This window comes from Mobula hypostoma, chromosome 8 (assembly GCF_963921235.1).
Source record: "Mobula hypostoma chromosome 8, sMobHyp1.1, whole genome shotgun sequence".
In the NCBI taxonomy this organism is placed as follows: domain Eukaryota; kingdom Metazoa; phylum Chordata; class Chondrichthyes; order Myliobatiformes; family Myliobatidae; genus Mobula; species Mobula hypostoma.
In genome coordinates, this window is record NC_086104.1 from 22,334,581 (window position 1) to 22,798,934 (window position 464,354).

Sequence of the window (464,354 nt, forward strand, 5' to 3'; positions counted from 1 at the left end):
CCAGTCTCTCCTTGCATTGAAGGGGCTTAGTCTCAGCAGCACAGTGGAAGTATTCATCAAGCTGTGCAGCCCCTCATAGAAAGTACTTTCCAGCTTTTCCTATCCTGTGCTAATTTCTCCCATCCATTCAGGTTGATGTGGCACTTACTCAAGTAGGTCTTGATATCAGAATTGGGTTTATTATCACCGCCATGTGTCGTGAAATTTATTAACAGCAGCAGCAGTTCAATGCAATACATAATACAGAAAAAGAAAAAAATAATAATGATCAATCAATTACAGAATACGTATATTGAATAAATTAAAAATTATGCAAAAACAGAAATAATATATATTAAATTGAGGTAGTGTTCAAGGGTTCAATGTCCATTTAGGAATTGGATGATGGGAAGAAGCTGTTTCTGAATCGCTGAGTGTGTGCCTTCGGGCTTCTGTACCTCCTGCCTGATGTTAACAGTGAGAAAAGGGCATGCCCTGGGTGTCAGGGATCATGGGCGCTGACATTGTTAGGGTGTTGGTAATCACCACATAGACAGCAACCACCATCAGATTTAGGGACTATATGGAGGCAAAGCCCAGGGCCTATTCAAACTGAGTACAATGTCAAATAAGTCCTAATTGACAAACTTGGGCTTCGCGGTCGCCAGCTTTTCTGGATCCAGTCCATCCACGTGGGCATGGACTGGTGGGCCAGTTATGGAAATGCGGTACTCGACCTCATGTTTTGTGCCTGTAGTAGAGAACGTGGACTTGGTGAGGTATGGGAATTCACCCAGCAGTCAAGTAAACTCACATGCGGTGGTGCAATGGCTTAACAGAGTCATGGGAACATAAGAACATCAGAAATGGGAGCAGGAATAGGCCATCTGGCCCATCAAGCCTGCTCCCCCATTCAATAAGATATGACTGATCTGGCCATGGATTAATCTCCACTTACCTGCCTTTTTCACCATAACTCTTAACTCCCCTACCTCTGATGCATTGGCACTGTTGAAGCTTCGTAGCATTTGCACCACAGGCCTGGTGCTGTCTGTTTTGCAGCCACATGTGTCCCTATGTTGGGACTTTGCTGACTGACTTTATTGAGGCAGGGAAAGGAGGAGGAATTGTGCATCTCTGCCTTGCTGAGTGCAGATGATCAGTCATTTTAGCAAGCTCCTTATAGTCCATCATGGTGAGGGCTTTGTGAACTTGGTCAGGCCTTTGCTGCATGAAGAGTTCTTCAAAAATAAAAGAAGAATGTTGATTTCCCAGGAGAGACGGCATGTTGTCCATTAACTCTGATGGCTTAAATTGCTGAGGCCAGGCAAGGAGAGCAACTGTTTGGTGTGCTCAGACTCCGATAGTCCAGAAGTCTGTCAAAGGAGAGTTTTCAGTGATCGGTATTTATCGTGTTCAGGTGGGTGTTCGAAAAGATTCACCACTCTCGCAGCCATAGAGTTACTGAGTGACGCTACCACATAGAAACATTTGATATTGTCAACAGTGATTTCTCGCAGTACAAATTGGGCCTTGGCCTTTATGAACCAAGCAATTTTGCTTCTAAAACTCCAGCAGATCCAAAGTGACTGCATTGGCTGCCACGTTCAATAACTTTCAAATCGTCTTAGAGCATCAGGCTCACGAATGTAGATTTTTGCAAACAAAACGATGTGAGGCATTTTATGTTTCAGAACAACCATAAGGGAACGTCGACTCAGACCATGAACTCATTTATTATACTAAAAGTTCAAAGTAAAATTTATTATAGAGTACATACATGTCACCACATGCATCCAAAAACTGAACACATTCCCCCTTGAACCTCTCTCATTCAATGCATACCCTCTGGTTTTAGACATTTCAACCTTGAAATTCATAATCCAATCACAAATAAGAGAAAAACTGCAGATGTTGGAAATCCAAGACACACACACACACACACACACACACACACACACACACACACACACACACACACAAAATGCTGGCAGAACTCAGCAGGCCAGACAGCATCTGTGGAAAAAAGTACAATTGATGTTTCGGCTGAGCCCCTTTAGCAGGACTGAATTCATAATCCATATGTTTTTCATCATATTAAAATGAGAAATTATTTTCCTTTAATTGCTATGGCTGAATATTGATAGATTTGAAGTGTGCAAAGCAGAAAAGCATTCCACAAAAGGGACAATAATATAAAAAGGAAAGAATTTTACATATTTTTCTTAAAGAACTGAAAAAGTTATGATGCATCTTTGATCATAAGAACTTTGGCTGCAAAACAAAATCATTGATGCATTTACCATAATTACATTGTGGCAATGAAATGCAGCAAAATGTCTGTCATTTCTTCAGAACAATGCTTTCGCTTCACTTCCTGACATTTTGACAAGTAACAATGTGTCAATTCTCCTCTGAAGTCAGTGGAATAAAGATATAATTTTCAAGGTTTATGTAACATTTTGAGATGGAACAACATGGATGAGAAACAAGGTAACCAAAGACGGTGTGAAATCTGATGCTTCAGGGCATTTTATTTCATGGAATGGTTACACTCCATTTCTCTCCATTTAAAAAAAATTCCCAACTGAAATGCTTGCATTCAACTGCTTTATAAAGCAACCTGACAACAAATTAAACTGTCAGCCTGTCCAGTGAGCAATGGAGTGAAACAGGATTGTGTCCTGGCACCGACCCCTTTAGAATCATCTTCTCCAGGCTCCTCCACTATGCTATCGCAGACTGCACTGAAGGCATCTCCCTTCACGTAAGAGCTGTTGGCAAGCTGTTCATCAACGCTTGCTTGCGCTCCAAGGCCAACATTAGGACAGCCTCATCCACGAGATGCTGTTTGCAGATGATGCAGCATTGACATCACACACTGAAGGCAGATTCCAACAACGGATTAACCGCTTCGCCCATGCCTGCAAGGAGTTTGGGTTAACCATCTGTCTGAAGAAGATAAACATCATGGCCCAGGGTGCAGAAATTCCATTGACTATTGCTCTCTTGATGCAGTCAACTCCTTCATATATCTGGGGTCCACCATCACCAGCTCCCTGTCCCTTGAAGCAGAGGTGAACAGTAGGATTGCCAAAGCTGCAGCTGTCATGTCCAGACTGAATAAGAGTGTGGAACAACAGACAGCTGACAAAGAAGACCAAGCTGCGTGTGCATCAGATGTGTGCCCAGCACACTCCTCTATGCCAGCGAGGCTTGGACACCATACAATAGCCAAGAGAAGAGGCTAAGCTCGTCCCACCTACACTGCCTCAGGCACATCTTAACCATCCCCTGACAATACAGAATCACCAACACAGAGGTTCCGCAGTAGGCTAACAGCTCCAGCATCCACTTACTAGTCAGTCACAGACACCTCAGATGGTTGGGCCATGTCAAACAGAGACCAGGAATGCATTCCCAAGGACATGCGGACATGCTGCATGGTGAGTTGAGTGAGGGTTACCAGCCACAGGGAAGACCATGCCTCCACTACAAGGATATCTGCAAACGCGACATGAAGTTGGCAGACATCGACCTCAACACATGGGAGGAAACAGTTGAAGACAGGACAGCAGGGAGGGCTGCGGTCAAAAGCAGCGTTCAACATGCTAAGATAGCAAGGACCAACATGCTCAACAAGAGAGGCAGAAGAAAAGCCAGAGCTGCATCAGACAGCATCTTCCTCCTTCACCTGCAGCCGCTGTGAAAGAGACCGTCACTCCAGAGTGTGGAGCTACTCCAGAAAGTGCAAATAGCTGCAAGGCTACAACCCCAAGAATCATCAGAAAAAGTGTCACACCATCGTCTCTCAAGATGAACAGATGCCGATGACAACGGGCCCTAATTAAAGGCTAAGTATTGTCCAGGGTTACTTTGATTGGCTGTTATTGCACCATGAGATTATTTTTCTGGCTATTTTTGTGGCAGATATTAGTTTGTCTCACCTTCACCTTTGTAATTTGTATCTCTGACAGTACAAAAGACACTTACTGTACTGCTGTATCAATTCTACAACCTTCCTCATTAGACTTGAACTCAGTTTTGGAGGTGACAATCGTCGCCTCATACAAGGAAACAGACCTTTATCTCAGTGCAGATAATCCCTTTTTCCTTATTTGTCAGTTAAAGGCAGCTTGGAATGACGTTACCAAAAAAAAAGTTTTTAAAAGCTCTAAGTTCCGATTAGACAGAAGTTTGCAGTTTAGTTTGTCTATTGCAAGAGAGGAATAAAGAGCAAAGTTGTGTGGCTGCAACAAGAGCTGCAGATGTCTAATAGCAAGGGATTGGTTTATTTTCTATTTGTGCTGTTATTACAATCAACAATCATTTTTGGTCGAACCCACGAACAAGGAGAATATAAGGCACCCTGGACGGAAGAAAAGGTAGGTTTTAGGGATAAAGTTTTTACCATAAGCAACCAAACTGGTAAAGATTATAATTGGCATTTTAAAGTAGAGGAAATTGCTTTTCCCAGTTGAAAATTGTTGCCATTAGAAGGTAAGAATTGCAGTATCACCAATGGAATAGTAAAGATTCCCAGCATTTAGGATAGCCTCTTATACATCCAGAATGCTTGCTAATGTCAACGCAGTATCTTTGAAGTGCTGGTAGGGGCTATTCTGCACTGTAACTCATAAATAAAGCCATAAATTATACTTTTGACTGTTAAACAGCCCTTGTTAAACATTCTGCAAAATGGAATACAGTACTATCAAAGAACACAATGTGTCATTGAGATAAAACACATTGTGCAAAAGTGAGGCAATGGGATTGGGGTGGCACAGCAGTGTAGAGGGCAGAGTAACCCTGTTACAGCACCAGTGACTCAGGATCAATTCACACCACTCTCTGTAAGGAGTTCTACATTCTCCCAGTGACTGCACAGTTTCCTCAACGTGCTCCAGTTTCCTCCCACATTCCAAAGACATATAATTGATCACCAGGGTGCAATTGGGCATTGCGGACTTGTTGTCCCCGAGGGGCCTGTTACCGTGCTGCATCTCTAAATGAAATGAAATGAAATTAAATTTTCACGCCACTGGACTGACAGGTACTGATCACCTGAAACTACAAGAAGTCTCACAGGTAGATAGGGCAGTTAAGAAAGCTTATGGGGTGTTAGCTTTCATAAGTCGAGGGATAGAGTTTAAGAGTTGCGAGGTAATGATGCAGCTCTATAAAACTCAGGTTAGGCCGCAGTTGGAGTACTGTGTCCAGTTCTGGTCACCTCACTATAGGAAGGATGTGGAAGCACTGGAAAGGGTACAGAGGAGATTTACCAGGATGCTGCCTAGTTTAGAGAGTATGCATTATGATTGGAGATTAAGGGAGCTAGGGTTTCTCTCTTTGGAGAGAAGGTTGTTAGAAGGTCAGCTGGATACACTTCTTGCAGTTGTAGTTATCAGGGGCACTGGAGGTCTTCCCGCCTTCCCATATCCTGCAAATGGGGCATTTCACTATCCTGCCTATCATCCCAACTGTCCTGGTTGAGCAGATACAAAGAAGAGGAAAAAAAAACTTGAGCTTTTCTTTCCTGTGCTTTCTCTGACTGAAGCCTGTCTTCGCAGAAACCCCGAAGAACTAAATCCTCAAGATCACCACTCTATGTTGACTCAGACGACGGCCGCTGCATTTTCCCCTGCCTTCCTTTAATTTGCTTTTGCTAATCAATTGCAAACGCTGACTGGCTGCTGGTCAAAATTCTTTTTTTTTACCATACTGTCCCACTGCTGCCTTTTATCCTTGGGCAGTGGACCTGGTTGAAGTCCCCTCCTTTCAAAACTTTCAATGTTCAGATTGGCCGCTGGTGAACCAATCCTGTGGTTCCATTGTGCCCAGGTATGGTTCAGAGTCCTCACTTCTGCCTCTGTGGTACGGCGCCAAGTTGCCTTTCCTCTCCCGTGTTTCCTCTGTCCTTCAGGGGTCCAAATAAGTGCTGTCTTGATGATGGAGCTGGCATCTCTTATTACATGCTCAATCCATCTCCAACGTTTCCTCATGATGATTGTGGCCATGTCCTCTTGCTGACACTGAAGGAATAGGGCATGGTTGGAGATCTTTCTTGGCTAGAAAATATGGAGGATCTTCTGGAGGCTTGTGGTGGAATGAGAACAGCTTGGCAAGTTCATTCTCTGCCATACGGCAATACACCAGCATTCTGCTCCGTACAGGCAGCATTCATATGACATAATTTGGAAATGTTCACCTTGAACAAGAAAAAGCCTTAGACATGCACCCCTTCTCAGAATTGAGAAAGAAAGAAAACAAGTTAGTGAAGATAGAAAAGAATTTGGAGAACAAAGGGGTTGAGCAAAGGAAATTTCTGTGATACGATGAAATAATATAGGTTTTGAGTGCAGTTATACTCCTTTATGTAATATTCGATGGTTGGCATTTGTTTGTCTCGAAGAACAATGGGTAATGGTCATCATCATCATCACAAGCTTGGGTGGAAGTTATGGAGATCCTGAAATGCCCAGTTGTTAAGATCCCCCTCGCGGCCTCACCAGTGTAGACCAAAGGAAACATTATGAACTTAAAACATAGAACATAGAACATGGAACATAAAACATAGAAATCTGCAGCACATTACAGGCCCTTCGTGCCACGAAGTTGTGCCGACCAAGTAACCTACTCCAGAAACTGGCTAGAATTTCCCTAGTGCATAGCCCTCTATTTTTCTAAGCTTCATGTACCTATCCAAGAGGCTCTTAAAAGACCCTATTGTATCCGATTCCACCTCTGCCGCTGGCAGTGCAGTCCACGTACCCTCCACTGTGTGTGTGGAAAAACTTACCCCTGACATCTTCTCTATACCAACTTCCATGCACCTTAAAACTGTGTCCTCTTGTGCTAACCATTTCAGCCCTGGGAAAAAGCCTCTGACTATCCACACAATCAATGCCTCTCATCATCTTGTACACCTCTATTAGGTCACTTCTTATCCTCCGTCGCTCCAAGGAGAAAAGGCCAAGTTCACTCAACCTATTCTCATAAGGTATGCCCTCCAATCCAGGCAACATCCTTGTAAATCTCCTCTGCATTCTCTCTCTAGTATTCACATCCTTCCTGTAGTGAGATGACCAGAACTGAACACAGTACTTCAAGTGGGGTCTGATCAAGGTCTTCTATGGAGGTAACATTACCACACGGCTCTTGAACTCAATCCCACGGTTGATGAATGCCAACACAGCAAGTGTCTTCTTAACAACACTATCACCCTGCGCAGCAGCTTTGAGCGTCCTGTGGACACCGACCCCAAGATCTCTCGGATCCTCCACACTGCCAAGAATCTTACCATTAATATTATATTCTGTCTTCAAATTTGGCCTACCAAAATGAACCACTTCACACTTATTTGGGTTGAAGTCCATCTGCCACTTCTCAGCCCAGTTCTGCATCCTATCAATGTCCCGCTGTAACATCTGACAACCCTCCAGACTATCCACAACAACCCCAATCTTTGTGTCATCAGAAAACTTACTAACCCACCCTTCTACTTCTTCATCCAGGTCATTTATAAAAATCACAAAGAAGAAGGGTCCGAGAAAAGTTCCTCGCGGAACACCGCTGGTCACTTACCTCTATGCAGGATACAAACCACGTACTGTCACCCTTTGCCTTCTGTGGGCAAGCCAATTTTGAATCCACAAGGCAAGGTCTTCTTGGAGGTGAAAATTCAGAAATTGGAGGTGCAAAGGGACTTCGGAGTCCTGTTCCAGGATTCCCTCAAAATTAATTTGCAGGTTGAGTTGGTGACAAGGAAAGCAAGTGCAATGTTAGCATTCATTTTGAGGAGACTAGAATATAAAGGCAAGGATGTAATGCAGAGGCTCTATAAGGCATTGATGAGACCACACTTGGATTATTGTTAACAGTTTTGGGCCCCTTATCTAGGAAAAAATATGGTGGCATTGGAGAAGTTCCAGAAGTTTAGTGGGGATGATCTTGGGAATGAAAATGTTAACATAAGAGGAGGGTTTGATGGCTCTGGACCTGTACTCACTGGAGTTTAGATGAATGAGGGAGGGGGGTGGCTCTCATTGAAACCTATCAAATATTGAAGGGTCCAGATAGAGTGGATATGTAGAGGATGCTTCCTATGGTTGGGGAATCTAGGACTAGAAAGCATTGCCTTAAGATAGAAGGATGTCCCTTTAGCCAGAGGTTGGTGAATCTGTGGAATTCATTGCCACATGCAGCTGTGGAAGCCAAACAAATGGATATACTGTGTTTAAAGCAGAGGTTGATAAGTTCTTGATTAGCAGCACATCAAAGTTACGAGGAGAAGGCAGAAGAATTGGGCAAGGAGAGATAATAAATCAGTCATGATGGAATTCTGGAGCAGGATGGATGGACTGAATGGCCTAATTCTGCTCCTATGTCCAATGGTCTTATCACCTTTAAGAGGAGCAAATTATAGTGGCCAGTGTTTCAACCAACCTGCATGTTTTTGAGATGTGGGAGAAACAGGAGCATGCAAAAGAAATTCTCATGATCACAGGGAGAAGGTTTAGACTTCACAAAGACAGTGGCCAAGGTCAAGATTGAAGCCAGACCACTAGCAATGTGAAGCTCTGCCACTGGACTTGCTGAAATGTCATAGCCGGCAGTTCGTCTGAGGTGCTTTTACATTGCCAAAGCAGAGCCTTGAACATTTTGTTGCCTTATTTTGAAACCCTCCATCATTCAGTAAATAATTAATTTTGTCAATTCAGACAGCTTTGCACAAATGGTGAACAGTGTATGGAGATCATTGAAATTTAAATAAATCTTATTATCATTCACCTGGCGTCAGTGGTCACATAACCAGGACTTGTGATGTGCACCAGCTGTTCACATGACCATCCGCCACCTGCTGCCATGGCATCACTTGACCCTGCTCAGGCGGTCTAAACAGGTGTCCTGCAGGCCAGCCGGGAGAGGGAGCGCCTTACACCCCTTTGGTAGAGAATTACACCCACAAATCTTCTTATAGATGGACTGAGATACCTGATACTGTGATTATAGTAGATAGCTTTACATACCTTTAAATTCTTTTTGTGTGGATCTTCATCAGCTGTACCACGAGCCCAAATACATGACAACTGCTGACATCCAAAGCATTGCATCATTGACTAACATTTCTCTGATGTGGCATCAACATTGGAGACCAATGTTTCGGGAGAGATATCCAGGCTCCTCTAGGAATGCTGAAGTGCATCAGGTGAGTAGAGATAACTTACAAAACAGAATTATGTCAATGTCAGAATTAAATAATTTTAATATTACCTGAACTTTATTTGTATTAATTCTCTTAAGTATTGTAGTAGTCCAACCACGACAACTAAAATTTTAGGAAAATTCAATCAGATAGTTACACTGAAACTCTTCGATGAAGAAAGGCAAAGGGAACTTAATCCTAAATTTAAACGTTACACATAGCTTCAAATAAAGATCAAAGCAAAATTATGACTGGGATGAATCTGAAATACGATATATCAATTGGTAACAGAGTAGAAAAAACATGAAAATAATCATAAATTGAAATATTGCTGTGAGAGATTTAAATGCACTTCAATAGAGCTGCTTTTTTAGGTCTGCATAGTTTGCCGACATAACTACAGCTCAGTATAATATTAGAAAATTACAGATCTATACATTATGATGAGTTATGTCTGCAGATAAGTACATGCATCAAAGCCTATTTAAGCACTGTTGGTATTTTCCCCTCAGACCACAAATGCAGGACAATTCTGAACCTGTTTTGAAATATGCTGATGATGGGAAACACCTTGGTTTCATTGTGGCTGTTCCTGCAAAATCTGGAACATAAATTAAAATATAATTGTTCCCTTTCAACACACTGCTTCAAAGCAATCCACTCACCCTCACAAAGGCATATGTCCCTTTACTGTCTTGAACTCAACTATAGTAATGTGGGAGATTCGGTTACAATCCACCTCATTATCGAATATCGAAGGGCCGAGTGGATGGAGAGGATGTTTCCTGTAGTGGAGAAATCTAAGACCAGAGGGCACAGCCTCAGAATTGAAGGACATCCCTTTAGAACAGAGGTGAGAAGGAATTTCTTTAGCTAGAGGACAGTGATTCTGTGGAATTCATTGCTACAGATGACTGTGGAGGCCAAGTTACAAGTTTAAAGTGGAGATTGATAGGTTCTGGTTAGTCGGGGTGTCAAACATTACAGGGAGAAGGCAAGAGAATGGGGTTGAGAGAGAGAATAAATCAGCCATGATGGAATAGTAGAGCAGACTCAATGGGCCAAATGACCTAATTCTGCTCCTGTTTTATGGTCCTATTATGGCCCTTCTTCCTCATCTAACTATCCGTATTGCAGTATCTCTGTAACTGTACAGGTTTCCCCCGCCATCCGAAGGTAGAGCGTTCCTATGAAACGGTTTGTAAGCCGGAATGTCGTAAAGTGAAGAAGCAATTACCATTTATTTATATGGGAAAAATTTGTGAGCGTTCGCAGACCCAAAAATAACCTACCAAATCATGCCAAATAGCACATAAAACCTAAAATAACAGTAATACATAGTAAAAGCAGGAATGATATGATAAAGACACAGCCTATATAAATTAGAAATGCTTCTCTACAACGATTGCCTCCGTAGCGAAAATCTCACGCAAGCGCTCTTGGCAAAACACGGCGCAGGTGCTCTCGGCAGGAAATCTCACGCAAACGCTGTTGGCAAAAACACTCCAGTAACCTTTAGGCTATGAAGCTGCCAAATCATACCAAATAACACAAAAATACACAGCTGATATAAAGTAGAAATAATGTGTGTACAGTATAGTATCACTTACCAGAATTGGGACAGCACCAAGCACACTGATGGTGTGTTAGGTTGAGTCATCGGAGGCTGGGGTGGTGCAGTGGCCCCCACCCTCCAGGCAGCGACCGATACTGATCCGCGAAGCATGCAGGGGTACAGCCATAGCCAGGAGGCACACAGCACATCTTTGAGAGAAAAGCAGAAATAAACAAGCTAATTAATTAGGTGCCACCCAGCACGTAATTAATTAGCATGTTTATTTCGGCTTTTTTCTTAAAGATGTGCTTTGTGCCTCCCGGCTACCGCTGCATTCTCCACGAATCGGTATCTGTCCGCGGCCTGGGTGTTGGGGTGGTGGGACACTGGGGTGTCATCTCATCGTCTTCTGTTTCTATTGGGGCAGGCAGCCCATCTTCTCCTATGACTGCCTGCCTCGATGTTGAATGTCGAGGTTCGTCGTCTGCTGTGGCTAATGTGGAAGACCTGCTTGACTGCTTAGCGTCGTGCATTTTTCTATCATACAGTTGTTTGTAAGCACTCAAACCATCTTGCAAATATGCCTTAAACCAACGTACCCTTTCAAAATTAAGTCGTACTTTATCATTGCAGTGAAAATCTCACGCAGTTGCTTCACGTTCAGTTCCTGGACGACTTCACCTTCCGTCTGTTTGCTACTGCATTCGGTTTCAATTGTTATCCTTTCCTCTTCCAATTGTATCAGCTCTTCATCTATCAGTTCTTGGTCATGGGATGCCAAAACCTCTTCAACATCATCTTTGTCAATTTCCACAAGCCAAACTCACTTTGTCCTTACTTCGTTCACCACGATCGAAACGCTTAATTGTGTCTAGTTTTACGCTAAGTGTAACACCCTTACAAGCTCTTTTAGGCATTTCCAATACCTTAGAACTCATCTTGCTAACGGCTGCACAAAGGCACGTGTTTAAGCAAGCACAGTGAGAATGCAGTTCCGAATCCGGGGGAGGAGCGGCTGCTTGGGGCGCGCGCTGCCTTTTATGGGGTGCTGCTTATTGCGTGCTGCTTTTTCCGCGCGCTGCCTTTTTTCGTAACAGTGAAAACACCTTCTGTTAGCGAAAACAGGGTACTAATGTAAGTCTTCCATAACAGTAAGGTTTTGTAAAGCAAACGTTCGAAAAGCGGGGGACACCTCTAATACAATATCCTACAACACAAGAACAGGATTTTGGTTCATGATGTATTGCCAAACTAATTAAGCTAATGCATCTAATCCCTATTGTCTGCACATAGTCCATACCCTGCATAGCCAGAACCTTTTCAATGTCTCCATCATGACCCCTAGCAGCACATTCCAGGCATCCAGAAGTCTGAGAGACTAAAAAAACACCACAACCCTCTCACTTTACATGCATATTAGACATTTCGACCCAGGGAATAAACACTGGCTCTCTACTCCACCAATGCCCTCACAATTTGATATACTGTTATCAGGTCTCCCCTCAGCCTCCGTGACTCCAGAGAAAACAACCCTGGTTTGACCAACCTCTCCCTACAGCACCTAGCCTCTGATGCAGGCAGCATCTTGGCAAATCTCTTCTGCACACTCTCCATGGCTTCCAAATCCTTCCTATAACAGGGTAACCAGAGCTGCATGCAATACTCGAGATGCTTCCTCACCAGAATGTTAAAAAGCCGCAACATAATATTTGACTCTTGAACTCAGTGCTTCAACGAATAAAGACAAGCATGCCATAGAGCTCTTCTGCCATCTTATTGAGTTGTGCATCACTTTCAGGGAACTATGGACCGGGAGTATAACATCCCACTATACATCTAGCCTTTAAGGATTCTGCCATTCTGTCATTGTTTTTCCCTCTGTACTGCCTCGATGTAGTGATGTACTCAATAACTGTCTAGATAACATATATCAAAGCGTTTCACTGCATCTTAATACATGTGACAATAATAAACCAATTACCAAAGCTAAACAGAGTGACAGCCAAAAGCTGATAAATGCCACATGGTGACAACATTGTCCTAGCTCATCCTCTTGTCGGCTCTTGTATTCTCACTGCAATCTAACATACAATACTAAATTTTCAAGCTCAATTAAAATTTATTTGCAATCCATCAAGACTACTAACAGCATTTTCAGTTTACCAGCTGTCATTTACTTGAGTCTCCCAATGTACAGAAATACTTTGACTTGCAACTGGGCAGATAACATTTGGCGCAAGTTTCTCAATAAGCATTCAGGTCTGGCAACCAAGAAATATACAAAGATACAGTTAACACGACACTCGGGGCGTCAGAGTGCAGAATTCAATTCCCGCGTCCTCTGTAAGGATGATTAGGCCAGTTTTGAATCATGACTTAAAGGGCCAGAACAGCCTACTCTGCACTGTAGCTCTTAAATAAAAAGAAATAAAATAAAGGAATTTAACAAAGACTGGAACTTATCATTGGCCAGTGCAGTTGATTGACTTTTCCCCCTCTTCATCATTGTCACAGCAGAAAGGAAAGGCAACATGAAAAAGGAGAGCCGAGAGCAATCTTTAAATTAGATGATGGAAGTTTAAATTCTATGTGTTGTCTGAGGTTGGGAGTTGGGGAACAGGATTGACTGGAACAAAAAGGGATCCTTCTTGTTACGTACTCCGTAATTGGGTTGCCAAACCAGCAGAAGTGGACCACTTATTGGAGTCTGGATTACTGGAACAAAGAAAGTTTTATTTAAGAAATAAGTAACACAGTACTCTAATCATAAGGTTATAAATGCAACAGGTTAGGAATGATAACAGAACTAGGATAATAGGAATCAATCAAGGTCTATCGCAGTCTAGGGGTAAAATGATCAGTCTCAGGTGACGCAGAGTTCAGTTCAGCTGAGTACAGTTCGCAGTAATCGCTGTTGTGCCGTTGGAGAGAGAGAGAGCGAGCAAGCGAATGCAAATTTCGATTCACAGACCTTTGATGTTCCTCGCAGTTAGCTTTCGGCACGAGCCCTTTTAATGTCTTCTGAGGTCACCGACTGTGTCCCCTCCGTTCCGGATACGTTCGTTCTTCCGCGGTGAACCCGGCACCCAGGCAAGGGCGGACACACACACCAAATTCCCGCTGATCCTACCTTTTCACCCTGTGCGTCTATGGTCAGTCCCGCGACCAGACCTCCAAACTCCCACCAACTTGTGGGGGCACACCGCACTTCCAGGGTCTCGTTATCTCGTGATCTCGTGGTGTCTGTCTTGCCTTGGTGAACCTGTTCCTTTTATCCCCCCGCTGGGGTATCGCCTGTCCATTAAACTTCAAACACTTCAGGTTCAAAGCAACCGGTCTGTCAATACTCGGAACTGTGTCTCTTTTCGTTAATCTCTCTCGTCTCTCTCTTATTAGCATTTTGAATGTTTCCCCCATTTGTCTCTCTCTTATCTCTCTTATTGGCATCAATCTTCTGATAACTTGGTCTTTCGTCACACCCCTATCCTTCAAAGGATTTTTACCGGGTTAAAAATTATAGGCATGAGTACATTATTAGATACACACAAATACACATGGTCATCAGCTATTTGGCTAATACAGAGAACTTTAAGTTGTCAACACCTTGACAGACAGTCAGCAATCACCTTTCCGTTCCTTTTATATGCATTATTTTAATAATCCTCTAAGACCAGGCTCCAACTTAGCAAACTTCATAGTGGCCAAAAACTCTAATGAGTTGTGATCAGTGTAACTTCTCAGTGGTTTTCATCCCGGACAAAGATAACAAGGATCGTCCCACACCAGCTTAGCATTCTTTGCCAAGAGCTTAGTAAGAGGGAGGGTAATATCCGCAATGTTTTTTTTTGCAAAACTTCCGATAGTACCCCACCATCTCCAAGAACCTTCTCAGGGTTCTCTTGTCTGTCGGGGTGGGGACTTCAGAGACAGCCCGCACCTTAGCCTGCATCGGTGCCAGCTGCCCCTGTCTTACCACGAATCCCAGATAAGTGATTTTTCCATGGCCGAATTCACTTTTTGCGAGGTTCACTGTCAGGCTGGCTTCAAACAGCTTTTTAAACAGCTCCTCCCACGTGTCACTCCAGTCCACTAAATCGCCAATATACGCTTCTGCGTTCTTTAGCCCTTTTGTCACTGAATTAATCATCCTATAGGTGTGTTGCTCACTAGGTGTAACAACAACACCATGTCCCAGCTCTTTGCATCGCCTCGGGACATCTGGACATATGTGTGCGTGCCGTTTAGTTAGCTTTATTGGCGGCAGCTCGCTTTGTTTGGGGGTTAAGTGAGAGAACTCATCAGCAAAGTTGGCCAAAACAATAGAGTTCTCCCATCTGGTTGGCACCACACTTATCTTTTCAAAATGGGTCTTCCCCTTGTCGGGTGGCACCCTAGCCTCATTAACTTTCGTGATAACACCAATTAGATCTGCTTTCTGATCGTGGTAAGCTTTTAACATGTTAATAGCCTGTAATTGTGTTAACTTGCGTCTACAATAGACAATAGCATCCTTCCTCCTGTACGGCCAGTAAAACCCTTTCATGATTCGATCGACTGTTTTCCTCACCCCAAAATGTCCACCGAGGGGTATCTTGTGGGCCAGGTTAAGAATCTCACCCCCATAAATTTTCGGCACCACCCCCCCATTCCTCATCTGCAGGCACGGTACTTGGTCTCCATTTCCTCCTTTGTACTCCCTCCTCCACACAATAGCCCACTGACTCCCTTTTTAATTCTGCTTCGGAGAGAGCTGTCTCCGTCAAAACCATCAGCTCCTCGTCTCACTCCTGTGCCTGTATAAGTTCCTTCCTTACTAATGATAAGTCTACCTTAACTTCCGTTTCACTACGCCCCTTCTTTTCACTTTCTAACCCCTCCTGGTACAAGGCTGGTAAAAACATCTCAGCCAAATCTATATTCACTTCGGCAGCCTTTCTGGACATGCGCGGAGTAACTGCGCAAACGGGATAAACCCGTGAGTCCATGGGCGGGGCCTCAATGCTGGCAGGCTGGCTTGTCAATCTTACTGCTGGGAACACCTCTCCGCTGGCGAGGTCATTACCGAGTAAGACCTCCACGTCTTCCATCAGTAGTTCGGGCCTTACCCCAATCGTGACCGGTCCAGAGACCAAGTCGCTTTTTAGGTGTATCTGGTGCAAAGGTACCGCTTCAGTCCCTTTCCCAATGCCTTTTATCACCCTGACCTCCCCAGTCTGGGTCTCTGAACTAAAGTCTAACACACTCTTTAATATCAATGACTGACAAGCTCCAGTGTCTCTCCAGATCCGTACTGGAACTGGGTTTAACCCCTCTTTCACCGACACCAATCCGGCCGAGATAAACCTCTCGCGCCCTTCCTGAACTTTATCAGATCTCTTCTTCCCTAGCGGTTTGTTTACCAGCTCAATACAGCCAGTTAGAACCGTCGTTTTCTCTTTCCCCATCTCCATCTTTGGGGCAAAGCACCTGGACGCAAGGTGACCGGCTTTCCCACAATTATAGCATACGACCCCAGGAGACTTCCTACCAAACTGCTCCCAGTCTACCTTATCCTTCTCACTAGTCCCCAGCTTACTTTCTAACTTTTCTGGCGGACTCTCTCCGCTGTCCTGACTACCCTTCTGGTAGCCTTTACTCGGGGTAAACTTTGTTTTATGTGTCAACGCGTACTCATCCACTAACTTAGCAGTTGCGGCTAAAGTGTCTGCCTCTTTCTCATCTAGGTAGGGTCTCATACCTTCAGGGCCACAACCTTTAAACTGCTCAATCAGTATTAGCTGCAGCAGTCTGTCATAATCCCCATTGACCCCTTTCGAGGCGCACCAACGCTCACAATACATCTGCATCTCACGGGCAAACTCTAAATACGTGCGGCCCCACTGCTTCCTCGCATTCCGGAACCTCTGCCGGTATGCCTCCGGGACCAACTCATAAATCCTGAGTATGGCCTCTTTCACCATATCATACCTCTGGGCATCTTCTGCGGACAAGGCCGAGTAAGCTTGTTGGGCTTTTCCTTTAAGTACACTCTGAAGCAAAATGGCCCACTTATCCCTCAGCCAGTCCTGACTTGCAGCAACTTTTTCAAAATGGAGAAAGTACTGATCAACATCGGTCTCCTCAAATGGGGAAACCAGCCTAACCTCCTGGGTCACCCTGAACCCTCCACCTTGGCTCGGCATAGGCCCCTGCGCTATCGTCATCTTTAACTTCTCCAGCTCAAATTCCCTTTCCCTCTGTTTCTCTCTCGCTTCTCGTTCTAACTGCTTCTCTTCTCGCTCCAACGGTTTTATTCTCTCTTCGCGTTCTAACTGCTTCTCTTCTCGCTCCAACTGTTTTATTCTCTCTTCACGTTCTAACTGCTTCTCTTCTCGCTCCAGCTGCTTTACCCGGAACTCGTGCTCAAGTCTCAATTTTTCAATCCGCAGCTGTACTGCTTCTCCACCAGGTTTTCCCATAGATACCACCTCCAGCTCTCCTTGGGGAAACACACCTTTAGATACATAATGCTCTATGATAGCTCTGTGCATCTCCGCTCTCCTCATTGTTGACTTCCCCTTAAAAAGATTCAACCGTTTGGCCACAGCTGCCAATTCTGATTTCCTGGCATCCTCTAATGCCTCCAAGGTCGGCGCCTTTAGAAATTCCTCAATCTCCATTTCTGCTGTTTGCCCTTTCTTTCGGGAATTTTAACCCAATCAATTTACCCAGTCCCAAATTTAGCATTCAAAATCGCGGACGAGATCCCCATTTATGTTACGTACCCCGTAACTGGGTTGCCAAACCAGCAGAAATGGATCACTCAGTTGGAGTCTGGATTACTGGAACAAAGAAAGTTTTATTTAAGAAATAAGTAACACAGTACTCTAATCATAAAGTTATAAATGCAACAGGTTAGCAATGATAAAACACGCATGTACACAGAACTAGGATAATAGGAATCAATCAAGCTCTATCGCAGTCTAGGGGTAAAATGATCAGTCTCAAGTGACGCAGAGTTCAGTTCAGCTGAGTACAGTTCGCAGTAGTCACTGTTGTGCCGTTGGAGAGCGAGAGCGCGAGCGAATGCAAATTTCGATTCACAGACCTTTGATGTTCCTCGCAGTTAGCTTTTGGCGCGAGCCCTTTTAATGTCTTCTGAGGTCACCGACTGTGACCCCTCCATTCCGGATACGTTCGTTCTTCCGCGGTGAACCCAGCACCCAGGCAAGGGCGGACACACACACCAGGTTCCCACCGATCGTACCTTTTCACCCTGTGCGTCTATGGTCGGTCCCGCGACCAGACCTCCAAACTCCCACCAACTTGTGGGGGCACACCGCACTTCCAGGGTCTCGTTATCTCGTGATCTTGTGGTGTCTGTCTTGCCTTAGCGAACCTGTTCCTTTTATCCCCCTGCTGGGGTATCGCCTGTCCATCAAACTTCAAACAGTTCAGATTCAAAGCAACCGGTCTGTCAATACTCGGAACTCTGTCTCTTTTCGTTAATCTCTCTCATCTCCCTCTTATTAACATTTTGAACGCTTCTTCCTTTTGTCTTTCTTGTCTCTCTCATCAGCATCAATCTTCTGATAACTTGGTCTTTCGTCACATTCTAATGAATGATTTGTACACTATTGATGATATCTCGTCTAAGGTATTAAAATAGTCTTTCATTATCTCAAGATGTAAAGGTATTTGTCCTAGAGAAGGCAACAAAATTATTCCAACCCAAACTATAAAGATCAGCTTAAATTTTCTGGAGATTGTTACGTACCCTGTAACTGGGTTGCCAAACCAGCAGAAATGGACCACTTAGTTGGAATCTGGATTACTGGAACTAGGAAAGTTTTATTAAAGAAATAAGAAACACCGTACTCTAAACGTAAGGATATAAATGCAACAGGTTAGCAATGAGTAAACACACGTACACGGAACTAGGATAATAGGATCAATCAAGCTCTATCGCAGTCTAGGGGTCAAATGAACAGTCACAAGTGACAGAGTTCAGTTCAGTTTCAGTTCACAGTAATTGCCGTCGTGCCGTTGGGGAGAGAGAGAGAGAGAGAGAGCGAATGAATATGCAAATCGGATTCCAAACAGACCTTCGATACTCCTCGCAGTTAGCTTTCGGGCGAGCCCTTTGTAATGTCTTCTGAGGTCACCGACTGTGACCCCTCCATTCCAGATACGATCGATCTTCTGCGGTGAACCCGGCACCCAGGCAAGGGCGGACACACACACCGGGTTTCCGCCTGACCGTACCTTTCCACCCTGTGCGTCTATGGCTGGTCCTGCGACCAGACCTCCAAAAACTTCCACCAACTTGTGGGGGCACACCGCTTCCAGGGTCTCGTTACCTCGTGGTGTCGTGGTGTGTGTTGCCTTAGCGAACCTGTTCCTTTTATCTCCCTGCTGGGGTATCGCCTGTCCATCAAACTTCAAACAGTTCGGGTTCAAAGGAACCGGTCTCTGACAATACTCGGAACTGTGTCTCCTTTCGGTAATCTCTCTCGTCTCTCTCTTATTAGCATTTTGAATGTTCCCCCATTGTCCTCTTATCAGCATCAATCTTCTGATAATTTGGTCTGTTGTCACAAGGTGCATAATTTTAAAAGAAGAATCTAAAAATCTAACCTGCATCATTAGAGGTATCAGGAATATAAGGGGACTAGGAATTTAAAGTTACTGTAAGATTGGATATCTGTTTCCTGGATTTTAAAAAATTTTCCTCCAGTCAGATGCAAAATCAAGGAGGAATGATCTTCAATACCTAACAGTAAATTCATGTTGCTTAAATCAACTGTTAATAAAAGACTCACCTACACCCAACACTCCTCCATCTGAAGAATTGGTTACGGTCTCTGCTGGAGGTGGTTTTGGAAAGAGACATCTATAACAAGGTCCACCATTGTAATTATACACAGTGAGCTGAGAAGCAAAATAAAAATGTAGTTTAAAACATCTTTGAAAAAAACAATTAGTATTTTTAATCCTACTATACCCACAGATGCCCACAACCAATAGACAGTATCGTCACTTTTCCCCACACATTTCTTTCAAGGTGGAAAATCACTACTGGAAAATTTTAACTGTTCTTCTTTAGTCAAATTACATGGAATTTTTTAAATGAATGTCCTATCTACTCTGGTCATGAAAGCCATATTAAAAACAGAAAACAGAATCTCTAAGCCAGCCAAAGTTATCAAATGATTCCTCTTCAAATACAAGAGTATTTTCAGCAAAAAAATAATCAATCTCTTAGTTCTATTACTAAATGTTAACACAGTCAGCAGTGTCCTTAAGGGAAAAAAAAACATGCACTTAAAATACACTGATAACACTGTGATTAAATCCTATATTCTAGATCAGAATGATACAGCAGAGGAAGGCCACTAGCCTGCTACTTTGATATATCCAATTGCTTACACTTCTTTACCTTCTCCATAACCTGGTAATAATTTGTTTTCCTTTCAAATAGTTAACACATTTCCCAAATGATAGTTACAGTTTATCTGCTTCAGACAGAATATTTTATAAGACAAAGTATGTAAAAGGAAATGCCCTCATGTCACCATCAGTTGGTGCTACAGTGACAGAGCTGTTAATACGATGCTGTTACAGCGCAGGGTATTGGAGTTCAGAGTTAAATTCCAGCGCCGTCTGTGCGGAGCTTGTACGCTCTTGTGAACGTGTGGGTTGCCTCCAGGTGAAACAGCTTCTTCCCACATCCAAAGGCGTACCAGTTAGAAGGTTAATTGGTCATTGTAAATTGTCCTGTGATGAGGCTAGTGTTAAGTAGATGGGTTGCTCGGTGGCATGGTTCATTGGACTGGAAGGGCCTGATCTGCGCAGAATCTCTAAATAGAATAAATTAATTAAATTGTTCTTCTACAATTAGATCAAATCTAACTGCACTCTTTATTGACCCTTCCAGCATTGGAAATGTCTCCCTTAACCCATTTAAAACTAATTAAGAAACGTTGACCCCCCCCCCCACAATGGTAGCATGAAGTTGTTTGAAATGACTCAAGCTCATCGGTAAACAGCATAGGCAGTGCAATTCTAAGGAAATACTTAGTACTTATATTGCATATTAGTTGTAAGCAAGCGTTAAGAGAACAATAATAAAAATCAGGTACACCTTTAAATTGATGTATTTCTTGATTTCTTTATCAAATAGAATGCGGAGGAGTGCCACTCCGGTTCTTTTGCAGCTTAGTAACTGACTTATACCACTAGGGAATGCACTGGAGAAATTTTTTTTTTTTTTTAAATTTACCACTTGACATGAGGAAAAATATAGTCATGGGTGTACAAAATGAACTAACATACAAAGGGTTAAGTTAGTTCAGCAGATGAAACAGAAATTCCACAGTATAGTGCTTATTAATGCCGAATAGGTGGGCCCCATTTTCCGAACATTCGCTTTACGACACCTTGCTGTTACGAAAGACCTACATTTTAGTTACCTGTGTTTGCTAACAGAAGGTGTTTTCACTGTTTTGAGAAAAGGCAGCGCGTACCCGAGCAGCCAAACTTCTCCGTCGGAACTGCATTCTAGCCACCATTCCTTAAATATGTGCTTTATCTCGATTTATTTTGTGCATCCGTTAGCAAGATGAGTTCTAAGGTATCGAAAAAGCCTAAAAGAGCTCGTAAGGTTGTTACACTTAGCGTAGAACTAGACATAATTAAGCGTTTCAATCGTGGTGAATGAAGTAAAGACATTGTCCGCGCGTTTAACTTGCCTGCATCCACCATTCGCACTATTTATACGCAGAGAGAAAGAATCTTGAAAGCTGCCGATGTTATTGTTGGTTCTGCTCGTAGCAAAGTGGTCTCTCTTAGTCGGCATCCAATAATGGATAAAATGGAAAGTCTATTGCTTGAGTGGATTGATGGGTGTACAAAGTGTGGTGTTCCGTTAAAGGCTGATTTATACTTCTGCGTCAAATGGACGCTGTAACCTACGGAAGTGGCCTACACACGTTGTGAACATTTATACTTGCGCATTGGTGTGTCTGCGTCACTCTGCAATTCGGGCACATCACACATGCCTACACACCTGCCCATGCAAGGCTTCATGGTAGTCTTTTTTGGGGTAAACAAGTTTAAAGCGAGCGTCTTTTTTCGTAAAAGCAAAATGTGCCCTCCATAATTTCGGAGGTCTGTAAAGCTTTATGGAAAGCATTGCAGCCAGAGTTCCTTCCCTGCTACTGCAGCATAGGAGGAAACGTGATACTACCAAGTGGACCAATCATAGTTGTTGTGGTCTGCGTTGCCGCGACGCGTAGTTACATTTTGGGAGAGGTGTGCATCAGGCTATGGCGTAGGGATCTGCGTAAGCTCTGCGGCGACGCTGTACCTACAGTGTCGATTTGACGCAGAAGTATAAATTAGCCTTAAGTTTTCTTATACTCAAGGAGAAGTCCGTCAGTCTTTTTAATAAGCTGAAAGAGAAAGCACTGGACGATGGTGGAAATTAAAGGTAGTCACGGATGGTTTGATCGGTTTCTGAGGCGAGGGCAGCCTCATAGTTTAACGTTTACCAGAGAGAGTGCTTCAGCTGATACGGCAATAGTGAGTTTGGCTTAGGAGGCTGGGTTTGTGGAAGTTGACGATGATGACGTTGAAATAGTTTTGGCATCCCATGACCAAGAACTGACAGATGAGGAGCTGATGCAATTGCAAGAGGAAAGGATAACAATCGAAACCGAACGCAGTAGCGAACAGCCCGAAAGTGAAGTCATCCAGGAACTGAACGTGAAGCAATTGCGTGAGATTTTCGCTGTGATTGACAACGCTGCAATGATTGCAGAAAAGTATGACTTTAATCTTGAAAGGGTACACAGGTTTGCAGGATGTTTTGAGTGCTTACAAAGAACTGTATGATAGGAAAATGCGCGAGGCTAAGCAGTCAAGCATACTGTCGTTTTTCAAGCCTTCCACATCAACCACAGCAGACGAATCTCGACCTTCAACATCGAGGCAGGCAGACAGAGAAGAAGCTGACCTGCCTGCCCTGATAGAAACAGATGATGATGAGATGACACCCCAGTCTCCTCTACCTCCCACCACCCCAACCTCCGACGACTCAGCCTAACACACCATCAGTGTGCTCGCTGTCTTCCTGATTCCGGTAAGTGAAACTACACTGTGCATATATTATTTCTACTTTATATAGGCTGTGTATTTTTATGTGTTATTCGGTATGATTTGTTATTTGGTATGATTTGGCAGCTTCATAGCTTAAAGGTTACTGAAGGGAGTGTTTCTGCTGAGAATGCTTGCACCGAGTGTTTCTGCCGAGAAACATTGCGCTGGACAGTGCTGCAATGATTGCAGAAAAGTATTCCTACTTTATATAGGCTGTGTACTTATCATATCATTCCTGGTTTTACTATATGTTACTGTTATTTTAGGTTTTATGTGTTGTTTGGCATGATTTTGTAAGTTATTTTTTGGGTCTGGGAACACTCACAAAATTTTTCCCATATTAATAAATGGTAATTGCTTATTCACTTTACAACATTCCAGCTTACAAACCGTTCCACAGGAACGCTCTACCTTCAGATAGCGGGGGAAACCTGCATTTTCACAGAACGAAATAGTTCAGAGCTATAAATTCTCAGAATCATTCAATGAATCTTGTTATGAGACACGAGTTTTAGCCTCTTGAACTGCTACCTTGCCTAATATGGTTTGAGAATTGTGCCAAATACAAAATTGGTGTGGCAGCTGTGAATCCAGATCAAAACTAAATTCTTTCTCAGCTGGAAAAAATGCTCCAGATATTTTCTATTAGGCAGTTAAATTTCAAAGGTTTCAAAAGTACATTTGATGTCAGAGAAGTGCATACAATATACATCCTGAAGTGCTTTTTCTTCACAACCATCCACGAAAACAGAAGAGTGTCCCCAAAGAATGAATGACAGTTAAATGTTAGAACCCCAAAGCACCCCAACTTCCCTCCCTCACGTAAGCAGCAACAAAGCAACAATGGCTGATTGGCACGAAGCAAAGAGTGAAAATAAAGGGAGCTTTTTCTGACAGACTGTCGGTGACTAGTGATGTTCCACTGGGGTCTGTGTTGGGTCTTTTTACGTTAAATCTCAATGACTTGATGGAATTGTTGACTTTTTTGCAAATTTTACAAACGTCATTAAAATAGAGAGGCAGGTAGTTTTGAGGAAATAGAGAGGTTACAGGACTAGGACAGATTAGGAGAATATGCAACGAAATAGCAGACGGAATAGTGTCAGGAAATGTATGGTCATGCAATTTGGTAGAAGAAATGAAATAGTTGACCTTTTCTAAATGGAGAGAAAATACAAAAAAAAAGCAGTGTAAGGGGACTTGGGAGTCCTTGTGCAGGATTCCCTAAAGGTTAACTTGCAGGTCGAATCTTGTGAAGAAGGCAAATGCAATGTTAGCATTCATTTCAAGAGGACTAGAACATAAAAGCAAGGATGTAATGTTGAAACCTTATAAAGCATTGGTGAGGCCTCACTTGGAGTATTGTGAGCATGTTTGGGACCCTTATCGTAGAAAGGATGTCTTGAAACTGGAGAGGGTTCAAAGGTGATTCACGAAAATAATTCCAGGATTGAATGGCTTGTCATATGAAGGCATCTGATTGCTCTGGGCCTGTATTCACTGGAATTCAGAAGAATAAGAGGTGATCTCACTGAAACCTATCAAATAGTAATGGGCTTTGATAGACTGGATGTAGAGAGGATGTTTCCTATGGTGAGAGAGTCTAAGACCAAAGGACACAGCCTCAGAATGGAGGGGCATCATTAAAAATGTAGATGAGGAGAAATTTCTTTAGCTGCAAGTGGCGAATCTGTGGAATTCTTTGCCGCAGGCAGCTGTGGAGGTCAAGACTTTATGTATATTTAAGACAGAGGTTGATAGATTCTTGATCGATCAGGACATGAAGGCATACAGGGAGAAAGCGGGAGATTAGGGCTGAGAGGAAAATTGGATCAGCCATGATGAAATGGTGAATCGGACTTGATGGGCCAAATGGCTTAATTCTGCTCCTATATCTTATGATCTAAGTATAGAGAAAATGATAGTTTCACTACAAATACATAACTACATGGCTCTCTTAGCAACTGTTACCGTAGGAATTCCAGGCAGCCCTTAATTTCTGGATGACTTGCAATCAGGGCCAGATTTAGTGGGGCCGGGGCCCCTGGGCTGGAGGCACTGATGGCAGACATCCCACCTCTCCCGGAAGTTCCGGGAGTCTCCCGCAAGTTCCGGGAGTCTCCTGCATATTAATAGTGGCTCCCTAATGCCTGCAAATTATATACAATGTCCTGGAAATTGATTTTTTTGAGAAGCAGCGAGCACGAGAGCAAGAGAGAGAAAGTAAGAGAGAGCGACCACGAGAGAGAGAGAGCGCGAGAGAGACCGCGCCAGTGAGAGAGCGCGAGCAAGAGCGCGTGCGAGTGAGAAAGAGAGAGCGAGTGAGCACGCGCCATGGCAGAGTGTTCCAAAAAAAGAAATTATAAAACGTATGTCACCCCAGACTACCCTAAAGTGTACCCCTGCCTAATAAGGGTCAAAAATAATGACAGTGTTGCTCGCAGCACTGTTTGCAACAGTGACTTTTCTATTGCCCATGGTGGGTTAAGACGGTAAAAGACATGTTGAGGTGAGTTTAACAGATGTCATTCGTTCATTAGCATAGCTAACATTATTTAAGCTAGCTGCCAAGGAGCTACTTTATTGCAGACATCCCACCTCTACTGGAAGTTCCGGGACTCTTCCGCAAATTGATGGTGCTACCTCCCTGAAATGAGTTTTGCAGGGTGGGATGTCTGTGATGGGCCCCTGCCGACACCGTAAAATGCTGCTGTACCAAGCAAAAAAGGGCAAGAACAAGACCAAAGGTCATACTGATCTAAATATCAAAGCTGTGGACCAAGACATTGATTTAGTACAATACGTAGGCTATAAGCTTATAGGCCTTAAGAGGGAGGACAGAAAGTAATGCAGATTCTTAATTTGAAGGACAGCATCTAAAGCACTCAAAAATTGACCTAGAGTTAGTTGGCTTAGTAAAGTTATGAGGGAGACAAAGTATGATGTACCCAATCTCAAATCTTTATTTAGCTGTTGCTGCACATACAATAGGCCTTATTTCTCAAACAATGCCAAAGCATTTTTATCTAGGTATTTTTCTCAACTGTGTGTTCTGAGAAAGTAAAATGGAAATGAGAGACAAAAAGGCCAAGAGAGATGGCACTATGGCAAACTAGGAAACTTGACAATACTCCAACAATCTTTTTGAAAAGTGAGATCTAGCACATACTAACCTATTGCTGTGCTGTGTGGCTTGCAGAGTAAAGACCACTTATTACTTACTAGGTTTGTAAACAGTCAACTATTAGCCTATTGCCACAAAAACAGGAACAGCACTGACACATAAGCCAAGATATTTACAAAGTCGGATGCTTGTTTTTTAAAATTAAAGCCTAGTTTTTCTGGATTTCTTCACAGCAAAGTTCTTGATCAGATCACTAAAATCCATTTTCCAAACAAGATCACTTTCAAGTGACATCAGAGTAAAATGATTCAGCCTGACCTGTCCCATTGTGGATCTGAGCCTATTTTTCCACTAGCTTGAGCTTGAAGAAAGATCGCTCACCACTTGCATTTGTAACAGGGAGAGTCAGGTAAAGCCTCAAAGCAATGCTTACATTTGGGAAGATGACCTGCAAGTTTTTTTCTCTGAGGAAGCATAAAAGCTCTGTTGCGGATAAAATATCTTTGCCACTTACAGATTCCCTGAAATGGACAATCTCCTCCACAAACCAAAACACACAGCCGGTGGGAGGGGAATACAAGAGCCATTGCCTTGATATGTACTCATCATTTACCAGCTTGCGTTTGAAGTGAAATTTGGAGAAAATACGTCTCTTCTGTTTGTATACTCGTTCCGAAGCTTTGATATCCACATTCTTATTCTGGCAGGACTCCGGCCTTTTCTTAGCCCAGTATGCTCGGACTGAATCATCTAACGTTTCCTTTCCCCAGTGAGCAGGATCAGTGCTGTAAGGATCCTCAGTAGCAGTAACGTTAACATTAATGGCGGCCCGACTTGGTTGTTTGGAGGCCTCTGTGGTTGGGAATCTGAAAGTCATGCTCTCTGCCTCTTCAACGTTAGCTGCTGACTGTGGCAAGGACTGTGATCCTGTGCTAACACTGGTGCTAGCGCTAGCTGTTGAACAAGTCTCCATCTGTCCACCGGTCTCAGACTGTGACAAGAGCGATGGTACTGCTGCATCATTGAGAACGGGTTTACAAAATTCTGTCAGTTTCAATTCTGATGAAGGGTCTCGGTCCAAAACGTCGACTGTACCTCTTCCTAGAGATGCTGCCTGGCCTGCTGCGTTCACCAGCAACTTTGATGTGTGTTGCTTGAATTTCCAGCATCTGCAGAATTCCTTGTGCTTATGTTGTCAATTTCAATATTTTTTTTAATGCTTCTTTCTCACGGTCCTCTTTTTCTTGTTTCTTTTTTCTTTTCTGTGCTCCACTCTCGTATTTTTTTTTGTCCGCCATGATGATAGCTAGCTATTTTGGGCCTCTCTGCAGCTCTGGCCCCTGGACTGCAGCCAAGCCAAGCCCTGCCAAAAGTCCGGCCCTGCTTGCAATACATTAAAATACATCAACAAAATTAAAAGTATCTCACTCAACTCTAACTGGACTAAAATTCTTTCATCAGTCTTCCTACCAATCTGTCAAGCTGTTGCACAATTGTCTTCCTTTGTTAGACTGAAGTGTTCTAAGTGCCAAGTGTTCTAACACATATGAGAACTTACTTCCACTCATATTTTAAAAATGAGGAATACTATTTAAATGTAAACTGTCCAAGTTACTCACTCATTCCACATTACTGTTCACATTTTGCAGAGGTGAATATATGGAACAAACTTCCAGTTGAATTAGTAGAGGTCATCACAATTACAATGTTAAGAAGACGTTTAGACAGGCACATGGATTGGACAGGTTTAGAGGGATCTGGGCCAAACGTAGGCAAATGGGACTAGCTCAGCTTCGACAAGTAGTAAAGCTAAAAGGCCTGTATCTAGGCCGTATAACTTTATGACTCAAAGGTAGTGATTAGTAGACGGGATGGGCTACCATAGGTCACAAGTTAACCCTTGCAAAGGCAAACTGTGCAACTGATTTCAATAGATTTTGTAAATACGAGAAATTCTGCAGATGCTGGAAATTCAAGCAACACACATCAAAGTTGCTGGTAAACGCAGCAGGCCAGGCAGCATCTCTAGGAAGAGGTACAGTTGACATTTCAGGCCGAGACCCTTCGTCAGGACTAACTGAAGGAAGAGCTAGTAAGAGATTTGAAAGTGGGAGGGGGAGGGGGAGGGGGAGATCCAAAATGATAGGACAAGACAGGAGGGGGAGGGATGGAGCCAAGAGCTGGACAGGTGATTGTGTTACGAGAATACACATAAAATTAAGATGTTTGCTGGCCTGGGTTAGCATCAGTGACATCAGCAGTTGGTCTGCCACCTGCCCTCAGGGGAAGGAGAGATAAGGAACAATGGAGCAGCGTCTGGAGATGTGTAATGAAGGGATGTGGGAGAGAGAGCTGTCTGGAGCGGCTCCCCTCTTTGAACCTTGAACTGTTTGAAGTGACGGACAGGCGATACCCCAGCAGGGGGATAAAAAGGGACCGGTTCGCTAAGGCAGGACACACACGCCACCCGAGGTAACGAGATCCTGGAAGCGGTGCGCCTCTCACGAGTGGGTGAGAAGTATCAGACAACGACAAGGGTGGAAAGGTACGATCAGCGGGAACCCGGTGTGTGTCCGCCCTTGCCTGGGTGCCGGGTTCACTGCAGAGGATCGACCACATCTGGAGGAGGGGTCACAGTCGGTGACCTCAGGTGACATCACCAAGGATCCGCCCAAAAGTTGCTTGTGAGCAATCTCGCTGGTCTGTGAGTGAAGCAGTGTTCTGAATGATCAGTTGTTCCTGTACTCTCTCTCTCTCCCCCCACGTTGTCCCTCGCCATGGCAACGATTACTGCGAACTGAACTGGACTGAACTTTGAGTCATTTTGAAATTTGGTCATTTACCCCCTAGACAACGATAGAGCTTGATTGATGCTGTTATCTTAATTCTGTGCACATGTGTGGTTATCATTGTTGAACTGTTGCATTTATTATCCTTTCGATTACTGTGTTGCTTGTTTCTTTAATAAAACTTTCTTAGTTCTAGTACTCCAGACTCCAACTGAGTGATCCATTTCTGCTGGTTTGGCAACCCAGTTACGGGGTACGTAACAATTGGCAAAAGAGATATGAGAGGATCATGAGACAGGAGGCCCAGGAAGAAGGGAAAGGGGGGTGGGGGGGGGAAAGATCCAGAGGATGGGCAAGAGGTATAGTCAGAGGGACAGAGGGAGAAAAAGGAGAGTGAGAGAAAGAATGTGTGTATATAAATAATGGATGGGGTACGAGGAGGAGGTGGGGCATTAGCGGAAGTTAGAGAAGTCAATGTTCATGCCATCAGGTTTTGTATTTTGTATTCTTTTCCTCTCACTGCTACATCAAGAAGGGTTTATTTTCCAGATGACAAGCACTTCTCATTTAACTACAGCACTAATACCTGGTGTTCTCCAAACTGTCTGAATTTCAAGGCAATGACAGATGTACACAAAATGCAATATAATAAACATCTCAAATACAACTTTATATACAAAACAATTCTCTCTTACACTGAAGGTTAGTTTGCAGGTTCAACCTTATATAAAATGATTTGATTCCTCAATCAATATCTCTTTTTATAATTTATCTCTGGTGTTCACTGTCGCATTTGCCAGGAGTGACTTTAGAACTTATATAGATTTACAGTGGAGGAATTTATTGATGAGGTATCTCATTATTTACCTGCCCCTCCATTCTGAGAGCACTGGCTGATACAAGTGGCTTCCCATTCAGAACACAGGCATCATTGACAAGTTATCATGTGGGAGCATTGTCAGAACAATCTACTACAATATCGAACATAAAATTAGTTTAGAAAAATGTAGATGATCAAAACATAGTTTAACTCTTAATCACTGAATAAAACACAAAAAGGATATTTGCTGAATTAGCTGTCTTGGGTTCTTGAAATTCAACTGAAAGCGACATGGTAGACATTCAACAGTTGAATTTAACCTGCAGACCAAAAAGAGTTTCAAGTTAAAACATGTTGGTTAAAAATAAAGTCATTGACCTGACAACTATCAAAACTTGCTGGAGGAACTCAGCAGACCAGGCAGCATCTGTGGAAAAGAGAAAACAGTCGACATTTTGGGCCAAGACCCTTCATCGGGATTAGTAAAAAGGATGAGAAGTCAGATGAAGAAGGTAGGGGTAGGGAAGGAAGAAGTACAAGGTAGTAGTTGATAGGTTAAATCAGGAGAGGGACAGAGGTGAAGTAAAGAGCTGGGAAGTTGAGTGGTGAAAGAGATAAAGGACTGGAGAAGGGGGAATCTGATAGGAGAGGGTAAAAGACCATGGAAGAAAGGGAAGGGGGCAGAGCACCAGAGAGAGGTGTTGGGCAGGTAAGGAGATAAGGCGACAGAGGGAAATGGGAACTATGAAGGAGAGGGATGGGGGCAATTACAAGAAGTTCAAGAAATCAGTGTTCATGCCATCTGGTTGGAGGCTCCCAAGATGGAACTGCTTGGTGCTGCTCCTCCAACCTGAGTGTGGCCTCATCACAGCAGCAGAGGAAGCCATAGACAGATAGATCAGAATGGTAAGTAGAATTGAAATGGGTAGTTACTGGGAGATGGCTTTATGATGATTTTCTTTCCCCTTTTTTCCTCTCTGTTTTTCTCCCTCTGTCTCTCTCACTATAACTCCTTGCCCATCCTCTGGGCATCCCCCCACTTTCTTTCTCCCTAGGCCTCCTGTCCCATGATCCTCTCCCTTCTCCAGCCTCGTATCCCTTTTCCCAATCAACTTTCCAGCTCTTAGCTCCATCCCTCCCCCTCCTGTCTTCCCCTATCATTTCGGATCTCCCACTCCCCCCCCCACTTTCAAATCTCTTGCTATCTCTTCTTTCAGTTAGTCCTGACGAAGGGTCTCGGCCCGAAATGTCAACTGTACCTCTTCCTATAGATGCTGCCTGGCCTGCTGCATTCACCGGCATTTTTTGTGTGTGTTGCTTGAATTTCCAGCATCTGCAGATTTCCTCCTGTTTGCGTTTTTAAAGTCACTGGGAGATGGCTTTTTCTGGCAAGTGAGCCTAGGTGCTCGGCGAAGCAGTCTGTCAGTCGACGTCAGGTCTCACCGATATACAGGAGGGTATACTGGGAGCACCGGATACAGTAGATGACCCCCCAGCAGCATCATTGGTGAGGTGTTGCCTCACCTGGAAGGACTGCTTGCGGCTCTGAAAGATAGTGAGGAAGGAGGTTAGGGTCAGGTTTGACAACTGTTCCACTTGCAAAGACAAGTAACAGCAGAAAGATCAGTGGGGAGGGACAAACGGACAAGAGCGTCATGTAAGTAGCGATCCCTGTAGAAAGTGGAAAGTGTGGGGGAGAGAGGCAGATGTGCTTGGTGGTGGGATCCCATTGGAGACGGTGGAAATTACGGAGAATTATGGGCTCTACCATGATAAAAGGAGCACATGAATCACAAATAAAAAATTCTCAGTTAAATCAATCAAAATCCCTGGCTGTAATATTCTTTTATGTGAGTAAAGAGCTGGGTGCTGAACACTTCTTGTAAATAAGAAAAAAATACATTTGTAATACTTGCAATTTTCAATTTCTTAGCATTAAAGGGGTTTGGGAGGATGTATACAAAATTGATACAAAGCATAGCATGATGAATATGTGAAGTTAAGCAATGGGCCTTAAATAAGAAAATGTTTCAAATGGAATCTCACTTTCACAAGCAAATATTTGAAAAGCTGCAATTGAAATGTCTTGAAAAAATTGGGTATCTGCTGATCTGACAGATTACAAATCGGGAAACTGGGTAATCTGGTCAGAGAATGTTTGTCTCTTTAAGAAAAAAGTGGGAAGATTCACATCAGGACAGATAAAGGGATACATTGTTCATTAAACAAGGACAAGTGTTTCCAAAACCACACCTAAGTAAACATTGTTTCCAGAGGGTGATTAGTAGCCACTGAATTCTAAACCAATAAGTAGTCAACACTAAATGAAAGAGGAGACAGAGGAAAACTGGCAAAGAAACAAATGCAAGTCCTATAAGACAGGGGCTTGATATCAAAGCAGATCCATTTAGTATTTCAAAGTCTATAATTTTGCTAACACTATATCTGAATATAGAGCAAGTTCTAAGTTAGTAATCAGTCTGATAAGATGGAACTAAATTACGTATCACATCCTTGACATCCTCTTTGGAAATCATGCACGCACACTTTCCATACTTGTCAGCATAAAGATGTTTGGAAGAGATTATTTTTAACTACAATTTATTGCATGTTAATTAATATCAAATCATTGGAATTTAAGGACTCACAATTTTAGTATTTTAAAGTTACATTTTTAATAAATTCACAAAATCAGTTTATCATTACAGCAAAGAGTCAGTCATTCAGCTCATACCATCTGTGTCATCTCTTTGTAGAGGATTCCACAGTCCATTTCCCTCTCCTTTTCCCTTAGACTTGAAATCTCTTTTTCCATAATAAAATAGAAACATAGAAACATAGAAAATAGGTGCAGGAGTAGGCCATTTGGCCCTTCGAGCCTGCACCGCCATTTATTATGATCATGGCTGATCATCCAACTCAGAACCCCGCCCCAGCCTTCCCTCCATACCCCCTGACCCCTGTAGCCACAAGGGCCATATCTAACTCCCTCTTAAACATAGCCAATGAACTGGCCTCAACTGTTTCCTGTGGCAGAGAATTCCACAGATTCACCACTCTCTGTGTGAAGAAGTTTTTCCTCATCTCGGTCCTAAAAGGCTTCCCCTCTATCCTCAAACTGTGACCCCTCGTTCTGGACTTCCCCAACATCGGGAACAATCTTCCTGCATCTAGCCTGTCCGATCCCTTTAGGATCTTATACGTTTCAATCAGATCCCCCCTCAATCTTCTAAATTCCAATGAGTACAAGCCCAGTTCATCCAGTCTTTCTTCATATGAAAGTCCTGCCATCCCAGGAATCAATCTGGTGAACCTTCTTTGTACTCCCTCTATGGCAAAGATGTCTTTCCTCAGATTAGGGGACCAAAACTGCACACAATACTCCAGGTGTGGTCTCACCAAGGCCTTGTACAACTGCAGTAGTACCTCCCTGCTCCTGTACTCGAATCCTCTCGCTATAAATGCCAGCATACCATTCGCCTTTTTCACCGCCTGCTGTACCTGCATGCCCACTTTCAATGACTGGTGTATAATGACACCCAAGTCTCGTTGCACCTCCCCTTTTCCTAATCGGCCACCATTCAGATAATAATCTGTTTTCCTATTTTTGCCACCAAAGTGGATAACTTCACATTTATCCACATTAAATTGCATCTGCCATGAGTTTGCCCACTCACCCAACCTATCCAAGTCACCCTGCATCCTCTTAGCATCCTCCTCACTGCTAATACTGCCACCCAGCTTCGTGTCATCCGCAAACTTGGAGATGCTGCATTTAATTCCCTCATCCAAGTCATTAATATATATTGTAAACAACTGGGGTCCCAGCACTGAGCCTTGCGGTACCCCACTAGTCACTGCATGCCATTCTGAAAAGGTCCCGTTTATTCCCACTCTTTGCTTCCTGTCTGCTAACCAATTCTCCACCCACACCAATACCTTACCCCCAATACCGTGTGCTTTAAGTTTGCACACTAATCTCCTGTGTGGGACCTTGTCAAAAGCCTTTTGAAAATCCAAATATACCACATCCACTGGTTCTCCCCTATCCACTCTACTAGTTACATCCTCAAAAAATTCTATGAGATTCGTTAAGGTAATAACAGCAATCAAGGTAATAACAGCAATAACTGCAGATCAATAGAAAGAACTCGTGAAATGCGATTTTGTTTTTGGCTATGTTGGTGGACACACTTCAATTCTAAAGTTGCTCGATTTAAGTCTGTTAAGATTGATAATCTCGGCTGTATATTCATTTAATTAACAACATGACTGACATGAGGAAACCACAACAACATAAATCCACTGAGACATCTTAATGAGATTGTACTGCACCCAAGGAAAACCTCTTTCTTTTGAACTCTCAAAGAAAAATAACAGATTTAGAGAACTTCACATACTGATTTATTGCAGTTGCCACAGACAATGCTTTCGATATGCCCACCTTATCCTCGGCATGGAGAACCTGTCTCTGTAAGTTACTGAGCTCCACATCATCGTAATCAAGAAGTCCCGACCAACCTAAATTGACATTCAAATATCACTATACATTCCACAGATCTTTGGATCTTGTCCCCTATAACACCGATTTATTAAAATATGCTGCTGAACAAGTTAGCTTTTTACAGAACCAATAGGTGGAAAGCAAGAGTCAGCCTATTACTGGTTTCTGCAGAACTTTACCAGGTTTTAGAGGTGCTGTTGCCACTGTTGAAATAAACTATTTACTACTTGGAAAAACTATGAAAATACAGATGTTTCTCTGTGAGACAGAATGTGAAATCAACTCTGAATCAACCCCACAGCACCAGAGTTTTGAGCATATTAAAAAAACAGCTTATTTTTGTTGCAGTCAGCAAAAAAAAAGGGAATAATTTATTAAGAGACATTATGATAACTCAGGTGGTATGCTCCCATTTATTAAAATAGTCTGCAATTCATAATTCAAATGGTCATCCCCCATGGAATGCAGAAACAGGAGAAACTATTCAGCTGCTACCAGGGAGGCTACCCAAGTGCCAGATGAAATAACTAAGAGTATCAGAAGGCAATCAGTGGCGGAGTCAAGAGATAGAAATTTAGATGGTCTTACTGATGGCATTTAAAACTAGTCAGAAACTCAACATTACACCAAAACACTTCAACATTCTGTTGATTTTAGAGAGTTACCAGCAGAAGAATGGAGTCAGTGCCTGGAAAATATAGACTGTGACACGGACTGAAGATAAGAGTATTGAGTTGGAGAAATCTCTGCTCATCCATTAATGGATATCAGACAATTTAGTGACAGCTGAGAGGACAAGAAAGGCAAAGGTGAGGTAAAGCTGGCTGTCATCGAGCATCACACGGACTTTTATGTGGTTTCAGGTGACATTGTTGAAAGTACAGATACAGATTTAAAAAAGACCTGGAGGAAGCCCTTAGGAAAGAGCATAACTAATGATGGGGAGCAGGAAGAAAAACCATTGCCTGCAATTTTATGACAATAATTGGATTGACAAGAAATATACCAGGCAACATGTAAAGCATTCTTCTCATCATTGCTCCTACTTTCCTATCATTGATTGAACTTCTTAGTTTATCTATCACAGAACGTGATGTTCTTTCCCCACAGGTAAATCGATATACCAGTTTTGCTCTCATTTAATCCATGTGGTTTCATATCTTTCCTTCTCCATCCATGCAATATACTATATCTTAGAACTAAGCTGTTCATCTTGAACTTGTGCATGGAACAACAAATTATTAATATCAAGCAACAATACACACACACACACACACACAATGCTGGAGGAACTATGGAGGGCACCCTGGGGCTCACCTTGAAACACTATTTATTCCTCTCCATAGATGCTGCCTGACCTGCTGAGTTCCTTCAGCATTTTGTGTGTGCTGCTCTGGGTTTCCAGCAGAATCTCATGTGTTTAAAATTATTAATAGGTGTGATTAAAAAATTGAAACTCTAGTCTGGTCTCTGCAAAGCTTCACTTGCCTCAGCCAATTAGTCAGGAAATCAAGTATACATAAGCATTATTTATCCTGAGTATAAAATAAAGGAAACCTGTGTCAATTTCCTCTAAGACATCTTCAGCAAAATCTTTTGGAGAAAAAAAAAGGCAAAGGAAACAAAATTTACAATGATCTTACCAATGCCTGCAGCTGCCAGGTATTGCACAGCAGGGCAGCCCAATCCTCTGCATCCTACAATTAGAACAGCTTTCTTGGAGAGGTTGAGTTGACCTATTAACATTAAATTTTAAAACAAAGATTAATTTTAACTAAAATTATACAGTGAAGAATACGGTGTCAACAGATTTGTGCAAAGCAACCAACATCTTTTCACACAGTATGTGTGAGTGAATAACACTGATAACTAGAAGAGACTGAAAATTTAGTGAAATAGATGATAGAACAATAGACAAGGTTTGGTTACACCAAATAGCTTTGTTTTGTGTTCCAATTTCTATATACAGTAATAAAATTTTGAAATGTTCTATTTGAAGAATTAGGCGTTTCATTGTGATTGTCATCTATAATGCTTGTGGTTTCCCTGAGTTGTAAAGCACAGTATCACATGATATCTGAAAATCCTGTGATCATACAATTGTATGCCTTTCTCAAATTGCTTCGAGAGTAAATACAGAGATTGGCCACATGGTGGAACTGTGAGAAAACAGAGCATAAGATTAGAACACAAACAAAGGGTCTTGGCCCAAAACTCGCCTGTACCTCTTCCTATAGATGCTGCCTGGCCTGCTGTGTTCCACCAGCATTTTGTGTGTGTTGATAAGATTAGAACACATGATTTTTGTGTCAAGAAAATGATACATAAGCTTTAAAGCTGTCCTCTTTTTGACATAGCCAGATTACTTTTCTGCACCTCTAAGCAGATGGGCAAAATGTTTATGCAGACCCAAAACTAGATTGCATTTCAAATATTTAATAAGACAGGCACAGTAGCATAATGGTTAGCAGAATGCTGACCTTGGCATCTGTAAGGAATTTGTATGTTCGCCCCGTAACCGTGTGGGTTTTCTCCGAGTGCTCTGGTTTCCTCCCACAGTCCAAAAACATTCTGAATGCTCGGTTAATTAGTTTTAGTAAAGTGTCCCAGGATTAAGCTAGGTTTAAAATTGGGAACAGCTCAAAGGACTGAAAGGGCTGATTCCACATTGTATCTCAAATAATAAAACTAAAATAAAATGCAAGTTAGTATTATCACTACCATATAATTGGGATATTATTGTCACATGTATTAAGATATAGTGAAAAAAAATGATTTTGCATGACATCCTTACTGGTTATTTGAGAAATATAAGGAGAATGAAAGGAATTTTGCCTTTGGTAAAAAATTGTTTTTAAAAACGCAAACACGAGGAATTCTGCAGATGCTGGAAATTCAAGCAACACACATCAAAGTTGCTGGTAACGCAGCAGGCCAGGCAGCAACTCTAGGAAGAGGTACAGTCGCAGGCCAGGCAGCATCTCTAGGAACAGGTACCTCTTCCTAGAGATGCTGCCTGGCCTGCTGTGTTCACCAGCAACTTTGATATGTGTTGCTTAAAAAATTGTTTAATTGTTTTCTTACAGGATTAGGTATCATTCACTTCCTTTGGTTTTTCATTTCTTTTTGGTCCAAGTGGCTTGCTAGGCCATTTGAAATGCAGTTAAGAGTTGTATATAAAGAAACTAAATTGGGTCATCACATTTCCATACACAGAAGGCACAAGCCAATCTCATGGTTTCCACAAAATTCCAATACTTTCATGATCATCCTTAGTGATTTTTTTCTAGATATTTTACTCATATATATTTAATTACTTGATTGCAAATTTCTCAAATGTCATAATACCATTCAAGCGTGCCAGAGTCGCAGTTACGCAGCATTGGAGCAGACTCCTCATCCTACCATACGAACTATGACTCTCAAGTACCAACTCTACTACTCCCACTTACTATCACTTGGCTTCTAAACCTTCCATGTCGTGGTGGTTCAAGCACTTGTCCAGATATGATTTAAATTTTTTGAAAGCACCACCATCTCAAATAGTGCTTCTAAACTCCAAACACCCTCTGAGTGATAATATTTTTCTTGTTATCCTCTCTAACTCCTCACCTGAAACCTTTGATCTGTTTTTAAGACATCTCCATTAAGGAAAGAAAAAATATTCTTATTATCCACTTTACCTGTGCAATCATAATTTTTCATACCACTATCAGATTCCTCCTCAGTTCAAAGGGAAACAAACCCAGCCAATGCAGTTTCTCATCATAACTGAAACACTTCATTGCAAGCAACATCCTGACAAATCTCATCTGAGCATGCGCCTAATCACATCCTTCCTATTATGCTGCAAGCAGAACTATACATACTGCTCCTGCTGGGACTTCAAAATGTTGTAAGATTGTACCAGGAGCTCTTATGCACTTAAATTAGCCTAGCGAATGAAAATCAACATTCTGTAAGCCCCTTCACCACCTCATCTACCTGTGCTGTCACTTGTAGTTATCTTTGGACTTGTATACCAAGGTCACTCTGGTCTTCAATCCACTTATGGTCCTTTCCCTTCACTGTGCATGTTCTACCCTCAATTGCCAGAGCACCAGCCCAAGACATGAGCTGTTGTGCTACTCTGATTACTAAATATCACATAATTTGATCAATCATTTGAACTGTGCAACAACACAAATATTGCTAAGCAATCAGTCCTGCAGAAGGATATTGGTCATTGCTTCATCAAAATCTTTAGTCCATCCTCTGTGGAAAAAAGCTTGATATTTAGGTTTTGACAGAAAGTAAACAACAAATAAAAGCAGCAATGCCAGATTTGTCAGTTTTTCCATTCAGCTAAATCCTGGCTTGGGCATAAACAAGAAATCTAACCCCAAACAGAAATTCAAACACACTTTCTGAACAAACAAGTTACATGAAAGCAGGCTAAAGAATGACAAACTAACAGATTTGATAGAATTCCGTGTTCATTAAAACTTGCTACTGTACTTTGCTACTGTTGCAGATTTCTAGGTCAAGGTCACAAGCCTGTAGTACCGCCAAAATTGAACTCCAAATTTGCTGTCCAGTCTTGTTTAACTGAATTTAATTTCACAACTCACCGTTATGGGAGTTGAACTTGTGCTCTCTGTGGTTGGTGGCCCAATTCCATGACCACCACACTAATATAGTCTTTACCTGTTAATTAAAATCATACAATTTGCATTCTACTTTTTTCTATCATTACCTTTGACTCCAATTTCTGGAATGATGAGCTGTCTGCTGTACCTCATGATTTCTTCTTTTGAGAGTGATTTATCTTCCAGTGTAGGAATCTCTGTAACTTGTTGAACTAATGTGAACTTATTTCCAGAATGAGAATTCTGGAAAAAAAAAGCATGATCAGGCTGAGAGAATGAATACAATGGTCTTTAAAATTCCACAGAAATCCATAATACCCGTAATAAAATGAACAAAATGAGTGACTATACAAATTCTAAACGCACAGGACCCAATGTATTTTTGTCATGATAAAATCTGGACACACAAAAATAAAAATTTTAGTGAAGTACTCCCTGGCAGTATTTTGCCAATAACCAAGAGCGAAGCAGAAGAAGATTAAAGCATAGAAATAAGAATTTAGAATTCCCAGCAAAATTTAGTTGTACAAGTAAAGAACAGCAAGACCACTTGGGAAATGGTAGTCATGACTTTTGTAATGGTGGGGAGAAGGGCGGACAGGGATGCCAGAAAGAACTGGGTCACTTAAGATTTAAGGGCACAGAGTATCCTTACATTTGGGTCCAGCTTCATGGAAGACACAAAGAGAATCACAGATATATGATCAAAGTTCAAAAGTCCAAAAGTAAATTATGTCTAGAGTTAAAGAAGCAAATAACAGAATTACCCTCAGCAAAGTGTACTGGAGAAATTTATTAATATATTTTTTGAGGTGCAGCATGGAATATGCCCTCCTGACCCTTTGAGCCTCGCCGCCGAGCAATCCCACCAATCATGGGACAATTTACGATGACCAACTGGTACCTCTTCGGACTGTGGGAGGAAACTGGAGCACCCAGAGGAAACCCACACGGTCTCGAATGTACAAATTCATTACAAGTAGCAGCAGGTCACCTGAACTGTAAAGCATTGTGATAACCACTACATTACCATTAGCCATTTAAAAGATAATGAATCCTCAGGACCTGACAACCAAAAATTGTAAACAAAATGGCCGCTGGTAGAGTATTTGCACTTGTTGACAGTCTGAAAATTTAGATGACGACAGAACATTTCCCACAGACTGGAAGTTAATACATGCAATCTCACTATGTACCAAAAGAGATAAAACAGGAAACTATTGTTGGTTAATCGGTCATTGTTAATTGTCCTGTGATTAAGCTAGGGTTAAAGCAGGGGTTGCTGGGTGGCACAGCACAAAGCGCCGGAATAGCCTATTCTGCAGTGCATCTCTAAATAAAACCCATCCAGGTTACTTGTGATAACAGAATCAGAATTGGTCCATCTGTGACACTGGCTTGGTTTTTTCTTCATCGAGCAACCTGACCTGCTGGCAACATCCTTCAGCTCTGCATTCCTCAACCTTCATTTTCCTTTTTTCATTCTCACTCTCAAAATGCCATAGTTTTATAGCTTTGTTCAAACTCTCTCTAACAGGCCTGATTATGCCACCAATCAGAAGACCTGATTATCTACATGGCATTTTTGGTCTCTCTTTTTTTAGATTTAATCTTTTCCCTAAATTAACCTCATATTTAAACAGTACCTTTTTAACCTCATCAGAATGTCTAAAACTAAATACAACAAATAAATGCAACACACACAAAATGCTGGGGGAACTAAGCAGAAACGTCGACTGTACTCTTGTCCCTGGATGTTGCCAGGGCTGCTGAGTTCCTCCAGCATTCTGTGTGTGCTGCTTGGATCTCCAGCATCTGCAGATTTTCTCTTGTTTGTCATTCAAATACATCTCTGGGGTCCATTCAAAAGCACTTCTTCAAAGATTTACTTGACCCTGACTGGCCTGTCGAGATTCAAGATTGTTTAATGTCATATCCAATACACAAGTGTAAAGGACAACGAAATAATTGTTACTCTGGATTTGATGCAGCACAAAAAATAAGATAGAGAACAAAATAATAATAAAAACACACAATAGAAATGCACTAGATAACTCATATACATATGTTGATTTAAGTCCATAAAGTGCTGCTCGGCACAGGAGTATCATCAGGTGATGGATAGGAAATGATAAAGTAGTGGTGATGAGTGGCATGGCGGGCTGGGTTAGTGGGTGGAGTTGAGGATCAGCCTTACTGATCGGGGAAAGTACCTGTTTCTGAGTCTGGTGGTCCTGGCATGGATGCTGCAGAGCTTCCTCCCTGATACAAGTGGGATAAACAATCCAGGAGCCAGGGTGGGTGGGATCCTTCATGATATTACTGGCCCTTTTCCAGCATCTTTCTGTATATACATCCTTGATGGAAGCTGCTCCAGGCTGTTGATGATGCATTGGGCCGTTTTGATTACCTGTTGTAGAGCCTTCCTGTCCGTTGCATTGCAATTTTCTTATCGTGCAGCCTGTTACGATGCTCTCTCCTGCACATCTATAGAATGACATGAGTGTAGATGTGTATAGTTCAGGTCTGTACTGTTTTGTGCACTTTATGTAGTCCTGTGTAGGTCTGTAGTCTAGTGTAGTTTTTGTGTTGTCTTATGTAGTCTAGTGTAGCCTTCTGTTGTCTTACTTAATCTTGTGTAGTTTTGTGTTGTTTCGTATAGCACCATGGTCCTGGGGGAATGTTGTTTCATTTTTACTGTGTACCGTACCAGCAGTTTATGGTCAAAATGACAATAAAAAGCAACTTGACTTGACTCCCTTCAGCCTCCTTAGAAGGTAGAGGCATTGATGAGCTTTCCTGTTTGTGTAGGGTGTGTTCTGAGACCACGAGAGCTTGTGTGAGACAAGCACTCCCAGAAGTTTGAAACTTTGCAGTTTCCGCTGCTGAGCCGCTGATGTACAGGGGCATAAGCTGTACAAGCTCTGAAGTTGATAACTATCTCCATTGCCTTGCTGACATCGAGGAAGAAATTATTTTTGTTTGCCACCTCCTTTCTGTAGGCCATCTCATTGTGACAGTGTCAGCCTGGAACAGTCAATCCTCCTAGAAAATACTGTGTGGATAGCACGACTGTGGTGGGTCTCATCAGCAAGAATGATGAGTCAGCATACAGAGAGGAGGTGCAGTGGCTAACGGACTGGTGCAGAGCCAACAACCTGTCTCTGAATGTGAACAAAACAAAAGAGATGGTTGTTGGCTTCAGGAGGACACGAAACAACCACTCTCCGCTGAACATCAACAACTCCTCTGTAGGGATTATTAAGAGCACCAAATTTCTTGGTGTTCACCTGGCGGAGAAACTCACCTAGTCCCTCAACACCAACTCCATAGCAAAGAAAGCTCAGCAGCATCTCTACTTCCTGCGAAGGCTGAGAAAAATCAATCTCCCAACCCCATCCTCACCTCATTCTACAAACGTTGTACTGGGAGCATCCTGAGCAGCTGCATCACTGCCTGGTTCAGAAATTGCACCATCTTGGATCGCAAGACCCTGCAGCGGGTAGTGAGGTCAGCTGAGAAGATCACTGGGGTCTCTCTTCCCGCCATTACAGACATTTACACCACACGCTGCATCCGTAAAGCAAACAGCATTATGAAGGACCCCACGCACCCCTCATACAAACTCTTCCCCTCCTGCCATCTGGCAAAAGGCACCAAAGTATTCAGGTTCTCACGACCAGACTATGTAACAGTTTCTTCCCCCGAGCCATCAGACTCCTCAACACCCAGAGCCTAGTCTGACACCAACCTGCTATACCCTCTACTGTGCATATTGTCTTGTTTATTATTTATTGTAATGCCTGCACTGTTTTGTGCACTTTATGCAGCCCTGGGTAGGTCTGCAGTCCAGTGCAGTTTTGTGTTGTTTTACGTAGTTCAGTGTAGTTTCTGTATTGTTCACGTAGCACCGTGGTCCTGAAAAACGTCTCGTTTTTACTGTGTACTGTACGAGCAGTTATGGTCGAAATGACAATAAAAAGTGACTTGACTTGACTTGAGCACTTCAGGAGTTGGGGCTTTGCATGATGATCTGAAGCAATAAGGAGTTGGGCAAATGGAGCACAAAAAAACCCGTCGATGTCTGATTCCAGAAGAAAAGGGAAGAATAAACTGCTGGAAAAACTGAGAAGTATCTGTGAAGGCAGATACATCAGGTGGAAGACCTGTATCAATTACTTTTAGCCAGTATAAAGTGGTAACAGGAGCTGGAAGATAACTGGAACCAGATGAGGAGGACGATGTCAGGCAAATTGAGCCAGGTGATGGAAGGGAAGGAGTGGAGATGGGATAGAGGCAAATGAGCGCTATGTGGAAACAGATACAGAAGGAAACAAAGGGCAGGTGGAATGAGTGGCGGGGGAGGGGAAGAGTGGGTGGTCCATATCATCTATCGTTGATCACTGCTCAAGTTGCATAATTTCATTTTATCCTTGTGCGCAATGCACACTGATGTTCTACATTGCAGCGCTGCAAGTGAATTTAAATTGCAAACTTCATGTCTGGAAAGTAGCGAGGTACCCATTGGAAATTTCCCAGTCTGGACGTCAGTAGAGGATGCTGCAAATTCAAATTATAATTTCTCACCTGGTTCTACAAGAGTTAACATGTAATTCTTCAGATAATGCTGTGAGCATTTCAGATGAATATTTTTGTTGAAAAATACTGATTTTTTTAAAAAACAATTCTTTAGACTAGTATTGTTCTAAAACAGGAGAAGGGAATGTGAAGGCAGATACTGTACTTCATTTTGATTGGCATACAAAGACACTACAATGTTGTGTAGGGTATTTTGACATGTGATTGTAACCTTTGGAAACAACTGGGTCATTTGGAAAACCTCTGAAAGGGCTTTCAATTGGCACATACTACACTGGAGATTTAACAGGCAGAGAGCCCGTATCCATTCTTGTACCTTTTCGGGTTGGGGCTCCCGATCTTTATTGTCCCATGGGAGATTAGAATAACTTTTCATTAAAAGTAGTACTGTTTATTAAAACAGAGGCAAAAATCCCAGAATATGCTTGAAATCAGAAATGAAGACAAAATATTGAGAATACTCAACTGATCAGGCAGCATCTATGGAGAACATTGAAATAGATTTAAAAAAATACACGTCTGATAAAGGCCATTCGTCCAAATCTTTTATTTTCATCTCCACAGAAGCTGATTGGTCTGCTAAGTTAAGGTACAAAAGGTTTCTAGACATCCAGGATTCAGAAATGCATAACACAAAGGAACAGAATGTGGCCATTCAGTCAATCGATTCCGCTCCACCATTTCACCATAGTTGATCCCAGAACCCATTCAACCCCATACACCTGCCCTCTCACTATATCCCTTGATGTTCCAACCAATCAGGAATCTATCAACTTCTGCTTTAAATATACCCATGCACTTGACCTCAACCACAGTCTGTGGCAGAGCATTCCACAGATTCACCACTCTTTGGCTGAAAAAAAATCATCCTTACTTCTGCTCTAAAAGGTCACCACCCCCCACCCCCCAAGTTTGAGCCCTCTAGTTCTGGATACCCCACCAGAAGAAACATCCTCTCCACACCCACCCTATCTAGTCCTTTCAACATTCAGTAGGTTTCAATGAAATCCCCACACATTCTTCTAAATTCCAGTGAGTACAGGCCCAAAGCTCCTCATATGTTAACCCCTTCATTCCCAGAATCATCCTCATGAACCTCCTCTGAACTCTCACCAATGACAACACATCATTTCTGAGATAAGGGGCCCAAAACCTTCGATAGTACTCCAAGTGCCGCCTGACTCATGAATTACAAAGCTTCAGCATTATCTCATTATTTTCAAATTCTATTTCCCTTGACATAAATGCCATCATTGCATTTGCCTTTTTACCACAGACTCAAACTGTGAATTAACCTTCTGGAAGTTTTACACGGAGGCTCCCAAGTCCGTTTGCACCTCTGATGTTTGAATTTTCTCCCCATTAAGTTAGTAGTCTGCACTATTGTTCCTTTTATCAAAATGCATTATCATACATTTCCAAAAACTGTATTGCATCTGCCAATTTTTTGCCCATTCTTCCAATTTGTCTGTCCTGCTGCAACCACTTTACTTCCTCAGCACTACTTACCCCTCCACCTATCTTCCTCATCCGCAAACGTTGCCACAAAACCATCAATTCCACTATCTAAATCAATGACAAGCAATGTGAAAATAATGACCCCTGAGGAACACCACTAGTCACTGGCAGCTAACCAGAAAAGGCCCCCTTTATTCCCACCTGCTGCATCCTGCCTGACAGCCACTCCTCTATCCATGCCAGTATCCTTCCTGTAATGCCATAGGATTTTATCTTGTTAAGCAGCCTCACGTGAGGCACCTTATCAAATGCTTTCTGAAAATCTAAGTAAATGACATCTACTGCCTTGCCTCTGTCCACCATGCTTGTTACTTCTTCGAAGAATTCTAACAGATTTGTCAGGTAAGATTTCCTTTCACAGAAATCATGCTGACTTTGACTTATTTTATTATTAGTCTCCAAGTACCTCGAAACCTCATCCTTAAAAATAGACTCCAACACTTTCCCAACCACTGAGGTTAGACTAACTGGCCTATAAATTCCTCTTTTCTCTTCCTCCTTTCTTAAAGAGTGGAGTGGCATTTACAATTTTCCAGTCCTATAGGACCATGCCAGAATCAAGTGATTCTTGAAAGATTATGACCAATGCATCCATTATCTCTTCAGCAGCCTCTTTCGGGACTCTGAAGTGTAGTCCATCTGCTCCACGTGACTTATCCACCTCAAGACCTTTCAGTTTTCCTGGCACTTTTTCCTTTGCAATAGCAATGGTACTCACTCCTGCTCCCTGACACTCACGAATCACTTGCATGCAGGTAGTGTCTTCCACAGTGAAGACTGATACAAAGTACTCATTAAGTTCATCTGTCATTTCTTTGTTCCCTATTACTACCACACCAGCATCATTTTCCAGTTGTCCAGTATCAACTCCCACCTCCCTTTCATTCTTTATATAATGGAAAAAAAACTTGACTTAACTGTACTCCAAGAGATATTCAGTGACTTAGAAATTTTCTTGCATCCATCTCTTGACTTGTGCTTTTCAGTAACCTTTTGGAGAGCTGTTTGGAGTGTTAATTTGTCTTCATAGTGTAGTTTTTGCCAGGATACAGACTCACCAGCAGTTGAACCTTCCAGATACAGGTATGTTTTTACTACAATCAATTGAATCACCTTGACTGCACAGGATTTCCATTTAACTAATTATGTGACTTCCAAAACCAATTGGCTGCACCAGTGATGATTTGGTGTGTCATGTTAATAGGGGTGAGTACTTATGCAATGAATTATTTTGTGTTTTATATTTGTAATTAATTTAGATCACTTTACAGAGATCTATTTTCACTTTGACACGAAAGAGTCTTTTTCTGTTGATCAGTGTCAAAAAAGCCAAATTAAAACCATTGTGATTCAATGTTGAAAAACAATAAAACATAAAAACCTCCAGGTGAGGTGGTGAATACTTTTTATAGGCACTGTATAGTGTGAAAAGAAGCAGTCCTAATACCGACTCCTGCAGGACACCACTTGCAACTGGCAGCCAACAAGGAAAGGCCCTCTTTATTCCCACTCTTTGTCTCCTGCCAGTCAGCCGATCTTCTATCCATGCTAATATCTTTCGTAAACTACAATGGACTCTTATGTTGTTAGGCAGCCTTATGTGCGGCACTTTATCAAAAGCCTTCTGAAAATCCAAATGAACAACATCCACTGACTCCCCCTTGTTTCTCCTGCGTATTAGTTCCTGAAAGACTTCCAACACATATGTCAGGCAAGATTTCCCCTCAAAGAGATCATGCTGACTCCAGCCCATTTTGTCATGTGCCTGAAATCTTATCCTTAATAGGAGACTACAATATCTTCCAGGTCAATATTTACCTGCCAACCAAGCCATCAAAGATAGTGGCAACCATATCAGTCCTGGGAAAAAGCCTCTGACTATCCACATGATCAATGCCTGTCATCATCTTATACACCTCTATCAGGTCACCTCTTATCCTCCGCAATTATCTTAGTAATAACCTTTCCTTCTTGAAAGAGGGAAAAAAGCAAAAAAGGATAGCTGAAGTGAACATAGATCCCTTGGAAAGAAGAAATGGGAATTAATATTGGGTAATGTGGAAAAGATTGAGGCTTAGAACTACAATTTTGAGTCAGTCTTCATGTTGAATGTACCAAAGAGAGATGTTATGGATGCAATGGGTGATGGAGGTCTCAATACAATCATTATCAGTAAAGAGGCCATGTTGAGCAACTAGTGGGCCTAAAGGTAGACAAGTCCCCTGGTCCCAATGGAATGCATTCCAGGGTACTGAAAGGAATGGCAGAGGTTACAGAATAGGCGCTGTGATAATTGAACAAAATTCACGAGATGCTGGGCAGGTAATGTTCGATTGGAGGACAGCAAATGTCAAGCCACATTTTTAAAAATGATGTAGGCATAAAGCAGATAAATATAGGCTAGTTAGCTTGATGTCTGTAATTGGGAAAATGCTTGAAGCTATCAGTAAGGAAGAAATAACGAAACATCTGGATAGAAGTAGTTCCATCAGCATTGATCCAGGAAGCACAGTGGGTGGAGATGAACAGGTGGATGCTGTACACTTGGATTTCCAGAAGACATTCGATAAGGTGCCGCATAAAAGATTAATCCATAAGAATGTATTAGCAGAGGATTGGTCAACCCATAAAAGGCAGAGATTTAGGATAAATGGGTGTTTCTCTGGTTGGCAATCAGTGGTGTGCAAAGTGGCACCGGAATCAGTGCAGGCCTGCATCTGTTTACAATATACGTTAATGATTTGGAAGAGCCAATGACACTAAATAGAGTGGGAAAGCAAATTGTGGAGAGAATATGCTAAGATATAGAAAGGTTAAGTGAGTGAGTATGGATCTGGCAGATGGAGTACAATGTTGGTAAATATGAGGTCCTTAACTTTGGAAAGAAAAATAGAAGATCAGATTATATTATTGGTGAAAGATTGCAGCTTAATGTTGTGCAGAGGACTTGGGAGTACTTATGCATGAATTGCGAAAATTTTGTCTGCAGGTGCAATTGTTTTTTTAAGGAGACATTTGGAATGTTGCTTCATTGCTAGAGGGGTTTAATTTAAGAGCAGGGAGGTTATGCTGCAATTGTACTGGGCACTGGAAAGGCTGCATCTGGAGTACCATGTGCAGTTTTGTTCTCTTTATTTGAGAAAGGGCATATTGGCTTGAGAGGCAGTGCAGAGAGATTTACTGATTTGATTCCAGAAATAAAGGGTATTAACCTGTAAGGAGGGATTGAGTTGCCTGGAGTTTAGAAGACTGAGATGGATCTTATAGAAACATATATAAAATTACGAAAGGGATAGGATAAAGGTAGGAGACTAGAACTTGGGGACATAGCCTTAGGATTCCGGGGTGGAGTGAGGAGTGCCAGATTTAGGGTGAAGATAAAGAATGACTGTTCTTCCCAGAGAGTGGTAAATCTGGGATTCTCTGCCCAGTGAAACAGCAGAGGCTACCTCATTAAATATACGTATTTAAGACACAGTTACATAGATTTTTGAAAAGTGAGGGAATTAAGGGTTTTAGGAGAAAGGCAGGTAGTTGGAACTGAGTCCATAATCAGAACAGACTCAACAGGCCAGACAGTTGACTCTGTTCCAATGTCTTATGTTCTTTTGTCCAATGGACTCCTGGACAGGCCAGAACTGTGGGGCCCCTTCTGTCGTTTCAGAACTAGCTGGTTAAAACTGACAAAGTCCCCTGAGTATGAAAGGTTTGCTCAGTGATGACATGTTCAAAATGCACATCTGGTTTCAATCATACAACATCTGTAAAACTAGTCCACTGTAAACAGTTGGGACAGAATATTGTAATCACCAAGGAAGTCCGGAGCAGGGCAGCATTTATTAAAGGGGCAGTAACTCTTCTGAAAGGAGAGGTTTGACCATTTCTTCAGGAATGAGCAAAAGTCTCCTTTTGGGGAATACCAGTGTAGTAGTTATGTTATTAAAAAGGAGACCACCCTATACAGCGGGCAGCTGTCGGAGCAGGCAGTGGAGAACAGCAGGGCTCTCACAGCTAACGGTATGAGCTAACGATTTAAAAAGTTTGTCTGTTTGGTGAGGTGATCATCCCAACGGCGGAGCAGGCAGAAGAGGAGACATCTCCCAACGGCTGCAAAGGCGGATGAGGATGTCCAACAATGGGTAGGGAGGCTTGCGAGCACGCCGCAAGAACTGCTGTAGATCCACAACACTCAGGGCTTGTCTACCTAGTGTGTGAAGCCTGGACTCGGCGGACTGCGCGGAAGAAACCATCACTGGTTCACCGGGCAGAAAGGCGATTCTCAGCAATGCGTCGTGGAGCGCTAAGAGGGCACAGTGAGACACACAGAACACTGCTGGCCATCCACTGCATCTTGACCCATCTCCAGCCGTCTCGACTATGTCTTGCCACTGGGTCCAGATAGGCCGGGATGAGAGAGTGAGGCTGACGACCTGCGCAACTCTCCCTCACTTTAATCCAAGTCAAGCGCAAGTCATGACTTCAAACCCAACGCGTTGCCTCAAAGCGTCCCTCAAAGGCCTGGGTGTCGACATCAACACGTGGGAGACGCTTGCCCTCGACCGTCCAGCTTGGCGCAGCAAGATCACCACAGGAGCCCGTGCAGCTGAAGTCAGGTGCATCATCGAGGCGCAACGAAAGCGTGCTGTGCGCAAGGCCCAAGCAGCATCCACTGCCATGACAGCACCCACCCACTTGTGTCCCACATGTGGGCGAGCCTTCAGGGCCCGGATTGGCCTCATTAGTCACCTCCGGACCCACAACCACCAACCTCCCATTTGACTTTGAAGCCATGGTCATCTTCGACTACGAAGGACGAACAACAGCAAGTTATCTTATTGGAATAGTAATCCAAAGGGTTGCATTAATGATATACAAAATGCATGTTCCAAGTTTGCCCTGAACTTTAAGTTGATCTTTCAAACATTCAGGAAAGAACAGGCAGTATCCTTAATGTGATCATGAAGCTATCAGATTGTTGAAAGTCCCCAAATGATCCATAGATGCCCGTTCAGGATCTCTCCTGTTTGTAACTCCAGATCCACCCAATGCTGTAGGCTCTGAAACACTGTCTGGAGGACATTTAAATGAGATCACTGCAGTTCAAGACTGATCTTCCTCTCTTGCCTGCTGGGGATTAGTAATAAATGCCAACCTTGCCTCAAGTGAATACAAAGAATAATTTAGTTCATGAAAAGATTGCACATAATGCAGTTGATGATGCATTTTGTACCACATTGTGTTCTTGCAAACAAATACAAAGTAGATTGATAAAGTAGCCTTCCACAAAAAAGTAGTCTTTCCTCAAATCTATTACTAACTCTTCCTTCAGTTAGTCCTGATGAAGGGTCTCGGCCTGAAACGTCGACTGTACCTCTTCCTAGAGATGCTGCCTGGCCTGCTGCGTTCACCAGCAACTTTGATGTGTGTTGCTTCCACAAAAATTACTTTTTTTAAAGTCAGATTAAATCACAATCTAACAACACATTGTCATAGTAATGGGAGAGTTTTGAAAGTAGAAGTCTGCTTTGTTTTCAGAGTATTAAAACATCTTAGAATAGGGCAACATAGAACATAGAACACAGAACATAGAATAGTACAGCACATTACAGGCCCTTTAGCCCACAATGTTGTGCTAACCCTTAAACCCTGCCTCCCATATAACCCCCCACCACCTTAAATTCCTCCATATACCTGTCTAGTAGTCTCTTAAATTTCACTATTCTATCTGCCTCCACCACTGACTCAGGCAGTGCATTCCACGCACCAACCACTCTCTGAGTTAAAAACCTTCCTCTAATTTGCCCCTTGAACTTCCCACCCTATACCTTAAAGCCGTGTCCTCTTGTATTGAGCAGTGGTGCCCTGGGGATGAGGCGCTGGCTATCCACTCTCTATTCCTCTTAATACCTTGTATACCTCTATCATGTCTCCCCTCATCCTCTTTCTCTCCAAAGAGTAAAGCCCTGGCTCCCTTAATCTCTGATCATAATGCATACTCTCTAAACCAGGCAGCATCTTGGTAAATCTCCTCTGTACCCTGTCCAATGCTTCCACATCCTTCCTATAGTGAGGCGACCAGAACTGGACACAGTACTGTAAGTGTGGCCTAACCAGAGTTTTATAGAGCTGCATCATTACTTCACAACTCTTAAACTCTATCCCTCGACTTATAAAAGTTAACACCCCATAAGCTTTCTTAACTACCCTATCTACCTGCGAGGCAACTTTCGGGATCTGTGGACATGTACCTCCAGATCCCTCTGCTCCTCCACACTACCAAGTATCCTGCCATTTACTTTGTACTCTGCCTTGGAGTTTGTCCTTCCAAAGTGTACCACCTCACACTTCTCTGGGTTGAACTCCATCTGCCACTTCTCAGCCCACTTCTGCATCCTATCAGTGTCTCTCTGCAATCTTCGACAGTCCTCTACACTATCTACACCACCACCAACCTTTGTGTTGTCTGCAAACTTGCCAACCTACCCTTCTATCCTCACATCCAGGTCGTTAAGAAAAATCACGAAAAGTAGAGGTCCCAGAACCAACCCTTGTGGGACACCACTAGTCACAACCCTCCAATCCGAATGTACTCCCTCCACCACGACCCTCTGCCTTCTGCAGGCAAGCCAATTCTGAATCCACCCGCCCAAAATTCCCTGGATCCCATGCCTTCTCACTTACTGAATAAGCCTACCATGTGGAACCTTGTCAAATACCTTACTGAAATCCATGTAAATCATATCCACTGCACTACCCACATCTATATGCCTGGTCACCTCCTCAAAGAACTCTATCAGGCTTGTTAGACATGATCTGCCCTTCACAAAGCCACGCTGACTGTCTCTGATCAGACCACGATTCTCTAAATGCCCATAGATCCTATCTCTCAGGATCTTTTCCAGCAGCTTTCCCACCACAGAAGTAAGGCTCACTGGTCTATAATTACCCGGACTATCCCTACTACCTTTTTTGAACAAGAGTACAACATTCGCCTCCCTCCAATCCTCCGGTACCATTCCCATGGAGAACGAGGACATAAAGATTCTAGCCAGAGGCTCAGCAATCTCTTCCCTCGCCTCGTGGAGCTGCCTGGGGAATAGTCCATCAGGCCTCAGGGACTTACCCATCTGAATATATTTTAACAACTCCAACACCTCCTCTCCCTTTATATCAACATGCTCCAGAACATCAACCTCACTGTACTTACTCTCATCAAGTTCCCTCTCATTGGCGAATACCAAAGAGAAGTATTCATTGAGGACCTCACTCACTTCCACAGCCTCCAGGCACATCTTCCCACCTTCATCTCTAATCGGTCCTACCTTTACTCCTGTCATCCTTTTGTTCTTCACATAATTGAAAAATGCCTTGGGGTTTTCCTTTACCCTACTCGCCAAGGCCTTCTCATGTCCCCTTCCTGCTCTCCTCAGCCCCTTCTTAAGCTCCTTTCTTGCTATCCTATATTCCTCATGTATGTTGTCTTCTTCCACCTGACTAGATTTTCCACCTCACTTGTCACCCATGGTTCCTTCACCCTACCATTCTTTATCTTCCTCACCGGGACAAACTTATCCCTAACATCCTGCAAGAGATCTCTAAACATCGACCACATGTCCATAGTACATTTCCCTGCAAAAACATTATCCCAATTCACACCCGCAAGTTCTAGCCTTATAGCCTTATAATTTGCCCTTCCCTAATTTGAAATTTTCCTGTCCTCTCTGATTCTATCCTTTTCCATGATAATGCTAAAGACCAGGGAGCAGTGGTCACTGTCTCCCAGATGTACACCCACTGAGAGATCTGTGACCTGACCCGGTTCATCACTTAGTACTAGATCTAGTATGGCATTCCCCCTAGTCGGCCTGTCCACATACTGTGAAAGGAATCTGTCCTGGACACACGTAACAAACTCTGTTTCATCTAAACCCTTGGAACTAATCAGGTGCCAATCAATATTAGGGAAGTTAAAGTCACCCATGATAACAACCCTGTTATTTTTGCACCTTTCCAAAATCTGCCTCCCAATCTGCTCCTCGGTATCTCTGCTGCTACCAGGGGGCCTATAGAATACTCCTAATAGAGTAACTGCTCCCTTCCTATTCCTGACTTCCACCCACACTGACTCAAAAGAGGATCCTGCAACATTACCCACCCTTTCTGTAGCTGTAATAGTATCCCTGACCAGTAATGCCACCCCTCCTCCCCTTCACCCCATCCCTTTTAAAGCACATACTGTAGTTGAAACAACATAGTTCAAAATCCACATAATTAAAACTTGTACCAAATGTGTGGCTTTGTACCTTTACTGTTTGTTGAAAATAATTAGATTCCTTCCAACCACAGTTTAAACTTTCCAGATGATCTTAACTTTGATTCAAACATTTGGATGGGAGGAGAGGATGGTGGCACGACAGCTGCACGCGCGGCCTCTCCTGTGAATGAGATCTGTAATCTGTCAAGTCGGGGACTGTGCACAATTCTGATTTGATGGAGATGGACGTGAGAGTACAGAGGAACATCTGGAGAAACTTCTGAAATGCCCGCTTCGCTGCCGCTGCTGCTGTGTGGTAACCGGAATCTCCGGAGCAGAAGGCCCCGAATCCTCGGCTTTGCTTGTTTCAGCGGCCAGGGTGAGGTCGAAGGCGCTCGGCAGAGGATGGCACTCGGGAGGCTGTATCAGAGGGGCTGGTCGGAGGCTCGAGGTTTTCGAATGGACAGACTCAGTTCGGCTGTGGTGGGCTGCTTCCAAGGCACCGGCAAGTTGACGGTGCCTGGAGGTTTAGGGCAAGGAGTTTCTCCCTTTCGCCGCCTGCTATCGGGGACTCGGGGACTTTGAGACTTTTTATTTACCGTGCCCATGGTTTGTTCTTTATCAAATTAAGGTATTGTTTGCACTGCTGTAACTATATGCTATAATTATATGGTTCTGTCAGTGTTAGTCTTTGGTTTGTCCTGTTTTCTGTGATATCACTCTGGAGAAACATTGTATCATTTCTTAATGCATGTATGCATTTCTAAATGACAATAAAAGAGGACTGAGTGTTCTCATAATCTGAAAAAAACATTTTAAATAAGACCTAACGGAAGATGAAAATGTTAGCCCATTGTTCACCAGAACATTATTCTGCACAGAAAATTATTACAGTGGAAATGTGCATACTGGAACTTAAAAACCATAAATTGTAGCCCTGAAATTCTTTCAAGATGCTGATTCTTGGATTTTTCTCTTCTGGGATCTTTCAGCTCAGTCATAACCTGATGCCACCAAATATATCTATTTTCTGTTTCCTTGCTTTATGTCAACTGGCTTGGTGAATTTTTGCCACAGCAAAGGTGTTAAATAAATGTGTGGTTGAATGAGGAATGCTTGTCTTGGACAGCACACTGTTTGAAGAGTCCATTTCCCTGACAATTTTCTGGATCTTCAAAGAATGAGAATAGCCTTGATTCACAAATAGTCATTTCCCCCTGTATTCGCGCTTCCTTCTCAGTAACCTCTGACACTTCAGTTGAGCCTATATTGAGAAGCACTATGAAATGTAGATCCAGCACTGCGACAGGAAAGACAGCCCAAATGCACTGGAGGCTGTGTGTTGGGCATCTAGATGGCCAAGTGAGAGAATCAACATCTGTCAGACAGGTGTGAAACCCAAACACAGTAATGTGATCTATTGCCAGTGCTAGGAAGGGAATATCAGCACCTCTGTGGCCCCTTCAAGAAGTACCAGTGGTGAAGAAGTGACTGTAGGATCAGACTCAGCAGTGAATTCTTCTGTGATCTACTGGCACGTATGTTGTCACCTTCACCATTCACCATGGGGACAGTACCCAGTGAGGTCATCAGCAGCTTGATGAGGGGTTATTAGAAAAGTATCTGAGAACATTAGCCTTTAAAATGGCACAAAAATCATTTATCACAATACGTGCGATAAATATGTTGTGCCATCGTGGCTTGTTGCTGAATGTTGTTAAAATAGCTTTATTTGTTTCAATTCTGAAATAGCAGCAGCCATTCATAATTTTTCAGTGATCCTCCAAACATTTTCCATTAAAATACTTCAATTTAATGCTATGTTTACAAAACCATATGGAATTTGCTGAAGTTAACTGTTTTTCCAGGGGAAACTGAAGCAGCTTTAAAATGTCTAAGAGCTCTGTATGTTCAGTTAGGATTGCATACATATTTTTAAAAAAAGCCTGCACAGGAGCATAGCCAATAAACAGAACAGATCTCGGTAAGGATAATCTCATTCTTTATTTGCCAATCAAATGGAGTCTGGAATGACGTAAGTGAAAATTCAAAGCTTTTTAAGTGCCCTGCAGCTTCCAGTTTGACTCAGAACATTGCACACTAATCTGTGACGAGAGAGAGAGAGAGAGAGAGAGAGAGAGAGAGAGAGAGAGAGAGATCGTGTGTTTGCTTATTCCCACAGTGAGAGATGGCTTGCAACAATATCTTGAATTTTCTTCTGTGTGCAATTTTAGTTAATTTGCCAGCAATTTTCTGCCAAGTGGAAACACAAGGAGAACACAAAGCACCATGGACGGAAGAAAAGGTAGGTTTTACAGATTGACGTTTCACTGTGAAACAAATATTGTGCCCAAAGGTTATGCTTTATATTTTAAAATGGAGGAAAAGGTAGGAGCTTTCAGCTGAGCTTCTCTTTCCCAGAGTGTTCTTATTAATAGGATACAAGCTATAGCATCACAGAAAAAAGAAATCACCTCCTGTATTTTGGTAGTAAGAATGTTTTCCAAACAGCCAATTTGCAATTCAGTTTTTTCTATCACCTAACTTCAATAGAATGTGTAAAAAAATTTGAAACTCCTATTTTAAACTGGGTGGGGATGGGGTTCACAACCAGGGATGGCATGAAGCTGTGGTAATTTTAAGTCCTGGGTTTCATTGCAAACACAACAGAATGGATTCTCAGTGGAATCTGTCTCCTGGCTAGTGGACACAGGGGTGACAGAAATCCATCAATGTCAAACATCAAAGAATGCCACATATGGCAAGTGGTAAGGGGCATCCAGAGACATGGTGGTGGGATAAAGAATCCAGGAACAAGCTTCCTTGTGTCATCTGGATCTGTGTAGCTACTTCACCCGATCTATGATTAACCTCATCCCCCTTTGACCAGGCTTCATGAGCAGATCCAGTAGTAAGCCTGACATAATGTCTCTAATCTATGATGAGTACTACTCAACTCCTCAACTTTCAAATGCTGTTGACATTTTTCAGTGAATAGCTGCCAGGGCTGCCAAATTCCTGGGCAATTAAACTAACTTACAGTAATCAAAATCAGGTTTATTATTGCTGATTCAAATGTCATGAATTTTGTGGTCTAGCGCCAGCCGTACTGTTCAAAGACATTAAATCCTATAAGTTAAAAAAAATGAACCATGCAAGAAAAAAAGGAATATTGAGGCATTGTTCAGAAATCTGATGGGTGAGGGAAAGAAACTGTTCCGAAGTCATTGAATGTGGGTCTTCAGGCTCCTTTACCTCCTCCATAATGGTAGTAATGAGAAAAGGTTATGTCCCAGACTGTGAGGGTTGTCATTTTCTTGAGGCACTACCTCTTGAAGGTGTCCTCAATGGTAGGAAGGGTTGTACCCATGCTGGAGATGTCCCTCTGCAACCTCCTGTGATCCTGTGTATTGCAGGCTCCATACCAAGTTGTGATCCACAGAAACCTTTAAGGTGTGTTGATCTCCCTCTTGCTGTTGCAGGAGTGATATCTTTCTCCCTCATTAGTGAGAGAGAGGGCCTATTGAGATGTTGAAGTGTTGGGACGGGCTCTAGATCGTGGTTTCTGGGGGCTTTGCTGTTGCTTACATGGTGGGTGGGGGGAGGGGCTGACGCTCCCTAGTGGGGGTAGGGGAGGGTTAATGCTTGTGTTGCTGGTTCTGAGTGGGGAGAGTGCTTTTGAGTTCTAACACTTTTTCTGTCATCGTTTTTTGGGTTTTCCTTCTGTTTTGAGGATGTCTGCGGAGCATAAGAATTTCAGGTTGTACAGTATACTGTATACTTCTCTGATGTAAAATGGAACCATTGAGTCTTTAGTGTCTTTCAAATCTCCTCAAGCTCCTGATGTACTAATATAATAATGCAGACTCCTAAGACAGTTTTCGTTTAATGCCTAAAGCATCATGGTGAGATGGTTTCATAAATTCAAAGCACAAGTTCAAACCATTTCACCTAACCCAAATATAAGAACTCTTCCATACACATCTAAGTAAATTTGGTAAGGTTGCTGCTTCTATCATTCCTTCAGGCAGAGCGTTCCAGATTCTAGCTGAGAGATGTTTTCCTCAACTGCTTTAAACCCTACTATAATTATTTCAAATCTATCCCATTGGTTTTGGGGCCATCCCCTAAAGGAAATGGATCCTTCTGAGCTGGTCTCTTTAGATCTATCATAATTTTACACAAGTACATTCTGGCGTACCTTCAAACAATGCTGTTCTAAAGAAACACACTACTCTATCCGATGTTGTGAAATTCTCAGCAGTGAAAATCGTGTCACAAATTTGCACTGTTATGGATTCCAGCATCTGTGTACTGAGGATGTCATCTTGAGTGGTGATGAAATGTCTGAAACCTAATTAACAAGCTTGGTGATCACTGCAAGGTCAAATAGTGTGATATCTTTCAAAGGGACTGTAAGTTTGCCCTTTGGTGACACAAGAGACTGCAGATGATGGAATCTCGAGTAAACAAAAATGAACAGTGAGACCCCACCACTACTCACATTGTTCTCTCCTTTACGTCCTCCACGGGGATCAGTGTCTGTGACTCCCTGGTTTGGTCATCCCTCACTACCCATCCCTGCCTGACCCTAGCGCTACCCCTGCTACTCTCAGATCTGATGCAGGTCTTGAACAGAAACATTCCAATGTCTCTGCACGACGGCTGCTGTTCAACTTGTTGAGTTTCTCTAGCAGTTTGTAATTTTGTCCTTTGATATGAATCCACGCTAGGAGGTTCTCCTTAAAGATTTGCAAATTACATTTTTTCCCTTCTAATGTAACTGACTTTTTGAGAATCAAAACATCTTTAGTACACCCCAGTGTGAACCACAATACAATTTATTTGGAATGAATGTAATCAACAGCTGGGAATGCTGGCTGTATTTGTTCCAAACTTGAGTATTGTTATTTCAGCACTTGTTCAAACAGTCAGTGATACAACAGGACTGATTCAAGAAACTCTCCTCTAGGTAGTATAAACTTTACGCTTGGGACAATGTGTAATATTTCAGGGCTTCAAAATCTGGTGAGTTAACATTGTACAATGAATTTCATGGCAACAGTTGTAAAATGTGTATTTGCATTAAAGTTGCAACTATTGTGAGGGGATCCAGGAGTGCCCCTATTAACTGTTTGGAGAGAGACATTTATCATTGATGGTTTGTTTGGAAAGGAGAGAGACACAGAGTTATTTACGTTGCTTTTGAAGAGAGAGACAGCACCGAGCAGCTCGAAGGTTGCTATGGTAACCAAAGGCTGGTTGTTGATGTTACTTTCAAGGACTTGTTGCCTGCTTGCGCACTTCTTTGCAGACACAGGAAGGAGGGACTCTTTGAGTGACAGGTGATGCTCAGCCTGGTGAAATAAGTAGGAGGTCAGCTGATACAGACCTCAGGACACAACATCTGGACACTGAATAAGCATTGTTGTGCCTGCAGAGAAAGTGGGTTTTGGAGGATCGATCCAAATTGCTATTCCATCGGTGAAGAAGGGGTTGACTGGTGGGGAGTTGTCTATGTGTCCACCCTCGCCTGGGTGATAGCTCCACCACAGAAGACTGGTCCCCCTGGTTAAAGTCATAGTCGGTGACTTGTAAAGGATTTCGGAGGACGACGAGAAGATCGACGGCATCAGCTCACCTGAAGACTCAACACTCTCTCTCTCTCTCCATCACTACTCAACTAAATACCACAAACTGAACTGAACTGAACTTTACTCAGCATCATAAGACTGTATCTTTTTACCCCTAGACTTAAAGAAGCTTGGTTTTCGTACATATATATTCCACACTTAGTTTTATATATAATTATTTCTAACCTGTGTGATTTATCTACATTTATATTACTGTATTGCATAGTTACTATTAAATATTAGTAGTTTATAGCAATACGAGACTCCAAAGTATTCTCCATCTCTGCTGGTTGTTTACCTCCATCACGGGGTACGTGACACTATAAACTATGTATTTTAGATGCAGAATTTTCCCCTTGAGAATTAGGAAGCTAATAAAATGCCAGAGTTAAAAAAACACTGCTTCCCCATGTAATACTAAAATATTTTCATTCATATCTTTTACTACAAAATGACTGCTGCAACAAGTTGTGTTTTAAGATATATAATTTATGTTCATATACAGTACTGTGCAAAAGTCTTAGGCACATTATAGCAAGAGTGCCTAAGACTTTTGTACAGTACATTACGTCTTTCAAGTTACCAAATAACACTTAATATTTATTTATTTATTGAGATACAGCACAGAATTGGCCCTTCAAGCCACACTGCCAGCAAGCCCCCATCTTAACCCTAGCCTAATCACGGGATAACTTACAATGACCAGTTAATTTAACCTACCTGTAGGAAACCCAAGCAGTCACAGGGAGAACAAACAAACTCCTTACAGGCAGTGGCAGGAATTGAACCCTGGTCAATCTGTACTCTAGTGTTGTGCTAACCACTTCATTATCTTGCTGCCCAATACTACCGAGCTAATACAAAGCTAAGTACGTCGACTGCACCTCTTCCTAGAGATGCTGCCTGGCCTGCTGCGTTCACCAGCAACTTTTATGTGTGTTACTCTTATTTCTGTTTCCCAACCACCTTTGTATTTTAACCAATATACAATCCTGTGCAAAATTCTTAGGCACCCAGAGTGCCTATAAAAAGTATTTATCCACCTTGGAAGTTTTCATGCTTTATTGTTTTACAACATTGAATCACAGTGGATTTAATTTGGCTTTTTTGACACTAATCAATAGGAAAAGATTCTTTTGTGTCAAAGTGAAAACAGATCTCGACAAAGTGATTGAAATTAATTACAAATATATAAAAACACAAAATAATTGATTGTATAATTATTCATCCCCTTTAATATGACACAGCAAATCATCACTGGTGCAGCCAATTGGTTTTAGAAGTCACATTATTAGTTAAATGGAGATCACTGTTTGCAGTCAAGGTGTTTCAAATATACACCTGTATCTGGAAGGTCCAACTGCTGGTTCGGGGGTGGGGGGGTGTGAAATAGGACCGAATTGTGGAGTACCAAGTCTGCACGTTGCGGGCAGCGAGGAATAGAGGACGACAATGTCGCTTGTTTTCATCAACGATTCGAGCCAGACCGGAGTGCCAATCGTGGGTGGAACTGCTGAAGAGGAGTCGAGTAGGGAGGCCACAACTGCTGAGTTGATAAAGAGAATGTCCTGCAAGATGAACTGCTGGTTGACGGATAGTGAAAGTGAGTTAGAGATGGACGTTGGCAAGAAAGAGGAATGGAGTGGAAAGAGTAAGGAAAGAAAACAGAGGTATGAGATGTCAAACTCTGAGGAGTCAGGGGACAAACAAAATAGGATAGCAAAACAACAGAAGAAAATGAGATTAAAGCAATTATAAAACTGAGCGAAGATAGAACGTTTTTTGGTGAATGGAACCCGATTGATTTGACGAAGATAATAAACAAACTTATAGGTGAAGTCAAAAAAGCAAAGATTTTACGAAATGGATCACTATTAGTGATTTGTCGGGATAGTGCTCAACAAGACAAAGTGATAAGATTAAATAAAATAAATGGCAAAAAAGTACAATGCTCAATACCCAACAATAGAAAGCGGACTAGAGGAGTTACTTCGGGGACACCAACAGAAGTTACTATGGATGAGATGAAACAGAACATAAAAGGAGAAAAATTATTGAGGCCAAACGTTTGAAAGCTACAAGAAACGGAAAAGAGCGTGATAGTTTATCGGTTATGATTAACTTTGATGAGGAGAGATTGCCGACTAAAGTTTATTTAGGGTAATGCGTTATGAGGTCAGAATATATATACCACCGCCTTTAGGATGCTTTAAATGTCAGAAATTCAGGCATATTGCGGTGGTCTGCAGAGAGAAACAAAGATGTGGAAGATGCGCTGGAGAACATGAATACGGGAAATGTGAGGCGGGAGCTAGGCTGAAATGCTGCAATTGTGGGGAGGAACACAGTGCAGCTTATCAAGAGTGCATTATTAGCAAGAAAGAAGCTGAGATACAATATGTAAAAGTAAGTCAAGGGATCAGTTATGTTGAGGCAATGAAAGCATTTGCTGGAAAAGATAAGGCTATCAAGCAAACAAATACAGGAAATAATAAACCGGTGAACTGTGAGGGCCGTAATATGACAAATAAGGATACACAAATTATGAGTAAGAAGGATTTCGTACTGTTTATGGTAGATGCAATTAACTGTTCAGCGCAAACAGACAAAAGAACTGAAAAAATTAAAATTATCAAGTCTGCAGAAAACTATCTTGGTATTACAGGGCTTAGGTGGGAAGCGGTCAAAGATACGATGAATGGAGGATCAAGGCGGATGCTGTGGAAAGCGGCCAGTGAGTGAGTGGAGCTTTGAGGCTTTGACTCGAGAGATTCTGGCAGTTTTGGCAGTTGGTCTGTGCAATCAAGATTTGAATAGATCAGCAGAAAGCCATTGATTAGACAGTCAAGATTTGAATTGCTCAGACTCAGCAGAAAGCAGCTGATTGGGCAATTGAGGTCAGGTGACCAAGCATTTTGAAAAGCTCAAACAGATAAATAGAGGGGTAGCTCAAGCGGAGCAGCCTGTGGAAAGCAGCCAGTGAGTGAGTAGGTGAGTGAAGGAGTGGAGCTTTGAGGCTTTGACTTGAGAGGCTTCCACGAGAAGAGGCGGAGGACGAGCTTGCTCCCAGTTAGTCTTTACAATGCCTCCTAAGGCGGTGATGTGCCTCTCATGTGAGATGTGGCAGTCTTGGGGGAACACCCCTCTCCCGCAGAGTCACATCTGCCAGAAGTGCATACGGCTGGGCGATCTGGAAGACCATGTAAGGAATCTGGTGCAGCAGCTGGATGACCCTCGACTCATTAGGGAGAATGAGGCAGTCAGAGATGAGAGCTACAGGGAGGTAGTCACACCTAGGCTGTCGGAAGCAGGTCATTGGGTGACAGTCAGAGGAGGGAAAGCAAAGGTGAGCAGACAGGTAGTGCAGAGCACCCCTGTAGCCATTCCCCTGAATAATAAGTTTACCATCCTGGATACTGTTGGAGGGGACAACTGACCAGGTGTGAGCCACAGAGGCAGGGCCTCCGGCACTGTGTCTGACCCAGTGGTGCATAAGGGTGGGACGGAGAAGAGGAGAGCTGTCCTCATTGGAGACTCTATAGTCAGGGGAGCAGACAGGAGATTTTGTGGACCTGAGAAGGACACCCGCATGGTTTGTTGCCTCCTGGGTGCCAGGGTCTGGGATGTCTCTGACCGGGTGCATGACATCCTGGTACAAGAGGGAAAGCAGCCAGAAGTCGTGATACATGTTGGTACCAATGACATAGGCAGGAAGAGGGATGAGGTCCTGAAGTGTGAGTTTCGGGAACTAGGCAGAAGACTGAAGAACAGGACCTCAAGGGTGACGTTCACAGGATTGCTGCCAGTGTTATGTGACAGTGATGGTAAGAATTGGAGGAGATGGCAGTTGAATGTGTGGCTGAGGAGTTGGTGCAGGGAGCAGGGTTTTAGATTTTTGGATCATTGGGATTTCTTCTGGGGAAGGTGGGACCTGTACAGATTGGATAGGTTGCACCTTAACCGAGGGGGAGCAATATCCTTGCAGGTAGGTTTGCTAGCATGGTTCGGGAGGGTTTAAACTAATTTGCGAGGGGGATGGGACCCAGAGCGATAGAGCAGTGAAGGAAGTGCATGGAGTAAAGCCAGATCTAACATACAGAGAGGCTTTGAGGAAAGAGAAGCAGAATAAACTGTGTAAAGGTAGTAAGGCAGAAGGGCTGAAGTGTGTGTACCTCAGTGCAAGAAGCATCAGGAACAAAGGTGATGAACTGAGAGCTTGGATACATACATGGAATTATGATGTAGTGGCCATTACAGAGATTTGGCTGGCACCAGGGCAGGAATGGATTCTCAATATTCCTGGATTTCAGTGCTTTAAAAGGGACAGAGAGGGCGGAAAAAGGGGAGGAGGGGTGGCATTACTGGTCAGGGATACTATTACAGCTACAGAAAGGGTGGGTAATGTAGCAGGATCCTCTTTTGAGTCAGTATGGGTGTAAGTCAAGAACAGGAAGGGAGCAGTTACTCTATTGGGGGTATTCTATAGGCCCCCTGGTAGCAGCAGAGATACAGAGGAGCAGATTGGGAAGCAGATTTTGGAAAGGTGCAAAAATAACAAGGTTGTTATCATGGGTGACTTTACTTCCCTAATATTGATTGGCACCTGATTAGCTCCAAGGGTTTAGATGGAGCAGAGTTTGTTAAGTGTGTCCAGGATGGATTCCTGTCACAGTATGTGGACAGGCCGACCAAGGGGAATGCCATACTAGATCTAGTACTAGGTAATGAACCAGGTCAGGTCACAGATCTCTCAGCGGGTAAGCATCTGGGGGACAGTGACCACCGCTCCCTGGCCTTTATAATTATCATGGAAAAGGATAGAATCAAAGAGGACAGGAACATTTTTAATTGGGGAAAGGCAAATTATGAGGTTATAAGGCTAGAACTTGCGGGTGTGAATTGGGATGATGTTTTTGCATGTGGTCATTGTTTAGAGATCTCTTGCGGGATGTAAGGGATAAATTTGTCCCGGTGAGGAAGATAAAGAATGGTAGGGTGAAGGAACCACGGGTGACAAGTGAGGTGAAAAATCTAGTCAGGTGGAAGAAGGCAGCATACATGAGGTTTAGGAAGCAACGATCAGATGGGTCTATTGAAGAATATAGGGAAGCAAGAAAGGAGCTTAAGAAGGGGCTGAGAAGAGCAAGAAGGGGGCATGAGAAGGCCTTGGCGAGTAGGGTAAAGGAAAACCCCAAGGCATTCTTCAATTATGGGAAGAATAAAGGATGACAGGAGTGAAGGTAGGACCGATTAGAGATAAAGGTGGGAAGATGTGCCTGGAGGCTGTGGAAGTGAGCGAGGCCCTCAATGAATACTTCTGTTAGGTATTCACCAATGAGAGGGAACTTGATGATGGTGAGGACAATATGAGTAAGGTTGATGTTCTGGAGCATGTTGATATTAAGGGAGAGGAGGTGTTGGAGTTGTTAAAATACATTAGGACGGATAAGTCCCCGGCCCTGTCAGAATATTCCCCAGGCTGCTCCATGAGGCGAGGGAAGAGATTGCTGAACCTCTGGCTAGGATCTTTATATCCTCGTTGTCCACGGGAATGGTACCGAAGCATTGGAGGGAGGCGAATGTTGTCCCCTTGTTCAAAAAAGGTAGTAGGGATAGTCCGGGTAATTATAGACCAGTGAGCCTTACATCTGTGGTGGGAAAGCTGTTGGAAAAGATTCTTAGAGATAGGATCTATGGGCATTTAGAGAATGATGGTCTGATCAGGAACAGTCAGCATGGCTTTGTGAAGGGCAGATCGTGTCTGACAAGCCTGATAGAGTTCTTTGAGGAGGTGACCAGGCATATAGATGAGGGTTGTGCAGTAGATGTGATGTATATGGATTTTAGTAAGGGATTTGACAAGGTTCCACACGGTTGGCTTATTCAGAAAGTCAGACGGCATGGGATCCAGGGAGGTTTGGCCAGGTGGATTCAGAATTGGCTTGCCTGCAGAAGGCAGAGGGTCATGGTGGAGGGAGTACATTCATATTGGAGGATTGTGACTAGTGGTGTCCCACAAGGATCTGTTCTGGGACGTCTACTTCTCGTGATTTTTATTAATGACCTGGATGTAGGGGTAGAGGGGTGGGTTGGCAAGTTTGCAGATGACACAAAGGTTGGTGGTGTTGTAGATAGTGTAGAGGATTGTCAAAGATTGCAGAGAGACATTGATAGGATGCAGAAGTGGGCTGAGAAGTGGCAGATGGAGTTCAACCCGGAGAAGTGTGAGGTGGTACACTTTGGAAGGACAAACTCCAAGGCAGAGTACAAAGTAAATGGCAGGATACTTGGTAGTGTGGAGGAGCAGAGGGATCTGGAGGTACATGTCCACAGATCCCTGAAAGTTGCCTCACAAGTAGATAGGGTAGTTAAGAAAGCTTATGGGGTGTTAGCTTTCATAAGTCGAGGGATGGAGTTTAAGAGTCGCGATGTAATGATGCAGCTCTATAAAACTCTGGTTAGACCACAGTTGGAGTACTGTGTCCAGTTCTGGTTGCCTCACTATAGGAAGGATGTGGAACTATTGGAAAGGGTACAGAGGAGGTTTACCAAGATGCTGCCTGGTTTAGAGAGTATGCATTATGATCAGCGAATAAGGGAGCTAGGGCTTTACTCTCTGGAGAGAAGGAAGATGAGAGGAGACATGATAGAGGTGTACAAGATAATAAGAGAAATAGATAGAGTGGATAGCCAGAGCCTCTTCCCCAGGGCACCTCTGCTCAATACAAGAGGACATGGCTTTAAGGTAAGGGGTGGGAAGTTCAAGGGGGATATTAGAGAAAGGTTTTTAACTCAGAGAGTGGTTGGTGCGTGGAATGCACTGCCTGAGTCAGTGGTGGAGGCAGATACACTCGTGAAGTTTAAGAGACTACTAGACAGGTATATGGAGGAACTTAAGGTGGGGGGTTATATGGGAGGCAGAGTTTGAGTGTTGGCACAACATTGTGGGCCGAAGGGCCTGTAATGTGCTGTACTATTCTATGTTCTATAAACAGTTTACAGGCAGAGAGGTGGGAAATTAATGGCTGTTTATATATATATATGTGTATGTGTGTGTGTGTGTGTGTATTTATGAAATATGTATCAGAATTTAAGGAAAAAACCTCAGATTTTACGTTTACAAGAAACATGGTTGAAACCCAGGGTAAGTGTGCAGAACTCTATCAACAAATAGAAGTACTCAATAAGAACAACTGAGTTGGAAAGAGATTGGACGAAACAGTACTGCATTTAAAGGAGACAGTTTCTGAAAAAGATGCTTGTTGTCAAAAATTCAGTGACATGGAAAACAGATTAAAAATGGATTAAAAGTTACAAAAAGAAAAAGGAATTTGTTGCAAAGTGAATTATCTACATTTGGATTACAAAATAGAAACATGGAAACAACTGAGGAAGAACTTCAAGATCTCAATAAACAACTACAGGCTTTGATTCAAGAAAAGGAAAATTTGGAAATAGCAGATAGACTTGGAAAACAGCAATTTTAAATGTTAAGCATGCGATAATGAATATTCTCAAACCAGAAGCTTTTAGTTTTACAAATGATTCAAATGAAATTAATGTGATTTGACGCAATGCAATTATTTTTAAAACCACGTGACAGTATATAGGTTACATTCAAGAATTTGAGTTCCTTGAAATTCTATAATTAATCTTGCATCCTGCGCAGGGCAGTAATACATCTAGATGCATCTAAACTGCCAGAAGAAGAAGAAGAAGAAGATGATGATCCAACTGCTGGTGAATCAGTATCCTGGCAAAAGCTATACCATGAAGACAAAATAACACTCCAAGCAACTCTGCAAAAAGGTTACTGAAAAGCACAAGTCATAGCTGCATCAAGCTGTGGGGGTGCTTCACTGCAGCAGGCCCTGGAAGGCTTCTGAAGGGAAAGGGTAAAATGAATGCAGCAAAATACAGGGAAATCCTGGAGTTAAACCTGATGCAGTCTCCAAGAGAACTGCGTCCTGAGAGATTTGTTTTCTAGTCAGGCAATGACCCCAAGCATAAAGCCAAATCTATGCAAGAATTAACTTGAAAATAAGTCAATATCCATAAGACCATAAGACAAAGGAGCAGAAGTTGGCCGTTCGGCCCATCGAGTCAGCTCCACCATTTCATCACGAGCTGTTCCATTCTCCCATTTAGTCCCACTCCCCCATCTTCTCACCATAACCTTTGATGCCCTGGCTACTCAGATACCTATCAATCTCTGCCTTAAAAACACCCAATGACTTAGCCTCCACTGCCGCCCATGGCAACAAATTCCATGGATTCACCACCCTCTGGCTAAAAAAATTTCTTCGCATCTCTGTTCTGAATGGGCGCCCTTCAATCCTTAAGTCATGCCCTCTCGTACTAGACTCCCCCATCATGGGAAACAACTTTGCCACATCCACTCTGTCCATGCCTTTCAACATTCAAAATGTTTCTATGAGGTCCCTGCTCATTCTTCTAAACTCCAAGGAATACAGTCCAAGAGCGGACAAACGTTCCTCATATGTTAATCTTCTCATTCCCGGAATCATTCTAGTGAATCTTCTCTGTACCCTTTCCAACTTCAGCACATCCTTTCTTAAATAAGGAGCCCAAAACTGCACACAGCACTCCGTGAGGTCTCACCAGTGCCTTATAGAGCCTCAACATCACATCCCTGCTCCTCTAGAAATGAATGCCAACATTTCATTCGCCTTCTTCACCACCCACTCAACCTGGAGGTTAACCTTAAGGGTATCCTGCATGAGGACTCCCAAGTCCCGTTGCATCTCAGAACTTTGAATTCTCTCCCCATTTAAATAATAGTCTGCCCGTTTATTTCTTCTACCAAAGAGCATAACCATACACTTTCCAACACTGTATTTCATTTGCCACTTCCTTGCCCATTCTCCCAATCCATCCAAGTCTCTCTGCAGATTCTGTTTCCTCAGCACTACCGGCCCCTCCACCTATCTTTGTATCATTAGCCAACGTAGCCACAAAGCCATCTATTCCATAATCCAAATCGTTGACATACAACTTAAAAAGAAGCGGCCCCAACACGGACCCCTGTGGAAAACCACTGGTAACCGGCAACCAACCAGAATAGGATCCCTTTATTCCCACTCTCTGTTTCCTGCCAATCAGCCAACACCCTATCCACGTATGTAACTTTCCTGTAATTCCATGGGCTCTTATCTTGTTAAGCAGCCTCATGTGTGGCACCTTGTCAAAGGCCTTCTGAAAATCCAAATATACAACATCCACTGCATCTCCCTTGTCTAGCCTACTTGTAATTTCCTCAAAATATTGTAATAGGTTTGTTAGGCAGGATTTTCCTTTAAGGAAACCATGCTGAGTTCTGCCTATCTTGTCATATGCCCCCAGGTACTCCGTAACCTCATCCTTAACCATCGACTCCAACAACTTCCCAACCACCGATGTCAAGCTAACAGGTTTATAATTTCCTTTATGCTCCTTTGACCCCTTCTTAAATAGCGGAGTGACATTTGCAATCTTCCAGTCCTCCGGAACCATGCCAGAATCTATCGACTCTTGAAAGTTCATTGCTAATGCCTCTGCAATCTCCACAGCTACTTCCTTCAGAACACGAGGGTGCATTCCATCTGTTCCGGGAGATTTATCTACCCTTAGACTATTCAGTTTCCTCAGTACTTTCTCTATCGTAATTGTGACTGCGCACACTTCTCTTCCCTGCCACCCTTGAGTGTCCGGTATACTGCTGATGTCTTCCTCAGTGAAGACTGATGCAAAATACTCGTTCAGTTCCTCCGCCATCTCCTTATCTCCCATTACAATTTCTCCAGCATCATTTTCTGACCTGGGCTGATCTTTGGAAAGCCGAACCACACTGCATTCAATTTCTCATCCAGGCAGTGTACCATGTGCTTCCAAGCCCATCAAACCTGCACACATGGGGCAAGGCAGAGTCATCTGCATGCCCACTGTGCTCCAAGCGAGGAACCCTGGAGCACATCCTCAGCAGCTGCGCAAGGACACTTGGTGAGGGACGGTACAGGTGAAGGCATAATCAGGTCCTGAAGACCATCGCTGAAGCCGTCAGCGCAGGAGTTGAGTGCGCGAAGCAGTCCTGACCCTCCAAGCAGACCATTGCCTTTGTCAGAGCTGGGGAGCAGCCAATACCTGCCAAAAGAACATCTGCAGGCATTCTGACCTCTGCAAGGGGCTGGCAGCTGTTGGTAGACCTCGAACGGCAGCTGAAGTTCCCCAACCATATCGCAGCCACCACCCTGTGACCAGACATTGTCCTAGTGTCTGAGTCTACCAAGCAAGTGGTGCTGCTGGAGCTGACAGTCCCATGGGAAGATAGCTTGGAAGAGGCCTTTGAAAGGAAGCTCTCCAAGTACGCAGGACTGGTCAGCAACTGTCAGCAGGCTGGATGGACAGCGAGGTGTCTCCCAGTGAAGGTTGGTTGTAGGGGATTCACAGCTCGTTCCTTAGTTAGAGCCTTCAGCATTTTGGGCATTGAGGGAGAGAGGAAGAGGAGAGCCATCCGCAGTACCACCGATGTGGCAGAGAGGGCCTCAAGATGGCTGTGGCTCAAAAGAGGGGAGCCATGGAGTCATAAGTAGCCAGCGATCTGGACACAAGTTGGGGTCTGATCAGCCCCGGCTGGGTCACCTAGAGGAGGTTGTATGATGTTGAAAGACCAGTAACACCCGATGATTCCAGGGAACATCACTGAAGATGTGTCCAGAAGCATCAATAGATGTATGTACACAGCTCTATCCATCCTATATCTACTCTCACCTATCTTTTACTCTTAATATACTTGAAAAAGCTTTTAGTATCCTCTTTGATATTATTTGCTAGCTTCCTTTCATAGTTCATCTTCTCCCTCTTAATGACATTCTTAGTTTCCTTTTGTAAGCTTTTAAAAACTTCTCAATCCTCTGTCTTCCCACTAATTTTTGCTTGCTTGTATGCCCTCTCCTTTGCTTTAACTTTGGCTTTGACTTCTCTTGTCAGCCATGGTTCCATCCTTTTTCCATTTGAAAATTTCTTCTTTTTTGGGATATATCTATCTTGCACCTTCCTCACTTCTTGTATAAACTCCAGCCACTGCTGCCCTGCCGTCCTTTCTGCTAGTATCCCTTTCCAGTCAACTTTGGCCAGTTCCTCTCTCATGCCACTGTAATTTCCTTTACTCCACTGAAATACCGACACATCGGATTTCGGCTTCTCATTTTCAAATTTCACAGTGAACTCAATCATATTATGATCACTGCCTCCTAAGGGTTACACTAGGCTAGCCTAGCGAGCACCACCCCTATAGAATGAGTAATTCAGTGACTAAAGGGCTGACAAACACAGAGGTGTGTATTGGCGATGTAATACGGCTGTCTGAAGCCAGCTTGATAGTGAACCTTGAAAAAAATGAGTTCGGCCACACGAAGGTCACTTACCTGGGAATTGTGGTGACACAGGGGCAGCTGGCAGCGATGCAAGCTAAAGTGCGGGCTATCTCTGACATCCCAACCCTGACAGATAAGGGGCCCCTCAGAAGGCTCTTGGAGATGGTGGGGTACTGTAGGAAGTTTTGCAATAACTCTGCGGTTACTACCCCTCCCCCTCCTACTAAGCCCTTGCGAGAGAAAACCAAGTCGGAATGGGACGACTCTTGTTATTGTGGTCCGGGACGAAATCCAATGAGAGGTTACATTGATCGCAATTCGTCAGTGTTTTTGGCCACTATGAAGTTTGCTAAGTTGGAGCCTGGTCTAAGGGATTATTAATAACACATATAAAAGGAACAGAAAATGTGCTGGCACCAGTGGGATCAGCAGTTGGTCTGCCACCTGTCTTCAGGAGAGACAGGAGAGAGCGAGATAAGGAAAACAATGGAGCAGCATTTGGAGATGTTAATGAAGGGACGGGAGAGAGTAACGGAAGGAGAACTGTCAAGATCGGCTCCCCCTTTGAACCCTGAACTGTTTGAAGTGATGGACAGGCGATACCCCAGCAGGGGGATAAAAAGGGACAGGTTCGCTAAGGCGACACACACATGACACCCCGAGGTAACAAGACCCTGGAAGCGGTGCGTCTCTCACAAGTCGGTGGGAAGTTTTTGGACAGTTGATCGCGGGATCAAGCCATAGACGCTCAGGGTGGAAAGGCACGATCGGCGGGAACCTGGTGTGTGTCCACCCTTGCCTGGGTGCCGGGTTCACCGCAGAGCAACGATCGTATCTGGAAACGGAGGGGTCATGGTCGGTGACCTCAGATGACATCACAAAGGGCTCGCACGAAAGCTGACTGCGAAGGTCTGTGTGTGGAAGCCGTTTGAATATTCATTCGTTTTGCTCTCTCTCTCCTTCTCCCCACTGTCTGCGAACTGAACTGAACTAAATTGAACTGAACTTTGCGTCACTTTGAAACTGGTCATTTACCCCTAGACAACGATAGAGCTTGATTGATCCTGTTATCTTAATTCTGTGCACATGTGTGTTTATCATTGCTGAACTGTTGCATTTATTATCCTTTTGATTAGAGTACTGTGTTGCTTGTTTCTTTAATAAAACTTTCTTAGTTCTAGTAATCCAGACTCCAACTGAGTGATCCATTTCTGCTGGTTTGGCAACCCAGTTACGGGGTACGTAACACTATGCATTACTACAATATCTCAAAAAATTGGACGGCAGATACATCTCTAGAAAAATGAAACCATTATAAAAGGTCTTGTTCTGACAGAGAGAAGTATCTGATTCCATGATTTATGATGTCACAATAATAAAACAAGATTAGACAGTGGATTTATTGGCCTATTTCAGAACTCACAGTTTTAAAGCTGTAGGCATTGTGTTTTTAAGTTTATCCAAACATTTTAAAATCACTGAAAACTTGATTATTTTGTCCACCTAGCACTGTAGCAATAACATCTTATCATTATGTGCCTTGTCACATGATGTAGGCAATGATGGTGATCATGATTGTTCTTGGCAAATTTTTCTATAGAAGTGGTTTGCCATCAACACCTTCCAGGCAGTGTCTTTACAAGATAGGTGACCCCCAGCCACTATCAATACTCTTTAGAGATTGTCTGCCTGGTGTCAGTGGTCATATCACCAGGACTTGTGTTATGTACCAGCTGCTCAAAAGACCATCCACCACCTGCTCCCATGGCTTCATGTGATTCTAATCCAGGGAGCTACACAGGTGCGACACCTTGCCTAAGGGTGACCTGCAGGCAAGTGGACGGAAGCAGCACCTGGTGCCTCCTTTGGTCCACCTCACCACCCATAGTAGTACAGAGCACTAATTATGCAGTATTCTGTTTTCCTAATCTATGGTCGACTTTATCCTGACTTGTTGATTGGCAACACTGAGGAAAACCGATTTTAAAATCTAATTTAAGATTTATATGTCTTATCTTTTCAAAAGTGTTAAAATATATGGTTGTGCTGCCAAATCTCCTAACAAATGCTGTAAACTTGTGGGGGTAACATATAGACCTGCAATTATCTCACATTCTCAAATATTCTTACATCTCCAGCTATTTCATAAACCCAAATACCTGACGACAAGTGATGTCCGCAACATGACTTCACTGACCAACATTTCCATCATGTGGTACAATTACCTGAGACCAATGCTTCGGGAAAGATACCCTGGATCTATTGGAAATGTTGCAGTGCGGCAGGTGAGTGAAGAGGGTCTGTAAAACAATGGCCCAATCAAATTTAACTTATCTTAGAATGTTTCTGCATTAATTAAGCTGTTTTTTAACTGAATCATAGTTGACTAATGAAAAGGCTAATGAGAAGCAAGTGTCTTACCTGACCGTTTTAAATATTTGAGATTCATCTGCTTGAAAAGAGCTGTTAAAATTTCTACCCATAATCATTGGGTAAAATTATTGTGATTAAGGTTCAAAGGACAGGCTGGTGAATATACAGGATAATTTGCTGCAAAATAGAAATACAGCACAAGTGGCAACAGGTACCGATCTAAATGTACTGTACTTAAATGCACGCAGCATTAGAAATAAAGTGGATGACCTTGCTGCACAGCTGCAGGTTAAAAGGTATGACATTGTGGCCATCACCAAGTCATGGCTAAATGATGGATGTGATTGGGAGCTGAATATCGCAGGATACACAGTGTACAGGAAGGAAAGGAAGGTAGGTAAAGGGGGTGGCATGGCCCTGATGGTAAGTAATGATATCAAATCAATAGAAAGAAGGGACATAGGATCAGAAGAGGTAGAATCCTTATGGGTAGAATTAAGAAATGGCAAGGGTAAAAAGACACTAATAGCAGTTATATACAGGCCTCCAAACAGCAGTCGGGATGTGGACTACAAGTTGCAGCTGGAAATAGAAAAAGCGTGTCAGAAGGACAATGTCAAGATAATTATGGGGGATTTTAATATGAAAGTGGATTGGGAAAGTCGGGAAGGTAATGGATCTCAGGAGAGGGAGTTTGTAGAATGCCTACAGGATAGCTTTTTGGAGCAACTTGTCCAGAAGCCCACCAGGGGACCGGCTGTTTTGGATTGGGTGCTGTGTAACGAACCTGAGGCAATTAGGGAGCTGGAGGTAAAGGAACCTCTTGGAAGTAGTGATCATAATATGATTGAGTTCAGTTTCAAATTTGAAAAGGAGAAGCTGGTATCAGGTGTATCGATATTTCAGTGGAACAGGGGAAATTACAGTGGTATGAGAGAGGAACTGGCCCAAGTCAATTGGAAAAGTAAACTAAATGGAGGAACGGCAGAGCAGAATTGGATGAAATTCCTACAAGAAATAAGGAAAATGCAGAAAAAATATATTCCAAGAAAAAAGAAAATCATGAATGGAAAAATGGCACAAATGTGGCTAACGAGAGAGGTTAAGGCAAAAATAAAAGCAAAAGAATCGGCGTACAAGGAAGCAAAAATTAGTGGGAAAAATGAGGACCGGAAGACCTTTAAAAACTTACAGAAAGAAACTAAGAAAGTCATTAGGAAAGAAAAGATGAATTATGAAAGGAAGTTGGCGATTAACATAAAAAAGGATACTAAGAGTTTTTTTAAATATATGAAGAGTGAAAGAGCGACAAAGAGAGGTTGGTGTTGGGGCTGCTTCTTTTTACGATGTATATCGATGATTTGGATTATGGATTAAATGGTTTTGTGGCCAAGTTTGCGGATGACACCAAGATAGGTGGAGGAGCAGGAAATGTTGAAGAAACGGAAAGGTTGCGGAGAGACTTAGTCAGTTTAGGAGAGTATGCAAAGAAATGGCAGATGAGATACAACGTTGACAAATGTACGGTCGTACATTTCAGAAGAAGAAATAATCCGGCAGATTATTATCTAGATGGGGAGAAAATTCAAAAATCGGAAGTGCAAAGGGACTTGGGGGTCCTCGTGCAGGATACCCTGAAGGTTAACCACCAAGTTGGATTGGCGGTAAGGAAAGCGAATGCTATGTTGGCATTCATTTCAAGAGGAAAAGTGTATAAGAGTAAGCAGGTGTTGATGAGGCTCTATGGGGCATTAGTGAGACCTCATTTGGAATACTGTGTGCAGTTTTGGGCCCCCTATCTTAGAAAGGATATACTGATGTTGGAGAGAGTTCAGAGAAGATTTACAAGGATGATTCCTGGAATGCAGGGGCTAACATATGAGGAGCGTCTGTTGGCCCTTGGATTGTATTCATTAGAGTATAGAAGAATGAGAGGGAATCTCATAGAAACATTTCAAATGTTGGAAGGGTTGGACAGAGTAGTTGTGGAAAGGTTGTTTCCCTTGGTGGGTGAGTCCAGGACAAGAGGCTATAGTCTTAGAATTAGAGGGTACCCAGTTAAAACAGAGATGAGGAGAAATTTTTTTAGTCAGAGGGTCGTGGATTTGTGGAATTCGTTGCCACATATGGCTGTGGAGGCCCGATCATTGAGGGTGTTTAAGGAGGAGATTGACAGGTATCTAATTAGTCAGGGTATCAAGGGATATGGGGAAAAAGCCGGAAATTGGAACTAGATGGGTGAATAGTTTAGCTCATGGGGGAGCTGCAGAGCAGACTCGATGGGCCAAATGGCCTACTTCTGCTCCTTTATCTTGTGGTCTTGTGAAATAATAATTAAGCTCCCCTGTTATTTTGCTGGAATGCCATTTTGATTCCAAACTGCAGGTGTCATTTCCTGTCCAATTTGGTTCATGTTTTGCAGCTTTTTGAAAAATAAACAATTAATGCAATGTGCACACTTTGCCAGCTGTGGCTCAGTGGTGAGTGGCCCCATATCCAAGTCAGATGATGCTGACATTCCAAGAGCACAAGTCTCCAGGCTGATTCCCACTAGGAGTTCTGATTTTTTGGATAATAAAATAGAGACCACATCTGCCCCCTCAAAATTGCAAATAGCAGCTTCCAGACGTAATTTTGAAAAACGAGTAGGAAAGACTCTACATTACAACAGTCCCCAATTAATTTATGTCCATCATTGTTGAAAAGGGCTCCAGAACATTCTGGAAGGGATATGAAAGCCAAAATACAAATTAGTCTTTTTCTCAGTATCTTCTCCATCCCAGGGGAACAGTTGGAAGCTTTAAAAGCATGCTACAACATTTAGCAAGAATGTTATTTAAATGTTATAAATTAAAAGTGAACATTCAGGTAAAATCCCTATTTTTTTCAAAAGAATAAAGCCTGATGCTCATTATTTAATTGAAGTGAGGGCACATATTCGCCAGTGCTGGTGAAAGGTCTTGGCCCAAAATGTCAACTGTTCACTTTTTTCCAGAGATGCCGCCTGACCTGCTGAGTTCCTCCAGCATTTAAATTTCCAGTGTGTGCAGACTTTCTCAGGCAGGTGTTAATTTGCTTGGCTTCTACAATTGCATTATCGGATGTAGAAAGCTGATAACTGAAGCAAGAAAGCAGAACTGACAACAAGGGCACTTCATATTCTCTTCATCACATTTGCCCTGGACATTGACTGCCTGTATTTTAGATAATGACTCTGGTTAAGAAAGTCATCAGAAATAGCAGAATAAAAAGTCTGTTAAGCAATGTCTTTTTTTAAAAAACTATCTTTGATTCCCTAACACTTGTAAAATTGTTTTTTTTCTTTCCACAGCATATCAGAAGTCAGCTAAGTGAACTCCAGGTTAACTGGGTAATTGAAGAGGACACTTTCCAGGAGGCAATACCCTATGGAACAGTTACATTTTCAAATATCATTGCAACGCTGGATCCCTCAGCCAAACGAAGGCTGGTGCTCGCCTGTCATCATGATTCAAAATACTACAATGAGTGGTGGTACAACAGAGTCTATGTGGGTGCCACAGATGCTGCTGTGCCATGTGCTATGATTTTGGAACTGGCTCGGTCACTGGACAAATCACTACTTCATTTAAGGGTATTCCTTAATACATGATATATCAATAACCACAAAATTAAATAAGTAACTTGATAAATTAAAACATAATTTCACTTTATGTTTGAGAATATCTCAGCAGAAATTTTATTCCAGTCTGCAATTTACTAGATGTTCTATTTTTAGTGAGGATATTTTGACCTTGGATTATAAGATCATAAGACCATAAGGTGTAGGAGCAGAAGCAGGCCATTCGGCCCATCGAGTCTGCTCTGCCATTCAATCATGGTTGATCCAACTCTTCCAGTCATCCCCACTTCCCTGCCTTTTCCCCATACCCTTTGATGCCCTGAATGATCAAGAAGCTATCTATTTCTGCCTTAAATGTACCCAATGACTTGGCTTCCACAGCCGCTTGTGGCAACAAATTCCACAGATTTACCACCCTCTGACTGAAGTAATTTCTCTGGAGCTCAGTTCTAAATAGATGTCGTTCAATCTGTCTTGTCCTAGACTCCCCTACTATGTGAAAAAACTTTGCCATATCTAATCTGTCCAGGCCTTTTAACATTCGGAATGTTTCTATGAGATTCCACCCCCCCGCCCCCCGCCCCCCACTCCACCCCGGCCTCATTCTCCTGAACTCCGGGGAATACAGCCCAAGAACTGCCAGACGTTCTTCATACGATAACTCTTTCAATCCTGGAATCATTCTCATAAATCTTCTCTGAACCCTCTCCAATGTCAGTATATCCATTCTAAAATAAGGAGCCCAAAACTGCACACAAATAATTTATATTTAAATTATTTCTCTTTTGTTTAGAATATCACGGGCAGGCCAGATCTTACACTGCAGCTCATTTTCTTTGATGGAGAAGAAGCATTTCAATATTGGTCAGCGCATGACTCACTGTATGGTTCTCGACATTTGGCACAGAAGATGGAGAGGACAGCTCATCCACTTGGTTCAAATGAAACCAACATGCTGCATGCAATTGTAGGTACCATCTAAGTGCAGAAAGTGAACCTAACTGAGAAAATACATGTTAACCATATAACAATTATAGCACAGAAACAGGCCATCTCGGCCCTTCTAGTCCGTGCCGAACTCTTGCTCTCACCTAATCCCACCGACCTGTACTCAGCCCATAATCCTCTATTCCTTTCCTGTCCATATATCTATCCAATTTAACTTTAAACGACAACATCGAACCTGCCTCAACCACTTCTGCTGGAAACTCGTTCCACATAGCTACCACTCTCTGAGTAAAGAAATTCCCCCTCATGTTACCCCTAAGCTTTTGCCCTTTAACTCTCAACTCATGTCCTCTTGTTTGAATCTCTATTCTCAATGGAAAACGCCTATCCACGTCAACTCTATCAATTCCCCTCATAATTTTAAACACCTCTATCTATTTTAAGTCCCCTCTCAACCTTCTACACTCCAAAGAATAAAGACCTAACTTGTTTAACCTTTCTCTGTAACTTAGGAGATGAAACCCAGGCAACATTTTAGTAACTCTCCTCTGTACTCTCTCAATTTTATTGACATCTTTCCTATAATTCGGTGACCAGAACTGTACACAATACTCCAAATTTGGCCTTACCAATGCCTTATACAATTTCAACATTATATCTCAACTCCTATACTCAATGCTCTAATTAATAAAGGCCAGCATACTAAAAGCTTTCTTCACCACCCTATCCACATGAGATTCCACCTTCAGGGAATTATGAACCATTATTCCTAGATCCCTCTGTTCTACAGCATTCTTCAATGCCCTACCATTTACCATGTATGTCCTATTTTGATTAGTCCTACCAAAATGTAACACCTCACATTTTTCAGCATTAAACTCCATCCACCATCTTTCAGCCCACTCTTCTAACTGGCCTAAATCTCTCTGCAAGCTTTGAAAACCTTCTTCATTATCCACAACGCCACCTATCTTAGTATCATCTGCATACTTACTAATCCAATTTACCACCCCATCATCCAGATCATTAATATATATGACAAACAACATTGGACCCAGTACAGATCCCCGAGGCACACCGCTACACCCCGTCCTCCAATCTGACACACAGTTATCCACCACTACTCTCTGGGGTCTCCCATCCAGCCACTGCTAAATCCATTTTACTACTTCGATATTAATGCCTAATGATTGAACCTTCCTAAGTAATCTTCGTGTGGAACCTTGTCAAAGGCCTTACTGAAGTCCACATAGACAACATCCACCGCTTTACCCTCGTCAACTTTCCTAGTAACCTCATCAAAAAATTCAATAAGATTTGTCAAATATGACCTTCCATGCACAAATCCATGTTGACCGCTCCTAATCAGACCCTGTCTATCCAGATAATTACGTATATATACCATTTTAAGAATACTTTCCATCAATTTCCCCACCACTGACGTCAAACTCACAGGCTGATAATTGCTCGGTTTACTCTTAGAACCCTTTTTAAACAATGGAACTGCATGAGCAATACGCCAATCCTCTGGCACCATCTCCGTTTCTAATGACATTCAAAATATTTCTGTCAGAGCTCCTGCTATTTCCACACTAACTTCCCTCAAGGTCCTAGGGAATATCTTGTCCGGACCCGGAGACTTATCCACTTTTATATTCCTTAAGAGCGCCAGTACTTCCTCTTCATTAATCATCATACTTTCCATAACTACCCTTCTTGTTTCCTTTACCTTACACAATTCAATATCCTTCTCCTTAGTGAATATCGAAGAAAAGAAATTGTTCAAAATCTCCCCCATCTCTTTTGGATCCGCACATAGCCTTCCACTCTGATTCTCTAAGGGACCAATTTTATCCCTCACTATCTTTTGCTATTAATATAACTGTAGAAACTCTTTGGATTTATTTTCATCTTACTTGCCAAAGCAGCCTCGTATCTTCTTTTAGCTTTTCCAATTTCTTTCTTAAGATTCTTTTTACATTCTTTATATTCCTCGAGCACCTCATTAACTCCAAGCTGCCTATATTTATTGTAGATCCTTCTCTTTTTCCAAACCAAGTTTCCAATATCCCTTGAAAACCATGGCTCTCTCAAACTTTTAACCTTTCCTTTCAACCTAACAGGAACATAAAGATCCTGTACCCTCAAAATTTCACCTTTAAGTGACCTCCATTTCTCTATTACATCCTTCCCATAAAACAAATTGTCCCAATCCACTTCTTCTAAATCGTTTCGCATCTCCTCAAAGTTAGCCTTTCTCCAATCAAAAATCTCAATCCTGGGTCCAGTCCTATCCTTCTCCATAATTATATTGAAACTAATGGTATTCTGATCACTGGACCCGATGTGCTCCCCAGCATATACCTCCATCACCTGCCCTATCTCATTCTCTAACAGGAGATCCAACACTGCCCCTTATCTAGTTGGTATCTCTATGTATTGCTGCAAAAAACTACCTTGCACACATTTGACAAACTCCAAACCATCCAGCCTTTTTACAGAATGGGCTTCCCAGTCTATGTGTGGAAAATTAAAATCTCCCACAATCACAACCTTGTGCTTACTACAAATATCTGTTATCTCCTTACAAATTTGCTCCTCCAGTTCTCGGTCCCCATTAGGTGGTCTATAATACACCCCTATAAGCGACACTACACCTTTCGTATTCCTCAATTCCACCCAAATAGCCTCCCTGGATGATTCCACTAATCTATCCTGCCAGAGGACCACTGTTATATTTCCTCTGACAAGCAATGCAACATCTCCCCCTCTTGCCCCTCCTATTCTATCATACCTGAAGCAACGAAATCCTGGAATATTTAGTTGCCAATCACACCCCTCCTGCAACCACGTTTCACTAATAGCTACAACATCACATTTCCAGGTATCAATCCATGCTCTAAGCTCATCCACCTTTCTTACAATGCTCCTAGCATTAAAATAGATGCATTTAAGAAACTCTCCACCTCTTACTCTCTGTTTATCCTTAATGGAGCAAACAACTTTGTTGAAGAATAGCAATTCAAATGTCTGAAGCACAAACTAAAGTCGATGTTCATAAAGATCTAATAAACATCATCCCATTTCTTCTTTCTGGAAAGTGATATAACAGTGTCATGGTTAAGCTACTGGACAAAAAGGCTGAGTTCGAATGCATGATTTTCCACGCCACCAGAGAAGCTGGGGAATTAACATTAATATCAAAGTGAATAAATCAGAGTTTTGATTTAAAAGTTTATCTTAATAAAGTAACCTTGAGTCTACAAGAATATAGTTATAAACCACATGGTTCACTCGCGACCTTATGGGTAGAGGCTGGGATGCTTTCAGGAGTGTGAATCTCAAATAAGGGGACGTAGAGTCAAGGTAACAGGACAGTTATTAACTTGAATTACATGGAAATGTGTTCTCCAGAGAGTGGTAAGTTTCTGGCTCAGTGGGTGCAGAAGATCAGTCGGACCGTCAACGTTTCGGGCCGGAACCCTTCGTCAGGACTTCATTCAGGGACCCTTCGTCAGGGTTCCGGCCCGAAACGTTGACTGATCGTTTCCACGGATGCTGCCTAACCTGCTGAGTTCCTCCAGCGTGTTGTGAGTGTTGCTTTGACCCCAGCATCTGCAGAGTATTTTGTGTTACCAATCAATAAAAGCGTGTACAATTATATAAAAGATGGGCATTTGTAGATCAAGGAATCAAAACACACAGAGAAATGACACAGAAGAGGAGTGAAGGGCAGCATTGATTAGCCATGATTATAGTAAATGACAAGGTTGGCTTGAAGACCCAAATTATTTACTCATGCTCCAAATTTCTTGTGCTCTTGGCCACTTTGGGGATGAAAGTACTCCCCGCTGTTCAAGAGTCCGGTGGTTGAGAAGTAATAACTGTTCCTGAATGTGGTAGTGTGGGACCTGAGGCTCCTGTACCTCCTTCCTGATGGCAGCAGTGAGAAGAGAGCATGGCCTGGATGGTGGGTGTCCTTGACGATGGATCCTGCTTTCTTGTGATAGCACTCCATGAAGATGTGCTCAGTTGTGGGAGGACTTCACCCATGATGGACTGAACTGTATACACTACACCCTCGTTATATGCGTCTTCAGACTATGCGGATTCACAGTTATGCAAGGAACCCATTTCTACCAACGTCTCGTTATATGCGTCCAAAATTCAGTTATGCGAGGAGCAATGCCTTCCCGCCAATACAAGTCACGTGCGCACACCTCATTCTCACTGTTGGGATGAGAAGCACCGCTTTCCCGCCAATACAAGTCAGGTGAGTGCTCCTGCCACTCTCGCATTGGTTTTGGCAAGGTGTGGATGCACGATCTTAAACTTCTGTTGGTTTTCCCTACAGTGCAGTGATTTTGTGCTTGAAATATTTAACTATGCCTCCTAAGCGTCCGATGTCATGTCTTGGGCCGTCAGCGGAGCAGCAGAGAACCGCTTTAACAATTGAAAAAAAGTTGGAAATTATAAACAGCGCGGCATCAGCTGAAGGTAACACAGCTTTGGGACGCTATTGTCGGGAAGAGAATCTTGCCTTAAAAGTTCTTTTGTTGCTTGACAATGCACCAGCCCATCCTAAACATTTGGACAGCATTCATCCTAACATAATGGTGCGTTTCCTGCCGCCTAACACAACATTGCTGATTCAACCACTCGACCAAGATGTAATCCACATTCAAGGCGTGCATATTTTTTTACCGCGAACTATCTCTCAGATGCTGCAAGCAACAGATGATTTTGAAAATCTTGGGAGTTTATCAACGGTGAGGGAATGGTGGAAGTCGGAACACTTGGCACAAATGGCAATGGACAAGGACCCACATTTAGAACGGAGTCTGCATTTCAGTCGTCCCCTGCCGTCAACTCTTCTTCCCTACAAGCAAATTTATGCTGAAAAACAAAATGCTGCCAAGCGAACAACCCTCAGCACTTTATGCAAATAGCTGTAATCTCCTGCTGCTGGCAGTTCTAAGAGTTCTGTGAGTCTTTCTTCACTCCTTGCTGTGCTTGATTTAATCCTGATGACCCCAACCATCCACCTTATGCATGTAAAGCTGCCCGACAACAACCACTCATCTTCCAGAGCGAACACACCTGCCACTGTTGGTGAGTACTGTACACCAAAGGATGTTAACTTTCTATGATTTTTTGCATTGAATATTACCTTAAATTGATTAAATATAATACAAATGCTGTCTTGTAGTATTGCTTTTGTGTCGTATTGGTATAAAGATGTGAATAAGTTACAGATAAAACATATTTAGGAAGCCCTCTGGAACTCATCCCTATTTTCTCCATTTAAATAATTATTCACATTATGCATCAACTTCGAGGAACGTAGCCGTTGCATATAACGAGGATAGGGTGTACTTCTTTATGGCTTCTCCATTTCAGGGTATTAGTGCATCCATACCAGGCCACGATGCAACCAGTCAATATGCTCCCCACTGCACACCTATACAAGTTTGTCAAAGCTTTAGATAACATGCCGAATCTTCGGAAACTTCTAGAGGCACAGCCGAGGTTTCTTTGTAATGGCACTTGTATGTTCGAACCAGGACAGATCCCCCAAAATTATACCAGCAAGCTCACACAAAGTCTCATGTGATAGTGATCAGATAAGCAACTTTCAAAATGTGGAATTGTACATGAAATTTGGCAATGGATACTCACTTTTTCTTCTGCAAAATGTCCCCACTTGAGGAAGCAGATAGGACTCTAGTTTAGTACTTAATATTAAATATATTTCCAACTGTTCTACTGGAATTACAGCCCAGAATACTGTGCAGGCATCACTGGAGTGGGGCTTCATGGGCTTCAGTTTGGAGGCAATGCGATACTAACATAGGTACCACTGACACTCGACAATAGATATGTTAGTCATGAAACAAATACTGGATTGGAAATTCTACAAGATGTTTTGGGTAGTCAATGGGAATTGAAATATCCTCATTGATAAATTAATTGCATTTCTTTTAGGATTTATTTGTGCTGTTGGATCTCCTCGGTTCTCCAAATCCAAGAATTCTAAGTTACTTTCCAAATACAGTTCGGTGGCATAAAAGACTGCGGCTAATAGGTAACTCAAATTAGTAAGCATTACTTACATATCGATAATTATGTAGTTGATGGATTTTATGTATCACTGGAAACCCTTGCACATGGAATACTTTTCAATAACCATAATAAATATAATTTTTCCTTAGAGTTCTAAAAAATTCACTTCAGACTAACTTAAAACAATTTTAAGTGGGACCATAATACCAGAAGATATGAGTAGAATTCGGCCATTTGGCCCATCTAGTCTGCTCTGCCATTTCATCACAGCTGCTCCATTTTCTCTCTCAGCCCCAATCTCCTGCTTCCCACCGCGCCCCCCCCCGTATTCCTTCTTGCACTGACTAATCAAGAATCTATCAAGCTCTGCCTTAAATACACCCAATGACTTGGCCTCCACAGCCACCTGTGGCAATGAATTCCACAGATTCACCATTCTCTGGCTAAAGAAATCCTCCCTCAACTCCATTCTAAAAGGACACCCCTCTATTCTGAGGTTGTGTTCTCTGGTCTTAGACTCTCCCAGTATAGAAAATATCCTCTCCACATTCACCATATTGAGGCCTTTCACCATTTGATAGGTGTCAATGAGATCCGCCGCCCCCCCCCCATCCTTCTGAATTCCAATGGGTATAGGCCCAGAGCCATCAAGCGCTCCTCATATGATAAGCATTTCAATCCCAGAATCAGTTCTGTGAACTTCCTTTGCACCTTCTCCAAGGTCAACACATCCTTTCTTTGATAAGGAGCCAAAACTGCTCACAATCCTCCAAGTGAAACCTCTCCAGCGCTTTATAAAGCCTCAACGTAAATACACTAGAGTCGATAGAAGCTGGAATGTGGAGCAAGAAGCAAACTGCCAGATGAACAAATAATGTGCTAGAGGAATTCAGCAGGAAATGCAGCATCTGCAGGAGGAAAGAAATTGTCAACTTTTCAGGCTGAAAGCCTACATTAGAGCAGAGAGTAGAGAGGAAGGAGACGACCAACAGTGAGAAAAGAGGAGTGTTCAGAGAGGATTCCAAGGCAATTGCTGGAGAAACTCAGAAGGTCAAGCAACAGTTCTGAGGAAGAAAGGAACTATTGATATTTAGGGTTGAGATGCAGCATTAGGATTGAGATACTTTAAAAAACTTCAGGAATAAGTTTTGAAATGAGTCAGCCTTTCTATAGAAAGAGTATTTTTCCTACTGCTTCTCCATACAGACACTATGCAATGAACTCTATTACTTGCAAACAAATGAAACTGCAGAATATCTAATTGTTGCAAAATATCTAAACTATGAGTACTTACAGTAGTAAGTGCGGTTGTCATCTTGCAGAGCCAAGGATTAATAAGAGAAGCATTGAAAAACTAAATATTTGGAACCTTACACTTTCAGAGATTTTTAGACTTTGAGCTCACAATATTAAATATTATAAACACCATACAAACTGAAGGAGTAGAAGATAGAGCAAGAAGACTTTTATTCCCCACCCCCACCCCCATGCTGGGAAATGCTAAAGAAGTGCATCTAAGGACAGGATAATTTTCTCATCGGTGGCAGACTGACAGTGCAAGTGATTTCCCTGTTTGTTACTTTGGCTTTAGTTTGTGATCCTAATTTCTGGCACTTCACAGGATGTTTTAAAGTGATTTACAGCCACTGGAAGCAAAAGGGATTTCCATGCAAAAAATATAAAATACTTATTAATAACAAGTTTGGTTGTCAGTATCACTTTCTACAGAAGATAAACATTAGGTCAGGGAGGGAGTACAAACAACATAAATATATAGATAACACAGAATTAAGTAAGAATGGGATTTATGCAACAATAGGAAAGACACTACAACAGTTGCTACATTATATATGTACATCATTGCTATAAAAGGTAATTTACTACATTATTGGAATAAAGGGAATTCTGGAAAGGATATGAAGGCCACTACAGAAGACAAAGTATTTTTTCAGTATCTTATCATCAATTTGGTTGATCAGCTAGAAGGTTTAAGAGCATGCCACAACAATCACCAAAAATGGTATTTAAATATTTTTAAATACAAGTGATTAATTAAAAGTGATACTTTAAAAGTGAATCTTCAGGTACGGTTACTTCATATTTGAAAGGATACAGCCTGTTGCTCTTATCATTTAATTGAAGAATATATTGAAGTAGTATTTCCCTTGTTCAGCATTATCAGGGATAATTTTCAGCTCTCTATGGATAATCAATGAAATTTCAAGCATTTTCTCATAGTTGTGATTTTCCTGTTGTTTGTGTACATCAGGGGTCCCCAACCTTTCTTGCACTGCGGACCTGTTTATTATTGACAATGATGGGGGGGGAGGGTAAGGTTGCCAACGGACAAGAGCAGCAGTCAAATACGTTGTGTTTACCCCGAGAAAGACTACAATGACCATGAAGCCTTGCACGGGCACCAATGCGCATGCGTGTACGTGCCGATTTTTTTCTACAAATCGTTTTTGGCGATTCTGTTCAGGTGGGGGTGGGTGTTAGTCACGACCAAAATATAGGTGATAAGTGGCTAATGCACTCAATTTTGTTTCTAAAAGGGTTTATCTAACAAATTTAATATTAAACACACAGCACATATTTTCCTCGCATGAATATAGTGATAAGTCAATTATTGGGGAGGACAGGGGGGCTTGAAGTAAGTGTTGAACGAACTTCTTGTAGAAGTGGTAGAGGCAGGTTCGATATCATCATTTAAAGAAAAATTGGATAGCTCTATGGACAGGAAAGGAATGGAGGGTTATGGGCTGAGTGCAGGTCAGTGGGACTAGGTGAGAGTAGCGTTCGGTACGACTAGAAGGGCAGAGATGGCCTGTTTCCATGCTGTAATTGTTATATGGTTATATAAGTCACTTAAAAGTCAATAGCATCATAACATTTTAAGTAACGTTTGGATATTAAACACACAGCACTTATTTTCCCCATATGAACATATAAAATCATTGCAACACACCAATTCGCTGAATCAGTGGGAGCCCTGGGCTTGTTTCCCTGCAAGAAGACGGTCCCATCGAAGGGTGATGGGAGACAGCGGTACTCAAAGGGGGTTCCTTATGTCCAGTCTATTCCGCAATTTAGTTTTTGTTGCATTCATCGCAGAGATATGTTGGAAATGGAAGCAACGTTTTCAGTGCTTTCGTAGCTATCTCAGGATATTTAGCCTTGACTTTAATCCAGAATGCCGGCAGAGATGTTATGTCAAACATACTTTTCAGCTCGCCGTCATTTACAAGCTCGAAGAGTTGATCTTCTTCCCACGCTGACATAGATGACGCATGGGTAATGACGTCGCGTGCGTTCAAGTTCAACAGTGGGCATGACAGGGAATGAGGAAGGGTGCAGCTGACTCATCGCCAAATCATATCGTTTCCTTGCGGCCCAGTAGCACATGCTTTGCGGCCTGGTACCGGTCTGCGGCCCGGTGGTTGAAGACCGCTGGTGTAGATTATTTGTTGTTCTAGAAAAGATAAAGAGAATCAGTATTTCAGCGTTATGATAGGTTACAGTGGCAATGCATTAATGTTGGAAACATATGGAGTTACTGAGTCAACTATAAAAAGTGACATAACTAACATGTGTTTAATGTTATCCAACAGAACGACGCCTTCATCATCTGGGTTTACTGAGTGACCATCCAAATGAGGTCAAATACTTCTGGAGCGAAATGAGAGCTGTGCCCATTGAAGATGATCATTTGCCATTTCTGCGGCGAGGTAGAAAATAATCATGAATCATAATAGATATATTAACATTTTGTACATCTTTTATGCTTTTGTAGTGCTCCTCAATATAGAGCTACAAAATGGGACTGATTAGATTTTATAAAGCCTGCAGGACACAATATGTCAAATGACCCTCCTGCCCTCTTTCTCACTGCCACATTTGTGAAAAAAAATCCAAAAGCAGCTTTCGAGCTTAAATCTGATGTAGCAAATTGTCTAAATGCAAGATCAGTTCAGAAGCTGCTGGAAGAAAAAAGCTCTCCTTCAGTGTTACTTTAAAAAAAGAGCCAGAATCAGGTTTAATTACACCGGCGTGAGTCATAAGATGTGTTGTCTTTGCGGCAGCAGTACATTGTAATACATAATAATAGCTGTAAATTACAGTAAAAAGTACACATATTAAAAGGGTTAAATTAAATAAATAGTACACAATGAGAAAAAAAAGTGAGGTAGTGTTCATGGGTTCAATGTCCATTCAGAAATGTGATAGCAGAGGGCAAGAAGCTGTTCCTGAGTTGTTCAGTGTGTGCCTTCAGGTTCCGTGACCTCTTTCCTGATGGTAGCAATGAGAAGAGGGTGTTTCCTGGGTAATGGGGGTCCTTCATGATGGATGCCATCTTTTCGAGGCATTGATCTTTGAAGATGTCCGAGATGCTGTGGAGTTTAGTACCCCATGATGGAGCTGGCTGCGTTCACCACTTTCTGCTGCTTATTTTAATCCTGTGCAGTGCCCCAACACACCATCCCACCCCGTACCAGACAGCAATGCAGCCAGTTAGAGTACTCTTCATGGTACATGGAGAGAATACTAATGCATTCTGTTAAAATTACTACTGCCTTATGAGAAATTTATTGCATTTAAAATAGTGACAAGTAATGAAACTCTTCATTTCATTGGAGCCTGTCAATCAAATCTATAATTATACCCAGTTCATCCAATGTTTGCCTGAATCTACTTGCAGAGATGGGTGGAGTATTCCTCAACAGCCAGATGCCAACATACAGACCTAGAAGCTTCAGTTTAAAATGATATATTTTGGCTTGTTTCACTTTTTATTCAATTAATGGACTTAAGTGCAATTGTTTTTTTTTGAAAGTTAAGTTCTGTAATTTTATTCTGTATTCAGCATACCGACAAGACCACCAATTCTCACCTTTCTCTGATTTCCCCTTCCTGCTGAACTCAATGGAATCATTGAATAAAATGTATCTCAAGGTAGTATATGGTAACATACATGTACTTTGAGAATAAATTTACTTTGAACTTATATTCCCTGCCCAATTCCTGCTGCACCAAGTTCATAAAAGCACTGCAGTTGAGGGAAAACATGATAAAATGCTAACAGCATTTTGCTTTATAATTATTTCCTCTAGGTCTTAGTAATATTTGAAAATAATGAAGAGTTTGCATATCACAGTGTGTCGTATCCTCCTGGCTTGTGCCCAGTTCTAGCCACACACCATCCCTTCTTCCCCCACCCAGCCCCATCCCATACAGGGCAAGTTCACCACTGGAGTTCAATGCAGAATGAAGCCTAGTGCTTTTTAATAAGGGATGAAATTCAAAGGAGCCTCTACATGGGTATATTTACTGTTCTATTAAGTCTGTTTATACTTTTACAATGTAAAATGCCTCAAAAAGGTGGTGTGCATTATTAAGGATGCCTATCACCCAGGTCATGGCTTGTTCTCACTGATACCACCAAGGAGGAGGAACAGGAGCTTGAAGGCACACATTTAACAGTTCAGGAACAGCTTATTCCCATCTGCCATCCAATATCTGCATTTACATTAAACCCATGAGCATACCTCACAACTTTATTATTTCTGATTTACCACTACTTATTTCATTTAACTATTTTATATATATATATATATATATATATATATATATATATATACTTACTGTAAGTCCCATTTTTTCTATTATGTATTGCATTGTACTGCTGCCGAAAAGTCAATAAATGCAACAAAGCCAGTGCTGCGTATTGATGGAAGTGAACCCCAGCAGAAGTCAATTAACTCTTCACTGTTTTGGTTTCACAGGTGTTCCCATTCTGCATATCATACCGATGCCTTTCCCTCAAGTGTGGCACACCATGGAAGATAACGAGGTTAATCTTGATCCAACAACAATTGAAAATCTCAATAAAATACTGCAACTGTTTGTTTTGGAGTATCTCAATGTATAAATGATCCCTGATGTTCACTGTGAACAACAGTCATGACAGAGTTAAGTACTTCCAATTAAATCATTTCAAACAGCAGACCCTTCATGCTGCCTTAATGTAATTCAAAATCCATTATTACAATCATACAAACTTACCCAATTAACATCTGATTGTACTTAATGTGCTGCATGAATGAATATTGATAGTCACACTTCAATTATTGCTTCGTTTTGCGCAATTTTGGTAAACAATGCATATTTGTGGTAATTTCTTAGATAATATTCTCATCGAGATTCAAAACCTTACCAGTGAATCTCATATTTGTATATTACATGTGTAGCAATAAGTAGCACAGTTATGGTACACATTTTGTGTAAGCTATAAGTTTCAACACAAGAGTATTCAGTTCTAGATTTTATGTTTTGAGTTGTGTACCAGAAACAAGTGCTCGCTTTAAAATGTTACAACATACATAGTGTGAATAAACTTTTGAATTTAGTGGATGACAATTGTGTCTTTTGCCTCTGCTTCAAGACATTTCGCTAGATCCAACAGAATCAAACCTGTTGAAGTGAGTTAACCACCAGCTGACACTTTGGCACACATTTAATGCATGATCAAAGACAAACTTCTGACCAAAACTGCAGAAGGAGTCCATCTTTCCAAGCATAAAAAGCATTATTAATAATATAAGCATGGTGTTTCTAATAATAGAGCAGCATAGACAGCATTTTTCGAATAATGTGAGTCTCGGTGCTTTGCTGTCTCTGACAGGATTGTCGCCAGCAGAGGTGAAACTCTATGTTGCTGTTCACACACTAACAATCTAATCACACCAAGAAGAAGGGAATACAAATGAATGACATGGTCTTTTACACTGTGCACAGTACAGGAGATTATCCTTGGTTGATTATGCTGAACGTTAAGATAGGTGCTGAACTGAATTTCTAAGAGTCATAATACCCAGTTAACACTATGGACATAGATTTCACTGAGGAAGAGCTCTGCTTTAGCCACCTGCATATAAAGTATATGGTTCCATATTGGGTTTAATTCCCAACTGTCAAAATGAGCACCAATGATTTCTGTTTCTAATCATCTGAAAAATTGTACTACATCAAGTAGAACTAATTCAATGGGATTTGATGCTAATTCCTTTTCCGAGACCCTGGGTCCAATAATATTTTGAACCAAATTTTAACAGTTTGCTGTGAGCTAGAACAGCTTACTTGTGAATTGTTTCATTTTTAAAAAATTCTATTTTGTGATGTTGGAGTCAAGTGACAAAGCCTATATGTTTTATTACCAGTCAGCCAAAGCCCTTTAAAAGCTGACAGCGAGCCATGATCTTAAGCAGTTGCAGTTTGCATGGAGAAAGCACTCCCAGAGTGATTTGAGAATCCAGTCACATTATCTAGTTTCAAGGATTTACAATATATTTACAAGTCAGGACAGGGTATAACTTGAGGAGAAAGCTGAAGGTGATGGTGTTCCCAAACGCCTGTTGCACTTGTCCTTTAAGGTTGCTCGAGTTTGAGGGATTGGGAAGTGCTGGTAAAGAAATTTTGGTGATTTTGATGCATTGCATTTTGTAGATGGATCTTGCTGATAGATTAAATAATGTTCCATCCAGTATCACACCTGCAACTAACATATTTCAATTGAGGAAATATTTAATTTTTATTGAAAATATAGTGCTTTATAAGTTATTTGAAACTTGATATTTAAACAGCTTACCTACAGTGCCTATAAGAATTATACCCCCCCCCCCGGCCAGAAGTTTTCATGTTTTATTGTTTTACAACATTGTATTACAATGGATTTAATTTGTCTTTTTTGACACTGATCAACAGAAAAAGATCAGAAGGATCTTGGGGTCTGAGTCCATCGGACACTCAAAGCTGCTGCACAAGTTGACTCTGTGGTTAAGAAAGCAGACAGTGCATTGGCCTTTATCATTTGTGGGACTGAGCTTAGGAGCCGAGAGATAATGTTGCAGCTACATAGGACACTGACCAGACCCCACTTGGAGTACTGTGCTCAGTTCTGGGTCGCCTCACTCTCGGAAGGATGTGGAAACCATAGAAAGGGTGCAGAGGAGATTGACAAGGATGTTGCCAGGATTGGGGACAGGTTATGAGAACAGGTTGAGTGAACTCAGCCTTTTTTCCTTGGAGTGATGGAGGATGATAGGTGACCTGATAGAGGTGTTCTCTTATGACGAGAGACATTGATCGTGTGGATAGTCCAGCTTTTTCCCAAGCTGGAATTGCTAGCATGATAGGATTTTAAGGTGCTTGGAAGTAGGTACAGAAGAGGTGTCAGGGGTATGTTTTTTTTTTACGCAGAGAGTGCTGAGTGCGTGGAATGGGCTGCCAGCGACGGTGGTGGAGGTGGATATGATAGGTCTTTTAAGACAGCGGTCCCCAACCACCAGGCCGCGGACCAGTACTGGGCCACAAAGCATGTGCTACCGGGCCGCGAGGAAACGATATGATTTGGCGATATGAGTCAGCTGCACCTTTCCTCATTCCCTGTCATGCCCACTGTTGAACTTGAACTCACGCGAGGTCATTACCCGCGCGTCATCCATGTCAGCACGGGAAGGAGATCAACTCCTCAAGCTTGCAAATGACGCTGGGCTGAAAAGTATGTTTGACATAACATTTCTGCCAGCATTCCAGATCAAAGTCAAGGCTAAATATCCTGAGATAGCCACGAAAGCACTGAAAACGTTGCTTCCATTTCCAACATATCCCTGCAATGAATGTAACGGAAACTAAATTGCGGAATAGACTGGACATAAGGAACCACTTTCAAGTATCGCTGTCTCCCATCACCCCTCGATGCACTGTCTTGTTGCAGGAAAACAAGCCCAGGGCTCCCACTGATTCAGCGATATTGGTGTGTTGCAATGATTTTATCTGTTCATACAGGGAAAATATGTGCTGTCTGTTTAATATCCAAACGTTACTTAAAATGTTATGATTCTATTGACTTATAGGTGACTTATATAACCATATAACAATTACAGCATGGAAACAGGCCATCTCTGCCCTTTTAGTCCGTGCCGAAAGCTACTCTCACCTCGTCCCACTGACCTGCACTCAGCTCATAACCCTCCATTCCTTTCCTGTCCATATACCTATCCAATTTTTTGTTAAATGATAATATCTTACCTGCCTCTACCACTTCTACTGGAAGTTTGTTCAACACTTACTTCAAGCTCCCCTGTCCTCCCCTGATAATTGACTTATCACTATATTCATGCGAGGAAAATATGTGCTGTGTGTTTAATATTAAATTCGTTAGATAAACCCTTTCAGAAACAAAATTGAGTGTATTAGTCACTTATCGCCTATATTCCTATAACACCACCCCCCACCTGAACAGAATAGCCAAAAACGATTTGTAGAAAAAAAATTCGGCACGTACACGCATGCGCACTGGTGCCCGCGCAAGGCTTCATGGTCATTTTAGTCTTAACATGGTAAACACAATGCATTTGACTGCTACTCTTGACTGTTGGCAACACTACCCCCTCCCCCCACCGGGTCGGCCGGTCTTCAAGAATATTGTCAATATTAAACCGGTCCGCAGTGGGAAAAAAGGTTGGGGACCCCTGTTTTAAGAGACTCCTGTATAGGTACATGGAGCTCAGAAAAATAGAGGGCTATGGGTAACCCCAGGTAATTTCTAAGGTAAGGACACGTTCGGCACAGCTTTGTGGGCCGAAGGGCCTGTATTGTGCTGTAGGTTTTCTCTGTTTCTAAAAGACACTTTTGTCAAAATGAAAAGAGATCTCTACAAATTGGTCTAAATCTATTCCAATTATTAAACACAAAATAATTGATTGCATAATTACTCACCCCCTTCAAGTCAGTATTTAGTAGATACGCCTTTGGCAGCAATTACAATCTTGAGCCTATGTGGTTAGATCTTTATCAGCTTTGCACATCTGGACATTCTTCTTTACTAAACTGCCCAAGCTCTGTCAGATTGCATGGGGATTGTGAGTGAATAGTCTTTTTCCAAATCCAGCCACATATTCTCAATTGGATTAAGGTCTGGATTCTGCTTTGGCCTCTCCAGGACATTTTTTAAAGGCATCCATTAATCTTGCCCCTGGAAAGTCTTCACTCTCCAGGGTGCAAGCCTGGGCAAGGTTGTATGGAAGACCAGCAGTTGCCCATGCTGCAAGTCTCCCCTCTCCACGACACCAATATTGTCCAAGGGAAGGGCATTAGGACTCATACAGCTTGGTACCGGTGTTGTTATGTCTTCATGGTGTAGTTTTTGCCAGGATACAGACTTACCAGTGATGATTTGGTGTGTCATATTAAAGGGGGTGAATATTTACAATCAGTTATTTTGTGTTCTATATTTGTAATTAATTTAGATCATGTTGAAGAGGTCGGTTTTCACTTTTTTTTCATATAATTTTTATTGAGTTTTCAAAGTAATACAAGAGAAAAAAAATCTACGCTCCCCCTCCCCCCCAATATATGCTACTACCTAAAAAGAAAAAAAAAGAACCGCCTGAATATTGGAAGGTTACTACATGCTCCATGGAATTAAAAATAAATTTTATATATATTTGTTACCTTCCCCAAGGAACCAAGATCTTTATCATATCTAAAACATTACTTAACTTCTCAACTCTCATAGTTCCCTGGGGGGGTTTTCACTTTGACAGAAAAAAGTCTTTTTCTGTTGATCAGTGTCAAAAAAAAGCCAAATTCAATCCACTGTCATTCAATGTTCTAAAACAATAAACCACAAAAACTTCCAGGGAGGGTCGAATACTTTTTACAGGCACTGTATTTACTTACTTAGAGATACAGTAATAGGCCCTTCCAACCCAAAAGAGTCATAGAACACTAGAGAACAGAAACAGGCCCTTCAGCCCATATAGTCCATGTCAAACCACTAGTCCCATCAACCTGCTCCCTGACTACAGTATAGCCTTTCATAACCCTCCCATGCATGTAGCTATCCAAATTTCTCTACAATGTTGAAATCAAACTCACATCCATCACTTGCACTGGCAGCTAGTTCCACACTCTCACCATGCTCTGAGTGAAGAATTGCCCATCGTGTTCCGCTCAAATATTTTACCTTTCACCCTTAGTCCATCAGCTCCTGTTGCAGTTTCACCCAGTGGAACAAAGCCTGCTTGCATTTGCCCCAACTTGTCCCTCATTATTTTGTACACCTCTGTCAAATTACCCCTCAATCTTCTGTGTCCTAGGGAATAAAGTTCTGACCTATTCAGCCTTTCCAGAGAGCCCAGATCCTCAAATCCCAGCAACATACTAGTTAATTGTCTCTGCACTCTTTCAACCCTATTTACATTTTTCCTGTAGGTAGGTGACCAAACTGCACACAATGCTCCAAATTAGGCCTCACCAACATCTTTTCCAGCTTCAACATAGCATCCCAACTGCTGCATTGATTTATAAAGACCAATGTGCCAAAAGTTTTCTTTACAACCCTACCTACCTGTCAAGTCGGATTTCTTTTTGTTCTTTGAAGATGTGCAGCTTCCCCACTTTAAAGGGATTGAATGCGTCTACCCTAAGGTTTTTTAACTGGATTCCACTCAATGACCAAACAACTTTTCCTATTTCCTCCTTTTATTTTTCGCAAGTGCGGCAGTTTGATAGTTCCATTAGTTCCATCAACTATTAGCCATTAGCCTTTCGTCACCAGTCATAAGCCATTAGACATTAGTCATTAGGCAAGTTATTAGGTGAAAAAACTGGCTACCTCTCCGGACTTTGAAGACGGATTCCGACCTGCTCCCTAACAGACGGTTCTGTTTTCAAACCGGGCGACCCTTCCCGAAGCTTCCGGAGCTCTTCTCAAACCTCGCGCCCTTTCCCAGAAGCGCCTGCGCGCGATGATCCCCGTGAGGCGAAGCTGGCGCTGACCCAAAGCACAGGGACAGCAGTGCGCTTCGCCATCAAACAGTCTCTCAAGTCTTTTAAAGTTCAGCATCTTACCGCAGATTCCAACGCTGCTCCCGGGTCCTCCCGATGTTCCGGGCAGAAGCAGCACTCAGGCAGCGGGTTCCATCCGGTCTATCAGTGGATTCTTGCTATTACTTTTAAATTTTATGTTCTTTTGCCGCAAGGTCCCAATACTTTCAGAAACTCTGGTTTGACTTGACACCTCCCACTCGATCTTCCCATGGAAATACTGGGGAGATCGCCAGTTTCAAAGGCAAACTTGGTAGTCCCAGTTCGGTGTTCTTACGATATGCCTGTATTGTTGACTTTCCATCCGTTCCTTAGCAGGTAGTAAGACAACCAGCCGCCTGACGTCCCTGAGGAGGATTTTTTCTGTCTTTTTTTCCCCATCAGAGATGGGATGCATTGTTACTTTCAGAGCTTTTGTCACAGGAACACTGTAGCTTGGGAAGATCCTGTCGTTGACGTCCCTCACGATGCCTTTGCTATCTGGATTAGTATTGACGACTCTGCCAAGCTTGAAATGTCCTCTCAGAGCATTTTGGTCGCTTAACCAGACGACGTCCCCAACAGTGACATTTCTCTGTGCAGTATGCCACTTGCTCCTGACAAACAAACTGGGACCAGTGAGTTGGCTCCAGCACCTCCAGAACTTGGTCTCCTCTGACTGCATTGCTCGGCGGAAAAGTAAAAGGTTTTGAAATCCCCGCTTTGAGATGCTCAACCAAGTAGAAGAGTGTTGGGTGTGACATACTGAATACAGTCTTCCCGGCTCTGTACCCTGGCATCAATTGGGCGCTCATAGGCAAGGTTGGCTGCTATGTGAAGAGTTGTCTGGAACTCGCTGTAACTGAGCCCAGACTCCTTCCCAAGACTCTGGAGTGCTCTCTTCACAATGCGTACAGCGGCTTCTGCAGCACCATTCCTGTGTGGAGAATCAGGTGGATGGATTTTCCACGTCCACTCCGTTCCAATTTTTGCCGCCATCTCCTGCAAGGCTGCTTCATTCAGGCCATCCAAGAATCTGTACAGCTCCTCCAAGACTGGTTTTGCTCCAATGAAATTGGTGCCTGAATCTGACCAGATCTTTCTTGGATGCCCCTGATTGCTATGAACCTTTGATAGGCCATCAGGAATTCTTTGGTTGATAGGGTGTTTACCAACTCTGTGTGGATGGCTCTGCTGGCCATGCAGCAAAAGACCACTCCCCAGACTTTCAGTGTTACTCTTTTCTTGACGTCATCTTTTACTTGGTAGGGTCCGAAGAGGTCCACCGTTGTGAACTGGAACGGTGCAGCAGGTTCAGTTCTTTCTGGCGGCAAGTCACCCATTACTTGTTGACATTTCCTTGCTTTTGCCTTCCTGCAGAGCATGCAGCCATCAACAACTTTTTGGGCAATTTTCCTTCCCCTTATGACCCATGCCTTTCTTCTCGTCTTGAGCAAGGTTTTGGCCACTCCGTCATGACTCTCATTGTGGGCCTCCCAAGTTAACAGTGTGGACACCCAGGCATCATAGGGCAAGATGGGCAACTTGATCTACTTTGAAGATTTGCACTGGGCCACTGCAAACCAACAGCCCAGAATCTTGGTTTTTGTAGACTACCAGCCTGTCTGTAGTGGTGCTTGGGAAGGTTGCGCCCTCTTGTGCTGCTATAAAAATGTCTCTTAGAGCATCTTCTTGTTCCCTTACTGAGATGACTCCTGCCAAAGAAACTGTCTCCCACTTTGGACTGTCCATGGCTTGATTTTGTCCAATGAACTTTTTTACTGCTCTCCAGATCCATGCAACTGTTTTGACTAGTCGAGTTAGAACACTGAACCACTTGACATCTACAAGGCTTCGGATGGCTGATGCTGCAGGTGGTCTCCGTTGTTCCATTTTGACCTGGTACTGTTTTTGTGCTGGTTCTTGTTTCTTTGCCTTGGCCCTTGTCAAAGCAGCAACAAATGCCTTCTTTTGCAACTTGTTGATGCTTTCCCTGGCAGTGGCTGCTCGTTCTTTGGCTGATTTCATCGGCCACTCATTCACTGGCAAACTCAGTTTTCCCTCATGTTCCCATTAAACTTTTCAACTTTCACCCTTAACTCATGACCTCAGTGAAAAAATCCTGCCTGCATTTATCCTATCTACATCCTTTATAATTTTGTACTTCTCTATCAAATCTCCTCTCAGCCTTCCATGTTCCAAGGAATAAAGTCCAAAACTATTCAGTCTTCCTTTATAACTCAGGCCTTCCAGATATGGCAACATTCTTGTAAATTTTCTCTGTACACTTTCAACCTTATTTACATCTTTCTTGTTGGTAGGTGACCAAAACTGCACACAATACTCCAAATTAGGCCTCTCCAATGTCCTATGCAGCTTCTACATAACATCCCAACTGCTGCATTGATTTATAAAGACCAAGGTGCCAAAAGCTTTCTTTACATTCCTATCTACCTGTGATGCCACTTTCAATGAATTATGGAGCTGTATTCCCAGATCCCTTTGTTCGACCACATTACTCAGTGCTCTATCATTCACTGTGAAAGACCTTACCTGGTTGGTCTTACCAAAGTGCAACACCTCACACTTGTCTGCATTAAATTCCATCTGCCGCTTTTTAGAACATTATTCCAGCAGGTCCAGATCCCACCGCAAGCCATGATAGCCTTCCTCACTGTCCCCTACACCTCCAGTCTTGGTGGCATCCACAAACTTGCTGAACCAGTTAACCACATTATCATCCAAATAATTGATATAGATGACAAACACAACATCGATCCCTGTAGCATTCCACTAGTCACATGCAGAGAAGCAACCATCTAGTAACACTTTCTGACTTCCCCACAATCCAGTTTAATAACTCATCTTGAATACTGAGCAACTGAAACTTCTGGACCAACTTTTTGATTGGACAGTGGCACAGATGCAGTAGGAGTGTTCCTGCACAGGTCCGGAGCAGAGTTTGAAAAAGCAGCCTGTTTTCAATGGAAGTCTTTGACTGGACAGTGACACAGACACAGTAGAGGTGTTCCTGTGCAGGTCCAGAGCAGAGCTTGAAGAACCCAATCTCCATAAAAGAGAGGTAGTGTCTAGTGGAGCAGTCATCATGGGAGTTGTCTGAGTCAGAGTGGTTAGGCTTCAACAGAAACAGGCGAAGGCAAGGTTATTAGGTAAGTTTATTTCTTATTTCTTTTTCTCACTTAACTCCAGAAAGAATATGAGGTATGTCTGCAGGGCCAGTGTTCTGTTCTGGGTGTCAGATGTGGGATTTCCAGGAGACTTCCAGCCCCCTTTATGGCCACATCTGCACCAGGTGCATCGAGACGCAGTTCCTTAGAGACCAGGTTAGGGAACAGGAGCTGCAGCTCGATGGCCTTTGGCTTGTAGGGAAAGTGAGGAGGTGATAGACAGGAGCTATAGGGAGGTAGTCACCCCAAGGCTATAGGAAACAGATAAATGGGTGACTGTCAAGAGAGGGAAGGGAAAATATCCAATAGTGGAGAGCACCCTGTGGCCATCTCCCTTAACAATAAGTACTCCATTTTGAGTACTGTTCGGGGGGAGGTGAGGAAATGACCTACCTGGGGAAAGCAACAGAGGTTAATTTACAGGTTGAGTCTGAGCTCAAGAAGGCAAATGCATGTTGGTATTTATTTCTGTCACAATGGCGGGGGGGCGCATTGGGAAACGGACCCAAATGCAAGACACAGACACTGAAGTACTAGGAACAGGACAAGGATGCAGGACCTGGGCTAGGAAATGGACAAAAAACAGGGAAACCAGACAAGGAACTATGAACTAGGAGCCTGGGCTTGAACCCCGAGCCAGAAACTGGACAAGGACCCAGAACCTGGGTCCTGCCTTGGGCTCGGGCCCCAGAACCAGGCAGCGACATGACATGACTGCAGGACTGGAGGCTGGGGTCTTGAGGCTTGAGGCTTGGGGCTTGGATACAGGCTTGGGGTCTTGAGGCTTGAAGCTTGGAGGCAGGCTTGAGATCTTGAGGCTTGAGGCTTGGAGACAGGCTTGGGGTCTTGAGGCTTGAGGCTTAGAGACAGGCTTGGGGTCTTGAGGCTTGGAGACAAGCTTGGGGTCTTGAGGCTTGAGGCTTGGAGACTGGCTTGGGGTCTAGGGTACTTCGAGGCTTGGGTTTGGACTCCGAATCAGAGACTGAGCAAGGACCCAGAACCTGGGACTTGACTCAGGCTCAGACTCCAGAACTAGGTGAGTACCAGACCAGGCTACAGGACTGGACATGACTTGGGTGAGGAACTCCTGGGTAGGGCAAGACACAAGGACAGGTAAAGGCACATGGACAGGACTTGGATAGGACTGGACTAGGCATGGACTGGACGAGGGCCTTCAGGAGCACAGAGCCTTGGACTAGAAGAGATGGGAGCACAGAGACTTGGACTAGAAGAGACAGGAGCACGGAGACTTGGACTAGAAGAGACGGGAGCACGGAACGAAGAGATGGGACCCCTCCTTGGGAACAGGACGCAGGGCTGGGACTCATACACATAACACAGAGCCAGGACCCCTCCTTAGGAACAGGATGTAGGGCTGGGACTCATACACCGAATGCTGAACATGAAGAGATGGATCGCAACACAAGGTGGCGGCAAATGGCCGGACCCACCTAGCGAAGGCGAGGACACAGAGACAGTTCCCAACCCTAGGTAGTGGCAAACGGCTGGACCTACCTAGCGGAGGCGTGGACACAGAGAGAAAATTCCACACAATGAAAGACAGTTCCTTATCTTGACCTAACAAGGCTCCAGCCTTGCTCTGGCGGTAGAACTTCAGCGATACAGGCGGGGTATCCAGGCTAGGTGAAAAAGCAGAGAGTCAGGCGAGGTATCCAGGCAGAGAGTCAGGCGAGGGGGGGGAAAGACAAGGAGGGGAACAGAACAGTCCAGCAGGGAATCTCTGGTTTGCAGAGGTATAAGGGGTTTCTTCTTTTATGTTACTGCATAGTCTAATTAGAATGGCTTCTTTGTTATGTTATAATTGAAATGACTTCTTTGTTATGTTAACTGCTGATAAAGTCCTCCTGGTAGCAGTTTGTTTGGATCATGTTACTGATAAGAGGATGAACAAACCAATTGGAAGAGATGTTATTCTTGCCGTGTGTCTGTAAGTTAGTGTGATGCACAGGTTTTTGGGCAGAAGGCGGGAGAGAGAGACAGAGGATGGACCAGGTGCTGTGAGTCCACTAACGGGGTTGGACCCTGAGCAGGAGTCCGAGGTCCAGGATGTTCGGCGAGGAGAGGAGACAGAGATGGACCCATGTGGAGCGTCTGCTCGGCCACCGTTGTTGGTCCCAGGTGGCAGGTCGAGGTGGTCCGAGGGGACGCAGGGTGAAGAAGGAGGGTCCTGAGCTCCAACTGTTTGTGCACGAAAAGATTGAACTTTGATAAGTGTGGTGCCTTTTATTTTCCTTTTATATTTTATTCTCTATTAATTATATAGTTCCAGTAACATCTATAAACTGTAAATCATTTAATCGTATCTGTTATTTGGGCGGGGTGGGGTACATCACACAGCATCCACACAAACTATTACCCAGTTTGGCGGGGCCGAGGGCTGTTTCCCTAGATGACAGCGAGCTGAGCGACCCTGAGGCTTGCCAGGGGGCTACATATGGGGGCTCATCCGGGATTGGACCCAGTGTTGTGCTGTGTGGTTGCCCTGGTTAAATCAGTAATGTGTGTCTCTGGGTTATTTTTTGGTTATTGCTGCATGCAATGCATGCTGGGTGAGGTCTTTGTTCAAGTTCAGACTAGCGTTGACGAGTTGGGGGTGGGACTCGGGGCTCTCCATGCTGTTGGAAGAGAGAGGAAAGAGTGGTCTGATTCAGAGGTACTGTCTGCAGATAAATGTTCTAGCTCTGGCAGGTTCCGCCTGGCATTTGGGATAGTGTCCACCCCAAGAGGGACGGAGGCATGTGAGACGTGGGCGGAGCGGATCTCTCAGTTGTTAGATGAGTGGCAGTGCTCGGTTGAGGGAGAGCGACAGAGATTGGTTGAAAGTTTAAGTGGGCGGGCTGGTGACCGTGTTAGAGCTGTCAGGTTCAATTATACCATAGTGACAGCTGTCAGTTATTTGAAAGAGGGGGAAAAGTTTTCTGTGTGTCATCTCTGGCTAGGAGGGCAGCTAAATTGCTTGCAGTGCCAGGGGGATCATTTCAGGGGATCAGCCCCTCCTTCAGTTGTTCAGCTGATCAGAGAGGTGTCGGGAAACTTAGTGGAGGCCCAGTGGGGGAACGGCTTGGGGTCTCTGGGGGAGCACATTCCCAGCAATGTACCAATGAACTTCTGAAAGGAAAAGACCCTATTCCTGAAGGCTTAGAGGGACCACACCCCAGGGTGTCGTTACGGATAAAGGGAAGCGATGCTAAAGCCATCCTCGACCCCGGGGCGCAGGTCAAGTTGTTGTACAGTTCATTTTACAACCGGTGTCTGAAGCATTTACCCTTGACAACCACAAGGGCACCGGAGATTTTGGGTACCAGTGCCAGTAATTATCCAGAAGATGATGATTGGTTAATGACCCTGGAGTTCATGGGGGCATTGTCTGGGCACCCAGCGTGTCGAGTTGCTTCTGAGGACGTGTGTAGCAGCCTTGAGCCGGTACCGAATTTAAACGAGACCCAGCTGTGGTACGGCCTGGGGGAAGTAGCTGAGGGTGAGACCCTCTTAGTAGTCGCTCTGAACTACCGCGAGGGAGGAGAGTTGACCGCTGAAGACACCTCAGTGAGAGAGAGGTCGCAGCGACTGGACCCTGGTGCCATGGAAGACGTAGGCACGTGTGTGCGGATTATGCAACGTGGTTTAATGTGCTGGATCTGGGGAGTGGATGTTGCCAGATCCCGAGGAGTGCAGCTGATGAGGAGAAGATGGCCGTTATTAGTTCCCTAGGATTCTTCCGATCCGAAAAGATGCCAAAGGGCATATCTGGAGCCCCTGCAACCTTCCCACGGGGCATGAGGAAGACCATGGGGGAAATGAAGGTGTGTGGAGTTTCGGCGTATGTGGATGACCGCCTAGAGCTTGGATTTGCCTGAGGGAACTATGAGGCGAGGCGAGTGGCTGAGCCTGGGCGACAGAAGCGAGGTGTCAAATGTGGAGGAGTTTTTGGCCGGAGGAGTTTGGTGCAATGTGAGAAAAATGACCCGACATACCAGTTGAACTTCCTGGTGTTGGAACAGACGGTGGTGGACCTGGGGATGGAAACCCAGGTCGTCAATCGGAATGAGACACAGGGGAGAGGGGGGATTTGCACCGCTGAACTGAACACTCAGAAATGTAGGCCGGAGACAAGAGGTTGATGAATTGTAAATATGAGTGTATTTTGGATCATCTGACATGTTGCAGCTGTGTGTGAGCCGTCGTATTGAAGTAGTGTGGGGGTATGGTTGTGAAATGTCCGTACTTGTATTTGTGAATTGTTGTCTTGTAAATATATTAGCTGCCATGATATGTTTGGGGAGGGCAGGTGGGGGGGAGGTTTGTTTTGGGGGTACGATACTAAAGCAAAATGGAGGAAAATGTAATCCATTATATATTCTGTATTGTGTCATTCCTTCAATAAAAATTTAAAAAAAAAAGAAATGCAGGCCAGAGACAAGAGTGCTGCTCTTGCGGGACGACCATTGCAGACTTGGAATTCACGCCCGTCAAAGTGGAGAAGGAGAAACGGAGTTCCGAGGCGACACTGCAGTCATGTACTGATGAATTAATCCAGCAAGACAAAACAATGAACCACCTTCGAAGGGATCATCAGAAACTCAAGACATCGATCCAGAAAAGACTGGAAGACTTACAAGTTGGGGAAGATCAAGGAAATGTTCTGACTAAGGCCAACAGAAAACCGAGAGCCCAGGGAGGGGAGTTTGACTACACTCCAGAGGAGGTGAAGCAATGGAGGACAGATCTCGGAAAAGGGAGGCGGACGCTTAAAAGATACCTGAAGATGGCTATCGCCAGTTTAAATGAAGTGGAAAAACTGAAAGTTTACCTGGAAGAAGTCATCAGGAGGAAAAGACTGGAGGCTGAACATCCTTTAACTGCTGCTTTCCAGGTCAGGGTGGAAGAAGCTGGTGGGGTAACTGTGTCACAGATTGAGATGGTCAAGAAGCGGGAGTCAGAACTGCTGAGCCTGTGGCAAGAGTTGAAGGAGTCCCCAAAGAAGCTGATGTCTCGACTGCAGGAGGCTGAAGGGGTAGCCCCGGCTAAATGTTTCAGTTTCGAGAAACTTAACCAGCAGCTATCGATCGAGGGAATGAGGTAGGATACGGATTCGAAGGATGATGTGCTGGACATGTGGTACATGCTGCCTTTCGCTAACTTCCCCGTGATTGAGGAAGAGATCTTTGGCCCTTCTCCCACTGAGTCAGGTGTAGTGGGGAGGGCTAGCTGTGGGCAGTCTTGGTTACAGCAGGACCAGGAAGGAAAAGAAGCAGGGCCCCGGACACGGGACGGGACAGGGCGCTCCGAGTTGTAGTGGTGGCATGAGTGAGAGAGGAGTTGGCAAGCAGACCCGAGGTATCCCTAGTAGTGTCCGAGCCTTTAGAGTTTAGGTGAGGGGGTACGGAGGTCTTGAAGGATTAGGAAGCTCTCAGATAGGTTGGCCTATGTAGAGCCGTGAACGGGTGGAAGGCCCACCGTTTGTTTGCAATGTCACTGTGTATCTGGATGGGTTTTTGTGTCGGTAGGATTGGTTGGCGAGTTATTTAGAAGTCATGAGAACATGACTTTATTTGGTGGGGGGAGAGTGTAAGGAGTTTCTTCTTTTATGTTACTGTGTAGTCTAATTAAAATGGTTTCTTTGTTATGTTATAATTGAAATGACTTCTTTGTTATATTAACTGCTTAGAAAGTCCTCCCGTTAGCAGTTTGTTTGGATCATGTTACTGATAAGAGGATGAACAAACCAATTGGAAGAGATGTTATTCTTGCTGTGTGTCTGTAAGTTAGTGTGATGCACGGGTTTTTGGGCAGAAGGCGGGAGAGAGAGTCGGAGGATAGACCAGGTGCTGTGAGTCCGCTAACGGGGTTGGACCCCGAGCAGGAGTCCGAGGTCAAGGGTGTTCGGCGAGGAGAGGAGATGGAGACGGACTCGTGTGGAGCGTCTGGTCGACCACCATTGTTGGTCCCAGGCGGCAGGTCGAGGTGGTCCGAGGGGATCGCAGGGTGAAGAAGGAGGGTCCTGAGCTCCAACTGTTTGTGCATGGAGAGATTGAACTTTGATAAGTGTGGTGCCTTTTATTTTCCTTTTATATTTTATTCTCTATTAATTATATAGTTCTAGTAACATCTATAAACTGTAAATCATTTAATCGTATCTGGTGCATTGTCTGTTATTTGGGCAGGCTGGTGTACATCACACAGCATCCACACAAACTATTACCAAGTTTGGCGGGGCCGAGGGCTATTTCCCTACACAACAGCGAGCTGAGTGACCCTGAGGCTGGCCAGGGGGGCTACAGAAGTATTTATGTCTCAGCCCCAAAACGAGAATCATGTGTCTACAACAGAAACTGGGGAAAACCAGAAACCCTGGAATAAGGATCTATGGACCAGACCATGATCCAGAATACGGACTTCATGGACCGGACCATAACAATTTCAAGGGAAATAAAATATAAAAAGAAGGAAATAATGCTGAGGCTTTATAAAACACTGGTCAGGCCACACTTGGAATATTGTCAACGATTCTGTGCCCCATATCTTAGAAAGGATGTATTATCATTGGAGAGCATCCAGAGGAGGTTCACCAGGATGATTACGGGATTAAAAGGGTTAATATATGAGGAAAGTTTGGCAGCTTTGGGCCTGTTCTCACTAGAAATTAGAAGAATGCCGGGTGATCTCATTGAAACCTACTGAATGTTGAAAGGACTAGATAAGGTGGATGTGGAGAGGATGCTTCCTATGGGGGGAATATCCAGCCACAAAATTGAGGGGGCGACCCTTTAGAACAGAGGTAAGAAAGAACTTTTTTAGCCAGAGAATAGTGAATCTATGGAATGCTCTGCCACAGACTGCGGCGGAGGCCAAGTCTGTGGGTATATTTAAGGCAAAAATTGACAGTTTCCTTATTGGTCAGGGCAACAAAGGTTAATGGGATCTGGGATTAGCCATGATGGAATGGCGGAGAAGACTCAATGGGTTGATTGGCCTAATTCTGCTCCTATGTCTTATGGTCTTATAACTTCCCATGCGGGACCTTGTCAAACACCTCACTAAAGTTTATGTAGACACTATCCACTGCCTTGCCTTAAGCAACTTTCCTGGTAACTTCCTTGAAAAACACTGTAAGATTGGTTAGGTGTGACCTACCTTGCAGGAAGCCATGCTGACTATCCTTAATCAGTCCATGTCTATCCAAATACTTATATATCCGGTCCCTTAGAATACCTTCCAATAGCATTCCCACTACTGATGTCAGGTTCACCAGCCTATAATTAACTGGTTTATTTTTAGAGCATTTTCTGAACAGCAAAATAACTTTGTCTATCATTCAATCCTCTGGTACCTCGCCAATCACCAAGGATGATTTAATACCTTTGCCAGGGCCCCTTAATAATCGGGCCTTTTATTCTATTCTAAGATCAATTTAACCCTTCCCTCCATCATCTATGCTCTTTCCACCCAAAAGAGTGGGAACTCCCAGTGGCCACCCACTTCAGTTCCACTTCCCATTCCAACATATCAGTCCATGGCCTCCTCTACTGCTGTAATGAGGCCACACTCAGGTTGGAGAAGCACTACCTTATAGTCCGTTTGTGTAGATTCCAACCTGATGGCATGAACATTGATTTCTCAAACTTTGGGTAATTGCCCCATTTTCTTCATTCCTTCTCCTACCTCATCTTCTTATCTGCCCGTCAACTCCTTCTGGTGCTCCTCCCCCTTCCCTTTCTTCCATGGTTTTCTACCCTCTCCTATCAGATTCCCCCTTCTCCAGCCCTTTATCTCTTTCAGCAATCAACTTCCCAGCTCTTTTCTTCACCCCACCCACTCTCCCGGTTTCACCTATCACCTACCACCTTGTACTTTTTCCTCCCCTTCCCCCCGCCATCTTCTTGATCTAACTTGACATCTTTTTCTCCAGTCCTGATGAAGGGTCTTGGCCTGAAATGTCAACTGTTTACTGTTTGCAATGGATGCTGCCTGGCCTGCTGAGTTCCTCCAGCATTTTGAGTGTGTTGCTTGGATTTCCAGCATCTACAGATTTTCTTGTCTCTGACATCACCCCCGAGACTTTCCTCCAAACACTTTCAGAGTCTCTTAAATGTCTTTTATGAAAAGAAGGACAAGATCAATAATATTTCAACCACTGAAAGTTTGATTTGATTCACTATGGAAAATTCAGCAGTGCAGTTTCGACATAATTACATCGATCATACTTTGGAAGAAATCCTTTGTGAAGTGATTTTTGATATCAAGAGGATGGGAAAATGAAATTGTTTCAACATAAGTTGATTTCTTGACATTTTACAAAGGGAAACATAGCAGCACATTACATTAACGTGTGCACTCACAATGACATACGGTAATTCAGTATGTTACATAGTAACTGAGGTTATGAAAGAATACTTCAGTTGTGCAGTTATCTTTGCAAAGTGAACAATTTTTACATCAGTTCACTGCCTTTCTGATAGTTTTGTCAGGTTCTGAGTACTATCTGTTGTGATAGGGCATTATTTGTTCTTGGTACTCTTTAGCAGTGATTCAAAATGTATCACAAAGCAATACTGTATAATATTGTGAATGACTGACATTTTCTGAACAGCAGAATAAGATTAATGTACTGAACAATAACTTGGATCTTTCTCCCATTCTCTTCCTTAACCACACATTATCCCTTGATGACAATACCTTTTGATATTGGTCAACTTCTTCCAAATCAAACGCAAACCTCCTTTGGCAGTCTCAGCTAAGATGCATTTTCCAGCATGAAATATTAGGAATTCTTCTAATGCTTCAATGTCATCAAAGGCTGAGCCAAGGTGTCAAAAACCATTGCATGATATCTAAGCTCAAAATGACCATATAATCTGACAATGTTTGTGCACTGACATCCCATTACTTTGTTTTAGTCCCTCTCAGTCAGCTCCTGCCGAAAACCCTGGGGTCAGGTCCAGGTTTCAATTCAGTACTATATTGGCTAACCTGATATACTTTACTCCCTTTGTAAAACTGTGCCTGCTATAACTTTTCCTGGACAAGTTTCCATTCACCCACCACTCTTATCTTCAATAATCGGTACTGATTTTCAACTTTCAAATTCTCATAATTGTAAATTCCTTTACACTGCTCCAAACTCTGTAACTTACACTGGAATCCTCCCCTAAATCCCTTCAATCTTTACTCTGCTAATCTATTTTAAGATCCTCTGTAAATACACTTTGACCAATATTTTAATTATTGCACCAATATTTAATTGATAGGCTCAGTCTACCTTTCCCTGAATCCATCTTGATCTATCAGGGTTGAGGCAGGTACAATACTATTGTAAGACCCATGCATCTGTTCTCTATCTGCATCACATTCGGTGTTGCGCATTTATTATGGCAACTAGTCACATGAGTGGGGGCGTGGTAAAAGTGAAGGGAATAAGTCATGTATCCATGCTTTGTTCACCTTGATTTGTAGTAGCTGGGACTGACGGAGGTTGTATCATTTGCTGACCACTCAATAAAGCTCAATAACTCTCAATTGCACTTAGCTTACACTTGGGGATGCTTAATTTTCATTGCTTTATTATTGTTCATTTACTATTTGCTAATAAAGGATCGGAATACATATCCTGAACTTTTGGAGCAACCACTACTGGAGTGAGGGCACATCATGCAAGTATAACATAACCATATTGTCGCCAGCTGCAGTATTTCTTTTGGTTTAATTTGGTCACGACAATTATTACCTATCACTTGGACATGTGTTTCATGGATGGGTGGGGCTTTGAGGGATATGGACCAAATGCAGGAAAGTAGGATTAGCTGAGTGGGTACCGTGGTTGACATGGATTGGTTTGGCTGAAGGACCTGTATCTGTACTGTTTGGCTCTATCTTTCTTTAATGAAAGTTTCCAGATAAAAGCAGTCTATTGTACAACAGAAAGAACAATCACCTTGCATGTCAACCAAGTGAGCCTGCAGTGGATATTCATCTTTTTCTCATGCTGGCTAACCTTGGTTTCTAAATACAGCTGCTACTTGTATGATCAAAAACAGTTGTAAGTAAAGTTTCAACTAACAGTTTTTTAAAATTTCTGGTTGTTAATAGAAGTCAATGGTTTTTTTCTTAAAAGTGTAAATGGAAAGCAATAATCAGCTTGAAGTTAAAAAGTACTGTCAATATATGATCTTTGAAGATTGTCTGTAAAGAGTCACTGAACCTGCTTTTATTGCTACTCAAGGTGTAGTATAAGACAATGGGTTGTATCAAGCAGAAAAGCTGACTCTTAAGTTACTTAGTTCAAGGAAGCTTGCAGAACAGATGGATATTAACATTGAACATATCAATAACTGATGTGTTTATAGTTGGAAGGGTTTTACATGCTGAATGAAGTTAGTTTTACAGCATTTACAGCATTGTGAACTGTGAATATTAAGCTGAGGTCCACATTTCCAAAAGAAGCTTTTAATCCATGTGTATTAAAATAGTACCTGAGGAATTATCGTACATGGAAAGTCACTCAACTGGGAGAAGAAGGGTATAAATGTAGAGAGCTGTTCAGGCTTGTTGGGAATGGTGTAAGGAAAATCAAGGAGTGGGGTAAGGTAAGTGGTTTCAGTTTAAAGGAATTGTACCTGTGTTTTGGAAATCCTGAGCTTGAAAGATGCTTTATGCTTTATCCTTTGTGCTTTATGTTTAAGAAATGTTTTATATTTAAGATAATGGTTTGTAATTTGGAAATATTTGAGATTGTTTGATCCTCTGTGAATTTTAAATGTGTTTTTAGAGTGTTGTTTGGGTTTAACTGTGTGTCACTGAAAATAAATAAACTGTGTTTTAAACTACTTTGTTAGCTGGAGGTACCTTCGCCTTGCGAGGGAGAGGGGACCTACTACTGAAATAGTAGGTATTGGCAGCTAAACGTGCCATAAAGAATAAGCAAGGAAGTGAACTAGTCTTTGAAGATTGGGTAGTTACAGCATAATCTTGCTTTATTGAGAGCACTCATGACTGTTTACGATATATACAATATGACTTAAAGTCTTCATTTGAGTTTAGAACTTTGTGTCTGCAAACGAGTAACATCCCAGATGGTACCAGACCTGGTTATCATGTTATACCAGAAGTTTTATTTTAAGAATAATTATAATTTAGCAGTAGTGCAACTCAGAGAGCTCTTGACAAGTGCTACACACTGACAAAGTATTATAAAATGGCCCACATCCTGGTTTCTAGCAGTTGCGCAGGCAACTGCTGGTCAATATTATGAATGTGTTAATAATATAGCAGACCCAGTGCTAGTAATGTTAATGATGTACCTGGCCAAGTACTAAAGACCAGTGCTGATCAACTGGCTATCGCTTTGGCAGTCTCAAGTACCCACCTGTTTTAAGCAGACTGCAATTATACCGGTGCCAAAGACGAAGGTGGCATCCTGCCTCAATGAATATTGTCCAGGTGAAATTACATCCACTGCAATAAACTGCTTTGAGAGGTTGGTGATAAAAAATATCAACTCCTGCCTGAGAGGTGGCCTGGATTCACTCTATTCTGCCTACTGGCCCCACAGGTCCACAGCAGATGCCTTTTCATTGGCTCTTCACTCAACCCTGGAACATCATCAGGACAGGAAAGATGCAAACATCAGGATTCTCTTTATCAATGGCATCTCAGCATGCAATATCATCATCCCCTCAAAAGTAATTAATAAGCTTCAAGACCTTGGTCTCAACACCTTGCACAATTGGATCCTCAATTTCCTCACTTACAGATCCCAGTCAGTTCGTATTAGCAAAAACATCTCCTCCATCAGCACAGATGCACCACAAGGCTGTGTGTCTAGCCCCCCTCTCTACTTGCTTTACACTTATGACTGTGCGGCTAACCACATCTCCAATGCCATATTTAAGTTTGCTGATAACACTACTGTAGTAGGCTGATTATTACCAGTGCCACGTGCTAGCCAGAGTTGAAATAGCAGGATAGCTAGAATGAATATGTGGCTCGAGCGGTGGTGCAGGAGGGAGGGTTTCAGATCCTTGGGGCATTGGAACCCCTTCTGGCAGAGGTGGGACTAGAACCGTCCAGACAGTCTACATCTGGGCAAGGCCAGGATCAATGTCCTAGGGAGGTTGTTTGCTAGTGCTGTTGGGGAGGCTTTAAACTAATATGGCAGGGGGATGAGAACCCACACAGAAAAGAGAGAAGTGATGCAGAGACCAAAGCTAGAGTTAGTGAAGAAAAAAGTAAGAGCAGAGTGCATAAAAGTAAAAAGCAAAAATCGCATAGGTCACTAGATTCTAAAACAGGGGTGGCCTACCTTTTACATTCCATGCATCAATTTTTTTACTCACGAGTTCAAATGCACCATACAACTCTTGTACCCCCATTCAATTCTTGTAAAAATATGTTAATATAGAATTCGTGTGTGAAAAAATCGCATCTGAACTCGTGCATGAAAAAATTGACACATGGAATGTAAAAGTTTGGCTACCCCTATTCTAAAAGGGCAATGAGTATAAGGGCACTTTATCTAAATGCCCGTAGTATTAGAAATCAGGTTAGTGAACTTGTGGCACAGATCAGTACCAAGGCATATGATTTAGTGGCCATTACAGAAACCTGGTTGCAAGGTGCAGATGACTGGGAATTAAATATCCAAGTCACTGGTGGGTGTTGTCCTTAGGCCATCTAATAAAAATATTGCAGTGGCAGAGTTGATTAACTAAGAAATTACTGAGGCTTGTAAGAACAGAATGGCAATTGTCATGGGGGATTTTAGCTTCCACATAGATTGGGTGAATCAGGTTGGTCAAGGAAGTCTTGAGGAGGACTTCATAGAATGCATCCGTGATGGCTTTCTTGAGCAGCATGTTAGTGAACCTACAGGGGAAAATACTATCTTAGATCTAGTCCTGTGCAATGAGACAGGTAAGATTAATGATCTTGTAGTCAGGGATCCTCTTGGAAAGGGTGATCATAGTATGATTGAATTTCGCATTCAGATGGAAGATGAAATAATTAGATCTAAAACAAGTGTATGATGCTTGAACAAGGGAGACTACAATGGGATGGGGGAGGAGTTGGCTAATATGCATTGGGAGCACAGTCTATTTGGTAGGACAGTTGAGGAACAGTGGAATACGTTCAAAGAGAATTTTCACAGTGCTCAACAAAAGTATATTCCAGTCAAAAGTACGGACAGTAAGTGTGGGGAGAGCCAGCCTTGGATAACTAAGGAAATAAAAGATAGTACAGGTTTCCCCCGCCATCCGAAGGTAGAGCGTTCCTGTGAAACAGTTCGTAAGCCAAAATGTTGTAAAATGAAGAAGCAATTACCATTTATTTATATGGGAAAATTTTGTGAGCGTTCGCAGACCCAAAAGTAACCTACCAGATCATGCCAAATAACACATAAAACCTAAAATAACAGTAACATTTAGTAAAAGCAGGAATGATATGATAAATACACAGCCTATATATAAAGTAGAAGTACATTTCCACAATCATTACTGCACTGCTCTCCGTAGCGAAAATCTCACGCAAGCGCTGTTGGCAAAAAAACGGCGCAAGCGCTCTCCAGTAACCTTTAAGCTATGAAGCTGCCAAATCATACCAAATAACATGTAAAAATACACAGCCTATATAAAGTAGAAATAATGTATGTATCACTTACCAGAATCGGGAAGGCAGCGCCGAGCACACTGATGATGGTGTGTTAGGCTGAGTCGGTGTTTGGGTGGTGCAGTGGCCCCCACCCTCCAGGCCACAGAGTAATACATTGCCACGAAGCATGCAGGGGTAAACCGGGAGGCACACAGCAGACCTTTAAGAAAAAAGCCGAAACAAACATGCAAATTAATTAGGTGCCGCCCGGCACGTAATTGTTGGCCCAGATCAGTGCCGATTTCCGATTACGTCGTCTCTGATCTGGGCCGACAATTACGTGTCGGTGGCACCTAATTAATTAGCATGTTTATTTCGGCTTTTTTCTTAAAGATGTGCTGTGTGCCTCCCGGCTACCGTTGCATTCTCCGCGAATCGGTATCTGTCCGTGGCCTGGGGGTTGGGGTGGTGGAACACTGGGGTGTCATCTCATCATCGTCTGTTTTGATTAGGGCAGGCAGGTCGTCTTCTATCTCTGCCCGCCTCGATGTCGAAGGTCAAGGTTTGTCATCTGCTGTGGCTGATGTGTAAGGCTTGCTTGACCGCTGAGACTCGCGCATTTTTCTATCACACAGTTCTTTGTAAGGCCTCAAACCATCCTGCAAATATCCCCTAAACCGACGTACCCTTTCAAAATTAAAGTCGTACTTTATCATTACTCATTCCGTTTCGATTGTTATCCTTTTTTCTTCCAATTACATCAGCTCTTCATCTATCAGTTCTTGGTCATGGGATGCCAAAACCTCTTCAACATCATCTTCGTCAGCTTCCACAAGCCAAACTCACTTTGTCCTTACTTCGTTCACCACGATCGAAACGCTTAATTATGTCTAGTTTTACGCTAAGTGTAACATCCTTATGAGCTCTTTTAGGCTTTTCCGATACCATAGAACTCATCTTGCAAACGGCTGCTCACTGGCACATGTTTAAGCAATGCTGGCAAGAATGCCATTCCGAATCCAGGGGAGAGCGGCTGCTCGGGGCGCGCGCTGCCTTTTATCGCGCGCTTTTTGCGCACACTGATTTTTTATCGCGCGCTGCTTTTTTTTCGTAACAGTGAAAACACCTTCTGAAAGCAAAAACAGGGTACTAATGTAGCTCTTTCGTAACCTTGAGGTTTCGTAATGCGAATGTTCAAAAAGCAGGGGACACCTGTATCAAGTTAAAAACTCGTGTGTACAAAGTTGCAAAGAGTAGTGGGAGACTGGAGCATTGGGAAAACTTTAAAAAGCAATAGAGAACAACTAAGCAAGAAATAAGGAAAGGGAAGATAGAGTATGAAAGTAAATTAGCACAAAATATAAAAACAGATAGCAAAAGTTTTTATAAATATATAAACTGAAAGCGTGTTGCTAAAGTTAAAGTACGTCCCTTGGAAGACGATAAGGGGAAATTGATATTGGGTGATAAGGAAATGGATGAGGCATTGAATGACTATTTTGTGTCAGTCTTCACGGTGGAGGACACGTCTAATATGCCAAAGAAGGATGTTATGGATGAAATGGGAGGTAAGGACCTCAATAAAATCACTGTCACTAAAGAGATAGTGATGAACAATCTAGAGGGCCTGAAGGTAGATAAGTCCCCTGGTCCTGATAGGATCCATCCCAGGGTGCTGAAGGAATTGGCGGACGTTATAGTAGATGCGTTGGTGATCATTTATCAAAACTCTCTGGACTCTGGGCAGGTCCTGGCGGATTGGAAGACAGCAGATGTCCCACCACTTTTTAAAAATGGATGTAGGCAAAAGATGGGCAACTATAGGCCAGTTAGCTTAACGTTTATGGTTGGGAAAATGCTTGAAGCTGTCATTAAGGAAGAAAAAGCGATACATTTACAAAGGAGTGGTCCCATTTGACAGACACAGTATGGATTCAGTAAGGGCAGGCCCTGTTTGACAAACTTACTGGAGTTCTTTGAAGACATAATGAGTGCAGTGGATAGAGGGGAACAGGTGGATGTCGTATACTTGGATTTCTAGAAGGCGTTCGATAAGGTTCCGCACAAGAGACTTATAAATAAGATACGGATGCATGTAATCAGAAGAAGTGTATTGGCATGGATAGTGGATTGGTTAACCGATAGAAGGCAGAGAGTTGGTATAAATGGGTGTTTCTCCGGTTGGCAGTCTGTGGTGAATGGGGTACCACAGGGGTCGGTGCTGGGCCCACAGCTGTTTACCATTTACATTGATGATTCTGAAGAGGGGACTGAGTGTAGCATAGCAAAATTTGCAGATGACACTAAAGTGAGTGGAAAAGCAAATTGTACAGAGGATGTGGAGTGTCTGCAGAGGGATCTAGATAGGTTAAATGAGTGGGCCAAAGTCTGGCAGATGGAATACAATGCTGGTAAATGTGAGATCATCCACTTTGGAAGGAATAATAGAAGAGCAGAATATTATTTAAATGGTGAAAGATTGCAGCATGCTGTTACGCAGAGGGACTTGGGAGTGCTTGTGCATGAATCGCAAGAAGTTGGCTTGCAGGTACAACAAGTTATAAAGAAGGCAAACAGAATGTTGGCCTTCATTGCTGGAGGGATTGAATTCAAGAGCAGGGAGGTCATGCTGCAACTATACAGGGTACTGTTGAGGCTGCACCTGGAGTACTGTGTGCAGTTCTCGTCTCCATACTTGAGGAAGGATATACTGGCTTTGGAGGCAGTGCAGAGGAGGTTCACCAGGTTGATTCCAGGGATGAAGGGGTTAACCTATGAGGAGAGATTGAGTTGCCTGGAACTATACTCTCTGGAGTTCAGAAGAATGAGAGGGAATCTTATAGAAACATACAAAATTTTAAAAAGGATAGATAAGATAGAAGTAGGAAAGTTGTTTCCATTAAAGCAACACACATCAAAGTTGCTGGTGAATGCAGCAGGCCAGGCAGCATCTCTAGGAAGTGGGACAGTCGACGTTTCGGGTCGAGACCCTTCGTCAGGACTTGACGAAGTGTATCGGCCTGAAATGTCGACTGTACCTCTTCCTAGAGATGCTGCCTGGCCTACTGCGTTCACCAGCAACTTTGATGTGTTTGCTTGAATTTCCAGCATCTGCAGAATTCCTCGTGTTGAAGTTGTTTCCATTGGTAGGTGAGACTAGAACTAGGGGACACAGCCTCAAGATTCAGTGCAGAAGATTTAGGATGGAGATGAGGAGAAACAGCTTTTCCCAAGGAGTGGTGAATCTGTGGAATTCTCTGCCCAGGGAAGCAGTTGAGGCTTCCTCACTAAGTATATTTAAGAAACAGTTAGATAGGTTTTTACATAGTAAGCAAATTAAGGGTTTGGGGAAAAGGCAGGTAGATGGAGCTGAGTTTATGGACAGGTCAGCCATGAATGGCAGGGCAGGCTCGATGGGCCGGATGGCCTACTCCTGCTCCTATTTCTTATGTTCTAATGTTGTGAATCAAAGATGGTAGTGAATCAGCATATAGGAAGGAGATTGAAAATCTGTCTGAATGGTGCCACTACGACAACCTTTCACTCAGTGTCAGCAAGACCAAGGAACTGATTATTTTCTTCAAGAGAAGGAGACCAAAGGTCCATGGGCTGGTCCTCATCAGAGGATCAGAGGTGGAGAATATCAGCAACTTAAAAGTCCTTGGTATTGTCACTTCAGAGGACTTGTCCTGGACTCAGCATGTAAGTGCAATTACGGAGAGTGTGCCTCCACTTCCTTAGGAGTTTGAGAAGATTTGGCATGATATCTAAAACTCTGACAAACTTCTCTAGATTTCTTCTTAATTTGTTAAATATTATTCTTTCTTTCTTTTTGTATTTGCACAGTTTGTTGTCTTTTGCACACTGTTTGAACGCCCATTTGGTGCAGTGTTTCATTGATTCTATTATGGTTATTATTCTATTCTGGATTTGTGTATGCCCACAACAAGTTAAATCTCAGGGTTGTAAATGGTGGCATATATGTACTTTGTTGATAAATTCATTTTGAACTTTGAACTAAAGAAAAAATATTAAATACATAAGCAATAAATATCGAGAACGTGAGATGAACAGACCTTGAAAGTGAGTCCCTAGATTGTGGGAACAGTTCAGAGACAAGTGAAGTTGAGTGAAGTTATCCCCCCTTGATGGTTGAGGTGTAATAACTGTTCCTGAATCTCATGATGTGGGCCCTGAGGCTCCTCTACATTCTTCCTGATGGCAGCAGCAAGAAGAGAGCATCACCTGAATGTTGAGGGTCTTTGATGATGGATGCAGCTTTTTTTGTGACAGCACTCCTTGTAGATGTGCTCAATGGTGGGACAGCCTTTACCCGTGATGGACTGGGGTCTGTCCACTACTTCTTGTAGGATTTTCCACTCAAGGGTATTGGCGAATCCATACGAGGCTATGGTGCAACCAGTCAATATAATTTTCATCACACATCTATGGAAATTTGTCAAAATGTTAGGTGTCATGCCAAATCTTCACAAACTTTTAAGGAAATAGAGACGCTGCTGTGCTTTCTTGGTCATTGCACTTGCATGCTGGGCCCAGGGCAGGGTCCTCTGAAATGGTAACACTGGGGAATTTAAAGTTGCTGACTCTTTCCACCTCTGATCGCCCAAGAGACTAGCTCATGGACCTCCAGTTTTCTCCTCCTGAAGTCAATCAGCTTCTTGGTCTTGCTGACATTGTGTGAGAGGTTGCTGGTGTGGCACCACACAGAAAGAGTTTTGATCTGCCTCTTATATGCGGATTCATCACCACCTTTGATATGGCTTACAACAGTGGTGTTGTCAGCAAACTTAAATATGACATTGGAGCTGTGCTTGTCCACACAATGATAGGAGTAAAGCAAGTCAAGCAGGGGGCTAAGCACACAGCCTTGTGGTGCACCTGTGCTGATGGAAATCATTGGTATTTGCACAGTTTGTTGTTTTTGCACATTGGTTGTTTGTCCTCCTGTTGGATGCAGTCTTTCATTGATTCCATTGTGGTTTTTGGATTTACTGTGTATGCCCACAAGAAAAAAAATCTCAGGTTTGTATACGGTGACATATATGTACCTTGCTAGTAATTTACTTTGTACTTTGAAGTATGGGACAATACCCAGAACACTCCTCAAACTGATAAATATTTTATTCTTCAAGTCAGAGATTGGAATGATGACGAGATAAAACATCATCAGGAAGGGTCTTGGCCCAAAACGTCGACTGTTTACTCTTTTCTACAGATGCTGTCAGGCCTCCTGCGTTCCTCCAGCATCTTAGGTGTGATACTTTGGATTTCCAGCAAATGCAGTTTTTCTCGTGCTTATATTGTAGAACCGGGTGACCCATATCTTAATCCCAATGCATGGGGTACTGTGTGTTCCTCCCAGACACACGAGGTACTGCTCACACCAGTAAACCATAGAAGCCTGGAGAACAGACACATGGAACCATGCACTACAATTACAAAAGAAGATTGACTATAGCCAGTAAAAGAAGAATACAGGGACAGGTTTCTGCACAAGGAGCTGCTGCAGCTTCCCCAGTACAAACCTCATCAGGTTTTTGGACCTCTGACTATTCAGAGTTTTTAGGCAGTATGCACACACCTCTAGCTGATGCTGAAATTATGAAGTGGCTAATTCAGAATGCCGGGAGGTTACAGGCCTTCTGGGCCATTCATACTCACCAACATATTCAGCAACATACATCAAAGTTGCTGGTGAACGCAGCAGGCCAAGCAGCATCTATAGGAAGAGGCGCAGTCGACGTTTCAGGCCGAGACCCTTCATCAGGACTAACTGAAGGAAGAGTGAGTAAGGGATTTGAAAGCTGGAGGGGGAGGGGGAGAGGGAGATGCAAAATGATAGGAGAAGACAGGAGGGGGAGGGATAGAGCCGAGAGCTGGACAGGTGATAGGCAAAAGGGGATACGAGAGGATCATGGGACAGGAGGCCTAGGGAGAAAGACGGGGGGGGTGACCCAGAGGATGGGCAAGAGGTATATTCAGAGGGACAGAGGGAGAAAAAGGAGAGTGAGAGAAAGAATGTGTGCATAAAAAGGAGTAACAGCTGGGGTACGAGGGGGAGGTGGGGCCTAGCGGAAGTTAGAGAAGTCAATGTTCATGCCATCAGGTTGGAGGCTACCCAGACGGAATATAAGGCTTTTTCTCATTGCCTTGGTACCAACTCCACACGAGTGTGGAAATCCATATCAGATATCAATTTATTAACAAAAAATGGTGGAGATGTTTGCAGAGGACTTAGTATTATAATGAGTTAAATGATCAAAAGCATCTTTAACAACATCTTTCAAGTTCGGAGGACAATGTCAAGGGAAGACTGGGATCCCTTTGTCCAAGTGAAAACTCCCAAACCATGTGTAGAATCATCATCGTCATCAGTGCTGACTTGTAGTCAAGTATGATTCTTGTCCTGGTGGTTGATCTGGTCATTTGAGATGACTGAAGAAGCCAATCCATGATCCTCAAGCCCTATTGTAGTGTTGACAAATGTAGGTCATTGAAGTGGTGGTGGATGTAGCTGGTTGGGCCTTTCCCAGTCTCTCCTTACATTGAAGCCACTTAGTCTCAGCAGCACAGTGGAAGTATTCATCAAGCTGTGCAGCCCCTCATAGAAAGTCCTTTCTAGCTTTTCCTATCCAGTGCTAATTTCTCCCATCCATTCAGGTTGATGTGGCACTTACTCAAGTGGGTCGATATCAGAATCAGAATCAGGTTTATTATTACTGGCATGCATCGTGAAATTTGTTAACTTAGCAGCAGCAGTTCAATGCAATACATAATATAGAAAAAGAAGAAAAAAAATAATAACAAATAAATCGATCAGTCAATCAATTACAGTATACGTATATTGAATAAATTAAAAATTATGCAAAAACAGAAATAATATATATTTTTCTGTTTATATATTTATATAAACAGAAATAAAATATATATAGCAGGAAAAGGATCAGCATGGGTGTGGGTCAAGTATGTCCAGAGGGGCAGATAGTCAGACATTGTATACATATCTTGCAAACCCTTCAGTAGTTGCATAGACACCTGAAGAGTAGACTATCTGTTGGATGGAAGTGACCAACAACTCTGATAGAGGCAGATGCCAAGTTTTTAAGCTTACCAGTGGGAGGTGGTGCTTTAGCACTGCTGGCCCACCACCTCGAAGGAGTCTTGATCATAAGCGGGCCGAAACTCCTGAAGATAGGTGGCAGATCAATTGATGATCCCACTAGTGATAGCACAGGACAGTTAACATCTTAGTCCACGTGTATTTTGTAACTCTATATTAAAAAATTGAGGTAGTGTTCAAGGGTTAAATGTCCATTTCTGAATTGGATGACAGAGGGGAGGAAGCTGTTTCTGAATCGCTGAGTGTGCACCTTCGGGCTTCTGTACCTCCTGCCTGATGTTAACAGTGAGAAAAGGGCATGCCCTGGGTGTAGGGATCGCGGGCGGTGACATTGTTAGGGTGTTGGTAATCACCACATAGACAGCAACCACCATCAGATTTAGGGACTATATGGAGGCAAAGCCCAGGGCCTATTCAAACTGAGTATAATGTCAAATATGTCCTAATTGGCAAACTTGGGCTTCGTGGTCGCCAGCTTTTCTGGGTCCAGTCCATCTGCGTGGGCGTGGACTGGTGGGCCAGTTGTGGAAATGTGGTGCTCGACCTCATGTTTTGTGACAGTAGTAGAGAACTTGGACTTGATGAGGTATGGGAATTCACCCAGTAGTCAAGTAAACTCACATGCGGTGGTGCAATGGCTTAACAGAGTCATGGGAACATAAGAACATCAGAAATGGGAGCAGGAATAGGCCATCTGGCCCATCAAGCCCGCTCCCCCATTCAATAAGATATGACTGATCTGTCCATGGATTAATCTCCACTTACCTGCCTTTTCCCCATAACTCTTAACTCCCCTACTTCTGATGCATTGGCACTGTTGAAGCTGCAAGGCAGTAGCCACTTCGTAACATTCACACCACAGGCCTGGTGCTGTCTGTTTTGCAGCCACATGTGTCCCTATGTTGGGGCTTTGCTGACTGACTTTATTGAGGCAGGGAAAGGAGGAGGAATTGTGCATCTCTGCCTTGCTGAGTGCAGATGATCAGTCATTTTAGCAAGCTCCTTATAGTCCATCATGGTGAGGGCTTTGTGAACTTGGTCAGGCCTTTGCTGCATGAAGAGTTCTTCAAAAGTAAAAGAAGAATGCTGATTTCCCAGGAGAGATGGCATGTTGTCCATTAACTCTGATGGCTTAAATTGCTGAGGCCAGGCAAGGAGAGCAACTGTTTGGTGTGCTCAGACTCCGATAGTCCAGAAGTCTGTCAAAGGAGAGTTTTCAGTGATCGGTATTTATCGTGTTCAGGTGGGTGTTCGAAAAGATTCACCACTCTCGCAGCCGTAGAGTTACTGAGTGACGCTACCACATAGAAACATTTGATATTGTCAACAGTGATTTCTCGCAGTACAAATTGGGCCTTGGCCTTTATGAACCAAGCAATTTCGCTCCCAAAACTCCAGCAGATCCAAAGTGAATGCATTGGCCGACATGTTCAATAATTTTCAAATCGTCTTAGAGCATCAGGCTCACGAATGTAGATTTTTGCAAACAAAACGATGTGAGGCGTTTTATGTTTCAGAACAACCATAAGGGAACGTCGACTCAGACCATGAACTCATTTATTATACTCAAAGTTCAAAAGTTCAAAGTAAAATTTATTATAGAGTACATACATGTCACCACATGCATCCAAAAACTGAACACATTTCCCCTTGAACCTCTCACATTCAATGCATACCCTCTGGTTTTAGACATTTCATCCTTGAACTTCATAATCCAATCACAAACTCGAGAAAATCTGTAGATGCTGGAAATCCAAGCAACACTCACACACACAAAATGCTGGAGGAACTCAGCAGGCCAGACAGCATCTGTGGAAAAAAGTACAGTTGATATTTTGGCTGAGACCCTTCAGCAGGACTGATAATTCATAATCCACATGTTTTTCATCATATTAAAACAAGAGAAATTATTTTCCTTCAGTTGCTACTGCTGAATATTTAAAGATTTGAAGTGTGCAAAGCAGAAAAGCATTCCACAAAAGGGACAATAATATAAGAAGGAAAGAATTTTATATATTTTTCTTAAAGAATTGAAAAAACAATGAAGTATTTTTGATCATAAGGACTTTGGCTGCAAAACAAAATCATTGATGCATTTACCATAATTACATTGTGGCAATGAAACGCAGCAAAATGTCTGTCATTTCTTCATAACAATGCTTTCGCTTCACTTGCTGACATTTTGACAGTAACAATGTGTCTATTCTCTTCTGAGGTCAGTAGAACAAAAACATAATTTTCAAGGTTTATGAAACATTTTGAGATGGAACAATATGGATGAGAAACAAGGTAACCAAAGACTGTGAGATCTGATGCTTCAGGGCATTTTATTTCATGGAATAGTTACACTCCATTTCTCTCCATTTAAAAAATTCCCAACTGAAATGCTCGCATTCAACTGCTTTATAAAGCAACCTGACAACAAATTAAACTGCCAGCCTTTCCAGTGAGCAATGGAGTAAAACAATGTTGTGGCCTGGCACCGACCCTCTTTGGAATCTTCTTCTCCAGTCTCCTTCACTATGCTATCGCAGACTGCACTGAAGGCATCTCCCTTCGCATAAGAGCTGTTGGCAAGCTGTTCATCAATGCTTGCTTGCACTCCAAGGCCAACATTAGGACAGCCCTCATCCACGAGATGCTGTTTGCAGATGATGCAGCATTGACATCACACACTGAAGGCAGACTCCAACAACGGATTAACCGCTTTGCCCATGCCTCCAAGGAGTTTGGGTTAACCATCCGTCTGAAGAAGATAAACGTCATGGCCCAGGGTGCAAAAACTCCATTGACTGTTGCTCTCTTGATGCAGTTGACTCCTTCACCTATCTGGGGTCCACCATCACCAGCTCCCTGTCCCTTGAAGTAGAGGTGAACAGTAGGATTGCCAAAGCTGCAGCTGTCATGTCCAGACCAAACAAGAGAGTGTGGAACAACAGACAGTTGACAAAGAAGACCAAGCTGCATGTGCATCAGACGTGTGCCCAGCACACTGCTCTCTGCCAGCAAGGCTTGGACACCATACAATAGCCAAGAGAAGAGGCTAAGCTCATCCCACCTACACTGCCTCAGGCATATCTTACACATCCCCTGGCAATACAGCATCATCAACACAGAGGTTCTGCAGTGAGCTAACACCTCCAGCATTCACTCACTAGTCAGCCACAGACACTTCAGATTGTTGGGCCATGTCAAACAGATAGACCAGGAATGCATTCCCAAGGACATGCTGCTTGGTGAGTTGAGTGTCACACCATCGTCTCTCAAGATGTACAGATGCCGATGACGAGGGGCACTAATTAAAAGCTAAGTATTGTCCAGGGTTACTTTGATTGGCTGTTATTGCACCTTGAGATTATTTTTCTGGCAATTTTTGTGGTAGACATTGGTTTGTCTTACCTTCACCTTTGTAATTTGTATCTCTGACAGTACAAAACACACTTAGTACTATACTGCTGTATCAATCCTACAACCTTTCTCATTAGACTTGAATTCAGTTTTGGAGGTGGCAATCGTAGCCTCGTACTACAAGGAAACAGACAATTATCTTAGTGCAGATAATCCCTTTCTCCTTATTTGTCAATTAAAGGCAGCTTGGAATGACGTAACCAAAAAAAAAGTTTTTAAAAGCTCTAAGTTCCGATTAGACAGAAGTTTGCAGTTTAGTTTGTCTATTGCAAGAGAGGAATAAAGAGCAAAGTTGTGTGGCTGCTACAAGAGCTGCAGATGTCTAATAGCAAGGGATTGGTTTATTTTCTATTTGTGCTGTTATTACAATCAACAATCATTTTTGGTCGAACCCACGAACAAGGAGAATATAAGGCACCCTGGACGGAAGAAAAGGTAGGTTTTAGGGATAAAGTTTTTACCATAAGCAACCAAACTGGTAAAGATTATAGTTGGCATTTTAAAGTAGAGGAAATTGCTTTTCCCAGTTGAAAATTGTTGCCATTAGAAGGTAAGAATTGCAGTATCACCAATGGAATAGTAAAGATTCCCAGCATTTAGGATAGCCTCTTATACATCCAGAATGCTTGCTAATGTCAATGCAGTATCTTTGAAGTGCTGGTAGGGGCTATTCTGCACTGTAACTCATAAATAAAGCCATAAATTATACTTTTGACTGTTAAACAGCCCTTGTTAAACATTCTGCAAAATGGAATACTATCAAAGAACACAATGTGTTATTATTGAGCTAAAACACATTGTGCAAAAATGAGGCAATGGGATTGGGGTGGCACAGCAGTGTAGAGGGCAGAGTAACCCTGTTACAGCACTGATGACCCAGGTTCAATTCACACCACTCACTGTAAGAAGTTTTACATTCTCCCGGTGACTTCACAGTTTCCTCAACGTGCTCCAGTTTCCTCCCACATTCCAAAGACATACAATTGATCACCAGGGTGCAATTGGGCAGTGCTGACTTGTTGTCCCGGAGGGGCCTGTTACCGTGCTGTATCTCTAAATGAAATGAAATTAAATTAAATATTCACACCACTGAAGTGACAGATACTGATCACCTGAAACTGCAAGAAGTCTAACCATTGAACCATCTCCTGTTCTCTTCATGGTTGATTATTTTTGAAACTTTGGTGATTGTTAATCATGAAAGTATTAACTGGACCATCTCTGTCAATCCTTAAAAACACAGCAGGACAGAGGCAGAACTCATACCTATGCACCATGTACAAAGTTCAATTCAAGGATGTGATTGAATACCCAGCATTTGCTTGAATACAACACACAAACCACTGGAAGGACTCAGTGGGATTATTTGATAGTTGCCACTGGAGCTGCTTGCACAAGTCACCTTTCTGGTGGTCAGCCAGCATCTATGGGAGGAAGTGGATAGGTGACATTTCAGGTTGAGATCTTTCATCGAGATTGAAGGAAAGTGCGAAGATAAGCAGCGGAAAAAGGTGGAGGGAAGGTGTGAACTAAGAGCTGACAGGTGATAAGTGGATCCAGGTGAAGAGGGGGAGGAGTGAGAGTGGGAATGATGTCAGAGCTGGGAGGTGATGGCAAAAGTGACAAAAGTCTGAAGGTGATGGAATCTGATAGGAGAGGAAGGTAGATCATGGAATAAAGGAAAGGAGTGGAGAGGAGATCCAGTGGGTGAAGTGTGTGGGGTGATGGACATATGGAGAGGTTGCAGGAAAAAAAAGAGATAGGGCAATTGGGGGGGGGGCAATTAGATAAGGGGGAGAGAGAGAAAAGAATAAAGGGGAAAAAGAGATAAATGGGGATTAGTTACCAGAAGTTTGAGAATGCAATGTTAATGCTACTAGGTTGGAGACCCCCCTGGGGGGATATAGAACATAGAAAACATACAGCACAATACAGGCCCTTCGGCCCACAAAGTTGTGCCGAACATGTCCCTATCTTAGAACTACCTAGGCTTTACCCATAAGCCCTCTATTTTTCTAAGCTCCATGTAGCCATCCAGGAGTTTCTTAAAAGACCCTATTGTCTCCACTTCCACTACGGTCACCGGCAGCCCATTCCACACACTCACCAGTCTTTGCATAAAAAAAACTTACCTGACATCTCCTCTGTATCTAGTTCCAAGCACCTTAAAACTATGCCTTCTCGTGCTAGCCATTTCAGCCCTGGGAAAAAGCCTCTGACTATCCACATGATCAATGCCTCTCATTATCTTGTACACCTCTTTCAGGTCACCTCTCATCCTCCGTCACCATCTGCAGAACCTCTTGTGTTAATAAATACAATTTTGTTGTTTTTTTAGGATTTGGGATCTTTAAAATTTTTAGTCACTCAAAACTATGGGTGGTAAAATCAGTCTCTCCAGTTCGAGGACATGTGAACGGACATCTGAGTGCAGTGCTGCCATAGTAGCCATATCCTTAAAGTAACCCCTCATCTTTACTCCACTTCTACTTTAATAATTGCTTCCTGAACTACTGTTCCTCGAATGCCTGAATTTGCTTGAATAATTATTTTCGTAACATATTTAAAAGCTAAATTTGTCTAGGAATGAACAATTTTCTTGAATGAACCTCTGTCCATTACCTCAGTGACCCCCCCCCCACCCCCCCCGGCATCATATGCCTGACAGGGAGAGATCCAAATGTCCACTTTCCTCTGAGGGTTCTTTTACCTTTAGCTCTCTAATCAATTCTGGTTCATTGCACAACACCCATTCCAGAACAGCTGATCCTCCAATGCGCTCAACTACAAGTTGCTCCAAAAAGCCATCTCGTACGTACTCTGGAAATTCTCCCTTCTGGAATCCAGCACGAACCTGATTTTCCCAATCTACCTGCATTTTGAAGTCCCCCATGACGATTGTAACATAGCTCTCTTGCATGCATTTTCTATTTCCTGTTGTAATTTGTGGGCCACATTCCAATACTGTTTAGGCATCTGTATACAACTCCTATCAAGGTCTTTTTACCCTTGCAGTTCCTTTGCTCTATTCACAATAATTCAACACCTTCCAACCCTATGTCACCTCTTTCTAATGATTTGATTTCATTTTTTACCAACAGAGCAATGCCATCCCCTCTGCCTCCTGCCTGTCCTTCAGATACAATGTGTATCCTTGGACATTAATCTCCCAGCTATACTCTTCTTTCAGCTATTATTCAGTGATGCCTACAACATCTGCTCCCGCACCAGCAAACACAAGAAGAGCTTCTTCCCTGAGGCTGTAACCCCGCTGAATCTCACATCACAGCGCTAAGCAGTATTGCACCCATATTGTACTGTCTCAGTACTTTTATATTCGTGTGCTGTAGCAGATACTTTTTATTCACAGTTATTTTGTAAATAACACTATTCTTTGCATTTCTGGTTAGATGCTAACTGCATTTTATTGGCTTTGTATCAGTACTTGGCACAATGACAATAAAATTGAATCTAATCTGTCTAATCTAATCATACCTGCCAATCTGTAACTGTGCTGTAAATTCATCTACCTCATTCCATGTACTGCATGCATTCAAATACAAAGTCTTCAGTCCTATAATCACCTTTCTTGATTTTGTCTGCTGTTTACATTGCAACTCATCCTGTTGACTGCAATTTTGCCCTGTCAACGACGGCCTCTCCTCACTACACATTGCCTCTGTTTGTAAACCAGCTACCTCATCTTCAGCATTATTATCCCCCTGTCCTACAATACTTCCAGCATTGAAATTTAGGCAGCTCAGGACACACTACTTGCACCATGCTCAACCTTTTGATTCCAAACTTTGTCCTAAGGTCTCACCAACATCTGCCTCCACAACCTCTCCACTAACTGCTATAGCACTCTGGATCCCATCTCCCTGCAACTCTAGTTTAAACCCCACCATGCAGCGTTGACAAACCTTCCCATGAGGATTAGTTCCTCTCCAGTTCAGGTGCAAACCGTCCCTTCTGTACAGATCCCACCTTGCCTGGAGGGGAGCCCAATGATTCAAAAATCTTATGCCTTTCCTCCTACATCTACTCCTTAGCCATGTATTAAACTGTATAATCTTCCTAGTTCTGGCCTCACTAGCACATGGCATGGGCAGTGATCCTGAGATCACAACGTTGGAGGTCCTGCCCTTTAACTTAGCGCCTAACTCCCTGAATACCCTGTGCAGAACCTCATCACTCACCCCACCCATGTCATTGGTACTTAAACAAAAACAACAGGAATTCTGCAGATGCTGGAAATTCAAGCAACATACATCAAAGTTGCTGGTGAACGCAGCAGGCCAGGCAGCATCTATAGGAAGAGGTGCAGTCGACGTTTCAGGCCGAGACCCTTCGTCAGGACTAACTGAAGGAAGAGTGAGTAAGGGATTTGAAAGCTGGAGGGGGAGGGGGAGATCCAAAATGATAGGAGAAGACAGGAGGGGGAAGGATGGAGCCGAGAGCTGGACAGGTGATAGGCAGAAGGGGATACGAGAGGATCATGGGACAGGAGGTCCGGGAAGAAAGACGGGGGGGGGGTGACCCAGAGGATGGGCAAGAGGTATATTCAGAGGGACAGAGGGAGAAAAAGGAGAGTGAGAGAAAGAATGTGTGCATTAAAAAGAGTAACAGATGGGGTACGAGGGGGAGGTGGGGCCTAGCGGAAGTTAGAGAAGTCAATGTTCATGCCATCAGGTTGGAGGCTACCCAGACGGAATATAAGGTGTTGTTCCTCCAACCTGAGTGTGGCTTCATCTTTACAGTAGAGGAGGCCGTGGATAGACATGTCAGAATGCGAATGGGATGTGGAATTAAAATGTGTGGCCACTGGGAGATCCTGCTTTCTCTGGCGGACAGAGCGTAGATGTTCAGCAAAGCGGTCTCCCAGTCTGCGTCGGGTCTCACCAATATATAAAAGGCCACATCGGGAGCACCGGACGCAGTATATCACCCCAGTCGACTCACAGGTGAAGTGATGCCTCACCTGGAAGGACTGTTTGGGGCCCTGAATGGTGGTAAGGGAGGAATGTAAGGGCATGTGTAGCACTTGTTCCGCTTACACGGATAAGTGCCAGGAGGGAGATCAGTGGGGAGGGATGGGGGGGATGAATGGACAAGGGAGTTGTGTAGGGAGCGATCCCTGCGGAATGCAGAGAGAGGCGGGGAGGGAAAGATATGCTTAGTGGTGGGATCCCGTTGGAGGTGGCGGAAGTTACGGAGAATAATATGTTGGACCCGGAGGCTGGTGGGGTGGTAGGTGAGGACCAGGGGAACCCTATTCCTAGTGGGGTGGTGGGAGGATGGAGTGAGAGCAGATGTACATGAAATGGGGGAGATGCGTTTAAGAGCAGAGTTGATAGTGGAGGAAGGGAAGCCCCTTTCTTTAAAAAATGAAGACATCTCCCTCGTCCTAGAATGAAAAGCCTCATCCTGAGAGCAGATGCGGCGGAGACGGAGGAATTGCGAGAAGGGGATGGCGTTTTTGCAAGAGACAGGGTGAGAAGAGGAATAGTCCAGATAGTTGTGAGAGTCAGTAGGCTTATAGTAGACATCAGTGGATAAGCTGTCTCCAGAGACAGAGACAGAAAGATCTAGAAAGGGGAGGGAGGGAGGATTCGTTTCCAAGCCTCTCAATTTGGACCTTCTGAGGATCCCAGGTACTCACATTTCATTGACTCTGCCTCTCGCCGCTTCTCCCGTCAAGCTCTGAAGGCGACGCTCTCCGCCATGAGGAGGTACTTGGTGTCCCTATCCCAGACCCTTCCACACCTTCGGGACACTTTCTTCGCCGTCTGTAATGGTCCTACCCGCTATTTCATCCTCCGTCGGATCCACGCCTGCAATCGCCGTTTCTTTGACTTTGTCATGTTAGCGGGACAAGTGCTACACATGCCCTTACACTTCCTCCCTTACCACCATTCAGGGCCCCAAACAGTCCTTCCAGGTGAGGCATCACTTCACCTGTGAGTCAACTGGGGTGATATACTGCGTCCGGTGCTCCCGATGTGGCCTTCTATATATTGGCGAGACCCGACGCAGACTGGGAGACCGCTTTGCTGAACACCTATGCTCTGTTCGCCAGAGAAAGCAGGATGTACATCTCTACTGTAAAGATGAAGCCACACTCAGGTTGGAGGAACAACACCTTATATTCCGTCTGGGTAGCCTCCAACCTGATGGCATGAACATTGACTTCTCTAACTTCCGCTAGGCCCCACCTCCCCCTCGTACCCCATCTGTTACTCTTTTTAATGCACACATTCTTTCTCTCACTCTCCTTTTTCTCCCTCTGTCCCTCTGAATATACCTCTTGCCCATCCTCTGGGTCACCCCCCCCCGTCTTTCTTCCCGGACCTCCTGTCCCATGATCCTCTCGTATCCCCTTCTGCCTATCACCTGTCCAGCTCTCGGCTCCATCCCTCCCCCTCCTGTCTTCTCCTATCATTTTGGATCTCCCCCTCCCCCTCCAGCTTTCAAATCCCTTACTCACTCTTCCTTCAGTTAGTCCTGACGAAGGGTCTCGGCCTGAAACGTCGACTGCACCTCTTCCTATAGATGCTGCCTGGCCTGCTGCGTTCACCAGCAACTTTGATGTATGTCATTGGTACTTACATGCACCACGACTTCTGGCTGTTCAGCCTCTCACTTAAGACTCGATCCGAGATATCCTGGACTCTGGCACCCGGGAGACAACATACTATCTGGGAAGCTCGTTCTCTCCCACAGAACCTCCTGTCCATTCCCCAAACCAATGAATCCCCTGTCACCACAGCGTGTCTCTTCTCCCCCCTTCCCTTCTGAGTCACAGAGGCAGTCTCACCCACTGTGTCTTTCCTCAGTTAGGTCAGCCACCCCATCAAAGTGATATACCTGTTGTTAAGGGGGGTGACCACAGGGTTACTCTGCACTGGCTTCTTAACCCCTTTCCCCTTCCTGACTGCCACCTGGTTCCTGTGTCCTGCACCTTGGGTGTAACTACCTCTCCTATGTCCTATCCATCACCCCCTCTGATTCCTGAATGATCCGGAGTTCATCCATTTCTATCTTCAACTCCTTAACGCAGGTTGTTAGAAGGTCAGCTCGATGCACTTCTTGCAGGTGTAGTTATCAGGGGCGCTGGAGGTCTTCCTGCCTTCCCATATCCTGCAAATGGGGCATTTCACTATCCTGCCTATCATCCCAACTGTCCTGGCTGAGCAGATATAAAGAGAAGAAAAAAACTTGAGCTTTTCTTTCCTGTGCTTTCTCTGACTGAAGCCTGTCTTCGCAGAAACCTTGAAGAACTAAATCCTCAAGATCACCACTCTGACTATGTTGACTCAGATGACGGCCGCTGCATTTTCCCCTGCCTTCCTTTAATTTGCTCTTGCTAATCAATTCCAAACGCCGATTGGCTGCTGGTCAAAATTCTTTTTTTTTTGCTGTACTGACCTACTGCTGCCTTTTATCCTTAGGCGGTGGACCTGGTTGAAGTCCCCTCCTCTCAAAACTTTCAATGTTCAGATTGACTGCTGGTGAAAGCTCTTTTTCTCTGAACCAATCCTGTGGCTCCATTGTGCCCAGGTATGGTTCAGAGTCCTCACTTCTGCCTCTGTGGTATAGTGCCAAGTTGCCTTTCCTCTTCCGTGTTTCCTCTGCCCTTCAGGGGTCCAAATATGTGTTGTCTTGATGATGGAGTTAGCACCTCTTCTTATTACATGCCCAATCCATCTCCAACGTTTCCTCATGATGATTGTGGCCTCTTGCTGACACTGAAGGAGTAGGGCATGGTTGGAGATCTTTCTTGGCTGGAAAATATGGAGGATCTTCTGGAGGCTTGTGGTGTGGAATGAGAACAGCTTGGCAAGTTCATTCTCTGCCATATGGCACTATACTAGCCTTCTGCCCTGTACAAGCAGCATTCACATGACGTAATTTGGAAATGATCACCTCGAACAAGAAAAAGCCTTAGACATGCACCCCTTCTCAGAACTGAGAAAGAAAGAGAACAAGTTGGTGAAGATAGAAAAGAATTTGGAGGAGAACAAAGGAAATTTCTGTGATATGATGAAATAACATAGGCTTTGAGGTGCAGTTATGCTCTTTTATGTAATATTAGATGGTTGGCATCTGTCTGTCTCGAAGGACAATGGGTAATGATCATCATCATCACAAGCTTGGGCGGAAGATGAGGAGATCCTGAGATGCCCAGTCGTTAAGATCCCCCTCGCAGCCTCACCAGTGTAAGCCAAAGGAAACATTATGAACTTGAAACATAGAATATAGAACATGGAACATAAAACATAGAAATCTACAGCACATTACAGGCCCTTCGTGCCACGAAGTTGTGCCAACCAAGTAACCTGCTCCAGAAACTGGCTAGAATTTCCCTAGTGTGTAGCCCTCTATTTTTGTAAGCTCCATGTACCTATCCAAGAGGCTGTTAAAAGACCCTATTGTATCCGATTCCGCCACTGCCGCTGGCAGTGCAGTGTGTGCACCCACCACTCTCTGTGTGAAAAATTTACCCCTGACATCCCCTCAGTACCTATTTCCAAGCACCTTAAAACTGTGCCCCCTCATTTCAGCCCTGGGAAAAAGCCTCTGGCTACCCACATGATCAATGCCCCTCATCATCTTATACACCTGTATAAGGTCACTTCTCATCCTCTGTCTCTCCAAGGAGAGAAGGCCAAATTCACACAACCTATTCTCATAAGGTATGCCCTCCAATCCAGGCAACATCCTTGTAAATCTCTTCTGCACTCTCTCTATAGTATCCACATCCTCCCTGTAGTGAGGTGGCCAGAACTGAACACAATACTCCAAGTGGGGTCTGTAACATTACCTCACAGCTCTTGAACTCAATCCCGCGGTTGATGAATGCCTTCTTAACAACACTATCAAACTGCACAGCAGCTTTAAGTGTCCTATGGACATGAACCCCAAGATCTCTCAGATCCTCCACACTGCCAAGAGTCTTACCAATAATATTATATTCTGTCTTCAAATTTGACCTACCAAAATGAACTACTTCACGCTTATCTGGGTTGAAGCCCATCTGCCACTTCTCAGCCCAGTTCTGCATCCTATCAATGTCCCGCTGTAACCTCTGACAACCTTCCAGAATATCCACAACATCCCCAACCTTTGTGTCATCAGCAAACTTACTAAGCCACCATTCTACTTCTTCATCCAGGTCATTTATAAAAATCACAAAGAGGAGGGGGCCCAGAACAGATCCATGTGGAACACCACTGGTCACTGACCTCCATGCAGAATACAAACCATCTACAACCACCCTTTGCCTTCCGTGGGCAAGCCAATTCTGGATCCACAAAGGAAGGTCTCCTTGGATCCCATGCCTCCTTACTTTCTGAAGGAGCCTTACATGGGGAACCTTATCAAATGCCTTACTGAAATCCATGTACTCAACACCCATTGCTCTACCTTCATCAATGTGTTTTGTTAGATCCTCAAAGAATTCAATCAGACTTGTAAGGCATGACCTGCACTTAACAAAACCATGCTGACTATCCCTAATCAGATTACGTCTCCCCAAAGCTCATAAATCTCGCCTCTCGGGATCTTCTCCAACAACTTGCCCACCAATGAATTCAGACTCACTAGTCTATAATTTCCTGGATTGTCTTTACTCCCTTTCTTGAACAAGGGAACAACATTTGCAACCCTCCAATCCTCCGGTACTTCTCTTGTCCCTATTGATGATGCAAAGATCATCGCAAGAGGCTCAGCAATCTCCTCCCTTGCTTCCCACAGTAGCCTGGAGTCTATCTCATCCTGTTCCGGTGATTTATCTAACTTAATGCTTTTCAAAGGCTCCAGCACATCCTCTTTCTTAATGTCTACATGCTCAAGCACTTCAGTTCCTGCCTAATAGCATCATATTTCCCCCCACCCCAATTAAATGTTTGCCCAAATTGTCTGCTCCTATTCCTCTCCAGCCCTGTGGTGAAGGAGATAGAGTTGTAGCCACTATCTCCAAAATGCTCACCCACTGAGAGACCTGACACCTGACCAGGTTCATTTCCCAATACCAGATCAAGTACAACCTCTCCTCTAGTTGGATTATCTACATATTGTGTCAGGGAACTTTCCTGAACGCACCTAACAAACTCTACCCTATCTAAACCCCTTGCACTAAGGAGATGCCAATTAATATTAGTAAAGTTAAAATTTCCCATCACAACAACCTCATTATGATTGCACCGTTCCAGAATCTGCCTCACTACCTGTTCCTTGATATCCCTGTTACTGTCGGGGGTGGAGGGGTCTATAAAAACACCCAGTAGAGTTATTGCCCCTTTCTTGTTTTTGACTTCCACTCACACTGACTCGGTAGGCCATCCCTCCATGACTTCTTCCTTTTCTGCAGCCATGACAGTATCCCTAATTAGCAATGTCACGCCCCCACCTCTTTTGCCTCCCTCTCTGTTTCTTTTGAAACATCTAAAGCCTGGCACACTCAGCAGCCATTCTTGCTCCTGAGACATCCAAGTCTCTGTAACGGCCACAACGTCACAGTTTCACGCATACATCCACCCTCTAAGTTCATCAGCCTTGTTTATGATACTCCTTGCATTAAAATAGACGCATCTCAAACTATCAGTCTGACTGCATCTTTGCTCTAACATCTGCCTATTCTTCCACACAAACTCCCTATAAGCTGTCTCTACTTGTGCTCCAACCTCCCTATCCTCTGCCTCTTCACTTCAGTTCCCGCACCCCTGCAAATCTCATTTAAACCCTCCTGAATAGCATTAGCAAACCTCCCTGCCAGGATATTGGCCCCCCTTGGATTCAAGTGCAACCTGTCCTTTTTGTACAGGTCACACCTGCCCCAGAAGAGGTCCCGATGATCCAAAACTATCAATCCCCACCCCCTGCTCCAATCCTTCAGCCATGCATTTATCCTCCATCTCATTCTATTCCTATACTCACACTTGCATGGCACAGGCAGCAATCCCGAGATTACTACCTTTGAGGTCCTACTTCTCAGCTTCCTTCCTAACTCCCCATAGTCTGCTTTCAGGACCTCCACCATTTTTCTGTCTATGTCATTGGTACCAATATGTACCACAACCATTTCAGGATATTCAATGAAACAATATGTCTGGCACCAACTTTGCTGCAGGAGGTACGAGAAGGATGTTCAATGACGTCCAGCCGCCTCAGGGGATCCACTCTGGATCTGCTGTCTGGGTTTACTCCCAGAGCCTTTGTCTCTCCTGAGCTGCCCACAAGGCAGGGGAGCTCTTTACCCGTAGCTGGGGATCTGGTTCACGAGCACCAGGGCATGTCCACACACTGGTGGGCCTGCGTTCTCCTTATGCAGGGGTCAGACCTCCTCCCCGTCCTGTGTATTTCATCCCGAGTCTGAAAGGAGTTCAGTTTCTGTGTGTCGCCAGCGAGGAGGCTTGCTGTTGGAGGGGCTATGTATGGACACATTCCACTCTCCTTTTCGCAAGACTGCTAGCCAGTGGTGAAAGCTGAAAGTGAGAGTGACCACCACTACCCACTACACTACCACACTAGATGAAAAACAACAACCATTTTGACACCAATATTAGATGAAATTCCATCAAAATTCTGTGCTGCTTTACAGAATTTAGTCATTTCCAGCAAGACCACCAAGTGCCCATTTATACCAACGTTACACTAATCTAATTTTTTTCTCCTGACAAACTATCAACTCCACTCACCCCAGATTCTACCGCTCACCTACACAAGAGACTCTTTCCTAAATGAAGTGAACATTCGGAAATCAGAGGTGCAAAGGGACTTGGAAGTCCTGTTGCAGGATTCCCTCAAAGTTTGCAGGTTGAGTTGGTGACAAGGAAAGCAAGTGCAATGTTAGCATTCATTTTGAGGGGACTAGAACATAAAGGCAAGGATGTAATGCGGAGGCTCTATAAGGCATTGATGAGACCACACTTGGATTATTGTTAACAGTTTTGGGCCCCTTATCTAGGAAAAAATATGATGGCATTGGAGAAGTTCCAGAAGAAGTTTAATGGGAATGATCTCGGGAATGAAAACGTTAACATAAGAGGAGTGTTTGATGGCTCTGGACATGTACTCACTGGAGTTTAGATGAATGAGGGAGGAGGGGTGACTCTCATTGAAAACTATCAAATATTGAAAGGTCCAGATAGAGTGGATGTGAGGAGGATGTTTCCTATGGTTGGGAAATTTAGGACCAGAGGGCACAGCCTCAGAATTGAAGGATGTCCCTTTAGAAAAGAAATGAAGACTTTCTTCAGCCAGAGGTTGGTGAATCTGTGGAATTTATTGCCACAGGCAGTTGCGGGGGCCAAACAAATGGATATATTGTGTTTAAAGCAGAGGTTGATAAGTTCTTGCTTAGCAGCACACCAAAGGTATGAGGAGAAGGCAGAGGAATTGGGCAAGGAGAGATAATAAATCAGTCATGATGGAATTCTGGAGCAGGATGGATGGACTGAATGGCCTAATTCTGCTCCTATGTCCAATGGTCTTATCATCTTTAAGAGGAGAAAATTATAGTGGCCAGTTTTTCAACCAACCTGCATGTCTTTGAGATGTGGAAGAAAGAGGAACATTCAAAAGAAATTCTCATGATCACAGGGAGAAAGTTTGGACTTCACAAAGCCAGTGGTCAAGGTCAGGATATGAAACCAGACCACTGGCAATGTGAAGCTCTGCCACTGGACTTGCTGAAATGTCATAGCTAATAAATAAATAATATTTAGTAAATAATACTTACTTAAATTTCAATGATCTCCATACACTGTTCACCATTTGTGCAAAGCTATCTGAATTGACAAAATCAATTATTTACTGAATGATAGAGGGTTTCAAAATAAGGCAACAAAATGTCCAAGGCTCTGCTTTGGCAAAGTAAAAGCACATTGCCGAAGCAGAGCCTTGAACATTTTGTTGCCTTATTTTGAAACCCTCTATCATTCAGTAAATAATTGATTTTGTCAATTCAGATAGCTTTGCGCAAATGGTGAACAGTGTATGGAGATCATTGAAATTTAAATGAATATCATTATCCTTTGTTCTTTACATGCCGTGTCGTATGATGTAGTCAATCATGGTATTTCCATAACTATGATTGTTCTTGGCAAACTTTCCTACAGAAGTAGTTTGCCATTGCCTTCTTCTGGGCAGCGTCTTTACAAATGGGTGACCCCAGCCATATTCAATACTCTTCAGAGATTGTCTGCCTGTCGTTAGTGGTCGCATAACCAGGACTTGTAGATGTGCACCAGACGCTCATACAACTATCCACCGCCTGCTCTCATGGCGTCGCGTGACCATGCTCGGGGGGGTCTAAGCAAGGACTACGCCTTGCCCAAAAGTGACCTGCAGGGTAGTGGGGAGAGGGAGCGCCTTATACCCCCTTTGGTAGAGATGTACACCCAAAAATTATCTTATAGATGGACTGAGATACCTGATACTGTGATAGTAGATAGCTTTACATACCTTTAAGTTCTTTTTGTGCATCTTCATCAGCTGTACCATGAGCCCAAGTACATGACAACTGCTGACATCCAAAGCATTGCATCATTGACTAACATTTCTCTGATGTGGCATCAATATCTGAGGCCAATGTTTCGGGAGAGATATCCAGGCTCCTGTCGAAATGCTGCAGTGCGTCAGGTGAGTAGAGATATTTTATAAAACAGTAAACATCAATGTCAGAGTTAAATAATTTTAATATTACCTGAATTTTATTTGTATTAATTCTCATAAGTATTATAGTGATCCAACCACGACAACTAAAATTTTAGGAAAATTCAATCAGATAGTTACACTGAAACTCTTTGATGAAGAAAGGCAAAAGGAACTTAATCCTAAATTTAAACATTATACATAGCTTCAAATAAAGATCAAAACAAAATTATGACTGGGATGAATCAGAAATACCATATATCAATTGCTAACAGAGTAGAAAAAAATCCTGAAAACCATCATAAATTGAAATATTGCTGTGAGAGATTTAAATGCTCGTCAGTAGAGCTGCTTTTTTAGGTCTGCATAGTTTGCCGACATAACTACAGCTCAGTATGATATTAGAAAATTACAGATCTATACATTATGATGAGTTATGTCTGCAGAGGAGTACATGCATCGAAGCCTATTTAAGCATGGCAGGTACTGTTGGGAGTTTCCCCTCAGACCACTAATGCAGGACAATTCTGGACCTGTTTTGAAATATGCTGATGATGGGAAACACCTTGGTTTCATCATGGCTGTCCCTACAAAATCTGGAACATAAATGAAAATATAATTGTTCCCTTTCAACACACACTGCTTCAAAGCAAACCACTCACCCTCACAAAGGCATATGTCCCTTTACTGTCTTGAACTCAACTATAGTAATGTGGGAGATCTGGTTACAGGGAACAAAATTAGTGAGCAATGATACTGCTGCGTGAGTTCGCATAGATTTGATGGGCTGAAATGATTTCCTTCATTGGCGATTGTGGAGCAAACTTCATGGGCCAAATCCCCTAATTCACCTCTTTGGTCTTGTGGTCTTACATGAGAAAATAGAAAACCTTCAATGGCATATGGAAAAATAAAAAAAGAGAATATTTTAAAGCAATTAATTATGACCATACTTTTGCTGAAAAGTTATTGACCTGAAGCATTATTATTTTATACATTTAACCTGATCAGCATTTCTAGAATTTTCTATTTTTTTCCAAGTTCCCTGCCTCAGCTGTGTTTATTTGGTATTATTATTATGTATCAAAGATGAAAATATGAAGATGACTGACATAAATTAATTGAAAATGTTTATTTAGATTTAGTCATGCTTGAGCCTTTCTATCCAGTATTAAAATGGAAATCAGTTTCTAATCTTGATGGTATATACAACAATAACTATCAGGATATTATAATTTCAATTCAAGATAATAAAATAATCATAACACAATTGATGTTGCCCCATCAATCATCCCACTCCATCTCAGCTTCCTTTCTCTTTATTTAATTCCTTTCCTTTAACCTCTTCCCTATGGTCAGAGGTAGGGAAAGAGGAAGTTGGAGGACTGAAGGTCAAAGGTGATGAGGACAATGGAGAATTATGAGGAAAGATCTGTACATATATTCAGAGTGCATCTATGTAACATAAAGTGGATGTGTCTGTGTCTACATTTTTCTGAGTGACAAGAAAACTTGTGTCACCAACTATTCTGAAGCTTTTGCCATTAGACTAAGAACCTGCTCCTTCAAGCCCATGAGATAGGTGTTTCAAAGGTTGCAAAGGTACATTTAATGTCAGAGAAATGTCTACAATATACATACTGAATATCTTTTTCCTTGCAACCATCTACAAAAACAGTGGAGTGCCCCAAAGAATGAATGACAGTTAAATGTTGGAACCCCAAAACCCCACCAGCTCCCCCTCCCGCGCGTAAGCGGCAGCAAAGCAACAAAACCCACCCCTCCCCCACCACCAATAAAAAGCTTCAGCACCCCTCCCCCCACCAAGCAATCAAGCGTGTAGCAAAGCAACAATAAAGACACAGACTTGCAGTACCCCAAAGACTCTGGTAATTCGACATACCACAGGCTTTTTCTCTCCCTAATAAAGGAAATTAAGGTATCTCCATTTCACAGCGAGAGGGGAGACATAACAAAACAACTCACTGACTTATGATGTTAAATGTCTGTTGCGCCGCTTTTTCCAAGCTCTGTGTCCAAAGAGCTTTGGTCTCTGGGCACACAGCCAGCTTGCTGCTTTCAATCTTGTGTGTACTCCCACGACACACTAATTTCCTGCAGAGGCCCCAACCTCGAGTCCTCCCACCTCCATAGCCACGAAATCCCGGAACTCCGAAGGTTTGCTAATCTTCTCGGCCGCATCCTTGGTAAATCGGATAACGGCCAGTCGTGAGACCCCGAGAGCGAGTCCCATTCCCACAAAGAACGGAAGTCAGTGTGTAACTCCAGGTCTGGGTCTTCAAAAGAACCCTGAAAGGGAAAAAAATAGAGATATTAAAGATAGAAGTAGAGCTGTTTCCAAAGGTGCAAGCAAAAGAGTTGCCATTAGGTGCCATTGTCTCCTAAGCTCCTACAATCATCTTCCACTCCAGTCCCAACGGACTATCTATAAAGATGACACATAAAATCATTTTTGGATCCTGCAAAGGACAAACATTAGCACCAGCTCAAGAAGCTGAATGACTAAATTACAGTCCTCCGAACTCAATCTATTTCTCTGGATCTAGGATTAATGATTAAGTTTAGTTGAATTATTTTTTCTCCTCAGCACATCAAAAGTTGTTTAGCTGAACTCCAAGCTGGATGGATAACAGAAGAGGACACTTTCCAGGAATCAATACCTTATGGAACGGTTACATTTTCAAATGTAATCAGTACTCTCAACATAAAAGCCAAGCGAAGGCTGGTGGTGGCTTGTCACTACGATTCAAAATTCTTCAACAGGTGGTGGGACACCAGAGTGCACATAAGTGCCACAGATTCTGCTGTGCCCTGTTCAATGTTACTGGAAATGGCTCGTGCACTGGACAATTTCCTACTTGAGATGAAGGTACGACCTAAGACCTGGTGAAGCAAAGGTCTGGTTTCTTAGATAATTAAAGTTTTAAGATAACACATGAAGTTCTGTGTTCCAGAGCCTTAAATAAACCAGCTACATACACACTATGATTACAGGTCAGAGGGAGGACAGCTTGCACCACTTCAAAGCTTTTCCACATATGCATAGCCGCAAGTCAGGAGCATAATACAATTCTTTCTTTTTGTCTGAATAAGTCAACTTTGACAATTTTCAAGAAATGTGACACCATCCACTTGACTGGCATCCTATACACCACTGGTATTGGTATTCCTTACACCAGCGGCAAAATGTAATTTTGATATGTACACACCATGATACCTTGACAGCACCTCTCAAACTCACAACTTCTAACATGAAGAAGGACAAAAGCACAAGTTTATGAAAGTACCACCAGCTACAAATTCCTCTTGAAGCCTCAAACTATCCTGGCCTGGAATTCTTTTGGTTGCTCTTTGTCATCGCTGGGTCTAAGTTCTGGAATTCCCTCCCTAAGAGTATTGTGGGATTATCTTCAACAGACAGACTTCCACAATTCAAAAAGGAGGCTCAAGCCCACCTTCTCAAGGGCAGTTCTGGATGGGCAATAGATGCTACCTTACAAGCATGTAAGCATACTCATGTTCCAAAAGAGTGAAAAAATTGGAAAAAAATACTCATAAACACGAGAAATTCTGTGGTTGCTGGAAATTCAAAGCAACACATACAAAAATGCTGGAGGAACTTGGCAGGTGACGATTATGACAAACTTCTGAAATGTGTTTGATAAGCCATTTCTTTTGAGCAAGAAGCTGCAAAGGACGGGCGTAGACAAATCCACTATCTCCTAGATCAGGGGTCCCCAAACTTCTCGGCACCGCGGACCAGTTTAATATTGACAATATTCTTGCGGACCGGCCGACCAGGGGGTGGTGTTCAAATAAACTCACCTCAACATGTCTTTTACAGTTAGGGTTGCCAACTTTCTCACTCCCAAATAAGGGACAAAAGAAGCAGTCAAACCCCAGGAAAGACTACCATGACCATGAAGCCTTGCGCGGGCACCTGTGTGCGCATGCGTGACGTGCACGTGATCTGTGCATGCGCGTACGTGCCGATTTTTTCCCCCACAAATTGGTTTTGCCTTCATCTTCCTGACTATACTGTACATACATTATTTCTACTTTATATAGGCTGTGTATTTATCATATCATTCCTGCTTTTACTATATGTTGGTGTTATTTATTTTCGGTTTTATGTGTTATTTGGTATGATTTGTTAGGTTATATTTTGGGTCTGGGAACGCTCAAAGATTTTTCCCATACAAATTAATGGTAATTGCTTCTTCGCTTCACGCCATTTCGGCACGAAAGGTTTCATAGGAGCGCTCTACCTTAGCGGGGGAAATTGGGACAAACCAATTTAACCCAATATAAGGGATGTCCCGGCAAATACGGGATAGCTGGCAACCCTATGTTCAAGTTCAACAGTGCGTGACAGGGAATGAGGAAAGGTGCTGCTGACTCATATCGTTTCCTCACAGCCCAGTAGCAAATGCTTTGCAGCCTGGTGGTTGGGGACCGCTGTCCTAGATTACTGACTACCTGACAGATAGACCCCAGTTTGTACGGCTGGGCAGTTCTCTGTCTGAGATGGTGGTGAGTGACACTGGAACATCACAAGGGACTGTCTTATCACTGCTTCTGTTCACACTGTACCACCTCAGATGTTCAATACAAATCCGAGTCTTGTCACTTGCAGAAGTTCTCGGGTGACTCTGCGGTGGCTGGGTGTATCAAAGACAGGCAGGAGTCAGAGTACAGAGGACTGCTGGACAAGTTTGTGGAGTGGTGCGGGTGGAATCATCTGCTCCTGAATGTGGGCAAAACCTGGGAGATGGTGGTTGATTTTAGGAGAAAGAGGATTGAGATGAGTCCTGTATCCTGCTCAATGTGCATCTTATAGACCAGTATCTTTATTAAATGTTGATTCTAAAATTTTTTCTAAATTATTAGCAAACAGATTAGAAAAAGCACTTCCTTATATTATTTCAGAAGACCAAACGGGTTTTATTAAAGGTCGTTACTCTTTCTATAACATTTGCACACTGCTAAATATTGTTTACACTCCTTCACAAAACGTTCCTGAGTGCGTTATTTCTTTAGATGCTGAAAAAGCCTTTGACAGAGTAGAATGGCCTTACTTATTTAAGGTGCTTGAAATGTTTAATTTTAGCTCGAAATTTATATCCTGGATTAAATTGTAATATCATTCTCCTATGGCCTCAGTTCGTACTAACTCTTTAAGTTCACCCTTTTTCCCTCTTTCTCGAGGTACTAGACAAGGTTGTCCTCTTAGTCCTTTATTATTTGATATTGCATTAGAACCTCTTGCAATTGCTATTCGAGAATCTCCAAATATTATTGGGATAACTTGGGGCTTAAAGTCCCATAAAATATCACTCTATGCTGATGATTTACTTTTACATATTTCTAATCCTCAAAAATCCATCCCTGCTGCTTTAGATTTATCAGCACAATTTAGTCTCTTTTCCGGTTACAAATTAAATCTCAGTAAGAGTGAACTTTTCCTGATTAATAAGCAACTTCCCTTGTATCATAACCTTCCGTTTAAATTGATTAATAATTATTTTTCATATCTTGTGATTAAAATTACTTGTAAACATAAAGATCTATTTAAGACTAATTTTTTACCCTTAATTGATCATATTACTCAACTTTCATTTAAATGGTCTCCATTATATTTATCTTTGATTGGTCATATTAATGCAGTTAAGATGTTTATTCTGCCAAAATTTTTATATATATTTCAGGCATTACCGATTTTTGTTCCAAAATCTTTTTTTTGATAAAGTGGACTCTAAAATTTCTTCATTTATTTGGCAAAATAAAAACCCAAGACTTGGTAAAATACATTTACAGAAAGCTAAGAGAGATGGAGGTTTAGCATTACCTAACTTTAGCTTCTATCATTGGGCAATTAATATTCGACACATGAAATTCTGGTTACTTGACCAAGATACACTATCCATTCCTAAATGGGTAGTATTGGAATTACAATCTGCTCAAGGTTATGCACTTGGCTCTATTTTAGGTTCTTCTCTTCCTTTTGATTTGAAACACCACAAACAGGTCTGTAACCCGACAGTTAAATATACCTTACGTATTTGGTTTCAATTCAGAAAATTTTTCGATCTTAACCAATTTGGGCTAGCGATTCCTATTTTAGGTAACATATTTTTTCCTCCCTCTTCTACGGATTGTGCTTTTCAAATTTGGAAGACTAAGGGTATTTCACTGTTTTTGGATTTATTTTTAGATGGTTCTCTTATGTCTTTTGAACAATTATCTAATAAATATAGCTTACCAAGATTACATTTTTTTAGATATCTCCAAGTTAGAAATTTCCTAAGTACTATACTCTCTTCCTTTCCAATGCTCTCTCCTACATATATTTTAGATACTATAATTAACCTTAATCCATGTCAGAAAGGTGCAACGGCTATTATTTATAATATTATTATGAAACTTAGAAAAGCTCCATTTGATAAGATTAGGTCAGATTGGGAACAGGAATTGGGTTCTATCATTTCGGTGGATGACTGGGTGCAGATTTTACAACTAGTCAATACTTCCCTATCTGTGCGAAACATTCCCTAATTCAATTTAAAGTTGTCCATAGAGCACATATGTCCAAAGATAAATTAGCTCATTTCTATTCTCATATTAATCCTTTTTGTGACAGATGTCAGGGGGAGATAGCCTCTTTAACTCATATGTTTTGGTCCTGTCCTACTCTGGAAACTTTTTGGAGAGACATTTTTAATACTATCTCAAAGGTATTGCATATAGATATCTCTCCCCATCCTATTACTGCTATCTTTGGATTACCTAAAATTTCCAGTAATCTTTCTCCTTCAGCCCGTAGAATAATTGCATTTCTTACTTTAATGGCGAAAAGATGTATCTTACAACATTGGAAAGAGACTAATGCTCCAACTACTTTTTTTGGTTTTCACAGACGATATTATGCTTAAATTTGCAGAAAATTAGAAGTAATCTTTATGATTCTTCAGTTAAATTCGAACAGACCTGGAGATCTTTTATTCAACATTTTCATTTAATGTAATTTTTTTCTCTCTTGGTCCATATTTATGTTCCCTTCTTGTTTTTCTTTAACTGTTTTTAATGGAGGTCGGGTTTGAGGACGTGATTTTAAGTTATTTAATTCTACTTGTCTCCGAGTTAGCCCATTGCTTTGCTTTGCTTTTTAGTTTAGTTGCACAGTGGGTTTTTTTGGGGGGTTTTTTGGGTTTTTTTTTCTCTCTTTATTGATATATATAAAAATTAGTATACTATTATATTACCTTGTTATTTTAGGTTTAAATTGCACTGTTTGTGTTAATTTTTTTTCTGTATTAATACTTCCTGTAATATATTATATTCTAACAGTGTATTAGTGCCTATATGGTTTACCCTTTGTATACTTATTCAATAAAAAGATTTAAAAAGAAAGAGATGAGTCCTGTATACATTCTGGGAGAAGAAGTTGCCATGGTGGAGGAGTACAAATACTTCAGCAACTCGACAACAGACATAACTGGAAAACCAACAGCAAGGCTGTTTACAAGAAGGGGATGAGAAGACTCTAATTTCTAAGAAAGCTAAGATCCTTCAATGTGTGCATCAGGATGCTGGAGATCTTTTACCAGTCCGTTGCAGTGAGTGCAGTCTTCTTTGCAGCTTTATGTTGGGGGAGTATCATTGGAGTTGGTGATGCAAAAAGACTAAATAAACTCATCAAAAAGGCTGGATCTGTCCTTGGCTACAACCCAGACTCTGCTGAGTTAGTGGTGGAGAGCAGGTCAATAAACAAACTGTTGTCCATTATGGACAATCAGTCGCATCCTCTCCATGACCTACTGAATAAGCAGTAGAGCACCCTTTAGAACAGGCTCAGTCAGTTTTGCTGTCACATGGATCGTTACAGAAAATCTTTCCTACCAAATGTAATAACCGTGTACAACAGTTCATCTCTGTGCAACAGGAGAACACACATCATAGTACAATAGTCTCTGTTTTATTATTTCATACATTATTGCACATTGGTAAATTATTATTGTGTATTATTTGCACCTTATTATTAATTAAGTCTGCACACTGCTAAGTGTGTTTTTAAATGTTGCTGCTGTAACGAAAGAATTTCCCACTTGGGATCAATAAAGTACTTATTATCTTTTTTAAAATATTAATATTAACTACTTTAAGAATATTTACTTTTCATCAGAAAATACAAAAGTATAGTCAATAAACACAGGAGATTCTGCAGTTGCTGGATATCTTGAGCAACACACAAAATACTGGAGGAACTCAGGCAGCATCCATGGAGGTGAATAAACAGTGTACTCTATGAGCTGAGACCCTTCATCAGGACATTGTTAACAACAATTTTGCTAATAACTGTAGTAACAAACGGGTTATTTGAGAAGGCCTGCATTATTTTAACTAAGTATCAATTCTTCACAGGATTACCCCCATTGTGAGTTTGGCATTGAAACATTAACAAATATATAATAAACGCAAACTAGGTAACTAATTTAAGATTTTAACATGATGTACTGATTCATTTAAGGGAGATATTTATCGGCAAATGTACAGGGATAAGGATTTACAGCATTAACACAGTTCAATGCCTCACTGCCTAAATCTGGGACAGTCACTATTTATCAGAAACTCATCTGGTGCAGTCACATGAGTTTGTTTGATTAGGTGAGAATTTGGTCAGTTGTAAATAATTATGGACTTACATTTGAATTATTATGCTTGCTTAGAATACTCAGGGAAGACCAGACCTTACCCTGCAGCTCATTTTTTTTGATGGCCAAGAGGCAATGCAATCTTGGTCTGAGGATGACTCACTTTATGGTTCCCGACATTTGGCACAAAAGATGGAGAAGACTGCACACCCACCGGGCTCAACAAAAACCAACCAACTGCATGCAATTGTAAGTGCTGGCCATCTTTGACGAAGGAGAAATATGAGGTGCAATTTTCTTCATAATATAAGATACTTCACAATAAAACTTTGATAAGTATTAATATTAACAATATTTTAGCTGGTTCAGGATTAGAATGTCTATATCAGCAATAGCATGCAGATATTTTAATAGTAATGTGAGATTATACTTCCTGTGTGTCTGTCTCATTATTTGGCTGCATGAGTGTGTCACAGAACAATCTGCAGAACCGCAGATGATACTGTTATCAAGCTATTAATACTGTGGACCATGCTTCAGGGATGATTAGATACTCATATGGTAAATAATGTTTCACCTGGATAACTTCAGAGTGATATAAACTGAAAAGGTAAGTATTTAATTATTGTACAGTTTTAAGGGAAAAGGAAAGGCATTAAGATTATGGAAGAAGAGATGTCTAAGTGTTCTAATGCATACAACATTGAACTTTAGAGAAACTATATTACTTTGACCTTGTACAAATTTTATCAAGTTTCACTTTCAAAACTGTGTTAACTTTTGCACTGATGCTTGATGAAATTGTGGTTTGACAATGATGAAAATGGATAGACTAATTTCCATAATAAAGAGCCTTGATTATTAGGTTTGCTTACTTTTCCAAAAGAAAACATAGAATTAAAGGTAATCTAATTAACCTGATTAAAGGAATTCATCATGATCCCTTTAAGAGTTTATTCCAATTCCAGGAATGACAATCTTGACCTATGCAAGGCCTGGTCTGGATTAAATTTCAGGAGATGGTTCATTCCCCAGAGAATAGTGGACTACTTCATCCGATTGTCATCTCATTCATTTCTTCAGCTCAATGCTGGATCCGTTCAGTTGAGAAGTTACAGATGAGAAATTATATGTTTATTATTTTTCTCTCACTAGTGTTTCTGTTTTTACTTCAGAGTTTTTGCATTTATACTATTTTGTTTCAAGATCTTCATACTTCATAAAGTGCAAAATTATGAATTCCTCTTGTCACCAGTGTTTGTGGTTTTGTTTCCTTTGGCCCACAATTTTACTATACCAAAATAGATATGGCAATAACCTTTCATTTCAGCTGCATTTTAAGTTAATAGATAAAAAACTAGTTAAATAGAATAACAACGATAATTTTGGGAAAGTGACTGAGAGATTTAAAAAAAGGCCTGAACATTAAGTATAACACTGCTGTTGCTTTTCAAAAAATATGCTTTATGATCCTTTTACAACATTAGCTCTATTTAACTTCTCAAAGGAGAGATGGAATTTCCAATAATACACCACTCCTCAGTACTCTAATGAGGTAGCAATGTTTAATTTGGGTATTAAAATCTTTGAATTAGGGTGTGAACACACAATCTCATGTCAAAGAAACAAGACTGCTCCAAAAACTATTGCTCACTTGTTGGCACGAGGTGTTGAAGTGATTAGTTAACCTACTGATCTATAAATGTTCTAATTTAATAATCTCCTTATATTACAATTAGGATCTATTTGTCTTGTTGGATTTAATTGGTGCACCAAACCCAAGATTTCCAAGTTATTTTCCAAATACAGCACGCTGGCATAAAAGACTGCAGCTGATAGGTAAATACAATTAACAGATATTAGTTATCAATACACTAGTATTTTTTATGTTACACATTGTGTTGTACTTTGTTTCTACTGCCTTATTTCCTTGTATATTATGTATACCTTTTAATTGTTGGCTCCTGTGAGGTTTCCCTCTTCAATCTTACCCTCAGCTAGGATATTGGAAGCAATGAGGATGGGCAGATTTTCCTAAAGTAAACATAATTTTATAAAGGGATCCAAGGAATAGCAGATTAGTCTGTTTTAAAATAAAGCTCAATAAAGAATCACTGAAGTAGAACATTTCTAAAATACTTAGATAAACATAAAAGAAAAATAGTTAATTTCAACTGTGGAATTTCAAAGCAAATCTGCCCTCTGGGAGATTACACTAAGAATCTTGTTCCCTGTCACTTCTAGATACAGAATTAGATACATTATAAAGACCAGCCCTCTAAGGTTCTGTACCATCAAAAGCTGCCATGGACAAGAAGTGGCTGACATATCTATACTGAGGCATAAGGAGATAAAGAAGATGTAGATACTTGGAATTACTTCGAGTATTTTTATATCAAAGCTTTCTCTCAGAAGATCAAATAGAACAGTTACAGCATGCTTGAGCTGACCATGATCCCTGTACAAACTGTTCCTGTTTGCCTGTACATTGTCTGGATGCCTCTATTCCCTGCCCGGACAGAAGTCTATTTAAACACCTTTTAAACACTTCCACACAATTGGATCTGCTTCCACCACGTTTCAGGCACCAACCATTCTCTGTGCAAAAGAGAATGCGGGGGGGGACATGATCGCTTCGTGGTTAGTGTGACGCTATTATAATGTCAGGGTCACAGGTTCAATTCTGTCGCTGTCTGTAAGGAATTTCTATGTTCGCTCATGAATTTCCTTTGGGTTCTCTAGTTTCTTCCCAAGTTCTAAAGACATACAGTTTAATGGGTTAATTGGTCATATGGGTGTGATTGGCTGGCATAGGCTCGTTGGGCTAAAAGGGCCTGTTCAATGCTTCAATTTAATTTTAGAGAAAGTATATGTTCTCTGTAAACAGCTTGGAATTCTTAGTCTTCGCAGGCATCCATAAAACCGAAGAAAAACCCCAAAGAATGAATTACAGAAAACATTGGAACCCCAACACCCCCCAACAAAAAAGCCACTGTCCATCCCAACACTTTGACATCCCCACGGGTGCTCTCCCTCTCCCTCTCTCTGACTCATGAGGGAGAGAGAGATATCGCTCCTGTCACAGCGAGGGGGAGGCCAGCAGCTCGCTGTTTCAATATTACCATTGTCTTGACGGCAGCATACACTACTGTTTCAATTCCCGCGACACTTTAGCCGGCGACACTGATGAGGAATTGGGTTGTCCATAGGGCCGCACATGGAAGGCACCAGTCTTCCACACCACTGCTAGGCCTCACGGCGACCTCCGAAAGCCGGAGCCCAGAGCCGCGAAGAGCCTCAGTTTGAGTGCAGATGTAGATCATGGACTCCGACAGGACCCCAGCCACCTTAAGAAGGAAGGAAAATACATTATGGAGAAGAAATTAAACTGTTTCATGGATGAACTGAAAGAAGTAGCTCTCTGGCACCATCTTTAGCTCCTCCATCTCCCATGTTACCATGCTGCCTCCAAATAATTCTCTCACCTATCTCCCCTTAAACCTTTTAGTATTTAACATTTTCACCTGCCTATGCCTCTTATAATTTTAGATACTTCTATCAGTTGCCCCTCGGTCTCTGACACTCAAAAGAAAATGATTCAGATTTTTCCAACCTCTCCTTCAACCTGATGGGCTCAATCCAGACAAAATCCAACTGAGCCTCTTCCATACACTCTCCACATTGTTCTGGAACTCCAAATATAGCCTAACTAAACATTTATACAGTTACAATTCAACTTTTACCATCTGTGCTCTGAACAATGAGAGCAGGTATTCTGATTGGCTCTTTTACTACCCTATCCAGGGACCAATGGACTAACACTCAAACAATTCTCCACTTACAGTATATTTCTCTCTGACATCAGACCTCCCAAAATGCATCACCTCATCCTTGTCTGGATTAAACGTTGTCATTTCTCAGCCCACGTTTCCAACTGGTCTATGTCATAGATTTTACGTCCTCTGCAAATTTACCAATCAGCCCATGTAGGCACCGCAGCCAAGGAAACTCACCAGCCTCTCTACTTCACCTGGAGGTTCAATAAATTCAGCGTGTCTCTTCTGACTTTTACCAAGTTTTATTAATATGCCACACAATGCATTTCTGCTTGGTATGGCAACTGGTCAGCCAATGACCACAAAGAACTGCAGAGAGCTTAGACTTTGTCTAAGCCTCTTGTTTTCTCAATAAGTCTGCCAGCATAATCAAATCATAACCCCACCCACCCCAGACATTCCCTTTTCTCCCCTCTTCTATCAAGTCAGAAGACAGAAGAGCCTGAAAGCACATAGCTTTGGGCTCTGAATACAATCTAACCTATTTTAGTAATAGTATTGAGCGATTTCCCTCATAGGATTAACTGGATTCTTGACCTCTCTTGCCCTCACAATCTACCTTGCACCTTATTGTCTACCTGCACTGCACTTTCTCTGTAAGTGTAACACTTGGTTCTGTATTCTGTTATTGTTTTACTGTCAATGCCGATTAACTGGACCCTAAAAACTTCCACTCATTGCTCAATCACACTTTATTCACTTGTGCACAAGGAGAACAGCTTGGCCTCTGTCACCAAACTGTTCTGAACTTTGAACCAAGAAACAACATTTTTATACAGAAATTAACTAGTTTGACGCAGATAGTGGCCGACTGGTTACCTTGTAGATATTCAGATTCATTATTTCATAATCAATCACAAATTACAGCTGTTAATAGCCAGTAGAATCTATACTTTGAAAGCTAATTAGTAAAATAACTGTCTAAAAGTAAATGTCACCATAGAATGCTTCGTTTACATCCTTATCTTGTCTCAGTATGCCAAATGGTTCCAGTCCGGTGCTGCGCATAGGGGAGCGATGGTCACAAAGCCCTTTCTAGCCTCAGTTGACTGCACACAGTCTGTAAACTATCCTTGCCTCCGCATTATCTTAATGCTCACCTTGCCACAACATCTACACTAATTAAAGGCACTGATGTAATGAACTGTTTTGTATGAATGGTATGCAAGATCCCTCTGTACATCAGGGTCCTTCAATTTACTGTATACTATCCCCTAACACTTACCCTCCCAATGTGCCACACCTGATAGGCTGGATATGGAGAGGATGTTTCCAATAATGCAGGGGTCTAGCACTGGAAGGCACAGCTCAGAATATAAGGATGTCCCTTTAGAACAAAAATGATGATGAATTTCTTTAGCCAGAGGGTGATGAAGCTGTGGAATTCATTACCACCGATGGCTGTGGAAGCCAAGTCTTTGGGTATGTTTAAAGTGGAGCTTGATAGGCTATTGATCAATAAGGGCATTAAAGGACACAGGGAGAAGGCAGGAGAATGAGGTTGAGAGGGAAAACAAATCAACCATGACTGAATAGTGGAGCCATTTGGTCTAATTCTGCTGCTGTGTCTTATGGATTAAACTTCAGCTAGCATTTCTTTGCTCATATCACCAACTGACCGATATCCTTCTGTATCCTCTGACAACTGTCTTCACCATGCAGAGTGCCACCATTTTTGTGTCAAGGCAAACTTGAATCAGCTTCTATCATAAACAAGAGGTTCCAGCACTGATCGCTATGATCTATGATTCTTGATTTCAGTTTCTGAGTGGCCTGAGGTGTTACTAGGAGTAAAAACTATTGGCTTAACTAAAAATCAAGAGAACTGGATCAAAGACCCATTTTGCAGACTACCGTAGTTTGCATAAGGTCATTAATCGGGTTATGAATTTACCAACCAGTAGGTGGCTCACTCCTAGAAAATCTTAACTATGCGCATCTTTAAATGTTCAACTGCGACAGATGTGCTGTATAAATATTAACCTTGCATTTATTTTACAAGAGAAAAAAATCTCTGAATTCCAACAAACCACTTATTTAACATTATTTAATAGAAGAGCAGCTGGATCGTCTGGGGATTCTGAATGAACATTCCAGCAAGGTGAAATATTTCTGGATGAAAATACCATCAACGCATATTACCGATGACCATATTCCCTTTTCAGTAAGAGGTACGTTAGAGCGTAGGACAGAAAGGGAGGAAGCTTTTCCCTTGTTAAGTGTTAATCTATGCATGGACACCATAATTAGTTCTAAAATGGTTTCTTTCTGGTCATTGCCATCACATTCCATCATTCGAGTACCATTCCCTACTTGCTCCATGACTATTCTTATGAGAGAAATTAAAGTTCTTGTTGTTGACATAGTGGATTGATTCTGCATCTCATTAAATGCCTTCTGAACACCTCCTTTTAATTTCTACACTTTACCAGGCATTGTCTCATTGCATGGACAATGGCCTTAACGAAATCTGTCATCCCAATATCTGTCTTGTACTTCTCTGTTTCAAAACTTATATTAAACTCAGTCAGAAGAGCCTAAGAAATTTAACTAAAGGTAACACATGTGACTCCTCAAGCCTACTCCGCAATTCATTAAACTGAATCTGCACCCCTGGCCAAGATCCTCATTTTCTCCAATTGCCTTGGTGTCCAAAAACTAATTGATCTTGGGTTTATTCAGCAGTGGAACATCTAAACATTTACAGCCTGCCATGTTGAGAACTATCTCCTTGTTTCAGTCCTTAATGGCTAAATCCTTATCCTGAAACAATAGCCCATTGAACTGGATTCATTAGCTTAAGCAAATAGCATGTCAGCATCGATTCTGTGACTCCCTCTCAGAGCCCTGCATCTCCTCCTCTTTTTTCCAAACTCCACTGAACCCAGTCTCACTCAATCTTTTTTCACTCATCCCTTTAATTAATCTCATGTATCTGCGCTGTAGTGATTATTATCAAAATGCATAACTGTATCTTTTCCCACATTATACTCCATTTGCCAGCTTCTTATCCACTCAGTTAGCCTGACTATATTACTTCATAGACAACTTGAATCATAATTATCTATTTCTTTTCCTCACTACTTTCTGAAATTGTGGAGCTACATTTGCTGCCTGGGATACAGGTTATCAAATCTAGAGGGATTTCTTTAGTTTTACTCCCCTTGGGTAAATTCTCTTCAGTGATATTAATTTATTCTTCACTATCATTTAATGCTTGGCTTGCTTCGATTTCTGTTACGCTTATTACGTCTTTACAGAGAAGTCAAATATAAAGTATCTTTGTATTGTCTCTGTCAATTCTTCATTCCTAATTATAATTTCTCTTAGCATTACTTCAGTTGGACCTGTATATTTTAAAATCTTTTTCTGATAAATTGAAGAAAATCTCAGATTTTTATAATCAAAGAACATTAATCATAGAGAAGAAGGCCAATCTATATAGTTGGTCAAAATATAACTACCAATTCTAATCCTATCTTTAGACACTAAGTCTGCAGCCCCCTCCCTCTTCTTCATGTTATCTAGTACTATCATTACCATCTTTCATTAATTCAGATGGTTCACTTTTCTTAAAAAGGTTTTAATTTTAATGAAATACACATTTGTTGATAATTTTGAATTCTTTCTTGTTATGCTTTTCAGTATCTATCTACTGCCAATTCTTTCAAGACCATTTTCCAATGTTTTTAATCAATGCCCTTCCCAAAACCACATATTTGGCTTTAATTAATTTGAAAACTTTAGTTGCTAACTGATCTGCATCTCTAATTGCACATAAAATTCTACTGTATGTGATCACTTTTGCGTAGAATATTCTTAATTACAAGATTACTAATTAATCTTGCCTCAATATACATAAAAGGTCCCTAGTTGGTTCCCTAGTTGGTTTCATGGTGTGCTGTTCTAAAAAACAATACACTATCATATCGTTATCATTATTAGATAAGTCATTAGAATGAAAGACTACCTGTTCCCTCTTAAGAGAATTAACAGCAAATTAAAAGTTAATGCTGGATTTAATGAAATATGCAAGAGGGAGATTATTTATGCAATTTGGAAGATGAATGATTGAGGCGAAGTCGATTCTGCAGAGACCAGCAGCAATGAAATGATCAGCAATCCAGATCCATGGTATAACCAAAAAAACTGTAAGCACTCTTTAGTAACTTGTTGAAGTTCACACATTCATGATCAGAATACTATATAAGTGACACTGAAAGGAATGAATCAATTTAAACCTTCACTGTTTTGGTTTCACAGGTGTCCCCATTCTAAATATCATACCTACACCTTTCCCTCAAGTATGGCACAGCATGGACAATGATGAAAGCAACCTAGATTCAACAACAATTGATAACCTTAACAAAATACTGCAGTTATTTGTTTTTGAGTATCTCAGAATGTAACTTACACCTAGTACATAGAAATAATTATAATTATTTAAGTATTTCAAATGAAGTAGATATCTGCAGTAATCCCTGCTGCCCTAACAAAGGTGACTTACAAATTTTACTCACTCCATTAATAGTAGTTTCCATTTAATTAGTTGATTGATTTGTCACTCAATGTTGCTAACTAATGAAAAATCTATCTTGTATATTTGTGGTAAAGCTAGATATTGATCGATGCTAAGGAAGGTTTCAGTCCCTACCATTTTTGGGAGACAATCATACACTAGTATTAGTTTCTTTGGTGATTTTGTTTTAATATACAGTTAAAAATTCACTGTATTTAAAATATATCTTTGTTAGCACATCATTGTATAATTGAAAAATGATTTTTGACATGACAGGATCATCAGTTCAATCTTTTTTGTTTGAAGTTATAAATCTAGAAGAGATGACCTTACACAGGTTGTGCAAAGCACAAGTACAAAAGATGTGACACCTTATTTTAAAAGATAGAATTAAAGTTCAAGATTAACTTGATATTTCAAACTTGACAAATAAATATTAAAGACTTATTTTTAATTGATAATGATAATAAAATGAAGCATTGCAGGACAGTTTAAGCAACTTCCACTACCATGAGATTTAGATGATTTAAGATAGGCTGACATACTCTGAGCAGTTCAAAAGTTCAAAATAAATTTATTATCGAAGTGCATATACAGTATGTCACGATATATAACACTGAGATTCATTTTCTTGTGGATTAAATCCAAGAAAAACAAAAGAAACAATAAAAGACTGCAGCCAACAGGGCAGACAAGCAACCAATGTGCAAAAGGCAACAAACTGCAAATACAAAAGAGAAAATAATAATAATAATAATAATAATAATAATAAACAATTAAGTAACAAATATCAAGAATATGAGATGAAGAGGCCTTGAAAGTGAGTCCATAGGTTATGGGAACAGTTGAGTGATGGGCAAGTGAAATAAGAATACAAGAACGTAAGAAATAGGAGCGGGAGTAGGCTATCTAGTCCGTCGAGCCTGCCCCGCCATTCAATAAGATCATGGCTGATCTGGCCATGTAATTTATCCCCACTGGTTCAAGAACCTGATGGTTGAGGGTTAATAACTGTTCCTGAACCTGGTGGTGTGAGTCCTGAGACTCCTGTACCTGCCTAATGGCAGCAGCAAGAAGAGAGCATGGCCTGGGGGGTGGGGGTCTCTGATGATGGATGCTGCTTTTCTGTGACAGTGCTCAGTGTAGGTGCTCTGAGGTAACAGAGCAGAGCAAAAGATAAATAGTATGGCTTCCACTAAAATGTGTTGGAAGTAATTCGGCCGCAAAACATAGAATCTTTAGAAGTGTCGCCTCAAGGAGATGAATATCAAAGTTTTCAAGGACACCTCAGATCTTGCACCTGTCACACAGAACATAAATTTCAATTCCCAGCTGACAGCAACTTCATAGTGCCCATCGTTTATAGGCCACCCTGAAATCTGCCCCAAATGACAGTTGTGGGGAGACTCTTAACTTCTCCAACAGCAGAGCTAGGACCTAATTGAGGAAGAATGATGAGGACACTGTGAAGCTAAATGTGGAGTGCTCCTGGAATGAAAACACCATCTTTCCTCAATATAAAAATAACAGCTTTACAGGCACCTGAAGGAAAGGGTCCAACTTATCATCCAGTACCTCAAGATCAGAAGATGGATGGAGGCTCAATGGATTCTTCAGTGCTTTAAAAGCTATCTATGGCTTCAGCATCTAAGGTCCCACCTTACTGATTGCAAGAAGCAGGACGCAGAAGAAATCAGCACCCTTTGGTAGGAACAAAGACCCCCTCAGCGTCACCTCCGTTCTTAATGTGAGCACACTTAATTCCATCCTGCAGCAGCCACTCTGGGTCCATCTTGCTGCCATTCCTGGCTGACAAGAAGTTGAAAAGAGCTGATCCCAACTAAAAAGTACCTAGGCTTCGTGAGCAGATGTACAGCCTAAAACTCAGTCTTGATGAGTTTCAGTTGCAAGTCCACAGCCTCATCACCAACATCTGGGAAAAGGAAGATATACTGGGGACCTCAAGCCTGTGATTTTCAAGAGAGGAGGAGATGTCCTATAACAGGGAATCTACCTATTGTCTGCTTCAGGGAAATCATTGGCCTTGACTTCCTCTATTATCTCCACCATGTGGCTAAATTGCTGCTTCCTGAATCACATGTGAACTTGAACAGCCACATGTGATCTTCAATGCACAATAACCTCTAGAAAAATACCACTACACATGGTGTTCCTTGACCACACCAAAGCTTTTGACTCCTTCAGTTAGGAAGGACTATGGAAGCCCCTCCTCAAATTTGCCTGCTGGAGAAATCCATCTCCATCTTATGCTTGCTCTACAATAGCTCACAAGCTGTGGTATTCACTAATCCGTCTCAGTGAAGATTGGTATTGAAAAAAGCAACATCACTGTTTTGCCTCAATCGTTCATGCCAAAATAATGCATTTCATCACCAGTGAATCTCAGGACTAATTGGAAGCTGCTTAACCTATGGCAGTTGCACTCCAGAACTGAGGTTAGCCAAATCTCAGTATGTGGGCGATGCCTGCTGCACACACTCAAAGACCAGCCTTCACAGAAGTTTTCACTTACGTGCATGAGAGGCTTGTCATTCAACATCTGCAAGACAAAAGTCTCTACCGGACTACTCTGCTGAGGGACCACTTCCGTAAATGAGGAACACCTCCCAGTGAAGGCAGACATTGATGATAAACCTCAGTGTGTCCATAGAACATCTGGCTGATTTGATGATAAGGTACACATTGATGATAAACCTCACTGTGTCCATAGAACAGCTGGCTGATTTGATGATAAGGTGCACATTGATGATAAACCTCACTGTGTCGGTAGAACATCTGGCTGATTTGATGATAAGGCAGACATTGATGATAAACCTCACTGTGTCTGTAGAACATCTGGCTGATTTGATGATAAGGCAGATATTGATGATAAATCTCACTGTGTCGGTAGAACATCTGGCTGATTTGCACAGTTTGTTCTCTTTTACACACTGGTGGTACACCCAGTTGGTGTGGTCTTTCATTGATTCTGTTTTGGTTATTAGGTTATTAGGAGGGAGGAGAAGATAGCAGCATGACGCAGCGCGCGCAGCTCTCCGGTGAAATGATATCGTATTTGTAAGTAGGACGCAGTGCACAATTCTGATTTGATGGAGACAGACGTGAGAAGCAGAGGAAAATCTGGAGAAATTTCTGAAATGCCTGGTTCGCTGCTGCTGCTGCTACTGTGCGATCGAGAATCTCCGGAGGGATGGCCCCAAAATTCCCAGCTTTGCCTGCTGCTGGCGACCGAGGCTGAGGTCGAAGCGTTCGGATAGAGTTGGTGCTCGGTACTCGGTGTTGGAGGGTTGATCAGAGCTCGAAGTTTTCGGATGACTCAGAATCGGACTGTGGTCGGGCATGGCAGGGAGAGTTTTCTTCCTTCTCCCATCAGCGTGAGATGTGGGACTTTCGAGACACTTTGAACACTTCATCAAGTTATGGTATTGTTGCACTGTTGTAACTATATGTTATAATTATGTGGTTTTTGTTAGTTTTTCAGTCTTGGTCTGTCCTGTGTTTCTGTGATATCACACCGGAGGAATATTGTATCATTTCTTAATGCGTGCATTACTAAATGACAATAAAAGAGGACTGTGTGTCCTCATAATCTAATCTAATCTAATTTATTGAGAATACCCACAAGGAAATGAATCTCAGGGTATGGTAAGATATATGTACTTTGACAGTAAATTTACTTTGGTTAATTGAGGAAATCTTTATTTGAAGATCAAGATCCAGGCACTAAACTAATCATCTGCCAGGTGGCAGTGATCCATCTTCTCCTATATGCTTTGGAGACTTAGTCTACATAATACAGGTATTTCAAGGCACTAGAAAAATACCAAAAAAAACCTGCTTCTTCAAAATCTTGAGCTCATTTCAAGCACAAGAGAACCAGTATCAATGTCTTCACCCAGGCCAACATCACAGTGTTAAGGTTTTAGAAACACTTAAGTTTTTATGCTGGGCAAGCACTGTGTTTTCCTTGCCCAACAACATATTGCTGAAGTATACACTCTCTTTCAACCTCTATTATGGGAAAAGATTACCAGAAAAACTGAGGAAAATATTCAAAGCCTTCCTGAGGAACTGCAACAACCCCACTGACTTCTGGAAATTTCTGTCACATGATCTCTAAATGAGAAGGAATATTCAGGTACAATAATGTTATTGTGGCTCTTGAGGCCATTCATTGGAAGCACACAGAGACCATGAATAAATGACAGAGAAGATGGACCACTTCACAAACTACCATCCTGACTATCCCTATAGCCAGCAGCTTCCCCACTTACAGGAGAGGGTTAGCTTTTATAACCACCTCAAAGCCCACAAAATTGGAGTGGAAATAAACTATCTCAATCTTGATGAAGAGGTGAGTAGATGATAGATTTAGTTCAACTAAATTGAAAGGCTACCTTCTAAAAACCTCAGTTAGACTTGTATTACAGATAATAGGCGAGAACAAAGAAAGACCAATTCCACAAACCCCTCTGACACTATCTGGAGATCATAGTCATAATAGGCATGCTGATTACTCAGTTGGGGGGGCAGGTAGCTCTTGCATGATATCTAAATCTTTTTACATTGGTTACTTTGTAATTGTCTTATCTGTAAGTACACATAAATATGTTGAATTTCGTATATTGAGGACTGCTCCCATCAGGTCGTCAGTCTTGAATCCTCAAGATCAATTGAATAAATGCATATCTGTTCCTGGATAAAACAGAAATGTGTGAGTATTTCTTAAATTCGCAGCAAAATTGATTTGTTTAGCACTTTCTTAGTTACAGAAATAAGGTACAAAAGAATCATACATGCTTATCCTAATCTGTGAATTATCAACAGCAGATACATGAGGCTAATACACCTTTATTTAAAGCTGGTACCAATAATATAGCTGTAAATCAGAAGATCATTACAATCTGTATCTTATAATGATTTTGACCCTGACTCTACCTACTACCTGAGACATTTCCCATGGGTCTTTATGTGTGGCCTCCTGCAGAGAGATCCGGGGAACAAATACCAAAATAAGTCCATTAAAAGATGAGGTTTTTCATTCCAGGATGAGGGAGATGTCCTCATTTTTTAAAGAAAGGGGCTTCCCTTCCTCCACTATCAACTCTGCTCTCAAACGCATCTCCCCCATTTCACGCACATCTGCTCTCACTCCATCCTCCCGCCAGTCCACTAGGAATAGGGTTCCCCTGGTCCTCACCTACCACCCCACCAGCCTCCGGGTCCAACATATTATTCTCCGTAACCTCCGCCACCTCCAACGGGATCTCACCACTAAGCACATCTTTCTCTCCCCCTCCCCCCCCCATTTTCCACAGGGATCGCTCCCTACGTGACTCCCTTGTCCATTCGTCCCCCCCATCCCTCCCCACTGATCTCCCTCCTGGCACTTATCCTTGTAAGCGGAACAAGTGCTACACATGCCCTTACACTTCCTCCCTTACCACCATTCAGGGCCCCAGACAGTCCTTCCAAGTGAGGCGACACTTCACCTGTGAGTCGGCTGGGGTAATATACTGTGTTCGGTGCTCCCGATGTGGCCTTCTATATATTGGCGAGACCCGACGCAGACTGGGAGACCGCTTTGCTGAACACCTATGCTCTGTTCGCCAGAGAAAGCAGGATCTCCCAGTGGCCACACATTTTAATTCCACATCCCATTCCCATTCTGACATGTCTATCCACGGCCTCCTCTACTGTAAAGATGAAGCCACACTCAGGTTGGAGGAACAACACCTTATATTCCGTATGGGTAGCCTCCAACCTGGTGGCATAAACATCAACTTCTCTAACTTCCGCTAATGCCCCACCTCCCCCTCGTACCCCATCTGTTATTTATTTTTATACACACATTCTTTCTCTCTCTCTCCTTTTTTTCCCTCGGTCCCTCTGACTATACCCCTTGCCCATCCTCTGGTCCCCCTCCCACTTGTCTTTCTCCCCGGACCTCCTGTCCCATGATCCTCTCATATCCCCTTGGCCAATCACCTGTCCAGTTCTTGGCTCCATCCCTCCCCCTCCTGTCTTCTCCTATCATTTTGGATCTCCTCCCCCCCTCCCACTTTCAAATCTCTTACTAACTCTTCCTTCAGTTAGTCCTGACAAAGGGTCTCGGCCTGAAACGTCAACTGTACCTCTTCCTAGAGATGCTGCCTGGCCTGCTGCGTTCACCAGCAACTTTGATGTGTGTTGCTTGAATTTCCAGCATCTGCAAAATTCCTGTTGTTTGCGCCGTTAAAAGTTCCAGTGTTTTCACAGTCCCTCATGCTATGGGTGTGCTGCTTGCTTTTGGAACTCATGAGTACCTTTGTGGGTCTCCATTTAAAAATTAGACAAATTATGAATAAACTCTTCTTGGGCTTCCAGCCGGGTATGGGTATCAATTATAACCAATGTTTCAATTACAGGGATGAAACAAATTAGTTTGAAACATGCTTAGAAAGAGATTTGCTCTGGCTGCTCAGATTTAAATTTATAAAATTAAGTGTCATTGCAAAGTAATTTCATGCACTTAAAATATGTGCAGAGGACAGACAAAGTGATCTATTCCTGACTTCTACATGACTTGATATTATTTCAGTTCTTTCAAGTTCTGTGAAACTTTGTATTATTTTTAACAATCCACCTGTTGAACATTTCTAATAATTCACCAGCTAAAATGTGATTACCCTTCAATCAATGGCATCATCAAACGTTTCCATTCTGTAGTTCAGTGAGATAGTGTAAATAAGAGAGATGACAACAAAACAGGAAAAAAACTAAAGTGAACTAAATTAACCCAAAGTGGCAAGAATATTGTTTATACTTAAAATTTGTTCTACAAAATTACTAAACTAGTTCTGTTTTATTGATAAACACACATAAAATGCTGGCGGAGCTTAATGAGCCAGGCAGCACATATGGAGGGAAAGAAAAATCTCAGCCGAGATCCTTCTGCAGACCTCCGTCAGGTTTTCGCCTGGTCTTGCGTGTTGATCCAGATTTCCAGCATCTACAGTCCCGTCAGTCTATTGGTTCTTAACATATGGTTTAAAACTCTATTTCATTTTTGTTACTGAGAAACCCTTAAATTATACTGGTTAATAAAACTAACTCAACATATGACACAAGTTTTGATCATTTCTCAGTTTTCCTTTTTTTTTAAAAAAAATGTGACCAATAACACGATCACAAATCACATGGCAGACAGTTTAAGATGGCACAGGTGCTGCCCTGCAAACACAAAAGAAAGAAAACTACCAAACACTTTATTAATTACACTTTTTTGATAATGATCACTGCAGACAATGGAGAGGCGAGGCTAGGAATGCAGGAAGATGCGGAGGCAAGTGGGAGCAGGAGTGAGGAAAGTCCCTGTATCTGATAGATTTAAGCGCTGGGTCAAATTGGAAAGGTCGGGTATGGGCTGAATCATGGCGGTGGGGTCCAAGCCCCAGAGCTGTCCAAGAGCGAGCAATGATCCGAGGTTTGGCCAATTTAAGCGCTGGGCCATACTGAAGAGGTCAAGGTGTTGGAACTGGAGGCGAGAGGTGGGTCAGCTCTGCCTGGTTCTGCTCGCTGCTTGCACTCAGCTTTGTGCTGAACTAAGGCCCTGCGCTTAAATTGATCATTGCTCACTCTTGAACAGGTCTGGGGCTTGGACCCCACCATCATATTTGATCGACCAAAGTGAACCACTTCACAGTTATCCAAATTGAACTCCACCTGCCACTTCTCAGCCCAGTTTTGCATTCTATCAGAATGTAGAATATCCTGATAGATCTTTGCTTGTTTCATGACCTGCATACCATTAAACGGAATATGTTCTCTCCAACACTGACAAATCTATTCCTTCAATAAATGATCACAATCTTCATTTTTCACTTCATGCAACGCATTTTTTTATTTTTCCTTAATTTCTGTTCATTACGTATGTGAGGTCACTTCTCAGTACCGTCTGCGATGCACAAAGATCTGCGTAATGATGTCACAGATGGAGAATTCCACAAGGCGCAGATCTTTGTGCATCGCAGACAGTACTGAGAAGTGACCTCACATACGTAATGGGCTGAGAAGTGGCAGGTGGAGTTCAAATCGGATAACTATGAAGTGGTTCACTTTGGTAGATCAAATATGATGGCAGAATATAGTATTAATGGTAAGAATCTTGGCAGTGTGGAGGATCAGAGGGATCTTGGGTTCTGAGTCCATAGGACACTCAAAGTTGCTATGCAGGTTGACTCTGTGGTTAAGAAGGCGTACGGTGCAATAATGGGATTGAGTTTAGGAGCAGAGAGGTAATGTTGCAGCTTTATAGGACCCTGGTCAAACCCCACTTGGAGTACTGTGCTTAGTTCTGGTCGCCTCACTACAGGAAGGATGTGGAAATCATAGAAAGGGTGCAGAGGAGATTTACAAGCATGTTGCCTGGATTGGGGAGCATGCCTTATGAGAATAGGTTGAGTGAACTCAGCCTTTTCTCCTTGGAGAGACGGATGATGAGAGGTGACCTGGTAGAGGTGTACAAGATGATGAGAGGCATTGATCATGTGGATAGTCAGAGGCTTTTTCCGAAATGGCTATCACAAGAGGGCACAGTTTTAAGGTGCTTGGAAGTAGGTACAGAGGAGATGTTAAGGGTAAGTTTGTTTGTTTGTTGTTTTTTTTTTAAACACAGCCAGTGGTGAAGGCGTGGAATGGGCTGCCAGTGATGGTGTGGAGGCAGATACGATAGGGTCGTTTAAGAGACTCCTGGATAGGTACATGGAGCTGAGAAAAATAGAGGGCTATGGGTAACCCCTGGTAATTTATAAAGTAAGGACATGTTCGGCACAGCTTTGTGGGCTGAAGGGCCTATATCGTGCTGTAGGTTTTCCATGCTTCTATAACTACAGCTGTGAAGATCCTTGCTGCACCCAGTGACCCTGTGATTTGTCTTAGATGCCGATGTTGGACCGTCTTTAAAGAGAGTGAACCCTCACAAGGTGGAAGGTCCCAATGGAGTACCTGGTAAGGCTTCAAAAACTTGTGCCAACCAACTGTTGGGAGTATTCAAGGATATTTTCAACCTCTCACTGCTACGGGTGGAAGTTCCCACTTGCTTCAAAAAGGCAACAATTATGCCAGTGTCTAAGAAGAATAATGTGCACTGCCTTAATGACTATCACCCCGTAGCACTCACATCGACAGTGATGAAATGCTTTGAGAGGTTGGTCATGACTAGACTGAACTCCTGCCTCAGCAAGGAACTGGACCCATTGCAATTTGCCTATCGCCACAATAGGTCAACAGCAGACACAATCTCAATGGCTCTCCACACAGCTTTAGTCCAACTGGACAACACAAGCACCTACGTCAGGATGCTGTTCAATGACTATAGCTCAGCATTTAATACCATCATTCCCACAATCCTGATTGAGAAGTTACAGAACCTAAGCCTTTGTACCTTCCTCTGCAATTGGAACCTCAACTTCCTAACCGGAAGACTACAATCTGTGTGGATTGGTGATAATATCCCCTCCTCGCAAATGATCAACACTGGTGTACCTCAGGGGTGTGTGCTTAGTCCACTGTACCCATGACTGTGTGGCGAGGCATAGCTCAAATACCGTCTATAAATTTGCTGCTGATACAAGCATTGTTGGTAGAATCTCAGATAGAGACAAGAGGGTGTACAGGAGTGAGATATGCCAACTAGTGGAGTGATGTTGCAGCAACAACTTGGCACTCAATGTTAGTAAGATGAAAGAGCTGATTGTGGACTTCAGAAAGGGTAAGACAAAGGAACACATACCAATCCTCGGAGAGAGTGAGCAGTTTCAAGATCTCTGAGGACCTAACCTGGTCCCAACATATCGATGCATCTATAAAGAAGGCAAGACAGTGGCTATACTTTATTAGGAGTTTGAAGAGACTTGGTATGTCAACAAAAACACTCAAAAAATTCTATAGATGTACCGTGGAGAGCATTCTGACAGGCTGCATCACTGTCTGGTATGGGGGTGGGGGGCTACTGCAGAGGATCGAAAGATGCTGCAGAGGGTCATAAATTTAGTCGGCTCCATCTTGGGTACTAACCTACAAAGTACCCAGGACATCTTTAAGAAGAGGTATCTCAAAAAGGCAGCATCCATTATTAAGGATCTCCAGCACCCAGGGCATGTCCTTTTCTCATTGTTACCATCAGGTAGGAGGTACAGAAGCCTGAAGGCACACACTTAGCGATTCAGGAACAGTTTCTTTCCCTCTGCCATCCGATTCCTAAATGGACATTGAACCCATGAACACTACCGCACTTTTTTAATATATATGATTCCTGTTTTTGCATGATTTTTAATCTATTCAATATATGTATACTGTACTGTAATTGATTGACTTAATTATTTATTATTTTCTTCTACATTATGTATTGCATTGAACTGCTGCTGCTAAGTAACAAATCTTAGGACACATACCGATGATAATAATCTTGATTCTGAAGAAGTGTAAGGTAAAGGCTGATCACCAGTAACACATAAATTCAAAGTCAACAATGATGGCAATCCCAAGCTATCTCATTATATATTCCATCTCTGAAAAAAGTAGGAAATCCGAAACATTTCCAGTCCCAATCATTTCAGATAAGGGGTACTCAACCTGTACAACTAATTCTTTGTTATACACGGCCATCAGTTCCTCATTGATTCTTTTGCCATTAATCTAAAGTATTATGCAAATTGTTACCAGACCTGTCAACAATATCGCTTATCAGAGGGAACTTTACCTGAGGGTGTTGGAGCACAAATCTCGGAAGCCGATTTGTGAGGATGCTGAGGTATAACACATCAGAGCTGGTGAAGCAGAGTGGATAGTAGATGATGCATTTGTTGGAGGGGGAGTGCATCACCTGTATCCGTAGTGTAGCATGCAGCATATTTGTGCCGCAAAGAGATTTAGTGGCTGACACCTTCAGAAGCTTGTGCAGTTATTGCCCTATATTCCTGTTGCCCTGTGCTGTCTCAGAGACCATGAGTGCTCAAGAGGAATGAATAGGTAGATTTAGATTACCATGGGCTCATTGTCAATGTAGTAAAATACCATGCTCCCGTGAAACTCAGAGTAGACCACATTAATGCCAATAATAAATGCAGCGGTCAGTGCAAAACAGCAGAGTGGTGCAAGGATAGTTGTGCAATCTAAAGTAGTGCAAAAGGAAATGCTGAAATAACAATAACAGCAAAACCTAAGGGAAGAGGTGGCAATATCACGGAAGGGGAAGTGAAGGAGTTCACCAACTACAATGGGAAGAATTATGTTCCAGCCTTCAATGATCTGGTTGGTACTCAGTAACAATATTTCAAGAAGTGTTTTATTGCCGTGAATTACTTTGGATTATCCTGATAGGGATTTGAAAAGCATTGCCTTTCTCTCATTTTTGACCAAGTATATTTAGCCTCTCATGATGATAAACATCTCACAGGATGGCAGCATGTGAGTTTGTTCCTAAAAGCTCCTTTAAGTTTATGGTTCTGGCAAAAAGCATATAATAATCATATTGCCTTTGCAGTGGCAAAGATGCAACCAGAAAAAATGTCCTGCTTGGAACCCACCTGCCTCATGAAGGGAATCAGGATCAGGTTTAACATCCCCGCCATAGGTCGTGAAACTTGTTAACTTTGTACAGCAGTACAATGCAATACATAATACTAGAGAGATAAACTGTGAATTACAGTAAGTATATGTGTTAAATTAAATAAATGGTGCAAAAAGAAAGAATTAAAAAGTAATGAGGTAGTGTTCATAGGTTCAATGTCCATTCAGAAATCGGATGGCAGAGGGAAAGAAGCAGTTCCTGAATCATTGAGTGTGTGCCTTCAGTTCTCTACCTCCATCCTGATGGTGGCAATGAGAACAAGAAATGTCCTGGGTTGAGGGGGCCCTTAATGATGGACACTACCTTTTCAAGGCACCACTCCTTAAAGCTGTCCTGGATACCATGGAGGCCAACGTCCACGATGGAGTTGACTAATTTTACAACTTTCTGCAGCTTACTTCGATCCAGTGCAATCACCCTCCCCCACGCCATAGCAGACAGTGATGCAGCCAGTTAGAATGCTCGCCATGGTACATCTGTAGAAATTTGCGAGTAGTTTTGGTGACATTCCAAAACTCTTCAAACTCTTAATGAAGTATAGCTGGCTAGCCTTCTTTATGGCTGCGTCGGTATGTTGGGTCCAGGTTACGTCCTCAGAGATATTGACACCTGGGAACTTGAAACTGCTCACTCTCTCCACTTCTGATCCCTTTATAAGGACTACTGTGTGTTGGCTCATCTTACCCCTTCTGATGTCCACAATCAGTTCTTTGGCCTTACTGACATTGAATGCTGAGACACCACTCAATTAACTGGTATATCTTGCTCCTGTACATCTTCCTGTCACCATCTGAGATTCTGCCAACGGTGGTTGCATCATCAGGAAATTTATACATGGCATTCAAACTGAGCCGAACCACACAGTCATGGGTGTAGAGAGATTGGAGCAGTGGGCTAAGCACACATCCAGGAGATGTGTTAGTATTGATTGTTGGCGAAGTGGAGATGTTATTTCCAATCTGCACAGCTTGTGGTCTTCTGGTTAGGAAGTCGAGAATCCAGTTGCAGAGGGAGCTATAGAGGCCCAGGTTCTGGAGCTTTTCGATCAGAACTGTAGGAATGATGGTGTTAAACGCTGAGTTATAGTCAATAAACAGCATCCTGACATAGGTAAGTGTATTGTCCAGGTGATCCAAGGCCACATGGAGAGCAAATAAGATCGCATCCACCATAGACCTATTATGGCAAAGGGCAAATTGCAATAGGTCCAGGTTCTTGCTGGGGCAGGATTTGATTCTAGCCATAACCAACCTCTCAAAGCACTTCATTATTGTGAACATGAGGGCTGCTGGAGCTTGAGATATTTTCAGTCAGCTCATGGTGCTGTTCTTGGGTACTGGTATAATTGTTGCCCTTTTGAAGCAGGTGGAAACTTCCGACTGTAGCAATGAAATATTGAAAATATCTTTGAACATCCCCACCAGTTGGTTGGCACAGGTTTTCAGAGCCTTTCCATCAGGGCCTGGCGTCTTGCAAAGGTTCACCGTTTTGAAGGACGGCCTGACGTTGGCCTCTGAGACGGAGATACAGGTACAGCAGGGATCCACATAGTAGTAGTTTTATTCCCCCATCCAAAGTGTTAAACTCATCTGGAACTGAAGCATCACAGTCATTCATGATGTTGGGTTTTGCTTTATAGGAAGTAACGGTCCGCAAACCCTGCCAGAGTTGATGTGCATCTGATGTCGCCTCCAACCTCTCTCGGAATTCCTCCTTGGCTCTTGACATAGCCTTCAACAACTCATGCCTGGTTTTCTTGTGTGGACCAGGGTCATCAGAATTGAACCCACAGATCTAACACTCAGCAGGACTGTGGACCTCCTGGTTCATCCATAGCTTTTGCTTTGGGAATATGCAGCAAGTTCTCGTAGGTATACACTCATCCACACAGGTGTCAATGAAGTCAGTGACAGCCGTGGCATACTCATTCAGAGTCATAGTGCAACTTTCAAAGGTTATTGAAGCAGCACACATGGGCTCTAAGAACATGGGAACAGTACACTGATTTAGCATCATCAAGAAAAAACTTACATAATAGGGTGAACAGAAATACAATTCAGAAAAGGTCCCTCTAATAGCCAAAACAAAGGATATGATGAATGTCAGCTTAGGCATCTTTTGCTTGACCACCAGGATCACTTGACAATCAGAAACGGGTTTATTATCACCAGCATGTGTCATGAAATTTGTTAACTTAGCAGCAGTTGTTCAATACAATACATACTATAGAAGAAAAAAAAGTAAAAATAAATAAGTACATCTATTACAGTATATGTATTTTGAATAGATTAAAAATCATGCAAAAACAGAAATAATATATATTAAAAAGTGAGTTCGATGGGTTCAATGTCCATTTAGGAACCGGATGGCAGAGTGGAAGAAGCTGTTCCTGAATTGCTGAGTGTGCGCCTTCAGGCTTCTGTAACTCCTACCTGATGGTAACAGTGAGAAAAGAGCATGCCCTGGGTTCTGAGTGTCCTTAATCATGCACACTGCCTTTCTGAGACACTGCTCCTTGAAGATGTCCCTTTCCTTTCTCTCTCTAAAGTCTTCATATTCCTCAACAAAGCTAAGTTCTTCATCATATTACACATAACCACAGTCTTTGAGATTATATGGAATCTAGTATAGCAACTGCTCTGACAATGTCCTCAAGACACTGCAGATATTGTGGATATAACTCACTAGATTGTAGAAACCAGCCTCCCCTTCACAGACTCTGTTTGCAGTTCAATTGATCTGTATGAGTGGTATGCAAGCTGAGTTTTTCACTGTACCTCAGTATATGTGACAATCATAATACTGATGTATACAATGAAAAACCTGGCTGTAAGATGTACCAAAATGTGATTGAAGACACCATCAGACTCATATGAGCACTTAGACCAAACCCAGGGAATTCTATTAGTTGCTGCGTGATGAACATATTATAATACCATCCAGCTGACTGCAGTAGTAATCAGTTGGTAATTGGGAAAGGTGGACAGATGTCATTAGTCATTGATAAAGAGCTCATCTGCTAAGGTTATCTTTGATACTTCCTTCATACTCCTAAAGGGCAATATTATAGAGAAATGATAATTGTTGGGAAAATTAATACCAATAGTATAATCATGGGCTCATTCACACATATTGCATGAATGTGATGAATGGATGGCCATATACCGTAAGTGCAATTAAAGGTCACTCATGCCACTATCAAAGTCACTTCTGATAGTGCTTTTGGTAGATGCTGAGCAATAATCTGTCACCATAGTAACCACCTCCATTTTGATTGCATGTTTGATGTTCCACAAAAAAGTTTGAGATATTTTACGGGAGCATAATCAAAGAAATGACAGAAATAGCTATTATTCCTATTTTATGGAAGAACTTGGCCCTGCTCCTGCATCAGTTAAAGGTAGCAAATCCTTATTCCTTATTCTCTATAATTGAGTTAGCATATCAGAGGTTGGATGGTTCATAATTCACATGCTGCTTGAGTACACACCTCCTATCAACAGGTCCATCCAACCATCTGTTGTTTAAGACAATGACATTTTGAAATTGTTGAGCTGGGTCTTTCAGGCCTGGACAAATAAGTGGGAACATTTTTATTGCCACTCACATCCAGAAACTGTCGATACGTATTTGCTATATACTGAAAAATGGTGACAAGCTACTCAAACACAATTAGAAACATAGAAAACCTACAGTGCAATACAGGCCCTTCGGCCCACAAAGCTGTGCAGAACATGTCCTTACCTGAGAAATTACCTGGGGTAATTCTGAGCTTTCACGCTTAAACTAGTCAGGCTTGAACCCAATAGAAGGAACAAACAGTAGAACAGAAATTGTTAATTGGGAGTATCATTGAAATGAGGCAAAATTAATTTCTTAATATTAAATCTAATTAACATCTGTAGATTCCAATTGATTTTTGGATATTAGAGAAACTTAAGATGTGAAGACAGGGCACGAAAATGGTGATGGTGAGGAATAATATACCATCCCCATCTGTTGTAATAAAATTATCTGTATGGATGACATACAAGTTTTTCACTGTAGCTCAGTATATGTGACATTAATAAACCAATTTACCAATGTGAACAGTAAGGGTCTTTTAAGAGACTCTTAGATAGGTACGTGGAGCTCACAAAAATAGAGGGCTATGTGTTAGAGAAATTCTAGGCAGTTTCTACAGTAGGCTACATCATCGGCACAACATTGTGGGCCAAAGGGCCTGTAATGTGCTGTAAATTTCTATGTTCTATGTTTAAATGATCAGCCGTTCTCAGGCAACCTGCTTCTGATCCTTGTATTCTCATATTTTCTGGTTTTGGAATTTCAAAATATGACATCGGAAATGGTCATATCAAATATGTGCTACATAATAGAATTTCTTAGCTTTTATCTATAATGGAAATTTGTTTCAGGTTTATAACCACATATGCATGTGGTACACAGGGATATCAACCACATTAAAGTCAAAGCTGCAAATGGTTTTCAGTTCCCCACTATTCAACATTAATTAACAGCAGCCAAATCTTACCTGGCCTCCTGCAGTTCCCTCCAATGGCTCCCTCACACCCATCAAAACTGGGCTGCCATTTCATTGATATTTTGTGCTCCATTGCCCTACTGCCCCACAACCTCTGATTACCCAAGCTTGACAATATTGATCACCTGTCAAACTGTCTAACAGCCTTCAATTCCTTGACAACACTGACCCAATAAACCATCATTATTTTATTTTTTATTGAGAAACAGTGTGGAGTAGGCCTTTCCAGCCCTTTGAGTTATGCTGTACAGCAACCCACTAACTTAATCCTAGCCTAATCACAGAACAATTTACAAAGACCAATTAACCTACCAACCGAGATGTCCTTGGACTGTGAAAAGAAACCCACGTGGTCACAGGGAGAATATACACACTCCTTACAGGCAGCGACAGGAACTGAACCCGGGTCACTGGTACCGTGCTAACCACTTTGTTCAAACACCAGATGGTCTGTACAATCAGCTCTCAGCTTCTAATTACTTTTCCTCCATCAGCTTCTGACTCTTCTTGCTCACTTGACCAAGCCCCATCCTCAACCTGATCCTTTGTAATTATACCTCATGATGCAGTTATTATTCTACCCTCTCTCAAGCAACAGCAGCCCAACTGACTTCCTTGGCGCACTTTACACAGCCAAACCGAAGAGAGGAAGCCTGTCTGGGAAGACAAAACTGCAAACACCTGTTTTGTATTGCATAATGATGGAATGCAGCTGCAATGAGCCACACTCAAAAATTATGCCAATTCCCTGTTTCAATGCATCTTTCTAGAAGCCAACTAATTATTAACCTGCAGATTTTTACCTTTCAATGACTCTGAGGTTTAACAATCTAAATTTTTGATTCAATCTAATATATTCATTTACAGGAAACAAATTGAAAATTCAGAGCGAAGTTTCTTGTTAATCTCCCAATCTCCAGATAAAGTGTGGCATTTGTCATTCACTTTGATGGAAAATCTCCAAAACAACAAAAATAATGCAAAGCAATAACGTATCTTAAAAAACAATTCACTATTATTTCCTTCAGATAAAAGCTAAATAGTATAAATTTTTTCTCTTTCTCTGAAGAGATATAGTTTTATAATTTACATTTGGCTCGGATTTGCACTTAGATTTGCTTTTAATCATGGCTATTACATTTGAGTAATGACAGCTTCTGGAAAAGGGAATCACTGGAGAAAGGGGAGGAGTGGCGGCTTGAGAAGTGGTTACCATGGCAACAAATGCAATCCAGAATTTTGTCAGAAAGTGAAACCTTACTCCTGTAGGCTCACTTTCATTTACCATACAAAGCTATCTTCAGAGATTTATGAACATTACCGCTAATAAATATTGTCTGATAATATTATAGGGTGTCCAAGGAGGTGAAACACCTCTGGTGAAGGTGCAGCTCCCTCAACTTTGGACCCCACTGAACACTGAGCTCTCACCTGTGATGCCAGTAGCTGTTTGCATGCGACAGCAGCCACACCCCAGTAGGTACACTGCTTCGACAGGTGGACTGAACCAGGTGGGCCTTCTACCCTGGTGAGATAGGGACAAGCCTGTCCTAGAGTATAAAGTCAGCTCTGGCAGACTGGGCAGATGAGATCCAGTAAGACCCAACAGCCTGGAAAGTGGTTCTGCAACACTTTGTGGAGAGCAGTGGGCGTGAGAAGGCACAGAAGAAGACGTGGTCATCCGCTGCAAGGAAGACCCGAGTTTGCGTCAAATGCTTGTACCACTGGACCTGGATTTCCAAAGTTGAGAGGGTGGAACTGTCACAGTGCAATGGCTTTTCCACTTTAAAAACTCTCCCGCACTGATCCCATCATTGTTGAATATAACAGAGAACCAACCATTACAAAATATTTAATTCCAGCACTTATAGAATGAAAACACTAAATAATAGGACTAGAGAGACATTATGGATGGGTTTTGACAGCCTAAAATGGCATTAGAGACAGATAAACACAAGACATTTTGCAGATGCTATAAAACTAGCGTAAGACACCACTCTGGAATTCGTCAGACTGGGAGAGAGACTAGAGACCATCACAGTTCTCCCCTCACTGAACAGTCCTGGATGTTTCCTGACAACTTGGGACAAGAGACTCAAAAATTTTACATGCGTTTGTGTCTTCGTCCCACGTGGGGTGGGGGGGGGAGAGAATATCCAGGGTGGGAGGGGATTTGATTATGCTGGTTACTTTCTTCAGGCAGCATATAATGCATCCAGAATCCAAGGACGGGAGGATGGTTTTCTCAATTGACTGAGCTGTGCCCACAACTCAGGAATTTCTTGCAGTCTTCGGCAGATTTGACTTTATCAGGCTATGATGCATCCTGATAGGATGCTTTCTAATGGTGCATCTATAAACTAAAATCATTTTACATTTTGCTTTTGGCAGCAGGATGAAAGTGGGCTTTTTAAAACTAGTGGGAACCTTGGATTGCAGTAGGGAGAGGCTGGGTCTAGTTGTAGGATATGGGGTGGGTGGTGTGGAATTGGGGTGACGGATTGGGAAGAGAGAGCGGTAGGATGAGTGGGGGTTCTTCAAGGTAATGCCAAGGTGCAATCTTTGTTGAGTCGCAGCTCAGATTTATTTTTTTTTTAATTGATATTTCGGTTTGTAAGGATGGTAGGATGGTTTTGGGAACAGAGAGGGGAGATTGAGGCCAAGTGTTAAGTGATCAGCATGCCTTGGGATTGATGCCGAGGATCAATGCCGGGGAATTGAATCCGAAGTCTGGAAGTTGAGGCCCGTTGGCCGCAGCCCAGCCTGCAAATCTTTGCGAGTCCACTGGAGAGGTCAGAGCCAAACGTTTGCAGGCCTGAGTCAGAGTCCGCTGCAGGCTGAAGCCCGTCCTGTGCGTGGGACAGAGGGAGAAACAGGGCCTGTTTTGCTGCTGTTGCTTTGTTACGTATTTGTTTTATTCAGTGTTGTTCTACCTAGTATTGTGCGTATGCTATATTGGTGCTGGCGCGTGTGGCAACATATAGGGGCTGCCCCTGGTACGCCCTTGGGTGTGTTGGTTGTTAAAATAAATGATGCATTTCACTGTACAGTTTGATGTACAGCAGGCAAGATAAACAAACTTGCATCTTGAGAACACAGCAAAAGTTGTTAGACAGGAAGAGCTTGCAACAGCTGGGGTGCCAGGTGTGGTGAGAGAAAAAGGACCGAGACAGCCTGTATCTTTTGCTTGGTGAATACCTGAACAAGCGATTTTGGTATTGGTATACTATTATCTCATGTACCAAGAAATAAGGAAAAGCTTGTCTTACGTACTGTTCATACACATCATAATCATTACACTGTGCATAGAAGTAGAGCAAGATAATGGTGGTGGTCCATTGTCTCCTACGATGACAGGAAACATATGTGGCAGAGTTTTAAAGTGGAAAGGCTATTGCACTGCGTCAGTTCCACTCTCTCAACCTCGGAAGTCCTGGTGCAGAGGTACGAACAAGCCTCATAAACTGAGGTCTTCCTTGGTTTCAGTGGATGACCATGACGTCTTCAATGCCTTGTTATGCCCTTCAGTCTCCATGCAGCGTTGCAGTACCGTTTTCCTAGCCATTGGATCTCACTGTTGATCTCATCCACCCAGTCTACTGTAGCTGACTTCAGGTGCTAGGACAGGCTGTCTCACCGGGTTATGAGGCAGCTGGCTACCCTCACCTGGCTTAGCCCGCCTGTCAAAGAGGTTTACCGGGGTGTGGCCGCTGCCACATGCGAACAACAGCTTGGAGCCACAGGTGTGAGCTGAGTGTCTGGTGAGGACCAAGGGTGAGTGAGCTGCCCCGCAATGGACATGACAAGCCCCTTCACTAGAGTTGCTACCCCTCCCGGGACACCCCATAATAATAAAGCAGAATGAAGTGTTAAAGCTACGGAGAAAGTGCAGTGCAGGTAAACAGTGAAGTTAAAAGTTCATATTGAGGGAGTGAGGTCGAGTCAGTTTCACCTCAATTTGTTCATGTGATATTGAAGGACATTCTTAAAGGCTGGAGAACCACCACATACATCATCTGTAACTAAAGGTGCAATTTCAAGGCCATCACCAAATGAACCATGAATTTTTTAAAACATTCATAGACTCCCAGAAAATTTATGACACCTGTAGAGGCACGTTTTGGATATCACTTGTGTATCACGGGACTGCAAGGACCACACCTGGTTCAGATCCATTCAGCTCATTATATCCATTATCAATAAAAAAAACACTACCCTCCCTCAACCCACAATCTGAAACAGGTCATACATCTTTGAGCACATTGTTATTGAGATGAGGATTTCTACTTTTGTCACACTTTTTGGCAGCGAGTTTCAGGTTCCTGTTACCAGGTGGTGAACAATTTGTTTCCTCATCTCTTTTCTAATCGTTTTACAAATTTAAAGCTTTGCCATCTGGTTTTTGAGAAGTAGGTTTTTCATTTTGATTTTGCATATTCTGTTTGTGATTACATCACTTTGATTCTATCTTCACCTTTCAAGGAAAGCCCTATCCTTTTTAAGTGACTACAATTTTCTATCCTGGTTAAATCCTTATTAAGTTCTGATGAAGGGTCTCAACCCATAACGTCGACTGTACTTCTTCCTATTGATGCCTGGCCTGCTGCATTCCACCAGCATTTTGTGTGTGTTGCCTTATTAATCTCCTCTGTTCTCTGTCCAGTGAAATCATAATTTTCCTCTAATGTAATTACCAGAAATGTGTGCTGTACTCTAGCTGTGGTCCAGTAACTATTCGGTATAGTTCAAGCCCTTATATTTTCTGCTAATAAATGCCCCTGCAACGCAGGCGGGTTGCAGGATCCGCAACCGTAATAAATGAAAACCACTTTGCATGTTTGAAACCACATCATTGACCTGTCATATCATCTTAAAGGATCCCAGATGTACTGTTCGTTCCTCCTCGTCACTCATTATCCTCCCATTTATTGTTAGTCTCCTGGTTTTTCTGCACTTCCAAATACATTTCCTCACACTTCATTTGCACCTGTACTACCTCAATGATCAGATTATTCTTAAATTTCTGCAGTATAAAGATCTCTTGACGAAGGGACTTGGCTAGAAACGAGTGCCTCCTGACTGTTTATTCCCCTCCGTAAATGCTATCCGACTTGCTAAGTTCCTCCACCATTTTGTGTGTGTCACTCTGGATTGCTAGCATCTGCAGAGTATCTTGTGCTTATGAATTTTTCCTCTTCACTTTCAGCCACATGGTCAATGATGTATCATGCCTCCTGCAGTTAAATTTAAATAATTTATATTATGAAAAGCAAGTGTCTAAATACTGCATCCCGTGGAACCTCACTATTTACAGTTTCCCAGTCACAAAAAATCACCCAATGAGCATTATGTCTTGCTTTCTGCCACTGAGCCAATGAGCTTTTACTTTTTGACTGGCCCGCGTGAGACATCAGAAGCCTCGGAGATTATCTTAAATGTTCTGTCCTCACCGATGCTCCATTACTTCATCAGGGAATTCCATCAAACCCTGTCCAAAACTTGGCTTGAAACATCGACTGTACTCTTTTCCATAGATGCAGCCTGGCCTGTAGAGTTCCTCTAGCATTTTGTGTGTGTTGCAAATTCTGTCAAGTACCCTCTTTATTTAACAAATCCAGTCTGTGCCCATTTAAACATTTACTTTTCTGAATGTAGTGTTATCAAGTTGGTTTTAATTGTTTCCAATAATTTACCCACAGACAATTACCACAGGATCACATAGGCTGTACAAACCTAATGGGTCAATCTGTTCAAGCTGGCATATGCATTCCACTTGAGACTCCCATCTTTTCTCAAAGTTCCACGTATTTTTTTAAATCACAGTATATATATGTTACCATATACAAGTCTGAGATTCATTTTCTTGTAGGCATACTCAATAAATCCAATAACCATAGTAGAATCAATGAAAGACCGCACCAACAGGCTGGACAACCAGTGTGCAAAAGACAACAAACTGCAAATACAAAAAGGAAGAAAAAAAAATAATGATAATAAATAATTAAGCAATAAATAGAGAACATGGGATGAAGAGTCCTTGAAAGTGCGTCCATAGGCTGAGGGAACAGTTCAGTGATGGGACAAGTGAAGTTGAGAGGTTATTTCCTCTTGTTTAGGTGCCTGATGGTTAAGGGGTAATAATTGTTCCTGAACCTAGTGGTGTGAGTCCCGAGACACATGAATCTTCTTCCTGATGGTAGCAGCGAAAGAGAGCATGACCTGGGTGGTGGGGGTTCCTGATGATGGATGCTGCTTTCCTGCAACAATGCTCTGTGTAGACACGCTCAATGTCCTGATGTTCCAGGGTTGAGTGACGAGCCAATGACATGCATCTGTGATGGACCTGTTGTGCCATTAGGCAAATTGGAGCAGAACCAAGTCACTTTTTAGGTAGGAGTTGATGTTGCATCACCAAATTCTCAAAACACTTCATTACTGTGGATCCAAGTGCTACTGGGCAATTGTCATCGAGGCAGATTATCACTTTCTTCTTAGGCGCCAGTGTAATTGAAGCTTGCTTGAAGCTGGTAGGTACCTCAGAAGGCTTTACCTATGATGGACTGGGCTGCCTCTCCCTCCTACATGATGATTCATCACCATCTTTAATTCGGCCTATGACAGTGGTGTTGTCAGCAAACTTAAATACAGCAGCAGAGCTGTGCTCAATGCGAAACGAGTTGAGTAAGGAGCTAAACATATAGCCTTGTGCTGATGGAGATTGTGGAGGAGACGTTGTTGCCAATCCAAACTGACTGGGGCCTGAAAGTGAGGAAATTGAGGATCCAATTGCACAAGGAGGCATTGAGGCCAAGGTCTTGAAGCTTATTGATTGGTCTTGAAGGCATGATGGTATTGAATGCTGGGCTGTAGTTGATAAAGAGCATTCTGATGCATACATACTTGCTGTTCCAGGGTTGAATGACAAGCCAGTGAGATGCACCTGTTGTGGACCTGTTGTGCCAGTAGGAAAACTGGAGCAGATCCAAGTCACCTCTTCGGTAGGAGTTGATGTGCTTCATCACCAAACTCTCAAAACAATTCATTACTGTGGATCTCAGTGTTACTGGGCGATAGTCATCAAGGCAGACTATCACTTCCTTCTTAAGCACCAGTATAATTGAAGCTTGCTTGAAGCAGGTGGGTACCTCAGACTGCCAAAGCAAAAGGTTAAAAATCTCAGTGAACACTCCAGCCAGATGCTTTCTGTGGGTTCACGCTCCTGAAGGATACTCTCATGTCAGCCTCAGAGACTGAAATCACGGGATCATCAGCGGTTGTGGAGCTCATGATGGTTCAACCATGGTTTGACAGTCAACACAAGCATAGAAGACATTGAGCTTCTACTTTTTTGCAGGCATTCACAATGGAATAAATACAACAGAATCAATGAAAACCTACACACAACGACTGACAACCAACAAATGTGGAAATACAAAAATAATAATAAATAAGCAAACTATACTGTGAGCATGATTTGTAGAGTCCATAGGTTGTGGAATCAGTTCAGATTTGAGGTGAGTGAAGTTATCCATGCTGGTTCAGGAGCCTGATGGTTGAAGGGTAATAACTGTTCCTGAAAGCTCATGTAGGCGTCTCCTTCTGGACAGAAGCAGCCAGAGGAAAGCATGACCTGCTCTCTAAATTAACAGCATCAAATTTTCAAGTTCAGTTTATGATCAAGTATGACAAGTACATGGATGCACAAGTGCATTCTTGCAGTGTAACCCAGTCTCCTTGTTTTTGAGTAGTTCCCCTTTAGTGTGTCTATATCTACAATTACTTCTGCAATAGTGACTTCTGCATTATCACCACTTTTGGAGTAAACAAGTGCCTTTTCAATCCTTGGTGATGAGTGGTATTTCTTGGTGATTTGTTAAATCGATAGCCTACACTTATGTTTTTAAAGGAAGAGTTTACTTGATTAGTTGAATGGAATGCTTTTCCTTCCATTTGCCCAGGAGCATTTTCATCAGCTTGCCCAAAATCAAGGTGAAACGGTTCAACAATTCTCTACTTGCCTTCGGCAGGCAGCAAAAGACTGCAATTTTCTAACTGACACAGACAACCAAGTCAAGGATGCCATAGTGGGAAAACATAACCCAGTCTATGTGTGGAGAAAAGTACTGCAGAATATACAATGCTTACCACTTGCCCGCACACTGGAAATAGTGGCACAATGTGAAAAAGTAGAGGAACAGTTCAGCCCGAAACATCGACTGTACTCTTTTCCAAAGATGCTGCCTGGCCGCCGAGCTCCTCCAGCTTTCTGTGAGTTGTCAGCCATGTCACTCCAAGGGAGCCAGCCAGAGGCTGTGCACCATGTTTCACACCATGAGGATACGACACAGAGGGAAAAAGAAAGTCTATTAATTCAAATGAAAGGAAATGCTACAGATGTGGAAACACAGATCACCTGGGTAGAGACCCAAAGTGCCTTGCTCATGGATAGACTTACAGAAAATGCACTATAAAGGACCACTTTGCAAAAACGTGCCAGACGAAAGGATTAAAGACACAAAAACAGAAGGAATTTGCATTTGTTGTTAATGAGACAGAGTCATCTGAAAAAATTACTTTTTGTGTAAATCTGTGCAATTTTGTAATTGTGTAATTTTGTCTAAATCTGTAGGTTCAGGAGCCAGAAGTAATGGGTGAAAATGTGTGGGAAAAATTCAAGTCAAAGAAGATAAAGTGACATTCATATATTCCCAAGCAGAAGATCTAGCACATCATTGGAGGTTAAGGGGTGTTTGAATGTGAAAAGAGTATTAAACACAGAACAGACTAGGCAGAGTTCATCATGATAAAAGGCAATGGTGAACCACGCCCAGGCAGATAAACAGCTACAAAATTGGGTGTATTAAAAAGTGGAGAAAATGTGTCAGTAGTGTCAGACGTTAAAAAGTCACTTAAGCTGCAGTACCCAAAAGTGTTTGAAGGGGTAGGAAAGCTGACTGCTCAGCAGATCAGTCTGTACATTGATCCAAGGGTAAAGCCTGTGGCCCAGCCACTCTGATGCATACCTTCCAACTTAAGAGAGGCTTTTAAGGAAAATATTGAACAGCTAATGAAAATGGACATTGAGAAAGTTGAAGTCCCACCTTCTTTGGTTAACCCAGTAGTAATTTTACCAAAACCCGACAAGGACATCAGAATGTGCCTAGACATGAGAAGAGCAAATGAGGTAATTGTGAGGGTAAGGTATCCCATTCCAACTGTAGATGAGATACTGCAGGGTAGGAATGGTGCTGCAGTGTTTGGCAAACTAGACTTGAAATGGGGCTATCGCGAGCCTGAACTAACACCAGAATTGAGAGGGATAACCACATTTGCTGTATATAGGCACAAGAGACTGATAATTGGTGTGTCATCAGCCAGTGAGCAGTTCCAGCATGAGACAGCAAATGCTTTAGCAGGAAATGAAGGAGTTGAGAACATCTTGATGATGTAATTGTATATGTGGCTTAACAAAAACTGCATGATGAGAGATTGCAAGCTGTCTTAAAGAGACTTGCACAAAACGCCACAGAAGTGAGGCGTTTTCTGCGTCTTGTTGGCTACAGCAGCAGATTCATACCACAGTTTGCAACTTTGTCAGAACTACTGAGGCAGTTGACTTGTTCAAGTTTGAAGAAGAACAGAGATAAGTATTCAAGGCAGTAAAAGAGGAGCTAGCAAGAGCAGGTACATTGGCCTATTTTGATAAAGATGCGCCAACTAAAGTAAAAGCAGATGCCAGCCCAACTCGACTGGGGCCAGCACTCATACAAAAACAAAATGAAGAAATGGTACCTGTCTGCTATGTGAGCTGTAGTCTCACGGACGTTGAACAAAAATACCCACAGGCAGAGTGAAAAGCATTAGCACCAGTACGGGCCTGTGAAAGACTTCAAACATTATTTGTACGTGAGAAAGTCTGACCTGACCACAGATCACAAACCTTCGGAGATGATTTACAGCCCAAGATCTAAACCATGTGCACGTATAGAGCAGTGGGCCTTGAGATTGTTACCATATGACTACAGAGACATACACATACCAGGAAAATAGAACATTGCAGACTCACTGTCAAGGCTTCTGGGAGAGACTGCTCAGAAAGAGACAAGCACGATTCAGAGGAATACGTCAGGTAAAAGCTGTGAGTACTATGCTTAAAACCCTAACAACACGAGAGACGGAGAGAGCATCAGCCACAGATCCAGAGGTGCAGGAGGTGCGTAAAGCCATCATGAATAGACACTTTGAGAAGTGTAAGGCATATGCACCCATTGCAAATGAACTGTGTGTAGTGGGTCACCTTATCCTCAGAGGGACACAGATTGTGTTACCTGAATCCTCGCACACACGGGCACTCGCCCGAGCTCATGAAGGACACTTGGGAATAGTTGGCACAAAGCAGCATCTCAGAACCAAGGTTTGGTGGCCTGGTATGGAGAAAGCAGCTGAGAGGCACTGCAAAACTTGTCACGGCTGTCAAACTGTATCGAGACCCACCCTCCTGAACCACTAAAACCGCCACCATTACCAGATGGTCCCAGGCAGGAAGTAGCTGTTGATTTGCTTTGACAATTACCAGCAAACCATTCCATTCTAGTAGTAGTTGATTACTACCGCCGATTTTATCAATGACATTTTGACCTCTGCAACTGCAGGGAGTTATTGACAGTCTGAAGAACATTTTCAGAAGACATGGACTGCCCATATATATCAAATCAGATAATAGACCTCAATTCAGATCTGAACAGTTCAAGGAATATTATGAGAGTATTGGAATCAAAAACACCTGAAAAAAAATGCCAAAGTGGGCTGAGTCAAATGGTGAAGTGAAACACCAAGATACATCACTGATGAAAAGGATTAGGATTGCTTGAGCAGAAGGACTTGACTGGAAGTGTGATCTGAGAAAGTATGGGACTATGTACAGATGTGTGGAACATGCTACTACAGGGAAAAGTCCTGCTGAACTTCTCTACAACCACAAAGTGAGCAGGAAGTTACCAGCCATCAAGGAGATACACACAGCAGAAATGGAAGTACAAGATCAGGACGCAGAATAGAAAGGAAAGTACAAGCTGTATGCAGACAACCACAGAGGAGCACAAGAGTCTACTGTAAAAGTTGAGGGCACTGTGCTTGTCCGATAAGAAAAAGTGGACAAGTTCACCACACCTGTCAACTCAACACCATACAGGGTGGTGAGGAAAACAGTAAATCAAGTTGAAACCATAGAAACCATAGAAACTACAGCACAAAAACAGGCCTTTTGGCCCTTCTTGGCTGCACCGAACCATTTTCTACCTAGTCCCACTGACCTGCACCCGGACCATATCCCTCCATACACCTCCCATCCATCTATCTGTCCAATTTATTCTTAAATGTTACAAAAGAACCCGCATTTACCACCTCGTCTGAATCTCTAACTGGAGTGCAGTATGCAAGGAACACCACATGTGTAAAAAAGTTCGACACAAGAAAGACTTTTGACAAACAGGAGGAAATTCAAGCATTTGACAATGAGGTATCAGGACAGCAGGACAATATGATGGACAGTTATGAACAAGCTTAGGTTCACAGTGAGCAAAAGCCATTACCAGACATTGAAGGCAAAGAGAACCTGGTAGAGACCTCAGAGGGTTAGAAAACAACCTCTGAAGTTTAATGATTTTGTACTGAAGTAGAGCTTTAAGTTGTGGGTTTTGAAACAATGAACAGTTGGAAGTTTTCAGTTCCAGAGTTATCAACAGAAAATATGTTGTTATAGTCATACATATCAGAGAATATGTGTTGAATTGAAATGGTTAAATCGGTGAGCTGAATGTGTTCTGAAACAGTAAAGTTTATTTCACAAGTTTCGAGGGATGTCATATATTAAAATGGTAAGGTCAGTTGATGTTTGACATTTGTCAAGTACAGCGATGATGTCATTATTCTGAGACAGAGCAACATGTGATGTCAGGGAGCATGGAAGTGAGAATGAGAAATAAAGACATATTCAGGGCATGAAGCATCGTGTCATGATATATACTATCAAATTAAGTACTAAGATAGGGTGTAAATACACAACAATAACAAGCTGAGCAAAAACTATATGTAGTAGAATCAGAATCAGGTTTCTTATCACCGGCATGTGACGTGAAATTTGTTAACTTAGCAGCAGCAGTTCAATGCAATACATAATCTAGCCGCGAAAGAGAAAAAAATAATAATAAATAAAATAAAAAATAATAATAAACAAGTAAATTAATTACATATATCAAATAGATTTTTTTTTAAATGTGCAAAAACAGAAATACTGTATATTAAAAAAGTGAGGTAGTGTCCAAAGCTTCAATGTCCATTCAGGAATCGGATGGCAGAGGGGAAGAAGCTGTTCCTGAATCTCTGAGTGTGTGCCTTCAGGCTTCTGTATCTCCTACCTGATGGTAACAGTGAGAAAAGGGCCTGCCCTGGGTGCTGGAGATTCTTGATAATGCAGACATCCCACCTCTCCCGGAAGTTCCGCGAGTCTCCCGCATATTAATAGTGGCTCCCTGATGCCCGCAAATTACATACAATATCCTGGAAATCGATTTTTTTGAGAGCGAGCGTGCGAGAACGCGCGAGAAAGAGTGAGAGAGCAAGCTCAAGAGCTAGAAAGCAATCGCGAGACAGCGAGCGCGAGTGAGAGAGCGAGAGAGAGCGAGAGCAGGAAAGCAAGTGCAAGTGAGAGTGACCACGAGAGACAGTGACGAGAGAGCGCGAGAGTGAGAGAGCAAGAGTGTTCCAAAAAAAGAAAATATTTCAAGATTCAAGATTCAAAGAACTTTATTGTCATTCTAACCATACATCAGTTCTGCAGGGCAGAATGAGACAGCGTTTCTCAGGAGCAGTGCAATCATAACATAACAAATGCAACACTAAATAATAAACATAACAATAAATAGTAAAACACAACAGCCACATGTCAGGTAGAGCAGCTATTTAGCAGTCTGACTGCCTGTGGGAGGAAGCTGTTTAGTAGCCTTGTGGTTTTAGTTTTGATGCTCCTGTAACGTTTGCCTGATGGCAGAAGAACAAACAGTTCATGGAGAGGGTGAGAGGGGTCTTTAATGATGTACTGTGTTTTCTGGAAGCATCGACTCTGAAAGAGGTCTTGGACAGAAGGTAGGGAGACCCCAAATACCTTCTCTGCTCCCCTAACCACCCTCTGCAAGGCTTTTTTGTCGACAGCACTGCAGCTGGAGTACCAGGTTGTGATGCAAAAGGTCAGCATACTCTCAACCATGCCTCTGTAGAATGTAGTTAAGATGTTAGTGGGGAGTGATGCTTGTTTAAGCTTCCTCAGAAAGTGCAATCTCTGCTGGGCCCATTTCACAATCCCAGAGGTGTTCCTGGACCAGGTGAGATTGTCCGAGATCTGCACCCCAAGGAAATTGATGTTTTCCACTCTCTCCACTGTGGAGCCGCTGATGCTGAGGGGTGTGTGCTCAGGCTGAGACCGTCTGAAATCGACAATCATCTCCTTGGTTTTGGTGACATTAAGCATCAAGTTGTTATCCCTGCACCAGCTCTCCAGGTGTTTGACCTCCTCCCTGTACATAGTTTCATCATTTTTGCTGATGAGCCCCACCACTGTGGTATCATCTGCAAATTTAATGATCAGGTTCTCCTTGAATCTGGCTACACAGTCATGTGTTAGCAGTGTAAACAGCAATGAGCTAAGCACACAGCCTTGTGGGGATCCAGTGCTCAGTGTGATGGAGTCAGAGATGTTCCTGCCAACATGGACTGACTGTGGTCTCTCCGTCAAGAAATCCAGAATCCAGCGACACATGGCAGTGCTAAGGCCAAGCAGCGACAGTTTCTCCACTAGTCTCTGTGGGATGATGGTATTGAACGCTGAACTGAAATCAATGTACAGGATGAAACGTACGTCACCCCAGACTACCCTAAAGTGTACCCCTGCTTAATAGGGGTCAAATATAATGACAGGGATGCTCGCTGCACTGTTTGCAACAGTGACTTTTCTATTGCCCATGGTGGGTTAAGACTGTAAAAGACATGTTGAGGTGAGTTTAACAGGTGTCATTCGTTCATTAGCATAGCTAGCATTATTTAAACTAGCTGGCTAGCTGCTAAGGAGCTACCCTATTGCAGACATCCCACCTCTCCCGGAAGTTCTGGGGGTCTCCTGCAAATTGATGGTGCTACCACCCTGAAATGAGTTTTTGCAGGGTGGGATGTCTGATAATGGACGCTGCCTTTCTGAGACACCGCTCCCTAAAGATGTCCTGGGTACTTTGTAAGCCAGTGCCCAAGATGGAGCTGACTAGATTTAAAACCTTCTGCAGCTTCTTTCGGTCCTGTGCAGTAGCCCCTCCATACCAGACAGTGATGCAGCCTGTCAGAAAGTTCTTCACGGTACAACTATAGAAGTTTCTGAGTATTTGTTGACATGCCAAATCTCTTCAAACTCCTAATATAGTAGCATTGATCTAAGCAGAGTTCAGTATAAGCTTTGCATTAATTTCCATCTTTTTGTTCTTTACTAATAAACAATAAAGAAATAAACCCAACAACATGTTTGTTTGTTTTTTGTGGCTTTCCTAACCAGCAGCACTATCTTTAATGATTTGCCTATCTTGTACTCCCAGATTCCTCATTCCTCTACTCCGGAACACCCATTCATCAAGGTCGGTGGTATTTCCACTGTCGTGGCCAAACCAATAGCTGCTGCCGGCGAACCTACAAATTTGTTTTACAATACTCACATGATGCGGCTTCACTCAAATATTGTTTGCTCCAAAAGTCAAGGGCATGTACTCCAATCCTTTATTACCAATTAGCAAACATAATTTTGATCGATGAAACTTAAGCATATCCAAGTGTAAACTAAGCATAATTGAATGTTCAGCAAAACGTCGGCTTCCAGCGACTGCAAAAGCGAGAATACATGATTTGTTTATGATTTATTCCCTTCTCTTTTGCCACGCTTCCACTCATGAAACTAGTTACCATAATAAATATAGAATACGATGCAGTTGGAGATCAGACGCATAGCTTTCAAAGATGCTAAACCCCTCTTTTATTATGTGTATTCCTTTCGATATTTAACACTCACCATCCCTAACCACAGTGTTGGCATGAGCCCCGGCTTGCCGTCAATAACAATGGGAAGGATCATTAGACAATGCTGATAGAGTAGAACTAACTGGATAATTCCTCCAAAGAATCGCCACATACACAACAACATGAACAGTCTCTTTCCAAACTTTTTAAATCTGTGATGTAAATCTACTCGGTCGCCACGTTAGACTGAAAACGTCAAATTGCACAACGTGGATATACACACAGCTCCAACTCACCCCCACCTCCCGCAAGTACATATCCCTCGGCCAATCTGATTGGACAGCCGCCCTGCTCATCAGCCACATTCCCCAAGGAACGGTGCTCGTCTCGTCTCGTCCCGCCCCCTTCTCGCTCGGCCCTGACTTTATTAAACCGTTCTGATTTGACGCCATTCCGACTCCAGCCGAAGTCTCATTGGACCAACGGAACTTCCTGATCTGTTTTTATTGGTGGATAGAGATCAATCTTAGCGATAACCGTCTCCGGGGTTTTCGGTCCCGGAATATTGGGGCGTTGTGGGGAAGCGCATCCGTACTTTTTGATCTTGACAGTTGTACCAATTCTTATTTAGACTAATTTCCTCCCCGTTTTGTTTTCATTTCGGTGTATCTACACAGGGTCGGGGGTCAGCGTCACCCGTGTGTTACTGTGGTAACGCCCCCTCCCTCCCGAGTGGAGGTTGTTGCGATCTCGGCTCACGTTCTGTTGCTGTGGTGACCCGTCGGCCCCGCCGGCAGCACGCGCGCCGTTACCGGTTGCCCCCGCACCCGCCATGGGCCACGGACTCAAGTGCGGGGTGGCCATCTCCGTCTGCGCCGTCTTCATGGCTTATTGGTACCGGCATCAGGTAGACGACGAGCTGGACTCGCGGCTGGAGACGGTGCTGTCGTCGCTCCTGAAAGCCGAAAGGAAGGTGGACCTGCACCGGCGGCCTCGAGTGGCAGTAGGTGAGGAAACGGAGCTGCAGTGGGGTGGCTTCCCATTGTTAAGTGAGCTTTGTTAAACGAGATGCCCTGTCAGTGTATCGTTCCAGCGATTAACTTCTCCGAAGCAGCTGGTTTCTTGAAAAAAAATCTACCCTGATGACATCGTTAAACGCTGTTCTGCTGCTGTTGTAATTTGCTGTTTAGTAAAACAGTACTCAGTGTAACTGAAAGAAATACTTAAAAAAACAAAGTGTGTAATTACTCACTCAGTACATTTGTTATTTTAGTATGTATTGTTATCAGTTATATGGTACCTAGAATGTGGATCATGGAGAAATGTAAATTGTAACAGCCATTATTTCAGGATGTGTATTGTATACATTTCTCTGACATAAATGTTCCTATTGACCGATTGTCGGGGGCTCTGGATTGTTTGGATGGGGGAATGAGGTGGAGAAGAAGGAAATAAGTATTTGTAGTATCTCACATCAAAGTTGCTGGTGAACGCAGCAGGCCAGGCAGCATCTCTAGGAAGAGGTACAGTCGACGTTTCTGGCCGAGACCCTTCATCAGGACTAACTGAAGGAAGAGCTAGTAAGAGATTTGAAAGGGGGAGGGGGAGATCCAAAATGATAGGAGAAGACAGGAGGGGGAGGGATGGAGCCAAGAGCTGGACAGCAATTGGCAAAAGGGATATGAGAGGATCATGAGACAGGAGGCCCAGGGAGAAGGAAAGGGGGGGGAAGCCCAGAGGATGGGCAAGGGGTATAGTGAGAGGGACAGAGAGAAAAAGAATGTGTGTATATAAATAATGGATGGCATACGAGGGGGAGATATGGGGCATTAGTGGAAGTTAGAGAAGTCAATGTTCATGCCATCAGGTTGGAGGCTACCCATACGGAATATAAGGTGTTGTTCCTCCAGCCTGAGTGTGGCTTCATCTTTACAGTAGAGAAGGCCGTGGATAGACATATCGGAATGGGATGTGGAATTAAAATGTGTGGCCACTGGGAGATTCTGCTTTCTCCCTAGGCTCACTATACCCCTTGCCCATGCTCTGGGTTTTTCCCCCCTCCCCCTTTTCTTTCTCCCTCGGCCCCCTGTCCCATGATCCTCTCATATCCCTTTTGCCAATCATCTGTCCAGCTCTTGGCTCCATCCCTCCCCCTCCTGTCTTCTCCTATCATTTTGGATCTCCCCCTCCCCCTCACTTTCAAATTTCTTACTAGCTCTTCCTTCAGTTAGTCCTGACGAAGGGTCTCGGCCCGAAATGTCGACTATACCTCTTCCTAGAGATGCTGCCTGGCCTGCTGTGTTCACCAGCAACTTTGATGTGTGTTGCTTGAATTTCCAGCATCTGAAGATTTCCTCGTGTTTGCATTTGTAGCATCTCTAGTGATTGCATGGGAAGGTCCGGTAGAAAGGAGAAAAGGTGTTAGACGTTATTGATCTCAGAATCAGGTTTATTATCACCGGCATGTGTGTGAAATTTGTTAACTTAGCAGCAGCAGTTCAATACAATACATAATCTCGCAGAGAGAGAGAAAAAAATAATAAAACATAATACATAAACAAGTAAATCAATTACATGTATTGAATAGATTATTTTAAAAAATGTGCAAAAACAGAAATACTGTATATTTAAAACAAAAAGTGAGGTAGTGTTCAAAGCTTCGAAGTCCATTTAGGAATCGGATGGCAGAGGGGAAGTGGAGTGTGTGCCTGCAGGCTTCTGTATCTCCTACCTGTTGGTAACAGTGAGAAAAGGGCATGCCGTGGGTGCTGGAGGTGTTTAATAGTGGACACCACCTTTCTGAGACACCGCTTCCTAAAGATGTCCTGGATACTTTTAGGCTTCTACCCAAGATGGAGCCGACTAGATTTAGAACCTTCTGCAGCTTCCTTCGAAACTTTTGGTTTGTTTGTGTATGTATATGTGTATACACGTTATGCTGACCACTGACACCAGGCAATCACTGAAGAGTATTGAAGACAACTGGAGTCACCCATCTTGTAAAGACACTGCCTAGAAGAAGGCAATGACAAACCACTTCTGTAGAAGAATTTGCCAGAAACAGTAATGGTCATGGATAGACCATGATCGCCCACTTCTTACAACTCTGCACATGATGATGATGTACCACAAGGGTCTGGGCCTGAAATGGTGACTCTAGTCCTTTCCACAGATGCTGCTTGGCCTGCTGAGTTCCTCCAATATTTTGTGGACAGTGCCTCAAAATGAGAACTGGGATTTAGTTGTCATTCAGGACTGAAAGTTGCACAATATGGTCGTCTTTGTATCATAAAGAAGGAGAGAGAGTAGGCAGTTTATCAAATTATTAATGCTAGCTGAAAGGGCAGTGGGCAGGCAGCTACCAAACATAAACTTGCAGAAGCATGCATTTCTTAGATTTTTTTGTGGTTTTTATTGCCTTGACAGCCAATGTTGATATTGCCCAATGTGGACACCACCCACCCTGCAAATTGCTTTTTCCAGAAGCTCCATCCTGGAAAATACTATAGCAAAAAAAGCAAAAACTTCACGCCATTGTAAGAGTCTCTCCACCCCCCCCCGCCCCCAAGATGTTACATCGTGCTTAGAGCGAACAGTTTTTAAAGTAGTGTCAGTTGTGTGCACGTGTTCAAAAAGCAGTGATTTTTGACTCTTACAATTGGCAAAAAATAAGTAATAACACAGTTGGGAATCATTTTGCTCACTGAAGTTTCATCTAATCTCAGTCTTTAATAGTTAACTTAATCTGTGTCGCTAGTCCTGGACACCCTGCCATTTGGGAACATACTTGGTGTATCTGCACAGTATTTGTAACTCCTTAAGTTTTAAGATGGCTGGAGATAATAAATATGAGCTTTGCTGGAGAGTGTTAAATTGGAGCAGGGCAAAATACAAGAGCATTAGGTAGGAAGTGGAGAAAACTGTTTTTGGGCAAGTGAAGGGTGATTAAAGACCAACTGGATGGATCTGCAGGACAGTTTGGTTCTGGTAAGAAGGAAGGACAAGGATGGCAATGCAAGGAAATCTTGGATGCCAAGTGAGATGTAGAATTTAGTTAGAAATAGGAAGGTTTAGGATGCTAGAATCATATAGAGCACTTGAGGATTACAAAGAAGTCAAAAGAATTCATGAAGGGAATTAGGAAAGCCAACTGGGGCTATGAAAAGTCATTGGCAGATAGGATTAAAGAAAATTCTATGGCATTCTATACTTTCCTCAAGAGCAAGAGGATAACTTGGGAGTGTATTGGGCTACTCAAGGATAAAGGAGGGATTTTGTATGAAGGAGGTGGAGGATATGGATGAGGTCCTAAATGAGAACTTTGCCTCACTATTTATCAAGAAGGACATGGTAGATAGGGAGATCAGTGTGGAGCATGCTAATTTGCTAGGGTTTTTTAAGATAAAGGAAGGTGAGTTGTGTCTTAAAGAATATTAAGGTGGATAATTCCTCAGGGCCTGATGGGATATACCCCAGATTATTGAGAGAGGAGAGGGATGAGATTGCTGGGGTGTTGACCATTATCTTTGTATCCTTTCTAGCCACAAGTGAGGTCCCAGAGGACTGGCAATAGCTAATGTTCAAGAAAGGAAGTGGGGATAATCCTGGAAACAATAGACTAGTAAGTCTCATGTCAGTGGTAGGGAAGTAATCAGAGTATTCTTGGGGATAGCATTTGAGTATTTGGAAAACCATGGCCTAATTAGGAGCAGTCAACATGACCATGCTGGGCAAGCCGTGTCTTACTAACGTGATTGAGTTTTTTTTTGAGGAGGTCACAAAGGTGATTGATGAAGGTAGAGATGTGAATGTTGTCAATGTGGATTTTAGTAAAGCCTGTGACAAGGTCTCATGGGAGTTTCATCCAGAAGATTTTGATGCCTGGGATCCACCTGTTTGGCTTCAGAAATGCTTTGCCCATGGAAGAAAGAGGGTCATGGTTGATGGGACATATTCTGGCAGGAGGTCTGTGACTAGTGGTGTTCTGCAGGGATCTGAGGTGTAATCTTCACTATTTGTGATGTATATAAATGACCTGGATGAAAATATAGATAAGTGAGTTAGGAAGTTTGTAGATGATATGAAGATTGGTGGCGTTGTGAATAGTATAAAAGGATGCATTAGGTTATAGATCAGTTGTATATATGGACTGAGAAATGGCAGATGGAATTTAACCCAGCCAAATGTAAAGTGTAACACTTTGGGTGATCTGATGTGAAGAGGCAGTACTCTGTCTCTTAAGACCCTTAAGGGTGTTTATATGCAGAAGGATCTTGGGGTCCAAGTTCATAGCGTCTCGAAAGTGGCTTTGTAAGTTAACGGGTTAAAACATACATACAAAAGCTTAGATTTATTCATCAAGGAAATGAATTTGAGAGTCAAGAGTTGCATTGCAGCTTTATGAAACTAATTAGGCTGCATCTGGAATATTGCATTTACTGCTGGTCACTGCATTATAGGAAGGATGTTGAAATCTTGGAGAGGGTGCAAAAGAGGTTTATCAGGAATATTGTGAAGGAATAAAGGCATAGACTATTTTCTAAATGGGAGAAAAACTTCAAAAATCAGATGTGCAAAGAGAATTCCTAAAGGTTAACTTGCAGGTTGAGTTGGTAGAAAGGAAGGCAAATGCAATGTTAGCATTCATTTTGAGGGGACTAGTACATAAGGGCAAGGATGTGATGCTGAGGCTTTATAAGGCATTGGTCAGACTGCACTTGGAATATTAGGAGCAGTTTTTGGGTCCCTTATTTAAGAAAAGATTGCTGTCATTGGAGAGGGTGCAGAGCAGATTCTCAAGAAGTCTGGGTTATCATATGAGGAAAATTTGATGGCTCTGGGCCTGTGTTTGCTGGAATCTAGAAGAATGAGGGGGAACATTGAAAGGCCTAGATAGAGTGGCTGTGAAGAGGATGTTTCTTATAGTCTATGACAAAGGGACACAACCACAGAATAGAGGGGTGTTCATTGAGAACAGATGAGAAGGCATTTCTTTAGCCAGAGGGTGATGAATCTGTAGCATTCATTGCCATGGACAGCTATTGAGGCCAAGCCTTTGAATATATTTAAAGTGGAGGTTGATAAGAGGCAGGAGAATGGGGTTGAGAGGAATAATAACTCAGCCACAATGGAATGCAGTGCAGATCCAATGGGCCGAGTGGCCTAATTGTTATCAGGATTCTTGGAGGGCATGTACTAGAAGGAGAGTTTAGGCAAACTTGGTTTGTTTTCTCTGGAGCGACAGAGACTGAGGGGAGACCTCAGTGGTTTATAAGATTATGAAAGGCATAGAAAGAGAATCTTTTCCCCCAGGGTTGAGATGTCTAATACCAGAAGGCATGCATTTAAGGTGAGGGAGCAGTGTTTGTTTTGCAGAATGTTGGGAGCCCGGGATGTGCTGCCTAAGGTGGTGGTACAGGCAAATGCAGTGGATGTGTTCAAGAGGCTCTTAGACACGAGTGTGCAGGAAATGGAAGGAGTTGGATATTGTGTAAACAGAAATGATTAGCTTAATTGGGCCTTTTGATTATTAATGCAATTTGTTTGGCACAACATTGCGGGCCAAAAGGCTTGTTCCTCTGCTGTACTGTTGCGTGTTCTATTTAACTGATCCTAACCTTTTAGAATTTTGAAAGTTTCTACAAGATTCCCTCTTGTTGTGAACACAAGTATAGTTGATCCATTCGATCTTTATATGTCAGTGTTGATCAGTGTGGTGAACCTTCACCGAATTTCCCATATGGCAAAAACAGATAAGGAGACCAAAAGTGCATATTTTACTTAAGGTGTGGCCCCGTACAATTGCAGCATGACATCCCTGCTCCAAAACCTGAACTCCCTTGCTCTGAAAGTCTGCTGTACCTACCTGCTACCATGAGTAACCAGTCACTGCTTTGTTACACCGCCTCCCCCTCTGCCAGTCTATTGAGGTTCAGTGAATATCTGCCTTCCTGTTTTTGCCACGTTTATTTGCATTATCATGTATCTTCCCATTCCTTTTAATCTGTCATAATCAAACTGAAGCATCCTCCTCAAAGCTTTCCTCCCAACCAGCTTTGTAATGTCTGCAGACTTGGAAATGCATTTAATTTTCTCTTCAACATCATTAATCTGTATTGTGAATGTCTGGGGTTCTTTGTGATACCTTGGTGTTCACAGTCTACTGCTCAGGAAAGACATGTTTATTCCTACACCTTGTTTTCTGTTAGCCAGCTGCTTAAAAGTCCATACTTTCCTGAAAATGGCAACACAGGTGGATAGGATGTTTGTCAGGGTGCTGAGTACAGAAGTTGGCAAGCCACATTGCAGCTGTGTGAAGCTTTGGTTCGGTCACATTGTGGGTATTGTGTGAAGTTCGGGTCCCCATACCATAGAAAGGTTAAAGAGGGTGCAGATGTTTCCTGGATTTGAATGTGTGAGCTAGAAGAGAGAGTGTTCAAACTTGCGTTGCTTTTTCTGGAAAATCAGAGGCTGAAGGGTGACCTGATAGAAGTATAATTGGTTTATTACTATTACAGGTACTGTAGATTAAGTGAGGTTTGGATAGGTTCGTGATGGGATGGGATATGGAGGGCTATGGTCCAAGTGCAGGTTGGTGGGACTAGACAGAATAATAGTTGAGCATGGACTAGATAGGTTGAAAGGTATGATTCTGCTGTAGTGATCTATGACTACAGTGGAAAAAAATTTTGTCTTGCATGTCATCCATACAGATATACCATCACATCAGTGCATTGAGGCAGTACAAGGAAAAACAATGATAGAATAAGACCATTCTAGCAGAGTAGCAGAATTAGGCCATTTGGCCCAGCGAGTCTGCATCACCATTTCATCATGGCTGATCCAATTTTCCTCTCAGCCCCAATCTTCTGCCTTTTCCCCATATCCCATCATGCCCTGATCAATCAAGAATCTGTTGGCCTCTGTCTTAAATATACATAAAGATGGCCTCCACAGCTGCCTGTGACAAAGAATTCCACAGGTTCACCACTCTCTGGCTAGAGGAATTCCTCCTCAGCTCTATTCTAAAAGGACACCCCTCTACTCTGAGGCTGTGTCCTCTTGTCTTAGACTCTCACAGCACAGGAAACATCCTCACAACATTCACTCTATCAAGACCTATCACCATTCGATAGGTTTCAATGAAGTCATCCTTTATTCTTCTGAATTCTAGTAAATGCAGGCCCAGAGCCATCAAACGTGCTTCACGTAAGCCGTTGGATCCTGTAATGATTTTCGAGAGCCATCTTTGAACCTTCTCCATTTCAGCACATCCGTTCTAAGGTTAGGGGCCAAAACTGCTCATAGTATTCTAAGTGAAGCCTCACCAATGTTTCACCATTGCTCACCAATGAAGTTTCAACATTACATACTTGCTTTTGTATTCTAGTCCTCTAGAAATAAATGCTCACATCACATTTGCCTTCCTCACTGCAGACTAAATGTGCAAATTAACCTTTAGGGAATCCTGCACAAGGACTCCCAAGTCCCTTTGTGCCTCAGTTTGTATTTTCTCTCCGTTTAGAAAATAGTCAATCCTTTCCTTTCTTTTACCAAAGTGCATAACCATACCATTCCTGACACTGTGTTCCAACTGCCATTTCTTTGCCCATTCTCCTAATTTAAGTCCTTCTGTAGCCTTTTTATTTCCTCAAAACTACCTGCCTCACCACCCATCTTCATATCGTCTGCAAACTTTGCAACAAAGCCATCAATTCCATCATCCAAATCATTTATATATAACGTAAAACATATCGGTCTCAACACAGACCCCTGTGGAACACCGCTAGTCACGGGCAGCCAACCAGAGAAGGCTCCCTTTATTCCCACTCTTTGCCTCCTACCAGTCAGCCACTGCTTTATCCATGCTAAAATCTTTCCTGTAATACCATGGGCTTGTAGCTTGTTGAGCAACCTCATGGGTGGCTCCTTGTCAGAGGCCTTCTGAAAATTCAAATACACAACATCAACCGATTTTCCCCTTTGTCTATCCTGCTTGTTATTACTTCAAATAATTCCAACAGATTTGTCAGGTGAAGATTTTCCCCTGAGGAAACCATGCTGACTATGGCCTATTTTATCATGTGCCTCCAAGTACCCTGAAACCTTCATCCTTAATAATTGACTCCAACATTTTCCCAACCACTGAGGTTAGACCAACTGGCCTGTAGTTTCTTTTGCCTCTCTTTCTTGAAGAATGGAGTACATTTTGCAAACTTCCAGTCTTTCAAAACCATTCCAGAATCCAGTGATTCTTGAAAGATCATTATTACTGCCTGCAAGAACTCTTCAGCCACTTCTTTCAGAACCCTGGGGTGTACATCATCTGGTCCGGTGACTTATCTACTTTCAGACCTTCCAGTTTCCCATGAACCTTCTCACTAGTTATGGTAACTTCACACACTTCATGATCCCTGACACCTGGAACTTTCACCATACTAGTACAGTCTTCCACTGTGGAGACTGATGCAAAATACTTATTCAGTTTGACTGTCATTTCTTTGTCCCCCATTACTACCTCTCCAGCATTATTTTACAACAGTCCAATATCCACGCTTGCCTCTCTTTTACACTCTGTCTCTGAAGAAACTTTTGGTATCCTTTTTTAATGTTATTGGTTAGCTTACTTTTGTATTCCATCTGTACCTTAATGACTTTTTTCATTGCCTTAATAGAACATAGAATAGTACAGCACAGCACAGTACAGGCCCTTCTGCCCACAATGTTGTGCCGACCCTCAAACCCTGCCTCCCATATAAGCCCCCACCTTAGATTCCTCCATGTACCTGTCTAGTAGTCTCTTAAACTTCACTAGTGTATCTGCCTCCACCACTGACTCAGGCAGTGCATTCCACGCACCAACCACTCTCTGAGTAAAAAACCTTCCTCTAATATCCCCCTTCAACTTCCCACCCCTTACCTTAAAGCCATGTCCTCTTGCATTGAGCAGAGGTGCCCTGGGGAAGAGGCGCTGGCTATCCACTCTATCTATTCCTCTTATTATCTTGTACACCTCTATCATGTCTCCTCTCATCCTCCTTCTCTCCAAAGAGTAAAGCCCTAGCTCCGTTAATCTCTGATCATAATGCATACTTTCTAAACCAGGCAGCATCCTGGTAAATCTCCTCTGTACCCTTTCCAATGCTTCCACATCCTTCCTATAGTGAGGTGACCAGAACTGGACACAGTACTCCAAGTGTGGCCTAACCAGAGTTTTATAGAGCTGCATCATTACATCGCGACTCTTAAACTCTATCCCTCGACTTATGAAAGCTAACACCCCATAAGCTTTCTTAACTACCCTATCCACCTGTGAGGCAACTTTCAGGGATCTGTGGACATGTACCCTGAGATCCCTCTGCTCCCCCACACTGCCAAGTATCCTGCCATTTACTTTGTACTCTGCCTTGGAGTTTGTCCTTCCAAAGTGTACCACCTCACACTTCTCTGGGTTGAACTCCATCTGCCACTTCTCAGCCCACTTCTGCATCCTATCAATGTCTCTCTGCAATCTTTGACAATCCTCTACACTATCTACAACACCACCAACCTTTGTGTCATCTGCAAACTTGCCAACCCACCCTTCTACTCCCACATCCAGGTCGTTAATAAAAATCACGAAAAGTAGAGGTCCCAGAACAGATCCTTGTGGGACACCACTAGTCACAATCCTCCAATCTGAATGTACTCCCTCCACCACCACCCTCTGCCTTCTACAGGCAAGCCAATTCTGAATCCACCTGGCCAAACTTCCCTGGATCCCATGCCTTCTAACTTTCTGAATAAGCCTACCATGTGGAACCTTGTCAAATGCCTTACTAAAATCCATATAGATCACATCCACTGCACTACCCTCATCTATATGCCTGGTCACCTCCTCAAAGAACTCTATCAGGCTTGTTAGACACGATCTGCCCTTCACAAAGCCATGCTGACTGTCCTTGATCAGACCATCATTCTCTAAATGCCCATAGATCCTGTCTCTAAGAATCTTTTCCAACAGCTTTCCCACCACGGACGTAAGGCTCACTGGTCTATAATTACCCGGACTATCCCTACTACCTTTTTTGAACAAGGGAACAACATTCGCCTCCCTCCAATCCTCCGGTACCATTCCCGTGGACAACGAGGACATAAAGATCCTAGCCAGAGGCTCAGCAATCTCTTCTCTCGCCTCGTGGAGCAGCCTGGGGAATATTCCATCAGGTCCCGGGGACTTATCTGTCCTAATGTATTTTAACAACTCCAACACCTCCTCTCCCTTAATATCAACATGCTCCAGAACATCAACCTCACTCATATTGTCCTCACCATCATCAAGTTCCCTCTCATCGGTGAATACCGAAGAGAAGTATTCATTGAGGACCTCGCTCACTTCCACAGCCTCCAGGCACATCTTCCCACCTTTATCTCTAATCGGTCCTACCTTCACTCCTGTCATCCTTTTTTTCTTCACATAATTGAAGAATGCCTTGGGGTTTTCCTTTACTCTACTCGCCAAGGCCTTCTCATGCCCCCTTCTTGCTCTTCTCAGCCCCTTCTTAAGCTCCTTTCTTGCTTCCCTATATTCCTCAATAGACCTGTCTGATCCTTGCTTCCTAAACCTCATGTATGCTGCCGCCTTCCACCTGACTAGATTTTCCACCTCACTTGTCACCCATGGTTCCTTCACCCTACCATTCTTTATCTTCCTCACCGGGACAACTTTATCCCTTACATCCCGCAAGAGATCTCTAAACAACGACCACATGCAAAAACATCATCCCAATTCACACCCGCAAGTTCTAGCCTTATAACCTCATAATTTGCCTTTCCCCAATTAAAAATGTTCCTGTCCTCTTTGATTCTATCCTTTTCCATGATAATTATAAAGGCCAGGGAGCAGTGGTCACTGTCCCCCAGATGCTCACCCACTGAGAGATCTGTGACCTGACCTGGTTCATTACCTAGTACTAGATCTAGTATGGCATTCCTCCTGGTCGGCCTGTCCACCTACTGTGACAGGAATCCATCCTGGACACACTTAACAAACTCTGCCCCATCTAAACCCTTGGAGCTAATCAGGTGCCAATCAATATTAGGGAAGTAAAGTCACCATGATAACAACCCTGTTATTTTTGCACCTTTCCAAAATCTGCCTCCCAATCTGCTCCTCTGTATCTCTGCTGCTACCAGGGGGCCTATAGAATACCCCCAGTAGAGTAACTGCTCCCTTCCTGTTCCTGACTCCCACCCATATTGACTCAAAAGAGGATCCTGCAACATTACCCACCCTTCTGTAGCTGTAATAGTATCCCTGAATAGTAATGCCACCCCTCCTCCCCTTTTTCCGCCCTCTCTGTCCCTTTTAAAGCACTGAAATCCAGGAATATTGAGAATCCATTCCTGCCCTGGTGCCAGCCAAGTCTCTGTAATGGCCACTACATCATAATTCCATGTATGTATCCAAGCTCTCAGTTCATCACCTTTGTTCCTGATGCTTCTTGCATTGAGGTACACACATTTCAGCCCTTCTACCTCACTGTCTTTACACCGTTTATTCTGCTTCTCTTTCCTCAAAGCCTCTCTGTATGTTAGATCTGGCTTTACTCCATGCACTACTTTCACTGCTCTATTGCTCTGGGTCCTATCCCCCTCGCAAATTAGTTTAAACCCTCCCGAACCATGCTAGCAAACTTACCTGCAAGGATATTGCTCCCCCTCGACTTCTGTTGGTTTTTAAAAGTTTCCCAATCCTCTAACTTCCCACTAGTTTTTGCTCTATTATATGTGCTCTCTTTTGACTTTTATGTTGGCTTTGATTTCTTTTGTTAGCTATGGTTGTGTCATCTTTCCTTTAGAATACTTCTCTCTCTTTGGGATCTATATATCCTGTGTCTTCCTAATTGCTTCCAGAAATTTCAGCCATCGTCGCTCTGCCGTCATCCCTGCCATTGTTCTTTTCCAATCAATTCTGGCCAAATCCTCTCTTATGCCTCGGTATTTCCCTAACTTCACTGTAATACTGATAGATCTGACTTTAGCTTCTCCTTCTCAAATTTCAGGGTGAATTTGATCATATTACGATCACTTGCCCCTGAGGGTTCTTTTACCTTAAGGTCTCTAATCAATTCTGGGTCATTACCCAACACCCAATCCAGAATAGCTGATCCCCTAGTGGGCTCAAGCCTGAGCGGCTCGAAAAAGGCATCTCGTGGCCACTCTGGAAATTCCCGCTCTTGGAATCCAGCACCAATCTGAGTGCTGAATAAGATATAACATTTACAGAGGGAAAGCATTGCAGGCAGTTAATAAGGTGCAAGGTCAAGATGAGGTAGATTGGGAGGTCACGAGTCCATCTTATCATACTTGGAGACATTCAGTAGTCAATGCTTTTAGGTTCTTGTATCTTTTAGGGCGGGGGGTAGGTAGAAGAAGAGACGATATCTGAGATGTGTATGTCTTTGTGCTGGCTGCCTTACTGAGGCAGTGACAAGTGTTGACAGCATCTGTGGAAGAGAAGCTGTTTTTTGTGACGTTCTGAGCTGTGTACAGAATTATGAAATTATGAGGGAAAATGTTCAGAGTTATGTTTCTGAGGTGGAAATTTTAAAAATTAGAGGGCATAGAAATAAAGCTTAAAGGACATTTGATGCAAATGTATTAATATTGCCCAATAGGTGCAGCCTTGGGAGGTGATGGATTCAGATCTGAATGCAGTGTTTGAGGCATTTAGACAGGTGCATGAAGAAGCAGGGAAAGGAGGGATATGGATCATGTGCAGGCAGATAGCATTAGTTAGACTGTCATCATCATGAGCATGTACATGGTGGTGCAAAGGGAAAGCTCTTGTGCTACACTATTTAGTTCTCTATCACTCGCAGCACCTTATCCCTAATCCCAAGTGCTTTAACTTTTCATATGCCCTTACTGATAGCTTCTGAAAGTCTAAATACACCGCATACACTGTCAATTATATCCGCAAAATAAAAATCCCACATGGTTTGTCAAGCATGAATTTTCTTTCCTGAATTCATAATGACTTCATCTGATCTTGCTACTTGCAACATTTATTGTCAAATACACAGGTACAAAAATCCACAGGTTATTGACAAACAGCAGCATCACGTAGCATTCATAAGAAAAGCATAAATTGTACCCAGTTTTTATTAGAAAAATCATAATTAAAACAAAAGCAGTCAATTTTCACTCCTCTGCAAGTGCGCTGCTATTACTTCTTTTCTAATAGACGAGCATTTTTTTCTGCCACCAACATCTGGCTAAGTGGATAATAATTTTGTTTTCTCTCTACCTCTTTTAAACTTTGAAGTTACATTGGCTATTCCCAAGAACAGCAAAGGTGATAATTTTAAATAGGGATATGGGCTTTGAAACAGAAAACCTACAGCACAGTACAGGCCCTTCAGCCCACAATGCTGTACCGAACATGTACTTAGTTTAGAAATTACCTGGGGTTACCCATAGCCCTCTATTTTTCTAAGCTCCACGTACCTATCCAAGAGTCTCGTCAAAGACCCTATTGTATCCGCCTCCACCACTGTCACCGGCAGCCCATTCCACGCACTCACCACTCTCTGCGTGAAAAAACTTGCCCCTGACATCATCTCTGTACCTGCTTCCAAGCCTTAAAACTGTGCCCTCTTGTGTTATCCATTTCAGTCCTGGGAAAAAGCCTCTGACTATCTACACGATCAATGCCTCTCATCATCTTATACACCTAATGAGCTTATGAGCATTTAGAAGCAGGTCTTAGGTTGCTCTGAGAAAAGGGCTGTGAAAGAGTTGAGACCAGAGCCACTTTTGGGAGCCTTATGAAGTTTTTTTTTTGTAATTTATTTTTTATTGAATTTCGTCAAACAGACATTTCCATAAGATGTATTTCAGATACTGTACATATAATCATATTTGTCACAAATCTCCACATAATATTTATGAGGTATACACTTACAGAAAGGAGAGGAAAGAAAGAACAATCGAAAGAAGAAAATCTATGTACAAAGTAGGGAGTGATTTTTTTTACAACCTATCCATTGACTTGTGAGAATAAAATCAGGCCTATGAGGTGTTATGTAGTTAAACCATTTTTCCAGTATGAATAAAATTGTTTCAACTTATGATTAACAGATGCTGTTATCTTCTCCATTTTGTAAATACCCATTGTGTAACTTCCATCCATACATTAAAATTGGGCTCTCCTGTGATAACCATTTCCTGATAAGGGTCTTTTTACCAGCCACCAGCAGTACATTCATTAAATATTTATCTTTTTTCAACCATTCTTGAGGTATATACCCAAAATATATGGTCTTACTCTCTAAGGGTATTTCACATTTAAAGATGTCTTGTAGGGCATTGTGTATCCCACTCCAATAGTATTTGATAACGGGGCATTCCCAGAAAATATGATAGTTTGCATTTTGATTTCCACAATTTCTCCAGCAAGCAGGGGGGGTTACTATCATAATGGGATTTCTGAGAGGGTGTAATAAAATATCTTATCAAGTTTTTCCACCTGAACTCCCTCCATTTCTGTGAACTGGTACACTTCCATTTATACCTCCATATTATTGTCCAGTCTCCCTCCTTCCTTCTCCCATTTTGTTTTAATGTATGTGTTTTAAGATTTGACAAACCCTTATACATGCTTGAAATTATTCTACTGCCATTGTGTGAATTATATGCTTTTCTAAGTAGCTATATCAGACATGTACTTGCCTTGGTTACATTTTTAACCGTCCTATTAACATACTATTGCATCTGTACATACTGATAAAAGTCTTGTTTTTCTAATAAACGTTTCTCTTTGAGCATTTCAAAACTGAACAGTGTTCCTTCTTTCATAAAATTGCAAATAGCTGTTATTCCTTTAGCTGTCCAGTCCTTAAATCTAGCATCCAGTTTATTCGGTGTAAAATCCGAGTCATATGCACACCATTTAAGAATTGCAATGTCTCTCTCTAGTTTATATTCTTTTATAATTTTCCATATTTTAAGAGTCCATTTCACCCATGGGTTGTCAATATTATTTATGTAACTTTGTAGGTTGTTATCAGCCAAAATTGCCTGTATGGGGATGGAAAGTATCCTCTCCTCAATGTTTTTCTGTTGAGCGTCATATGATGGGTTGCACCGGTATATCACGGCTCTCAACTGTGCTGCAAAATAATCATCTCTAAGAGAAGGTAGGCCCCATCCCCCCTTTTCCTTGGCTAATTGCAAAGTTTTGAGACGAACCCTAGGCTGATAGCATCTTGTTCCATTCATTGAATTGATTTTGGTTAATCTCTATGAAAGAGATATAGTAGTCTGGGCAGTATATTCATTTTAATAATTCAATCCTTGAACTGAGACCAAGAAAAAGAATTAGGTTCCATCTTGTTATATCTTCCTTAATTTTTTTATATATAGGCTGATAATTGCATTCTGATCATTTTGCCAAATCTTTTGGCATAATGATGCCCAAATATTTGACGGACTCCATTTGCCATGCCCAAGGATATCTACTTTCAATTTCTCTTGATGGGCTATAGTTATATGAAAGTAGTTGGGTTTTATCTATGTTGATCTTGTATCCTGATAATTGGCCATATTGTTCAAAGGATTGCATCAATTTAGGTAAAGAGTATGTTGGTTGCCCTAGGTAGATCAAAATGTGGTCCGTGTAACAGGCCAATTTATGCTCTGTCCCTTTAATAGTAATTCTCCTGATATCTTCATTTTGTCTGATGTATTGAGCTAATGGTTCCAGATATAACATGAAGAGTAGCGGTGACCATGCACAACACTGTCTCCTGCCCCTTTCTAGGGTAAAACTATCAGATAAATATCCATTGATTTTAATCCTGGCGGTAGGATTGTCATATAGTGCCTGTATAGTTTTAAAAATTGTGTCATGTAGACCAAATCTATGTAAACCCTCTGTAAAGAAAATTCCAATCAACCGAATCAAATGCCTTTTCAGCATTCACGCTTATCACTATTGCTTCAATTTCATTTTTTTAATGTATGATTCATAATGTGAAGTGTCCTTCGTATATTATCTTGTGTTTGGCGTTGTTGTATAAAACCTGTCTGATCATTATGTATCAGTGTGGGTAGAAACTCTTCTAATCACTTGGCCATGATGGAGGTAAATATTCTATAATCCACATTATGAACAGATATTGGTCTAAATGACCCACATTTCATTTTATCCTTGCCTTCTTTTGGTATAGCTGAGATTATCGCCTCCTTCCAGCTGGGTGGCATTTTGCGCCTTTCATAGGGCCCAGTTGAGTGTGGGGAGTAAAACAGGAATTAACTCACTCCTAAACTCTTTATACCACTCTGCCGTATATCCATCTGATCCTGATGACTTGTTTAATTTAAGCCTACTCATTGCAGTTTTTAGTTTAGCTTCAGTTATGTCAGCAGTCATCGTTCTATTTTGTTCTTTGCTTAAAGTGGGTAACTCTAAAGAATTCAGGAAGGTGTCAATTTGGGTTATGCTTCCCCCTGGAACTTTGGAATATAGAGTTTTGTTAAACATTTCAAAAGCTTCTTGAATTTCACTTAGCTTATTTTTTTTTTTAACACTTTTGTTCTTGGATCCCTAATTCTATGAATTGTATTTTCTGCTATCTTTTTTTCAGTTTCCACGCCAGTATTTTCATAGATTTAGGTCCACTTTCATAGTGTCTCTGTTTCAGAAACATTAAATTTTTTCTAATTTCTTGTGTAGCCAAACTATTAATTTCATTCCTAATTTTTAAAATTTCCTCGTGTATCCTGTTCCAAACTCAATTTGTGTATTTTTTCTAGTTCCTTCAGCTTATTTTGTAATTCCTCTAATGCTTTATTCCTTTTTTTTTTCTTTTATGAAAATATCGCTATAATTTTCCCTCTTAAGATAGCCTTCAGAGTATCCCATAGAATGGGAGGTGAAACCTCTCCATTGTCATTGAATTCTAAGGAAAGACCAATTTCTTTTTTAATTTGTTCCTTAAAATAGGGATCATTGAGTAGACTTGAATTTAGTTTCCAAATAGTATTCTTTGGTTGTAGGTCAGAATCAACAGATAGATAGGTGCATGGTCACTTATATCTATTGTCCCAATTCCACAGGTGATTATTTTGTCTCCATCTTTTCCAAATGTTATGAAATAGTCTATTCTTGTATACTGTATACAGAATGGGGGGCAGAATGATGAGTGTAATCTCTTCTGTCGGGGAAAAGGTCCCTTCACATATCAATTAGACCAACATCCTCAAAAAGAGTGTTAACTTTCTTATGTAAGGATTTTGTTTCATAAGTTTTTATATTGGAAGAGTCTGACAAATTGAGTTATCAATTTGGTTGTAATTGTAAATTTAAATTTCTCCCACATATCAAGAGACCTTCTGTTTCCATTACCATAATATTAGTAATTTTCTGGAAGAAACTAATATCACTTCTTGGGGATGCGTATATATTCAATAAAGTAACTGGATTTCCATCTATATTCCCCCTTACCAGAATATATCTGCCCTCCTTATCTCCCATTTCAAATACTTTTTCAAAATTTAGCTTGCTTAAGATGAGAATAGCAACTCCTATTCTATGTCCTGATTTATATGAGCAGAAAAACAAATTAGTGAAGCCCATTGTCTTTAATTTTCCATGCTCATTATCACTTAAGTGAGTTTCCTGTAAATATACTACATGGGCTTGTTCTTTTTTCATTTTTGATAGAACTTTAGTGTGCTTGACTGGATTCAACAGTCCATTGACATTATAAGAAATGAAGTGTACTTTGTCCTTAGCCATGTGTATTTATCTGTTTGTATATCATTGAAATTTGCAGAATATAACTTAATCGATCTACTCCCTGAACAAATAAGAGCCAAGAAACGCAAATAATTTTTTTAAAAAAAGGTAACAAAGGTATGATTCCAAGATGTGTCTCTAGATGACCCTGGGTTGAGCTAGAAGAAAAGTTTAGCCCTGGGGGATAGCCCCTCCTACCTGTGAGTTGAGGGCCCCCGTTGCAGTACCTATAAAAGTAAGTTTAAAAAAAACTACGTCCATTACACAGAAATGATTTCCCTGTGTATTCCTCCCATGTATATATTCTCATTTAGGTGGGGAAAAAGGAATGAATAGTCATAGTCATACTTTATTGATCCCGAGGGAAATTGGTTTTCGTTACAGTTGCACCATAACTAATTAAATAGTTGTTGTTCGTCCATCGTCGACGTCGATGAGGACCTCGACACCATCTGGTGTCGAGACCAGCGCATGATTTGGATTTAAGTGAGGGAGAGTTGTGCAGCATCAGCCTCACTCTCTCTTCCCAATTCCCATCTGGATCCAGTGGCAAGACAGAGTCGAAATGGCTGGAGATGGGACTAGGCGCAGTGTATGACCATAAATAAAACCATAAATAGTTAAATAGTAATATGTAAATTATGCCAGGAAATAAGTCCAGGACCAGCCTATTGGCTCAGGGTGTCTGACTCTCCAAGGGAGGAGTTGTAAAGTTTGATGGCCACAGGCAGGAATGACTTCCTATGACGCTCAGTGTTGCAATAAATGAATTTTAAAAAATTGAGTAATATAAAATCCACATTATAATACGTATTTCTCGAGATAGCTATATCACCATCTATTTTTGCTTTCGTTTAGTTTATCAGCACTTTTAAAGTCAGTCAAACCTTATGGCTCTTCTGGAGGAGGTGAGGGCTGTCCTCAGAGAACTCACAGTCTCTTCCTAATATCCTTCTCTTGTCCTGTTCCCATCCCCTGCTTTCTCGGTTCTCTTACTATTTCCCAAGCAGACTGGGCTAACTGCTCAGCCAGACTTTCCCTTGGTTTGACCACGCTAACGGGCAGTCCTCTGTTGTTCATGTCTGTAGTCGCCTCTTCCACTGTCTGATACAGTCGTATCTCTTCTTGGTAAAATACCCTCAGTTTAGCAGGGTACGGGGGTTTGGAATTTAATCTTTTCTTGCTTTAATATTTGTTTCGCGTCGGAATATTCCTTCCATTTCAGTAGGACCACCGGGGGTAATCATGATTGAAATATATTAACTTCCCGTTCCAAAAAACCCTCTTCTTACCCCAGGCACTCTGTAGAATCTCCGCCTTGCTCTTGAATCGAATGAATCTAAGTACTGTTGAGCGCGGCTTACTTTCTCTGTCTCTGGGAGGCCACGGGACGAGCGAACGATGCGCCCTCTCAATTTTAATTTCCATAGTCGGGGGAATCTCCAGCATGTCCCGCAGCAGCTTGTCTACAAAGTCTACCATCGACAATCCCTCCGCTCCTTCGGGAACATTATAAATCCTGGTATTTTTCCGTCGTGATCTTCCCTCCTGGTCAAGCAATTTACTTTCCTGTTGATTTAATATTTTTATCGTCTTACATAGTATCTGTTCCACGTTTTGCACGCGATCTTCCACCTTCTCAATTCGAGTCTCTGCCACGGCTATTTTCTGATTGACATTGGCGAGCTCTGACTTTATATCATTTAGTCACTCTTTTATATCTTTTTGGACTTCCCTTATCTCTTCCAGAATCTTTATCATATTTGTCGCTTTGCCTGAACGAGGCCCAGCGTCAGCTTCGTGCACGTGCGGGAGAGCCGCGCGCTGCACCTCTCTCTTCCATAGGCTCTGCAGTGATGCTTTTTTTATCTCCAATCTTTTTCCCCATTCTTGCCCCCCTTATCAATTCAGATATTTTCGAAAGGTATTTGATGGATTAACGGGGCAAAATATGTGTTTTTTTTTCCAGAGGAGCTACTGATTTAAGCTGCCATTCTGAACGATGACGTCACCGGAACCATGAAGTCATATTTTAAGCTTGGTTGAAATTCAGAATCAGGTTTATTATCATCGGCATGTGACATGAAATTTGTTAACTTAGCAGCAGCAGTTCAATGCAATACATAATCTAGCACAGAGAGAGAGAAAAAAATAATAAAAATAAAATAAAACATAATAAATAAATAAACAAGTAAATCAAAGTAGATTATTTTTAAAAATGTGCAAAAACAGAAATACTGCATATTTAAAAATAAAAGTGAGGTAGTGTCCAAAGCTTCAAAGTCCATTTAAGAATCGGATGGCAGAGGGGAAGAAGCTGTTCCTGAATGGCTGTGTGTGTGCCTTCAGGCTTCTGTATCTCCTACCTGATGGTAACAGAAAAGTGCATGCCCTGGGTGCTGGAGGTCTTTAATAATGGACGCTGCCTTTCAGAGACACCACTTCCTAAAGGTGTCCTGGGTACTTTGTCGGCTAGTACCCAAGATGGAGCTGACTAGATTTACAACCTTCTGCAGCTTCTTTTGGTCCCGTGCAGTAGCCCCTCCATACCAGACAGCTATGCAGCCTGTCAAAATGCTCTCAGCGGTACAACTATCTAAGTTTTTGAGCGTATTTCAAATTCCTAATAAAGTATATCTGCTGTCTTCCCTTCTTTATGACTGTGTCAATATGTTGGGACCAGGTTAGCTCCTCAGTGATCTTGACACCCAGGAACTTGAAGCTGCTCACTCTCTCCACTTCTGATCCTTCTATGAGGATTGGTACGTGTTCCTTCATCCTACCCTTCCTGAAGTCCACAATCGGCTCTTTCATCTTACTGACATTGAGTGCCAGGTTTTTGCTCCGGCACCATTCCACTAGTTGGCATATCTCACTCCTGTATGCCCCCTCGTCACCACCTGAAATTCTACCAACAATGGTTGTATCGTCTGCAAATTTGTAGATGGTGTGTGAGCTATGCCTAGCCACACAGTTATGTGTATACAGAGAGTAGAGCAGTGGGCTAAGCACACACCCCTGAGGTGCGCCAGTGTTGATCGTCAGCGAGGTGGATATGTTATCACCAATTCGCACAGACTGTGGTCTTCCGGTTAGGAAGTCGAGGATCCAATTACAGAGGGAGGTACAGAGGCCCAGGTTCTGCAACTTGTCAATCAGGATTGTGGGAATGATGGTACTAAATGCTGAGCTATAGTCGATGAACAGCATCCTGACCTAGGTGTTTGTGTTGTCCAAGTGGTCTAAAGCTGTGTGAAGAGCCATTGAGATTGTGTCTGCTGTTGACCTATTGTGACGATAGGCAAATTGCAGTGGGTCCAGGTCCTTGCTGAGGCAGGAGTTCGGTCTAATCATAACCAGCCTCTCAAAGCATTTCATCACTGTCGATGTGAGTGCTACCGAGCGATAGTCGTTAAGGCAGCCCACATTATTATTCCTTGGCACTGGTATAATTGTTGCCTTTTTAAAGCAAGTCGGAGCTTCTGCCCGTAGCAGTGAGAGGTTGAAAATGGCCTTGAATACTCCCGCTAGTTGACTGGCACAGGTTTTCAGAGTCATACCAGGTACTCCATCGGGACCTTCTACCTTGCAAGGGTTCACTGTCTTTAAAGACAGTCTAACATTGGCCTCTGAGACAAAGATCACAGGGTCATCAGGTGCAGCAGGGATCTTCACAGCTGTAGATGTGTCCTCCCTTTCAAAGTGTGCATAGAAGGCGTTGTGTTTATACCGATGAGGTGTCTGTTTATACGGATGTGTACTAAACTCTGTTTCTCTTTCCCTGTGCTGCCTGAATTGTGAACTATTTCCTATATTTTAGATCTACTGTATCTGCAGTTTTATTTCTCAATCTCTTCAAACAACTAAGTAGGGTCGACGAATCATTCAATAACCTACTCAAATAAAATTCAAATAAAGTTGGTGTGTGTATATAACAGTTACTAATTTTCAGGCTATTTTCTCCTGTTTGATTTGCTGTATATCCATGATCTCTGGGTGTCCTTGTGTTCTGAAAAGCTTCAAGCAAACATGGTTGTGTTGGATGGGAGTACATCAAAAGCCCACCACAATCAGCACCTTTTGGACATTGTACAGCCCACCGATTGCTTTGAGTTGGTGGACTGGATGATATTCAGGGATTCACCTTTGGGTCTAAATGAATATGTCACAGTTGTCATAGACTTCATCGAGATCTGTGTGGATAAGTGTGTGCCTTTGAGAACATACCGGACATACCCAAACCAAAAGCCGTGGGTGAACTAAGAAATTGATAATCTGTTGAGGGCTTGATCTGTGGCATTCAAACCAGTGATCCAGAACCATACAAGGAGTCCAGGCATGACCTAAGGAAGGCTGTTTTAAGAGTGATAAAACAATTCCAATTGAGGTTAGAGATGGAATCGGATGCACATCAGCTCTGCGGAGTTTGCAGGGCATTACTTCTTGCAAGACGAAACCTAACATCATGAATGGCTGTAATGCTTTACTCCCAGATGAGCTTTTGTGCATGCTTTGAAAGGAAGAATAAATCTACCCTGTAAATCTGTCTCGGAGGCTGACATTAGAACACCTTTCATGAGAGTGAACCCTTGGTAGGCCAAGGGTAAAAAAAGGGGTAGCCATGGGCACTCGCATGGGTCCCAGTGATGCCTGCCTGTTTGTTGGCTATGTGGAACAGTCTACGTTGCAAGCCTACACTGGTGACTGTCCCTACACTACATCAATGATGGCATTGGCGCTGCTTCCTGTGCCTGTGCTGAACTTGTTGATTTCATCCACTTTGCCTCCAACTTCCACCTGGCTCTCAAATTCACCTGGTCCATTTCTGACACTTCCCTTCCCTTTCTCAATCTCACTGTCTCAATCTCTAGAGACAGCTTATCATCTGATGTCTATTAAAAACCAATGAACTCTCACAGCTACCTGGACTATACCTCATCCCACGCTGCTTCTTGTGAAAATGCCATCCCCTTCTCTCAATTCCTCAGTCTCCACCACATTTCCTCTCAGGATGAGGCTTTTCTTTCTAGAACGACTGAGATGTCCTCCTTTTTCAAATAAAGTGGCTTCCCTTCCTCCACCATCAACGCTGTCCTCAATGGCATTTCTTCCATTTCGCACACATCTGCTCTTACCCCATCCTCCTGCTGTGCTACCAGAGATAGGGTTCCTCTTGTCCTCAGCTACCACCCCACCAGTCTCTGTGTCCAGCACATATTTCTCTGAAACTTCCGTCATCTCCAACTGGATCCCACCACCAAACACATCTTTCCTTCCCCTCCCCCCTCACTACCATTCAGGACACCAAACAGTCCTTCCGGGTGAGGTGACACTTCACCTGTAAGTCTGTTAGGGTCATATACTGTGTTCCGTGCTCCCGGTGTGGCCTCTTGTGTATTGGTGAGACCCGAAGTAGATTGGGAGACCGTCCGCCAGAACAAGCGGGATCTCCCAGAGGTCACCCATTTTAATTCCACTTCCCATTCCCATTTGTCCATCCATGATCTCCTCCACTGTTGGAATAAGGCCACACTTAGGTTGGAGGAACAACACCTTGTGTTCCATTTGGGTAGTCTCCAACCTGATGGCATGAACATCGATTTCTCAAACTTCCAGTAATGCCCCCCCGCCCCCCGGCATTACCCATCCCCTTGTCCCACTCTCATTTTATCTTCTTGCCTGCCCATCACCTCCCTCTGGTGCTCCTCCGCCCCCCCCCCTTTTTCTTTCTTCCATAGCCTTCTGTCTCTTTCACCAATCATCTTCCTAGCTCTTTGTTTCATCCCTCCCCCTCCAAGTTTCACCTATTGCTCTCTTCCCCCCCCCCCACCTTTCAACTCTACTCCCCAGTTTTTTCCCCTAGTCCTTCCAAAGGGTTTCAGCCCGAATGGTCAATTGTACTTTTTTCTATAGATGCTGCCTGGCCTGCTGAGTTCCTCCGGCATTTTGTGTGCATTGCCTTGGTGGGCCAAATGGCCTACTGCTGCTCCTGTGTTCTTATGTCTTACGATCTTAATATTGATGGTTTATGTATCATAAAACTACTTGTATCATAAGATGAGCAGCATAATTTCTTGCTGTATACCAGTAATGCAGAAACTTTATCTGAGATGGCCATTTTTATGCACTTTGATAATCGTATTTAAGTTCCGTAACCACACATTAATGCCCAACTTGTCAAAGTTTAAAAAAAAACAATCTTCAAATTAAAAGTCCAAAGGTCGAAGTACATTTATTATCAGAGTATGTATACATTATACAACCTTGAGATTCACCTCCTAACAAGAGGTCGCGAATCAAAGAAACCCAAAAGAGCCCATATTAAAAATAGACCATCAAACACCCAATATGCAGAGGGAAAAAAAAATCATCATGCCCATTTAATAAAAGGACTGTCGAGCACCCTATGGCGAGAAAAAGAAAGGTGCAAGCAAATAGCTTTCTGAACTGAAGTCCACAGGAGAGTTGTGTAGTTCAGCTGTGGGGCAGCAATCTGAACCTGTCTGTCCTTCGCCTCAGGCCCTGACACGCTTATCTTAATAACAAAAATAAATGCTGCACATGAGAGTACAAGCTTTGGATATGTGTGTGTTTTTTTGTAAAATTAATTTTGGATAAATAAAGCTGTGGTAAAAAGGGAGGGGGGGAAATGGATTCGTGGTACAGAAAAAACAAACTATGAAACTTGGGAGACTAGTATTGTGTAAATTTTTAAAAAGGCAAATGATTTTTGTTAATTTACAGACTATTTAACTTGTTTCAACTTATTTATGTGTGTATTTAGTTGGGTATAACTTGACTAACTTCAAAAATGCTAATTGAGCAATGATAATTAATTTAAATTAATGCATCGGAGTTGATTGTTTTTACATGAGGTGAATCCCAAAGTACCTGTATAACTAATTCAAACTGTAAATCTGCTTGTTTATTTTATTTTATTTCTGTTGAATTCTGGATGCACTGGCTGCCAAAATCAACAGTTCTTAACTTTATTAGGGTCAGCATTACCATAAATGGAGGAAAAAAAAAGCATACAAGATCAGGTCTTGATTATTTTTGTTAATTGTATTATCCCAAAATAAATAGTTTGGGGCTATTTATTTATAGTGATAATAAATAAATAGTGGTAATGGAATTTGAATAACTTGATCTATCTCACTCTAACCTCTAATACTTAAAGGAAGTGTTGGAGGTCAAAAAGGAAGCCTGCAATTAATTTTTGTTTTAAACTTGCTGTAGCTTGTAGTTTAGGATTATGGCAACTTTGTATTAGATCTGTTTAGGTTCAGGAAATTTGTCATGCCAAAATTTTTGAATCATTATCCTGCATCTCACATTTCAGCATAAACTTTGCTGTCGTAGAATTTAAGTGGGAACAAAATAGTAAATAAATTAACACACAATTTATTTTAAACTCTCATTTCTTGACATGTGTAGATGACATTGTTTAGCATTTCAGAAAATGAAGATATAGTCTGTGTTCTCGGAGTGCGATCTCTCCACAATGCAAGAGTGGCCTGTACAGACATGCTTGTGTTTCCTCCAGAGTTATGGCATGGAGTTAGCATTTAGCAGTGATCCCGTAATGTTCACTGCCTCACTTGAAGTAAGCTTCCCATGAAAGGTCTCATAAAACAGCAAATTAAGATTGTCCATGGTATCCAGCAACAATGATATTTGAGGAGATAGCTTTCTTATTGAAGAATTCTCAAGCATCAAACTTCAAATTCACAATCATATATTAGATTTCTGTTGATTCTATAATGTAAACATGCAAATAACATGGGGTGGGGGAATATTCCAAGTTTCCACTTTGCCCTTTGAAATAATAGGCAGATCAGCATCACCTTGAACTGGAAAGGGAAACAGAGTTAAGATCCTGGAGCTTCCTGAGTGATGATTAGTGCCTATAGTTGCTGTTTACATTCCCCATTTCCTTGAACATTTTTTGTTTTGGAGCTAAAAGGCTGATCATGCTGGCTTGGGCATGGTGCTGGAGACACTGTGGAAAGGCTTGAGTAATATAATAGAGGGATGTCCCACAACTCTTCTGGATACACTTGATTGTCACAAAACCACCTTGCCGTTTGACATACCTCAAGTTTTCTCACTACTAAATATTCACAACATTGGAAAATAATAAATATTTTTAAATACATTTATGGGATGTGGGCACTGCCAGCTAAGCCAGTATTTATTGCTCATCCCTCATTGCCCTTTTGAAGATAAATTATAAAATTATTTTGTCTGGTGATAATGAAATTGGATTGCAATCTTTTAAAAAAACAAAGAGTTTGATTTGGAGCAAAATTACCAATGCTGGACAGGACGCCCAAAACAAAAAATGCTCCAAACATTCTGCTAGACAAACGACGTTAGTGGAGAGAGAATAGTTGCCATTTTGGATCAGGGATCTGTCATCAGATTCAGAAAAGTGAGAAAGCAAGTATGTTAAGTTGGAGGGGGAAAGGAAGTTGTACATAGAACTTAACAGCACAGTAAAGGCTCTTCAGCCCACAATGTTGTGCTGACCTTTTAACCTATTTGAAGATCAATCTAATGCTTCCCTCCTATGCAGCCATCCATTTTCTATCATTCATGTGCCTATCTAAGTTTATTAAATGCCCCCAATGTATCTGCCTCTACCACCACATATGGCAGAGCTTTCCATATGTTTACCACTCTTTGTGTGTGAAAAATCAAACTTGACATTACCCCCCATAATAATTTCCTCCAATTATCATAAAATATCGATTGATAGTCCACTCAAACTATGCCTATCATCCTCTTGTACACCTCTATCAAATCAGCTCTCATCCTCATTCTCCTCTCCAAAGAGAGAAGCCCTAGTTCTCTCAGCCTTTTTTCACAAGACATGCTTGGATGAAGATAAAATTTGTCAAGGTAACAATTACTTTAAAAACCCAGAGTTCAGGCATAAAAGACAAAGAAACAAATAATAACGTGTTCAACCTATATTGTATTTGCATGAGAGCCAATATCATGTAACATGAGTGAGTGAGCTGCAGTACAAAGACATATGTATGCATGTATGCATATTCAAAAATTGACTTCCAAGTTCTCATTGATGCATTTGCTGAAATATCTAAGAAAATTGATATTATACTCAACAACTGCAAGACAAAGGTCCTCCAACAGTCTGCCCTGGTTGTACAATTTGACAACAAAGGCCCTAGCAAGATTCTGTAAGCTGTGGATTATTTTGCATATGTCAGGAGCTACTTTGTAGTGAAAGCAAATATTGGTGATGAAATTCACCATTTCTAATTGTAATAGCACAGCCTTTGGCCATCAAAATAACCGATGTTTGGAGATCGAGGTATCTGAATGTGACACAAAAATAATGGTTAACTGGAGTGATTCCCATCTCCATGTACATTTCTGAGGTGTTGGTGCTGAGAAGATGAGAATAGTTCATAGAAAGCAATATGGTACTTTTCCTCTTGTTTTCCAACTGTTAGCTTTTTTTCACTCAGCATAAAGCTATTCTGGTTTTTCTTACATTTCTGCTGCTTTCAATGTTGAAGGAGTATCCCGACTGTTTACTCCTTTTAGGCCTCTCATCTTAGATTAATATTTCTGACTATGTCCCCTTCAAAATTATGACTTCATTGAATGTTTCACGGTTCCTCTGTTAAACACAGTCATTACTTTTGTTACGAATCTAACACGCTATCTTGCACAATCAGCATTTTATGAAAATTGGGATATTGTCATATGACTTGTATTTTACATGATTTGCATCTGAACAAAAGGTTGTTGATTCACAAACAAAATTCCTCCCTTACCACCATTCGGGGCCCCAAACAGTCCTTCCAGGTGAGGCATCACTTCACCTGTGAGTCGACTGGGGTGATATACTGCGTCCGGTGCTCCCGATGTGGCCTTTTATATATTGGCGAGACCCGACGCAGACTGGGAGACTGCTTTGCTGAACATCTACGCTCTGTCCGCCAGAGAAAGCAGGATCTCCCAGTGGCCACACATTTTAATTCCACATCCCATTCCCATTCTGACATGTCTATCTACGGCCTCCTCTACTGTAAAGATGAAGCCACACTCAGGTTGGAGGAACAACACCTTATATTCCGTCTGGGTAGCCTCCAACCTGATGGCATGAACATCGACTTCTCTAACTTCCGCTAAGGCCCCACCTCCCCCTCGTACCCCATCTGTTACTCATTTTTATGCACACATTCTTTCTCTCACTCTCCTTTTTCTCCCTCTGTCCCTCCGAATATACCTCTTGCCCATCCTCTGGGTCACCCCCCCCCCCCGTCTTTCTTCCCGGACCTCCTGTCCCATGATCCTCTCGTATCCCCTTTGCTGATCACCTGTCCAGCTCTCGGCTCCATCCCTCCCCCTCCTGTCTTCTCCTATCATTTTGGATCTCCCCCTCCCCCTCCAACTTTCAAATCCCTTACTCACTCTTCCTTCAGTTAGTCCTGACGAAGGGTCTCGGCCTGAAACGTCGACTGCACCTCTTCCTATAGATGCTGCTTGGCCTGCTGCGTTCACCAGCAACTTTGATGTATGTTCCTAGTTGACATACCTCTGTAGTCTATTATGTAAAAGTGACAGTGTTGCACTGACATCTTTCAGGTGAGATAATAAACTGTGAGTCTCTCCTCCCTTGAGCTTTTGTGTCCCAAGGAACTGTTTCAGAAATGAGTTTGAGATATTCCTAACTATCTGAGCATTTTTATCTGTTTGATATGACATAGGCATCCAGAACTGAACTGCTACATTGCTAAATTTTAATAATTACCTCTTTTTGATTTGGTCTTCCTGTAGGTTTTGGAGGTTGTCTTGACATTGTTGCAGATGGAATTGCTCTCTTAAAAAAAGCTGGCATCAAACCAAGCAAGAATCCAGTGCACCATAATTACATCATATCAGAAGAACAGTTGGCAGAAAGCTTTGCATACTTCTTTCCTGCTGGAGCTGCATCCGAGTAAGGCAATGGCATGAATGAGATGTACCAAATTGGATGTGTATTGTAGCAAAAATACATCTTCATTCTTCGACAGTGAAAGGCTCAGTGGAGTTGAAGAACAGAGTAACATAATTTCAAAGATCACAATAATGGGTTCATTTGAAAGAGCAAGTTATGAGTTTTATTTGAACCATAGTGGTTAAATGTAAAAAGAAATCATACTTTTAAATTGAGCTTTCCTCTTGGGATTGCGATTGCCAGTAATTTCTTAGAAGCTGTCCAAGATGACCACACTGTTAATTATGAGTGTTGTATTTGGCAGTTCTACACTTGGCATGCAGACTTGGGCTCTTAATTGTTGAGTTACTGAACCCAAATAATATTAACACAGGATTACTGTAGTTGCAGTAAAATAGAATATTCATCAAACAGTAAGAAAAGGCCCTCATTCTTTCTAGAGCAGACATATAGAATATTAATTATAATATAAAAATAAGCTTTTTGGCCAATTGGTTCCCTCCCAGGAACCAGCAAACTGTCTCCTCCTTATTGCCCCCCCCTACTCCCCCTGTGATTCACATAACCTACGTGGAGGGATAATTTACAGTAATCAATTAACTAACCTTGATATCTTTAGATATGAGAGGAAACCATAGAACCTAGAGTGAACACTCACAACACGCTGGAGGAACTCAGAAGGTCGGGCAGCATCCGTGGAAACGTCAACTCATCGTCTCCACGGATGCTGCCCGACCTGCTGAGTTCCTCCAGTGTGTTGTGAGTGTTGCTTTGACCCCAGCATCTGCAGAGTATTTTGTGTTTACGAACCTAGAGTGGAGATAGAAATTCTGCACAGAAAGAGGTTAGGATTAAATCTGTGCCCGCAAAGCTTTGAGGAGCAGCACTAGCTGCTCTACTGCATGTAGTCAATTTAGCTGTTTACTATTAATGGATATGCTGTACTTTTTATTTGGAACTGATTTTTGTGAACTTTTACTTGTGTTGTACCACAGGTAGCTACACAAACCATGGCATTCTTTTCTCCACTCTTAAGTTTTTTTAATCCTTTTGTACCATTATACACTTAGATTCTAGCTCAAATCTATATTGCCTAGCAATTGAACTTGAATCTTTCCTGGTTATATATGGAATATCTTTATACCAAGAGATGCATTTTCCTAATATAACATGGTATTTTATAGTTTAAATTATTGGATTTTTAAAAAAAATATATAACAAATACTCTGCATTCCAAATTAGTGGTCCTGAAAAATATTCATTGTATCTTTTCTTTAGAGACTCAATGTTTGAGAGGGCCACTTTCTGACAGTACAGCAGTGCAGGGAAAGGGTTCCATAGGCTTGCTGAAATTGAGATGTATCAGATTTGTATTACAAAAAAGGATAGATTAAGGAAGAAAGATAGAAGAGCCAATTGAAATATATAAAATTACAATATTTTTATAATGGGAACAAAATTTGGTTAGTTTCAAGATTAGAATGTAATTTAATTTAACAGAAACAGCATGGAAGAAGAATTTTTATTCGCTTATAATACAGGAGGGGATAAATACACGAAAGAACAAAATTTAAGGTATGGGAATAGGCTTGGAAGCATAATATTTGGCTAGCAAATTGGAGAAGCACAAATCCTATGGGCTGAATTGTAGTTTTGTGGCCAGTTAAAATACTGAAATCTTTTCAAAATAATTGTTAATAACAGTTGTTATTTTCAGGCGCTTTATTTCCAATGTTACACTGTTTCGTAAACTGGTAAAAGCCACCCAAGGACTCCCTCGAGTACGATGGTCGTTAGGTGGAAATGCACCAGTCATGGCAAATCGTCTTGCAAAGGAAGGCTGTGAAGTGCTTATGGGGAGTCGTCTAACACCTGACCTTATTGCACTTCTTGAAGAGCACATAACTGGTTTGTGCCAATAAATTCATATTTGGGTTGTTCATTTACATAAAGAAAGCTATTTTATATCAAGAAGTTGAACCTATATTAACAACTATATCAACAACTTGCACCTTCACTTAACATATGTCCCAAATTACTTCTAATTTGTGTTCAAGAAAAATGTCATGACAAAGGGGTTGAGTAGTTAGATGGACAATAGAAAGCTTGATTGACAGGATTTGAAACTCTTTCGGATAGCCATAATTAAAGATGATTGGATAATTTTCCGAAGATAGGACCAAGACATTAACATTTTGCTCATTAGTGTGGTTTAGCAGGAGTTGTAGGAATAGTTTAGAAGGAGCTGTAAGGTTGTAGAGAAAAAGCCCATGCATGTGGACTACATTTTTAAGTTAAATGGAACATCGGTAGGGATCTGCAGTGAAAAGAGGAATGAGCACTTTTATTGTGGGTCAAAGGTTGAGCTATAGTGTTTTAGATGAGTTATAATCTGGAATGAAGGATGGGAGGTCAAGTGGGAAGACGTATAAATAGTTCATTTTGGAAGTAAGGACACGTTGGTATTGAGCATTTATTTTACTGATCAAAGCTTCTCTTCAAGATATTATATGTGTAGATGTTTTAAATTTATACTGTATCAATCAACAAACTTGGGAATTAGTTATGAATCCTCGAAGCTTTAATTTATAATAACCTAATAGATACTTTAAAACATCTTTGGATAGCTTCAATTTAAAATACCCATCTTCCTTCGAGATTCTGTACTGCCTGACATTTTCTATTTGGATAATAGAACAACCATAGTGGCTGCACACTTGTTTTTACTATAAACAAAATGGCCTAATTTTCATTTTCTGATCTAACCTGCTTTAGGAGGAAGAGGGAATGAGGCATTTTTAGATGCTGAATTTTTAACAGGATATGACTTTGTTTTTTCTATTTATTAGCTTTCCTTGCAGTCTGTACCATTATTATGTTGAGGAGTACTGTCACGGTGATTGTGATGGTTTTGCACCATTAAATTTAAGATGCTAATAAGTAGTTAGTGGTTTTTGCTCATTTATCCTTCCTTTTATTTACTCATATTTAATTTGGTGTTTTGTATGATAAATCAATCCCATAATCCCTCCCAATTCTTATCGTGTGCAGTATGTGGGAACTCAGATGCAAAAGGTTAATTTAGTTTTGTAGACACTTCAAGCCTGTAGTTTTAATAAATAATTCGAGTATTTTGCTGTTAATCAAACTGATCTTGCAAAGATTGGAAACCGGAGTTAAGATCATTTGTAATGCTCGCAGCTATCCTTGTAAGTGACAGTGTATAGTTAAACTACTGATAAGGATGAAACTGCAAAACCATGGGTATAACAAGCACAAGTCCTATATTAATGTTCTAGATTTCTTAAACAACATTTTCTATACCACATTTCAATTGTTGTTTTTTTTTAACCCTTCTAGTTACAAGCAAGCCAGTAGATGAAACTGACATTCATCTCATCCTGGAATATTCAACTGGTTCCAAATGGGGAAAGTTAGTGTCAAGAAGAGCAAACAGGTTTGTGGCACAATGAACAGTCAATTGATATAGGACAATTGTTTTAGGTATAGTAAAATATTGTTGAGTAGAGTAAATATTGGAAATCCATATGTCATTTATAACCTTTTTCTTGTAGAGAATATAATATATAAGAAAATATAGATATAAGAAAATCTTAGTTTTCATTTTAAGTCCTTGCCTTTGATTTATGCAAAATTTCTTTGATTTAATACTTCTGAAGATTATTGCTTTTGGTTTTCTTTTGGGATCTACAGTACTGTGCAAGTCTTAGGCACATATATATAGCTAGGGTGTCTAAAACTTTTGCACAGTACTGTCTTTGTCAGCTTGGAGTGGAGAGTGAGTTTGTAAATCTGGCAGGAACAAAGGATGGCAAGGCTGGAGTGCCATGGGGTGTTGTGGCAGAGAAGTACCGGGGTGGGGGTGGCGTGGTGCAGACACATCCAGCCCTGAGATGATCATTACAGAATGCCTCTCTGGTGCTTACCACACCCTCCCCTCTCCCTTCCTCTTTTCCCAACCATGATTTCCCTCTCCCTGCCCTCTCCCCACTCTCAGTCCACAATAGAGACCCATATCAGAATCAGGTTTATCATCACTCACATATGTCATGACTTTTTTTTTGCAACAGTATGGAGCAATACATAAATTACTACAGTACTGTGCAAAAGTCTAAGCTACCATTGCTATATATATGCAGCTAAGACCTTTGTCCAGTATTATAACTGTTGCTGGCCACACCAGCATGTATTATCTAATTATCCTAGAGAAGGTGGCGACCCACTATGAATTGTTGCTGTCCTTCTGGTGAAGGACTCCTTAAGGGATGTTGGGCAGATGGTATCAGAATTTGGACTCTGATAAAGAATGATTGGCAATATATTTCGAAGTCAGGATGATACACGACTGTATTTAGTACTGGTCCTTCTCGATGGAGATTGGTTAAATGTGGTTTCTGTTATCTATGTGCACCACAGTTAACAGCTTTGTAGTCCTACATAGGAGATGAGTCCAAAAGATAAATGTCCATGAGATCCAGGGCAGTTCATCAAATTGGATTTGAAATTGATTTGGTGAGAGGATGTCAATTTATAGTTGCTTTTGTGATTAGAAGTCTGCAACCATTGGTGTATACCATAGGAATGCTTGCTCTTTGGTATTTACATTAATGATCTGGATATGAATGTAGGAGTATATTCGCAAGTGATATGAAAATTGACAGAGGTGTTGATGACGGGGAAGGTTGTCTTTGACTAGAGAATTGTATTGATTAGTTGGTATGATGGGCAGAGAATTAGCAGATGAAATTTCAACCTGCAAAAAAGTGGGGCAATGAATTTTATGAGTACCTATTAGGCTATGAAATGCATACTGAATGGTAGGAGTCTAGGAAGGCCTGAGAAGCAGAGATGGAACAAAATGTGTTTCTCCTGGTAAGTGCATAAATCTGAAATGTGTTGCTTGAGGTTTAAGAAGTACTTAAAATGGCATTTCATATGCTCACTTTCGGTAAGCTTTCCCTCTGCATAGTTCATCCTTAACAGTCAACATATTCAGCAGATCATGCTCTGTCACCTTCAGAGTGAAGCCCTCAGAATAATCTGCCACCTCTCACCCGACCCCTTTCAGCATTCTGAAAGGATCATTCTCTCTCTGCTTCCCTGGATCATTTTCTATCTCTGACAATACTTGCTCCTTCCTCACAGCACCTTATCTAGCAAATGCAGAAGGTACCTACCTTTTTAACTCTTTTCATTATCAGGGACCCAATAGATCAAGGCTGATTCACTTGTACTATTTTCAATTTAGTGTCTTTGGGCGAAAAAACATATAGGAGGGAGGTTGAAAATCTGGCTGAGTGGTGCCACAACAACCTTCCACCCAATGTTAGAAAGACCAAGGGGCTGATTATTGACTTCAGGAGGAGGAACTGGAGGCCCATAAGCAAGTCCTCATCAGAGGTGGAGAAGGTCAGCAACTTTAAATTCCTGGTGTTATCATTTCAGAGGACCTGTCCTGAGCTCCCCATGGAAGTGCAATCATGAAGAAGGCAAAACAGTGCTTCTACATCTTGAGATGGTTGCAAAGATTCGGCATGATATCTAAAACTTTGACAAATTTCTATACATGTGGTGGAGAGTGTATTGAGTGGATTGCATCACAACCTGGTATGAAAACCTTGAACAGAAAATCCTACAAAAAGTAGTTATTATGGCCCAGTCCATCGTGAATAAAACCCTCCACACCATTGAGCACATTAGCACATTTACACAGGGCACTGTCGCAGGAAAGCAGTATCCCACATTAAAGACCCTCACCATGCTGGCCATGCTCTCTTCTCGCTGCTGCCATCAGGAAGAAGGTACAGGAGCCTCAGGACCCACACCACCAGGTTCAGGAATGGTTCTTGCCCCTCAACCATCAGGCTCTTGAACCGATGGGGATAACTTGACTCACCCCATCACTTAACTGTTCCCACAACTTATGGACTCACTTTCAAGGACTCTTTATCTCATGTTTTTGATATTTGTTGCTTACTTATTAATAAGCAATTATTAACTCACAGCTTCTGTGGGTCAAAGATGACCTGGGACTCAGGATGGCTGGTGTTTACAGGATTCCCTGTGACTGCAGAGCAGCATATATCAGCCAGATAACGCACGGTAGAAACTCACATCAACAAGCAGAGGAGGTGTATCTGTTTGGGTTACCCAGAGAAATTGGTGGTAGAGAACATTGCATTTACAATAGCTGTAGGAGTGACTTTGACGGCACAAAACTTGTGCTGCGCCAAAGGCTTTTGGGACCAGCTGGTGAAAGAAGCCATTGAAATAAAACTAGAGGAAAAGAATTTTAACAAAGATGAAAGCCTCGCTCAAATGAAGAACTGGAATTCAATTGTAAACAAGGTGGGCCAGTGGAAACCCGATTTGATGAGGACTAATCAATCAGGAGGGACAGATGATGGGAGAACGTATAAATACCACCAGACTAGACATGCCCAGGCATTATCCCTAATGAAGATGGCTGAGTTTGTCATCAAAACGTTGGTTAAAATCGATACCTTTACCCGTCTGGAAGCCTGAGAAGGGTTTATTTGCAATTATTCTTTATTATTTCTATTTTCTTTTGTATTTGTAGTTTGTTGTCTTTTGAACATTAGTTGTTTGCCCACCTTGTTGGGTGTGGTCTTTCATTGATTCTATTCAGTTTCTTGGATTATCTGAGTATGCCCAGAAGAAAGTGAATAGCAGTGTTGTATGTGGAGACATACACGTACTTTGATTCGAAGGCTTTGTTTTGTGCTCATGAATTCTCCCCTGCAATGGGGAGACTAAATCTTTATCACACAGTTCAAATCCCGGAATTCCCAATCAACAGCATTGTTCCAGGAAGGACTGCAGCAGTTGAAGGTGGCTGGCCATCATCTTTCCAAGGGCAGGTAGGATAGGTGATAAATGCTGACCTTACTAATGAAATGCTGACCTTACTAATGGACACAACATTCTGAAAACTGAGTTGCCAATGGAGCAATGAAGTAGTTTTTGCGGGGAGCAGTTCTGAATTTGCACATAGATCAAGTAATGTCTACTCTCATATACAGTGACTGCATGTGTTTCTGCACTTCCACATTTTCTTCCCATGCAAATTTGATTCTTAGTATTTTAATTTTGTGAAATGTGGTGAAGTTGGCAGCTTTAATGCTAAAACTCCTTGTTTCCATAGGTTCATAGTCCACAGCGACACATCCAATCCTGTTTTGGAATCACTGGAGGACTTTCAGGCTGAACTTAAACAGTTCAATCCATCTCTTCTAATAGTTAGTGGACTTCAAATGATGGATAACTTTCCATTTAAACCAGGTGAGTGTAAAACAGCTCCAATCTGTTAACTAAATTTGCTGATGACACAACACTGATTGGCCTAATCTCAAATAATAATGAGGCAGCCTACCCTAACACAGTGGTGTCAAAAAGCAACCTCTTCCCTCAATGTCCCAAAAACAAAGGAGTTAGTTGTTGTCTACAGGAGGAATGGAAACGGGCTATCCCCTATTGACATCAATGGATCTGGGGTTGAGAGGGTGAACAGCTTTAAGTTCCTCGGCATAAACATCATCGAGGAGCTCACGTGGTCTGTACATACTGGGTATGTGGTGAAAAAGGCACAACAGCATTTCTTTCACCTCAGATGGTTGAAGAAGTTTGATATGGGCCCCCAAATCCTAACAACTTTCTATAGGGGCACAATTGACAGCATCACTGCCTGGTATGGGAACTGTACTTCCCTCAATCGCAGGACTCTGCAGAGGGTGGTGCGGACAGCCCAGAGCATATGTAGATGTGAACTTCCCACTATACAGGACACTTACAGAGACAGGTGTGTGAAAAGGGCCCGAAGGATCATTGGGGACCCGAGTCACCCCAACCACAAACTGTTCCAGCTGCTACCATCTGGGAAATGATACTGCAGCATAAAAGTCAGGATCAACATGCTCCGGGACAGCTTCTTCCACCAGGCCATTGGGCTGCTTAACTCATGCTGACACAATTGTATTTCTGTGTTATATTGACTATCCTATTGATTATAAATTGCACATTTAGACGGAGACATAACGTAAAGATTTTTACTCATGTATGTGAAGGATGTAAGTAATAAAGTCAATTCAATTCAAATACATTTCCATATGGGCTGTTGTTTCAATAGTACCATGACTAATTGTTCTGAGCTGATCAGGAGGCATATCTTATAAAGTTTGTCATGACTTTGACTCAATAAAAATTTAGATTACTGCTTTTTATTTTTAATATTCCAATCAAATTCACTGGGTACAGTATTTTTTAGCACTTTGGTATGGTTTTAAAATACTTTACTTTCATAATTCCATTTATAGACAGTCATTAAATACCTGACATTTTGTTTCAGGACTTATTGCAAAATTTCCCTCATCTATTCTACATGTGAATCCCATTCCAAGTTTATTTTTAAGATTGTTTTAATTTCTTGAGAACAATATAGTTGTGTTGTAATATTATTTTCTCCCAGATTAGTACTGTACTGACTTACAGAGATCGAGGGGAAATAGTCTAGTTTTTTCCTTTTGGTATCAGTATTACTGTTACCCAAAGTTTTAATTCAGAAAATGTATTGGGGAAAATGTGTTCCATTTGCCTGCACTTGTCTATTTATTGGTGAATGGTAGGTTGACAGCATTATGGTTTATTTATCTCTTCACTGTAGGGTTTTGTTTACCTGCATAAATGTTCTTTATGCCATTAACGGGAAAATCACTTAAATTTTGAACTTGTTTTGCCTGCTTGTTTGTACAGAGGAGGGGGGATATGATTCAGAAACCCGCTGGTCCCAATTAAAATTGTACTAAATCATAAAATGATAGGATTGCATTGAAGCTATTGTAAATTATAGTCCAGTGTAATGACATTTGTTGCTCAAGAACCTGTTTTCAGTGACTTTGTTCTTCACAAATTTCTTGCATCTACCACATTAGTTATTTTCATGATTTGGTGTATATATTGGCTTTGAAATCAGACTTATTATCGTAAGGAGCTAACAATGAAATCTCTGAGGTGAGGGATGTAGCACAGATATTGGAGTTAGATGCTTGATGTCTTGGAAACCAGTCAATAGGTCACAGTATTTTGCACTTCTTAGTTTTTTTTTCCCCCTCTGCCAGTGTAATTTCTTTGTTATTATTCAATTTCAAGAATACTTTATTCTGGAGTCAGAAATTTGAATGGGTCCATGGTCATTATTCTGTGGACTCTTCATCCCAAAATACTGCTTGTGTAAGGTTATATAGGATTACTGGAAGATGTGCAGTATTGGTACCCGCAGTTGTCTTCCATGTTTCTTGCAATAGAAAAGCAACTTTACTTTCCTATTTTTCACTACCATCAGGTCCATCTATGCTTTTGTCTTCAGTTGTGAGTTTGTATGTAATCAGAGTTCTATGGTTGGAATAAATGCTTTCACAAGGAGGAAAGCTTTCTCCAGTAGCAATAATGCAGCATGTGAAAGCCATCTGTACTCTACTGAAACTGAAAAGAAAAATTGCAAAAAATGTTTACTCTGCTCGGCAGTTTGGTCATTTTTCACGGAATTGGAAACAAAGGCAATATCAATGAGATAATCAAAATTACATGAAGTTAGAATTGGAGGGGCAGTTTTATGTTGCTGAGAAGATAGGGTTGAGAATATCTGTAATAGGATAGAGACAAAGGTTACATTGGAAGCTGGTGGTGAGTGACTTAAGGTTGCTGAATACAAAAAATCTGTTTGGTGAGGATGAAAAAAGAACAAGGAGGGAGATCTTAAAATTGTAAGATGCAGAACATGACTGTTGCTGGAATTCTGAAATAAATGTTGCCAAATACTCAGCAGATCAGGTAGCATCTGTGGAGAGATGAAAATTTGATTAAGTAGAAGTTTCATCATAATTGCCCTGGGCAGGTTATTTGATATTGAGCAATGAGGCTTGTAACATGCTGAGTCAGAAGTTCAGATATTGTTCTTTGCAATTATGTTGGGCCTCATTGGAGGCCGAGATCAGACTTGTGATGACAATGGAACGTTAATGTGAGTGGTGACTTGAATTTCTTGCTCATGTTCACAGGCTGAAGGCAGGATTCCTTAGGTGTATGACTGGGGTTGGGTTGTAGGGGTGGAACTTACTACTTAAGGATAGTAGAGGTTGCAGGTTTTGTGATGTCTTGGTGATTTGCTCTGTCTCATGGATGACAGCACAGGACAGTTTTATGTGGGATGGTGTAACTTCAATGGTCCTGAGCTGCTTAAGTGTTGGATTTACACTCTTCCAGAGAGGTGAATTCCAATGATTCTTGGTTTGTGCCTTGTGGATAGTGGCGGGACATTTGAGGCAAAGTTTCAGACGTTGTTGTGAACATTGGAGAGGTGATGGTGAAGGACTCCACTAGAAATAAAGGGAAGGTGCTTATTCTCTATGTCCATCTGTTGCCCTGTGTTTGTCCGTTTCTGTTCCCTCTTCCTCTTTTGAAGCTGTGTGGTGTGAATGTTATCAGCCTATACCCAGCATACCGTCCATGTCTCACTACTGCTTTTCTGAAAATTATTAAGTTTCTCTCTCTGCCAGCAATTCTGATGAAGTTTTGTGTTGCCGGGCCTGCTGATACATTTGTGTACTTGAGTGGGTATAATACAAAATATTGGTTTTAAGTCATGAACTGAGGATATTGCCTCCCAGCTACTTCCACCTTCTTCTCTCCACCCCCACACCAAATGCTCCTTACATACTCCATCCTTGTGACTTCACCTGCATTAATTTGCACTGAAATATTTTCATCTGTATCATTTGAGTACCCTAGCTAACAGTGATACGCCTCCACAGACACAGGTTCAATACCAACCTTGGGCGTTGTCTATGTGGAGTTTATACTCTTTGTGGCTGTGCTGGTATTTACTAGGTTCTCAGGTTTCCTTCTGTTAGTAATTTGACAGGCTAAGTGGCAAAAGAGTGAAAGGGATATTTGCAGGAAAGTGAGGAAACAAAATGGGATCAGGCTGACAGTGGGAGCATGCACCTAAATGCAGTAAATGGGCATAAGCAAAGCATAACACTCTTTACCTTTAATTGCTGCTCAGCCTTTTACCACTGCCCACACCCCTTTTAACTAACTCCCCATTTCCCTGAAGCCTTTCTGTTTACCGCCACTGGCACAAGAGATTCTGCTGGACATCCTGCAAGACGTAAGATGCTGGAGGAACTCGGCAAGGAAAGCAGCAACTAAAGAAGGGAATAAACAGTTGATGTTTTGGGTTGAGACCTTTCAGCAACTGGAATTGAAAGGGACAGAAGCCAGAATAAGAAGGTGGGAGGACAGGAAGGAGTGCAAGCTGACAGGAGGTAGATGAGGGGGGAGCGAGATGTGATGAAGTAAGGAGCTGGGCAGGGATAGGTGGAAGGAAGGGAAGGAGGAGAACCAGAGAGAGGTGTTAAGGGAAGGGGTGAGATGGTAATCAGAATGGGGAATTGAAAAAGATGGGAGGGAGCAGAAATTACCGTAAGAAAAAATATTTTTGCCATCAGGCTGGAGGCTACCAGACAGAATATGAGGTGTTGCTCCTCAAACCTGAGTTTGGCCTCATCGTGGCAGTGAAGGAGGCCATGGACCGACATGTCGGAATGGGAAATTAAATTAAAATGGGTGGCTGCTGGGAGATCCTGGCTGTTGCAGTGGAGAAAACAAAGGTGCTAGATGAACTTGCCCCCCCCCCAATTAGTTCTCACTGATGTAGAGGAGGTCATTCCAGGAGCACAGGATACAATAGCTGTCCCCAAGTTAAGTTCTCCTCAGCTGCAAGGGCTGTTTAGGGCTCTGCGAGGGATAAGGGGACAAAGGAGTCACAGAATCTCTTGAGAGTCCCAGAGGAGTCACCTGCCAACTTGTACTCCGTACCCTTATTCTGGCTTCTGCCCTTTTCCTTTCTTGTCCTGATTAAGGGTCTCAGAAACATCAACTGTTTATTCCCCTCCAGAGATGCTGCCTGACTAGCTAAGTTCCTCCAGTATTTTGTGTTGTTCATCTTTATGCTATTACCCTTTAGACATCTGTTCCACCTTTGACCAGAAGTTTGAGGGTATTTTGGTTCTAAAATGGGTTGGTATGACCACTCTGTGGTAGATAGCTTTCAGGCAGTATGGTGCAGAGGCCCACACGCAGAATATCCCCAAGAGGACTTGGCAGAACATCCAAGTGGAGAGCATCATCAAAGATATTTTAAAGTATTAAAATTTGATTCAAACATTGAAAGAGTTTGAAAATTTAAACCATCAACAGCAAAATAATTTAGATGTTACTTGTTTTCCTGTAGTTTCTGTTCAAATCAGTTTTTTCAGCTTCTGTGAAAGATTTGACATTAAGTTTAAATGATAATACAACCTGGAGGCAAGCAACAAGCTACTACTGTAGGGCTGTTATGAGGATTAATCTATGTGGGGAAATGATTTTGTTAGATCTGTTTTCTTGGGGTGGGTTAATATTTGCCAGTGAGTTGCTTTTTTAAGAGATGAATGGAATTCTTCGGATTACACTCTTTTTACTCTTAAATTTAATAGTTGGGCGGTCTTCTTGAAAATGATCTTTCGTGCTGAACTTAGTATTTTCAAAGATGTATATTTTTATCGTGGGCTGTGATATATCTGTGAACGATGTTGGTTTTTGGCCACATTTATTATAAAATGACTTGCTGGTGAAACATTAAAGGGGAATGGCTCTTTTAAAGTTGGTCAATTCAAAATTGACTGTATTTGAGAAATTAGTTTATTAACAAGTCATCTGAAATCTTGTTTGAAAAGACATTTTTAACACTTTTTTCTGTGAGGATTATTTTAAATTCTGTTTGGTTAGGGAGTCATGTACAAACGTTTGTACAATGGTGCTAGAAAGTTTGTGAACCCTGTAGAATTCTCTATTTCTACATAAATATAATCTAAAATGTGATCAGATCCTCACACAAGTTCTAAAACTATGAGAGAACCCAATTAAATAAATAACACAAAAAATTATACTTGTTCATTTATTTTTTGAGAAAATTGATCCAATATTACTTTATTTGTTGGAAAGAGTATATGAACCTTTGCTTTCACTAACTGATGTGACGGGTAACTGTTGCTCGGTCCTGCATGTTGGCTTGAAGGAATTTTAGGCCATTCACTCCTTACAAAACTAAAACTGCTTCAACTCTGGTATGTTGGTGGGCTTCCTTACATGAACTGCTTGCTCAGGTACTTCCACAACATTTCTGTAGGAGGTCAGGACTTTGACTTGGCCATTACAAAACAGGAATTTTTTTTTCTTTTTATACCACTCTGTTGATTTACTCTTGACTTTGGGATTGTTGTCTTGTTGGATCATCCAATTTCTATTAAGCTTCTGGTGACCGACTGCTGCCCTGATATTCTCCTGTAAAATGTCTTAATACAATTTTGAATTCATTGTACCCTCAACAATTGCAAGGTGTCCAGGACCTAAGGCAGCAAAGCAGCCCCAAACCATGATGCGAAGTTGGGATGAGGTTTTGGTGTTGATCTGCAGTGCCCTTTTACTTCCAAACATAGCATTATGCATTTTTGCCAAAAGGTTTAACGTTTGACTCATCTGTCCACAGAACATTATCCCAGAAGTGGTCTTTTGCAAACTTGAGGCATGTAGAATGTGTTTTTTTTGGAGAACGGTGGTTTCCTTCCACAAACAGCATTCTTGTTCAGTGTTTTTCTTATAGTGGACGGATGAACTGAGACTTTATTGTCGCCAAACAATTGATACTAAAGAGTACAATCATCAAGTGATATTTGATTCTGCGCTTCACGTTCCCTGGAGTACAAATCAATAGTAAATATTAAAGATTTAGATTATAAATCATAAATAGAAAAGGGAAAGTAAGGTAGTGCAAAAAAAAAACTGAGAGGCAGGTCCGGATATTTGGAGGGTACAGCCCAGATCCGGGTCAGGATCCGTTCAGCAGTCTTATCACAGTTGGAAAGAAGCTGTTCCCAAATCTGGCCGTACGAGTCTTCAAGCTCCTGAGCCTTCTCCCAGAGGGAAGAGGGACGAAAAGTGTGTTGGCTGGGTGGGTCGTGTCCTTGATTATCCTGGCAGCACTGCTCTGACAGCATGCGGTGTAAAGTGAGTCCAAGGACACAAGATTGGTTTGTGTGATGTACTGCGCTGTGTTCACAATGTTCTGCAGCTTCTTTTGGTCTTGGACAGGACAACTTCCATACCAGGTTGTGATGCACTCTAGAAGAATGCTTTCTATGGTGCATCTATAAAAATTAGTGAGGGTTTAGCATTTTCTAGATATTTCTGCAGATCTTTTGCTCTGAAAAAGTACAATGTTTTCTGTTATTTATTTAATCGGGTTCTCTTTATCTAGTTTTAGGACTTGCGTGAAGATCTGAGTGCATTTTAGGTCAGACGGACAGAAATAGAGAAAATTCTACAGGGTTCAAACTTTCTAGCACCACTGCATGTTATCCTTCCCCTGAACTCATTATTGTGGCTAATGATCAAAATTATTTTGCTGACAGGTCAACTTGGAGAGCGACTGAAGTTGCTCAAGGATCTCATGTTATCAGTTGACAGCACCACTAGAATTCATTTTGAAATGGCTTCCTTTGTGGATGATACTTTTATGAACAATCTTTTTACAAGCATCATTACTCATGTAGACTCCCTAGGAATGAATGAACAGGAGTTACCCAACCTGCTGAGTATGTTAAAGGGGGCCAACATCACTATCATATCTGATCCATATCCACGAGTGGCAAGTATACTTGATCAAATGCGTGAAGTTTATCGCATCTTAAATTCTCAGGAGATAACAAGTACACAACGCAAGCTCACGCGGCTGCATGTTCATACTCTTGCTTTCCAAGCAATCATTATTGCCAAAGGGTCCTTTTGGAGGAACACCATGTCAGCAACTGCCAAAGCTTCATTAACTGCAAATCGACACGTTTGTGGCTCACCAGATATTGATCCCAACAAAGCCAAGTTGATCATGGATGATTCTTTTTCTGTGAGCCGTGTGCAAGGGAGTAAGAAAATTCCACTCAAAGAAAATCGACCTGTTTCTTGCTGGGAAGAGTACGATTATGAGATCTGTGTTGCTCCGGTGCTGGTATGTACTGAGGTGTATCAGACTGTAGGTGGTGGTGACAATATTTCTGCAGCCAGCCTGGTTCTTCAGATCTAGTCATCTCTCTGGTTCTAAGAGAACTTGCATGCTTTTTAATTGTTGCATTCTACTTTCATGAACATGGTTTATGAAGATATTAGCTGCTTGTTTCTTTCAATCAACATCCTCTCGCCATCTTTAAAAAAACTCGGTAGATCTGCCTGTTGTTTACATTATTCTCATGTAGTCAACAATCAGGGTTCTAGGCATTGTTTAATACACAAGTAATTAAATATCAATTTTAGATGATTTTGTATATACCATTCACTCTCTAGTCCTGAATAGTTTGGAGAAAGATCTTGAGCCTTTTCCTCACCTTTTTTGAATAATCTTAGCTGAGTAATTAAGTCAGGACACATTCCTTGTGGATCTCAGCAATTTTTTTTCCAGGGGAAGTGGTGGAAGAAATATTCCTATCTCTAACCAGCACATCATTATGGTGATTGGTGCAATGCTAACAAATCTATCTTCAGTTCATATTTAAGTACTCCGTTGTTGTCAAAAATTCATCTGAGAAGTCTGTGAATTTTCTTAGTGCAAAATGGTGGTTTTATCTTCTAAACAGTTTAAGATGTATATCTTGCACTTTTTTCAGATCCCCAGTGGTGCATCTGTCAAATGCTTTTACTGTAGTTTACAAAATGTGAAGAGTAGACAAGCTTTCACCATTCTTTCTAGATTAGTATTTTGGCCCAAGTCATCTCAACACTACCATACATTTTAATTTCTGTGGCGACTTATGATAGCTGTAGTTTTCATGGAAAAATGACAACTGTTTGCAAAAGCAGTAAAATGAAGTCATTGGTCTCCCTAACTCCATTCTATCAAGTTGTGCCTGATGCTAACTGAAGCAGCATCTCCATATTATTAACTCAATTTCTCTGGGGACACTAATCATTGCCTTTCATAGCAGCTGGAGATCAGCTAATTCTCACAACTTAACAACTTAAACACAACCTGTAATCATTAAGTATCTTCCCTTTTGTTCAATCTAACCACTTAACTGAGCCCTGCAGATTTCCATTTAAAACACTTAACTTAAAACTTAAATCAGATTTGAATTAAAAGCCTTGTTAGAGGCTTCTACCATTCAACTCTTCCAATGCAGTTCCGTAAATTTCCTTGCTTGCTGATTATTTTCAACAACCAAAAGATGTAAGAACATCCTAAATCATTAAAATTAATAAAAGAAAATGTACAAAGTTACCATAGTTATGTGAATTCGCATTCAATTCGAAAGCTTAAATTGTGTTTGACATGTTATTAAATTGGGAACAAAAATAACTGTATTAATCTAAGAAAATAACATCTTGTAATATTTGTATAGGAAAGGAGCATGCAAGGAATTGTTTAAAAAAACATCTGTGTTGGTGAGGGACATTTTTTGGATTAAGTAGTGATGGAAGAGGATTTATTAATCCAAATTAAAATGAAGAAAATAGACAGGCTATAAAGTGGCCATTTCATCATATGAAGCAACAGATGAAAGCTGTAAAAATAAATCTCCTTAGGTCTACAATGGCTAAAAAGTTCAGTCCTACAAAGAATTGAAGAGTTTGGGTGGAAAATTAGGAAAAGCTGGCTTTGATAAGACTGTGGTGCAGCATTTCCAATGAGTTCTGCAGGAACACCCCAATCAGGCTATATTATTCTATTTTAAAATTGTTATCACTGAATATTTTTGCATCTTAAATTAAATCACTAACTCTCCTTGATAAGTTATTGAAATGAGCATTAAGTATTAAAATATCAAAAACCTTATACTTTTTGAAATTGATACAAGTTCCTTTTCCAAAAATGGCCAGTAAAGTTCTCATTGTTTGACATTAGCTCAGATTCCATTTGCCGATACACATGATGAAACTGATGGCTGCGTCAATTTCCTTTCAAGCAGGCAAGCAAAGCAAAACCACAGTTGTTGTTAACGATTTATTCTTCCTGTCGAGGACTGTTCTGATTTACAGTCTTTTACTATCGGAACAGAGGGAAATTGGTTGAATTTTTTAAAATTTAAAGTTTGTGATAAATCCATAATGTCAAATGCCTTGATGTAGTTGTTTGTTGCAGGAGGTTAAGTGAACTTAAAGTAAGCTATAATTATTATGTTCTCTGGTTGTTAAGATTCCCAAGTTATATTTATAATTATTTTCTGTCACACAAATATTTCAAGGAATGTAAAATTTAATGTAATTTCAACTGTGATCTTACACATGTATTTTCCGGACTTTATTTTGCCCTGTGATAAGTATTTGTGCTTTCTCCTGGTTGGTGGTCTGAAAATTCAATATTGCAATTACCTGCTTGTCCAGCTTCAGTAACATCACTGCCATTAGGTTCTCTGGGATTCCTATTACAGGACACCATAGTGCCATCTTTATTAGATTGGTGATAAGTACAGTAGTCACTCAGGAGGATTGCAGAGTCTGAGCCAATATTTAAAACTTGTATGGAGGAAGTGGGTAAATGGTGTTAAGGCCAAGACCAAAGCAACAATAATCTTGTTGAAATGATGCAGGAATGCAGAACCTAAATGGCTTATTCTTTTGTTTCCCAAGTTCTAATGTACTGATTTCTCCTTATTCAGGAAAACTTTTTTTTTAGTGTGATCAGTGATGTTTTTTTATTGACAGTGATGATTGTATTTGGAGTTTTGAGGACATGAAACCTGAAAAAATCTTTTTCCTTAATTTGTTTTAGTCAAACAGCAATGCAATTTAAAGTTCAAATCCATTTCTCAGTCTGTGTGAAATTTTCTTTGGTGATTCAGATTAACTCAAATTGAGATTATACTGATTCGGAGCAATATAATTATTACATATTATTTTCCACCCCACCACCACAAGCTAACTATTAAATAAAATTTCAGACCGGAGTTGATTTAGAGTTGGAGCAAGCTATAAATGGTATAGAGGTATAGATAATGATGTAGTGAGATGGTGTAATATTATTTACGTACACTGTATTAGTGTATTAAGCTCGTTAGGATAGAGTAATAGAGATAATGGGTAAAGAAAACAAAGATTAACCTAAGTGAGCACAATCATTTTATGACAAATCTTTAAGTGGCATGCAGCCAATATTATCATTGTGCCCCTTTGGAATTTGAGCTGTGAGGTCGCATTGATACAGTACTGGAAAATTCACTATTCTGGTAAGTGGACTTGCTAGATTCAACAACTGTTGAGCACCATGTGTACATCATTTGTTGTTACTCGTGAGGTTTTCGTTGTGCTGTCAAATAAGTATATAAAATCATTACCCGTGGCTTCCACATTCCCCCTTTGACTACCATTCAAATATATGCAAATTTTTGTTTTGTAATAATTAACTCAGGACTAGTTTCAAAGAAACCAATAGGCAATGAAGGTTTTTGCTTGTGTTATCACAAAAGACTTATATGATTAGAAACCGGTGCAAGATTGCTACAAACAATTTTGAAATGCTCAGATTTCTCATGCAGTAAAAGTAACAGTTGCAAACTCAATTTGTGCATTTTCCAATGTTTCTTTCACTAAATGCAGTGAATATGTAAAAGACCCTCTCCATCTAGTATGCATGGTACCAAGAATGAAAATGTGTATTTTGTTTTCAATGAAAAGTGAGCCTTGTGGATGTGAAGTTTAGAAATAACCTTCTTTTAAAGCTTTGTTTTTTTCCCTTATTTGTTGAAGTGCAAATTGTTCTGAACTGTCTATTGCTAGTTAGCTTATCATTGAATTCTTTCCAACTTACTGCAGTAATTGATTTCCAATGATCCATTCATTCTACTGCCTCTGGATTGAACATTTATTTTTACTGAAAACAGACCAATACCGTCCGTACAAAAAGAATGTATTCAAAATACAAATAGCTCGAGGAACAGAATCTCATCTTCCATTAAGATTCAACATTGACATCAATAATATTTAGATGGCTAAGCCTTTCAAAATGGTAGCTGAAGTGGCTCATAAACCTAACTCTTTACCTCTCTGCAGATGCTGCCAGACCTGCTGGTTATTTCAAGCATTCACTCTTTGAAATCTCAGTTTCAGCAGGTTTCACCACCACCACCCCCCCGCCCCATCCTCATTCATACCTTCTAATTAGATAATTTCCAATTAATAAGCATTCTACCTGACCTGCTGGCAACACCACCTTTTGAAATACTCTAATTTATTCTCCGTCCTATTACAACCTTCTCTTTTTCTCAGCAGCATTAAATCAAGTTGATTTTCTGGCTCTTTCTAATTCTGAAGAAATGCTATTAACCTTCGGTGTTGATTGTTTTTCCCCTCCACAGATGCTGCCAGACCTGCTAAATATTCTTTTCCATTTCAGAGTTTGCTTTTCCTTTATCTCATGATTACTAATCAGATCTTCAGATTTACTTTGCTGGGGGGAGGAGAAATTATTCTAGTAGTTTCTCTAATACTATAATACATTCCAGCTTGTCAACAGCAGGCAGTGAATCTTCTAAAATTATCAAGCTTGCTCTAGTGCACATAAGCTCAATAGTTGCTTATTCTTCAGCCAGGTACTGAATTATTGCCCAGTGACCGAGGATCTGAAACATTGAGGTACCCTATTACGCTTCTTGAATAAAGGATATTTGAGCTCAGAGTTCAGTTGAAACCACTAAATAAACTCAAATTTCCTTCTCTAAAATAGGATAGCCAGAAGACAGTAAGGCATACTGTTTTTATGATTGATAAAGGCTGAATGTTGGGAAATTCTTTGGAAGAATTACAACTTTAAAAAAAATGTGAATTTGTTTCTTGGCATGATAAAAATTGTGAATTAATTACAAACTGTTAGCCGTCATTAAATGTTCTTGTTTTGATTCTTCTCATTTGAGATATTGTACTTATTTTATTGTACAAGAATTTCTTTCCAATAAAATACTGAATTTTTTATTGTTTACTTTTTAAACTGTAGATGAGTAATTTCTGGACAATTTGCATGGTATTGTGACACTCTTGCTTTCACAATTTTTAAAATTTGGTGACTGAGATGCTGGTAAAAATTTGTCATTAGAAACCTAGCTACACTTGCAGGTACACAATTCTGAGATAGGAAGAAGCTACCATGGGGAGAAAAGGATATAGGTTTAAGGAACTAAGTAAGAGGTTTTGAAACTACCTGAGGAAGAATTTCTTTTTTTCCACCCAGAGAACCATAATGGAGATTTTTTTCCAGAAATTTGATCCATCAGTACTTTTATCAATACACAGGAGGGGTATCAAAGACCAAAGCAGTGATGCCCTTTAGAATTCTGGTGACTGGATGGATCTTGAAGGTCTCCGTGATTGTTTCCCCATCTCTCACTGTTCTTGGTTCCTTCAACAAATGAGGCACACTTTCATGCAGAACATTAAATGATGAGCAAAAAGCTTCCTTTGCTTTTGAGCTAAAGTAATTCAAAAGTCATCACTGCTGATCTGGGAGAGCCATAACCAGACATTAAGGGTGGGATCCAGTACCAGAATGACAGTGCTTGGTTTTTAAAATCTGATCTATTTAAGGAATACATAGCAATACCAATCTGAGGTAGAAGAACTAAATGAGAAGGTGATTATTGGCTGAATGGTTCTACTTTTTTCCAGAGGATAAGCTTATCAAATAGAATTCTGGAGGTACTGACAAATTAGTTGAGTTTCAGTAAGTGAGCCACAAAGGTAGCACTCATTCTGGCAAATGAATTGGATCTCCTGAAGGATCATTCACACTTAACAATTTCTGAACTGACTGAGGTTCTTGTCCTAAAAGAGTGAGAATTCTAATCTAAAGATTCTAAGAAATCTAACAACTTGTGTGCCAAACTGTAATTGCAGTATACCTACTTATTTCAGTTTTCCTTGCACTCCCTCATCTTGGTTAGATGGTTTCTTGATCTCTGTGAAGATGAAGTACCTGTTGGCAATATTATAGTCCATTGGGGGGGAGGGGTCTAAATGAGAAAGGGAAAATAAAGCAGATTTTTACCATGTTCTTTAATTCCATTCTTAAATATATTAAGGTTTCATGAAAATTCCACTAAGTTCAGAACCACTGTTCCAAATTTCTATGCTTAAAGTCTTTTTCTTTGCAACATCATTAACAGTGTCAGCACCACTGTTGAGGAAGACTATATCTCAGAAACTATATTCTGCACCTGCTGGAAATCTTTAGAAACAGCCAATGTTGGGGAAATCGTGTCAGGCAGCATCGATGGAGGGAAATAAACCATTGACATTTTGGGCTGAAATTCTCCATCGGGACCAGAAAAGGAAGGGAACCGAAGCCATAATAAAGTGGTGTGGGGAGGGGGAAAAGAAGTACAGCTAAGATAGGGGTGTGTGGTGGTAAGTGGAAGAGCTGTAGGAGGAACATGATAGGAGAGGACAGTGGACCATGGAATGAAGGGAAAGAGGTAGGGAAGCTGAAGGGAATAATGAGCTGGGAGGCCAAAGGAAGAGAGTGCCACCAAAATGGGAGAAATGCAGAGGAGAGGAGAAGATGGCAGCGCGACACAGCGCGCAGCAGCCACTCTGGTGATGAATATCTGTTATCTGTCAAGTAGGGGGCCGTGCACAATCCTGATTTGATGGAGGCAGATGTGACAGCATGGAGGAACATCTGGTGAAACTTCTGAAATGCCTGTTTTGCTGCCGCTGCTACTGTGTGATCCAGAATCTCTGGAGGGGAAGGCCCCGAGTCCTTGGCTTTGCTTGTCGCTCGGCGGCCGGGGCGGGGTCGAAGCGCTCGGTAGAGATGGTGCTCAGTGTCGGATGGGTGGTCGGAGGCTTGAAGTTTTCAGATGGACTCAAAGTCGGCTGTGGTCAGGTGCTTCCAATGGTGTTGCATCGGCAAGTTTGCAGTGCTGGAGGTTCATAGCAGGCAGAGGTTCTCCCTTCTACCGTCTGCATGAGATGATGGCCTATCTGGACGTTGAGACTTTTTTTATCGTGCCTATGGTCTGCTCTTTATCAAATTACGGTATTGCTTTGCACTGTTGTAACTAATTATGTGGTTTTTTGTCAGTTTTAGTCTTGGTCTGTCCGGTGTTTCTGTGATATCATACTGGAGGAACATTGTATTATTTCTTAATGCATATATTTCTAAATGACAATAAACGAGGACTGAGTGTCCTCATAATCTAAAAAACAAAAACAGGGAGGGGGCATGTAAAAATAGAGTGGACTGGTTACAGGAACTTAGAGAAATCAATGTTCATGCCGTCAGGTTGGAGGTAACCCAAACAAAATATGATGTATTTCTCCTCCAACCTGTGTTTAGCTTCATCATAGCAGAAGAGGCCCTAGACGTATTGGTGCAGGAATGACAGATTGAACTGAAATGGGTGGCCACCAGCACATGCTATCTGTTGTGGCAGACAGAACAAAGATTCTTGACGAAGCAAGTCAGTGTTGGGACTCACCGATGTACAGGTGGGAACAATGGATGCGATAAATGACCCCAACAGACTCACATTATCTCCCCCCCACCCCCCACTGCGTCCACCTTCCCCGTCACTTTGTCTCACCTACCACCAGCCACCTTGTGCTCCTCCCCTTCCTCCACTTTCCTATTCTGGGTTCTGCCTTGTTTCCTTCCAGTCCTGCTGAAGAGACTTGGCCCAAAATATTGACTGTTTATTTCCCTCCACGCTGAGTTCTTGCCAGCTGAGTATCTGCAACATTCTCTGACTTTATGATTAACTTAGCAAATTGTGCTCAGTCAAGACAAACCATCAGAAGGTATCATGAGTCTGTATCATATCCCAAAATAGGTCCAAGCCATTTCTCTACATCCTCTACTTTCATCTGCTTTCTGGTGGCATAATCTTCGACCTGAAATCAAAATCACACAGTAATTTCAAAACAAAATAAATGTAACCTGATGTAAGTATTGATTTGCACATTTAGAAATGGCAAATTTGAACACTACAGTTTTATAATCTGAATCGCCAACAGGGTAACTCAAAGTATGTAAACTGAAGTTTTCCTGGAATCATATTTGGAAAGGTTAAAAAAGACTGAAACATAACATCCTGAAGGCAGTTGTCATGGTGGATGTGAACAAGATGTTTTGCTCATATAACATCATTATTAATAACGTACGGAACCACAGAAGCCAATGTTGACACAACAAGGTAAACTAAACAATACTTTAATGCATCAGAATCAAACCCAAGGACAACTGCAAATAACTTTGGAGAAATCTTACAAAGTTTTCTGAGGGGAAGAGACTTAATTAACTCATATTTGTTTAACTATTATAAATACTGGCATAATTTTGAACGGAAAAGCTAAAAACTGAAAAGGTCTTCTGGCCGCTCAAGTCTGCCCAACGTATACATGCCTAGTCTGCAAAATCTTACATACTTATACACATACTCAGCACATGTGAAAACAATAAACCAATCGATATGATCTAACTGAACTAAACTCGTCTCAATTCCTCTTCTGTTCCAGTTCCCTATAAACGATCAATTCACTAATGTTTCAAAAATTATCTCCTGCCACTTTAATGATGTATGTAACCTTACAGATTAGAGAATTTCCGAGATTCATTAGCCTGAGCAAAAGGTAATTTCAAGACATTTCTATTTTAATTAACTGGCCCCATATCTTGCAATGATGAGAGAAAGATTCCAATATTTAGAATGTAGAACAATGCAGCACAGCCTTTTGGCACAGGATGTTGGGCTGTCCTTTTAACCTGCTCCAAAATCAATCTAAACCTACCTTCTGACATAGCCTTTTATTTTTCCATCATCCATGTGCCTATCTAAGAGTTTCTTAAATGCCCTAGTGTATCTGCCTGAACCTCCACCCCTAGCAAGGCATTCCATACCCCCACTATGTTTTTTTTAAAAAAAACTACCTGACATCCTCCCTATACTTTCCTCCAGTTATCTTACTATTACGCCCCCTCATATTAGCCAATTCTGCTCTGGGGAAAGTCGCTGGCCGTGCACTTGATCTGTGCACCTTATCTTCTTGTACACCTCTATCAAGTCACCTCTCACCCTCCTCTCCAGACTGAAAAGTCCTAGCTCACTCAACCTATCCTCATATACTCTCTAATCCAGGCAGCATCCTAGTAAATCTCCTCTGCACCCTCTCAAGCTTCTTCCCCTCTACCATCTGATTTCTAAATAGACACTGAACCAATGAACACTACCTCACTACTTTATTTTGTTATTTTGCACTATTTATTTTAATAACTAATAGACACACATATACTTAATGTAACTGTTTTTTCTCCATATTTATTTATCATGCATTTCATTGTACTGCTGCTGTAATATTAACAAATTCCACAATATATGCCAGTGATATTAAATCTGATTCTCATGTCCTTCTATAATGAGGGTACCAGAACGGAACACAATATTCAAAGTGTGGTCTAGTTAGAATTTTAGAGTTCCAACATTACTTGTGGCTCTTGAACTCAACTACTGATGAAGACTAACACACCATATGCCTTCTTAACGACTCAATCAATTTGCATGGCAACTTTAAGAGATCTCTGAACATGCACTCCGAGATCCCTTGGATCTTCCACACAACCAATAATGCTGTCATTAACCCCATATTCTGCCTTCACATTCAATGTACTTGAGCTTTGTTTCTTATTTCCCATGGACGAAGCAGTTCACTAAAGAGCCTGCCATACAAATTTGCAACCAACCTGATCCTTTGTAATTTTTCCCACCGCAAAATATGTAGACTCTGGATTGGAAAAGTAAAGCCCTGAGACTGCAGCTGCAGGAGTCATGGCCAAGGATTCAGTCATTGCAATCCCTACACAGAAAATAAAGAGAAATCCTCTCAGTCTTGTGTCCAGAAGGAGAAACCTCAATACTCAATCTTAAAATGCACTAAAGTTACAGAACTAATTAATTTTTCTTTCCTCTAATTCGCTTGGCAATATTTTGGTTCTGAAAAATAAAGCTGCAAATTAAGCTATAATTTGAGGAAGGAGGACATAGTGATAGGCATCAACAATTGAGAACATAAAAATTCCCATCAATCTATAAAGTTGTTCTTGTATGCAAGAATTCTTAAACCACCAAGTCAATTGTTGGTGAACAGCATATTGTTGGAAGAGTCTCACCTGTGCTCTCCTCAACCTCAGCCAGCTTCCACATTGTTATCTTTTCAGTGTGATCGGGCTGGATTGGGTACCCTGGAGCTGGGCGGATTCCCACGTACTTGATTCGATGCAAATCTGCAACAGTGAGGTTCTCCTCAGGAGAATAGCCCCAGAATTCCTTACGGACTCTTGCATGCATTTCTTCAGCAAAGGCCTTGGAATTGAGAAATAAAAATTTCTGTAATCTTCAACAATCCAAAAAATACTGTGATCAAGCAACAAGTCTCAATCTTCATCTTACTACTTGGTAAATAAGATCACTTGACAGAGCCTTCCTTATCCTTATACGTATTTGTAAGAAGTACAAAACCAGTTGGAGGTATTAATACACATTTCTGCTTATAATATGGAAAGCCATTTGGCTCACTGACTTTAGCCTCGACATCAGCCTCAATCCCAACCCCCCCCACTTATTTTCCATAAAATCCATCACAGATTTTCCAAGCATCCAGCTACAGTGGCCAATAAACCTACCAACACAACAGCATTAAAAAATAACGTGAAACACATTTTATGCCTGGAATTGTGTGTTATATTTGTCACACGATGTCAACAAGCCAAGTCAGCAATGCCATAATTTACGTACTTTGAGAGCAACACAGTCTACTGTGGTAGCAGGCAAGGAAGGGAAGGGAGAGCAGGTGTTGAATGTGCAATGCAATGTAGCCCACAGAAAATACTTCCAATGCTTTTGGGTAAAGTACACTTCTTCCCATTTACTGATGCTTATTACTAATATATAAAGCATGTTCATATTAACAGCAATTAAATTGACAGATCTGGTATTTTAAGTTACCACAATGACAAAATCTGTTGTTGCCATTTTGGGACACACCCATGAACAAAGGCTGCAACTTAATTATACCTTCCTTTCTTTTCAAGAGGTAATATAGTCTTGGCTTGGCAAGAAGCATAGATAATACTAAATATGTAAAGTAAATACTGTCTACATCTTACGTATGCACTTATCTGTAACTGTAATTGATAGAAACAATCAGGGAGCAGATTAAGCAGGGCAGTTGTTCTGTAAAAAGCCCTTTCACACCCTGAATCCAGCCCAAACTATTGAAGTTAAACTCCAGTGTAATGTATTTGTTAAATGTTTTGAGAAATTAATTTTCAAAAATTTTCAAAGATTTCCGAGGAGAGCTCTGTCAAAATTTGGATTTCATTCTGCATCTTAGCAAACCTCTCCAAAGTGACCAAGTTGAAGAAAATGTTTAATTACTCAGCATCAAATCCTTTCAAATCAAAGTACAAAAATCGGAAGGGAAAAATATTAAGAGAATACTTAAAGAAAAATATCTTATTCAATTAGTGATGTGCTCTAAAACATTCTCCCATGTAAATATAAACTCAATATTCTTCCACAGGATATTTTCTTCCAACACCAAGGCACAGAAATTATGTAGCTGTTAATTGTAATAGTTATTGAACAAGACAGGTTTTCAATGTCACTTCTAGATTCTTTTCTCTGCTTTTGGATTTGTGTACGTAGTTAATATTTTTGCTAATTTTTTAAGTCCTTTAGACATATTAAAATATGTGACATTCCAGTGTTTTGAAGGAAGAAATTTAAATTTTTGTAATTTGTCTGCTTGCAATGAGTGAGAGTTGTTTTAGTTCTGTTATGGAGTAACTTACTAAGTTTTCATCTGCAGATCCACATCTGTCCTGTGATTTATGTCACACCGGTGTTTAATAATGCAACTATTTAAGTAATGCATTTCAATCTGACTATAACTTTAGTTATAATCAATGATAGCAATACATCATGTGATTATAACTTTTTAATTTTCACAAGAAGGTACTTTGTTTAGAAGAAAATGCAATTACATTTTCCTCATACTCTGCTTATTGAGGCTGCACTCTTAATGTAATATGACCTTGCATGTTACTCTACAATTCTGCCAAATCACAAGACATATGCTGTGCTGTGATGATCTGATTGCTTTCAGATACAAAAGTTTAAGGCTTTTTTTTTGTTCCTCACATTATTATTCCAATTACCTATGCTAGCGTGTGATCAGATTGAAAAGCACAAGATCTTAAATGGGCTAGGACAGGTTAGATGTTAAGAAATTTCCACTATTTGTCACGAACAAGAGGAGCATCTGACCGTCAGATGTAAACTACGTGGAGGTTGAAATGCGTTCACCACAAGGTTCAGTGAGCAAGCTTCTTCTGAGATTCTTGTAGGGGGATGGGAACCAGAGTGATGGGCATTTGGTATACAATTCAATGCAGTGTGTGGTGAGACTGAGAGGAAAATTAGGCAGATGATAGGACAAAATTGCAGTCAGAGGGATGAGCAGGAGTTGGGGCACAATCAAAAAGGGTTATGAATACAGGACTGAAGGTGTTAATATTTGAATGCATGCAGCATAGGAATAAGGTAGATGATCTTGTAGCACAGTTAGAGATTGGCAGGTATGATATTGTGGGCATCATTGGGTCGTGGCTGACAGAAGATCACAATTGGAAGCTTAACATCTAACGGTACACATTATATTGTAAGAACAGGCAAGTAGGCAGAGAGTATGGAATGCCTCTGTTGGTTAAAAAATGAAATGAAATCCAAAGAGAGGTGACATTGTTCAGAAGTTGGAAAGTTAAGAAACTGCAGGGATAAAAAGACCCTGATGAGAGTTATATACAGGTTGCCAAAGGGTAGAAATTGCCATGGAGATAGAAAAGGCTAATGTTATGATAGTCATGGGGAATTTCAATATGCAAGTAGATTGGGAAAATCAGGTTGATGCTGGATACCAAGAGGCAGAATTTCTAGGATGCCTGCGTTGTGGCCTTTTAGAGTAACTTGTGGTCGAATACACAAGGGAAAAGGCAATTCTGGATTGGGTGTTATGTAATGAACAAGATTTGATTAGAGAGCTTAAGGTAATGGAACCCTTAGTAGACAGTGATCATAATGTGTTAGAATTCACCCTGCAATTTGAGAAGGAGAAGCTAATGCCAGATGTGTCAGTATTCCAGTGGAGTAAAGAGAATTACAGAGGCATGAGACTGGAGCTGATCAAAGTTGGGACACCAGCAGGGATAACAGCTGAATAGCAATGGCTGGTGATCTGGGGGAATTTTGGAAGGCGCAGGATAGATACATACCAAAGAAGAAATATTGTGAAGGGAGGGTGCAGCAACTGGGCTGACAAAGGAAGTCAAAGAACGAATAAAGGCAAAAGAGAGGCATATAATATGGCAACATTAATGGGAAGCCTTTGAAAACCAACAAAAGGCAAGTCAAAAAGCTACAACAAAGGAAAAGATGAAATATGAAGGGAAGGTAGCCAATAATATAAAAGAGGATACAAAAACTTTTCTTTTTTAGATATATAAAAAGAGAGGTGAGAGTGGATTTCGGACTGCTGGAAAATGACGCTAGAGAGGCAGTAATTGGGGACAAAGTAATGACGGATGAACTTAAGTATTTTGCATAAGTCTTCACTGTGGAAGACATTTGCAGAATGCAAGAAATTTGAGTGTGTTAGTGGGCAGAAATGAGTGTAGTTGCTATTTCTAAGGCATTTGTCAGTCTGCACTTGAAGTATTGTGAGCAGTTTTGGGCTTCTTTTCTAAGAAAAGGTGTTCTGGCATTGGAGAAGGAGCAAAGGAGGTTCAGGAGAATGATTCTGTGAATGAAGAGGTTAATGTACGAAGAGGGTTTGAGGGCTCCACTTGTCTTCTGGTAATGGGATTACTATCTGGAACTTGATTTTGCCTTCTCAACTCTGGGTAGAACTCTTGCAGTACTTGAACTGTTTCTGCAGATAACTTTGGACAAATATAACAGTGTGTGCATTGAACACATTGATGAAGGTAGAGCAGTAGATGTAATGTACATGGATTTCAGCAAGGCATTTGATAAGCTACCCCATGCAAGGCTTATTAAGAAAGTAGGGAGGCATGGGATCCAAGGGGACCTTGCTCTGTGGATCCAAGACTGGCTTGCCCACAGAAGGCAAAGAGTGGTTTTCGATGGGTCATATTCTGCATGGAGGTCAGTGACCAGTGGTGTGCCTCAGGGATCTGTTCTGGGGCCCCTTCCCTTCATGATTTTTATAACTGACCTAGATGAGGAAGTGGAGGGATAGGTTAGTAAATTTACTGATGATACAAAGGATGGGGGTGTTGTGGATAGTGTGGAGACAGTCAGAGGGTACAGTGGAACATCGATAGAATGCAAAACTGGGCTGAGAAGTGGCAGATGGAATTCAACCCAGATAAGTGGGAGGTGGTTCATTGTGGAAGGTCAAATATGATGGCAGAATATAGTATTAATGGTAAAACTCCTGGCAGTGTGGAGGATCAGAGGGATCTTGAGGTCTAATCCATAGGACATCCAAAGCTGCTGTGTGGTTAAGAAGGCATACGGTGCATTGGCCTTCATTAACTGTCGGATTGAGTTCAAGGGCTGAGAGGTAATGTCACAGCTATGTAAGACCCTGGTGAGACCCCACTTGGTACTGTGCTCAGTTCTGGTCGCCTCACTATAGGAAGGATGTGGAAACCATAGAAAGGGTGCAAAGGAGATCTACAAGGATGTTGCCTGGATTGGGAAGCATACCTTATGAGAATATGTCGGGTGAACTTGGCCTTTTCTCCTTGGAGTGACAGAGGATGAGAGGTGACCTGACTGAGGTGTATAAGATGATGAGAGGCATTGATCGTGTGGATAGTCAGGGGCTTTTTCCCAGGGCTGAAATGGCTAACACGAGAGGACACAGTTTTAAGGTGCTCGGAAGTAGGTACAGAGGAGATATCGGGGTAAGTTTTTTTACGCAGACAGTGGTGAGTGCATGGAATGGGCTGCCAGCGATGGTGGTGGAGGTGGATACGATAGGGTCTTTTAAGAGACTCCTGGATAGATACATGGCGCTCAGATAAATAGAGGGTGATGGGTAACTCTAGGTAATTTCTGAGTAAGTCCATGTTTGGCACAGCATTGTGGGCCAAAGGACCTGTATTGTACTGTAGGTTTTCTATGTTTCTATGATTTATACAATGCTCCAAGTGTGGCCTCTCGCCAATAACTTATACAATTGCAACATGATATCCCCGCCTCCGCACCCGACACCCTGACTGATGAAGGCCAGCATGCTAAACACCTTCTTCACCACTCTGTCTACTTGCATGGCTGCTTTCAGCGAACTATGCACTTGAACTCCGATGTCTGTTCTGCAATACTCATTAGTGCCCTTCCATTTGCTGTATAGGCCCTATTTAAATTGTACTGTACTTAAATTCTGTAGATGGCAAAAAACTTACAGCTATTCATAACTTTCACCGACATTCTCTCTCAACTTTCCCTTCAGTGGTTCAGGAATCCAATGCCAAACCCGTCTCTGCAGCCCCTCTATTAATAGAAATCCTTTCCAAAACAGATGGGTCAAAAATGCAAGCACTAGTACTAGGCTTACACCGGCACAAAGAAGTTTCAGACTGATTTGCCTGTACCTATTTTATACACTTTGCTATGTATGTAATGAGTACAATGACTTCTTCAGTCATTCTACTCACTAAACGTTGTCCTGATTGCAAATACAACAGCAAAAACTGGTATATTGTTTACCGGTGTGGTAAAATATTGGATAAGCAGCTTGTTTAAAGGATTCCAATCATCTCCCTCTCTGGCCTGTTGTTTATGGACATCTATTCTCTACATAGTAATGACGTTACTCCTTATAAAATGGCAGCGGACAATGCTCACCATCAAATAGTAGTTCAGTTTTTTTTGGCACATATTATTTTGAGGTTGAAAAATCAATTGAGCTATTTTTGGATTAACAGAAGCCATCCTTTGTGTTGCCAAATTACTCTGAAGTTCAATACATTGCCTTGTTATTCTGCCACTGACTATCAGATACAATTTGAAAATCTTAATAAACTTAATTAAGCCTCTTGTAAATTACAATCACTAAAGGTTAAATATTATAGTTATTCAATTATGAGCCTCACTTCAGCCAATCTGTCGGCCAGAGCTTTCACCATTATGCTGCAGTAGTCATCGCCCTCCTTTTCATACTGTTTGCTCAGCAACTCAGCACCAAAGCATGCAACCGCAAACATGCCGATGTAATCTGGCACATCCGAGTCCCTGGGTGCAATGAAGTCGGAAATACAGCAGTACTTTTCTGTACTAAAGGAATCTTTTTCTGCCTGGAGAACATACAAAACAGTATGTGCATTTATTGGCAAACACATCATGTACAACAATCATGAAAATAATATTTCTCCACCAGAAATAGAACTGTCTACAGGACTGAAGACCTGTTGAAAATTCTGTATCCACCCACTGTAATTGGAAAACTGTTCACAACACAATGTTTATCCAATGCTTCCTCTCTATTAATGCATTGTTTTATACTTTCAAACATCCAGATTGCCATTACTCCATTTCAATTTTTGCCAAGTCCAAGTAATAAACAGTTTAATATTTTGTACAAATACTCCTATTCTCCTTAGGCTTGAAGCATAAGGATCTGTCTTGAAACTGGACTTTTTTTAGATCGCATCCTTGATTGCACCATGTAATTATTAATAAACTATTAAAATGTAACCGGAACCAAATGGCATCCATCCTCAGCAACTAATGCCTAAGCTTAGTGTGAAGTGAGATATGAACAAAAAGCCTCTCCCCACAACTTCCTGTTCAGAAACTGGAATATGACCTGATGAAATATACATAAAAATAAACTAGATCTAAAAACTAACTGTTGTATAGGCAAATAGACACTAGAGTTTTAAAGATTAAAAAATATTAGAAGCTTCAATAGAACATTACCTTCCAAATACAAGCCTAACATTTCAAAGGCAGAGGCCAATTTTTATCTTCTCTGGGTAAACCAGCGACAAAACTGGGTAAGTTCTCAGCTACTGTAGCCCAAATAAGGAATTGCATTTAAATGTACCAGGTCTGTATGCCTTTGTACCAAACAGGGGAAGTGTTTTTAATTGAGAAACTGGAGGAGTTATTTTCAACTGTAACGATAAAGTCATACCTGTTGTCGTAAACCATAAAACTTTGCCACAGGTTCACCTTTGCGAGGGAAATTATCCTCTTTAAACAAGTATATGTCATCCCCAACACTCTGAGCTGGCCAGAACCCAATAATTCCTCTGGCCTTCAACTTCTTCTCTTCAATCAGTTTGTTCATCATATTCTGTGCATCTTGAAAAAGCTTCTTGGCTTCTTCACCTATGGGTTACCAGGTTATATTATAGTTATTGGGTACATTTAAAATGGAGATTGATAGGTTACTGATTAGTAAGCGTGTCAAACGTTACGGGGAGAAGGCAAGAGAATGGAGTTAAGAGGGATAATCAACTATGGTTGAATAGCACAGCAGACTCAATGAGCTGAATGATCCAACTCTGCTTCCACGTCTGAAATTCTATGAGAAGCTTAGAGTTCTGAGGCAGGGTGCAAGTCAGACATCACATTTCCTTATCTGTGTCTGACAGCCTTTGGTCTAATCTTGACAATGCCTGTAATGACTAGTGGATTCAAGAAAATCAAAATCAGAATTAAAAAGAAAAATCACAAAGGTTAAGGCCCTTCTTTGGTTGGGGTTGACCATGATTATTACATCTTAGCTGTCTACGTGATATGCAAGTCAGGGCAGTACGATATGGAGACCAAGCTGTTGCTCATGCAGCGGGCTCCCCCTCTCCACAGCTGATGAATCCAAAGGAACACCACCAGCGGTGTCACAGGAGTTGCCAGTCTGCAATGAACTCAACACAGGACAGCCTTACGGACCCCAGCTCTGGATTCTTCCTCAGGGTTTACTCCCGAAGCCTACCCCTTGAGTGAGTATAGTCACGAGGCAGTCAAGGTTTGCAATCAGAGTTTTTCTTCTCCTAGATGAGATGCCAACCATGGCTGACGAGCCCCATCTGCATAAAGCTACTGGTTTTAAGGTGCCAGTAACTCGCCTTTGTCCCTTCTCCTGGCAGTAAAAACAGTTCTCCCAGGCTTAGTTGCCAAGCCACATGTGAAGGCCAGGAGCTACAGTTAGCCGTCAGAGGCAATTTGAGATACACATAAACAACAGGAATTCTGCAGATGCTGGAAATTCAAGCAACACACATCAAAGTTGCTGGTGAACGCAGCAGGCCAAGCAGCATCTATAGGAAGAGGCGCAGTCGACGTTTCAGGCCGAGACCCTTCGTCAGGACATGATTGGGAGCATTTAATAGATAGTGGGAGCTTATCCCCATTACCAGTCCTGGCTATAACAACCTTAAGTAACCAGACTGAGGTTACCTTTCGTATTATTAACACAGATTGGTATGGCCTTCAAACTGCCCAACTAACAGCCATCCAAACACACCACCACACAAGACAATTAAATATTAAAGAAATATGAAGAATGCAACTTTAATATCAAGTCCTAATTAATTTGAAGAGTCACTTAATTGGTACTAACCCACTGTTTTGTCATTAAAGATTTTAGGAAATCCCCGATTTGGGTACTTTCCTTTCAGTTGCCAAATATCGAAGAAAGGTTTCCAATCAATGTAGCTTGTCAGTCTCCGTAGGTCATACTCATTAAAGGATTGGGTGCCAATGAACATTGGCTTTACTGCAAAAGAACAAAGTGATTATAATTACTTTAAGAGGGCCAACAACTGCAAGATTTATAAAATTTGAATCGCCATATATTAACATCTGTTCTCCACCAGTCTCTTATTAACGAACATTCACAACACACTAGCTGGTACTGTCAAACATATTTATGTAAAACCACCCACACATATATCATCTCCTCAGTAAGAATACACAACATCCTTGTACCCATGTGTTATACACATGAAAGAGCTCTCAGCTAAGCACAACCAGCTGGCAAGGGAAGACTGCAAGAGCATCCACTTTCAAACTTTGGTTTTGGTGATGGGAGGCGTCTGGGAGCAGGGAAGTAGAAAAATGAGTTAAGAGACATACTGAACAAACCATTTCTTAGTTTCAGCAGGAATGACCTGTGGGTCATTATGCCCAAATTCTGTTACTGACCTGGTTTAGGACAGGAGAGCCAGTCGATGTGAAATGCTCGCTTCCTGGCTTGCTCTAAAGTTAGGTATTTTCTCTCCTGAAAACGGTTAAGATTTCTGATCAGTAAACAGGCAACCCGTCCACAACACTGACTAAATGAATGCAACTGCATCCTTGGATCAGAATTGTCACTTGTGAGAATGCAAAAATGAGATGAGAGAAAGGAACGGTTGCTTGGTTCGTCAGCTTGCTCTTTCATCAGGCAATGTGTAATAGTTTTAATTTGGACTCATCCTGAGTTACTTTCAGTCTGAAAGAATTTCTTATAGAGCCATATTGCAGAAACGGGCCCTTCAGTTCACCTCAAATACCCACCTATACTGATCTCATCTACCATCATTAGGTCTGTAGCCTGCTATGTCTTACTGATTTAAGTCCTCATCTAGAAACTGAAATGCTGAGAGTCTTTGCCTCTATCACTTTAGAAACACATAAAACCAACAGCACAATACAATGCTGTGCCAAACATGGACTTACTTAGAAATTACCTCGGGTTACCCATCGCCCTCTATTTCTCTGAGCTCCATGTACCTATCTTGGAGTCACTTAAAAGACCCTATTGTATCCACTTCCACCACCATTGCCGGCAGCCCACTCCACACACTCACCACTCCCTGCGTAAAAACTTACCCCTGACGTCTCCTCTGTACCTACTTCCAAGCACCTTAAAACTGTATCCTCTCGTGTTAGCCATTTCAGCCCTGGGAAAAAGCCTCTGACTATCCACATGATCAATGCCTCTCACCATCTTATACACCTCTATCAGGTTACCTCTCATTCTACGTCGCTCCAAGGAAAAAAGGCCTAGTTCACTCAACCTTCTCATGCAGGAATTCCAAATAACAACCACCCTTGGGGTTAAAAATAAATCTTTCTTGTATCTGTTCTAAACTTCTTACTTCTCATCTTAAACCCATCTCTACTGGTTACAAACACTTCTACTATGGGGGCGGGGGAGAAGTTTAGCATTGCCTATCCTATCTGTGCCTCTCCATAAGTGTACCTCTGTAAGATCAACTCCCTCCTCTATCAGCCTTCTTCATCCCATGGAAAACAACACACAGGAACCTTGTAAAATGCCTTAGACTATATCAAATTTATACATATGCTTAATTGCATCTTCAATATATAAAAAAAACTCATTCAAAGTAGTCAAACAAGATCACCCACCAACAATGCCTTTTAATCTTTTGCCATTGATTTCTATTATCCATGTCATAAGTCTCACTGGGGTTGTAGTGACTTAGCTTATCCTTGCTATCCTTCTTGGAAAAAAAGAAACTACATTTGTTGTCCTCCAGTCTTCTGGCACCTCAGCATTGGCCCCAGTTATCACCACTCTCACTTCTCATAAGTACATCAGATACATCTCATCAGGCCCTGGGGATTTATCCACTGCGACATCTAATGCCTCCCTCTGTAGTTCATTCTGTCAGTGATATCCCCCCTTTTATTCTTAATCTTTGCCCATACAGCATCATTTGAAGAGTATTCCAGATATCCTACTGCATTACTCCAAGGACTAGACTCCTTAATCATTGCAATGCATTATGAAGACAGGATGAGAGAACTCGGCCTTTTTTCCTTGGAGCGACAGAGGGTGAGAGGTAACCTGATAGAGGTGTATAAAATGATGAGAGGCATTGATCTTGTGGATAGTTAGAGGCTTTTTCCCAGGGCTGAAATGGTTGCCACAAGAGGACACAGGTTTAAGGTGCTGGGGAGTAGGTACAGAGATGTCAGGGGTAGGGAATGGGCTGCCGGCAACGGTGATGGAGACAGATACGATAGGGTCTTTTAAGAGACTTTTGGATAGGTACATGAAGCTTAGAAAAATAGAGGGCTATGGGCAAGCCTAGTAATTTCTAAGGTAGGGACATGTTCGGCACAACTTGGTGAGCCAAAGGGCCTGTATTGTGCTGTAGGTTTTCTATGTTTCAATGCCACTTCCTCTTTTATATCCTCACTCATCACAACTAAAGATTCCATACTGTGGAACAGGAGTTGCCAGCTCTGCACTTCCTTCAACTTTGTCTCCTGATAGCTGCAAGACTGTAAATCAGTATCTCAAGTTACTGGTCAGTTTCCTTTGCATTAACATTGATGCAATCTTGTTCACCCGTCCTCTCACATGTCTTTATCAGCCATGTTGGCTGTACCTACTGCACTGACCTCGCTTTCCTTCTATACTTGATCGTAATCTACTCTGTGTCCTATTTGCCTGCCAAATGAGTTTAAAACCTCCCCGGTACACGAGATTGGACCCAATCCAGTGCAGCTGCAACCCATCCTGTTTGTTCACATCCCACCAACCCCAGAAAAGAGTGCAATGATCCAAAAATCTAAAGCCTTCCCCTCCTACAATATTCATTTAGTCACACATTATTCTGATTTATCTTCACACTCCTATTCTCAGCAGCCATTGGCACCAGAAGTAATCCAGAGATTACTCCTTTACAGGTCTTGCTTGTTAACCTACTAACAGAACCCCATCCCTTTGTATACCTACGTAATGACACTGCTGTCCCCGTTCAGAATACACTGCGGCTACACTGTGACATCTGACTCTGGCATCAGTGTTTGGGGCAGGGTGGGGGGTGAGGAAGTGCCACAGACCAATTGAGAATCTCCTTGACAACCACAGCAATGTCTGTCTGCTCCCTCTACAATGAAGAATATTCCATGCTCTCATTAATCTACTTTTCCCCCCATCTAAAATTTTAATTCATATACCCTAACACCTATACTATCCAATCGGAACAGTTTTCTTTCTCAGAAAACACTCTTCACTCCTCCCCTTTATCCTCCCCTTTCAGAGATGCAGTTGCCAGCTGTCCTTAAGTATCTAATTAAATTTCATTCAATATTCATAATACTCACCATTAAATACTCATAATAATTATGTCGAATCTCTTCATATTCTTCAGTTACTTCCTCAAAGTAGTCATCTTTGAGGTCATCGTCTAGAAGTTGAGAGCACTATAATACAAAAAAAAAGTATAATAAGAACCACGAGCTAAAACATATTGAACTATGAAGTTTAGTGAAGAATAGAAGTTACACAAATTCTATGACAATTAAACCATTCTAAAAAAAAAGGTGAATTCCAAATATTTCTACCCAGGCTCTTTGTTTTGGACACCAGATGGAAAAAGAAATTGTTTCTGTAACCTTTGTGTTTAAGAAAGCAATGACTAAGGGGACTCCAATGACTCAAGAAGCTCCATCTCCACTTTCCCAGGGCCATCAGCGTTGTCTGAGGCTCATGTTTAACTATAATGCTAAAACAATTAGATGCTATTTCAAAATGGTCAGGGCCAGGGCATGATAATACACATGTTGAGTCTGGTCAGAATTTTTTGAGGCCATCCACTTTGGAAATGTTACTAAGTCACAGAAGGTGGCCATTCAACCAATCAGCTCCATGCCAGTTCCCAACAAAGCAATACCATGCCTTGATACCCACTCTTCCATTCTCCCCTACAGCCCCTGCACATAGTGTCTCCCATATACCCATCAACTTCCCCTTTGACCCTTTTGCCACTTACCCACACTAATGGGTACTTTTACAGCAGCCAATTATCTACCAATACAACCATGGAATTATGGGAAGATAAAATTGGTCTGCTTAGTACTTTAACAATGATGGATAAAATCATCAGTTTGCCAGGATCCTGATTGAAGTGCAAATTCCCTTACAAGAATGCATGTTCTTGTATATCTTTGCAATATCAACAAGTTTGTGAACTTGCACAGAAACTGGTAATCATGTAGAGTTGTAAGAGTAGCCATTCCCTCAATATATTACAAAAAGGAATGGTGACAATAAAAACTTAAAATGAACAACATAACAAAAAACAAGGAATAAAATCTCTACATTATCAGGTACAAGACAGATGCAAGGACAAGCTGATAAGAAGACTTACCACAACAACACTTCTAGAAGCATCTAGAACATGAATTGCTGGTGCATTGTACTTTGGTGCAATTTTGACAGCTGTGTGTGTTCTGGAAAAAGGTATAGCAATTTAGGTTTAATTAAATGTAAACCAGATCAAGTGATAGCAAACTAAGACATTTATTCATTATGATAAAGCAGCAAGAACCAACGTTACACAGATCAGGAAGATTCTATACAACTTTTTAAAGAAAGGACAGAAAAGGTGGTGGCATTATGAATAATGAGCAAGGTTGTTTGAGACTACAGTAAGGTATAGATCAGAAGGGAAGTCGGGCAGAGCACTGGCAGATGAAATTTAATCTCAGCAAGTGAGAGGTAATGCATTTTGGACTGTTACATATTGGTGGGGCACTAAAGCATACTGACGAAATAGGGAATTTTAGGGTTCAAGATCCCCGAAAATTGCAACACAGGTAGACAGGAAGGTGAAGGAGTATAGCATGCTTGCCTTTACAGGACAGGGTGCAGAATGAAAAACTGAAGATTTTTTTTCTGTCCGGCACAGGGCACCAAATTAAAATTAGCCACTCAGTTTAGAAATTCTGGAATTTTAGAAAACATTTGTTATGCCACATTGGCATTTTGTGTTCAGTTCTGGTTGCCTTACTAAAAGAATGATGTGATTGTGCAGAGGAAATATTACCTTGGATATCACCTTGATTGGAGTGCTTTTGTTATGAGGTGAGATAGGCTGGCCATGTTTTCCCAGGAGCAAACAAGACTCTATTAATGCTTCTAAGAAGCACAAATAGAGGAGATACAATCTTTTTTCCCCATGGTAATGGTATCAAAAACAAGAGGGCATGGGACTAAGACAAGAGGAAGGAGTTTTAAAGGGGATCTGAGAGGAAAGTTGTTACAGAAAGTGGTTAATATATAGAACTCCACAACAGAAGAGGAGGTGAAGTCAGAAACAATTGTTACGTGTATGAATTGTTTAGACAAACACATCCATCTAAGGCACCGAAGAACATGGACCTAAAGCATTCTAATGGGTTTAGTGTACATGAGCAAAACAGTTAGCATTGTAATGGTGGGCCGAAGGGCCAATTTTGTACTGTAAAATTGTACATTGGAACAAAATATAGAGGTTGCAGAGACAGTTCAGAGACTGTTGTTGACTGACACAGAAAAAATAATGAACAGCAGTATCTAAAAGGCAGCCATAAATCATCACTCATTTCTCAATTGCAGCAACATTGCACAGGCACATGAAAGAAATCACCTCATGACAAACACTTTACAGAGCTGTGTTAAAAACTACTCTTGAATTTTATCAAATGTGAAGTAATAGCATCTTTAACTTATTTATATATACATGTCTGTTCTTTATGGACTTTAATCCCACCTTAAAGTGAATGTGAACATGTCAGACAAGTTCACTGTAAGAATAATTATTCTTAGCTCTTCTGAAGAATTTAAATTTGTTATTCAATTTACCAAGTTCCTCTATTTTAACCCTCTCCCAGAGTTGTATGTGAAAGGGACAAACAGATTTTCCCTCAGATTATTAGGATATCACTAGGTATGAGGTGTATTGTCTTCTCTAAGCTGTTTTTACCTCGTTATTATTAAGCATTTTACAAATATTACAAAACAATGAATGCCTATGAATTTTTTTTAAGGCAAGTACAGTAAATCTGGAGCCAAATGACTCATGCATAAAATGCTAAGCTGTCACTCCAATGCTACATAATGGACATGCCAAATTTGGAATAAGGTGTTACATTCAGACCATCAGGTGGACATATTGTCACACATATACTGAGGAATGTGAGGGGAAATCCACATCTTTTTCTTCCTTGTTGCTGAAAAGACACATATACCAGTGCTGTAAAGAATACAGATTGAAATGATAATGTAAAACCAAAATAGTCCACTCTGAATCTTTGGCATGAGGATGTCTAACAAAGAAAATCTGGATGAAATGCTGCACCACCTAACAGAGACACATATCAGTTGGTTAAAGTTCTCATGTACCAGTCAATGACCATGAGGTCCAGGGTACGCTTAAAAGTTATTAAGAAGCAGTTCTTTACACAGGATGATGAAACTAAACTCGTAGATTATGTGTTGAAGTTTATAGGAAATGCACTGAGGAGCTGACATAGTAAGATGACATCTTAAGATCCTCAGCAAGCAATGAAACTGCAAGACAACCTGTTTCAAAGTTCCCTCTAACCCTCAGTAAGTTTTTGAAGAAAGTTGCAACTCTGATAACAAGAAGAATGAAATATGTAACAGCTGTAATATAAAATTTGTTTAGTCTGAGTTGAAGACTGGTATGATAAACCTGAAAGGGAAAATGATGAATCCATGTTCTGACTAGTTAATTAGACAGAACATAGAACAGTGGAGCGCACGACATTATACCAAACTAATTAAATTAGTAATCAACTGCCCAACTAATCCCTTCTGCCTACACAATGTCCATATCATTCTATTTTCCACACTCAAATGCTTACCTAGCAGCCTCTTGAATACCACTATTATACTTGCCTTGTCCACCACCCCTGGCAGCACATTCCAGGCTCCCAACACACAGCACAGAAAACTTGTCCCACACAGTGCTTGGTGATGAAACATATCAACTCCTGCCTGAGAAGTGACTTGCATCCAGTCCAGTTTGCTTATCATCACAAAAGGTCCAAGCAGATCCCACTTCATTGGTTCTTCACTCAACCCTGGAACATCTGGACAGTGAAGATGCATACACAAGGATGCTCTTCATTGACTACAGCCCAGCATTCAATTCTATCATCCCCTTAAACTAGTCAATAAGTTTCAAGACCTTGGCCTCAGTACCTACTTGTGCAACTGGATCCTCAACTTCCTCACTTGCAGACTTCAGTCAGTTATGATTGGCTGCAACACCTCCTCCACAACCACCGTCAGCACAAGGCTGTGTGCTTGGTCCCCTGCTCTATTCACTTTACACTTATGGCTATGTAGGATGAGCTTAGGCCAATACCATATTTAAGTTCGCTGACAACGTCGTCATTGGCTGAATCAAAGGTGATGACGAAACAGCATAGAAGAGGGAGACTGAAAATCTGGCTGAGTGGTGCCACAACAACACCTACCACTTAGTATCAGCAAAACCAAGGAGTTGATTATTGACTATAGGAGGAGGAAATCGGAGGTCCATAAGCCAGAGGGGTCAGAGGTTGAGAGGGTCAGAAACTTTAAATTCCTCAGTGTTATCATTTCAGGGGATCTTTCCTGGGTCCCACAGGTAAGTGCCATTACTAAGAATGAATGGAAGCCTACTTTCTTAGAAGTTTGTGAAGATTTGGCATGTCATCTATAACTCTGGCAAACTTCTATAGATATGTGGTGGACAGAATATTGACTGGCTGCATCACAGCCTGGTATGGAAACACCAAAGCCCTTGAACGGAAAAGCCTACAAAGTGTAGTGGATACAGCCCAGTCCATCACAGGTAAAGCCCTCTCTACCACTGAACATATCTACATGGAGCACTGTCGCAGGAAAGCAGCATCCATCATCAGGGACATCCTGTCACCCAGCTTCTCGCTGGAGCCTCAGGACTCACACCACCAGGTTCAGGAACAGTTATTACCCCTCAACCATCAGGCTCTTGAACGTGTGGGCAACTTCAGTCGCCCCATCACTGAACTGTTCCCACGACCACTTTCAAGGACTCGTCATCTGATGTTCTTGATATTTATTCCTTTTTTTATTTTTGTGTTTGCACAGTTTGTTGTCTCTTGCTCATTGGTATTTCTCCATCTTGATGGGTGCAGCCTTTTATTGATTCCATTGTGTTTACTATGACTGCACACAAGAAAATGAATCTCATCGATGCATTTGGTGACATATATGTACTTTGATAATAAATTTACTTTGAGCATTTCCTTTGAACCTATCCCCTCTCACCTTAAATGCATGTCCTCTGGCACTAGTTCAACCTTGGAAAAAAAACTACCGGCTCTCTATCTATGCCTCTGATAATCTTAGAAGCTTTTATCAGATCTCCCCCTCACCGTCCACCACTCTAAAGAAAACAACCCAAGTTTATCCCACTTGCCCCGTAATCCAAGTAGCATTCTGGTAAATCTTTTATGCAGCCTTGAATTGAATGAATGAATTGAATTGACTTTATTTCTTACATTCTTCACATACGTGAGGAGCAAAAATCTTTATGTTACATCTCTATCTAAATGTGCCATGTGCAATCATAGTAATTTATAATAAATAAAACAGACAATGTAATATAGAGTACACTCAAATCAGTGTGAGTTCATCAGTCTGATGGCCTGGTGGAAGAAGCTGTCCTGGAGCCTGTTGGTCCTGGCTTTTATGCTGTCGTACTGCTTCCTGAATGGTAGCAACAGGAATAGATTGTGGTTGAGATGACTTGGGTCCCCAGTGATCCTATGGGCCCTTTTCACACACCTGTCCTTATAAATGTCCTGAATCATGGGAAGGTCACAACTACAGATGCGCTGGGCTGTCCGCACCACTCTCTGCAGAGTCCTGTGATTGAGGGACGTACAGTTCCCAGACCAGGCAATGATGCAGCCAATCAGGATACTCTCAATTGTCCCCCTGCAGAAAGTTCTTAAGAACTTTCAAAGCACCGACATCTTTCCTTATAATGGGACAACCATAACTGAATATCTTACAGTACACTGTAAATATATAGTACCATAATACCACGGACTACGATAGAGAAATGAATAAATATGAATAAACTGTACTCAGGCTTCCTGCCGGAAACAGGTTGAAAGCCCGAGAGGATTTTATTCGTCATATACGGCAGGAAAGCATAAATCCTTTTTAAACTAAATAAATACATACTTTGAGGTTGTTGCTCCACCTATTAGCAAAGGCATTTTCAAACCTATCCGTTCCATTTCTTTAGCAACGTGTATCATTTCATCCAAAGATGGTGTGATAAGACCAGACAGGCCAATAATGTCTGCCGAAAAGAAAATACATTCAGAATTCTACTCTAAAAACTAAAATTACAATATCAAATGGCTGAACTCCATGGACGGTCCAGAGCCCCGCTTCGAAAGGAAGTGGTTTGGGCATGGGGCTAGCAACCCTATCCTGTAAATCCCAGTGCTACAGATGCCAACAGAACTCCAAAAATCTCAAGGACTTTGGCCAGCTGCTGTTCGTGGCTTATGGGATGATGGGCTTAAGAAAGTAAGGTCAATGTTGTGTATTAAAATCTTTATCTCAATCATAGCTGTAGAAAAGCTGGTGAACATCATGGAATGACAGAAAAAAAAACAGTTCTAAAGCTATTTTTAAAAACTGATTGAGTGAACATTTCTAAAATTGATATTTATGTTTAAAAATATACTGGTGGCAATTTAGTCCTGCACACTTGCAAGGATACTGTTGAATGCTCTTAGATAAACTTCAGGATTATCTTTCTTGCCCAGTGCACACTGTGCCCAGAACAGAGGAAACAAAAATACAGGAAAACAAGCAACACAAATAATTCTTTGAAAAATTTCCATGTATCATAACTACTGGTGTTCATCTCTTAGAGCCAAGATGCTAATGTAAACAGGAGGGTTGCATACACAGAATGCTGGAGGAACTCAGCGGGTCAGGTAGCATCTATCTACATCAACAGTTTATTCATTTCCATAGATTCTGCCTGACCTGCTGAGTTCCTCCAGCACTTTTTGTGTTACTCTGCATTTCCAGCGTCTCTTGTATTTAGCAGTCCTGATGCAGGGCCTTGACCTTCAACATCGATGATTCCTTTCCTTTCCTCCACTAATGCTGCTACAGTACCTGCAGTCTCTTTTGTCTTCATACTAATATATTTACCTGCTTTATTGTCGATAGCAGTTTGGAGTATTTTATCACATGGAGTCATAACACCCAAGTCAATTACTCTGAAATTAAAATAAAAATATGAAAATTAATTCAAAGATTTAGTGAGCTGTAGAATCCATGTTCAACTTTAGGGAGTGAGGTTTACAGATTTTTGGAGAATACAAACATCACTGGCAAAGCCAAGGTTTATTGCCCACTCTACTTGCCCTCAAGGAGCAGATAACAAGTCACCTATCTGAACTGTTAATAGTCATTCTGCTGAAAATATTATCATAATGCTGTTGGGTTCCAAGTTCCAGCAATAATGGACGGCAAAACAGCGTGTGGACCAGAGGAAAACCTACAATGACTTGGTGATGTCTTATTCTTCTTCTTCTGCCCACACCTTTCCTGGTGGCAGAGATTGCATCCCAACGCAGAACTGATATCAGAACTTATGGACTCACTTTCAGGGACTCAACAACTCATGTACTTGATGTTTATTGCTTATTTATTTTGTTTTTTTTTCTTTTTTGTATTTGCACAACTTGTTGTCTTTAGCACATTGGTTGTTTGTCTGTTTTCATTGTGTGTAGTTTTGTGTTTCTTTGTATTTGCTATGAATGCCTGCAAGAAAATTAATGGTGATATATATGTACTTTGATAATAAATTTACTTTGAACTTTGAATTTTATTTTGCATATGGTGTAAACAAGGAAGGAGGGAAGAATAAATGTTTTGCTACTTAATTGTACCTTTGGAACACGGAAAGCAGCTCAGAGAACGCTAAATAGATTATTACCTGGAATTGGTAAGTTGTCTGAAGAGAGAAGTTTAGACAGGCCAGGGTTGTATCCACTGGAATTCAAAAAAGTGAGAGACGGCTCAATTGAAGGATACGTTACTCATGGTATTGGTGTTAAGAGAAGAATGAGAGAATGTGAGAGAATCTAGAACTGGAGTCACGGATTAAAATTGAGAGAACACCCAACTAATGCAAAGAGGTGATTCATTTTTTCCTTCTCAGAGATCTGGGAATCTTCAAACTGCAGTGGCAGCAGTCTTTGCATGTTTTAAGGCAGTGATTGGTAGGTTCCTAATAAGCAAAGGAAAGGTTACCAGGGTTAGGCAGAGATGCGGAGTTGAGGTTATAATCAGATCAGCCATGATATAAATGAATGTTAAAGCAGGTCCAAGAGAATGTGTGGCCTACACCTGCTCCCAAGTCATGTATTACTGTTTGTGGGCAGGGTGTGAGAAACACATAGGTTATTTGGTCCTAAGTCATGTCCAGTAAATGATGATTTCTCCAATGATATTTGGTGTGAACATCACTTGCCACTTCACAGTCCTTGACTGAATGTTGCTGAGGTCTTGCATGGGCTCAATTGCCTTTTCAGAACTGAATATCGGTGGACATTCCTTATGTTGCTTCTCTGAAAGGAATGTCACTGATGAAGCAATCAAAGATTGGACCGAGCATATTCATATAGCAATGTCCTGAAGCTGAGATGATTGCTCTCTGAAGTCAGAACCATCTTCCTTTGAAAAGGGCATGACTTTAAAGCAACCAAAACGAGCACAAAAAAGAGGAAACACAAGAAGAGTGTGTTGCTGAATATGACAATATGAAATTTACCTGAAGTTGTTGCAGCCCAGCACCACGCTAACAATATTCTTGCCAATGTCATGAACGTCCCCCTTGACAGTGGCTAACACAATGGTCCCTTGGTACGGGCTCTGCAAAATGATACAACTCTTCGATGGACTGCATTTAAATCAAAGACTAGAATGCTTAAGGTTGCTTTAGTTGTTTACTAAAGTTATTATAATATATGCAAAATTAATTCAAAGAAATACACTCACTATTCCTCTTTTGCAATATTATATAGTATTTCTTATTGCAACTTAGAGCAAGTTTTATGTCTTGTGTTGTACTGCTGCCACAAAAGAACAAACTTCATGACATGTTAGTATAATAAACCTGATACTATCTACAATGTTCCCACAGAGAAGTTGTCAGAATTGTTAAAGATACAAAGCATAGGTTAAAGATTTTATTTTACAGGCTTGTTAAATTAACACAAGTAGTAAAACAAAATATGTGATGTTACTGATGAATAATGATATGCTTTAAAAGCGACTTACACTTTTCTTAAACATCATAGAGCACATTACCTCCTGTCAATTATTTTAAATTTTAATTAGAAATGTTACATGGGTACTTGAGAGATAGAGGGAATCCGGACAAAATAATGTACTCTCTACCTCAAAAGCCATCTCTGCTAGGGATTTGAAAGTTTTTTTTTAAAATCAGCCTGATGTTTCAGTCATAAAATAGTCACAGAATTTTATGACAAAGTCCAAAGAAAAAACTGTAGCAGTTCAAGACGATAATTCATCACTATCTGCTGAAGGCACAAATTGCTGGCGTTACCTAAACACAAGTATTCTAACCCCAGTTACAGAACTGATAACTTACAACTTCTTCAGAGTGTCCCGTCTCCATCAACACTTTCTCTTTCTCCTGCTCCATGAAAGGGATGAGGTAATTGACAGCTTTCTTCATCACGCGAGCAGATTTAATGACCTGCCGGCGTAAAATTTACAAAACATTGAATAAAAATCTGCAACACAATAGCTTTCAGATTTGGGGTTCAATCAAAATACTCTCTTATCTGTTTTTAATAAATACATTTTACCACTTCATAAAGGGATAAAATTTATCCAGTTTTACCTGTGGAAGAAACATCTTTCCTGCTCCAAACAATTCCCCCACCATTTTCATGCCATTCATCAGAGGTCCTTCGATTATATGCAGGGGCCTGGGGTATTTGTGCTGATTGGCTCTTGCTTCTGCTGTATCTTCGATTACATACATTTCTATACCCTAAAGGGTAATGACAGAACTTCAACACATGCAGCAAACACAAGCAGAAAAGAGACTGCAGAGGGAATACAAAGTCAATTGCTTACCTTAACAAGAGCATATTCAAGACGTTCCTCAACAGTACCATTCCTCCATTCATCAGTGGTTACCACGACTTTTCCACTTTCCGCATGATTCTAAAATAATCAAAGAACCATGTCAATGAACAAAAGTAAAGTTCTTTTTTGGATATGCTTATTATTATTATATTGTGTTAAATAAAAGTTAACATGGCAAAGTTAAGGAATATTTTTCATTAATTCAAAAGGCAGAAAATGTCTTAGATTATTTTTTTCAGTTGGGAAAATGGTAACTCCAGTGTGATTTACATTGGGTGAGCAGCTTCAGATTACTGGGTGTCAACATCTCGGAGGCTCTATCCCGAGCCCAACACATTAATGCCATCACAAAGAAGGCATGCGAGCAGCTCTACTTTGTTAGGAGTTTGAGGAGATTCTTACAAATTCCTGTAGGTATACAGTGGAGAGCAGTCTGACTGGCTGCATCACAGCCTGTATGCAGTCTCCACTGCAGAGGACTATACTCACTCAGGGCCATCTTGAGCACAACCATTCCCATTACTAAAGACATCCTGAAGAGTCGGTGCCTCTCGAAGGCTGCATTCATCACCAGGCACCCTCACCATCTGGGTCAAGCCCTCTTTTCACTACCAGCAGGAGATTCACACCCAACAATTCGGCTTCTTCCCACTCTGCCATCAGCTGTCTAAATGGTTCATGAGCCGCATTATTCCCTCTTATTGCACTATATACTTTTGAAATTTATAGTATTTAATGTCTGCATTGTTCTGCAAGTTTCATGTTATCTAAGTCATTAATAAGTCTGATTCTGATATACCTTGTTGATCAGCACTAGAATGCAAATTTGTTTCACTGTTGTCATGAAATTTATGGAAAATAATGTCTTCTTTTCATTATGCAATCAAAGGAACAACTGGGTATCCTAGAAAGATGCTCCTTTATTATAATTCCAGTAACTGAGTACACACTGGCTTTCAGTTGTCCTTGATATCAGAATGTTGTCATCAAATGGAAGTTTACAATGTGGAAAATGAACAGAGTTCAATGAATACTTTAGCGATGGGTAAAAAGCTAGGATTTTAAATCTTTAAAAAAAAAATTCAAGTTTAGAAGTTTGCTAAGAACAAATTACCATAGGATATTAACTCATTTCAAACTCACTCAAGCTAAGCTGATAACTTGCAATCTTTTCAAACTCTTAGTGGCAGGTTGGTTATGGTTATAAGTATTATATATATATATTGATGAATAATAGTGCAAAAAGCAGAGAGCAACAAAAACAAAATGCTGAGATAGTGTACATGAATAGAATGGCAGAGACCTATCAAATGAATGTGCTGATAACTCAAACTTACTTATCACAGCTTTGAATTTCAATTTCTAATCCCCATATCTGAAGTTTTCATGACTGTATTTCCCCATTACTGCATCTTCCTCCAGCTCTTTCGACATCCAAGAAATAAACCTTACTGCACCCATTATATATCTCTTGCACGCAGATTTATTACCGACTGCCACTGAGATTGGCTACACCTTCAGCAGCTGGTCCCAAATTTAAATTCCCTTCCTAAGCCTCTCCCCTCTCCTTTAATTGCCTCTTTAAAGTAACGTACTGTGGAGACCATCTAACTGGCTACATCAAAATCTAGTATGGGGCGGGGGGTCGGGGACAGCACGGCACGGGATCAGAAAAGGCTACAGAAAGTTGTGAACTCAGCTCCGTCACAGACACTAGCCTCCCCAGCATCCATAACAACTTCAAGGAGCAATGCCTCAAAAAAATGCAGCAACCATCATAAAGGACCCCCATCACCCACTCTCTCTACCCAAGACTATGTAGCTAGGCACAGCTCCAACAGCATCCATAAATTTGCCAACAACACAACTACTATTGACAAAATTTCAGATGGTGGCAAGGAGGCGTACAGGAGTGAGACAGATCAGCTGGAGGAGTGGTGTCATAACAACAATCTTGCGCTCAATGTCAGTAAGACCAAGAAATTGATTATGGACTTAAGGAAGGGGAAGTTGAGGGGGAACACACACTAGTCCTCATTGAGTGATCAACTATGGAAAGAATAAACAGTTTCAAGTTCCTGGGTGTCAACATCTGAAGATCTATCCTAAGCCTAAAATACTGATGCAATTACAAAGAATGCATGACAGTGGCCATATTTTGTTAGGAGTTTGAGGAGATTGGGTATGTCATCAAAGACACTCGCAAATTTCTACAGATATATGGTGGAGAGCATTCTAACTAGCTGCATCACCATCTGGTATGGGGAAGGTACTGCACAGGATTGAAAAAAGCTGCAGAGAGTTATAAACTAAGTCAACTCCATCATGGGTACTAGCCTCCATTGTCTCCAAGACATCTTCAAGGAGCAATGCCTCAAAAATGTGGTGTCCATTATTAAGGACCTCCAGCCACCCAAGGCATGTTCCTGTTCTCATTGCTACCATCAGGAAGGAGGTTCAGGAGCCTAAAGGCACACACTCAACAATTCAGGAACAGCTTCTTCCCATCTACCGTCCGATTTCTGAATGGACATTGACCACATGAACACTACCTCACTACTTCTTTTCATTTTTAATTTTTGCACTACTTATTTAACTATTTAATATATATCTGCATACTGTAATTCAGTTTTTTTCTCTCAATTATTATGTCTTGATGCAGCAAAGACAAGAAATTGCACAACATATGCCGGTGATATTTAACCTGATTCTGAAATCAAACTATGTATCACAACTAGTGATTCCTTGGAAGATAAAGCACACAAAGGTTGCCAGCATCACTCAGGACTTTTATTTTCCCATAAAATATCAGTTCTTGACCTTACCTGTGCATAATGGAGCAATTTCTCAGTAGCATCAGGGTCCTTGTTCCAGATCAAATTCTCACATAACTCTAGAAGTTCTTTGTCTATATCATCATGAACAGGCAGATTCCCTGCATTCACAATTCCCATATCCATCCCTGCCTAAGAAAAGACTTATTACAACATTGCGGTAGATGAAAAGTGAAAGATTGTTGTGACAAAAATGCAAGTCGCCTTGTACGTAAATTACCATCCCTTCAACAAGAGATCAGGCACTGAATTTACATTAATCACAGATATATTTACAATTAAACTCAAACTCCAACCTGTTGTGAAGTCATACAATACAAAAACAGATCCTTTGCTCCACCATGCCTGTGCTGACGGTCATTTATTCACCACCACTAAATGATTAACCAGCAGGTAGTCCATAGCTTTCTCTGCCTTAGTGATTCAAGTGCCCATTTAGATACCTCTTCCATGTTGTAAGAGTGCCTGCTGACACCACTGCCTGGGTAAATATTTCCCCATCTCAAATATCCTCTAAAATTCTCCCCTCACCCTAAGGGTACAGAATGTTCTCTAGCTTTTGAGACTTCTTATGCAGAAAGGTTTACCACTCAGCAAAGGTTTGACTCAAACATTTTCTGAATTCCTCCAGCATGCTTTTTTTTGTACCGGATTCCAGCATCTGCAGTCTCTTCCGTTTTCCATCATCTACCTTGTTGTTGCCCCTCTTCATTTTGCATACATTTATAAGGCCCTCGCCCCTCCCCCCCCCACAGTCTCCATCACCCCCAGGAAAACAAAGCAGGCTATCCCGTCTTTTGTTTTTTATTATTATTATTATCTCATATGCCCCATTCCAAGCAACATCCTAGTAAATCGGCTCTGCAGCCTCTCCAGCGCAACATGTCCTTGCTATGGCATTGTGGCAGTGCTCCAGTTGAGTCACAACTGGTGAAAAGTCCCTAAACTACTTTAATACGGTTATTAGTCATAGAATCATAGAGAATCACAAAAACCATCCTGATTGTTTTGCCCATCTACAGTAATCCCATTTGCTCAAACTAAATCTGTATCATTCCATGCCTTCCTTATTTTAGTGCCTGTGTAAATGCTTCTTAAATGTAGTGACTGTATTTACCGAGTTCCGGATATTGACCACACTCTGAAAAATATTTTATTTTTATTTTGAGATGCATCACAGTACAGGCCCTTCCGGCCCAACGAGGCTACACTGCACAATTACACCCATGTGACCGATTAATCTATTAATGTGCATGTCTTTGAAATATGGGAGGAAACCAGAGTGCCCGGAGAAAACCTACACTGTTCACAGGGAGAACATACGAACTCCTAACAGACAGCAGCGGAATTGAACCACGTGGCTGTGACAGTAAGAGCATTACGCAAACTGCTATGCTATCGTGCTGCCCCTAAATTCTCTTTAAAATCATAGTTGGGAGCTTAACAACCAAAGATACACCTTGTATCGAAAGGACGGGCAGGGACGCAGAGGAGATGGGGTGTTTCTATTGATAAGAAATGAAATGAAATCAAATCCTTAGAAAGAAGTGACATATAATTGAAAGATACAGAATCCTTGTGTGTAGAGTTAAGAAACTGCAAGGGTAAAAAGACCCTGATAGAAGTTATATACAGGTCTCCAAACAGTCGTCAGGATGTGGGATATAAACGTCCACAGGAAATAGAAAAGGCATGTAATAAGGGGAATGTTACGATAGTTATGGGGGGCGGGGGGGGGTTTAATATGCAGGTAAATTGGGAAAATAGGTAGGTGCTGGATCCTAAAACAGGAAATTTGTCAAATGTCTATGAGATGGCTTTTTAGAGCAGCTTGTGGTTGAGCTCTTAGCAGGCAGCGATCATAATATGATAGAATTCACCATGCAGTTTGAGAGAGGAGCTGGCCAAAGTTGGGTGAAAGGGGACACACATCCAGATGGCAGCAGAATCGCAGGGGCTAGTTTCTAGGGGCAATTCAAAAAGGCACAAGATATACATCCCAAAGACAGCGGGGAAGCAAAAGAGACATCAATATAGCACAGGAAAAAATAGCACAAAGTTAGAGGATTGGGAGCATTTAAAAAACAACAGAAGGCAACTAGAAAATCCATAAGGAGAGAAATGATGAAATATGAAAGTAAGCAATCTAATAATATCAAACAAGATACCAAAATTTTCTTCAGCTATATAAAGAATAAAAGAGAGGAGAGAGTGTATTATTAGACTGCTGGAAAATGGTACTGGAGAGATTATAATAAGGCACAAAGTAATGGCAGATGAACTTAGTAAGCATTGTGGAAGACACCAGTAATATGCTCGAAATTCAAGAGGATCAGGAGCAGAAGTGAATGTACTTGCTTCTACTAAGGAGACGGAGCTTGGGAAGCTGAAAAGTCTGAAAGTAGATAAGTCACCTGGACCAGATGGTGTATACCCCATAGTTCTGAAAGAGGTGCAGGCATTAGCAGTGATCTTTCAAGAATCATATACAAGACCTTGGTCAGACCCCACTTGGAGTAATACGTTCAGTTCTGGTCATCTCACTACAGGAAGGATATGGATACTATAGAAAGGTTTCAGAGGAGATTTACAAGGATGTTGCCTGGAATGGAGAGAGTGCCTTGTGAGAATAGGTTGAGTATACTTGGCCTTTTCTCCTTGGAGTGATAGAGGATGAGAGGTGTCCTGATAGAGGTGTATGGGATAATGACAGGTATTGATTGTGAGGATAGCCAGAGGCTTTTACCCAGGGCTGAAATGGCTAACACGAGGGGGCACAGTTTTAAGGTGCTTGAAAGTAGGTACAGAGGGGATGTCAGGGATAATAGTTTTTCCACACTGAGTGGTGAGTCATAGAATGCACTGCTGGCAACAGTGGTGGAGGTGGATACAATAGGGTCTTTTAAGAGACTCTTGGATAGGTACATGAAACTTAGAAAAGTAGAGGGCAGTGTGATAGGAAACTTCCAGGTTTCTAGCACAGGTTACATGATTGGCACAACATGGTGGGCCGAAGAGCCTGTAATGTGCTGTAGATTTCTATGTTCTATGTTCTAATCACTGGATTCTGGAATGGTGCCAGAGGACTGAAAAATTGCAAATGTCTACTCCACTCTTCAGGAAGGGAGGGAGGCAGAAGAAAGGAAATTATAGGCCAGTTAGCCTGACTCAGTAGTTGGAAAGATGTTGGAGTCCATTATTAAGGATGAAGTTTCAGGGGGTACTTGGAGGTGCATGATAAAGTAGGCCAAAGACAGCATTGTTTCCCGAAGGGGAAATCTTGCCTGACAAATCTATTGTAATTCTGAGGAACTGACAATCAGGATAGTCAAAGGAGAGTCAGTGGATGTTGCTTACTTGGATTTTCAGAAGGCCTTTGACAAGGTGCCAGACATGAGGCTGCTTAACAAAATAAGAACCCATGATATTACAAGAAAGATAACTGGCATGGATAGAAGATTGGCTGACTGGCAGAAGGCCAAGAGTCAGAATAAAGGGGTGTATTCTGGTTGGCTGCAGTTGCCTAGTCCTCCACAGGGGTTGGTGTTGAGATGGCTTTTTTTCACGCTATGTGTCGACGATTTGGATGACGAAATTGATGGTTTTGTGGCCAGGTTTGCAGACAGTACAAAGAGAGATGGAGGGGTACTATGTTGAGGAAGCAGGGAGGCTGCAGAAGGATTTGGACAGATTGGGAGAATGACCAAAGAAGTGGCAGATGGAATATAGTCTAAGGAAGTGTATGGTGTATGGAAATGCACCTCAGTGGAAGGAATAAAGGCACAGAGTGTTTCCTAAATGGGGAGAATATTCAAAATTCAGAGTGCAAAGGAACTTTGTGCAGGATTCCCTCACGGGTGCCCAACCTAGGATCCATAGGCCCCTTGGTTAATGGTAAGGGTCCATGGCATAAAAAAGGTTGGGAACCCCTGCTCTAAAGGTTAACTTGCAGGTTGAGGTGGTGCTAAGGAAGGCAAATTCAACGTTTGCATTCCATTCAAGAAGCATAAGAATATAAGAACAAGGACGTGAAGCAAAGGCTTTATAAGTCATTGATCAGACTGCACTTGGAGTATTGTGAGCAGTTTTAGGCCCCTTATCTCAGAAAATATATGCTTGCATTGGAGAGAGTCCAGAGGAAGTTCATGAGAATGATTCCTGGAATGAAAGAGTTAATGTATGATGACCATTTGATGACTCTGGGCCATACTCACTGGAATTTCGAAGAACAAAGGGGGATCTCTTTGAAACCTATAGACTACTGAAAGGCCTACATAGAGTGAATGTGGAGAGGTTGGTTCCTGTGGAGGGGTGAGTCCAGGACCAGAGGGCACAGAACAGAGAAACATCAATTTAGAACAGATGAGGAATTTCTTTAGCCAGAGGGTGGTGAATCTATGGAATTCACTGCCACGGAAGCTGTGGAGGCCAAGTCATAGCATATATTTAAAGCACAGCTTGAAAGGTTCTTGATTAGTCAGAGCATCAAAGGTCATGGGGAGAAGACAGGTTGAGAGGGATAATAAATCAGCCATGATGAAATAGTGGAGTAGACTGGATGGGCCGAGAGATCTAATTCTGCTCTGTCTTATGGTTTAAAATCCTCTCACCTTAAACCTATGCCCTTTTGGTTTTGACACATCACTACTATGGAATAAAGAGTAGAAAGACAGAATCTACCTTTGCCCCTTATAATTTTATATACATCTATCCAATCACCCCTCAGCCTCCTCTGCTCTGGGTAAAACAAACCCAGCCTATCCAATCTCTCCCCGAACTAACGTTCTTTAATCCAGGCAGCTTCCTGGTGAAACTTCTCTGCACACTGATGAGCTGAAAGAGTATCCAAAAACATTACACATGTTGTACCTTGATGGCGTGGTAAAGGAACGCACTGTGCATGGCTCCTCGGATTGCCTCCATTCCACGAAACGCGAAGGACAAATTCGAAAGACCTCCACTTACTTTGACTCCAGGTAGCGTTCCCTTTAGACAAATAAAAAAGCATACAAGTAAATCAATATAAAAGACAATGAATAGAATCGCAGGAGAAAGTGATCAGATCGATTATTACAGAAGGAATGATATATGATGAGCATTTTTAATTCATTTTGGCTCTTAATTACAGATTGAGAAATACAAGGCATTGACGAGACAAAATGGATTGTATAATACCATGCAATATACTCATCGAAAGCCTAAAAATGGGGGGAAAAAGAACAACAGAATTAAATTTTAAGGACATATAACCAGTGGCATACTGGAAACAGACACCAAGTCAAAGTAACACAAAAGTTGCAAGCTCATATTGAATATGTTAATTATTGACATTAACTACAGACTTTACAATCTCATAAAAGACTATAGTATTATTTTGGAATGACTCATTTGGGTTCAAGAAAAATACATATAAAAAGACTTTCCTTTATCAGTGCTCACACATAACTTACAACAAAGAGCACCACCAAACATTATGCAGTATGTTAAAGACAGTAGTACATTAGTTGTACTTCCTGCTCCAAAGGCTTCATGGCCTCTATTTTACACAGATTAACACACTTTTGTCTGATTTGAATACATGTGCAGCCAAGTCAGTGAAATGTTCCAATTGGCATGTAGCGTAGTGGTTCAAACAACACTTTACAGTATCAGTGGCTGGGGTTCAATTCCTGCCGTTGCTTGTAAGGAGTTTGTAAGTTCTCCCTGTGACCGCGAGATTTTCCTCCGGGAGCTCTAATTTTCCCCCACACCTCCAAAGACGTACCAGTTGGTAGGTTAATTGGTCATTGTAAACTGTCCAGTGATTAGGCTAGGTTAAATCGGGGGATTGCTGGGAGGTGCGGTTAGAAGGGCTGGAAGAGCCTATTCTGCACTGTATCTCAGTAGATAAAACGAACAAATAAATAAGTAAATTGAACGGGCAGTGTTATGACAAGGAGTGGTATACTGTGCTACTTTTAACTCTGCTGCTGAACTACAAACATCTCGAAATATTCAGATTTCTAATCTGTCAAGGAAATTCTTTTTTATAATTTTTATTAAATGTGAAATTGCAAGATTTTTAAAATCAATACATTTTGCTCACAAATACTGATTTGTTTCAAATCTCAAACAGAAATTTGTTTCAAAGCTTGTCAGGTTGAATTGTCCAGATCAGGTGTTTCCCTATTAATTATTTTGAATTGTACGTGTATTGATTTTCTGAGAAATCAGATTTCCGATCACATCATATGAAAAGGAGTGTAACACCCCGGGAAAGGATTCACTGCTAATGTAATAGTCTTTATGTTTGGGTTATGGTTAGAGATGACGGGTGCTTTGGAATGTGAGCCGTCCAATGAGGGGAGTGTGTTTTTGTGTTGTGTGCCTGACATTGAGGTGATCTGGGTCCTTTGATCAGCAGAAGATGAAGAGAGAAGATGGTAGAAAGCAGAGGTTGTCAGCACCAGAAAGGAGTGGACTTGGAGTTGGGCTGGGTGACGACGAAGCCCTGGGAAATCAATGGAACACCGGGGAAAGGGAAACCGTGAGCTCCAACTTGTGCACACTGGACTGCTTCAATGAAATGGGCCCTTTTCATTTTGATTTTCTCTTCTAACCCTTGAGTCAACTTCTGAATTATAAAGCTAAATCGTTTACTTGCATATGGTGTACTGTCTGTTATTTCATAGCACTTATTTGTAACAGGGGAACAAATCATGCAGCTTCCACACAAACAGGAGGTTTTGCACCGGAATCTCTCACGTTTGGCGGGGCCAGAGATTGTCTTCCCTAGACTAACGCAGCCAGCAGAACCTGAGGGTCACCGGAGCAAGTCATCATTTGTCTCCTTCCACACCACCCAGTTCCTCACTGATGATTTTAGAGGGATATATTCTCATATGTGGACTTACCTTTATAATTGAAATAGCTCTGATAAAGTTTGCAGCATAGAGACGATGCTCGTCCATCCCAGTTCCAATAGTGAGTATATTTGGATCAAATACTATATCACTGGGGTTGAATCGGACTTTGTTCACAAGCAAGTAATAGGCTCTTGTGCATATTGCCACTTTGGAATCAACATCAGTAGCCTGAACAAGACAGAACATGTTTTAAAATTTGCAAGTACATTCCAATAGTTGTTTAGTCATACTATAATTTCCTAATGTCAGCTCCAGTTGATGAAAGTTCCAGCTCAAAGAATCATCAATGTTTTCTCTCCTTACTGATACACAATTTCTACTTGTACGTTTCCTAGCAGAGATGGAGGAGTGAGAAACTGCGGAAGCTGGAGAAAACAAACTACTGGCGGAACTCAAATTGTTGCAGTCTGTCGTTTTCTCCTAAGAGCTTGCAGATGCTGAGACGTCTCTGCACTGACAGCTCAGAAGCACGTAAGAATCTAATGGTAGCTCCATTTCAGGCCACAGCTTAAGAGACATTGTGGAGGTTTGGGAGGGGGGAAAAAAGAGGGCCAGAAGGAAACAGATGGAATGGACTGACCTGAAATACTTCTCTGAAAAACGAGTTTGGCAGAAAATGTGGGCAAACCATCGAGGTTCCATGAGAATCCATTGATTGATTTGCGCCTTTGATGACTTACCACAGAATTTGTTCTTCAATTTGCTGATTGACCTAGAAATGTTGCTAACCAAATCTGATACGGAGTATCTTTGGTGGGAATTTCACACAGGAAAAGATTGAGTCATTTTCTGGAAGACACTGTATAGACTGATGACATCTAGTGGCAAAGCTTCAATATTACAACAACTGAAAGTGTTGGACCATTTTTAGCCATCACAAGTCCTCTTGGAAACACTGCATAGTCAAAGCTTAAGATAAGCATAGACAGGCAGAGCCTGCTTGCATTGATAATTATTCAGTTCTTTTTTTGGTCAGGTTTTGTAACCTTGTCTCAACAGAGACAGATGTTGCCAAGATTAGTTCTTCTTTTTTCAGGGCTTTGTTATGGCCACTCCAATACCTTGACTTTGTTGTCCTTAAGCAATTTTGCCACAACTTCGGAGGTATGCTTGGGGTCATTGACCATTTGGAAGACCCATTTGTGACCAAGCTTTAACTTCCTGGCTGATGTCTTGAGATGTTGCTTCAATATATCCACATAATTTTTCTTCCTCATGACGCCATCTATTTTGTGAAGTGCACCAGTCTCTCCTGCAGCAAAGCACCCCCACAACATGATGCTGCCAACCCCATGCTTCGCAGTTGGGATGGTATTCTTCGGCTTGCAAGCCTCACCCTTTTTCCTCCAAACATAACGATGGTCATTAAGGCCAAACAGTTCAATATTTGTTTCATCAGACCAGAGGACATTTCTCCAAAAAGTAAGATCTTTGTCCCCATGTGCACTTGCAAACTGTAGTCTGGCTTTTTTATGGCGGTTTTGGAGTAGTGCCTTGTTCCTCGCTGAGCAGCCTTTCAGGTTATGTCGATATAGGACTCGTTTTACTGTGGATATGGATACTTGTCTACCTGTTTCCTCCAGCATCTTCACAAGGTCCTTTGCTATTGTTCTGGGATTGATTTGCACTTTTTGCGCCAAAGTACATTCATCTCTAGGAGACAGAATGCGTCTCCTTCCTGACCGGTATGACGGCTGCGTGGTCCCATGGTGTTTATACTTGCGTACTATTGTTTGTACAGATGAACGTGGTACCTTCAGGCATTTGGAAATTGCTCCCACGGATGAACCAGACTTGACGTCATTTTCTGACCTCAATCTGACAGAAGATTTGTGGGCAGAACTGAAAATGCGTGTGCGAGCAAGGAGGCCTACAAACCTGACTCAGTTACACCAGTTCTGTCTGGAGGAATGGAACAAAATTCCAGCAAATTACTGTGAGAAGCTTGTGGAAGGATACCCAAAACACTTGACCGAAGTTAAACAACTTAAAGGCAATGCTACCAAATACTAACAAAGTGTATGTAAACTTCTGACCCACTGGGAAAGTGATGAAAGAAATAAAAGATAAAATAAATCATTCTCTCTACTATTATTCTGACATTTCACATTCTTAAAATAAAATAGTGAACCTAACTGACCTAAGACAGGGAATGTTTTCTAGGATTAAATGTCAGGAATTGTGAAAAACTGAGTTTAAATGTATTTGGCTAAGATGTATGTAAACTTCTGACTTCAACTGTATTTACTTATATGGCTATTAATAAATCGGCAGGGAGAGTTTTCTTCCTTCTCCCGTCTGTGTGAGATGTGGGACTTTCAAGAGACTTTGAACTTTTTTACTGTGCCCATGGCCTGTTCTTCATCAAGTTATGGTATTGTTGCACTGTTGCAGCTGTATGTTATAATTATGTGGTTTTTGTTAGTTTTTCAGTCTTGGTCCGTCTTGTAAGAGTTTCTGTGATATCGCACCGGAGGAATATTGTATCATTCCACCGAGATGCAACACAGAGCGTCATAGGAAGTCATTCCTGCCTGTGGCCATCAAACTTTACAACTCCTCCCTTGGAGGGTCAGACACTCTGAGCCAATAGGCTGGTCCTGGACTTATTTCCAGGCATAATTTACATATTACTATTTAACTATTTATGGTTTTATTACTATTATTTATGGAGCAACTGTAACGAAAATCCAATTTCCCCCGGGATCAATAAAGTATGACTATGACTTAATGCATGCATTACTAAATGACAATAGAAGAGAACTGCATGTCCTCATAATCTAATAACCTAATCTAATCTAACCTTTTGTTGAGTATATGTCTGTGATCACACTTAGGAAGATAGTGACGAGCTGCCTCCTTGAACTGCTACCATCTTTCTGGTGCAGATACATCCATAGTGCTGTTGGGCAGTGAGTCTGAAAACTAGATTGACAGCATTGTACTTCCAAGATGACTGAGGGATTTGGAGTGGAATCTGCAGTGCTCATGGTCTCATACCTGAGTCCAGTCTACATCATGTATTAGAGGCCCTGGACAAGTAACAGTGGTACATTTTTATAAATGGTACACATTTGTGTGATAGTAGGACCAGGTAAAAATTTAGCATTGTGGAATGGAACGTCAATATAGGGTGCTACTTGACAGGGTGATAGGTTGCAAAAAGAAAGGCAGGGCATAAATCTCCTCACAAACTCTTCCTGTTTCAACTCAATGAATCCCAAAAACTTCCCAAAATTTACAAATGGGATTCTGAACTGACCCCTCTTAATAAGAACCACAATTCACAGTGCGGCAAAGTAGCTCTTTAATTTCTCTCCACACCTAAGAGAAAACAAATACTGTAGAAAATAAAACCTGAAACAATCACAATTCAACAGAAATTAATAACATTAACTAACAGGCAAAGGGTGTTGGAGAGTGCAGCTAGAAAACAATAACCAGCTGTTTCATCCAAATTTCTTACCTGCCCTTTTTCATCAAATGCCATTATCACAACAGCAGCTCCAAATTGTTTAATTATTCGTGCTTTCTCCAGAAAGTCGTCTTCTCCGTCCTTCAGACTGATACTATTAACAAGGCATTTGCCCTGACAACACTTTAAACCTGCTGCAATCACACTGAAATTAGAAGAATCTATACAAACTGGGACCTTTAAGAGAAAAAAGACAAACAAGTGCTTACTGTTACTCAAAGATATCCACCAATATTATTGGTCACAGTATTAATGCTGTTGTGTAGAAGTGCTGGTCATCAGCTGACATCTTTGACCATGCTTCCACTACAATGCTCTTAGACAATTATACTAACCTTGGCAACATCTGGCTCTGTTGAGACAAGGTTACAAAACCTGACCATAGCACTCTTGCCATCTAACATTCCATCATCCATGTTGATATCCAGGATCTGAGCTCCCATATTGACTTGGATCTTTGCTATATTCAAGGCTTCCTACAATTACATTGAAATAACAGATTAACAGGCCTTTGAACATCAGGCAAAAGATAACATACAAACCTGTAGCTTACTTTCAATCAACGATAAGGTGTTGATGATTTAGCTCCATCAAAAATGGCATGTACTTTTTCCTAGAAAACAATAGACAATAGGTGCAGGAGTAGGCCATTCGGCCCTTTGAGCCAGCACCGCCATTCACTGTGATCATGGCTGATCATCCACAATCAGTATCCAGTTCCTGCCTTATCCCCATAACCTTTGATTCTGCTATCTTTAAGAGCTCTATCCATCTCTTTCTTGAAAGCATCCAGAGACTTGGCCTCCACAGCCTTCTGGGGCAGAGCATTCCATATATCCACCACTCTCTGGGTGAAAAAGTTTTTCCTCAACTCCGTTCTAAATGGCCTACCCCTAATTCTTAAACTATGGCCTCTGGTTCTGGACTCACCCATCAGGGGGAACATGCTTCCTGCCTCCAGCGTGTCCAATCCCTTAATAACCTTATATGTTTCAATAAGATCCCCTCTCAGCCTTCTAAATTCCAGAGTATACAAGCCCAGTCGCTCCAATCTTTCGACATATGTCAGTCCCGCCATCCCGGGAATTAACCTCATGAACCTATGCTGCACTCCCTCAGAAGGGAGATAACAAGGAGCGACACACACATCTAGATGGAGTGGACTTGTGGTGCCAGCAAAAAGGACACGCGAGTCAAAAAGAAAACAAGGGGAAAACGGGGCTAAATCAACATTGGAACTATTACAGCATCTGATAGCGGCATTGAAGACTGTGCACCTTACATTGAGAGAGTGGAGTGATGAAAAGAAAGCCAGCGTCTTACTCAGTACTATAGGAGCAAAAACATACGGGCTGCTATGGAGCTTGTTAACCCTTGAAAAGCCAGCTGACAAAACATTCAAGCAAATAGTAGACACCCTCCAACAGCATTTAAACCCCACACCACTGGTCATTGCTGAAAGATTTAAATTTCACAAATAGAATCAGAGCAAAAATGAAAACATTTCTGATTATTGTGCTGAATTGCGCACAAATTATTAGAACATTGTCAATTTGGAGCTGGTCTATCGGACTCATTGAGGGACAGGTTAGTGTGTGGCATGCACTGTGAAACCACACAGAAGAAGCTCCTGGGTGAAAAAGACCATACATTAGAGAAGGCGCAAAAACACTATTACATTGCATCCTTTAAAAAATCTTTTCCGAGGAAGATGAAAATTCAGACCAATAATAATGCCACTTGCCATTTTCAGGTTGTCACAATTCCACATTTTCTTGACCCAGTCATGCCAGTAGCATTTTTACTCAGACACCTCTGAAAACAAAAGCACCTCTTCCTCCTAACTGTAAAAGGTGTACTGGTGAAATCACCAAACCTTCTTGGATACAGTTCCCCAAAAACTGTGACCTTTACCTTTAATAAGTTAAGACGTTAAAACTCCCCTCCTAACAGCATCATGGAAGATTCTTCATCCCAGTTACAGGAGGGATTACAGGGCAAATATCCCTTCCTCAATACACCTTTCCAATGATGCTTGCGCCACATGATATTATAAAATAAAAGTAATTTACAAGTATTATTAGCCACTTGGCATGGGAGCTTTTTTGTTCTAATTGTGTAAAATATATGATTAATTTATGTTTCTCTTGTGAATACTGTCTATCTGTTGCTACGTGCTTGTGATGCTATTGCAAATAAAATTTTCATTGCATTTGTGCAGATGGTAATAAATTCAACTCTGACCATACACAAGCTTGAATTGGGATTATTACAGAAACTTATTTCCTCGTGCCACAAGGAAGTTGAATTCAAAAACATTTAAACTTTTTCCCCAGTTTGAGGAAATTATGGGATTACAGAAAATGAGTTTTGAAAATGAAACCGCAATTTACCTCATAATTACCTGCCATTATAAGTTTAGCAAACTTTCTAGATCCTGCCACATTACAGCGCTCTCCAATGTTGACAAAGTTGGTGTATGGACCGATTCTGAAAGGTTCAAGGCCTTAGAAAAATTTCAAAATATAGATGCAATGACTATTTAACTTTCAGATTAAAGGTCTTAACACACAACCTTGGGTGAACATTTCAACACAGTGCATAACATCTTTAACAGTGCCAAGTAGCTGTTCAGTAAACATTACAAATCCTATACAGTATCACAGTAAAACAGACTTTCTCCCTTTTCTTCAAATTATACCAATAAAAACCTAAATTAACATAATATCTCACTATTTGAAAGCTCAAGATCACACTTGTGCCAAAAGCAATAGAGGAAAGGCAAAAGATGCTGCTCTTGCCTATGATTTCAAGATCGTGAAATTGAAAAAATCTCAACCCAGAGGGCTAAGGCAGGAAATATTTCAATCAAAGGACTTCACTCAATGAAGGAGAAAAGAATGAAATAGGTCAGAAGTGAGGGCAGGACAAGGAAAAGAGAACTCAAGTGAGCATTTAAGGGTTTTGACTAACTGGAAAATTTCAAGTTTAAGACAATGGCTACGTTGAGGAAAAATATATGAAAGCATAGAGATCCTGAAGAAAATAGGACATTTTAAGAATGGTTAGCTTTGGGTTAGGCATGGCAGAGAAAGAACAGAATTGTCTCATCAGAAGGAAGGGACACAGATTGATCAAGGAAAGGAACTCTTTGATTTAGATGTTAGCCTGGATGAGCTACTGATCTATTATCAAAAACGTCTTGATCACCATCCATTTTTGTTGTCTGATGAAATTTCTCTGGCAATAATATACAAACGTTTCTATATAAATCCACATTATTTAATAAACACCATTATCATAATTAACATTGTTTACCTTGCCCTTAATTATTTCTTAAAAAATCATTTTAGACCATAAGACATAGGAGCAGATTTAGGCCATTTTGCCCATCGAGTCTGCTCTGCCATTCAATCATGGCTGATCTTTTCTCCCCCCTTATAATACTCATAACTACCAATATAACCCATTGCACGATGTAAGGCTGATCCTAGGACATAAACCAACACTCCAAGAGGAATACATATTGAATGAATGAGCAGATTTACTGGTCTTAATCTACTTACCAGACAGCAACAAGCAGTCTTCAAAAACAAAAGGAGGAGGAATTCTCGGCCTACATTTCCGTACTGCTTCTGCTATTGCCCTAAAAAAAATATTACCAAGTGGAGACTTTAAATAGAATATTTCAAATTATGAACTACTTACAGCACAGAAATAGCCTTTTAACTCAATGTACCAGTATTTATAGTGTTTACAAACTTTTTACCATAGATGGTAAATAGCTATTGTTTGACTACTTTATCAGCCTTTCTACAGCAAAGGGCTTTATCTTCTGAAGACTTCCAGTATCTGTAGAATCAGCTTATTTTAATCTCCCTACAAATACTGAGGAAAGTATCATTTACTATGCAAAAGCAAAAAAATTGTACATGTTAAAAAAAATTTAACAAGTCACACACCAGCTGTGGAGAACAGTTTATATTTCAGATTTTCTCATGAAAGGTTATCAATCTGAAACACAAACAAGAGAAAATCTGCAAATGCTGGAAATCCAGCAATACAAACACAATGCTGGCTGAATTCATCAGGCCAGGTAGCATCTATGGAAAAAATTACAGCCAACGTTTCAGGCCAAGACCTTGCAACAGGACTGGGCTAAAGAGTCTCAGCCTGAAATGTCAGAGGATCGTAAATTTAGTCAGCTCAATTTTGGCTACTAGCCTACAAAGTACCCAGGACATCTTCAAGGAGCAGTGTCTCAGGAAATAGGTGTCCATTATTAAGGACCCCCAGCACCCAGGGCATGCCCTTTTCTCACTGTTACCAGATGGTACAGAAGCCTGAAGGCACACACTCAGTGATTCAGGAACAGCTTCTGCCCCTCTGCCATCCGATTCCTAAATGGACATTGATCCCATGAACACTACCTCACTTTTTTAATATATATTATTTCTGTTTTTACGCAATTTTTAATCTATTCATTATACATACACTGCAATGGATTGATTGACTTATTTTCTCTTTTTCTATACTGCATTGTACTGTTGCTGCTAAGTTAACAAGTTTCACGACACATGCCAGTGATAATAAACCTGATTCTGAAATGTCGACTGTACTCTTTACCATAGATGCTGCCTGGCCTGCTGAGTTCCTCCAGCATTTTGTGTGGGTTGTATCAATCTGAAACACTGTTTTCTTTGAAAAGAAGGAAATTGGGAAGATTTAATTAAAATATATAAAATTAAGGGTAACATAGATGGTTTAAAGAGAAAGAACTCACTTTCCTCAATCATGACTCAGATTGAAATGCTGCCAGATCTGGTGAGTATAAGACTGTAAAACATTGGAGCAGAATTAAGCTGTTCGGCCCATAAGTCTGCTCCACCATTTGATCACGGCTGATTTATTTTCCTTCTCAACCCCATTCCTGCCTACTTCCCACAATCTTTGACACCCTTACTAATCAACCTCCGCTTTAAATATACCAAATGACTTGGCCACCACAGAATTCCACAATTCACCACCATCTGGTCAATGAAATTCCTCCTCATCTCTGTTATAAAGGGATTCTGAGGTTACATCCTCTGGTCTCAGACTCTTCCACTATTGGAAATATCCTCTCCACGCCCACACTATCCAGGTCTTCCAATATTAGGAAGGCTTCATTAAGATGCTCCCTCATTCTTCTAAACTCCAGCAAGTACAGGCCCAGAGCATCAAATGCTCCTCACATGTTAACCTTTTCATTCTCCAATTCCAGCACAACCTTTCTTAGATATGAGGCCCAACACTGCACACAATACTCAAAATGTGGTCTGACCATTGTTCTTATAAAGCCTCAGCTTGACATCCTTGTTTCTATATTCTAGTCCTCTTAAAACGAATACTAACATTGTATATGCCTATTTTACTACTGGCTCAACCTTCAGGGTCTCTTAAGCCCCTTTGCAACTCCGATTTTAGAATTTGCTCACTGTTTAGAAAATGGTCCAAGTCTTTATTCCTTCTATCAAAGTGCACGTCCATACACTTCCCTACGCTGTATTCCATCTGCACTTTTTCTACCCATTCTCTGAATCTGTTCAAGTCCTTCTGCAGACTCCGTGCTTCTTCATCAACACCTGCACCTCCAACCATCTTTTATCGTCTGTAAACTTGGCAACAAAACTATCGATTCATTCATTCAGATTACTGACATACAACATGAAAAGAAGTGGTCGCAAATGCAGTCTCTGTAGATTGGGAGACTGCTTCACTGAGCACCTATGCCCCATCCGCCAGAAAAAAAACGGGATCTCCTAGTGGCCACCCATTTTAATTCCACTTCCCATTCTCATTCCGATATGTCTATCCATGGCCTCCTCCACTGTCGTGATGAGGCTGCACTTGGGTTGGAGGAACAACACCTTATATTCCATTTGGGTAGCCTCCAACCTGATGGCACGAATATCAATTTCTTGAACTTCCAGTAATGCACCTCAACCCCCACCTCTTCATTATTTCCCATCCCCTTGTCCCTCTCTCACCTTATCTCCTTGCCCACTCATCGCCTCCCTCTGGTGCTCTTCCCCCTTTTCTTTCTTCCATGGCTTTCTCTCTCTTTCACCAATCAACTTCCCAGTTCTTTACTTCATCCTTCTCCTCTCCAGGTTTTACCTATCACCTTGCGTTTCTCTCTCCCCTCCCCCACCCCTTTAAACCTACTCCTCAGCCTTTTTCCTCCAGTCCTGCCGAAGGGTATTGGCCTGAACTGTCAACTGCACTTTTTTCTACTGCCTGACCTGCTGAGTTTCTCAGCATTTTGCGTGTGCTGCTTGGATTTCCAGCATCTACAGATTTTCTCGTCTGTAGAATACCACATGTCACCAGGAGCAAACGCAAAAAAGCCACCTTTATCTGCACTCCTTGCCTTTTGCCAGTCAGTCAATTTTCTCTCCCTGCTAGCAATTTTCCTGTAATACACATGGGCTCGTATTTTGTTTAGCAACTTCATCTGTAGCACCTGGTCAAAGGCCTCCTGAAACTCCAAGCAATTCACTCTTCTTTGTCTATCCTGCTGGTTATTTCTTCAATGAGTTCTAACAGTTTTGTCAGGCAAGATATTCCCTTAAGCAAACCATGCTGATGATGGTTTATTTTATCCTGTGCCTCCAATAACTCCAAAAACTCATCCTTAATAAAGAAACACTGAGATCTTGCCAACCACTGAAGTCAGGCTAACTGGCCTATTGCTTCCTGTTCTTAAAGAGAGGAGTGTCATTTATCATTTTCCATTCCAGAATCTAGTGATTACAAATGTCTCCACAATCTCTTTAACTACCTCTTTCAGAAGGTAGTGGCCAGCACTGTCTGTTTATATTTCAATATTTATAATTTCTGCCATTTATAACCTGTAACTGAGAATGGATGCAATTATGTAATACCGGCTTGTAGCCGTGTCCATACAACTTTGAAGAACTGTCTCTTTGCATATTAAATTTCAACATGTATTCAACTGATTTTCAAATTTAGCAAAGTACCGGATGTGAGCTGGAGTTGTTCCACAACAACCTCCAACAATGTTCACCAGCCCATCTGTGGCAAATTCCTGCAATACAAGATAGTAAAAAAAAAGATTAGTTCTACAATTAAAGACTCTTTTGTTCAAGATAATTCTTCAAACAGGCTGGATGCAGGAAGGATATTTTTCCTGACTGAGGAGTCCAGAACCAGTGGTCACGCTTCAGATTAAGACCGAGGCCATTTAGAATTGATACAAAGAGACATTTTTCTTCACTGAGAATATGGTTGTGGAGGCTGAATCACTAATTTATTAATCACTGAGTTTATTCAAAACAGATTGACATATTTCAGAGTATTAAGTGAAAGAAAGAATATGGGCATTTGAATTACACTGAAGAAGATCAACCTTAAACTTGACAATTAATGAAACAGACACAAAAGACTATTCTATTCCCGGTTTTCTTGTGTTCTTTGTCAAACAAGTGTGAAATAATGCATTTCAGCAGGGCAAACAAGGCAGAGAGGACACCATCAATGGCAGCATAGAGTAATGAGGAATTTTGGAATGCAAGTCCATGAGCCTCCAAAGGAATGAAGCTAAGATGACTAAGAAGGCATATCAGATACTGGTAAAGAGCGTAAAACATTCTACGTACAATTCTTCTAAATATGCTACCATTAAGGACGTAATGGCATTGGAGATGTGTACAAGAGATTTATCAAGATGATGCTCAGGCTGGAGAATCACATTTAAGAGGAGAAAATACTTGGGGTGGTTTTTTTAAAACTAAGAAAACAAGAGGAAAATTAACAGAGAGCATTGCCTTCATACCAAAGGAAAATTAGAAAAGATCACAATTTTTTCAGCATACACTTGCAAGGAAACAGGTGTGACTCAATACAAACACTGATGAGATGTTGATAGGTCTCTCAGAGTAGATGTGGAAAGGATGTTTCCCATGGTTGGGAGTTCTAGGACAAGGGGGCACAGCCTCAGGATTGAGAGGCATCCATTTAAAACAGAGATGCAGAGAAATTTCTTGGGCCAGAGGGTGGAGAATTTGTGGAACTTATTACCACAGGCAGCTGTGGAGGCCAGGTCATTGGGTGTATTTAAAGCAGAGATTGATAGGTTCTTGACTTGACATGGCAAAGGATATGGGGAGAAGGCCAGGGAGAGGGGCTGAAGAGGAGAAAAAGGGATCAGCCGTGATTGAATGGCAAGAGCAGACTCAATGGGCCAAATGGCCTAATTTGTTCCTCGGTCTTATGGAGATGTCTGACTGTCTGCATTAAAATAAACATGCTCTTTACCCTTGCAAGAGAACATGAATGGAGGATGATACTGGATAGCTGAACATTACATGGAACTCACACATAAATGTAATTAACAGCAGGTAGATGTCAGATTGCAGATGATGAACAATACCTTAAGGTACTTCGATGTGATTTCAGGTGTTTCATCATATCCTCCAAATGAATTGGGAAGCCCTTAAGTTAAACAAAATTACAATGGAGAAACATCAGGCACTTGGAGACACAAGAATTCCTCCAGCATTTTGAGTGTTGCTCTACATTAGGTACTTAACGATTTTTTAGCTGAGTACCTATATTTGGTAAGCTGTAGAAAATTATGGCATTTTTCCAACACTCTGCATTTACATTACTTCTCCAGAGAAAGATAGTATTAATTAATGCCAAGATAATCCTAAAAGGAAAATATGCAAAGACTTAAGTTATGTAAACTAGAGGATCTCCTTATTTGATGTTTTTTTATAGCAAACATTTATAATGATCAGCTGTATTTTTCACATGTACATTGAAACAGCGTTTATGAAAGCAGTGAGGTTTGTGCTGGGCAGCCCGCTAATGTCACCACGCTACTGGCGCCAACATAACATGCCCACAACTTTCGAATCCTAACCATACATCTTTGGAATGTGGGAGAAAACCGCAGCACCCTGAGGAAACCCACATGGTCACAGGGGAACATACAAGCTCCTGACAGGCAGTGGCAGGAATTGAACCCTAATCTCACATCTGGCTGCCGTTAACCACTACACTGTCTAGCTAGATTTAGCTACCATCATGCACTTTTGCCTACTCTCCTCACCCAAAATTAATAAGCCATTGTTTTAGTTTTGCTCCAGAACATAATTCATTTTTTCACTTTTCCAGAGATTCAAACCTGATTAGATTTGCACAGCCTGTCTTCCATTCTGACATATCGGTATATTATACCAAGAGTGTATTGTCTAGACACCACATTATGAATGGTGTCTAGACAATGTTAAACATTCTATGGCATAGCTCAAGCAAAATTTTAGCAACATTTTTTCAAATAGCCGTCCTTCCTATTTTCCACACACCAATGAAAGCATGGTTGCTATATTTGCTGTTGACTCAAAGATATGGGCTTCGGCGAGGTAAGTGGGTGAGTGGACTTCATTTTTTTTCTCCTTCCCTTTTTTTTCAGAGGAATAAGGAGCACGTGTGTAGGATTATTACTTTGCTCTGGGTGTCAGATGTGGGAATCTTGGGAATCTTCCAGCCTCCCTGATGGTCACATCTGCACCAGGTGAACCAAGATGCAGCTCCTGAGAGAGTGTGTTAGGGATCTGGAGCTGCGGCTTGATGACCTGAAGTTTATTAGGGAAAGTGAGCAGGAGACAGATAGGAGCTACAAGGAGTTAGTCACCCTGGGCTGCAGGAGTTAGATAAGTGGGTCACTGTCAGGGAAGGGAGGGGAAGAGCTCAGACAGTAGAGAGCACCCCGTGGCCATCCCCCTCAGTAATTGTTATCTTGCTTTTGATGCTGTTGGGGGGGGGGGGGGGTGACCTGACAGAGGACGATCACGGCGATCGGATCTCTGGCACTGAGCCTGGTTCCATGGTGCAGAAGGGAGAGAAGAAGATGAGGAATGCGGTAGTCATACGGGATTCCACAGTGAGGGGAACAGACAGGAGGTTCTGTCAGCCTGATATAGGTTTGGCAGGGGGATGGGAACCAGAGTGATAGGGCTGAGGAAGGGGAAAACAGAAATAAATCAAAGATACTGTGCAACAGAGATGATAGAAAGAACAGGCAGGAGATGAGGCATAATCACAGCCAGTGGGATGAGTTACAGGGCAATGGAAGCGTGGTGCAATTAAAACAGAAGGCAACAGATATTGGATTGAAAGGGTTGTATTTGAATGCATGCAGCATAAGAAATTAAACGGACGAACTTGAAATTCAGCTACAGTTTGGCAAGTATGACGTTGTGGCCATCTCTGAAATTTGCCACTGGGAGCTGAATGTCCACGGATATACGGTGTATCAGAAAGATAGGTAGGTTATCAGTACTCTTACAGAACTAACAGGGGTACAATTACCAATGGACCCCGCCGTACATCTTCTAAATGATGACTCCCACCTTTCCCTTACGGAAAAAACACGCAAAATCTGGCTGGCAGGCCTGACTGCAGCTAAGAAGATTGTAGTCCAGTGTTGGAAACCTCCCCATGGTATTTCAAATACTCACTGGCTTCGGAGCTTTTTGGACATTTCTTACCTGGAACCTTCATCAGCAAGAGTAAATGATGCACGACCAAACACAATCATAATGTGGACAAATTTGATATCTAACTTAAAAGATCTTTTGTTAAAATAGGAATGCTTTGTCTGTGTATGTACTACTATTCAGTTGATTGGTAGAGGGGTGAGGGATGGGGGGCGAGAGGGGTGGAGGGGGGATGGTGATGAAGGTTGGGGGGGTAGCTGGGTTAAACAGTCAAAATGTAATTGGCAACTGGTTGTATTGAATGTAATTTGTTGGTGTTGCAATAAAAAATTAATAATAAAAAAAAAGAAAGATAGGTTAGTAGGCAGAGGTGGTGGTGTGGCCCTGTGTATAAGAAATAACATTAAATAATTAGAAAGGGATGACATAGGATCGAAAGGTGTACTCTCTATGGGTTGAGTTAAGAAATGGCAAGGGTAAAAAGACCGTAATGACAGTTGTACACAGGCCTCCAAACAGCAGCCGGGATGTGGATTACAAATTATAGCAGGAGGTAGAAAAGGCGTGTCAGAAAGGCAATGTCATGATGTGTGTTGGGGATTTTAACATGAAAGTGGATTGGGAAACCAGGTCAGTACTGGACCTCGAGAGACAGAATTTGTAGAATGTCTGAGGATGGCTTTTTAGAACAGCTTGTTGTTGAGCCCACGAGGGGATCGGCTGTGCTGGATTGGGTGTTGCGCAATGATCTGAAGGTGATAGAAGAGCTTAAGGTTAAGAAGACCTTAGGGAACAGTGATCAAAATATGATCAAGTTCACTTTGAAATTTGAGAAGGAGAAACTAAATTCCAATGTGTCGGTAATTCAGTGGAATAAAGGAAATTACAATGGTATGAGAGGGGCACTGGCCAAGGTTGACTGGAAAGGGACACTAGCAGGAAGGACAGCAGAGCAGCAATGGCTGGAGTTTCTGCGAAAAATGAGGGAAGTGCAAGACAGATATATTCCAAATAAGAAATTTTCAAATGGAAGAAGGACATTACCGTGGCTGACAAGTGAAGTCAGAGCCAAAGTAAAAGCAAAAGAGAGGGCATACAAGAAAGCCAAATCTAATGGGAAGATAGAGAATTGGGAAGCTTTTAAAAACTTGTCGAAGGAAACTAAGAAGGTCATTAGGACGGAAAAGAAAGCTGGCAACTAATATCAAAAAAGATACTAAAATCTTTTTAAAATATATAGTCATTGTCATACTTTATTGATCCCGGGGGACATTGGTTTTCCTTACAGTTGCACCATAAATAATAAATCGTAATAAAACCATAAATAGTTAAATAGTAATATGTAAATTATGCCAGGAAATAAGTCCAGGACCAGCCTATTGGCTCAGGGTGTCTGACCCTCCAAGGGAGGAGTTGTGAAGTTTGATGGCCACAGGCAGGAATGACTTCCTATGACGCTCTGTGGAATGAGTCTCTGGCTGAATGTACTCCTGTGTCCAACCAGTACATTATGTAGTGGATGGGAGACATTGTCCAAGATGGCATGCAACTTGGACCGCATCCTCATTTCAGACACCACCGTCAGAGAGTCCAGTTTCATCCCCACAACATCACTGGCCTTACGAATGAGTTTGTTGATTCTGTTGGTGTCTGCTACCCTCAGCCTGCTGCCCCAGCACACAACAGCAAACATGATAGCACTGGCCACCACAGACTCATAGAACTTCCTCAGCATCGTCCGGCAGATGTTAAAGGACCTCAGTCTCCTCAGGAAATAGAGACGGCTCTGACTCTTCTTGTAGACAGCCTCAGTGTTCTTTGACCAGTCCAGTTTATTGTCAATTCGTATCCCCAGGTATTTGTAATCCTCCACCATGTCCACACTGACCCCCTGGATGGAAACAGGGGTCACCGGTACCTTAGCTCTCCTCAGGTCTACCACCAGCTCCTTAGTCTCTATCACATTAAGCTGCAGATAATTCTGCTCACACTATGTGACAAAGTTTCCTACCATAGCCCTGTACGGTAGGAAAGGGTATAAGGTTTGATATTTATCCTGTATAAAGGGTAAAAGAGAGTTGAGGGTAGATATAGGACCTATAGAAAATGACACTGGAGATATTGTAATATTAGACGCAGAGATGGCAGAGGAACTGAATGCATATTTGCATCAGTCTTCATAGTGGAAGAAATCTGCAGTATACCGGACATTCAAGAGTATCAGAAAAGTGAAGACTGCAGTGAAAATTACGACTGAGAAGGTACTCCGGAAGCTTAATGATCTGAGCGTGGATAAATCTCCTGGACCTGATGGAAATAGCTGGAGAGATTGCGGAGGCATTAACAATGATCTTTCAAGAATCGATATATTCTACCAGATGACTGGAAACTGCAAATGTTACTCTGCTACTTAAGAGGGGTCGGAGGCAGCAGAAAGGGAACTATAGACCTGTTAGCCTGACATTGGTGGTTGGGAAGTTGTTGGAATCGATTGTTAGGGATGAGATTACAGAGTACCTGGAGGCACACGACAAGATAAGCCAAAGCCAGCATGGTTTCCTGAAAGGAAAATCCTGCCTAACTTACTGCAAATTTTTGAGGAGATTACAAGCAGGGTAGACAAAGGAGATGCAGCAGATATGGTGCACTTGGATTTTCAGAAGGCCTTTGACAAGGTGTCGCACATGAGGCTGCTTAGCAAGGTAAGAGCCCATGGAATTATAGGGGAGTTACTAGCATGGATAGAGTATTGGCTGATCAGCAGAAAACAGAGAGTGGGAATAAAAGGATCCTATACTGGCTGGCTGCCGGTTACCAGTGGCATTCCAAAGGGGTCGGTGTTGGGACCGCTGCTTTTTACGATGTACGTCAATGACTTGGACTATGGTATGAATGGATTTGTGTCTAAGTTTGCCAATGATACAAAGACAGGTGGAGGAGTGGGTAGTGTTGAGGAAACAGAGCCTGCAGAGAGACTTAGATAGTTTAGGGGAATGGGCAAAAATGTGTCAAATGAAATACAATGTTGGAAAGTATATGGTCGTGCACTTTGGTGGAAGAAATAAATGGGCAGAGTATTATTTAGATGGGGAAAGAATTCACAATGCAGAGATGCAAAGGGACTTGGGAGTCCTTGTGCAGGATACTCTGAAGGTTAACCTTCAGGTCGAGTCGGTGGTGAAGAAGGCGAATGCAATGTTGGCATTCATTTCTTGAGGTATGGAATATAAGAACAGGGGTGTGATGTTGAGGCTCTATAAGGCACTCGTGAGACCACACGGAGTACTGTGTGCTGTTTTGGGCTGACATTGGAGAGGTTTCAGAGAAGATTCATGAGAATGATTCCAGGAATGAAAGGGTTACCGTACGAGGAACTTCTGGCAGCTCTTGAGCTGTATTCCCTGGAGTTCAGGAGAACGAGGGGGGATCTCATAGAAACATTCTGAATATTAAAAGGCCTGAACACATTAGATATGCAAAGTTATTTCCTATGGTAGGGGAGTCTAGGACAAGGGGGCACGATCTCAGGATTGAAGGACGTCCATTTAGAACAGAGAAGCGGAGAAGTTACTTGTCATTGGTTGTATTTAAGGCAGAGATAGATAAATTCTTGATTAGCCAGGGCATCAAAGGGTATGGGGAGAAGGCAGGGGAGTGGGGATGACTGGAGGAATTAGATCAGTCTGTGATTCAATGGCAGAGCAGACACGATAGATCAAATGGCCTACTTCTGCTCCTATATCTTATGGTCTTATAGATAAAAAAGCAAGTGGTGAAGAGAATACAAGTAAACTACAGAAGGTAATATTGTCACTAATTTAAGTGAATGGGCAAAAACATAGAAAACTTTATATTCAGATGAAGGGTCTCAAAATGAATTGTGGACTGTCCATTTCCCTTCACAGGTGCTGCCTGACCTGATAAGCTCTTCCAGGAATTGGTTTGGTGCTCCAAGTTCCTGCAACTGCAATGCCTTGTGGTTCAAAAAAATAAAATGATTTTGGCAGGAAATATGAAAAAGCATTTTATCTAAAACAGTGAAGATTTCAAAACTCTCAGACACAGAAATATCTGAAGATAACTCGAGAGAAGTTCAGAGGTTTATTTGATTAAAACTGGAAAAGGCTAGCAGGTTGTTCAGGCTAGCTTTGTAATTGCTAGAGTTTAAAAGACCGGGAGATGACTTCACTGAAATATACATGGCTCCAGGAGTGTAGTTTAACAGAGTATATGTGGGGAAGATATTCCCTACTGTGTGGAAATCTAGCACTAGGGTTCACTGCTTAAGCATAAGTGGATCAGCCATTTAAGAGGTAAGGCAACTTTTTTCTCTTAAAAGGTTATATGTCTATTATACTCTCTTCCCTAAAGGGCAGTGGAAGCAAATGTCTGTATAATTTGTTTACGGCAGAGAAAGCATACTTAATAAGCAATGGGGTGAAAAGCTACCATGGCTTGACTGAAATGTGGAGTTGATATTATGGTTGGACCAGCCATGATCTTATAAAATGGCACAACGTGCTTGTGGGGTACAATTTATCTACTCTCGTCCTATTCTTACATTTGTAATATGATTTATTTTGTTTGTGTGACCCATTTGCTCACAGATTTGCTGTGAAACATGCCAGTGGGAAAAAAATCATATTTTGGAAGTAATCCATTGATTGTACGATTCCCTAAACACATAATATTAAATTCTCTTTTATTGCAAATTTCTCCAACTTTATTTTTCTCAAGTCCCAGTACTGAACAGGGACTTAAATCAATTTTCCTCACTAGTCCACACAAGTTCAGTACTACTTGAATAATGTCACCTAGTAGTTCTCAATGGCTTTGGAACTTACAAAATCGTGACTATTTGAACTAATGAGAGATTCCGAACGAAAATACCCAATTACGTCAAGGGCTTTTGAAGCAACATACTATGTCTGCTTGCCTTGAAATCATTTGCATTTGCTATGTATTTAATATTGGTTTCTTACACTAAATTAAAAACATAAACTACTAACCTGCATTGGGATAGCATAATACAAAGGCAGTTGTGCATTTTCCAATTGCTTCTATGAATGGCCTCATTTCCACAGCTCCCAAAGCACAATTTAATCCTATGCTAGGAAGAAAATAACTTATTATCATATAGTAAATTATTCATAATCTCCTCAGAAAGTACAAACATCCTCAATTTCTGCACCACACTCAATGAAATCTTCAGCTGTGAGAGGGAGTTCATAAATAAATGTCAATTTTGCATGATCATCTGGAAGTTCTGAAATCTTGATTACAGATAATAAGAATTTGATGATCACTGATATTAATCAAGACTGAGTGTTGTGGGGTGGGGGGGGGTTAAGCTTCTTGAAGCATTTGCATCTCACACAATAGGCGAAAGTTTGATTTTACATTTCAGCATATTACTTGAAGAGCTGTGTGGGATTCTTAAGAAATTGTTTATACTTTAATATGATAGATTTTGTTGGTGAAACACTGATTCATACTTCTTTTGAAGCTAATTTCAAACTGATCATCTCAACTGAGTCAGTACTAATAAAAGTAACGATTAACTTCTTCACGGTCAGTACAACAGGATTATCACCTGCATGAGAAAGTGGAAAATCCAAGCATACAAGATGCAAAGCAAATCTGAGTTGCTATTTATCTTCACAAATAGCCACAATGTGCAGTTATGCAGATAATTTTGAATTCATGGCTGCACTTCTTGCTACAGTGGATTTAGCCAAAAGTGTCGATGTAGTAATCTGTCACTTGTGAAGAGCTAAAATTCAACCTGTTAACAACCGCTAGTCACCAGCTGGAAAGAAAATCAAGGAATCCCTTTAAATGACTGGGAAATTACTTCAAATGCTGAAATCTGGGAATGGCATACGGCTGAGAAAGGGCATTCAGTAAAAATTATTTTAATGATCATAAGTTATGGGTAGTCAAGTGAAAATTGTTTATTTTTATGCACATAATTGTCAAGAAAAATGATTATTTGTCCAGAAATACAGTTAGTGCTTAATGTAGCATATTTGAAAAGCCACCAAACAAGTGTTTTGATTGCAGTGATACCAACAGCTGACTGTCAACTAATGCTCCTGCAGTTATGCAGGCAATCATTTTCATCTAAACCTTCACAATACTCCTTCAAGCCTTGCAGATAGATGATAAGGAGCTCAACAGATGCAAAACCACTTGCCAAAATTATCCAAGATAAAAAGCTGAAATTTAAAAATTCCTCAGGATGGGGTCATAACAGATTTAACCAGGTATTACTGTAGCCGAATGGATTTTGTTACAGTATTGAGATGTTCCTACAAACCCTTAAACTGTGATCAAATAAAGTTATAAATAAAGAATTACATTAAAATGCATATGTTAGATTCAATCAAGGAGCACAAGTCCTATAGTTGCTACATGTTTTATATAGTCTTGACAGGTGCTTGGGATCATATTACATGTGAAGTATGGGATGATCAGCACAAACTGCAAAAATAGATCTCTGACACCAAACATAATCAAGAACAGATTCCACCAAATAGCATTACAACAGAGTACTCTTGTTGGTGATACTTTTAACCTTTCCACTGAAAGTCTTTCTGCACTGATTCTACCATTATACTGAGCATTTTCAGTTTTTAAAATTTAGAACTATGGACCAGTTGTTGCTAATTAGCTTAAAAAAACATAAAGAATGCAATATTTCTTTCCCGATCTATTTAAGGCCTTTTGTAGTATTTCATCAGATGAGAAATACTTTAGGATATTGCAATCATGAAAGGTACTGGTTTGGTCCCAGTTTCTTTCTTTGTTGAGATTCAGTTACCTTACCAAAGTGGTTTTGCATGGGATACACTGATGACAAATGCTTCTGCTGTCTGACCAGAAAGAGTGCGCCCACTCTTATCCACTATTGTTCCAGAAATCTGTAGCAAATCAAAAACAAACTTCTCAGCTCAACCAAGGTCGCTGACAGATGAACAGAAAGATGAACAAAAAAGTATTTTACACTTACTAGAATATGCCTGGGTTCATACTGCCCAGCAAACAACTGTTGTATGGCAAACAAGGCAGCCTAGGAAAGTGACAACTAACATTAGCAAAGCAAATTATCTTAAATCAGTAGATGTTAACATTGTTTTCCCAAGGACGTGATAACCCCGCCGAATCTGAAATTAACAATAGGTTCCCCCACCATATACCTAGCACAGGGGTCCCCAACCTTTTTTGCATCGCGGACCGATTTAATATTGACAATATTCCTGCGGACCGGCCGACTGGGGTGGGTGTCCAAGTCGGATTAAACTCACCTCAACATGTCTTTTACAGTTAGGGTTGCCAACTTTCTCACTCCCAAATAACGGACAAAAGTAGCAGTCAAATATGGGATACTTTACCCCAGGAGAAGACTACTATCACCATGAAGCCTTGCGCGGGCACCTGTGCACATGCGTGACCTGCGCATGTGCATACCTGCCAATTTTTCCCCCCACAAGTCGGTATTGCCTTCATCTTCCCGACTATACTGTACATACATTATTTCTACTTTACATGGGCTGTGTATTTATCATATCATTCCTGCTTTTACTATATGTTAGTGTTATTTATTTTCCGTTTTATATGTTATTTGGTATGATTTGTTAGGTTATTTTTTGGGTCTGGCAACGCTCAAAAGCTTTTCCCCATATAAATTAATGGTAATTGCTTCTTTGCTTCACGCCATTTCGGCATGAAAGGTTTCATAGGAACGCTCTACCTTAGCGGGGGGAAATACGGGACAGTCGGCAACCCTATGTTCAAGTTCAACAGTGCGTGACAGGGAATGAGGAAAGGTGCAGCTGACTCATATCATTTCCTCATGGCCCGGTAGCACATGCTTTGCGGCCCAGTGGTTGGGGACCGCTAACCTGGCAGGTTGCTTAGTCGTACTGACCATAATGTACTTAAATCAACTAGAACCTTAAGTGTCATTACAAAGAAAGCACTACAGTGTCTCGACTTTCTTAGAAATTTGTGAAGGTTTGGCATGTCATCTAAAACTTTAATAAACTTCTCCAGATGCCCAGTGGAGAGTATACTGACTGGTTGCATCATGGCCTGGTAGGGAAACACCAATGCCTTTCAATGGGGAAGCCTGCAAAAAAAATGGATACAGCCTGCCCATCATGAGTAAACCCTCCCCACCACTGAGCACATCCACATTGAGGGCTCTCACAAGAAAGCAGCATCCATTGTCAAGGACCCTTACCATCCAGGCCACTGTTGCCATCAGGAAGGATTTACTGGGGCCTCAGGACTCACACCACCAGGTTCAGCAACAGTTATTACCCCTCAACCATCAGGCTCTTAAACCAGAGCGGATAGCTTCACTTGTCCCATCACTGAGCTGTCCCACGATCAATGGACTCACTTTCAAGGACTCCACATCTCATGTTCTCGATACTTATTGCTTATTTATTATTTCTTTTCTTTCTCTCTATCTACTTACTGTGAATGCCTGGAAGAAACTGAATTTCAGGGTTGTTTATGGTGATATATATGTACTTTGATAAAAAAATTTACTTTGAACTTGAACTTTGAGATTATCAGGCAGTGTTACAGATAGACAGTGGGGTATCTGGAGGGAGCAATACTCCTGCACCATGGGAAAGCCCCACAGCTATCATACCCCCCACAGCTACTTGGCCTGCCCTTGTGGGTTAAAGATGGGTCCTTTCCTCTTGAGTGTTAAGCTTGGGTGGCCTCCTCAACACACCAGTGAGCTACTAAGATGCAACCGTGATCACCAATAGCAGGCTGGAATTATTTCCAGCATCTGCAGATTTTCTCTTGTTTGTGATTGGAATTATCCATACTCGTGTTATTAAGCTCCACAAGTAAAGTAGTTCTGCTACAAGTGCAAACCTGAGGTTTTGCAATTACTGAAGGTTACAGATTTCTGGCAGAATTGTAATCATAAAGGACAGCAAGATTCAAAAACACAAAATGAAGTTAGTAAATACTTTAAGACTTAGTTTCAGCTTTGCTGGGATTTGGTAATTCTTTTACCTTTGCATTTGCTGTATCAAAGATGGTCTCCACTAGGAGAAGGTCAACCCCACCATCAAGTAAGCCTCTGGCCTGTTCTTCATAAGCTTCAACTAACTCATCAAATGCTGTAAAATAGATTTATCAACACTGAAATGTCATAGGACAAGAATTAGACAACAAAATAAATGAGTTACCTCCCCCAGGATATAGTCTATTAGTCTTTCTTTAAAAGACTTGGGCTGTTGGAGTTCAGACTGAGTTTCGCTAGGAGTGTGGTGGAAAAGACAGATAAATGGAGTGGATGTACAGAATATTTATGAATGACAGAGCAAGCCAAAGTGACTGAAGACCTTTCTCATGTTCCGCCGATTCCTGCAATCCTGAATTTCAAAGTAGCAGTTTGTCTGAGCAACATCTGGTTTGCTTTGCACTATTTCTCTTTTGTTCACCACCTACATACAACTCACACAAGCTTAAAGCACTATTTGTCTGAGTACAGAAGATTAGAAAAGCTCAATTCAGTGCATTTGTCTAACCAAGTCCAAAAACAAAATGCAAGATAATTTCTTGCCAAATATCTGCCTAATGTTCACAAATTAAAATCAGACCTTGACTCTTGCATTGCATTCCCTCTGAGATCCATCTCACAGTCTGCCTCCATCCTCCCCACAACTGTGTTTTTTCAGTGACATAACAGCTCCTAAAGGTTTTAATAGACAATAGGTGCAGGAGTAGGCCATTCAGCCCTTCCAGCCAGCACCACCATTCACTGTAATCATGGCTGATCATCCACAATCAGTACCCTGTTCCTGCCTTCTCCCCATATCCCTTCGCTCTGCTATCTTTAAGAGCTCTATCTAACTCTTTCCTGAAAGAATCCAGAGAATTGGCCTCCACTGCCTTCTGAGGTAGAGCATTCCACAGAACCACAACCCTCTATGTGAAAAAGTTTTTCCTCAACTCCGTTCTAAATGGTCTACCCCTTATTCTTAAACTGTGGCCTCTGGTTCTGGACTCCGCCAACATTGGGAACATGTTTCCTGCCTCTAGCGTGTCCAATCCCTTAATAATCTTATATGTTTCAATCAGATCCCCTCTCATCCTTCTAAATTCCAGTGTATACAAGCCCAGTCACTCCAATCTTTCAACATATGACAGTCCCACCGTCCCAGGAATTAACCTCATGAACCTACGCTGCACTCCCTCAATAGTTAGAATATCCTTCCTCAAATTTGTAGACCAAATTGTATATTTAAGATCTTAAATATCACAGCAAGTATATAATTCCACCCCTCTAACCAATCATATAAACTCTGTAGCTATGATACAAAGCAGGGTGGTCCAAATCAATCATGTATCTATTCAACTCAGCACCATCCTTTCTATTATAAAACCATATGTGGTACAAACTACACCTTATAATGACACTAGGAAACGCTGAAGCCAAACAACACTGTTTAGCCGACACGATCAACTTACTCACAAATTAAGAGCACAGTATGAAAATTTTCCTCTTATCCGTACTCTATAGAGTACTGTGCAAAAGTCTTGGGCACATATACATAGCTAGAGTACCTAAAACTTTTGCACAGTATGGCATATTATGCCTTTCCAGTTACCATATAACACTTAATACTACTGAGCTAATACAAAGCTAAAACAACACACACAAAACGCTGGAGGAACTCAGCAAGTCACCGAGATGTGAGACCTTCATAACGTTGACTGTTTATTATTTTCCATGGATGCTGCCCGTCTTGCTGAGTTCCTCCAGAATTTTGTGTGTGTTGTTTTGGATTTCCAGCATTTGCAGTTTCTCGTGTTTATAATAAAATGCTAAGTACTCTTATTTCTGTTTCCCAACCACTTTCCTATTTTAACCAATATATAGTACAGTGCAAAAGTTGTAAGCACCATAGCTATATATTGGTGCTATTTACAAATAGTGAATTCCAAAACAAGTAAGATAAAAATCAACAGAATAGAAATCACTGGCAACTTGGATAACTACTGTAATGCTGAGTTATATTGGCTCGTATATGTCTCGGGGAAATCCCACCCAGCACCTGCCTCAACGCTTCCCACAGAGTCGGTTGCTGCACCACTGCCGCCTGAATCATTCCCGAACATCAATCATCAGCCAGCACACACAGTACGTTTTACCAAGTACACTTTATAGATATTACTAAGTCTATGAAATTAATATAAATTCGATACAGAAAAGGAAGTAATGGAAAAAAAAGAGGCGCCAGACTTATCAAAGTCCAAGTTCTTCGCACACAACTGTTGGAGCTCAATCGATTTCTGACGACCACCCGGATCCTGTCGACTCACGGCTCGGGACCACCCGAAGTGATCGACTGGAGCCTTTCCGCACGTCCGCCGTCCTCCTCCGACTCCCCGCCAAAAATCCTGTCCGCCGTCCTCCCCGTCTCTCCTCCGACTCCCTGTCAAAACCCCATACACCGTCCTCCCCGTCTCTCCTCCAACTCCCCGCCAAAAACCCCGCTCACCGTCCTCCCCGTCTCTCCTCCGACTCCCCGCCAAAAACCCCATTCCCAGTCATATGAGACAGCATTATCATCCGAAAAAAACGACACATGAACACCCATTGGCTAATAGCACCCTGCTATCTGTACTAACCCAAGCAACTGTCTAGCTAGAGACTTTCTCAGCATTTAACATAACTAAGAAGCATTCCCAAGTATAACATAACAAAGAAGCCATTTTAAATTTAACACACAGAAAAGAAAGACCCCGTACAATACATCTTAACATAATCTTTGGTTTTAGAGACAAGTTCTAAACTCCTCTAATGGCATAGACAATACTTTCTTACTTATGTTTCTGTAGTCTGGTCTCTCCACAGATGGTGATACTGACAATGTTTTGTTGGTTGGTCCTATTGCCCCAGCCACAAATCTTCGGGTACCTGTAACGAACAGCATAACAAATGAAAGCCAACGTATTTAGGAAGGGCAATAAATAATAAATACTATTAGATAAACACTTAGCACATTTTGTTTTCTCAAGCCAAATTTAAATAGAAACATCAGTAGACAAGTTGGTCCCTCAAACCTGATCTATCACTCAATGAGATTACCTTTAATGGAATGTGGGTGTCACTGGTAGGTCCAAAATCTATGGCTCCTGAAGAATTATCAAAAGGAAAGCTAGACGAGCTGTCTTGTTGAAGCACTGCTGCACATTTTGTAAAGGTGCTCCCACAGTGTCACTGGGTTAGGAGTCCAAGGATTTAGATTTCTGATGATGCACTCATATCTACACTGATAAAGTGCTTTAAGGGGTTAGTCATGATCAGAATCAACTTCTACCTAAGCAAGGATCTGAACCCGCCGCAGCTACCTATCGCCACAATCGAACATATAAAATGAACTTGCACAAAAAACATGCTGGCCCAAGTAATCCAAGTGGTATATAGCATTTTAATTCTTCCCATTCTTCTGTATCCAGTTGTAAATCATACAGCCCTTCCCTCCGCCACACCATACGTTCCTTCGATAATGCTGAAGCAAAACTGAACTATTCAATTTAACCATCCACCATCCTAATAAATTCCACCTTCTCCCTGCTTCTTGGATAAAATTGTCTCTGAATTTCCTGGTTCTGTGGTTATTGGCCAAATTTGATACAACTTATTTTGACAACACAAAGACAATAATAACCTGTTTGTGCTCCCACGTCATCAGCCACCTTCCTGGCCAGCTCTGCTGCAGTTCTGTTTAGTCGATAAACCTGGGATGAAGAAAATCAATACATGTTCAACAGGAAGAACCTGCAGGTCATTATCACAACAAGATAACAGAGCATTCAATTACACGGTTCTTTATCACATTTCAAAGCATTTAATCAATGGATTTAAATACAGCTACAGAGATTGAGATTCAGGAAAATGTAATAAACTCTGAGATCCCACAATTCATGCTGTTGGTAGAAGGAACATTAGACAGGATGGGGAGTCAATTTCTGTGTTCTTTATGAACAGCTCCACCCACTTAAGTAGCGAGGTGAAGACATGATTTCACATCCCTTCCAAAATGCAGAACTCCACCAGAGTAACACTGAGGGGACTGAGAATGCAACCTCATGTAGTGAGCTCAAGTTCAAGTTTAATTGTCATTCAACCACACACAATGAATACAGCCAAACAGCAGCATTCCTCTGAAGCCAAGGTGTAAAACAGAGCCAGCAGTCATATAAAAACATACACTAACAAAAATAAATTGAAAAGTAATAATGTAGCCCAAGTCCCTGAGTGTCATGGCCTGTAGATTGATGGTGCATGGATGCTGGCCTGGAGCCATATTTCTGCACCAGTGTTTATAATAATCATGGATGTGGTGTTGCTGCCTATTCTTAATGACTGCAGTCTGATGATCAGGATGTTGAGGATCGAGTTGCAGAGGGAGGCATTAACTCCCGAGGTCTGGAGTATGATGATGAGTTTGAATGGAATTATAGTATTGAAGGTGGAGCTGCAGTCAATTACTTGAGGACGAAAAAAAAATTACTAGGAGCAAATGACAGTCACTAATCCCAGTGTAAAAACATCTTTCCAAATGAATAAACCAAACAACTGGAATGCTTTCTAAGCACCACCCACTCAAGAAGATCATTACAAGAGCCACCAGGCTTGTGGTGAACTTTGAGCCAGCCACTGCTACACTGGATAATGTCAACTGCAGCATTTGATCCTGTATTCCTTCATGCAGATCGAGATTAACTTAACTTCATCGAGCTGTAACCTAACGTGGCGATAACATGACTTCTGTAGTAAACTGGATATGCACAGATATTTACTGAAGGCCACACTGACTATGAATGCGAAATCCTGCATCACCAAATATACAATCCCTTACAAACTACAGATACTACTGAACTCACTGAGTTCCTCCAGCAGACTGTTGTTCCAGATCCCAGCAAATACAGTCTTGTGTCTACAATAAATATTTACTGTTTTCCTATGCATGGGATGTATGAGGTGTATGGGGTGTCAGGGAGAGGTAGCACCTCTGGTGGGGGAACATGTGGCATCCTTTTCAAGGCAGTTTGTCCACCTTTGGTCCTCACCTGGCACTCAGCTCTCACCTGTGGCTCCCCGTAGCTGTTTGGATGCGACAGCAGCCACACCCCAGGCAGCGCCTTCAACAAGCCAGCTAAACCAGGTGAGGGTAGCAGACGGGTCTCAAACCCTCGGTGTGATAGAGAGTTGTCTATCCCAGCATGTGAAGACAGACTCTGGCGGATTGAGCGGACGAGACCAATGGAAGGTCCAATGGTCAAGAAGGCGGTCTCTGCAAGCGTCGTGGAACGTGTAGAGCACGACAAGACACAGAAGACGTCCTGGTCATCCACTGTGCCTAGTCCCATCTCCGGCCCATCTCGACTCTTGTCTTGCCACTGGATCCAGATGGGATTTGGGAAGAGAGAGTGAGGCTGACGCTGCGCAATTCTCCCTCACTTAAATCCAAATCAAGCACTAGTCTCAACACCATCATAAAGCCGGCTGGTGGTGTAGTGGCATCAGCGCTGGATTTTGGGGCGAGAGGTCCCAAGTTCGAATCCGGCCGGCTCCCATGCACACTCTCCATCCGTGCTGGGTTGAGTGTCGAGCTAGCAACTTGACCTCGTAAAAACTACTAATGGTGTCGAGGTCTTCATCGATAACGATGGATGAACCTTATATATAAATATTGGGCATTAAGCAAGAACATAGAAAAAGAACAGGCCCTGTAGCCCATAATGTTATGCCATAAAAATTAAACATATAAAAATTAAACTGGAAATAAAATGCCAAATGCTTACACAATGTCCATATTCTTTCATCTGTACATTCATGTGCCGATCTAAGAGCCTCTTTAATGCCTCAATTATATTTGCCCTCACCACCACCCTGGCAGCACACCAACCACTTTCTGTGTAAAAAAAAACTTGCCCTGCGCAGCTCCTTTGAACATATCCACACACCTTAAATACATCCCCCCGGATAGTAGCTTTTTCAACTCTGGGGAAGGAATACCAGCTGTCTACTCTGGCTTTAGCTCTCAATGTTACAACCTCTATCATATTTCCCCTCACACTCTGCTTCTCCAGGGAAAACATCACACACATGACCAACCTCTGCAGGTCCACTGAACCAGGAAGTATCCTGGTAAACCTCTTCTGCACCCTCTCAACATGCTTCCTTTATTAGGGTGATCAGAACTGAATGCAATACAATCTAACTAGAATTTTACAAAGGAGCAACATAACTTCCTGACTCTTGACCTCGACTAATAAAAGCATGTCATATGCCTTCTTTACCATCCTTGTGTAGCCACTTTCAAGGAGCTATGGGCTTGGGCTACAAGATCCATTTGCACATCAACATTGTTATAAAGGTCTCGCCATTAACAGTGTTCTGTCAATTTACATTGATCTCCCAAAGTACACCACTTCACATTTAAACTCCATTTGCCATTTCTCTACCTATGTTTACAAACAATCTACAGTACTGTGCATAAGTCTTAGGCACATGTAAAAAAAAATCTGTAAAGCCAAAGACTTCTGCACAGTACAGTATTCTTTGCTAGTCCCCTACATGATCCAAAACACCACAAACCTTCGTATCATCCCCATCTTCTTGCTCGTGATGAATCAGAATCAGGTTTATTATCACCGGCATGTGTCATGAAATTTGTTAACTTAGCAGCAGTAGTTCAATGCAATACATACAAACCCCATTTCCAGAAGACTTGGGATATTTTCCAAAATGCAATAAAAACAAAAATCTGTGATACGTTAATTCACAAGAACCTTTATTTAACTGACAAAAGTACAAAGAAAAGATTTTCAATAGTTTTACTGACCAACTTAATTGTATTTTGTAAACATACACAAATTTAGAATTTGATGGCTGCAACACACTCAACAAAAGTTGGGACAGAGTTAAAATAAGATTGAAAAGTGCACAGAATATTCAAGTAACACTGGTTTGGAAGGCTCCACATTAAGCAGGCTAATTGGTAGCAGGTGAGGTATCATGACTGGGTATAAAAGTAGCGTCCATCAAAGGCTCAGTCTTTGGACAGGAAGGGAGTGTGGGCTGCTGCTGGAAGCTGGCTGTGTTTTGCTTGATGCGTGAGTGTGTTTTGGAACCTGTTGAGGGAAAGAGAGTGGGGAAGGAATGGAAATTGCTGGGAGGGGGTCGTGTGGGTCCGGTAATGGTGGACAAGAGGCGGGGTTGAGGGAAAGAAAGTGGAGAAGGAGAGGGATAGAGACTTGGGACCAGAGGTAGGCAGCTGGGGAGAGGTGGATTATTGGATTATTGTGAAGGGAGAAATAAAGGGAATGAAGAGGTAGTGAGGGGTCGGATGAATAAAAACCAAGACAAAGGGAATAAAAGAATAAGAAATGATAGTGGAGAAAGCTCTGAAAGTGAGGAAGATGAACAAGCTCAGAGAGGAGGTGTTGTCATAATTAGGTTTAATGAGAAGGCTCAGGGACATATGAAGAAAATTAACCTGTTTGTGCTAACAACAACTCTGACAAATAAGATAGGGGAAATAGTATTTGCAAAAGTCCTTAATGATGGCAACTTATTGGTAAGATGTGCGAATGAGGAACAACTTGAGAAAGCACTCAAGCTAAAAGAGATAGGAAAATGCAAGGTGGAATACACTGGGAGGGTGGGAGCACATAACAGTGGTTGTAAAGGAGTGATCACGGGGATACCAATGAGCATAAATATGGAGGAGATAAAGAGGAATATCAAAGGAGGGAAAGTAATGAATGTTCAAAGACTGAAAACAACAAAGGAGGGAGTGAAAAAGGAAAGTGAATCAGTATTGATTGAATTTGAAGAAGAAAGAGTGCCAAGGAAGGTGTTCCTGGGTTTCATGAGTTACCCAGTAAGGGTGTATGTGCCAAAGCCATTGAGGTGCTATAATTGTCAAAGGTTTGGACACGTGGCTAAAAACTGTGAAAGGCAGAGGAGATGTGCTAGATGTGGGGGTGATCATGAATATGGAAAGTGCGGAACAGGAGTTCAACCAAAATGCTGCAATTGTGGAGGAGCTCATAATGTTGCATATAGTGGGTGTGAGGTTGTGAGACGGGAGACTAAAATTCAAGAAATAAGAGTGAAAAGAAAGATCACTTATGCAGAAGCTGTAAGAATGTCAAGAGAACAGAATAATGCTCCTAATGAACAAGGAGCAATAGGGATACCAGAGATGCAACAAAGAACAAATGACAGGATTTATGTAGACAAAAAGGCTCTAGTAACATTCATTGCAGGAGTGATTAATAGTACTGCTGAGGTAAAGTCAAAAAGTGACAAAATTCAGCTGGTGGTAAAAGCAGCAGTAAACCATTTAGGGTTAGTAGGACTGACATGGGAGGAAGTGAGGGAGAACCTCAGTAATCAGTCAAGCCAGGAAGTGTCATGTGTTGGTAAATACTAATTATGGTGATTCTTTTACAATGGAATGCAAGGAGCTTACTGGCCAATAGCCAGGAATTCAAGCACTTTATTAAAGAAATGGTTGTAAAACCGGATGTTGTGTGTATTCAGGAAACTTGGTTGAAACCAACTTTAGACTTTGTGGTATATGGGTATACAATGATAAGGAAAGATAGAAATCTAGGGGGAGGAGGGGGTTGTGCTATGTTAATCAAGCGAGGTATACCATATAGGGTACTGGAAAAAGGAGATGATCAGGAATACATAGTGGTGGAAGTGTGGGAGAGAGGGGAGGGAATGGTTATAATTAACTACTACAATCCATGTAAAAGGTTGGATTTGGACAGCCTATTAAAGATACAAGGACAAAACAGACATAAAGTAGTGTGGTGTGCAGATTTCAATGCTCATAGCACAATATGGGGGGATCAGATTACAGATCCAAATGGAAAGGTAATTGAAGATTTGATGGAAGAAAGGGATTTGGTGTGTATGAATGATGGTAGTGGCACAAGGATAGATATAACAGGAACTGAGTCAGTGTTAGATATTACGTTAGTGTCTAATACCTTGGCTGGCATTAGTAACTGGGGAGTTTGGACTGCTTCAACAGTAGGCAGTGATCACTACCCAGTTTTGTATTCAGTGGGTGAAAGAGTTGAAGAAAGATGGCGGAACAGGTGGTGGAACCCCAAAGTGGGCGTTTGAAAAAGCTGATTGGAGTAAGTTCCAGAAGTTGAGTGAAGAAAGGTTGACAAAGATTGATATTTCTGGAAATGTAGATGAATTAAACAGTCAGGTGACTTCAGCAATTATCATGGCAGCAGAAGGGTCTATACCTAGGAGTAAAAATAGGATGAATAGAAAACTGGTACCATGGTGGACAGAGGAATGTTGTCAGGCTGTAAAAAACAGAAATAGAGCATTCAGGCTAGTTAAAAGAACCCATAATATGCAGCATTTGGTTCAATATAAGAAAGCACAGGCAGTGGTGAGAAGAACTATACGTCAAGCTAAAAGGGCAAGTTGGAGGAGTTTTTGCGACAAGGTAGGAAGAACAACACCTGTGGGAGAGATATGGGGAATGATTAAGAGGATGGGAGGAGATAGAAGGGAATGGGAATATCCAGTAATGATATCTGAGGAGGAAACTGCAGTCTCCAGTAGGGTTAAGGCTGAGGTCATGGCCAAGTCATTTGTACTGATACACAGTTCAGAAAACTTGTCTGAAGAAGGGACAGAATAATGAGCCAACACCCAGGTGTGTTAAGCAGGAGGGAAGGAACAGATGATATAATTGATGATCCATTTACATTAGCAGAAATGGTGAGAGCAATAAAGAGATCGAGACCAACCTCCCCAGGGAAAGATCTGATATGCTCTGTGATGCTAAAAAATCTAGGAGAAGGAGCGCTCTTGAAGTTGCTGCATTTTTATAACAGAGTGTGGGAGGAGGGAAGATTACCAAGTGCATGGAAAGAAGCAGTAGTAATTCCAATAAGGAAGCCTGGCAAGGATCTGTCAAAACCCACTAGCTACAGACCAATTGCATTAACATCAAGTATATGTAAGATAATGGAAAGGATGATAACAGAAAGGTTATCATATGAGCTTGAGAAAAGGGGAATGCTGGCAAGTTATCAGAGTGGTTTTAGAAAAGGAAGGAATTCCATGGACTCAGTGATTATGTTAGAGACTGAAATAAGGAAGGCCCAGGCAAATAGAGAGTCAGTAGTGGCAGTGTTCTTTGACATTGAAAAAGCATATGATATGATGTGGAAGGAAGGATTATTAATTAAACTGCACAAGATGGGGGTTGGTGGGAGAGTTTTTAATTGGATTAAAGATTTTTTGTTTGGTAGAAAAATTCAAGTTCGGATTGGATCAGAATTATCAAAACAGTACATAGTGGAAAATGGCACACCTCAAGGTAGTGTGATTAGCCCATTACTTTTCATGATTATGATCAATGATGTCTTCACAAAGGTACCAGTGGATATAGGTAGGTCACTGTTTGCGGATGATGGGGCCTTGTGGAAAAGAGGCAGGAACATGGACTATATAATCAGGAAACTACAAGAAGCAATTGATGAAGTGATGGAGTGGGGTTATGATTGGGGATGTAGATTTTCAGTAGATAAAACTCAAACTGTATTTTTTACCAGGAAAAGGGTTGAGGTAGGGAAGAAGTTAAGGATGTATGGGGTTGAATTAGAAAGGGCTGCATCATTTAAATTTCTGGGAGTTATATTTGATTCACGATTAACATGGGCAGACCATATCAGGAAAGTTGAGGAGAAATGTAAAAAAGTAATAAATGTGATGAGATGTTTGACTGGTAGGGAATGGGGAGCAAGTTGTTCAGCTTTGAAGAGAATGTATGTGGCTTTAGTAAGATCTGTATTAGATTATGGAAATATAGTATATGGATCAGCAGCTAGGTCTCTTATAAGGAAACTGGATGTGATTCAGGCTCAGGCCTTGAGAGTGTGCAGTGGGGCTTTTAAAACGTCACCAGTGTCAGCCCTACAGATAGAAATGGGAATAATGCCTTTGGAACTAAGAAGGATGCAACTGATGGCAAACTACTGGGCTAACTTGCAGGGGCACAATGATTCTCACCCTACTAAAGGAGTGTTGCAGGAGTGCTGGGAAAATGGGAGGTTTCAGAGGGATACCTTTAGTCGGGTAGGGAATGATATCGCGAAAGAATGTGGAGTGTTTGATCTGAGGATAAGTCCTTCAGTCGTTTATCCGGTTGTAGCTCCATGGAAGCTTGTATGGCCTGACATAGACTGGCATTTGTTAGAGGTAAAAAGGAAAGAAAGATATAAAACAGATTTGGTAAATGCATTTAACTGTCATGTGATGGAAAAGTATAGTGATTATACTCACATTTATACAGATGGTGCGAAGGAACCTGAAACAGGAGTGACAGGGTTTGGGGTGGTAATACCAGCAAAAGAAATTGGAATCAGCAGAAGAACATCTAATAAATTAGGGGTGTTTACAGTGGAGATGCTGGCAGTGTTGGTTGCGTTGCAATGGGTGCAGAAAGCCAGACCATCCAAAGCATTGATATGTTCAGATTCATCCTCAGTTCTAGCAAGTTTAAGGTCTTTTCACACAAACAGTCGGCAAGATGTACTTTATGAAGTCCTTCAGTTAGTTACAAGAATTGCAAATCAGGGAGGTCAGGTAAAATTTCTATGGGTTCCAGCACATGTAGGGGTGAAGGGGAATGAGAGGGTGGATGAGTTGGCAAAGAGGGCGTTAAAGAAAGAAAATGTGGAAATGCACATTAGTATCAGTAAAGCAGTGGTTAAGTGTGTAATCTGGGAAAAAGTCAACCGAATGTGGCAAGAAAGATGGGACGGAGGGGAAAGGGAGGCATTTATATCAAATACAAAAGAGTATTGCAGTTACTAGGGTAGGTAATGGAAACAGAAGAGAGGAAATTGTGTGGACTAGGTTAAGGCTGGGGCACTGTGCAAAAAACAAAACATTGAAAATGATAGGGAGACACCAGACAGGATTGTGTGAGGAATGTCAGGAAGAGGAGTCAGTAGAACATGTAGTTCTGAGTTGCAGGAAGTATGGGAGACAGAGAGAGATGATGAGAAATAAATTAAGGGAGTTGGGGATGCAGGAATTTACATTAAAAAGGTTGCTGGGCATGGGTGAGAGAGCACAAGTCCGGGTATTTTTAGCGTTTTTAAGGGGTACAGGGGTTTTTTTATAGAATATGACGAATAAACAGGAATAGGATACTAGGATGGTCAAAGATGGGAGGGTGAAGTGTAGGTTTGTGTGTGTGTGTGTGTGTGTGTGTGCGTGTGTGTGTGATTGGGTGAAGGGATTTAGAATGTATGTCTAGTGCACATTCTGGAGCAGAGGGTGGCGGTAATGCACCATTAAGCTGGATGCCAACCGCTGTAAAACAAGATACAGACAGACAGACAGGCTCAGTCTTTGCAAGCAAGGATGGGTCGTGGCTCACCCCTTTGTGCCAAAATTCGTGAGAGGATTGTTAGTCAGTTCAAAAGGAACGTTTCTCAACACAAGATTGCGGAGAATTTGGGTCTTTCAACATCTACAGTACATAATATTGTGAAAAGATTCAGAGAATTCAGAGACATCTCAGTGCATAAAGGGCAAGGTCGGAAACTGCTGTTGAATGTGTGTGATCTTCGAGCCCTCAGGCGGCACTGCCTAAGAAACCGTCATGCTACTGTGACAATTATAGCCACCTGGGCTCGGGAGTACTTCGGAAAACCATTGTCACTCAACACAGTCCGTCGCTGCATCCAGAAATGCAAATTGAAACTGTATTATGCAAGGAGGAAGCCATACATCAACTCTATGCAGAAATGCCAGTGAGTTCTCTGGGCCCGAGCTCATCTCAGATGGACCGAAAGACTGTGGAACTGTGTGCTGTGGTCAGATGAGTCCACATTTCAGCTAGCTTTCTGAAAAAATGGGTGTCGAGTTCTCTGTGCCAAAGATGAAAATGACCATCCAGATTGTTATCAGCGAAAGGTGCAAAAGCCAGCATCTGTGATGGTATGGGGGTGCATCAGTGCCCATGGCATGGGTGAGTTGCATGTATGTGAAGGTACCATTGACTCTGAGGTGTATATTAGGATTTTAGAGAGACATATGTTGCCATCAAGGCGACATCTCTTCCCGGGACGTCCATGCTTATTTCAGCAGGACAATGCCAGACCACACTCTGCACGGGCTACAACAGCGTGGCTTTGTAGACACAGAGTGCGTGTGCTTGACCGGCCTGCTGCCAGTCCAGATCCATCTCCTATTGAAAATGTATGGCGCACCATGAAGAGGAGAATCAGACAACGGAGACCACGGACTGTTCAGCAGCTGAAGTTTTATATCAAGCAAGAATGGACAAAATTTCCAATTGCAAATCTACTACAATTAGTATCCTCAGTTCCAAAACGATTAAGAAGTGTTATTAAAAGGAAAGGTGATGTAACACAATCATAAACATGCCTCTGTCCGAACTTTTGTTGAGTGTGTTGCAGCCATCAAATTCTAAATTTGTGTATGTTTACAAAATACAATTAAGTTGGTCAGTAAAACTATTGAAAATCTTTTCTTTGTACTTTTGTCAGTTAAATAAAGGTACACGTGAATTAACATATCACAGATTTTTGATTTTATTGCATTTTGGAAAATATCCCAACTTTTCTGGAAATGGGGTTTGTAATATGGAAGGAAAAAAACAAAATAAAATAATAATAAGTAGATCCATTATAGTATACATATATTGAATAGATTAAAAATCATGCAAGAAATAGAATATATATTAAAAAAGTGAGCTAGTGTCCAAGGGTTCAATGTCCATTGAGGAATCAGATGGCAGAGGGAAAGAAGCTGTTCCTGAATCACTGAGTATATGCCTTCAGGCTTCTGTATCTCCTCCCTGATGGTAACAATGAGAAAGGGCATGTCCTGGGTGCTGGAGGTCCTTAATAATGGACACTGCCTTCTGAGACACCACTCCTTGAAGATGTCCTGGGTACTTTGTAGGCTAGTACCCAAGATGGAGCTGACTAAATTTACAACCCTCTGCAGCTTCTTTCAGTCCTGTGCAGTAGCCAGCACCACCACCCCCCCCACCAAAGTGATGCAGCCTGTCAGAATGCTCTCCACAGTACATTATAGAAGTTTTTGAGTGTATTTGTTGACATACCAAATCACTTCAAACTCCTAATGAAGTATAGCTACTGTCTTGCCTTCTTATGGCATCCATTAGTCTTGCGAGACCATGGATCTGCACCTGGAAAGTCTTGCTTCAGTCTGTGTTAGAGCAGCATCTGTTGTGGCTGTAGAGGCCCACATGGGAGTGACAGTCTCGGCTGCATTGACTGCACTTGAAGGCGCTGTCCTCCAGAGTTGTCTTGGTGCTGTTTTTCCGATGAGTGTGCTTTTCTTCAGCAGCAAGCCTCAGCTTCTCTTCTCCTCTTTTTAGACCTCTGCGTAGTTCCAGCCTCCAGTGAGAGCGATCGCTTTCTTTATAACTGCATCGATATGTTAGGAATGCTTTGGAATTTTCTTTAATCCTACTTGCCACAGACTTCATGGCCCATCCTGGTTTATCTTGGTGTTCTCTTCTGGCTTCTTTATAATCCTCAAGAGCTGTTGTTGATTTTAGCTTCCTAAACTGGATGTATGTTTCCTTCTCCTGCTTGACTAAATTCACCACCACCTCTCTCGGCATCCTTCTCCTTCCTTCTTACTGGGGCACACCCTCTACTCTCTACTCCGTGCAGTTGGCCTTTAAACACCCTTCATATGTCTGATGTGGATTTGCCAAAACACAGCAGTTCCCAATGAACTCTCCCAAATAATTTATATTCACTGATTTTATTTCCCCCTTTCCTGTCGACATGGATTAGAGGATTTGCCAGGCTGATTGGTGCTGCGTATGATTGTTGGTACTGTGTGTTGCACCTCGGCTCCAGAGTAACATTTAGCTGTATTCATGTATGGCTGAATGCCAATTAAAGCTGAACTATGAACTAAAACACCGAGAGTACTCAACAGATCAGGGCACATTAGTAAGCAGAGGAGGAGTTGATGCTTCCAATCAAAAGGACCTTTTGTTAGAACTTAAAAACCGAGACAGTCGTTTGTGAAACTGCAGACAGGGTGGGGGATGTCTCTAATCTGGTAATTGTGGGAATTAGCTGGAAACAGTTTATCTCACAATGAGTGTGAGAACAGAAACAAATGAATATAGATAAAGGGTAGGTTAGGCATGGCCTTCACTCCCACAGGCAGGAATTAAAATAAAAAGAATTACGCTCTTAATGTGAAACTCTAACCACCACCAGCTGAACTTCACTTACATGCTACAGAAATTAGTTTATTTAATTACACAAGTCACATGCAAGGCAAATGTTCTTGCTAATTTATACAAACAGTACAAGTTTATTAATAGCAATTGTAATTTTGTAAACTCCTGCACCACCAATTTGTGATAATCACAACACAAAAAGAGGACTAGTCTACAATCAAACAATAATAAGTAGCTATATTTCATATGCAGTATGTCATCAAAGACTTGCAGATTTTTACAAATGAGCCATGGACAGCATTCTGATCGGTTGCATCAACTGCCTGGTACGGATTGAAAGAGGCTGTAACGGTTGTAAACTCAGCCAGGTTAATCACAGACACAAGCCTCTGCACAATCAAGGGTATCTTCAAAAGGTGGTGTCTGAAGGCGGCGACATCCATCATTAAGGACCCTCACCAGCCAGGACATGCCCTCCTCTCATTACTACCATCAGCGAGGTGCCAAAAGAGCCTGAACATTTTAGGAAACAGCTTCTGCCATCAGATTTCTGAACACTACCTCACTATTCCTCTTTCTCACACAACTCAGAAATCAAAGCCTGATGGTTGAAGTCCCAGGTTGGCGTGTCCTGAAGTCACAGGATGTCTGTGTCTCTGAGCCAGGCTGGAGGTCCGGAAGCGGCCTGTCTGTGTGTGAGTGGAGTGGGAGGCAGGGAAGTTGTTTTGTTTGGTTGCTGTTATTGTACCATTGTTGTTCTGCTGAACATTGTGGCTATGCCCTACTGGTGGCACTCACAGGCTTCCCCCAACACATCCTCAGGCTGTGCTGGTTGTTAATGCAAATGGGCGCATTTCACTGAACGTTCTGATGTGCATGTGATAAGCAAATAAATTTGACGTAAAAGAAGGTTGAACGAGAACAGAGGATGTTGCTGGGATTAGAGGACCTGAGTTATAAGGAAAGATTGAGGGGAGATTTGATAGAGGTATACAAAATTATGAGGAGTAGACAGGGTAAATGCAAGTGGGCTTTTTCCACTGAGGTTTGGGTGGGACAAGCGGTCATATGTTAAAAGTGAAAGGTGAAAAATTTAAGGGGAACGTGAAGGGAAACTTCTTTACTCAGAGGGTCGTGAGAGTGTGGAACCAGCTACCAGCACGTGGTGCATGTGAGCTCAAATTCAATGCTTAAGAGAAGTTTGGATAGCTACATGGATGGTAGGGGTACAGAGCGCTATGGTCCTGGTGCAGGTCAATAGGAGGAGGCAGCTTAAATAATTTGGCACGAGATGGGCCAAATAGCCTGTTTCTGACTAAGGGTCTTGGCCCGAAACATCGACTGTACCTCTTCCTAGAGATGCTGCCTGGTCTGCTCCATTCACCAGCAACTTTTATGTGTGTTGCTTGAAATTCCAGCATCTGCAGAATTCCTCATGTTAGCCTGTTTCTGTGCTGTACTTCACCTTGACACTGTTATTGTAATTTACAGCAAACTTGTATGCATTGTACTATTGCCACAAAACAACAAGTTTCATGTATGTCAGTGATCATAAACCTAATTCTAATTCTGATGTGTCTTGGCTGCATGGCAGAAGGATTGTTGAGCAGGTCGAGAATGGCCTTTGCTATCCACACTCCAGCCCTCTTCTCCTGTTACCTCTCCAGGAGAGCTAAAGTTAATCACAAGAACATCTCTGAAGCAGGGACGAAAAGCATCTTGAATAAAAAAAATGATATTCTCTTGTCACACTTTTTCTCAAAGACATCCATTTCCAGGTAGAGGAACGATTTCTTACCAAATACTCCAATCCATAGTCAGCTTGTGCAACTCTCGTACTACTGAAGGTGTTTGTCTCCACAATGTCTGCTCCAGCCAGCAAATACTCCTAAATTAAAAAGACACCTTGCTCAGAAAAGGAAATAAAATCTTTATTATCCAGGAAGTAATGATGTTATACTTCTTAAATCAACTTTTGGGAAAATGCTTTTTAAATTCAGTTTTGCGCTACACCATGTTTTCTTCAGTGAACCTGTTTTTATAAATCTCATTTTCAATCATTCTTATTATACTACCTACCCTTCAATGGCACAGCTAACATAAAAAGGCCATCCCAACCACCTGACAGCCGCCTTCTTGAGCCAATGAAATCCTTTCAGTGAAAGAGCAGGAAGTTTTTTTTACTGATATACAGTATTGAGTCCGTCGAGCCACATTGCCCAATAATCCCTCATTTTAATCCTCGCCTAATCAGGGGACAATTTACAATGATTAATTAACCTAGCAACCAGTATGTCTCTGGACTGTGGGAGGAAACCCACACAGTACATACAGAATCCTTACAGGTATTGGCGGGAATTGAAGCCGGGTCACTTGCACTGTAAAGTGTTGTGCTAACCACTATGATACCGTGCCGCCCAAAGTTCAAGGATAATTACCCAAGAACAAAAAGTGTTAAATTTGAATTCAGATGTTTTGCAGTTTGGAGGGGAGTTTGCATATGATGCTCTCATTCACCCCACTCACATCTAGACTGTAGAAAGCAGAAGTCTGAAATATTGTTGAAAATGCCATGCTGAGTTGCTGCAGTACACTTTACGCACACAAACATGTAACTGATGCAGTCCATTAATTTGTCAAGTATTTAAGAACATTTTCCCCCTCTGCTCCTTTGTCAAACACAGACTTTGAGCACCAGCTACTTCATTTACTCCAGGGCTCCTGTGGCCATTGGGTCTCACTTCCTTCCTATGAATTTGAATCAAGCTTTCCCTCACTCTATTTCTATTGTTCCTAATGACAGTCTATATTCCAAAAATAGTGATGGAGCAGAGATTGGCAAAGTGAAAATGAGTTGGACAGGCAAATACAGGAAAGTTGAATAATATGAAAGCAAAACAGAAAAGTGTGGTATTTTCCAAATGTAGAAAAAACACTAAAGATAATGACTCTGGCCTACATTCTCCACCTTTTGGCCCGATTTTCAGTGCGACTTCCCCTTAATTGTTTTCCAGGCAAAACATTCAGGACTCTAGACTCTTTTTCTGCTCATACCTGCACAAAACATGCCAAATCACATGAACTGTAAAACTCAGATCCTGCTCTCTCAGAGTGGCAAACCAGTTTTTACCCTTTTGGGAAAGCAATTAGGACTGAACAACAGCCACACAAATGAAGTAGAGAATGTTCACGATTTCTGTTCCCAGAAAGATCATCAATGGTTTTTAACTAATCAAAGTAAGTCTGTCATTTACAATTCCTGTAACTTTAATCCAAGATGAAGGTTTTTGCCATACCTCATGAATTTTGCAGATAATATCTGCTTGTGTTATACTGAGAAGGTCATTATTCCCTTTTAAAGGCCTAGGATGATCTTTGAATTCCTCACCACGATAATCATCTTCGTCAAGTTTACACTGCTGAATCATGGTACCCATCCCTCCATCCAACACCATGATACGCCTTTGCAGAATTCTGTTAAGTTCATCTTGAGCACAGTTCCTTAATTCTGGAATTGAGATGATTTCTTTTTAAAATCAAGTGCAAGATAGAATACACATTTTAAAAATATAATACATCAGGTCCTGAACATCAGCTGACAGGAATGTAATTCAAATGTCACTGTGGTAATTGTTCTCAGCTGAAGGAAACACAATTTATGGAATTAAAGAATGCAAAGAAATGTAGTTAGTGAGATGGAGGCACTGTAAACTAGATTCATCAACTGAATGTATTTCTTAAACTTTCCAATATTTAAGTAAATTACAGCTTTTCCAGAAGTGGACAAATAGCTATCAACACAAAGGAGGAAACTGAGAGGCATGATGGAGTTCAGTCATTGAACAGCTGGCTTCTCAAGTATATTTAAATTAATTACATAAAACTATCCCTTCAAGAAAGAACATATTTATTTAGCGTCTCATTATGTTTATGGCATCCTGGGATACAATAGAGACAAGAGACTTATTTCAAGTTTGGTCACTGTTAATGAGGCAAACCAACTGATGTACACAGAGGTAATAAACAACACTGGGTTGATGGCTATGGTGAAAATGCTGGCCAGGAGAACTTTTTGCCATTGAAATATTTGTCTAACAGAATACGCTGAAAGTACTGAGCAAGTGCAGATCAATTTAGCGTTTGATCTTACACTAGAACACGTCCATATTAATGCACTGAAATATGAGATTTCACATTTCAAGTTTGTAGTGGAGCTTTTTAGTTCACAATAACAATGTATACACCATAAGAAAGATGATACTTGGCGAGTGCATATGAAGTCTTCAAAGTAAGTCCGTGCTGAAATAAGTACAAACATTCCTCAGCACTAAGAATCTTTACAGTTAAAACATAAATAATTGGATTTTCATCAGAAATTCATTTTTGCTTCAGCAACACATCCTCGTGATTATCCTATCAACAGAGTTTTAGTGAAACTTTTATCAGATAAAAACAAAAGACAAAGATCAGCTTTATAAAGATTATAAAGAATAGATGATGAAATGCACAGATTAAGATTTCAGCACACAATTGCAGGAAAAGAACATACATTTGTGTAATACAGTGAGATTCTGGTTAATTGGGACACATCAGGACCAGTACATTCTGGCCCAATTAAGCGCTGCCCCAATCAGCTGAAGTTTCATGGAAATAGTTAAAAAGGTATTTTAAAAAGCCAAACTACCATTTAACTAAGAAAAATTACTAATTAAAATGAAATACAGAACACATTAGAACATTACCACTACCTTAACAGTACTATAAAACTGTATTATTTCCTAATAATCAACAGAAGAATTCATTCAGTGTATGTCTTTTAATTGACTGTAAATTAACAAAATCAGTGCAGACACCTAGTGTAGACAATGGACTGCATTCACACAATACTTTCGACAACTGCATCCAAATTTTCACTTTCATTGTAACATTCAAGATGATTGTCAGTTCATTCAAATTTTTCATAGTTCCTAACTTGTTGAAGTAGTAAAATAGTTTTACTTTCACTCCCGCCTGTTTTTGGTATCTTTAAACCTGAATGCTTGAAACCGCAGTCAGCAAAACAGTTCTGAATTGTCTTACAGCTTATTTCTTGCCAACTATCAGTGACACATAATCACTGCTTTTTGAACACAAACACAGGCAACTGACTCTATTTTAAGAACTGTTCATTCTAAGCACAGTGCAGTGTCTAACAGCCACCGACTGAGGCTAGTTATAAAAACTCTTCAGCAACTGTCTCCTGTCCCAATTAAGCAGCATAGTGTCCCAAATAAATGAAGGAAATCACAGCAACACACATCAAAGTTGCTGGTGAACGCAGCAGGCCAGGCAGCATCTCTAGGAAGAGGTACAGTCGACGTTTCGGGTCGAGACCCTTCGTCAGGACTAACTGAAGGAAGAGCTAGTAAGAGATTTGAAAGTGGGAGGGGGAGGGGGAGATCCAAAATGATAGGAGAAGACAGGAGGGGGAGGGATGGAGCCAAGAGCTGGACAGGTGATTGGCAAAAGGGATATGAGAAGATCATGGGACAGGAGGCCCAAGGAGAAGGAAAAGGGGGAGGGGGGGAAAAAACCCAGAGGATGGGCAAGGGGTATAGTCAGAGGGAGAAAAAGGAGAGAGAGAGAGAAAGAATGTGTGTATATAAATAAATAACAGATGGGGTATGAGGGGGATGTGGGGCATCAGCGGAAGTTAGAGAAGTCAATGTTCATGCCATCAGGTTGGAGGCTACCCAGACGGAATATAAGGTGTTGTTCCTCCAACCTGAGTGTGGCTTCATCTCTACAGTAGAGGAGGCCGTGGATAGACATACCAGAGTGGGAATGGGATGTGGAATTAAAATGTGCGGCCACTGGGAGATCCTGCTTTCTCTGGCGGACAGAGCGTAGGTGTTCAGCAAAACAATCTCCCAGTCTGCGTTGGGTCTCACCAATATATAGGCCACATCGGGAGCACCAGACGCAGTATATCACCCCAGCCGACTCACAGGTGAAGTGTCGCCTCACCTGGAAGGACTGTCTGGGGCCCTGAATGGTGGTGAGGGAGGAAGTGTAGGGGCATGTGTAGCACTTGTTCCGCTTACAAGGATAAGTGCCAGGAGGGAGATCAGTAGGTAGGGATGTGGGGGACGAATGGACAAGGGAGTTGCATAGGGAGCAATCCCTGCAGAAAGCGCGGGGGGGGGGGGAAGATGTGCTTAGTCCCTCCTGGAACTTATCCTTGTAAGCAGAACAAGTGCTACACATGCCCTTACACTTCCTCCCTTACCACCATTCAGGGCCCCAGACAGTCCTTCCAGGTGAGGCGACACTTCACCTGTGAGTCGGCTGGGGTGATATACTGCGTCCGGTGCTCCCGATGTGGCCTCCATACGCAGATTGGGAGATCATTTTGCTGAACACCTACGCTCTGTCCGCCAGAGAAAGCAAGATCTCCCAGTGGCCAAACATTTTAATTCCACATCCCATTCTGATATCTCTATCCACGGCCTCCTCTACTGTAAAGATGAAACCACACTCAGGTTGGAGGAACAACAGCTTATATTCTGTCTGGGTAGCCTCCAACCTGATGGCATGAACCCTGACTTCTCTAACTTCTGCTAATGCCCCACCTCCCCCTCGTACCCCATTCATTATTTATTTATATACACACATTCTTTCTCCCTCTGACTATACCCCTTGCCCACCCTCTGGGTTTTTTACCCCCTCCCCCTTTTCCTTCTCCCTGGGCCTCCTGTCCCATGATGCTCTTATATCCCTTTTGCCAATCACCTGTCCAGCTCTTGGCTCCATCCCTCCCCCTCCTGTCTTCTCCTATCATTTTGGATCTCCCCCTCCCCCTTTCAAATCTCTTACTAGCTCTTCCTTCAGTTAGTCCTGACAAAGGGTCTCGGCCGAAACGTCGACTGTACCTCTTCCTAGAGATGCTGCCTGGCCTGCTGCGTTCACCAGCAACTTTGATGTGTGTTGCTTAAATTTCCAGCATCTGCAGAATTCCTCGCGTTTATGAAGGAAGTCAGTTATTTCGACTGGTTTTCATTCTTTAAGAGTTATCCCAAATAAGCGGCTGCCTTAATTAACCAATGGCCCAATTAATGGGAATCTACTGTATCTTTAATGTCTCAAGGACATACTAAAGCTTTACAGATAACCTAAATTATTAGATCAATTTTTGCAACAAAATAGAACAGCCAATTTATGTCGCGGCAAGGATCCAAAACAGCAACATACGTGAGCAGGCAGTATTTTAAAATGCCTTTGGTTGAATATCAACATTTACATGAAAATATTAACAAATCCACTCGAGATAACAAACAGATGCTCTGAGTAACATCGCACCTGCAGGAAGGGATCTCCAGTTGCGTTGCATCGTCGTAACCGCAAGAGTTAAATGAGAATATATCCTCTGGATTGCGGCAGGAACCAGCCACCAGCAGGTCAGCGACCTGAAACATTAATTTCGTTGCTCTGTGGATGTTGCCTCTGCCGGCGACTGAAGAACAGCGTCTTCTCTGCCGCTGGCAAACTCCTGAACTTGCCAATCATCACACTGTCTCTCTCTCACACACACACACCGGTGGTGCTGCCAAGTTCCTGTGCCCTTAACTCTACCTCTCTCGATTATTCCGCTATTGTCACTTTAACAAATCTTCATGCTTTACTTCAATTTGGGCCAAAATCTTTGCTCAATTCCATTGCTTTGCGTGTGTGGTTGTATTTATTGTACTCGTCCAGCTTTATGTGAGCAAGGAATTTCAGTGCACCCCGGTGAAGATAGCAATAAACTAATATGACCTAAAACACCACGCTTGTGCACTAGGCAAAATCTCCTGTCCCAGGAGGACCCTCACCCGCAGGGCCTCCCCCTACACCCCCTTTTACCCTCTCGGTGCTGCCCTCACCCCACCGGCCGCTCACCCCGCCCACGGCCCACCTCTACTTACCCACTCCCCGCGCTCCCGTCGCGTAAGCCGGCGCCATGTGTCCTCTGTGTGCCAGCCTGGCAGCTTTCAGCCTCGTCCCGTACCCGGCGCGGCCCACAGCCCGGGCCCCTCTCGCTCCCGCGATCAGCAACACTGTGAAGATTCTCGTTGGGACCAGTAGCTCCGAAACAAGCCCATCCTTGCGTTCGGCACCGCTCCAGTCACCCGTTCCTATTCTCAACGACAGCATGCGCGCCTCCTCTAGTGCGCAGACGCCATTCCTGCCCCGCCGGCCGTTCCTTCTCCAGTGCGCAGGCGCCATTCCTGTCTCGCCGGCCGTCCCTTCTCCAGTGCGCAGGCGCTATTTTTTGCCCCTGCTCTTCTCCGCTGTGCAGACGCATTTCCTGACCTCCGGACACTCTTCCTGCTCAAGAGGTACAGTTGTCACATGCAACGACCATTCGAACCGTTTCCTGTATTAACAATGGGCAGCTGCCCATAGGCAGGTTTCCGGTAGGATGGTGGTGCGCTCGGTCGCAGCGGCCTCACCGGAGACAAACAAAAGTGTAATTGTTTGTCCTTCGAGTTTTCTGTGCAATCGCAAGACACCGCTGGATCTTGTGTACTGCAGGTCCGAACTGCTGCTGGCTGCGCAACGCGTTGTCAGCGGCTGCATCCTTCCAAGGAGCAAGGTCAGAGGCAGTGCGTGGTCCAAGAAACGGTGCAAAGGATTGTCTTATCACAAGCTAAAAACTTTGCAGATGCAACACACAAAATTCTGGAGGAACTTAGCAGGGCAGGCAGCATCTATGAAAAAAAAGTATAGTTGATGTTTTGGGCATATAGTAACTATGTTCTTCTGCTATCATAATTATATGTGTTGCATGTGACTGTTGGTACTATGCTTGCACTTTGGCTCCAGAGAGGAACACTTCCATTTGGCCACATTCATGTATGGTTGAGTGACATTTAAACTGGAATTGCCACTTCCATGGCACCAGGCACTGCTAATATTGCAAACTATCCCATTAAAGTGTTACTACACATGAGCAATCCTCACAGATGTGACGGCATCTTTACCACATCTGGGATGCAAAGGCTGGAGTGATTCTTCAGATGCTGGAAATCGTGAGCAATACACAGAATACTGGAGGAACTCAGCAAGTCGGACAGCATCGACGTAGGCGGAATGAAGAGTCAACGTTTTGGGCCAAGACCCTTCATCAGGGTTAGATTCCTGACACAGAGAATCAATTCGAGTGGTCCATGGCTGATCTTTGTAAGTCTCTTAAAAAAAAAGTCACATCTTTTTTCATATTTGCTCAAAACCTGCACATCTGGAAGGCAAACTGAAAAAGCTGGAAACATCAAGTCAAGAAGCATGTAAGGAAAGACTGGGGTTAACATCTGATCTTTCATTTGTTTATATTTGATGGAATCTGCAACAAAAACAAATGCTGGAAGAACTCAGCTGACCAAGCAGCATCTGTGGAAAAAGAAACCAGTTAACATTTCAGATCAAAGACCCTTCATCTATTAATAAGATCCCTCAAATGCTTTTATATTAATAATTCCTGGTTTCTCCTCAGTAGAACTGGAGCACCACATGGAAATTTATGAATTAACAGAAATATGCCTGAGTTATGTAATTTATAAACAATGCAGAATTCAGATTTCGAGAATTCATTGCAGTTTTAAGTTTCCACAATTATTGTGTCAGCATGCTATTGAAGCTGCAAATAAATAGTTGTTCAGTGTTCTGTTCACAGCAAGGTATCATCTGTTGTGGTACTTGACAGTTTATTCCTATGTCATTCAGTTAGCCAACCCCACATGGGAGGAGCTCACATGTTGTACAAGCAGCATGATCGATAAAGTTCAGTTGAATGTCCTGCAAGCTGTCGTGCTGCTGTGTTCTCTGCACTCTCCATCAATATCAAACACATCATCTATACCAAATAAACTTAGAAAATAAGGTTACAGAGTCAACCAGTTTAGCAAGTATTCATTTTAATAAAGTTTCAATCGTCACTAAGGATAAAAACATGTTGTTATATTTTACAAGTAACTTTACAGGGGCAAAGGTCTGAAATCTCCAGAACATTTTACTACTTTCCCATAAAATAGCAGAGGATGTGCTTTTCCAACTCCCCCCACCCCCACGCTCCCATAACAAACTAAGGAATACAAAAGGCCAGGACTTGCAATACAAGAGGAAATCTGCAGATGCTGGAAATTCAAGCAACACACAAAAAAAAAATGCTGGTGAACGCAGCAGGCCAGGCAGCATCTATAGGAAGAGGTACAGTCGATGTTTCAGGCCGAGACCCTTCATCAGGCCTAACTGAAAGAAGAGATAGTAAGAAGTTTGAAAGTGGGAGGGGGAGATCCGAAATGATAGGAGAAGACGGGGGGGGGGGGGCAGCGGGAGGGATGGACCTAAGAGCTGGAAAGTTGATTGGCAAAAGGGATACGAGGCTGGAGCAGGGAGAGGATCATGGGATGGGAGGCCTGGGGAGAAAGAAAGGGGGAGGGGAGCACCAGAGGAAGATGGAGAGCAGGAAAGGAGTTTTAGTGAGGGACAGAAGGAGAAAGGGGGGGAATAATAAATAATAATGGATGGGGTACGAAGGGGAGGTGGGGCATTAACGTTAGTTAGAGAAGTCAATGTTCATGCCATCAGCTCTTTTGTACCCCATCTGTTATTTATTTGTTTATTATTATTATTTTTTTCTCTCTCTCTCTTTTCTCCCTCTGTCCCTTGCTATACTCCTTGCCCATCCTCTGGGCTTCCCTCCCCCTTTCTTTCTCCCTGGGCCTCCCATCCCATGATCCTCTCATATCCCTTTTGCCAATCATCTGTCCAGCTCTTGGCTCCATCCCTCCCCCTCCTGTCTCCTCCTATCATTTTGGATCTCCCCCTCCCACTTTCAAATCTCTTACTATCTCTTCTTTCTGTTAGTCCTGATGAAGGGTCTCGACCCGAAATGTCGACTACTTCTTCGAGAGATGCTGCCTGGCCTGCTGCGTTCAACAGCATTTTTTGTGTGGGGGACTTGCAATACGCCCATTTTTAAATATATGCCAAGAAGCATATTCTGCAAAATCCAATACTTTAAAAAAAAATCAGAAACTGGGAATTCATTATGATTAATGACAGTTCTTTGTACAATTTGTGTAACAGATAATGTTAAGTCAGTAGTTCACATCTCCCTTGATGTTTGACATCCAACATTAAACTCAACCCAGGTGAAAATACATCAGTTTGTTAACTGAGGTGTTTCATATACTAAATCCGAGACACAAAATACAAACATTTGTATTTCAGATGGTGGAAATTTGAAAAAGCTCACAAAACATTGGAAGTATTTAGCAGATAAAGCAGCATCTATGAAAACAAACATTTCAAGTTCAATATCTTTCACAATGGTTTCTATGTTCATACATCTGACAATTACAAATATTACAAAGGAAAGGGATGAGGAATCCAAGTCCAAAAAGGATAAAGGGAACAGATCATTAAATTAATTTACACAGGGATGACAAGTATACAGCACAGAATACACCCAGCATGGTGCAACCAAACATGCTTAGTAGCTTCACATGACAACCAAACAGATGCACCAACCTACAGGTCTGAAGCAAAAAAAAATACTAGAAGCAGTTAGCTAGTCGGACAGCATTTGTACAAAAAAGAATTGAGTTTCAGAATAACATAGCAAAATGCGAGAGGAGCTCAGCAAGTCGGGCAGCATCTGTGGAGAAAAATTAAGGGACAATGTTTTGGGCTATGCCAAGTCCTGCTGAAGAGTCTTGACAGAAATGTGGATTCTTTATTCCATTCCATTGATGCTGCCTGACCTGCTGAGTTCCTCCAGCATTTTGTCTGTGTTACTCTGGACTTACAGCATCTGCAGAGTCTCTTGTGTTTGGAATACGTGTTTCAGGTGAGCTTTGCTTCCCTTTTCTACAGATGCTGCTTGACCTGATGGATATTTCCAGCATTTTCTGTTTTTATTTCAGATTTTCAGCATCTGCAGTTTTCTTTTTTACGCCCAAAGTACTAACATGGGAGAGCAGCGGGTGCCAAAGGAGAGATGTGCACAGTGTTTCTGTGCTCATGACTGGCCCATAAGTTTATTCCTTGATCGCTGTCACAAACTGCATTTAAGTTATGACGAATAATTGAGTTTTTCCATAGAAATACTGTAATAGGAGTATGAACTGCTTACTTTAAAGTACAAGTGGAAAGATAATTTCCTTACATGTTTCATGAACAATTCTATCAAGTCATCTATGAGTCAACTTTAATACCAGGGAAGGTAAATTTTCAAATTTTTAAATATGGTTTGGAGTCAGATTTGAGTCACAAAAAGGTATTCAGTCTCATCAAATGCTAATGGATTTTCCCCAAACATTAATACAATTCATACCAGGCTGACATTCTTCTTCATTCTCGAAGTGCTACACACAGCACTACATCCATTTTAGACATTCACTTCTAATTTTGCATTCAAGGTTATTCATTGTTCCACACTTTCTACCATTAAAATATTTAAGCTTTGGAAAGAAAAGGTTGCGAAAATTCTTCATTACAGGTCGCTTTCACCATACAGCGCAGTTGAAAATGAGACATAGTCCAGGGCTCCTGGAATGCTGCCTGGTCCTCGGTACGGTGGCATGCTGGAAATGCAGTACTCAGCCTGTTTGCATGGTAGCTCTCGACGCAATTCCTCAGGAAGAATGTAAGGCTGTTGAAAAACAAAAGTTATTTTGCAAGTCCATTTTGAAACATAAAAATTAATGTCTTCCAAAATTTTACTTGAAAAGCTCTTTGTTAAAATACAAGATTTCTACTAACAGGCCATCACTGGGATATGAATACCTGACTTATGGACACCTATACATACAGTACAAATGAGGTCCTATAAAGTCTGACATATGTAAATTAATTCTTAGGAATGACAGAACTAGTTTCATCTTTCTGAACTTTTAGTAATTGTTCTTATTAGTTTTATGTGCTTTTGACATCGTTTATTACAAAACTGTGGAGTTAATTGTTACCATAGAGTATTTTTTTGTGTATTTTCTTGTTTGTGGATAAAATCGGCTTATGGACATGTGTTCAAACAGAACCTGTTTGTTATCCCACCAGTGTCTGTAAGGAGCTTGTACATTCTCCCCGTGACTGCATGGGTTTCCTCCCACAGTCCAAAGATGTACCAACACACACAAAATGCTGCCTGGCCTGCTGAGCTCCTCCAGCAATTTGTGTCTGTTGCTCAGATATCCAGCATCTGCAGATTCTTTCTTGGTTGTGATTTCTAAAGATGTACCAGTTGGCAGGTTAATTGGTTATTGCAAATTGATCATTGATTAGGCTAGGATTAAATCAGGAGTTGCTGGGCAGCTCGGCTCAAAGGGCTGGAAGGGCCGGACCCTCAATAAATAATTAATAAATTTGCATTGGAAGAGTTGAAAAGTGGCCAATTTCATAGTGCAGGATGGAATTTAAACTACATGATCAGAAATAAGAACTATCTGCTGCAATAACAAACTTAGCAGGACATTAAAATGCTGGAAGTACTCAAGTCAGGCAGCAGAGAAACAGTACACATTTCAGATCAAAGATTCTTGGATGTCTGGCAATAAACAGACTGAGGATAAAGGCGTTTGTCAGGATGGCTGCTGGTGACTGGTGGAGTTCCACAGGGGTCAGTGTTGGAATCAGAACTTTTCTCTTTATCCATTAATGATCTGGGTGAAGGAACTGATGGCAATTTAGCTAACTTTGTAAGAGGTACCAAGATGGGTGAAGAGGCAGGTGGTGTTCCAGAGGTCATGAGTCTGTAGAAGGACATGGAAAACTTAGAAGAGTGGGAAATGAAGTGGTAGATGGAAGCATAGTGAAGTGTGGGGTTATGCATTTTGGTAGGAAGAATAAAAGCAGGCTATATTCTAAATGGGGAGAAAATTAAGAAGTCAGTGATGCAAAGAGACTTGGAATCCCAGTTGAGGATTCCCTTAAGGTTGGACTTGTTCTTTCACTTGGTGGTAAGGCAAGAAAATGCAATGTTAGCATTCATTTCAAGCAGACTAGAACATGAAGAACTAGGATCTTCTGCTGCTCCCAGTAATCATAATGTAGACAGCAATGACTGGCCGTACCCAAAGAAAGATGTGCTAGTCCTGGAGAGGGTCCAGGAAGTTCACAAGAAAGATTGACTGAAAGACCTGATAGAGTGGACATGAAGTGGATGTTTACATTAATAGGGTATAGTTTAGGATATTAGGGCACAGCCTTAAATGAATGTCCCTTGAGAACTAAAGAATTTCTTCAGCAGATGGTGGTGAATCTGTGTAATTCCTTGCTACAGAGGGTTGTTGAAGCCAAGTCATTGGATGTATTTAAACCAGAGACTGATAGGTTCTTTACTGGTAAGGCGGTAAAGGGTTATAGGGAGAAGGCAAGAGACTCAATCATCCTGTACACTGCTATCAAGTTACCTCTCATCTTCAGAAAAGCCCATTGACTCAATGGGCCAAATGGCTAATTCTGCTCCTCTATCTTAAGGTCTTCTGCAGATATTTTACAATGTCTTTATTTAAAAGATTTCAGGGTTGTTTACTGCATACATACTTTGATAATAAATGTACTTTGAATCTTTGGAACCCAGAACTTACCTTATCTCCTGCTAGAATCCTGAAGGAAGCCACGACCTGATCGGCTGTGTCTGTGTCAGCAGTCTCTCGGGTCATGAAGTTGACGAAGGACTGGAAGGTCACTTTGCCAGTATTATCTGGATCAATTAAGTTCATGATCCGAGCAAACTCAGCCTCCCCCTGCCAAAAGAGGTGTAATTTTGAAATGTGACAAAACAAAAAGAGAGGGGACAATATAGGAAAAAAGTCCAACAAAGGAAAACAAAACCTTCTCAACAAATGTGCCAATGTTCCACCTTCTGAGAGATTTGAAAAGTTTCACATAAACATAAGACATAGAACAATACAGCATGAAATAGGCCCTTCAGCCCATGATGCTGTACCAGCCTTTTAACATGCTCCAAAATAAATCTAACCCTTCCATCCCATATAACCCTCCATTTTTCTTTCATCTATGTTCCGACCTGAGAGTCTCTTAAATGTCCCTAATGTATGCGCCTCTACCATCACCCTTAGCAGCACCTTTCATCCACCCACTACTGTGAAAATCCTACCTCTGATGTTCCCCCCCCACTATAGTTTCCTTCAATTATTTTAAAACGACACCCCCTTGTATTAGTCATTTTAGCCATGATGGAAGAGGACTGGCTCTCCTCTCTACCCATGTCAGTTATCATCCTGTACACTGCTATCAAGTTACCTCTCATCTTCAGAAAAGCCCTAGTTCGCCTAAACTATCCTCGTAACACATGCTCTCTAATTGAGGCAGCATCCTGGTAAATCTCCCCTGCATCCTCTCTAAAGCTTCCACAGCCTTCCTACAATGAGGTGACCAGAACTGAATACAACCCTCCAAGTAAAACCTGATGATCAAAGTAGCTAGAGACAAACACAAATCAGGAAGACAATTACTTACTTCAGGATTCAAACTTAAAATAATTACAAGTAAAAGCCAGAGCATAGAGGAGGTAAATTTATTTTGTAGTCTACAATACATACCCTTTTCGTGTGGTGGAACTAGATTCACTAGCATCTTCCCGAGTGGTAACGTAACCAAAATAATGAAAGCACCATGGAATTTTAGAACATAACCGATAAAAAAACTCTCACTTAATAAGCATGATGTAAATGGTACAATTCCCATAAACATTTGCTGTGAAAGTTTGGGTCAAGGCCATCTCAGTCCTATTGAAAACACAATTACTATTGCTGTAAATTCAAAATGGATGGTAACCCCAAAACTTATTCCTAACTTCAAATATAGTAAACATGCATCGATCATACCAGATCAAAACCCATGGAGATGAGACAAGCTCTGAGATCATCATGCTCCATCGCTCCATTCTTCTTCTATTGAGCAGATCAGCAAGCAAAAGGAACAGTTGAGGTATTTCCAGCAAGCAGATCCCGAACAGCCCACAGATGTCGACGGGTACAGATGAAGTAGAGCAGCAAGGACCAGACCCAAATGATTCATTTGAAGTCCAAAAGATTCAATAGTTCCAGATAAGGCCAAAAGAAGTATTGTAAGTGGAACAGAGCAACCAACACAAAGATAAATCAGACAAGTGGAATAGAGAAGATTATGGACAAATGTGAAGCAAAGAACAAATCATTGATGTAAACCAAGGATAAAAGGACAATTAAGACACAAAAGGGTAAAGAAAGAAATTTAGAATTTTACCTGTATATGTAAAAATAATAAAACAGCTCAGTTAGTACCTGTATATCATTGCCAACATGTTCAAGGTTGATGAGGCAGGCTCTGAATTCCTTTGGTCGCAGCTTGCCAGAATCATCCTAGTTTCACACATCATTGCAGCATGCAATGTTAATCTGGTGTTCATTGCGATTTACAGCATGCAGTGCAGAGGATCAAAACAGCAGCTCACTCAGTTACTGTTCAGTAAAACATTCTAACTCTATTAAATGGTCACCTTTAAAAATGTCATGGCATACAAAGTACATCCTCGAGTTGTAGATGAACTAGCTTTACGTACTACTTGCCCATCCACTGAATGTTGCCTGAACTTCGGATGTACCAAAGTTAAAACATGTATTTTACACAATAAAGTGAATATGTTTTTAAGCCCAATTAACATTATTTAAGTCGTCAAAACAGCTATAGATATTTTGGTGTATGCTTTGAACTTATAAGTTACTTTTAACCACTATGTTGGCAATTATCTTTCATACACAAAATCTGAAGTAAAAGGCTAGCTAGACTACAGTGATGGGTCTCTTCCTTCCTCAGAAAATTCTACAGTGATGATGGTGGCAGGGGTTTGTTGGTGACAGTAGTTTAAGATTGTGGCTGGGTGAGAAGGGAAGTCAGTTACATCTGAGCAAAGTTCAGCATCCTTTGAATCAGAGCCCGTTTGAGCTGGGGTCTCCGGTGTGTAATGTGAATAACCAGTGCCTGCACCCTTAGGTCTGAAAGGAAACGACAGCTTGACTACCTGACTGAAGTTGCTCTTTTCAAGCAGATTCCACGCAGTTCACCTTGCTCTTTAATTGATGTCAGAGATCATGAGACACAACTCTCATGGGAGGCACAGTGGCATGGTGGTTAGCACAACAATCGATAGTGCCAGCTGCCTGGGTTCAATTCCCGCCATTGTCTGCAGGGAGTTTGTACGTTCTCCTCATGACCGTGTGGGTTTTCTCCACATGTTCCGGTTTCCTCCCACAAACCAAATCTGTACTTGTTGGTAGGTTAATTGGTCATTATAAATTGTCCTGTAATTAGGCTAGGGTTAAATTGGGGTCTGCAAGGCAGCGGGGTTGGGGGGGAGGAGTCGATGGAGAGGAAGAGAGAGATACATAGATGAATCTAACCCATGAAATACAACTCTTGCCAGCTGAGATCTGGGTGCTAACCTAGTGAAAAGCTCTAAACCTTCAATAATTTCATTGCATGTGGGTAGCGCAAGACCACACGGTACATCACCTAGCCAAATGGACAGATTATAACCACAGAATTTTAAATAAAAGCAAGAAGTCATTCATCCTATCACACCACTGCCTGTTCTTGGAAACATTTGGCATAATTTTCGGTGTATGCTTTTCAATTTTAAATTTTCCATAATGAGTGATCCTTTCAGACAAATTGAGTTTAAAGCAAATACTGTAAAATTGGAAGCCAAATGTATTCAGGATTTCTTCAATGAGTACATTTTTACACAGCAAGGTGTACTGGAACAGGGTGCACTGTATTAACCAACGCTGCCAAGTTCAATGTTTAATTAAATTTCCACATCAGAACAAAGTGGGACACAACATATTGAGCAGCTTTTAAAATTTGGTATTTTGTGATATTAGCTAGTTTAGTTGCATGTACTTCAATTTTTTGTGTGCAAGGAACAACTAAATCAGGTCAGGTAGCTGTAATGATAATTACATCTGTAAAATAGTCAACAGATACACAAGGTAAATAAGGTTAGATTCATATGACACACAATTCATTAACAGGATATTTTCTGAGCTGACTGTTTGTTATTTGTTTATTTTCCCCAATGTTTTAACTTTAAATGTAATAAGTAATGCATATTAGGACCTTGTATGCTCCAGCAGCCTTCTCCAGTCCAACAGTATAAAATATGTTTAATATGTACAATTCTGTTTCCAGCTGATCTTATTAACTTTTTGAATTGGAAAAGGATGCACACGTAAATGTTAGCTGGGCTGTACAAAACCCAAGGACATTAAATGCTGGCCATGCCAGAAATATCCACATACCATGAATGAATAATATAAAGTAAATACAGTACTCAGTTAAATTCCACTTCGGCTCTCTCAGTTATTATTTCCAACATGTCCAAACTTGATGAGCCAGGCCAGGCTTTGAATACCTTTGGTCACAGCTTGCCAGAATCACCCCAGCTTCACACACAACCTAGTTGCAGCATGCAAAGTGAATTCATTTTTGGTTAAGTCCAGGATACTCTGGAGATGCGATGTTACATAGAGTGGGAGGTTATATGTAAGAATGAGAGCCACTATAAAGTGTGAATTCGTTATTTCTATCAAATGTTTAACATGCTGATCTTAAAAGCACCACACTGAATGAAAGGAACAGTGTACCCTGTCAAAGTGGTTGAATGAAGCCCGGAATTCATTCATTTGTTGCTGAGTGATTCCTTTTGCATCTCTTGTTAGAATCTGCGTCTCGATCTCATTGATAGTCCTGGCAATTGTAGTGAGCAGCATCTCCCAGCCAACTCGGATGTGCTACCAAAATCAGTAACAAAGAATGTTCTTAAAAATGTCTTCGCAGCATATCAAAAATTAAACATTACAGTCAAACTTTTGTTGATTGGAACATCTCGCTTTCTCACTGAACAACGATTCAACAGAAATGGCATATGATATCGTGGTACCACCCATGGGTAACCAGCATCTCTGTTGTTGCTGATTCAACATGTGGAAATCAGAAACATTCAACTTCTTTCCTACCCAGAGACATGGAACTTGGTACCAAAGGTAGTTATTTGAAAAGAACAGGTATATTTAAAAGAAAGCTAAATAAGCATGTGGTGGTGGGGGAAACATTTATACATTAGGTTAAACTTGGGGTTAGATGAAGGACTTGAGATCCAAGGAGAGCTCAGGGGGACTTGGCTGGCCTTTCTGTGTTGTATTTCTGCAATTCTGAGTAGATTTTCATGTTACAGGTTTTCTGTAATGCGGCACATTATTCTTAATTTTCAGTGCTCAGGTCCCAAAAACTTTGTATTGACAGATATTTTCTACATAACGTAAAATAAGCAGGCTCCCATGCATCAATTAACAATATATATTTATTTATAATTTCAATTAAATGGGTTAGAAGAGCTAACATTCACATCATTCTCTTCTGTGCTGCATCTCTCTACAACTCTATGAATCCAGTACCTCCATGGTATAGTTGGTGTGCTTGTTGTCAAAGATGAGGGCCTCTTGAATGAGCTGATGTTCTCCTTCTAGCTTATCAACATTGGGTTTGTAGTTAATGACCACCTCCTCATACTGTTTCAGTTGGTTCATCTGATCTTCCAGTGTTCCACTCATTGAAATAGAACTTTGAGCTATATCCTGTTGATAAATTCATGTAGTTACATTATGATTCATGTAGTTATAATAATTAAATTAATATATTACATGACATTAAATTCAAGTAGTTATATTACGTTGAGCGCGATAATCTTGCACTCAGCATCAGTAAGACCAAAGAACTGATTATGGACTTCAGAAAGGTAAGACAAGGGAACACACACCAGCCCTTAGAGGGATCAGAAGTGAGCAATTTCAAGTTCCTGGTCAATATCTCTGAGGACCTAACCTGGTAAAATATATCAAAGCAGCTACAAAAATAGCATGTACTGCATCACTGTCTGAGCCGGGGGAGCGGGGTGCCAGGGGGCCTGGTCCACAGGATCGAAGAAAGCTGCAGAGAGTTGTTAACTCAACCAGCTCTATCAAGGGCACTAACCTCCATAGTACCCAAGACATCATCAAGAAGCAATGCCTCAAAAAGGTGGCATCCATTATTAAAGACCCCCATCACCCAGGTCATGCCTTGTTCTTATTGCTACCATCAGGAAAGGTGATACAGGAGCATGAAGGCACACACTCAGCGATTCAGGAACAACTTCTTTCCCTCTGCCATCTGATTTCTGAATGGACATTGAACCCATGAACACTTTTTTCACGAGTTTATTTCTATTTTTGCACTATTTATTAACTGTAATTCAGTTTTTTCCAATTATGTATCATATTTGCCTATATGATGGTAATATTAAACTTGATTCTGATTGTGCTTCCTTATTCACAGGTTATAGTTAGCATTTTGTGCTATTTTACTTTGTATCCTGACTGAAATACAAGCTCTCACAGAGCTTAAAGTAAATCCACATTCATTGGGAAGCTGCTCATAACAGATCTGCCAATTATATTTTGGGGAGGCTCCACCTAAAAATTTGAGCCAAGATTTTCAGGAATAATTAGGATACAGAGGTTGATAGAAATCCAAAATTCTCTTCCTCAAATGGCAAAAGATCGATGACAAATGCTAAATTTTAACTCTGAAACGGATGGATCTTTATTAAACAGCATTAAGTAGGGGGAAAGACAACACAATGGTCACTAATTTACCATAATCTTAACATCTAGTGGGGCAGGCTCCAAGGTTTTGTATTCCTTATGTACAGAAGGACACCCTTGGTAAAGCCTGATGAAAAGAAACAAGGAGGATCCCAAGTACGACAGAAATAATGAAGAACATGAGCAGAGGAAGTTTACTCTAAAGACAGCAGGAAGTTCAATCTCTTGTATCAGGATGGAATAACATTGCGAGAGGATTTGATAACAAAGATAAACATTTCAAAATTACTTCACTGGAGAAAACCAATTTTGTGATTTTTACAAGGGCGAAGTGTTTGATAAACACTTTGGACAACCCAAACACTCTGGTTAAGTATAGTCAGAATGTTGTATAATCAGACAATTCCGTGACTGTAATACCCAACCCAAAGGGTTAACCCTTTGATTAACCCCCTTGTTAGGCATTGTCTTCTTTATGCCTGGGATATGTTTAAAGAGCTTTACGATTGGATACCGAGTTTAATATAAAGAGGCTAGCAGGTGTCTTACCTCCATCTTACGCTGGATCCAAGGTCCAACGACATTAGCCTGGCTGGCAAACTGCCGACGGAGACGCTCATTGGAATGCTGCCGTACAACCTCCTCTTGCAGGGCTGAGTCTCTCTGAGGAACCATTTGCTTCATCTGTCATTGAAAACAACTGAGCCAATGAACCCACTCATTAACATTTCTTCCACCACATTTGCTTGAATTTCTCAAAAGCAATCTTGTAGGTGAACACAAGAAAATCAGAATTCCTATTACATCTGATATACTTCTTATCCTATTATTTATAGGATCCTCTCTTATCATAATATGGGATATATTAATATCATATTGATAACTACCAGGTTCAACAGTTGCTATTCTTCAACCATCAGGCTCCTGAACCAGCATGGATAATTTCACTCACCTCAACTCTGAACTGATTCCACAACTTTCAAGAACTCTAAAACTCGTGTTCTCAGTTTTATGTAGCTAATTCATTTTATTTGCAGTTTGTCTTCTTTTGAACCTTGGTTGTTTGTCAGTCTTTGTGTAGTTTTGTATTGACTCTTGTTTTTCTTTGTTCTACTGTGAATGCCCACAAAGAAATGAATCTCAAGAAGATACATGGTGACATATACGTACTTTGATAATAAATTTATTTCAAACTTTCAACTTTGAGATTTCCGTACCAAATACAAAATGAGTCAAGCATTTGATACAGAGTGTGCTGGCTTGCTTTGCATTGATAATTATTTAATGAGAGTTGGGCCACAGCAGTTTTTGTATCTAGTGCCTGGTGATACAAATTTGCCTGAAGTTCAGTACTGTGCAAAGGTCTTAGGCAAATAAAGAAAGAAATGAAAACTTATTAGTGCAAAAATATGGGAAAAAGTGAGGCTGTATTCATGAATTCATGGTCCATTCAGAAATCTGATGGTGGGTGGGAAAGAAGCAATTTCATATTATCCACAAACGTGGCCACAAAGCCATCAGTTTTGATATCCAAATCATTGACATAAAATGTGTAAAGAAGCAGTCCTAACACTGACCCCTGCGGAACACCACAAATCACTGAAAGCCAACCAGAAAAAAAACCTTTATTCCCATTTTTATCTCCTGCCAGTCAACCTATCTTTCATCTATTTCTTTCCTGTGGTACCATGGGCTCTCATCTTGATCAGCAACCTCATATGCGGCACCTTATGAAGGGCCTTCTGAAAATCCAAGAGTAGAACATCCACCAATTTTCCTTAGTCTATCCTGCTTGTTACTTCCTCAAAAAATCTCCAACAGATTAATCAGGCAAGATTTCCCCTTAAGAAAACCATGCTAAATTCATCCTATTTAATCTTGATTGTCCAAGTACCCTGAATCTCATATTCAATAATGCATTTCAACATCTTACCAACCACTGAAGCCATGCAAACTGACCTGTAATTTCCTGTCTTCCTCACTTCTTCAAGAGTGGAGTGACATTTGTAATTTTTCAGTCCTCCAGAATCATTTCAGAATCTAATTATTCTTAAAAAATCATTACGAAGAGACTTAACAGCATCTCCTTCTTGATCTCAAATTGCCCAAACACATTAGAATACTGTACCTCATTCTAATTTCCCTGTTGAGTAATGTAACTGTACCACCTCTTTACCTCGCTCTCCATCATGTCTAAAGCATTGATTTCTGTCACTCTGAGCTGTCAGTCTTGTCCCCTCACAAAGTCTGTACAATGTCCACACCATCATACTTCTGCACACTGATGCAGGCACTAGTATCTGCTTTACATCAAAAATTCTTTGGAATGAAATAAGTGTTCTTCCACCCACTGGCCCCACCATGTTCCTGATCCTGTCCCTGAACAAACCTCCATCTTACCATCAATCCCTCCATTTACTGATCTGTCCTTTGCTTCCCAGCACCTTCCCACCCCCTCACAATCCAGCTAAAAACTCTCCTGACCAGGAACTGCACCACTAAACCTCCCTGCAAGGATGTTGGTTCTCCTCCAGTTTAGATGCAACCCGTTCCTCTGGCACTGGCCCCACCTGGCCTGGAAGGGAGCCAACTATCCATGTACCTGATGCCCTCCCTCCTGCACCAGCTCCTTAACCACATATTCAACTGCATTATCTTTACTTATTGGTGAAGTTAATTGTAAGAGGTCATGCCACCTGCCCTGTCAAGTGCTTGGATTCATGGACAAGCTGTGCAGGGGTCAGAGGGGAGATAGTCAGGGTGCAAGGGGCAGGGCCAACCCACTTTTGAAGAGGGAAAGACTCGGGCCTGCCTTCCCCCACCCTCTCCATGAGCTCGCAAAGGGTATAGCCTGGTGACATTTCCTGCTCTGTGATGTCACAGAGCTCCAGGCCCCGCAACAGCTGGTGAGGTGAGGGATGGGACAGATGTTTGGGAGAGACGAGAGAGTGAGGAGCATCACAGAGCTGCTCTGTATCGATCGCTGAAGTCCAGCCAACTTTGGACACCACCTCATTCAACAGGAAGACAACTCAACCCTGGGAAGACCAGCCTGCCAGATGACAGAGGGAAGGTGAGAACCGGAGAGGAGAGGGGTTGGAGATTGATGAGGGGGAGTATCACAGGGCTTCGAAGGTGAAGCTCACAGTTGCAAAGGGAGTGCACTATAATTTACCCTCGTTGACAGAAGGTATGCTTTTGTCCCCCTCTGGGACCAGGCCTCAGACACACCATCACCTCGTAACCCCCCCTCCCCTGGACGTGAGGTAACTTGATAGAGTTGCATAAGATGATATGAGGCACAGATAGTGTTCATAGCCAGCAACTTTTCTCTGGGTAGCAATGGTTAATAGCAGAGGACATCGTTGAATGGAAAATGTCAGAGGTAGGAGTTTACACAGAGAGCTAGGTGTCTGGAACATACCATCGGGAATGGTGGTAGTGGATGATGCAATAGGGCCATAAACTCTTCAGTAGGCACAAGGATGTAAGCAAAATAGAGGGTTATGGATTGTGTAGGAGGAACAGTTTAGACTGATGATGGACGTTTATATTTATCAACAAGGCATTTGCCCGAAGTGCCCATACTGAGCTGTACCGTTCTGTGTTCGAATTCTCGCTCGGATGATATTTCCCTCAACCTGCACTGACATGAAGTTAATTTTTATTATTGTCAAATAAATTGTGTATAATTTGTTAATTTATGTACATATAATTTGTTCTATCATTACTGTCTGCAAAAAGTTCAAATCAACTTCAAAAGGCTCATTTTTGTGTTATTTATACCCTGGTTATGTCTGCCCATGACAGTAAGTTTCAACTTGTCCTTGTTGCTGCAAAGATAGCAAGCCTATTACAAACTATTTTCCAGGGTTCCTGTTTGGATGTTGCTGTAACAGTGCAACAGAGTGACCTGCTGGGAAATTTCAGAGGGTGTTCCAGAGTCACATATTTGCCAAACCAAGTGGGGACAGGGGATCTTCTCCCCTGAGAGACATGAATGAACCTGATCTGTTTTAACCCACTTGTTCCCTGGTCACTGTTACCATGGTGATTGGTTGTTGTTTTTCCAAATTCTGAAACTGGAATTGAACTTTTAATTTCAACAATGGTGATGTCATTATATATTTATTGAAGAAAGTGCAAAAATGGGTCTATCTATCAATTGCAAAAAGGCAGAATGAATGGTGATATCCAAAATGAAGGAACATCCTATCTGCAGGCTGAGAATAAACCGGGAAGACATAAAACAAGTATAGAACTTTTGCTACTTAGGAAGCTGGGTGAGATCAGATGGCAGGTGCAACATGGACATCAAAAGAAGAATAGGGATGGCAAAAGACACCTTTACGAGAATGAAGAGTATACTGACCAATACTAAACAAGGCACGACAACCCACCTCAGAGTACTGAAATGTTATGTTTATCCAGTTATGTTATATGGCTCAGAATGTTGGACAATATCTACTAACATGAGGAAATGAATTGTAGCAGCAGAGATGTGGTTTTTGAGGAGGACGCAAAGAATATCATGGACGAAACGAATATCTAACGAGGATGTCATGAACAGAGCAAACACAAAAGGAGAAATAATGTATGAGATCATGAAAAGGCAACGTAACTTCATTGGACATGTGATTAGGAAAGAGGAGTTAGAATGCATGGTAATTATGGGAAATATTGAAGGGAAGAAAGCAAGAGGAAGACAAAGACAAATGATGATGGAGACAGCAGCCAGAGAACTGAAAATGAATACCAATGAATTGATCCACTTGATCCGAAACAGGAGTGTGTGGGCCATGGCAGTCAAAGCTCAAACTGGGCATAGCACCTGATGATGATGATGATGATGTCATGAGGCATCACAATGGAAAACATGACAGTCAGGTGTCTTACCTGAAAAGATTGAGAGGAGAAATCAACGGGGATATAAGAGAAAGACAAGGAAGTGAGAAAATGGGAGAGTAAGTGTAGAAGTAGCATTCTAAAAACAATTCTGTGAGTAGAGAAAAAGGAGAGAGCAGATAAGAGAGTAGAGAGGGGGCAGCAGAGTAGAGGGTGTGATTCAGAAACAAGGAGGAAATGAGAGGACAGCCCAAGTGAGGGGAGCAAGTGAATAAGGTCTTGGTCCTGTAAGTGCTTGCAGGACAGCTGAGGGAAGCACAAATGCTCAGATTTCACAGGAAAAGACTAGCAATAACCAGAAGGAAGCTGGAGAAGTCCAGGAAAGCAGAGTATCATGGGATATCGTCAAAAGTACGGCAGCAAATATGGACGGTGGAGGGAAAAGGGTAATGTTAAACTTAATGGCTCTTTACCTGAACGTACAAACCATTTATATCGTACAGTAAGTTACTGGCACGTGGTCAGAGTAAATGGGCCCATAGACATAACAGGTGAGGGTGTAAGGAAGACAACTAAGTATCCCAGAGTGATCAGATAGAAAATAAGGTGGCAGAGTTGGAGTGATATTGCAGTGTTGCATTAAGGCTGGAGTACAAGGGGACTGGGGCTCAGGAGGTCAGAGGTAGAATCAGTTGGCAAAGGTCTGCTGGAACATCTCATCACACACTCCCGGGTTCAGACACAGACTGAATTCTCTCTATTCTTGTCCAACAGTAGAAAGCATCAGAAGAAGAAGAGACATTGGTTCAAGGGCCCAGCCACCGGTCTTTCAACCACCTGAGAACGACGCTATGTCTTTACAAGAGTTGCCTTTCGGTGAGTTCTTCAACTCAAATCCAGTCAGAAATAAGACAGGAAATTGCCATTCAGCCCCTTCAGCTGACCCATTCCTCTCCTCCCTGTGACTCAGCGTATATTCTCCATTCATCCGAGGGTTCCTCCAAACATAACCACATCCCCTTCACTCATCTAAAGAATTAGTTCCCCTCTATTCGGGACCACCCATCCAGTGTCTGCTTCGCCTGGTGAGTCTGCCTTTATTACACTTTCCTGAGCTCTGCATTCATGCTTCCTAATTCCAGGCAGATACTGTCACAGGAACAGTCAACGAAGAGCCTCTGGTCAACAGCTTATTATGTTAGATAATGCAGGTATTGGATCTTCTAGTCTGCAGGGCAATACAGAGAGATTTTGGGCTTGACATCTTGCTCGACCCAACAGCCAATTGGATGTGAATATTCCAATGATTCACCACAATCTGAGGCTGGAAATTTCACCCCCTCTCCTTCAATTAATCGGTGTTGAAGCATTAAAATAGCCTGCCTTTATTGTATGATCGTCTATTTGTATATCATTTCCTTCACCTATTTTACTTATTTTCCTGTCTCTGTATCTCTGGGTCAGATTCACTCCAGGTGTACCGTGTACATTTCCCGTCTCTGTATCTCTGCGTCAGGGGGCACAGGAGGAGAAGGTGGAAGCATCTGTGCAGAAATGCCATGGCACAGATTTTCCATTCCCAAACACTCATCTCTTTCCCTCCATCTTCCAGGAATCCACCAGCGACTCACCACCACCACCAGCTGGGCTCTGCACTGCGAGGAATCTTGCTGCGTGTTTGGACGTGGATCTCACAGATCACTGAAGTAACACCGACATGGGTCAGCCATGTTCCAGACCGCTTGGACCAAAGCCCAGAGATTCGCAGGAGCCAGAGTCACACGATGACATTGGAGCTTTGCAATTTTCTTCAGTTTTTTTAAACACACACAGGGGGAGTGTGCTTGGAATGTGCTGCCAAGGATTGGCAGTAGAGACTGATACGATGGAGGTGTGTAAAAGTCTCCCTGTCCCCATCCCATTCTCACTGCACACCAGAGACTCAGTTCGATCCTCCTACCCCATCAGCCCCTTTCCTCAGCCGTTTCCCCCAAACCTCCTCACACCGACAACCTCCCCATCTGCCCACTCCTACCCGACACGGGCTTCCTGATCCTGAAACATCGAGTGTCCCTCTGCCCCCACAGATGCCGCTCAGACCACAGAGTTCCCTCCACTGGGGACACGAGAGATGCTGATGCTGGAATCTAGAACAACACGCTGATTCTGTAACCCTTCTCTGACAGGGAGGGTTATAGGGGCTGGCGTGGTTTATAGAGATAAGGAGGGGTCTAGGGGGCCGGAGAATTCTCAGGGACAGGTAGGAGGGTATGGGTTGGAGCTGGTTGCAGAAATAGTGAAGGGTTTAGGGGGTGGAGGAGTTTAAAGAGCTGGGGTATCTGTAGGGGGAGGAGAGATTTACAGAGATAGAGAGGGGTGTGGAGGATGGAGGGGGCTATTCAGAGAGGGTGTAGAGCAGGAGCCTGTGGGGTCACAGAGATTGTTAGGTGTGTTGGGGCTGGAAAGTTTACAGAGAGAGGAGTGGTGCAGGGATTGATGGGGATCTCCCCCCCCCACACACACACACACACGCAGGCTGACAAATTCAGAAAGTATTTTGTGTTAATCCTCACTGTGGAAGACACCAGTAACAGTGTTCCATAGAGGTCTGTTTTGGATCTCATTATGTGCCGAAGAACTCAATCAGGGAATTGATAGTCTTGTGGCCAAGTTTGCGATTGAGACAAAGATAGGTAGAGAGGCAAGTAGTAAACACAAAATAATCTGCAGATGCTGGGGTCAAAGCAACACTCACAACACGCTGGAGGAACTCAGCAGGTTGGGCAACATCTGTGGAAAAGATCAGTCGACGTTTCGGGCTGGAACCCTTCGTCAGGACTGACGAGGGAAGGGGCAGAGGCCCTATAAAGAAGGTGGGGGGAGGGTGGGAAGGAGAAGGCTGGTAGGTTCCAGGTGAAAAACCAGTAAGGGGAAAGATAAAGGGGTGGGGGAAGGGAGGCAGGGAGGTGATAGGCAGGAAAGGTGAAGAAAGAATAGGGGAAAACACAATGGGTAGTAGAAAGAGGCGGAACCAAGAGGGAGGGGGTAGGCAGCTGGGGGAGGGGGCAGAGTGACATAGGGATAGGGGAAGGGAGGGGGAGGGAATTACCGGAAGTTGGAGAATTCTATGTTCATACCAAGGGGCTGGAGACTACCTAGACGGTATAGGAGGTGTTCCTCCTCCAACCTGAGTTTAGCCTCATCATGGCAGTAGAGGAGGCCATGTATGGACATATCTGAATGGGAGTGGGAAGCAGAGTTGAAGTGGGTGGCTACTGGGAGATCCTGTCTGTTGTGGCGGACGGAGCGGAGGCGCTCGACGAAGTGGTCCCCCAATCTGCGTCGGGTTTCACCGATGTAGAGGAGGCCGCAACGGGAGCACCGGATGCAATAGATGACTCCAAAAGTCTCACAAGTGAAGTGTTGCCTCACTTGGAAGTACTGTTTGGGACCCTGAATGGTGTCAAGAGAGGAGGTGTAGGGACAGGTGTAGCACTTGCGCTTACAGGGATAAGTGCCGGGTGGGAGATCGGTAGGGAGGGACGTGTGGATAAGGGAGTCGCGGAGGGACCGATCCCTGCGGAAAGCGGAGAGGAGTGGAGAGGGAAAGATGTGCTTAGTGGTGGGGTCCTGTTGAAGGTGGCGGAAGTTGCTGAGGATAATTTGTTGGATCCGGAGGCTAGTAGGGTGGTAGGTGAGGACAAGTGGAACTCTGTCCCTGTTGTGGTGGCGGGAGGATGGGGTGAGAGCCGAAGTGCGGGAAATGGAGGAGATGCGGGTGAGGCATCATTGATGACAGCAGAAGGGAAACCACGATCCTTAAAGAACGGAAAACCTCATCCTCGGAGCAGATGCGGCGGAGACGGAGGAACTGGGAATAGGGAATGGCATTTTTGCATGTGGCGAGGTGGGAAGAGGTATAGTTGAGGTAGTTATGAGAGTCAGTGGGCTTGTAGAAGATGTCAGTGGACAGTTTGTCTCCAGAGATGGAGACCGAGAGATCAAGAAAGGGGAGGGAAGTGTCCGAGATAGACCAAGTGAATTTGAGGGCTGGATGGAAGTTAGAAGTAAAGTCGATGAAATTGACGAGCTCAGCATGGGTGCAGGAAGCAGCACCAATGTAGTCGTCAATGTACTGAAGGAAAAGTTGGGGAGCAGTACCAGAATAGGTTTGGAGTGCAGACTGTTCTATATAACCAACGAAGAGGCAGGCATAGCTTGGGCCCATGCGAGTTCCCATAGCTACACCCTTGGTCTGAAGAAAGTGGAAAGAGCCAAAAGAGAAGTTATTGAGTGTGAGAACCAGTTCCGCCAAGCAGAGGAGGGTAGTGGTGGTGGGGAACGGGTGAGGTCTATTACCCAGAAAGTAGCGGAGGGCTTTGAGGCCTTCTTCATGGGGAATGGAGGTGTATAGGGATCGGACATCCATAGTGAAAATGAAGCGGTTGGGACCAGGGAACTGGAAGTTATTGAAGAGGTGGAGGGCATGGGATGTATCCCGGATGTAGGTGGGGAGAGACTGAACTATGGGTGACAAAATGGAGTCCAGGTAGGCAGATACAAGCTCGGTGGGACAGGAGCACGCAGAGACTATGGGTCTGCTGGGACAGTCAGGCTTGTGGATCTTGGGGAGGAGGTAAAACCGAGCGGTACGGGGTGTGGGAATTATGAGTTTAGTGGCTGAGGATGGAAGGTCTCCGGAGTTGATAAGGGTGGTGATGGTGCGGGAGACAATGATTTGATGTTGTTTGGTGGGGTCCTGTTCCAGGGGTAAGTAAGAGGAGGTGTCTGAGAGCTGCCGTTTGGCCTCAGTGAGGTAGAGGTCCGTCCGCCAGACTACCACAGCACCACCTTTGTTAGCGCGTTTGATGGTGAGGTTGGGATTAGTGCGGAGAGAGTGGAGGGCAGTGCGTTCAGAGGGAGTGAGGTTGGAACAGGAGAGAGGAGTGGTGAAGTTGAGATGGTTGATGTCTCGGCGACAGTTGGAGATAAAAAGATCGAGTGCAGGTAGAAGGCCCGGGCGGGGTGTCCAGGAGGAGGAGGAAGGTTGAAGACTGAAGGGGTCATCAGTAGGGGGAGGGGAATCCTTGCCAAAGAAGTAGGCTCAGAGACGTAGGCAACAGACGAAGAGTTCAGCATCATGGCGGGCACGGAACTCACTGAGGTGTGGATGGAGGGGGACAAAAGTGAGGCCCTTGCTAAGGACAGAACGTTCTGCCTCAGAAAGGGGAAGGTCAGAGGGGCCGGTGAAGACACGGCAAGGGTTGGGGCTGGGGTCGGAGGAGGGTGAAGAGTGGGAGGTCTCAAGAGGGAGAGGGGGGTTGGGATGTTCAGGGAGAGCAGAGTTAGGGGAGGATGAGGAATCAGAGGAATGGAGGGGTGATGAGGGGTAGAGGGAAGGTTGGGAGTCGCGGGGAGGAAAGAGGGTAGTGGGGGAAAGAAACGGGCGGTAGGACCCAGCGGCAGTAAGAGCAGTCCCGGTCCAGAGAGGGTCAGGACCTCGGTCCGAGCTGGATCCGGAGCTGGGGGTGGCGGAGCCTGTAGCCTGCAGGGCCCCAGAGCTGAGGTCGGAGTCGGAGGCGAGTGAGTCTATGGCCCGCCGGGGGCTGGTGCCCATGTCCGAGTAGAGGCAAATAGTATTGAGGAAGCAGGGAGTATGCAGAAGGTGCTGGAGAGATTAGGAGAATAGACAAAGAAGAGACAGATTGAAGACAGTGTTCCGTATGTGTATAGTCATGCACTTTTGTAGAAGGAACAAAAGCCTCGACTACTTTCTAAATGGGGAGAAATTTCACAAACCAGAGGTGCAAAGGCACTTGGTAGTTCTCAGGCAGGATTCCTTAAAAGTTAACTTGCAGGGCGAGGAAGGCAAATATAACGTTAACATTCATTTTGAGAAGACGAGAAAATAAAAAGAAGGAACTAATACTGAGGCGTTTTTGAGGCCAGATATTGTCTGCAGTTTTAAGAAAAGTTGTGCTGACATTGGAGTGGGACCAAATGGCATTCACAAGAATAAAAGGGTTAACATGTGAAGAGCATTTACTGTCCCTGGGCCTGTACTCTCTGGAGTTTAGAAAAATGAGGAAAATCTCATTGAAACCTATGGAATACTGGAATTCTGAGGTAGAGTAGGTGTGGAGAGGATTTTTACTAGTCGGAGAGTCTAAAGTCTAGAATCAGAGAACACCTCAAAATGAAAGCTTGACCCTTTAGAACAGAGATGAGGAGCAATCACTATGGCCATAGCGTGATGCGTCTGTGGAATTCATTGCCATAGATCGCTGTGGAAACAAAGTCATTCAGTATATTTAAAGCAGATGTTGATAGGCTCTCCAGTAGGGCATCAAAAGTTGTGGGGAGAAGGCAGGGGAGTAGGTTTGAGAGGGCAAATCAATCGCGATCCATAGCAGAACAGACATAATGGGCAGAATGGCCTAATTTTGCTCCTCTATCTTATGATCTGAAGCTGAGTGAGTCAGTGAGGTTTGGACAGGACTCAGAGAGTGACAGACACAGAAAGGGGTGCCAGGAATTCAGGGGGTGCCTGAAACAGGGACAGGGAGGACTCAGGATGCTGAAAGGAGTTAGAGAGAGGGAAGGGTGTAGTGGATAGGAGGGTTTTGCAGAGACAGAATGGTACTTAGGGATGGAGGGGATAACAGAGCCAGTGAAGGGTGAAAGGGCAGCAGGGGGAGAGGGGATTACAGAGCCAGTAAGGGGGGGGGGCAGGGCAACAGAGTGAGAGGGGGTTACAGAGCCAGTGAGGGGTGCAAAGGCTGCAGGAAACTTATAGAGATGGGTCAGGCAAGGCTGGAAGGGCGTCAGAGACAGACAGGAGAGCACACAGGGGCTGGAGGGGTTTACAGAGACAGGAAGGTGTGCAGGGGCTGGAGGGGTTCACAAAGACCGAAAGGTGTGCAGGGGCTGGAGGGGTTCACAGAGACAGGAAGGGGTGCAGGGGCTGGAGGGGTTCACAAAGACAGGAAGGTGTGCAGGGGCTGGAGGGGTTTACAGAGACAGGAAGGGGTGGGAGGTTATAGAAACAGGTACATAGGTAGGTTAGGGTTAGATGGCGTTGTGGAGGATAGAGAAGCACTAGGGGTCAAAGGTAGTTAGGGAAGGAGAGGCTGTGACTCTGTAACCCCCTCCAGCCCCTACACCCCTCCCTGTCTGAGAAAGGTTACAGAATCTGTGTGTTGTTCCAGATCTCAGCGTCAGCATCTCTCGTGTCCCCAGTGGAGGGAATTCTGTGGTCTGAGTGACATCTGTGGGGACAGAGGGACACCCGACGTTTCGGGGTCAGGAACCCCATGTTGGGTTGGAGAGGGTAGACGGTGGAGGTTGTCGGTGTGGGGAGGTGAGGGGGGGAGCAGCTGAGGAAAGGGGCTGGTGGGGCAAAAGGAGGGTCGGACTGACTCTCTGGTGTACAGTGAGAATGGGAAGGGACAGGGAGGGGGGAATCTGGCATGTGAAAGGGGATAGGAGGGAGAGAGAGACATCCCTCCATTCTTGGCACATTCACATGCCAATCTGAGAGACCTTTACACACCTCCATCGTAGAGTGATCTAAATTTCACTTTGCAATGCTCCCTTTTTGCATTATATTTTCATTTATTTCTTATTGCAACTTAATAGCAATTTTACATTTTACACTGTACTGTTGCCACAAAAATAAAATAAATTTTAAGGCACATGTGAATGATGATAAACCTGATTCTGATATTGGTCTCTGTTGTGGGCTGAGGGTAGGAAGGGGGCAGGGAGAGGGGGATCATGGCGTCGGCAAATATTTAAAATTCGTCATCAGTGAATAAGCTCCCGTAAACCGGACACGAGTCCCCTTAGTAACAATGGTGTCTGTGCCCCTGATCTAACAGCTCTACAGAAAGGGGTGAAACTCTCCAGTGCTCTGGGAAGAGAAGCCCCACACAATGACTCCACAATCAAAGTTTGACCGGCTTGCCCAGTTTTGTTTGAGGGTGACTGCAATCTATTGTTGTCTTATGTCACTACCTCTTCCCCCACTGCATCAACACTCGTCTCAGTTCCTCACCTTCAACTCACTTTTCCTGCTCCTCCACTGATTCAAATCATCATCCCTCTTCCCAATGTTGCTTCTGGATTTCAGTTCAGCATTCAACACTGTTGTTCCACAGATCTTGGTGAACAAACTCCTCCTCCTCGGTCTAAAGACACCACTGTGCAACTGGGTGTGCACTTCCTAACCAACAGACCTCAGATAGTGAGGATGCACAACACTTCCTCCCTCTCCATCATCCTCAACATGGGTGTCCCCAAGGGATATGTGCTGATCCCATTGCTGTGTACACATTGCTCTGCTCACACACAACTGCACGGCCAAACACCCGAGTAATGTCATTGTCAAGTTCACTGAAAACACAACAGTGACGGGGGTCCTGACCATCAATGATGAGAAAAGGTGGAGGAGCTCAACGCTTGGTTCCAGACAAGCAACCATTTTCTCAATGCCAACAAGACAAATGAGATGGTTATCAAATTTAGGAGAGCTCACATCACTCACACCCCTCTTTACATCAGTAGCACAGCAATGAAAACTGTGAACAGTTTCAAACTCCAGGGACTGGACATCTCACACAAACTTTCCTGGTCTCAGAACATATTGTACACTGTCAGAAAAGCTCACAAACACTTCTACTCTCTCTGGAGGCTGAAGAGAGCTGGACTGTGTACAACTACGCTCATGTCCTTCTACAGGTTCACAGCAGAGAGCATCCTAACATGCTACATCTCTGCAGAGTACAGAAACTTCTCTGTGGAGGACAGGAAGGCGCTACAATGGATAGTTTATACTGCCCAACACACCAGCAGTACCCACCTACCCACCATAAAGGACATAGCTGCAGAGAGAGTTGTCTATTTAATATTGCAGTAATATTTGAGTAATCCTGTAATTATGTTGTTTGATGAAGCATTCTTTGTTGTTTATATAATTCATTATGGTTACATGTAAAAAATACGTGCACTGCATATATCATGACACCACCACATGATATGTGCGCACTTTGTGTACAGTAAATAAACAAGTTCACATGTTTATCTCCTGCAGAAAAAAGAAGTTCAAATGTTTACCTCCCGTCTCCTTGTTTTCATTTTAATTTCATGTTTTGGAGTTACAAAACAGAACAGAAAGTTGTGTAAAAGGGCCAGCAGCATCATAAAGGATCACACCACCCTACTCATGGTATGCATGTCCCACTCCCATCAGGGAGGAGGCTATGTAGCATCCATGCCAGGACCACCAGACTCAAAAACAGTTACTTTTCCCCAAGCAGTCAGTCTGATCAACACCTTCACCCACTAACCCAGCCCTGCACAGCCCCAACGCCAGTAATTTATCAATTCCTGTCAGTCATCCTATGTACAGCCTAGTGTCACTTTATGGACACAAAATCGATGTATATAACCTATCTTACGTATTTATATTTGTTGTGTCCTTTATCATTTGTGTTTTTTTTTGTGCTGTCCTGGATTCTGATTAACAACTATTTTGTTCTGTGTACACTTATGTACAGGAAACGACATTAAACAGTTCTGAATCCTGAAAAGTTGTCCCCGCCATTGGGCATGTCTTCAAAGAGTGCCGCCACAGGAAAGCAGCATCCATCATGAAGATCATGCTGTCTTCTCGCTGCTGCCATCAGAAAGGAGGTACAGCAGCTCAGGACTCACACCACCAGGTTCAGGAGCAGTTATTACCCTTCAACCACCAGGCTCCTGAGCCAGTGTGGATTAAGCTCAAAGTTCAAAGTAAATTTTATTATCAGAGTACAGACACGTCACTGGATACAACCCTGAAATTCTTCTCCTGCGGGCATACAGAAGTTACTGTAAACAATGGACAAAAAATTGTGCAAATTGTGCAAAAAAAAACCTCTCGGGAGGGAGGAGAAGATGGCGGCGTGACGGCAGCGCGTGCGGCCACTTCGGTGATGATGTCTGTTATCCGTCAAGTAGGGGACTGTGCACAATTCTGATTTGATGGAGAGCACGGAGGAACATCTGGAAAACTTCTGAAATACCCGCTTCACTGCCACTGCTACTGTGTGGTAACTGGAATCTCCAGAGCTGAAGGCCTCGAAATTCTCGGCTTTGCGTGTTTCAGCAGCTGGGGAGAGGTCGAAGGTGCTCGGCAGAGGATGGCGCTCGGGAGGCTGTATCGAAGAGGCCGGTCGGAAGCTCGCAGTTTTTGGACGGATGGACTCAGTGTCAGCTGTGGTCGGCTGCTTCCAAGGTATTGGCAAGTTGACTGTGCCTGGAGGTTTATGGCAGGGAGTTTCTCCCTTTTGCCACCTGCTATCAGGGACTCGGGAGTCGATCGACTTGGGACTTTGAGACTCTTTTTTTTTACTGTGCACATGGTCTGTTCTTCATCAAATTATGGTATTGTTTTGCACTGCTGTAACTATTATAATTAGTGTTAGTCTTTGGTCTGTCCTGTTTTCTGTGATATCACTCCAGAGAAACATTGTATCATTTCTTAATGCATGTATGCATTTCTAAATGACAATAAAAGAGGACTGAGTGTTCTCATAATCTAAATGCAGATACAAATAAATAGCAACAATAAGGAGCATGAAATAACAAGATAAAAGAGTGCTTAAATGAGTGTAGTTATCCTGTTTTGTTCAAGAGCCTGTTGGTTGAGGGGTGGTAACTGTTCTTGAAGCTGGTGGTGAGAGTCCCAAGGCTCTTGTACCTTCCACGTGATGGTAGCAACGAGAAAAGGTAACTTCATTCACCTCAACACCGAACTGATTCCACAATCTACAGGCTCACTTTTAAGGCCTCTACAATTCAAGTTCTCAATATTATTTATTACTTATTTATTATTTTTTTTATATCTGCATAGGTTGTCTTCTTTTTGCACCTTGTTTTTGTCCTTCTTTGTGTAATTTTACATTGATTCTATTGCATTTCTTTGTATCTATTGTGAATGCCCACAAGAAAATGAATCTCTGTATAAGTATATAATGACATATACTGCATGTACTTTGATAATAAACTTATTTTGAAAAAGACTGTCTCTCAGCATTTTAAATACTTGCAAATACCACTCTTGTGCTTCCAACGTTAGTGTGAATGAGCTCTGAACGATGCATTGAAATCTAAACATTTGCAGCATCTTCATGGCTGTCATTATGATGGGTGTCAACTTCATGAAAGTGTTCTGGCCAAGCTGGTCTTAAATCGACTCCAGAAAGGAAAGAAATTGGCTCACCTTGCCGTTTTCCTCCTTTCCATTCATGATGACAAACATCGTTTCCCATTTTTACTCCTCCAATCTACCCTAGATGACCAACTCACCATGAAGGGGACATTTCCAAACTGAAAATTCTGACATAATGCAATAGTTCAGGGCTTCTCCTTCAGCGTGAACTTCCACAGACCCGAGTATTCTACCAGAGAAAATGCGTATACGCAGAGGTCCCGAGTGTGGACATATTGCCCATGTCATCTTGAGTTCTTACACTGAGAGTAACTAAGAATCACAAATCAGAAGTATACACACAGGAGAGTGTCGAGTCCATTACAATGTAAAAGCTGAAACTATTTAACTGCCCTCTCCTTTCTCCACTGCACTGTAGCTTCTAATATTTTCAAAATGTGCTTCACTTTCTCCTCTGAAAGCAATGAAAGGCCTCAGACCGAAACGTCAACTGTTTACACTTTTCTATAGATGCTACCTGGCCTGCTGAGCTCCACCAGCATTTTGTGTGTTGTTCAAGTTACTTTTGCCTCAATTACATGCGGGGCATGCTACTACCAGTGAACACAGGAGCCTGAAGATCCACACTTAATGATTCAGAAACAGCTTCTTCCTCTCTGTCATCAGATTTTTGCAAAGTGCATGAATACTACTCCATTATCCATTTTATTTCACTGTTTTGTAACTTGTAGTCATTTTGTGTCTCTGCATTGTACGGCTGCCACAAAATAATAAAGATCATGTTATATAAAGTGATAATAAACCAGAGTCTGATTCATAAAGCAAAATGATAAATGTCATGCACTAAAAATAAAATCAATTACTATTAAAAATCGATGGCAGACTTGTCACTGTCCAGAGGGGAAAACAAAAGAAATGTTGTTTGAGACTGCGCCTCAGCAATGAAAAAAATATCAGCAATAGCAAAAACCTCAAGCTTAAAATATCTTAGCAATTTAGCTTGCTTTTCAGAAGTCACCAATGTTGCACGTTTACTGCATTCTTTCCTTAGTAGGTTATTTGAGAGTGCTTTTTCTGATCTTACCTTGTCCCATTTGGCATTAATTTCTTCACGGGTTATGGTGGTATATGGATTGGACATTGTAAATGAAATGCCATAGGTCTGACTAATCTTCTGTACTTCATTGAGAATTCCCAGAATGGCTTGTCTCTCACTGTCTGCTTCTGGAAGGGTGGCTTTAAACTGTTCATGAGCCATTACAAGATTCTAAACAGCAGGAGAAATGTGCAGAAAGAAAGCTTCATTTTAAATCATGAGCATGTATTCATGGCACAAATATTGTAATTGTCACTTTCAAAGACCAGGTCCATGGAAGTCTCTGGTTTGTGTTGGGGTGCGGATAAATGACAGTCCTTTCCTCCGGAACCCGTGACAACAGCAAACACATTTCTGCATGTTATTATTTAAATAAATAAAATATAATTGAAAGGATTGTTTTATCTAGAGTACAATGAAAACAGTTGGTCTAGTGGAATACCAATGTTAAATACCTACCACCCAACATACCTTCACCTTCCCCTCTTCTCCATTTTCCACAGGGATCACTCCCTCCTTGAGTCTCTTGTCCATTCATCCCTCCCCACTAATCTCCCTCCTGGCACTTCTCCCTGCAAGTGGCCAAAGTGATACACCTGCCCATCGGCCTCCTCCCTCACCTCTGTTCAGGGCCCAAACAGCCTTTCCAGGTGAGGCAACCCTTCAACCTGCAAATCTGTTGGCGTCATCTATTGGGTCCAATGCTCCTGATGTAGCCTCCTCTAAACTGCTGAGACCCATCGTACATTAGGAGACCACTTTGTCGAGCACCTCTCCTCTGTCCACCAAAAGCACAACTTCACGGTGGCTAAACATTTTAATTCTAATTCCCATTCCCGATCAAACATGCCAGTCCATGGCCTCCTCTTGTGCTACGAAGAGTCCACCCTCAGGGTAAAGGAGCAACACCTCATATTCCATCTGAGTAGCTTCCAACTTGATGTCATGAACATCGATTCCTCCTTCTAGTAAAAAGATTTTTTCACTCCCCCTCCTCTCTTCTTCTATTCCCCTCTCTGGCCTCTTACTTCTTCTGACTTGCCCATCATCTCCCCCAGGTCCCTTCCTCCTTCACTTTCTCCTCTGGTCCACTCTCCTCTCCTATCAGAGTCCTTCTTCTGCTGCCCTTTACCTCTCCCACCCATCACCTTCTAACATTCCTCCCTCCCCTCCCAACTTTTTTATTCTGGTGTCTTTCCCCCTTCTTTTCCAGTCCTGAAGGGTCTTGGCCCGAAACATTGACTGTTTTTTCCTTTTGGATGCTGCTTGACCCGCTAAGTTCCTCCAGCATTGTGTGTGTGTGTGTGTGTGTGTGTGTGTGTGTGTTGCCAAAGCAAAGACATGCAAAGCTCCATCCCACAGCTTGATATGGAAATATCAAGCCTGCAATTAGAATAAATTAGCATATTTTCCCAAAGCAGCATCACTGTGTCTATTGTCATCCACTATTTTGACTGTACCTGAATTTCTTCAATGCTGTGAACAATAAACATGTCTTGCAGATCTTCCATTGCTCCTTCCATCCAGTTGTTAAAGGGGGAAGCCCTCTTTGCAAATTCTAAGAAGAGCTGATCAACAGTTTCCAATAATTTTTCGGTTCTCTGCAAGTTGGACAGAGCAAGAACATTTACTTCCTGCTGTAGAAGGACTGTGAAATACAGAGGTCATTATTCATCAATCGTGGAACTAAAACACTTTTTTTTATATAACTGCACCTGCAGCTTGGGTTGCACTTGTTTGGGACCCCCCACAGAAATCTGCCGCCCACGTCCCTTCTTCCCACTGCCATTCCAGTTCCCCTAGATGCAAAGGCAGAGGGAAGAGAGGATATGAGCAACAGCTTTTAAGGGCATTCAATTGGTAGATGTTTTATGCCACCTAGTGGATGAAAGCAAGATTGTGATCCTTTCCTCTTCATGAACCAGAGAAGGGCCTGCACAATCAGGAAAACGCCAAGAGACACACTGATACAAGTCATAGAATCATTGGGCATAAAGGAAGGTGTTTCAGCTCTCCGTACCAGCTCTGTAGGGCAACCAGTTGGTTCCATACACACAAACTGCCTCCAGAGCTACACGATTTCTTTTTCTCCAGTGCTTATCTTTTGAAAATCATTGACCATCTAGGATTGCAGCTTTGTTTGGGGGCTCCAAGTTCCATAAAAGCATAAGAGGTAGGAGCAGAATCAGGCCATTTGTCTCATTGAGTCTGCTCCGCCATTCCATCACAAGTCATCCATTTAACCTCTCAACCCCATTCCCCAGCTTTCTCCCTGTAACCTTTCACACCCTGACTAATTAACAGCCTATCAAACTCCACCTTAAATACACTCAATGACTTGGCCTCCAAAGCCGCCTGTGGTAATGAATTCCATTGATTTACCACCCTTTGGCTGAAGAAATTCCTCATCTCCATTCTAAATGAACTCGTCTCTATTCTGAGGCTGTGCCCTCTGGTCCAAGGCTTCCCCGGTATAGGAAACATTCTCTCCACATCGACTCTTTCTAGGCCTCCGTGTCCAGCACATTATCCTCCACAACCTCCGCGATCTTCAAAGCGATCCTATGACTGAACGTATCTTTACCCCCTGCCCCACCCACTTTCCACAGTGATCGTCTGTGATTCCTTTGTCCATTTGTTCCTCCCCACTGATCTCCCTCTGGGCACTATTCCTGCAAGCACCCCAAGTGCTACACCTGCCCATTCTCCTCCTCCCTCACGTCTATTCAGGGTCCCAAACAGTCCTTCCAGGTGAGACAACACTTCACCCAAGTATCTGCTGGGTTGTCTATTGTGTCTGGTGCTCTTGATGTGGCCTCCTCGACTTTGGTGAGACCTGTTTTCAAGCACATCCACAACAAGTGTCGGGATGCTGTCCAAACAGCAGTCGGGATGTGGACTACAAGTTGCAGCTGGAATTAGAAAAAGCATGTCAGAAGGACAATGTCAAGATAATTATGGGGGATTTTAATATGAAAGTGGATTGGGGAAGTCGGGAAGGTAATGGATCTCAGGAGAGGGAGTTTGTAGAATGCCTACAGGATGGCTTTTTGGAGCAACTTGTCCAGAAGCCCACCAGGGGACCGGCTGTTTTGGATTGGGTGCTGTGTAACGAACCTGAGGCAATTAGGGAGCAGGAGATAAAGGAACCTCTTGGAAGTAGTGATCATAATATGATTGAGTTCAGTTTCAAATTTGAAAAGGAGAAGCTGGTATCAGGTATCGATATTTCAGTGGAACAGGGGAAAATACAGTGGTATGAGAGAGGAACTGGCCCAAGTCAATTGGAAAAGTAAACTAAATGGAGGGACGGCAGAGCAGAATTGGATGAAATTCCTACAAGAAATAAGGAAAATGCAGGAAAAATATATTCCAAGAAAAAAGAAAATCATGAATGGAAAAATGGCACAAATGTGGCTAACGAGAGAGGTTAAGGCACAAATAAAAGCAAAAGAATCGGCGTACAAGGAAGCAAAAATTAGTGGGAAAAATGAGGACCGGAAGACCTTTAAAAACTTACAGAAAGAAACTAAGGAAGTCATTAGGAAAGAAAAGATGAATTATGAAAGGAAGTTGGCGATTAACATAAAAAAGGATACTAAGAGTTTTTTTAAATATATGAAGAGTAAAAGAGTGACAAAGGTAGATATGGGACCGATTGAAAATGATGCTGGAGTAATTATAATGGATGGCGGAGGAACTGAATGAGTATTTTACATCAGTCTTCACAGTGGAAGACATGAGCAATATACCTGAGAGCCAGAGGTATCAGGGAATAGAATTAGGTACAGTCAAAATAACTAGAGAGAAAGTGCTTGGGAAGCTAAATGGACTAAGAATAGATAAGTCTCCGGCCCGGATGAGGTGCCCCCAAGGGTTCTGAAGGAGGTGGCTTTGGAGATTGTGGAAGCATTGGAAATGATCTTCCAGGAATCAATAGACTCTGGCATGGTTCCGGAGGACTGGAAGGTCGCAAATGTAGTTCCGCTATTTGAGAAAGGAAGGAGGCAGCAAAAAGAAAATTACAGACCTATTAGTCTGACATCGGTGGTTGGAAAGATATTGGAGTCAATCCTCAAGGACAAGGTTATGAAATACCTCGAGGTGCATGACAAGATAGGCCGAAGCCAGCATGGTTTCATGAAGGGAAGATCCTGCCTTACCAATTTATTGGAATTTTTTGAGGTAATCTCGAATAAGATTGACAAGGGAGAAGCTGTGGATGTTGTGTATTTGGATTTTCAAAAGGCCTTCGATAAGGTGCCGCATATGAGGCTGCTTAATAAGATGAGAGCCCATGGAATTATAGGAAAGATATTGAAATGGGTGGACCATTGGCTGATAGGCAGAAAGCAAAAGGTGGGAATAAAGGGATCCTATTCTGACTGGTTGCCGGTTACTAGTGGTGTTCCGCAGGGGTCGGTGTTGGGGCCGCTTCTTTTTACGCTGTATATCGATGATTTGGATTATGGATTAAATGGTTTTGTGGCCAAGTTTGCGGATGACACCAAGATAGGTGGAGGAGCAGGAAATGTTGAAGAAACGGAAAGGTTGCAGAGAGATTTAGTCAGTTTAGGAGAGTGGGCAAAGAAATGGCAGATGAGATACAACGTTGACAAATGTACGGTTGTACATTTCGGAAGAAGAAATAATCGGGCTGATTATTATTTAAATGGGGAGAAAATTCAAAAATCGGAAGTGCAAAGGGACTTGGGGGTCCTCGTGCAGGATACCCTAAAGGTTAACCACGAAGTTGAATGCTATGTTGGCATTCATCTCAAGAGGAATAGTGTATAAGAGTAAGGAGGTGTTGATGAGGCTCTATGGGGCATTAGTGAGACCTCATTTGGAATACTGCGTGCAGTTTTGGGCCCCCTATCTTAGAAAGGATATACTGATGTTGGAGAGAGTTCAGAGAAGATTTACGAGGATGATTCCTGGAATGCAGGGGCTAACATATGAGGAGCATCTGTCGGCCCTTGGATTGTATTCATTAGAGTATAGAAGAATGAGAGGGGATCTCATAGAAACATTTCGAATGTTGGAAGGGTTGGACAGAGTAGATGTGGAAAGGTTGTTTCCCTTGGTGGGTGAGTCCAGGACAAGAGGCCATAGTCTTAGAATCAGAGGGTACCCAGTTAAAACAGAGATGAGGAGAAATTTTTTTAGCCAGAGGGTCGTGGATTTGTGGAATTTGTTGCCACATATGGCTGTGGAGGCCCGATCATTGAGGGTGTTTAAGGAGGAGATTGACAGATATCTATTTAGTCAGGGTATCAAGGGATATGGGGAAAAAGCCGGAAATTGGAACTAGATGGGTGAATAGTTTAGCTCATGGGGGAGCTGCGGAGCAGACTCGATGGGCCAAATGGCCTACTTCTGCTCCTTTGTCTTGTGATCTTGTGAAGTGGGATTTCCTGGTGGCTAAACATTTTAATCCCGATTCCTGTTCCTGATCTGGCGTGTCAAGCCACGGCTTCCTCAAGTGCCACAATGACGCCACTCTCAGGGTGGAGGAGCAACAGGTTACATTCCATCTGGGTATTCTCCAACTTGATGGCATGAATATCAATTTCTCCTTCTTCTGAAGGAATTCCACCTCCTCCCCTCCTCTATTCCCCACTCTGACCTTTTGTTTCTTCTTACCTGCTTATTACTTCCCCCGGGTCCCCTTCTCCTTCCCTTTCTCCTATCAGACTTTTCCTTCACAAGCCCTTGACCTTTCCCACCCACCTGGCTCCACCTATCACCTTCCAGCTAGTCTCCTTACCCTCCCCCATCTTTATGCTGTCATCTCCCCTCTTTTCTCTCAGTCCTGAAGAAGAGTCTCAAAGAAGAGTCGAAGCCTGAAATGTCAACTTACTCTTTTCCATAGATGCTGCCTGACCTGCTGAGTTCATCCAGCATTTTGTGTGTGTTCCTTTCAATATTCGATAAGTCTCAGTGAGCTCCCCCTTTATTCTTCTAAATTCCAGCAAGTACAAGCCCAGAGCTATCAAATGCACCTCATACAGTAACCCTTGCGTTCCTGGAAGCATTCTTGTGAACCTTCTCTGAACCCTCTCCAACGTCAGCACATCACTTCTTAGATAAGGGGCCCAAAACTGTTCACAACGCTCCAAGTGAGGCCTCACCAGTGCCTTATACAGCCTCAGCATTACATCCTTGCTTTTATATTCTAGCCCTCTCAAAATGAATGCTAACATTGAATTTCTTCCACTCAAAGGTTTTTTTTCCCCTCTACATCATCTCAGTGCTTTTTGTTCAAAATCTAAGGCCATATCCCCTGATCCTGTAGCATCAGGAATCAGCCATTGAACAACATGATTTGCCACTTCAACTGAGACTCAATACTGGCAGGGGACACCAGCCTTCATTTGTTTATCATTCCAGGGAGTTTGGAGATTTTGTGCAAGAGACATTGGTGGTATATTACCGGTGTTATGCATGCTTGCAGTGAGTAACCCAAGCCTCAGAGGCATAAAGGGTCAAGACCCAAACCTGCACAAATCAAGTGCCCTATTTCTTTATTAAGCTCAGTATGACCCTCCTTCTCCATAAGCCTGAATTTATTAATCAGCCTTTGCCAGAAACTTTAACCACCAGGTGGACAATTGCATTCCCTTTGTCAACCTTCTCTGAGAGAGAAAGATGGCGCCGAGGGGAAGCATCAAGTACAATGGATTCCGGTTAATTGGGGCAGCTCCTTATTTGAGACAACTCAAAGAACAAAAACAAATCTAGAAAATAGACTGGATTCCCTTAGTTTATTTGGGATACTATGCTGCTTAATTGGTACAGGAAACTGTTACCAAACATTTTCTAACGAGTGTCAATCGCGGACATGTCGTGTGGCTGTTAGACACTACAGCATGGTCAGAGTGAACAGTTTTGAAATAGCGTCTCTTGTGTGTTTTCAAAAAGCAGTGATTTTAGTCACTTATAGTTGATGAGCAATAAACAGAAAGGCAATTCAGAACCATTTTGCTGCCTGCGGTTTTGAGCCTTCAGTCTTGGAGATGCCAGGAGTAAAAGTGAAGCTATTTCACTTCTTCAAAAAGTTCGAAATTATGAAGAATTTGAATGCATTGTCAATCATTTTGAACGTTACAATTAAAATGAAGATTTGGAGGGTGCAATCATCAAAAGTACTGCTTGAAGGCAGTCCACTAGCTGCACTGGGTGGCTACACTGATTTTGTTCATTTACAGTCAATCAAAAGAACACATCAGTGTACACCATAGGAATTCCTCTGTCGATAACCATTAGGAACAAATAGCCATTTTTATAGTACTGTAGTAGCTTTGGTAGTCTTCTAATTTGTTCTGTTTAAATACATAATTTGTTACTCAGTTAAATGGTACTTTCCCCTTTTTATACCTTTCAACTATTTCCATGAAACCTTGGCTATTTGGGGCCACCATTTAATTGGCCCAAAATATACTGGGTATGATATATCCCAATTAAACGAAACCCACTGTTTTCCTGCTACAGCTGAAATCCACAGTCACACTGATAGGTACTTCAGTCAGCAACACCGTTTCAAGACGTTTAAAATATCTATTGATACTTAAACCTAGTGAGAGCACCAGATGCCAGACTACAGACTTGGGTTGTGACAGCAGTTCCCCTTTATGAAAATGGAAGTGGAGATGGTGCGCTGGTTTGCCAACAGAATTGAAACAGAGGTTTTAGATCCCAACTCCTGACTATCCTGCTAGAGAATTTACGGTCTTTAGAAAATAAAATAGAAGAAATCAGAGCAAGATTGCAGTACCAGAGGGACATTGGGGACAGCTGTGTACTTTGCTTCATGGAAATGTGGCTCACATCTACCATTTTCATGAGCAGGACAGAGATGGCAAACCTGGCAGTTCTGTCCCAGTCCAGCTCACTTGACCTGGAACATCTGGCAGTCAAATGCCGCACTTTTTATCTGCCAAGGGAGTTTTCTGCCTGGTAACGGTGGACATTTGATCTCAGGCCAGCGTCAGCCAGGCACTGGAGGAGCTACGCTCTGCAAGCGAGAGACATGAAACAGCACATCTTGATGCTTTTCCTATCATTGTGGGGGATTTCATCCAGGCCAGCTTGAAGAAGTCTGAACAACTGCCACCAACATATCACCAGTGGAGCAAGAGGAGACCACCATCAAGAACTTACTGCCCGCACATTAGAAAGCCTGGTCACCTGGCTGTACTTCTACACCTGGCGTATTGGCAGACACAAAAGACTGCAGCACCAGTGGTGAGGACAGGAAGGCAAGGTCAAGGTCAGCAGAGGAGTGCTTAGAGGACTGCTTTGAGTTGCTGGATGGGACAATATTCAGAGACTGACTGACTTCATCAAGACTTGTGCAGATGAGTGTGTGCCAAACATCCCCAAAGCAAAAGCCCTGGATGACCCAGAAGATTCATAGTTTGCTGAGGGCTAGATCTGTGGTTTTCAAGACTGTTGATTAAGAGCTATACAAGTAGTCCAGGTATGATCTACGGAAGGCTATTTTAATAATGAATAAAGAATTCTGGTTGAAGTTAGAGACAGAATCCCATGCACATCAGCTCTGGCAGGGTTTGCAAGCCATTATTTCCTACAGGGCGATACTTAACATCATGAATGCTGTGACACTTCACTCCCAGACGAGCTCAATGCTTTTTATACACACTTCGAAAAGGAGAATAAAACTACACCTGTGAAAATTCTGCAGCATCTGGTGACACCCTGTGATCTCTGTCTTGGAGGCAGAAGTCAGAACATCTTTCAAGAGGGCGAATCCTCTCATGGTGTCAGGCCCCAATGGTGCACCTGGTCTGGCATTGAAAACCTGTGCCAACCAACTGGTGGGAGTGTTCTAGGGTATCTTCAATCTGTCACTGCTGCAGTCAGAGGTTCCCCACCTGATACAAAAGGGTGACAATCATTCCAGGGCTAGGCTGTCTCAACAACTATCACCCAGTTGCACGCACAGTTACTGTGATGAAGTGCTTTGAGACATTGGCCAAGCCTAAGTACAGACCTGGGCCTGCTACAATTTGCATATGGTCTACAGTGGCTGCAATCTCACTGACTCTCCACTTGGCCTTTGATCACCTGGACAAGAATCACCTCAATTGCCATTTGCATCAAGTCCAAAATTTGGGCCTCTGTACCTTCCTCTGCAACTGGATCCTTGACTTCCTTACTAGGAGACCACAGTCTGTGTGGATCAGAAATAATATCTTCTCCTCCTTTGCAATCAATACTGGTGCACCTCAAGGATGTGCACTTAACCCACTGCTCAGTGGCAAGGAACAGCTCAAACACCAGCAAGAAGTTTGCCGATGAACAGAACTACTGTTGGTGGAATTTCAGACAGTAATAAGGCGGCGTACAGGGTTACGGTTAAGTGGTTGAGTGGTGTTGCAGCAACAACCGTGCACTCAATGTCAGTAAGATCAAGGATGTGATTGTGGACTTCAGGAAGGGGGAGTCAAGGGAACACACACCAGTCCTCATTGAGGGATCAGCAGTGGAAAGGATGAGCAGCTTCAAGTTCCTTGGAGTCAACATCTCTGAAGATCTCTCCTGGGTCCAACATATTGATGCAATTACAAAGGCAGCATGACAGTGTCTATATTTCATTAGGAGTTTGAGGTGTCACCAACAACACTTGCAAGTTTTTACACATGTACCGTGGGTAGCATTCTAACTGATTGCATCACCATCTGGTATGGAGCAACCATAGCAGAAGATCGGAAAAAGCCACAGAAAGTTGTAAAGTTAGCCAGCTCCAGCATGGACACTTGCCTCCCCAGCATCAACGACACCTTCAAAAGATGATGACACAAGAAGGTGGCATCCATCATTAAGGACCCCCCTCCTCACCTAGGGCATGCCTAGGAGCCTGAAAACACACACACTCAGTGTTTCAGGAGAAGCTTCTTCCCTCCACCATCAGATTTCTGAATGGACAATAAACCAGGAACTGGGTGGAGCTTAGGAGATAATGCACCCAACGGCGACTTCTTCGCTTGCATCTTCGGAAACAGCTCTATTTCTATCCTTAATATCCCTATTTTCCCCTTTCAAGGTTCTTTTGAAGACCCTGACCTGGAGTTACACGCTGACTTCGAATCTTTGCGGGGATGGGACCCGCTCTCGGGGTCTCACAACTGACCACTATTCGACATACCAAGGGCACGGCCTAGAAGACCAGCACGCCTCTGGGGTTCCGGGATTTCGTGGCTCTGGAGGCGGGCAGACTTGAGGCTGGCACCTCCACAGGAAATCGGTGTGTCATGGGAGACAGAAGAACGAAAGCAGCAAGCTGGCTGCTGGCTGTGTGCCCAGAGATCCAAGTTCTTTGGGCACAGAGCTCAGAGAAAGCGATGCAACAGACTTTGAGTGACGCAGGGTTAAATTTCCATTTGTACTTAAAGTCAATGTGTGCATCTTTTCAAGAGTCCAAACACTGTTCAGTAAACATTGGCTATTCACTAATGTAAACTGAATCTAAACATTACTGAATAGCCAGTATTTTATATATATTACTTCTGCTTTTTGCATTATTTTAAATCTATTTAATACACATTTACATGCTTAAAGTAATTGACCTATTTCTTTTCTATCTATATCACTGTGTATTGCATCATATTGCTGCTGCCAAGTTAACAAATTTCATGACACATGACGGTGATAATAACCCTGATTCTGATATGGATGGGACATCAATGAATGCTCAATACTTTTAATCCATAAACCAACCAGTAAGCAATCAACACAATCCCAAATGGATGACAATGTAAAAGATTAGCAAAAGGTAAATGGCTTCACTAGTGTTTACTTCTTTCTAGAGGATAAGGAACTGCTCAATGGACCAGTCTTGAAGTAAAAAAAACTAACCAATCACCAATCTTCTATCTACTTGTCTATCCACCCATCTATTCGAGATACAGCACAGAATAGGGCCTTCTCGTCCATTGACCCACACTGCCCAGCATTCCTTAATTTAATCTTAGTTTAATCATAGGACAATTTACAATGTTCAGTTAACCTACCAACCGGTACATCTTTGGACTATGGGAGGAAACCGGAGCACCCCAGGGAAACCCACCTGGTCACGGAGGGAACGTGCACACTCCTTACAGGCAGAGTTGGGAATTGAACCCAGGTCGCTGATGCTGTAAAGCATTATGCTAACCACTAACCACTACACCACCATGAATGTCAGACTTTAAAACCTTAAAATCTTGCACAATTTCTTTCAGGCCACCACATGTTCTGTTAAGTACCACAGTTGCCTGCCACCCAGTACTCAGTTCCATTGGCTTCAGTCTTACCGATGAGAGGAAAAAGACAGCAATCTTGCATCCACATTGCAAATTTTATCCAATAGCTTCAAATTAAAGCTGCAATTATAAACGGCCACAATATACCTGAGCCGCGTAAAACAAAAAAAAAACCCTGCAAGTGCTGTCGGGTTACTTTTTGGTATCATATACAGCAGGGATGTCCTGTAACAACACATGCTTACAGTTAGTTGATGCAATACCTGTGTTTATTTTGAACACTGGTTTTCCCATAGAAAATGGCGGATCATGTGTGAACAACAGCCTCACCCTTACATCATGTAGATGAGACTCAGAGACAATATTCAGAAAATACCGTCACGCAAGTGGTTTCCTTCAAATAAATCTTACCTCTAAAGCTTCTCTCCGCTTCTGAGTGAGAGTTCCAAAATTATCCCATTTATCACAAATCTTCTGGCATCGTTCATTTACTCCAGCAGCATTGTGATAATCCAACTCACTTCAAAAAGAAAATCAGTAAAGTTCCTTCAAGATCATGACAAAACCAACTGGCTCTCCTAACAGGTACAATATACCGTGGATAATTCAGATTTAAGTACAATTATTATCAAAGAATGTATAAATTACAGCTTTGCTACCGCTGCTACTGTGTGGTAACCGGAATCTCCAGAGCTGAAGACCCCGAAATCATCGGCTTTGCGTGTTTCAGCGGCCGGGGAGAGGTTGAAGGCGCTCGGCAGAGGATGGCGCTTGGGAGGCTGTATCGGAGAGGCTGCTCGGAAGCTCGGAGTTTTCGGACGGGTTGACTTAGGGTCGGCTGAGGTCGGCTGCTTCCAAGGTATCGGCAAGTTGACGGTGCCTGGAGGTTTATGGCAGGGAGTTTCTCCCTTTTGCCGCCTGCTATCAGGAACTCGGGAGTTGATCGACTCAGGGACTTCGAGAACTTTTTTTTACTGTGCCTATGGTCTGTTCTTTATCAAATTATGGTATTGCTTTGCACTGCTGTAACTATATGTTATAATTATGTGGTTTTTTCAGTGTTAGTCTTTGGTCTGTCTTGTTTTCTGTGATATCACTCCGGAGAAACATTGTATCATTTCTTAATGCATGTATGCATTTCTAAATGACAATAAAAGAGGATTGCGTGGTCTCATTATCTAAATTATACACCTTGAGGTTTGTCAGCTTACAGGCAGCCACAAAACAAGAAACCAAAGACTGCACAGAGAAAGAAAGAAAGAAAACACAAATCATGCAAACAATAGAAGCAAGTCAACAGCATTCTGACCAGAGTGAGTCCCAGGCCCACTCCCGGAGTAGCTGGAGTAGGCCCAGCCCTCGGGCCCAGTTCATCACACCAGTGGGGCAAAAATGCACAGCAACAAGTTCACTTCCCAGCCTCAGCGCCGTAGAAAAAAAATGAACATTCATCGGAGAATGAGAGAAATCAGCCCAACTCTCGCGTCCGTTCCAGACACTGGGGCTTCCAGTCTACCTGCGCCAGTATTTAAATTGTCCCAGCACCGGGTAGTGCCTCGCTCGAGAACTCAGACCTCAGCGCCACGATACGCTTGGGCTGCCTGGTCCAAAGCCATTCTCGATCTCACAAATTGGCTCAGCACTTGGAGTGATCCAACCTCGCACCCGGGTTAGGTAGACGGGCACCGAAACTCTTCCACGTCGACTCCTCTCCAAATCAGTCACTCCATTCCGGCAGCAACCACAACTCCGTATGCGACACTGGCTCGAACACGATGCGCCTCACCATGCCCCAGCACAGCTCACCCCTCAAACGTGCCTCGCCTCCACCTACCTCCTCACTTCTACAGTGATAGTTCACCACAACTTGCTTCAGGAAAGATATTATATGTTTTTAGTTGAATCTCTTGCTTTCCGAACTACCAGTAAGCTGTCGCACATCTTTAAGAGCGCCAACTTAAAACAAAAGTTTTAATTGCAGTTATAAAGATGATATATGGAAGCTGTATGGGAAATGGGTAAGTTAAGGACATGGGCAAATATCTAGCATAAAAATAAATATAAGAAATTAAATATATATATATATTTTTTTCTTAATCATGTGAGACTGCAGAGCTCTCTGGTGTAAAGGATCTGAGGATCCTCGGATAAGATTCCCAAAAAGCAGGGATGCAAGTACAGTTATAATTAGGATAGCTAACAGAATGTTTTGAGTTAGAATGAAGAACATCGAAGGCAGAATTCAAAACTTATGTTGGGCACCGGCAAGATCATGTCTGGAGATCAATGCACAGCACTGGACTCCCTATTTAAGGAAGGAAATAAGTGCTTTGGAAGCAGTTCTTGGAAGGTTTATTAAACTGATGCCTGAAATGCTCACATTTTTTTTTACAAGGAAGCATTGGATGAACGAGAGTTTATCCACTGGAAAATGGAGGTAACAGCTAAAATAAAAAAATTGTGGGTGGGGTGCACTTGACAAGGTATGTGTGGAAAGAAGGCTTGATTTTGTAGAAAAATATATGACAAGTAAATCACTAAAAATAAGGCAGAGATGTGGTGATATTGTTTCTCTCAGATGGTCTTGAGTTTCTGGAATTGCTTCCTCAAAGGACAGCAGAAGCAGACTCCTCAAGTATTTTTAAGGCAGAAAAGTAGATTCTTGATAAGCTGAGGAAGTGAAAAGTTACTGAGAGAACTGAAATGCTTCTTCTATTTGGTGTGAGTTCTTACTTGCTCACATTAACAGTTTTGTTTGACTGTATGGTCAAGAGGACTTGGTCGTTCCAAAGGTCAGAATTTATTGCTCTTTCCTAATTACCCTGGTCAACTAAATGGCTTGCCAATTTATTTAAGAGCCATCCATGTTGATTTAGTATTACAAATGTCTCTGAAGTTCAGCGATACAGTACTTTAAAATTGAACCAGTGGCTTATAAAGTTAGCCTAAAATACACAATTAAGAAATATTTAAAATATTAAACCTGTATTCTACAAACCCTATTGACATTAATGGTGTTTCAGGTCTTGTGACGGCTCAGACCTGGCACAGAAGCAGCAAGGAGATTCTCCCTGTGTGATATAGAGAAATCTCAACAAGATTGGATTCTGTTCCTGGGTCACAAGGAGTTCAGCAGTAGGGCAAACTGACAACCCTTGAATCTCTCAATGTTAGCATGTCTTGGAATTTCACAGCGTACATACATACGTCCGGGAACTACATTGATTTGAATGTGTGAAGACGAATGTCTCCATTTGGAACCAAGAGCCAAAACTGACATCATTCAGCCCAACATATAATACAGCCACACTGTATTTCCTCTGATTGAACATCTATAATTCCTGTGATTTGACCACACATGCAGCCTGTGGCATTCATGAAGACATCATCCTATCATCAGTAGGCTTTTGGTGTTGAGAACAAAAAATGTGGACATTTGCTCAAGCACATGGTCTACTGCAAAGGAAAATAAATTACTTAGCAGACAACATCCCAAATCAAGAATATAAAAAGACAACACTGGAAAAAGCAGAGAAAATCAGGGAGCACCTGTGGAATGTTGAAGTTTCAGATGAAAGACCCTTCATCAGAACTGAGGGTAAAGAGTAGAAGTTTTCATACGATATAGGTTTGTTGGAGCAGGGACGGAGCAGGGCTGGGGGAGAACAGGAACAGGTTTGAAGTCCAGCCAGACATGCTGTACATGTGGATTTACTGCGACTAACACTGAATTTAATTGCTCTTAAACTATCTATCCACGTTTGCCTTCGGAGGCCACCTTACCCACCATTAAAATTCTACCTCATTTGCAATAGCAATCTCAGCAAACACAAAGATCCCATGCAGCCAGTTACAATGAATTGACGTCAACTGCCAAAAGAACAGTATCAAGCTTCCTGCTCCATCCTCCTCTTCCATATGTGCCTAGAGACGTCAGTGGCGCAATTGTGACTTGGGGAAAGCAAATGGAGAATTCACAGGTTTCTACCTTGTCAGAATTCCGCCAGAAGGATGGGAACAAGGAGATTTTGTTCCCTGTGTTGCTGTATCAAAGCTCCCATGCCATCCAAGCCCAAGCGACTCAAGCCATGAGACTAAATTATAAAACAAAATAATCTGATTTAACTGCAGGCACTGGATTAATTTATAATCAGTCAGGGGACCAGCAGCCTAATCCTGCCTCTAAGGAAACTGACCCAGATAAAGTAAAAATCTACTTGTCCGCCGACTACTCCCATTTCAGAAGCAAGGCTGATGTTAAATGCTCCTGAACAAAGAGGGCTGACGATGCAAGTTTTGTTGAATATTGTCATCGCTGCGAGTAACCAGCATTGCAACATGCTATTTTGAGTGGAGTCGTATAAATCACCACTGAGAACAGTCTATCAAGAAGGCAAATGAGCCATTTAAAATAAATACCACTCTATTTACTTTCAATGTTGTTAAATCAGACTTTGTGTGTCAGACCTTTGCCCTGAAAATACCACAAATATTAATTAAGAATTTTATTATTATAGATTTAAGTTACCAAGGAAACTAATTCACGTCAGTTTAAACAGCATGAGGTGTCACTGAAACACATCAGGATCTCAATATTACAAAATGTTGCACAGTGCTTTAATAACCCAACAAATACTTTTCCTTTTTTTTGAACAGAGCAAGTTTATTTCCAAAAAATAATTTATGAGATAGATTATTTTGTAATATTTGAAATAAGGAGGAGAAGATGGCGACGCGATGGCAGCGCACGCAGCCACTTCAGTGGTGATGTCTGTTATTCGTCAAGTAGGGGGCCGTGCACAATTCTGATTTGATGGAGACGGACATGAGAGTACGGAGGAACATCTGGAAAACTTCTGAAATGCCTGCTTCGCTGTTGCTGCTACTGTGTGGTAACCGGAATCTCCGGAGCAGAAGGCCCCGAAATCCTCGGCTTTGCGTGTTTCAGCAGCCAGGGCGAGGTCGAAGGCGCTCGGCAGAGGATGGTGCCCAGGAGGCTGTATTGGAGAGGCTGGTCGGAAGCTCAAAGTTTTCGGACGGATGGACTCAGTGTTGGCTGTGGTTGATGGCTTCCAAGGCATCAGCAAGTTGAGAGTGCCTGGAGGTTTATGGCAGGGAGTTTCTCCCTTTTGCTGCCCGCTATCGGGAACTCGGGAGTCGATCGACTCGGGGACTTCTGAGACTTTATTTACCATGCCCATGGTTTGTTCTTCATCAAATTATGGTATTGCTTTGCACTGTTGTAACTATATGTTATAATTATGTGGTTCTGTCAGTGTTAGTCTTTGGTTTGTCCTGTTTTCTGTGATATCACTCCGGAGAAACATTGTATCATTTCTTAATGCATGTATGCATTTCTAAATGACAATAAAAGAGGACTGAGTGTTCTCATAATCTAAAAAAAACTATACAGTTTGGTTCTATTGTCATCTGCCAAGTAGACACCTGGTTCCAACTCTTATGAGATTTCCTTCAAGCATACTGCTCACTTAAATCAATACTGGTGACCAGTTAACTGTTTTTGACCATCTGACGCAGATGTCTGAGAACAAAATGCTAGAGCAGTGGTTCTCAACCTAGGTTCCACAGACCCCTTGCTTAATGGTATTGGTCCAAGACATAAAAAAGTTGGGAACCCCTGGGCTAGAATCTTAAGTGAAGTTCTACCACCAATGGTCCTAGCATGCAAGGTCAAGCAGTTCTTATTGATTCAGCAGTTTCAGTTCACTAAATGTCTTCAGCTCATATGCAACAAATGAGTCATGCTCCATGGTAATCAAGGCAAGAAGTAAATATGTGTAAAACTGAAAGAGCAGTCCTCCAGAATTGAGTGAAGTGCGTGGAACTTGTCCTTCCGAAACTTAAAAATCAGCCCTTCCGCCAACCCATTTTTAAAATAATTTGTTTTATATTACAACACACAGGTTTTACTTCGTACATCACGGAAAAAAAAACAACTTTTATCACCTGTATTAATTATTACCTTGAGGGAAATTCCATTAAGGTTTAAGTCAAAACCTTTGTGAAACTAACAATCAAAAATCCCAAATCCATTCAGTTAATGTGTTCAGCTGTTATCAAAACTCAAAAGGCATAGCCATTTTCTGTTGTCTTTCACAATTTAAACAGTTCGATTATACAGAGGCCATTTGTTACCGAATCACCACCAGGTGTCAGCCCGTAAATGGAACGTACTTCAGCTCCTGTGCGATGGCAGCTATTTGCTCCACTCGGTCCTGGTGCGCAGCCAGATCACTCTCAAATGCCTCATGTTTTCTCAGCAGGGCCCGGACTTCACTCAAACTAACGGATTCATAGTCTTTTTGCATCAAAATATAATCTTTCTCTGTGGAGAAAAGGAGCCCACATGAGTTTTGTGCTCTAAACTATTTTGAACTTTCAAATCAGGGTGTGGATAATAAATAAGGAGGCTACGATGGATGATGGAATGAATGAAGCAGAAAGTGGATCAGGAACTGGAGAGCAACATGGCTTATCAGTCAATTACTCAGGAATTTATTGCATGCATATGTAATATTGACCATCAGCCGACACTCTAATTCATAACTCTGTTTAGCAATGATAATAGATTAATGGTGCTAGGGTGTTATAGAGATATAACTTGATACGCAAAGACATAGATTGTTTTTCCAGATGGCTCCTTACCATGTGACCATACTTCCTGAGATGTGGCTTTCTGTCTGAACTTCTCAGCAAGGTGCTCCAAACGCTCCAACCTTCTGATTTCACTCAGGAGCCATTCCTCATAGCCTTTTTCTACCTGCTCAAGACGCTGCCATGCACCTGCAATATCCTGGATTTGGGGAGTGGGTGAGGATGGGGGAAAAGGAGGAATGAATTGTTTTGCTTTGTTCTTCCCAAGCCTCTCCCTGCAAATCAAATCATTTGTGATCACAATCCAAACCCAAGGAACTGCTGAGAAAAATCCTGAATAGATCATATTCCTATAAATACCTCAAATATCTATTTCTCAACATCAGAAAGTAGCTAAAACTCAGCCTGTTTTTGCAGATGAAAATATCATGACAGGTATTTTCCTTTCTTTTTATTCCACCTTGTCTTTTACTTCACACTCATTCTCAACGTGATTTTAACTCAAAGAGTTCTCACAAAACTCATTTTTACTATGGCTGGATGAAATGTAGAATTAAGATCAGATCATGACTTAGTTGAATGGTGGAGCAGTTTAAATTGCCCAAAATTTGTATTTTTAATGTAAAAAGTGCAAAACTGTTCCTGAAATTGCGAACTTCTGCAATGTCGTCTTTTCACTGAAAGAAAAAGAGACCAAAAAAAAAGTCAGGCAGGAGGGAGGACTAAGTCTTCGTTATATTCACAATAAACAAATGCATATTCCAATGCATCATTAGTTGTAATTTATTTTGTTATTCTACACACGTTAGCAAGTAATTTACAATATAGCTATTTAACTCCAGTTACCCAATGCATTGCTTTCAGGGTCTGCCTTGAGTACAATCCTTACAGAAACAAGAGTCTCTGTAAAGAATGAGAGGACTGATTAACAAGAAATAGTTTTTGAAATCCAGGAGGTTACTAATTCAACAGATTACTGAGATGGTGAAAATTACTGAATCATCAAACCTTAATCCTTTCTCCCTGACACAACTCCTCCTTCTTAAGTATACAAGTATATGGTTTCATTCCATATCTGTATTTTGCACTATTACTTTTAAATGAATATTTTGTACTTTTTTCGTACCTCACTGCTTACATTCTGTATTTTAAAGTATTTATTTCTGACTGAACAACCCTACAACAATGATTTACTTCAGGATAAATAAAGTTTTATCTTCTCTTAACTTCAAAAGGGGTCAATGTAAAATGTTTGCCTTCTGATAGTTCTAATCAGTATATTTTTGTTTTCTCCCTCACTGGTTTTTATTGAGAGTATTAATAAGGAACAGTCATGGAAATACAGAACAGGGAACTATGATGAGATTGGATCTGTCGACCAGGATCTGGCATAGACACAATGGGCCGAATTGCTTCCTTCAATGCAGCAACAATTCTACAATTTAATAACAATTGATAAATATTGCCAGCCTCAATGGACAAAGGATTAGTGATACTTTGGCACTGTGCAAAATAAGACAGCTAATTCAGCCAAACTTCCAACAAAGTATGAACCTTACAACAATGCTGTTATGAGCCATAATGAGAAATCAAGCAGCTTTTCTGTAAAGCCATTTATGTACCGGCCATTCAAAATTTAATCAACTACCTTAAGCTGAAAATTTCACAATGGCTTTTAAAATGACTTACTGAAACCATTTTGCCCTCAAAAGGCATGAACGCTGAAACTATCTGACAAATTTAACACTGAAATCTGAAATCTGACAATGGCTTTTTAAACAACTTACTGAAACCATTTTGCCCTCGGAAGGCATGAAGGCTGGCCTGTTGCTGATCCTCAGCTTGGTCTGCAATGTGTTGAAGTTGATTTCCAACTGACACTTCTCTTGGATTTTGGGGGGTTTGTGCAGACGGCGATAGTCTCGGAAATCCTCCAACTTCTGCTGCATGGCCTGCATGGTCTTCTCTGGGGTCCGATTTTCCAGCCAGGGGATGGTCCTCTTAATCCACTGCAGGAGCTGCCGGGGACAGGAATTCAGCTCACCAATCAGAATTACAGTACAAGTTCCTGCCACCGTCTGACTTCAACACCTTCGCAATCCCTTTGAGATACTCTCTCCGATTGAAACAGAGTAGGGAAGTCCAAAACTAGACGGCATAGGTGAAGAGAACGTGGGGAAAGATTTGAAAGGGACCTTTTGGGAAACCTTTTCCAAGCAGAGAATAGAGAGTCTATGGAGTGAGCCGTTAAGAGGAAGTGGTAGAGGCAAGTACAACATTTAAAAGATTCTTGGACAGGTACAGTGCATCGAATGGCTAGGTTTAGAGTGATATAGGCCACATGGGATTAGCTTAGATGACATAGATGAGCAGGGTCAAAGGGCGTGTTGCGCCTACTATATGGCTTAATGGCTCTAAGTGGGAGGCAGATCCCCACTTCTCCACTTACGTCTAAGACAATGACAGGTATTTGCATCACCAGAAATCATTGGACAGCATGTTGCTAATTCGGCTCTCATGATTCTGAAGAGATTGTACGGTTTTTTTTTTGAACTGTCCACGTTTCATAATCATACTGAGCATTGTTATCGCAGGCATAAGCCCACTTATTAAGAAAGTGTTGAAAAATACACGAGTGTATTCAGTGATCAACTGGGGAAATCACCAAATGGAACATCTGCAGTTACTCAGGGCAACGCACTGGTGCAATCCGGTAGAGCTCCAGTGACCCAGGTTCAATCCCAACCTCCAGTGCTGTTCCTGTGGAGTTCGCATGTTCTTCATGTGACCATATGGGTTTCCTCTGGTTGCTCAAGTTCTCTCCTACAGACATGCAAGTTGGTAGCTTAAAAGGGAGGGAAGGTTGAAATTTAGTCTCTGAGTTTACCTCACTGGCCAGCTTCTCATAATCTTCCATTGATTTTTCATTCTCCTGATTAACCGCCAGTATCTTGCAAATTCTGTTAGCTGCCATCTCAGCCTGCGATGAAAAGTAAACTATTTGAGACACAAACGTACCCACAGAGTAGTACAGAAAAGTGGTAGAACAGCTCTGCCCAGGAAAGTAATTCTGTATTCTACACTGCTATTGTTTTACCTTCTACTAACTTAATGCACTACTGTAACAAACAGATCTGTAGAAACGGTATGCAAGACATGATTTCCACTGTATTTTGGTACATGTGACAATGATCAACCAATTTATCATTTAGCTAAGATGCTCCCAGGCAGCAAGTGTTCACATTGCAGAAAACAACAAAGGCGTAATTAAAGTTCAAAATGTGAAGAAAACCCTGCATTGATCAATTTATCCAAAAAATAGATTTACTTTGAAGTCTGAAAAGATTATGTGCAACATTATGTTAAGCATGCTGAAATAGCTTAAAGCACACAAAACTGTTAATCAATACTGTAAAGCCTTGGTAATTCAGAGTATACAGACATAATGCAGGCAAATGGGATTTGCAGAGATGTCCCACATGGGTAGCATGGACATGGTAAGCCAAAGGGGCTTGCTTCTGTGCTGTACGATTCTAGGATCCGACAATATTGATATTAATAACAAAGTTATTGGGGCTCCTTTGTGGATCTGTATGGAGCAGTCGTTAGGGAGAAAGGAAAGTGCATCAAGTAGAGATGATCGTCGTTGTCTGAGCTCTTAGTGCCGAGGTGGCACATGGGGCCTCAAGTAGAGATGGTAGGGAGGGGGATTTACACACGTTTCATTTATGCCTTAAGGTCCAACTTAATTCAAGGCAGACATTGACTTTCTTGGTCTGAAACTCCTCCTAAAGTGAATTTAAATTTCCATTTCCTTTTGAAGTGGGCCTGCTGTGGATGGGTGGCAAGATGGGAAAAAAAAATCTGCTTGTAACTAACCTCACATCCTATGATGTGTTGTTGCACCACAACCTGCAGTGAGTCTTGAGATGTGCAGGGGCTCGGCCAGTCACTTTCACTGCCTTTTACCTCCATCCAGTATCACATTTGACATGTCTAACTCAATCTCTGGGTTTCCTAGACATTATACCTACTTTAAGACCAGTATTACATTTGATTTTCATCCACGGTACGCTCAAATCTTCAATATTTCAATCATTAGAGATATCAAGAATTTCACTTATACCATTCAGTTCTGCTCTCCCTCTTCACATCTGTCTTTCCTACCCTCTTTTCTCCTCCTTTCCCTCTCTATTACTTCACACTACCTTTCCACTTTTCTACCTTGTACATTCATTTTCACCCTAATGTGGACAACTCTTTTGAAAATAAATCACTGTATACCAATAATACAAGAGATTCGGCAGATGCTGGAAATCCAGAGCATTGTATCCCAATGCCTAAAGCCCATAGATTAATAGTTAATCTAAATCACAATTAATTAATTAATTGGACCTACTTTTCAGGAAGCGACTCTTTTCTATTTCTTACCAGCCTTGGGAATCACTGAAGTCTGAAAGAAAGCTTTGGGTGATAGATATTTAATGAGAATGCAACATACGGATATAAACTGTTTTTACCTACTGTTAAATCATGTGATGTAATCAAATGTATATTTTGAAAAACTGCAATGGTAGAAAATAAAACATTCTTAGACCAAGCTTGTTGCCTCGAAAAGTTGACCTTCTACAGTAGGAGAAATTCATGCGCAGCTTGCATATACAATCTGTTTTTTTTTTATTTTGCTTATTTAAAAGGTCAGCTGCCCTAGAGTTTCACATTAAGATTGTATTTCTTCCTCACTCTCAACCAATCTTCAGCACAAACATCCCAATATTTTCTAAGCTTGACATGAAGATTGGAATTGTTTAAAGCTGCATGTCCAATGTCATAGGAGCTGAATGTTTCTTTAAACAAAACTTTTTAAATAAGATTTGTACTTTCTGACAAACTCATGTATTTTTCACACTCACTGGCAGAAAGCGGTATAGCAGCTAAACTAATGGTTTATCACCTTTCTCATTTTCATTGGCTAAGTATTACCACATTAACACGTGACATAATTGTTTTAATTCTGTAGTCTATTAACTAGCTTATTCTCTATCGAAGGAATGGCTTATTTTATTTATAAATGTGATGGATTTTTCACAAGCGCCATCTTGGCCTTTTCCCCTATCTTTATTAATTTGTCTTACACTCCTTAGCATAATTTCTCAGCTCTTTATTTAGTTTGCTTAATATTTGTATGTTTGTTTCTACTCTAAAATAAACTGAAATCTTGGAATTAACACTAGTCATCTTTCTTGACTCCTGGAAGAACCGCAAGGATCAGAAATTAAACAGAGATCCAGTTTACTCCTTTAAAGTCAGGCAATATTGACCATTCATTATTTAAAATAAAAACAGCCTGAGACATGTTCTACAAACACAAGGGCAGAAAACCAACATCACTGTTATGGGACACAGCTTCAAAATGATAAGGCCAAGCTCTTTGTGAGAAGTCTACATTAACAGGGATGCAGATTAGAAAATGAGGCACAATGGTCAATAGTGTCTGTACTGAGACAGATCACATTCATCATGTCTGATATTCTTTCCACTTCTCCCATCTTTTCTAAGAGGTACCAGTTCACACAGGGACACAGTTCCTTGGCACTGATATATTTCAGTACCTCACCTGGGTAACACTTGGGCTTACCAAAGATTCAGCAGACCCTGCTTCCCCTGATTTCTGCAACTCAGCTTGCAACAGATTTTGCCTTCCTGACAGAGAACACAAGTGACCAAAACGTCGATTCACATTGTCATCTCTTGCTCTACATAGCTGATAAAGCAGGTAGCCCCATTCACAACAGAGCCCCCACAGTACTTGCTGCTGAAATGAATTCTTCCCTTGCATTGCACTAGTATACCAAGTGCTGTGTTGGCAACTGGAATGTTAGCACGGTCATGTAAATAATGATGGGGATCAATGTGAATCATGTACATTTACCCACAGGATGTGTAAATAAGTTTGAAAGAGTACAGAGAACATTAACAAGGATGTTGCTGGGTCTGGAGGATCTCAGTTATAAGGAGAGATTAAATAGGTTAGGACTTTATTCCTTAGAACATAGAAGATTAAGAAGAGATTTGATAAAGGTATCAAAAATATGAGGGGTAAATGCAAGCAGGCTTTTGCCACTGAGGCTGCATGGGACTACAACCAGAGGTCATGGGTTAAGAGTGCAAGGTGAAAAGTTTAAGGGGAACAGGAGGAGTAACTTCTTCAATTAGAGGGTCGCGAGAGTATGGAACGAGCTGCCAGTGGTGCACGCAAGATCAATTTCACCATTTAAGCAAAATTTGGATGGTAGAAGTATAGAGGGCTACGGTCCCGGATCAGTGGGAGTAGGCAGCTTAGATGGCTCGGCACAGACTAGGTGGGCCAAATGGCCCGTTTCTGTCGTGTACTTTTCAAGAACTCTATGAATAATACATCAGGGTTGGAAAATCAATGTAAAGCAGGGCATGCAGACACAAGTGAAATGCATTTCAGCAAAAATCACAGGCAACACAGCAAATACCTGCTCTGCTCCAGCAAAAGCATGATAGAAACAGGAAACATATGTCATAAGAGCCCTCTGATCAGGTTTTGGTGTGTTCACAATATCTGGTGAGGATGATAAATAATAAAATGATGAAAAAGGGAAGAGAATGACAACAAAGGTGGAATAATCAAGGTGCAACAAGGTCTTTGTTTTTTTTCCAAATTGCACACCAGGACTACAGTTCATTAAACGATACTTTTACCTCAATCCTCCCATCTCTAAAATGAACATATGGAATAAAACTTAGAGGACTCTTAAAAGAAAGTCTCTCCTGTTGTACAATGGCTGTATTTCATTCTGAAAGATCAATAGAACTAATGTAGTATGACATTGATAGGTTAACTGGCATGTTTAGACATTATGTTAACTGGATCATCCCTTCATCAGACTGCCTTTTAGGAGACCTCTAATGGCTGCAAACAATTAGACTTTTTTTTTCCCCAGATGGAGAAATTAACACTGACAGCTGAAGTATATGAAAAATTGGAAAACTGATCAGATGGCAATAAGGAAAATGCCAGAAATCAGAGAGTCTAAAACTATTGAAAAGTGGGAAAAATAATGAGCGGTCCAGCTGAGTAAACAATGGGTAATGTAGAAGCTAGAAATCAGAAAGTTGGAGGTTAAGTGTCCGGCGTCCCACAGCTTTTGACCTCACCTTCCTTGCACCTGCAAACGCATGGTAGTAACAGGAAACATAAGTCATAACAGCCCTTTCGTCAAGTCTTGCTGTATTTACAAAATCTGTACAGAAAGAAAATTGTAACTTTATTAAGCATCAAGTTAGGTTGTTATGTTGGACAAGGAAAGATCAAGAAAATCAGGCATCATCGCCAACTAATTTGAGGTAGCCAGCGAGTAATAGCAGATGATTTGTATCAGTACCAAATTTTATTTCCACTGAAAAGGAAGATGTTTAAGACCACAACGAACTGTTACCAGAACATTAGCGTTCACTGCTCCTTCCATCTCAACTGAAGGCAAAAAAATGACACCATCCATATAGCAAAAACATGATAACCTCACAAATTTGTTGAATACACTACTTATTGCTAACACACTAGCATAAAAGTATTGTTGCAAACTATGAAAATAATCAGGAACTTTTTCTGAATGCTTTGCTAAGTTCCCTTTTATTGTCCTTTTTCATAAGTTATTATGTGTTTTGCATACTACTGTGCTTTACACCCTGGTTTGGAGAAACATTGTCTCGTTTCTATATAAATTATATACATGTATATTGTTAAATGACGATAAACTTGACATTTTCCACGATGAGCCAAGAAAGATATTTCAGGACACGTGCCTGGGTTAAGGGTGGTGGGATCACTTCACAAACTCCATCCACCTGCCTTATTTCCATATCCTTTTAAAACACTACCTATGGACAGACGTGTCAGAATGGGAATGGGAAGCTGAACTGAAATTGGCAACCACCGGGCAGTCCTGCCTTTTGTGGTGGGCAGCGCAGAAGGGCTTGATAAATAGTTCCTCAATCTGCATCGGGTCTCAACAATCTAGAGAACACCACACTTCTTTTTGCTACCAGGAGATCATGCCTATTTTTTTTTTGCCACCCCGTGGCCTCCTCTACTACCATGATGAAGCCAAACTTAGAATGGAGGAGCAAGATCTCATATTCGACTGGGAATCCTACAACCTGATGGTATGAACATTGTTTTTTCTAACTTCTGGTAATAGCTCCCCTCTCCATCCTTCTCTATTTTTTCCATTCCCCATTCTGGTTGCCCTCTCAGCACTTTTCTTCTGCTCACTTGCCCATTATTCCCTTTGGGTTCCCCTCTTCCTTCTCTTTCTCCCAGAGTCCACTGTCCTCTCATCTTATGTTCCCTTTTCTCCAGCTGCTCACCTCATCTACCAATCCTGTCCCAGCTTCTGACTTCACCCTCCCCCACCCAGCTACCTTCCCCCTCACCTGGTCTCACTATCACCTGAGGGTTTGTGCACCTTCCCCTCCACCACCTTATTCTAGCTTCTGCCTCCTTCCTTTCCAGTCCTGATGAAGGGTCTCAGCTTGAAATGCTAACTGCTTGTTCCCCTCTAGATGCTGTCTGATCTATGTCCTTCCAGTATTGTGTGTGTATTGTTCAAGATTTCCAGCGTCTGCAGAATCTCTTGTGCTTGCATCTTTGTAACCTATTGCCCTCACTTTACAAGTGCTTTCGTTATGAAATGCAGATAAGAGAAGATACCAACATCTGTGCCTTTTTTGTTCCCACTTTAAAATTGTGAATGTTGGTTGCTTTCCTTGCCATGGATTTAAAATTTCATACCACCACTTTAAAACTTATCTTACAGGTACAAAGGGATGGGGTAGAAACTTGAAAAATATTATCACTTCTGCACCAGTAAATTGGCAGAATTTGTCATTTTTCCCAGAACACCTCTTGATATCTATGCTCTCATGTGCTCATATTTTACTGAGTAATTGAAACAATAAAATTACAGAAGTTAACAGAATAAAATTCAGGGAATATTTATGGTTTCAAAACTTAACCTTTCTTTTTAGAACTATTGAAAAGTTTATAGGGGAAAACTGCTTTTGCTCAAACCCTAGAAAGATGTTTGTATTAAACTCTAACCCCCCAAGAGGATGAATGGGGAATGGGTGACCAAGAGGATGAATGGGGAATGGGTGACCAAGAGGATGAATGGGGAATGGGTGAACTACCAGGGGGCATTCTATTATGTAAAGTTAAATGAGATGATCATGCCCATCCACTCCCCACCCCCATGAGATGATTGTATTCGGGGAGGGGGCATATCGAGGTGAAAGTGGAAGAAAAGGGATGTCAACTGCAAATGCTGTGAATTTAAGGGATCACTTAACCTTTAGGCAAGTTTTTACCCTGAAATTAGTACCTTTTGCAGATGGTTGTTGTGGCTTAAATACATATTTGAGCATCCCAAAGAAATCAGGCTTGGCACCTGTTCTGTCACTACCAACTAATTCCTCAATTTCCCAGTTTCTACCCCACAGTGGTGATATTTGCATTCCAGATAGTGGTTACAAGAGAAAAGGGAGAACCCCTGAACAGGAGAACTCATTACCTTCTGGATCCAGCATTTTTGGAATATCCAGTTCTTTTTCTGCAATCTCAAAGGCAAGGTTCAAGTTGTAAAGGGCATCGTCCTATATACAGGAGAGAGTTACTCAGTGATTGTTACTCTGAAATACAAACCCTGTCAGAAAACTGCAATACATCCATCTTCCAAGACAGTGTATATAGCCAAATGTTATGTGTAGTCAATAGTCATCAATTGACTTTAAAAACTGAGTAATCTATCTTAACCTGGGTTTGATGCCTTTAGATTGATAGTTACAAACATCATAAGGGACCAAGATATCAATATTATTTAAAAGTCAGCTTATAAATGGAAATGTTTTATCTTGTATATATAATTAAAGGATTTCAATGGAAATTAATGTAGCATTATTTCACATAATGGTAACGGTTACATTCTTTCTCTAACAAATTTGCTTCTGAATGGCCAGCTTCAAATGCAGAGATATGTACCTGAAACCAAATGCAGAACTGAAATATAATGGAAAATGAATGGACTTTGTTTACCTATACTGTAGTATTTTTATAAGACATCTCGTTGGCTCCTCAGACAGGGCCAAAAATTTTAACAAGGTCAAAAAATAAAGTAGCAGAGGAAAAAGTGAGCGCATTAGTTAAGTGCAAGTTTGGAACAGACACTATATTTTTAAGAATGTTGATAGCTTTAAGGATTCTTAAGTATTTATGATGGAACAGTAAACCAAGTTCTGCTCCTGGGAAAAGTCTAGATATTTGTAATATCTAATGTATTCACCAGTAGAACAATGAATCTGCCTTGGTTTAGCATTTCTGAAACTGATATTTAGACTTGCATGGCTTCTGAACCCTGTGGACACAACGGCAGTGTGCAGCAACTAATACTAAAATGCAAAACAAAACACTTAATGTCATAGATTTTGTCTTTGCAGAATACTGAAAAATAGGAGACAGCAAACTTTACATTATTCCCTCTATTGACTTTAATATTTAATACCAGAGATGTGAACTAAGTTATTTGACAAACACCCAATCTCTATTACCGCACAGTATCAATACCAACCCAGATTTTTCTTAATTCGCTTTTATAACATGCATTAATATTAAAGCATATTTTGCGATATTCAAAGGCAGATGCATGTTAAGTACCACACACAGCTTGTCACATATAATAAGATCAGTCCTTGGTATGCAAATAAAGGCAATACATGTTCACCTGTTCTTCCAACTACATGCACATATGCAAATCAACGTAGTCACAACGGGGCAACAGGACAGATGAGCAAGCATGCAGTGAGAGAATAAAGAGGATAGCAGCAAGGAAATTGATATCATAAGAAACAAAACTCTTTAAAGCAAGCAATTGATAAACAAGACAGCATTAGAAAAAGGCAAAGAGAAAAGGTAGTTGAATGTTTATTTCTTAATTCTAATTTTACTGGTTTGTCAATTTAACTATGGGCAGTAATGCAGCACAATAATTAATTTAAGCACAAAGGTAGTGATTTCATTGGCCTTCATTTGGCAACATCATTAACAGCACAGGAGTATCATCCCTCATCACTATAGACCCAAAATACAATTGGAAGCTATTCATTTAGCCGGAGGCCAATTGGGCACAGATCCCATCACTCGCTGGAGTGAGCATTATTTTCATTAATGAAGCCTTCTGCTATTTTTTGCAACAACTGCTCATCCTCAAACTTGAGACACTGACTCAAGAAACTTTACTCAAGGCCAAAGGCAATTGATCCCCACTGAAAGCAATTTATTTACTTTTTGTTTTATTTAGAGATAAAACTCAGAACTGGCTGCGCTGTGCCATCCAGCAACCCACCAATTTAACCCCAGACTAATCACAGGACAATTTACAATGACTAATTAACTCACTAACTGGTATGTCTTTAGACTGTGGGAGGAAACCAGAGTACCTGGAGGAAACCCACGTGCACACTTTCTTACAGAGGACACCAGAATTGAACTCTGAAGTCTGACGCCCCAAGCTACAATAGCATTACTCTAACCGATACATTACCGAGGCATCACTTTACTATGAAGTCTTTGAGGTTAAAAAGCCAGATCCCAGGGTAGGCTACCATTCTCTCACGTAGCTCTCCGTGGCCCAGGACAGGAGGACCCTGGTGAGCTACTGTTTGTGGCCAATGCCCCAGTCGGGTCGACGGGGCTAAACAATAACCTATTGCCCTCCAAACTAGAGAAATTAGCAGAAGAAAGGTTCTAAACTCTTTCACTAGAGAATGGTAAAAGCATTAAAAGCAGGACAAAATTCTCTAACCACTCCACAAGCAAGCAGTTTTATTTCAGATGTGTAGATCTGTATACAACCCTTGACAATGTTTGGTTTTCAGATCATCCTTTAAGTTCTCCTGGTGGACAGTAATGGGAAATGCACATAACAATGACCAATGCAAATATCTCAACTTTCTGCTTCTTCTCCAGACTAATATCATTTGGAAAATTCTTAAGTGCAAGGCCAAGCTTTCAACAAACATTAAAAACGTATTTATCATCATCATCATGTACCATGTTACATGATGTGGGCAATCAAGGTCTACGACCATGACGGTGCTTGACAAATCCTATAGAAATGGTTTGCCATTGCCATCTCCTGGGAAAACAAATTAAGGATCTTTAAATGCTAAATTTAAACAAGCTACACAGCACATATGGTATACCCTATTGACAACCAGTCGAAAACAAAACCTCAGATGGAAAGAGCCCTGCAGAAAATAGTCTTAGGGAGAAAAGTCTTTGGTTGTAAGTTTTTGTTAAAACTAATACTTCCCCAAATCCATAACATCCACAGGTGCATTTCTAATAGTTAGTACTTTGCATTAATTTTTATTTCTATTTGAAAGTAACTCTCCATTTTACTTGTGAAAGACCCATGAATTTCTGTGACTATCTGATGTAGTTTTCCAACAAGTTACAAACAACATTAACTGCAAGCTGCAGCATTAAGAACAGATCAATACTGACACACGGACACAGTGAGAGGAATAAAGCTTAATATTGGAGTTTGGTACTTGTTACTGCGTGGAGGCCGTGATATCACCACTGCCAATGGATTTATGAAAGAAGAGATGAATAAAGTATACAGTACATAGCAGATGAACACAATTTATAAACAAGCAAAATACACAAGCATTCATGGCACATTTCCAAGGACTTTTGGAAATCAAGTTTAGCTGGCTATGTAGCATTCTCCCTTAGCATTCACAGCTGTCCAGCTTGGCCAATGCAAACAATCTCTTCCAACGGGACATGCATAAAGAGCAAGCAGCACATACGGCACATCAGCATGCTGACAGACAGACAGATGACCTTTTGTAGCTTGGAGTAGTCAATAAGGTCAGGTCGGTGTCTGTGGATGAGTGCACAGAGAGCAAGGCCATCTTTCCAGCTTTACAAATGAGACCAAACAAGAGTTTAAGTATAAATTACAACATCAAGTTTCAAATAAATAGAGGATCAATACCAGCATCCTCTAACTTGTTTAAAAATCTTTAAATCCATTCCAATACAGATTTCCTATTACTGTGTGTCAGAAGGAACAAATTTATGTGAATAAACAGCTTTAAAATAATAACATACAACTATAACATGTTCATTAAGCAGGAAGTAATTTCCAATGCACACTTTTAGGAAAGAAAATGCAAGACAGTTAGCAGCTGAACTGGAAGGTCAATAAATACCAAGAGCATTCCATGCATTTGTTGATAATGTTGAATATTCATTTAGGGAGGTTCAAAGTTTCATTTTATTGTGAAAGTAAGCATGTATAATACATCTCTGATATTTGTCTTTTTCATTGTACACAGAAAGACCATGGGTGTTGAAAGAAAAGTCATCAACTTCCCCCCAGCACAAAAAAGAAAAGAAATAAAACTCGCAGACCCCAAAATCCCCCCCCACAGCAAAAGACAGCCACAATAACAATCAACGAGCCCCTACACATAACAATCCCCCCTACTCACAGCGAAGAATGATGCCAGCAGCACCAAACCCCCAACCTCCCCTTACACACAAAACACCAACAGGTCACAGGTTCATACAGCTGTGCTTTCATTGGTTCTTAATTGTTTCACTAAGAAAACCCATAGTTAAATGAACTTCCCAAGTGCATGGGGGAAACATACGGGAGCCCAGGAAATTAGTGATAAAGTAGCTTTGAAAAACATTGGTTTAACATATTCTATCATTTGCACAATTATATTCAACCTAACAGTTGAAAAGTTGTAAATATTACCACCCAATTACAAATCAGTGAAATGAGAAGGAAAAAGCTACAAAGGGTCAAGGGGAATAGATTGTCCATCATGCACAACCTGCACAACTATGCACTAGGATCATAGCTGATCCGATTTTGACCTCGACTTCACTTTCTGGTCCATTCCCTCCCACACTCCCCCATTGCCCGATTCTCCAGCAGTCTACAATCCAAATATATTTTATATTCAGCAATGCAGTTCCATGGGTAGAGAATTCCAGCCCAGAAGAAAAGCTCCTCCTTCAGCTCAGTTATGAGTGGATTGGATGATCATTTATCCCGAGAACATGCCCCTTATTCCAACTTACCTCAACTGAGGAAGCAGCTTAACAGAGCACCTACCTTGTCAAACCACTCTTCCAACACCTCAGAGTTACATTGAAAAGTACAAAATCACCTCTTCTACTTTTACATCCCGGACAAAGCAGGCCCATTGAGTATATGTTCAGTAAACAGATCTTATGCTGTCCGTGGCTTAAAAGAACAAGAGGTGATTTTGTTCAGTAACGTTGATGGGTTTCAGCAAGGAAGATGTCCTCTGAACACTTGGGATGCTTCCCCTGGTGAGAGAATCCAGAACCAGGGGAATGCACTAGCCCTTCATTCCAGAAATCAAACCACTGTATTGCCTGTAAGTGGACATGATGTGCAGAACCCAGGGTTAGGTTACACCAAACCTCAGCACAGTTGTAGTAAGCGTTCTCTAATTTTGCACTTTGACACCTGATACTGGGATTGTACTGTGCAGCCGGTTCAAAGCAAAGCTGTTTTATGGAATAACAGACAAGGACTCAACCATGGACGCATGCCCTGTAAATTCCAAGATATAAAAAGTGTTGTTATGCATTTCTAGATCTTGCATTAGACTTGATTCTCTACGTGTAGTATTTCCTTAAATCCTATCAATCCAAGGACAGACAGACCAAGTACATTTTTTTTTGGAGACTCACAGAGGAATGAAAAAGGATCTCGTGCTTTCCCAGCGTATATGATGAATAAACTCTTTGTCATAGTCATAGTTATACTTTATTAATCCCGGGGAAATTAGTTTTCGTTACAGTTGCTCCATAAATAATAAATAGTAATAGAACCATAAATAGTTAAATAGTAATATGTAAATTATGCCAGTAAATTATGAAATTCCAGGAGCAGCCTATTGGCACAGGGTGTCTGACCCTCCAAGGGAGGAGTTGTAAAGTTGATGGCCACAGGCAGGAATGACTTCCTATGACGCTCTGTGTTGCATATTGGTGGAATGTATCTCTGGCTGAATGTACTCCTGTGCCGAACCAGTACATTATGTAGTGGATGGGAGACATTGTCCAAGATGGCATGCAACTTAGACAGCATCCTCTTTTCAGACACCACCGTGAGAGAGTCCAGTTCCATCCCCACAACATCACTGGCCTTACAAATGAGTTTGTTGATTCTGTTGGTGTCTGCTACCCTCAGCCTGCTACCCCAGCGCACAACAGCAAACATGATAGCACTGGCCACCACAGACTCATAGAACATCCTCAGCATCATCCAGCAGATGTTAAGGGACCTCAGTCTCCTCAGGAAATAGAGACGGCTCTGACCCTTCTTGTAGACAGCCTCAGTGTTCTTTGACCAGTCCAGTTTATTGTCAATTCGTATCCCCAGGTATTTGTAATCCTCCACCGTGTCCACACTGACCCCCTGGATGGAAACAGGGGTCACCGGTACCTTAGCCTTTTGGGCTTCCCGCTGGGTACAGGTACTGATTTTAACCGCTGTTTCGATGTCAAACTCTGCCAACTTCATCAGGGATGACACGTGGGCATGTCTAGTTTGGTGGTATTTGTACCCCCATCGTCCATCCTTCCTGATTGGTTAGTCTTCATCCAATCAAGTTTCTACTTTCCTACCATGTTTACAATTGAATTCCAGTTCTTACTTAGAGCGAGACCTTCATCTTTGTTAAAAAAAAATTTTCTTCTAGTTTTATCTCAATGACTTCCTTCACCAAACAGTCCCAAAAGCCATTAGCATGGTGCAGTAGTCTTGTGTCAAAGTCAATCCCGTGGCCATTGTTATTTTAATGTTCTGCTACTGCCAATTTCTCAGCATAAACCAAACAGATACACCTCCTGTGCTCCTTGATGCGGTTTTCCACTGTGCTGATATACGCTGCTCTACGTTCACAGGGAATCCTGTAAACACCAGTCGTCCTGAGTCCCAGGTCATCTTTGACCCACAGAAGCTTCTTTATAGGTTTGTGGAGAAATCGGCAGTAGCAGAACATTGTAATGAATCGGTGTTAACAACGAATTGGTGCTAAGTTTACAAATTTTGCAAAACATGCCGGTGATAATAAACCTGATTCGGAGTCTGATGCAAAGTGATGAATCTGAGGACAGTGTTCACTGAGTTGTCAGTCATGAGATTGTGGCTTAAGAGTCAGAGCTGGGAGAGCAGCAAGGAGGTGAAGGGCCTGAAGAATGAACAGGTTAATAAAAGACGTAATACTGGAAGTCCCAATCAAAGGCTGCACTGGGAGGATCAGTCCCAACAGTGGTGACTCCTAGTACAGTCTGGTCCAGATTCTCCTGAGATGAGTCCAAAGTAGCACTGAACAGGCATTTTGTTTATACATGAAAAATAAAATCACATGGAAATGATTTAATCACTTCTGCAATCAGAGTGTACACACGGGAATATATTTGAAAACTTCACTGCCTCTGTATCCAATCACAGACAGAACATTACATGCTGAGAATGTACAATTTTGTGTGCATGCTTCCAGCACGGTAATTATAACTTGCAATTGGCATTCTATATTGACCTTGACTTACCTTGTGTGGAAGTTCTGCACATTTACGTTCCTATATGGAGCAGTCTTTCTCTGGCACCAGAGGAGTAGACCCTCCTTAGCAGATGTTTCTATGGAGAAAAGTGAGTTTTTAAGGGGACACCAGGACAAGTTCCATCAATCAGACAGACACCAAATGGCATAAAAAGGTGGGGAATTACATGAAGATGGGCAGAGCCCTCCCCACATCAGGAACACATATAACGAGATCAAAAGTGGTGGATACGACATTCTCTTGAATGCCGTATCCACCACTTGTGCTGGCAGCTCGCTCCACACTCTCACCACCCTCTGAGTGAAGAAGTTTCCCCTCGTTCTCCTTAAACATTTCACCTTTAACCCATGATCTCAGGAGAAAAAAAACATGCTTGCATTTACCCAATCTATAGCCTCTCATAATTTTGGATACCTCTAGCAAATCTCCCCTCAATCTTCTATGTTCTAAAGAATAAAGTTCTAAGCTATTCAATCTTTCCTTATAACTTAGGTCCTCCAATCCCAGCAACATCCTTTAAAATTTTCTCTGTACTCTTTCAGACTTACTTACATCTTTCCTCGAAGTTGGTGACCAAAAGTTCACAATTCTCCAAAGTAAGCCTTACCAATATCTTATACAACTTCAACACATCCCAACTCCTGAACTCAATACGTAGATTTGTGAAGGCCAACGTTCCCAAAGCTTTCTTTATAACCCTATCTACCTGTGACCCCACTTTCAATGAAGTATTCCCAAATCCCTCTGTTCTACAGCACGCCTCAGTGCCCTACCATTCAATGTGAAGGACCTACCCTAGATGGTCCTCCAAAAGTGCAACACCTTGCACTTGTCTGCATTAAATTCCACCATTTTTCAACCCATTGTTCTAACTGATCCAGATCCCTCTGCAAGCTCTGATATTCTTCCTCACTGTCCACTACACCCCCTAATCTTGGTGACATCTGCAAATTTACTGACACAGTTAACCGCATTATCACCCAGATCGCTGGAATTCATAGTGATACAGCACAGAGACATGGAACATGGTGTATTCGACAGACAGTCTTTTCACTCACCCTCTACAGAAATATCCTGAATAGCAAAACGAAGGATGATCGTCCAAATCATTCCCAGAGTCATCTTCACATTCCCATCTACTATTTCTAAAATAGAACCAGCCTGTTAGTAGAATTGACAATCTTTATATAAATTCACATCATTCAGCATAAAGACCTTAATGTCAGAGTAAAGCTTTAATAAATGAGATAAAACAAAATGTGCTGGAGACACTATTCGAAAGCATCTGTGCAAAGAAAAACAGAGATAATGATCCGGGTAATTGCACCTTCATCACAGTTACTTACTACCCCTTACACTGCTGGGCTTCAGGGCAGCAAATTAAGATCCTCCATCTCTGGCGGTGTTCAGGGCTTTCTTCTTCATGTCAGCAGCTTCCTCTTGGTTTTCACTACTGTCCGTCATCCAAGTCCCGGGTTGAGACTCAGGAATACTGTCGCACTCAGATGTTGAAACATTGCTGTTTCCTTAACAATTTTGTTTTTACCAATCAGGGTTGTTAGCCCTGAGTTGAACACCCCCCCCCCTCCCCTCACACCGAACCTGGTAGACCATTGGACCACTCTTACTCTGGACTCCACTCTTTAACCTGTTTGGCATGGGTGATTCTACCAAGAGCCAAAGCATAAAGCCCGCTCCAGCCAACATAGCTGACCAGGATATTGAGGCATGCGAGCCTCCAAACCCAATGACAAGGTTGTTTTCCTCTTGAGGAACTTTCATCAAAATTCTTAATCCATAAATGTTTCACTTGATTCAGATACTGGAGCTCCAACAACAATCAAGGTGAATCTCACAAGTCTTGTCTATTAGACAACACCCCAGCCATCAAATGTGAAATGAGAATGTGCTCCTGCCGCAGATTCAATACAAGACAACACGAAGATCATATTGCATCTGTACAAATGAGTGAGTAGTATTGTGGGAGCAGAAAGTGCGAAAGCCAAACAATTACTACTGCTCTCAACTGGGCGTGAAGAACAATTGCTCTGCATACTGGTTCCAGTAACCACAGGCTCAAACAAAATTGGGATTCGGATGTAATTCAGATCCTGTCGGTGTGATATGGGGAACGGAACTGCCTGCAACTTGCTGTCAGTAAGGGCAGGGAATGGGCTAGCTCCCACAGTTCAGCCAATAAATTGGAACTGGATTTAATCCGAAAGATCGGAAGAAGTCTCAAACGAGCTGAACGCAAACCAGAGTATTGTAATTTGAGGGGATACGAGTAGAGGCTGAAAATTTCTTGGATTACTTTTTCCAGCAGTCTCTTGAGTATTCCTGTTATTGGGCACTCATTCTCAGGGATGATCTTACAGCAGCTAAACCTTCCAATCAAATTACCTTCAGCACCAATTGATACAAGTTTTACTCCTTTGCTGGCTATGTAGTCCAGAGCTTTGTTCACATTCGCGATTTTATGGAACCGCATCTTGCCCTGGTCTGGCTTTGAGAGGCGCTCACCTGTTGAAATAAAGAAATAGAACTCAAAGTTCAAAGTAAATACTAACATCACAGTATATGTCACCATTTCTTGTGTGCATACTCAACAAATCTTAGAATAGTAACTATAACAGGATCAATGAAAGACCACCCAACTAGGACATTCAACCAGAGCGCAGCAGATAAACTGTGCAAATGTAAATATAAATAAATAGCAATAAAGTGAGTCCATTGGTTGTGGGAACATTTCAATGATGGGGCAAGTGAAGTTATCCTCTTTTGTTCAAGAGCCTGATGGTTGAGGGGTATTAACTGTTCTTGAACCCGGTGGTGCAAGTACTGAGGCATTTGTACCTTCTACCTGATGGCAGCAGAAGAAGAGAGGATGACCTGGGTGGTGGGGATTCCGGGTGATGCGAAAAGATTTGAAAGGTGTATGAACCCTTCTGTTTTCTCTGTTTAAGTGCCGAGGCCTTCTCATTTTCTTTAGGCCATTCCTTAAAACGGAAGGACAACAAAATTTGTGTCTTGCTCACTTCTTGGCCGTTCAGGCTCAGAAATGACACAGTTTTAAAGTAATGTGATTATCAACTAATTTGAGGACTGAATAAATGAAAAAAAACACAAACTGCCAATCTAGATGTGCAAACAGAATGAATGATAGAAAGTAGCATTAAATATGATGAAGTATCTCAAAAATATTAAGAGGCTCCTGGATAGGTACATGGAGCTTAGAAAAATAGAGAGCTATTAAAATAAGTACGTGTTTGACACAGCATTGTGGGCCGAAGGGCCTTTATTGTGCTGTAGGTTTTCTATGTTTCTAATATACTTAGCCTTCTGTAAGCACAGATAAAACCAGAGTCCGTTGAGGTATCAATAAAATATGGAAGACTTTCAGACACCTTAAATAGGAAACATTAAAACATTAAATCTTGAGCCACAAACCAAATCTGAAACAGAAAATAACAAACTACACAGGAGGAACCATTATTGGTGTCAACCAGTTTAATGGTAGGTATGAGATAAAGTGTGCGTGTGTATGACAATGAATTTACATAAAAACACAATTGCATGATCACATTGAATGATCTCTCTCCAAGTAGAACGACCCATCTCCATTTGAAACCCATCTTGGATGCACAGTTCTTCTACATCCTCAACACAGAGTGCTTCAACAAAAACCTTCTTTCCTTTCCTGTCTCAAATTCCATTGCTTAAAGAATACTTTAAAAACACAGAGGAGAGTGAACATTTTTCTCTCCTTTCCTCTTAGCCCATAAATTTTGCTGTGTTTGTTTCATAAGGCAATGCAGCTTTTTGGTCTTCAAACAAGTACCTGCTATGAATTCAGAGTGAGTGCAGACTGCTTAAATGGCTGAAGTATCAAATTTAAGCTGCATTTTACCTTCTTCGGAAATTCAGAGAAAATGTATAGGGATGAAGAGCTGGAGGTTTAACCAACTGTTCCCCTGCCGATTGTTGGCCAGACAGAACTACAGTCTACTAAATCAGCAAATCTAAATGAATCAAGGACAGTGGAAGCGGACAGACCAAGTGCCTTTGTTTTTGCCATGAGGGAGGAGATGGAGGCTGCCATTTTATGAAGAGACTCTCTGTGTTCTCCATTTTATGAGATGAAGTTGCTTGGCTTGATCAATGTTTTAAAGTGGACACAATAATGCTCCAAATGATCTGCCAAACTAGGGATAATTTCCAGATAAGAAATTATTAGTGAGGTGTTCTTTGGTTGGATGTAACATGCGGGTTTGTCACTGTAGGGGTCTGTATTTGCCCTGCGTGGTTCAAGCTGGTTGCTGATGGAGAACAAAAGGCCATAAATTACTGATTGTCACTTGCTGGGAAGAAGGCAATAAATGGAAACTGGCCTGGATCAGAGCTGATGAAAGATCAGACACATGACCTACAGCCAATGACACTGGAATGCAATATTTGAATTGGTAAGACATGAGTATAAAAGCAGGGGTTTTCACATAAAACACAGCAATGACTTGTGAGCAAACAGAGCACAACCATCACGGATGAGGAGGACCCAACGGACACGTAGAGATTTGAAACAGGACTGCGAGGAACATGTGGCCAGCAGCAGAAAGCCCCTTTTAACTGGTATTACATTTTCAATTCTTTGCCTGTTCATGAGAGGTCAGGAAAACTTATTAGGTGTTCACATAGCTATTCGGTTCGGTAAGTTTACGTGTTTTTCCGTTGAGATAATAAACATACTTGTCAGTAAATACAGATTCTCTCTGTGCCTCCCTGATCATTATTACAAGAGGTAACTCAGCTGAGACCAAAGGAGAAAATCTTTCTCATTCCTGTGGTATCACAGCAACAACCTTGCACTCAACATCAGTAAGACCAAAGAGCTGATAGTGGACTTCAGAAAGGTTAAGATGAGGGAACACACACCAATCCTCATCAGAGGTGGAGAGAGTGAGCAATGTTTAGTTATTGGGTGTTAATATCTCTGAGGACCTAACCTATCCCAACATATCAATGCACCATAAAGAAGGCAAGACAGCGGCTATATTTCATTAGGAGTTTGAGGAGATTTGGTATGTCACCTAAAACACTCAAAAATGTACCTTGGAGAGCATCCTGACAGGCTGTATCACTGTCTGGTATGGGGGAGCGGGGGCTACTGCACAGGACTGAAAGAAGCTATGGAGAGTTGTAAAATTAGTCAGCTCCATCATGGGCACTAGCCTCCATAGTATCCAGGACATCTTCAAGGACTGATGCCTTAACAAGGCCGTGTCCAACATTAATGACCCCCAACACCTGGAACATGCCTCTTCTCATTGTTACCATCAAGGAGGTACAGAAGCCTGAAGGTACACACTCAGCAATTCAGGAACAGCTTCTTCCCCTCTGTCATCCAATTTCTATATTTATCATGTGTTATATTGTACTACTGCCGCAAATTTAACAAATTTCATGACGTGATTCTGATATACAGTATTTTGAGCTGCATCACACCAAAGAGAAGCTGGTGGGGTTAGGGATGCAAAGTGAAAGTTCACTTTAAAATTTTTCCTTAAGAGAAATGAGGCAAATCACCAAGATCAAGAGGTGAAAACTTGACTCAACTTACCAGAAATAACTTCCAAAAGCAACATCAGTTTAAGGCCATTCCTGAAGTCTTCTTCAATATTTTCGATCTGAGTGCCAGCTTTCCGCAAATGTGAATTGCACCAAGCAGTGAAAGTCTGAAACAAGATTAAAAGTCTTTTTACATGGTGACTGCGTTGTTTTGAAGAACAATAGAGTAACTGGTTCTCAAGACTGAATTTCTGAAAGGAAAGTTCAAGCATTAGGATTAATTTCCTGTTTTATTGATGATGTCCAGCTTTTTTTTTTAAAAATAGGACAACCATTAGACCATAGATATAGGAGCAGAATTAGGCCATCCGGCCCATCGAGTCTGGTCCGCTATCTTATCATGACTGCTCCATTTTCCCTCTCAGCCCTAATCTCCTGCTTTCTGCCCATATCCCTTCATGCACTGTAATCAAGAATCTATCAACCTCTGCATTAAATATACCCAATGACTTGGCGTCCATAGACGCCTGTGACAACAAATTTCAGATTCACCACTCTTTGGCTACAGAAATCCTTCCTCTTCTCCATATTGAAAGGTCACCCTTCTATTCTGAGGCTGTGTCCTCTGATCTTAGACTCCCCCATCATAGGTGTTACGTACCCCGTAACTGGGTTGCCAAACCAGCAGAAATGGATCACTCAGTTGGAGTCTGGAGTACTAGAACTAAGAAAGTTTTATTAAAGAAACAAGCAACACAGTAATCGAAAGGATAATAAATGCAACAGTTCAGTGATGATAAACACACATGTGCACAGAATTAAGATAACAGCATCAATCAAGCTCTATCGTTGTCTAGGGGTAAATGACCAATTTCAAAATGACTCAAAGTTCAGTCCAGTTTAGTAGTTCAGTTCGCAGTAATCATTGCCATGGCGATGGACAAGGTGGGGGAAGAGAGACAGAATAGGAACAACTGATCATTCAGAACACTGCTTCACTCACAGACCAGCGGGATGGCTCACAGACCAGCGAGATGGCTCACAAACAGCTTTTGGGCAGGTCCTTGGTGATGTCACCTGAGGTCACCGACTATGACCCCTCCTCCAGATGCGGTCGATCCTCTGCAGTGAACCCGGCACCCAGGCAAGGGCGGACACACACCGGGTTCCCGCTGATCGTACCTTTCCACCCTTGTCGTTGTCCGGTACTTCTCACCCACTCGTGAGAAGCGCACCGCTTCCAGGGTCTCGTTACCTCGGGTGGCGTGTGTGTCTGTCTTAGCGAACCTGTCCCTTTTTATCCCCCTGCTGGGGTATCGCCTGTCCATCACTTCAAACAGTTCAGGGTTCAAAGGGGGGAGCCGCTCCAGACAGCTCTTCCTCCCACATCCCTTCATTACACATCTCCAGACGCTGCTCCATTGTTCCTTATCTCTCCTTCCCCTGAGGGCAGGTGGCAGACCAACTGCTGATGCCACTGATGCTAGCCCAGGCCAGCAAACATCTTAATTTTATGTGTATTCTCGTAACATAGGAAACATCCTCTCTACATCCACCCTAATGAGGCCTTTCACAATTTGATAGGTTTCAATTGGGTCACCCCCATTCTTCTGAATTCCAGTGAACACAGGGCCAGAGCCATCAAATACTTCATATGACAAGGCATTCAATCCTGGAATCATTTCTGTGAACCTCCTCTGAACCCTCTCCAATGGTAGCGCTTTCTTCGATAAAGGGCCCAAAACTGCTCACAATACTCCAAGTGAGGCTTCACCAGTGCCTTATAAAGCCTCAACATGACATCCTTGCTTTCACTTCTTGAGGACTAGAATATAACATTGCATCTGCCTTCCTCACCATTGAATCAAGCTGAAAATTAACCTTTAAGGAATGCTGCACAAGTCCATTTGCACCTCTAAATTTTCTCGATTTAGAAAATAGATCACCCTTTTACTTCTTCTACCAAAATGCATGACCATATACTTCCCAACACTGTATTCCATCTGCCAGTTCTTTGCCTGTTCTCCTAATCTCCTTTCTACTTCCTGCTTCTCCATGTAACTTTGTCTCATCCAGAAACTTGGCCACATAGCCATAAATTCTGTCATCCAAATCATTGACATATAACATATAAAGAAGTGATTCCGAGGACCGCCCCTGTCTGCCAATGGTGTAGCAGTATTTTTCTGCTGCTCTTAGTTTTCTTTCTTTCCCCCTAGTTTAAGCTTTGAATTTAAAATTTTTACTTGTTCATTCTTGAGGGTGATCAATATGTCTATGTCTACAAGAAGTGGGAAGAATTTACCTGAACCTAGTGATAAAGGTAATGGGAAAGGAAAGGTGCAAAAGGAAAGATCTGATGAAATGCCATCGTGGGCTGAAGATATCGTTCGGACACTGAATTCAATTCAGGATCAGAATGGATCAATTAAAGACCAACTGGAAAAGAATAGTAATGAAATGAAGTCATTTCTGGGAAAACTTAAAGACCTGGAAACTCAAGTTATTTCACACGAAGAGGAATTGAAGATAACTAAGCAAAAGCTGTCTGAAGCTACAACTCGTTTGGAAAGATATCAAAATAAGATTATAGACCTGGAAACTAGGTCTCGACGAAGGAATATAAGAAATGTTGGCTTGCAGGAAGGAGCTGAAGATGGAGATCTAACGGCTTACTTTGGTAAGCTTTTCCACACTTTATTTCCTACCATTCTATCAAAGCCGCCTGCTATAGAAAAGGCACACAGGGTGTTTATCTCCAAATTGAAGGACTCTAGTAAACCAAGGTCTGTTCTGGTTTGCTTTCATCACTTTAAAATTAAAGATCAATTAATATGACAGGCAAGAAAACAGAGTTTTTAGATTTATGGAATCTGAGCTCCGCTTCTACGAAGATTATCCAAGAGAGATAATGGAACAAAGATCAAAATTTGCCCTGGTAATGAAACAAGCATATGATAAGAATCTTTTCCCGTCTCTGAGATATCCGGCAACACTTAAAATTTTCCCTCCTAATTCTCCTCCTCGTACTTTTTTTGATCCAAAAGCTGCACTGGATTTTGTTCAGGCTTTGCCTGCCGCTGTCACAGACACCGCTGTGGAATGATCCATCTGAAAGGCTGTTTGGCTATTTGCATATTATTCGCATTTTGGAAAGAAGATTTATGAAGGTCACTTGTACATTTCATCAAGAGACTAATTAAAGAACACAGGGAGTTGTTCTTTATTGCATATTATTGGTTTTCCTTTGGAAAGATGTATGGTTTAAGTATCTCTGCTCAAATGATCTCTGGACATTTTATGACTGAGGGAAGAAGATAAGGTGATTTGTTCCTTTAATTTAATACTTCGTAGCTAATTGGTAGTTTTTCCTACTAATAGGGCTTTTTATATATTTTTCTGTTCTATTATAACATTTTATAATTGAATTTAAAGCTTTTTTAGGGAATTAATATTAAACTTAAACATGGCGCTGGTTTTTCTCTCTAAGAGATAACATTATTTTGGTTTTTCTCTTGTTTATCGGTCGATGGAATGTAAATACCTTTTTTTCCTGAGACTTTATTGTCTTTTTCACAAGGTTACTCTACTTTGTTACTAACTGGGGGGAGGGAAAGAAAACACAGACAGAGCAGTCAGCAGCTTTGAATTCTATCGTAGATCACTTGCCTTTTTCGGGTTTCCGGGTGTGGGTGGGTGGGTTTAGAGTTAGTTTTTACCCATTGGGTGGTTCCGGAGCATGCGTGTTTTTTATTTGGTTGTATTCTTCATCGCCACCATCTTTGATCATCCTGCATTGGTATGTGCTTTGTGCATGTATAAAGTAGAATGAAATTATAGTATGCTGTTCAAACAGATTAATATAATAAGTTGGAATGTACGTGGTTGGAATCATCCTATTAAACTAAAGAAGACTTTTAAAATTATTAACCAATTCCAACCTGATATAATTTTTGCTCAAGAGACACATATCAGGGCGGGAGATCAAAATAGATATTTTAGATGGTGGAATGGTTAGCAATTCCACTCTACTTCTCAGAGTAAAACAAAAGGCGTGTCTATTTTCATTAAACCTAAAATATTTATTCAAGATGATATTGAATCAGATTCTAATGGTAGATTTTTAATTGTTAAAGGAACAATCTGTAACAGAAAAGTTGTTTTGGTTAATTTGTATGGTCCTAACTTAGATGATCCTTCTTTTTTTAAAAAGGTGTCGCTTTACTGCCTGACTTAAATGAATATATGCTCATAATGGGTAGGGATTTTAATTGTTGTTTAAATCCTATGATTGATAAGAGCCTCAATCAATCAGCGACTTCCAAATCGATCGCGTCATTTATTAATTCCTTTTTGATTGATTTTGGGTTGATTGATTTGTGGAGGTATCTTCATCCCGACAACAGAGAATATTCTTTCTTCTCACACGTTTATAAAAAATATTCGAGGATTGATTATATTATAATCCATTCCCGCTTCTTGCCTAGTGTTAAAACCTGCGAATATGACGCTGTTGCTATATCTGATCATGCGCCTCCGAGTTTGTCTTTTGAATTTGATGATGTCACTCTTGCCCACCCACCTTGGCGCATGTCTCAGACATTATTGCAAAACTCTGACCTTGTCACTTTCATTGAAACCCAGATAAAGCAATTTTTTCTTTTTAATGATATAGGGGGTATGTCTAAATTAGTTATATGGGATACATTTAAAGCATTTTTACGTGGTCAGATTATTTCTTATTCAGCTAAACTTAAAAAACAAACTAAAGCAGAATTAGATAGAATTTCAAAACAAATTAAAGATTTAGATAATATTTATGCAAATTCCCCCAATACTGATTTATTTAAACAAAGTGGAACTTCAATCACAATATAACCTGTTATTAACTCATCCCATTGAAGGTTATTTGCTTAAGTTAAAGAGCCAATTTTACATGTCTGGAGATAAAAATAATAAACTGCTTGCATCTCAATTAAAAATGGTTGCAGCCAAAAGGCAAATCATGAAAATCCGTAGGAAAAATGGTACCTTAGCTCAGGAATATGAGGAAATTAATAAGATTTTTCAAGACTTTTATGCTGAGCTATATAAATCTCAATGTCCGTTAGATTCCTCTAAAATGAATGCTTTTTTACGAAAGATTGTTTTTCCTAAAATCTCGGCTGAGGATCAAAAGATTCTCAATGCTCAAATTACTGAAGCCGAAATTCATAAAGCTATTTTTTCAATGCAATCTGGTAAGTCCCCAGGACTTGATGGCTATCCCGTAGAATTTTATAAAAAATTTGGAAAGTTGCTCTTTCCGTATATGTTGGAAATGTTTAAGGATTCTTTTGTGAAAGGTGACTTACCCTCTACTTATTATGAGGCCTCTATTTCTTTTATTCTTAAAAAAGATAAAGATCCTACTGACTGTGCCTCATATAGACCTATTTCATTACTGAATGTTGACGCTAAGATTTTGTCAAAGATAATGGCCAATCGGTTGGAGAATATTTTGGGTAAAATTATTTGTAAAGATCAAACGGGCTTTATAAAGGGTCGCTATTCCTTTTCAAATGTTCGGAGACTACTTAACATTATATATTTATCCTCTTCTAAAATTCCACAATGTGTTGTATCTTTGGATGCTGAAAAAGCGTTCGACCGAGTCCAACGGAAATATTTATTCAATGTTTTAGAGAAATTTGGCTTTGGTGATAATTTTAATAATTGGATTAAAATGATATATAAAGCCCCTATTGCTACTGTTGTTATTAACAATTGTAGGTCTCCTTTTCTTCACCTTTCATGTGGGACAAGGCAAGGCTGTCCATTAAGTCCTTTGTTGTTTAATTTAATATTAGATCCCCTTGCTATTGCTCTTCGTGAGGCTAAAAATATCCATGGGATATTTGTGAATGAGACGATGCATAAGTTCTCTCTTTATGCTGATGATTTATTGGTTTATATCCTCATCCTGACGAATCCATTCCTGCCCTGCTAAAATTATTTAATGAATTCAGAGGTTTTTCAGGACATAAAATTAATTTTAGTAAAAGTGAATTGTTTCCTTTAAATGATTCTGTTTCTATATATGATAATACTCCTTTTAAAGTTTCAGACTCTTTTAGATACTTAGGTATTATAATTACTAAGATAAGGATCTTTATAAAGCTAATTTTATTCCCTTAGTAGACTCTTATTCCCTTAGTAGAAGTATTTATTTAGTAGATGGAGTCCACTTACATTTTCACTTGTTGGTCATATTCATATAGTTAAAATGATGATTCTACCAAAATTTTTATATTTACTTCAGAATATTCCTGTTTTTTTGACTAGCAATTTTTTTGGTCGGATTGATTCTATTATTTTATCTTTTATTTGGAATAATAAAAGACCAAGAATTAGTAAATGTCATTTACAAAAATTGAAAAAGGATGGAGATTTTGCTTTGCCTAATTTTAGAATGTACTATTGGGCTGTTAATCTGCGATATTGATCTTTTTGGTTATATTGGGTTGATAAGACTGATCGGCCAATTTGGGCAGACCTGGAACTAAAAGTTATAAAACAGTTTTATTTAACCTCGTTATTGGGGGCTCCTTTACCTATGCAATTAGGTAAAGTTGTTAATTTAAACCTATATCCTGTGATTAAGTATTCTTTACAAATTTGGCTCCAGTTCCACAATTATTTTAATCTTAAAAAATTTAAACTTTGTAGTTTAATTTACCGGAATTACTTTTTTAAGCCTTCTTTGAGTGATCCAATTTTCCCACTTTGGAAAAATAAAGGTATTAATTCTTTTTTGGATTTATTTAAAGAAAATAGATTGATGTCCTTTGAACAATTAATTGATAAATATTCTCTTTCATACTCGCACTTTCTGCAATACCTTCAAGTTAGACATTTTTTACAAAAATATTTAAGTAATTTCCCTTACATATTGGAGGCTGACCTGTTAGATACTATTATGAGTATGAATCCTTTGATTAAGGGTTCTATTGGAAGAATTTATAATTTACTATTACAATGGGATAAGCGTCCTTTGTCTAAGATTAAACAGGATTGGGAAAAGGAACTTAATTTGACTTTTATGACGGAGGATTGGATGTGGATATTGAAGTTGGTTAACTCTTCTTCAATTTGTGCTAGCCATTCATTGATTCAATTTAAAATTGTACATCGTTATCATTTGACAAAGGAGAGACTTTCTAAAATCTTTCCTAATATTGAAAGTCATTGTGATAGATGTAAAACTGAGATAGCTACACTGACACATATGCTTTGGTCTTGTTCTATATTGGAACAGTTCTGGAAGTCGGTTTTCTCAACAATTTCTAAAGCACTTAAAATTAATTTACAACCTAATAAATTAACTGGTCATTTTGGAATAGTTCCTCAAAATATTCATGGTATTTCTGTGTCTGACCAACACATTATTGCATTTGTTACATTGATAGCTAGGAGGGCCATTTTGTTGAAGTGGAAGGATACATCAGCTCCCACTTTGTCACAATGGTTCTCTCAAGTGATGCTATGTCTTAGTTTGGAGAAAATTAGAAGTCGAACCTTTGAACCTTTATTTGATTTTGAGAAAAGTTGGGGCTCATTTGCTCGTTATTAACATTTGAGTTAATTAATATAATTTTTCCACGGTTTAATTGTAAATTTTTTTAGTATACTTTCTTTTCTTGCTGGCAGTTTGATGTTTATTTTTAGAAACTTTTTGTATGACGCATGGCTCCGGGGTTGTACACCGAATGGGTTCTCTTTTTTTTTCTCACTTTTCTGCTCAGTAGGTTTTTTTTGTTATCACAAAATTTTGTTTTCAATCTTTAAGATGATGGGTTTTTTTTGAGGCATTGTAAGTGTTGTTACTTCGATGTACTCATGTTATTTTTCCTATATATACAATAAAAAGATTTGAAAAGAAAAAGAAAAAGAAAGAAGTGATTCCAACACCGACCCCTGAGAAACACCACTAGTCACCAGCAGCCAACCAGGAAAGGCTCCCTTTACTCCCACTATGTCTCCTGCAATCAGCCACTGCAAGTATCTTTCCTATAATACCAAGGGCTCTTGTTACTCTGCATCATGTGTGGCACTTTGTCAAAGGTCTTCTGAAAATCCAAGAACATATTATCTTGCTTGCTATTTCTTCTCAGAATTCCTACACATTTGCCAGGTAAGACTTTTCCTTAAGGAAACCATGCTGACTGTGGCCTACTTTATCATGTGCCTCCATAATAGAAAGGAACACGAGACAAAGTTAATGAATATAGTGATGCATTTGAAATCCTCCACCAAGGCCTTATGCCTTGCTGTGCTTTCACCACCACTTTGATTATCCTCTCGGATTCCAAAGAATCATTCCTCGGCAGAAGTCTCTGCTTCATCTCCCTGCATTCCTCCCCTAATTATTTCAGTCTGGCATGTTGCTGAGATCATTTTCTGCCACTATTTCTTTGGCCAGGAACCTTCATTTCAGATTGTAAACTCATCTCTCAATTTCCAAATCCCTGATCAACCTGAATATCCTCTGGCTTCTTATATCACAAAATAAATCCACCAACTTTCAGCATGACATTGATACCTCCAGATTTCCACTGCCTGTACAAACTATAACCTCCCACTCCTCCCTCTAAAATGCAGCGTAGCGCACTGCTCACAGACTGACAACCACAATATTACCAAACCTGCTGACCTGGGTGGTGATATTGTTATTTGGCAAAATACCTCTGAGACTGAATGTCAGCTCTCTTACACCTCCTCACACTACCCTAAGCAGCTCTTACACCTCCTCATGCTACCCTAAACACCATATCCCACTGAACATTGACCACCATGTCCCAGACAGTCATGGACATCATCTCATCTGGAGATCTTCCCTCCAGCCCTTGGTCTCCAACCAGATACTGCTCATTATTACCCCCTCCAAGATTATGGAGGATATTATTTCAGCCTGTTCTTGTCCCACCAAACACATTCCTTCAAATAATGTTTCTCACAGTTAGACCTGTGACCCCTTGTAACATCTGACAATTTGGCAGCTCTAGTTTTCTAATCCTCTTTGTTGTTTTTACCTTGTATATCCATTCCTTTCACACTTCCATCCCATAACCAGATGACTTGAAGGCCCTTCACTTTTGTATAAAGGCTTCACCAGGCTCCAACATCACCATCTTTAACCATCTGGCTTAACTTACCACACTGAACCATTTTCTTTTAAATGCACTCAATTATAAATCAAAAATACGAGAAGTCAAATGGACCTAAGCTTTGAAAATGAAAGTGGCAATTTGTATTAGCTCTGCCCATCCCATAGAATACTGACCAACATCCATTGATATCTTGGCACTTCTTCCGACAAGATTTCCATTTCATTCCCCAGTTTCTTCAGTTTTGTCCCATCCGTTCTGATGAAGATACCTTCTACACCAATGCTTCTGTTATAGTTCTCAATTACAGCTGCTCCATCTCCCATTCTTCTGCATTCCCCTACTCTCCTCCCTCCAAGATCAAGGAAAGGACTCCCCATGTTCTCACCTTCTACATTATTCTTCCATAAAATCTGTTACTATCACAAGATGACACCTCCAGAAATTCTTTCCCCTCCCATTTCAGTATTCTGAAAGCACTGTGACCTCTAGGGCTGAAAATTAATAAAACTGAAGATACTGGAAATCTGAAAAAATAAAGTAAAATACTGGAAATAGTTGGGTCAGGAATGAAAAGGTGCTCTGGGACTTGCTGGTTAACTCTTCCATTGTCATAAACTCTTTTTCATGGCACTTTCCCATCCAACCTCAGGAAAAGCGACATCTCTTTTGTCTTTCCTCCTAACCCTCCAAACTCTACATATTTCTTCCTGATGAAGCAGTGATTTACTTTTACCTTTTTACAGTCAGTGCAATGCACACAATTTTCATGATCTGGTTTCTTCTAAACTGGAGAAATCAAACTCCCATTAGGAGAAGCTAATCTTAATTGTTCAATCAAGTCAACAACTTCAACAGTGTGTTGAAACAGGCTGATTTTAATGAGTTTATAATGAAAAAAAAACTGTGCAATATACTAGGCCCACATTTCAGTCGGTAAGTGAATAGGTACATTCAACATCAGAGAAATGTACACAATATACATCCTGAAACTCAAGGAAGGTGTTGAAGATTTCAAGACAACACGAGATTCATCAGGATGCTGTCAGCTTGGAGTACATTTATTTGTTTATTTTATTTATTGAGATACAGCACCATCCAGTAATCCGCCTACATAACTCTAGTCTAATCACAGGACAATTTACATTGACCAATTAGCTTACCAACTGGTATGTCTTTGGACTGCAGAGCACAGAGGAAACCCACGCAGTCACTGAGTGAATACACAAACCCCTCACAGACAAAAGTGAGAATTGAACTTGTGGTCTCGGATGTACCAATACAGATTGAGGGTATTTATGCCAGAGCCATACTTGACATGGGTTCTCAAGTTACTCTACTCTACAGATCCTTTTATAATTGGTAATTGACACATTTACCATCGATGCTACTCAGTGCCCTAGAAATTTGGGGCCTCAGTCCTGATGATAACCCATATGATTGCCACGTTGTTGAAACTGGAGCTTTCAGAAACAGATGTTGGAGTAGCTGAGACCCCTGATACATTAAGTATTGCTCTGTCTGGATCCAGTTGAAAAAGGTGAAACTTCCATCATTATTGCCCAAATCATACTAACCCTGGATGTATATTGCTTATGAAAGGCAGCTTTCTCACCGTTGTGTCAGGTGGCTGTTAGCAGAGTTTGCGAACGAGCCAAGTTGGTGTATGAGCCCTGGTGAGAGGGTTACACTTGTGGTACACAGGTACTGTAAAGTGCTGGGCTAACCACTACGCTGCCATGCCACCCCATTCAACCAGCATGAAAAACTAAAACAATTGTTTTTATTAAGTTAGTAGACCATGGAGGCGTTGTTAAGGCAAAAGGTCATGCTGCTCTTTAAAAATGTTGTTTTTAATAAGTACACCATCTTAAAATGTACATTTTCAGTATTAACTTTCTTCTCATTCTAGTGTTAACCTGGTCACCTATCACTCCACATCTGTTGTAGTCTCTCCAATCCCTCTCTTCTTCATCCAAACTGTGTCACACAACTATTGCTAATCACCCCCAACACCCCACTCCCACCTCTTGGTTATCATTTTTACTGCCTCCTAGACAGCTACAATAGGGCTGCTCCATTTCACAGAACTTTTTCTCCCCCTGCTCAAGTTCAGAAAGTTCAAAGTAAAATTTATCAAAGTACATACATGTCACCACATACAACCCTGAGATTCTTTTTCTGCAGGCATACTTAGCAAATCTATAGAATAGTAGCTTCACACAGGATCTGTAAACTGTAAACATCAAGAACTGTAAACTATAAAACTGTGCAAATGCAGATAATAACAAGCATGAAATAACAAGATAAAAGAGTCCTTAAATGAGTGTAGTTATCCTTCTTTGCTCAAGAGCCTGATGACTGAGGGGTAGTAATTGTTCTTGAACCTGGTGATGCGAGTCCTGAGGCAACTGTACCTTCTTCCTGATGGCAACCCCAAGAAAAGAGCATGGCCTGGGTGGTGAGAATCTTTGATGTTGAAGCTAAAGATCTACGTGGATGTTTTGGTGAACTATACATAAATGCCATCTCTGAGGGTATTTAATAGGACATAAAGCAACAAGGTGGACAGAAGAAGTTTGCACCAGTTGAGAAGTCAGAATAAAAGGAAGTGCTATACAGACAATCAAATGCCAGAGTGTCGGATAACAGCAAAATAATTTTTTGCACCACTAGTATTGTGGGGTTCATTTCTTGTGTTAGTTTGGGGCTATCAGCAACCAAGAACAAGTTGGATTAGTGAATAAAGAGAAGCTAAAAGAGGGCAAATCTAGTGGGAGATGTATGTATGTGGTAGTGTAAATAGTAAACTTCAGTACTGGTTGGCTCAAATGGACTTTTTTCCTCTGTTTTAATATCTGTACGTTCTTCCTGTGAACTCATTGCCAGTTTAAGATGCAACCTACAGATCTGGTACCTATGGCAATTCACCAGTGTCTGCAGATCACTCACTCAAGGCTCCTTTTAACTCTCACTTCTCCTTTCATTCATCCAGGTATGCTTCCTACTTCCAAGGACAATTGCCAGTTGAAGATCCAAAGAGAAATTATCTCCATCTTAATTTACACTGGCTCAAGAGCTGAGAAGGAACAGTGTTGAAAATTAGACATTTCTGCATTTGGAGTTCACTTACTCTAATTGGTGCACCGACTTCCATTGACTCAGATGCAGTCACAGTAATGTCTTACTCGGATAAAAGAATTTAGATTTCAGATTACTTCTTCAACCAGTGGATACTTGAAATGAGTAGATGAACAATGAAAGAAAGAGGCAGTGTAGATAGAAACAGCTTCCTGAAGCTCCTCCCTCAACCACTTCGATTCCCCTACCACCTTCCAGCTTCTACTCCTTTCCCTCATCACCCACCTTTTTATTCTGGCATCTTCCTCCTTCCTTTCCAGTCCTGACGAAGAGTCTCAGTCCGAAACATCGACAGTTTATTCATCTCCATTGATGCTGCTGACCAGCTGAGTTCCTCCAGTATTTTGAGTGTGTTGCTCACAGCATCTGAAGAATCCCTTGTGCTCCAGAAGCTCAGTTGTGAAGAATAAAGGATGCAAGACTAAAGTAATCAAAGATTTTAAACAGAAACTTGGGTCTCATATTTCCTCACCAAGATAAGCAACTCTGAATTCTCCTCAGTTACGAATGGCTAAGGTTGCAATGTCAATGTTTAAGATCATGTTGAATAGGTGGATTATAGGATAGTGGTACTGGGAATCGGCTGGATAAAGTGATTAATATTGCCAAGATAGCTGCATATCTATCACTGGTGAGGAAGGCATCCTCAATGATTACACATTTCAGGCTGCACCATAACATTCTTTTAGAAAGTATCCACAGTTGAACTATTTACACATCTTCTATCCTTACAGGATGAGGTGTGCTCAGTTAAAGTCAACAATGATATAAAACCTCAGTCACTGTCATACTTTGTACAATTCTAATTATCAATGTGGCAGTAGGTCTTTGTTTCCTCTCCCAACTAATCAGAGATAAGTGGAGTCTTGGAAAGATGAGATGGAGTCAGAGAGAAATAGCTCTATGGCCCAAGTCAACTAGACAGTAAAGTCACCTGCATTAGACTATTTTTTGCTGATTACAGTACCACCTTCAATGTAACAATTCCAAGCAAATTCATCAAACTCTAGACCCTCCCTCGGCAACTCGATCCTCAACTTATTCATGAAAACCCCAACCAATAAGAGGCAGCAATGCCTCTGCCATGATTATTCTCAAAACTGATGTACCACAGGGCTGCATCCTCAGCCTCCTACTCTACAAAATGCACACTCATGACAGCAGGGCCAGATTCTGCTCTCATTCTATCCACACATTTGCAGATGATACTACCACAGTGGGCTGTTTCGCAAAAAACAATGAGAGCTTGTCATTGACTTCAGGGGTGGCCATGCCTCCCGTTTACATCAACAGAGCTGAGTTGAAGAGGTTTGAGAGCTTTAAGCAGATGGTATGTTGAAGTTTAAAAGAAGTTGGTGATACCAGATTTGGAGCATTGTGAGCAATTTTGGTTACCTACCTATAGGAAAGGTGTAAATAAGTCTGAAAGAGTACAGAGAAAATTTACAAGGATGTTGCCGGGACTGGAGGACCTGAGTTATAAGGAAAGATTGAATAGATTATGAATTTGTTCCTTGGAATGTAGAAGGTTGAGAAGAGATTTGATAGAGGTATACAGAATTATGAGGGGTATAGGTAGGGTAAATTCAAGCAGGCTGTTTCCACTGAGGTTGGGTGGAACTTGAGGTCATGGGTGAAGGGTGAAAAGTAGAAAGTTTAAGGAGATCATGAGGGGAAACTTCTTCACCCAGAGGATCATGAGAGTGTGGAATGAGTTGCCAGCACAAGTGGTGCATGCGAGCTCCATTTCAAGGGCTAAGAAAAGTTTGGATAGGAACATAGATGGCAGTGGTACGGAGGGCTGTGGTCCGGGTGCAGGTTTAATGGGACGAGGCAGCTTACATTATCCGGCATAGACAAGATGGGCTGAAGGGTCTGTTTCAGTGCTGTACTTATCTGTGACACAGGGAATATCACAAATAGCCTGTCTTGTTCCAAACACTTCAGCTACTGGGCCAAAGAAGCTTACCAATGCCTTTGCTTCCTTGGCAGGCTCAATACACCTTACAAAGCATGGCATACAAATGCATTCGAGCTTGGTATGGCAAATGCACTGCCTGTGACTGTAAGAAAATGCAGAGAGTTATGGACACAGCCCAGCCAATCAGGGAAACTGGCCTCCATAGACTGTCCATATTTCTCACTGCCTTATTAAAGCAGCCTGTATAATCAGCCACTAGGGCTATTCTCTCCTCCCTTCTCCACTGGGCTGAAGATAACAATGCCCAGGAGTATATACAACTAAGTTCAAGGTCAGCTTCCACACTGCTGTTATAAGACGTTGGATTCGTTCCCTCGTTCGAAAAACAAGACCATTGACCTCACAATCCACCTTGTTATTATCTTGCATCCTACTGGCTCCCCACACTACACTGTCTGTAGCTTTTGCACTTTAACCTATATTGTGTTATGGTTTTGCCTTACATTACCTCAAAGCACTGTGTAATGAATTGACCTGAATGAACAGAATGCAGGACAAGCTTTTCACTGTACCTCGCTACACCAAACAATAATAAACAATTTCAATGCCAATAAACAAATGTAGCCCAGAAACGGGTCCTTTAGCCCAACCTTGCACAAATCCTACTCTAATCCCGTTTCATTCCTCCCACACTCCCATTCCTTACCTCACATTATAACCCACACTTACAGCTGGGGCAATTCGCTGTGACGGATTCGGGAAGACGGGGCTCGTCAGCCGTGGTAGGCAGATCGTCCAGAAGGAAAACTCTGATCTCAAACCACTGCTGCCTTATGGCTAAACCTACTCATGGAGAAGGCTTCGGGAGTAAATCCTGACGGAAAAAAAAAATCAAGCGCTGGAGTCCCTAAGGCAACAAAAGTTGAGTTCAATGATGATTGACAGCTGCTGGTGTCCACCTGCATCAGTTTCTGCCATTTCTTTGGATTCATCAGCTGCGTGGAGAGAGGGAGCCTGTTGCATGGGCAACAGCTTATTCTCCATATTGTACTGCCATGGTTTGCATATCACATGGACAGTTAAGATGCAATATCTGTGGTCCACTAAGACTAATGGTGGGCCTCAACGATGACCAATTACCTGACCAATTCATAATTCTTTGAGATGTGGGAATACACTGGAGCACCCAGGAAAAATGCACAAGGTTAGCGAGAGTGAGTGGGCATGCAAACTCCACACAGACAGCACCCAAGGTCACATCCGAACTCTGGTCTCTGCTGCTTTGAGGCACCACACTGCACAAACATTGGGCTAGCCAAAATGTCTGACCTTCTGAGTGATTCTCTCTTTATGTTTCAGGTTTCCAACATGATTTTATTTAGGTTTTCTTAATTTTGCATCTCTGTAGCAGAAAGAGAGTTCTCAGAAGTCCAAAAGTCATATATCCTCAATCTCTTGTCCAGATACTTTGAAATGAACACAAAAAAGGGTGACTTCTACATTTGTTGATCCTCTTTATAACAGCACCCAACATTTGGTTTTCCGACACATTCTAGAATATTTCTTCGCAACAAAGGACTGCAACCTTGAACATAAATATGAAGGGTTTTAAAAGCAGCAGTGGTATTAAAGTGATACTTAGCAAGATTTTCCATATAGCTCTTTAGAACATCATTGTGGAATTCTGCAGTGGTGAGGCATTAGATTGAGTGTTTACATGAAAGGCAGGAAAGGACTATCACTATGTTATGCCAATTGTAAAACCTCTTCTCAGCTGGAAAACGTTCCAGCACAAACAACATCACTGGTTTCTATTTGAGGTTATAATCCATTCAGACGCCTAGACTGGCAAAGCATGATGTCCGAGAACATGCCCTCCCACCTTCTCAACATTTAAAGAGCAGGCCTGTGTCCACTGCAGGGTCATATCCAATTGCAATCCAATTCAGTACATTCCCAGCCAATGTCTCGGAGCCAGAAGAGGATGTATGGCATTCACACTCTGCCAAAGAAATAGAATGCCATGTTGGAACACAGACCAAGGTATCACATTACACCCATGAGGCTGATGAATCTTACAGTACTTATCCAAATATCAATCCTAATTAAGTATTACATCAATAAACTTGGCAACTTATGGGGAAGGATGAACTGTGGTCAAGTTTCCGCTCCCCTGGGATTGTTCGAAACAATAGAAATCATATTCCATATGTCAAACTGCTGAAGAGCAACAAAACATTCTTTCTAAATCCACCTTGCTCAGTCTTAATTCCTTGTTAACTTTAGTACACATTTCCTAATTTTGCACAATTGCTTCTTGATGATAATTTTCTGTAAAATTTAATCTTACCGCTAAATATTCAAACATAGTCTTGTTAGAAATCAACCAGTCATTTCCATTATGCAGAATTTACAGCGCATATGACTCACTGGTTTATACCTGCTTTTATATATTCCTAGCATGATAAAGATGGTTTCCATCTTATGCTCCACAAAAATCGCCAACCTTTTGCTTTCTAACATGTTTCAGAATATTATTCTGCAATAACGGACTACAATCCAGGTGGCTCCCATCTTAGGTCATTAAACTTTGAATCAAAATCGGACATCTTTGACAAATCCGTATGGAGTTAATTGTGAAATGACTGTAAAGTAGCATGGACCCTTTCATCCACTTATGTCTAAAAGTTGTAGTTTACAGATTAGGAAACCTGCTTGTTTCCAACACTTAAAACAGTGGCAAAATTTAAAAGTTGGTAGGGGCGAGAGAGAAGACAAAAAGAGCAAAATTGTAAGAATGAGGAAAATCCTCCTCGAAAATGAAGAGACGTCGATGAAACCAACACCAGTAAAATAAGAACAAGGACATCCAGAGAGAGGGAGTTTGAACAGAACAGAAGAGAAAGCCTTGCACAAAGCTTCAGAAGCATCTTAGTCACATTTATTCTCAGCCCCTGCCCCAAGTAATTCCCCAGTCTGATGTAATTTTTATAAGACTAAAGTTACATAATTCAAAATCTAATTTATTAAGCTCATAATTTTTAACAAGATGGGCGTGACAGGTTGCTTATTAATTTGATTACAAAGTGATTGGAATGCAACTGGAGCTGACAGAATAGCCAAATATCAGTACTTCTCTGCCATGATATTCTGGCAAAGGCCCTATTATTTAATGTTAGATCTTTAAAAAGTGAAATTAAAAATTAACAGGATCAACACAGGCAGAAATTAAAATACATTCTATTTCTGCCTGCAATCATTTTTAATATCCATTCCACTCCCAGAGTGAGAATGGTAAGACTGTAAAATCCTGGCTGAAGGAAAGGATATTACAGTACAGAAGCATGAAAGGAAGTGTAGATTCTCCTGCGGGGCAGAACTGGAAGCGTATAATCCAGATAAAGTTCAAAGTAAATTTATTAACAAAGTTCATATATGTCACTGTATACAACTTCGAGATTTGGTTTCTTGCAGACATTCTCAGCAAATCCAAGAACTATAATTGAATCAATGAAAGACCACACCCAACAGGGCAGACCAACAACCAATGTGCAGAAGACAAACTGTGCAAATACGAAAGAAAAAAAAAACAATAAATATCAAAAACATAAGATGAAGGGTCCTTGAAAGTGAGTCCATAGGTTGTGGGAACAGTTCTGTGATGGGGCAAGTGAAGTTATCCCCTCTGGTTCAAGAGCCTGATGGTTGAGGGGTAATAACTGTTCCTGAACTTGGTGGTGTGAGTCCTGAGGTGACTGTACCTTCTTTCTGATGTGAGCATTGAGAAGAGAGCATGGCCAGGGAGGTGGGGGTCCCTGATGATGGGCACTGTTTTCCTGCAATGATACTCAGTATGGATCTGCTCATTAGTGGGAAGGACTTTACTCATGAGGGACTAGGCCATATCCACTAAGTTTTGTAGGATTTCTTCCATACAAAGGCACTGGTGTTTCCATACCAAACGGTGATGCAGTCAATAAACTCTCCACCCCACAAAGTTTATCAATGTTTTAGATATCAAGCTGAATATTTGCAAATTTCTCAGGAAGTAGTGGTGTTGCCGTGCTTTTTTTTGTAATTGCACTTAATGTGCTAGACCCAGGACAGATCCTCTGAAATGATAACATGAAGGAATTTAAAGTTGCTGACTCTCTCCACTTCTGATCCCCTGATGAGGGCTGGCTCATGGACCTCTGGTTTCCTCCTCCTGAAGACAATAATCAGCTCCTTGGTCTTGCTGTCATTCAGTAAGAGGCTGCTGTTGTGGCACCTCTCAGCCAGATTACACTGTCTACAATAGCAGAAACCTCACTGCCTAATGTTGACAAAAACAGATAATGCTGGAAACACTAAAGTCAGGCAGCAACTGCTTAAGGAGAAATTGTTAACATTATGTATCCAGGACGTCTTATTCCAGTTCGCTCTCTGCAGATGTTTTCTGGCAGGGGTGTTTCCAGCATTTTGTGTTTTCTTCAAATTTCCAACATCTACACTTTTGATGTTTGTTCCCTTAAATTTTAACCTGTTTGAATGATCATCCAAGTCTGTAAGGTCCATCTCTGCACATGTACCACAAACATGATCTGTCTGCAAATTTGCCTGCATGCCCAGAGTGCTTAAATACTCTGGGTTCTCCATTGAGAGCAGGGCTGAGTTTTATTTTAACCTGTTTTGTGCTGTCAGGAGGAGCAGGTGCCCCACAAGGCAAGTCTACCGGAAATATTAATAACTACTGAACCTCTAACTTTCCAAGTACAAATTCCCTGCAAGGCAAATCAAATCACAAATGATGTCTCCATGACTCTATTTTCACTTTACTAAGTGCTGAGTGTCGAGCTACTTCCCAGCTAACTGCAGACCATTTCCATCTTGCACAAGTTCTAATTTTACTTCATTTTGCTTTTTCCTCATATTGTGTATTTAATATTTCAGCAGTATTTGAGAACTATTGTAGATATATTGTTTGATTAAGCATTTCTCTTCATCTAAATAATCCACTATGTTATTTGTAAAATAAGTGAATCTCATACATCATAATGCTACCACTTGATAGGTGCACACTTTGCTTGAAGTAAAATGAAACGAACATACTCTTATCTCTTGACTCTCAAGTCTTTCTTTTAATTAGTTCAATGTTTTCGATTTCACAAAAGAAATGTAGCAACAATGTATTTTTAAAATGAACCTGAGATGACTACCTATCTGTGCAAGTGCAGTGAGACATTAGAGTTAAAATGCAGCACAGCCTGTGTTCTTTGGAAGGGAAGACACAATTGAGTTTTTTATTAAAAAGGCAAAAAAACAGAAGAATTCATAGGTTCATAAACAGTGAGTATCAGGTGATAATAATCATAAAAAAGAGCAGAAATGGCTGGCCACATCGTAAAGATCGATGCGTTCCATAACACAACAGTTAGCTGGATATTGTATGTGGCGCAAATTGAGAATATTTTAAAGGAAATTGAATAGCCAATGAGAGACAAGTACCAAGTTAGCTGAGGGCATTGCATTTAAAGGGACACAGTTTGCTCCAACCAAACCAGCCAAAATGAGCTTTGCTAATATCGTGCAAGTACTGCAGGAATATTCATAACCAAAACCATTATTGATTGCAGACTGCTTTAGGATTCATAAGCGGAATCAAAAAGAAGGGGAGTCCATTTCAGCTTATGAGGCTGAATTGAAGTAGTTGCCTGAGCATTGTCAGTTCAATGACAGGCTTAGTGATGCACTGAGAGATCATTTAGTTTGTGAAATCTTACAAGAAAGCACACAAAAATAGTTCCCAACTGAAGCACAACTTACATTTAAAAGAGTAGTTGAAATAGCTGTTTCAATTGAAACTGGAAACAGAGACACAATTGAGTTACAGCCAGGAATGAAAGTAGGGAGCAACAAAATTGCAATGCCGAAACAGAAACCAGCCTGGCCAAACAAACTGTGTTACCATTGTGGCAGGGGCCCTCAGACACAACACCAAAGCAGGTTTAAAGGTGGAGCTCACAAAAAAATGCAACATAGTAGGACACATATCAATGCAGTTATAAACAAGGCAAGACGGTGACTACTTCATTAGCAGTTTGAAGAGATTTGGTATGTCAACAATTACACTCAAAAACTTCTATAGATGTACCGTGGAGAGCATTCTGACAGGCTGCATCACTGTCTGGTATGGGGTGGTGGGGTTTGCTACTGCACAGGACTGAAAGAAGCTGCAGAGGGTTGTAAATTTAGTCAGATCCATCTTGGGCACTAGACTACAAAGTACCCAGGACATCTTCAAGGAGTGGTGTCTCAGAATGCAGCGTCCATTATTAAGGATCTCCAGCACCCAGGGCATGCCCTTTTCTCACTGTTACCATCGGGTAGGAGATACAGAAGCCTGAAGGCACACACTCAGCGATTCAGGAACAACTTCTTCCCCTCTGCATCCGATTCCCAAATGGACACTGAACCCGTGAACACTACCTCACTTTTTAAACCTATTCAATACATCTATACTTAATTAATTTACTTATTTATTATTGATATTTTTCTCTTCTTCTACATTATGTATTACATTGAACTGCTGCTGTTAAGTTTACAAATTTCACGACACATGCCGGTGATAATAAACCAGATTCTGATTTTAAAATCATGTTGAACAATCAAAAATAAATGGACTGCACAGGGAAGAGAAAAAGATAACAAGTCAAGTTGCAATTTTAAAAAGAGCACTGATCTGCATGCTGTCGATTAACTATCTGATAACTTGGAAAGTGACTCAGGATAAAGAAGCATTGATATTTACAATGTGAAAACTGATAAGTGGCAAGCAATATGGCTTACACCAGAAGTGAAAGGCGAATCAGCCCTCCTGTGCTTCTTGATCTCGTCATTTGAGATTGTGTCTCGCAACCCTGCCACTTTGATCTGGCCCCACGCCTTCATTAACCAGGTCTATCACCTGCCTTTATTGGATCTTGCCCCTCCTTTCACATCATTGAGTTTGTGGGGGTGTGTGCCCCCTTGGACCTTAGGATTAGGTTTGAGGGTAGGGCTGGTGGATGTATATGTTGGGTTGGGAGAGATCAGGTTGTAGAGCTCTGTGTGGTGAGCATGTAGGGCTCTGGTGGATAGGGTAGTGCAGTGGCTGCGGGTTTGTGGGGGTGTGCCCCCTTGGACCTTGGGATTAGGTTTGAGGGTAGGAATTGCGGATGTATATGTGGGGCTGGGAGAGAGACGTTTATGGAGTTTTTTTTACCATAAGGTATGAGGTGCTATGGCGGATAGGGTAGTGTAGTGGAGCCAGTTTAATCTGGCCCATTCCTTTCATTACGTATAGCCAATTAAACCTCAAAAAAGCAGTAATTCTTCATAAAATTCTTTTTATTTCACCAGTATTGAGGTTTTACTTCCCTGTCATAAGCCTCAACTTCACAACTATTCAATAGATTTCACATATTTTAATCATTCCTTGTAGGCTATGATTGAAGTGGGTGGACTAAAGTGTTTTTTTTAAATGCAACTTGCTGTTACAGCATCAAAGTGCTGTTCTCTGCATAAATTTTATTTTGCTTCTCAAGCACCTTCAATTACTCCAAAAGACTGAGGTTTGGTAAAAAATACTGAAAGGCTTTTATTCGCTGTACAATACGACCTCCACAGTGAGTGTCTGCCCCCGGACTGAGGGGGAGGGGCAAGGTGAACACCTTTATACAGGACTCTGTGGGAGGAGCCACAGGGGCAGTCAGCAGAGGGGTGTGGCCAGACAGGTAACCCAGTTACAACATATATACATGGTTTACCACATTCACCCCTCCTTTTTTTAAAAAGAGTCCCGCGGGGTGAAGTGACTGACAATATTTACAAGAAGTATATTTACAGGTCAAGTCTATCAGGCGGTCGAGTCCGTCGCTGTGATCTACGTAGCACCGGTGGTGATTGCACCGGCGATGGCGGTTGTGCTGGCTCCGGCCTGACTTCAGGTGCCAGCACGTTAGGCGTTAATCCCTCGTGCGTGTGCGTCGCGCCCGGTATGGGAGTGTCGTGTGGTGTCTGTATAGGGTTTGGGGTGCACGGTGTCTCGTAGGTACATACATTGGTGGGTATGGGGTCAATAGTCACCACAGAGTGTTCAGGGTAGGGGCCCGGAGCTCCTGCGGGTGCCAGGTCGCGGATGGAGACCGTGTCTTCCCGCCCATCAGGTAAAACCACATAGGCATACTGGGGGTTTGCATGAAGTAAGTGAACCCTCTCGACTATTGGGGAGTATTTATTGCTTCTCGCATGTTTCCGGAGCAGCACTGGCCCCGGGGACGTCAGCCAAGATGGTAGGGTGGTTCCAGTGGTCGATTTTCTGGGAAAAGAAAAGAGCCGCTCATGAGGGGTGGCATTGTTGGATGTGCATAACAGGGAGCGGATGGAGTGGAGTGCCTCGGGAAGGACCTCCTGCCAGCGGGAGACCGGCAGTCCCTTTGACCTGAGGGCTAAGAGTGTGGTTTTCCACACTGTGCCATTCTCCTTCTCCACCTGTCCATTCCCCCGGGGATTATAGCTCGTGGTCCTACTGGTTGCAATTCCCCTAGCCAGTAGATATTGGCGCAGCTCGTCACTCATAAACGAGGACCCTCTGTCACTGTGGATATAGCATGGGTATCCGAACAGAGTGAAGAGCTTGCGCAGGGCTTTTATAACTGACATGGTAGTGGTGTCGGGGCAGGGGATGGCGAAGGGGAACGGCGAGTACTCGTCAATTACGTTAAGAAAGTACACATTGCGGTCGGTGGAGGGAAGGGGGCCCTTAAAGTCAACACTCAGTCGCTCAAAGGGGCGGGTGGCCTTGATGAGTGGTGCCTTTTCAGGTCGGTAGAAGTGCGGTTTGCACTCTGCGCAGACTTGGCAGTCCCTGGTCATCGTCCTGATCTCCTCAAGGGAGTAAGGCAGGTTCTGGGCTTTCACGAAGTGGAAAAGCCGAGTGACTCGCGGGTGGCAAAGGTCTACATGTAGGGCGTATAGCCGGTCGATCTGCGCGCTGGCACATGTTCCCCGGGATAGGGCATTGGAGGGCTCGTTGAGCTTCCCAGGCCCGTACATGATGTCATAGTTGTAGGTGGAGAGTTCGATTCTCCACCTCAGAATTTTATCATTTTTGATTTTGCTCCGCTGCTGATTATTAAACATGAACGCGACTGAGCGCTGGTCAGTTAGCAGGGTGAACCTTTTGCCGGCAAGGTAGTGCCTCCAGTGCCTTATAGCTTCCACTATGGCCTGGGCCTCTTTCTCTACCGCAGAGTGCCGAATTTCAGGGCCTTGAAGGGTACGGGAGAAGAATGCCACCGGTCTTCCCGCCTGGTTGAGGGTAGCAGCCAGCGCAAAGTCGGAGGCGTCACACTCTACTTGGAAGGGAATGGCCTCATCCACCGCATGCATTGCTGCTTTGGCAATGTCCCCTTTTATGCGGTTGAAGGCCGCGTGGGCCTCAGCAGAGAGGGGGAATGTGGTGGACTTGACCGGGGGCGGGCCTTGTCTGCATAGTTAGAGACCCATTGGGCGTAATATGAAAAGAAGCCCAGGCACCTTTTGAGGGCTCTGAGGGTATTGGGAAGAGGGAGTTCCAACAAGGGGCGCATACGGTCGGGGTCAGGGCCAATGACTCCATTCTCCACGACACACCCAAGGATAGGAAGTCGGGTGGTCCCAAATACACACTTGTCCTTGTTATAGGTGAGGTTGAAAGATTTGGCCGCTTGGAGAAACTTTTGGAGGTTGTTGTCGTGATCCTGCTGGTCGTGACCGCAGATGGTGATGTTATCCAGATATGGGAACGTGGCCTTCAGTTGGCACTGGTCCACCATCCGGTCCTTGCCCTCTGGAAGACAGATACACCATTCGTGACACCAAAGGGGACGCGCAGGAATTGATAAAGCCTGCCATCCGCCTCGAAGGCAGTGTAAGGGCGGTCCTCCCGGCGGATGGTGAGCTGATGGTAAGCGGATTTTAGATCTATGCTCAAGTACACCTTGTACTGTGCTATCTGATTGACCATATCCGCGATGCGGGGTAGAGGGTACGCGTTGAGCTGCGTGAACCTATTGATGGTCTGGCTATAGTCCACGACCATCCTATTCTTCTCCCTGTTCTGAACAACCACCACCAGGGCCCTCCAAGGACTTGTGCTTGCCTCAATGACCCCCTCCCTGAGCAGCCGCTGCACCTCCGACTTAATGAAAGCTCTGTCCCCCGTGCTGTACCTCCTGCTTTTAGTTGCCACAGGTTTACAGTCGGGGGTCAGGTTGGCGAACAGCGGTGGGGGAGGGATCCTGAGGGTGGAGAGGCCGCAAGTGGTGTCGGTAGTGTGGCAGTTGGCATGATGTTGGGTGGGATGCATGGGTTGGTGTGTGTGTGTGGTCAGTAGCGGGGTATGTGACGTATCTCTACAAAACAGGGGATTTATGACAGTAATTGGCGGGAGGGGCCCATCATACTCCATTGTCACGCTTTTCAGGTGGCTCTGGAAGTCCAACCCCAACAGCACAGGGGCACACAGTTGAGGCAAGACCAGTAACGTAAAGTCCCGATATTCTGTGCCCTGCACCACTAGCGTCGCTGTACAACCCCCCCGGATGTCTGTTGTATGTGACCCGGAGGCCATGGTGACCCTCTGACTTACCGGCTGTATCATGAGTCCACAATGCTGCACCGTGTCCAGGTGGATAAAACTCTCCGTGCTGCCTGTGTCAAACAGGCAGCTTGTCCTGTGCCCCTCCACCAGGATGTCCATCATTGACCTTGCGAGCTGGTGGGGAGCGCTTTGGTCGAGGGTCACGGAAGCGAGGGTGGGGTCGCTGTCTTGGTCTGGAGTGGTGGGGTGCCCCGTGAGCACCCGTTGGTCATAGGCGGTGGGAGGTGGCGCCGACCAAGATGGCCGCCCCCATGTCTCGCACGTGGTGGTGGCATGCAGGGAAAATGGCAGCAGGCAAGATGGCGACCCCCACGTCTCGCACGCGGCGCTGCTCGATCCTGCTCGCGGTTTTGACTTACAGACCTTGGCGAAGTGGCCCTTCTTTCCGCAGCTGGAACAGGTAGCTTGTCGGGCCGTGCAGCGTTTCCGGGGGTGCTTCTCCAGTCCGCAGAAGTAGCACTTCGCGGACTCACGACTGGTGGCAGCCGAGGTCGATTCGCCGACAGGTTACGGGGTCTGCGGCGCCCACGAGGCCATCGGGGGATCGCGTGCCTGGAGAGCCTCGGAGTTATGCAGAGCGGCCTCCAACGTATCAGCCAACTCGATCGCTGAACTTAGGGTAAGATCGGCTTTTTCCAGCAGCCGCTGGCGCACGTACACTGACCTGATCCCCGTAACGAAGGCGTCTCTCACTAGGTGTTCTGCATGCTGCGCCGCTGTCAGTTCCTGGCAATTGCAGGCCCGCACGAGTGTCTGTAGGGCCCAGACAAACTCAGCACTCGATTCCCCGGACCGTTGTTGCCGTGTCACTAAGCGATGCTGAGCATAGACGCTGTTTATCGGCCGCAGGTATTGTCTTTTGAGTGCGTTCATCGCGCCGTCGTAGTTCGGCTGGTCTCTGATCAGCGAATAAACCCGTGGACTGACCCTGGAGAGTAGAACTCTGTGCTTCGCTACGGGGTCGGTCGCTTTAATCTCCTCTAGATACGCTTCGAAGCAGGCCAGCCAGAGTTCGAAAGTGTTTCCAGCGTCAGGCATTTGCGGATGGAGGTCTAATTTTTCTGGTCTCAGGGCCTGTTCCATGTTTTAAAATGTACAGCAAATAAAATTGAAGCACCTTCCATTACTCCAAAAGACTGAGGTTTGGTAAAAATACTGAAAGGCTTTTATTCGCTGTACAATACGACCTCCACAGTGAGTGTCTGCCCCCGGACTGAGGGGGAGGGGCAAGGCAAACACCTTTATACAGGACTCTGTGGGAGGAGCCACAGGGGCAGTCAGCAGAGGTGTGTGTCCAGACAGGTAACCGAGTTACAACATATATACATGGTTTACCACAGCTTCCTTCTCTTTTTTTTACAGCCCCAGATAGTGGTCAAAATCACATGCAGCACTTCCTTTACTGCTTTCTTGCCAATGTTTTTCTGCAATAAGCCAACAGAAGAAAATAACACAAATTTATTTTACACCAGCAATGATTTCAGAACATCCAAGACCATTACAGCCAAAACAGAACTTCTGAAACATAGTCATTGTTGTAATTAGAAGCACAACAACGTATTAAGTGACAGCAAACTCACACAATCAGCGCTGTGATAATGTTTAGACAACTGCTTTAGGTGCTTGGTAAAAAAGTTACAGTATATTTTCAATGAAGTCTCTGGCAGAATGTGCATGCTTCTCACTCAAGAGTTTTGACCAAGTGATTCAATCTGCAATAAATACATTACCTACAAAACACCATCTAGGTTGAAACTGGCTGCTTGATTGACATTCATCTATGACCTTAAATATGCACAGCCAGTCAAAAAGATTGGAGAAGCAATTAATTGACAAAAGGCTAATAGTGCGAGGTGAAAAAGGTGTATTAAAGTCATTAGTAAAGGAACAGATTCCCTGAGAGGTGATGTAAATAGACTGACCTTCTCTGCCAATCTCTCAGCATCTAGAATGATGCTTTACTTCTGACTGCAGGGATTCAGGGATTATGCCAATGTGGAAATTGCATGGAACAAAATACATGGAACTTGCACAGACAGGGCAGATGCTGGCTGATGGAGTGGATAGTAGTCTATGAAGTTAGTATGCTCTTCTGCAGCTTATCAGGGTCTCCACTTACTCTCAAATACATGGACTCAAGGTTCTGTGTTCTGCAGACATCCCACCCTGCAAAAACTGATTTCAGGAAGGTAGCACCATCAATTTGCAGGAAACTTCCGGTTGAGGTGGAATGTCTGCAATAGAGTAGCTCCTTAGCAGCCAGCCAGCTAGTTTAAATAACGTTAGCTATGCTAATGAACGAATGACACTTGTTAAACTCACCTCAACATGTCTTTTATAGTTTTAATCCACCATGGGCAATAGAAAAGTCACTGTTGCAAACGAACAACACTGTCATTCTCTTTGACCCCTATTAGGCAGGGCTACACTTTAGTGTAGTCTGGGGTGACGTACGTTTTATATTTTCTTTTTTTTCGGAACACTCTGCCATGGCGTGCTTTCGCTCTCTCTCGCACTCTCTCTCTCATGGTCTCTCGCGCTCTCGCTTGCTTGCTCTTGCGCTCTCTCTCTCTCGTTTGCTTTCTCTCTCTCGCTCTCTTGCTTGCTTGCTCTCGCATTCTGACTCTCTCACACGCTCTTTCACTCCCTCGCTCGCTTGCTCTCGCGCTCTCTCTCTCTCGCTTGCTTTCTCTCGCTCGCTCTCAAAAAAATTGATTTCTGTGATATTGTATATAATTTGCGGGCATCAGGGAGCCACTATTCATATGCGGGAGGCTCTCGGAACTTCCGGGAGAGTTGGGATGTCTGTCACTGTCAATCTGAATACTCCTTCTCTGAGCAGTCATGAGCCAGAAATTGCCAAGAATCATTGTAGATGTTGCACTTTATAGAGATTTTAATCAGATCCTGGAACATATTTTTTCTGTCTGGTTATCTTTTCCCACAGGAGAGCTCAGAACTGTTGAGAGTGTGTAGTGTATGATATGATCTTTCAAACGTAGCCAACTGAAAGAAGTTAAGGCTTCAAGGTGGGGATATTGCCTGAGAGAGGACTCTGACACTTGTACTATGTCAATGCACTGCTGTAATGAATGGATCTGTATGAAAGGTATGCAGGACAAGTTTTGCACTCTACTTCAATACATGTGGCAACAATAAATCAATTTACCAAGTGGTTATGGTGCTGAGATTTTATTTTAAATGTTGACACGACTGAATGTACATTTGAAATATGAATGTACTAAGCAGCAATGGAGACCAAGTGTGGGATGGCAGTGAAGGGCTCAGCACTAAAGACACTACCCACCCAGCAGGGTGACAGGACCCTAGCTGTGGTTACTGGCTGGAACTCTCTCGATACAGGCAGGATTTCACCAAGATGGACTGCGTTGAAGATGTGACTTCCTGTGATGCCATGGCTAGGTTACTCCGCCTGAGGAAGTCAAAGTCATGGTCACTCAGATTCCTAACTTTAAAATCCTTTCAGGCTGCTGATGCTGATGATCTCTGCAAAATTTTAGTTTGCTGCTAACCACTGCTTAAGGAAGGTCATCCAAACTCCATAGGCAAGGACAGAAGCCTCCAACTGCTTTTCTGTCGCACACGGCAGAAAAACAAATTGCAGGCTTCCCTGAAATACTGGTATTTATAGACTGCACTCATGTAATATAGCTTCCTACATAACCTTCACTAGCAACCTCCTGCTAAGAGGAACTTTGATCTCCTTCCAATATACATGCCTGCAGAAGATACAGTTTTCCACATGTAAAGATGTAAGGTGGAGAGTATATTGACTGGCTGCATCACAGCCTGGCATGGAAACAGTAATGCCCTTGAAAGGAAAATCCTACAAAAATCGTGGACATGGCCCACCCAATCCATCACAGGTCAAGCTATCCCCACCATTGAGCATATCTACAAGGAACATTGTCGCAGGAAAGCAGCACCGACCATCAAGGACCCCACCACCACCACATGCTCTTTTCCTCATGGCTGCCATCAGAAGTACGTACAGGAGCCTCGTGACTCACACCACCAGATTCAGGACCAGTTACTGTCCCTCAGCCATCGGACTCTTGAACCAAAGGGGTTAACTTCACTCACCCCATCACTGAAATGTTCTCACACCCTATGGACTCACGTTCAAGGACTCATCTCATGTTCTCAATATTTATTTATTATTATTTCTTTCTTTTTGTATTTGCACAGTTCGTTATCTTTTGCACACTGGTTAAATGCCCAGGTTGGTGTGGTATTTCATTGATACTTTTAAGGTTTCATTCTATTGCAAATGTGTTGAGCATCCCCACAAGAAAATGGGTCTCAAGGTTGTATATGGTGACATACATGTACTTTGATAATAAATTTACTTTGATCCAGAAAGCCTATTCACTCCAAGTCCCTCTCTCATCATTGCAACAAATATTCTTGAAGCACCCACAATCATCACAGCAGGAAGGTGCCACGTGTGCACACCACACATGCAAGGGCTACCACTTTAGATCATAACTGCAAGGCAAACAACCTGCAGATACTTTATACTTTATTGTCGCCAAACAAATGGTACTAGAACGTACAATCATCTCAGTGATATTTGATTCTGTGCTTCCCACTCCCTGGATTACAAATATTAAATATTAAAAATAGTAAAAATTAGTAAATATTAAACATTTAAATTATAAATCATAAATAGAAAATAGAAAAATGGAAAGTAAGGTAGTGCAAAAAATTGCAATAGATATTGCAATAGATCAATACAAGAGCACAAGCTGAAATTGAGCATAGCAGGGAAATTTACAACATTAATTTGGAAAAAGTTTGAAGCCTGAAATCTTTTGTGGTTTTTTGAAACAGGTTTGTAATAATCAAAAATGCCAAATTTAGCATTAGTTAAATAGTAAAGATAAACTTCTAGTCTATTATCTCCAAAGTGAATTCACCACAAAGGCCATCTAAAATAATTTCTTACCCAATGCCTAAAAATCACCATCACTACAAACATCTGATTGCTGCCTGTAAGGAGTTTGTACATTCTCCCTGTAGGGTTCCTCCAGGTGCCCTGGTTTCCTCCCATAGTCCAAAGATGTACTGGTTGGTGGGTTAATTGATCATTGTAAATTGTCATATGATTAAGCTAGGATTAAATCAGGGGTTTGCTGGGTGACGTGGCTCGAAGGGCTAATTCCACACTGTATCCCAATAAATAATGAAGGATGGAAGGAAGAAAACCAGGAGCATCTCTATAGGACACACTGGCTGAGGCAATTAAGGTGGTTGAACCTTAAATGCAAGAAACCAACATCTCAATACAAAAGAATAATTTAAGTTCTCACATTAGTTGTCTTTATTTGATTATTCCAGCAAATACGTGATTTTCTTTTATTACTATGATTCACCAGTTTATAATGCTCATTTTACACCACCTCCCTCAAAACATCCCACGGCATCTTCTGTTGTGATGTAAAGCATCTCATTACACAGACAAATGCTCTTACTTAGACATTACAATGTACAATAAAGGAAACTGATTATTGCACTACTGGACATGACGAGGATGACAAATGTCAATGCAGACTAACAACTGGTGGTAACTTGATCCCAACTCATGTCAGCATTGGTTGACTGTCAGAATTCTGCCTGATGAACTTCATAAGTTCAAAAAGGACTGTACTCTGAAGTGTTTTAGTGACTAAAATATCACAACGCCCATGTTACTGACAAGCCGCCAAATTCTGGACTGCCACGCTAAATTTATTCATGAATTAACTGCATTTTTAAATAATTAACTGCAGTACCTGATTGACTTCCACCACAGCTGAATGGCTATGGTCTCTTTATGGAAAGAGATATGTCGTTGTTGGTCTTTGGACCAATCAGAAAAGTATCACAGAAAATGGAAACCACGGAACTCAATGTTGGCTTACTTTTTCTATGAGGAGGAGAAGATGGCGGCGCGACACAGCTTGCAGCAGCCACTCTGGTGAATGATATCTGTTATCTGTCAAGTAGGGTGCCGCGCACAATCCTGATTTGATGAAGATAGACGTGAGAACACAGAAGAACATCTGGAGAAACTTCTGAAATGCCTGCTTCGCTGCCCCCGCTGCTGTGTGATCCAGAATCTCCGGAGGGGAAGGCCTCGAGTCCTCGGCTTTGCTTGTTGTTCAGCGGCCGGGGCGAGGTCAAAGCGCTCGGGAGGCTGTATCGGAGGGGCTGGTCAGAGGCTCAAAGTTTTCGGACGTACTCACAGTCGGCTGTGGTCGGGTGCTTCCAATGCATCAGCAGGTGTTGTCACCTGGGGGTTTATGGCAGGGAGAGTTTCTCCCTTTTGCCACCAGCTATCGGGACTATCGGGAGTCGATCGGGACTTTGAGACTTTTTTTACCGTGCCCATGGTCTGCTCTTTATCAAATTATGGTATTGCTTTGTACTGCTGTAACTATATGTTATAATTATGTGGTTTTGTCAGTGTTAGTCTTTGGTTTGTCCTGTTTTTTGTGATTTCACTCTGGAGGAACATTGTATCATTTCTCAATGCATGCATTTCTAAATGACAATAAACGAGGACTGAGTGTCCTCAAAATCTAATCTAATAATCTAATCAATCCCCAAATGGAATCATGCAAATTTTGGCACAAGTAAGTGGTCAAAGGAAAGCACAGAGAAAAATTGTTCTTAGATGTTTGATAGTCTAAATGCATACAAATCATGGCCTCTACAAAGTATCATTGTAGTTAACACCAGTCTTCTTATTATCACACATAACATTGATAGCAAAGTAATCATTTATTTTTGGAATGTACACCATAATATCATTTTCAAACTATTAAAATAGTTAACTTCACTGTCTTTAGAGACTAGTAGAATAGACGGTCTGTCATACAAAATTTGAGTTGGTCATTGTGCCCAGTAATTTTTGTAAAAGAGGTCCAACATGGTCCAACTTCAACCCCACATAAGCTCTGGTAAGCAATTACTTTACAAAGCAATAAGCTCTTAAATTCAGAATGGGCAGCTAATGTCATGTACCGTTCTGATATATCTGCTAATGTACAGAAACAAACTACAACAAATTCAGAGTGGATCACATCATAGTATATTTATTATTTTACTTGCAAGAGAAGTTCTATCTCCAGAAAAGAGTCTGGAAAATCTTATCTCTCAAACACTTCTATACTTTTTACAGAGTACAGTGTTTCATTTGCAGGGAATGTTGTTTAATTCCTTAACATTCCTGCATTATCTTGTTCTGACATTTGTTCTTTAGAAGTTGAGTCCTGTTTACCTCTGTTGGCAACACATTTACCCCCCCCCCGCACCATAAAACACATCCCCTGTCATTAAAAAAAAACACACTCAGACTTGTAAGCCTCACATTCAATCCAGCAAAGCACTTTGGGATTTCATGAGTTCCATTTTGTCATAATACATTTTACAAAAGCCACAAATCCATAAAAACTTTTAGGGTTATAGATACATTTCCACGCTAAACAAGCATGGCCCAAAATAAATATATAAAAAAAGCCATTAAACATTGTATGATCTTGCCACATGCAAACATAGTCTGCTGTAGCACAATATTCAATCCTATTTGTAGCTGAAAATGAAGGCACTTCAGTAGCAATGTCCTCCAACAATTACATTCATCTTTGCCCCCTCAATTCACTACTCGCTCATTTTCTCCTAACTTCCTATGACAGGGATGAGAATCTGGAGTGGGGTTAAGGATCAGTATACACAGGCTTAGTTCACTGGGGACACCTTGACATTTCTAAAATATCATATCAGAAAATGAGATTACGTGTCCTTGCTCATTTTTATTGTATGACCTAGGGAAAGGAACAGATAAGCAAAAGTAGGATCAGTGAATAGAGTTCTCAACAATCCATGAATGAGTCGAGTATAATGGTGGTGATGAGCAACACTCTGCTATGCTGTCACACTCCAGAATGGGTGTACTGCAAAGTCCTTTGGGTTTCACCTTTACTGGTGCAAAGGAGAGCACATTTTTCAGAGAATGAGAACACTGGATGAAACAGTTGTGACTTTGCCTCAGGAAACTGACAGCTGGCATCACGCCTCTCATTGCTTTGTAAATATTAATTTCATCAACTCTCCACTATGTTTCATGATTCAATCACCCCTGCTTCAATCCTGCCACATGTATATGTTATGGAATGAAATTGGTGTGACTTAAAGAGGAGATGACAATCTACACTTTGGATCAGCGTACGACAAAAGTCTAGCCAAAAGTGTCAACATTCAGATGGGCAGATTATCTTTAAAGATGGCATGAAGCGAAGTTGTTCGGAATAGCTGGGAGAACCAAGAGAAAGATAAAGAAACTCAATACCATATTGAATAAGATAAAAAATATTCAATGCCATGATCCTCAAAGTAAATAAACATTGTGGCACTGAGGTACTGGTCGGAGATCTGTATCTGAGAAGTAAAATATGTTAAAATGAACCTGTGGATTGTTGTGCTGGAGTTTACCTGGACCGTGAGATGGACACTTGCCGTTGCAGTCGTGCATGAACAGAGGGTAGGCTGGTTTAAAAGAGCAAGACAGCACTTCTACCAGCATGCCAGTGTTCAAGCCACAGCCATTCGAATTTGGGCTTTGAAATGGACAGACCCGACTCCTATCAGCGGTGGACATCAGAAACCCAAGCAGTTCACATTAGCTACAACAATATAAACTTGAAGCAATACAATATTACCCTCCACCCTTCCCTTCCCTCTCCCGCCAGGCAGAAGATACAAACACTTGAGAGCATGTACCACCAGGCTCACGATAAATTGGTCAAATTTACTTGTGCTTTTGAGTATTTAGCTGAAAACAACCATGGATATCATAACTGGTATTTACCAAGTGTGAAATGAAATGATCAGTTTGCAAGATACAATGGTAATGTGCAATGCAATACATTATTCTGGGTGCGCCATTGTGGAAAGGATATTAAATCCATATACTGCAAATTGGTCAGAATAATTCCAAAGATGAGAAATTACAAAAATAAGAAGCTTGTAAGATTTGGACTAGTTAATGAGAAAATTCAGGTGTTTTAAGAGGTTTTGAAACAAAACAAAGGAAAGGAGAAGAAAGTAAAGACTATTTACATTGGTTGTCTGGAAAATGCATGTAAATTTAACACAACATTCTGATTGCCAAGATTTTATACACCTTTGTGGCAAAATACAAAAGCCTTTCATATCATAGCAATGTCCAAAGGATCTTTGAAATGTCACAAAAGAATGAAATACTTGAAAGTTAATTCAATTGAAACAGACCACAATGAATAGGTAACTCCTTCAAAATTCAGCTGATTTCCTACAAATGTCAGTGTCAGATAAATTGAGATATTATAAAATGTTAAATTGCTGTTAGTCAGTTGATATTATTGCTGTTACCACTACCAATACCACCTGCTATAATCTGTATCCAGTCATTCAAGTGTGTCATGCGAATTAACTTGCCTTTCAGTACTGTTGCTTAATCCAATCTAGCATCATAGCTCGCCACTCCACTAATTATACATACATCTATTAAACCAATATTCTCAGAAGTACAACACAGATATGAGAGATTGCAGATGATTGCAGAATCTAGAGGAAGAAAGTGGATCTGCCGGACAAACTCTAGATTAAGAAGCATTGATGGGAGGAATTGTCGACATTTTGATGTGTCCTGATGTAGAGTTTCTCTCCCACCCCCCAAAATCAGCAGTCTGAGTTCCAGAAGACTGTTTCTCAGAATTACATCTCAAAATTAGAAGGCTTTTTTCGAGTTGTGCAGCATAGACTCAGAGCTACAGCCCAGGCCACCAGTGCCAACCATCATGCCTCTCTCTGCTCAAGCCTCCTGCCTACATTAATTCCACGTGCCTCTCTGCCTTTCTCACTCAGGCACCTGTCTGGATGCCTCTGAAATGCTGTTTCTGCCTTCACCAACTCTTCCGGTAGCTCATTCCAGATATTAACTACTCTGCAGAAAAAAACCACTCAGATAATTTTTAAACCACGTTCTCACCTCAAACCTATCCCCTCTGGTTTTCCACACTCCTACCCTCAGTCTCTATTAACTTCATGCACCTCGGTCGTGTCCCATTCAGCCTATTTGCTTCAGGGAAAACACATCTATCCTTGTTCCTCCAGGAGAAGGAACTCCAAACATTTCTTGAGAAAACAGTGCAAAATAAGCCCTTTAACTCTCACTACAATTGCCAACATCTGCCAACAGATGTGCAGAATTAGAAGAAAAGAGAAGAAAATGGAAAGAGAGGCAACAACCAAAGCCCGGTCTGCCATTGGAACTACCTGTCCTGAATGCGGAAGAACTTTCAAAGCCAAGATTGGACTCATAAGCCACTTGGGAGCCCATAAGTAGATCAACAGAACAAAGACCATCATCCTCGACCTCAAGGGATAGCCACCATGACGATGACAATTATTCATATTCAGACAAATGTTTTCCAACTATATTTTAGTACGTACAATAATAAACCAATTTACAAATCAAAAACATGCCAGCATGCAAGTTTGAGAAGAAGAATTAAACAAAACATCTTGAGGTTTAAAACTAGAGTGTTACTGGTCAGGCTCATTTGATTACACTAACTTGGCCTGGCTGCAAATACAAACTTCACTGTCCCCTTCCTTTATGACCTCCTGAAAGATAACCGGGCAAAATCTGTGATGAGAAAACTTAGGTTAAGAATGAACTCAAAAAATCAGTCACCAAAACCTGCTGTATGCAAAACTGTACTTAAACGTGAAAATCCCCAACTATCTGTCAAAGATTTTTGTGTTTCACTGTTATGTTTACTACTGTAACTGAGCCAAAGTAATCTAAAGAAATCAGTGAACCAATGAGAACTTCAACCATTTTATAATTAATACTGTCAATGATTCTGACTGTAAGACTATAAAACATAGGAGCAGAATTAGGCCATTCAGCCCATCAAATCTGCTCTGCCATTCCATCATGGCTGATCCCGGATCCCACTCAAACCCATACACCTGCCTTCTCAAAAGGCAATAAAACTCTGAAATGTTATTGAATGCAGTGCCCAAGGTTTTAAACAGAACACATTTCTTGTATTAAGTGTTATTCTCTGTAGTTCAAAATTCTATGCACATAAAATTAGTGACAATTTATTTGCACTTTATTTTTAATTATATTAAATCTTCTAATTATTCCCATTTGAAAATTATAATCTTCTTTCCAGACTCTAAATCTACAATCTTAATTTTATGTTAAAATAAGCTCTTTACTCCTGGTGGAAACAATGTCCATGGAGATAAATAAACCTTTGCTTACTTTGAGGCAGAGCGCTGCTAACTGAAAGACACAAATATGAAAACATTGCTGAAGAGACGTCTTGATGTTAAGGTATTGGGAGGAGAGTATAGGGGAGGATGTCAGAGGTGTTTTTTTTTACATGGAGTGTGTGGGTGCATGGAACACACTGCCAGGTTTGGTGATAGAGGCAGATACGTGTGCTTGCAACACTGTGTGTCCAACAGAGTGATCAGCAGCGCTGGGGCTCCACAGGGGACTGTCTTGTCTCCCTTTCTCTTCACCATTTACAACTCCGACTTCAACTACTGCACAGAGTCTTGTCATCTTCAGAAGTTTTCTGATGACTCTGCCAAAGTTGGATGCATCAGCAAGGGAGATGAGGCTGAGTACAGGGCTATGGTAGGAAACTTTGTCACATGGTGTGAGCAGAATTATCTGCAGCTTAATGTGAAAAAGACTAAGGAGCTGGTGGTAGACCTGAGGAGAGCTAAGGTACCGGTGACCCCTGTTTCTATCCAGGGGGTCAGAGTGGACATGGTGGAGGATTACAAATACCTGGGGATACGAATTGACTATAAACTGGACTGGTCAAAGAACACTGAGGCTGTCTACAAGAAGGGTCAGAGCCGTCTCTATTTCCTGAGGAGACTGAGGTCCTTTAACATCTGCCGGACGATGCTGAGGATGTTCTACGAGTCTGTGGTGGCCAGTGCTATCATATTTGCTGTTGTGTGCTGGGGCAGCAGGCTGAGGGTAGCAGACACCAACAGAATCAACAAATTCATTCATAAGGCCAGTGATGTTGTGGGGATGGAACTGGACTCTCTGACGGTGGTGTCTGAAAAGAGGATGCTGTCTAAGTTGCATGCCATCTTGGGCATTGTCTCCCATCCACTACATAATGTACTGGTTCAGCACAGGAGTACATTCAGCCAGAGATTCATTCCACCGAGATGCAGCATAGAGCGTCATAGGAAGTCATTCCTGCCAGTAGCCATCAAACTTTACAACTCCTCCCTTGGAGGGTCAGACACCCTGAGCCAATAGGCTGGTCCTGGACTTATTTACTGGCATAATTTACATATTACTATTTAACTATTCATGGTTTTATTACTATTTAATTATTTATGGTGCAACAGTAACGAAAACCAATTTCCCCCGGGATCAATAAATTATGACTATGACTATAGATACATTAGGGGCATTTAAAAAACTCATTAATAGGCACAAGGATGATAGAAAAACGGAGGGTATGTCAGAGGGAAGGGTTAAATAGATTTTCAAATAGGTTGAAAGGTTGACACAGCATTGTGAGCTGATGGGCCTGCACTGCTCTTTGTTCTATGCTCTTGATTTTCACAAACTCTCCAAAACTTCCCCAAGTTAGAAGCTTGAAAACCAGTAATTTGTAACAAATTTAACCACAATTTTTATACTGGCAAGTTCTATGTTAAAGCTTAGCTTTTTACCAGCGCTAATGATTTACATTTTCTTCAGACACCCAGACAACATTGGCATGCTGCTGTGCCATTCCCTGAGGGACAGTCAGCGTTGCACCCGTTGTTCTATACAGTTCCAAAACTGACAGCAGGGTGACTACTCCCAGCAGCTACTGATGCACTTCCAGAAGCATTTGCTTCTGAAGTTCCCAGCATCTGAGACTCCATCACAGTTCATTAAAATGTACCAAAAGTATCCATCAAAAACATCTATGACAATGGAACTGCGTGTTCACTTTTTCAAGTGGACTGATATCTGCATCTGGTACAACAATGTTAACACTGGACTTTTTAAAACAAGGCATGACCACTGTTCCTAAAATTATCAACCAACTCTGGTTATTAAATGTCAAGGATTTTTTTGGAGTCAAGGGGCACTCCGCCAACAATACCAACAGTTGGACTTCGAGGAAAACAGTAGAACATTCTTTCATCCCGTTACAAAGTAACACAATGGTCACAGAATGCAGTCATCCAGGTTACAAAGTTATAGGTGGTGACATGTACAATCAGTACTTCACCCTGCATTACTTACAAAGCTTAGAGGCACAAGCTTTAAATTCCAGCTTGCAGATCGCAATTTTTGCAATATTTCCTCCCTGCATTCCTGGGAAATAGAATCAGCTCTTATTTTAGATCCCACGATATGTCCAAAAGCTGCAGCTATGATTATATGTGTCAGCTGCACTTAATATAGAGCAGATAACTTTTGTTTTGAGGGACAGTATGGATTCATTTCTCCAACCTCCACTCACCCACAAATTAGATATTATCCAACCTCCAGTCACCCACAAATTAGATATTATCCAACCTCCACTCTCCCACAAATTAGATATTAAAAGTAGAAGAGGAGACAGCAGATAGTGCTGGAGCTAAAAGCAATTACCCAAGATGACTGGGATGGATGTTATGTTCATATTCTTCCACCTGTCGGGAGAAATGGGTAGGAGTTGAAGCAATACATCACGGACATGTTTAACTGTCCAGGGGCAACGGTTTGGCCACATTGGCAAACTGTAATCCAAGTTACATTGAATACGCACACTTCCTGTAGACAGCGACAAGACCATATATGAATGGTTGGGCTATGGTCCCAGTGCAAATCAATGGGAGCAGGCAATTTAAATGGCTGGGCATGGACCAGATCGGCCAAAAGGCCTGTTTCTGAGTTGAGACGTTTCTATGACTCTATGACCATTGTGTAATTTCATTGTTGTCAGATTTTGCTGGAAGCAACAGATTGAGTCATTTGATGACTGGAAAATTGCAAATGTTACTCCGCTGTTCAAGAAGGGTGGGAGGCAGTAGCAAGGAAACTATAGACCTGTTAGCCTGACATCAGTGGTTGGGAAGTTGTTGGAATTAATAGTTAGGGATGAGATTATGGAGTACCTGGAGGCACATGACAAGATGGGCCAAAGCCAGCACGGCTTCCTGAAATGAAAATCCTGCCTGACTAACCTAAAGCAATTTTTTTTCCGAGGAAATCACAAGCAGGGTAGACAAAGGAGGTGCAGTAGATGTGGTGCACTTGGATTTTCAGAAGGTCTTTGACAAGGTGCCACACACGAGGCTGCTTAGCAAGCTAAGAGCCCATAGAATTACAGAGAAATTACTAGCATGGGTGGAGCATTGGCTGATCGGCAGAAAACAGAGATTGGAAATAAAGGGATCCTACTCTGGCTGGTTGCTGGTTACCAGTGGAGTTCTACAGGAGTCGGTGTTAGGACCGCTGCTTTTTACGATGTAAGTCAGTGATTTGGGCTACGGGATTAACGGATTTGTGGCTAAGTTTGCCAATGATACAGAGATAGGTGGAGGAGCGGTAGTGTTGAGGAAACAGAGAGCCTGCAGAGAGACTTAGATAATTTAAGGGAATGGGCAAAGAAGTGGCAAATGAAATACAATGTTGGAAAGTGTATGGTCATGCACTTTGCTGGAAGAAATAAACGGGCAGACTATTATTTAGATGAGGAGAGAATTCAAAATGCAGAGGTGCAAAGGGACTTGGGAGTCCTTGTGCAGGATCCCCTAAAGGTCAACCTCCAGGTTGACTCGGTGGTGAAGAAGGCGAATGCAATGTTAGCATTCATTTTTAGAGGCATAGAATGTAAGAGCAAGGATGTGATGTTGAGGCTCTATAAGGCATTCGTGAGACCACACTTGGAGTATTGTGTGCAGTTTTGGGCTCCTTATTTGAAGAAGGATATACTGATATTGGAGAGGGTTCAGAGAAGATTCACAAGAATGATTCCAGGAATGAAAGAGTTACTGTATGAGGAACGTCTGGCAGCTCTTGGGCTGTATTCCCTGGAGTTCAGGAGAATGAGGGGGGACCTCATAGAAACATTCCAAATGTTAAAAAGGCCTGAACAGATTAGATATGGCAAAGTTATTTCCCATGGTAGGGGAGTCTAGGACAAGAGGGCATGACTTCAGAATTGAAGGACGTCCATTTAGAACAGAGATGCGGAGAAATTACTTTAGTCAGAGGGTGGAAAATATGTGGAATTTGTTGCCACGAGCACCTATGGAAGCCAAGTCATTGGGTGCATTTAAGGCAGAGATAGATAGGTTCTTGATTAGCCAGGGCATAAAAGGATATGGGGTGAATACAGGAGAGTGGGGATGACTGGAAGAATTGGATCAGCCCATGATTGAATGGTGGAGCAGACTTAATGGGTTGAAAGCCTGCTTCTGCTCCTATATCTTATGGTCTTATGGTACAGTTTGCTTGGTTGGGCCCATCTGTGAGAGAGGCAGTGTGACTAAAATTGACCAGATCAAATCTTGGGTTGATGGGTTTGTCACTTGCATTAGAATGAGAAATGACCATTTGACATGTATAGAATTCCAACAAGCCATGATAGATGTGAAGTTGACCTTTCCCTGGCCAGGCTATCTAGAACCAGGAGTCAGTCCCACAACAAGTCAACCAAATAAGTGGCTTGCATGATCTGGTTTTTTTCTCCTGCACATTGGGGGTGTTTGACAGTCTTTTTTGTTAAATGGGTTCTATTGGGTTTCTGTGTTTTGGGGCTGCCTGTAAGGAGTCGAATCTCAGTGTTATATGTAGTGTACATACTTTGTTAATAAATGCACTTTGAACATTGAACATGGGAGTCAATTGCTGAGCATGTTAAAGGCAGAAAGTGACTGAAGTTTATTATTAAATAAATGGAGGGAAATGCATTCAGAAAGCTGCTGAAGTAATAGATCAGTCATTATCCTTTTTGAAGGCAAAGCAGGCTGGAGGCACTAAATGACCTTGTGCTTCTATGTTGTTATATTCTGCTTTCTCAGCTCCCTCTGTTCTTGACGTTGAGTGTTTACTGAGTACATTAACGTAGCTTGCAGAGAGTGATTTGTCCTCCCAATTTATCGGCCATTGAGCTGTAAACTCCATTCTATTCCACTTCTAGACGATTCCAAAGAAATAAACTCCCATTTCCACCGAATCAGAAGGCATAAAACTGCAGATGATAGAAATCTGAAATAGAAATAAAATGCACCAAGGACTCAGTGGATGAGGAAACTTTTGTGGAGAGAGAAGGAGAATTAACAGTTCAGGCCAAGGACCCATCGAGGTATCAGGGAAGTTAGATATCGAACATGTTTTAAGTTGCAGGAAAGGGGAAGGGTAGGAGAGAGTAAAGGCAATGGCTGCACCTGTGTGTGTGTTGCTCTGCCGGAAGTAGACAGCGGCAGCATGCAACACCACCAAAGGTGACATCTTCAAGACGGTTCACGAAGTAACTACTTTCACTTCTTTTGTGTCTTGTTTCTATTTCAGATGTGGTCCTGCTACCATTGGAGCCTGTCATCCATGTTCTGCCAGTGTCTTCAGGCCAATTGGATGCTTTCTGTCTCCGAGAGGGCTCCACAAGGCTGAGGTAAGTGTACAGCAGGGAGGCCAGGAGACTGGGTGCAAGCCCATGATCGACTCCATTTCCAGCTGATCAAAGCGCTGAGGAAGATTGAAATCATGGAGCCGATGCAGAAGACAAGCGAATGTTCAGCACCTTCTACTAGTCTTTCATTCAACCGTGTCTATGTGTGACAGTCTCCCTCTCCCTCGCTGTGCTCGAGGGAAAGTCCTTCTGTTCGAATGATATCTCTCTCTCTCTCTCTCCCTCCCTCTCGATGCTGTCAGAGGATAGCACCAGAGCAAGATTTAGTTGATGTGGTTTGTGGATTGTGGACTCTAATTCAGGTTTATGTTCTGTACTAGTTCTGGTTGCTTCCTTTTTGTTGCTACTTTTGGGTAATATTTGAATCGGGGTGGCCTGCAAGATAATGAACACTGTGTTGAACTGAAATATGCCTTCTGATTTTGAGTTTTATATTCTGTGTTTCCCCTCTTTTTTGTTGCCATTTGTGCGATTTTTAAAAAACGCACGATGGAGGATGATGTTTTTCTTTGAACGGGTTAATTCCATGGTTCTTTGTTTTGTGGCTGTCCGTGGAGAAGACAAATTTCAGGGTTGTATGCTGTCTAAATACTTTGATATTAAATATGCTTTGAATCTTTGAACATGAAGGCCAAGACAGCGTGAATGATACAAATTTTGGTTGCGCCAGTCGAGGGAGAGTGCAACAGATAATTCATTGCAATTGATCTGTCTGGACAATCTGTTTAAAAAAAAAAATCAGATTAATGGAAAAAAGGAAAAATGCAATGTTTGATAACTAACTTTTCCTCATTCTGATGAAACCTCAAATTTTAACTATTTCTTTCAATAGATATTGCCTCGCCTGTAGCGTATTTTCAGAACATTTTGTTTTTATTTTCCACTGACACTGAATTTTCTAACATCCTTGGAATCACTGTTTCAACAATGCACGTATAATTTTAAATGCATCACCAGATACAGAGGGAAATATGATGGATAAATATTAAAGCATGAAGGGCCATAAAAAGTAACAGATGCTTAACCTTGAAGTCAAATTGGATAATTATGTCTGTAACATTTGTAACCACAATAAATCTAATCGACTTAGATTTCCCTCTCTGTCTCGTCTATTTTATTTTGAGAAGTGGTCAAGACAGTGCATTCTATCTTTTAATATTTTTTAAGAATGATTGTGGTTTCTCAGAATATGGCTAATGTTCTCTCTCCTTCCACTGAACTCCAAACAACCCAAAAATAATAGCTAATAATATCGGTGCTTGGGGGCAAGGTCGAGGAGGTTCACAAGACTGATCTCTGAAATAGATGAGATTGGTCAGTTTATACAAATATAGTAATATTTGATATTACACAAACTATTGAAGGTTATGAGATTTCACCAGAGCTCCCAGTGAACTACTCATTTTTCAAAGCAAGTTTCAGTGCTTCAATAAATCTTTTTTTAAGTAAAAAGGTTTAAATATACATTGCACCTTTACAAAGCATGATTTTATTTTGTTTCATTGAGTGCCACACCACCCAGCAATCCCCAGATTTAATCCTTGCCTAATCGCAGAATGATTTACAATGAGCAATTATCCTTATGCTTTCAGACTGTGGGGAGGAAACTGGAGCACCCGAACGAAACCAACACAGTCACAGGGAAAACATACAAACACCTTACAGGCAGAGCTGGGAACTGAACCCGCGTCACAGACACTGTAAAGCATCGGGCTAACCACTGATATACCAAATAACTGTTAACACAGATGGTGCAAAACGAAAACCTATTCTTTTGCAGGTAATTAAGAATGAGGCATTGGCTGCTCAGTGCACACCTGCCTGAAATAGCCAGTGCTTTGGACACAGTCAACAATGAATTTCTGATCCTCATGAATCATCAAAATGGTTCGCGCTCTTTGCACATCAGTGGCTGAGGTGTTAGAGCCCAAGCAATGGAAAACATTGAACTTGTATGTTGCACTGTCAACAGGTAAATGTTATCACCAATTGTGTAAGTGGATCTTCCAAGAACACTCTGGTTGCAGGTGAGGTCTCAATTCATTGTCTCATCCAAAAGACACCTCGTAGAGTGGGAAAGCACGATGAGGTCAAGGGGATACGTTAACACTACAACTCACTGGAACAGACTCTGTAACTTTTTTTTAGTTATAATACAGTAAATGGTGTTGCTTATAGAACACCCTAAAGGGGAAACAAGTTTATATAAGCAAATACAACTTCTCTACCTTTCTATGACACTCTCATGGAAATAAATCCAGTGTTCATTTAAGCTTTTAAGAAAAGCATTACTAATTTAAAGTAGTGTTTGAAGTTCTAGTCACCCAGCTATATAGGAAAGGTCATTAAACTAGAAGGGGAGAGAAATGAATTACAAGGATGTCACCAGGATTGAACGGCTTCAGTTATAAGCAAGTTGAATAGGCTGATACTTTTGTTCCCTGGAGACAGGAGGCTCATGGGGCACCTCATAAAGATGAGGGCTTTGACAAGGAGAATGGAATTAGGGTCTTTCCACCCCCAGAGTAGGGAATTCTAAAACTAAGGGCATAGGTTGAAAGTGAGAGGGAAAGAATTTGACGACCTGAGTGGCTGCTTCTTCCATATGAGCTTACAGCACAAGCTGCCAGAGGAACCTATCGAGGTGCGTACATATACATGTATAAGAAATTGGCACAGGTACTGTGTATGGATATGAAAGGTCTGGAGGGACATGGGCTTAAAAACTGGCAAGTGGGACAACTTAGGCTGAAGGCTCTGACTCAGTTACGGATAACACTAACCTGCACAATACTGCTACACGTTTCAGATCATTTTCACAGAGCACACGGCCCAATTCTTCTAGAAAAAATCAAATCCTATAAATTTATACTTAATTTATCAATTGCATGCACATCTGCAACGTATACATGTTACCCTGAATCCAGCCTCTATCCTCCTCTGCATTAATTGTATTCTGCCAACTTGCTTCCAAATATGTACTTACTGTAATTCGCTTATTTTCTATTATTGTGTATTGCAGCCACAAAGACAAGAAATTTCACAACATACACTGGTGATATTGAACCTGATTCTGATTCTGATGTAGCTATTTTTGCAGTTTGTCCAGAATGAACAAACATTTGTTCTTGAGGTCCACTGATACTACACCATTAAATTCTCCGGACATTAAGCACGTAATCTGGATTTGTTGCTGTTGAGTGCTGCAGTATCAACTCATGGCGACCTTACGGATAGTGTAGTTGTCCATAAGGTTTTTGTGGCAAGATACGGAAGTAGATTGCCAAGATTTTCTTCTGTACAGATACTTCTGCTACCCACGTTGGGACCCGGCTGGATTTGAACTCAGGACCATTCCTCTCGAAGTCCGGTGCTGATGCCACTACACCACCTACCCGAATTCACAGACTTATAAATGCTACTTCAAATACCACACAAAACAATGCATGGAAATCCGGGCAAACAGAATTTACTTTCACTGGTTCTTCAGAATATGTAATGGAATATTACACTGCTCACACCCAAAGACATTTAATTTTGTGAGTGTTCATAATTTTAACTAAAATACAATGCGTGAACTGTGCACCTTCAGTTCTGTGGCAGACCAAAACTCTAATATTCTTCCGTTTAATTTTGTTACCACCAAAATACTTAGTGTATGCCCATTATTCATTACTAATGACTCATTAGTTCCCTTGCTCCACTCCAAACAACTGCTGCAAGGTCATTTGGCTCTACTGAGCAGTCCAGAGCCTGATAGGAACCTGAGATGGGCACAGATCGATGATGGCATCCGTGATTTATGTTACTTCATAATTCCTTTCATTTTAGATCTCTGTGCATTGTTTCCAAAATAAGGTCCCTCTATAATTATCATTAAAGCTGGCTTTTTCTACCTCATTGAGGTGAATTACCCTTTTCTCCAGTCAGTGAGGTGAATTAGTGTTGTTCCCTTCACCAGATGGAACCTGTTCCATAAATTAAGTGTGAGGTAGAACCAGGCAGCAAAACTAATAATGAAGGGTTTGTATGGAGTTTGAGGAGAAACAGTTTCCATTGGTAGGAAGATTGGTAACAAGTGGGGGGGTGGGGGGGACTGACTTACGCCAAAGGAATTGAGATTGGGAAAAGATTGAGCAGGCGGCAAAATTTCGAGATAGACAATTCATTTACTTTAAAGAACATGACTCAATGGTAACTTGCTAAAGAAAATGCACAGGAATATGGAGAAAGGGTGTGAAATGTGACAACCTTTCAGAGAGCCGCCATGGGAGACTTTTCACCAAAATCCCAACATGAAAGCAATTTGGGGAGGAAAAACTAGCCGTGCATGATATTGACATAATTCCACTTGGCATTCTGAAACAAAAGCACACAGTTACACACCTGAAGAAATTCTGTACCCAGATAATTAATTTTTCCACACAGATTGGTTCATCAAGGGGAATGAATACAGAAAGATAGTACAGGCTTGGATGAAAATAGGTTGCGGGGGGGGGGGAACTGAGGCAAAAATTTCCTTTGTGGCTTTGATACAGTATTTGATTTCAGCAACTTCAGCGAAACTGATTTTCAGAAATGGAGTGAACGTGAATATGGTGCTGGAAGATGTAACTAAAGACAAAACTCTCTCCTTTAATAGATGCTGACCAAATGTTCCACTAGTTCATTTAAAAAGAGATAAAAATAACATTATGCTCCTTTAAAAATAGGCACTAATGATCCAATCTTTCAGTGATAAATAGCACAAGTAGAATCTTCTACAATTTTTTGGATCCATCCGCCACTCAAAACCAAGAGGTCCCAGATATGTGAAGTGATGTACTAATCTAAAATAATCTGCTACTATTTCTTCCAACCAATGCTTGCAAATATTTAAGTTCAGGAAGTGTAGATGACACCCCTTAGCTCTGGATCTGACCATTCCCTCCCATAATCTTCACAAGGCATTATCAGTCTTCCACAGTAACAAAGAAAGTGCTAGAGGAACTCAGCAAGACAGGCAACATCTATGACAAAGGTCTCAATCCAATATGTCTTTTTCCTTTATAGATGTTACTTGACCCACTAATTTCAAAGTTCAAAGTACAATTATTATCAAAATATGTATAACATTATACCACCTTGAGATTTGTCTCCTTACAGGCAGCCACAAAACAAACCCATTAAAGAAGAAGAGATCCTCCAGCATTTTTGGGTGTCGCTCAACATTTCCAGCATTTGCAGTCTCTTGTGTCTGCATTACTTCCTCTTTTTTTCTATACTGTTGTATTTTTTCCCGGGTCCTTTCATGGACGGAAATCCAGCCAAAGTAGAATTTATAAATTTGGGGATGGGGGTTGAGGAAATATATCTGTAACCCTGATGTCTTTGTGAATTTATAACTTCTGTATCATGTGATGTGACAAAATGGAACCCGTGTGATTCCAGAGTGCATTGCTGGTTTGTTGATGTGTTTGGATGGGAAGCTTGCAAGGAGGTGTGTTTTGTGCAGGAACTGTTTTGACAGCAGAGAAAAGCAGGACACAGCTGGCGAAGGGGAAGGGGAGAAAGAAGCTTCAGAGACAAATGGGCTCATTCAAGATGAATGCAGATAAGAAAGGAATACAATTCAGGGATGGAATGACCTCAAAGACATGAAGTTGATGAATGACTGGACTTTAAACACATTACTATCCTCTCATATCCCTTTTGCCAATCAACTGTCCAGCTCTTGGCTCCATCCCTCCCCTTCCTGTCTTCTCCTATCATTTTGGATCTCTCCCTCCCACTTTCAAATCTCTTACTAGCTCTTCTTTCAGTTAGTCCTGACAAAGGGTCTCGGCCCAAAATGTCGACTGTACCTCTTCCTAGAGATGCCGCCTGGCCTGCTGCGTTCACCAGCAACTTTGATGTGTGTTGCTTGAAATTCCAGCATCTGCAGATTTCCTCGTGTTTGCGACTATAAAAGTGGTCTGTTTTGAGCTGCAAGATAGAAGCTACCTACTGACAACTTAACAAATGGAAGTAGACTTTCTCTTACAAGTAATAAACATGCTTATAATTTGATCAGCTGAGTTTGTTGTACTCTGTGACTGTATATTTAGAAGACCTAGTTGAAAGGTACATGACAGAATTGTGGTAAGGGAAGAGGTAGAGGTGGCTCTATTCAATCCTTTCCAAGATACTAAGGCACTACTAGTAGGCAAAGGTGACACTACTACTTGTCAGTCACTAATGTGAAAAGTGCAGCGGCTGACGTGGATTTGTATCAATGTGAGGGAACAACTGCTTCATTTAATTCTAGTTTAATACAATGGATTAGGAGAGATGATAATACAGAGGAACTCTAGTTATTATTAGCTGTCACATCTATTTTAAAAGAAGACATCATCAGCTGTTTTAACTCTCAGCACATCTCATGTCCAGCAGAAAATAGGAGCAAGAGCAGGAATATTAATTCTTGTTCTTTACTTTGTACATATAATATAATTGAAATTTTCAGCAGACTGTCACATATTATGCAGACCACAATAAATAATTTTAATTTGGTTTGCTTTGATTTTTGTTAACATTAAGTTGTACCTGAGAGACCCCCAGAATGGACTTGCACAGACAACCCCCTCGCATGTAACAACACAGCCAACACTGGTTTGAAGAGCACACACACACTAGCATAATATAGAAAACGTAAACGCCAAGATAAATCCATTTGTGATGTAGACTGGAGGATGTCAACTTGGTCATTGGGATCACTCTTGTTCTTCATGAGAATACGACGCCTGAATTTCCAACAGTGCAGCGCTCGTACTGCACTTGAGATTGTAACGTACCCTGCTGTTGCAATTTGAAAAAAAAACTAATTTTCATGGCAATTACTCCTTGCGAGTACAAGCATGTCTAAGACAATAAACTTCAACATTTTTGAGATCAAGTCTTTTGAAGCAAGGCTTCGGGCAAATACCCTGCCTCGATTTAATATAGAAGAGGTGCTGCAGATGCTGGAAATCTTGAGCAATGCACGTTCTGTATGCGCTGCTCTGGCTCTAATCGTTATTCAAAGTCAGCACTACAGACAATCTCATTCCCTGTAAACAAAAAAAAAGAAAACACAAAAGCTCCCCAACCTTTCTTTGCTGTTGTTCCCAGGCAGGGTCCAAGAGGAGGTCTCTGTCCCAATCGTCCTCTTGCATCATGTAGTCCTCCAGTTCGTACTCATAGTTGTGATTGTACTGCACGGTCTCTGTCTGGGTCGTCGTGCGGCTTTCCACCTGGGTCACCCTGCGATTTTCCACATAGGTCGTGGAACGGTTTTCGACATGGGACATCATGATGCTTTGCCGCTACTGCCTGCACACGAGCACAAAAGGGAACCTTTCTGAATGTTCACCCGCAGGTGAGCTCTGCACTGCCGTTGCCCTGCTGTTGATTCACCGGCCGGCAGGCAGACACCCTGTCTGCACACCCTCACCCGACCCCCGGCTGGAGCAGGCGGCAGCCCGGAGCGCGCGCCCGCCGCGGCGCTCTAATAGGCACGGTCACGTGGGTCCACGAGCGTGCACGGAACACGCGCGTTCCCGGGGACTGGGAATGTAACGATGCAGAGAACACAGACAGGAGCTGTCCCTACCGTATCGGAAAGATAACAACACGTTCCCGTTTGATTCATTTGCGTCATTTCGGTTATCTCAGAGCGTTGTAATGTCTGCTGAAGTTGGCTCTGCTCCTCCACTCAGCTCTGCCTTTTTATTACAAGCGTAGAGCAAAGGAGTAAATATCTGCTGAAATATATTGTGGCGAGGTTTAATGTGACTGTGAAACATTCGTACGGAAACAACAGTGACGCTTTATATTAATATCGCTCAGCCCAAAGATAAATTCTCTCAGCCCTGACAGCACTCTGATACCCTCTCTAACGCATGACCTCGCCCACCAAGAGGGACAAGGGCAACAGGTGCTGGGTAACACCACCAGCTGCAGGTTCCCCTCCGAGTTCCGCACCACCCTAATTTGGAAACATATTTACAGGGGCGATGCAATCCCAGCCTGTATCAAAAGGACAACGCAGACTGAGAAGGTGCCTCAGCCGTTAACTGCTCCGGCAGTTAGGGATGGGCCATGGCTACTGGTCTCCGCACCGTGCAGACAGAATCAAATAAATTAAAAAATAAACTCTCAGCTTTTATCAATAAAGTGAGCTTTGCTTCAGTGGTCCTGATGAAAGGTCTCAGCACAAAACATCGACTCTATGTACATAGAGTCATATGGAAGTGCAGCACAGAAACAGGCTCTTTGGCCCATCTAGTCCATGCCAAAACCACTTAAACAACCTGCTTTCATCGACCTGCACCAGGACCATAGCCCTCCATATCCCTATTTTTCATACACCTATCCAAACTTATCTTAAACTTTGAAATCAAGCTCCCATGGACCACTTGTGCTGGCAGCTCATTCCACATTCTCATGACCTTCCGAGTGAAGAGTGACTTTTTACTTTTCACCCTTAACCCATGACCTCTGGTTGTTGTCCCGCGGAACCTCAGGTGAAAAAAAGCCTGCTTGCATTTACCCTATCTCTACCCCTCATAATTTTGTATACCTCTATCAAATCTCCTCTCAATCTTCTACATTCTAAAGAATACAGTCCTAACCTATTCATTTTTTCCTTATAACTTAGGTCCTCCAGACCTGGCAACATCCTCATAAATTTTCTCTGATCTCTTTCAACCTTATGTATATCTTTCCTGTAGGCAAGTGGCCAAAACTGCACACAATACTCCAAATTAGGCCTCACCAATGTCTTAAACAACATCAACATAACATCCCATCTTCTGTACTGAATACATTGATTTATCAAGGCCAATGTACCAAAAGCTTTCTTTTCGACCCTATCTACCTGTGACGCCACTTTCAATGAATTATGTACCTGTAATCCCAGATCCCGTTGTTCTACCTGACTCCTCAGTGCCCTATTATTCACTGTGGAAGACCTTTCCTTGCTGGTCCTACCCATGTGCAAAACCTCGCACTTGTCTGCATTAAATTCCACCTGTCATTTTCAGCCCATTTTTCCAGCGGATGCAAATCTCCATGCAAGCCACGATAGCCTTCCTCACTGTCCACTGCGTCCCCAGTCTTGGTGTCATCTGCAAATTTGCTGATCCAGTTAATCACATTATCATCCAGATCATTGATATGGATGACAATCTACAAAGGACCCAGCCTGGATCCCTGCGGCACTCCACTGGGCACCAGTCAGAGAGTGGTGACCACAGGCTCTTGAACAAGATGGGATCATCTTAATGGACTTCATTCACTTCCACAATCTTCATGACCACTCTCTGGTTTCTCCCACAAAGCCATTGTCTAATCCAATTTACGACCTCATCTTGAACGCTGAGCGACTTGACCAGCCTTCCAAGTGGGACCTCGCCAGATGCCTTACTAAATTCCATGCAGACACCATCCACTGTCTTGCCTTCATCCACGTATGCTGCCTGATCTGCTAAATTCCTCTAGCATTTTGCATGTGTTACTTTCCTAGTTGTAAGAAGATGGCTGAATGTGTGGGATGTGGATTCAAGTTCCAACCCACTGACGTGAGAGTACGGGTTTAACTGACACCGAGCGCAGTTGACGTCCTGCTGTGTTGGGACCCAGCTTGGTTACTCTGCCAGTTTGCCTGGTATACCGTAATATGCAATTTATTGAAAATTCAGGATATATGGGGTGTCGAAGGAGGGGAAGCACGTCTGATGAAGGGCCATGTCATGTCCATTCTGGGGCAGTTCACTCACCTTTCGACCCCATCAGACACTCCGCTCTCATCCGTGACTCCAAGTAAATGTTTGCATTCGACAGCGGCCATACCCTGGTAATCGCATCGACAGGTGGGCTAAACCAGGCGGGGGTAGCTGGCTGCCTAATAGCCCGGTGTGTTAGGGACATGCCTGTCCCGGTATGTGAAGGCGGCTCCGGCGGGCTGCGGGGATGAAATCTCCAGTGAGATCCTACAGCTATGAAGGCGGTACTGCAACGCTCCAGGGAGAACGAAGGGCATGACAAGCCACAGACAATGTTATGGTCATTCACTGCAAACAAGGAAGACTCCAGTTTGTGACGCTTGTTCGTCCCACTGGACCCGGAATTCTGATGTTGAGAGAGTGGAACTGCCTCAGTGCAAAGGCTTTTTCACTTTAAAGAAAAACTCTCCTGCACAGGTTTCATGTCATCGTCAGACACAACAGACAGCAGCCTTTGAAAATTAACTTAAATCCTTGTATAGAAGTATAATAGAGAAACAATGATGTTAGCCCAGTACAGCTTTATAGAAAAATTACCTCATCTTCATCCTCGAAAATAAAAAGTAAATCTATTATCAAAGCATGTGCAGTAATGTGTAAAGTCTTATGCACATAACAGTATATATAGCTAGGATGCCAAAGACATTGACAGAGTATTTTTTTAAAAATCAGTGTGGAGTGGAGGGTGAGTTTATAAACCTGGCGGGAGAAGAGGATGTTGGGAATGGTGAGGGTAGAGTGCAGCAGGAACGGCGGCAGAGAAGGAGCACCAGGGTCGGGAGGCGGCACGGGTGCAGACACACCCAGCCCTAAGTCATCAGGCAGGGACATTTGATTCCAAACAATTGGTTTATTGATCATTACAGAATGTCTCTCTGGTGCTTCCCCTCTCTTCTCTTTTTCCCAACCATCATTCCCCTCTCCCTGCCACCAACCTTCTCTCAGACCACAGAGACCCGTATCAGAATCAGGTTTATCATCATTTTTTTTTTGGCGGCAGCAGAACAGTACAATTCATAAAATTACTACAGTCTGTGAAAAGGTCTTCGACACCCTTGCTTTAGATACGCGCCTAAGACTTTAGCTCTGTACTCTATATGTCACCATACACGACCCTGAGATTCATTTTCTTGCAGGCATTCGCAGTCGAACAAAGAAATACAATGGAATCAATGAAAAACCACACTCAAAGACTGACAAGCAAACGATGTGCAAAAGAAGACAAACTCTAAATACAAAGAAAAGCAAATAATAATAAATAAATAAATAATAATTTAAATCATAAATTGTGGAAAAGGAATAGTGTGAAATAAGAGATTGAGATAAATGCTAATACCTGATATCCGATTTTTGAACTGTTCATGAACCCATGAACACAGCCTCATTATTCTTTCTTTTCCCCTCTATTTTGTAATTTCATAATTTTATAGAATTGCTGTTGTAAAGTAACAAATGTCAAGTTATCTAATACAGTAAGAATAAATATCATTCCAATACTGGCAACCAGTTACTTAATTATTTGTTATCTGGGTACAGTACGAATAGGCCCTTCCAGCAGCCCTGCCCAGCAATCCTCTGATGTATTCCGAGCCTAATCATGGGACAACTTACAATGACAAATTAACCTACTAACCAGTAAATCTTATCAGAGTCAGAATCAGGTTTAATATCAGCTGCATATATGTTGTGAAATTCATAGCAGCAGTACAATGAAATACATGATAAATAAATATAGAGAAAAACCTGAATTACATTAAGTGTATAATATATATTAAAATGCATAGCACAAAAAATGGAAATATAAAAAGGGTTGTGAGGTAGTATCCAAGGGTTCAATGCCCGTTTGGAAATTGGATAGCAGAGGGGAAGAAGCTGTTCCTGAATCATTCAGTGTGTGCCTTCAGGCTTCTGTACCTCCTTCCCGATGGTCACAATGAGGAGAGGGCATGTCCCAGGTGGTGGGCATCTTTAATGTTGGACGCCACCTTCCTAAGGCACCGCTCCGTGAAGATGTGCCAAAGGAGTGAGATATGCCAACTAGTGAAGTGGTGCCACAGCAACAACCTGGCACTCAACATCAGTAAGACGAAAGAGCTGATTGTGGACTTCAGGAAGGGCAAGACGAAGGAACACACACCAATCCTCATAGAGGGATCAGAAGTGGAGAGAGTGAGCAGCTTCAAGTTCCTGGGTGTCAAGATCTCTGAGGATCTAACCTGGTCCCAACATATTGATGTAGTTATAAAGAAGGCTATATTTTATTAGGAGTTTGAAGAGATTTGGCATGTCAACAAATACACTCAAAAACTTCTATAGTTGTATCATGGAGAACATTCTGACAGGCTGCATAACTGTCTGGTATGGTGGGCGGGGGGGGGGGTGGGGGGCTACCTCACAGGACTGAAAGAAGCTGCAGAAGGTTGTAAATCTAGTCAGCTCCATCTTGGATACTAGCCTACCAAGTACCCAGGACATCTTCAGGGAGCAGTGTCTCAGAAAGGCAGCATCCATTATTAAGGATCTCCAGCACCCAGGACATGCCCTTTTCTCACTGTTACCATCAGGTAGGAGGTACAGAAGCCTGAAGGCACACACTCAGTGATTCAGGAATAGCTTCTTCCCCTCTGCCATCTGATTACTACATAGACATTGAACCTTTGGACACTACCTCATTTTTTTTAATATACAGTATTTCTGTTTTTGCACGTTTTTTAAACTATTCAATATATGTAATTGATTTACTTGTTTATTTATTATTGTTTTATTTTATTTACGTTTTTCTCTCTCTCTGCTAGATTATGTATTGCATTGAACTGCTGCTGCTAAGTTAATAACTTTCACGTCACATGCCGGTGATGATAAACCTGATTCTGATGTCTTGGATACTAGGGAGGCTGGTACCCATGATGGAGCTGACTAATTTTACAAGTTTCTTCAACTTACTTCAAATTTGTGCTGTAGCACCACCCCCGCCCCCCAACATACCAGATGATGATGCAGCCAGTCAGAATATTCTCCACGGTACATTTGTAGAAGTTTTCAAGTGTTTTAGTTGACAAAGCAAATCTCCTCAGAGTCCAAATAAAATATAGCCACTCTCTTGCCTCTTTTCTGGTGTATCAATACGTTCGTTCCAGGTTAGGCCCTCAGAAATATTCACACCCAGGAACTTGAAATTGCTCACTTTCTCCACTGCTGATCCCTCTATGAGAATTGGTTTGTGTTACCTCATCTTACCCTTTCAGAAGTCCACAATCAGTTCTTTGGTCTTGTAAATTCCTGGATGTTAAAAAAATCAAGAGAGGTGTTCACAATGCAGGAAAATTGAGCTGAGATAGAAGATAAGTCATGACTCTACTGAAAGATGGAGCAAGCTGGAAGGATTAGATTGTTTATTTTTGCTCCTACTTCTTACGTTCCCATGTTTTGAATTGAATATAGGAGGCTGAATCCAGAAGGTCCTTCAAGATGGCAAACAAAGCTGAATTTCCTCTCCTAACATAAGTTTCCTAGAATTTAAGATCACCAATAGTCTGTCCTGATCCAACCACGTACTTGTCACAGCCAGAAATCTCACTAACATCTTCATTTTCTCAGGAGGCTAAAGAAATCTGCAATGACCTGGTTGACCCATACTAATTTTTGTCAATGCTCAAAAGGAAGCATTCTATCTGCATGCATTACGCTTGGTATAGCAACTGCTCTGCACATGATTGCAAGAAACTGCAGAGAGTTGTGGACACAGCTCAGCACATTACAGAAACCAGCCTCTCTTCCTTGGATTCTGTCTATACTTTTTCCTATATCAGAATAGCAGCAGACATAATCAAAGACTCCACCCATTCCAGACATCCTCTCTTTTCCCTCCTTCCATCAAGTAGATAAAAGATTGAAAGCACATTCCTCCAGGCTCAAGGACACCTTCTGCCCCACTGTAATAAGACAATTAAATGGCTTCTTAGTATGATGTTGGAGTCTTGACATCACAATCTATCGTGTTATGGTCTTGCACCTGAACCGCACTTTCTCTGCAGCTATTACACTTAATTCTTCATTATTATTTGACCTTGTATGACCTCAATGCACAGAGTAATCATCTGATGAGTATGAACAGTATGCAAGGCAAGCTTTTCATTGTATTTTCATATACATCAATAACAAAGTAATACCAATATGTTTTAACACTCTCATCAAACCAGTAATATTCCTTCTGTTCCGCAGGCATTCAGTGCCCTCAGTGCTAACCCATACACATCTGCCCGATGTATTATCCTCACTCACTTGGGAACCTTCACACAGAAGTTGTCACAATTGGTGTTTGGAGTTCAATTTCACTGTCCTCTCTAAAGGGTTTGTGTGTCCTCCCCATGGAATGTGCAGGTTTCCTCCGGGTGCTCCAGTTTCCTCCCACGGTCCTAAGATGTACCAGTCATTTGGTTAATTGGTCATTGTAAATTGTCCCATGATTAGACTAGGGTTGAACTGGGGGTTGCTGGTGCCGTGGCTCGAAGGGATGTAAGGCCCTATCCCGCACCATATCTCTAAATAAATAAAAGTCAACAGTGACTCTGGATTAGGAGCTTCCCCATCAATTACCAGAGACTGAAGTCAAAGCTGGAGCATTCTCAGGGATGGATAGTTGACCACATAATCTGCTGAGTGATGTAATAGTTGAAGATTGGTTTTCCATTCTGTCCAATGATGGTTAGATTTGTGCAATTCTTCTGTTGGGCCAATGATGTCAACTGCACAAGAAACCAGTTTGTGAGAATTTTTAAATTATATAAGACATTGAACTGGGGTAGTTCCACTTTCTCGATCTCGGAAGTCTGGGCCCTGTGGTGTGGTTAGTCATTACAACTGGGATCTTCCTTCAAAGTTCAAGGTAAGTTTATTATCAAGGTATGTATACAATATACAACCTTGAGATTTGTCTCCTTACAGGCAGCCACAAAACAAAGAAACCCAATAGAATCTTTTAAAGACAGAAGACGGTCAAGCACCCAATGTGAAAAATAACTAATCATGCAAACAACTGGAAGTGTCATGGTCCGGTCCGTGAAGTCCGCATTCTGGTTCACGGTCCGGTTCATCAATCCAGGTTTTCTGGTTTTCCCTTGTTCTGTTGGTGCCTTAATTGAGGCACATGATTCTCATTTTGGGCTGACTACATAAATAGCTCCTGGGTTCAGCTTCATTTGCTGGACTGTTCCCTTCCCTTTCCTTCTGTAGCCTCGCCTGTGTGCTCGCCTATTCTCGCTGTCGAGTTCTACTGCTGGAGCAAGACTGGAGCCTTGCTGTGTCTAGATAAGGAACTGTCTTTCGTTGTTTGGAACTGTCTGTGTCCACGCCTTCACTAGGTAGGTCCAGCTGTTTGCTGCTACCTTGTGTTGGGAACCGTCTCTGTCCACGCCTTCACTAGGTGGGTCTGGCTGTTTGCCGCTGCCTTGCGTTGGGAACTGTCTCTGTGTCCACGCCTTCGCTAGGTAGGTCTAGCCATTTGCTGCTACCTTGTGTTGGAAACCGTCTTGTCATGTTCAGCATTCTGTGTTTGAGTCCCGGCCCTACATCCTGTTCACAAGGAGGGGTCTTCCTGTCTCCCAAGACCAAGGCTCTGTGTTCCACATTCCTGTCTCCCAAGACCAGGGCTCTGTGTTCTAGTCTCCCGAGTCCAAGTCTTAGCTTCATGTCCTCATCCAGTTCTGGTCCCGCGTCCTGCCGCCACGTCCAGTCCTGTTGCCTTGCCACGTCTTGTCCTCGCCTGGATCCGAAGTCCGAGCCCGAGTCAAGACCCAGGTTCTGGGTCCCTGTCCAGTCTCTGGCTCGGAGTCCTTGTCCAGGTTCCAAGTTCCTTGTTCCTCGTCCAGGTTCCGCTTTCCTAGTCTAGTCCTAGCCCAGGCCCTGTATCCTAGTCTCGTCCAGGGCCTGTGTCTTGTCCAGCGTCGTTTCTTCCCCACTTCCCTTGCTTTCTTGTCACACCTGGTCCCGTTCCTAGTACTTCAGTGTCGGTGTCTTGCATTTGGGTATGCTCCCAGTGCCCCCGTTATGACAGAAAATGAGTCCACAACAGCGAAGCCAGTCATCACTGCAGCCAATCCATTAGCCCATTGGTTGCAGGGCACAGCCTCAGTTCAAGGCAGAGACGAGTAAACCTCACAAAGCAGCGAGCTGAACCGGGCTGTCCACAGCCTCCGGCCCCGACACCATGACCTTCTCAATCTGACTGTGCAACCAAACAAAATAACATTCCCCCAGACCACAATGCACCCACAAGACCAACATCATACACAGTACATAAACCAAAATATTGTCTTAAGTTAATAACATATGATTCAAAATCCATGTAGTGTGCATCATAAGTAAACAGTAAGCTCGGCTTGTGAGGAGACCTCATTCATCTCACAGCCTGAAGGAAGAAGCTGTTACCCAGTCTGGCAGCCCTCATCCTGATGCTCCTGTACCTCCTTCCCGATGGGAATGAGTCAAAGAAATTGTGGGATGGGTGGTTGGGATCCTCAACAATTCTTCTGGTCCTTAATCTGCAAACATTCCCTGTAAGTGTCACAAATGGGGGTGGGGGGTGGGGAAGGGAGACCCTGGGTGACCATAACTTGCCACGCCCACACATCATTGCAAAATCACCTTCCTGGTCATTTTGAATCTCACAGTTGACCTCTTCTGCTCAGTCCGCCATGGTTGATTTCTGATGCTAGGACAAGCGTGTTCCCATCTCACTGGACTGTGAGGCTCACCAGCTACCCTCACCTAGCTTAGCCTGTTGAAGTGGTGTACTGGGTTGTGGCTGCTGTTATGTGCAAACAGCTACCTGGAGCCGCATGTGAGAGTTGAGTGTTGGGTGGGGAACGAAGGTGAGCAAGCTGCCCCAGAAAGGGCACGACCCTCTCTGGATATCCCAGTAACATTAATATACTCACTATGTCTTACCTATTGAAGCCTATGTCTAAAAGCCTCCAAAATGCAGTAATTGTGTCTCTTTCCACCACATCCTCTGGCAGCACATTCCAGATATTAACTACTCACAGTGGCCTCTCTGGTGGTGATGTCTGTTATTTGTCAAGTAGGGCCCCAAATCCTTGGCTTTGCTTGTTGCTCGGTGGCTGGGGCGGTGTTGAAGCGCTCGGCAGAGGCTGTGTCGGGGGGGGGGGCTGGTCGGAAGCTCAAAGTTTTTGGACGGACTCAGAGTCCGCTGCGGTCGGGTGCTTCCAATGGTGCTGCATTGGCAAGTTGGCAGCACTTGGAGGTTCATGGCAGGGAGAGTTCCTCCCTTCTGCCGCCTGTGTGAGATGATGAGTCTGTTCGGACTTTGAGACTTTTTTTTTAACCGTGCCCATGGTCTGCTCTTTATCAAGTTATGGTATTGCTTTTCACTGTTATAACTATATTATAATTATGTGGTTTTGTCAGTTTTAGTCTTGGTTTGTCCTGTGTTTTCTTGTGATATCATTCTGGAGGAATGTTGTATCATTTTTTAATGCATGCATTTCTAAATGACAATAAATGAAAACTGAACTGAACTCTCTGTGGGTAAAGGAACTTACTCCTCATCCCCCATCTCCTTTAGATTTCCTTTTCCTCAGCTTGATTCTATCTTCTCTTATTTTTGATATTCCTATTATGGAAACACGTTGTTTATCTATCGTATCCCAAGGTTCAAAATAAATTAATTACCGAAGTACCAATATGTCACCATATACAACCCTGAGTTTCATTTTCCTGCAGGCATAATCAATAAATCCAATAACTATAATGGAGTTGATGAAAGACCACAACAAACTGTGCAAATACAAAAAAAGAAATAATAATAATAATAAATATATAAGCAATAAATATTGAGAACGTGAAGTGAAGAATCTGTGAAAGTGAGTCCGTTAATTGTGAGAGTAGGTCAGTGATGGGGCAAGTGAAATTGAGTGAAGTTATCCCCTCTGGTTGTGAGGTAATAACTGCTCCTGAACTGGTATGGTGAATACTGCGGCTCCTGTACTTCTTCCTGATGGCAGTAACTAGACGAGTGCATGACTTTGATGGCAGGGGTCTGAGATGATGATGCTGCTCCCTAGTGACAGCGCTCTTTGTAGATGTGCTCAGTGGTGGTAAGGGCTTTCCCGTGATGGACTGGGCTATATCTACTAATTTTTGTAGGTATGAGAAAGGGGAGGAAGATGTCAGACATGAACCAGGTAAACTTGAGGGCAAGGTGGAAGTTAAACTTTGCCTCCAACTTCCTGCCCTCAAATTTACCCGGTCCATTTCTGAAACCTCCCTCCCCCTTCTCGATCTCTCTGCCTCCATCTCTGGAGACAGATTATCTACTGATACATTTTACAAACCCACAGATTCTCACAGCGACCTGGACCATACCTCTTCCCACCCTATCACTTGTAAAAATGCCATCCCCTTCTGCCAGTTTCTCTGTCCTTGGCGCATCTGCTCTCAGATGAGGCTTTTCATTCTGGAATTAAAGAGCTGTCCTTCAAAGAAAGGGATTTTCTTTTCTCCACGATCAACGGTGCCCTCAGCCGCATCTCTTCGACTTCACACACATCTGCCCTCACCCCATTCTCCCACCATCCACTCGGGATATGGTCGTCACCTTCGCCCAGTATCCTCTGCGTCCAGCACGAATTTTCGGTAACTTCCGCCATCTCCAGTGGGATCCCACCACCAAGCACACCTTCCCCTTTCACAGGGATCACTCCCTATGTGATTCCCTTGTCCATTCATCCCTCCGTACTGATCTCTCCCCTGGTTCTTATCCTTGCAAGTGGGATAAGTGCCATACTTGCCACCACACCTCTTCCCTCACTACCATTCAGGGCCCCAAACAGTCCTTCCAGATGAGGTGACACTTCACCTGTGAGTCTGTTGGGGGTCATCTACTGTATCTGGTGCTCCCATTGTGGCCTCCTGTATGTCAGTAAGACTTGACATAGATTAAAAGACTGCTTCACTGAGCACCTGCACTCCGTCAGCCAGAAAAAGCGGGATTTCCCGGTGGCCACCCACCTACTTCCCATTCCCATTTCAACGTGTCAGTCCTTGACATCCTCCACAGCCACGACGGGACCACACTCAGGTTGAAGGAGCAACACCTCATATTCTGTCTGGGTAGCTCCAACCTGATGCATGAACATCAATTTCTTGAACTTCTGATAATTGCCCTTCCCCCTTCACCAGTCTCATTCCTGTTTCCCTCTCTCACCTAATCTCCTTACCTGCCAATTCACCGCCCTTCGGTGCTCCTCCTCCTCCCCTTTCTTCCATGGTCTTTTACACTCTCCTCTCAGATTCCCCCTTCTCCAGCACTTTATTTCTTTCACCTATCAGCTTCCCGGCTCTTTACTTCACGACTCCCTCTCTCCCGGTTTCACCTACAATCTACCACTTTGTACTCCCCTCACCCCTTGCTCTAACTTCTCATCTTTTTTCTTCATTCCTGATGAAGGGTCTCAGCCCGAAACGTCGGCTACTTACTCTTTTCCATTGATGTTGCCTGGCCTGCTGAGTTCCTCCATCATTTTGTGCGGATTACGTGATGTGCGTTAGCCAGTGCAGACCTTCCCAATTAACGGAATCCTGTCTGCCACACACGAGGCGGTTCCCCCACCTTATTCACCTGAGAATCAATCGCGCTCTGCTCTCTCATTGGTCAGCTGCCATTGTTACGCCCACGATGTTCGGTGAGCTGCAAACTGCTCGGAAGTAGAGCGTGTGGATGATCACAAGATCACAAGAAAAAGGAGCAGAAGTAGGCCATTCAGCCCATCGAGTCTGCTCCGCAGCTCCCCCATGAGCTAAACTATTCACCTTTTCCAATTTCCGGCTTTTTCCCCATATCCCTTGATACCCTATTTAGATACCTGTCAATCTCCTCCTTAAACACCCTTAATGAGTCTGTGCTCCAGGAGTTAGTTTGGGCAGCTGTCTGCTGGCTTGTTTTCCGATCGATAATCCAAAGATATACAAACCCGGTAAGAATTCACCGCTGACCTCCAGGTGTTGTATTTGCGTGGGTGTGTGGGGCGCCGTGCAGAGGTGTCACCTGTCACCTGTTAAACTGCCGTGCCGTTCTCTCTGTCCCTCCATCTCCGCCATATCTACTCTCACGATGAGGCTTTTCGTTCTAGAAATCTGGCAATGTCCCCTTCTTCAGAAAAAGGATCTTTCCTTCCTCCACCATCAACACTACCCTCGCCCGCATCTCTTCCATTTCGAGCATGTCTGCCCTCACCCCATCCTCCCGCCGCTACAACAGGGATAGGGTTCCTCTTGTCCTCCTCTACCACCCCACTGGCATCCGCGTCCAGCACATAGTTCTCCGTAACTTCCGCCATCTCCAACGGGATCCCACCACCAAGCTCATCTTCCCCGACCCCCGCCACACTTTCTGTCTTCCACAGGGATCGCTCCCTACGTGACTCCCTTGTCCATTCGTCCCTTCCTACGGAGCTCGCTCCTGGTACTGGTCCTTGCAAGCGGAACAAGTGTCACTCCTGACTCTGAACTCTGCAGCAGTTTTTTTCCCAGTCTTGATGAAGGGAATCGACCCGAAACGTCGACTGTTCACTCTTTCCCTTGTATGGTGCCTGGCCTGCTGAATTCCTCCAGCACCTTGTGTGTGTCACTGGGGCTAAAGCTCTCCGTGAAGTAATGAGACTTTTGTGTGCATAATCTGTTACCTCAAAGTTGCTCGGCAAAAAAGAAGGACGTCTTTCTGCCTTTGTTGTTTCTGATACATTAGCAACGTAGGAGCGGGAGTACGGTCACTCTAGTTTGCTCTGCCATTCAATATTGTCACAGATGATTTGATTTTAAACCTCAATTTCACATTCCTGCCTTCTCTCGTTAACAATTGACCCCTTTATTTATCAATAATCCACGCTGGTAACGCACTCAGCTTTTCCCCTTCGGGTGCTGTTTGGTGATCATGTGCCTGGTTCTCCACTCCGAACCCGGAGGTACCGATATCCCTGGACTTTAAAGTGATGTGCTGTTGGGAACTTGATGCTCCTGCATCAATCGAGCTGGAGGGGTTGCTTGTGAGGACCAGTGTTGGGTGAACTGGGCCGAGCGACTGCGCAGTGCCGACGCTCAGAGATCTGTCCCGACTATCAGGGCCAGTCACGCAAGCAGGCCCTTCTGCCCAACTACCTAGTCCCATCTACTCATCCCCAGCAAAGAGCCCTCCATACCCCTCCAATCCATGTACTTATCCAAACTTCCCTTAAATGTTGCAGTTGAACCTGCATCCACCTGCGGCAGTAGAGGAGGCCATGGAGTGGCATGTCGGAATGGGAATGGGAAGTAGAATTGTAATGGGTGGCCACTGGAAGATCCCTCTTTCTCTGGCGGACGGAGTGTAGGCGCTCGGCAAAGCAGACACCCAGTCTTCGTTGGGTATCACCGATATACAGGAGGCCGCATCGCATACAGTAGATGACTATATCTATCTTAGGGTGCCCATAAAGTCCTCGTGATACTGACACCTAAGATGGAAGTATATCTCCCTAAGATGCACAAGGAGGGTTCCTCCCTTAGGCCTTACTACCTCGCTAAGCATCTCCCTCTGTTGGGGGCTGTGAGCACCACATCACAAATTCGACCGACTTCATAAAAACTTCAACCAAAATTTAGTTGACCATGGAGGACATAATGGTCAGATTCGAGTTTGTGTCCTTGTTCATGGGAGTTCCCATTAAGGACAGATTGGTCCTCCTGCAGTAAAGGTTTGATAAGGGTACTGTTGACCTTTTAGAGCACATCCTTACATCAATGTACTTCTTGTAGAAGAGAAGCTGCTATGAACAAACGGACGGAGTGGCCATGGGAACGCCCTTGTCACCAGCTATTGCTAATTTCTACATGGAGGGTGTTAAGGAGACGGCTCGGAGTTCATCGCCCTTCTGCCCCCAAATGCTTCTTCAGATATGTCGATGACACCTTTGTAGGGTGGCCTCATGGAGGCCTCATGGACTCCAGGCACGCCAACATTTCCACGACCATCTAAACAGCGTACATACATTTAATTTACGACGGAGATGGAGAAGAATGGCTGCCCCCATTCCTGGACATTCTATAGGGCGGAAACTGGACAGTAGCCTCGGACATGGCATCTATTGGAAATACGTTCACACGGAGTTGTACCTCAACAATAACAGCCACCATCGCGCCTCCCATCGTAGAGCGGGTTGACTTATCCTGCAAAAGCTACTTCATGAGAAAATAGAACGATTACGCATGACTTTCCTTCAGAATGGCTGGCTGAAGGAAATGAATTGGGCCAACAGACTAGACATGCCCAGGCATCATCTCTGATGAAGATGGCAGAGCTTGGCATTGAAACGTTGGTCAAAATCGATATCCGTAGCTGGCTGGAAGCCCGAGAAGAGTTTATTCGTATACGTCGGGATAGCACTAGATACTTTTTCAAGTCAGAGTCCTTTAAGTGAGACCATCTGTGGTGGGAACACCAGAAATAGAATGAATGTAGTTATCCTCTTTTGGCCAAGAGCCTGATGGTTGCGGTAACTGTTCTTGAACCTGGTGGTACGAGTCCTGAGGCACTGGCTCCTTCTACCTGATGGCAGCAGCTGGGTTTGGGAGTATTTTTGATGATGGATGCTAATGGCTGGGAGGGCTTTACCTATGATGTACTGAGCCGAATCCATGACTTTTGTAGGATTTTGCACTCAAATGCATTGGTGTTCCCATACCAGGCTGTAATGCAGCCAGTCAGCACACTTTCCACCACACATGGACAGGTAACTGGGACCTGTGATAAGCACCCGCTGCTAATACGACCATCCATCACCTGCTCCCATGGCTTCACATGACCCCGATCAGGGGGCTAAGGAACTGCTACACCTTTCTCAAGGATGACCTGCTTCCTAGTGGGGGGAAAGTGTGCTTACACCCTTGCCACCCATTTAGATAGGATGTCATCTTTTTTCCAGGATGGAAATATGAAATTCCAGAAGGTTTAAGGTAAGAGGAATGCTTAAGGGAGATGTGCAAGGCAAGTATTTTTACTGAGTGGTAGATGCCTGGAATGTGTTGCCATGGGAGGTGGTGGAAGCAGATAAAATAACAACTTTTTTTATTGTTCTTTCTCTTTAGATTATGTCATTCATGGGAGCAATTTCTGATGGATTGAGACAGAGGTGGGTGGTACAAATCGAAGGAGTTTTGCCCAAAGTGTGCACCAGGTAAGATGAGACTGCAAACCCACATTCTAAAGACCTTCAGTAAGACCATAAGACATAGGAGCAGAATAAAGCCATCAGGCCCATCCAGCCTGATTCACCATTCAATCATGACTGTTCCCTTTTTTTATAAATCTCCTCCTCAACCCCAGTTCCCACCGTCTACCCATATGATAACCCTTTCATTCCTGGAATCATCCTTGTGAACCTCCTCTGGACCCTCTCCTGTGCTAGCACATCTTTTCAAACCCAAAACTCTTGACAATACTCAAGGTGAGGCCTCACCAGTGCCTTATAAATCTTCAGCTTCACATCCTTGCTCTTGTATTCTTGACCTCTTGAAATGAATGCCAACATGGCATTTGGCTTCCTCACCACCAACTCATCCTTCAGGGTGATCTGCATAAGGACTCCCAAGTCCTTCTGCACCTCAGGTTCCTAGATTTTCTCCCAGTTTAGAAAATAGCCCGCACATTTATTTTTACTGCCAAAGTGCTTAACCATGCATTTTCCAACATTGTATTTCATTTCCATTTAGCACCATGTCCACAGGCATTTTTCCCTTGAAGCAAGATAGTTTCCAACTCTCAATGTTAGCCAGTGTAGGAACCTTGTATCTATTTTCTGTCTGTATTGCTTTTGTGTTGTGCATTTTTATTATGGGTTATGGTCATTTGTCACGTGGGTTGGGGCGTGGTAGAAGCAAATGATTATAGTTATGTATTCACGCATTGTGCATAAATTTCAGTTAGAGAGAAACCCAGGAGGAACATGGGTATTTTTTGTTGGCTGTTAACGCCGCCAATTTTGTTTCTCTCGCTTATTTCGGTATTGCTACATCACTTTTGTTAGTTATATCGCTACATAAGATCATTTGTCTTTGCTGGTTTTGTAATAAAGGTTTGAACATACTTTTGAAACCTGAAACTCGGTTATTTGGACTTGGTGTGGAATCTTTCACTTATTAACTCGGCGGTTTTGGTTTGCTTTTCAAGTAACCGTGAGAGCCAATTAATGTAATTCTATTTCACAAAAGTCACACGCTTTGTAATCTTGATGTGATACTCTTACTAATTTTACATGTTGTTGAAGCTGATCAACAATTCTTCAACTTCCATTCAAGTGGTTAATTTGTGTTCTGGTAACGTACGAGTGTCAGGTTCTGATTAGTTAATGAAATGCACCTCTGGAGGCTGAGCCTTTACACCAGCCTCTCTGATGAGGGGATGAAATAGTTATCGTGAACCCGTCTTGACCTGTCAGTCACTTCCATTGAATTATGGACATTTATATTTTGTGGCTTGTTTAGAAAAATAATTTGTGTTGAAGTGAGGGGAATGCGGGAATGTACAATTCCATAACTCATGCACCAGACGTTAATGTTCCATTGTATTTGGGGAAATGTGTCAATTGGCCCAATTGATTTTTGATTTGAGAATCGTATTTGGAAAAGGACCTATGGCCCACTAAGTCAATGCCAACCATTAAGTTCTCATCCAAAGTGATCTCCTCAAATTGCTATCGTCACTCCCATTCATCAGAAATTGACTCCTTGTCTAAATCACCAAGCAACCTGATTGCGCTGGCAATCTTTTAATCAAACCAGTTTTAGAGCTTTATCCTGCCATATTAGCTAACACCAATGTACATTATCGCTGAGTAGCGGCAATACAATCTTGCCCTAGATTTCAAGTGGATTTTCAATGCAGAAGCAGCAAGCAACCTTGTGTAGACATCGCCTTCCATTTCAACACAGTTGAAAGGAAAAAATGGGAACGTGAGAAGAGAAAATAGAAGATGCCATTTAAGGAAGGGAGAAATTTGAAATCATTTTCTTTGTAGTGGAGGACAAGTTCAAGGTAATGCAAATCTTCTAAAGTAAGAAAAGAAAATGCTGAAAACACTCCAATGTTTGTGGAAAGGGAGATGCAGCTCATATTCCAGCATGGAATCCTTCATCAGAACTGGAAACTGTAAAAGCTGTGAAATGTGAGTCAGAGCTTTTGCAGGTAATTGAAACCAACAGGAGAATGCCTGGTGTGATGTGGATTTCAGGCAGCGTCAGTGCAAAAGGAAAGGTGGAATTACAGTATTTTACAGGTGATTATCCCCATAGCAGAACAGTCCAGTTCTGATGTATAAAGGAGAATTATCTTGAAGTGTTGAATTTGGCACCAGCTTGTGAAAGGTGCAACATTTTCAGACCAAATACCTATCTATTGTCAGAAATTGCTAGAAATACTCATCTGGCCAGGCTGTATCTGTGTAGAGGAAAAGATTGTTAGTATTTTTGGTTGAAGTGTTCTGATAAAGGCCTGCTGATCGTTTCCAACCATTTCTGCTTTTAATTCAGTTTTCTGCATCTGCAGTTCTTTTTCAGATCTGTAACTGATCACAGTAATCTATTATTCAGACAGCTTGGTAAACAGCATGTCACCACAGCAAACCTAACCTTGTCTGATCAGAGTTATGGAGCAAGTCTCAGATGCCGTGTTAGTGAATTCCTGGTGTGATGGTTGCCTTTATACTCCTGCACTCAAGGTGGGGTGTTCTTGAGCAAGCCCAGTGAAGGACGTGGGTAGACTTGGAGATCGCAATGGTCAGTGGTGCTACTTCCGCTCGAAAACTTTGCTGTTGCATTGTAGTTGCGTTTCTCAAACAAGCTAGCACATCACGATCACAGCTTGGGGCAGCAGACTTCAATCCCATCAGTTTCTGTAAAGAGTTTGTGTGATTTCACCCCCCACTGAAATAAATGCATCTGAAATGGGTTTTATACACATTCACACACTGTATTTAATTAATGCTCAGGTGAGCAATTGCTGAGGATTTTAAATTTGAGGATAAGATTCAGTTCACCCCCCCAAAAAAAACTGCCCTACCAAAGGGAGACATTTATTTCCTTGAACAGAATGCAATGTGAGGATATTGAATCTGTATCTCCTTCACAAGCAGTGTTACACTGGGTTGTCAGTTAAAGGATAGTGTGTCGGTGAATGCAATTGGCACTGTTTGCCAATATTGATCGATTGGCTTGAAATGACTTGGTTATTAAAGCTGCAGATGAAAAATGTGGCATTTAAATTAAACTCTTTTGTATTTACTTACTAAATTGTGATTAATGGGAAACATTTCCTGGATTATTGACACACGATGAGTCTGGATAGAGTTGATTTTCTTAGAATTACTGGTACAGTTCAAGTTAAAGCTGTTCAGTTCTTGGATAACACTGTAAGTAAGCAATAATTGTGCACGTTGTTATGTGGTTTGTGATTTATGTGGCTTGCTATTGGTTATTCTAATTTGTCTTTGCAACTTAAATGTCAGAACATTATTTTGGTCATCCTCTTCCCATTCAGCTCTTCGCAATCCGGTTATTCTTCAATATGGTGACTGATGCTGGTTTGTAGATCCTGATGTGGTTCCAGCACCTTTTTCTGAGCAATTAGTCTTCACTTGAAAGACTGATAGTAAACGTTGGTGACATTCAAAGGTATATAGCATTATAGCAAAACCCAGTTCCAAACTTGTGTACTCTTAAATATCAGCAGGTGTTTTCCAGGCTTCCTGCTTGTTCAGTCTCAGTGAAGTATTTCCAGAATAGATCCTGTTTGATCTTGGATGGTGACACTTAATAAATTGCCGCAAACTTGCACTGCAGAAAACAGTGCATGTTGATTTGGTTTCCCCAAGGTAAAATGTGTCTTAGAAACTAATTAAATTTCTTGCATTCTGTTGTCTCTTTTGATGGAACAGCTACTAGAATTTAAGCAGAGAATTTAGAGACACAAATATTATGTATTAGATCATATGATCTTCTCCAATGTTCAGAGGGAACAATAAGAATTCTGTTGCAGTAGAGTTGATGTTTCATCTGTTACACTTAATATTTTTGAACTTTGAGCACTAGAATAAATGTCAACATAACTGGAAGCTTTGCCACTGTGGAACATCATTTCCCGGGTTACGTGTTACCCTCAAGACTGGTTATTCTCATTCTTCAGCAGATGAGTGTCAAGGAGAATAAAATGATTATTACTCCAGGTCCAATGCAGCATAAAGAACACAATAAATACAAATAAAAGCAATACTATAAACACAATGTACAAGTAACGGTTCTATACGTGGGCTGATGTACATAAAGTGATGTGTATGTTGAAGTGGTGGGGATGGGTTGGCGGGTGGAGAGGTTGATCAGTCTCACCGCCTGGGGGAAGGAACTGTTTTTTGAGTTTTGTGGTCCTGGCGTGAATGATGCATAGTCTATTCCCTGATGGGAGTAGGACAGATATTCCTTCAGCAGGGTGGTGGATTCTTGATATTCCTGGCCCTTTCCCAGCATCTTTCTGTACCTATGCCCTTGATGGTGGGTAGGCTATGTTGATGTGTTGGACAGGTTACGTTGATGTGTTGGACAGGTTTAACTGCTAGTTGTGGAGCTCTCCTCTCTGGCACAGTGCAGATTCCGTACCATACAATTGGAGCGTGTTAGGATGCTCTCAACAGCAGCTGTAGAATATTGTGTGTTGATGTGCCCAGAACTGCTCTCTTCAGCATCATCAAAGTAGAGGTGTCGGTGAGCTTTCTTCACCACGGGGATGTGTCATGGGATTGAGAGTTCGTGTGAGATGTGCACTCCCAGGAGTTTGAAGCTTTTCTGCCAGTGTAGAGAGTGATGTGGGCTTTCCTTTAGTCAGTAACCATCTCCTTTGTCTTGATGACATTGAGGAAGAGGATATTTGTCTGATACCAGGCCTCGAGCTCATTCCCCTCCTCTCTGCAGTTGCCTCATTGTAGTTGGTGATGAGCCCCAGTACTGCCGTGTCATCAGTGAACTCGGGTATTTAGCTGTGCAGTCATGTCTGAGCAGAGTGTACAGTGGTGAGCTCTGCCATAAACTCCGATGCTAGCAGATTGAAAGTAACTTTGTCTAAGACTTCATTTGTGTTGTATTTGTGAAGCTTTGGTTGACTGAAATCTCTGACTAGAAATTTTGAAACTGTTTAAGAATTTAAAACCTGCACAACTGGTGGGAGCCAGAGAAGCTGCTGTATCTCTGTGCGCCCCTGTCTGCATGCATCATTAAGGACCCAGACCATCCTCTTCTCATTACTACCATCAGGGAGGGGGTACAGGGGCCTGAAGACCCACACTGAACATTTTAGGAAGAGCTTCTTCCCTTCTGCCATCAGATGTCCAAATGGCCCACGGACACTTCCTTGCTATTCCTCTTCCATTCTTTATTTACTTTTTAAATTGGTAATTTGTTCCACCTATGCTCTAATACTGCCACAAAACAACAGACTTCATGCCGTGTCAGTGGCAATAAACCTGATTCTGAAATATAAGTGCCCTTTCAATCATCAGGATGCCTGAGCCCTGAATTTCCTCGTTAACTGAACTTCTTTTTCTTTCTTTTTTTTTCTTTCTTTCTTTTTAAATCTTTTTATTGAATAAGTATACAAAAAGGTAAGCCATATAGGCACTAATACACTGTTAGAATATAATAAAATTACAGGAGATATTAATACAAAAAAAATGATACAAACAATGTAATTTAAACATAACATACCAAGGTAACATAATAGTATACTAATTTTTATATATATATCAATAGAGAAAAGGAAAAAAAAACCCCAAAAAAAACCCACCGTGCAACTAACTAAAAGCAAAGCAAAGCAATGGGATAACTTGAAACCAAACAGAGTTAAAAAACTTAAAATCACGTCCTCAATCCACAGTAAAAAAAAACAACAAGGGTATATATTACATTAAATGAAAATATTGAATAAAAGATCTCCAGGTCTGTTCAAATTTAAATGAGGAGTCATAAAGATTGCTTCTAATTTTCTCCAAATTCAAACATAATATCATCTGAGAAAACCAAAAAAAGGTAGTTGGAGCATTGAGCTCTTTCCAATGTTGTAAGATACATCTTTTCGCCATTAAAGTAAGAAATGCAATCATTCTACGGGCTGAAGGAGAAAGATTACTGGAAATTTTAGGTAATCCAAAGATAGCAGTCATAGGATGAGGAGAGATATCTATATTCAATACCTTGGAGATAATATTAAAAATGTCTCTCCAAAAAGTTTCCAGAGTAGGGCAAGACCAAAACATATGAGTTAAAGAGGCTATCTGCCCCGGACATCTATCACAAAAAGGATTAATATGAGAATAAAAGTGAGCTAATTTATCTTTGGACAACTGAACTGAGGGTATTCTTTCACTTTCTGCATCCATTTGGGCTGTGACTTCACATCTCCAGGGCCCCAGGCGTGGTCCTGACTGAGCTGCTTGTGCTGTAAAGGGAGGCTATGATAGTGGGGACATGGGCTGATGGAGACTCTGGGACAATAACCTGTGATATCATAACAGAAAGACAGTGATGGTTCAAAGCCATTACCTTCTCAAGGACAGGTAGGGATTGGTTGTAAATGCTGTTTGCCTGCAATGCCTGTACAGTAATTATGCAAACTGCAAATGTTCAACTGTAGCAATAAAAAGCCATATTGTAGGATGAATATTTTGACCTAATTAGTTTCAGGAGCAGGATAAACCATATTCTGACCTTCCAATAAAGAAAACAAATACAGATGGGGTTATGTCTGAATGCTGATACTCTCTTTAAGAAAAAGTTTTCTTTGCCTTCAGGTTAATGATATTTAATTTTTTTTACATTACAGCAGTCAAAACCATTCAAGGGCTTGTTGGTAAGTGCACATCTCGTTTGTTATTGACTTAGATGCTTGGATTTAGACTGGAGCTCATTGCAACTTTGTCTCCAGCCCACTCCTTTGTCTTTTCAGAAGAGATTTGTGCACCACCTTTTTGGAAGAAAAACAACAGGAAAAGCAGCAGAGAAAAGCACTGGAATACAACTGCAGCATGGAAGTACAATGCAAGTCAGCAAGGATAACATTTGACGGGATTGCTCCTTCTTCCCTTGTCTGCCCCTTCCCTCCTCCCTTCCTTTCACTCCGGTTTTAGAACATACAACAGTACAACACAGGAACTGGCCCTTCACTACATGACATTTTGTAATGAACTAATTAAAATTAAAAGCCCAATTAAACTAATCTGTTCGGCCTACATAATGCCCATTGTCTCCACCACCACCCCTAGCAGTGCGTTCCAGGGAGTCACTATTGCTTCTTAAAAAAAAGGCCCACACACTTCCTTTGAACTTGCTCACTCTTACATAAATGAGTGTGCATTTAAAGTATTGGACATAACATACCTGTCTATCTGTGCATTTCATAACCTTAAACTTTTATCAAAGACCAAAGTAAATTTATTACTAAAGTACAGATATATTATTATAGGATTATTAAATTGGGGGAAAATGTACATTAAGTTGGGGTTTTACTTTAAGACACTGGTCTGATGTCATGACACTATTATGTAGAGATGTTCAGCACATTTTTGTGGTTATGTTTTGGAGTTCAATAAAATGTGCAATGAGTTTGATTAGACATAAAACACCCCACTTCATTTTATTTGCCAAACGCTACATTGGTGACCCTGATGCTCTAGGACAATTCCAGAGTTATTGAACATGGTCGCTTTGAAACTATTGGAGTTTAGGGAGCAAAATGCAGTCACTTGGCATGTATCAGCCAAGACCCAATTTGCTGTGCGAGAAATCACCACAGACAACACCAAATTACATTATCCACTGTTGCCTCTCTTTTACACTTTATTTATCTGGGGCAGGACAGGTGATGTTCTGCTTCAGTGAGTGATGTTACACATGGGACTTCATTTTGGCTAAAAGGGTTAGACCTCTGTTGGTGGAAGTTTCCTGTGTGCCCAAGGACTGTTAGTTGATCTTAAGAACTGTCGACTTGTGAATGTCAAAGACTTTGAGTCATTACCCTGCTCCCCAAGTTAGTTCCCCACAACAACTCTTGTCAAGGGCATGCATCACTGTTTACGAGTTTACTTGTTTGCTGGACGAATTCCCAGATCTCACTGAGCCCATATTCTCCACTATAGTGGGGCTGAGCACCACAATCCTTCAACTGGCCTGCCAGTCCATCCCTGCATGCGAAGACTGGACCCAGAAAAGCTGGCAACAGCAAAGGTTTAGTTTGCCAACGTGGAAAGACTCTGCATTGTACACAGGTCGAATAGCTCCTGGGCTCCACCCTCCATACAGTCCCCTAGCGCAGTGGTCCCCAACCACTGGGCCGCAAAGCATGTGCTACCAGGCCACAAGGAAACGCTATGATTTGGCTATATGAAACGATGAGTCAGCTGCACCTTTCCTCATTCCCTGTCACACCCACTGTTGAACTTGAACACACGTGAGGTCATTATGCACGCGTCATCCATGTCAGCGTGGGAAGAAGATCAACTCCTCAAGCTTGCAAATGACGGCAGGCTGAAAAGAATGTTTGACGTAACATCTCTGCCGGCATTCTGGATCAAAGTCAAGGCTAAATATCCTGAGGTAGCCACGAAAGCACTGAAATCGTCCCTTCCATTTCCAACATCATATCGCTGCGAAGCGGGGTTTTCTGCAATGAATGCAACGAAAACTAAATTGCGGAATAGACTGGACATAAGGAACCCCCTTCGGGTATCGCTGTCTCCCAACACCCCTCGATGGTACCGTCTTGTTTCAGGGCAACAAGCCCAGGGCTCCCACTGATTCAGCGATATTGGTGTGTTGCAATGATTTCATATGTTGATATGAGGAAAATATGCGGTGTTTAATATCCAAACATTACTTAAAATGTTATGATTCTATTGACTTATCATTATATTCATGCGAGGAAAATATGTGCTGTGTACTTAACATTAAATTTGTTAGATAAACCCTTTTAGAAACGAAATTGAGTGTATTCGCCACTTATAAGTGACTTATAGTTGACTTATCACCTATATTCTGATCGTGATTAACACCACCCCCCCCCCCCCCCACCGGTCGGCTGGTCTGCAAGAATATTGCCAATGTTAAACTGGTCCACGGTGCAAAAATGATTGGGGACCCCTGCCCAAGTGTGATGGTGATTGCCGCCCATGTGGTGACTGCCAATGCCTTAATGAGGCCACCGCTCCCCCGCCCCCACACCAATATTACCCGATACCACACATCCAAGACTTTTCAGCATATTTAGCTGGAAAGTTCATTTTTTCCCAAAGTCGATCTAGTTAGGGGCGACCAACAGGTGCCTGCGTCCTTGGAGGACATTCCCAAAACAGCTGTGATAACCTGGTTTGGTCTTTTTGAGTTTCTGCCTATGCAGTTTGGACTGATAAATGCAGCACAGACTTTCCAACAGCTGAAGGCAATACTCCTAATCAAGTGCTTGACTGGTCAGCAGCCATGATCAGGGATTTTGATGAGAGTAAACGAGTTCTTTCTAATGTGATCCTACCGGTGGACCTGGTCCCCAATTACTGACCATTAGCCATTACAACTGATGCCTCAGATCATGCTGTAGGTGCTCTGCACAAACAGTTGGTTGGAGGCGTAGGGCAGCTCCTTGCCTTCCTCAGCCGGAAGCTCCATCCCCCAAAAGGAAGTTCAACACGTTGGACTGTGATCTTCTCAGTCGCTATTTGTGTGCACGCCATTTAAATTTTCTTCTAGGGGGTCGTCATTTCATAGCGTTCATTGACCACAAACCCCTCATGCACACGATGACCAAAATATCAGACTCTTGATCTGCACAGCAGCAACACCACCTGGCCTACATATCCAAGTTCAGAACTGATATACGACATACCAAGGGGAAAAATAACACCGTGGCTGATTGCCTTGCACAGCCAGCCATTGAGGTCGTACACATAGGGATTGACTATTCTGGGATGGTAGCTGACCAAGTTACTGACCCAGAGGTCCAGGCTTACTGAACAGTAGTCATGACCCCGCGCTTGGTTGACATTTAGTTCAGGGAAGCTGGGGTTTCTGTGCAATGTTTCAACCGATTGCCCTTGCCCCATCATGCCTGCAAACTTGAGGGTGACTGTTTTTGCCTCCATCCATGGCCTCTTGCATCAGGACTGGAAGGCCTCACAGAAATGGGATGCACTAAAGTTCATTTGGCACGGCCTCAGAAAGGACACGCATGATTGGACTGCACCCTCTGGGGTGCCAGTAGTCAAAAATTAACAGTCGTATTCAGGTGCCATTGGCACCTTTTGAGGCCCCTGCGTGATGGCTTGATCGTGTCAACATGGACTTCATTGGTCCCCTTCTCCCCTTCCGTGGTTTCACGCACCTCTTCACTGTGGTGGACTGTACCAGGACTCGTTCCTCTCGCATCGACTAGGGCCGCAGACGTAGCTCGGGTGTTCATCAGCACTTGCGTTGTTCAGTTTGGCATCCTCTCACGTTCCCTCTGACCTTAGTCCCCAATTCACATCAGATCTCTGGGGTGCAGAAGCGCAGGACCTTGGCGTTAGGCTACATCCCACCATGGTGTATCACCTGCAGACCAATAGCTATGCGAGCAGTTTTGCTGCTCTGAGAGCTTCCCTGACCATGATCATCTCCCATGGGTCCTGCTGGGGTTAGATCTGCTCTGGAAGATGACCTGCAGTTGCCCTTTGCAGAGTTGGTATACAGGGAGCCAGGTGGTTTTATTCGTGACACCACGATCACCTGCTCGGCCTCTTTAGGGTTCCATCCTCCTCAGTAAATTCAATTCCTTTTCACCTATTCTTACCTCCCATCGTGGCATACAGCACCCTTGGGTTCCTGTTGACCTGCATTCCATCTTGTTTGTTTTGTCTGCCACGATGCACACCAACTTCCCCCAAGGCCCTCCTATGATGGACCGTTCTGCATTTTGGAATGGGGGGGAGACTTTTATCGTAGATAAGAGGGGGGAACCTGAATGTACTTCGGTAGATCACTTTAAACTGGCCCACCGAGATTTGGAGTATTCCACTACCACGCTGCTGGCATCACAACATGACTGTGAGCGTGTCAACGCCCCTCTGAAGGAATCAGAGGCACGTACTGTTCCTCCACCTATGGAGCACAGGACCCAAGCTGGGCAGCTGGTCAGAGTTCCAGACAGGCTCACAATTCCGGTTGTAGTGAATTCTGGGAGGGCTAGTGTAGGGTAACATAATTGGGAGAAATGCACATAATTCACAACCACTGCATTAGTTGGGGTTTCAATTTAAGAGGCTAGTCTGACCTCATGACGTAAAGATTTTTAGCATGCTTTTGTGTTTAGGTTTTGGAGTTCAATAAAATTGTTATGCATTTAATTAAACATAAAACACTTCAATTGATTTTATTTGCAAAACCCTACATTACCATATACAACCTTGAGAATTCTTTTACATGCAGGCATTTAAATGAAAAAAAGTAATACGATAAAACTTTTATGAAAAAATATGCATAAACAGACTGACAAATGTCCAATATGCAAGTAAAAAAGCATGCTGTGAAGAGTCCTTCAGCTGAGTACATACAAACTACATTCACATCGAGGATTCTGTGACCAGTTACATTGAGAAGTGTAGAGGGTACACCATCACAAAACACATCCAGGTGAGGGAAGTTACTGTTCTATAGATTTCCTAAGTATGCCTGCAGAAAAAAGAATCTCAGGGTTATGTCGTGACATGTAGTACTCTGATCATAAATTTTACCTTGAACATTGAAATCAGAAGCCATGGCTGACTGCAGAGGTCCGAATATGGCTGAGGGATTGTGTTGCTACCTTTAGATCGGGGAATGCGACAGCTCTCAGGGAAGCAAGGACTGTTGAAGGGTCTTGGCCCAAAACGTCACCTATTTACTCTTCTCCACAGATGCTGCCTTGCTGGCTGAGTTCCTCCAGCATTTTGTGTGTTTCTTTCTGGAACAGTCCATTGTTCCTTCTGTTTTCAAAGCAGCAACCATCATTCCAGTACCAAAGAAAGTGACAGTAACCTGCCAAAATGACTATCGTCTGGTGGCACTAACATCAACCATTACGAAATTCTTTGAGTGGCTGGTCATGGAGTGCATTAAAGCCTTACTCCTGGCTACACTGGACTCTTCCCTGTTTGCTTATGTAAGGGGTTTCTTTTTTTATGTCACTGCATAGTATAATTAAAATGGCTTCTTTGTTATGTTATAATTGAAAGGGCTTCTTTGTTATGTTAACTGCTGAGAAAGTCCTTCCCGCTAGCAGTTTGTTTTGGATTATCCATTGATAGAGGACGAATGAACCAATTGCGATAGTTGTTGTGCTTCTGGTGTGTCTGTAAGATATTGTATGTGCGGGGTTTGGGGGGGAAGGGGGAGAGAGAGACAGAGACAGAGACAGAGCGACACCACCTCGAAAGGCCGACTGGGACCAACAACGGTGGTCGACCAGACGCTCCACACGAGTCCGTCTCCGTCTCCTCTCCTCGCCGAATGCCCCGCTTGGGGTCCGATCCCATTAGCGGACTCACAGCACCTGGTCCATCCTCTGTCTCTGTCTCTCTCTCTCTCTCCCCCCCTTCTCCCTCAAAACCGCGCGCATACAATATCTTACAGACACACCAGAAGCACAACAACTATCGCAAATGTTTCATTCGTCCTCTATCAATAGATAATCCAAAACAAACTACTAGTGGGAAGGACTTTCTCAGCAGTTAACATAACAAAGAAGCCCTTTCAATTATAACATAACA

The 464,354-nt window shown here is 41.9% G+C and overlaps 6 protein-coding genes across 14 annotated transcripts; 3 read left to right on the top strand and 3 right to left on the bottom strand.

Annotated features, from left to right (window-relative positions):
- Positions 1-614: 614 nt before the first annotated feature.
- LOC134351138 (adenylyltransferase and sulfurtransferase MOCS3-like) lies at positions 615-41,083 on the bottom strand. Its single transcript, XM_063057252.1, is given in 8 exon segments — positions 615-730; positions 19,541-19,649; positions 29,658-29,761; positions 29,842-29,930; positions 34,011-34,131; positions 35,758-35,850; positions 38,850-38,985; positions 40,956-41,083. Coding segments are annotated over 8 exon segments (870 nt in total). The 5' UTR covers positions 41,058-41,083.
- Positions 41,084-55,218: 14,135 nt separating this feature from the next.
- On the top strand, positions 55,219-89,510 carry LOC134350412 (glutaminyl-peptide cyclotransferase-like). 2 transcript variants are annotated; one of them, XM_063055576.1, is made up of 7 exons: positions 55,219-55,418; positions 72,257-72,403; positions 75,823-76,104; positions 76,886-77,059; positions 83,026-83,125; positions 86,715-86,831; positions 88,887-89,510. In XM_063055576.1, the coding sequence occupies exons 1-7, from the start codon at positions 55,302-55,304 to the stop codon at positions 89,030-89,032; spliced, it is 1,083 nt and encodes a 360-aa protein (XP_062911646.1). In that variant the 5' UTR covers positions 55,219-55,301; the 3' UTR covers positions 89,033-89,510. The 2 variants fall into 2 exon arrangements, with proteins under 2 accessions (XP_062911646.1, XP_062911647.1); XM_063055577.1 differs by lacking the exon at positions 55,219-55,418 and adding an exon at positions 61,712-61,737.
- Positions 89,511-135,813: 46,303 nt separating this feature from the next.
- On the top strand, positions 135,814-152,886 carry LOC134350074 (glutaminyl-peptide cyclotransferase-like). Its single transcript, XM_063054999.1, has 6 exons — positions 135,814-135,957; positions 138,578-138,859; positions 144,717-144,890; positions 146,381-146,480; positions 150,532-150,648; positions 152,741-152,886. Exons 1-6 carry the CDS (start codon positions 135,832-135,834, stop codon positions 152,884-152,886), a joined length of 945 nt encoding a protein of 314 aa, XP_062911069.1. The 5' UTR covers positions 135,814-135,831.
- Positions 152,887-184,741: 31,855 nt separating this feature from the next.
- adpgk2 (ADP-dependent glucokinase 2) lies at positions 184,742-236,593 on the top strand. Its single transcript, XM_063055582.1, has 6 exons — positions 184,742-185,223; positions 213,816-213,975; positions 215,693-215,883; positions 217,336-217,432; positions 221,162-221,298; positions 228,525-236,593. The coding sequence occupies exons 1-6, from the start codon at positions 185,049-185,051 to the stop codon at positions 229,190-229,192; spliced, it is 1,428 nt and encodes a 475-aa protein (XP_062911652.1). The 5' UTR covers positions 184,742-185,048; the 3' UTR covers positions 229,193-236,593.
- A 40-nt stretch (positions 236,594-236,633) lies between these two features.
- On the bottom strand, positions 236,634-317,429 carry mtr (5-methyltetrahydrofolate-homocysteine methyltransferase). 3 transcript variants are annotated; one of them, XM_063055579.1, is made up of 33 exons: positions 317,097-317,429; positions 312,450-312,661; positions 310,952-311,041; positions 297,553-297,622; positions 296,706-296,798; positions 293,885-293,991; positions 291,852-291,911; positions 291,668-291,762; positions 289,849-289,949; positions 282,766-282,827; positions 281,354-281,421; positions 277,898-277,977; positions 276,725-276,837; positions 274,667-274,807; positions 274,323-274,508; positions 270,845-271,024; positions 268,821-268,937; positions 263,943-264,083; positions 261,106-261,195; positions 260,867-261,019; positions 260,612-260,719; positions 259,769-259,869; positions 258,142-258,209; positions 257,149-257,269; positions 252,290-252,371; positions 251,244-251,342; positions 248,325-248,400; positions 247,741-247,896; positions 246,310-246,506; positions 245,267-245,467; positions 239,255-239,447; positions 238,829-238,941; positions 236,634-236,982 (listed from the first exon to the last, which is right to left on the bottom strand). In XM_063055579.1, the coding sequence occupies exons 1-33, from the start codon at positions 317,395-317,397 to the stop codon at positions 236,893-236,895; spliced, it is 4,065 nt and encodes a 1,354-aa protein (XP_062911649.1). In that variant the 5' UTR covers positions 317,398-317,429; the 3' UTR covers positions 236,634-236,892. The 3 variants fall into 3 exon arrangements, with proteins under 3 accessions (XP_062911649.1, XP_062911650.1, XP_062911651.1); XM_063055580.1 differs by lacking the exon at positions 291,852-291,911 and having other exon boundaries at positions 236,642-236,982; positions 317,097-317,427; XM_063055581.1 differs by lacking the exons at positions 277,898-277,977; positions 281,354-281,421; positions 282,766-282,827; ... (7 more) ...; positions 312,450-312,661; positions 317,097-317,429 and having other exon boundaries at positions 236,642-236,982; positions 276,736-276,826.
- Positions 317,430-320,903: 3,474 nt separating this feature from the next.
- LOC134350415 (alpha-actinin-2) lies at positions 320,904-436,208 on the bottom strand. Of its 6 annotated transcripts, none has more exons than XM_063055589.1 (22): positions 435,823-436,208; positions 387,183-387,297; positions 383,969-384,088; positions 382,624-382,710; positions 381,554-381,641; positions 377,792-377,870; positions 374,457-374,538; positions 372,043-372,128; positions 367,742-367,834; positions 366,642-366,872; positions 364,906-365,053; positions 364,435-364,585; positions 358,651-358,759; positions 348,433-348,573; positions 346,961-347,143; positions 330,369-330,503; positions 328,632-328,811; positions 327,822-327,968; positions 325,461-325,538; positions 325,023-325,088; positions 323,760-323,918; positions 320,904-321,826 (listed from the first exon to the last, which is right to left on the bottom strand). In XM_063055589.1, exons 1-22 carry the CDS (start codon positions 436,024-436,026, stop codon positions 321,668-321,670), a joined length of 2,841 nt encoding a protein of 946 aa, XP_062911659.1. In that variant the 5' UTR covers positions 436,027-436,208; the 3' UTR covers positions 320,904-321,667. The 6 variants fall into 6 exon arrangements, with proteins under 6 accessions (XP_062911659.1, XP_062911658.1, XP_062911654.1 ...); XM_063055588.1 differs by lacking the exon at positions 372,043-372,128 and adding an exon at positions 371,361-371,446 and having other exon boundaries at positions 435,823-436,207; XM_063055584.1 differs by lacking the exon at positions 325,461-325,538 and having other exon boundaries at positions 435,823-436,207.
- Positions 436,209-464,354: the final 28,146 nt, after the last annotated feature.

Excerpts from the sequence above, each read along its gene's own strand:
- LOC134350412 (XM_063055576.1), top strand. The coding sequence starts at position 55,302 with ATGGCTTGCAACAATATCTTGAATTTTCTTCTGTGTGCAATTTTAGTT. Across the intron at positions 55,419-72,256 it reads CACCATGGACGGAAGAAAAG|CTATTTCATAAACCCAAATA; the intron begins GTAGGTTTTACA and ends TTACATCTCCAG. Across the intron at positions 77,060-83,025 it reads CCAACATGCTGCATGCAATT|GATTTATTTGTGCTGTTGGA; the intron begins GTAGGTACCATC and ends CATTTCTTTTAG.
- LOC134350074 (XM_063054999.1), top strand. The coding sequence starts at position 135,832 with ATGACAACTGCTGACATCCAAAGCATTGCATCATTGACTAACATTTCT. Across the intron at positions 146,481-150,531 it reads TAAAAGACTGCAGCTGATAG|AAGAGCAGCTGGATCGTCTG; the intron begins GTAAATACAATT and ends ATTATTTAATAG. Across the intron at positions 150,649-152,740 it reads TATTCCCTTTTCAGTAAGAG|GTGTCCCCATTCTAAATATC; the intron begins GTACGTTAGAGC and ends TTGGTTTCACAG.
- adpgk2 (XM_063055582.1), top strand. The coding sequence starts at position 185,049 with ATGGGCCACGGACTCAAGTGCGGGGTGGCCATCTCCGTCTGCGCCGTC. Across the intron at positions 213,976-215,692 it reads CCTGCTGGAGCTGCATCCGA|GCGCTTTATTTCCAATGTTA; the intron begins GTAAGGCAATGG and ends TGTTATTTTCAG. Across the intron at positions 215,884-217,335 it reads TCTTGAAGAGCACATAACTG|TTACAAGCAAGCCAGTAGAT; the intron begins GTTTGTGCCAAT and ends TAACCCTTCTAG.
- mtr (XM_063055579.1), bottom strand. The coding sequence starts at position 317,397 with ATGGCGCCTGCGCACTGGAGAAGGAACGGCCGGCGGGGCAGGAATGGC. Across the intron at positions 296,799-297,552 it reads TGACGTGGGAGCACAAACAG|GTACCCGAAGATTTGTGGCT; the intron begins GTTATTATTGTC and ends TGTTCGTTACAG. Across the intron at positions 291,912-293,884 it reads TTGATACAGCAAATGCAAAG|GCTGCCTTGTTTGCCATACA; the intron begins GTAAAAGAATTA and ends TCACTTTCCTAG.
- LOC134350415 (XM_063055589.1), bottom strand. The coding sequence starts at position 436,026 with ATGATGTCCCATGTCGAAAACCGTTCCACGACCTATGTGGAAAATCGC. Across the intron at positions 381,642-382,623 it reads TCAGGATATTTCTGTAGAGG|AAACATCTGCTAAGGAGGGT; the intron begins GTGAGTGAAAAG and ends TTTTCTCCATAG. Across the intron at positions 325,089-325,460 it reads ATGTTGGCAATGATATACAG|AAGAAGAATGGAGCGATGGA; the intron begins GTACTAACTGAG and ends TCTGCTCAATAG.